The 550,159-nt window shown below is 45.2% G+C and overlaps 5 protein-coding genes across 10 annotated transcripts in view; 2 read left to right on the plus strand and 3 right to left on the minus strand.

Annotated features, from left to right (window-relative positions):
* Positions 1-19,645: 19,645 nt before the first annotated feature.
* Positions 19,646-59,678, minus strand: TTLL1 (TTL family tubulin polyglutamylase complex subunit L1). 2 transcript variants are annotated; one of them, XM_066590361.1, is made up of 10 exons: positions 59,625-59,678; positions 58,049-58,165; positions 56,968-57,176; positions 51,359-51,539; positions 50,131-50,265; positions 45,582-45,690; positions 33,141-33,284; positions 26,905-26,991; positions 23,373-23,536; positions 19,646-20,713 (listed from the first exon to the last, which is right to left on the minus strand). In XM_066590361.1, exons 2-10 carry the CDS (start codon positions 58,159-58,161, stop codon positions 20,584-20,586), a joined length of 1,272 nt encoding a protein of 423 aa, XP_066446458.1. In that variant the 5' UTR covers positions 58,162-58,165; positions 59,625-59,678; the 3' UTR covers positions 19,646-20,583. The 2 variants fall into 2 exon arrangements, with proteins under 2 accessions (XP_066446458.1, XP_066446459.1); XM_066590362.1 differs by lacking the exon at positions 59,625-59,678 and adding an exon at positions 59,333-59,391.
* Positions 59,679-102,167: 42,489 nt separating this feature from the next.
* Positions 102,168-109,993, minus strand: MCAT (malonyl-CoA-acyl carrier protein transacylase). The gene is made up of 4 exons (XM_066590363.1): positions 109,488-109,993; positions 107,510-107,597; positions 106,294-106,511; positions 102,168-102,664 (listed from the first exon to the last, which is right to left on the minus strand). Exons 1-4 carry the CDS (start codon positions 109,917-109,919, stop codon positions 102,257-102,259), a joined length of 1,146 nt encoding a protein of 381 aa, XP_066446460.1. The 5' UTR covers positions 109,920-109,993; the 3' UTR covers positions 102,168-102,256.
* Positions 109,994-120,222: 10,229 nt separating this feature from the next.
* On the minus strand, positions 120,223-140,931 carry TTLL12 (tubulin tyrosine ligase like 12). The gene is made up of 14 exons (XM_066590364.1): positions 140,754-140,931; positions 136,194-136,375; positions 134,468-134,666; positions 132,759-132,918; positions 132,059-132,192; positions 131,746-131,822; positions 129,966-130,082; positions 129,118-129,312; positions 128,795-128,906; positions 127,057-127,208; positions 126,902-126,983; positions 126,138-126,206; positions 123,682-123,820; positions 120,223-121,164 (listed from the first exon to the last, which is right to left on the minus strand). The coding sequence occupies exons 1-14, from the start codon at positions 140,910-140,912 to the stop codon at positions 121,013-121,015; spliced, it is 1,929 nt and encodes a 642-aa protein (XP_066446461.1). The 5' UTR covers positions 140,913-140,931; the 3' UTR covers positions 120,223-121,012.
* Positions 140,932-188,707: 47,776 nt separating this feature from the next.
* Positions 188,708-487,319, plus strand: SCUBE1 (signal peptide, CUB domain and EGF like domain containing 1). Of its 5 annotated transcripts, none has more exons than XM_066590365.1 (23): positions 188,708-188,825; positions 192,751-192,873; positions 218,599-218,724; positions 256,764-256,898; positions 358,033-358,158; positions 364,561-364,677; positions 382,884-382,973; positions 415,421-415,537; positions 439,612-439,734; positions 464,900-465,016; positions 469,473-469,595; positions 469,749-469,868; positions 471,735-471,827; positions 474,062-474,178; positions 474,335-474,472; positions 475,149-475,352; positions 478,331-478,492; positions 478,600-478,767; positions 478,925-479,086; positions 479,740-479,937; positions 481,786-481,938; positions 483,047-483,126; positions 485,766-487,319. In XM_066590365.1, the coding sequence occupies exons 1-23, from the start codon at positions 188,732-188,734 to the stop codon at positions 485,916-485,918; spliced, it is 3,039 nt and encodes a 1,012-aa protein (XP_066446462.1). In that variant the 5' UTR covers positions 188,708-188,731; the 3' UTR covers positions 485,919-487,319. The 5 variants fall into 5 exon arrangements, with proteins under 5 accessions (XP_066446462.1, XP_066446463.1, XP_066446464.1 ...); XM_066590366.1 differs by having other exon boundaries at positions 358,036-358,158; XM_066590367.1 differs by having other exon boundaries at positions 358,036-358,107.
* A 35,208-nt stretch (positions 487,320-522,527) lies between these two features.
* MPPED1 (metallophosphoesterase domain containing 1) overlaps positions 522,528-550,159 on the plus strand; it is a 59,135-nt gene continuing 31,503 nt past the window's right edge. The window contains exons 1-2 of the mRNA XM_066589406.1: positions 522,528-522,679; positions 544,620-544,801. Coding sequence (XP_066445503.1) covers positions 522,528-522,679; positions 544,620-544,801 — 334 coding nt within the window. The remainder of the gene's footprint in view (positions 522,680-544,619; positions 544,802-550,159) is intronic.

The raw sequence follows: 550,159 nt of genomic DNA on the forward strand, positions 1-550,159 counted from the left end.
CTACACCACAAGGAAGTGCTGGGGATCTGAAGGCCATAGAGGGTCCAACATTCTACTAGATGGGGGTCTCTACTAAATTGGCCATTCAGTATAATGTTATTATTGGACTCCCAGGAGTCATCCTATATATATGATGCCCATAGACACTAGATTGTCTTCAGATCTCTGGCCTATAGCCAGAGGTGACAATAGGTTTCCCTTTGCTTTGCTCACTTTGAAGTTCTTCCCTGTAGTCCTCACCTATAAAGTCACATTTACATATCAAATACTCATAAACCTCGGTGAGCTATTGTTCTCCTTTATCTGAATGGTGGAGGTGGTGAGGAGTTTCTGTGTAAACTAGTGAATTAATGATTAGCCCCTCTGCGTTTACAGGAGGCCTCGCTGGGCACACATGGAGTTCCAGGTAAGAACATATTTCTGTCGCATTCCTGGCATATTTTCTCGGTGGATTGCCCCGCCGGTACTTGTCAAATCCACAAGGAAAGCGGAGCGCAAGGTCAATATAACAAGTGTAATAATAACCACTTCGAAGAAAAAAAATAGGACGTCCGCAGTAAACAGTATCGCTCTTTTCAGATACAGTTGACCCTTTAACGGTCACCAATTTCTCAAAGTTTCCCTTTCGTTTCTTTTAAATCCACTTTTCAAGAGCTCCAACTTTTTTTATTTTTCTATCGAGGATTTGTGTTACGGTATACTATCTTTGATACGCCAGGCCGGGTGCCCCAGATCTCACCCACAACCCCTGTCCCTGCCTGCTTGCCTCCACTCCTGGCTAACCCCAGGCGGGCAACTGGGCGACGGTCCCTACTCTCACTAGGGACCGAAAAGGGACGCTGGCGTACCTGGATGGAAAGAGTAGAATACCGACAGGAAGGGCAGATGTAAATAACCAACACGAACAATACTAAGCAGAACTGAGGCAGATGGAAAACCTGGCGGATAATAGCAAAGTATAGCAGACAAGATAACAGAAGCTGGAGACCAACAGAGGCAGACTAGCTAGCACACTGAGGGAAACCAATAACTGGCAGTGATTGCAAGTCTCTGCCCGACCTTTAAACAAAAGCCTCTGCCCAGGGGCGGAGAGAGGGAGACAGCCAACTCCCAACAGAGCATAATAAAAGGGAGCTCGTGCATGGCAGCTGCACTCACAGGTGCGCATGTGCATGGCGCAGCGCCACCAGCACCACGCCGCCCAGGCACCCACGCCCCCGGCAGCCGGACAACAAGCCGGGGCGACGCGCCCTGACCAAGGGAGGACCAGCAACCGCCGCATGGTAACATTTTGCTTCTTGTGGGAAAAGTTTTATTTTTTAATAGTGCTGTTGTGGCGCACCATCCGGAACTAGGAAGTGGGTCAGGGGTGATATCACAAGGTTATCCCCGGCCCATGTGACCATGTCTTTGGCACATGCACCCTACCATTTGGCATTGGGCACCAACCTGTGAAGATCTCCCTGTAGTGTATGGGCTGATTGGTCAGCAGGGAGGTGTTGCCCTTAGCCGGCCAATCAGTCATGATAGAAATGAATTCTGTCTCCGCCTCTGAATGGGTGACAGTTATTGTTCTGCCTGAGGCATTTGGTGAGTCAGCGGTCAGACTAGGTGTCCTAGGTTCCTGGCCTGGGGCCTCCCCTATCGGGGCAATCACCCCGCTTTTAGACAGGAGGGGGGGGGGTTGCTCTTCTTGTGCCTTGGACGAACGTAGAAAGTACTGTTTAATGTACCATACAATGTATTGAAAAACTTTTATACACTCTTAAAGGAGTGCAACAGGGTTGCGCCATTGTTTTCCAGGTTTTGTTTATACTATGTTCATGGTGCTGCCAAAATGACAGTAACTTTATTCTGTGGGTCAGCACAAAGGTGGCAAATGTAGACATGTTTTATGTATTATTACTTTTAAAATATAAAAGAACCTTTTACAAAAAAAAAATTCTGTCTCAATTTTCTGAGAGCCATAAGATTTTATATGTTCCGGTTGATGGGGCTGTGTGAGGACTTGTTTCTTTGTGGCACAACCTGTCGTTTCATTGGCACAGATTTGGGATATATATGACTTTTTGATCACTTTTTATTCAATTATTTTAGGAGATGGGGTACTAAAAAAAACCCGCAATTCTGGCATTACTTATTTTTTGTCTTGTTACGATGTTCACCTTGCAGTATAAACAATGGCTGCTTAGACATGCTGTCACCTTTGACCGCAGCATCGAAACAGCTAACAGCCGCAACTGGAGCCGGCTCAGATCATGGCTGTCAGCTGTCATAAACAGGCCTAAATTTCCGGTAATTCTCGGGATCCCCTGGTTCGCTACTCATAACCCCTCTATTAATTGTGAATCAAGGACCATTGCCTTCCCTTCATTACTGTAAGGAGAACTGCAAGATAGGACTACCCGCCCCTAAATCAGTGCAAGACCCTGAGGATTGTCAGCAGGATTGTGAGAAGTTACCAATTCTGTACTAAATGTTCAGGGATGTCTGCAGCAAGAAGAAAGCTGACCACCTACCACCCCATCTGCTCTATGATTGCCCAGGGTAGTTGCTCCCCAGAGCTTCTATTCTGTTCGGGTGGATCTTCAACCTTTCGGAACCGTAATTGAAGGTTCTCCGAGAATATCTAGATGAACATTTGAAAAGGGGGTTCATTCGACCTTCTTCCCCGGCTTGGGTGCCCATATTCTTCATGGAAGGGTGACTCAACCCTGCAACCATGTATCGATTACAGGGAGTTAAATAAGATTACGATTAAGAATCACTACCCCCCCCCCCCCCCCCCCCCCTTGATTCTGGAGTTACTGGATCTGATCTTCACAAAAACTAGACCTAAGAGGAGCTTATAACTTTGTACAGATTCCCCCAGGAGATGAATGGAAGACTGCATTTAGAAAAAGGTATGGCCATTTTGAATACCTGGTAATGCCGTTCAGCCTGTGCAATGCTCCTGTTACTTTCCAGCATTTCATTAACAACGTATTTCAAGATCTATTGTACCCATTTTTTGGTAGCATATCTCGATGACATCCATATTGTCAAGACTGGGGTCCGGGTACGGGAAGTCCCTGGAATACTGCCTGCAACCCCTGTCCCTATCTACTTTCCCCCCTAGGCTAGGCCCTATGGCGACAACTGGGCGACAGTCCCTAGCCTCGCGAGGGATGAGGGGCAGAAGTCAGACTTACAGACAAACAAGGTACACACAAAACACAAAGGCAAGTCGGGCAATCCAGGTCGGCAACTGGAGAATACGCAGAACAAGAGGGGTCAGGCAAGGCAAAGTCAGGTCAAAAGCCGGGAATGCAATTCAAATATGTAGGTGTAACTTGGAGACAAACATACACTGGCAATTGGGAACAGACACATTTAAATGCTGTCAGACTCCCGCCCCAGCAGCTGATTGGGGGGGGGGGCTGACAGCAGCAGGTTCCACTCAGGGAGGCGCTGGGGAAACCGCCCCTAGCCTTGCTGGATTGAAGAAAATCAAGGAAGCACACCCGGTCGTCATGGTGACGGTGACATGGCGCGTGGCGGCACCCGCCGCGTCCCTTGGACCCGGCCACGAGCAGGATTCTGGTGGCCAGGGAAGGTTACTAGAACAGGAGCTCCCCTGCGCTGCACTGCTGCCGTCCCGGGTGACAGGGCCGGCAGTGTGGGCACAGCGGCCCCAAAAACCACCGAACTTGACACATATCTTCTCTGATAATTTGGAGAAACACCGCAGGCACGTCCGAGTGGTCCTGGAACGACTCCAAGAGAATCAACTGTATATCAAACTAGAGAAGTGCAAGTTTGAACAAACCCGGATGCAATTCCTGAGATACATTGTCTCTCCAGGTGGTCTGAGTATGGACCCCAGCAAGATTAAAACTATCACTGATTGGCCCACTCCAAAAAATGTAAAAGGAGGTACAGGGCCTCACCGGATTTGCAGATTTTTACAGAAGATTAATTAAGAACTTCTCGAAGGTCATCTCACCTATCACCTCCCTCACAAAAAAAGCACAAGTGTTTCCTTGGTCCCCGAAGGCACATGTCGCGTTAGAGAAATTGAAGGCTCTTTTCACTTCTGCACCAGTGCTGGCCCACCCAAACCCCAAATTGTCCTTTATCGTTAAAGTAGACTCCTCCGACTCTGCTATAGGAGCTATCTTTTCACAACGAGTCGGGGTATGGGATGCAACTACATCCTTGTGTATTTCTGTCGTATACCTTGCCACCCGCAGAGAACTAGGACGTCAGAAACAAGAAGCTTCTGGCCATCAAGGTTGCTTTCACCAAATGGAAAAACCTTTTGGAAGGAGCCCATCACCCAGTAACAATCCTTACTGACCATAAAAACTTAGAATTTCTCTGTACAGCCAAGAGGTTATTGGCAAGACAAGCACGATGGGCCCAGTTTTTCTCCAGGTTTAACTTTGTTGTTTCCTACCGACCTGGTTCCAGAAATGGCAAGGTGGACGCCTTGTCTAGGATTGTTTTAGAGCCTGAAGGGGCGTCAGACACAGACTGCACTATTCTGTCTCCAAGAATTTTTGGGGGCATTGTGCACTCAGAAAACCTGCTAGCAAAGTTTAAAGAAGGATACAAAAATTACCCTTTCCTGAGTCATCTCTCTAAAGATGTGGCACTGTGGATGCAAAAAGACCAACTCTATATCACTGCGCCTGGTTGACTTACACTAGTCCATGATTCCAAGCTTGCCAGTCACCTTGGGGTCACAAAGACTTTAGAACTCTTGCTTCATTCCTTCTGGTGGCCCAAGTGCAGGAGGGATGTGAAGAGGTATGTCACCTCTTGCGAAGCATGTGCTCGGAACAAGACGCCATGAGCTGGCCCTCTGGATTTTCTACAGCCCCTTCTAGTTCCATCCAGGCCATGGGGGTCTATATCTATGGACTTCATTGTGGATCTGTCTCCCTTGAAAGGGAAGACTACCATTCTTGTTGTCGTGGACTGACTTACCAAGATGGCTCACTTCATCCTCATCAAAAGAATTCCACCGCCGTACACACCATGGAGTTAATTTTCCAGGAAGTTTTCCGACTACATGGAATTCCTGATGATGTGGTCTCTGACAGAGGGGTTCAGTTCACGTCAAAATTCTGCAAACACTATTGTACAGCCCTAGGAACCACCGAAAATCTTTCTTCTGCCTCTCATGCCCAGTCTGACGGCCAGACCGAGAGGACGAACGAGACCCTAGAGTAATATCACCGCTGCTTCATTTATCTCCAGGATGACTGGGTTGATATACCAACAGCGGAGTTCACCTACAATAATGCCTGAAACAGCGCAACCGCGCAGAGCTTGTTCTACGTCAATTATGGTACTCATCCCGTTTTTATTGCTGGCCTTCCAATCAACACTCCTGTCCCGACGGTCAATCACAGACTGATGGCGTTGTCCGAAACACAAGGGAAGTTGACAGAAGCCTTACGAGAAGCCCAAGATGCCTACAAGAAGGGGGCAGACAGACATCGCCAAGCAGCCTCAACCTTCCAAGTGGGTGATAGGTGTGGTTATCCACCAAAAATTTAAAGACTCATGTTCCTTCTCCCAAACTCGGACCCTTCCAAATTGCAGCAAGGATCAGCCAGGTGGCCTTCCCTTTGGAGCTCCCGGAAAGCCTTAGAGTTCATTCTGTCTTCCACGTGTCCCTGCTGAATCCTTTTCATAAAAATACCTTCGCTGAAAGACAGCAACCACCTTCCCCTCCTGAAAAGTACAGGGGCAAGATGAATTTATGTTGGAAAAGATACTGGACTCTGGAAAGCACCAAAGAAGTACCTGGTGCAGTGGCAGGGATATGGGCCAGAGGAGAATTCCTGGAAGCCATCCTCGTGTCCATGCTCCTAGGCTATAAGGGAATTCCATGGCAGGTATCCAGGGAAACCATCTGCTGGGAAAGAGGGAGCAGCTGTCAGGATTTGAACCCAAGACCTCCTGTGCTCCAAACAGTGTCTCTCCCCTGCTGAACCTAGCCTTGTTTCATGCTCCTGTTAAATCTAGTTGGTTAGTCCCTGTCCTGGGGCCGCCTTGCTTCCAATCAGGCTCATTATAAAAGCCTGACCCTGCCACTGCACCAGTGCATGATTATTGCGCTTGCTGCCTTTAGTCTAGTTCCTCCTACTACTGCTCCTATTGATATAATTGCTGAGTCCACCTGATACCAACCTCTGGCTTTCCTCCTGATGATACCCGCCTCTTCCATTTGTATTGCAAACCTGAGACCACCTGACACTGATCCCTGGCTTTCCCCTGACTACTCTCTGAACCTGCATGGCTACTACATCCATGGCTCCAACCTAGCACCTGAAACGCTACATAATCATTCTCTGATTATCAGTAGGGCTACCGGAAGTTGGACCGCTACGGATCATAAAGAGATAGTAGATCCTAGAGATTATAAAATGGGAATGCCTCTTTAAGCCCGTCATCTTTTAAGTGTTGTTTGGCAGTATTATTTGGACACTTGAGTGATTATAAGTGGGTATTGAATGAGCAAATATGCATCAGTGTTATATGGGCCGTTTTATTTGGATACTATAGGGAGGTAATATGTGGTATGTGTGGGCACTGTATGGTAGACTTATATGGATACTATAAGGATGTATTATGTAGGCACTGAATGACTGTATTATGTGGGCACTGTATGGTAGTATTATATGGAGGTGTTATGTAGGCACTGAATGACTGTATTATGTGGGCACTGTATAGTAGTATTATATAGAGGTGTTATGTAGGCACTGAATGACTGTATTATGTGGGCACTGTATAGTAGTATTATATGGAGGTGTTATGTAGGCACTGAATGACTATTATGTGGGCACTGTATAGTAGTATTATATGGAGGTGTTATGTAGGCACTGAATGACTGTATTATGTGGGCACTGTATAGTAGTATTATATAGAGGTGTTATGTAGGCACTGAATGACTGTATTATGTGGGCACTGTATAGTAGTATTATATGGAGGTGTTATGTAGGCACTGAATGACTATTATGTGGGCACTGTATAGTAGTATTATATGGAGGTGTTATGTAGGCACTAAATGACTGTATTATGTGGGCACTGTATGGTAGTATTATATGGAGGTGTTATGTAGGCACTGAATGACTGTATTATGTGGGCACTGTATAGTAGTATTATATGGAGGTGTTATGTAGGCACTGAATGACTGTATTATGTGGGCACTGTATGGTAGTATTATATAGAGGTGTTATGTAGGCACTGAATGACTGTATTATGTGGGCACTGTATAGTAGTATTATATGGAGGTGTTATGTAGGCACTGAATGACTGTATTATGTGGGCACTGTATAGTAGTATTATATGGAGGTGTTATGTAGGCACTAAATGACTGTATTATGTGGGCACTGTATAGTAGTATTATATGGAGGTGTTATGTAGGCACTAAATGACTGTATTATGTGGGCACTGTATGGTAGTATTATATGGAGGTGTTATGTAGGCACTGAATGACTGTATTATGTGGGCACTGTATGGTAGTATTATATGGAGGTGTTATGTAGGCACTAAATGACTGTATTATGTGGGCACTGTATGGTAGTATTATATGGAGGTGTTATGTAGGCACTAAATGACTGTATTATGTGGGCACTGTATAGTAGTATTATATGGAGGTGTTATGTAGGCACTAAATGACTGTATTATGTGGGCACTGTATGGTAGTATTATATGGAGGTGTTATGTAGGCACTGAATGACGGTATTGTGTGGGCACTGTATGGTAGTATTATATGGAGGTGTTATGTAGGCACTGAATGACTGTATTGTGTGGGCACTGTATGGTAGTATTATATGGAGGTGTTATGTGGGCACTGAATGACTGTATTATGTGGGCACTGTATAGTAGTATTATATGGAGGTGTTATGTAGGCACTGAATGACTGTATTATGTGGGCACTGTATAGTAGTATTATATGGAGGTGTTATGTAGGCACTGAATGACTGTATTATGTGGGCACTGTATAGTAGTATTATATGGAGGTGTTATGTAGGCACTGAATGACTGTATTATGTGGGCACTGTATAGTAGTATTATATAGAGGTGTTATGTAGGCACTGAATGACTGTATTATGTGGGCACTGTATAGTAGTATTATATGGAGGTGTTATGTAGGCACTGAATGACTGTATTATGTGGGCACTGTATAGTAGTATTATATAGAGGTGTTATGTAGGCACTGAATGACTGTATTATGTGGGCACTGTATAGTAGTATTATATGGAGGTGTTATGTAGGCACTGAATGACGGTATTGTGTGGGCACTGTATGGTAGTATTATATGGGTACTATATGGAGGTATTATGTAGGTTCAGTGACTCATTCTCAGGCAAGACTGATGTCACATGTATGCGCGGTCATCAGTGCGGCATAGGTTTACTGGAGGTGGATCGCATGACATCTCCAGCGGGAAAACCTGGAGATGTCACTCCGCAAGAAATGGGGTTGGTTTTAGCAGAAACCGCTAAAAAAGAGCTGGACCGTTGGCAGAGGCGGACTGCCCATCAGATGGACCAGGGCTCATTAGCACATGGCACAGGAGAAACGTATTGGCCAATATCTTCACATAGAGACACTTTGGCAAAATATAAAGGTAACGCTGGATTCCTTATGGCCTCACATACTTAACAGTATATTGGGTTACTAGGCCAAATGTAGGGACAGACTTCCTGTAATAAGGTCCACCATTAATTATCTGCTTCCAGACGTCCGACTTGCGCATTTTCCCTCTGACCCCCTTTTTCGTGTATACTGAAGGCAGTTCATTCCGCTTGTGCGCTGTCACTGCTGTGTAGGTGTCAGCCACTTGTGTTGTTTCGTAGACGCGGCTGCCATCAGCACATCGCAGCTGTTCGCTCTTCAGTGATAAAACCCGTTGCTGCTGGCGGACTCTCAGGAATTCTGCTAATTACCCCAACTGAAATTAGCCGTCTTTGTTAACACTGCTGGTACATGAGGGCGAGTTCACACATTGGGGAATTCTGCGATGGGAGCGGACATTCTGCAGCAATGTACTGGAGGGGCCACGGAGAAGTAGTCCGGCACTCTAAGGTCTGCAGCACATGAGCGCAATTCGCTGCGTGCCGCCTGCATTTCACAGTCGCTCGGTGTGTATCAAGTACCCAATGCCATGTACAGTACGAGCTTGTTGTGTATGCACACGCAATATGAGCCAAAGTAGAGCATGTTGCGTTCTTTATCACACGTGTCTTTTGCGCAATTTGTATGCTCAGCAGCATGGGAGCCGATTGCAGATTGGTATAATGTATTCAGGGTGCAAAACCTGTGCGCAGAATACGCTGCACCAACACGGTTATGCAAAGGAGCCCTTAGGAGGAGGCGGTAGGCCTTTCATTTCAAGCTGCGCTGTGATTGGTTGCCATGGACAAACCGTTTTTCTTTTAGACGGCTTCCTTAAGAGTGTGGTACCGGCGTACCACTCCGTGGCCCCCCTGTGTAATACAATGGGTGGGATTTGGATTTTAACAAACCCCATTCACTTAAAGCAAAGAAATTCCAAGGCGGAAGATAGGCGTGTTGTCAAAAACCGCACCGTTTCCGATATGTGTGAACGTAGACTAAAACATGCAGTTTTTGACTGTACACAAAGAAGGGTCTCCTATAAATGCACCCTAAGGCTGGGTTCTCACACGCCAGAATCCCGGCAGATATTGCGCGGTTTGGCTGCAGCGACAAAACGCGTGACTTCCACCGTGAAAACACTACTTCAAAACCCGCGGCGCTTAGCCACGGGTTTTGAAGCGACCCGGCTGCTCACTTTTCCGTTGCGGACGGTGCTGCCATAGAGGAGAGCGCGGCCGCAGCGGAATAAAAAAAATGGACATGCTGCAGCCAGCAAATCCATGCCGCAGTGCCAGCTTCGCCGTCACATGTGGACAAGATTTCGGAGAAATCTCGTCTGCATGGCTGGCCAAGCCCGGGATTAGCGGCCGCAGGCAAATTCCAGATGGAATCTCCACGGCCAATCCGCCCTGTGTGAACTAAGGGTTCATTCTGACCAAAACTGGGGGTACTGTGGGCACACCGGGAATCGCAACTGGCAGCATTCATGTGAGGCGGCAGCACTCCATTGCAGTTCCCGGTGTGCGGCGAGCTGTGGGTACTTGGGGATGAAAAGAGCGCTGCATTGGCAGGTTTCCGCTCTGTGTGAACGCTACGTGGTTTTATGAATATATTGCAGTCAAGTTGAGATTTTTATGGCAAAACTCCATTAAAGGGTTGCAATTTTTGAAAAATCTTGGCAAAAGCATGCCATTTTTTTGCAGTTTTTCATGCAGTCGTGGTTCGTACTGCAGTCATAACTGCCATAAAAACGGCTGCGCACCGCCATAAAAACGGCTGCGCACCGCCATAAAACCGCTGCGTACCGCCATAAAACCGCTGCGCACCGCCATAAAACAGCTGCGCACCGCCATAAAACTGCTGCGTACCGCCATAAAACCGCTGCACACCGCCATAAAACCGCTGCGTACCGCCATAAAACAGCTGCGCACCGCCATAAAACAGCTGCGCACCGCCATAAAACAGCTGCACACCGCCATAAAACTGCTGAGCACCGACAAAAAAATTGCATTCGGTCTTTCCAGTTTGGCGCTGATGCCCGGCTTAATCGAACAGAACTCAACGGAGTACAGCTTCGCTTTCTGGAAGGTCCTTGTGCGCTCCGTATTTTACAAAGACATTGCAGCTTGTCCCATTCCGATTCTCTGACGACAGTCACCTATTCAATAATAATAATAAACTTTATTTGTATAGCGCCAACATATTCCGCAGCGCTTACATAGACAGGGGGGAATACAGAAAGACAAAATACAAACATTACAGAACCACGGTTACATAGTAATCAGCTGATGGAAACAATAGGGGTGCGGGTCCTGCTCCAACGAGCTTACATACTACAAGTAATGGGGGGATACAGAAGGTAAAGGGGCTGGAGATGTGCACGGTATGGCGAGGTGGAGATGGGCACGGTATGGCGAGGTGTGAGGGGTGATATACACATAGACAATGGTCAGACATTTAGCCGTGTGATGGCAGAAACAGTATGACTGCAGGAGCGGTTTATGATGGCTAGCAGGGATTGCAGTCAGTAGGTCAGGGAGCATGTTATCAGGGGGGTACAGAGGGGTTTGTTTAGGGAATGTGGTATGCCTCCCTGAAGAGGTGCGTTTTTAGAGCACGCCTGAAGTTCTGCGAGTCCTGGATTGCTCGGGTAGCCTTTGGTAGTGCGTTCCAGAGGACCGGTGCTGCTCTGGTAAATGGGTGCGCAAAAATACAATGAAATTGAGCGCCCGCGCAGGACATCCTTGTGCGATTGGTTTATCACCGATCATTGCTAAGCAATTCTAAAAAAAAAAATAACCTATATTGCGCCGCCTCCTTGTTTTCTTTTGCATGCATGGAAAAAAAAAGAAAAATGCCACATGGATCACACGTGGCCTAAAAAACAAACACACGCAGGATAGATCACGTAGATAAACACACGTTAAAATCGGTCTATTTTTCACGCACCAAAATCAGACATCACGCATATGTGACCCGCGTGGTCGCACAGGATGCCAGCCACCAGCTTCTTAGGGGTGACACCAGGTGGATGTAGGCTGGGGGCGATCTTCCCACTTAGGTCCACCTGGCCAGAACATCTTCTTTCTCCTTAAGACAGTATCTTATGGAGCTATACGAATCATCCCCTCCCCTCTGATGTTCCAAGGAGTCGCTGTCAGCCTATTGGTGGCCCCCCAAAATAATCTCTTAGTTCAGTTCCTGTATTTACATCATGAGCTTGGTTCTGAGGTTATATCTATAGAATGAGATTGGTTTTGGTGCTGTATTTATGGTATAAGCTTGGATCCCATATTGTATTTGTTATCAGCTTGGTTGTGTGGTTGTATTTATGTTACAAGCTTGGTTCTGGTACTGTATTTATTCCCTGTTCTGTTCTGAGCGGTAATCGTTGTGTGCCTTTAAGTGCAAGGTGATCGCTCAAACGTTAAGCGATCACTTTGTGCTCCTAGTGGTGTATACAGAAGACAAGCAGGGCCGCTTGTCTTCTGCATCCAGCTGTTCTCTGCTCAGTGCCCAGCTATTATACAGCTGAGCGCTTCAAGCCGGGTATGCATCTTGACTTCTGCATCCAGCTGTTCTCTGCTCGGAGCGCTCGGCTGTTATACAACCGAGCGCTCCGAGTGAGGTGTGCAGAACACAGCTGGAGCGCTGTGTTCTTCCTTCCCCCGGCTGTTCATTGAGTGCTCGGCTGGTATACAGCTATGTGTGGAGTATGAAGAACACAGCTGGAGCGCTGTGTTCTTCCTTTCCCGGCTGTTCATTAAGTGCTCAGCTGGTATACAGCCATGTGTGGAGTATGAAGAACACAGCTGGACGGCTGTGTTCTTCATACCCCATCTCTGTTCAGGGAGCTGGATACAGCTGAAACAATAGTATTAGCTGTATCCCGCTGTGAATTCCTGATAAGGCCAGTCTCAGCATGCTGAAAGACAACAATCAGCGACTGGTTTGCGAAAACTGCACGATGTCAGCACAGCTACACACGATTATTGCTCAAAAGACGGTTTTTGAGCAAATTTTGAGTGATAATCGTGTCTAAATGGGCCTTTCTGTAGAAGCCGATTACAGGCAGACTGCTTACTATCATAATATATGATTCTTTTTTATGACAACAGGCGATGGGGAATTCCACACAAGGAGCTATCCACCCTCAGACGGGCCCGGGGTATGATCACGCGTTGCGGAGTAAATTTGCATCATCATCACCTGCACTTGACTTTGTTGCAGCGTTTGTACAGATTTTACTCATTGCTGTAAATAAAATCTGCGTCAAAAATCCGTCCCTTTTCTGCGGCAGAGCATGAGATTTGAAAATCTGCGACCTATCGAGGGGGCAGGAGGTTACCTTTAAAGTGGCATTTACGGTTAAAGAAAAAAATGCCATTATTCCCATCTCCGAATCGTCAGGGCTTCCGGTCCGTGTACGGCGGGCGACCAGGACTGCAGCGATCTGGATACAGTCTCAGGATTGGCGCGGTCCCACAGCTGGGAGCACCCATGTACATTCCTTGGTACAACCAATTAGATACGGCGTAACTTCATGACTGCACTGAGCCACTTCTCTCCACCTCCGGGACCCCTCACTGCTGCCATGAAAGGAAATGTTCCTTGACGTGTTTCTAGTGAAGCTTCATGTACAATGGCGCATCAGCGGCGTATTTACCTCGGCGGCACGGCCAATGACTGCAGTCGGAAACTGGTTAACTCCTTAGTTACCCTGGCAATGGAGTCTTGTGGCGGGAGTGGGCCCACCCGCTGACAGGTAATGAACAGGAGTGGAGAACCTGCTGATCGTGACTGTTTAACCCCTCAATTGCCACAGCGATCACGACATCAAAGTGGTTTCAGAGAGATGGGGCTGCCTCAATTATCCCCCCCCCCCCCGCCCCCCATGATGTAAATGTGAATGTGCTGATGAGTTACATTGGCTACCAGATGCCAAACAATGTCCTCTGGTCTTCCACAAACTCAAGCCTATTAGAACCTGCTAGAGGTAAGGTCTAAGGTTGCCTCCACACAGGGAATGCCTTAAAAACCACATTATAAAAAAACTTTGGATTTTTGCTGCAGTTTGAGGGGGAAAATGTAAATGCAGCAAAATAGTGGCAAAAATGCATGAGTTTCCCTGATAACATCCAAAACACCTTAATAGACAGCCTGTCATAAGAATAGTACACTGCACTACATAAGTAACGCAGTGTATTATGAAAGTGAGAAAGCAATCACATTTTCAAGTCCCCTCGATGTACTAAAAAAATAACTTCAAGAGTCTTAAGGAAAAAAACCAAAAGAAGAAATCAATGTTTTTGCGGCACAAAAGACTTTTGTTCTAGACCCAAAAAATACACGCAGTTGGTATCACTGCGCTGGGAACTATGCAATGATCAGGCTTTTATATGCCACACGATAATGTCATAAAACAAAAAAATAATAATTTTCTGTTTATTTGTTCAGCCGCCTCACAAAGAAAGGAAAAAGATAATCAAAAAGCGGCATTTACACGAAAATGGTACCAATCCAAACTAAAACTACTAAAACCGTAATCCATATATACGGAAAAAACAATGCTGCTGCGCTATTTTATCTGGGATTATGTGCTGAGGCTCCGAACAAAGACTCCAGCGCAAATGTTAACATGGTTTAACCCCTTCATGACGCAGCATATTTTGAACTTAGAGGGGTTGTATTAGTATACATTGCATCCCTCTACAGTCCAACCTGTGGAAAGAAAAGAGTTAAAATACAAGGCAAACTCACCTAATCCCGTTGTACTTCTTCCCTCCCTCATTTACCTGGCACGTGAGGGGTCATCTTCCAGCAGCTCCTGCGTGCTCACGTCGACCTGGCCGCGTCTGACCTCAGACGTCCTCGGAGAGTCGACAGAGGGTGCACAAGCGTGCAAGGAAAGGAAACGCATGCGCATTCGCCGTTGGCTCTCCGAGGATGTCGGATGTTAGATGCGGCCAGGCCAATTAATGGGTAACGCATCACTTGTGATGCGATGACCACTGACCCGGGTACTTGCCGTCCGGCATGATCGAAGCAGGGAGGAAACTGGAACGTTTCCAGCTTCTGCCCTGCGATCGGACGGCTACCGGAGGGCCAAAAGAAGAGCAGCAGCTTCCCGGTGAACGCCTCCGAAAGGCACAGGTGGGTATAAATGTTTTTATTTTTCTGACAGAGCCCCTTTAAGATTGGCTTCAGACGAGCATGTACTTTGTGTGTGCATACGCACGCACAAAAACACGCGTCTATCAGCCCCAATGCATTCCCTATGGTGTGTTCACATGTCCGTGCTTTACAGGCGTGTGCCTGCAAAGATAGGTCATGCGTGCACCATAGTGAAGGCAGGCATTGTTTTCAATGGAGCTATGGCTGCTGCCGGCGGCTCCATTGAAAACAATGGTCTGCCGGCACCCCTGCATTGTTTTTCAGGGAAGGGCTTTACATTAAGACCTTCCCCTGCAGGGATGAAGAACACATCTGCCGTCATTCATTCGGGGAGAGCTGCCTGTGATTGGCTGAGCACTTCAGCCAATCACATTCAGCTTTTTCAGCAGGCGGGGATTTTAAATCCCCGATAGATCAGCACCACAGAGCAGGGGACAGCAGATGAAGACGCAGCTGAGCCCCGGCAGCTGAAGGGAGGTGAGTATCTATTTTTTTTTTGTTTTTTAAAGCACTTTTACTGGATTTTCAGGGAAGGGCTTATATTTAAAGGCCTTCCCTGAAATCCATTGACGGTGCCGGCAGCAGAATCCTCTACCGCAGCTGACATGTGCGACAGCTGCGGTAGGGAATTGAAGAATTCCTCTGCTGCATCTGTCACAGATGTGGCAGATATAGCAGCAGGGAATTCTTTTTACTAGCGGGGATGAAGGAAACATCTGCCACATGCGGCAGATGTGTTCTTCATCCCCGCGGGGGTCACGGCAGCGGCGGAGGGTACGTTTATTTTTATTTTTTCACAAAAATTTTTGTTTTTCAGGGAAGGGCTTATATGTAAAGCCCTTCCCTGAAAAACAATTCAGGGGTACCAGCAGACCATTGTTTTCAATGGAGCCGCTGGCAGCAGCCGCGGCTCCATTGAAAACAATGCACGGACCTGCATTCACGCGTGTTTTTGCACATACATACGCACCTATGTAAGCACAAAAACACGCTCATGTGAAGCCGCCCTAAGAGTGGAACGATTTTTGGAGATTTTCATCTCTATTTTTTAAAAGCCATAACTTATTTTTCTGTCACCATGGTGGTATGAGGGCTTGCTTTTACATGAGAAGCTGTAGTTTTTATTGCTACGATTACTTTTTTGATCCCTTTTGTGTTGTTTTGGGGAGGAAAAATGAACACAAAAAGCACTGCATTTGCTTTATTTAATAGTATTTGCAGGAATAAAAGGGTGTTCAATTTATTCTATAGGTTGTTATGGTGTGACAATACCAAACGTGGCTTTTTACATTTTTTTAATGAAAAAACAAGAAAAGTGTGCATAAAAGGGTTTTCCCTATTTTTCCCCTACATTTTTTATGTTCCTATAGGGGACTTGAACCTGTGATCTCAGGATTGCACAGACAATAAACTGCAGTACTGCAGTGTATTATCATTTTTTTTGCATATGACAGGCTATAGCAGACCCGGACGCCGTCAATTTGATAGCAGAGAAAAAATAGGTCACTTACTAAGGGGTTAAAAGTGGCCTGGTACTGGACTGCTGTCAAAACGCCATAGTGTCTACCTGCAGTCACCACTAGGCGGGGCTCACTGCTTAAAGATTTTGATCATTTCCTTTGCACTTATTACTTATAAATCCATATACAGTTAGCTCCCCCTAGAGGTGGCAGCAGGAAGCCAGAATCATATCATTTATCAAGTTAACACCTTCATGACTGGTGATACTACATTTACGGCAGGCAGTCATGTGGGTGTATGGAGTGGGCTCGGGAGGAGAGTTGCCCCATACCCAGCATGTATCAGCTGTTTCTGACCAATTACTGCCACAATCAGAGTTAGTTCTGATTGCAGCAGTTAAATGTTTAGATGCCGCCTTCTGCAATGTGATCTGGGGTTGCAGATCGGCTAGCATGGCAGCCCGGAGCCTACTGAAGCCTCTCAGGGCTGCCATGCATAGATTTTAATCAAGTCCTGGCTGTGGTGTGGCATAGCTTCATAGGTAACATCAAAAAAAAAAAAAATCGCTATAAACTGCAATACTGAAGTATTGCAATATTTAGTACAAGCGATCAAATGATTGCAAGTTTAGAAGTTAAAAAGCCCTCCTGCCCCCCCCTCCATTCCACCCAAATCTAAAACATATAAAAAAACACACATTATTTGGTATCGTCGTGTTTGTAAGAGTCTGAACTATTAAAATATCGCAATATTCCCCATGGCAAAAGCTGTAAAAAAAAAAAAAATGAACGGAATGACAAAGATGCCAAAGTTGTGATTTTTTTTTATCCTGGCTCCCAAAAAAATAGAATAAAACCTGGTCTAAAAGGCGTATTTTTACCAAAACAGTACTTTTGCCAGAACTACAGCTCCCCCTGCAAAAAGAGGAGCCCTCAATTGACAACAATATAAAAAAGTTATGGGCCTCAGAATATGGCGACGGAAATTTTAAGAAAATAATTCAACTTTTTTAAAAATAGGAAAACAAAAAACAAACTATATGAATTTGGCGTCACCGTAATGATCCACAGAACAAAGTTAATGTCACTTTCGCTGCACTGTGACCACTAGAAAAACGACCCCTTCAATTAGCGCAATTTCTTCCCATTTAAAAAAAATCTGTACAATAAATGGGACCATTAAAAAATACAACTGGGGCCACAAAAACAGCAACGTAGTGGAAAGATGAAAAAATGATGGCGGGTAGGGAAAAGCGAAAATACAGTGAAAAATCTCTGGTGCTGAAGGGGTTAAAAGGAGCTCGTCTATACGATGTATTACACAAAAATTGAAAAAAATCAAAAAAAAAAAAAAAATCACAGAAATAACTAAACCTCCCCCCGTGTGTCCAGTTTAGTGTAAAGCTGCGGTTGCTGTGCTTCTCTGTGTTATCTAAGTGTGAGCCGGACCCTCCGGCCGGACCCCGCTGCCCTGTTTATTGCCATAGTGAACATCATGGAGTTATTCCAACTGTGGATGTCGCAGCAGAAACCTCCGTGAGAACCATGATGGATGAGAGGCGGTTAGAACGGTCAGAAATAGTCAGCCGCTGCTGTAGAGTTTGGAGGGGGGGCAGCTGAAGATGGGAGATGTGTATGAAGGGGGCACAAACTTATACGATCTGACATGGAAAGTCCTTAGGACATAGAGCACTGGTACTTCGCATTCATGGAATGTTTATTTGTACTGAAGCAGCATTATCTGCAAGTCATCGCTGCATTTTCACAACACAATGCAAGTAAAAGTTAGTGAACCCTTTGCAGTGACCTGGATTTCTGCATTAAAGGGGTTGTCTCGCGCCAAAACGTTTTTTTTTTTTTTCCATAGGCCCCCCGTTCGGCGCAGGACAACCCCAAAGAATGTGTTAAAAAATTTTTTTTTATTACTTACCCGAATCCCCGCTCTGCGACGTCTTCCTTCTTCCTTAACCAAGATGGCCGCCGGGATCTTCACCCACGATGCACCGCGGGTCTTCTCCCATGGTGCACCGTGGGCTCTGTGTGGTCCATTGCCGATTCCAGCCTCCTGATTGGCTGGAATCGGCACACGTGACGGGGCGGAGCTATGAGGACCAGCTCTCCGGCACGAGCGGCCCCATTCACCAGTGAGAAGACCGGACTGCGCAAGCGCGTCTAAAAATGCCAGAAGACATCAGAATTAGACGGATCCATGGCGACGGGGACGCTAGCAACGGAGCAGGTAAGTGAATAACTTCTGTATGGCTCATAATTAATGCACGATGTACATTACAAAGTGCATTAATATGGCCATACAGAGGTGTATAACCCCACTTGCTGCCGCGAGACAACCCCTTTAATCAAGTGTGGTCTGATTGTTCTCCAAGTCAGATTTTAGGCAGACAAGCCAACTAATAACACACAAACTGTTATACTGATCGTGTTTTTATTGAACCACTGAGTAGCATCCACAGTGCAGGGAGAAAAAGTAAGTGAACCCTTGACTTTAATATTATGCAGCAATTCTTTCCACCAAATGTTTCCTGAAGCTACAACTAGCATTTGCTCATCGGGGAAGAGATATTTTGGACCATTCCTCCCTGTAAATATGTTTCAGTTCATCATTATTTCTGGGATGCCTTATGTGCACAGTCCTCTTCAGGTCATGATAAAAAGGCTTTTTATAGGGTTATGGTCAGGACTCCAAATCACAATTTTTTCCCCATCATTCCTTGTTGATTTGTGTGCTTTGGGTTCTTGTCTTGTTGCTTTACCCATTGTCTTTTCAGCTTAAGGTTATGGACGTATTATTTTTTCTTGCAGTTGACGTTTTGTGGTCAATTTCATTTTTTATTGATTTAATGCATCTAATGGTTCATGCACATTCCTTTATGCTGCTATGAACCCATACTGTACCGCCATGTGCCTCCTATTTTACACACAGGCCAACACATGCACCGCTATTCTCCCTTGCAAGCAATGCTTCTAGGGAAGAGTATTGCACATCACAGAGGTACCACATGGCAGCGCTTAGCGTGCCTAGAGGTCCATAATACAGACCCTAAGGGTGCATTCACACGACCGTATATCGGCCGGGTTTTCACGCCCAGCCGATATACGGCATCTCTCTCTGCAGAGGGAAGAGGCTGGAAGAGTCGGGAGCAGTGCTCTGAGCTCCCACCCCCTCTCCGCTCCTCTGCACTATTTGCAATGAGAGGAGGTGGGGCGGGGCCAAGTTCTGGGAATTAGCTCCACCCCATCCTGCCTCTCCTCATTGAAAATAGTGCAGGGGGGTGGAGAGGAGGCAGAGAGGGGGCGGGAGCTCAGAGCACTGCTCTCGGCTCTTCCAGCCTCCTCCCCCTGCAGAGAGAGACGCCGTATATCGGCTGCGCGTGAAAATTCAGCCGATATACGGTCGTCTGAATAAGCCCTAAAGTCAATGTACAGCATACGAGTGCAAAGACCCATAAGCAATAAATTAAGCAACCAGTCTTGATTAATTAAAAATCACCTCCCGTTTGTGTACACAGCTTTTATGCAGACCTATGTGTCTCCAGCCCTATAGACTGCAAACAGTTAGATCCTGCAGTCATGTCTTACTCCACTCCCTCTTCTTGCTAACCTACTGATAACAATCCGGCCTGTACATTAAAAATGGGAAAACCGCTTTTTAATATCTTATTTCTAGGTTGAGTTATGATCGCTTAAAATCACAGGCCCAAAGCCTGAGGCTGCACTACTGCGAGTTCTGGAGAGCACCTGTCCAATGCTGTCAGGTGCAGGGAAATCCCAATACAACAACATTTACTATTGGATGTGAATGGTGATTTGGATCCACATAAAGCCATGTGGTCATCGGAATGTCTCAGTAGTGCAGCCTCAGGCTTTGGGGCCTGTAACTTTAAGCGGAAATATCTCAGGCTAGAAGTAAGATATTACAAAACGGTTTTCACATGTTTATTTTCCAGGACAAGGTCTAATATTCTTATGTTATATGATATATAACAAGCATGGCTATCTACATAACATTTCTAAAAAGTTTGTCTGCACCGAAGATGGAGTTATAGAGGAAGACATTTTCATCCACACCAGGCATTTCCTGTGCAGGCATTCCTCTGGTAGGTATTGCAGCTGCCAGCATGCATATTCTGCATCATATGATGCAATGTCCCTACCAATTATTCCACAATCGATATCTTCATTACTGCCACGAGGCGTTTCCTCCAAAAAATACCGGACTGTTTTGTGCTTCTTCACTTATGGCAACAGAATGTCCCTTTCCTTCTGGACAGGAGAACTGTGGCACTTCATCCTCAATTTCCCAATAAACCAACTATTTCCAGGTTGTGGGCGCAGATCTCCCGGCATCTTTGGTTCGGCTGCCTTTGAAACCAAATGCCTGTCCAGTTCGGTTCCGCAGGTCCCGTTCCGACCCATCTGCTTGCGCAGCCTCTTCATCGTATCTATAGGGGACAAGCAAATGATGTCACATACAGGCAGATGAAAGGGGTTCCATACGAGTAGCACATCCCGTAGCATTGTAGCGGGGTGCAATGTTAGGGATCATAGGGAGTAGCGATGCAACAAGTTCCCATACACTCCCTTCTGCTGAATATACAAGCACTCCCTTTATATAACCACAATTCAAAAAGTGTTGGGGCGCCCCGTAACATGAAATAAATGTGAAGAGCAAAAGAATGCGATGATTTGGAAATCTCATCTAAGTATATTTTATTCACAGTGTGGGGGAGGGGGGGAGGAGACCTTTCATTAAACAAAATTTACTCATTTAGAAGTTGATGGCAGCAACACATTTCAAAAAAGTTGGGGAGGGGCCACAATATACTGTCAGCACTGATAGTGCCTTTCAGGATGCGTGAGCTGCCCATGCCATAGGCACTAATGCCACCCCGTACCATCAGAGATGCAGGACTGTGCGCTGATAAGAACAGAGACCTTCCAGCTTATTGAGTCCGCAGCTCACGGCATCCATGGCTCCAAAAGGAATTTCACATTTTGATTTATCTGACCACAGAACAGTTTTTTCATTTTGCCTCAGTCCATTTTGACTGAGCTTTGGCCCAGAGAAGATGCCGGCCCTTTTGGACTGTGTTCATACGAGTTCTTCTTTGCATAGTACAGCTGTAACTTGTTCGCAGACAGCGATTTCTGGAAGTATTCCTGAGCCCATGCAGTAATTTACATTACAGAATCACGCCTGTATTTAATGCAGCGACGCCTGAGGGCCCATCATCTAAAGTATCCAATATTGACCATCGGCCTTGTCCCTTGTGTAGATGGATTTCTCCAGGTTCTCTGAATCTTCTGATGATATTATATACTGTAGATGGTGGGATATTCAAAGTCTTCACAATTTTACGTCAAAGAACATTTTTTCTGAAACTATCTTTGCTTCTAAGAGACTCTGCCTCTCTAACCGGCTCTTTTTATACACAGTCATGTGACTTAGTACAAAATTGATCCTCCAGCTGTTTTTCATTAGTACAACTTACTTTTTCAGCCCCAACTTTTTAAAGATGTGTTGCTGCCATCAATTTCTAAAGGAGTTAATGTTCTTAAATGAAATGGAAACAATGTCCCACTCTCACCTTCTGATCTGTCCGATGGGTAGATGAGATTTCCAAATCATTGCATTCTTTTTTTATGAACATTTATTTATATTTTACACCGTATTCCAACTTTTTTTGGAATTGGGATTGTATATACACTTCTGGGGAATCCCTTCCAAGAAACAATGTCGGTTGCTCCCCTACATTAAATTTCTGTTATTGCGAGGAGTTGTATTTTTTAATTTTACCATATGATGTATTGGAAAAAAACTTTACAAAATTAAGTGGGGAAAAATCAAAAGAAGGTCAATTGCAACTTTTTTTTGTGGGCGGTGGGAGGGTTAGTTTTTACAGCATTCATAGTGAAGGAAAAGTGACATATGAACTTTGTTCTATGGGTCAGTGCGATTACGGTGACAGCAAACTTAGAGATTTTAAATGTTTTTCTATTTTTAAAAAGCACAAAATTTTCCTAAAAACAAAAATTGCTTTCTGTCGCCATATTCTAGGGCCTCCTGTCCACAGGCAATTTTTCACTGCATATCCGCGGCAATAATCCGGCCGCGGGAAACACAGTGAATGCTTTCTATAGACTACTATGGAAAGTGCAGCCCCCACTGTCCACAAGTGGAGAATCATAGCGATTCTCTGCTCGCGGGACTTAAATGGCAGCATGCTGCGATTAGCCGTGATTCTCCGTGGTCAGCCTATCTGTCATATAGGCTGTCAGCTCTCCCCTGCCCCCCCGGCATCAGCTCCTGCAGCGGCGATCTGCCGCTTGATATCACTATGCCCGTGGACAGGAGGCATAAGACTCATAAATTTTTTTGTTCTTCCGTCAATTGGGCTGTGTGAGGGCTCGTTTTTGCAGGGCCGTTTTTTTTAAATTAATACCATTTTTGCAGAATCGTGTCTTTTTGCTCACTTTTTCTTCTAAATTTTTAAGAGATGGGATACATCAAAAGAATTGTAATTATGACATTCCGTCTTTTTTTGTGGGCTAAACATTGTGATATTTTAATAATTCGAACTTTTACGAATACTGCAATACCAAATGTGTGTTCTTTTAAAATTATTTTTCTTTTTTCATGGGGAAAACGGGAAAAGGGATTTTAAAAAATCTTTTACTATATATATATATAATTTTTTTATTATAATGAAGAGCTTCATTAATTATTTAACACTTTTAATTAGTGCCCACAGGGGACTCGAACTTACGATCATTTGATTGTCTGTACAATATTCTACAACAATTCAGTATTATAGTATGCTGGTTAGTAGGATTTACACTGGAATGGACAGACGATACAGAGAGGCCGGGTACAGAGAGGCCGGGTACAGAGAGGCCGGGTACAGGGAGGCCGGGTACAGGGAGGCCGGGTACAGGGAGGCCGGGTACAGGGAGGCCGGGTACAGGGAGGCCGGGTACAGGGAGGCCGAGTACAGGGAGGCCGAGTACAGGGAGGCCGAGTACAGGGAGGCCGAGTACAGGGAGGCCGAGTACAGAGAGGCCGAGTACAGAGAGGCCGAGTACACGGCGGCCGCATCTTACAGGATCTCATAACTGCCCAGGGCTTCTTTGGGTGGGAGTTTATTCCACTTGCAGTCCGGGATCTCCCCATTAGGAAAGACGATATTCAAAGTGTCGTTGATGAGGTTGTACTTCAGGATGCGGTCGTTGGCGGTGCTCGAGGTCAGAGACGGAGAGGCGTTAACCTGTCAAACACACGGACCATCAACAGATGTCAGCAGGGGGAAACAATGCAGCAGCCTATATAGAAAATACTAAATCTGTTTGTGTCGTATACAGATCCACAGTCTTGGTCCGAGTTGAGTGATATTTTGCTGAGCGTTCATCACCGGGCGACGGATACTGTAATTGCCAATAGCAACCAATCACAGCTCCGCTTTCATTTCTTATACCGCTGAGGTAAAATGAAAGTTGCACTGTGATTGGTTGCTCTTTCTTATACTGCTGAGGTAACATGAAAGCTGCGCTGTGATTGGTTGCTCTTTCTTATACTGCCGAGGTAAAATGAAAGCTGCGCTGTGATTGGTTGCTATTTCTTATACTGCTGAGGTAACATGAAAGCTGGGCTGTGATTGGTTGTTATATATTATACTGCTGAGGTAACATGAAAGCTGCGCTGTGATTGGTTGCTATTTCTTATACTGCTGAGGCAACATGAAAGCTGCGCTATGATTGGTTGCTATTTCTTATACTACTGAGGTAACATGAAAGCTGCGCTGTGATTGGTTGCTATTTCTTATACTGCTGAGGCAACATGAAAGCTGCGCTATGATTGGTTGCTATTTCTTATACTGCTGAGGCAACATGAAAGCTGTGCTGTGATTGGTTGCCATATTCTTATACTACTGAGGTAAAATGAAAGCTGCGCTGTGATTGGTTGCTATTTCTTATACTGCTGAGGTAAAATGATAGCTGAGCTGTGATGGGCAACACAGAATTTCTTTTGAAGAGCTTCCATAGCAGTGCGGGGCTCGGCTCATTTTTGCGTCCACTTAGTATATTCCAGGACCGCTAGTCATAAGATCTTTTTGAAAGCCCAATTTCCAGTAACCAGTCCCTGCGCTTATAGCGCCATGTAACGCACGAGTGTATTACCACTTACATACAATCAGGGGAGGCCAGAAACAGCCTTGCAACCAGTTAACAACCCCCTTCCATTTTGTGTATGCAGCTCTGCTGCAGATGGATGTGTCTCCCCCGTCTGCAGTCAGCTACTTGTACCGCCTGTTCCTTCAGTTAGGACAGACTGGTCTGCTGTTTATAGCCTGTTTTAGCCACACCGGACGTCTGCGGCGTTGGATCTCTTCTGGCCCTCAGATATGCAGCAGTCCGTTGTGGCATAGATCCCACTCGGTGATGAAATCGCTCGGCAGGAATATCGGCCCCTGCGGACAGGAAGCTTCTTGTAGTTGCTGCAGATTAGATGGAGGTGCTGACATGTTCTGATCAGCTGACAGGAAGGGGTCAGCGATTCATGCTGCTTGTGCCAAATTCTCACCTCCCATCGGCACGGAGCAACAGAAATCTGGATCCATCTGACCAGGGGATGTTTTTCCGCTGCTCAGTAATACAAGTTTTCACTCTTTTGCCCACTGGAGTCGCCTTCCTGTCTGTCTTAGACACAATGGCGCTGGAACTGATCGCCTGCTGTTATAGCCCTCCGTGCGGAGGAACGGCGAGTTGTGCATCAGACCTGTTCGTTGGAGCGCTAGCGTTGTATTCAGCTGATTATGCACTGCCTGTTCATTAGGACGATTCCTGACCTCCTCCTCGGATCCCTTACACTGGGTATCTTTCCCCGATCACGCCATTTTCTATATACTCTCCACACCGTTACACATGACCCCCACCCGCGGTCGGCAGTAAAATCCCGGCCCCGGCTAGTCCCGCACCGATGACCGGCCTCGTTGGAAGTCACTCAGATCGCTGGATTTTCCCATCTAATGTGACTGAAACTGATCCCCGAAAACTCGTCATGTGGTTTTATGCTGCAATCTGGGGTTAAGGATCTCATTTCTATACACGGAAGCGCCAATCGTGTAAAGGCCGGGGATGGGGGGGGGGGGCATTGAATGCAGATATATCTCCTAGGAGACTCCTAATCTGCATTTCCTACAAAGCCTTGTCAGTGTAAAAAAAGAGAGGAGGACTGAGAGTAAGGCCGCTCAACACATTATGCAACCAATCTGTGCTGCAGTGTAAAGTAAGGGGGACGATCAAAGCAGCAGCCTGAGCCTACTTGTTTTTCAGATGACCTCATACTTTCTTTCGGCGCTGTAGTGAACCCCAACTAAACCGACCTCTGGGGTGGGCATCACTGCCAACTCATCCAAGAGGAAATATGGATTATTAAAATTAAGAATGAAAAACAAAGGTTTCCAGTAATCATTCTTCACGCTAACGATGGTTTCACATCTGAGCAGGGATTCTGCTCAGGAAGTAGGAGAGGAGAATCTCCTCAGCCGAGCGGTTCTGTCTCTGGATGGACCCGGGCAGCGCCAGGTGGACTCCACTGACTTTCCACCCAGTTACCCGGCTTTTGGGCGGAAGAAAAAAAAACTGCCTGCAGCGCGGAAACAAGGAACCTAAAATAAAGGGGAAGTTCAGCTGTTCATCTGTAAGGCACGTCAAATCCCGTGTTTTATGGCAACCTTAAAGGGGTTGTCTAGGGGTGACTTAAAGGGGAACTTCCCATCTCATTATGCTAATGCAATATGTTCTAAATTTCGAAACTAACCCATAAGATACGTCTTTTCAAAGTGCTCCAGATAGTCCTCCTCTTCATTCTTGTGGCTTACAGCTTGTGGTCAGTGGGACCGGCCACTTCCACTATGGAGCAGAGGCAGCCGGCGCTTGCACCCCTGTTACTAGCTCCTGACCCGGCCACCGCTACCCCTCTGCGCTGCTATTTCTTTCCATAGAAGGGCTTCTGGGCTCTACAAACAGGATAAAAACACCCCTTTAAAGGGGATGTCGTGGATTATAAAAAGATGGCTGCTTTAATGCAAACATAGTGCCACGCTTCTACACAGTGGGTTGTGTCTGGTGTTGGAGGTCAACTTCATAAAAGTGAATAGAAACTGAGCTGCAATACCAGACACAACCCACTAGGGCCGTGCAGTGTTTAGGAGAAATCAGCCATGTTTTTCTAATCCTGGACAACCCCTTTAAGCAAGAAACAAAAACAAAATTGCAGGCCCCCACCGCTCTCTACGCTGACCTGCAGCTGATCACAAAAGTGTCCTCTTGCTGAAACCCCCAGCGATCAGCTGTAATCTATGGGGAAACCTAGTGATAATTGTTTGATTACCCTGCAGCACCCCCACAGGGGAAATGAAGCATTACACAGTGTTCATTGGCATCAATGGCTTGTCTGTATAATGCTGGACTGGACAAGTCCTCCAAAAAGAGACAGATGCTCTCTATAACCACTCTACATTCTGGTCAGGGGAGGAGGATCCCCCCTATCAACTCCGAACCCCCTAATAGGGTTCTGTAGACTGGCACCTTTTTCTTTGTGGATGGTACAAACCAGAATAAGGCGGCCGCTCACCTCGATCAGCCACGGCTTCAGCCGGTCGTCTATGATGATGTCATAACCGTAACACTCGAAGCAATGCTTGTCGTTATTCATCACCGGCTGAAGACAGAAAAGGAAGAAATAAATATATAAAAAGGGAATTATAAAGAAAACATAACATAAAAAACGGCCAATTTACGACCGATCTTCTAGCAGGGGTCTGCGATTCATAAGCTACGACGCTCCGCCTGCTGTGACTCACTAACTCGCGATTTTCGTGCAATACGACGCGTTTTACAAAGTCCTATTGTCTTTCTCGCGAAAAAAAAAATTGCAAGGGACAGCGATGTTTTTGTGAGAAAAACTCAGACATCTCATGAGCAAAACTGCAATATTGCCGCGATTTTCTCGCTGCGATATCACGATCGCCCGTGTGAAACCTGCACCAAAATCCACAGCAAATCCGCTATGTGTGAGCGCACTCTAACCGCTTCCACAAGAGCGCGGTGCTGGTCTACGTTTCCATAACCCACCCTGTAGCTGACGAGTGAGTGCGAGGCATAGCGTGTAGTTACATAGTGCATACACATGAGGGCAGACCGCACCACATTACACTAAGCCTGGGTTCCCACACAGCGGAATCCTGGCGGAAATCTCGCGGTTTGGCCGCAGCGAAAAACCGCGAGATTTCCGCCGGGAGAAGTGCTGCTTCAAAAACTGCGGCACTTACCTGCGGGTTTTGAAGCGGCCCGGCCGCTCGCTCTTCCGCTGCGGCCGGCGCTCCCATAGAGGAGAGCGCGGCCGCAGCGGAGGAGGAAAAAGAATGAGCATGCTGCGGCCGGCTAATCCGCGCCGCAGTGCCGGCTTTGCCACGGTGATTTGCCATCCCGCGTGGACGAGATTTCTGAGACATCTCGCCCACCTGGCTGGCTAATCCCGGGATTAGCGGCCGCAGGCGGATTTGCCGGGGCGAAATTCTGGACGGAATTTCCGCGACAAATCCCTGCTGCGGCTTCTTGTGTGATCGCTGATATTACTCGCCTTCGACCATTAGGCACATCACACGCAGTCAGCGGTGACTCAGCCGCGGGCGACTGGTTGCAGATGCTAAAAATAAGAGCCTATAACTTACTGTAAAGGAAGGGGGTCAGCAGCGTGCTATTAAACTTCACCGGCCTTACCGGCACAGAGGCCTCTAGCACGAGGGCCGCGGACGGTCAGATTACTATGGACGCCTCTGAGCCAGCTTTCCATGGCATAGCTCCATCGGACAAGAGATTGTGGTTAACACGCTAGACTAAACCGCCAAATACTGCGCTTTCTACCAGCGCCATCTACTTAAGATTTGGGAAAGGTTTATTTTCCATCCACAACTTGGGTCCCGAGCCATGAGGGTAATGTGTTGCAGAAGTAAACGGCGCTACTACTATAGTCCATAGAAATGTGATATAAGCATAGTCCAATGTTTAGGTATTTCAGGTATTGTTTCCTGTTATCAGCCAGGGGTGAAGCCGAGTGTAGTCTTCTTCAATGGGATAACAGACAGGAAGTCCAGGGAAGTACTCTGAGGTTTGCAACAAGTCCAGTTCTGGACTTCATTTTCACTTGTTCAAAATAGCCAACATAGTCATCTGACTAAAGCCCCATTTACACGCAAAGATAATCGCTCAAAATTCGTTCAAAAGATAGGGAGAATGACAGTTCGAGCGATCGTTTTGCATAAGCTGCTAATGGACACTAATGCCCATTAGCAGCTTATCAGCTTCATTTGCATGTAAATGAGCCTCCCTTTGCTGTATGCAGATAACAGCAACAGGTGGTCTGTTATCTGCATACAGTTTTTTTGTTCTGCTGCGGGACTGCAGCTGAATACAATGTCATCAACGCTCTAGCAGAGAATCACAGCGTGCGGTCCCTGCTATCAGCTGTCCAACCAAACAATGGATTTTAAACTCAACACAAAAACATTGTTTGGCAGTCGATGGGAGCACTTACACGCAACGATTATCGCTCAAAAGCCAACGTTTGAGCGAATTTTGAGCGATAATCGGTGTGTAAATGGGGCTTAGTACCGACCACTGGCTTGTTCCCGACTACGTCCCTGCTTAATCCTCTGTACTGCTGTGACATCTCTGTGTACTGGCCACTGGCTTGTTCCCGACTACGTTACTACTTAATCCTCTGGCACACAGAGATGTCACAGCAGTCCTGGAAACGGGACAGTCTAATTGGCCAGCAGTGCTTAAGTGATCGGCACTGGCCAATCAAACAGCAGCACACAATGTGCATTAGTGAAAAGATTCCAGTAGCCAACCTGGAGGAGTAAAAATGTGGCCCAGAACCGGCGGATCGAAGGGACAATCAGCACAGAAGAGCAATAGCTGTTAAAATATAAACCTCCCCATCTGTTCCCAGGACCAGCAGGTCTCTTTAAGTATAATCTACCGTTATGTTTCCATGGTTACACCATGAAGACAACAGAACACTTAAAAATAAAAAAAAAAACTAATAAAAACCAAAATAATCCTAAAAATGACTAATCAGGAAATGGACAAAAAGAACAGAAGGAGGGATAGACAAGGGTTAATATGGCAGAGATGTAAGTCTCCCTAGGGCAGGGGTTCACAAACTTTTTCAGCCATGGAGCCCTTTTTGAAGCAAAAATTTCTCGTGGAGCCCCAAGGTGTGGTCAGGGGAGGAGTTAGGGGCGTGGCTTATCACAGCATATTATTTTTACCTCCGTCGTTATAAAAAGGACAGGGCCACTTAAAAAAAAAAAACATGGAGGAACACTGGAGCGCTGGACGGGGTATTGATATACATATTTAAATTTAATATCCTGCGGAATTAAATCCCGCACCTCGTGTCGCCTCGTGTCCGCACGGGTTTTGTGCAGATTTTTTTTCTACAGCACGCGGATGATTTTTTGAAAATGTCATCTACTTTGCTGCTACAGCTACTGCAAACTCCACAGCAAATCCGCCTAGTGAAGTAATAGCGACCCCTATTGTGGCCCAAGTAGTAATAGTGACCCCCCTATATTAGTGACCTCGGTAGTAATAGCATCTCTTATATAGGCTCCAGTAGTAATAGCAACCCCTATTGCGGCTCCAGTAGTATTAACCCCCTCAGTAATATTAACCCCACAGTAATAATATTAATCCCCTCAGTAGCCACAGTAATAATAGCCCCCCCAACCCATATACTTACCTTCTTCTTGTAGTTAGCACCGCACCTCCTCTACTCAGCGCTGATCCCGGGTGCACACCGACGTCAGTGTGTGAGCCGGAACATTTCTTCCCCTGTCCTCTCCTGTGGAGCTAAGGAGGAGAGGACTCAGGGGAGGAGGATCCTGGCTGCATGCTGACATCAGAGTGTGCAGCGGAAACAGCGGCACTGTGTGATTACTAGTGAGGAGCTGCGACTCCCTGCCAGTAATCACTACAGTGGTGAGCAGCCGTCAGCATGCATGCCCCCTGCGGAACGTTTGCCTCAGGTTCGCCACCACGGAGCCCCTGACTGCCGCTCGTGGAGCCGTAGCGCAGTTTGGGGACCGCTGCTCTAGGGTAAGCCATCCTCCAAAGCTGAGTAAAAATGCAAGGAAGGCGCTGAACAGGGTGGAGTTCAGACCTAGATTACAATTCAGAAGGAGTGAAAAGACTATGAGAGTGACAAAGAGAAAACCTGCTGCAGTCTGCAAGACAACTGAGACTTGGAAGAACCCCAAACATAAAACTAATATTGTATGGAGATAGAGAAAGCGTCAGCCAGGCGGGGGCTCATCTAAAGGGGGAACAAAAAGATTGGGTGCTGAAATTCGACATGCCCAATCCTTATTTCAACCTTCTTTCGGAGGGTTCAGCCAGCTGTTGTGTAATGAAATAGATCTACATGCATTGACCCCTATCAAGGCCCTCGTACACATCAGACACCTACATACGGACAATCAGTAGGTCATATACACTCATTCACAAAAATAAGTAATACACCAGGAAGGAGGTGGAGAAATTAGAGGAAACTTTCTATATGTGGCTGTAAGTGACTATAATGTTACAGCAAAAGGATATGTTATTGGTGAAAAGTGTACAATTAGAAGGCTCTAGTATCCTGTTGTACCGCCTCTAGCTTGGATACAAGATGTGATACAGGCAGGGAGGCTCTAGTACCCTGTTGGGCCATCTCTAGCTTGGATACAAGATGTGATACAGAGGGCATGGAGGCTCTAGTACCCTGATGTACCACCTCTAGCTTGGATACAAGATGTGATACAGGCAGGCATGGAGGCTTTAGTACCCTGTTGTGCCACCTCTAGCTTGGATACAAGATATGACATGGGCGGACATGGAGGCATACAGGTTTCGTATGGTATCCTGCAGCACATTTGTCCACAGATGTTGCAACTGGACCTTCAGATCCTGCCCACTTGTAGGCTGCCGAAGCTGGCACCCCGGCTGGTCCCAAAATTACTGGATTAATGATAAATTTGCACGGAGCTGTGACAATGTTGTGGGGTCTTCCTGTGACCCCCTTGTGTGTGCGGCCGAGCATTATCCTGCTGGAAGCCGCCATGAGAGGAACACACGTGGCTGCAGGACGTCCTGAACATATCGCTGAGCTGTTAGCACCTGGAAATGGTCCGGGCACGGGTCTGAAATGAAGGTGGACAACAAAGCTGTTGGACCTTGTGCCCATTGGCACATCAAACAATCCTCACTACTGGTGGTCTGTCAGGGCCGCCCAGAGTCTGGTCTCCGAGTGTGCGTGCCCTTATGTAACCAAAGCTCCCAACACTTCCTAACAGTTTGGAGAGAACGGCCTACATGGCGGGCAAATCGTCAAAATGGCCATCCTGCTTCTCTCTATGATGCGCCCCTCTCTAACTGGGCAAAATGCGTGCGTCGTAGAGGCGTCTAATGGTCAATGATCTCCCAACCAGAGGCCCACTACATAAAAGTAGCTTCTTCATAGGGCAACGGGGGAAGAACCTTTACGGCTTCTGGTTGTAAGACCCCGAGTCTAATCAGACCACGACTGTAACCCTTTACATATCCGACCGAGACGTAACTGCAGGCCGCGTTTTGCAGCTTTTCCGTTAAACCGTAGTTTCAGCTTCTCTCACAGTCGCCGGCCCCCCCATGTTACGTCCCCAACCCAGTAATTTGGGGCTTGTTTCTTGGATATGATTGAGAACCCTCGCTGCAGACCTGCGGTCCGCTGTCTCCACTTCCAGTGAACACATGTACGTAGGTCAGAGGTAACCACATAAATACGGGGGCAGCTGAACATGCTCAGTAGCGTATAATTATATTCTACATACTGTTTACCGTCAACCGCATTAACCATCTGTAATGACATGCTGGCGTCAGACCCGTCGTCTTCCAACGCTCCCTGGTGCAACAAACAACTACATTACAAGCTATTATAATGGCGCCACCTGCTGGCAGTATAGTAGTAGTGCAGTATAGATAATTTGAATGAATTTAGCTAGATGAAAAAAAACCCAAACATTTAAATCACCGCTATCTATTCTCCTGCTTCAAGGAACACACCGGGGTTATACATTGAGTTATGCCTATTGCAGGGCATGATGGAGGAGTCAAAACACAAAGGGAGGATCTCCGAGTCATGCCTCCTCCACTTGGACATGCATCAAATACAACACACATCTGTTTTCCTAGGAGCGCTCCTATAAGCAGGGAGATCAGGGGGTCCACATCTTCTGATACACTGTATAGCAACTTTAATAGAGACCCCTATCTAGTAGGGCGGTGGATCTCGTTTGGCCTTCAGGACCATGCAAGAAAACCCCAGAAGGGCGTCTGTGAAATCCTGGACCCGACTAGTCCAGCACCGATGACCGGCCTCGTTGGATGTCGCTCCGATCGCTGGATTTTCCCATCTAATGTGGATTCACACTGAAACTGATCCCCGAAAACCTGTCATGTGATCTTGTGCCGGACTACGAGGTCAGCGGTCCAATTTCAATATATGGAGGCTGCAATCGTGAAAGGGCCGGGGTCTCTAATAAAGTGGCCATTCGGGTAGGTTAGGATTAGATAGATTAACCTCTCGGTTTCCGGTTATATCCCGCTGCTCCGATATTGATTTAGCCTCTGACAGTAAATTAGGTGCTGCTGATTTAGTAATTATCAGACCTGTGACTGTGCAGCGTCAGACTCATCATGTCTAATGAGACTAGTAACCTCCAGCAGGCGGCCGGGCAGCGGTATCACAGCACCCTAATTGGTGGCCGGAGGGAACGGACTCACCGCTACGGCCTTCAGGGACTGGACAATTATCCAGTGAATTTCATCAAACAGTTTATCAGTGACTTCTCGGCCCCGCGTGCTCTCCAGGTACAGACGCAGATTACTGACTGTCCATTTCCCGCCGTGGACGTGATTGTAGTCATCCTAGAAAAGAGAAGAGCGTCTCATAACCCAGCGAGAAGCCGCAGGCGAGGCGGTAATGTACTGCAGGAGAGGGAGCGCACCGCTAGATCTACACATACAGCATCTAGGCTTCAGAACACATTCTAGCTTCATTCAATAGACAGATGTTGACACACGTGCGCTAGATAGATAGATAGATAGATAGATAGATAGATAGATAGATAGATAGATAGATAGATAGATATGAGATAGATAGATAGATATGAGATAGATAGATAGATATGAGATAGATAGATAGATATGAGATAGATAGATAGATAGATATGAGATAGATAGATAGATAGATAGATAGATAGATAGATAGATAGATAGATAGATAGATAGATAGATATGAGATAGATAGATAGATAGATGGATAGATATGAGATAGATAGATAGATAGATATGAGATAGATAGATAGATAGATAGATATGAGATAGATAGATAGATAGATAGATATGAGATAGATAGATAGATAGATAGATATGAGATAGATAGATAGATAGATATGAGATAGATAGATAGATAGATAGATATGAGATAGATAGATAGATAGATAGATAGATATGAGATAGATAGATAGATAGATATGAGATAGATAGATAGATAGATAGATAGATAGATATGAGATAGATAGATAGATAGATATGAGATAGATAGATAGATAGATAGATATGAGATAGATAGATAGATAGATAGATATGAGATAGATAGATAGATAGATATGAGATAGATAGATATGAGATAGATAGATATGAGATAGATAGATATGAGATAGATAGATATGAGATAGATAGATAGATAGATGAGATAGATAGATATGAGATAGATAGATATGAGATAGATAGATAGATAGATAGATAGATAGATAGATAGATAGATAGATATGAGATAGATATGAGATAGATAGATATGAGATAGATAGATATGAGATAGATAGATATGAGATAGATAGATATGAGATAGATAGATAGATAGATGAGATAGATAGATATGAGATAGATAGATATGAGATAGATAGATAGATAGATAGATATGAGATAGATATGAGATAGATAGATAGATAGATATGAGATAGATAGATAGATAGATAGATAGATAGATAGATAGATAGATAGATAGATATGAGATAGATAGATAGATAGATAGATAGATAGATAGATAGATAGATAGATATGAGATAGATAGATAGATAGATAGATAGATAGATAGATAGATAGATGGATAGATATGAGATAGATAGATAGATATGAGATAGATAGATAGATAGATAGATATGAGATAGATATGAGATAGATAGATAGATATGAGATAGATAGATAGATAGATATGAGATAGATAGATAGATAGATAGATATGAGATAGATAGATAGATAGATATGAGATAGATAGATAGATATGAGATAGATAGATAGATATGAGATAGATAGATAGATATGAGATAGATAGATAGATAGATAGATATGAGATAGATAGATAGATATGAGATAGATAGATAGATATGAGATAGATAGATAGATAGATAGATATGAGATAGATAGATAGATATGAGATAGATAGATAGATATGAGATAGATAGATAGATAGATATGAGATAGATAGATAGATAGATAGATAGATAGATATGAGATAGATAGATATGAGATAGATAGATATGAGATAGATAGATAGATAGATAGATATGAGATAGATAGATAGATAGATAGATAGATAGATAGATAGATGAGATAGATAGATATGAGATAGATAGATAGATAGATATGAGAGAGATAGATAGATAGACAGATATGAGATAGATAGACAGATATGAGATAGATAGATAGATAGATAGATAGATAGATAGATAGATAGATAGATAGATAGATAGATAGATATGAGATAGATAGATAGATAGATATGAGATAGATAGATAGATAGATATGAGATAGATAGATATGAGATAGATAGATAGATAGATAGATAGATAGATAGATAGATAGATATGAGATAGATAGATATGAGATAGATAGATAGATATGAGATAGATAGATATGAGATAGATAGATAGATATGAGATAGATAGATAGATATGAGATAGATAGATAGACAGATATGAGATAGATAGATAGATAGATGAGATAGATAGATATGAGATAGATAGATAGATATGAGATAGATAGATATGAGATAGATAGATAGATAGATAGATAGATAGATAGATAGATATGAGATAGATAGATAGATATATATGAGATAGATAGATAGATAGATAGATAGATAGATAGATATGAGATAGATAGATAGATAGATATGAGATAGATAGATAGATAGATATGAGATAGATAGATAGACAGATATGAGATAGATAGATAGATAGATATGAGATAGATAGATAGATAGATATGAGATAGATAGATAGATAGATAGATATGAGATAGATAGATATGAGATAGATAGATAGATAGATAGATATGAGATAGATAGATAGATATGAGATAGATAGATAGATATGAGATAGATAGATAGATATGAGATAGATAGATAGATATGAGATAGATAGATAGATATGAGATAGATAGATAGACAGATATGAGATAGATAGATAGATAGATAGATATGAGATAGATAGATATGAGATAGATAGATAGATAGATAGATAGATATGAGATAGATAGATAGATAGATAGATATGAGATAGATAGATAGATAGATATGAGATAGATAGATAGATAGATAGATAGATAGATAGATAGATAGATATGAGATAGATAGATATGAGATAGATAGATAGATATGAGATAGATAGATATGAGATAGATAGATAGATAGATATGAGATAGATAGATATGAGATAGATAGATAGATAGATAGATAGATATGAGATAGATAGATAGATAGATAGATATGAGATAGATAGATAGATAGACAGATATGAGATAGATAGATAGATAGACAGATAGATAGATAGATATGAGATAGATAGATAGATAGATAGATAGATATGAGATAGATATGAGATAGATAGATAGATAGATATGAGATAGATAGATAGATAGATAGATATGAGATAGATAGATAGATAGATAGATAGATATGAGATAGATAGATAGATAGATAGATGGATAGATATGAGATAGATAGATAGATATGAGATAGATAGATAGATAGATATGAGATAGATAGATAGATAGATATGAGATAGATAGATAGATAGATATGAGATAGATAGATAGATAGATAGATAGATAGATAGATATGAGATAGATAGATAGATAGATAGATAGATAGATAGATAGATAGATAGATAGATATGAGATAGATAGATAGATAGATATGAGATAGATAGATAGATATGAGATAGATAGATAGATATGAGATAGATAGATAGATAGATAGATAGATATGAGATAGATAGATAGATATGAGATAGATAGATAGATATGAGATAGATAGATATGAGATAGATAGATAGATAGATAGATATGAGATAGATAGATATGAGATAGATAGATAGATAGATATGAGATAGATAGATATGAGATAGATAGATAGATAGATAGATAGATAGATAGATAGATAGATAGATATGAGATAGATAGATATGAGATAGATAGATAGATAGATATGAGATAGATAGATATGAGATAGATAGATAGATAGATAGATAGATAGATAGATAGATAGATAGATAGATATGAGATAGATAGATAGATATGAGATAGATAGATAGATAGATATGAGATAGATAGATAGATAGATATGAGATAGATAGATAGATAGATATGAGATAGATAGATAGATAGATAGATAGATAGATAGATATGAGATAGATAGATAGATAGATAGATAGATAGATAGATAGATAGATAGATAGATATGAGATAGATAGATAGATAGATATGAGATAGATAGATAGATATGAGATAGATAGATAGATAGATAGATAGATATGAGATAGATAGATAGATATGAGATAGATAGATAGATATGAGATAGATAGATATGAGATAGATAGATAGATAGATAGATATGAGATAGATAGATATGAGATAGATAGATAGATAGATATGAGATAGATAGATATGAGATAGATAGATAGATAGATATGAGATAGATAGATATGAGATAGATAGATAGATAGATATGAGATAGATAGATAGATAGATGAGATAGATAGATATGAGATAGATAGATATGAGATAGATAGATATGAGATAGATAGATAGATAGGAGATAGATAGATAGATAGATAGATATGAGATAGATAGATAGATATGAGATAGATAGATAGATATGAGATAGATAGATAGATATGAGATAGATAGATAGATAGACAGATATGAGATAGATAGATAGATAGATGAGATAGATAGATATGAGATAGATAGATAGATAGATATGAGATAGATAGATAGATATGAGATAGATAGATATGAGATAGATAGATAGATAGATAGATAGATAGATAGATATGAGATAGATAGATAGATATATATGAGATAGATAGATAGATAGATATGAGATAGATAGATAGATAGATATGAGATAGATAGATAGATAGATAGATATGAGATAGATAGATAGATAGATAGATAGACAGATATGAGATAGATAGATAGATAGATAGATATGAGATAGATAGATAGATAGATAGATATGAGATAGATAGATAGATAGATATGAGATAGATAGATAGATATGAGATAGATAGATAGATATGAGATAGATAGATAGACAGATATGAGATAGATAGACAGATATGAGATAGATAGATAGATAGATATGAGATAGATAGATATGAGATAGATAGATAGATAGATAGATATGAGATAGATAGATAGATAGATAGATAGATAGATATGAGATAGATAGATAGATATGAGATAGATAGATAGATAGATAGATAGATAGATAGATAGATAGATAGATAGATAGATATGAGATAGATAGATATGAGATAGATAGATAGATAGATATGAGATAGATAGATATGAGATAGATATGAGATAGATAGATATGAGATAGATAGATATGAGATAGATAGATAGATAGATAGATAGATATGAGATAGATAGATAGATAGATAGATATGAGATAGATATGAGATAGATAGATAGATATGAGATAGATAGATAGATAGATATGAGATAGATAGATAGATAGATAGATAGATAGATATGAGATAGATAGATATGAGATAGATAGATAGATAGATAGATAGATATGAGATAGATAGAGATAGATAGATAGATATGAGATAGATAGATAGATAGATAGATAGATAGATAGATATGAGATAGATAGATAGATAGATATGAGATAGATAGATAGACAGATATGAGATAGATAGATAGATAGATAGATATGAGATAGATAGATATGAGATAGATAGATATATATGAGATAGATAGATAGATAGATATGAGATAGATAGATAGATAGATATGAGATAGATAGATAGATAGATATGAGATAGATAGATAGATAGATAGATAGACAGATATGAGATAGATAGATAGATAGATATGAGATAGATAGATAGATAGATAGATAGATATGAGATAGATAGATAGATAGATATGAGATAGATAGATAGATATGAGATAGATAGATAGATATGAGATAGATAGATAGACAGATATGAGATAGATAGATAGATAGATATGAGATAGATAGATATGAGATAGATAGATAGATAGATAGATATGAGATAGATAGATAGATAGATAGATAGATAGATAGATAGATAGATAGATAGATATGAGATAGATAGATAGATATGAGATAGATAGATAGATATGAGATAGATAGATAGATAGATAGATAGATAGATATGAGATAGATAGATATGAGATAGATAGATAGATAGATATGAGATAGATAGATATGAGATAGATAGATAGATAGATATGAGATAGATAGATATGAGATAGATAGATAGATAGATAGATAGATATGAGATAGATAGATAGATAGATAGATAGATAGATAGATATGAGATAGATAGATAGATAGATAGATAGATAGATAGATATGAGATAGATAGATAGATAGATATGAGATAGATAGATAGATAGATATGAGATAGATAGATAGATAGATATGAGATAGATAGATAGATAGATAGATAGATAGATAGATAGATAGATAGATAGATAGATAGATATGAGATAGATAGATAGATATGAGATAGATAGATAGATAGATAGATAGATAGATAGATAGATAGATAGATAGATAGATATGAGATAGATAGATAGATAGATAGATAGATAGATAGATAGATAGATAGATATGAGATAGATATGAGATAGATAGATAGATAGATAGATATGAGATAGATAGATAGATAGACAGATATGAGATAGATAGATAGATATGAGATAGATAGATAGATAGATATGAGATAGATAGATATGAGATAGATAGATAGATAGATAGATATGAGATAGATAGATATGAGATAGATAGATATGAGATAGATAGATAGATAGATAGATAGATAGATATGAGATAGATAGATAGATAGATATGAGATAGATAGATAGATAGATATGAGATAGATAGATAGATATGAGATAGATAGATATGAGATAGATAGATAGATATGAGATAGATATGAGATAGATAGATAGATATGAGATAGATAGATAGATAGATATGAGATAGATAGATAGATAGATAGATATGAGATAGATAGATAGATAGACAGATATGAGATAGATAGATAGATAGATATGAGATAGATAGATAGATAGATATGAGATAGATAGATAGATATGAGATAGATAGATAGATAGATAGATATGAGATAGATAGATATGAGATAGATAGATAGATAGATAGATATGAGATAGATAGATATGAGATAGATAGATATGAGATAGATAGATAGATATGAGATAGATAGATAGATATGAGATAGATAGATAGATAGATGAGATAGATAGATATGAGATAGATAGATAGATATGAGATAGATAGATATGAGATAGATAGATAGATAGATAGATATGAGATAGATAGATAGATATGAGATAGATAGATAGATAGATATGAGATAGATAGATAGATAGATATGAGATAGATAGATAGATATGAGATAGATAGATAGATAGATATGAGATAGATAGATAGATAGATATGAGATAGATAGATAGATAGATAGATAGATAGATAGATAGATAGATAGATAGACAGATATGAGATAGATAGATAGATAGATATGAGATAGATAGATAGATAGATAGATAGATAGATAGATAGATAGATAGATATGAGATAGATAGATAGATAGATATGAGATAGATAGATAGATATGAGATAGATAGATAGATATGAGATAGATAGATAGACAGATATGAGATATATCTATCTATCTATCTATCTATCTCATATCTAGATAGATAGATAGACAGATATGAGATAGATAGATAGATAGATATGAGATAGATAGATATGAGATAGATAGATAGATAGATATGAGATAGATAGATAGATAGATAGATATGAGATAGATAGATAGATATGAGATAGATAGATAGATATGAGATAGATAGATAGATATGAGATAGATAGATAGATATGAGATAGATAGATAGATATGAGATAGATAGATATGAGATAGATAGATAGATATGAGATAGATAGATATGAGATAGATAGATAGATAGATATGAGATAGATAGATATGAGATAGATAGATAGATAGATATGAGATAGATAGATATGAGATAGATATGAGATAGATAGATAGATAGATATGAGATAGATAGATAGATAGATATGAGATAGATAGATAGATAGATAGATAGATAGATATGAGATAGATAGATATGAGATAGATAGATAGATATGAGATAGATAGATAGATATGAGATAGATATGAGATAGATAGATATGAGATAGATAGATAGATATGAGATAGATAGATAGATAGATAGATATGAGATAGATAGATAGATAGATATGAGATAGATAGATATGAGATAGATAGATAGATATATGAGATAGATAGATATATGAGATAGATATATGAGATAGATAGATATATAGATATGAGATAGATAGATAGATATGAGATAGATATGAGATAGATAGATATATAGATATGAGATAGATAGATAGATAGATATGAGATAGATAGATATGAGATAGATAGATATGAGATAGATAGATAGATATGAGATAGATAGATAGATAGATATGAGATAGATAGATATGAGATAGATAGATATGAGATAGATAGATATGAGATAGATAGATATGAGATAGATAGATAGATAGATAGATAGATAGATAGATATGAGATAGATAGATAGATATGAGATAGATAGATAGATATGAGATAGATAGATAGATAGATATGAGATAGATAGATAGATATGAGATAGATAGATAGATATGAGATAGATAGATAGATAGATAGATATGAGATAGATAGATATGAGATAGATAGATAGATAGATATGAGATAGATAGATATGAGATAGATAGATAGATATGAGATAGATAGATATGAGATAGATAGATAGATAGATATGAGATAGATAGATATGAGATAGATAGATAGATAGATAGACAGATATGAGATAGATAGATAGATAGATATGAGATAGATAGATAGATAGATATGAGATAGATAGATAGATATGAGATAGATAGATAGATAGATAGATATGAGATAGATAGATATGAGATAGATAGATAGATAGATAGATATGAGATAGATAGATATGAGATAGATAGATATGAGATAGATAGATAGATATGAGATAGATAGATAGATATGAGATAGATAGATAGATAGATGAGATAGATAGATATGAGATAGATAGATAGATATGAGATAGATAGATATGAGATAGATAGATAGATAGATAGATATGAGATAGATAGATAGATATGAGATAGATAGATAGATAGATATGAGATAGATAGATAGATAGATATGAGATAGATAGATAGATATGAGATAGATAGATAGATAGATATGAGATAGATAGATAGATAGATATGAGATAGATAGATAGATAGATAGATAGATAGATAGATAGATAGATAGACAGATATGAGATAGATAGATAGATAGATATGAGATAGATAGATAGATAGATAGATAGATAGATAGATAGATAGATAGATATGAGATAGATAGATAGATAGATATGAGATAGATAGATAGATATGAGATAGATAGATAGATATGAGATAGATAGATAGACAGATATGAGATATATCTATCTATCTATCTATCTATCTCATATCTAGATAGATAGATAGACAGATATGAGATAGATAGATAGATAGATATGAGATAGATAGATATGAGATAGATAGATAGATAGATATGAGATAGATAGATAGATAGATAGATATGAGATAGATAGATAGATATGAGATAGATAGATAGATATGAGATAGATAGATAGATATGAGATAGATAGATAGATATGAGATAGATAGATAGATATGAGATAGATAGATATGAGATAGATAGATAGATATGAGATAGATAGATATGAGATAGATAGATAGATAGATATGAGATAGATAGATATGAGATAGATAGATAGATAGATATGAGATAGATAGATATGAGATAGATATGAGATAGATAGATAGATAGATATGAGATAGATAGATAGATAGATATGAGATAGATAGATAGATAGATAGATAGATAGATATGAGATAGATAGATATGAGATAGATAGATAGATATGAGATAGATAGATAGATATGAGATAGATATGAGATAGATAGATATGAGATAGATAGATAGATATGAGATAGATAGATAGATAGATAGATATGAGATAGATAGATAGATAGATATGAGATAGATAGATATGAGATAGATAGATAGATATATGAGATAGATAGATATATGAGATAGATATATGAGATAGATAGATATATAGATATGAGATAGATAGATAGATATGAGATAGATATGAGATAGATAGATATATAGATATGAGATAGATAGATAGATAGATATGAGATAGATAGATATGAGATAGATAGATATGAGATAGATAGATAGATATGAGATAGATAGATAGATAGATATGAGATAGATAGATATGAGATAGATAGATATGAGATAGATAGATATGAGATAGATAGATATGAGATAGATAGATAGATAGATAGATAGATAGATAGATAGATATGAGATAGATAGATAGATATGAGATAGATAGATAGATATGAGATAGATAGATAGATAGATATGAGATAGATAGATAGATATGAGATAGATAGATAGATATGAGATAGATAGATAGATAGATAGATATGAGATAGATAGATATGAGATAGATAGATAGATAGATATGAGATAGATAGATATGAGATAGATAGATAGATATGAGATAGATAGATATGAGATAGATAGATAGATAGATATGAGATAGATAGATATGAGATAGATAGATAGATAGATATGAGATAGATAGATATGAGATAGATAGATAGATAGATATGAGATAGATAGATATGAGATAGATAGATAGATAGATAGATATGAGATAGATAGATAGATATGAGATAGATAGATATGAGATAGATAGATATGAGATAGATAGATATGAGATAGATAGATAGATATGAGATAGATAGATATGAGATAGATAGATAGATAGATAGATATGAGATAGATAGATATGAGATAGATAGATAGATAGATAGATAGATATGAGATAGATAGATATGAGATAGATAGATATGAGATAGATAGATAGATAGATATGAGATAGATAGATATGAGATAGATAGATAGATAGATATGAGATAGATAGATAGATATGAGATAGATAGATATGAGATAGATAGATATGAGATAGATAGATATGAGATAGATAGATAGATATGAGATAGATAGATAGATAGATAGATATGAGATAGATAGATATGAGATAGATAGATAGATATGAGATAGATAGATATGAGATAGATAGATAGATGTGACATATGAGATAGATAGATAGAAGTTCGGCTCTCATTTTGGGGTACATACGGCTTTTTTGATCACTTTTATTGCGTTTTTTGGGAGTCAAAATGCTAAAAATTAGCATTTTGCCTCAGTTTTTTGGGTTTTTTTTAAATGCTTTTTAGTTTTTACCTTGCAGGATAAAATGTGTTTTCAATGTATTGTACGCGTCGTCATGGACGCGTGGTTACCAAACATGTGGCATTCTTTTTAATTTTTTTTATGCTAATGAGAAAAAGCATTAAAAAAGGGTTTAACTTTTTTTTTACATTTTTATTTTTTGTACTTTATTTTTCTCTTCTTTTTACACCATCTGTGTCCCTCTGAGGGAATTACAGTGCAGGACTGCAGATCGCTGCGATAAGGCATGGCAGGACTTCACTCCTGCCATGCCTTATCTCTTATTATAGCACTCATAGGCAATGGCAACACAGGACGCCGGTATCTGGCGTCCTGTTGCCACAGCAACCAGCCGGGCTCTCGCGATGTTATCACGAGAGCCGGCTGAAGTCACAGAGATAGCGCGCTCCCTCTGTGAACCTTTTCCCTGCCGCAAGCTACTTAGATCGCAGCAGGGAAGGGGTTAACAGCAGGTGGGCGCATCTCTGATGCCACCCGCTGTCGCAGCGGGAGGCCGACTACTAGTGACAGCCGTCTCCCGCTGCGGGATAGTGCGAAATCTGCTAACATCTCGCGCTATCCCTATGACGTAAGGGTACATTATGGGGTGGGAAGGGGTTAGAGGTTGACACTAGAGATGAGTGAACACGCTCGGATAAGTCAGTTATTCAAGCGAGCCTCGGGGGGGGGGGGGGATGCTCTCACACCTCTTCTTTATGAAGCTAATATTATAAGGGCCTTCTTTGGATCAGACCCGATTCAGTGACTCTGCATAACCCGTCCAGCTTGGTGTTGAGCCATAAGATTGTGCTGCTGGTATCCATTTTTTCTAGTTTGTTGAGAAATGTCACTATTATATATAAATTTATTTTTAATAACCCTGTATCTCCCCCTACCCCGTGTTTTACAGTTCTCACGCCCCTCTTATATGCCGCTGCCCCCTGATGCCGTGCAGAAACATTGGCCAACAGGCATGGATGGGGTTCCGGCCACATGTGAAGCCAGATTCTGCATCCTCAGCCAAACAGAGCAGTGAAGCTGTAAGTAAGTACCATTCCCCTCCACAACCATCAGCAGAATACGATCCACAGCTTATGGCAGTCTGTATTCAGTACAGAGAAGTTGTGTTCATCTACAGAGTCCTCAGCACTCACAGCAGCGGGATAGGACTCTGTCTCCTTACCCCATGTTTCTGGATAGCCACATTGGTCAGGTGCACAAACATATTGTCCAGCTCGCTCGTACTGGGGGTGTACTTTACAGTGCAGAAACGACAGAATCCAAGCTTGTACCTAGAAGGGAAAGAATATCATCAGATGATGTCTCAGTAGATGACAGTGGGAGACCAGAGGAGGGATTCTCTCTGTGATGCCTTGTGAATCCCTGTGTCATGCTCCGCCCCGTCAGGACTTGCATTAGGCCCGACACATTATGTTTGGCTGGAGTGGCCATTTAATACTTTTATTAGGCATTATAGCAATAGCCATTCCACAACAGTTTGAGTGTTTTTTAATTCACTATATGCTATAAATTACATTTTTAGGAGCCACTGCGGTGAAAACACATTTTCCATCCCCCCACCCCCCATCTGATTGCCTGTCACACTCTGGAAGTCTCCTCTGTGTATTGCAGCCACTTCCATGAAGTGCAGCCCCCTGTCTGATGCTTACCAGGAACCATATTGATAGTGAGATTTTTAACTTTTAGTTTCACATCTATCCAAAGACCATTTTTTTGTCTGCAGGAGGAACAACCAAACTACTAATGACCACTTGTCAGTTAGTATGTATGTATGTAGGTGCTTCTCATGCTTTGCCCCTGGTGTCATCATGGCAGGTCCTACAACATATATAAAACACAGAGCCTGACCGACAGAAGAAAACCACAGTTAGGGCTCTTGGAAGGGGAGGACAAAAATAACAAAATGAGAATACAACTTAGCCATTATTATCTCAGATACAACTCAGCAGGTCCTGACAGGAGACACCAACCTACCGCCACCACAGAGATCCAGCGGACTGAAGGACCTTCGATGAGGTCACTGCTATGGGAGGAGCTATTCTGCAGTTTGATAGAAGAGATCCTCTCAGGGCTCGAACCCATGACCTCTTGCATTCTAGTCGGAAGTTCTCTCCGCTTTCTGTATTTCCCAGTTACCAAGTTTTCGCCTCTTGGTCCGGACCCCGCCTTTGTTCCTGATTGCATTTCCTATATAAGCCTAGCCCTGCCACTTCTTCAGTGCGCGATTATTGAGCTCCTAACCTGTAATCAAGCTCCAATGCCGTCTTCTCCTCTGCTACTACAACCGTAACCACCTGCTAACGACACAGCTTCCACTTGACTACGCTTCCTGCCTCATCTTTTGTACTGCAACCGTGACCATCTGCCAACGACCCAGCTTCCTCCTGACTACTCTCCCATCCGGCTCGGTTACTACACTTGGGCTCCAATTCAGTGCCGGTAAGACTTTAAAAAATAATCAACCCAAAAATGGAGTCCGTAGTGAGCATGTTTAGGAAACAAGTCACAGAACTCCAGGAATTTTGTGCCTACTAGCAAGAGAAAGGGGCTACAGCGACAGCTCTTGGAGTTGCGCAACTCTGCGCCAAACGTCCGCATGCCACTGCCAGCAAAAGTTGCAGTCAATCTTCGCCAATATCAGGGTTTCTTAAAATCAATGCCAGAATCCAAATGCAGCCTACCCTGTTTACCAGTAAGCAGAAAAATATATTCTTTATTATTAACCTCCTCACTGACGAAGCGCTTGCCTGGGCCTCGCCATACATAGAGATTACCAGCAATCTCCTCAACAGCCTCGTTACCTTCACGACTGCTATGGATTAGAGATGAGCGAACGTATTCGGTAAGGGCGATTTCGCAATCGAGCACCGCGATTTTCGAGTACTTCACTACTCGGGTGAAAAGTACTCGGGTGCGCCGGGGGTGAGCGGGGGGTTGCAGAGGGGAGTGGGGGGTAGCAGCGGGGAACAGGGGGGAGCCCTCTCTCTCTCCCTCTCCCCCCCACTCCCCGCTGCAACCCCCCGCTCACCCGAGTACTTTTCACCCGAGTAGTGAAGTACTCAAAAATCGCGGTGCTCGATTGCGAAATCGCCCTTACCGAGTACGTTCGCTCACCTCTACTATGGATCAAATCTTCGATGATCGGAACCGCTGTGCCATGGCTGAAGGGAGGTTGCATAATCTACAATAAGGGCGATGTTCTGTTGCAGAATATACTGAAGAATTTCACTGCTTGACAAATGGCACCACATGGAATCCTGCTGCACAACAGCCAATTTCAGCCAATTTCCCCAGGGACTATCTGAGTGGGTAAAAGATGAACTTCCCAGAGTGGAGACTGCTGATAATTTGGAAGACTTCATTCAGTTATGCATTAGGATTGACCTGCCTTCTATACCGGGAAAGATCTTTGAACAAATTAAACCGTCTGTATGCAAGTCCTTGGAGTAATTAACCAGAGCCAGCATGGGTTTGTAACAAACAAGTTGGGCCAGACTATTCTAATTCCAAAAAGGCAAACCCAATTCTGGGATGTACTAAGAGAAGCATAGAGTCTAGATCACGTGAGGTCATTATCCCCCTCTACTCTTCCTTAGTCAGACCTCATCTGGAATACTGTGTCCAGTTCTGGGCACCCCACTTTAAAAAAGACCTACACAAACTGGAGCAAGTTCAGAGAAGAGTTACCAAGATGGTGAGCGGTCTGCAAATCATGTCCTATGAGGAACAGTTAAAGGATCTGGGAATGTTTAGCTTGCAAAAAAGAAGGCTGAGAGGAGACTTAATAGCAGTCTACAAATATCTGAAGGGCTGTCACAGTGCAGAGGGATCAGCCCTATTCTCATCTGCACAAGGGAAGACTAGAAGCAATGGGATGAAACTGAAAGGGAGGAGACACAGATTAGATATTAGACAGTGAGGGGGATCAATAAGTGGGACAGGTTACCACGGGAGGTGGGGAGTTCTTCTTCAATAAAAGTGTTCAAACAAAGGCTGGACAGACATCTGTCAGGGATGATTTAGTGATCCTGCACTGAGCAGGGGGTCGGACCCGATGACCCTGGAGGAAAGTAAACGTCACAGCAAACCACTTTAAGCCCAGATGGTCTGGTGGAGAGACTCGCATTGCCCACAGTGCACTCTTTTGGCCATTCTCTCTTTGAGTGTTGTGTGACATGGATGATGTCTCCTACGTCATCCACAGTCCCATCAAAATCTGTGTCATGCCAAAAACCAGCATATGCATGGATCGTTTAGCCCCAATGTCCGCATAAACAACCGGAGAGTGGGTGACATAAGAGACATCATCTAGGTCAGTGGTGGCGAACCTATGGCACGCAAAGCCCTCCCTGCTGGCACGCGTTGCCATCGGCCACTCACCACGTTAGTGAATACCAGCAGGGGCCGCGGCTCCCCTGCTGGCATTCACTAAGCAGCACTGCTATGTGCGCTGATCCCCGCCGCATATTACCTTTTTCTTCCCCACTTCTGCCCTAATCAGCAATTCCAGCAATCTGATGGGTTGTTTGGTGAATCAGTCAGAATTGCTGACTACGGCAGAAGTGCGACAGAAAAAATTAATATGCATCCCGCTCACACTGATGTCAGTGTGCAGCCGGGGTTCTCCTCCCCCCTCCTCCAACGACTCCTACTTGGTTCCACGAGAGCAGGGGAGGAGGCGTTCGGCAGCACACTGACGTCAGTGTGCACCTGCTATCAGCGCTGCTGGAGGGCGCGTCGGGCAGAGGAGGAGCGGTGCTTCCACAAGGAGGAGGGGGTAAGTAAGTGGGTCTCTGGGTGGAATGGGGGGCCGCTGTGGGATGTCACTGTGCTACTAAAGGGCCACTGTAGAGCGTCACTGTGCTACTTGGGTGCCGCTGTGGACTGTCACTGTGCTACTTGGGGGCCGCTGTGGACTGTCACTGTGCTACTTGGGGGCCGCTGTGGACTGTCACTGTGCTATTGGGGGCCGCTGTGGACTGTCACTGTGCTACTTGGGGGCCGCTGTGGACTGTCACTGTGCTACTTGGGGGCCGCTGTGGACTGTCACTGTGCTACTTGAAGGGGGGGGGGGTGTCACTGTGATAATGGGGGGGCCGCTGCTGGGGGTCACTGTGATACTGGGGGGCCGCTGCTGGGGGTGGGATCACTGTGATACTGGGGGCCACTGTGATACTGGGGGCCGCTGTGCGGGGAGGGAGGGGGTCACGATTATACTGGGGGCCGCTGTGAGGAAGGGGGTCATTACTACCGCTGGGGGTGTTATACCTGCTCTGTGATTGGCCAGCAGTGATCACCATAATTAGGAAATTGTGGCGGCTATCTTGGCCACCCAAAAATGTCACCAAGCGGCAGCGGAATCAAATGCCAAACACCACAATTAACTACAGATAATGTACTCCTTTCATCCTTCGGTCCTGGGCCAGAATTTTCCCGAAACTGAAGAATTGTAGAATTTGCAATGCTGTGATCATTTATATAAAGGCACTGAAATGCTCCTGTACTGTTTGTGGGAATGGAGAGCTCATCACAGTGTAATACTATGCTAAAGTCGGAAAGGGAATTAAAAAACATGAAAAAAAAAAGGAATTAGAGGGTAGCCCCTATAGGTGGCACTAGAGAGGCCATTCCCCTCCACTTAGAGGAGAGCCATTTCCCAGTTTTGGAAGAGAAGCGTACATAAGACATATCTATCGCTGACCATTACTTACATGTAACACTTGAGTGGTCGGTATGTAGTCACAAGCACGTACAGACGGAGATCAAATTTCTTCCCACCGATCAGCAAGGGATTGTCGATATATAAGGAGATGACATAGGCCTCCTTAGAAGACTGCGACACAAACCTGAAAGATGGAACGATATGCAGATATTTGCCAGCTGTATTATGAATGGACCCTTATACGTGAATACGGGGGGCCATATGCAGCCAGATCACACAGTGACACCAACATTCAGCTCAGCTCCTCAGGCCAGGAGGCTCATTTTAGGCTCTGGTCACATCGCATCCCGTTGTGGGAGCAGGAAAGTGTTATATACAACAGGATACACATAGTATTACTATATCTTTTCATAAGCTTCTCACATCAGCCTACGCAAACACGCATAATTATATATTCTAGGCAGTAGCTAAATGGTTAACTTGTTCAATATTATACACTAGAATGTTTTCATCCCAGTGGCCAAGTGTGGTATTGCAGGCCAAGTTCCAATTTATTTCAATGATAACTCAACATGCAATACCAAGCCTAGCCACTACAGATAGAACAGAGCTGTCTGCTTCCTGCAGAAATCAGCTCAGTACACCAGGTGATCTGTAGGCGGCCCCAGCTGATGGAACCCCTCCAATCTACTATTGATGACCTGTCCTGACGACAGACCATCAATAGTGTACAGCCTCTTTAAGTGATAAAATTCTATTTGCCTGTAGTCGCCACAGAATACTTCATAAATGTCTGACAGGTGCAGCGCCCAGAGGTGCAACAGTCAGTATCAAGGTCCCCTGACCCTTGTCCCGCTGGCCTTCGCACTCAGGTGGGGAATGAATGGAGAAACGATCACCCATGTACAAAACTCTCTCCATTCTTTTTTATGGGAGTTTTGCAGCAAATGTGCTTGACTGTCTCTGTGACTACCAAAGAAGTGAATGAAGGGAGGTGTGCACATGTGCAGCCACTTCTCCGTTCCTTCCTTACCTGGATGCAGGTGGGATGAGGTTGGGAGACTCCCATTCTGGAGATAAGTGTGGGACCTGCATGTATCAGACACTTATGTCATCATCCTGTAGATAAGGTGGGAATCCCCCCTTAAGTGTGCGATGCTGTCATACATATTCTGTGTGGCAGTTCAGTTCCACCAAGCAGCTACATAGAATATGCCCTCAATTCAATAATCTTCATTAGTCCCCTTAAAGAGATGTCGGAATCTTCTATCACTTACGAGGACGTCTTGCTATCTCTCGACCACTTCTTAATCTGCGATAGCTTGTTGATGAGAAATATGCCTTTCCCTTGGGCTTTTCCACAAGGTTTCATGATCCAGGTGCTGGATGGGTTTTTCCGAAATTCTTCTACGAATAAGTTATAATCAGCTGGAAGCATGAAGGTGACCGGCACAAAATCTAGGAGAGGACACAGAGATGGAAGGCATTAGATAGACACATCTTACCGTTTTCGGCAAGAGTATAGCCATCACTGCAAGTTTGCAACGTTGGTAGAGGAGTGGATGCCATTACAGGATTATCGCTGCTGCCGCACGACCTGCCCTCTGACCACCAGGGGGGCTGCCTGCTCCAGTAAGAAGGGGAATAGGAGCACAGGGCAGAATAGACAGGCCCTGGTATTGGGGGACTCCATTACAAGGGAACAGACAGGGCAATCTTCCACAAAGACCGGGATCGTCAAACGGTGTGTTGTCTTCCTGGCGCTCGAGTTCCACACATCGCGGATCAGGTTGACAGATTACTGGGAGGGGCTGGTGAGGATCCAGCGGTCATGGGGCACATTGGCACCAATGACAAAGTTAGAAGTAGGTGGAGTCCTTAAAACTGATTTCGGGGAACTAGGATGGAAGCTCAGAACAAGGACCTCCAAAGTTGTATTTTCTGAAATATTACCTGTACCTCGTGCCACACCAGAAAGGCAGCGGGAGATTAGGGAGGTAAGCAAGTGACTCACAAGTTAGTACAGGAGGGGTTTGGGTTCCTGGAGAACTGGGCTGACTTTGCTGTTGGCTACAGGTTCTACCATAAGGACGGGCTGCATCTCGATGGGGAGGGGGCAGCTGTGCTGGGGTAGGAGAAGATGGCTAGAAAGCTGGAGGAGTGTGTAAACTAGGGACTTGGGGGGGATGGGGGGGGGGGGGAGACACTGTAGACAGTGACCTGGGACTAAGTGATAGAAATGTTTTTTCACAGGTTTGGACTATAAAGTAATGGAGATGGGGGTGGAGCAGTGGGAGGGTTTAGTACAGTTAAGGCCTATTTACACCAGCAAATGACAGTGTGAGTGACAGCTTTGAGCGATCATTTTGTATAAACTATTAAGTAGCTACTTAATAGCAATAAAGTGTGCAAATGAAGCCTTAGCTGAAAGCAGTTAATAGCCTGAAGGCTATTATGTGCACTCAGATCCTTTGTTCTCCACGGGGAAACAATGCTATCAGCACTACCTGTGAAGAACTGCTGATAAGAGTAAAGGACGATTTTTAGGTTGGACTGAATTTAACGATCAGTTAGTAGTGCCCGAAAAGCAGACGATGGCCGCGCATTTAGACGTAACGATTATCACTAAAACGATCGCCGATTAGCGATTTTTTAGCGATCATTAGCTGGTGTAAATGGGCCTTTAGTCTCTATGGGTTGAAATACATGGAGGGGAAAACAGCAATAAAATCCTCATAGGGGTTTTCTATAGGCCACCAAATATAATAGAAGCTACTGAAAAGCTATTACTGAGGCAAATAGATAAAGCAGCAAATCAGAATGAGTTAATTATTATGGGGGACTTTGACCCCTTAGTGACCAAGCCTGTTTGCGCCTTAGTGACAGAGCTAAATTTTGGAAATCTGACATTTCTCACTTTAACATAGAATATCTCCATAAAGGTTTTGCATATCCAAGTGATTCTGACAATGTTTTTTCGTCACATGTTGTACTTCATTTAAGTGGTAAAACTATACCAATAGAATTTGTGTTTATTTATTAAAAGCGCCAAAATTGGTAACATTTTGAAAAAATTTGTCATTTTTTCACATTTCCAATTTCAATATCTCAAATACGTGCAAACATATTATACACATTTTTGATAAGATATATATTTCCATCTGTTTACTTTATTCTGGAAGCACATTAGGGAAAACTTTCATTTTTTTTAACCATTTAGGAGACGTACAAATTTAACATTAATTATTAACATTTTGAGGAACACTTTGTTTTCCTGCACCAAGCCAAGATCATAAAGGCTCATAGGGGTCAGAAGGATAGATATGCCCAAGAATTATCTCATTTTAAAAACTACACCCCTAACTGTGTTCACTGAGGGGGTCAGGAGGATTTTTACCCCACAGGTTTTTTTTCAGGAGTTAATGCAATTTAGAGAAGAAAAAAAATAGTTTCACATTTTTGCAAATACGTCATTTTAAAGGCGTTTTTTTCTATAGTGCACATGAAAATGAGGATTTACACCCCAAAATGGATACCCCTGTTTGTCCTGTGTTCAGAAACATACTCATTGTGGCCCTAATCTTATGTCTGTATACATAATGGGGCCCAAACTGAAAGGAGCAGCCGGTGGCTTTCAGAACAGACATTTTGCTTGAAGTCGTTTTAGACCCCATTGCCCACTTGTAGAACCCTTGAGCAGCCAAAACGATGGAGAACCCCCACAAATGTACAGAATACATAGGAATGAAGACTTTCACCACAAAATGGATCCCCCCGTTTGTCCCGTGTTCAGAAACATACCCATTGTAGGCCCAATCTACTTACAGGACACATGGCAAGGCCTATAATGGAAGGAACACCCGTTGGATTTCAGGGCACAACTGAATACATTCCAGGCCCCATTGCCCACTTGTGCAGAAAAAAAAATGGACTCCCTAAAAATAATCCCCCCCCCCCCCTTTTGGTAGTCGAGAGCATGGAGATTTCACGGGTGGCCGCGGTGAGCAGTCCCTGGTCACATGATCGCCATTATCCAATGGATAACGGCGATCACGTACAAGTTAAGAAGTTAGTTGAAGTTTCATCTCCCCACACCGATGTGATCACGATGGACATATCAGAACCTGAGCGGGTACAAAAAGACAGACAACTAAATAAACCGAATGGGTGGACTACAATACACAGAGAGGTTATCAAAATTGGGGTTATTTAGTTTAGAAAAAAAGACGGCTGAGGGGCGACCTAATAACTATGTATTAATATATCAGGGGTCAGTACAGAGAGCTCTACATCTTCTATTTATACCCAGGACTGTGAGAAGGGGGCGCTCTCTTCATCTAGAGGAGAGAAGGTTTCATCACTGATATAGAAGGGGGGTCTTTACTGTAAGAGCAGTGAGACTATGGAACTCTCTGCCTGCGGATGCGGTGATGGCCATGTGTATTTCGGTAGGGAGCAGGAGATTAGCAGCTGCCAAACAGATCCATAAACATTTCCTGGCACAACAAAAGATTAGACAATCTAATCTAATCGAACCGATCCTTCGTTCCTCTGACAGTAAATAACTGGAATTCAGGGTTAAAGACGACTATCGGCAATCCCACCACCATTAATCTAAAGTTTATGGCTAGCTTAAAGGGGACGTCCCACAAAAGGAACTTACCCCTATCTACAGGATAGGGAATGAGTATTTAATTAGTGGAGGTCTGACGCTGGGACCCCTGCCAATCACGAGAACAGGGGTCCCAAAGGTCACTAAATGAATGAAGTGGCGGTCACATTCATTTCAATTGGACTGACAGAGATAACTGAGCGCTTGTACTCCACCATCGCAGTGTGCATGCGTGATCGCCGCTTCACTCATTCAAGATTTCTATAGGTGATAAATGTCTGATTGCTGGGACCCTCATCTATCATGAGAACTGGGGTCCTGTATCCCCTTTTCTTCCCCACTGCAGGATCTTGAATGGCGTGGCGGGCGAGCATGCATAGGGACACTCCATTCAAAGCTTTGGGAGTGCCCTAGAGAAGCTCAGCACAGCGCTAGGTTATGGTAGGTAGGCCCAAAGAGCTGAAAGAAGCTTTAGCGCACATGATTGGCTGCAGATGCATTCAAGCTCCTCCTTACTGCAGAGAGGAGGTAAGGGGAACACGGGACCCACAGAGATCAGATCAGGAAATGCCCCTTTAACCCCTCAGTGACCAGCCTATTTAGTGCCTTAAGGACCAAAGACATTTTCATTGTCGCATTGCAAGACACACAACTTATTTGCATAGCCGCATGAGGGCTTGTTTTTTGGGACCAGTTGTATTTTCTAATGGCCCCACTCTGGGGTACATATAATGCATTGTAGAACTTTTGTTCGATTTTTTTTTTTGGGGTGGGAAAGGAAAAAAAAAAATCCAGAAATTCCGCAATTGGTTTCGGTTTTGAAACGTTTACCATTTGGTAAAGATAACACGATAACCTTCTCATCTGATCAGCAGGATTATTGTGACGCCAAGTTTATAGAGCTTTTTATTTTTTGCTACTTTTGTACAATAAAAACACATTTTTAAAGAAAAACAATTGAATCTGCATCGCTGCATTTTTAGACTAATAACTACAGATGAGCGAGCATACTCGGCCACGCCCCTTTTTTGCCCGAGCGCCGCCATTTTCGAGTACTTCCGTACTGGGGCGAAAAGATTCGGGGGGCCCCGTGGGTGAGTGGGGGGTTGCAGCGGGGAGTGGGGGGGAGAAGGAGAGAGGGCTCCCCCCTGTTCCCCACTGCTACCCCCCGCTCCGCCACACCTCCCCCCGCCGCTCCCCAAATCTTTTCACCCGAGTACTGAAGTACTCGAAAATCGTGGTGCTCGATCGAGTAATTACTCGAAACGAGTAGGTTCGCTCATCTCTACTAATAACGCTTTTATGGAGCTCTGTGAGGGCTTGTTTTTTTACGGTACGGGTTGTAGTTCTTATTGGTTCCATTTTGAGGCACGTGTGACTTTTGGGTTACCTTTTAGCCTTTTTAGTTGCATTTTATCCACTCCAAACATTTTTTTTTTGTGGGGGAAAGGTGTATTTTTAAATTAGACTTTATTGAACTTTTTTTGATGCTATTGAGCACTATGATGGTACACTGCATTACTTATGTAGTGCAGTCTACTCCGCCTTTTACAGCAACCTATTAAATTCTACCAGAGGCGGGGACTAATACGCTGAGTTACATGGCCAACATGGAGAGCTTTGTCAGGCTTCGATCTGCCATGGGAACCTTTAGGTTGGACTTCCAGCTGCCAAAGGGTGACAGAAGGAGCCCCCTCTCCCTGTCATCTGCTTACATGCTGCAGTTGCTCTTGACTGTGGCAGGTAGGATCTGAGGTTTCTCCGCTGCTGGCAGTTAGAGCAGAAGACTGGCTGTCAGTCAGCCAAGCCACCGTCTTCACAAGATGCATGTGAAGATCTAAAGCCCATTAGTGAGGTCAGTAAAAAGGCGTATTGTGGTTATTAAGGGGTGAAGAGATGATCGGAAGAAAGAGGGAGAAAAGACTAAAAGACTCAGCACCAAAATGTCTATGTCTAACTCCTATCCGTATGATTAGAGGAACAGCAGCTCTGAAGCACACGCTGCAGCTCTAACTATATCTAAAGGCCAGGCAGCACTCATGACAACATGCGAATATTATGTAGCAGAAAGCTATGGAAGAATAAGGAAAGGATGAACATCAGCTTGGCAGTCGGACCATGGCGCTGCCCGGCGCTACCTGCCCTACTCATCAGATGGCTTGGCCCAGAGTTTTCCCTAAAATAGAGCACAACCAGCAAAAACAGGAGTTGGGAACGAATGGGACGTGAGGTGGGAACAGAGGATACTGACCCCCACCCCAGTATTTCACTGACCTAAATAGAGATATTTGCCATTTTCGTCTTTCTCGGCCAGCGGGCTGCCTTCCTTCTCCATCTCTTTCCGGTACCTCTTGATGTTTTTCACCATCAGATCCTTCCTGGTGAGCTCATAGTGATTAGGGAAGTGATTGACGAGTTGGTCGTCAGACAAGCGGAACCCGGTCTCTACGCTGAAGCAGTTTCTGATGGTCTGCACGCTCATCCTGGAAGGCAATTAACAGGGGATGAATGGGCCGAGTGATGACCCCGCTGTATATGAGGGGTCCGACAATGGGGGCCGCTACAGAAATATCATCCTGACCACCCTAGGTAAATAAACCTTAAAGGGGTACTCCATCTTACCTTTATGGCACATCCACAGGATATACCATAAAGTCTGATAGATGCAAGTCCCACCTCTATAGAACCAGGATCCCCCGATCCCATCCCGACTCACCTCAATTGTGCATCAGAGAAGTTACAGAAACAGTATTTCACAGTATTCTCAATATATCTTAGTTTGCTGTCAGTGTATGGAAACCCCACTCCATTCATTCAGGGTTCTTCAGAACCTACGTTCTTGTGATCGGTGGAGGTCCCAGCGGTCGGACCACCCCTGATCAGATAGTTATCTAGGCAAAACTCAATAAGGAGGTCTTTAAGTTTTTAAAGCAGCCCTCCGGTTTTGAGGCAACATTCTGACTCAGGATCGGGAAGGGGTGAGGGGGTATATTACCTGCAGCTTTCTTCTCTCTTGGCCCTTCAATCTGCCAGTTCTGGCTGCCGTATTTGGTTATCCAAGATGGCTGATGCAATCTTCAGACTACCTAATCTCCATAGTGCATTTCAATAGCATTATACCTGCTCTAGGATTGGCCAGAACAGCTCACATGATTGGTGCTGGCCAATCAGAGAGCAGTGTGTTCATTAGGAAATGGTTGACCAAAAATGAGACACCAAACTGGCAGATCAGGAGGACAGCAGAGAAGAACTGCAGGTAATATAACCACTCCGGTCCCAGGACACAGTTTCGTCCCACACCCAGCGGGTCACCTTAATATGTGAATGACATCTCCGCCCATGGCGATGTTCTTACCAGTAGAAGTTCCAATCATCGCTCTCCGACACCTGGGTCCATCCCCGCTTCTCGAAGTTATTAATCAGCACCGACTTCTCGATATCCGTCACCCACTTCAGTTTTCCCGACATGGCTCTAGATGGAGAAAGAGGAGAGATTACACGGCCAGTACTTGGCTGGGCGCAGGAGATAAGGGGCGCCAGATGGGTACGCCTTCACTTATCTCCGGGGGTTTAATAGGTTGGCCAGGTAAAATCTTCACTGTCCTACAAGTCCTTCATCCCTATGATGGACAAGAGATGATCGGTGAGTCTTGCCAGAGATGACCATACCAATCTACGGTCTACGGCCGGCTTACAACGTTTGCCACCCCCTTTCTATTAGTGATTCTATCAATAGGGCCGGGTACAAAGTGCCCCCAAAAACATTACTAGTGCATGCCACAAAATACTCTTCCCGATGCCAGACCCCCATAACTGGCCTGTAATGACGCTCAGATACAGAAGTGAAAAAAACAGAAACTTTTTTGGCACAACATAAAAAATGTTTTCCCCCTCAGCGGTGATCAGCGGGACCCCTCGGTCACCGGACACACACGGAGCCTGCGGTCACGTTGTAGCGGATCAGGACGGACTGATGCAATGGCTTCTGGGATGTCGCGGATCATCATGGTGGGCGGTATGTAGACTCTAACACTACCGGAGAGGAAACATGACAAGGTGTAAGGTCGGAGGAACGTGGAGGACGTCACTATGGTCACCACCGGCCCGGCCGATCCATCTGTCACCGCGCGCTTCATTGTGATAATGATAGGGGGCGCCCCATCCTGTTGGAAGGGGAATCCTGGGATCTCCTGCCCGGCTGCGGCAGAAGCCATATCTGTAGCGGTATGAGATCCCGGGATTGTTTCCTCCTGGATGAAGAAGGGGCCGCACACCATCCTGCAGGTTACAGCGCAGAACGCCCTCCCCGCGGGGAGTCCCGCAGACCGGTGAGATCCCCTCCCAGATTCTGGCATTACGCTTGTTGCCCGGATGGTGGAAGGCGGCTTCATCACTAAACACTGAAGACTCCATCGCTTCCCGTTAGTCTGCAGACCATCGCAAAAACGTCATCGCGCTTTGTCGTCCGCGCCAGTAACGATTACAACCAGGAGGGATGACATCATAAGCGTCTGACGTTCTGCTGTCCTACGTGGGTGGCACCGCCCGCCATCATGGTCGCACGGTTCACAGTACTGGTAGTGCCGCCAGTGCGACCTCACACCCCATACCGCGTCTGACTCCCTTACACCGTACTCACCGCGGGACGCAGCCGGATCCGTAGGTGTGACTGCAGGTTGGTTTTAAACCATTTTGAATTCTGCATCAAAACATTTATTTGAAAATATTAATTACATTTTCATTGCAAAAAGGTGACCTTTTGCTTTAGACGCCGAGCCGCCCGTCACTGAGGGGTTAAATGTACCCTCCATGTCTGATCACATGACTCCATCTAGCAGGTGTATACAGAGGGGGTCACATGTATACGTTATCCCTGCACACAACCATTATACCTTATAACCCCATCCATTATCAGCTTATAATATACTCACAGTGCAGCCCTGCAAGGAGGAGCAACTCACACATCCACTTCCGGGTCATCTCCATGGTAACCACAGAAGCCGGCTGGTATCCTCCTCTCTGTATAGTAAGAGGACTAGCGCCACCTGGCGGCAGCTAGGTGTAACGGCAAGACATGAAATGAATGATGTCGCTCATGATACTTCAGAATGAGAGCTGGAATCTGATTAGTTGCCAATGGCAACCGCTCCACTTTTCCTTTGCACCAGTTTGGATCCCCTTTTCAGCCTCTCCATTGAAATCTATCAGCCGAAATCCGCCGTGTATCTGGACCATACTGCGGATTTAGGCCGGCTTCACACAAGCATAAGCGTATTTATGCGGAATGAAAGTTGCGTATTTGCCCGCGCATCGGGGGATTTTACTGTACTTTTTGTGCATGCACCGATGCTCCCAACTATTAAAATGGTCGAAATTCTGTAATGAATGCCAGATGTGTTCATTTCCTGCGCAAATGCACAGGAAAATAGAGCCGCTCCGTTCTGTTCTGCGCACGCAAAATATGCGCTTATGAATGATTGTGTTCTATTTTCTGTGTGCTGCACGTGCAAAAGTTTCATGTGCAAATACATCCATCAGAATACGGCATTGAAGGGGTTTTCCCAGCAGCGCCGGGTACACGGAAGCCACTGCTCCGGCCCTGTGTAGTGGCCAGTGCTTGTAATTACAGGTTGGGGGTCACTTGAATCAATGAGAGCTGCGCCTGCAACTACAAACGCCACCATGACGCAGGGGGGCAGAGAAGCGGCTCCGGCTCTGACAGCTGGCGCTGCCTGGAAATCCCCTTTAAATTCCACGCCGTATGTCAATCTCCACAGCATATGAACGAAATATTGAGAATCGCATCCACCATGCTGCTACTGTAAATGCCGCGGATTTTCCGAACAGAGGGTCCGCATGGAAAATCTGTGGCAAATCCGCCCTGTGAGACCATGGCCTAGTAGCCTGTGAGGTGTAGGGCGTCCTGAGCAACCGGGCGTCATCAGGTCGGCCGGCGTCAGCGTCCGCGAATCTGACAGAATGATAATTACCCTCCCACGTATCTCTCAGCGTCAGGCGATATGAAGACTGAACGACTTTCACGCGGATGGAACAGGCCGCACAACACACCGCAATGTGCGGTAAATTCCGTACCAAAATCCACAGTACCTGACAAAAAAAAAAACGTTAGCGTGACCTCAGTCTAAGGCTAATATCACATGGGTGAGCGAGATATCGGGCTGTGAAACTCGGCCCGATATCGCCTTCAGGAACGTGCCATTTCCCTGCGGATATGAGGCGTTTTTGTGTCAAGCGCCTTGCATGACTCCAGTGGTAAACCTCGTATTGCACTTGCGTGTGCATCGCGCGCCGTGCAATATTTTTGCCGACCCCGTTCAAAACAATTGGCGAAGTGTTCTGAGGGAACGTCCAAAAATAGGCATACTGCGATGGGATGCGGGTAGAAATCGCTCATGTGTATGAATGGGGCTTATATTCGTGCGAGATTTTCTCGGCCGTGTGAAATCGGCGTAACCGTGTATTTACACGGGTGATTTTCCAGTGCGATTTCCGTGCGTTGGGAGAGGCACGGAAAAGAACCGCTTATTTTCCATAGGTGTATTTACATGGGCGAGTTTTGCTGCGAGATTCTGTTTAAGAATCGCCCATTCTTCCGTATTTAAGAGAAAAATAAATAAAAATCGCACATCGCGGATAGATAGAGCAGCCGCCATTTTTTATTCTCTCAACATGGCATCAGTGAAAACATCGCAGATGGGAAGGTCCATGTGCTGCATTGGTTTCATCATCTGCATTTGCACTGACTCTGGCATAAGGCAAAAATCACGCGATTTTCTCGCCTGTGCGTACCCACCCTTAAGGCCGGCTTTCCACGAGCGCATGCATATTTGCGTGCGCCTGAGCGCTGCATTTCAATGGAGTGAACGTATTTGTGTGTTTTACTGTACTTTTTGAACACACAATCATGTTGATTTGCGCGGCAAACAAAGACGCACCGAATTAAATGGCTAATTAGTCTCCATACGTTCCAGATGTGTTCTTTTTCCTTACGCAGTCTTTCACGCATCTCCTTGCGTATTGCGCGCACATTTGCGCAATCTTATTGACTTCTATAGGGGCTTTTGGTGCATAAATACGCAGAAAAACAAAGCATGCTCATTTTTGTTTTTACATAAGTGAAAGGCATGCGCAAATTACGGAAATCGGAACAAACCCATTGAAACGAGTGGGTTCTATTCACTCTGTATTACGCGTGATATATGGAGTATATTTACGCCCAAGTGCGAACATATTTGTTATTTCTTCAGCACATCGGCGCCTCTTATCAAAACTGGACAGCGAGAAATTGTAACCGGTTTCTTCCCTGTTTCTCCCCACCGACAGCTGCTAAAACTGTCAGAATTGGCGCACGCTGCTGACAAATATCTGATATCCATGTGGCGGTATTACACAGCCTGCCTGATTCCCACTGACATGTTCAGGCGCTGCAGGAAGGTTGTCACTGCTTTGTCCCTCAGTGACAACAACTCTCTGGGGGAGGTGCAGACTGTCTCCACCCCAAAGACTTGGAACTCAAGTGAAAGTAAGCTCATTACCACCGCCTGCAAGTGACGCTGCTGTGAGTATATACTCTCCACTCCTATATACTATGCACAATACATAGAATATACTCCATGGACCGTAGCATAACACTATATCCTACTGCTTCTGTCTCTTCTAGGGCAGCTGTCGCTTCCACCAAGACAAATAAGGTAGATGGAAACAGTTTCCAAAGTTTTGCAGAACTTTTGTGACTTTGTAACTTTTTTAATACTACTATGTTTGCATCTACTGCATGTCGCTGGTATATGACTGCTTAGGCTAAACTCACATCTGTGATAGGGATTCCATTATGGCAGCAGCAAAACAGAATCCCCCCGATGGACGGACCGAATGGACCCTATTGACTCTGATGGGGTCTGCTCAGTTCCTGCACCTATTTGACTTTTTGATTGGGCATTGCATGTCGGATCAGTCCCGGAGGCTTTAAACGGAGCCTCCAACGCAGATGTTTCTGTTTGGTCTGCGAAGTTTGCTTCAGATTTGCCCAACCACACAATGAAAGGGTTAACAGTGTCGCCCATCATAATGCTCCCTATCGAAATTCCACCTTGTACGGTTTTCGTATGGATTATGGTGGTGCGCCGTTTTAGGTTCTTACATGATGGGACCTCGAAGCTAAACAGAAGCCGAGCGCAAACAGTAACATAAAAACAGTCATTATGTGATAATCATCTCCCGACGACGCAGGGTTCCTTTGTCCCTTGCAAAACAATCGGTCGGCACGTGCGGGACGTTCCTTGTTCCGCATCTCAGTGTTTTGGGATTAAACTGGACATATGTCTCGGAGGTGGCAAGTATTCAGAAAACAAAATCCGTGACAAAGATCCAATGGCTACTTGTGATAAAGCTGCTCTTGCTGAAGGGGGCGCCAAAGATAACATGGCGCCTGAGATTTGCAACCGCCACGAACTGTATAGCACTGTTATTACATTAGGGCCCTTGTAGGCGAGATGATTATCGTTCAGATTCTCGCTGGATCGCGGTGATCTGAATGATCATTCAGTGTAAATGCTGCCAGTGACTGCACAACGAATGACAATTCATTCACTTATTGATCGTTGTTCAGTTTTGTCCGGCATAAAAGTCAAATAACGATCAGTGTAAATAGTGGAGGGCGATCGGAGCAATCTCTGCGTCCATTACTACTAACAGAATGGTATAATATGGCTCGATATGGCGGTATTTACTTGCATTATATGGCACTGCTATTTAGGCAATGTGCCGTATATTATGTTTGCACACTATGGTGAAGGCAGCACTATGTAGCATTGCTGTTTAGGGAACTAGATGGAACTTTTTTGGCCACTATATGGCGGTGTTATTTGTGAACCATAACATATGTCACTTATTAGAGGACAGTTATTTGTACACTGGATGGCAGATATCTCACGTATTTGGCTTCACACGAGCAGATTTGCACACGCATGAGCATAGTGTTTTTGCGGACTGAACTATACTTTTTTGCGCACGCCTCGGCGTATTTTACTGTACTTTTTCAACTCACTAGACATGATCATTTGTGTGCGGCAGACAAAGATGCACCGACAGCTAATTAGTCTTAATGAGTTCCAGATGTGTTCTTTTTCCAGCAGAATTACATAGAGTTTTACGCATCTCCTATTGAGCACGCATTAGTGCACTCCCCATAGACTTCTATGGGGACCCTAGGTGCGCAAGGTTCTTTGGTGCGCCCAAAATGCCTGTGCAAATACGGAAATGTGAACAAACCCTTTAAAATCAATGGGTTCTATTGTCTGCATATTGCGTGCACAATATGCCAAGCTGGCCTAAGGGGTTGTGTGGGTCATATCAAAACTGTACATCGGGCATCGGGCAGGCAGGGGTTAAAAATAACAAACTGAAGGTACTTTTAGAGGGGTAAATTATCGCCCAAAAATTCAGGCGATAATTGCCCCATGTACGTGCAGCCGCCAGCAGGGCACTAAAACCCAGAGACTATCAGTCTGTGTATACAGTTAGTGAATGGAGATCTCCTTGTGAAAGCACAGGAGGGACAGCTCTCCCATTTAAAGGGACCTTTAGGGTGTTTTCACACTTGTGTGAGCAGCCTCCATTGTTTGGCTTTGTTCTGGAAGTCAAATAACTGCAAAAGCAGTGTGCAAGTGCCAGATGGTTCAGCACCACCGCTCCCATCCTCACTGCTGTGTCCCCAGCAGATCCAGCACCACAGCTCCCCTACTCACTGCTCCATTCCTCAGCTGGTCCAGCACCACCACTCCTATACTCACTATTCAATTCCCTACCTGGTCCAGCACCACCACTCCTATACTCACTATTCAATTCCCTACCTGGTCCAGCACCATGCACCCATCCTCACTGCTCTATCCCCAGCTGGTCCAGGACCTCTGCTCCCATCCTTGCTGCTCCATCCTCAGCTGGTCCGGCAGAACCACTCCCATGCTCACTGCTCCATCCTCAGCTGGTCCAGCACCAGCACTCCCATCCTCACAGCTCCTCTGTACCCCTACTTGTCCAGCACCACGGCTCCCATTCTTACTGCTCCTTCCCACAGCTGGTCCAGCACCACCGCTCTTATCCTCACTGCTCGGTCCCCACTTTGTCTAGCACCACCGCTTCCATCTTCACTGCTCCATTCCCCAGCTGGTCCAGCACTATCGCTCCCATCCTCACTGCTCCTTCCCCAGCTGGTCCAGCACCACCACTCCACTCCTCACTTCTTCATCCCCATCAGGTCCAGCACCACCTCTTCCCATCCTTGCTGCTCCTTTCGCAGCTGGCCCAGCACCACTGCTCCTATTCTCACTGTTCCACCCCTAGCTTGTGCAGTACCACCGCTCCCATTCTCACTGCTTCATCCCTAGCTGGTCCAGCACCATGGCTCCCATCCTTGCCGCTCCATCTCAAGCTAGTCCAGCATCACCTCTCCTATCCTCACTGCTTCATCCCTAGCTGGTCCAGCACTACCGTTCCCTTCCTCACTGCTCAATCCCCAGTGGGTGCAGGACCACTGCTCCCATCCTCACTGCTCACTGCTCCTAACCTCACTGCTCCATCCACAGCTGGCCCAGCACCACCACTCCCATCCTCACTGCTCTGTCCCCAGCTGGTCCACACCCATTGCTCTCATCCTCACTGCTCCATCCCCAGCTGGTCCAGCACCACTGCTCCTATCCTCACTGCTCCACCTCCAGCTGGTCCAGCACCAGTGTTCCATCCCCAAGCTGGTCCAGCACCACTGCTCCCATCCTCAGTGCTCTGCCCCTAGCTGGTCCAGCACCACTGCACCTATCCTCACTGCTCCATTCCTTGCTGGTCCAGCACCACCGCTCCCATCCTCACTGCTCCCTCCCCAGCTGGTCCAGCACCACCACTCCCATTCCTACTGCTCTGTCCCCAGCTGGTCCAGCACCACCTGGTACATGACCACCGATCCCATCCTCACTGCTCCATCCCCCAGCTGGTCCAGCACCACTGCTCCCATCCTCACTGCTCTGTCCCCAGCTGGTCCAGCACCACTGCTCCTATCCTCACTGCTCCATCCCCCAGCTGGTTCAGCACCACTGCTCCTAACCTCACTGCTCCATCCACAGCTGTCCCAGCACCAACGCTCCCATTCTCACTGCTCTGTCCCCAGCTGGTCCACACCCACTGCTCTTATCCTCACTGCTCCGTCCCCAGCTGGTCCAGCACCACTGCTCCCATCCTCACTATTCCATCCCCAGCTGGTACAGGACCACCGCTCTTGTCCTCACTGCTGCATCCCCAACTTATCCAGCACCACTGCTGCCAACCTCACTGCTCTATCCCTAGCTGGTCTTGCACCACCCCTCCCATCCTCTCTGCTCTATCCCCAGCTAGTCCAGCACCAGCGCTCCCATCCTCATTGCTGTGTCCCCAGGTGGTGCAGCAACACCACTCATGTCCTTACTGCTCCATCCATTGCTGGTCCAGCAACACTGCTCCATCGCCAGCTGGTACAGGACCAACGCTCCCATCCTTACTGCTCCATCCCCAGCTGGTCCAGCACCGACACTCCCATCCTCATTGCTGTGTCCCCAGGTGGTGCAGCAACACCACTCATGTCCTTACTGCTCCATCCATTGCTGGTCCAGCAACACTGCTCCATCGCCAGCTGGTACAGGACCAACGCTCCCATCCTTACTGCTATATCCCCAGCTGGTCCAGGACCTCTGCTCCCATTCTTACTGCTCCATCCCCAGTTGGTCCAGCACCACTGCTCCCATCCTCACTGCTCCATCCCCAGCTGGTCCAGCACCACTGCTTCTATCGTCACTGTTCCATCCCCAGCTGGTGCAGCAGCACCGCTCACATCCTTACTGCTTCATCCTCAGCTGGTCCAGCACCACTGCTCCCATCCTCAATGCTCTGTCCCCAGCTGGTACAGGACCACCACTCCCATTCTCACTGCTCTCTCCCCAGCAGGTCCAGCACCACCACTCTCATCCTTATTGCTGCATCCCCAGCTTGTCCAGCACCACTGCTGCCAACCTCACTTCTATATCACCTGCTGGTCCTTCACCACCGCTCTCATCCTCACTGCTCCATGCCCAGCTGGTCCAGCACCACTGCTCCTTTTCTCACTGCTCCATGCCCAGCTGGTCCAGTACCACTGCTCCCATCCTCACTGCTCTATCCCTAGATGGTCCAGCAGCACCACCCGCTTCCATCCTCGCTGCTCCTTCCCCAGCTGGTCCAACAACACTTCTCCCATCCTCACTTCTCTGTCCCCAGCCCGTCCAGCACCACTGCTCGCTTCCTCACTGCTCCATGCCCAGCTGGTCCAGCACCCCAGCTCCCATCCTCACTGCCATTCTTTCTTTACCTTGGCTGCATCTGTGACGTTCCCTAGATAACCATGATCACAGTAACCAATCACTAGCCTCAGAAGTCTTGTACTGTAATCGCTGAGGCCAGTGATTGGCTAACGATCAGTCTACCACTAATTGTATGTTCAAACTGCGGATTTTGATGTCGCCTGCACACGGGCAGGTCCGATCCCGCATGCGTATTCCTGCAGCGGAGTTCGCGAGCGGAAAATCACTATCAATTTCTGCTTGTGGACATGAAATCGCGTATTGCTATAGCATGCTATGGGCTGGATTTGCTGCAGAATCCGGAGGTGGACGCCCGCTCTGGATTTCGCAAAGCAAATCCGCCCGTGTGCAGGCGGCCTAATATGTCTGCAAATCCGTGGCTAGTCTGCTGTGATTTTTGCGCTGCATTCCCATGCGGATTTAGCCCTGTCTGTGGACAAAACCCACGTGCGGAATTATTGACCTTCGTTACGTGACAACCACCTTGTGACATTGCAGATTGCCTTAATCGTCACGAGATTTCAGTGTTTCTGCGCCGATCTGAGTCATTATGTGATCGGACATGCCCCTTCTTCACGGGTTTCCGTGCGGGAACACAGCAGTAATTCCACGCACGGACTTTGGCCATTGACAGGGCTGCAAAAACAGTAGCAGAGTACTTACGGATTTCTGCCCAAGCTGTTCATCCGCCATGGGAACATATTCTTAAGCTGCTTTTCGTAAGTTTCCAGCATGCACATCAGATGTATCCATAGGCCTCCTTTCACCTGATGGAGAGCAAACACATCCCTGTTTGCCCAATCAGGCTGGCATACGTTAACATCTTTTTTTTGCAACCCCCATTTTCTTTATCCTGGATGCCACTGCCTATTGGCTGCCCATTGTAAGTTGTAGGCAATTGCATAAGGAGCAACTCCCTCATATATCCACTCTCATAATTGTTTATATGAAGAATAGATGCTGACAGAAGTACAAGATGGCTGCGGGGATACTTCCCCTAAGCCACGTGAGCTTATTATGAGAATGTTCCCTGTTGAGATTTATAGCCTCACAACCGTGACCAGTGTGGATATTTGATCAGGAGTCCATAGAAATCAGTGATAGGCACTAGCTGCATTTGACCCATGTGGTCGCAACATGCGCCAGTGACCAACTTGTAGGGGGTACCAGGTGGATGTTGGCTGGGAAGGATCACCCCCTTAGGTCTACCTGGCCAGATGATCTTCTTCCTCAGTGCTGCAGTATCTTGTGGAGCTACATGAATCATCGTCCCCTTGGCTCTGGCTCCTCCCTATGTTCCAAGGCACCGCTGCAACACAATCGTTCGCTGCTGCCCACCAGTGCAACATACTTACACCCCCTACAAGAAGTTGCCGTTTTGCTGTAAAACTCGGCATACAGTTAGATCTCAGGCAGATATACAAATGATTGGAGTTGTGCTGTCATTAGATGAACAATCTTGTCACTTGAGGCCCTAAAAAAGTTTCCCCCCTTGGATCAAATTATCTGCTTGTGTGGAGCTTGTTGACCACTAGACACCTCTACGACCCAGAGAAGAGATTTCACCCCGTTACCAGAGTCTGAGAGGGGCGCATTATTGGGATGTGAGAAGCTGGATGGTCGTATTGATGAATTGTCCGCCACCGGCCGTTCTGTTCAGACTGTTAGGAGGTGTTGGGACCAGTGGATGTGTGAGGGCACACAAGGTGACCGGGCTCAGGACGAACTCTACAGACCACCAGTAGAGAGGAGCATCTGACCAGACTGTTAGGAGGTGTTAAGACCAGTGGATGTGTGAGGGCACACAAGGTGATGGGGCTCAGGACGCCCCCCTACAGACCACCAGTAGAGAGGAGCACCTGACCAGACTGTTAGAAGCTGTTGGGACCAGTGGATGGGGGCACACAAGGTGACCGGGCTCAGGACCCCCCTGACAGACCATCAGAAGAGAGGACAATCTGACCAGACTGTTGGGAGGTGTTGGGACCAGTGGATGGGGGCACACAAGGTGATCGGGCTCAGGATTCCCCTGACAGACCATTAGTAGAGAGGATAATCTGAGCAGACTGTTAGGGGGTGTTGGGACCAGTGGATGGGGGCACACAAGGTGACCGGGCTCAGGACCCCCCTGACAGACCATCAGAAGAGAGGACAATCTGACCAGACTGTTGGGAGGTGTTGGGACCAGTGGATGGGGGCACACAAGGCAACCGGGCTCAGGACCCCCCTGACAGACCATTAGTAGAGAGGATAATCTGAGCAGACTGTTAGGAGGTGTTGGGACCAGTGGATGGGGGCACACAAGGCGACCGGGCTCGGGACGCCAATGACAGACCACCAGCAGAGAGGAGCATCTAACCAGACTGTTAGGGGATGTTGGGACCATGGCACCATTACATGTAGGGCCTCTGACACCCACCATCACCTATGTTTGCAGCCGTGTCATAAATAATGAACCTGGTTGTATGAAGATGAATTCAGGTTTAGTGTGGGCGCTGACGACGGCCGTGTTCATGTCTGGAGACCACAGGGTGAGCAACTCAATCCCATTTGCTGTAGAGCGGCACACTGCCCCCTGCTGGTGTGATAGTCTGGGAGGTCATCACACACTACAGTCGGTCCTCCCTAGTAGTGGTATAAGAGGCACAATGACAGCTCAGCGATATGTTCAGGATGTCCTGCAGCCACATGTGTTCCTCTCATGGCGGCTTCCAGCAGGATAATGCTCGGCCGCACACACAAGGGGGTCACAGGAGCCCCCACAACATTGTCACACTTCCGTGGCAGCCCGGTTACCAGAGTTATCACCAATAGATTATGTATGGGAACATCTGGGACACCAACTTCAACAGCCTATGAGTTTGCACAATCTAGAGGCTCAGTTACAGCAAATGTGGAGCAATATGCAGCCAGATACCATACAGAACCTGTATGCCTCAATGCCCGCCTGTATCACATCTTGTATCCAAGCTAGAGCTGGTACAACAGGGTACTTGAGCCTCCATGGATGTAGGTATCACATCCCGTATTCAATCTAGAGGTGGTACAACAAGGTACCAGACTCATAGAATGGTAGAGTTGGAAGGGACCTCCAGGGTCATCGGGTCCAACCCCCTGCTCAGTGCAGGATTCACTACATCATCCCAGACAGATATTTATCCAGCCTTTTGTTTGAACACTTCCATTGAAGCAGAACTCACCACCTCCCGTGGTAACCTGTTCCACTCATTGATCGCCCTCACTGTCAGAAAGTTTCTTCTATAATATCTAATCTGTGTCTCCTCCCTTTCAGTTTCATCCCATTGCTTCTAGTCTTTCCTTGTGCAGATGAGAATAGGGCTGACCCCTCTGCACTGTGACAGCCCTTCAGATATTTGTAGACAGCTATTAGGTCTCCTCTCAGCCTTCTCTTCTGCAAGCTAAACATTCCTAGATCCTTGAACCGTTCCTCATAGGACATGATTTGCAGACCGCTCACCATCTTGGTAACTCTTCTGTGAACTTGCTCCAGTTTTCTATGTCTTTTTTAAAGTGGGGTGCCCAGAACTGAATACAGTTTTCCAGATGAGGTCTGACTAAGGAAGAGTAGAGGAGGATAATGACCTCATCTCAGAATTGTGTTTGCCTTTTTGGCTGCTGCATCACACTGTTGAGTCATGTTCAGTCTATGATCTATTAGCATACCCAAGTCTTTTTCACATGTGCTGCTGTTTAGCCCAATTCCTCCCATAACGTATGTGCCTTTTTTATTTTTCTTGCCCAGATGTAGGACTTTGCATTTCTCTTTGTTAAATACCATTCTATTAGTCGCTGCCCACTGTGCAAGCTTTTCTAGATCTTCTTGAATCCTCTCTCTTCCCTAGTGTTAGCTATCCCTCCTAGCTTGATGTCATTGGCAAATTTGATTTTCCATCAATTCCCTATCAGTTTCCTATCAATTCCCTCCTCCAGATCATTTATAACATTGTTAACCAACACTGGGCCTAGGACAGAGCCTTGTGGTTCCCCACTTGATACATTCTTCCACTTGGATATGCAGCGATTTGTGACCACTCTTTGAGTAAGATCACTCAGCCAGTTGTGAATCCACCTAACAGTTGCCTTGTCAATCCCATATTTGGTCATTTTTTCAATAAGTATGGTATGAGATACTTTGTCAAATGCTTTACTAAAGTCAAGATATACTATATCCACCGCATTTCCCTGATCAACCCAGTCGGTGATTTTGTCATAGAAGAAAATTAGATTGGTCTGGCATGACTTGTTTGATACAACCCCATGCTGGCTCTGGTTAATTACTCCATTTTTATCCAAGTACTTGCTTACATGCTGTTTAATAATTTGTTCAAAGATCTTTCCCGGTATAGAAGTCAGGCTCACAGGCCTGTAGTTTCCTGAATCCACCTTCTTCTCTTTTTTGAAGATGGGGACAACATTTGCCCTTTTCCAATCTTCTGGGACTTCTCTTGTTCTCCAGGAATTTTCAAAGATTATGGCGAGTGGTTCAGCAATTACCTCTGCTGCTTCCTTTAATATCCTAGGATGCAATTCATCTGGACCTTGAGACTTGAATTCATTTAAGTTAGCCATGTGTTCCCTCACTATCTCTCTGCTTATATCTCTCTGCTCAATGCTCCCTGCATTCTTTTATTCCCCCTATAATACAGGGAAGATCAGTTGATGTTACATCTAGTTTCTGAGAGAAAACAGATAAAAAAATAGGAATTTAAAAGTTTGGTCTTCTCAACATCATTCTTAACCAATTCACTATTTTCATCTCGTAAGCATCCAATAGCATCTTTGACTTTTCTTTTGCTTTTGACATACCTCAAAATCCTTTTTTATTGCTTTTGGCCTCGCTTGCAAGCCTCAATTTATTATTAGCTTTAGCTTTTCTGACTCTTGCCCTACAGTTTCTGCAGACCCCATTATATTCTTTTTCAGATATTCCACCCTCTTTTAGAGATTGTTAATGATTGTGCTTTGAGAATTTTATTTCACAATATTTCCCAACCTTCTTGGACATTTCTGTCCTTATGAACATCCAGCCATTGGATTCTTCCTATCCACTTTCTGAGTTCAGTAAAATCTGCCTTTCTGAAATCCAACCTTGAGGTCTGAGTCTTCTCAGGTCTTCCTTCCCTTTTTATCCCACCTCCAAGGCTAGCATGATCCCTGCCTCCTAAGGTCACAGCCACCCTTACTTTCTCAACCATTTCCTCCCTGTTGGTAAGAATTAGGTCCAAGATAGCAGATCCTTGTTTTCTCTTCTACCTTCTGGAAGATAAAGTTGTCAGCAAAAGCAGATAAGAATTTGTTGGATCCATTACTGTTACCTGAGAGATTCCCAACAAATGTCTGGATCGGTAAAATCTCCCATGATCACTGTGTTTTGCTATTTTGAGAGCTTGGCCATCTGATGTAAAGCCTCCATGCCACGTACGTGTCACATTTTATATCCAAGCCAGAGGCGGTACAACAGGGCACTAGAGCCGCCCTCTAAGGGGTCCGTTTTTCTCAATAAATGATCCTTTTGTTCTGTAATCACTTACTTATAACAACATTACAATCACTCAGAGAACGTCTCATTTTATTCCGACAACTTCTATGTTTTTTTTTTTCCTATGACGAGGGAGGGGCATGGCGCCAAAAACAATTCTGCACAGGGTGCCATCTAACCTGAGGCTGGCACTGGCAGAACATATTCATTTGAATCAGCGCCCGGTGTTGCTTATTTTTCCTGCAGTCACATTTACCCTGCGGCTGATAACAGTTGACAATCTGTATCCCCCCCCCCCCCACACCCCATGATCAGCTGATCTCAGGGATCCTGCAATATGAGCTGGATCTGTCCAAACCTGACAACCCCACAGACTGTGTACCCTTGTTGTTATGGCGCAGGCAGACACACCCAGACATATCCTGGTGCCCGCACTGTCCTGGCGCAAATCTGTAAACAAACGGATTTCTGCTTTTGAACATGACCCGCGCCGTCCTCGCTACTGACAAAGCCTTTGATGACACATCACTGGTCTGTTTCTATATTACTCAGTGCTTGGGAGATTTCTTTTGTGACATTTCCAGTTCCTGTTTTCCCACTTTGGTTTCACCCTGTCATGATAAGCCTTATTTAAAGGGCCAGTAACCCTGATGTCGGCATATCAGTCACTTATACCTATTGTAATGTTTCTAGAGATTCTGGGAAGGTGTGAATTTACTCTGCTTCCTGTCCGGAATTCTTTTTGTTTGTAATGGCTGATAACAGGGAATAATAGATTGCATTCAACCTTATAGCTATTGGAGATGTGATAGATTTTAGATTTAAAGGGATGGTGCCAAGATTTAAAGTTATCCCTTATCCATAGGATTGGTGATAACTACCTAATTGATGGAGATGTGAGTGCTGGACTCCTCACCAATCAGATAATTATGCCTTATCATGTGACTAGGGCGTAAATGTACATCCTGGCTGGGAAGGGGTTCCCGCGAGTGTACGTAAACGTACGTCCTACGGTTTGCGCGGCAGGATCTGGCTCTGACTGACAGCCGGCCTCCTGCTGCAACAGCAGGGATCGGTGAGATTATCGCTCCTCGCTGTTAACCCCTTATATGCTGTGATCAATATTGATCGTGGCATTTAAAAGTGTTCACAGAGGGAGGGAACTCCCTTTGTGACATAATTGGCCTTTGCTATGTAATCGCAGAGGGCAGATGGGTTGCTACCGAATGTCAGACAATGGCGTCCGGGTCTGCCATGGCCTGTTATGCTATGAGAAGCGATAATTCGTTGTAGCACAGATGTACTGCAATGTATTATCATTGTGACCATAGCATTGCCGGATCAAGTCTGCTTCAGAGACATTAAAAAAAATGTAAAAAAAGAGTTAAAAAAATGATACAAAAATAAAAGTTTTACAATATATTATAATGTATCCAAAAAATGGTACTAAGAAAAACTACAACATGCAAAAAGAAGCCCCCATATGGCCATGTTTGACTGAAAAGTAAAAAAGTTATGGCGTTTGAAAAGTAGAGATGAAAATCCACAAAAGTGTTTCGTCCTTATGGCCGTGTCACTGAGCAGGTAAAGCTTCACAACGCCTTTTAATGTTGCTTTAAAAAAGTTCAGTTGCTCTCCATTTTCAAGATCTTTGTTTGCTGTCATTGAATTGTAACATTCTTGTTTATATCCAGAGGTTTCATATTCCATACATACAGATGAAGATGTAAACTGTGTGTGTTGCCCTTTAAATGTATTGTTGCCTTGCTTGCTGTATGTCCCCACTGTTGCCCCCACACTTGTATAGTCCGCATATTTGGTATTTCAGCCGCACTTCAGTAGCGGTGAGCGATTCCAGCGACCTGATTGGTTGTTGGGTACACCCCCCCCTTTGGAGATGTGCACGAGTGGCCGGGCTGTTAAATAAGCAGCAGCACGGCCGTAGGAGGGTCGGCAACTAAGGCAAAGCCTAAACCGTAATTCTAAACCCAAACCCTAACCCTAAACCCTAAGCCTAAACCTAACCCTAAAGCTAACCCTAAACCTAACCCTAACCCCCCGCTGGTCTCGTGAAGTAGCACTCGTGCACATCTCCAAAGGGGGGTGTGCACCCAACAACCAATCAGGTCGCTGGAATCGCTCACCGCTACTGAAGTGCGGCTGAAATACCAAATATGCGTATAGTCCACCTGGTTGGCCTTTTGTTGCAGGGACGTCAACCTCTGACAGTGTACTGGTCATCTAAAGACAGGGTTTTCCGCTGGCCAGCTTGCAGGAGTAGGACTCTGGTGTCAGCGCAGGCCCGTGCAGGCCATAATGATGTGGCCAATATGCTGACATATATTCGCATCGTGGCATTTCTTCATAGGGGGGTTACGAGGAAGTAGCTATGAGTTGGGAGTTAAGCTGTATTTACGCAAGCGTTTTTACGCAGCTATATAGCTGCATTTTCATGCCTGGCCGAAAAACGCGACTATCTGAGGCATTGGATTCCAATGCATTCGTTCACATGGGCGAGACATGTAAAAACGTTGCATCGGAAAAAATAGAAGATACGCTACTGAAATCGGTGACTGCTATGTGAAAAGATAGGTCTGGAATCTATCTTTCAACCGATATATGCTGGCGGCTCCCATAGACTCCTATGGGAGCAGGGGAAAAAGGAAGGGGAGGCAGTTTCGCAGCGTCTAACGCAGGGAAAAGCTTACTGGCGCCTCTATTTAGGCTTTTGAAGTCATTCCGAGGATTTCTACCAAGTGAGGGATTTCCAGGCTGCGGCTTATTTTTCGCCAATACATCGCACAAGAAATCGCTAATTAAGCTGGGGACTTGATCACAGAAAACCATCCATTCGTACGAATTAACGTCGTGTACGAGCGAATGTAAAAACGCATTTGATCGTGTGAAAGAGCTCTAACTGTGTAGTCCCTAAAGGACTTGCTAAGCAGCGAGCCTGTGTAAATGCATAATGTGGCTAGCCAGTGGGCTAAAAGCAGAGACTGGATCGCCACCGTTAGATTAGCCGCTGAGCTGAAGGCAGAGCTTGAATTGCTGCCGTGAGACTAACCAGTGGCCTGGAGGCAGAGACTGGATCGATACTCTGAGACTAGCTGGTGGCCTGGAGGCAGAGACTGGATCGATACTCTGAGACTAGCTGGTGGCCTGGAGGCAGAGACTGGATCGATACTCTGAGACTAGCTGATAGCCTGGAGGCAGAATCTGGATCGATACTCTGAGACTAGCCGATAGCTTGGAGGCAGAATCTGGATTGATACTCTGAGATTAGCTGGTGGCCTGGAGGCAGAGACTGGATTGATACTCTGAGACTAGCCGATAGCCTGGAGGCAGAATCTGGATCGATACTCTGAGACTAGCCGATAGCCTGGAGGCAGAATCTGGATTGATACTCTGAGATTAGCTGGTGGCCTGGAGGCAGAGACTGGATTGATACTCTGAGACTAGCCGATAGCTTGGAGGCAGAGACTGGATCGATACTCTGAGACTAGCCGATAGCCTGGAGGCAGAATCTGGATCGATACTCTGAGACTAGCCGATAGCTTGGAGGCAGAGACTGGATTGATACTCTGAGACTAGCCGATAGCCTGGAGGCAGAATCTGGATTGATACTCTGAGATTAGCCGATAGCCTGGAGGCAGAGACTGGATCGATACTCTGAGACTAGCTGGAGGCCTGGAGGCACAGACTGGATCAATACTCTGAGACTAGCTGGTGGCCTGGAGGCACAGACTGGATCGATACTCTGAGATTAGCTGGTGGCCTGGAGGCAGAGACTGGATCAACACTCTGAGACTAGCCGATAGCCTGGAGGCAGAATCTGGATCGATACTCTGAGACTAGCCGATAGCCTGGAGGCAGAATCTGGATCAATACTCTGAGACTAGCCGATAGCCTGGAGGCAGAATCTGGATCGATACTCTGAGACTAGCCGATAGTTTGGAGGCAGAGACTGGATCGACACTCTGAGACTAGCTAGTGGCCTGAAGGCAAAGACTGGATCAACACTCTGAGACTAGCTGGAGGCCTGGAGGCAGAGGCTGGATCGATACTCTGAGACTAGCTGGTGGCCTGGAGGCACAGACTGGATCGATACTCTGAGATTAGCTGGTGGCCTGGAGGCAGAGACTGGATCAACACTCTGAGACTAGCCGATAGCCTGGAGGCAGAATCTGGATCGATACTCTGAGACTAGCCGATAGCTTGGAGGCAGAGACTGGATTGATACTCTGAGACTAGCCGATAGCCTGGAGGCAGAGACTGGATCGATGCTCTGAGACTAGCCGATAGCTTGGAGGCAGAGACTGGATCGATACTCTGAGACTAGCCGATAGCCTGGAGGCAGAGACTGGATAGATACTCTGAGACTAGCCGATAGCCTGGAGGCAGAGACTGGATCGATACTCTGAGACTAGCTGGAGGCCTGGAGGCACAGACTGGATCAATACTCTGAGACTAGCTGGTGGCCTGGAGGCACAGACTGGATCGATACTCTGAGATTAGCTGGTGGCCTGGAGGCAGAGACTGGATCAACACTCTGAGACTAGCCGATAGCCTGGAGGCAGAGACTGGATCGATACTCTGAGACTAGCCGATAGCCTGGAGGCAGAGACTGGATAGATACTCTGAGACTAGCTGGTGGTCAGGAGGCAGAGACTGGATCGATACTCTGAGACTAGCCGATAGCTTGGAGGCAGAGACTGGATTGATACTCTGAGACTAGCCGATAGCTTGGAGGCAGAGACTGGATTGATACTCTGAGACTAGCCGATAGCCTGGAGGCAGAGACTGGATCAACACTCTGAGACTAGCCGATAGCTTGGAGGCAGAGACTGGATTGATACTCTGAGACTAGCCGATAGCCTGGAGGCAGAGACTGGATCAACACTCTGAGACTAGCCGATAGCTTGGAGGCAGAGACTGGATTGATACTCTGAGACTAGCCGATAGCCTGGAGGCAGAGACTGGATAGATACTCTGAGACTAGCTGGTGGTCAGGAGGCAGAGACTGGATTGATACTCTGAGACTAGCCGATAGCTTGGAGGCCGAGACTGGATTGATACTCTGAGACTAGCTGGTGGCCAGGAGGCAGAGACTGGATCGATACTCTGAGACTAACCGATAGCTTGGAGGCCGAGACTGGATTGATACTCTGAGACTAGCTGGTGGCCAGGAGGCAGAGACTGGGGGATACTTTGAGGAGGTATATGCAGCAAATCAGAATACAGCCCCTGTGAGACAGACCCGTGGGCCAGTGAGTAGACCCTGAGATGCTTCGAGAGTCATTGCTTGATTAAACATGGCTGTGAATGTGTCATCTCAGAGTAGTGCCATACAGAAGACAAAGAGACAAATTTCCCCCGAGACCTACTGTGGAGATATTCCTCTGATTTGTCTGTGAGGTGCATGCTGAACGCTTATAACTGACAGTTGTTGGGTTTCCATGAAAGTGAGTGTCATACGGCAACACGAGAACTAAGTAACTGGTGCAGCCCCATAAGTGCTGCGGGACAAAACAGGGAGTGCAGTAGATACAGCTTCGGGACTTATTCACATGGGTATTGTGTATTTCGATCCATGAAAATGCAGCATACTCAGAGTTGAAATATGCTGATTTTTTTTGGGGGGGGGGGGTCCGCAGTGAGGGCGGGTACAGATGAGCGTGAAAAAAAAAAGCAGGAAGAAAATGAACCACTGATCTCTATGGGATTTTAGTGGTTTCGTTTTCACTAGTGGGATTCTCACGCGTTAATACTATGCACAAGAAAAGATAGGACTTAGCGTATTTATGTTCGTAGAAAGAGCCCTTAGTGTGCATAGTTGCTGCACTGTGTCAGGTGGCAGCCATCAGCCTCTGAGATAAAGGTGAGGTGCTGAATTTTGTGCTCATTTGCACAGCGGAGCCCACGTAGCTCTTTTCTGATGCTCTCCTTTCTGCATTTGGCGTTCCGGGATTAGATCACGTCTGAGGGGAATACAGGGCAGAGTGAATATGTATCGATGCAAATGTCCGCCGGACTATTTGTTTGCTATTTCAATGGTATTTTGCATAAGCAGCTGGTAAAATGGGAGATTGTTTGTGCTTGAATTGATCCATGCGAGAAAAGCGTAAATTCACGGAGATGCTTCATCATGGGGAGGTACAAGACACAAAGCCTAAAGCTGCCCGTATAAACACTCCGTGTCACAAATATCACGCCCCTAGTAGTTGTTGTTTTGCTGTAAAACCCGTCCTGCAGTTCCATCTCAGGCAGATATATAAATGATGAGAGTTGTGGTGATTAGATGAACGGTCTTGTCACCGGAGGCCCTACAAGTGGTTCCCCCCTTGGCCTATAAAGGCTCTCGGAGGCTCCTTGTGCGCAGTCGACGTCTTCTTCCGCTTGTGAAAGAGCTTGTTGACCACTAGACGCCTCTACGACTCAGAGAAGAGATTTCACGCCGTTACCAGAGTCTGAGAGGGGCGCATTATTGGGATGGGAGAAGCTGGAAGGTCGTATCCATGGTCGTATCCATGAATTGTCCCCTACCGGGCCAATTCAGGGGATGTTGGGACCAGTGGATGTGTGAGGGCACACAAAGTGACCGGGCTCAGGATGCCCCCGACAGACCAACAGTAGAGAGGAGCATCTGACCAGACTGTTAGGAGGTGTTGGGACCAGTGGATGTGTGAGGGCACACAAGGTGAGCGGGCTCAGGGTGCCCCCTACAAACCACTAGTAGAGAGGAGCATCTGACCAGAGTGTTAGGAGATGTTGGGACCAGTGGATGTGTGTGGGCACACAAGGTTACCGGGCTCAGGACCCCCCGACAGACCACCAGTAGAGAGGAGCATCTGACCAGACTGTTAGTGGGTGTTGGGACCAGTGGATGTGTGAGGGCACACAAGGTGACCGGGCTCAGGACGCCCCCTACAGACCACCAGTAGAAAGGAGCGTCTGACCAGATCGTTAGTGGGTGTTGGGACCAGTGGATGTGTGAGGGCACACAAGGTGACCGGGCTCAGGGTGCCCCCTACAAACCACCAGTAGAGAGGAGCATCTGACCACACTGTTAGGAGCTGTTTGGACCAGTGGATGCGGGCACACATGGTGACCGGTCTCAGGACCCCCCTACAAACCACCAGTAGAGAGGAGCATCTGACCAGACTGTTAGGAGGTGTTGGGACCAGTAGATGTGTGAGGGTACACAAGGTGACCGGGCTCAGGACGCCCCCTACAGACCACCAGTAGAAAGGAGCGTCTGCCAGATCGTTAGTGGGTGTTGGCACCAGTGGATGTGTGAGGGCACACAAGGCGCCCGGGGGGCTTAGGACGCCTTCAACAGACCACCAATAGAGAGGTTCATCTGACAAGTACAAACAGCTCCAAATGTTGTGTTGCCTGCTATCCCGAGACAGGGGGCGTCATTGTTACAGGTTCTGTGTATGTAAGAATCATCAGGCGCCTGGCTGAAGGTCATTTGGTCTCATGGTCTCCATTACATGTACGGCCTTTGATACTCACTGTCGCCTCCGTTTCCAGTGATATCATGTATGATGAAATTGAACTGCTAGGGAGTAGAACCAGTTTGTCTTCAGCAAAGCATCCAGAGGCTCCATGCCCCCCGTATCACATCTTGTATTTAAGCTAGAGCCGGTACAACAGGGTACTAGAGCCTCCATGCCCCCCCCCCCCCCCCCTGTATCACATCTTCTATCCAAGTTAGACGCGGTTCAACAGGGTACTAGAGCCTCCATGCCCTCTGTATTACATCTTGTATTCAAGCTACAGACGGTACAACAGGGTACTAGAGCCTCCATGCCCCCATATCACATCTTGTATCCAAGCTAGAGGTGGTACCACAGGGTACTAGAGCCTCCATGCCCACCTGTATCACATCTTGTATCCAAGCCAGAGGTGGTACAACCAGCTACTAGAGCCTCCATATCGGCCCGTATCACATCTTGTATCCAAGCTAGAGGCTATACAACAGGGTACTAGAGCCTCCATGCCTGCCCATATCACATCTTGTATCCAAGCTAGAGGTGGTACAACGGGGTACTATAGTCTCCATACCCTTCGTATCACATCTTATATCCAAGTTAGAGGTGGTACACCAGGGTACTAAAGCCTCCGTGCCCGACCGTATCACATCTTGTATCCAAGCTAGTGGCGGTACAATGGGGTACTAGAGCCTCCATGCTCACCCATATCAAGTCTTGTATGCAAGCTAGAGGCAATACAACAGAGTACTATAGCCTCCATGTCCACCTATATCACATCTTGTATCCAAGCTAGAGGTGCTACAAAAGGGTACTAGAGCCTCAATGCCCGACCGTATCACATCTTGTATGCAAGCTAGAGGTGGTACAATGGGATACTAGAGCCCTCATGCCCCCATATCACATCTTGTATCCAAGCTAGAGGCGGTATAACAGGGTACTAGAGCCTCCATGCCGACCCGTATCACATCTTGTATCCAAGCTAGAGATGGTACAACAGGGTACTAGAGCCTCCATGCCCGCCTGTATCACATCTTGTAACCAAGCTAGAGATGCCCAATAGGATTGTTTTCGAGTGCACAGAAGCTGGTGACCAAATGCCCATCCAGCCAATGGCTATCCCGCCTGACTGCCCTATATACATCTGCGTTTGGCTTGGACAAACTTTGCCATGTTTTCAATAGGGAGAGGGGAATAAGCGTCTGCCAGACACCCCATGGCTTATAAGACGTAAGAATATTTCCTACTGCTGGCAGCTGTGAGTAGATCACTTTCTGATCTACTTGCAGCTTTGGATGCCCATTTAGGCCTTCAGTGGGTGTCTTAAGTGCTACGGTATCATGGTGCCAGGCAGCGACATCACTAGACCTAACCAGGGAAACTATAGCAGCTCTGCCCTCCTCTATCCGCTGCCCGCCCTCATCACACATACATGTCTGGACATGTCAGTGCATCCCACTTCCTAAAATACCCTGCGCTGCTGGAGGGCATGGGGGAGGGTCCTCATCTACGTATCACCAACTTCCCCCTTCTACCAGGGCTTGGCTTTACTCCACACAAGCGTAATGATGTACATGGAGAAGACCACGGACTCCCAATAATATACTGAAATACTCTGTGGTGCTGGCGGCCACTTCTCACTATAGGACACCTCCCAGTTGTCTCTGTCACCTTCCTCTTTGGCGAACTGCGCTCTCACTTGCATTTACACCATCACATTATGGTCAAGGTGCCCTGGTGCCTCCAGCACGACTGTCTGCTGAGATCCTCTGTGACCTACCCTGTATTTCCATCATGAAGCAGAGCGCCCCCACATGTAGGCCTGTCCTCACTAACATAATCAACAGTCAGCTCAAGCTGCCTCCAATGTGAATAATCCAACCATCTGCTGAAATACTCTGTGCTGCTGAAGACTATTCATTTTTGTGACCTTCTCCATTATTCTATTTCCTTCTTGCTGCATTCTGACATGCAGCCGTATTGTTACTAACAGGCACATTGATGGGCTGGTCATACTGCCTCCAACATGATCCACCTAAGCGTTTGCTGACATCCTCTGTGCTGCGGGCATCTTCTCTTCATTTTGATCTTCCCTTTTCTGTATTTCACACGCAGCCCAATGCACAGTAATGTAATCACAGGTAGGACAGGTCACACTGCCTCCAACACAATCAGTCTAATCACCTGCTGAAGCCCTCTTCTCATTTTCTATGACCTTCTCTTTTCTGCATTTTCTTCTGGACAATATGGCATTCACATGTAGCCCTGTCCTCAGCAACATACCCCGGTTCCCTGAAAATAAGACATCCCCTGAAAATAAGACATAGCATGATTTTCCAGAATTTTTGAGGATGCAAAATGATTTTTCAGGCTTTTTTGAGGATGCTTAAAATATAAGCCCTACTCCAAAATTAAGCCCTGCTAACAGTTAATTTAAAAAGTCAATTTAAATAGTGTCCAGGCAGCCATACATATAAAAAAGTTAAACCTTTTTGAACAAAAATTAATATAAGACACTGTCTTATTTTCAGGGAAACACGGTAGTTACTCAAAAGGTAGGTCATGCTGCTGCAATGTAACCAACCCAGTCATCTGCTGAAATCCTCTGTGCTGCTGGAGATCCTCTACTGTTCTGTTTGCTTTCTGCCATCAGGGCACTGCCCTGTCACCTGCATCCCTGGTCAGGTCTTACTGCCTCCAACATGATCCACCCAATCGTCTGCTGAAATCCTCTGTGCTGCTGGGGGTCCTCTTCTCATTTTCTGTGTCCTTCTCTCTGATGCCTCGTTCACACGGGCGTGGTTTTAGCGCATTATAGGCGCGTGAAAAGATCGTGTCTAATAGAACCAATGGATTCCTATAGAAACAGAGATAGGACATGTGACTGCAGAGCTGGCATCTAAGGCCTACTGTGGTGCGAGTAAAGATGGGGCCTGACCTACTGTGGTGCGGGCTGCGCAGGAGTTTCCATAGACTCCTACGGGAGCTGGATAGGGAACACAATGAAGTCAATGGAAGCCGTCCGATCTGCGGCCCATCCGCAGCCGACACTGCAAATGGGCTGCGGAATCCGCGCCATCGCTTAGTGATAGCAGGGCATCATCTGTACTGGGCAGGTGCTGGCCGGCACATCCACAATACAGATCATGAAGAATCCGAACAGGTATGCAGGGTCACCGGAGGGGCACGGGGTCGGATTCCGCTGCAGGATTCCACACGTGGAACCCGAGCCGGACGTTCGCATTCGGCCTTCTTCTGACATAAGGGAACTGCTCCATTAATCAACATCATCCATAAGATCATCTGCTGGAATCCATCTTCTCCTTTTTTGTGTTTCCTTCCTTCTATTAGGGCTCTGCCCTCTCACCTGCAGCCTTGTCCCCCTCTACAGCCAATCAAGGTTGGGTCATGCTGCCTCCAGTCATCGGCTGAAATCCTCTGTGCTGCCTGATCCTCTTCTCCTTCTCTTTGACCTTCCCCTTTTCATCATTTCCATATTGACACGAGGACTCTGCCCTCTCACATGCAGGCCTGCCCTCACTGATGTAATCACATCAATGGTTTTATCACACTGCCTCCGGCATGAGTAGCTCAATATCGCTGAAATCCTATGTGCTGCTGTGGATCTCCATTATTCTATTCTACTGCCCTGTCCTCACTGCCTCCATGATCAACCTGCTGAAATCCTCTGTGCTGTGGGATCTCTTCTCATTATTCTGTTTTCTGCTATTCCATTTCCTTCTTGCCATCGGGGAAGTTCCTGATGTCATACATGATCGAGCAGTACCGATCATAGTTGGGATCATACGACGTGCTCAACTCAATCATCTGCTGAAATCCTCTGTGCTGCTGATCCTTCCTCTTTCTACTATCTGTGTATGAACTCCTACTTATGAGCACCTCCTATGACATTGCTCCTCAGTAGCACCCTGGACAACCGCCTACTCTGCCCGCCCATCATGCTGACTCTGTTCGGCAGTGCCAGTGGGCATGAAGGGCCCTCTACAGGCTGATACCACTCATGGGCACATGGGCAGTAGATCTCACATCGCTGTTAGTTCAGCCCAGTAGTGATCTCACCCGCCTCAAATGCTACAAGAAGGTCCGAGGGATTAGTGTGTTTTATGGACTTGTTATTGTGGGGCATCAGCTGACACTAGTCGGGGGGTGTGAGTGCGGGCAACACAATGGCAGCTTCTGTTTTAGCCTGCGGGGAGAAAGCGATTAGCGCAGCAGGTGTTTGGTGACGTGAGCGTGTCACCGGGGTGAATGTCTTTGTGTTGTGATGTCTGCTGTCTCCACGCAGGTCATAACGAGGCGGCTCTACCGTCTGCTCGCTGCGGAGGGGGGGGCAAGGTCGCCAACAAAGAGACACTTTACATACGTCCATCCAAGCTCTACGCTGATTGGTTGCTATGAGTTACTGCAAATATGTACTTTACGGGTAAATAACCCTCAAGGTATATAGCAGAGCGAAAGGGATTACGGAGACGACATTACAGGCCTAGAGAGGATCATAGAATATACGGCTCGTTATTAGTTAGGGCGCCTGTTAGGAATGTCAAAATAGAGGAGTATGAGATGCTACATTCAGGACTGCCGCCTATTAGTCAGTGACAGGTTTATGTGGGCCCTTGGGCGACAGAGACCAATGTGCCCCGGAAGTCATTTATAGACCCAAGGTGTCCCTGAGCAATTGTAAGGCCCCATTGTACCTCCTGAGTCAGTTATAGACCTCACTGTGCTCCGCAGCAATTATAAAGCCCCATTGTGCCCACAGAGTAATTTTAGGCCACATTGTGCCCCTCGAGTCATTTATAGGCCCCACTGTTCCCCTGCGTCATTTACAGTTCCCACTATGCCTTCTGAGTAATTTATAGATCTCACTGTGCCCCTGATTAATTATAAAGCCCTTTTGTGCTTCCTGAGTCATTCATGGGCCCGACTGAAAAATTAATGAGGGCCCACAGTGCTCCCTGATTCATTTATAGGCCCCACAGTGCCTCCTGAATCATTTATGGGCCCCACTGTGCTCCCTGAATCATTTATAGGGCCCCACAGTGCCCCCTGAATCATTTATAGGCCCCACTGTGCTCCCTGAATCATTTATAGGCCCCACAGTGCCTCCTGAATCATTTATAGGCCCCACTGTGCTCCCTGAATCATTTATAGGCCCCACAGTGCCCCCTGAATCATTTATAGGCCCCACTGTGCCCCTGAATCATTTAAAGGCCCCACAGTGCCCCCTGAATCATTTATAGGCCCCACAGTGCCCCCTGAATCATTTATAGGCCCCACAGTGCCCCCTGAATCATTTATAGGCCCCACAGTGCCCCCTGAATCATTTATGGGCCCCACTGTGCTCCCTGAATCATTTATAGGCCCCACAGTGCCCCCTGAATCATTTATAGGCCCCACGGTGCCCCCCTGAATCATTTATAGGCCCCACTGTGTTCCCTGGGTAATTTATAGGCCCGATTTTACCCCAGAGCAATTAAGGCTCTGTTGTACTCTGAGTCCTTTATAGACCCCACTGTGCCCATTGTGCCTTGGCAATAAAATAACAAAGTCACTCCCATCACGTTCCCCCCCGATGTCCTGTGATCAGTCCATGGTAGGGAGCCACTCGTAACAAAAAGGGACTGATCAACGCTGATGATGCTTTTGACTCCTTGACATTCGCATTAATGTATTTTAAAGGGGTCTTTCGCTTGTGACAGCCCCCTGTGATTTGCTTTGTTATGGTGTGTTGATTTGTAGGCTGTCAGGGCAGTAGTGAAAAAGACCCGGTAGAGGAACCCCCAAGGAGAAGCTGGCAGGTTCTTCCATGAAAAAAAAATCATATATATATATATATATATATATATATATATATATATATATATATATATATACATACACACACACATACATATATAGGTTTTCCCAATGGGATTAACATTCTTTGAACAGGTGCCGCCAACCCAAATCACGTCTCAACTTTCAAGGAGAACGTATGTGTGATATTGTTGGTCTATGCGTAGGCGCGAGCGTCCGAGAAGCACAAGACATCCGGGGATTAGCTCAACTTCTCTGGTTTATTGAAACCAGCATAGGTAGAGGCGTTTGGGGGCTATGGCACCCCTTCCTCAGTATTTGCTGGGGACACACGTCCAGAAGCGTGGGCAGTGTGAGCAGGGAAGAGGGCCGCTTGTATATGTGACGGCACAGTAAAGTATGTTTGTATGGAGCCAGAGGCATAACTTGAAGCTCCTGGGCCCCCCTCTATCTGTACCCGTACCCATACCTAAACCATGCTGCACAGAGACATAACTTGAAGCTTCTGGGCCCCAATGCAAAACCTGGAACAGGGCCCCCAACTATAATGCTTTATTCATAGTACTGGGCTCCCTATATGGAGAAGAGAGGCCTTATGGGCCCCCCTAAGGCTCCTGGGCCCAGGTGCAACCGCATCCCCTGCACCCTCTATAGTTACGCCCCTGTATGGAGCGGATTTTGTGTGGATTTTCAGCAGTGTTACAATGTGCCATGGGAACAGATGGCGATGTGGATCTGCAGTGGTGTTCATCCCTTCAATTGAAGATCTGCGGTAAAATCTGCTCCACATGACACGGATATGGCGCGGATTTTTACGTTGCGGAAAATCCACACTGCTGCATAGCAACATAACATGGTGCACATTCTCGTCCATCCGCCTTTATTAATGGGTGCGTTCAAACATAGCTGATTTGCTGATAACCCGCAGCGAGTCCGCACCAAAATGTGCGCCATTTGCTGTGGATCTTGGTGTGGATTTCCTGCGAATTTTTTTTCAGCTGTGGAAAATCCACAGCAAATCCGCTAGGTGTAAACGCACCCTAAAGTAGGTTTACTGGCAGAGTCTATGTGCGGATTCAGCCTCTAAGACCGCGGCAGTAATCCACGGCTAAAGCGCAGATTCCTGCTGCGGATTTTACAGCAGATCCACATGCAGATTTCACCTGTGTTAATGGGCAGCATTCTGCGCCAAATTTGCCCATATCCTGCTGCCATAGAGCTAACAGTTGTCTGAAACAAAAAGCCACGCTGGCACGCTCAGCATGCCCATATTAGAATGGGCACCATGCCATACTACATTTCCCTTTAGCAATCACACAGACACTTCAGTTTTGGGGATTTAGGGGTCATTGTGAGAATCCCACCAAACAGCGCTCCATGTCTCAGCACCCTATGAGTGTCATGGAGGGGCAGACACAATGGTGTTCACCATAGTCCCATTTACGTTTTCCAGGGGTTGAGTGGCGTTCAAGATTAACCCTTCGTGCTGTGCTAATGCCTCATTATTCTAGCCGTTCATACAATAACTTATATGTTTTTTACTGTACAGAAATGCCACAACGCGTTTCGGGAAGTATCTCCTCTGGCTTCTATGTTGGCTCCTACAATAATCCACACAGTGGGCTCCAGAATCCTTCCAGCCCTGATACCTCAAACCCAACCGATGTCAGCCTCAGGTAATCAATACACTTTCATACTGAGGACCCACCGACAATCTCATATCTACAGAGCCGGTCACATAATTAAAGCGAAAGTCAAACCCGGTCTATCGCAACGCTATTGGTGCATTCTCCATTCTGTACTCGAGGGTACAAATTGCGTATTCTGTGAGCGGAATAAAAATCGTAGTGTGCGCTATTGTAGCGTGGCTTCCATGCGGATGGCCTCCATTGAAGTTAACGGATGTATGTGTCCTGCAGCTATTACACAATTAACATAGCATAAAAAGTCTGAATTCTTTCTGTCTGGAAGAGAGAGAGAGAGGGGAAACAGAGAGGAGAGAGCGACAGAGGAGTGAGGGGGGGGGGAGATAGAGAGGGGAGAAAGAGAGAGGGGAAATAGAGAGGAGAGAGCGACAGAGGAGTGAGGGGGGGTGAGATAGAGAGGGGAGAAAGAGAGAGGGGAAATAGAAAGGAGAGAGGGTAGACAGAAGAGAGAGATAGGGGGGTGAGATAGAGAGGGGACAGTGAAAGATGGGAGAGAGAGAGGGGAAATAGAGAGAGAGGAGAGGGGAGAGAAGAGAGGGGGTGAGATAGAGAGGGGAGAAAAAGAGAGGGGAAATAGAGAGGAGAGAGGGTAGAGAGACAGAAGAGAGAGAGGGGGTGAGATAGAGAGGGGAGAAAAAGAGAGGGGAAATAGAGAGGAGAGAGGGTAGAGAGACAGAAGAGAGAGAGAGGGGGTGAGATAGAGAGGGGAGAGTGAAAAATGGGAGAGGAGAGGGGAGAGAAGAGAGAGAGGGGGTGAGATAGAGAGGGGAGAGTGAAAAATGGGAGAGAGAGAGGGGAAACAGAGAGGAGAGAGCAACAGGGGAGTGAGGGGGGGTGAGATAGAGAGGGGAGAAAGAGAGAGGGGAAATAGAAAGGAGAGAGGGTAGACAGAAGAGAGAGAGAGAGGGGGTGAGATAGAGAGGGAAGAGTGAAAGATGGGAGAGAGAGGGGGAAATAGAGAGAGAGGAGAGGGGAGAGAAGAGAGAGGGGAAATAGAGAGGAGAGAGGGTAGAGAGACAGAACAGAGAGAGGGGGTGAGATAGAGAGGGGAGAGTGAAAAATGGGAGAGAGAGGAGAGGGGAGAGAAGAGAGAGGGGGTGAGATAGAGAGGGGAGAGTGAAAGATGGGAGAGAGATAGGGAGGGGAGAGAGGAGAGAGAAGAAAAGAGAGAGGGGGAAATAGAGAGGGAGATGAGAGGGGAGACAGAGAGGAGAGAAGAAGAAAGGGGAGAAAGATGAGAGAGAGGATAGAGAGGGGAAACAGAGAGAAGAGAGAGTGACAGAAGAGTGAGGGAAGGTGAGAAAGAGAGAGGGGAAATAGAGAGCAGAGAGAGAGAAGTGAGAGGGTAGAGAGACAGAAGAGGGAGGGGGTGAGATAGAGAGGGGAGAGTGAAAGATGGGAGAGAGGGAGGGGAGAGAGAGAAGAAGAGAGAGAGGGGAGAGAGAGAGGAAAGAGAAGAGGAGAGAGGGGGGAAAGAGAGAGGGGGAGAGAGACAAAAAGATAAGGGCGAAAGAGAGAGAGAGCAGAAAAGTTCTGCACAATGTGAAGGGCATTTTAAAGCGTATTTTGGTGCAAATCTGCAGCAAATTTCACCCCTTCAATTTCAATTTGGTTGAAAGTATGAAAACTGCAGCCAGTCTGCCCCAAATAGGCCGTGTGCCCGCACCTTTGTTGTGGTTCACACTGCGGAATTCATTGCAGACTTTTTCATGAGGCTTTCTGCTGTGGTTTTTGGCACAGATCTGCCCAGTGGGATTCGTCCTCTTAATGGGCAAAATCTACATGCAGAAGTCTGATGTAGTAACAAGCGTTTCCGTGTGAAGAGGTGGCACGGCACCTAACATGGAACACCACTGTCTGTGTCGGAATTCCTCTTAAGGGTTCTGCCAAAAATTTTGCATTTGGATCCGCACCAAAAACATGGATTTTGACGCTTTTTTTTAAAGGTGGAATTCTCACTGAAAATTCCGCACCCCTCGGGGTCAGACCGCGGCATCTGACCTGAATTCTGTGGATTTTCCTTTTTTTTTTTCTTTAACGCAAATTTGAATTACGTGGCAGCTAAATTCCCGTCATCAAGACAGCAAAGCGGCATCCATGTAATGGAACTTATAATTAATATATTGAGAGGATTTTGGATAGGATTGTATGGATGGCCTGTCCTTAGGATTAGCCATTAATATCTGATCAGTGCGGTTCCCCCACCAATCAGCAATGACTATGAACACCATACTTTTTGTACTGCCCTTCTGAGTATTGCAGTGTTGTACCATTCACTTCAATGGAACAATACTGCAGTACTCAGAACAGCCACTATGAAAAGTACGGTGCTCTAATAAAGGTGCATTTCCACGAGCGAGCGCGATATAGGTCTGAGAAACTCAGACTGCTATTGCGCTTATAAACTTGCGATGTTCACTGCGGGTACATTGTGATTTGGGAAAAAAATCACATCTCTAAATATGCAATTTTTATGCGTGTTTTTCACATGTATTTGCAATTGGAAAAATTAAACATCGCATTGAAATCACAAGAAACTCGCATGTCCATATGAATGCAATGCGACTTTTTTTCCCTCACCCACTGAAAATAGTAGGGGAGATTTCTCCGAACTTGCAGAAAAATAGAACGTTATGATTTTTTTATCTCTAAGGCATCGCTGACATAAAACGAAAGCTTTGCTGTGATTGGTTGCTATGGGCAACAGACAGATCTTTTTTTAGATGGCTTTCATAAGAGTGTGGAGCCTACTTTTTCCCTTATCAGCTGATTGGCAAGTGGCTGACCCCCAGCGATCAGGTATTAATGGCCTATCCTGAGAATAGGCATTGATTTTTAAAAGTTGGTTAACCCCTTTAAGTATTACTGTGAGACGTAAAAGGGACACTAAAATGTATCATGATTGCCTTAAAGTGGCCTTACTCTGTAGTATCAAACTACTAACGACCAATTGTGCGTTAGTATGTATGTGTGTGTGTGCTTGTCATGTGCGTGGATCAGCGTGGATATAGTAGAGCTGTGTGTGATGTGAGGTAATCAGCGTGGATATAGTAGAGCTGTGTGTGATGTGTGGGAATCAGCGTGGATATAGTAGAGCTGTGTGTGATGTGTGGGAATCAGGATGGATGTAGCAGAGCTATGTGTGTGATGTGTGGGAATCAGGATGGATGTAGCAGAGCTATGTGTGTAATGTGTGGGAATCAGGATGGATGTAGCAGAGCTATGTGTGTAATGTGTGGGAATCAGGGTGGATGTAGCAGAGCTATGTGTGTAATGTGTGGGAATCAGGATGGATGTAGCAGAGCTATGTGTGTAATGTGTGGGGATCAGGATGGATGTAGCAGAGCTATGTGTGTAATGTGTGGGAATCAGGATGGATGTAGCAGAGCTATGTGTGTAATGAGTGGGAATCATGATGAATGTAGTAGAGCTGTGTGTAATATCTGAGAATCAGGATTCATGCAGTAGAGCTGTGCGTGTGATGTTTGGGAATCAGGATGGATGTAGTAGAGCTGTGTGTGTGATGTGTGGGAATCAGGATGGATGTAGTAGAGCTGTGTGTAATGTCTGAGAATCAGGATTCATGCAGTAGAGCTGTGCGTGTGATGTTTGGGAATCAGGATGGATGTAGCAGAGCTATGTGTGTAATGAGTGGGAATCAGGATGGATGTAGCAGAGCTATGTGTGTAATGTGTGGGAATCAGGATGGATGTAGCAGAGCTATGTGGGTAATGTGTGGGAATCAGGATGGATGTAGCAGAGCTGTGTGTGTAATGTGTGGGAATCAGGATGGATGTAGCAAAGCTATGTGTGTAATGTGTGGGAATCAGGATGGATGTAGCAGAGCTATGTGTGTAATGTGTGGGAATCAGGATGGAAGTAGCAGAGCTATGTGTGTAATGAGTGGGAATCAGGATGGATGTAGCATAGCTATGTGTGTAATGTGTGGGAATCAGGATCGATATAGTAGTGCTGTGTGTGTGATGTGTGAGAATCAGGATGAATGTAGTAGACCTGTGTGTAATATCTGGTAATCAGGATGGATATAGTATAGCTGTGTGTGTGATGTGTGGGAATCAGGATGGATGTAGTAGAGCTGTGTGTGATGTGTGGGAATCAGGATGGATGTAGTAGAGCTGTGTGTAATATCTGGGAATCAGGATTCATGCAGTAGAGCTGTGTGTGTGATGTTTGGGAATCGGGATGGATGTAGTAGAGCTGTATGTGTAATGTGTGTAAATCAGCATGGATGGAGTAGAGCTGTTTGTGTAATGTGTGGGAATCAACATGGATGTGGTACAGCTGTGTGTGTCTTGTGTGGGAATCAGCATGGATGTAGTACAGCTGTGTGTTTTTTGTGGGAATCAAGATGGATGTGGTAGAGCTGTGTGATGTGTGGGGTCAGAATGGATGTAGTACAGCTGTGTGTGATGTGTGTGAATCAGGATGGATGTAGTAGAGCTGTGTAATGTGTGGGAATAAGGATGGATGTAGTTGAGCTGTGTGTGATGTGTTGGGATCAGGATGGATTTAGCATGTAGCAAGGCTGGGTGGCGCATTACACCACCAGAGATACTGGTACTATAATTTCCTAATAATTACTAGTATATATTAGTAACCAGCGGCCGGTGTTCACCCTACAGCTCTGCCGCGCAGATCGGACAAAGGTTGGCCGCCATTGGGGACGAATTCAACAGAACCTACGAGAAAGGATTCGAAAACAAGATGGCCCGCGTTCTGCGCCAGTCCATGTACGTGACTCTGCCTACTCTCTCGCTGTCAGGCTTCACGTCACTGTTTGCTTTTATGATATGCTGTTTGCTTTAGGAAAAGATTTAGTTTAATGGTTCAGTTCAGAGTCCATTCTGAAAGGTCAATCGTCGGATTACTGCGAATGCCGCTCGCTGGTAACTATATCATTTATGTTTTATGGGAACTCCCAGGAGCCAACGCATCAAATGATTCATAATGGCTCCTTTTATTGCCAATGTCTTATATTATAATCTGCTGATAGTTTATGTTTATTTAAAGGGGCATCATCATTTAAGTAGGTTATCCAGTTGTAAAGAGTTAATGTTCAGGCCACGAATAGTAGATTGGTGAGGGTCTACTACCACCCAGGACCCCTGCCAATCAGCTGTTTGCTAGGCTGGTGTGCTTGTACACTGAGCTGATTCCTTTAAGAAGCAGACAGCTCCGTTTCTACTGCAGTGGCCAGGTTTGGTACTACAGGCATTGAAATTTTGCCTGTAATACCATGCTTAGCCACTGCGGTGGGAATAGAGTTGTCTCCTTCCTACAGAAATCAGCTTAGCACATGAGCGCAGCAGTCTGGCAAACAACTGATTAGCAGGTGCCCCAGGTAGCAGACCCCCGACATTGTACTGTCGGTGTACTACACTAAGGACTGGCCATCAATACTTTACAACTGGACAACCCCTTTAAAACTTCTCATAATGCGGCCCCCTTTGGCTTCTCAATTTATTGTAGAGGAGCCAAAATGTTTATCCTTGCTGTCCTTTTCTTACAAATGGATGGTTTATGTGGCCCTTGAGTGCTGAGGGCCACACTAGACGGTGCGATGCGATTTTTACTTTTCTCATGAAAATAGCATGCAGTTTTCACAAGCTTGAAAAACACTCATAAAAATCACGTGCGGAGATGCAATGTTTAATCGGAAACCGCGTGGCACTTGCAGGGCTGTGGGTGGAGCCTAGCGCACTGTTCAGAACAGTGTAGTATTAGGCTCCACCCCTGCCCCTCCTCATTCTGATCTACACATGAATTATCCTGTCCTAGGATAGGTTTTTACAGACAGCAGCAATTTTGTGACATTCATGGACAACCCCTTTAAGGGGTTGGACATTGACTTACAAAGTAACTACCTATAGCCATGCTTTTCTTCCTTTTCGAGGAGAGCTAATTTGCATACTTTTCCCAGGGAGCATTGCATACACAATTGCATCTCCACAAGTAGAATAAGGAGTGACCTCTGAATGAAGACAAGAATTCACTGACAGCGTCTCGCCTGCACAGAGCAGTAACAAAGTGTTGCCCACCGTTAGGCTAACAGGTTACTGTCTCTTTAAAATTTCATAGGGAAGAATAAAACAGACTGCAACGCCGACAACTCTATTTATTCAGCGCTTTCGTTTTCTGTATTTGCTCTCGTGGTCGGTGAAGTTTCTATGGCCAAATATTTGTTCTCGCTCTAGAACTACTACTTTACATAACCCGCATTTCAACTCTACTAAACCGCCAGTGATTTTTAACTGTGCACAAGCAGACGGGGCCATTTACTATAGGCTGTCAGTGAATGGAATCTTGTCCTGCAATGTGCTGCTGGCACAAGTGCATGGCTTGTTACATTGTATCAGAGCTCTCTTGTGAGGAGCCATGGAGCTGTCTCGCTTGGACTGCATCATGATGGATTTCCATTCACTGACAGCATACAAGTGGGAGTTCAGCCATAGGTTAGAGACCTTGGTGTGCGGGGGCCACAACACAACAGTCTCCAGCTAGGTGCAGAGGCTGATGATAGTGTGTGAATGAGGCCTTAAGGTGCATTACTGTGGCTCTTATGTAGCTTAAAGAGGTTGTTGAAAACAGCGCCACTCTTGCCCACAGGCTGTGTGTGGTATTGCATTTTATCCACATCTAAGTAAATTGCTGCTCTATCTGTATTAAATACAGCCTATGAACAAGTTTGGCGCTATTTCTGAAGGATGGCAGCCATTTTTTTTTATCACATACGTTTTTGGTTCTGTCTATGGAAAAAGTGCAAACGCTAAGAATTAATCTAAATGTTTTTATAATTTCACAGACAAGCTGTGGGTAGTTGCCAAAATTTTGCCTTAAGCCTCTTGAGAAGTGTTAAAAATATCACAAGCCGTGTGGATCATGGCGGGACTCGAACTCCTGGCAGGAGAATGCTGGTAAGGATGCTGAACTATTATTTAGATACAACCAATATACATTGCTCGCCCTCTTAAGGTAGGTTTTTAGCCTTTGGATGTAAACAAGAATGTTTCTATTCACTGACAGCAAACAGCAATCTTGAAAGCGGAAAGGCTTTGTAACAAAAAGAGATATACAGTAAATGGCCACTTTATTAGACATCCCCCTGGCCCTTTCACAATCGGAGCTCCCCTGTATGGTAATTCTCCCCGTGACCCCGGAGTGCAGCATAAAATCACGTGACAAGTTTTCCATGGATCAGTTTCAGCGATCTGAGTGATCTCCGGTCATCGGTGCTAGACTAGTCGGGCCCCACCACTAACCTCGTGGGGTTTTCTTGTGTAACACTGTGGAGAGTATACAGAGAATGGCGTGAAATGGGATCCTGCGGATGGAAACAACTTGCCACCGAAAGGGGTCAGAGGAGGATGTCAGGAATCATTTTGATAAATTGACGCTGCACAGTCAGCTGAATAGAAGGCTGGAGCTCCAACTAACGTGTCCGAACACACAACTCGACGTTCCTCCGCACGGCTGGGGTATAACAGCAGACGACCAGTTCCAGCGCCATTGTGTCTAAGAAAAACAGAGAGGCGGGATTCCAGCTGGCAAAAGAGCGCAAAAATTGTATCACTAAGCAGCAGAAAAACATCATCTGGTCAGATGGATCCAGATCTCTGTTGCCCCGTGGTGATGGGAGGTCAGAATTTGGCACAAGCAGCATGAATCGATGACCCCTTCCTGTCAGTTGGTGGAGTAATGGTCCTCTGATACCGGTGGATGGACACCACAACGAATTGCTGCAGTTCAGAAGACCAAAGAAGAGTCAAACGCACTCGTAGATGGGGTCTCTAATAAAGTGGCCATTCAGTGGATGTTATAAAGGGGGTCATGGGGGATTAGAGGAACATGGCTGCTCTCTTTCAGAAATGATGCTGTCCTTGGGATTGTATTCACTGAAATGGGACTACAGACTGTTTCTGGAAGAAAGCAGACAAGTTCTTGTAACTTCATACAACCACATTCCCCATTTCACATCTCAACATTCTGGGTTATTATATCAGTTGGAGCTTCAATTTCTGATCCAGAACTCCCCATTCTCTGTATAGACAGAGGTAAATAACATTTTGGCTTCCTGCAGCCACCACTAGAGGGAGCTCCAGAGCTGGCTGCATACTAATAGACCTAATTTCTCAAAGCCAACAGTAAGACTATCCTTGTTGCCAATAGCAACCAATCACAGCGCTGCTTTCATTTTACCAAAGCAGTTTAACCCCATAGTGACACGACCTACTGTGGACCTAAGGATGTGACCAATTTTCAAAAAGCCATAACCTTTTTTATTTTAATGTTGATATGGCCATACGCCAACATTCTGCCACTGAGGTTTATTTACATGTGGCATAAGTGGCATGATACATTTTTTCTGCGGGTCGGTGCAATAACAAAAAACTAAATATTTACAAACTGTATAAATCTTTCTTTTTAGGTTTTTCCACTTGTACAATAAAAATCCTTTTTCTTTTAGAAATTTTTTTGTTTTTCTATCGCTGCAATCAAAGTCACATCATTTTTTTTAATTTTTCCATCGTCCGAGCTCTGTGCTTTTTTGCATGACGAGCAGTAGTTTTTCTTGGTACCATTTTGGGGTACATTCTGCTTTTTTGAGCACTTTTATTGTTTTTTGGGGAGGCAAAATAAAGAAAAAACATTTTGGAGCAGTTTTTTTTTGTTTGCCATTCGAGATAAATGGGGTTTTCAGTTTATTGTAGAAGTGGTTACGGATTCGACGATACCAAAAGTGCTTTAATTATTTTTCAAACTAAGGGGAAAAGTTTTTTTGTTACCATTTTTTAGGTCTCTGGATTTGAACCTGCGGTCCAATGATCGCTCTGATAATGCACCGCAGCATTCCTGTACTGCAACGTTTTAGTGCTTAAAATATCAATCCCGGCATACCTGGGCACCACAGACTAGCGTTTTGTTGCCATGGGCAACAGATGTCACAGAGGGAGTGCCATCCCTTTCTGAACCCTTTACACACTGTAACCCTTTACATTGGCATGCAAGGGATTCACAGCGAGGATCATTGTTGCTTCTGCACCATCCAAAGGATGTAACTGTACTTCCTTTTGTGGGAGCTCTGACTGCTTTGGGCAGCAAGGACGGTCTTACTGCTGGTTTTGATGAATGATGCCCTCTGTGTGATTACTGAGTTAATATAAGAGAAGCGTCGCCAATGTGCGTTTGGAAGAGATCGTATAATTTCGCCTACTTCTATACCACACAGGTGTCCACAAGGGATCCGGTGACCATTTACCCCAACCTTCTGCTTCTAGCTGCGCTGGTTGCAGTTTTCGGACTTGTCATCAAGCTGGGACAGGATGACTGAACTTCTGGAGGAGGCCACGGCAGGACTCTGGCCGACGCGTGCCACCCTGGCGGTGCCATTCATACACTGGATTATTTTGTATCTGCAGTGCTGGGTCACTGAAAATAATTTTTTTATGACAAATTGTAAAACTTGGTGGTTGCTCATTAACTTCCTATTGATTAAGTGTGGGTTTTCTAACGTTTCCTGAGCGGTCTGGACGGACGGACGGACATTTTTGTACGTGTGAGTGAAGGAATGCAGGCCATCCTCTTCTCACCCCAACCCTCAATCTGTGAATCACATGTTAAATAAATGATTTCATAACTACAAAGCGGCTCCTGTCTGTCCCAGAACGTCCGTACGCTATAGTCAGCCTGTCCCGAGGCCGAATGGCTGATAACAGCGAACAACAGCAACGGGGCTGTCACACCACTATCCACAGGCTAGGTAATAGACTCCACTGATATGTAAACGAACTGCTGGGACCCCCATCAATCCTAAGAACGGGGTCTGATGCGGTCAGAAATACACGCAGTCCACCATTCGTTGCCGGAATGCCACGCGGATTGGTAATACGCCCACCTGAATGGACTATGTAAAGGGGTTGTCTCATTAAAAAAAAAAAAAGTTATTCCCTATCCACAGGACATTGGACAACTATGATTGGTGGGGTCTGGCCAGTCATGAGAATGAGGGTCCCGCAGGTCCCCAAAGGAATGGAGCAGCAGCTGGGAAGCAGATTACCGCTCCATTCATTTCAATGGGACTGTTGGAAATTGCCGGGTGCTTCAACTGTGGATAGGGGAGAACTTTGTTTTGTAGGGCATCCCCCTTAAAGGGGTTGTCTGCCATTTTTTCCCCACTATTGACTGGTCAGCCGGCTAGGTCATCAGTAGTTGATGGATGGGGGTCCGCCGCGAGACATAAAAAAAAAACTGGAAATACAGCGCATTATTTGCAGTGCACTGACATGGACGGGTTTTCTCTCCGCTGCAATGTGCTATTTTTTGGGCAACCTCCCCCATTATTTTCTATGGGAACACACAAAAAAAAAAAAATTGCAGCGCCGTCACCCGCAGATGTGATGTTCATGCGATGCATATTTTTTCCTATTGCGATCCCAAGTACTGTGAGGCTCTTATTCTCCCACAATGCCTCGCACGCGCATGGAGGATCGCGAGGTTAGCCGTGCGATATCGGTCGGTATCACGCTTTAGGGACCTTACAGAACGGAATTGTCCGCAGGACTGATGTGGATTGTGTTGCGCCTTTAAGTACGGTCTGCGTTCTGTGGAACGTCTTGTGTTTTTTACGCTGACTTCAATTGTGGACTTACATCTCCCGTATGTTAGAAATCCGCAACAACAATTGCGCAAGACGTCCTCAATCCCACATCAGAAGTCAATACTGCGATTTTGCAGTTTAGACGTGTAAATTTTAGCAGGTGCGGAAATCAAACCCTGTAGGAATAATAGTGTGACGCAGAAACGTCCATCCTGCGTAAAAGGTCCCTCACCGGGCCACTCCATCTCTGTCCCCCGAACCTGATCACCTGTCTCTGGAGCTCTCCTCTGTGTATTGCAGCACAGCCTCCTGTCTGATGCTTACCAGGCACCAATTTGATGGTGAGATTTATTAGTTTCACATCAATCCCATGATGCATCAGCCCAGCATTAGATGAGGCTATAGCACTGTTTGCCTGCTGCGGGGAACAGTTCCCTATCATTACCCTCTATATTCATCTATGAGAGCTACAACTCATATAGGCAGGAGGATGAGCTGTGATGTCCTCTAATATACCTGTCTGATCATCATCATCATCAGTAAGGCCGCCTGCAGACGAGCGGGTCGGATCCAGCAGCGAGAATTCTCGCCGCGCGATCCGACCCGAGCGCCTGCAGGGACGAGCGCGTACTCACCCGCGCCTGGCGGCCCCGGCTCTTTCATGTGCCGGCTGCCGCGCAGCCGGCGCATGCGCAGACCGGAGCCGGCGGCCGGGTGAGTGCGTGCCCCGCAGAAAATTAGGACATGCCGCGGTTTGCTTGCCGCGCGAGATTTCGCGCGGCCAAACCGCGGCCGTCTGCATAGGAGTGCGTATTTGAATGCACTCCTATGCAAACTTTCAGCGGCGGAAATCCCGCGGCGGGATTTCCGCTCGTGTGCAGGCGGCCTATCTGTGATAGGAGTCTCTGTGTCCCCCTGTAGACAGTTTCTATGGCAGATCCATGTAACGAGATCACACAGACTGAGAAACTGACTAGAAACTGAACCCATAACCCCAAGTAGATCGGAGTTGGTCAGAACTGAGATCACATGACCATCTGAGGAGAAAGAGACGGGGGGATTCAAAGTTATATCGAAGGTAACACTAGCTACCTTATATATTCTGGGGGGGAAGAGCTAGGTAATGGGTGAATAAATGAGTGGCCCTTTAAGCCTCTGCAAGCAACACTCTCCTGACCCCTACAAACAGAAAATAGGGCCCCTAGTAGCGGGCGCCCCGCACGGCAGGGAGGAGGAGCACGGTGGGGCTCTACTAGCAGCGGTCAGAATGTAGACGATACAAATCAGCGCTTGTTGCGCTGGAAGCCGCACGTCCTCATTAACCGCCATCAGGAAGCGAAACAGAAGACTGTTTACAAAATAACCCTTCGCTGTGGAGTGCGGGGGCGAGAAGGCGGGCTGGATGGTGACAGCAACGGGGTGACATTATTATAAGTATTGGCTGATGCTGACTTTACACGGAACCATTAAAAAAAATTAGCGGAACCGATTGATCGATAATTCGCTCCCTTATTGTTCATTTTTAGCCAGCATGAAAATCGTCGTTGACTCGTCCGCGAATCGCTCCGTTTAAATACCGATGATTCTCACTCACTGGTACCGCAAATGTAAGTGAATGAACAGTTGTGTGGTGCAAAGTGTTAAGGCAGCAGAAATGCAGCCCTAAGCTCTCGCTCACGACCTGAAGGTTGCGGGTTCAATCTCCGCCTGGTTCAGGTAGCCGGCTCAAGGTTGGCTCAGCCTTCCGCGGTCGGTAAAATGAGCACCCAGCTTGGTGGGGGGTAATAAATAAATGACCTGAAAGCGCTGCGGCATGAGTTGGCGCTATACAAATAACAGGATTTTATTATTATTTATGAGCGAACAAGCCTGAGCCTGTATGAACAGGCCGCACGAGCGACTCGGACATGGTCTGCTTGTGCCAATGTCTCCCATGGTTTCAATGGGGAGTACTCGCATCGCACTTGCATGTACCGAGCACGTGGCGTGATGCTGCCGCCGGCCACCCTGAAAACAATGGGCGATACTGCGCGTGGGCACGCCCAAAGATAGGATGTGCCACGATATTATCTCCGCATCACATCCCAGTGCAAGGTGAGAAAAAAAAAGTCTCAGGTGTATAACTCCATTCAAAAGAATGAGGTTCATATTCGTGTATACCACAACGCACAAATCTCGTGCCATTTTCTTGGCTGGGTGAAGACGGCCTTCGCTGGAGGTAATGTCCGAGCATTGTGCCGAGGAAGGGATGTGATGCCTCTGCGGTACCGCACAGCGTTCCTGCGGGATGTGATACAAACCAGCTGATGGGGCTGAATATTCATTATTAAACACACACAGATTCGCTACAAACGGGAAGAAGTGGATTCATTGATGGAATGCAATACTGAAGTTGGCCTGCAGGGGTCACTGGTGCAATTGAAAGCAAAAGTGCTCTTTAAAAAGTCCCTGCAAGTGTTTTTCTTCTTCCCGCATCTTGTCATCTGTATCTATGAAAGGCCAAGAGTTTATTCTGAGTGAACTTCCCCTTAGAGAAATCCCACTTCCAACTTGGGCCCCGGTTTCCCTGCTCATCCGGCCGAGTCATTCTTTTCTTAGACGCGGAATATATAAAACACAACTTTAATACAGAACGCACCTCTACAGCGCCTCCTGGAAAAGGTAAGAACATTAATCACTATGGAACTACCAGGGATTGCTAAGGGAGGACCACGGACAGGATCCCTGTTCTCGTGATCGGCACCAATGACCACTTACCCCCTACTCTGTGGATGGGGAGCACGTTTACATCTTGGGACGACCCCTTTAGGCCATAGTACACCTGATGCAGATCTGCAGCACATTTCACCCTTTCAGTGAAGGAGTGACGTCTGCTGCGGATCTGCGCCGATGCTATGGATTTTGACCCTTTTTTTACATTGGATTTGCCACGGATTTCCCCCGATGCTACGTGCCAACATACCCTTGCGGATTTTGCTCCTTTACATTCAATCCACAGTGTCCCACCTCTAGCCCTCGCTCCTATCCGGGAGGATGGATATAGCCGAGTATCCTGTGCTACACTGTCTGTAACTCCATAGAAGTCAATGGCAGTTGTACAAGGAGCGTGGGAGAGTCACGAAGGGGAGGTTTTATTGGCCACCTTGGAACCTGCTATGCTCCGGTCTTTCCAGGTGTGTTCTTATCACACAGGTGATCCCTTTAAAGGGGGTGATAAAAGTCTGACAGATGGGGGTCTCACCACTGAGCCACCAATCCCAAGAACTGGGGTCCTGTGTCCCCTCTTCTCATCCCTGCGTGGCCTCTTCTCCTACCCATGATGAACAGAGCTGCGGCTGCAGATGTGGCGACGCTCCACTTATTTTAATGGGGATGACGGGGATGACGGAAATATCGGAGCGCCATCTCCGCCCCTCCCACTGAAAATGGGGTAGCACTGCATGTGTGCGGTCATAGCCTCAGTCAATCTCCTCCTCACTGCTTTGGGTGCAGTGAGAAGCGCAGAAGAAATGGGCCCCCCTTCTCGGGATGAGTAGGCGTTTCAGTGGCGAGACCCCCACCCATCAGACTTATCACCTACCAAACGTGTATCTTGGTACAAGCCATTTAACATGCAAGTCGGTGCAGCGATCAGCTGATCATCATGTGTCTGGCTCCGCCTCCTAAGACCCCTAGCAAACTGCCTCATTTGCCGAGGGTGTTCACTGACTCTGCAGGAGAAGTTTGGTATTGCATGCAGCTATTCCATTTAGCTACTTTCTAATCTCACTCACAAAGGTCCAGAGAAAGAGCCCCCATCTAAGGGCCTAGATTCAAGAGTGGGAAAGCTGGGTTGCACATGTTATTTTGCTTGTCACCCAGCTTTCCTACAATTCCCATCAACTTGACATTGCAGCAAAATCACCAGTTTTAACGTGTGAACAGGAAAAACATAGAAGTGGGATTATTACTTGTAACTTGCTGTAAAACGACTTGTATTTTCTATAAAAGTAATTAGTCAGCCGTTCAGCGACCACTTAAAGGTACAGACGCGCCATTTCTTTTCATCAGTCACTTTCAAAAACATCTATATTTTTGTACAACCGCCAAGCCTTCAGGTTGCAGAGCCTAAGAATCGTTCCTAGCTGAAAGCCCGGTCCCATTTCAAAAGTCAAAGGGAAGTCTGTCCCCGGCCTCCTTTCATAGATGGCGTGCATCACCTGCTCCCATTTGACGGGCGACACCAGCTGCTTGGCCAGGAGCTTGTCGATGGAGGAGGCGTCCCTGTACCTCTTCCCGTCTACGTTACAGTACACGTTTACTAGCGGCTGCTTGAAGCTCAGCGTCCGCAGGACGTTCTGCACAGGTTCTACGGCGGACTCCATTAGAGGGGTGTGGAAGGCGCCGCTGACCGGCAAAAGCTTCGCCCGAGTCAAGGAGAACTTTTTGGCATTTTTTTGCAGGAACTGAAGAGCCTGGAAGAACAAAAAAAAGTATCAGTGTGACGGCGGGGAAGTGTGCTGCAGCTAAAGGGGCCCCCCGGGTACAGCATAAAATCAATGAGCAAATCTGCATACAAAATTACCAATACGGATTTGGGGTCAAGAAGGGACATCGCTTGTTCTTCCCGCTGTATACACTATGGCGTGGATTGCCACGGAAGCTAATGGGGGACAGATTTGGATGTGGAATCCACGGCAAATCTTCCGTGGTTATGCACATAGCCGAAAGGTGAATCCACATTAGATGGGAGAAACCAGCGATCGGAGTAACGAGGCCGCTCCTCGGTGCGAGGCTAGCCGGGCCTCACTGCCAACTATGGGCGGTTTTCTCATACAGTGGAGAGTATATTGACAATGGCATGATTGAGAAAATGCATCCAGCAAAAGAGATCTCATGAATGGAAACAACTTGTTGCTGAAAGGGGTCATAGGAGGATGTCAGGAATCATTCCAACAGGCAAGAAAATTATAGCCAGATACAACACTGATGCTCAAATCAGACGCGTCCGAACGCACAACTCGCCGTTCCTTAGTACAGATGGCTATAACAGCAGACGACCAGTTCCAGCGCCATTGTGTCTAAGGGAAACAGAAAGGCGACTCTAGCGGGCAAAAGAGCGCAAAACTTGTATCACTGAGCAGCGGAAAAACCTCTCCTAGTCGGATGGATCCAGATTTCTGTTGCCACATGCTGATGAGAAGTGAGAATTTGGCACAAGCAGCATGAATCGCTGACCCCTTCCTGTCAGCCGGTCAGAACACCCCAGCACCGCCATCTAATCTGCAGCAACTACAGGAAGCTTCCTGTCCACAGGGGCCGATATTCCTGCAGAACCATTTCATCACCGAGTGGATCTATGCCAAGATGAATTGTTGCAAGTATGAAGGCTCTAAAAAAAAGGTGGCCATTCAGTGTAAAGTCACCATAAATGCCCCAGGCACTCTCGAAGTAGGTGGTTTCCAAAAGAATAGACTGAACCCCAAACTGAGGGCGACGTGTTAATGTGAACGACAGCCCTCCAAGACCCACAAACACAAATCAGCAGCGCCTCAGATATGGTCACATCCGCTCCCTGTAAGGGACTCCTATAGTGGGGGCAGCCCGCTAGCACCTCCTCGTCCCCGTTAGCCTTATTACGTGTGACTTGTTCCTAATCCCATCTCGATCGAGGGGGTCCGGAGAGGAAGTCCACTCTAATGGTGGGCTTTTTTGTAAATGCAAAAAAATAAAAAAGAAAGGATCTTCGTGCTCAATAGAGGGGAAGGATGAGGCCGTACGGCGGGGGGCTCAATAGAGAGGAAGGATGAGGCCGTACGGCGGGGGGCTCAATAGAGGGGAAGGTTCAGGCCGCACGGCGGGGGGCTCAATAGAGGGGAAGGATGAGGCCGTACGGCGGGGGGCTCAATAGAGGGGAAGGTTCAGGCCGTACGGCGGGGGGCTCAATAGAGGGGAAGGATGAGGCCGTACGGCGGGGGGCTCAATAGAGGGGAAGGATGAGGCCGTACGGCGGGGGGCTCAATAGAGGGGAAGGATGAGGCCGTACGGCGGGGGGCTCAATAGAGGGGAAGGATGAGGCCGTACGGCGGGGGGCTCAATAGAGGGGAAGGATGAGGCCGTACGGCGGGGGGCTCAATAGAGGGGAAGGATGAGGCCGTACGGCGGGGGGCTCAATAGAGGGGAAGGATGAGGCCGTACGGCGGGGGGCTCAATAGAGGGGAAGGATGAGGCCGTACGGCGGGGGGCTCAATAGAGGGGAAGGATGAGGCCGTACGGCGGGGGGCTCAATAGAGGGGAAGGATGAGGCCGTACGGCGGGGGGCTCAATAGAGGGGAAGGATGAGGCCGTACGGCGGGGGGCTCAATAGAGGGGAAGGATGAGGCCGTACGGCGGGGGGCTCAATAGAGGGGAAGGATGAGGCCGTACGGCGGGGGGCTCAATAGAGGGGAAGGATGAGGCCGTACGGTGGGGGGCTCAATAGAGGGGAAGGATGAGGCCGTACGGTGGGGGGCTCAATAGAGGGGAAGGATGAGGCCGTACGGTGGGGGGCTCAATAGAGGGGAAGGATGAGGCCGTACGGTGGGGGGCTCAATAGAGGGGAAGGATGAGGCCGTACGGTGGGGGGCTCAAATAGTCGTGCGTTATTGGGGGAAAGGCAACGCGTTTTGGCGATATAATGCGCCTTCCTTGAGTATATATCAATGTGACTCATCCTATAGAACAAGTTACATGCTCACTTATTGGTAGTTACTCCATGCCATCTCGGACGCCGCTGTCAGTGGCCGTGAATGGGGAGGTGCATGCGGCGCACGCCAGACGTTCTGTTTGGAACGCAGCGTGTTTCAGTAGAGTTAAATGGTGGAGCGCAGCGTGCGCTTCATTACAAGCGTAGGGACGTCACCAGAGATGAGTGAGTAGTGCCTTAGCCGAGTATCTAAAAGATTCGGGGGCCGGCGGGGGGCGGGGGAGAGCGGGGAGGAACGGAGGGGAGATCTCTCTCTCCCCCCCCCCCCCCCCCCCCGACGCAACTCACCTGTCACCCGCGCCGGTCCCCCAATCTTTAGAGACGAGCGGGCAGGTACTCGTCTAAGGAGGACAAACTTAACAGTCTGCAATTATATCACTATTATCATTTATTAGGATATCGGATCTTTGGCTCGCCGGAGTCACCGCTGATGAGGCAGAACTAGAAGGGGAAAAGGACGTTCCTAGCCCATCATCCTAGCCCATCATATTAATCTCTTTTAGCGGATCTCAATGTTGGGCTTTAGATTATTCAAGACTTGGTTATCTAAAAAACCTACCATGGAGAAAAATACAGAACGCTCTAGGGAAAGAGATACAATTCTGTATGTGTGGGATATACGGTAGCAGGGAGGAGGAGGGGTAGAAGGTACGAGGTCTAGATGGGAATGATGGAGGCTGCGGACTGCTACAGAGATATAGCTGAGACGCTGTTACACATGGACACCGACTGAGGAGCCGAAAAGACATTGTGTGCGGCGGACAGAGCCATACTCTGCTAGGGGGACTCTCTGTAGGTTATGTAAAGTACGCTTTGTGTTGTGATGGTGGAAAAGAACAGAAAATGGAGATAAAGTTCAATAAAAGGAATCAACTGACATTTGCCGTTAAAGGAAATCTGTCACCTACTTTTAGTCCTGTGGTCCGGGGACGCATTATACCTACCTCCCCATCGTTCCCCCAGTATCAGTGCTGGAAGCCGCCGCTCACTGCAGTCCGCCTCTTCTAATTCTATAACGGGCGGACTACTTAGCAGCGCTCCTCGATGCATTCAGTGGCGGCTTCCAGCGCTCACACCGGGGTAAGGAGGGGGGAGGCAAGTATAATGGGCCCCAGACTCAGCTTAGTGATAAAAGCATGTGACAGAGGCTCTTTAAGCAGCGGGCATATCCCAGATCAACCTGCCCAACTCTTTTATACCCCATGGTGGGTAGATAAGTGACCACTGGATATCTGTATTCTTACTCACAGCAACAAACATGGTAAGCCGCTTGTCACTTGTAGTCCTCCCTCCTCTGATCAATAGTGTCTCGTATGACCATGTAGATAACGGAATACATCATCTTGTAAAGAATCTCACCTCTATATGTCCGGCGATGACTCTGCCATCAGGAAACAGGTAGTTGGCCACCTTACAGACCGGGTTTGCTATACCCAGCGTCCTGCAGTGTTCTTCAGCTTCAGCAAAGACCAAGTGGTAGCGAGTCTTGGCTGTCCCGACCACAGAGAGCATCCCGCTTGGTACAGCGTCCGACGCCTCCTGCATGGCCTCCGCTCGGATCTTCACTGCATGTAGAGCTGCAATAAAGAACACTCCAGCTGTGAAGACTGCGCAAGAAAAAACGTTCTCTAAATTAAAGGGGATGTCCACAACTTTTACAATCGATAACCGGCACCCAGGATGGGTTACTAACAGGTCTGCTCCTCGGAATCCCCACCAATCTGCTGATCGCTGAGCTGTCAGTGCTGGAAGCTGATAGCAACACTGCAGCAGCCCAGTTTGTTACTGCAGGTATTGAATGTAGTACCATACCGGGCCACTGCAATATGGACAGCACTATCTTCTTCCACCGCTGTGTGTCCACACAAGGTCCAGCGATCAGCTGATTGGCAGAGATCCCAAGCAGTGGTCCTCCAGAGTTTCCGAACAAGCACTTTAATCTCTTGCCACCCCAGGATGTAAATGTACGTCCTGGGTGGGTATTGGTTGCTGTGAATGGATGTAAATTTACGTGCTATTGCGCGGGCTTAGGAGCTGAGCCCACACCATCCACAGCGGGACAGCCAGACTCCCGCTGCAACAGCGGGACAGCCAGACTCCCGCTGCAACAGCGGGACAGCCAGACTCCCGCTGCAACAGCGGGGATGGGTGACAACCCCGATCCCTGCTGTTAACCCCTTACATGCCGTAATCTATGTTGATAGCAGCATGTGAAGTGTTCACAGAGGATGGGTGCTCACTCTGTGACATGATCGGCCCTCAGTGATGCAATGGCAACCGGACATCAGACAATAGCGTTCGCATCCGCCATGGCCTGTGATCACTATGAGAAGGGATAATACATTGCAGTACAGAAGTACTGCAATGTATTATCAGTGCGATCGGAAGACAGCAGGTTCAAGTCCCCTACAGGAACATAAAGGAAATGGGAAAAAAAAACAAAAAACATTTTTGCACTTTGTTTAAAAAAAAAATCCCCATGTTTAATATTGTCAGATGTGAAACGACCCGTACAATGACTTCAAAACACTTGTATTCCGCGCTCGCCGAATCTACAAGGAATCAATTTTCCTACCTTCCGCAAAATCCAATGCCCCGGCGAAAACAAGAGCTGCGTATTCTCCCACGCTGAAGCCGGCCGTCACCACACAATTCTCCAACGCCTGGAGGAAGAAGACAAGGGTACAAGTGACTAAACATCACCAACTGTCTGTCCGCTGTCTCTAACACCATGTCCTCTCTCTACCTAAAACTAAACCTCTCTAAAACTGACTTACTGGTATTTCCACCCTCCACTAACCGACCTCATCCTGACATCTCCATCTCAGTGTGTGGTGCCACCATAACTCCCAGCATGCCCGCTGCCTTGGGGTCATATTCGACTCTGATCTCTCCTTTACCCCCTAACTCCAATCTCTGGCCCGAACATGCCAGCTGCACCTCAAGAACATCGCAAGAATTTGCCCTTTCCTCACTGTGGACACGTTAAAAAAGCTTACTGTTGCCCTCATCCACTCCCGGCTCGATTATTGCAACTCGGTGATCGGCCTCCCCCGCACCAGCCCGGGCTCTCCGCTCTGCCAACGAAACTAGACTGTGCGCTCCTCTAAGTCAAACCTCTAATTCCCGCCTCCAAGACTTCTCCAGAGCAGCACCGGTCCTCTGGAACGCACTACCAAAGGATACCCGAGCAATCCAGGACTCGCAGAACTTCAGACGTGCTCTAAAAACGCACCTCTTCAGGGAGGCATACCGAATTCCCTAAACAAACCCCTCTGTACTCCGCCTGATAACATGCTCCCTGACCTACTGACTGCAATCCCTGCCAGCCACCATAAACCGCTCCTGCAGTCATACTGTTTCTGCCGTCACACGGCTAAATGTCTGACCATTGTCTATGTGTATAGCATCCCACACTCTCCACCTCGCCATACTGGGCACATCTTCACCCCGCCATACCGGGCACATCTCCAGCCCTTTACCTTCTGTATCACCCCATTACTTGTAGTATGTAAGCTCGTTGGAGCCGGACCCGCACCCCTATTGTTTCCATCAACTGATTACTATGTAACCGCGGTTCTGTAATTTTTGTACTTTTGTCTTTCTGTATCCCCCGTCTATGTAAGCGCTGCGGAATATGTTGGCGCTATACAAATAAAGTTTATTATTATTACTAGCAAACTTTGGACGCCTCGTTTACCTTCAATGACGTCTTTTGGAAAAAATGACAAAAATTGCGCAGCTAAAACTAAATTAAAAGTGATTTCCCGCTTTTACTTAAGCAATAAGCTGATCATAATGTCCTCCAGAAGGACCCGCAGGGATGAGCTGTGATCTCGGACGAAACCTGGCAGTAAGTGAAGTCCCCTGCAGCGCCACCATAGGAGAACTGAAGTATTTCACACTGTCCATTCATATCAATGGGTCCTGTGTAATCCCGGAGGGGCGGTCCTCCACAGCGAGCGGCGCTCTTTATAACCGATGGGCAAGAAGTGGAGAAACTTTTAATCCTACTTTGTATATCAACTCCTTACAGTTTTCAAAACCTCTGCTTGCTGTTACCAGTGAACAGAAATGTTGTGTACACCCACAGTTGGAAAATGACTTTCTGCATGTTCAAAACTACAAGTCCCAGCATGCCGAGCTGTAATTCTGCAACACGTCCGATCACAGACTAAGGGCTCATTCCCATAGGGGTCCACAGTCGCTCTAATACGCTGCGTATTTACAACCCGTATACGGCGTTTCTGCAGCATATGGGGGGTTTTTGCTGCATATACAGTTTATTTTCCACGCATGCAAAAATGACCCTTTTTTTTTAACAAGGTCTCCTGCAAACATACGTAAAAACGCAGGCTATACGAACGCCGCCGCGCATTTTCATGATCCCATAAATGTTAATGAGCACTTTCGGATTAGGACATTGAGCGATTTTTCCCAAATGACCGACAATCCCGTGAAAAATACGTCCGTCTGAATTATGCGCATGATACGGAACATAAATCCGCCCGTGTGAACGAGCCGTAGCGCGAGCCGATGAGCGGTCAACTTACTTTAGGGACTTGGTGATTGAGCTTCTCCGCCGCAGCCAAGGACGTGACGAAGACGGCCGGCTGGCAGTGCACCGTTTTGTGCAGCACCTCCGGAGGCCCCTTGAGGCACAGCTCCAGCAGGTCGTACCCCAGCACTTTCTGGGCAGTGAGGAACATGGCTCTGACATTGGCATACCGCAAGAGCCCGCGGGCCATGCCCACCTGCTGGCTGCCCTGTCCGGGGAACAGGACCACCGTGCTGTCAGAGGGCAACCTGGTCGGGGGGGACTTTTCTACCACTTCTTCTCTGTCCACCTCTGCCCCCTCCAGTAAACTGGCAATATCCTTCACACTGCCTGTAGCACTATCTGATGCCCACCTCTGCGCAGCCTGGTGCCCCCTACACAGTACCCCCCTATGGAGGCACGACCTGAGAAGTGAGGGGCTCCCCATGCCTGCTGGGGGGGATCACTGACACACAGCACGTGACTACACAAGCTTCTGGCTAACACGTGGGTCACCCTGGCCTCACTTCCGGGTGAGCTGTGCAACGCTAAAGGCTTCCTTCCGGAAACAAGCTCGGCAGCAGAAACGTTCCGTTCTACTATATTACTAATTCGGGTGCAAAATTGTAAATATCCTGCAGTTATAATTGCAGATGATAATAGTTAATTATATTAAAAATGTCTAAATGATATTAAGCTCAGGTTTTGGCCTTGCCCAGAGTTAAGATGGCGGGTGAGGGCATTTCCCTCACTTTAGACTACCAAGCAAACAGCAGTGTCTTGTCTCCAGCGGTGGTGACAGGAGAAGAGGCGAATGCTTCTTCCTATGTGAGGCTACATCCGCGATATGCTGCTCGCCAACGTGAATTTTTAACGCGTTTTTTTAAACTGCCTTACATCACTTCTGTGAAATTGCGATCCTCACGTCTGTTTAAAAGCATTGCAGGTGTTTTCAATTGATTTCAATGGGAAACATCACACGCACGGCAAGCGAGCGCCATGCTACGTCATTTAAGGTCCCATTGAAAACAATGGGCGAGGCGTTCCGTGGGAGCGCCAAAAGATGGAACATGCTGCCATTTTTAGCCTCACTCATGTGGATAAGGCCACTCAAAAATCTCGTGCAAGAATATCGCTCACGTAAATAAGCCCCTTACTGGGGGACCCGAGATAAACGTTAGTACCCGGGCCCATGAGCCTCTTTAGCTGCGCCCCTGCCTTAGGCCACACGGCGTTGTCAGAATGCCATGATTTTACCGCCGTTTTTGGACGGATTGTGATGGGTTATGGGGTGCATTAAAAAGTGCAAAAACACGGCAAAACAGAGCGGACAGCGCTCGATTGCTGTGTTTTCTAATGCCGCATTCGAACGTCTGTCTACGAGGTCCCATTGAAATCAATAAGAGCGTTCTATCGCGATTACCACGGCATTCAAAACGCATCAGCATCTGACTGACAGGGAATTCTGGGAGTTGTAGTTTCACCACAGTTGGAGAGCTGTTGGGTGCTGTTCCCTGCCCTGCAGCTAGGGGGCTCTACTGACAAGTCTCCCCCTAGAAAATATGCAAGGATGCGGAGGGATCCCTATAACCAGCTCGTCACTGGGGGAGGAACGTGTAATAAGAAGGGAGGGCTGGTCCTGAATATTGCCTGCGGAAAAAATGTAAAAAAAACTTTTTTTTTTTAAATTATATTTTATTATTCTATTAGCGGCAGCGCTGGTCCGTGTGATATCGCTGCGGTTTCTTGCAGTGACACCACGATTTTGTAGCGCTATAATGTCATATGTGGTGCTACAAAGTTGTGTGACTTTGTAGCACCACATGCGAGGATTTTCGGGGCACGGCTTGAACTATAAGCTTAACCCTGAAAATAAGCCCTAGCTACAGATTTTTTTTTTCTTTTAAAAAGTATACTTCCCCTAGGTGCGCTTCCCGATCCCCGACACTGGTCTTCTTCATCTCTTCTGGCAGGGGATTGAAAAATGTGCGCCTCCTGGAAGCGCTGGCTGTGATTGGCTGATGTTTAGCCAATCAGAGCCAGCGCTCAATGAATGGCTGTGATTGGTTCATCGAGCGCTGGCTGGGATTGGCTAAGTGATTCACCCGACCCTGTCTGACATCCAACTGCTCCCCAGTCTCAAAAAACACCTAAAGCGACAAAGGTTTGGGAGGGTTTTGGAAGCAACGAATGCTGCAAATGAGCGGTTGGACCAGCAGTCGGGAGAATTCTATTTGCAGGGAATTAAAAAGCTGCGGGAAAGATGTGGCAGGTGCGTTGGCATCCTGGGGGATATGTAGAATAGTGTCATAGGGTAAGGCTCAATACTTCTCAGCACCCCCTCGTAACACGATAACTTTATACTATGGGTCAGTATGATCATACATATACCAACTTTTAGTTTTTTTGTGTCATTTTAAAGAAATATGGACATGACGATAGCAAATTTTTTTGCTTTGATACAAGTAGAAAAGGTTTTCTTTTTGAGATTTTTTACAATAATTTTTTCGCTTCTTTTCACTCCCCACAGGGGACTTGAACTTGTTATTGTTTGATCACTTGTACTGCAATACTTCAGTATTGCGATATATGGTATTTCTGCAGGCATTCTACTAACGCCCCTCTCACATGGGCATATTGTCATTGTGCGCCATGCAATGCCAATAGCCTACTGATAGGTGTTGGGTCACGCACACCAGCTTTTTCACACACGTATGAGGCCGCCTTCACGCTGGTGATAAAATCGTGTGATTTTTGCACAATGTGAGAATGAGTGAAAAAGCAGAATTAGGAAACCAATGATTTTCAATGGTTTCATTCCCATTTGCGATGTTTTCCCTCATGTGGAAAAAACAAATCGCCGTACGTCACTTTCTGCGCTCTGAGTTTTTTGCTAGCCCAGGTTTCCCTATGGAGCCTCCTTTTTATCGTATCGCACGAACTTGCGAATTTCGTGCGCTGCCTTTTTAATGTTACAAATTCCTATTGATTTTTGCGTGATTTTATTGCGCAAGAAAATCGCAGGCGGCAGCGCTGCACGAAACGCCATCGCTGCTGCTCAAAAATCACGTGAACTTAAATGCGATTTTGCAGCATGTTTCTCACGATCGCCAGCGTGAAGAAGAGCCCTTACTTGCGCAAAAAAATTGCAGCATGCTCTATTTTGGTAGTATTATGCCAGCATACACGGCAAGATAGCGCATGGGGATTGGCGGTACGCAGCAAGTAAACGTGATTGCGTACTCACTGCGTGCCCGTGCAAGAGAGATTCGTGTGAGCCTGCTCTTACATGGGCATGAGGCTTTTCCAGGAGTAAGGCTCAATGCAAACGGACGGATTTGCATTGCGGTATCTAAAGCGGGCAGGGGCGTAACTATAGAGGGGGCAGGGGATGCGGTTGCACCCGGGCCCAGGAGCCTTAGGGGGCCCATAAGGACTCTCTTCTCCATAGAGGGAGCCTAGTACTATGAATAAAGCATTATAGTTGGGGGCCCTATTCCAAGTTTTGCATCGGGGCCCAGGAGCTTCAAGTTACGCCTCTGAAAGCGGGTGTCTGTCTCCGGATTCCGCAGCAAATACCGGCCATAGCATGCAATGTAAAAGCGGGTTTCCATGCCCATGAGCGGAAAGCAATTGCGATTTTCTGCTTGCCGGGGAAAATCGTTGCATGCTCTATTTTGATCGGATTCCGTGCGGACGGCTTCCATTGAAGTCAATGGAAGCCATCCGTCCTGCGGCCTTTTCGCAATCATTATTGCGAAAAGGCCACGGAATGCGCGTCATCGCCTAGTGATGGCTTGGTTACATCTGAACTGCGCATGTGCACCGGCCGGCACATCCGCAGCTCAGACAAAAACTACCTGGACGGGTCACCGCCGGGCACCGGGCCGGATTCTGCTGCGGTATCTCACATGCAGGGTCCAACCCAGTCGTGTGCAGCCGGCCTAAACTATTGATGACCCATCCTCAGGGCGGTCAATGAAAACCAATCACTGCAATAGTGACATAGTGATGAGGACCAACAACAAGGCACCGGTCACTGCAGGAGGAAACCCTTAAATATAGGGTTTAATTTAAAAATTTTAGTTAGGGCTATTAGGGCTTCTGCTCACCGGCAGGTATTTGCTGCGGAATCCGCAACAAATACCGCCCATTACTTACTATGGGGATCCGCTGCATCCTTAAAGTCACTGGAAGCCGTTCGCTCCACGTCCCATCCGCAATGAACATGGGGGAAAAAAATCTGTACTGCACATGTGCGACGGCAAACCGCCGGGTCCATCCGCATTACAGATTCTTCAGCGACAGAGTAGGTACGAGCGGATTCTGCATGCATGATTTCTCTCTTGCAGCACTGCAAGAAGTGAGGCAAGAGAAAAATTGCAGCATGTCCAGTTTGGGGGCAAATAAGGGAGATGGAATAATACCTCCACAGTGCCACCTATTGGAGGGCAGCATTCCTTCAAGTTAGACTCTTTATACAAGCCTTGTAGCAATGACTGGGAATTATAAGCAATAGGTGGCACTGTAGAGCTATTATTCCATCTCCCTTATTTGCATATTACCCAGAGGAGCGTGCATGGCCTTGGGAGTCTCCTCCCTCACGGTTTAGGTGCTCTCCCTAAGGAGAAAAGATAGTGTTTCAGTTTTGGGGCATAATTGTCCATTCTTTTCTATAGGAGCTACTGTAAAAAAAACAAAACGCAAGTTTCACTAGTTTTTTTTCCCCGAAAGGGAACAACGGGCATTTTTCATGTACGAGAAAACAAGTAGAGCGATACAAGTGCAATGTGTTATTATGCGTGTTTGCAAGTACGATATCGGTCAACTCACCCGTCTAATACACCCTTACAAAAAACTCATATGTAACTAGTTAAGATGAATTCCTGCTTGCTGATGGTTTCTCTCCATTTGTTTTCTTATCTGATCACACATCCAACAAACTTGATTCTTTTTAGGAAGGACTAACCACTCATGTAGTTACCGAATTTAGTAGAAAAAGTTATTCAACACAGACCCACTGCGCCACCTGGTGGTAACAGAAACCCATTACATTCCAGGAACTTTTTATCACACATTCCTTGTAAAAAAAAAAAAAAAAAAAATCCATCCTGACATTTTGCTGTAAAACTCGACCTGCAGTTCTATCTCAGGGCTTCTAGCCATATTTCTTCTTGCGATGCGAGAGCGATGATCATGAAATCAATGATTTTCAATGGTTTCATACTCATTTGCATTTTTTTTCTAAAGTCTCGCAGCGCACAGAAAAAAAATCTGCGATATCGCTCAGTGTTGTCAATGGGGCCGGCGGCAGCAGCGCCAGCCCCGTTGAAAACACAGGGAGTGCATCGCAGACTTCTGCCACAGCTGTGACAGCTATGGCAGAGGATTCTTCTCTCCGGCACAGCAGTTGTCTTATGTGTTCTGGAAGCCATGGATTGAAAAATCCCCACCTCCAGAAAGCAGTGGTGTCATCGGTTGAGTGCTCAGCCAATCGCAGGCAGCGCTCAGGCATTAATTGACAGCTGAGCACTGCCTGTGATTTGGCTGAGCGCTCAGCAAATCACAGGCAGTCATTTATTGATGAATGGCTGAGGGCTGCCTGTGATTGGCTGAGCGCTGTGACCAATAACAGGCAGCGCTCAGCTGTCAATTAACGTATGAGCGCTGCCCGTGATTGGCTGAGCACTCAGCCAATGACACCAGCACTTTCTGGAGGCGGGGATTTTTCAATCCCTGGCCTCCAGAACACAAAAGACAACTGCCGTGCCGGAGAGAAGTGCTAGACGGCTCTTCTAGGTGAGTATCTACATATATATATTTTTTTTTTTTACACCTAGCCATGATTTTCAGAGAAGGGCTTATATTTCAAGGCCTTCCCCAAAAATCACTGCTGTAAACCAATGGCCTTTAATGGGGCCGCGGCAGCCACAGCCCCATTGAAAGAAATGGGATAGCATCACAGACTTCTGCCACAGCTGTCGCAGAAGTCCGCAATGTATTCCCTATGTTTTCAATAGGGCTGGGGCGGGTGCCGCCGGCCCCATTGAAAACAATGAGCGATATCGCATTTTCTCTGCGCTGCGAGGCACTCAATCTCAAATCGCTGGAGAAAAAAAAACGCTAGTGGGTAGAAGCCCTCAGGCAGATATATAAATGACGAGAGCTGTGGTGGTGATTAGATGAACGGTCTTGCCACCTGAGGCCCTAAAAGTGGTTCCCTCTTGGCCTATACGAGGCTCTCGGAGGCTCCTTGTGTGTAGTGACCTCTTCTTCCGCTTGAGTAGAGCTTGTTGACCACGAGACGCCTCTATGATGCAGAGAAGAGATTTCACCCCGTTACCAGAAGGGGGCGTATTATTGGGATGGGAAAAGCTAGATTGTCGTATCGATGAATTGTCCTCCACCGCACTATTCTTACCAGACTGTTAGGGGGCGCTGGGACCAATGGATGTGTGAGGGTACACGTTCCGCTCATCGCGGCTTCCAAGAGGCAGCAGGATAATGCTCGGCTGCACACACAAGGGTGGGAGGCGGGGGTCACAGGAAGCCCCCACAACATTGTCACACTTCCATAGTCATTCGATCACCAGATTTATCACCAATAGAATATGTATTGGACCATCTGGGACACCAAGTTCCACAGCCCATGAGTTTGCAAGATCCAGATGCTCAGGTACAGCAAATATGAAGAGATATGCCGCAGGATACCATATGGAACCTGTATGCCTTCACGCCTGCTGTATCACATCTTATATCCAAGCTAGAGGCGGTACAACAGGGTACTAGAGCCTCCATGCCTGCCCGTATGACATCTTATATCCAAGCTAGAGGCAGTACAACAGGGTACTAGAGCCTCCATGCTCCCCATATCGCATCTTGTATCCAAGCTAGAGGTGGTACAACAGGGTACTAGAGCCTCCATGCCCATCCGTATCACATCTTGCATCCAGGCTACAGGCGGTACAACAGGGTACTAGAGCCTCCATGCCCCCCATATCACATCTTGTATCCAGGCTAGAGGCAGTACAACAGGGTACTAGAGCCTCCATGCCCATCCGTATCACATCTTGCATCCAGGCTACAGGCGGTACAACAGGGTACTAGAGCCTCCATGCCCCCCATATCACATCTTGTATCCAGGCTAGAGGCAGTACAACAGGGTACTAGAGCCTCCATGCCCATCCGTATCACATCTTGCATCCAGGCTAGAGGCGGTACAACAGGGTACTAGAGCCTCCATGCCCCCCATATCACATCTTGTATCCAGGCTAGAGGTGGTACAACAGGGTACTAGAGCCTCCATGCCCACCTGTATCACACCTTGTATCCAAGCTAGAGGCGGTACAACAGGGTACTAGAGCCTCCATGCCTGCCCGTATGACATCTTGTATCCAAGCTAGAGGCAGTACAACAGGGTACTAGAGCCTCCATGCTCCCCATATCACATCTTGCATCCAGGCTACAGGCGGTACAACAGGGTACTAGAGCCTCCATGCCCCCCATATCACATCTTGTATCCAGGCTAGAGGCAGTACAACAGGGTACTAGAGCCTCCATGCCCATCCGTATCACATCTTGCATCCAGGCTACAGGCGGTACAACAGGGTACTAGAGCCTCCATGCCCCCCATATCACATCTTGTATCCAGGCTAGAGGCAGTACAACAGGGTACTAGAGCCTCCATGCCCATCCGTATCACATCTTGCATCCAGGCTAGAGGCGGTACAACAGGGTACTAGAGCCTCCATTCAGGGGGTCAATTCTCAACCAATTCTTTTGCTCCGATGTTGTAACGGGTAGCGGCTCCCTCCAGCAGGCGTTCGTGTCCCACGTATTAAGCGTATATTTTATATAGTTTATTGTGAGATGTGAGGACGGATCTTGTTTAGCAGCGACCAGATATCCAATGGACGCCCAGAGAGGAACTCTATGCAGACATCGGTGAAGAACAGAGGAACCCTGCCTCTATTGTTTGCTGCCTGCATACTAATGAGTCCTACCCGCTCCCCTGGCGCGACCCGCTACCGGAGTGTCCTGCCTAGGCCTAAAGCCGGGTCTTCAAGTTGTAACGCTTGCCGGCAATGGAATAGGAAGCAGCGTCCAGAGGTGATGGCATCAAAAGTACTGTCCGCAAACGAAACTCCCGGTGACTGCAAGAATCCGCACGCGGTACCCGGCGTACCACACCGGGTGCGAGAAACAGATTTACGCCCCCGGCTTCCCACGTACCTCGACGATTCAAGAGAAAGGACCTGACAGGACAAGAGTAGCGGCAGCCGCCGCACAGCACCTCGCACCTGCCCGTAAAACACCCGCGATGTCCCGGTACAGATTGCTGGGTGTTGTAGTAGCGAGGAAAGGCCGGGAGGGAGAAGGAAGGAGAAGAAAATACTCACCTCTATACAGGATAGATACACCTCCCTCCTAGGAGAGGAAAGAACAGATTCCTTTGTTACAGTGGTGTGCGCCCCAGTCTTGCTTGCCTTTAACCCTTTCCAATCCACTGTCTGACGTATAAAGACATTCTGATTGAAGGCTGTACAGCTCCGATGTCGGAAGACGTCCGGCAGGGAATTCTTACTGTAGATTAATGGCCGCTCTGTTGTTGGGGGTCTCTCCAGCATGTTCCATACCGCAGTACTGGCTCTAGCCAGCAGATGGTGCTATTGTATAATGGCAGAAAGAGAACCCCCCCCCTAGGAAACCCTGAATCCAAAATTGGATTGCAAAAGGTTAGGTAGGTAGGGAGTGCTTCGGAAAAATGGGGACACTATAGCTGGGGTAGCAGGGAGAGTCCTGCCTCTGTATCCAAGAGGTTGTTGGACACCATCGAGAACCAGGTCTGTCTCCTAAAACCTAGTTAGAATGGTGCCTGCAGGAGGGTAAGGCTGGTAGGAGGAGCGAACACTTTCTGCGTAATGTCTGCCTCCAAGTGGCAGTAGCTATACCCAAGGTCTTCAGCTGTGTCCCCCAATGATACGGACGAGAAAACCATGACCATTTGGATTTATTGCGCATTTTGACTCCCCCAATGAATGGGGAAAATCTGAAGTATGACTTGACGAGGATTTCAAATAAGTACGGCAGTTCAATTCATGCTGCAGATTTTTTTCCCACATTTGGGGGCGAGTTCTGTGTATCGCAGCCTGCGTCGCTACTTTAATACAGGGTGTATTATCCACATGCAAATCTGTGATGAAAAATACAGAACGTCTGTCCCACGTGAACAGATCTACATCTTATGTGTAGGACCACTACAGGCATCAGAGGTCAGGAGATCTCACCAAATTTTACTGGATCCACCAATAGCCTGAAGAGATGTTGTCTCGCGAAAGCAAGTGGGGGTATACACTTCTGTATGGCCATATTAATGCACTTTGTAATGTACATTGTGCATTAATTATGAGCCATACAGAAGTTATTCACTTACCTGCTCTGTTGCTAGCGTCCTCGTCTCCATGGTGCCGTCTAATTTCAGCATCTAATCTCCCGATTAGACGCGCTTGCGCAGTCCGGTCTTCTCCCCTCTGAATGGGGCCGCTCGTGCCGGAGAGCTGCTCCTCGTAGCTCCGCCCCGTCATGTGTGCCGATTCCAGCCAATCAGGAGGCTGGAATCGGCAATGGAACGCACAGAGCCCACGGTGCACCATGGGAGAAGACCTGCGGTCCACCGTGGGTGAAGATCCCGGCGGCCATCTTAGCAAGGTAAGTAAGAAGTCGCCGCAGCGCGGGGATTCGGGTAAGTACTATCCGTTTTTTTTTTTTTACTCCTGCATCGGGTTTGTCTCGCGCCGAACAGGGGGCCTATTGAAAAAAAAAAAACCCGTTTCGGTGCGGGACAACCCCTTTAAGTCTATGACCAGCATACCAGTCTGCTATCTCACAGCACAGAGGCTGCGGCAAATCCCGAAGGGACGCCGAGGCTGCGGCAAATCCCAAAGGGACGCCGAGGCTGCGGCAAATCCCAAAGGGACGCCGAGGCTGCGGCAAATCCCAAAGGGACGCCGAGGCTGCGGCAAATCCCAAAGGGACGCCGAGGCTGCGGCAAATCCCAAAGGGACGCCGAGGCTGCGGCAAATCCCAAAGGGACGCCGAGGCTGCGGCAAATCCCGAAGGGACGCCGAGGCTGCGGCAAATCCCGAAGGGACGCCGAGGCTGCGGCAAATCCCGAAGGGACGCCGAGGCTGCGGCAAATCCCGAAGGGACGCCGAGGCTGCGGCAAATCCCGAAGGGACGCCGAGGCTGCGGCAAATCCCGAAGGGACGCCGAGGCTGCGGCAAATCCCGAAGGGACGCCGAGGCTGCGGCAAATCCCGAAGGGACGCCGAGGCTGCGGCAAATCCCGAAGGGACGCCGAGGCTGCGGCAAATCCCGAAGGGACGCCGAGGCTGCGGCAAATCCCGAAGGGACGCCGAGGCTGCGGCAAATCCCGAAGGGACGCCGAGGCTGCGGCAAATCCCGAAGGGACGCCGAGGCTGCGGCAAATCCCGAAGGGACGCCGAGGCTGCGGCAAATCCCGAAGGGACGCCGAGGCTGCGGCAAATCCCGAAGGGACGCCGAGGCTGCGGCAAATCCCGAAGGGACGCCGAGGCTGCGGCAAATCCCGAAGGGACGCAGAGGCTGCGGCAAATCACAAAGGGACGCAGAGGCTGCGGCAAATCACAAAGGGACGCTGAGGCTGCGGCAAATCCCAAAGGGACGCAGAAGAGAATGACTGGAGAATATGTAGAACAATGAACCAGTGATGAGTGAAATGAATACAGAATGCAGTTTAATTTCCCAGAATATAACAAAGTAACAAGCTCATGGAAATCTGAAAAGCAGAGAGATTTTTGCACTTTATGCAACATTAACATTGCTTAAACAATAAGAACTCCCTCTGCTGAGACTGCGAACATGCAACCGAGATCCTCCAGGCTCCGGAGCTCCATAAATGTCGGCCTGGTACTAAAGTACAGCTCATAACCTGCAAGGTATCAAAAAGGCAGAGCAAAAACAGCAGAGTTAGAAATGCTCCGACTATACCCGATCTAGGTAACCGAGAACTGAAACAGGACCTCGTCTGACTGCCTGGCAATATCACATGGGTCTAAATGAGGAGCGGGGTATATTTTTTTCCTTGCTCTCCCCTATAGGAGAAGCTGTAAACAAGAGTGGGGCTCTCTATACTTACTACAGGATGAAAACGAACTGTAACAGATGTATAAAATTAGAAACCAGGGGCTCATTTCACCCAGGAAAGCAGCGCTACTCTTGTTCATGGCCATGTCAGGTATTGCAGTCTCTAAGTGAATGGGTTGAGGTGCAATACCAGAAAAAGCCAGAGACAAGAGTGGCACAGTTTCTGAAAACAAAAGCAGGCTGCTGATCTAATCCCTTTAATGGAAGTAACATCTTGAGGTTCCTATAGGGATATATACAATAACGCTAGCATGTGATCCGCAGATATCATCGTGGCGACTTGTACATGGATATTGCTGGTTGTATAAAGTCCAGGAGGCTCGTTATCCAATAGAAGCGCATGGCGACTCGTATGTCATTATTGGATGGCGGTCACGTTGCAATTTTCTGTTTCGTCTAAGAACAGCGTGCTGAAGACATCGTTGAAGAAATGTGGATGGTACTTGCAGGCCCTGGCACAGTCGGGGTTAAAGTTGACCTCTAGGATTTGCGGCTGCATCACCGGTTTTCCTGGAGGGAGACGACAAATATGTTCGGGATTAGTCAGTAAAATTTATGTAAACTTGTACGTTTTTACGAACATCCGTTTTTTCATACATTCACACGCGCTCCTGATTTCAGTGGCTTCCGTTAGTTTCTGCTTTGTGTATACAGCGCCTATAAAAAGGCTACATGTTCCCACGGTTACAAACGACACACAAGCCCTGGGACTAGTCTGACCGTACAGCGCTTGGCAGGCGTTTGCTTTAAAGGGGTTCTGTCACTAAAAAAGAAAAATGCTCTACTTACCTATTCCTCCCCATCAGTCTACTTACCAGATCTTCACCTCCCTTATCTTCTCCTGTCTCCTGCAGTCCGGGGGTCACTTCACCTCCAGCTGCCTGATTCTTCTCCTTCCTGTGAGGTTATGTACATTAGGTTGGCAGTCTGCCAATGTACTTTATGTCACAGCTCACAGGTCAGCAGGAGGACTGCCTATCTTCTTCAGAGATTGCTCATGCGAGCTATCTCTGAAATAGATTACAATTCCTTCCCAGGCAGTGAAGCTACAGCACAGGGATGTGACCTTCACTGACCCAGCAGGAAGGAGTTTGTGATAAGCAGCCTTCATAACAAGCTGGGCCCAGCCTGCAGTGAGCTGATCTGGGGCAGTGGAGAAGCTCAACCAGGAGAAGATGTGATAAGGAGACAGACAGGGAAGGAATAGGTAAGTTTAGATAATTTTTTTTAATGACAAAACCCCTTTAAGTCCTCAAGGATGAGCCCCCCTTTCCCCCCCCCCCCCCAAAGAAAAAAAAAAAACACATAATTTTTTATCCATCCATCTTTGAAGCCGGGTTGTTTTTGCAGTCGTACTACATAATGTACCATATAATCTACTGAAAACAAGTTGAGTGAAATGGAAAAATAAACTACATTCCACCATCTTCAGGGCTGGGCAGGGCAGACAACGCTTATTGCGCCGGGTAAATAATGCATTGCTTTGATAGATCGGAATATTAGAAAAAGTATTTAACACCTTTTATTTTTTCTAAATACTAAAAGTTTTTTACATTCTTGACATTTTTTTAATTTTAGTCCCCATAGGAGAATTGAACATAGTATTACATTATGCCAGAAGCTTGGCTTGATAGGCAATCAGCTATGGCAGCACTGGGGGCCTTCAGAAGGCCCCAGGTTGCCATGGCAACCAAACTGCACCTTGTGATCACATCACAGGGGGGCGATTCAGGGCCCTGCAAAATCAATCAGGGAATTTAAATCAATCAGGGCATTTACAAGGCTGACTGCTGCAGTGTTATCGCCGCTGTTACCAGCTGTGAGATATAGCCAGAACCCACATTGTGCAGAGCGGGATCGGCTCCGGATTGCCCTCCATACAAACCCCAAATGCACAGGATGTAAATGTCCTGTGTCGTTAAGGGGTTAAAATGCTGCCAGTTTAACCCTTTCCAATCCAATTTGTATCCTGGTTTTCTTAGGGGGAGGGATGGCTTACTCTTTCTGCTGTTATACAATGGCGCCATCTGCTGGCTAAAGCCAGTACTGCATGAGGTGACACGTTGGATAGGCTCCGACAGCAGAGAGGCTGGCAATATACAGTAAGAGAACCCCGACGGACGTCTTCCAACATCGGAGCTGTACAGCCTTAAATCATAATGTCTTCAGACGTCAGACAGTGGATTGGAAAGGGTTAAAAGCGCAGATCATGGTTTAGATTTTTTCCGTAATTTGCTCTTTAACTCGATCCTTAGTCTTTCAGGGACCGCGCCAGTGAATGGGAACGACTGAATGATCACTATTTACACGTAATGATTTGCAATCGACTAAATGATCATTTTTAAAATGGACAGGCTGACACAATGCCGCTCTATGGCGTCCGGTCGCCGGCCGTGTTTACACGGAAGATTAGCGTTCAGCTTCACATGAGGCAATGATTTTTTAAACATGTAACAGGGCCCTAACTTTCGACTTCCTGTTCTGTAGGTCAGCAACAAGAGGCGGCAGATAGAGGCTCAGACTACTCAAAGGGCGCGATTGTCGTCTGTCACCATAGAAGCACCTAGGCCTGCTTTAGAGCTGTATACACAAAACGGTATTCATGACTCTTTGTGATCTTATTTTCTAGATACTTTGGAGCAATCCCAAAAAAATGGTTGCAAAAGTATACATCTCCTTTAAAGGGGTTGTACTACAAATGAAAATTATCCCCTACCCTGATCGGTGGGGGTCTCACCACTGAGACCCCCGTTGATCTTGAGAACAGGCGTCCGTTGACCCGTCCTCACTGCAGGGTTACCTCCGCAATGATGAGACTGAATGAAGCGCTGGTTATTGCACAAGCTTACTAGCACTCCATCCACGTTCAACGGGACTACGGAGAGAAGGGCCAGCCCTCCTAACGCCATCACCAAAGCTCAGGAGGGGGAAGGAAGATCTATACCACATGACCCGGCACCGACACCACTGGGCTCTGCTAAGCATGCTTCTCCAGACCACCCCTTTAAGATGAGACTGTTGCAGTACCGGCAGTGTCCGTGTCCCACTTCAGCATTAGGTCGATAGCATAGATGGCTCGTGATGACTGGTAATCGCAAATCCCAAGTGGAGCCGGCTTGGAGGTTGCAGCTCGAAACAGTTCTCCAAAGGTTTTAAATATTTCAGCCTGATGGTAAAAGGAAGACAGAAGTCACTGGTGGAGAGATAAAGCATGTAGAGACTGCAAACAGAACGGCATTAGTTCAGGTAAAGTGCAACATAAGTGTTGGTCATGTAGGTGAAGGTGCGGAGAGGAGAAGCTACGCTGCACGGAATGAGGAGTTGTGGTGATTAGATGGACGGTCTTGTCACCGGAGGCCCTAAAAGTGGTTCCCCCCTTGGCCTATAAGAGGCTCTCGGATGCTCCTTGTGTGTAGTGACCTCTTCTTCGTGTAGGGCTTGCTGACCATTAGAGGCCTCTACGAGGCAGAGAAGAGAATTCACCCCGTTACCAGAGGGGGGCGCATTATTGGGATGTGAGAAGCTGGACGGTTGTATGGATGAATTGCCCCCCCACTGGCCGTTCTGACCAGACTGTTAGGAGATGTTGGGACCAGTGGATGGGGGCACAATAGGTGACTGGGCTCAGGATGCCCCCTACAGACCAGCAGTAGAGAGGAGCGTCTGACCAGACTGTTAGGAGATGTTGGGACCAGTGGATGTGTGAGGGCACACAAGGTGACCAGGCTCAGGACGCCCCCTACAGACCACCAGTAGAGAGGAGCATCTGACCAGACTGTTAGAGGGTGTTGGGACCAGTGGATGTGTGAGGGCACACAAGGTGACCGGGCTCAGGATGCCCCCTACAGACCACCAGTAGAGAGGAGCGTCTGACCAGACTGTTAGGAGGTGTTGGGACCAGTGGATGTGTGAGGGCACACAAGGTGACCGGGCTCAGGATGCCCCCTACAGACCACCAGTAGAGAGGAGCGTCTGACCAGACTGTTAGGAGGTGTTGGGACCAGTGGATGTGTGAGGGCACACAAGGTTACTGGTCTCAGGACGCCCCCTACAGACCACCAGTAGAGAGCAGCGTCTGCCCAGACTGTTAAGCGGTTTTGGGACCAGTTGATGGGGGCACACAAGGTTACTGGTCTCAGGACGCTGTCGATAGACCAACAGTAGAGAGGAGCATCCGACAAGCATGAGAAGCTCCAACTGTTTTGTTGTCCACCATCCAGAGACAGGGGGCGCCATCGTTACACCTCTGTGTCTGTCGGAATCATTTCCTGGCTGAAGGACATTTGGTCTCATAGCGCCGTATACATGTACGACCTTCGACACCCACCCACCGTTTCCTCCGTTTGCAGGGCAGATGATCAGCTTTACGGGGATCAACAATCATTAAAGGGGTTTTTCAATAAGAAAAAAAATTGCCGGCAACAGATGGTGTAAAATAGAATATAAAGCTGGAGCTGCTCTTGCATTGGTGCCCCCCACCCAGTGCACGGCCCCCCAACGATCTGGTCCCAGAAAGGACTACAGTGGTCAGGTGCCGCTCATCATTTATGTGATTGCTTACCCAATCAGTGCCTCCTGTACATGAATAGCATGTAACAGCTGAAGTCTCTTCTGGGATCGGCGCGGGCTCTGGGGGGCCATTGGAAAGGTTGTGGGCGGTTTTCTACTTTCCATCGTTATCTGCCGCACTTTTTTTCCACGACGGAAAACCGCTTTACTACAATCGTTGGTCCCGCAGAGCTGCTATTGGCTGGCTGTACATCTCGCTGACTACAAGGAGATGTGCAGCCGACAAGTGAGCATAAGAAGGCATGACCTGACCAAGAACGAGCGCTTGCTCACTCATCAGCGGATCAGTGAGAATATTCACATGGCCCAATGATCAGCAAAAGAGGATTCAAAGGTACGATTACATCAGGGTCTGATCAGTTGGGGGTCCGACTACAGAGTCCCTCACCGATGCCCAGAATAAAGGGGCCTTCATGTTGTTTGGAGCGTAGGAGTAAACAGGAGAACCCAGAGGAAACTCACACAGACACAGGGAGGACATACAGTATGCATGCAGATGCGGGCCGTGGTCAGACTCCAACCCAGTGCTAACCACTGAGCCACCCTGATCCGGGGCACAGTTGCATTTAATACTTCCATCCAGGGTTCCGGTATATCTGACTGACCGAGCCTTGACGGACCCCATAATGAATCCTGACTGACTGCACCGATTTGTAAAGATCTGCTTGGTGACGGAGTAGAGTAGCAGTCATGAACGGAGGCCATTGTGTAGTGTGAACACAGCCTAAAACAAGAACCGCAGGGGGTAGAAAATACCAAAACCGCCTTATAGGCCTTGTTGCCCACAGCAAACAATAACTCAGCTCCATTGACATGAATGGGACTAAGCTGCAATATCACACACAGCCTGTGGATAGGGGTGGCGCTGTTTTTGGCAGAAAGGTTTTCCTAACTAGTGTGTACAGATCACATACCTCGATAGACTTCCAGGGATACTCGGGATACTGCTTCTCAAACAAGGTGATAAATTCATCGCAGTGAATCTACAACGCAAAAGATGACAAAGCAGATTATAAAACTTGGAATTTAAAGGGGGCTTCATTTCGGATAATCCCTTTTTTGTTGGAAGCCCCCCCCCCGATGAGCATAGGATGTCCTCCTGCCAGGACCTGCAGCAATCAGTAGAGGAAGCTAGCAGGAATTGTTTGATTTCCCTGCAGCGCCTCCTAAGGAGAAATGAAGAATGACACAGCGTCTATTGAACTCAATGTAGTACAAAGTGGAGGACCTACCGCTCTCCCATGCGGCTTTCCCGCAGTATAAGGACCCCGGGACCCAGACAAGCCACGAGTCGGGGGGCTCTATGCGTTTGGAATAAAGAGGAGTCCTTCTTACTTTGACGGGTTCGCCATCCTGGGGATTCCAGTGATCACACAACAGATAGGGGTCTTTAGGAGGGAAACCTCCAAGTCGAATTTATCACACAAGGATTTGTTTCACTGGGACCCCGACAAGCTGCTGCAGAAAGCCCCCCACTTACGGGCCTGTGTCATAATCTCTCACTCTGCAAGACGCTTTTAGCTAAAACTTTATTTGTAAAGGCAGCGATACATTGTAGCAGCTGCAACATTACTCTGCTCCAAGCATTGCAAGAATGCTGCATGCTGGGAATTGTAGTTTTGCCAGAACAAGAGAGCTGCAGGGTGGCGCCCCCTATAGTCACAAGTGGTGAGGTCACCTGCTTCAGCTGCACACTGGAAGCATAGTTCATGACCGTGAAGTGCTTCTCGTAGTCATCCAAGTCCTCGAGTGTGAACGGCCTGTGGGGGACAAAGAGGAAAGTGATGAAGGGGAAAGGAGCAGAAGAGAGAAGAAGATTAGTGGACAGAATACCTGTTAGCAAATCTAAGCCAGAAGACATTGTAGGCAAAGACCTTGAGGGGCCGGACGGAGCGGAGGAGCACAACGTAACGGATGTCAAATTTCACCATCCCAACATCATCCCGGTGAAAAAGCACTGGATTCTCTACGTACTTGGAGACAACCTAATGCAGGAGAAAAGAGACATATATACTACACAGTGTCACCAACTGGGAACCAGGATAAGTAATGACTCCACCAGCAGAATAGTGAGTGCAGCTCTGGGGTATAATACAGGATAAGTAATGTATGTACACAGTGACTCCACCAGCAGAATAGTGAGTGCAGCTCTGGGGTATAATACAGGATAAGTAATGTATGTACACAGTGACTCCACCAGCAGAATAGTGAGTGCAGCTCTGCAGTATAATACAGGATGTAACTCAGGATCAGTACAGGATAAGTAATGTATGTACACAGTGACTCCACCAGCAGAATAGTGAGTGCAGCTCTGCAGTATAATACAGGATGTAACTCAGGATCAGTACAAGATAAGTAATGTATGTACACAGTGACTCCAGCAGAATAGTGAGTGCAGCTCTGGAGTATAATACAGGATGTAACTCAGGATAAGTAATGTATGTACACAGTGACTCCACCAGCAGAATAGTGAGTGCAGCTCTGGGGTATAATACAGGATGTAACTCAGGATCAGTACAGGATAAGTAATGTATGTACACAGTGACTCCACCAGCAGAATAGTGAGTGCAGCTCTGCAGTATAATACAGGATGTAACTCAGGATCAGTACAAGATAAGTAATGTATGTACACAGTGACTCCACCAGCAGAATAGTGAGTGCAGCTCTGCAGTATAATACAGGATGTAACTCAGGATCAGTACAAGATAAGTAATGTATGTACACAGTGACTCCAGCAGAATAGTGAGTGCAGCTCTGGGGTATAATACAGGATGTAACTCAGGATCAGTACAGGATAAGTAATGTATGTACACAGTGACTCCACCAGCAGAATAGTGAGTGCAGCTCTGGAGTATAATACAGGATGTAACTCAGGATCAGTACAGGATAAGTAATGTATGTACACAGTGACTCCACCAGCAGAATAGTGAGTGCAGCTCTAGGGGTATAATACAGGATAAGTAATGTATGTACACAGTGACTCCACCAGCAGAATAGTGAGTGCAGCTCTGGGGTATAATACAGGATAAGTAATGTATGTACACAGTGACTCCACCAGCAGAATAGTGAGTGCAGCTCTGGAGTATAATACAAGATGTAACTCAGGGTCAGTACAGGATAAGTAATGTATGTACACAGTGACTCCACCAGCAGAATAGTGAGTGCAGCTCTGAGGTATAATACAGGATGTAACTCAGGATCAGTACAGGATAAGTAATGTATGTACACAGTGACTCCACCAGCAGAATAGTGAGTGCAGCTCTGGAGTATAATACAGGATGTAACTCAGGATCAGTACAGGATAAGTAATGTATGTACACAGTGACTCCACCAGCAGAATAGTGAGTGCAGCTCTGGAGTATGATACAGGATGTAACTCAGGATCGGTACAATATGTAATGTATGTACACAGCGAGTCACTTTCTGCAGATTTCCTTGGGTAATTGGCAGTATGTGAGGTGGGTGCAGGAGCGGGCTGTGGCGCGACAACACGTCTTATATTCAGCATTACCACCGAAGCCATGAAGGAGATGGTTACATGACTGAACTTGCCCGTGTGCTTTGGACAAACCTTTGGCGTGTTCTCCCTCTGCCGTACGATGTAAGACAAGTTGGTTGTGACATGTGTATCCAGACTGCGGGCAAGGTTCCATGGCTTGCAAATCCAGTGGTTGTCCTCCCCCCTGCAGAGACAATGGCACCAAATATGTAAGAGCCGTGGAGCTCCGGTATCACTCAGCGATTGCTTTATGTTGGAGTGGCCAAACAAGAAAGATACACAAGCCGTGCATTCAGGGGCAGATCCCTCACGAGCAAATATTTAACTTCGGCCTCCTGCGCTGCACACAGTCCTACCCGCCCGCACCCCAGCCGATTCCCACCCCTGACTACTACCTTTCCTCACGCTGTTTGAAGTAGCTGATAAACTGTGGGAGCTCGGTCTTCAGATTAAACGTACGCGGCAGCCATTTTGGGCCTTCAGCGCCCCCGACCCTTCTAGAAACGGATGCCAGGCAATCCTTTACAGTCAGCAGATTCTCACACGGGAACTGATTGAGTAGAACGTGAGGCCGTTCTGTGCTGAGCGTCCTAGAGAGACAAAAGCATGTTGTATACATCACATCTGAAGAATTATCTGCCCCCCCGTGGTAGGTGATGTGTGCCCGACTGCTGGGACCCCACTGATCACGAATACAGGGGTCCTGTGTCCCCTATATAGACGGCGGATAAGTAGACTTGCTGTGCTCCATTCATCTCTATGGCACTGCCGACGAGAAGAACAGCAAACCTTCAGCAGCGCCATTGAGACGAATGGAGTGGCAGTGCACATGCTCCGAGAATGGGGGTCCTGTGTCCCCCTGTATGAATGGCGCAACGGTTGAGCAACAAGAATACCGATCGGCGCTCGTCCATTTTTGTTTTACGTAGGTTTGAATCACTTATAGGGACCAATGATCTTAAGTAGGATTGTTCGCCCCCCATAGCTTGGCTGTTCACACGGCAGATGTAGAGACCATCAGCAAGCAGGTGCTACGAGTCAAGGATCCGTTAACGAACAAGCATTCACTTCTTCCTCAGCTGATCATTGTACCTTCCACATGGCCCGACAACGAATGTTCATGGCCGACAGTGTATAAGGGCCTACGGTGCATATCTTGGGACAACCCCTCTAAGGTCACAGATTGGATGGAGGGTCATCGGAGGGTCCGATCCGGACTGCTAGAGCCCCGCAGCGCACTCACTTGTAATCTTTGAAGTGGGAGAAGTGGAAGAGAATGTCGGCTTCCTTCTCGTCGTTGGTGAAGACAAATCGTGGATGGTTCACGCCGTTCAGGACCTGCTGCATATCCGTGTGAACTCTGCGAGACAAAAGGGAGGGCTTGGTGGAAACACGGCGGGATCAGACATTTACCACGGGTTTATTTCCGTTTTTCCATCTCCGCCTTCTAAGAGTCGTAATGTTTTCATTCTCCTGACGAGGGCCTGTTAGTAGCACCATTTAACGTGGCGTAAAATGTACAGAAACCATTAAATGGAGAGAAAAAATATGCACTTGTGCCATTTTTCGGCGAGTTTAGCTTTACAGTGCAGTAACCATGACAACGTGATTCTATGGTCGGGCGATTGGGGAGATTGAAAAAACTATAGAGACTTAATATCTTCTACTCCCTTCACTGTGTGGGATAATAGGATTTCTAGTCGAGTATGGAAGTATAGCGACTATTGCTGTTGCTTATCCCGCCCTGCCTCTTTGCATGGCAGCCCTGTGGGCCTTCAGGCAGCTGTAGGGTGCCATTCTAGCCTAGCAGCACCCTCTGCTCACACTGCAAGGGGTTACAGTCACCTAAACCTTTAGCTGCCCCAATCAGAGCCCACTAGTCGCAGCAGTTCCCGGCAGCTGCCAGCTATGGGGCAGACTCTACAGGAAGACGATATGAAGTTGAACAAGCTCTGTTCATCCATAACTGTAAGTTACAGTCCCATCAGGGTTTGATAGGCATTAATGCCCCGCAGTCCTGGGAGCCTTTTCTACCACGCTAATCCATTGGTACCCCGCAATTACGTCCGAGGGGACCGTGGATGAAAATGTTGGAGAGGGGTCCCACTCCGGACAGTTTTGACCAAAGCATCTAAATAGTTAACCGGTGCGATCAGCACCAACTCGAAGTGTGGCGATGGTGGTGGCAGCTGTTAAAATACCCACCGGGTATACAGCAGACTTGGCTACTGAGCCCTTTCCATACGCCCTTCGTGACCACATGACATATGTATTTACATGATGTGCCTGGGAAGGGGTTAAAGAGATCTTCTGGGACTTTACTATTAATGGCGGATGTGTAAGATGAGCCACTATGACATTGGCCGGGGTCCGACTCCCGTAACCTCCACCAATCAGCGGACTAAAGGGGCTGCGATGCGCCAATGAACATCTCTTTGTTTATGAGGCAGCATATATTTTGGAGAATCTGCAGCACCGCAGCCTCTTTAGTCCGCTGACCCACCTGGATGCAATGGGCTGCAACACTGCATTACAGCGAAGGGGCTGCGACACTGCATTACCGCTCATTCTCAGGATCGGGGAGAGACCCCGAGGTCAGTCCGTCAGGTATCGTGAAGTGATGGCATACATCATCCGCTCCCACCTGTACTGCTGCACGTCAAGGTTTGCAGGATGAATGGAGGGAAACACTAGCTGGACTATATGAGGTGTTAATAGAAAGTATACCACGGAGAGTGCCCAATGTCCTTAGGGCCAAAGGAGCCCCACTAAGTATTAAGATATGGAAACAACTGCTTGCTTAGGGGTAGGATAGTGTATACTACGAAGTATTCAAAGGCCTCGTTCACATCCGTGCCTGAGGTTCCCATTACAGCCTCCATCGCAGATTCAGCTAAGGAAACCATAATGGAAACCCAACGGATGCCAACGGTTTCTGGTATATGATGAAGCGGGCACAGCTGCCACTTTTAGAGATCGGCTCCACAACAGAGCAGAACGACGGACATTACAGAAACACCTACTTAAAGATTTTACTCTTGTCGTGTAAGGAAGGCTCCACAGGAAGAGGCGTCGACTCTTTATTCTCAGCAAAGATGGCCTAAAGAGAAATGCAATGTGTTAGAAACAACTCTCCAACCGCCATGATAACTACAGGACAGTAGGGGGCGACAAGAGCGATGATTGAACCAACCCCACCCTCTGATTATTTGCCATGGCACCAAGATCCAGTCACGGCAACTACGTCTGGTAGTGATGTGGGCATCGTGGTGACAAGACTGGGGACCGGGTGATGGCTGACGGCAAAAAGGTATTTGATATACCACCATATCGTACCTGATAATGGTCCTCTGACGGCTCTGGTGTGTGGTGGCTAATATGGGTAACATCTGCCGACTGCCAAGGTACGAGCAAACAACTACGGATCAACGGATCGGTCTCTCCATAAGCGTAATCACGGGACACTTCCCCTGAAAAGGTACAAAAAAAAAAATCAACTTTGTAATAGAATTCCATCTGGTTCTCAAGATCTCTGCTTGCAGTCAGTGAATAGGAGCAATCTTGGATAGAGGGAGTGCAATTAAAGTGGTAACAGACTACAAATGAACCCTGTATAGGCAAACTCTGCAGTCTTGCCATCTTGTCCCCTATACGTTACTAACATATATTGGTGGACAGGCGGATCAGACTACACGGGGTTTCTATGTAGTCTGTTGCCATGGGGACACATGGGTTGCAATAGCAGATATATAGTGATAGTTTTAATTAAAAACTAGTTGCAAAGTTACTTTATTTCTCATCTTCGGTTCAGAGCCTCTGTTGCTGATCCAGCATGAATTCCCGGATGGAAGAGCGCAGAATTTTCAGCTTTTTCACCCGGGAAATTTAATGTCAGAAGTCCAACGGACCCCGTTATAGACAATGGACTCTGCCTGGCGCCAATTGTGTCTGTGAATGAGGCCTTTGATGTTGTGACCTCCTGCCTAGTCAGGACACAGAGAGTCGACACATAGCAAGTGATGGAATGTCTGGTTACCCCCGTTGCTCAGGTCCCTGAGGGGCCACAGTATAGTGTACGATAGTTGCTGGGGAACGTAATAAAACGGAGCGGTGCCAAACGTCGGCTCATCCGAGTGCTGAATCCTGGATCCAAATTCATCCATTATGTACCAGACGGGAACCTTCTCCTCCGCTGTCTGTGAAGAGAAAGGCGGCAATGGTGGAAATGCAGACCTCTAGAACATGACTGTCCAGCACTAGAAAAGAAAGGTTTGTGTCCCCCCCCCCAGGAAAGAAAAACAGTGCCACATCTGTTCATAGGGCGAATCCGGTACTGCAGTTTAGCCCCATTTATTTGAATTTTGTAGCGTGGTAATACTTAAAAAAAACGGAAGCGGCGCTGTTTGTAGGGAGGAAAACAAAACAAAACTTAAAAAAAAAAAAACCCTGTCCGTCCCCTTAACCTTTATTTCCCTAACAGGCTACCCCGTGTGAACGAGCCCCGGGGGCAAAGGAATAACGTGAGGCTACCCCGTGTGAACGAGCCCCGGGGGCAAAGGAATAACGTGAGGCTACCCCGTGTGAACGAGCCCCGGGGGCAAAGGAATAACGTGAGGCTACCCCGTGTGAACGAGCCCCGGGGGCAAAGGAATAACGTGAGGCTACCCCGTGTGAACGAGCCCCGAGGACAAAGGAATAACGTGAGGCTACCCCGTGTGAACGAGCCCCGGGGGCAAAGGAATAACGTGAGGCTACCCCGTGTGAATGATCCCCGGGGGCAAAGGAATAACGTGAGGCTACCCCGTGTGAACGAGCCCCGGGGGCAAAGGAATAACGTGAGGCTACCCCGTGTGAACGAGCCCCGGGGGCAAAGGAATAACGTGAGGCTACCCCGTGTGAACGAGCCCCGGGGGCAAAGGAATAACGTGAGGCTACCCCGTGTGAACGAGCCCCGGGGGCAAAGGAATAACGTGAGGCTACCCCGTGTGAACGAGCCCCGGGGGCAAAGGAATAACGTGAGGCTACCCCGTGTGAACGAGCCCCAGGGGCAAAGGAATAACGTGAGGCTACCCCGTGTGAACGAGCCCCAGGGGCAAAGGAATAACGTGAGGCTACCCCGTGTGAACGAGCCCCGAGGACAAAGGAATAACGTGAGGCTACCCCTTGTGAACGAGCCCCGGGGGCAAAGGAATAACGTGAGGCTACCCCGTGTGAACGAGCCCCGAGGACAAAGGAATAACGTGAGGCTACCCCGTGTGAACGAGCCCCGAGGACAAAGGAATAACGTGAGGCTACCCCGTGTGAACGAGCCCCGGGGGCAAAGGAATAACGTGAGGCTACCCCGTGTGAACGAGCCCCGGGGGCAAAGGAATAACGTGAGGCTACCCCGTGTGAACGAGCCCCGGGGGCAAAGGAATAACGTGAGGCTACCCCGTGTGAACGAGCCCCGGGGGCAAAGGAATAACGTGAGGCTACCCCGTGTGAACGAGCCCCGGGGGCAAAGGAATAACGTGAGGCTACCCCGTGTGAACGAGCCCCGAGGACAAAGGAATAACGTGAGGCTACCCCGTGTGAACGAGCCCCGGGGGCAAAGGAATAACGTGAGGCTACCCCGTGTGAACGAGCCCCGAGGACAAAGGAATAACGTGAGGCTACCCCGTGTGAACGAGCCCCGGGGGCAAAGGAATAACGTGAGGCTACCCCGTGTGAACGAGCCCCGAGGACAAAGGAATAACGTGAGGCTACCCCGTGTGACAGCTGATACGTCTGGTTGTACTTCCACATTTCCTTCAGGACCATCTCCACCACGTCTGCATCCGGGGCTTCTCCGTGAAACTCTATGCCCATGAGGTTGGCCATACGGTGGAGGAGGCCAGGAACTTCTATCAGCTGGTGCCGAGCGTGCTCCACGCGGTACGTCCATGCGTGGTCAATGAGAAAAATGCTGCAAAAGGCAAATATATAATTTAGCATCACAGATGTATATATCATTCCTACGCAACCCAAATAAAAAATGGCCAAATTGGCAAAGAACCTTGTTTTAAAGGGAAGCCGTCTCCTACTTTTAGTCCCATCAGCTAAGCCTATATGCTGAAAGTAAGCGCCCGGCTGAGTCCGCGATGTAAGTGTCAGATACCTTCTCCACCGTTAGCGCTGGAATGGGCGGACTACTTATCAGGGCCGCTCGATGCATTCAGCGGTGGCTTCCAGCACTGACAACAGGGGAAGTATAAAAAACTTACATCCTCGAACTGCAGCAGTCGCCTACCCTCAGCCCATAAGCTAGCCAATAGGACTAAAAGTAAATGAGATTCCCTTTAAGTATACAGCTCCTGTGCAGAGCTATGTGTTCCCATAGTTATAGACTACAAACCTGGTGTAAGCTGATCCAGCAGTCACACTTCCCTTCCATTTGACCACCAAATTCTTGCCAATTTCCCAAATACACATAGCAAGAGGCGAGGGTCTGGTTCCTCGATCCCCCAGTGATCAGCTGCAATCACTGGTTTTGTCTGGTCCCACATTTTCTCTGCAGTGGCCACTACAGGTTACTTGAAGTATTACATGCAGGCTATTCATATACAAGGGCAACCGAGTAACACATGGTCAGGCCAAGTCCTCCCAACGGGAAGTTGGTCTTAGGGTGCATTCACACGGGTGGTTTTCACGTGATCTACGACCGATTAGTATATGGTCAGACATCGTGTTTATTCATGACCGATACTTCTGTCAGACCGATGGTCGAGATTGAAAAAATAAATAAATTAAAATCGCACATGTCCTATTTTTGGGGGATTGTGTTTCAGAATCCCCCCCCATTATTTCCTGTAGATGTGATTTTCATGTGAGGGCAATTTTTCAAATTTTTCCTATTGAAACACATGAATTTTGCGCACGCGATGCGTTTTTCTTCGCAATAAGCAGAAATGGCGAGTTTAAGAGTGCGATATCTTTCTTGGACCCATATCGCGCTCACTCATGTGAATGCACCCTTACTTTGCAGCTGTGGCTATTAGAGGAGACCCCCTGCTTACGAAGTGTATATGGACAACGGATGTCCTATTGAGACAACTGCTTTAAATGTTTTTTTCTAAGAATCAGGATAGGTCATCAGTGTGGTCCACCATTTGAGATCCCTGCAGACCAGCTGTCTGAAGTGTCTTTGGAGATCTGGGGAGCCTGAAACCCACTTCACAGCATACCAAGCATAGCGCCGTACATTTCATAGTGGCTGTGCCTGGTATAGCAGCTCAGTCCCATAAACTTGAAAGCAAATGAGCTGCTTCCAGGCCATGTGATCAATGACTGTGACATCACTGATCAATCAGCTGATCAGTGGGGGTCCTGAGTAGCAGACCCCCACTGATCAAATATTGATGACCTATTGCAAGAACAGATATTTAAAAAAAACACCTTTAAGAGCCCCCAGACTATCTATTAGAATATAGTACATTCTAAGTGATGAACGCACCAGTTGGGGTCAGAGGCGCTCAGCCCGTTCTCATTGGTGACAATTACTTTGAAAGATGGCTCCATCCCGGGGTTTGCCTTCTTTTTAAGTTCCCTTTCAATTTCCAGCCGTTGTTCTTCCTCCTCTTCTTCCTCAACCTCCTCTACCTGCATTATTCCAAACATTTCCCCAGCGTCAAAGATCTGGAAGATGAAAAAAGGCTTGGGTTACATGCTACCAAATCCTGGAGTGACTCCATCAGCAGAATAGTGAGCGCAGCTCTGGAGTATAATACAGGATGTAACTCAGGATCAGTACAGGATAAGTAATGTATGTACACAGTGACTCCACCAGCAGAATAGTGAGTGCAGCTCTGGGGTATAATACAGGATGTAACTCAGGATCAGTACAGGATAAGTAATGTATGTACACAGTGACTCCACCAGCAGAATAGTGAGTGCAGCTCTGGGGTATAATACAGGATGTAACTCAGGAGCCATACAGGATAAGTAATGTATGTACACAGTGACTCCACCAGCAGAATAGTGAGCGCAGCTCTGGAGTATAATACAGGATGTAACTCAGGGGCAGTACGGGATAAGTAATGTATGTACACAGTGACTCCACCAGCAGAATAGTGAGCGCAGCTCTGGAGTATAATACAGGATGTAACTCAGGATCAGTACAGGATAAGTAATGTATGTACACAGTGACTCCATCAGCAGAATAGTGAGCGCAGCTCTGGAGTATAATACAGGATGTAACTCAGGGGCAGTACGGGATAAGTAATGTATGTACACAGTGACTCCACCAGCAGAATAGTGAGTGCAGCTCTGCAGTATAATACAGGATATAACTCAGGATTATACAGGATAAGTAATGTATGTACACAGTGACTCCAGCAGCAGAATAGTGAGTGCGGCTCTGGGGTATAATATAGGATGTAACTCAGGTCAGTACAGGATAAGTAATGTATGTACGCAGTGACTCCACCAACAGAATAGTGAGTGCAGCTCAGAAGTGTAATACAGGATGTAACTCAGGATTAGTACAGGATAAGTAATGTATATACACAGTGACTCCAGCAGAATAGTGAGTGCAGCTCTGGAGTATAATACAGGATGTAACTCAGGATCAGTACAGGATAAGTAATGTATGTACACAATGACTCCACCGGCAGAATAGTGAGTGCAGCTCTGGAGTATAATACAGGATGTAACTCAGGATCAGTGCAGGATAAGTAATGTATGTACACAGTGACTCCACCAGCAGAATAGTGAGTGCAGCTCTGGAGTATAATACAGGATGTAACTCAGGATCAGTACAGGATAAGTAATGTATGTACACAGTGACTCCACCGGCAGAATAGTGAGTGCAGCTCTGGAGTATAATACAGGATGTAACTCAGGATCAGTGCAGGATAAGTAATGTATGTACACAGTGACTCCACCAGCAGAATAGTGAGTGCAGCTCTGGAGTATAATACAGGATGTAACTCAGGATCAGTACAGGATAAGTAATGTATGTACACAGTGACTCCACCAGCAGAATAGTGAGCGCAGCTCTGGGGTATAATACAGGATGTAACTCAGGATCAGTACAGGATAAGTAATGTATGTATACAGTGACTCCACCAACAGAATAGTGAGTGCAGCTCTGGAGTATAATAGAGGATAAACAATCTGGATTTTTCAAGCTAAGAAACAAACTACTGAATTGAATGCAGGAGATCAGCAGAACATTCTTATTATCATGGGTCCTGTCTCTTTAAGAAATCATCAGGCGGAGCTGTAATCCAAGCTACAGTTTACGCAACCCTTTGTGTATGTTGCCACCTAATCCACCATGACACATCTGCAGAACACACCTGCCAAGAGCGCGCGCTCAGGTAACATGTCAGGACCTGACCCTGCACAAGATGGTTTACCTATAAACCCCGAACACTCGGTCTCCTACTGTGGGTTTAGCAAGGTCCAGCCAGGAAGTCTGCTGCGCAACGTGAAACACTGTCCCCATTTTTATGTACAGAAGTTTGTATTGCCGAGATCATATTCTGCATATTTGAAAAATCATCCCATCTGCGATGCGGCAAACCCCGTTACTAACAGGCGTGTAGCGTGTCCTCAAGGTCGGAGAAACCGCGGAAGAGATGAGGTTTCATCTGCAGAGTCGCTAATGAGACTATATGAGGAAACTGCATGAAGAGCAACTCCATAATATAATACTATGGCTAGAAATGCAGCCGGTATTCTGCGGAAGGTATGCAGGGAACATGACAAGCTATGCGAGGCATTGTTAGACTGCAGCTGCACAGCGGGGTCTCCTGACAGACCGACCCAAATGAAGAGGAGACAATTTGGGAACAGTCTACACCCCGGGACGAGGGGAGCTTTATGTGCCCCTTTAGGACACATCTACACACAAAGATGAGCACTCAAAAGATAGCTTTTGAACGATCATTTTGCATAAACTACTAATTGGTACTAATGCCTATTAGTACCAATTAGTAGTGTGTGAGCAGCTGGGAGCTGTATTCAGAGAACAGTGAGCGGTCTGTTCTCGGAATACATTCCCTTTGTTCTGTGCAAGGGCTGACAGCAGAGACAATGTTATCAGCGCTCCCGGCGGAGAACACAGCGTGAAGTCCCTGCTATCAGCTCTTCTGTCGAATGATGGATTTTATGCCAAACATAAAATCATTGTTCGGTAGAAAAGTGAAAGATCGGCACGTTTACACGCAACGATTATCGCTCAAAAGATTGCTTTTGAGCAAGTTTTGGGCAATAATCGTTGTGTGTAAAAGGGCCTTCAGACATTTTGTATTATGAATGCCCACTTGCCTGTGGCAATCAGACTATTGTACATGACATTCTCCACATGACTCACATCATACAGTCACACAATACTATGGATTGCCTGTCTTCAAGAAAGGTCATCAATACGTGAGCTACTCGGGGTGCTGGCCGGCCGGCGCCCGCCACCCGGGGTGCTGGCCGGCCGGCGCCCGCCACTCGGGATCCTGGCCGGCCGGCGCCCGCCACCCGGGATCCTGGCCGGCCGGCGCCCGCCACCCGGGATCCTGGCCGGCCGGCGCCCGCCACCCGGGATCCTGGCCGGCCGGCGCCCGCCACCCGGGATCCTGGCCGGCCGGCGCCGCCATTCGGGATCCTGGCCGGCCGGCGCCCACCACTAGATTTACAGCGCTTGGTCCTGGGCTTTATCCTTGGACGATAGGAAAGATACGGCGGGGATAATAGCTTCTGCTATGTAGCAGGTCCTGGGCTGTTAGTGACGGCCGAGGACACGGAGAAGAAGGGAGAAGCGGGGTAATGAATAGAGAAAGTGGAAGTGATACTTCTGCTATTTGACCCAGTGATCACATGATTCCAGAGCGCCCCCCGTCACAGCAGAGCTGCAGGGTCCCAGCAGACCTCAATCAGCTCTGCCGGTGACTAATGTCACTACAGGGGATGTATTCCCTGTAACTGCGGCTCCTATGGATGTTAATGTGAATGACCCCCAGAAATACTAATATATATATACACATACACAATAACCCACCGCCAACAACCAGACCGTGCGCCATGTAATACAAGGCTTTACAAATTATATACCCAAATGTCCGAAGCCAAACGAGGCGCCGTTCCTGTACGTTATTTTAGCGTAGATATACTTATTTAAAAAACAACCAAATTATATAAATTATCAAATTTTTTTGTAGCCTTTTACCCCTAATAAAGCAAACAAAAAAACAAGATATAAAACAATCGCCCTTTACGTCACGGAAAGAAAACGCAGCAAAAGTAATTTTGGCAGCTGAAGGTCCTTACGGGGTTAAGGGCGTGCCAACGGCGGCCGGTCCTTACGGGGTTAAGGGCGTGCAAACGGCGGCCGGTCCTTACGGGGTTAAGGGCGTGCCAACGGCGGCCGGTCCTTACGGGGTTAAGGGCGTGCCAACGGCGGCCGGTCCTTACGGGGTTAAGGGCGTGCCAACGGCGGCCGGTCCTTACGGGGTTAAGGGCGTGCCAACGGCGGCCGGTCCTTACGGGGTTAAGGGCGTGCCAACGGCGGCCAGTCCTTACGGGGTTAAGGGCGTGCCAACGGCGGCCGGTCCTTACGGGGTTAAGGGCGTGCAAACGGCGGCCGGTCCTTACGGGGTTAAGGGCGTGCCAACGGCGGCCAGTCCTTACGGGGTTAAGGGCGTGCCAACGGCGGCCGCTCCTTACGGGGTTAAGGGCGTGCTCACACAGGACGAGTTTGCTGCAGAATATCCGCGAAGTCTGCATCACAACCCGCCGCAGCTTTTGACGCGGTTTCCCTAGTCACATGACATAAGTTGCGCAACAGCGAGGGCCGACTGGCTGTGGGCATCACTGGCACCCTAATCTTAAAGGGGCTCACTCCATTAGAGGGGGTCAGCTGCTGAGGGGACATGACGTCCTGTAATATCGGGGTGCTAACACCAGGTGACGCCCAATGCACTTCATCGCTAACTTGTGTCACGTGACTCTGAACTTCCACAGAGGTTGCCCACCATGCCAGTCCCGGTGGGCACTAGCCTGCCCCCCGCAGCACCCCTACCTCTCCCTCCAGCTTGCGGTGCAGGCTCTGCCAGTACAGCCGGGGCACCCCCGATGCCAGGAGGGCGGGCTGGTACAGGGCCACGAACTGAGAGAAACCCTCATCCTGCTGCCGGGAGCCGGGCTCGGCCATGCTGCCTGCGACGGGAGCTCTGAGCATGCGGGCGGGAAGCGGATGATAGAGGGCGGCCCGGACAGCTGTGCCCGCCCCGGCGACCCGCCCCGCCACCGCTCGCTCCGTGCCACCGGGCTGCAGGGGCCCATTCTTCACCAGCGACACCGACCAATGTAGGAACCGCTGGTACTAGCTGCCCGACAAGTCTGATGCCCCTAAGGTGCCCGGTGTATGCCCACAGTGCTGCCCGACCAGTTCTATACCCCCTAAGAAGCCTAGACTATGCCCACAGTGCTGCCCGACCAGTTATCTGCCCCCAAAGATGCCCAGACTATGCCCACAGTGCTGCCTGACCAGTTCTCTGCCCCCTAAGAAGCCTAGACTATGCCCAAAGTGCTGCCTGGCCAGTTATCTGCCCCCTAAGGTATTCAGACTATGCCCACAGTGCTGCCCGACCAGTCCTCTGCCCCCAAAGGTGCCCAGACTATGGCTACAGTGCTGCCTGACCAGTTCTCTGCCCCCTAAGGTGCCCAGAGTATGGCCACAGTGCTGCCCCCACCAGTTCTCTGATCCCCAAGGTGCCCAGAGTATGCCCACAGTGCTGCCCGACCAGTTCTGTGACCCCTAAGGTGCCCAAACTATGCCCACAGTGCTGCCCCACCAGTTTTCTGACCCTTAAGGTGCCCAGACTATGCCCACAGTGCTGCCCGACCAGTTCTCTGACCACTAAGGTGCCCAGACTATGCCCACAGTGCTGCCCGACCAGTTCTCTGACCACTAAGGTGCCCAGACTATGCCCACAGTGCTGCCCGACCAGTTCTCTGCCCCCTAAGGTATCCAGATTATGCCCACAGTGCTGCCCGACCAGTCCTCTGCCCCCTAATGTGCCCAGACTATGCCATAGTGCTGTCCAACCAGTTCTCTGCCCCTAAGGTATCCAAACTATGCCCACAGTGCTGCCCGACCAGTCCTCTGCCCATAATGTGCCCAGACTATGCCCACAGTGTTGCCCAACCAATTCTCTGCCCCCTAAGATTCCTGGACTCTGCCCACAGTGCTGCCCAACTAGTTCTCTGCCCCCTAAGGTGCCCTACTGTGCACACAGTGCTGCTAATCTTGATGTCTTTAATCAAAGCTCTGGAAGTTCGAACCCCCAAATCCTTGCCCGCAGCATGTATGATTATGATCCATTGGATCCAAATACTGAAGCTCTGGTAAGAACCTTCCCCGAATTCCCAACTAATAACCAATTACCTCAAAAACCCACTTATGGCGCCCGGAGTGGGGGCCCTCCAGCAGATCAATATCTGCCTCCTTTGGTGTGTAACGATGAGCGCCCAAACGGCAGTTTGAGTGACAGTTTTGAGCGATCCATTGGCATAACCTCTTAAAGGAGATGTCCCGCGCCGAAACGGGTTTTTTTTTTTTTAACCCCCCCCCCGTTCGGCGCGAGACAACCCCGATGCAGGGGTTAAAAAAACCACCCGCACAGCGCTTACCTGAATCCCGGCGGTCCGGCGTCTTCATACTCACCTGCTGAAGATGGCCGCCGGGATCTTCTACCTTCGTGGACCGCAGCTCTTCTGTGCGGTCCACTGCCGATTCCAGCCTCCTGATTGGCTGGAATCGGCACGTGACGGGGCGGAGCTACACGGAGCTGCTCTCTGGCACGAGCGGCTCCATAGAAGACTGCTGAAGACCCGGACTGCGCAAGCGCGGCTAATTTGGCCATCGGAGGCCAAAAATTAGTCGGCTCCATGGAGACGAGGACGCTAGCAACGGAGCAGGTAAGTATAAAACTTCTGATAACTTCTGTATGGCTCATAATTAATGCACAATGTACATTACAAAGTGCATTATTATGGCCATGCAGAAGTGTATAGACCCACTTGCTGCCTCGGGACAACCCCTTTAAGTAGCTAATTAGCTACCTAAGAGTTTATTAGCGTGTAGATAAAGGCGGAGCGGGATACCGCTGATACAGCAGGAGCGCTGACAGCTGCTTTGTTCTCGGAGCTGTCAGTGGTATCCAGCTGAGAACTCAGCATGCAGCGCTGATAAGAGTCATCCCTACCTTGCTTAAAGTCAGCGATGAACGAAAAGTGCATGATGGCCGCGCGTTTAGACACATCAATTATCGCTCAAAAGACGGCATTAGCGATGTCTAAATGGGCCTTAAGTGTTTGTACTGTTTAATGCAGTGGACTGTGCGCCGTTATGTGTATCGGCTCTGTCTCGGGCAGTGATAGGTGTCTCTTGGCGGTGTCTGTGTGCCCGCTCTCTCTAACCTGCTCTGATTGGTGTCTTAGAGAGGTTGGAGGCGGCTTTGTGTGAGAAAAGATGGTTGGGAGATGTAGTCGGGGAAGGAGGACGTATATGCAGGAGGCTCTGGTGCCTAAATCTGAGCTCAGGCTGTGCCAATCCCAATGGTTTGGCACCATGCCCACCAGTAGAGTGATGTGTGATCGTTCACAGTGAGGGAAAGCGAGTGATCTTGTGGATATGCTACCGTGTAACGGCTAACAAAAACACATGATGTTACAGCGAGCTTTCGGGGATATCTCACCCCCTTCGTCAGGCTAGGGATGCGTTCCCTCAGGGAACTGGAGAGGCAGAGTTGGTCTCCAGAGAATGTCATACCATCCCCTGCCTAACTATGGAAGTGGCAGAACTGGACCGACTCCACTACTGTAAGTCAGAAGATGTGTCTGCCCTATGGGTGCCGCTGGGTCAGAGAACAAGGAGGTTAAGGAGCGGTGAAAGACAGTTGGTGTTGTTCTCCTGGTGTTCGGAGCGCTCTCCCAAGGGATTTCCATCAGATAACTCAGACTGGTGACGACTGTATTTCAGGGAAGAAGTGTCTTTCGAATACAAGTGTATTGGAGATTGTAGAAAGGGACCAGTATAGCGGTATGTCTCTATTACGTCAAAGATTTTATGGAAAATCAAGGTTAAAACGTTGAGTAAAGAACCGCGTGCCTCCGGTTTAAAACCACCCTTTGACTGTGGACTCGTTTATTTGACTTTCGATGACTCATTGCCTGAAAGGGGCACTGGCGTCACGTGAATAGTCAGTCATCGAACCTTTTAGCACGGTTGCTAACTTTACTCCTGTGCGCAGCCCGGCCGTGTGTTGGATGTACCAGGAGGAGACAGTAGAGCCATCGTGACCCACCATCGTCTTCCCAACTGGAGGCTTGGCACTTGGCCCAATATACGTAGGAGTGCCCCATTATCCAGACAGGGCAAACCCAACGCTCTGAAACAAAGCAGAGAAAAAAACAAAACAACCATAAACATCGGCAGTATAAAGTAGGTGTGGGCGCACGTACAAGTCTAACAGACCCCCAGCCAACGAACAACCGCCAGACCTAAACCTCAACGAGCCGCTTCCGTAACAGCCCTGATCCGTGAAGAATGCGAACTAAATGACCCAGCCACTTCAGCAACTGCCCCAAGACACATTTGAAATACCACTACAAATGCCCCAAAAACCGCTGAGGAAAAGGCAAACTACCTCATATGCCGATGAGCAAATTCGCGGAAGCACCCCAATCAAACGCCCCAGCAAGCAAAATGACCCGGGGCGTTGCGTATCCACACACCATTTACCACCCTGCCTGTAACCCTGCATCACCTGATGAACCCAGATAACCAGTGCATACAGTACCCAGATAAAAACCTGTTCTATGCCAACCAGATAAACAATGCATACTGTGCCCAGATAATAAACATTTCTATGCCACCAAGATAAATAGGGCATGCTATGCCCAGATAAAAGTCTGCTATATGCCACCCAGATAGGAAGTGCATACAGGGCCCATATAAAAACCTGTTCTATGCCAACCAGATAAACAATGCATACTGTGCCTAGATAATAAACATTTCTATGCCACCAAGATAAATAGTGCATACAGTGCCCAGGTAGAAAGAAAACCTGTTCTATGCTACCCAGATAAATAGTGCATGCTATGCCCAGATAAAAGTTTGCTATATGCCACTCAGATAGGACGTGCATACAGGGCCCATATAAAAACCTGTTCTGTGCCATCAAGATAAAAAGTGCCCATATGGTGCCCAAATAAAAAACTTTTCTTTGTCACCCAGATTAACACTGCATACAGTGCCCACATAAAAATCTGTTCCATGCCACTCAGATAAATAGTGCATATGGTGCCCACATAAAAATCTATTCCATGCCACTCAGATAAATAGTGCATATGGTGCCCAGATAAAAATCAGCTCTATACCACCCAAATAAATAGTGCACACAGTGCCAAGATAAAAAAAAAATCTTTGCCACCCAGATAAATAGTGCATATGGTGCCCAAATTAAAACCTGATCTCAACCACCCAGATAAATATTACATATGGTGCCCAGATAAAAACCTGTTCTATGCCACCCTGATAAATAGTGCATACAGTGAGTTGGCAAATTCTACCTTGCAGGTGTACAGCTTAATCATACACAGTCCAAATAAATTGTGCATTCAGTGCCCGGTACCAGCAGTCGAGCTGCTTCTGGACCCTTTACATTACGACTGCCAGCTGATGGACTGGCACCACAGGCTATGGAATTCATGATATCGCATCACACCTTTCAAGTGAATACAAGTGGTTGAGGTTCTCTGCTTAGCCAAACGTACTATAACCCTATATCATATTATTGCCACTGCAGCGCCATCTAGTGGAGAGATTGCAGCTTTCACACGGACGAAGTTTACAATTTCATGGAAAATTCCACACCAAAATACCCGTCTGAGGGCTTTTGCCCACTAGCGATTTTTTTTAACGTATGCAATAACGCTGCATTTTTTTTACTGCACATGTCAATGGGACTGTCTAATGTTAAAAGCGCATCACACAAAAATCACAGAAGCGCAAACTTGCAATTTATATGCGATTTTAACATTAGACAGTCCCATTGACATTTGCAGTAAAAAAACCGCAGCAATCTTGCAGCGTTAAAAAAACGCTAGTGGGTAAAAGCCCATAGGGCTTATTCACACGGGCGTGTTTACACGTGCGTGCGCAATACGCAGAGAGTGGAACCCTTTGTTTTCATTTTGCTTGCACAAAACACATGTTTTATTTTTATGTGCATCTGCACACCAAAGAGCCCCATAGGAGTCTGGGGGTGCGGTAATGCGCAAAACACTGCGCATACCTGCGAACACTGGCATCTCATTTGGCTTAATAAGGGTGGGCATGTTTCCCCCATCCATGTTATAAAGTGGTGCCTGTGCACAGTATTAGCGTAGGCACCCGAACAAAAAAAGAACCCTTCAGGCCGGCGGCACACGGGTGAGCAAATCGCACGAGATTTCTGCATTGCGAATGGGATCATACATATGAGTGCAGGAAAAAATGATCGCAGCCCGTCCCATCTTCGGGTGCATGGCTTCGCCCATTGCTCTCAATGGGGCCGGCGGCAGCATCGCACCACGTGCTCGGTGTAGGGAAAAATGTCCGTGTCTGGCATTGAGTGTACCACCCGGAGGAATTCGAACGGATGGAATCCCAGTCTGTCCACTACATTGTATTGCTGACTTAAAGGGGTTTTCCCACGCCAAAACAGGTTTTTTTTTTCAATAGCCCCCCCGTTCGTCGCGAGACAAACCCGATGCAGGGGTAAAAAAAAAAAACGTCCAGTACTTACCCGAATCCCCGCGCTCCCGCGACTTCTTACTTACCTTAGTAAGATGGCCGCCGGGATCTTCACCCACGATGCATCGCGGGTCTTCTCCCATGGTGCACCGTGGGCTCTGTGCGCTCCATTTCGATTCCAGCCTCCTGATTGGCTGGAATCGGCACACGTGACGGGGCGGAGCTACAAGGAGCAGCTCTCCGGCATGAGCGGCCCCATTCAGAAGGGAGAAGACCGGACTGCGCAAGCGCGTCTAATCCGGCGATTAGACGCTGAAATTAGACGGCACCATGGTGACGGGGACGCCAGCAACGGAGCAGGTAAGTGAATAACTTCTGTATGGCTCATAATTAATGCACGATGTACATTACAAAGTGCATTAATATGGCCATACAGAAGTGTATAGACCCACTTGCTTTCGCGGGACAACCCCTTTAATTTGTTATTAGTTCATATCGTTTAGCCAATCTGTCCCCATCTGGGGGCCGGACACATTATCGCAGGCAACCACAGTGTTTGTTCAATCGGCATAGGGACAAATGTTATAGAGTCCATATCAACCCATGAGGGTCTGAATATTCTGGAAAACAAAACCGCCAATTGAGCCAAACGGGCCGCATGAAAATATTTTTGGAGGTTGGGAATTCCCAGACCCCCCTTCTGTTCGGGGTGCGTAAAGAGTTGCCTGCTGAATATGTCCAGTTCTATTCATCCAAATGAAGGTAAGCAGCTTGGCTTGGAGATGTTTCAACGTAACCGAAGGGACCGGCAGGGCTCTGAATACATATATCCTACCTAGCCAGGATAGGTTTTGTGTGGACCACGACACCAGGGCCGGCTCTAACCGTTTTATCAGCGGGGGATACCTAGCTTGATAGAGTGATTCAAAGGAATCAGTGAGGCAGACCCCCAAGGATGGAAGATGTTTGTCTACCCAACTGAAGTTGAGGTTCATTTTCAGAAGTTTTAGCATCTGGGGGGGATTTTTAAATTTAGAGCCGGGGATTTGGTGTTATCGAAGCTGAGGTCGGAGACTGCCCTGAACTCATCCAATATATTGAATATGTTGGGGAGGATACGAATAATAGAATATCATCAGCAAATAATGCGCAGTTATGTTCCTTCCTCCAAGGCGAAACCCCTTAACACTAGTGTTAGACCTGAGTAGGGTAGCCAAAGGTTCGATAGCAAGCGCAAATAGGAGAGGAGAGAGAGGGCACCCCAGCGTAGTTCCTCTTTCCATTGTAATATCGGCATTATAGCCTCAAATCCTTACCGAAGCTGTGAGAGATGAGTACAAGACACGTATGACCGAAAGGAAGGAGGGCCCAAAGCCCATCCCCCCCAAGGAGGTAAAATACAGTAAGTATGGCCATGAGGCTGAGTCGAAGGCTTTACGTAAGTCTAAGCTAAGAAGTAAGCCCTTTCTATCTCCATCCCCATCCCAACCCGAGCGAACCATGGAAATAATGTCTATTGCTCACCGAGTTAACAAAGTTTCTATTAGGTTTTTGGAAAGGTCAAAACATATTAAACACGAATTTCAATATTAAATTCATTTAAATAGTCGGGGGGTTACAAAGTCGGGCAAAATGCCCCAAATTACATTACAGGATTTACATCTCAGGTATTACTTCTTACAGAGTAGAATAAAGTAAAATTCAAAGTTTTAATCCTTTATTAGATAAACCCCCTGAAACAAAATATAATCAGAGACCTGAACCAAGAGTAACATTAAAGGAGATGTCTCGAGGAAGCAGTTAAATTTTTTTTTTGCCCAGTCCCCCCCATTAAGTACACATTACTAAGCCCCCCTGTAAATGACATTTCTAGCTGGTTTGTACTTACCGTTCCAGCGTTTCAGCAACTTATAAAAGTTTCCCCAAGATGGCCGCCGGCTCTTTTCCCGTCGCTCGCTGCAGCCCAAAGTGCGCGCTCCCGAGACGCTGCCAGCTGTGTCTCCATGGCAACACGACGCCCCGCAGCCGCCGACCGGACCCACCGCAGCCGCCGACCAGTCACCCACCGCCAGGCAGCAGGTAACCGGCGCTAGCCCCCGTCTCCCCAGCGCTACGCTCCCGGCTCCCCAGCGCTAGACCCTCAGCCCAGGTGAAGGCCCCGGAGCCCAGCGCTAGGCCCCGGAGCCCAGCGCTAGGTTCCGGAGCCCAGCGCTAGGTTCCGGAGCCCAGCGCTGGGTTCCGGAGCCCAGCGCTGGGCTCCGGGGCCTTCACCTGTCAGTGAACATCACCCCGACCCATCGCTTACCTGGGCGGCTTCTCGGGACAGCTGGACACCTGGGCGGCTTCTCAGGACGGCAGCTCCAGTTTCTGCACCTTCCTCTAACAGAGGAAGGTACAGAATGGCCGCTGCAGCGCGCTCCCGAGCAGTGACAGCTCGTCTGCGCATGCGCAGAAGAGCTGTAGCGGGGAGCACACTGAAGCGGCTCGTGCTGGAAGGAGAAGACCGGACTGCGCAAGCGCGTCTAAAAAAGCAAGCTGCCAGCGAATTTAGACGGATCCATGGCGACGAGGACGCTAGCAACGGAGCAGGTAAGTGGAATAACTTCTGTATGGCTCATAATTAATGCACGATGTATATTACAAAGTGCATTAATATGGCCATACAGAAGTGTATAACCCCACTTGGTTTCGCGAGACCACCCCTTTAAGGGAGAAAAACTATAAAGACAGTAGGGCAAACACGTAAGGAGATGATCAAGGGGTGGGGGGGTTGGGCTATGCTTGTAGCTTGTCATAGCGGAGTTGAAAGGGTACAAAAAACTCTTGTGTTGATTTAGCTCCGTAAATATATACCTCATATATTTGTTGGGGGAGTAGAGGATATACTTGAAGGTGAGCTAGAGCCCCCTGGGAGGGTCACAGATCTCTTGGGTTCCATAGACGCATAGTAAGCGAGTATTGGTACCAAGGTGACCAGATTCTTTCATATAGCGCTTCACGGTCTGCAAGAAGAGCCGCCAGTTTATCATTAACCATAATCCACGACAGTTTTATTTTAACCAAATCAACACTAACTGAAATATAAGCCTTACCCTGAAAATACATCACCTCTCCTGCGCTGTCTGGGGTGCCGCTGCCGCTTCTCCCCGGGTCCTGGGACTGTTTCTCTTCATCATCTTTTGGCCGGGGATTTAAGAATCCCCGCCTTCTGGAAGCACTGGCTGTGATTGGCTGATGCTTAGCCAATCACAGATAGTGCTCAATTAATGGCTGTGATTGGTTCAATCACAGCCATTCGTTCAGCACTGGCTGTGATTCGCTAAGCGTCAGCCAATCACAGCCAGTGCTTCCAGAAGGTGGTGATTTTTCAATCCCCAGCCAGAAGATCAAGAAGAGAAACAGTGCCGGGACCCGGGGAGAAGCTGCAGCATTGTCGGAGAGCGCTTCTAAGGTGATGTATCTGGGTTTTTTTTTCTGCAGGTCGGGTTTAGATTTGGTTTTGACAGTAGGATTTCCTACTGTCAAAATTGCATCAGACCACACGAAAATCGCGTCTCCATAGAGAAACATAGGCTGCAAAACCTTGTGAGTCGCGGGCATATCGCCGGACCTGCGAGGTTTTCGTGTCAGGTTGTTGCATGCTACAAAACATCGCATGTGTGAAGGAACTAGAGATGAGCGAGTGTACTCGGATAAGCACTACTCGCTCGAGTAATGTGCTTTATCCGAGTATCGCTGTGCTCGGGTCTGAAGATTCGGGTGCCGCTGCGGCTGACAGGTGAGTCGCAGCGGGGAGCAGGGGAGAGCGGGCGGGAGAGAAGGAGAGAAAGATCTTACCTCCGTTCCTCCTCGCTCTCCCCTGCAGCTCCCCGCTCCGTGCCGGCACCCGAATCTTTAGACCCGAGCACAGCGATACTCGGATAAAGCCAATTACTCGAGCGAGTACCGCTTATCCGAGTACGCTCGCTCATCTCTAGAAGGAACCCAGAGGAAAGCACGGGCTTCACATACATGTAGAGAGATGTAGCATTGTAGCAACGCGACAAAATCGCATGACTTTGTCGCCTGTGTGAAGGAGGTCTAAGAGTCCCAAAAATAGTGTGACCAAGGTGACCAAAGATTGACTGATGGGAGAATACCTCCCTAGCAGCCGATCCATAAGGGTGGGGAGCAGGTGCTCCTCGGTTATCTGCCCCACACAGATCTATAAACACCAAACTTATTTAGTAAAAGGGAGGTAAGCCAACTAAAATCCCAAAGCAGAAATTGTACTCGACTCAGAATGAATTGGTTGATACAAAGAGCAAACTAGTAAATCAAAACCTCCTCGAGAAGGTTGACTAAGGGTTCCCACACACTTGCGTTTGCGTTTTTTGTTAACGCAATTATCAATGGGACTTTCTAATGTAAAAAACGCAGCACACCTTGGGTTTTTGGCGCGTTGCGTTGCGTTTTTAACATTAGAAAGTCCTATTGACAATCGCGTTAACAAAAAACGCAAACGCAAGTGTGTGGCAGCCCTCACAGGTAGAGACCCAGAGATGTTGTACCCCTGGGGATTTTCCCCGTAATCAATGTAGGAGGTTTAAGTAGTCCATCCGGTGGCCGGGCCGGCTTTTCTTTTGGGTGCCATTTTCCACAGGGGGACAACGGTGCAGGATCTCTTCTCAGTGAAGGTTCTGAAGAAAAGTCTCTAGGCAGGAGACCCAGGTGCCCCAGTAAGGACTCCCCATCGGTGAAAGTGCTGAAGCTCTGTAGCTTGTTGTTATAGTTAAAGCACAACCTGAAAGGGAATGCCCAGCGATAACGGATATCTCTAGAGGACAAACACTGCAGTAAGGCCGCCTGCACACGAGCGGAAATTCCACGGCGGGATTTCCTGTGGAATTTCCGCTGCTGGAAGCCTGCATAGGATTGCGTTAACAAACGCAATCCTATGCAGATGGGATATTGCCTAGGGCCGCCGGCAGACCCGAGCGCCTGCAGGGACCAGCGCGTACTCACCCGTGCCCGCCGGCTCCGGCTGTTTGATGTGCCGGCTTGCCGGGCAGCCGGCGCATGCGCAGACCGGAGCCGGCGGCGGGTGAGTGATATTTGTGTGCGAGCCCCGCACAGAAATAGAGCATGCTGTGATTCGTTTGCCGCGCGAGATTTCGCGCGGCCAAATCATGGCCGTCTGCATAGGATTGCGTTTGTTAAGTTCCGCTCGTCTGCAGGCGGCCTAAGGCCTCATGTCCACGGGGAAAATAATAATTAAAATCCGCAGCGGATCACCCGCGCGCGGATCCGCGCCCCATAGGAATGCATTGACCACCCGCGGGTAGCTAAATACCCGCGGATGGTCAATAAATGTGAATTAGAAAAATCATGGAGCATGAAAAAAAATGGACATGCTCCATTTAGGTGCGGATCACGCTCCGGATGGCCCCATTGATCTCTATGGGGTGCGGGAAATCCGCTGCGGGTGTTAAATGCCATTTATTTGGGTGCGTGAAATCTGCATGCGGATTACAAGTTTGGCTTCTTTTTCAGTGGCCTTGCATTTTTTTTCACGCGCAGATGCAAAAATGCCATCCGCGTGCATACACGCGTGAAAAAAAACGCATCCGCGTGTCATCCGCATGCAATAAAATACTATTTTAAGCTCATCCGCACTGCATCCGCGGCCCAAATCCGCGTTACAAATCGGGTTTCAGCAACCTGCGTCTCTGTATATATATAACTGAAAAGACCTGGACCTCATGCCCCACGAGGGAGATTGTTTGAAGCACTCTGGATGCTTGCATTACTTTCTCTACTGATAGAGGAGAAGTTACGTTTTACCACTATGTCACGGGGGTTGCCATCCCTGCGAGGCGCTGTTAAGGCTCTGTGAGCTCTGTCTATCCCCATGTGAACTGGATCTATATCTGGGATCAATCCCCTCAGGAGCTCTGCAACTGTTGGGGGAATGTCCGTAACACTCTCAGGAAGTCCCCATAGTCTGAAATTCTCTCTCCTAGACCTATTTTCAAGCTCTCCTATCTTCATGTTAGCCATCTCGAGACCCTCATGCAGATGTGTAACCATCTTGGTGTTTTGGTTAACTCTGGATACGGTACTATCTACTTTGGAGTCAAGAGAGTCCAGGCGTCTGCCAATATCCGAAAGATCCTTCTGGATGGTCTTCATTATAGTTGCAGTTGTTTTAGAGAGTTTGTTTGCAAGTAAATCCCTGAATTTCTCAAGGAGTAGAGCATTCGGTGAGTGTCCGGCGCGGGATGGTCCTCCTGGTCCTGGGGTGAATAGAAGCAGGCCTTGGCTAGGTTGCCACTCTGATGGAGTGTGTGAGCCCCCTGTAGAGAGTGAGCTATGGAAAAGGGAGTCAGCTCCCGGACTTTCTGTGGAGGGGACATATCCGGGGCTGGTCCCTGTACAGGCTGTAGGGAACTCTACAGAGAGGCATTCCCTATGACTGGCTCTGGGCGCTGATGGTCAGGTGATTGTGAGCGGTTGGGAGCCATTTCAAATAAGCCCTTACGTGATCAGTCCTTCCCGCTCAGGGGCACCCTAGATCTATTATGGCCTCCCATGGCCATTTAACTTTCACTGTTATCACTACAGTTGGACCTTCCGGGGACGCCTATGTGCGGTCAGTGTTGCTGAAAAAAATATAAAAATTTAGCTTTCTATGTGGGGCGATGACGCAGCTACATTGCCACCTGAATGACCTACGAAAATGTGCCCTTGTGGGAGTCAGCAGCCTCTTTCATTCAGAATCCCCTTGACATCCGCCAGAGCTGTAGTGTCAAAAATATTAAATATGTGCAGGATGTCTCCTCTTAAAATTGCTTGCAGGCTAGAAAAGATCATCCCTTAAACCGTACAGTCTCTATTTAGCGCACAGGGGTGCGTATATGAAGGTAGTTCTCAATTTAACATCAATTCTTCTTTTTTCCTATCCTGTACATATTCTATCCAGCATAAAGGTGTCAAACAGTGCTCTCTGCTGGCTAACCCCGGAACTGCACTTCTTCGGCTCCACTATATGCTGGGAATAGGGAAACCCCGTTGCAGGACGTGGCATCTGTTTGCACTCATGTGGCTCTGTTGGACTCCCTCCTGTGGTCCCCAAAGACCCCCCCCCCCCCCCCGATCTGCACCTCTATCCTCGGGGTGAGTCTAATAGGATCCGGTGGGGTTCCCCAGCTTCCTCCCAGGTTAGTGTCCCAGTAGGCGGCAAGTAACAAGGTCCCCTGTCACAAGGTCCACTGCCTACAGCAGTCAGATCTTATTCTGCCAGCTCTCGCCCTGGGGCTCCATCCTCTCCTTCTTTCCTGATACGCTCACCGTTGCCGGATGGAAGACCCTCCAGAGGTTCCGCCGTGCTGCATCCAAAGCGCCCCAGTTGGCGATCAGCAATTGAGGCCGTGACTTCAAAGCCTAAGTTGTACTGCGGTCCACATGGGTTACCAGTTGCCACCCAGGATCTGCCGACTTCGACAGGTGGTCGCCGGAACTCAAGTCCCCGGTCTCAAGATGGTGTTTAGGCCTTGCTCTCTCCTCTCAGGGTAGGTGGCACACGGGAACCATACGGGCGTCTTCCCACCCGCAGAAACACACCCGGGTCACTTGTGGTCAGTGTTGTAGGTAGCAGAAAACAGTGTTTCTCTCCGAGGATGGTAAGTCAATGATAAAATCCATGGATAAATCAGTCCAGGGTCTCTCCGGTATCGGTAGGGGCAACAACTTTCCGGCTGGGAGATTCTGAGGCGATTTGGCTCTAGCACAGACCTTGTATAGGGAAACAAAAAAACATCACATCTCAAAGACGGCCACCAAAAAAACTCTACCTATCAACTTTTGAGTAGTGTTGATTCCTTGATGACCTGCCAAAACAAAGCTTTTCGGAGAGTACCTGAAGCCTCAAATGTAGAGGAGCAAAAAGCTTCCCTCTGGCAGGCCAGCAGGCGCCAAATCTTGTGTCTTCTGAATCTGTTCCTCCAGATCCAAGGACACAGTGGACACCACCAACCCCTCAGACAGAATGGGTGCAGGGGCTTCATCAGACACCACCAGAACAAAACTCCTAGAGATAGCATCTGACCTAATATTTCGACTACCAGGCCGGTATGTGACCACAAAATCAAAACAAGAGCAAAACAATGAGCACTGACTTTTTTTCCCCGTTTTTTTAGTTTTATTGGGGGTAAAAAGCTAAAAAAAACTTTTTTTTTAACATCTCTAGTTATTTTTTTTAAATTAGTATATTTACGCTAAAATAAAGTATGGGAACGGGTCCCTCTTTTGTTTCGCACGTTTGCTTTTGGATTATAGGGCACTTATAGCGACGGTTTTGGATTATTTTCTTTCTTATGTAAATATTGTTGTTGTATTCTGTAATGTTGTTTTACTTATTTATGAAATTATGTTTTTTACTATCTATGTCCCCCATGATGTCATATAAGAACTCTGGGAGACATTCACAGGTTTTTTGTTTTTTCTTTATTTGACACTTTCCCACTGTAGCTGGTGCATCCATAGGAGCCCTAGTTACAGGGAAAAACATCCACTGTGGTTATATTAACCAGTGGCAGAGCTGGTCAGGGTTTAGTATGACCCTATAGCTCTGCTGTAGCAGGGAAATTCAAGCGGTCACATGACCCTCCAGCTCCCGTAGTGGAAGTTACACTTCCACTTTCACTTTTGGAGTACACAGTGCCCTTTAAGCACTGTGTACTTCGGGAAGGAAAAGGCAGAAAGGGTTAAAAACCCCACCTGCCTTCTCCTCTGGGTTATCAGCTGTTACTAACAGCTGACGACCCGTCCTGCCTCTGATTGATTGCAGAGCCAGGAAGCTTAAAGCCCCGCCGTAATTTTACATACGGCTAGGCTTTAAGCCCAGGACCAGGCGCCGTAAATTTACTGTGCCTGGTCCTAAACAGGTTAAACACAAAAAACTCCTGCCTTTTACCAGAAAAGCGATCTGGCAGGTCCAGCTTAGGTTCCTTTACCAAACCTACTCTGCCTAAGTGTTGTTGCTTAAAGGGGTGGTCTCGCGAAACCAAGTGGGGTTATACACTTCCGTATGGCCATATTAATGCACTTTGTAATGTACATTGTGCATTAAATATGAGCCATACAGAAGTTATTCCACTTACCTGCTCCGTTGCTAGCGTCCTCGTCTCCATGGCTCCGTCTAAATTCGCTGGCAGCTTGCTTTTTTAGACGCGCTTGCGCAGTCCGGTCTTCTCCATTCAGCACGAGCCGCTTCAGTGTGCTCCCCGCTACAGCTCTTCTGCGCATGCGCAGACGAGCTGTCACTGCTCGGGAGCGCGCTGAAGCGGCCATTCTGCACCATCCTCTGTTAGAGGAAGGTGCAGAAACTGGAGCTGCCCAGCGGAGAAGCCCAGCCCAGCCCAGCAGCCCCGAGAAGCCTCCCAGGTAAGTGATGGGTCGGGGGGGGGCTGCCGCTGCGCCGGGCTGCGCTGCCGCTGCGCCGGGGGGGCTGTCGCTAGGCCGGGGGGGGCTGCCGCTGTGATGGGGGGGCTGTCGCTAGGCCGGGGGGGGCTGCCGCTGCGCCGGGCTGCGCCGGGGGGGCTGTCGCTAGGCCGGGGGGGGCTGCCGCTGTGATGGGGGGGCTGTCGCTAGGCCGGGGGGGGGCTGCCGCTGCGCCGGGCTGCGCCGGGGGGGCTGTCGCTAGGCCGGGGGGGCTGCCGCTGTGATGGGGGGGCTGTCGCTAGGCCGGGGGGGGGCTGCCGCTGCGCCGGGCTGCGCCGGGGGGGCTGTCGCTAGGCCGGGGGAACTAGCGCTGGGCTCCGGAACCTAGCGCTGGGCTCCGGGGCCTTCACCTGGGCTGAGGGTCTAGCGCTGGGGAGCCGGGGGCTAGCGCCGGTTACCTGCTGTCTGGTCGGCGGCTGCGGGGCGTCTGGTCGGCGGCTGCGATGCGTCCGGTTGCCATGGAGACACAGCTGGCGGCGTCTCGGGAGCGCGCACGTCGGGCTGCAGCGAGCGACGGGGAAAGAGCCGGCGGCCATCTTGAGGAAACTTTTATAAGTTGCTGAAACGCTGGAACGGTAAGTACGAACCAGCTAGAAATGTCATTTACAGGGGGGCTTTGTAATGTATGTTTAATGGGGGGGACTGGGCAAAAAAAAAAATTAACTGCTTCCTCGAGACATCTCCTTTAACCTCGGCAATCTCAATAGACAGAGACCTAAGCTGGTTGGGTACGGCCTCAATAGGATCCATGAACATGCAAGGCAACAAACAAAACCCCACTGAGGAAACGTCTAGCTGGTTATTATGTCACGGCCATGCGGCACAAGAGCCCCACGCTCAGCTGCGCCGCACACTAAATGCAAGTATAACACACCATACAGTGCAGGACAGTGAGCACCACTCCAGGTAGATAGAAAAGAACCTGTCCCAACCAAACAGGGAAGTGAGGAGTCCCTGCGTGCAAGCAGAGTTATTGTCCTGATAAGGATAGCCCCGCTGTCTTCCTCTGAGCCCTGACTATCCCTATAGGAACCCCTGGAGAGATGGACTGACACAGCAATGCAAACAATAAAGATAACAAAAAGCAATAGAAAGGATACTGCATAACTTAACTGAAATGGGAGCTTATCACCCAGGCTTGAAGATCTCACCAACTCCAACCTCTCCTCTAGTGAACTGAATAACCAGCAAGGAAAAAATGGAGGGGTATGAATATAAAGCTCTCCACACCTGCTGATAGAGCAACTAGAGAACCACACCCACATCCCTCTCCCAGGTATGACTAATAGCATGCAATTATGCAGCATACAGAGAGATAGCAACAAGCAATCTCTACACAACATGCATTAACTCTTGTCCTGCATAGCAACAGGGCGACAGGTCTGACCTTGCATCGTGGCCACCATGCCACAACATTGTTGCGACCGACAAGACACGACACTTAGCGTTGCTCCTGGATTCCACTATCTAGTCTCTGTTCTAGCTCCGCCCTGTCCCTGGTTAGGCTTGCTATATAAACCTGTCTCTGGTCCCTCCCTTCTTGCAAGATTATTCTGCTCTATTACCTTGATCAAGCGTCATCTCCTGAACCTGCTCTTCTCCTGCAAACCGTGATTACCCATTACTGACTTCTGGCTTCTCCCCTGACTACGTTACCCGCCTCATCCATTGTACTTCACACCAAGATTTCCGATTTCTGACTCCTGGCTTATAGAATGGGGCTTATAAATTACTAAGGGGCAGAGTGAAGCCTATAAGTTACTGAGAGAGAAGAGCAGGGCTTATAAAGTACTAAGAAAGTAGAAAGGGGTCTATAAATTTTTAAGGGATCACAGCAGGACCTACAAATTACTAAGGGAACATAATGGATCCTATAAATCACTAAGGGAACAGAAGAGAGCCTATAAATTACTAAGGAAGAAGAACAGAGCTTATAAAATACTAAGGAGCCTGTAAATTACTCAGTGGGGCCTTATTCAGTACTCAGGGGACACAGTGGGGCATATAAATGACTTGTGACCCAGTGGGGCATATAAATGTCTCAGGTGGGACCTATAAATTACTAATCGGATAGAGCAGGTCCATAAATGAATAAGGGGGCAGAGTAGGGCCTATAAAGTGCTAAGGTGGTACATTGGGACCTATAATTCACTAAGAGGGCCGACAGGGACTCTGTTGCCCCAGGTCCCATGTAAACCTGGAGCCAGAGCTGGTTGTCACCCAGCTTTCCCAGAAACAGTCAAAGTATAGGAATAGAGTGACTCCGGGACTCCTATTAAGTCATTTTTTTTCTTTTAAGGGGGAAAAGCATTTTATAGACTCAGCCGGCAGGAATAAATGGTATTTTATTCTCTGTTTGGCTCCTTTCCTAGCGATATTTAAGGGGATAATTATGGATTAAACGGTCCAGGAGGCAGGACTTAGTGAGTCAGCTACGGGATCTTATAATGCAGGGGAGAGGACACAGTGTCAAAAGGGTCAGCGGCGAGAGGGGATGGGAGGAAGCCACAATAGGCGCAGGATGAAATAGCCACAGCGCAGAATAGCTATTTTCTTGTTTAAAAAGCTTAAATGGCCATTAAGTTGGGGAAATTGCTGGTAAAACAGCTGGAAATGTAAATAGCAATTTAACCAGTCCATTGCCCCTCAATTCACATGCGGTATGTGCCAAGCGACATCAAAAGCGTTTCCTCTGATTTTATTATATGGTCAACAGTGGGAGGATTGAGAGGGGCCTTTCTCTCCGCACTGAATAGAGAGTCTGGCCTTTAGTTGGGAGCATTTAGACGGTTTTTCATGTTTTTTTTTTTTTCTTGGAAGTAAGCAGACAGCTCAGTTCTTTTTTTTTCACGCTACATTCATGGAGACCCTTAACTCGCCGCGGCCTTTCTTTTATGATGTGGCACTAATGAGCTGTTTGATGAATGTTGTTCTTTTTCAAAGACTTCTACCTTCACTTGTTGGTGAAACTTCAGAAAAGGGGGGAGGGTACGGGAATTCTGGGCCCGATGGATAAAATTTGGGACTTTTTTTTATACAATCGACTTTTAGTGAAACTTTGTACTAGTAGCATGTTAAAGGGGAAGTTCATTTCTAACCCATTAAACACACGGCCTATATTGGACCTTTTTGTTTTTCCGCTGACATCACCATACGAGGGCTTATTCTACGTTGCGGGTTGTAGTTTTTATTGGCACCATTTTGGGGCAAATATAATGTTTTGTATGACTATTCATTTTTTGGAGACCACAGTAAGAGAGCACAGAAATTCTGTTGTTTTTGTTTTTTCTTAAACAGCATTAACCATGCAACATGAATTTTTTTTCTGCGGCTCGATACGCTTACAACGATACCAAAATTATATATTTTAATTTAGGTTTTTGTCTTTTATACAATAAAACCCCTTCTTTTTGGAAAATAGTTTGTTTTTGCATCGCTGCATTCAAAAACCCAGAACTTTTTTTATTTTTCCATGTGAGGTTGTTGTTCTTTTGTATGATGAGCTATAGTTTTTATTAGTATCACTTTGGGGTGCATAAACTTTTTGGATAACTTTCATTGCATTTTTTTGGAGAGGTTAAATGAATGAAGCAACATTTTGGCTCCAGTTTTTTTCTATAGTTTTTGCCGGTATTAGTGTATCTTGACGCCACCTGAAGTGGAGGTGGTGTCCAGATACAGGGGGTTTGGCAGTGCGGTCACCCCCCCTATTTTGTGATTGGCTGCACGGCATTCATGGTTTCCTTGGTCAGACAGTTCCTGCTTCTTGCGCCGATGTGATTGTAGGGGCTGAACTACAGCGTAGCTGGGAGGGTGCCGCTGCCTACTCTTACAGCGGGGCCACGAGTATGAGGTCTCATCAGCGAAGGAACCAACGCGCCTGCTGTTACACTGGGGCCAGGAGCAAGAGGTCTCAGCAGTGCGCCCAGCACATGCAGCTGTAAGCAGGAGGAAGGGCTGACAGGAAGACTGACAGCGGGGGCCCCCATACTAGCAAGCGGAGCTGACATCGGCGTCAGGAGCAGGCTGGCCACGGGCAGGAGCTTTAAGGAGGAGGAAGCTCCGGCAGGGACAGTAAGAGCAGACACCCTACAACCAACCCAAGCAGACAGCAGCTGTAAGCATTAGCAAGGGGCACCTGGGAAAGTGACAGCGGCCTCAAGGCAGCGGAGGGTATCAGCTTCAGGCCACCTTGAGTGCTACTGGCACGCCGGCTACAGTCAGAGTGGGGCCAGAAGCAGGATCTGTGAGGCTGAACAAAGGCAGAATGGCATGCAGCCAATCAGAAAAAGGGGGTGTAACCGCTCTGTCACAGCTCCTGTATTTTGACTCCACCACTATTTCCGGTGGCGTCAAGATACACTAATACCGTTTTTGCCATGCAGGATAAAAAGTGGGTTCAATCTATTAAACGAGTCGTCACTGATGTGGTGATACCTGCAATTTAAAACAAAAGCAGAAAAGTGTGCGCAAAAATGTGTTAATTTTATGCTTTTACTTGGGTATTTTTTTTAAATCTTTCTAAGTTTATGGGGGAATTGAACCTGCGAATCTATGATCAGGGTACATTTACACGGGTGAGTTTCCCAGGTGGGTTTTGTGTGTTGCCAGACACACAGAAGCAGACCCCATTTTTTCAATGGATCTTTACATGAGCTATTATTCTCTCGATGCTGCAAGAATAAAAATTTGCAGGTTTTTCTGTTTTTAGGCTCCCATTCTTCCCGATGTAAATAAGATGCACTGCTGACCTCAGCCATTGCAATGGCCAGTGAGTTCAATATATGTTTTTCCCAGTACAAATGCCCTGGAAGTTTTTTTTTTGGCGACCCAATTCTGCACACCAAATACGTGTCCGTGACCGAAACCCATCAAAAATAATGGGTTCTGTTTTTTGTGTATTGCGGATGCAAAATTTGTATGCCCATATGACGCCGGGCTTAGGCTGGATTCCCACTACTGTATTTGTGCACACAATGCACAGTGAATAGAGCCCATTAATTTAAAGGGGTTCGTTCACGTGTTTGTATTTGACGTGTGCAATTTGCTTGCGCAAAAAAATAAGCAGCATGCTGCTGTTTCCTGCGCTTTTGTACAGGGAAGTAGAACATGTGGACCTAATTACACTAATTTGCAATTTCAATGGCTGGAACCGTGGTTGGGTGTGTTTGCGTGCACAAAAGTGCATTAAAAAACACAATGCTTTTTTACATAAATATGCAGCACAATTGGGCACGTAAATGTACATATGCCAGTGTGAATCCGGCCTTTAGAGAAAATCGAACTGAGAATATGAGGGGTTTAATGCCGTAGGTTGCACCCAGCATTTACCTTATCGTCTAGTACCAATGCAGCCTTAAAATATAATAAAGAAGATGGGCTTCAGGGCGGTTGACATCTTTGCCGTGATCCATCCCTACGGCACGTCTGAGTTTGACATCAGTTTTTTTTCGCCCCGGTGGGTCTAGAACTCTTTTGGGGGAATTACAAGCTGGTGAAAAGCCTGGCTGGCGAGACTTTGCTGTCCAGGTGGTGTCTCGCCAGAACAAGATCAAGAAGGTGACGTTTTTGACCCGTCACGAGTCACTTTCTTGTTTCGATATTATGACTTGGCTCACTCGGTACGGAGAAGTCACGGATATGCCCAGGAAGAACAGGGATGAGCACGGCATATGGTACGGGGCCTGGACGTTCATGGTCAAGCTAAAGCGTTCAGGAAACTCAGTGGCACACATTCCATCTGCAGCCTTCCTCAGCAGGGATGGAATCCGGGCCTTTACCAGGGACAGCCGAAGCTCTGCCACAGGTGCGGTGACCCTTCACACTTGAGCGCTGCTTGTAAGACCTTGAAGTGCACTCTATGTGGGGGTCTGGGTCATCTACCTGCCTCCTGTGCAGAGATTTAGTGTAACCTGTGGGGTGATCTCGGTCACCCAATTAGCCACTGTCCGCGTTCCTTTGCCAATGCGGATGGGGGCCATGGTGTGGTCTCTGGAAGGGGAGGGGACTAGTGGAGGTAGGGAAGCTCAGGACCAGGGAAGAACTGGCAAAGGACGGCTGCTCAGCAGAGGTGTCAGGAGAAGGGAGCTGGGAGCTGACAGGAGCCCATGTGGCAGGTGGGTCAATGGTGGCCCCTGTCCCAGGAAGCCAATCTCATAGCTGAGGCTTTGAGGGATAGCGAGTAAGATGAAGAGGACAGGAGGGTCCAGAGGGAGGAGGATGAGACCAACTCTGCATATTCCTCCCACTATAAAAGTGTGGATGAGGAAAACAAGAGATGGTTAGAGAAAAGGCATAAGCTAAGTGCCACGAAGAGAAAATGAAAGGACATTTCAAGATCTTCATCCACCTTGGATCAGGTACTGAAAGGAAAAACCTGCGCGCCTCTAGTTGGATGCTTTAATAGGTTCCCAGGCCCCCTGAGAAATTTCTTCCTCCCCCTCTGAGGAAGAGGTAGAGGAGAAGGTTCCTAGGACGAAGAAAGGGTCAATGGGCGTTGCTGAGTCTCCTTCTCATGGAGGCATAGCTCCTTCAAGGAAGGGGGCTGCTCTAGAGCCTGGGGACAAGGATCATGGGGTTGGCAGACCCCTTGCTATGGATACATGCATGCCACTACGATAGATACGCATCCTTGGTTTTTGAGTGGGATTTCAGGAAGTACCGCTCGCCCGACCCTTAGGGTGGACACTCACTAGTGATATTTTCTCTCTTGCGCTGCGAGAGCACGAGAAAACTCTCGCCTCACAGCGCAAGAAAGTCGCCGGTATAGGACCGGCATATCGCTAGTGGTTTCAATGGGGTCAGCGGCAGCAGCGCTAGCCCCATTAAAAACATAGGGAGAATGCCGCGGACTTCTGCCACAGCTGTCACAGCTGTGGCAGAAGTCCGCGGCATTCTATCCCATTGCTTTCAATGGGATCTGCACTGCTGCCGATCCCATTGAAAGCACTGCTTTGGCAAACCCCGTGGAATGATTATCGGGGAAGGGCTTGAAATATAAGCTCTTCCCTGATAATCTGCAAAAAGTGTGTAACAAAAAAAAAAAATGTCCTCACCTCTCCGGCGCTCAGACGCGTCCTCCTGGTGGCTCCCCTGCACTGCTATTAAGCCCTTTCAGCAGTCGGGGATTTAAAAATCCCCGCCTCCTGAAAGGGCTGCTCAGCCAATAGTAGCTACTGCTTAGCTATTGGCTGAGCGCTCAGCCAATGACACACTGCCCTTAGCTATTCATTCCTGAATAGCTATATCTTAGCTATTCATGCCGATCCCATTGAAAGCAATGGGATAGAATGCCAGGGACTTCTGCCACAGCTATGACAGCTGTGACAGCTGTGGCAGAGGATTCCTTCATCCCCGCGGATGAGTGTCTTTCCTCCGGCACACTGCCTAGGTCAATGAGGAGGTTAGCTTTGATCATTCTGTCAAAGGGTAAAGATTTGGCTTATTGAGAACTGGCGTCCTATAGCGCTTCTCAATATGGACAGGAAGGTTGTGGCAAAAGTGCTGTTTAATTGGCTGGTGAAGTTTTCACCCCGGCTCCTCTCGGGGGCCCAGCATGTTCCAGGCCATAGCACCTTTAGTGATGTTCTCAGTGTCTGGGAGGCAGAGGAGCAGGGTAGGGCTGGTCACTGGCAGGGGTCCCTGGATCAGGCAAAAGCGTTTGATCGGGTTAATCACAAGTACCTCTAGTCAGCCTTTCTGAGGTACAGCCTGCCAGGGGGGGCTTGTCGATTGACTTTGAACATTGTGCGCAGGGGCTGAGACTTTCCCACTGGTTAACGGTTGGTTGGGCCGCCCTTTTGAGGTGGGGTCCAGCGTCTGTCAGTGCTGTTCTCTGAGTCCCCTGTTGTATTTTTTTGCGATACACCCCTTCCTTAGGATGTTTGATCACAAACCTACAGTGGGATCGGGATGGACTGGGCGGTGCCGAGGGCCAATCTGAGGGCGATAGTGTACACCGATGATATCACTCTCTTCGTGTCCTCGAGAGGGGAGGCAGAGTTTAGGGTGTCAGAGGTGGACCGCTACTCGAAGGCATCTGGGCCCAGGGTCAACTGGGATAGGTCTGACACTCTCTGGTTAGGAAGGGGGGATCCTATGTTTGATCTCTCGGACACCCTTCCGGTGCCCCAGACTTTGGCAAAAGTTCTTAGCATCAAATTTGGATAGGGGCATTACCCCATGCAAAATTGGGTAGACAGGCTGGATGGTGCAACTCACAAGGTGAATCAGTGGAAAGGTTGGTCTTTGACCTTTCGGGAAAGAGTTAGGCCACTCTCACTCAGGCATTTTTTTTTACATCTTCTAACACGCTTTTTCAATGCTATGTCTAAATGCTGCAATAAGCTACTATTCATTTCAATGAGGCCTCTCAGACGAATACTGAAGCACAGCATTTGCAATGTGTGCTAAATTGAGCGATGTATGTTCTATTTTTAAGCGTTTCAGCTTGTTTCTAGCGCTATGCGTTGCCTATTGAAATGAATGGGGAGTGTTAAAAACGCTGTAAAAAATTCCCAAGAGGGGTAAACAAAATGGTGACGTCATCGGCTTACTTTGCGTGCATTGTTACTGAACAAAATATGCATTAAAAACGCAGGCAAACGCTCACAAAAATGCTGTAAAACGCAGCATTTTTACAAACGCCAAAGAGTGGTCTTAGGGTGCTTTCACACGACAGTTTTTTTGTTCAGTTTTTTGTGAGCCAAAACCAGGAGTGGATCCAAAATACAGAAGACGGGCAAATCTTTCCATTACACTTTATCTCCACTCCTGGTTTTGGCTCACAAAAACAACATAAAAACTGTCACGTGAATGCGCTCTTAGCCTGATCAAAACATACCTGCTCTCTGTATCATCTACCTGGGCAGCGTATACACTTTGCAAGAACCTCTCTGGACCCGGGTCTACAACCTGTTCTTCCTAATGTTGTGGGGGAACAGGTTGAACCTGATCAGGAGAGATGTTACGTACCACACGAGGAGACTAGGGGGGTTGTCTATGGTCAACCCTGTGGTGCTTCTTGTAGACAACTTTTTAAAGATCAACATAGACAAATTCTGGCAAGAGAGGGCTCCTCCGAGGGTCTACTCCTGCCGGGGATGGTTTTGACCCTTCTTCCAGGAATGGGAGACAGGAGGGCGAGTGAAGGACCTTCGCACGCAGCACCGATATCTCCCGGCTTACGCTACCTTGGTTCTGAAGGTGATACGTCGGTAGGGTCTGGGGATGTGGGAGATCAGGACTCTGTTGAAGAGGCTCCTCGATGAAAGAGTTCTGTTGACCCATTTCCAGAAGCCTCAGGCGCTCAAGGACTGCCCAAGTTAGGACCTGGAGGGAGGGTCACGTCTATTGAATTCAACCTGGGTCCCCTTGAAGTTTTGGGACTTGGCTTGGTGCGGCTTTCAGGGAGATTATATGCAAGTGGTAATCTGAAGAGCAGGCCTCTGATTGTCAGGGGTTGCCCCCGTCACGAGTGCAGTAATGTGTTGGAAAGTATGGAGCATTTCCTGCTTCAGTGCCCCTTTAATACAGAGAGCCTTTAGAGGCCTTGGTGGCAGGGACCGCTGCACTTTATTTCTAGTTAGCCTAGTGGTCAGGTTCCACATCTGGAGGGCACGGTGTTTAATCTCGATGGAGCTGAAAGTCCTCCCCGTGGATACGGTATGTAGGAACATCCTGGGTGACAGAATAGGGAGAGAGTAGGAACAGGATAGGGAGAGAGGAGGGACAGGGCAGGGGCAGTTTCTATGAAGGGTCAGACTGAGGGGCAGATTAACCCCTTCCAGCTGCAGGGCGTAAGTTTACGTCCTGGCAGCCTGGTACTTCCCGCAACAGGATGTAAACTTACGTCCTGGAGATAGCGCGGGATCACATATGATCGCGCGCTATCACGCAGCGGGAGCTGGCTGTCAGTCACAGCCGGCGTCCCGCTGCAACAGCGGGGGGCATCGGAGATGCGCCCCCCGCTGTTAACCCCTTCCCTGCCGTGATCTAAGTAGATCGCGGCAGGGAAAGAGTTTACAGAGGGAGCGGACTCCCTCTGTGTCTTTGGCCGGAACTCGCGATGTCATCGCGAGAGCCCGGCCTGTCACCATGGCAACAGGACGCCAGACACTGGCGTCCTGTATTGCCTATGCCTATGATCGCTGTATAAGCGATAAGGCATGGCAGAGCAGTAGCTCTGCCATGCCTTATGACAGCGATCATCAGGGCAGTGGGTAAAGTCCCTCAGAGGGACACAAACAGTGTTAAAAAAAGAAAGATTAAAAAAATGAATTAAAAAAATGCAAAAAAAGTCAAAAAACTATTTTTTTATGCTTTTTCTCAGATTAGCATAAAAAAAGGTAAAAAATAAATAAAACCCCACATATTTGGTATTGTCGCGTCCGTAATGATGCGTACAATAAGCTGCACATGCTTTTGACTGTGCACGGAAAAAAAACGCTTAAAAAAACGCTAAAAAACTGAGGCAAAATGCTAATTTTTAGCATTTTTGCCTCACTAAAAACGCAATAAAAGTGATCAAAAAAGCCATATGTACCCCAAAATGGTGCCAGTAAAAACTACAGCTCGTCTCGCAAAAAATAAGCCCTCATAGAGTGCCGTACATCAAAAAATAAAAAAGTTACAGGACTTTGAATGCAGCAATTTAGAAAAAAAAAAGATTTCCAAAAAAAATGGTTTTTATTGCAGAAAAGTGGAAAAACCTACAAAAAATGTAAGAATTTTGGTATCGTTGTAAGCGTACCGACCCGCAGAAAAAATGGATTGTCTTATTTATGCTGCATGATTAACGCTGTAAAAAAAAAATAAAAAAATAAAAAAATCTATGGCAGAATTGATGCGTTTTCTCTCCCTGCTATCATGAAAAAAAAAGTTTTACAATACAGTCAATGTACCCAAAAGTGGCACCAATAAAAACTACAGTTCACCACGCAAAAAACAAGCCCTCATACGGCCGCGTTGACGGAAAAATAAAAAAGTTATGACTTTTGATAAACGGAGAAGAAAATCCACCAAAAATTGTTGCATCTTTAAGCCCAAAATAGGCCGTGTCATGAAGGGGTTAAGGATAGTCTAGGGCAAATTAGGGAAAGAATAGGGAGACCTTTTTTTAAAAAAAAGAGGGAAAGTGCATTGCTGTGCTTATCATCTCCATTCCCGGAGGGGGGCTGTGAGTGGACCATGAAACCTTCTGTTTTGGGCAGAATAGAAAGAAGTGGGGCTGCGGGTGAGCTGAGCTTATATGAATAGTGCCCTGCGTATGATATGATATGTTGGTTTATTGGAGTTTATGTGTTTGTATATATGCGTATATTCACGTTTTGGGTGGTAGATGGGTTAGGTGTGGATTAGGGGGAGTGGGTTTTAAATCTTGAACCATAGCCTGGCATGTCCCAAACATTGAACCCTGGGGAAGGACTGGTGGAGCGAGCATGGTCCTCAATCGGCACTGGGGAACAAATTTTAAAAAAATGAGGTAGTTTGGTTATATGCCGGTTGGCTTAGTCTTCATGTTAGTAGGATATTACTCAGGATCAGTACAGGATGAGTAATGTATGTACACAGTGACTCCACCAGCAGAATAGTGAGTGCAGCTCTGGGGTATAATACAGGATGTAACTCAGGATCAGTACAGGATGAGTAATGTATGTACACAGTGACTCCAAATGCAGAATAGTGAGTGCAGCTCTGGAGTATAATACAGGATGTAACTCAGGATTAGTGCAGGATGAGTAATGTAATGTACACAGTGACTCCACCAGCAGAATAGTGAGTGCAGCTCTGGAGGATAATATAGGATGTAACTCAGGACCAGTACAGGATAAGTAATGTATGTACACAGTGACTCCAAATGCAGAATAGTGAGTGCAGCTCTGGGGTATAATACAGGACGTAACTCAGGATCAGTGCAGGATAAGTAATGTATGTACACAGTGACTCCACCAGCAGAATAGTGAGTGCAGCTCTGGGGTATAATACAGGATGTAACTCAGGATCAGTACAGGATAAGTAATGTATGTACACAGTGACTCCACCAGCAGAATAATGAGTGCAGCTCTGGAGTATAATACAGGATGTAACTCAGGATCAGTACAGGATAAGTAATGTATGTACACAGTGACTCCAAATGCAGAATAGTGAGTGCAGCTCTGGGGTATAATACAGGACGTAACTCAGGATCAGTACAGGATAAGTAATATATGTACACAGTGACTGCACCAGCAGAATAGTGAGTGCAGCTCTGGAGTATAATACAGGATGTAACTCAGGATCAGTACAGGTTAAGTAATGTATATACACAGTGACTCCACCAGCAGAATAGTGAGTGCAGCTCTGGAGTATAATACAGGACGTAACTCAGGATCAGTACAGGATAAGTAATGTAAAGTATTTGCAAAGTAACCTTTTAGAGATATATCAGTGTTTCATTTAGATGTCATTTCACACCATGACGTTTCTAATGATGTAGCTTTAAGATTTACGATTCATAAACCGATCAACATGGCTCCAAGTTATTATCATTGACCTAAATGTAATCCGCTCATCTTCCTGCGCTAATTAATCTGCCAATGTATTGTGACTTTGTCTCTTTCTTAATGTTCTATCAGTTGTTCTAAACTTTCCGCACAACTCCAGCGATTTAGATAATTTACAGTTTATGCTTATTGATGGATCATGTTTAATGATCCACTTACTCCGTACTCTAATGTAGAGCGGGGAAAACGGCCAAACTTCTCCAACACTTCCTCCTGATTAATGGACTCTCTTGCCCCGTTATTGACATGTCTGTCTGTTTATGTCCTTGATGCAATGTTAATGTAGGCAGCAGGGCCCCGGAACATGACACAAACAAGTCACATGAGAAACAAAAAGTTTGTGGCTGATGCATTTAGCTGCCATCATGGATGATTTAAGAAGTGGGGGAGGGGCGGTGTGTCTATTTCCGCTTCATTATGCGCAAAGAATTATTGCCTGTGATACAATCTATACGGAATTGGAATATCAAAATGGAGTACAGAATGAAAAAAACGATACAAATAGCTTTATAGACAGACCAGTGCAGCCTGTTCAACTTGTAAGGGGGTTGGAAAAGTTGCAGTGGTTGTCCAGTAGTAAACTTTTGATGGTGCATCATTAGGACAGGCCATTAACACTAGATCAGCAGGGGCCTGCTATTTCGGGACACCCACTGATCAGCCATGCACTGGGGTGTTGTGTTTATTCACTGAATTGATATGTGCAGGAAGCAGACAGCTCTGTTCTCACTGCAGTGGCCAGACTTAGTATTACATACACTTCAATGGGAACTTGGCCTGCAATACCAAGCCTGGCCACTACACTAGGAACAGTGCTGCCTGTCTGCTTCCTGCATAAATCAACTCAGTACACAAGTGCACCAGCCTGGCAAAAAGCTGATCAGCAGCTGAGCAACCGATCTAGTATTAATGGGACATTATAGTTTACCACTGGACACCCCCTTAAAGCCTATGTATGTGGGAAAATTGTCATGTTTATTGGGGTCTAGTTAGGTAGAGAGTATAGAATACTAGTTGTTGATAGGGAAATGAGATAGTTCTAGTGCTTGTGTAGAGTGGTAGAGTGAGCGCTCCTTGCCCCCTCCATAGAAGTGCTTCAGCAGCTGCTGCTTCTCCAACGGCTGCCGGATGGTAGCCTCGCGCCTTGTCAGCGAAGCAGCAGGGAGAGGAGACAAGGTGCCAAGTGATGGGCAGCAGTGCAGCTAGCACATTGCTGCCCAAAAGATCCATCCCCACGTGGTTTAGGGAAGGGGCTAGGCCCTGTGCCCCATGGCACAACAAGCACGACAGCGGCAGAGAAAGGTAATAGGAGTGCAGGACGATGCCATCAAAGAGATTATTATGCATCACTTTTGAAAAAACTTTTTTAAAGTGGCAGAGGCCGGCTACGAAGAGAGCAGTGAAAGTGGCTATATCCCCATGCTGTGGAGACGATGCCGGACCCTGTTGGGTGTAGGAGGAGCCAGAGATTTCTTACTATTTCTGAGACCCAGAGACAGAGTGTTGTAAAGGTCTGCGCTGTGGCCGCTGCACAGAGGAAGAATAATGAGTCACAGGGAGCCAAGTGAGAAAGGAGGACAATCCCATGAGTAAGTGGAAAGGTGAAAAGAGACTTCCTGGGATTTGATAAGATAATATGAAGACCAGTGTGTTCAGGTTGATTAATACTCTGGTATGATAGAGTCGTTAGCAGCCAATGATGGATGTAGATGCTGGGGAGAGATGGAGATAATGCCTAGCTCCAGAGAGTTGTTATAGGAATGCCACAGATAGATAATTAAGACGTTGCTGTGGATGGAACGGTATAATGTAGCTGTATATTGTGCAACTAATGGTTAAAGTATGACTCATGTTGTCTGTGCTTAACTGTATTGTTGTAGCAGTTTCAGGCACGGGGTTGGAGCTTCTGGTGTAGCAGCCACAGATCTGGAGAGTAGTCAGGGAAGAGCCAGGAGTCAGCAACGGGAGGTCTCAGTTTACAGTATAGATGGATGAGGCGGGTAGTGTAGTCAGAAGGGAAGCCAGAAGTTGGTATCAGAAGGTCTTGTAGCAATAGCAGAGGAGCAGGCAGAAGTGGAGCTTGACCACTGCTGTGGGGCAGAATAATCAGGAGTGTCAGGGCCAGGCTTTTATAGGAAGTCTTAATCAGGAACTGGAGGAGCTAGGACAAGGACTGGATAGTAGGATCTGGAAACAAGATCAATGTATACAGGGAAACATGTCCAAAGGGCTGGATGGTTCAGCAGGGAGAGCTGCCACTATAAGCAAGAGGTCCCAGGTTCATGGCCTGTTGGGACATATGTGTGGTCTTGAATCCAGATGCGGTAACCATTGGGGGATGCTTTGCACCAGATCACTGTGGGATTGTAAGGTGCTGTTCATTTGTCATGGTAGCTTGAGGCCTTCTGAAAGCCTCCAGGGCTGCCATGACTGATTGCCTATCAAGGCATGGCTGTGGCATATTTTCATAGACTGTCTGTAGAACTTGATATAATGCAATACTATGATATTGCACTATACTCTATGGATGATCAAATGATTGTAAGTACAAGCATGGGGCCTAAAATTAAGTAAAACGAGATTTGATTAATTATTAGAAATAATAAATGTGGTAAAAGTTAAAAACTCTTTTCCTATATTAAGAATAAAGAATATAATTAAATACAAAAACATATTTGGTATCGCTGCTTGTGTAAAAAAAGGATCTATGAAATTAACGCATTATTTAACCCGCATAGTGAACGGCATCAGAAAAAGAAATCAAAATGACAGATTTGAGCTTTTCTGGGGCACCCTGTCTCAAAGTAAGGCTGGATTCAGACGAACGTATATCAGCTCGGTTTTTACGCCCAGCCGATATACGGCGTCTCTCTCTGCAGGGGGGGGAGCCTGGAAAAGCCAGGAGCAGTGCTCTGAGCTCCCGCCCCCTCTCTGCCTCCTCTCCGCCCCTCTGCACTATTTGCAATGGGGAGAGGCGGAACGGGGGCAGGGCTAATTAGTGGAACTTAGCCCCGCCCCTGTCACGCATCCTTTCATTGCAAATAGTGCAGAGGGGCGGAGAGGAGGCAGAGAGGGGGCGGGAGCTCAGTTCCTGCTCCTGGCTCTTCCATCCCCCCCCCCCTGCAGATTAGGACACCGTACATCGGCTCGGCGTGAAAACCGAGCCGATATACGGTCGTCTGAATCCACCCAAAGATTGTACTAAAGAGCGATCGAAAATTGATATGAACTCCAAAATGGTACCAGAAGTAACTACAAGACGTCTCACAAAAAACGAGCCCTCACACAAGTATGCTGACCGAAAAATAAAAAATAATTATTGTATTTTTTTCCAAAGATACTTTATTTTTTAAAAATAGTGCAACAAAAACAAAACTTTGGGATTGTCGTGATTGTCCTTACCCACAGAATAAAGTTACCTAGATTCCCTTTTTTTCTCTTTTTTTTCATTTACTCCAGTTAAAAAATGTTTCATAGTTTTCCAGTACATTATATAGTACCTCTGAAAAATACAACTCGCCCCGCAAAAAAACAAGTCCTTGGACATCTACGTTTATAGAGTCATGATTGTTTGAAGGGGGAAGGGGGGGGGGGGAACAAAGAATGGGAAAAAAGGGCTATGTCATTAAGGGGTTAATGCAGTGCTGAAGGACCTATGCTGCCTTTATCTATAGTCCCTATGAACCGCAGTCACTGCAGGAGTCGGCAGACTGTTTCCTGGGGGCAGAAGAGGGCTGAATATAGTTTCTTCTCTTATTTTGAGTCATGACCACCTTTAATTCGGACTAGCCGCTAAGAGACCTTTCATGCAGGACTGAATAAGGCCGCAGGACGCAGCCAAATCCACAACTGCAGGTCCAGCTGGGAATTTGGATGCAGAATTGCAGGCAAGTTTTAAGCCATTCTCAGTTGTGCATCAAAATCTGCAGGTCGCCTGTGGAATGAACCACGGCTTGTGGTGCGTCCTGCAGCCTCTTCCATCCCGTGGGTAAGGTCACTTAAAGGGGTTGTCCCGCGAAAGCAAGTGGGGTTATACACCTCTGTATGGCCATATTAATGCACTTTGTAATATACATCGTGCATTAATTATGAGCCATACAGAAGTTATTCACTTACCTGCTCCGTTGCTAGCGTCCCCGTCTCCATGGTGCCGTCTAATTTTCAGCGTCTAATCGCCCGATTAGATGCGCTTGCGCAGTCCGGTCTTCTCCCTTCTGAATGGGGCCGCTCGTGCCGGAGAGCGGCTCCTCGTAGCTCCGCCCCGTCACGTGTGCCGATTCCAGCCAATCAGGAGGCTGGAATCGGCAATGGACCGCACAGAGCCCACGGTGCACCATGGCAGAAGACCCGCGGTGCATCGTGGGTGAAGATCCCGGTGGCCATCTTGCTAAGGTAAGGAAGAAGTCGCCGCAGCGTGGGGATTCGGGTAAGTACTAAACTGTTTTTTTTTTAACACATGCATTGGGTTTGTCTCGCACAGAACGGGGGGCCTATTGAAAAAAAAAAAACCCGTTTAGGCGCGGGACAACCCCTTTAAGGACGCAACAATTTTGGGGGATTTCCATTTCCGCTTTTGAAAAAACATAACTTTTTTACTTTTTCGTCAGCACGGCCGTATGAGGGCTTGTGTTTTGTAAGGCAAGCTGTAGGGGGTGCAGGGTGAAAAAACATCTCTTTTGCCATAGGTATTCTTTTCTTTCATGGCATTCGCTAGGCGATATACATGATATTATAAGTTGTTGCGGATTGGTACGATCCTGACAATACTAAATCAAGGTTTCTAGGTTTTTCTACGTTTGCGCAATAAAAATCCTTTTAATGGAAAATAATTAGTTTTTTTTGGCATTGCTGCATTCAGAGAGCCGCAACAGTTTGATTTTTCCGTGGACGGAGCCGTGTGAGAGCTGGTTGTGTGATAAGCTGTTCTTGGCACTTTTTTGGGGTGATTATAACTTTTTTGATCACTTTTATTGTGTTTTTGGAGGTGAAGTGAGCAGAAAAAGCATTTACTGCGCGGGATAAAGAGTGTATTCAATGTATTGTATGACTGATTACGGACGCGGCGATATTAAACATGGAAAAGTGCGCAAAAAGAGGGCTTTTTAATTGTTTTTAAACTTTGATATGTTTTTGACTATTTTTACTTGTTTTTACTTTTTACTATGTCCCAGACTTAAACCTGCAATCCTATTAGCATTCCAATAATACACTGCAGTACTTTATCTTACTTCTATCTTTGCCATCACAAGCCATGGCAAACCCAGGTGGCATTGTCAGGCATCCAGATGATATGGCCACCCATCGGCTCTCCACGATTGCATGGCGGAGGACCGATGAACTCACAGAGCGATTTTACTCTCTGTTAACCACTTGTATGTTGTGATCAATACTGGTCACAGCATGTAAGGGGTTGACAGTAGGGATTGTAATTCCCTCTGCCTTTGAAGGAGGACCCGGCTGTCCTGAACCCGCGTCATCTGTATGCCGTACATGTACAGCAATTTGCTCAAACTACTTCCTTCCCGTTATGTACATGTACATCCTGGGGCGGAAGGGGCCACCATTACAGCAAGCAGAGCTCTTAAAGATGGAGGTTGAGACACAAAGTATATTAGAAAGCTGTGAAACCTTATGCTATTGTTAGCATTGATCCGGATGAGCAGATTATTACCTACATGTCCATTTTGAATGAATAATGGGAGACTCCATGGAAAATGCTGTTTATGGTAGGACTGACTCGTAGGTCCTTCAAACTGTATATAGAATATCCTCTCACCCAGCATGCTGCGCAGTGAAAGGTTCAGGTCCGTCATCTGCAGACCTTAGGAAAATGTAATGCTTATTAGCTAGCACAAGATGGCGCCCTATGATGTGTGAATCAGAATCTATCTAAGGGTTTGTTCGTAAGTCAACATACATGACTTTTATTAAAGGGATTGTCCATTAAAGACAGTTTTCATCTATCCACAGGATAAGGGGAAAATGTCAGATCACTGGGGGTTCAACTGATCCAGTGATCCCGTGATCCACACCCTTCTAAGGGCGGCGTCACTCGGCCGTGTTTTCGCCAGCATTTGCGCACGTAAAACACAGAGAATAGCTCCCATTGGTTTCAATGGGTTTGTTCTCATAAGTCCATCATAGGAGCAGAAGTCTACGGGTGGTGCGACAATAAGCAAGGGGAAGCGCGTGACGCTGCGCAAATCACCGGAACATAAGATAGCTTGGATAGGCATTAAGAGTGTGTGACGCACGCGTGCGGACTGGCCTTGTAGTTACAGTAACATGCGCAGACACGCTGATTATGGTCCGCTTCAAACCTAGTTCACACGCTAATACGCTGCGCTGCATGGAGCGTATTCGCAAAAACGCTCGTGTGATGCCGCCCCAATTGCCCCATGTGAATGGAGCGATGGTGGGCATTTGTGATCACCGCTCCATCGACTTCTCTTAGGGTGGACCCACACGGCCATGTTTGCCCGCACAATACACAGAGAATAGAACCCGTTGATTTCAATTGGTTCATGGTCATTACCCGTTTTTGCGCGCAAATTTAGCAAGCGCGAAAAGAAATGCAGCATGTTCTAGGTTTTTGCCCATTTGCTCCCCAAAGGCCTGGTGGAGGTCGCACTGGAACACATCTGGAACTAATTAGGCTAAATAGCCTTTAAAATCGTGGCGCAGCTGTGTCGCGCGCCGGTGGGAAATGGCCCTGCAAGCGCAAAAAATATAGTAATAGGGCTTCGACAGACAGATGTATGCGCAAATACGCTCGCTGCAATGGAACAAGGCTGGGAGATGGTGATAATCAGGCTGTTACGCACGGGTCTGCACATAGTGCTGTCATTTTTGCGCTCGCCAGTTTGCACGCGCACATGATACACCCTAATAAGGGCGCCCATAGTCTTTTCCCCGTGTTGTGCACCGGTCACGCCCTTCCCCATGACTTTTTTTCAACCTGCTATAGACTTCTACAGCAGATTGCTGCGTAAGGTCCTGTTTTTTCTCGCACGCAGGAATTGTGCGCGTGGCGCACGCTGCCAAAAACGAACCCATTGAAACCAATGGGTTTGATCCGTTATACACAAAAACGTGCGTAATCACATTTGTCTGTTTAATCCCTTCTGCTCAAAAATGCGCGCAGACATGGTGCAAATGTGCTGCGCTTACGGAATCGTGCGTGTGAGCCCGCGCTTACTGAGTGCATTGAGTTCCGTCTGTCCCATAGAAGTGAATGGAGCAACATCACATGTCCTTGCAAGCGTTTCCGCACAGCTAACTGCACTTTTTTGCGCTGCTGGGCCTGATAACATTGCCGTGAGACATACTGGTTTTGAACCGGCTCAGCAGCCTAATTAGTCCCCAGTGTTGGTAATTAACACCGCAAAATCGCGCGGTTACATGCGCAGTTTTGTGCAGACGCACGCACGCACCCCTGTAGGTTAAAATGGATTAAAATGTTAATTAGCCTTAAGGTACAGACATGTTTTCTTTTTTGCGCACCTCTCATAGACTTCTATGGAGGCCTTTGCTGCACAAAACGCTGAAAAATATACAGCAGGTGCTGCTTTTTTCGTGTGCGCAAAACAAGCTCCTGCGAGCGAATCCATAGAAATCAATGGGTAAACACGGTCCTGTGAAGAAGCCCTTAGTCTGATGGACACCCACAGATATCTCTAGTTACGGAAACAGCTGAGCGTCCCGCAAGGGCTTAAACAGACGACTGTGAAAATCACGCATGCAAAATGAGAAGATTTAAAACCATTGATTTCAGTGGGTTCCCTCACATTCTGCGTTCTTACGCCCGATCTTCGTGTACGAAAATATGTGCCATGCTCTGCTTTTGTGCACATTTGCACACCTGAGGCACCATAGCAGTATATGCACACTCCGTCCACATGAAATTGGGCACTGAACTGCGCGATTTCATGGCGTTAATTGACACCGGGGAGTGATTAGGCTGCATAGCCCGGACAATCACGAAATGGGTGTGTCCGGCGCCAATGTGAACGGCCCAGCAGCGCAGAAGAGTAGAGTAAAATGAGCGATAGGCACGCGATAGCACTATGACATCACGCTGTCACTAGCGTATATACGTCTGCGCTTGTCTGCAGGAGCCCGAAATGATTAAAAAAGGTAGAGAGCAGAGACGCACAACATTTTTGCACGTGGATTTTGCGCCCGTGCCTGCCCACAGTACTGTGCGTATTTGCGTAGTGACCGCTCGTTCACATGGGCGGGGAAAGCACCCCGCCATGATTTAAATATCAATGTCTGCGCCTAGTACTCTGCTTTCTGCACACGCAGGGCCGGTTCACACGCGCGCATAAGTCACCCCTTCTGTGGTTTCGGGCTTCTGCAGATGAGCTCGTTTTAGCATGTTTTCACATGCAGGGAAATCCCACGCACGAGAATAGAGCCCGCTGATTTCAGCACGTTCATTCGCATTTCTTGTTTTTGCACACACAATTCTCGCGGGCGCAAAAAAATAGGACCTGCTCTACTTTGTGTGTATTTGCCCACCAAAGAGGCCCATAGATTTTTATGGGAGCGGCGCAAATACGCAGAAATGTACACACAAAACGTTGAGCATCCTCGTACGCACCGACACCTCATTTCGCTAAACAGCCACTTAAATCAGGGCATGGTGCTTCCCGGCCGGCATGAACAAACAGCGCCTGCGCAAATTAAGTTACATTCGTTTAATAGGTACTACGCCCTTGCGCAATACGCACAAAAAAGAACACGGCGTGTATTTTTGGGGGGCGAACGAGAACCTTTTTGACTCGATTTCCGATCATAGAAATAAATAGAACTTTAGAGATTTCGCTCCATTCATTGACTATAAATCCGCCTGCCGCGGCTCCTGTATTCTCGTACTTTCGTTTTTCTGCTGCCTCTTGAGAAGAACTGGTCGCTACAGATCTTAAGGAACCAGAAAAGAAAGAAAAGGGAAAAAAAGGGGCAAAGAATAGAAAAAAGTTTTCTCATAGTTGAGTAAAAAAACCCTTGCTTGGTTGCTCGGGGCGACCCGCTGTTGAGTTGGTCCTGCGCGGGGTAGCGTCTCCTCAAAAGGCTTTTCTTTCCTTCGGTTTGAGAGTTGCCATCTCTGTCTCGGAGGCAGCCACTGAATCAACAAGAAAGCAGCGGGTAGACAATGCCACCGCCTTAACCCCTTCCTGTCCCCAGCCTATGACTTGTCCCCCTGCCTGCAGCGACTCGTGCCATCAGGTCTTCGGCAGGATTCGCGGGATCGCAATATTTATTCTTCATTTCTAGAAATAAAGTTTTAAAGACGCGGAAAAAACTTTCTTTGATGCTTTGATGGCCCCCTTTCCAGTTTGTTGGTCCCCCTGGAACCGGCTGATGCTGGGAGTCTTCATGATCAGCTGGTGGGCTTCACAAATCAATGGCCATGTATTCAGGAGATGCCAGAGGTCGTTCAGCGCCTCGAGCCTCGCTGTGCGCCACTAGCTAACGGAGGGGCGCTCGGCTCGGGGTGCCTTATTAGAGGATTCCAGTAATGGTTTGGGTAAAGTGACGGGTGTGCTTACAAAAGGAAAACCGCGCCAAAATCTGCGCTAAGATCCGCATCATGTTCCACGCCAAAATCCACGGAGTTCACCCCTGCAATTGAAAGTGTGGAATATTCTGCAGATCCGCGTCAAAATTTGCCACAGACGATGCAGATTTTGGTACGGATCCACAGATCAGAATATGCTGCACTCTAGGGGACCTTTCACGCGGTACGAATTATTCCGCACGGACACTTATGTGTCACTTTGTTATCCCCATGGGCTTGAAATCCGCAGAAGTCAATTGGGGGTGCGCAGAAGGAACACATCTGCAGCTCATTAGCCACTTCAATCGGTGCGTTTGTTTGCCGCACACAAGTAAGCATCACCTGCGGGGGAAGAAGTACAGTGAAATACGCCAATGCACGCACAACAAAGCATCGTTCATAGAGCAAGAACGTTGCGCTCAGGTTCGCACGATTGTGCTTACGCCTGTGTGAAACCGCCCTTAAAGTCTGCGCCAAAAAACACAAAAAATTCAACAAGCCAGTCTGCAGTTAAAAACACAACGAAATGCGCACTAATTCACAAAATCCACATCTGCACTGCGTCCTGCGCACAATTCCATCCTGTATGAACGGTCCCTCAAGGGGTTAGGAGAAGGTGGGGGGGCCCAAGATAAACTTTTGCACCCAGGCCCATGAACCCTTAGCTGCACTCCTGCCTCAGGGTATAGCCACATATTTTTCTATGTATTTTGCACCAAAATACGCACTATAATACGCTTGCTATGTCGCTGTATATGATATACTTTTCGTAAGTGGATCCGATTTATCGCACGTAGGTTTTCTCCTGTTGCCATAGTTAAAGGGTTCGGAAGGATCCCACGTTGCAGGTGGATTATGAGACGGAGCACATGTTGCAGTAAACAGTAACAGTCTTTACTTGGCAGCTGAATCGGCAGTACAGTCTCTTTAACTTGGCGCGCGGTTTCTATTACTTTGGTGATGCCGGCTTACAACTCAGCAACACTGTTTCGGCTTGTCAGCCCATGCGGGATCGAGTCTCAGCCTCTTAGTTACTGAGCAGGCTTGGTGTAACTCTTTAACAGGTCTGGGGTCAGCGGGACCCGAACCCTCACAGGGTAGAGACCTGGGGGCTTCTGCTTCATCAGCTTTGGGAAGTCCTATGACTTTGCTCGCTGCACATGTGGCTACCACAATCCTGGCTAACTTGTTCGCTATTGCTACTGTTGATATGGAACCTCTCGATGACCAAGCCTTCGCCAGCTAGTGTGCCCATCCACAAGGACTACATCACAGGATGCGGGTGAAAGAAGCAGACTGACCCGCTTAATCCATGTTGCACAACTGGAACTCGTTTAATGTTTGGAACACACAGAGCAAGTATGTTTTGGGGCGTGTAGGACGTGGCGTTTGGCTCAGAGAAGAAATCCTGTTTCTCCTCTGGTTTGGATACCTCTACAATGCTGCAAAACATTCTTCTCTGGAACCCGGTACACTGCGGTATGATAAACCCCATAGCGGACCAGTCGCGGTTGTCCTCTTCTACCCAAGTAAACATGTCTGCTCACACGGAGACCAGTGTCCAACTACACCACAAAGATGGCAACGGACTTCAAATCTCTCTCAGCAACACAACGGGTCCGTGACCGAAGCTACCACAGCTTCGATGGTCACATATTGTCAACACCGACCAGGAAGCACCAGAGCATCACGCAGCTCATGCTTTCAAGCTGCACTCAAACTCCTTGACTGCAGGCTTTCAGGGCTTCTCTGGTGGCTCCCAACTCAGGTCGCACCTGACCTTATACCGGCCTCGCTTACTTGTTGCTCAGTCCACTATCATGGCTACCAGAACCATAACTTGAATGCACAACCCACCTTTTGTACCAAAACGTTACCATTCCTCCATCTGATGCACATGTCCTGCCCAGCTTGGTGATGTACACTTTTCGATGGGATTGAGCCACACATATAATGCCCACACGGGCCAGGACAGAGACTGTGGGCATAAATCAGTTGCATAATACAGATTAAGAATCTACAATAAACCTCAGCAGCTGTGCAATAATCATCAATAACTACAGCATTTCTCCTACTAAACATTAGCATCCATATATTAACCATCAATCTTTACATCCCGCATAAACATGAGTATTTATATCACTTTCCCAGCATCCTACATCAACTCTCCAAATGAACTCTAGCGCATACAGTATTTACCCGCTATGCTTGGTTAACTTTTTCACCCCGCTTGCAGGGTGTCTCATGGCAAGCAATGATTGTGTAATGCTAGCATATGCTACCCATGTCTAGTCTGTTGGGGTCTAGCCACTTTTCCCCTCTAATTGCTAGGGTGAAGCTGCAGCAGCACTAGGAAAGTGATGCTCAGCACTTTTGGTCGCCAATTACAGACAATATTACTTATTTTTCATGGCGAAACAGACAGGTACTACAAGTTGTGCCTCCATTATTGTAGGGAGATACAAGGAAATAGTACTATCTGTGCCTATTTTGGTACAGGAAAGTGAGGAAGGCATTGCTTTCCTTGCTTACATAATTTACAAAGGGATACAGGGAGGTAATATTATCTCTGTCAACATCAATTATAGTTAGAGATAGGGAGGCAGTACTATCTATGCCAACATCATTTATAGGGATAGACAAGGAGGCAGTACTATTTGTGCTTAAATTATAGGGAGGCGATACGATCTGTGCCTACATCATTTAAAAAAGAAGGGAGGCAGTACTACTTGTACCTACATCATAGGGAGAGATAGGGAGGCAATACTATATGTGTCTACATTATTTATAGGGACACATAGGGAGGCAATACTATCTGGGCCAAAATATTTGTAGAAAAAGATAGGGAGGCAGTACTATCTGTGCCTACATTATAGGGAGAGACAGGGAAACGGTACCAACTGTGTCTACAACATTTATAGGAAAATACAAGCTGGCAGTACTATCTGTGCCTACATCATTTATAGGGAAAGACATAAAGGCAGCACTATTTGTGTCTTCATTATAGGGACAGATGGGGAGGTAGTACTGTGTGTGTCAACAGCATTTATAGGGAGAAATGGGTAGGCAGTACTCTCTGTGTCTACATGTATAGGGGAACACAGGGAGGCAGAACGATCTATGCATACATCATTTAAAGGAAGCGATAGAGAGACAGTTCCATATGTGTTTACAGTATGTTAGGCCGAAAAAATACATATGTCCATCCAGTTCAGCCTACTACTTAGCTATTGGTTGAGCGCTCAGCCAATCACACATAGCCCTTAGCTATTCATTCATGAATAGCTAAGATATGATATGAATAGCTAAGCAGTAGCTATGTGTGATTGGCAGAGCGCTCAACCAATAGCTAAGCAGTAGCTGCTATTGGCTGAGCCCTCAGCCAATCTGCACAGTCCTTTCAGTAGGTGGGGATTTTTAAATCCCCGACTGCTGAAAAAAGCTTAAGAGCAGTGCAGGGGAGCAAAAAACCCCAGTGGGTGTCCACCCTAATAGGGAGAGACAGGGAGGTAGTACTGTTTGTTCCTACAGTATTTATAGAGAGAGATCGGGAGGCAGTGCCATCTGTGCCTTAAATAGCAGTAAGGCTCTGTCCACATTTCCATTATTATTTTTGTTTTTCTGTTTTGAAATAACGGAGTGCTGGATAATGGACACCAACGGCGCCCCACAAAGTCTGTCAGAGCCTAATAAAGAACACATGCAGCAGTGTTTTAGTTTCCAACTTCCCCACTTTTATCTTCTCTTTCTGTCAATACACGAGGTGTCATCTTCATACAATGCAGCAGCACTTTGAAGAATAAAGTTTAGTATAAATCCTGAAGGCAATTTCACCTCAGTAATTCTTCACAAGGACATGCTACTGCATTTCTGGGGTCTTCCCCTTCTTTAAGTGTGGTTGAAGCATAGTTCTTTATCTCCAGAAAGTCCTACTTTGACTTCTGTAAATGCCTTCTTCACAGCTTTGGAGTTTTCTCGTACAGCATTGTGGAGAGTATACAGAGAATGGCATGATCGAGGGAAGACATCCAACAAAAGGGAATCCTGTGTACAGAAAAAACTTATCACTGAAAGGAGTCAGAGGAGGATGTCAGGAATCTTTCTGACAAAATGGCGCTGCACAGTTAGGCACATTGCAACCAAATATAATGTGGATGCTCCAAATAACGTGTCCAAATGCAAAACAGTTGTAAAAATAAGCTCCATGCTGGGTATCAGTGTGGTCCAGGGGCTGGTACTATTGTACCTTGTCACCACTGGAAGCTAGGGGCTGACAGCCTTAGCTGCAGTAGATGCCACTGGTCATGCCCCTAGCTTCCCATTGTCTCATGCTCTTCTGTGTTTTTCATAAAAATTTGGCCCTCACATCTCCGCATCCCCGGCGCTGGATACTGCTGCAGCCACCTCACAGCTCGGTCCAGCTCCGGGGCAATTTGCTGCAGCGAGCTATGCTCTTCACGGGTAGTGGGGAACACAGAGGTGACGGCGCCGGTGACACTCAGCCCCTTGCAGGTCAGCACAGATAAGAAACACATTGCTGCCACGGCGGCAGAAGCACAGTTCGCCACCGCCCAACAGCCGAAGAATGGTTACATGCCCCCCTCCCGCCGGCCAAGAGCAGAGTGTGTACCACTCTGTACCAGTCGTCGCTGAAGAATGTTGTGAAGCCATGCATTGCCTACTGGCAGATTACACCCGACAATCGGAGATGGGTCAGCAGGACAATTTTGCCAACTGCAGAGTCCAGAAGGCACTTTAGAGGTGAGAGACCATCACATCAGCTCTACAGCATGGGGAGGACAGCGGCAGCAGGGTGTATGTTCCCCGGCCGAAAAAGTATCTTCCCAGCTGTCCGGACAACAATACAACCAATCGGGAACAAGGGCCATGACAGGGGTGATCCTCCATGTAAGGGCTGACAAACCCCTAGCTTCTGGTGGTGACAAGATACAATAATACCCCAGAGGCCTCCCTATGTCTAGCTAAGTCAATCTACACACAGTCCTAGTATTAATGCAACAGTTCTTCTGCATACATCAGGTGATTTCAGGGGAATAAGCAGTAAAACCCCCTTTCCCTGCAATATATTTGCATTTAAGCAATCTGTAATTGAGTTTCCCTAACAGAACACTGCAGCGTTCCGTAGGGTGACCCCAGACACAAGGCACACGTTGAGGAGCTGGAAGGGTAGAGTGGTCACTTGTCACGCTGGCACTTACCAGGCTCCCTCCCGGAGTGACACATGAAGCCTCAGCCGCAGAGGAGCCGCAGACAGAAGTAACGTACCTCAGGTCCTAGTGAACTTGTATACAGGGCACAAATGACAATGGTTTGCAGTGCAGGTATTAGACAGACTTGAGAGTACATCCACCCGGTGATCCCAGACTTCAGGACAGCCGGATGTGAAAAGCAAATGGGTGTACCTCTACATGGTGATCCCAGACTTCAGGACGGCTGCGTAGGAAAAGACGAATAAAGAGTACCTCTGCACAAGACCTTGGAAGTGGCACCTGCTTCTTGCTCAAGCTCTCGCTTTCTCTTCAATTGGGGCTCACTCCTCTCTCATATCTGGAACATACACTCTCAGGGGACCTCTCTTCTTCTTACATTCTTCACTACATGAGGGTTAAAGGTACCCCCATGTGGCTGGCACTCTCTCTCAGGAACCCAGAAGAATCTGAAGACATTTTCTGCTCTCACACACTCATATTTATATCCTCACTCATACGTGACAAGAGAAATTGATATATTTACAGGCAATCCCCAGGCTTTTGCAAACACGTAACTCATCACACGCTGCAGCTGTGCAATACACATAACAGAATAACAAAACACTTTTGCCAAGCGCACCAACACAAGACATGACATGTATGACATTATGGAGGGGGCCAGGAATAGATGTACTGGGCCACTACAACACCCCTTTTAAATACACATATGGTATTAGTGTATCTTGACGCCACCAGGAAGCTAGGGGTTTGACAGGACTTGGATGCAGCCAGCCCCTGTCACACCACTAGCTCCTGATTGGCAAGTTGTCAAAGGTCCTAGCAGCACAGTGTTTAGCAGCTGGTACGCCGACAAGATGCACTAATACCTGCAGCCCATAATCCTAAAACTGCAGCCGGTGAGGACACTCACAGGGGCCCCGCTAAGGGGAGAGCAGTCAGTGCAGCGCTGCTGCCAGGAGGCCGGTGCCGGGGACACTCACAGCAGGAGCAGTGCCAGAGAGAGGCCACCGGGAACACTGCTGCCAGTGCCGCGCTGCTCACACTCACTGTAGCGCTGCTACCAGTAGGCCTGTAGCCGCAGACGCTGCCAGGAACACTCACAGGAATAAGCCACCGCTGGTGCAGCACTGCCCACTATCAGTGTAGCACTGCTCCCGGGAGACCGCAAACGCCGGCGGCTACAGTGTCTCCAGGAAGAGTCAGAGGAAGAAGCCGCCACTGCTGAGGGTAAGCCACCACCACCACCGGAGACACTGCCGCAGGTGCAGCGCTGCTGCGTGGAGGGCGCTGCTGCCTACTCTAACAGCGAGGCCAGCAGCACATGCAGTATACTCACTCGAGTAGGCCGCTATGCATTGCTGAGTTCCAGGACCTGCTGTCAGGATGAGTAATAAGAGCCTATCAGGAACAGGGGGCGTCAACCCCGTCAAGCACATAGTATCTTGACACCACCTACACTTCCGGTGGCGTCAAGATACACTAATACCTACACATATAGATGTAGGAAAAAGTAAGTGAACTCTACCCTTTGAAATTCCATAGATTTTTGCATTGATTACTAATAAAATATAACTGATTGTTATCTGAGTCACAATCATAGACGAACAGAATCTAACAAACAGTTAAATCACTCACATCTTTTATTGAGCACATTAACATTCACAGTGCATGGAGTAAAAGTAAGTGAATCCTTGAATGTAATAACCAGTAGATCCCATTATGCAGGAATAATCTCCATCAAGTATTTAATGTAGCTGAAAATAAGATCTGCAGAACCTTTCTGATCACAAATTTCTGATCATTCCTGACAAATGTGTTTCAGATCATTATTTCTGGGGTGCCTTGCGTGAAGAGCCATCGTCAGGTCTTGCCCCAACATCTCTATATCTCTATAAGGATAAAGGGGTTTTCTGGGACCTATTCTATGGATGACCTATCCTTAGGTCATCAATAGTTGATCAGCAGGGGTCTGCAGCTCTGGATCCCCATCGATCAGCTGTTCGCAGGGTCAGTTGTCAGTGCAGACAGAGCTGGAAGTAGATAGGTCTACCACATTGCTGCGACCAAGGTTGGTATTGTAGGTACTGAATCCAATGGGAGCTGTGCCTACATTACCAACCTGAGTCACTGCAAAGCGAACAGAGCTGTCTACTTCCAGCTCCGCCTACACTGACAGCAGATCTGGCAATCAGCTGATTGATGGCGATTCGGAGGATAGGTCATCAATAGTTTATTCCCAAAAAACCCTGTTAAGCTCAGAAGGTCGGATGATTGTTTTCACTTTGAGTACCTGTAGAGCACAAGGGATGTTACCATTAATCTTTTCATTACCCTAGACAACCAGGGGTATTGCCATTACTCTCTTCACTATCCTAGACCACCGGGGATATTGCAATTAATCTCCATTACCCTAGACCACCAGAGGATGTCACAATTAATTTCTTCACTACCCTAGACCACCAGGGATATTGCAATTAATCTCCATTACCCTAGACCACCAGGAATTTTGGCATTAACCTAGCAACTAGCCCAGACTGTCAGAGATGCTGGTATTAACCCCTCAACTATCGTAGAACACCAAGGGAAGTTGGAATTAAGCCTTTCACTATATTAAAACACCAGAGGTTCTGGCATTAAAGGGATTGTCCATTAACTAAAGATAAATGCATGTTATGTCCCCCCTCCTCACCTCCTGACATTAGCGACTGATGCTTAGGTGAGTGCTTGGCCACAGGAATCCATTGCTTAGATAAGACGTGGTCAGTGGCCAGGGGGTTAGCAGAGACTGGTGGAGACCAGAGCAGTGGGAGGAAGAAGCAGGTGACTATAGACTAATTTATTATAAGCATTCACTGAGTTTACATGTTTTTTTTTTATCACTGTAGAACTCCTTTAACCCTTAGAATCCCTTGGAGGGCCAGGGATGCTGATGTTAACTCTTTCAACAACATAAACTGTAAAAGATGCTGCCATTCACTCCTTTATTAGCCTTGACCACATAGACTGCTGGCATTAATCTCTTCACTACCAAGGATGCTGGCATTAACCCCTACACTATCATAGACCATCAGAGATCCTGCAATTAAACTTTTCAATACTCTAGACCACCAGGGATGCTTTTAATAACCTAGACCACCAATAACGCTAGATTTAATCTGTTCACTACCCTAGACCATCAGGGATGCTGGTATTAACTTCTTCACTATCCTAGACAGCCAAGGATACTGCGTTACCCTGTTCACTACTCTAGGCCAGCAGGAATGCAGCTCTTGATGCCTTTATTACTCTAGCCCACACAGGACTAACAAGTATTTAGCTAAATTCTGCACCAGTCATCATAAATTAGGGAAACCATTAAGCAGGTACAAAAATGATCAGATCCAGAAAGTTTTTAATTTTTTTTATTTGTTGCACCCCCATCATCATTTCTCACCTGCACTATGAATAAATTGGGATTAATGGAAAATCATTCATCATCAAATGCCCTCCATGATGTTCTGCACAGGGGGATAAGCAACTGATAGTCAGAGCTTTGTATAATCTGCTATTGCTTGACTTCCCTGTATTTGTCACATTCCCTGTAGGGGGCACTTACATCGTTACTCATCAAGATATTTTTAAATAGCTGTTGCATTGCAGAATCATGATTTTGTGTACTGGCTATACTGGGCACAAACCATTGATCTCTATGCTGGTTATACTGGGCACAGACCGGCGATCTGTACTGCTTATACTGGGCACTGGTTACACTGGGGGCACTGGTTATACTAGGCCCTTTTTATAATGGGCACTATACTGACTATACTTGGAACTATACTGGTTATACTGGGTACTGTATTAGTTATACTGGGGGCTGTACAGGTTATACTGGACACTATACTGGGCACTGTACTGGTTATACTGGGGCTTTACTGGTTATACTGGGCACTGCAGTGGTTACACTGGTCACTATTCTGGATACACAGGGCACTGTACTGGGCACAATACTATTTACACTGGACACTGTACTGGTTACACTACACACTGCACTCGTTATTCTGGGCACTATACACAGGGCACTGTACTGATTGCAATGGGCACTGTGCTGGTAACACTAAGCACTATACTGGTTACACAGGGCACTGTGCTAGTTTTACTGGGCACAGCACTGGTTACAGAGGGCGCTGCACTGGTTATACTAGGCAATCTACTGGTTACACTGGACACTATGATGTGTATACTGGGCACTGTACTGGTTACACAGGGCACTGCGCTGGTTATACTGGGCACTATACTGGTTACACTGGGCAGTGTTCTGGTTACACAGGGCACTGTACTGCTTATACTGGCACTATTCTGGTTAAACTGGGCACTGTACTGGTTATACTGGAAAGTGTACTGGTTATACTGGGCACTATATTGGATACACTACATAATGCACTGGTTATACTGGGCACAATACTGGTTATACAGGGCATTACACTGGTTATACTGCACTGGTTATACTGGGGACTGCACTGGTTATACTGGGAACTGCACTGGTTACACTGGGCACCGCACTGGATATATTGCACTAGTTATACTGGGGACTGCACTGGATACACTGCACTACTTACACTGGGGACTGCACTGGATACACTGCACTACTTACACTGGGGGCTGCACTGGATACACTGCACTAGTTATACTGGGGACTGCACTGGATACACTGCACCTCTTACACTGGGGACTGCACTGGTTACACTGCACTACTTACACTGGGGACTGCACTACTTACACTGCACTACTTACACTGGGGGCTGCACTGGTTACACTGCACTACTTACACTGGGGGCTGCACTGGTTACACTGCACTACTTACACTGGGGACTGCACTGGTTACACTGCACTACTTACACTGGGGACTGCACTGGTTACACTGCACTACTTAGACTGGGGACTGCACTGGTTGCACTGCACTACTTACACTGGGGACTGCACTGGTTACACTGCACCACTTACACTGGGGACTGCACTGGTTACACTGCACTACTTACACTGGGGACTGCACTGGTTACACTGCACTACTTACACTGGGGACTGCACTGGTTACACTGCACTACTTACACTGGGGACTGCACTGGTTACACTGCACTACTTACACTGGGGGCTGCACTGGTTACACTGCACTACTCACACTGGGGACTGCACTGGATACACTCGGCACTACACTGGATACACTGCACATCTCTCTTCACTGAAGCATCAGCGATTAAATAGAACTCTTTTCCAGAGGGGCGTAATTTTCGCGTCGCTCCTCCCTCCTTTACTAGCGATTGGCCGCATCCTCTTCCTCTCCGCCCAGTGTATGTGCGCCGTAGCCAATCAGCGTGCGGCTGTCACTCGGTCGGTCCGTGTCGCCCGCGGTCTAGCAGTGCCGAGCGTGGCTCTTCCCTGGGAACATCAGCTGGTGCCGGCTCCGGGATGATGGGGGCTGCGGGCTGCACATGGTGGTGTCTCTGCTTCATCTTCACCCTTACTTACCGGGTCAACCTCACGGCAGGCAGCGGGCTCCCAGGTAAGACCACACTGCCGGGGAGTTCCCAGATCGCAGCTCCTTAAACTTTTATACAGTCCCGATCCAACAAGGTCTTTATGTTGCGCAGTCCTCATCCTGCCCTCTTCCTATATGGTGGAGAATCTGTACAGTCCTCATCCCATACAGTGCTGATTCTGTAAGCCTTGAGCCCATGTAAACCTGATACTACCCTGGTCCTTTGTAGTCCCGATGTTTTACAATCCCCATCCAACAATGTCTTTAAGTTTAAGCTGTACAGTCCTTATCCTATACCGTCTTGATGCTATACTATCCTGTTCCTGTAGAGTTGAGAACCTGTACAGTCCTTATCCTATAGATTCTGATTTTGTAAGATCCTATACAGTTTTGACCCTACACTGTCCTGCTCCTATATAGTCCTGATTCTACACAGTTGTTTTGATTCTGTACAATCTTGATCGTATATAGTCCTGATTCTATAGTATACTGTCCTGGTGCTGTAGAGTCCAGATCCGGTACTGACCTGATCGTATATAGTCCTGATTCTACAGTATACTGTCCTGGTGCTGTAGAGTCCAGATCCGGTACTGACCTGATCGTATATAGTCCTGATTCTATACTTCTATACTGTCCTGATCCTACAAAGTTCTGATTCTGTATAGTCTTGATCGTATATAGTCCTGATTCTACAGTATACTGTCCAGATCCTCTATAGTCCTCATTCTATGCTGACCTGATGTTACACAGTTGTGATCCTATACTGTTCTGATGTTCCATAGTTTTAATTCTGTACAATCTTGATGGTATATAGTCCTGATTCTACAGTATACTGTTCTGGTGCTGTAGAGTCCTGGTCCGGTGCTAACCTGATTCTATCTATCTATCTATCTATCTATCTATCTATCTATCTATCTATCTATCTATCTATCTATCTATCTATCTATCTATCTATCTATCTCATATCTATCTATCTATCTATCTATCTATCTATCTATCTATCTATCTATCTATCTATCTATCTATCTATCTATCTATCTATCTCATATCTATCTCATATCTATCTCATATCTATCTATCTATCTATCTATCTATCTATCTATCTATCTATCTATCTATCTATCTATCTATCTATCTATCTATCTATCATAATTCTGTACTTCTATTCTATCCTGATCCTACATAGTTCTGATTCTGTACAATCTTGATCGTATATAGTCCTGATCCTACAGTATACTATCCGAATGCTATAGTCCTCATTCCATGCTGACCTGATCTTACATAGTTCTGATCCTATACAATCTTGATCCTATACTGTCCCAATCCTATATATTTCTGATTTTGTACAATCCTAATCCTATATAGTCACGATCTTATACTGTCACGATCCAACATAGTTCTGATCCTATACAATCCTGATCATATGTAATCTTGATCCAATACTGTTCTGATCCTATGTAGTTCTGATTCTGTACAGTCCTGATCCTACTATATATTTCTGGTCCTGTACAGTCCTGATCCTATACGGTTTTGATCCTATATAGTCCTGATCTTATACAGTCCTGCTAATTTACCTGATGCATTTTGCACTAGATGAAGCATTATATTATAGGGGTTGGCTATGGATTGATAATATTTGTTTTTGCTGTATACATTGTAGTATATTGGGTTTTGCATTACTAGTAAGATGGGACTGTGTAGGGTTCAGGCTGTATGGGACTTCTGCTGGATCATAGGAGGATTATTTCTGCAAACTTTCTAGCAGATCTGCTGTGTGTATGCCCTAATCTCCCTCTCTCCACTCCCTGCTGATTATTCTTCCCCCTGGCAATTTGTTTTCACTTACAATTTCCCCCTTTCAATCCCCCCTCCCCTCTGACTGTCACTGTATCGGTCCGTGGTCTCAGTGTAGGGTTATGAAGCCATCCTTAAAATTATAGCCACTATTTGCAAATTATGATCTTCCCCCTTAAATAGAGTCTGACTCCTTTAAATGGCCCTCTATTGCTATAATATTTCCTACTGTATCTTTCATGACACCTGCAAACCTACAAGACAAGTCCGCATTGATGGATGGTATTGGCAGTCTGCTAGTTGTAATTGGCCTTAAAGAAAAGGTTATATTGTAATTATAAGGACTTTAGTAGCTGCAGGAGACGCAGCGGCACATTGTGCCCATGCCTGTAGCCGGCCGATCTGCTCGGATCTTTCTGCATCGGAGCCCCAGATGTTTATAGAGATGTGTAACTTGTGAAAGAATCAATTAAAACCAAATTTCCAGGAAGATGGATTAATAAGCATTGACATAAGAGGCATCGATCAGGGGCGGGGGGGGGGGGGGGGGGGATAGGCTTCACAAATCAGAGACTGGGGACTTGGCAAGTCAGTGGTATCTATCTATCTATCTATCTATCTATCTATCTATCTATCTATCTCATATCTATCTATCTCTCTCTCTCATATCTATCTATCTCCTATCTATCTATCTATCTATCTATCTATCTATCTATCTATCTATCTATCTATCTATCTATCCATCTCTCCATCTCCTATCTATCTATCTATCTATCTATCTATCTATCTATCTATCTATCTATCTATCTATCTCTCTATCTATCTATCTATCTATCTCATATCTATCTATCTATCTATCTCATATCTATCTATCTATCTATCTATCTCTCTATCTATCTATCTATCTATCTATCTATCTATCTATCTCATATCTATCTATCTATCTATCTCTCTATCTATCTATCTCATATCTATCTATCTATCTATCTATCTATCTATCTATCTATCTATCTATCTATCTATCTATCTCATATCTATCTATCTCTTATCTATCTATCTATCTATCTATCTATCTATCTATCTATCTATCTGTCTATCTCATATCTATCTATCTATCTATCTATCTATCTATCTATCTATCTATCTATCTATCTCATATCTATCTATCTATCTATCTATCTATCTATCTATCTATCTATCTATCTATCTCATATCTATCTATCTATCTATCTCATATCTATCTATCTATCTATCTCTCATATCTATCTATCTATCTATCTGTCTATCTCATATCTATCTATCTATCTATCTATCTATCTATCTATCTATCTATCTATCTATCTATCTCATATCTATCTATCTATCTATCTATCTATCTATCTATCTATCTATCTATCTATCTATCTCATATCTATCTATCTATCTATCTCATATCTATCTATCTATCTATCTATCTATCTATCTATCTATCTATCTATCTATCTATCTATCTATCTATCTCATATCTATCTATCTATCTATCTATCTATCTATGCATCCATCCATCCATCCATCCATCCATTACATCATATCTACCTACAGTCCTATGTGTAATAACCGATAAAACATTGTGATATCACTGTGAACAGTAACAAACTCTGCATATCTGTATAAAGTAACTCCTATGCGCACATAGGTGTAGCAGAGCTGAGTTTGTTTGTCATAGTAGAGCTGAGTTTCTAATTTGCTGTCACTTGTAGTGATATCATACTAGTTTTTCAATCCCGTCTACGACATTACCTTAACTTGCTGATTGATTACAGCGACTTGGGAAACGTATCTGTGCTACATCTTTATTTAGATACATTGTATCAATGTACAGCACATCTGCTGCAAAGGATTAGCTTCTTCCATTGACCATATTTCTCATATTGTCTTGTAATTGTCTGCAGACGGGCACATCTTATCCACGACCTTGCCATTTCTTTTAACCCTTTAATGATATTTTTTTCCCCCGGTCCTCTTTTATTTCACCTGTGCCGCTCAGCCACCATCTGTTTTCTATCTGAAACAATAGCGGGAGGGGGGGATCCGTAAGGCACTATTTCCTATAGAATGTAAGAAAGTCGCTTCCTGCGAGTGTTCCTATCATTACTTACCCCCTTATTCATTGCAGACAGTGACGAGTGCGCAAAGGACACGGACGATTGCCACATTGACGCCATCTGCCAGAATACCCCCAAATCCTACAAATGTATCTGCAAGGCTGGTTATAAGGGCGAAGGGAAGCAATGTGAAGGTAGGAAGAAGAAGCAGTTGGCCTGGGTTCCTATTTGTTTGCACTGTTAAATCTTCGTAAATAGCTGAATTCCTGAACCGATTAATGCAGATTTACAGCTGCTTGCCCTCCAGTCCTGGTGTTTATTGGCTGAGGGCCCCTGCTGTGTCTGATAATTGTTCTAAGTACAGATACTTCTTGTAGGAGTCACCCATTCATACGTGCCAAATCTGCTAAACGTGCGTGCATGTCTGCGGAATAACATGAGGCATATGCAAAAAAAAAAAAAAAAATTTTCTGTAGCCACCTTAAATAACATTATACCACCTTAAAAAATGTATTAGCCAATTGCATGTATATAGCGGTAAGAAAGCAGTGGGAATAACCCTCCTGCCGTTAAAGGAGACTGTTCTCATATTAGGGCTTTATCACATGAGTGAAATTTGGTTGGAAATACCCTTAAAATATCTGACGGTATATTATAGACATGCGCTGCTAATAGGCTGCGTGTGCAGATGGAGCAGGATGTATTATCCATTATGGCTTGGAGGTTGTGAAGATGCTAAGATGGTATTAAAGTGCTCCGCGTTGTTTGGATGGATCAATGACTGCATTGTACTCTTTCATATAGTGAGTATATAAGTTATATACGCCATCCTATAGCTGCAGGGTCTCATTGTGTGGGGACCCTCATGGCGCTAGCAGTGTACAAGGTTGTAGCTATAGTGGTTTCACAGGTAGCTGTTGCTTCTGAGCTTTTCTGCTTGAGGGTGCTCTAAGGACCGCAGTGGCGCAAGGTAAGTTGGGGCGCTATTACAGATGGTGCGGTGGGGCCTCATTGGTGTCATTCACTCTATAGAGGATCCTTGACAGCAGGATTACTGGTTTTTACAGATTCTGCAAAGTTCTCAGCAGTACCTGGTCCACGGTGCCAAGTGGTGGAGGGTGCATTGTGCCTCGGAAGCTTCAATCTTTACCAGTCTTGTCTAGGCATTTTTTGGAAAGTAGGGTGACTGTTGGTATTGGCACCGTTGCAGGGGATACCTCCCAGCTTTCCTAGGTCCCTGCATGGCAAATCTAAGTAGTTATGCAAGAATATTTGCAAGTATTGCAAGGCGACACAGACTGGCACTGCCACAGCAACACTATGTTCTCGTCTATTACAAGTGGAGTGGTGGCAGCTGGAGCAATAAGTGTCATTTGCCGTAGTGGTAGGGTGCTAGCATGAATTACCAACACCAGGGGGCACTATTTTGATGTTTCAAGCTACATTCATAATTCTGCTGTTTGGGGTTGGAAACTGTCAGCAAGGTTGTTGACAGACACCCCCCTAGCAGCGTAGGCTATTTTCACATCTGCACAAGTTTGTTCTTTTTTAACGGGTCAACTGATCTCTGGGCCTGTTGTCAGCGCTACAAGCAGACAGCGCTGTAAACATTGCAGTGGCCCCGTTTGGTACAGCTCTGATTAAACTCAGGGCCTGCAGTACTAAAGCAGGTGTTGTAATGGTGGGTCGCTTCTCCCATCGCAGTGATGTCATTCTGACTGGAGCGCTGGCTGTACGGTGCACGGTCAGCACTCCATTCATTTCAATGGGGTGACAGAAATACCTGACAGTGAATGGAGCGCTAGTGCACTTCCTTTAGTCTCATCCTTCCTGCAGGGAGTGCAGTAACCCCACAGTGAGAAGGTCGGGGAACACAGGTCCCCCTCTTCTTGAGATCAATAGTGTTCACAGCAGTGAGACCCCCACCAGAGGCGTAACTTGAAGATTCGGGGCCCAAATGCAAAACCTGTAACAGGGCCCCTAACTATAATGCTTTATTCATAGTACTGGGCTCCCTATATGGAGAAGAGAGGCCTTATGGGCTCCCTAAGGCTCCTGGGCCCGGGTGCAACTGCATCCCCTGCATCCCCTATAGTTATGCCCCTGACCCCCACCAATCAGCAAGTTATTCTCTGTCCTGTGGATATCCTATGGATAAGGGATAACTTGAAATTCTGATATAACCCCATTAAAGGTGGTTTCCAAAATTATAGGTGTTCACCGCAGCCGCTGTACGCCAAAACTAGAACAGCTCCGCACATAGTGCAGTGGCCTGGCACGGTAGTGCAAGTTCTCTTCTAATGGCATTGGGCTTGCACTATCTATTCCAGGCTGCTGCTCAGTGTATGGTGCGGTGCGGCTCCAGCTGACAGGGGGGGATGCCGGTTGTTGGACCCTCGTCAATCTGCTACTGATGCCCTGGCCTGAAGATAGGTCATCAATCTTATAATCCCGTAAAACCCCTTTACTACCACCCGCAAATATGGATGCAAATGTGAAAGGGCTTGTCCAGGACCTTTGCTGTTACTGACTTGTCCTAAGGAGAGAACATCAGTAGTTGATTGGCAGGAGTCTTCCGCTCAGGATCCTCGCCAATCAGCTGTTTGCTGCGCCACTGTCAGTATGGACAGCGCTGGGAGGAGGATAGCGCTGGCAGCATTGCAGCGGCACGATTTTTGATAGTTCCGACCATCCGCAGCTCTTATTCATGAGCCGATCGGCAGGGGTCCTGGACAAAAGATCCCTGGTGAACTGCTGAGGATAGGTCACTAATAGTTTTCACCTAGAGAACCCCTTTAAGTCTTTGGATAACCCCCTTTTAAACTTTATTATTAAAAAAAATTGAAACCCCCATTAACTCCTTAGTGACCACCAATACGCCTTTTTACTGGCCTCACTATTGGACGTTTAACCCGTGCGTACAACTTTTTAAGGTGGTGGCTTGGCTGACTACTGACAGCCAGGTTCCTGCTGTAACTGCTAGCAGCGGAGAAACCTCAGATCCTGGCAGTTTAACCCCTTACATGCCAACATCAATAGCAACTGCGGCATATAATCACATTACAGGGGGAAGGGGCTCTCTTTGTCACCTATCGACACCCTACAATGCGATTGTAGGAGGCATGACAAAAGACTATATGTCTGTCAAGTAGCTCAGCCTATTAGACCTCGCTTCTGGCAGAGTCTAATAGGCTGCTGTCATAGGGCTCATGTCCACGGGCGGGTTGGATTCCGCATGCGGGTGACCGGCACGGATTCCGCAAATCAAACCCGCCCGTGAACATTGGGCCATAGGCTTAGTAGAATGCGCTGTATAACTAATGCGGTGTACTATCCTGGCGATCGCATCTTCCAGTTCCTTCGAGGGATGAGCGAGCACGCTCGTTTAAGGCTGCTACTTGATCGAGTAGCAGTCTTATCAAGTAACTGTGTACTCGCCCGAGCAGCATGCGGGGATGGGGGGGCGGCATGGGCCAGCCCTCACAGTACCCCAGAGTGCGGCCATTAAAATCTACGTGTCCCATGAAACAAGCCCTCATAGGGTTATGTCACCGGCTTGTTGCACTTGCAACACGACAATGAGCATTGCTTTGTCCTTAAGGGACAAAATAGGGTGGTCACTAAGGGGTTAAGGTGCACTTTGCATTTCTGATGACGCTGGGTCATTGCCTTAGAAACCAACCACATAAGTAAGGTAATGGCCCATAGCAACCAATCAGGATGGAGCTTTCATTTTCTGAAGTGCAGGGCACATACAAAAGCTGTCTCCTGATTGGTTGCTATGGGAACAATCCTTTTTTTTTTGTGTACACTGATCTTTATAGATGCTTAGCGAGTGAACACTGACAGCTAATTGACTGCTGGGTGAACATGGCGCTGCTTGACGTCAGCATTTGGTCTCCCACGTTCTGGAGGTTTCATGAAGGTAACAATCTGGTAATTGTGAGTTATTTTTACCTGTCTGTACGGCTGCGGCTTCTGGGCCTATTTGTTAAGTACTTGTAATGAATAACATTACTTAGCAGAGATGACTGGGGAGGTATTTTGCATGGAGACGGCGAGGAATGTGACGTCTAGGTTTTCCTGACCGGCTGGTATGTGGAGAACTTCGCTTAATGACATTGATTAATTAGATTTTATGTTCTAATGTTATATCGCCCCGCTCACTTCTGGCATATGAAGCGCTATAATAACGGCGATTCATGAGGTCGCCGACCGGTTTAACATGTCCGTCTTTAGTTAGAAACATTTTTAAAAATGGCGGTTCTGTTGCTGGATGCTGTAGGCCATAGAGCGTACTAGAGGTAGCCCCCGACCATCCTCGTCTCCGGTCGCTCTAGGGTGGACATGCATCTTTATTTCTACACGTCGTTATGGCAGTACTACCTGCCCTCCGGCGTTCGGGTAATAAACTTGGGAGGACATCTCCAGCCCTCGCACTCCTTGTGTCATCGATAATGGATACATGTGGCGCCCAATAATTTCACCTGCTACCAAGCACAAGCCCCTTACATGGTGTACTAATGGCTGCAGAACCCCCTTTACTGGCAGACGCAGCACTGATGCCCCCTTAACACTGTGATAACCACAGATACCCAACTATATGTCCTTGCCATCCCTGGTGCCCTATAGTGTTGTGCCATCCACTAGAGTTTCTGTAGTATTGTGCCATCTGCTAGTGGCCCTTTAGTGTTGTGCTATCCACTAGAGTTTCTGCAGTGTTGTGCCATCCACTAGTGTGAGCGTAGTGTTGTGCCACCCACTATTGTTTCCATGGTGCTGTGCCATCCACTGGTGTCCCTATAGTGTTCTGCCATCCACTAGTGTGTCCGTAGTGTTGTTCCACCCACTATTGTTTCCATGGTGTTGTGCCATCCACTGGTGTCTCCGTAGTGTTGTGCCATCCACTGGTGTCTCCGTAGTGTTGTGCCATCCACTGGTGTCCCCATAGTGTTGTGCCATCCACTGGTGTGTTCGTAGTGTTGTGTCACCCACTGGTGTTTCCATGGTGTTGTGCTAGCCACTGGTGTACCTGTAGTGTTGTGCCATCCACTGGTGTCCCTGTAGTGTTGTGCCATCCACTAATGTGTCCGTAGTGTTGTGCCACCCACTATTGTTTCCATGGTGCTGTGCCATCCACTGGCGTACCTGTAGTGTTGTTCCATCCACTGGTGTTCCTGTAGTGTTGTGCCATCCACTGGCGTCCCTGTAGTGTTGTGCCATCCACTGGCGTCCCTGTAGTGTTGTGCCATCCACTGGTGTCCCTGTAGTGTTGTGCCATCCACTAGTGTGTCCATAGTGTTGTGCCATCCACTGGTGTCCCTGTAGTGTTGTGCCACCCACTATTGTTTCCATGGTGTTGTGCCATACACTGGTGTCCCTGTAGTGTTGTGCCACCTACTATTGTTTCCATGGTGTTGTGCCATCCACTGGTGTCCTTGTAGTGTTGTGCCATCCACTAGTGTGTCCGTAGTGTTATACAAAACACACTGGTGTTTCCATGGTGTTGCTCTATCCACTGGTGTCCCCGTACTGTTGTACCGCCTACTGGTTCCCTCCATAGTGTTGTGCCACCCACAGGTGTTTCTGTAGTGTTTTGCTATCCACCAGTGTCTCCATAGTGTTGTGCCATCCACTAATATCCCCGTAGTGTTGCACAATCCACTGGGGTCCCCGTAGTGTTGTGCCATCCACTGGGGTCCCCGTAGTGTTGTGCCATCCACTGGGGTCCCCGTAGTGTTGTGCCATCTACTGGTGTCCCTGTAGTGTTGTGCCATCCACTAGTGTGTCCATAGTGTTGTGCAATACACTGGTGTTTCCATGGTGTTGCTCTATCCACTGGTGTCCCCGTACTGTTATACCGTCTACTGGTTCCCTCCATAGTGTTGTGCCACACACAGGTGTTTCTGTAGTGTTTTGCTATCCACCAGTGTCTCCATAGTGTTGTGCCATCCACTAATATCCCCATAGTGTTGCACAATCCACTGGCGCTCTCTGTAGTGTTGCGCCATCCACTGGCGCTCTCTGTAGTGTTGCGCCATCCACTGATGACCAGCATAGTGTTTTGCCATCTTCCAGTGCTCCCCATACTGTTGCACAGTTACTGGTGCCCCCTGTAGTCTTTCCCCTTCCAATGTTGCTCTGCACGTTGTGGTCTTCTTGTTTAATGCCACCCTTATAGTCATGCCAGCTGGCAGCGCTCCATACATTGCACCAAAATTTGTGACTTTTATCTTTTCTTGCCACTTTTGAGAAGCGGTGAGAGTTAGTGACAGGATAGGGCACGGCCTCCTGCAGGCTCTTCGATTTACTAGAATTGATGCTAGACAGGCGTATATAGCTTATGAGTTTACACTTGGCATTTTTGGTGCGTTTCTGAACCGCAGCAGAAAAAACATTTTAAAAAATCACGTGAGGTATTTAAAAACAGTGTACTTTTGTTGTTTTTTAGCTACGGTACATAAAAATACCAGAAATACACTGAAAACCCAAAGTGTGAATGCAGCCTTATCGAGTTTGAATGGGCTGTATAAAGGCCAGGTAGATGAGCACCGATCTCATTGATCAGCAACGTTCTCCCAACGCAGATTGCTCTGTATAAAGGGTCCTTTAAGCAGAATACAGCCGATCAATTTTATGTCGGATGATTTGTACAAGTGATCCGACCATCAGCATGCCCGACTAGGGTCGTTTTATATGGCGCAATTGTCTCCGGTAGAGAAGCACTGAATTTTCTTTAACAAAAAAGCTAAAATTTAGGCCACTAAAAAAAAAGCAAAGTAATGATCCCATTTGGGAAGATTGGCATGTAAAGGGTTATTGTATAACTTTACAGCCCGTTGGTCTAGTGGCTGGGTCCATATTCAGGACTCTGTACAAATCAATCAAACATTTTGTGAATGAGGTCTACAGAAAATCTTTAGCTGAACAACCCCTATTTAATGCCTTCCACATCAAAGCGGTCCTTAGGCCTTCAAACGCTTGTGTTTCTGAAGCCGCTCTCTGTAAACCTCACTATATGCCATTTCTTCTCTCTCGTATACCTGGTGTGGCTCAGTCTGAAATGAGATCGGAAAAAAACAAAACCCCAACAAAGTAGATTTCTGCAGAGTAAAATGGACACAACTGAATTACCCGGATTGCGGTGTATTCACACAAACTACTTTTCTGTCTGATTTTCAGGCTGAAAAATCGTCCAGAAACTAAATGGAAATGGGACCATTCGGTGAATAATCCTCGAAAAAAAATACAGAATGCCCTATTCTTGTCCGATTCTCGGAGGAGCATGTAAATGCCTCATGGAAGGGGTGTCCGGGTGCAACCGATGCAGGTTGCACCTGAGAATCTCGAGCGCAACTTTTAGAACATTTCTGTACAAGTCGCCTGAGATCGCCTTCTCGCATTGCGGAATTGTAACGGAATTCCAGCAGCAATTTCGCCACAATTTTGCGTTAGCCACATCCGCACCTAAATGGTTTCTTGGACCAAGGAACTATTGAAATACATTTAGGCGCAGATTTGGCTACTGCGGAATACTTGTGAAATCACTGCGGTAATTCCGTTGCAGTACACCCGCAGCGATTCCGCTATGTGAGAAGACGGCCTTGTATTTTAACGGTTGAAATCAGCAGCATAAAGAGGCACTTTGTAAAAACGCTGCGGATTCGTCACGGAAGGTTTTTACACCATCTGAAGGAGATTTCTGAAATCTTTGCACCATAAAGGTTCAAGTCCACCGCCGATATCTGCAGCATAAAGCGAAATGCTGCGAATTTAGAATCACCGCAGATATCATTTTTCCGCTCCATGTGGACGAGATTTTTAAAAAATGATCTCAGCACCTGGTTCCCGACCAATCAGAACTCCAGGCATGCCAAAAGTTTAAAGGGGTTTAAAAAAAAAAATAAATTAGGAGGTCCCATTGAAAAAAACGCAGCGATATCGCTGCGTTAAAAAAATGGTAGTTGGTGATAGCCCTTAATGTGGAATTTTCAACAGATCTGCAGGAAGCTTCACCGCTTAATTGAAAGGGTGATCTGCTGTGAAAACTGTGGCAAGATCCAGATGGTAGGGATTTTGATTGGGATTTTGGTACTAGTTCGCACTAAATACGCTACGCACCCCTATGGCTGACAGTTTGCCCTGGATCTGCAGCAGATTTCACCTTTTAACGTAATAGGGTGACATTTGCTGCGAATTCCGCTACAAAATCAGCACCAATGATGCGGAGTGAGGTGGCTTTGGGTTGTGGATTTGCCGCTGTGGGACATCTGCACCGATTCCGCTCCGTGTGAATGGGCTCCTGGGATTCTATCACTACAGTGTATTTTTCATGTGATTTTCAGTCGCGTATGTGTGATCGTTCTCAGTGAGAGAAACCAAGTGATCTTGTAGATATGAGACCTCTTAATGGCTAACAAAAATACATGATGTTACAGTGAGCTTTCAGGGATATCTCACCCCCTTCGTCAGGCTAATGAAGATTCAATAGCCTAACGAAGGGGGCGAGATATCCCCAAAAGCTCGCTATAACATCATGTATTTTTGTTAGCCATTACAAGGTATCATATCTAGAGATGAGCGAGCAGCAAAATTCTCGGGTCCGCGTTATTCGATCGAGCTTTTCGTAAAATTCGAGACCTCTATTCCAGTAACGAACCCCATTGACTTCAGTGGGAGACTCGAGCATTTTTGTATGGGACCCACCGATTGCCGAGCTTTTTTTTCCTGTTCGTTCTCTCCCTCTCCTCTCCTCTCCTCTCCTCTCCTCTCTCTCTCTCTCGCCACAAACTACCGTTGACGTGTGCAGCGTCGCAATGGGGAGGGGTCAAATCTGACACATCAGCGGCGGGGAGGCTGACTCTGGATGTGGAATTTGCTGCTTTCAAAATTAGGTGCAGATCTTCCGTAATGCGCAGATTTTGATGCCGATTTCACCGCTTAAATTCAAAGCGTGAAATCGGCTGCGGATCTGCATCAAAATCCCAGACGATCAACCTGCTTATTACCCTTAATTGTCCTTATATGACTTTGATTAGACCCCAAAAAGTGATCTCCAAGACAGGTCACATGACCCTCCAAGGCGTAATAGTGTTTCGGCACCTGACGGGGATTGTGGTACTTGGTTTGGAGTCGGCGGCTGTCACCCTCGCATTCTTTTTGTCTATGATGTGAAGTCCAGTAGGAGAGGAGCAAACAGGAAAGTTCACAGTGATTAATCACACTTTATGTGGGGCTCGGACGTTACTTCAATTCTTCGGACTAAATGTTTTTCTATGAAGTTTTAATGCCTGGGCAATTAGTAACGTCTCCCATAGCAACTGCAAGCTTCCGTAGTCAATGATTAATTCCCCATTCCAACCAGACAAATGGAACGGCAGAACATGCTCCAGTAATGTATCCGCAGTGCGCTCCTCCGGCCCGCTAGAAGCACGGGGCTTCGGAAGGCGACCGGGCGTCAAATACATGCGTGACAATCAGCAAGTAATGACCAGAAGTTCTAGGTTGACTGATTCGGATTTTTCTTGTTTTACTCTAAACTGTACCTAGATTTCCACTCCGGTACAAAAGCCAACAGTTACACTGAATGACCCCTTTATTAGACCCCCGGCCCTTTCATGATTAAAGCTTCACTGTATAGAAATTAGACCCGGCAGAAAATCACATGACAAGTTTCATCTTCATTGTGAATCCACATTAGATGGGAAAATCCAGCAATCTGAGCGACTTCCAGCAAGGTCGGTCATCAGTGCTAGACTAGCTGGGGTTGGGATGCCACTGCCAACCACGTGGCATTTTCTTGTGCAGCGATGTGGAGAGTATACCGAGAATGGTGTGATCTAGGAAAACATCCAGCAAAAGGGGATCCCGTGGATGGAAACAACTCGTCAACAAAAGGGGTCAATGAGGGATGTCAAGAATCAGTCTGACAAACAGGCGCTGCACAGTCAAGGGTAGCCGATTACACCACTGGTGATCCAACTAACATGTCCGATCACACTACGCGTCGTTCCTTAGCATGGATGGGCTGTAACAGCAAGCCCTATGCATAAAAATGCACCGTTTTATGTATGTGCTTTTTTTTACACATCCGTGTTTCATCTGTGTGCAACAAAAATGCAAGAAGACCACATTGATGGGACTTTTATTTCTCTCCTGTCTCTTGGCAATATTTGTAAAATCCGCACTGAATACGCACATAATATCCGTTTTCACCGTGTTTATTTACACTCCCATAGACTTTCATAGGCGTATGCAGACGGTCAGATTCTGACTGTGAGATCCTCGCAGCGGGATGTGACCCTGTGCCCCTGCAGTAACCCCCGGCTTACCTGTCCGGCGTCTTCACTCTGCGCTGTGGTTGGCGTACAGCCGGACTTGTGCAGTGCAGCAGCGGTGCGTTAGCGACAACGCGGCCGTGCGAGGCTCGCACTGAAATAGGACATGCCGCGATTTCCACCCCACGAGCGGAATATCGCAGTTGATTTGGGCATGGATATGCATTTTTCAATGCATGTCCTATGGGCTGTTTTTGCATTGGGCCTTAGCCTGCGATAGGGACCAAAGTAGGACATGCTGCAATTTTTTTTCTTATATGCGTAAAAAATGAGCGGCTGAAGACGCCAATTTAACTCAAAGCGTCTGTATGTAGCAAGTGGGAAATACAGACAGAAAATATGCAAGAATCCAGCGGGCAAAAGAGCGAAAATTGTATCTTTGAGCAGCAGATAAACCTCTCCCGGTCAGATGACTCCAGATTCCTGTCGCCCCGTGCTGATGGGAGGTCAGAATTTGGCGCAAGCAGCATGAATTGCTGACCCCTTCCTGGCAGAGGTGTAGTGATGGTGTGGGGAATGTCTTCTTGGTACACCCTCAGTCCGCTAATACTTGTGGATGGACGCCCCAGTGAAAGCCAAAAGAGGAGTTGTGAGGGCCAAAGGAGGTCCAGCGTGCTACTGGACAGAAGTCTCTAAAAAGTGACCATTCAGTGTATATCTGTTGGTGACCTCCTAGGTTTGTGTACATTATAAGGGTTTCTTCATTCATTATGTATCCAGTCCCCCTATATATATATATAAGTCTGCTGGCATTACCTTGTTTAGTTATTCCTTTCTATCTTTTTATTCCATATAGCATATAGTTCCCAAATAATATGTCTGTGTAAGGAGCTACCCACAAGGGGTTAATACAGGCAGCCTATGTGCATAGGGAATAGTGGATGGGTGTGAGCCCACCACCCTTCACAGTCACTAGAGCTCGGCAGGAAGTGGTGCAAGCCACAGTTACAAACGCCTTCAACTAACTACACAGGGGTCAGAGCAGTGGCTTCGGCTCTGACCCCTATGTATACTGGCAATGTCAGTTGGCACCCAACGAGGTAATCAGTTGGGGTCCCAAACTGGGGCACCCAGCAGATCAACTATTGGTAACCTATCCTGAGGTCTATCCAGCTTCCATCCATGATTGTAACTGATCCATGGGGGATTCGGCTGCCGAACCTGCAAGAATAAGCTGATTGTCAGGGAGTCCAAATTTCGAAGAGCTGTTGTCCGGATGGGATAAACTCATTGGAGCTGGTTCCATGACTTTGTAGCCCCAGGTCTACTGACTCTATCACCGTCTTTTTTTTCCATATTCGTCTCCTTTTGTCTGGAAGGGCTTTTCTAAGGTCTGACTCCCAGCGCAGTCAATCGAGTGGGCAGTCCCCATCATTCACTCTTAAGGGATGATATCGGAATTGTGGGGACCGTCCACTTAACACATTGACCGTGTCGGGAGCTAGTCCGTAGAAATACCCCCAGGTGAAGGAAGGCGAGTGGGAGAAAAATGGGGATGGTGTCAGTGGGGTGCGGCTGCAGAGCCATGGAACCAGCCCTGAATGGGGATGGTGTCAGTGGGGTGCGGCTGCAGAGCCATGGAACCAGCCCTGATATACGTCACCCTATGACCGCTCTTCTTTAAGCTAGACTTAGACATTCCTTTTTACCAATATGTTTGTATTTTTTACTTTATGACTAATTCTGTGGTTCTCCGCTTTTTACCGCTCAGCGTATTATCTTGTCATAGGCTGGAATGTGTCTTGGGAGTTTTCATATATTTGAAGTACACTTTAGCACCGGGTCTAGAACAGTCACTTCAAAGTTGTAGGTTGTCACAAACTTGTGTGGAATTCATGTTACGTGGTGAAGTTAATAGTTACAGTTGTATGTCTGAGAGGTTTATGTCCAATGGTTATTTATTGCAAAGCTAGTTTGTTGGCAAGGCTTCGCTTGTGTCCTATTGGTCGGGAACCAAGGATCTCCTAACTGAAGTGTGGTGAACTTCATAGCTCACCTCCAAGACAGTCTTGAAAGCCGAAGATCACATTATTTAGAACTTCTCAATATTTAGACAATATTACACATGCTAGAAATAATTGCCTCTTGATCAACAATACACCTTCTCAGCATCCTTAATATACAGCTGTCAGAAAAAGTAAGTGAACACCTTGGAATTACCATTTTTTTGCATTGATTACTAATGTTATGTGGTCTGATTGCTATCTAGGATGGGTTGCTGTACAACTAGGGCTTTGGCAATGCTTTTGTAGCCTTCTTCAAGCTTCATGCCTTTCTCTAACTTGTCTTCCAAGATCTTCTAAAAGTTGTTTCCATCCATGCACGGTTCACACCAATCAATTTTTCTTGTGAAGAACAGATTTGTAAGTAACTAGGCTTTGTGTGGCTTTATTTATTGGGCAAGACACCTTTCGAAACTTGTAGTTGCAATCCCATCTGCTTCATTCAAACACCTTTTGCCAATTAGCTTTTGGAGAAGTCATTAACACTGAGGTTCACTTACTTTTTCTTTGCACCGTGAATGTTACTCACTGTTTTTTGTGTTATTAGTTTGATTAGGTTTGTCTATAGTTATGATTTGGCAAACTATCAAACCACAATTAGTCATCAATGCGGAAACCCAGGTGGTTTCAAAGGGTTCACTTACTTTTTCTTGCAACTGTAAATGATTTAAATGTATATGCTGGTTTCTAATGCTTTGTAGGTCTTGACGAAGACTAGAACATCGCTCTTGTTAATTAACCCATTGAAATTAATGTTTTTTTAAGTGCGAGTTTTGCCCTTCTTACAATCGGACAGAACGCCTGTGAAATTCGTTCATGTGAATACACCCTAACTCAGGCAGTTGTCACTTTCCTTCCTGAACCCCTTTTCCGGTCATTCATTACTCAGCAGGGGGCAACAATGAGCATAAAAAAAGGTCCTTCTACAGTAAAAGTGCTTTTTCACCCGAACGTATGTGTTTTTACGTTCTCTCATCAGCGCTGTAAATTAACACAACCAGTCGATTTTTCCACGATCATGACCAGAGATAATTAGCATTTTCTCGCCAATTTACACGACCGTGAGCATCGTTTTTCGCTAAAAAATATGTCTCACCTTTTCCAGCTCCCATAGGAGTCTATGGGAGCCGTTGCCGTATATCGGTCAAAATATAGTTCCAGAATTATCTTTTACCCGCTGTTTACTCGGTGGCGCGTATTTCGGTCAGATATGTTCCATTTTTTACGGTTCAACATTTTTACGCGCCATGTATTCGCTCATGTGAATGTATTGGAAACCAATGCCTTAGATGGTCGCGTATATTGGTTGGCCATAAAAACGCGCCGTATATGCGCTCGTGTGACTGAAGCCAAAGGAATATAAAACTGAGGCATGATGGGAGCAGGGTTTGCTACGGACCCCCACTTCCTAGTCCCTCTCTTCAGCTATGGGATCTCGAGGAGCAGTCTGGAAACCTGTCTAGTCTCTAATGATGCCCAGGCTGCGGGCACTACAGTATAGTGCCAGACACGCTGATTTCAGTGCTCTGTCACTTATACCGATCCCTTCAGAAGTTTTAGAAAACTTACAAAGTTTGCAGTGAGAGGCAGAGATGAGTTCAATGCAGCTCATTAATATACAAGTATTCACTGCTCACCCCGTGTCCCCTGCAGCCGATTGACAGATCTCTCTGCATTACTGTGCATACAGGAAGACCTGTCAATCAGCGCAAGGAGCAGACTGAGCAGTGAGTATGTGAATGAGTTGCACTGAACTCATCTCTGCCGCTTGCTGCAGACTTTGAAATGTAAGTGTTCTAAAACTCGTGAAGTGATTGGTTGAAGGGAATGTTCAGATGACGGATTCCAAAAGCAGATTTTTCGGTGTGGCTTCTGCCTCCAAAAACGGCGGCAGAAGCTGAGCGGAGGATTTCTGCTGTGGCCGTGTAGGTGTAGGGCCGCAAATCTGCACACAGGTTTAGCCCTTTTCAATGTGCAAATCTGCATGGGGAATTCCTGCTGTAGATTCGTTGGGTATCTGGCATGGATTGGACTAAACGTAGAGAAATGACACCTTACTTCTTTTTTTTACATGTGGATTTGATATTACAGCTCACTATTTCTTACTCATGCAGTACCTAAGGCACACTGCTCTCTCCTGGTTCTCCTCCTACCTATCTGACCGCTCATTCAGCATCTCCTTTGCTGGCTCTACCTCCCCTCCTCTTCCCCTTGCTGTTGGGGTCCCCCAAGGCTCGGTCCTCGGCCCCCTCCTTTTCTCCATCTACACAGCCCCTATTGGTCAAACCATCAGGAGATTTGGCCTCCAATACCACCTGTATGCTGATGACACCCAGCTATACACCCTCTTCCCGTGACATCTCTGCACCTTTCCTCCAAAACATCACTAACTGTCTGTCTGCTGTCTCTAACACCATGTCCTCTCTCTACCTAAAACTAAACCTCACTAAAACTGACTTACTGGTATTTCCACCCTCCACTAACCGACCTCATCCTGACATCTCCATCTCAGTGTGTGGCGCCACCATAACTCCTAGACAACACGCCCGCTGCCTTGGTGTCATATTTGACTCCAATCTCTCCTTTACCCCCTACATCCAATCTCTGGCCCGAACATGTCAGCTGCACCTCAAGAACATCGCAAGAATCCGCTCTTTTCTCACTGTGGACACACTAAAAACGCTTATTGTTGCCCTCATCCACTCTTGGCTTGATTATTGCAACTCGTTGCTGATCGGCCTCCCCTGCACCAGACTCTACCCTCTTCAGTCCATCCTAAATGCGGCAGCCAGGCTCATCTTCCTGTCCAGCCACTACTCGGACGCCTCTGCCCTGTGCCAGTCACTGCACTGGCTGCCCGTTAAATACAGAATTCATTTTAAACTCGCTACCTTCATCCATAAAGCCCTCCACAGCGCAGCGCCCCCCTATATCGCCTCCCTCATCTCAATCCATCACCCAGCCCGGGCTCTCCGCTCTGCTAACGAAACTAGACTGCGCGCCCCTCGAATTCGAACTTCTTATTCCCGCCTCCAAGACTTCTCCAGAGCAGCACCAGTCCTCTGGAACGCACTACCAAAGTCTACCTGGGAAATCCAGGACTCGCAGAACTTCAGGCGTGCTCTAAAAATGCACTTCTCCAGGGAGGCATACCACATTCCCTAAACAAACCCCTCTGTACACCCCTGATAACATGCTCCCTGACCTACTGACTGCAATCCCTGCCAGCCACCATAAACCGCTCCTGCAGTCATACTGATTCTGCCGTCACACGGCTAAATGTCTGACCATTGTGTGTGTGTATAGCATCCCTCACTCTCCACCTCGCCATACTGTGCACATCTCCAGACGGCAGTTATTCTTCCCTACAAACCCTCTGATCTGCTCATTTCGGGCCCCGGTTTCAGCCGTCCAAGATGGCCATGCAGTCTTCTCAATACCTATTCCCCAAAGTGCATTGGTAGTGTTGGATTACCAATGCACTGTGTCTGCTATTTGATTGGTCAAGGCTGTTCATGTGATCAGAGATGACCAATCAGACAGCAGTACATATGTACATTAGGTAGTCAGACAATTGCAGCGGCCATCTTGCACTTTCAAAAACAGGAGCCAAAGCTGGCGGATCAGAGGGACGACGGAGAAGAAAAAGTGCAGGTCATAAACTCCCAACCCCTCTGGTCCCGGGACAAAATTTTGCTCTGAAACTGGAGGGTTGCTTTAAGGATCAAAGTCTCCGAAAACTCCCCACAGCATGAGCAACGACTGCTACATGCTCCTTACATAAAAAAACTAGTTTTATTTGAAAGCTGCTCAGATAAAAGATAGAGCGGCTCAGATCAGCCCGCTGAGTGTTTTGCCCTCTGGGTATTTTATGGGTTAATGAACAACACAAGTATTTGGCAACAGAGCCAAATCTTCAAATCCGAAATAAGGATCTTGACCCAGTAATTAGCATCTGTTCGCTACCCTGACATCCGCCTTAATTAATAATTAAACAAATGGGCTTATTCCTCTTTGAACTGCAAAGTGAGATATCAAAATAGAACGTGAATATCCGCAGGGCACATAACCATTCTCAGGTTCCTTCCTTTTGATTTTCGATGTTGCTGTTTTTACTGATCTGATATCTTGAAGTTCCTTTCCTTGCGAGTTAACAAAGACGGCCTAATCATTCTTATTTATGCCGTAGACATAATGCTACACAGAAAACATTTGCAATCAATGTGAAGTTCAAGCTGATTCCTCTATATATACAGGTGCTGGTTCTCCTTGAGGAGATCCAGCTGGTGTATGGAGTCTTACAGGCAATGCTTCCTGGGAAAATGTATGCAAATTAACTCAGAAGCAAGAAAACTCTGTACTGCCTACTAGAGGTAGCTACCCTTTGAGTCAATATGTGACCCATTAAAGGGGTTGTTGGGTTTGAACAGCCTATGTACACTAGTCCTTGTGCTTTCCGATCTGCATGGGCACAATACATTGTCATGCATTATTTTTTGATATGGCATGCCAACGAGTTTTTTTTTTAGGCAGACCGTGAGTCCATGTTAAAAAGCTCCATAGCATAGGTCTATATTGGCGCCATGTGCTCTCGGTGGAATTACACAGACAGCACACAGCCCCAAAACACTCTAGTGTGCCGGAAGCCTTAGTTAAAGGGGTTTTCCATGAGTGAAAAAAAATTATATGGGCAAGGAATAGTGAAAATGCAAAAATAAGCCATACTAACCTCTTAAGTGGCCGTTGGTCTAAAGGAATGACCCCAATCCGCAATACTCCGATCCCCAAAGAAGCTTCAGTGGTCAGTTTCTACATCCTCAGCGGATCACTGGCTTTACCAGTCACCCGTCAATCATCTCAGTATCGTCCCTGCAGCCTGTAATGACTGGGCAGTCCCATGCATGTGACGTCTCTTCCGTGATCACCCCTGCACAGGATCGGAGGGGGGGGGGGGCACACAAGAGATGAGTATGGCTTATTTTTTCTATTTTCAACCAGTCCTTGCCAATCAAAATTTTTTTCTTTCTTCCTGAAAACTCCTTTGACCCTCTGAGAACCAGAGTGTTTCCATCCTGAAGGGCCAACACTTTAGCGATTTTACGCATGTGATACTTTTATGGCCCTTGGGCTGCCAAAATTAGTTTTTCAGTGGTTTATTTTTGTGATATATAGGGCTATTTTAATACCATTTATACTTTTTTTTCCAAAAATTATTATATTTACCCTAAAATAAAGTACAGGAAGGGGTTCACCATTTAGTTTCAGACATTTTGATACATAATTTGTATGGTCTCGGACTACAAGTTGGATATGGCGACTGTTTCGGTTGGTTTGGGAGGTTGGTTTGGGTGGTGGGTTGGGCGGTTGGTTTGGGAGGTTGGTTTAGGTGGTGGGTTGGGTGGTTGGTTTGGGCGGTGGGTTGGGTGGTTGGTTTGGGCGGTTGGTTTGGGTGGTGGGTTGGGCGGTTGGTTTGGGTGGTGGGTTGGGTGGTTGGTTTGGGCGGTGGGTTGGGTGGTTGGTTTGGGCGGTTGGTTTGGGTGGTGGGTTGGGCGGTTGGTTTGGGTGGTGGGTTGGGTGGTTGGTTTGGGCGGTTGGTTTGGGTGGTGGGTTGGGCGGTTGGTTTGGGCGGTGGGTTGGGTGGTTGGTTTGGGCGGTTGGTTTGGGTGGTGGGTTGGGCGGTTGGTTTGGGTGGTGGGTTGGGTGGTTGGTTTGGGCGGTTGGTTTGGGTGGTGGGTTGGACGGTTGGTTTGGGCGGTTGGTTTAGGTGGTGGGTTGGGCGGTTGGTTTGGGTGGTGGGTTGGGTGGTTGGTTTGGGCGGTTGGTTTGGGTGGTGGGTTGGGCAGTTGGTTTCGGCGGTGGGTTGTTTTATTTATTTTTTAGATATTTGTATTTTATCCTGTAATTTTTTTAAACTTGTTTTTGGAACGTTTTTAGCATCTATATCTCCCGTGACATCATACAAGACCCCTGGGGGACAATCACACTGTCATTTTATTTTATTATTTCACAGTTTTCCATAGGAGCCCCAGTTACATCCCCCTTGTGTGACATTAGTCACTGGCAGAGCCATGCTGGGGTCTGCTAAGATCCTGTAGCTCTGCCATGTCGGGGGCCGCTGGCAATCAAGTGATCATAGGTTCTCATGCAAGGAATGGCGCTGCAGTTCCTTTATTCCCTACATAGTCCTGGCTATTCATGAGCTGCAGACTAGCTACACCCATCCTGCCCTCCAGCCACTGAATGACTGCTGTTTGCCTATTCCTATGCATAGTGACAGAGCTGCCAGCCTTTGGCTGGAGGATGGGGTGGCTTGGCTTGGCATGAATATGCATGACTAGTTCTGGGGGCTTTTAATAAAATGGAAGTTTCTCCTAAACTACTGCACAGATACATACAGCAGACATATTACTGTGATCAGTCTGACAGGCATTACCTTATGGTGCTGTCAATGAGAGCTGAAAAAACATGGTGACAGATTCCCAGGGTTAAGTAAAAGGGAGTCCTTATTTTGGGTCTGCATCATTAAAAGGGTTGTACCAGAATTTCAAGTTATCCCCTATCCACGGGATAGGGAATAACGTACTGATTGGAGGGAGTCTCACCACTGAGAATCCTGCTGATCTCAAGAACAGGGGTACCGTGTTCCCAATTCTTCTCACTGGGGGATTACGCCACCCCCTGCAATGAGGAGGAGACTGGAAGAAACTCTGGTCATGCAAGTGCAGCAGTGCTACATTCACTTGTCAATGCCATGGAAATGAATGGAGTGCTGACCACGCATGCTTGAGCAGCACTCCATAGTGATGTCACTGCAAGGGAAGAAGCGAACCCCGCAGTGACAGGAGAATAGGACTTAGGGGTCCCACTCTCGAGATCAGCGGGGGTCTCAGCAGTGATACCCCCACCAATCCGCAAGTTATTCCCTATCCTTTGGAAATTCTGGTATAAAAGCTACAAAGTTTGTGTGTATGTCTCTCTTTCTGGAGAACCAAGCATGTCCAGCCCATTAGTTTCGTTGAACACTATGTAATACCTAAATTCCCCTTTGGAGGCACTACAGGGAAATCGAACACTCGCTACTAGATTTCCCTGCCATCCATTAGTTAGCTTGTTTTTGTAAAGTGTACCTTCTAGCAAAAAAAATCATGGTCCAAAGAGGACATCCCCTTTAGGCCTCCTTCACACGGGCGACAAAGTCGGGCGATTTTGTAGCATTGCTACAAAGCTACAAATCACATGTATGTGAAGCCCATGGTTTCCTATGGGTTCCTTCACACATGCAATGTTTTGTAGCATGCTACAAAACGACACACAAACCTCACAGGTCTGGCGATATGCCCGCGACACGAGAGGTTTTGTGGCCCATGTTTCCCTATGGAGCCTTCCTCTCTGTTGCATCGCATTGCACGAAAATGCGGTTTGCATGCAATGCAATTTTGACAGTAGCAAATGCTGCTGTCAAAGCTATAATCTAAGCCCTAACTGCCGGAAAAAAAAACACACACATACATCACCTTAGACGAGCTGTCAGCCCGGCCGCACCTTCTCCCCAGGTCCCAGCACTGATCTTCTTCTCTTTTGGCTAAGGATTCAAAAATCCCCAGCTGTTGAAAGCGCTGGCTGTGATTCGCTGACACTTAGCCAATCACAGCAAGTGCTCGATGAATGGCAGTGACTGAACCAATCACAGCCATTCTTCGAGCACTGGCTGTGATTGGCTAAGTGTCAGCCAATCACAGCCAGCGCTTTTAGCAGCCCGGGATTTTTCAATCCCCGGCCAGAAGATGAAAAAGATCAGTGCCGACACCTGGTGAGAAGAGGTGATGTATACTTTTTTTTTTCTCTCCTTTAGTTACAGCTTATTTTTGGGGTAGGGCTTATATTTCAAGCCCCCCGAAAATCCTCGCACGTGATGCTACAAAGTCGGGCGATTTTGTAGTGTCACATGCGACTTTGTAGCGCTCCAAAATCGCAGCTGTATCGTACGGTGTAGAGATGCGATATCGCTGCGATTTTCGCGCAGTGATGCGGTGTCGCCCGTGTGAAGGAGGCCTTAAGCAACTGGAAGAAAGAGGACATATAAAGCTACAAAAAGAGAAATAAATGAACCCGGACTAGTTTGCTATTACCATAGTCAAGTCAAACTTTACAGAAGTGAGCAATAGCAAAAAATTATTGATACAAATTGTCAATAAGTCCTTGGATCCGGCCGCCCAACAATTTGCAAAAATAGCAACATTTCCCAACCTGGCAGCGGAGGAGCTGAGCTTGGTTTAAACTGGGAGGAGGGATGGTTTAAATATTACCTCTGCGGTTCACTAAGAGGGGAGAAAAGCAGAGTATTTTGGAGTCTGGTTTCATCCAGAGCTTAGCGGAGAGTTAGAAGACCAATAATTGGATATGGCAGCGCAGGAAAACCTCCCGATATAAAGCAATTCTCTTATGTTAAAGGATAATACAGAAAACAAATTATCTCAGGGGCCGGTGCCTATAATAACAGCAGCCCTTTTGTGTCAAGTAATTGATTCTCATTTCGTTGCAAGTTCAAATGCTTTCAAATACTTTAAAATCTATTATTTGGCAGCGAGGCTGGATATTGTGTAACCATAATTGCACAGTTGTTCCTTTGAACAAATAAAACACTTGGATGTGCAGGATAGCAATAAGCTTGGACTATTGGGAAGCTGAGATATAAATCAACAGCGCTGGGGACCCAGAAGGGTGAATGACTCACCAGACAGGGTGGAAGGAAGTTCACTGAGGTTGTAATTGTGGTCATGGTGTTTCCTAATGGGCAGACCAGTCACACTTAGCTGGAACCACCGGCACTATTCAGGCTGCCAGTTCTATACCAAACAATATTTTTATATTGAAAGTTACAAAAACAATTTGGGAATTTTTAGCAATTTTTGTTACCCAGTAGGGCACACATTGCTCCATTGAGGAGCTGAAATCTTCCTGTAAAACCATGGGGGATCAAACCTGGTATATCTTCTTTTCTTGGTTACTGGGACTTAAGGTGACTTTCTAAAAATTTTTGAATAACTCTTTGAAGACAAGTCCGGAGATAGTCCAACCGGGCAGGGGTGGTAATTAGGACAGCATGTTGCAGGGCATGGCTATTCTACAGGGGCCAACTGTTTCCTTGCAGTAGGGAACATGAAGCATGGTTGTCAGGGGTTGTACCAGAACAGACCATGTCCTACATTAATGCTCCACACAAAATCAAAAAAGTCTTTACTGACCAATAAGTGGGCTTATAGGGGGTAGCCCAGTTGTGAACTATTGATGACCCATCCTTAGGATAATAGAACAGTGGAGGTCTGCCACTCATGACTGCAATTAGCTGTTGGACGGACCGGTGTGCTTGTGCACTGAGCTGATTTCTGCAGGAAGCAGACAGCTTTGTTCTCACTGGGGTGGCCAGGTTTAGTATTGCAGCCAAGTTTCCATTGGAGTAAATGGGAGCTTTGCCTGTAATACCAATTCTGGCCACTGCAATGAGAACAGAGCTGTCCGTTTCCTGCAGAAAACAGCTCAGTGCACAAACATATCGGACTAGAGAACAGTTGATCAGTGGGGATCTCCAGGTGGCGGACTCTCTCTGATCTACTGTTGATGGCCTATCCTAATGATGGACTATCAGTAATTTACAACTGGAAAACTCCTTTAACTTCAATCACACTGGAGAGACAGGTCAGGAGATATAGGAGCATGCTATGGTGACCATGGAATAATGAGTACAGACTCTAACCAGCAAAACTGGTCAGCGACTTTAACGGGATACAAACAAATGCTGTGTTTAGCATGGACTTCTGAGAACTCAAGAGAGAGAGAAACTCACAAGAGTGAAACGTATCCTATCTACGTCTGACAAGAACATTCGGTCACAACAGCGTCACTCCTTCCTCCCTTAACTCTTCTTAAAGAAACAGTAGCCACAGTAACACATTATCACATAATTATACAACAACGCTTCAACAGACCCAGATCTTTGGGAAAAGACAGAAGGGAAGACAAGGGGATACTATCTGGTGTAGTATATCCAAAAGTATCCAGAAGAACAAAGGTGGACTAAAAGATAGGTAATGCTCTCACCTGGTTTGGTTGTGCTCAAGGTGAGCATAACCACATGATATCACAATTTTGAACACCATGGTAGAACTCCAAACCATGTTCTGGTTCTATCAGGGAAAGTCCTTCCCTTGGAACTGATTCCAGGATGATACCATAAAACAAACAAAACACAACCAGTGGATAGGTACTGCTCAGAGGATGCGCTTAGCACACAGTAATGCCATTCTTACTTCACAGTCTGAAGAAGACCCCATTACCGAGTCGAAACACACTGTTTATGTCACCCATACTGGAGAATAATGATTGTTCAGGCTGTTTTTTTTTCCCCCGTCTCATCAGTGCAGAATAGGGTAATGATTGGCTGAATGAGAGGCGTTGAGGTCAGTTTGGGAAAATGTTTTTTTCTTGAGGAGAGTGCCAGTTTGTCATTGGGAGTTATATATAGGCCATGCAATGCTCCCTGGGAAAAAGATATGTTAATAGAGGTTGGAGAAACTTTATTCCGGTAAACCAACATCGAAGGTCTGGGTTGATATTGCAGACGCATCCCCTATTAAACTCCATAGTAGCTTTTCCTGCAGTACCAAACTGGGCCACTGGACTGTGATCAGCACAATCTGCTTTCAGTACTGTCCATAGTGACAGCAGCATTGGGAATCAGCTGATCAGTGGGAATCCCGAGCATCGGACCCCCGCTGATCATCTATTGATAACCTATCCTGAGGACAGGTCAACAATTTAAGAAGCTTGTTTAGAATGTCCCTCCTATAAAGGCTTTAATAATAAGCAACACAAGCCTCCATATGAATAATAATCAGTTTGTATGTGCGGGCGAAGATAATTTGGTACAATCCTGTTCCTTTGTCTACAATACTCTACTGTACAGCAGGCTTGTAGTCTAGCTAGAAAAGTCCTCAGTGGTATGCACACCTACAGCAGACTGAGGTTGACCTCACTTACAGTTTGTAGCGTAGGAGTAGTAACGTCAGTTGACGCTGGTCTGGAGTCAGAAGTGTTCCTCAACCATGGTTGTGAGATGTTCTCGTTACTATTCAGATTATTGCAAACTATTATCTGTTTCTCATCGCTTGGCAGATCATCTCCAGACCTCTTGTGGTTGCCGCCCTCTCTTATAACTTTGGTAGTAAGTAGATGTTGTTTCTATACAACACACACTGTACACTTCAAACAATCCCTTGCTCTTCCATCTCTAGTCCAGTGGTGTGCTGCACCTCACTGTGCAGCCTGCAACGTCTTTGGTTCAGGGGCCGGAGCTTCCTAAAGGCAGCTCTCCACTGCCTTCTCTTCTTGTCCCCTGGCCCAGTCACATGGCTGGCGGGGGTGAGACTTGGCACAGCCACTGCTTTCTATAACGGGGAGAGTGGAGGGAGTTTTTACCCCTTACAAGGTGCCCATACACCATCAAGCTAATTGAGAGCTTTTCCCCCTACTCCTTCAAGCACACGGACACTCGATTTGGGGGAGTGGAGTAACCTCTGGAAAAAGGATGGGGCATGAAACTTCAACTGACCCGATCCTTCTTTCCTCTCCGACATCATCTGTCAGAGAAAACTCCTCGGCCCCTATACACATGTGAGAGGACTCTAGTCCTGCCTAAATCTGTCTGTTCGGACCACTATACTTCACAGTGTATGGGGCCCTTTGGAAAAACGGAGCTCCAGTAGCTCCTACTGCCCACTGGGAGAGGGCCACCAGTACTCCCCTTCCCGGTTGCTGATATGAAACGGAGCTTGGGCCCCATAAGAAATGCAAGAACTGCACGTACAATAGGTCGCTCCCCATGTGGCTGTGTGTACTGTATACTGGCAGCCAGTTATTACAGTTTATGAATTGAAGTGTCATTTTTTTCTAATTTGCCGTTAAATAACTTTTAGAAGTGCCTCCTGGATGCCAGACAAGGTTGGCACAGAGAAAGGAATGTTGAGTTCATTCACAATGTTGCAAAATAAAAACCTGATTAACCAGCACAAAAATGTGAAGGTACACGTCCTTTACTTATCGCCTACTTTTACCAGATGTTCTGGGCTTTTATTTTGTAAGATGGGATTAGATAACGTTCTATATTACGCCAGTTTAGAGGGGCGCTAAGGGTTAAATCACTGCTCAAAAAGGAAGGAATTGGAAACAAATTGAAAAGGTTTTAACTATGACAATTAATTAGCAGCTTTCATCCATTCATGATATAATAGCTGCTAGATGGCGCTCTTCTACTTTATGGCGACGGGATGCAGTATATTAAATGCCTTTTTATACCGCATACCATTAAAGCGAACATAACAAATATGGCATGGTGTGGATTCAGATCTGTAACATGCCCCACAGGGGGTGCAGCACACTACTAGCTGGGGGGCTCCAATAAAGTGGCAGTTCTGTGTAGAACTTAATTTTGAAAAATTCTTTAAATTAATTTCAGTCTGTTTTATCGCTGATGTTTTTGGCCTTACAAGAAAAAAAAGTGCCCCTTAAGGCTGCATTCCCACGACCGTTTATTGGCTCGGTTTTCACGCCGAGCCGATATACGTCGTCCTCATCTGCAGGGGGGAGGATGGAAGAGCCAGGAGCAGGAACTGAGCTCCCGCCCCCTCTCTGCCTCCTCTCCGCCCCTCTGCACTATTTGCTATGGGGAGAGGCGGAATGGGGCGGGGCAAATTTTTCAAAACTTAGCCCCGCCCCATCCCGCCTCCTTTCATTGCAAATAGTGCAGAGGGGTGGAGAGGAGGCAGAGAGGGGGCGGGACCTCAGTTCCTGCTCCTTGCTCTTCCATCCTCCCCCCCCTGCACATGAGGACGACGTTCGTGGGAATGCAGCCTAAAAGTGTAATTTTCCTTAATAATTCCTTGTCCGGTTAATGACTGAGCTAAAACCATTTCATCCAAGCACATTGGATGCCGGTTTATAATTTACACTCATCCTATTAGTAATTTAGGGGAAAATTAGTAACGTCTTGAATTGAAGTGACCCTCCGGTCCAGAAACAAAGATGGCTGCACCACTTCTCTGACTACCTGTGTATTAGTATTCATCATAGTCTAAGACACTACATGCCGCTCATGTGGGCACAAGTGGTTAAACTAAGCAGGTGTGTCTTAGATTAATGATGCGTACTAGTACACAGTGTGGATCAAGTAGTCAGAGAAGCGTGTTCGGCCATCTTTGTTTCTCCAGGACTGGATGGTCGCTTTAGTGGTATTCCACCCATAATACCCTCAAATCAATCAGTACCACGGACAGTGCAAGATGTAGGGAAATAGACTGTGCGCTCCTTGAGGATAGAGTCTAACATCTACAGCGTTATGAAATATGTAGTCCTGCTATATACGGGAAGTAAATACCGCAACCACAGTGACTGACGATATTGACTTTACGGCGCTCCGAATTATGGTTGCGTTCTATAAATAGTGCATTAGAATTAAATTCCCAGCATGATGCGCCATTGTTACAGAATAGCATGCGCTCACCAAGATGTCATTTCTCTCTTTTAGATATTGATGAATGCGACAATGACTACAATGGCGGATGCGTTCACGAATGTATCAATATACCAGGGAATTACAGATGTATGTGCTATGATGGATTTATGTTGGCCCACGATGGACACAATTGCTTGGGTAAGTTCATCGTTTTTACGTTTTGTATGATTTGCGGTTTGTCTACATATTTTCTACCATTTGTGTATCTGAACCCCTGAGGAAGAATCAGAAGTTGTACTTATTTCCATATGTTAATACTTCCTGGGGCTCCTTTGGCCCTAATGACATTGGATACTCACCGTGGCATACTTTCTACTAACGTCTGATACACTTCAGCTGGTATTTCCCTCTATTCATCCTGCAAACATCTGGCGAGTTCTCTCAAAGAAGATGGACTATGTTCATATTTCCTGACCCGATATTCTAGTTTGTCCCAGAGATGTTCAGTAGGGTTCAGGCTGGGACTCTGTGCAGCCAGTCCAATTGTGGAACATCCATATAGTCAAACCAACGTAAAACAGAGTATTGCCACATTGTCGGCAGCACATTATTGTCTATAAAGTCAAGGTACAACTCAGTGTTCATGGCTCTTGTCACGACAACCAACGAGACGCGACCATGCCACGTAAAGCAACCCCCAGACCGTAACAGAACCTCCACCGTACTTAACTGTTGGCACAACAGACTCAGGCAGGCGGCGTTCCCCAAGCTCCACCACACCACGCCCATCTGATCTGAAGACGGAGTAGCGTGATTCGTCACTCCATAGAACGTTCTTCCATTCCTCAACTGTCCAATGATTACACATTGTAGACGGCCTGATGTATCTTCTCTGAGAGAACTTGCCAGTGATCTCCAGGATGAATGGAGGGAAATACCAGCTGAGGTGTATCAGACGTTAGTAGAAAGTATACCACAGAGAGTATCTGATGTCATTAGGGCCAAAGGAGCCCCAGGAAGCATTATCATATGATAATACATACTTTTGATTCCTTCTCAGGGGTCCAATTAATTTTGGTAGGATTGTGTACTTATTGCTGTTTTTCTGTATATTTTATATAGTTTGTGTATATTTATTGCTTTTTTATGTCATTGCATCCAGTATGGCCGAGTCCTGTTGGCACTGCCCTGGATAATCCTTCCACTACTGGCATAATTTGGTCTCCGGACTCTCCAGTCCCAGCTGGTATCCATTATCAGCCATCTAAGCATATGACTGCCGTGGTCAATCACTGGACTCGGTGATACTAACACGGGAGCTAATGATTAACGGAGTGGTCAAGTGCTTAGATGGCTATCAAGTAAGATTGGCGGGGGGAGAAGTAAACGGTTGTTCGTTACCTTAGCTTCATCACATGCGGTCCCACCTCCAGCAAATCCTGCCACCTTCAGTCAGTGAGACACGGCTTCACCGCCCAGACCCAAGCGGTTGTAGACAAACACCAAAGGAAAAGTAAGGAAGCCGATGTGTCGATATAAAAAGGATCTGATTTTTTAAATTCCATTTGTGCCATTACACAGCCACAGATAAAATCCAACAAGGACGCGTTTCAGCTCCTGATTTGATTTGGAGAATAATAGGTGATCAAAGCTCCATCAGAAGCTGAAACGCGGCTTTGTTGGATTTTATATTACCATGCGGCGGTTGCGGCTCCTACCGAGGCGGCGTTGTGCTGGGTCCCGCAGTCGAGGCGCGTCCCCCCGACTTGTGATCCGGGTGCCGGGCCGGCGTGGTGCTGGTGGCTCGCGGCGCGGTGCGCTCGGTAGTCCTGGCGGCACCATGCAATGGCGCACCTGGGAGTGCAGCTGCCGTGCACGAGCTCCCTTTTGATGTGCTATGGGAAGTTGGCTGTCTCCCTCTCTCTCCACCTCTGGGTGGAGACTTCTGTTTAAAAGTTTGGCAGTGACTGCAATCACTGCCAGTTATTGGTTTCCCTCAGGTTGCTAGCTAGTCTGCATCTGTAGGTCACCTGCCTTTGCCAGCTTGTCTGCTATTTTGTTACCATCTGCCTCGGTACTATCAGTATTGTTTCGTGTTGTTTTTTTTTTATCTGCCTGTCCTGTCGGTGGTCTACCCATTTCATCTTGGTATGCCAGCGCTCCTTCTCGGTCCATAGATAGCGTAAGGACCGCCGCCCAGTTGCCCGCCTGGGGTTAGAAAGGAGTGGAGGCAAGTAGGCAGGGACAGGGATTGCGGGTAAGATCCAGGGCAACACGGGCTGGCGTATCCAGGGTAGATTACTGTAACATTTTATCTGTGGACAAGAGTCATAGATGAGGATGAGGACTTGTTGACATGGATGAGGGTATTTTTTTAATTTTTGGGACAAGTTGTATTTTTGAATGGCACCACTCTGGGGTACATTGAACCCCATCATCTCCTCATTCCACCATTGTTTGGGGGTATTGCTTTTTTGGTATCCACCATTTGTTAAAAATAACACAACAATTTTCTTATCTGAATCGGCAGGATTGCTGTGATGCCAGGTTTATTTTTATTATTTTTTTATGGCCTTTTCACAATAAAAACACGTTTTTAAAGAAAAACAATTGAATCCGCATTGTTGCGTTCTAAGACCCATAACATTTTTATTTTTCCAGCCATGAAGCTCGGTGAGGTCTTGCTTTTTGTAGTGTTCATTGGTGCCATTCTGATTTTTCGATTGCTTTTTATTATGTTTTTGGAAGAAAAATAACAATTCAGCCATTACTCCTTATTTATCACAATATTAAATATTTCCATTGTCTTGACTGTTGTTAATGCGGTAATACCTATTATTATGTGTTGCCTTCTATATTTTTGGTATTATGTCCATTAAAAAGTTTTTTTGTGGGAAAAAATGTATTATTTAAGCAGCATTTTTTAAATGAAGCATTATTGAACTTTTTTGGACACCATTTTTTAGTCCCTGAAGGGGATTTTAAGATGTAATTGTTTGATCACTAGGATGGTACACTGAATTACTTAGGTAGTGCATTATACTAAGCCTCTGGCAGTAGCATGGTAGACTCTGCCGGTGGCAGGGTCTAATAGGCTGAGTTACATAGCAGACATGGAGTTCTTTGTCATGCCTCTGGCTGCCATGGGAGCCTGCAACCGCATTGTGGGGTGTCGATGGGTGACAAAAAGACCCTCCCCCCCCCGTCATGTGATTATATGCTGCAGTTGCTATTGATTGTGGGGGTTAAACTGCCAGGATCTGAGGTTTTTCCACATCTGGTGGGAGCCGGGCTGTCAGTAGTCATCCAAGCCACCGTCTTAAAAAGATGTACATGCAGGTTTAAAGCCCATCAGGTGAGGTCAGAAAAAAGGTGTATTTGCTGTCGCTAAGGGGTTAAGCGTCCTTTTAGGGGGCAGGATACATAATATAGCAGGGAGTTGCTGGTGGGGAACCTGATAGGAACGTGCGCACTGACCCAAGGCTGAGGGAAGGGAGAAGGCTGTGCATCATGGAGTGGACTGAGCGCGGTTTGGCGGCGCAGGACCATGGCTGCAGTGACAGGTAGCGCCATCATAGTGGCTATGCTGTGGTCCATATCGAAATATATTGTAGCAGCCGGTTAGAATATGTATTCTTGGTGGACCTTCCTGTAGAGTAAGCAAACAATCTGTAATATTGTATATCTCATGTTTCGCGGTATTTCGCCGCACTTCTAACATTCCTCCTTATTTACTCCCTTACAGCCGCGTCTTGTTTTCCTACATCGTATTTTATTGCTCTTCTGACAGACGCCACTGGGTTCCTTTTTTTTTTTCTTCGCAAGAAACAAACCTTCTCTGTAAATATGAATTTCGCTGAGTTTTCCGAGTGTGTCATGTCCTCACATAAAGATGGCTGTGATAGCGAGATGTTGCAGGATCGGACGCTGTTCGAAGGATCGGGGTGTCTCTTATTAATAGATGGCACATCGGAAAATGACGCTCTTGTGTATTTTCGTAACCGTGCATCGTTTTTGTGATCCCGCTTTGCTGTCTCAGCGGTGCCAACGAGTGACTGACTGGAGTATGTGTCTGGGGCAGCCACGGGATCGGTGACACATTTATGGCATTCATAGAAACTGTATAAATGAGCTGTTGTGTCCTGTCATAATGACTTGTGTAGACGATGTGTTTGACTGAAAAGGCTTAATATTTATTCTTATTTACTCAAACAACGGGAACGGGCCAGAAAGTCTAAACTGGGATATTAGTCACATTTTAGAAGGCCGGGTAAGACTGTCTCGGTGGATAATTAGCTGATCTTGCGGCCTGTTTATTCCATATTTGTTTTTTAAAGGCACGGCGTTCAGTGGGATTACTGGTCATTTGACTGATGTGTTATGGAGTCTGAAGTGTTGGCAAACACCTTAGCGCCTCTTTAAGCCTCGGCGTGAGAAGTCTAATGAGCCGCTAATGATAAATTGAGCAGGCGACCAATTCTTAAAGGGCCACTTCAGTGATTTTTTTTTTTTTAATTCATTATGTAACTATCCCACAGTATATATAAGTGGACGAGTGTTACCTTGTTTAGTTATTCCTTTCTATCTGAAACGTTCTCCTCGGATGGTCATGTGATCTCAGTTCCATCCAGCTCAGATCTACTTGGGGTTATGGATTCATTCTCTAGTCACTTTCTCAGTTTGTGTGATGACAGAAATTACCTAGAGGGGGACACAGACACTCCTTTCAGCATCCAAGCAGAGGTTGGCCGTAGTGGGGTAGAGCACGGGTAAACAAGTTGGATGTCATGGGTGGCTCTGCGATCTCTCCCGACAATGGTGAAAAGTGGCCTAGCTCGGTCGCGCGCAGTGGAATAGGCAGAATAATGGCAACAGCTATACTTAGCGCTTTTGTCACGTGACGGCAGTACCTTTTGGGAGTGAACTTGGGTGGTTGTAGAGAAATAACTGGGATGAGTCCATCTAGCCTTTGTTGTAAACCGAAGGTACACAGTTTACTCAGCAGCTTGTAAGCACTCTTTAACAATTTACAGTTCACAGATTTGCAGACTTGTTTTGCAGTTGAACTTAATATTGTTCCAAACACAGAATATTACAAAACAATTTTCTTCAGCACTCTGTCTCTTACCCAGAAAGGATCCTCTCAGTTGTTTTCCTTAGGATTATTTAGTAGAAGATGGAGTTACGGAGATATGTCCGCTTACCCTTTCCCTGGCTTTATATTAAACAGGGGCTTGTACAACTCACTGTTGTGTAGATGGTTCTCAGATCTTTGTACTCTACTCTGCACTTGCTCTGGAAGCTTGTGTATTCCCAGTTTGGGCTCTGGCAATGTTAGCTGCGGCTGCACTGCTTCATACCTCCTCTCTCGCCCCCCCGCCTCCCGACAACGACCCTCTTCAACTCCTCTTTCACTTCCTGCTACTTTCCCGCACTTTTTTCAGCACTCCCCTTAACTTCTTGCCTCGCCTCGTCTCAACTCCTCCCCTCTCTAACAATCAAGGAATTAGGTGCCAAAGAGCCAATGAACAGCCTGCCGTTGCCGGGCAGCATAGCTTTAGCTTGTGAAGTAGGGGAAAGACAGGGTGTCTCCTCCATACAATACCTTCTATGTCTCCACAGGACTTATGAATGTGTGGCTATCCTGTAGGACCCTCCGGGTCACTACACTGATGATGATCACACAGCTCCTGCCACACAGGTATAATAGAGGATATCACAGCTCTTCCTCCTAATTGTATACTTACATGTTATAGCTCACATAGATGAATGTCATGCAAACAAAAATGATATAACCTTAACTAATGTTGGGACGATGCATCATGAGATTGATTGAAAGTGAACTAAAAAATCTTTCCATCAAGATGGTGCCTAATAGTGCAGGAAAGTGACTAGGTTACGCAGAAGAAATGACCAGCAATCAGGCGAGGAGGACAAGCATGGAAAAATGTTTTTTTTTTGATGGAGTGGCCCTTTAAAATAATAAACCCAGAGAACATCATGCTATATTGGCTGAAATTCACTAGCTAGTAACTTATCATGTAATTATCAACTTGATCGATGGAAGACTAATGCGATTTTAGAGTTCAGGCCGTAGAAATGCATTTTTCATCAAAGAAATACAAGAACATAACCCTTTTTAAAAAGTAATATCCACCAAATGGCCACTTTATTAGATCCCACATCTAGTAGCATGTTGGAACTCCTTTTGCCTCCAGGACTGCAGCAGTTGGTCATGGCTTCCATCCACAGGTATCAGAGGACCCAGGTGTGCCATAGTGGGAGCCTAGTGTCATGGTGGCAGATGTCCTCTTCCCACCCAGCTGGTCTGGTCTCTGATGGTGTTGGGGTGCAGGTCTCTGAGTGGAATAAAGCTGCATGAGTCAGGAAGGGGTTAATAGAAAAATCACTCACATTTATTACGTTCCATACAAGATGATTTCCAATTCAGTTCAGTTTCCTAATGTCCAAATTTGAGAGACGGTGGCTGGTAGTACCATTGCCTACAAGACATGCCGTACCGCGTATCCAGGTTTTGTACTGGGGTCCTGGGACAAATCCTGCGATGTTGTAGGCCCAGGAATAAGGGCTCTTTCACACGGGCGTAGGCGTTTTTAGTTTTTCTCGCCAGCGCCATAAAATCACGTGAAATCACTTTTTTCTGCCAGGGTAATTAGCGTTTTCTCACCCATTCACACGACCGTGAGCGTGGTTTTTAGGGAAAAATTAAGTCGCACCCCGAAAAACCCTCGCTCGGTTTAAATCCTCAGATTTGACTTCTAATGCCTACATAGAGGCACCTGTAAGCTTTTCTCAGCGTTGTCCGCTGCAAAAATCCCTCCGTCTCCCTTTTTTCCCCTGATCCCATAGGAGTCTATGGGACCCATCGGCATATCTTGGGCAAAAGATAGTTCCAGAACTATCTTTTTGCTCAGCATATATTTGTTGGCGCATATTTTGGTAGCGCATGTTCCATTTTTCACGATTCCACGTTTTTACGCACCGTATATTCGCCCGTGTGAACGGATGCATTGGAAACCAATGCCTTGCATTGGTAGCGTATATACGGCTGGTCCTGAAAACGCGGCGTGTATACGCCCGTGTGAAAGAGACCTAAGGCTGTAGTGAGATCATTCCCCTAACCAGCTGTCTGCACGTTTTAACTTTGCACCGGCTTACTTTCGTCTCCCTTTTCTGAAGCTTCTAGAACAGTGGTGGCAAACCTATGGCATGCGTGCCAGAGGCGGCATGCAGAGCCCTCCCTGCTGGCACGCGCCGCTGTCAGTCGCTCACCACGTTAGTGAATACCGGCAGGGGCGGAGGCTCCCCTGCCAACATTCACTCACTGCGCTGCTAGCGGCACTGATTCCGGCCACACAGCCGGGATCCCCCTCCTTGACGTCTCCTCTTAGGTTCCATGAGAGCAGGGGAGGAGGCGTCCGGCAGCACACTGACATCAGCGTGGCCAGAATCAGCGCCGAGGAGCACACTGGGATATCACTGTTATACTGGGGGCCGCTGTGTGATGTCACTGTTATACTGGGGGCCGCTGTGGGATGTCACTGTTATACTGGGGGCCGCTGTGGGATGTCACTGTTATACTGGGGGCCGCTGTGGGACATCACTGTTATACTGGTGGCCGCTGTGGGGTGTCACTATCATACTGGGGGCCGCTGTGGGGGTCACTATTATATTGGGGGCTGCTGTAGGATGTCGCTATCATACTGGGGGCCACTGTGGGGGGTGGTCACTATTATACTGGGAGCCGCTGTGGGATGTCACTATTATACTGGGGGCCACTGTGGGGTGTCAATATTATATTGGGAGCCGCTGTGGGGTGTCACTATCATACTGGGGGCTGCTGTGTGGTGTCACTATTACCGCTGGGGGTGTCACTATTATCGCTGGGGGCGGGCTCTATGAATGCTGGGGGGGTCACTATTATGCATGTGGAGTAAATGAGCAGGGCTGTTTCAAAATAGACAGCGTGCAGATTTTGTCTGCTTTTTGGATGTGGAAATGCTGCAGAAATTTCCGCTGAGGACATTCTGCAGTATTTCTACGTCCAAAATGCAGTCAAAATGGGCACGCTGTCTATTTTAAAGCGGCCCTCGTTGGAAGTCACTCCGATCGCTGGATTTTCCCATCTAATGTGGATTCACACTAAAATGAAAGCACTGATACAGAAATCTTTTTGCATGACTTTATGCTGTACTTTTGGGTCACGGGTCTAATTTCCATACAGGAAAGCTCCAATCATGAAAGGGTCAGGGGCTCTTATAAAGTGGCCATTCAGTGTATTATTGCATATGCTGATAAGGAAGTTCTATCTTTAGCCACTAGGGGCACTCAGCAGTTAACGAAAATTTTTGTTTTTCATACACATGCTAAATTTTGTTGAATTTGTGACTCGTCACTACGGCATTGTGATAATAGTAGTTGTACAATTTAATCTGTTGTTCTCTTGGCTCAGAAAGCAGTACATATACCCTGAAGCTTAGTTCACATGTCTGTATGGTGGCGTGACAAGCAAAAGCTCCACTGCTGAAAAAAAAAATGCTGAAAAATTTGGACTGCTTTTTTTTTGCCTTGAAGGAACATTTTAGGTGCTACATAAACTGCATGCAGAGATCCAGTTTACCAGGATTAGGTTTTTAGATTTATCTTGTGAGATGGAGTAAAACCACAAAAACCACAAAAAACACCTGCATAGAGCCAAGTGAAAGAACTCCATCTCAAATGAACTTCCGAACTCAGGGAAATGGAAAATTAAGCAGAAAAAGTCTGTCAATCCAAGATCTGACAACTGTCAAATTTCCACACAGCACCCCCTCAGGAAAAATAGAGTATTACACAATTAAAATTAAGAGGGTTTTTTTGTGTCCAAATCCTGCAGATACTTTTTTGTAGTCAATCTACGATCTGACCAAGAGTTGAGGATCCCGAATCCTCGTTGCTCCTTTGTATAAATTATTTTAGATAATGTTTTTATCTACAAAAATCTGAATCTCAAAAGAATGTTTTATCTACAAAAACTTCTGGGTTTTATGTTATGGAAACCTTTTTCTACAAAATATGTTTAATACTTAAAAAAAACCCAACTTAGTCTGATGCATTTTGGGTTGTTTGGGCAATGTTGGAATGTATGAGGGAATCTTTTCAGTCTAGTGTGTGGTCAGCTGAAGAATCCAGTTGGGACTTCGTTTGAGAAAGCAGCCGTGGTATTGAGTGATTAGACATGGGTGATGACAAGCCATAAATAATGGCTTGTCATCCAGTATTCGGTCATTCTCTGACTCTGAATGATGTTGGGATTGAAATGTGCAAACAGATTTTGAAAATCTTACAGATGCTCAAGGTTCCTGTACATCCTGTGTCTATATGCAACCCCTATTGCATTCATTGAATGTTTGGACAACCCAGTGTCAGATTGTTGACCACCCTAATTGTTAGGTACCTACTGCTTGGAGGCTTCATGGTCTGCTTTTATCTATGGACGGATCATATGAACTTGATACATCCACACATCTCTATTCAGTTGTCATATCCATATAGTAGAGTGCATGGATCTCCACCAAACAACTCAAGTTGACCAGTAATGTTGATAAGTGTGGATTACATATATTGTTTTCAGTGGACACTCCAAAGCCAAAAGGTGTGCCTATACCATTATTGGATTTAGGTAATAAGGGTTTGGGGATCACCTAGCTGAATATGCTATAAAGAAGCATAGCTGATCAACGAGATTGGCATTCTTGCCTAACCTTTACATGGCAGATTTAGATTCTAAGGAGGTAGAACAATCGTTGATGCAATCGTTTGTCTTGACCAGAGCTCACAGGTGGCAATGTGCTGCAGAAAATGATAATGTTTTTGTACCACATGAAAGATGCAATCACCAGATGAATGAGCATTTGCTTATTTGTCAGGTGATCAGCCCAATGATTAGAAAATGAACGTTTCTAGTAATGTACTTGCTCAATATTACGTCAGTCCAGGACAGGTTAAGCTTACAACTAAAATAAAGTAGAGTAACAAGATTATTTTACATACTTACGGACACGGAAATCAGAGCGATGCCCCAAGGCAATCCCCATCTGACCTACCGGGAAAGTGGAGAACCCACCCTAAGAGGGGTGACCCCACTAAAAAACCGGTAGTCCCAAGATGGTACAAGGATTCTGGCTGTGATCAGCATGCAGAGATGGTTAAAGCATACCCAGAACACAGCTGATAGGCTAAGACTGCCACCCAAAGTCAATATATGAAAGTCCACACATCAAAACACCTGGAGCTACACTCCAAATAACCAAAAGGCTAAGCACAAATGTATTACCGGTATCCTCTGCAAGGAGTAGCCAGAATATATGCATAACTCCTCCAATGATAGGCTGGCTGAGCTGTCTATCGTCCCAGCTAGCCCATCAGTACAGTAATAGAAGGGAGATGTTGTTCCCACAGAGAGAGTAACGGCCGGTGTGCCACAGGGTTCGGTGCTGACACAGTGACGTCAGCTTGGAGCCGTGCCGACACCCCGAACTCAGTGGCAACTGTGTAAAAAGCCCTTTAGAAGGCAGCATTCCAAAAACTGGACTTTTTGATTTATCAGGGCCCAATGACACCTGATCTTCAAGTCAGTTGCTATGCCTTGTGGCCATGTGAATAGTGCTGTTCTAGGACGTCCAGGATTTCCTGTTTTCTTTTGTAGTCTTCATTCTTCTCAGTGATGTCTGCATGATCTTTATGATGGTCTCTATCCATCTTCTTGATGCTGATCGCAATTTTATGTAGGATCCAGTGGTTTATTTTTCATGGTGTTCATAGCCTATGGGCTCTATACATCCATACATCTCTATGAAGCCCCCACCCAACAACCATGCCTCTCAAGATCAGCATTTGAGGCCACCATTTCATTATAGACTATAGACCTCTCTTATCTATATATTTGTTGCTATGGGCAACAAAAACAGTTTTCCTGGAGCTCTTAGAGTTCTTCAACTACCTGTTGGCGCGTAGCCAACAACATTGTGACTTCCAGTTGGACGGACAAGTCAGACTCAGACTATGTTATGTTTCGGGTGACGCATGTGCAGTATCATTCTGCGCTGGACATCGAGGAAGTAACATCTCCCTCTGCTGCCAACACTGACTGACGGTTATACATCGTGTGTACTGGCCATCACGTGGTACCAGTGTGTTCAATGACAAAGTGGTCCAGCATTCAGTAGTCCAGTTAAAGTTAGTTTCGTACTCCGTTCATCAATGTTTCCGTTGACTGGTTCTCGTCTTCTCTCCCACGTGGGGTCGCCCTTTTTGGGGCAGGGTTCCCTGCTTAAGGGGACAATCTGGTTCGGGCAGCTCTGGTGAGCTAGGTCACCATTTTCACAGTTCCCTGTTACCCATTAAAGATCTCCTCGTTAGTCCAGAAGGTTTCCTATTTTTTTGCCCACCATTTTGACCTGGAACTTGTTACCTCCGGTCATTTTAAGTAGCCACATAGTAGTCATATATTTCAGAAATATTTCAAAAAAGTTTTAGCAACCCTATATAGCAACTAGTTAAGATTATGAACATGTTCATGGATTGTCACATTTGTTATAAGGTGGTGGCACAGTCAGTGGTGTCGCTCTCGTGTGAACATAGCCTAAAGTTCTAAACCGTAATTGCATAAACCAAATGCTGTAATGTTAACAAGTTGTAGAACTAATTGATTTAAGATTGCATCCTCACTGGCGTGATTAAAGACAATGCCCCCTCCTCTTTACGTTTTTTGATTCAGCGTTATTTATTTTACTTTTGCTCAGGACAGCTGCGTGCAATGTGTTGCTGGCATTAGAAACTCGTGAATGGGACCATTCCTGAAGTTTATTTTTCTTCTTATCCTCCTGCAGTTCAAATACTAACCCCCCTTGTTGGTGAGAATGTTGAACCTTTTAACATTTGGACTAAACAGGGTTTATATTACTGTAGAGTCACCAAGAAGCGAGATTTTCTTGCAGATTGGAAGGGTTCTTGATGGTCTATGATAAGATATATATATAAACATGTCAGTAGAGGAAAAAGACCCTGGGGTTGTTGATGTTATTATACTTCAGATGGAGAAGTACTGGTGTTATGTAGCCTAAAAGGGCCGAATCGGCTTACCATCAAATATGTATGGGGTTCTCCTGACTCTCCCCCAGTTGTGGATGTCCAGGGATCGGACACATTGGAGGAGTCTTGCAACGGCTCATTTCCTTCACTTGTGTATGGTGGTCTTCCAGCTTTCTTACAATGGCAGATGTCAAGGGATGAGGCAAATTAGAGAGGTCCTGTAATGGCATATTTCCCTCAAATATGTATAGGGTCTTCCACTTCTTCGCTTATAGCAGGTTTGGGCATGTCAGAGGGAGTCTCGTAATAGCATATGTATAAGTCTCATCAGAGGGAGTCTCGTTATAGCAAGTGTGTATGAAGTCTCCAGACCCTCTTCCAATGACAGGTGTCCAGGGATTGGGCATATTGAAGGGGTCTTGCAAAGGGCTTATTTCCCTCAAATATATATGGGGTAATCCCAACTCTTCCCCAATGGCAGATGTCCAAAGACTGGCCATGTTTAAGGCATTTTGCAATAGCTTATTTCACTCAAGTGTATATGGAAGTCTCTCGACTCTTATTGAGTGGCAGATATCACGGAGTTTGGACCTATTGGAGGGGGTCTTGCAATGGCTTATTTCCTGCACATGTCCATGGGGGTCTCTTAACTCTCTCCCAATGTCAGATGTATTGCTCATATTGGAGGGATCTTACAATGACTTATTTCCACTCAGATATGTATGGGAGTCTCCCAGCTCTTCCCCAATAGCAGATGTCTAAGGATTGGGCATATTGGATGGGTTCTTGCACTGGCTTATTTCCTTCAAATGTGTATGAGGTCTCCAGACCCTCTCCCAATGGCAGAGGTCCAAGGATTGGGCATATTCGTGGGGTCTTGCAACGGCTTATTTCCTCAAGTGTATATGGGGGTCTCTTGACTCTTCCCCAATGGCAGATGTCCAAGGATCAGGCACGTTGGATTGATTTCACAACAACTTATATCCTCTATCCCTTGAAAGAAACTGCCGAGTGTTCATGTTAGTAGGGAACAAGTTATGGACACACTGTTATTTAATGTTTTAGGCCTCATGTACACAGTAAGGCCATAGGCGCTGTGTATGTCTTAGTATGGTGCCTACATGAGATACCATATTCTATGCTAGAAGCAATTATTTACGGAAGAATACCTATGTAATATGCCATCTGAAGGAAAATGACTCATACAGTACGGTCACTTACCTTATTACTTAGGTTGAATTCATATCCCTGTTATGGCATTTCATCTTTCTGTTCCATCATGGGAACAAGAAAACAGAATGCCAGCCGGAAAGGATCCTTCAAATGATGGCAACCAGTCTGTTGGGCTGCCATCATGCTGCCAGGCATTTTCTTGGACGAAATAATTCAACACACTGTGTTGTTTTGTCCAGGATTTTGTGCCGAATCAACATAGGAGACGTCAACTAGAGCCTTTGACCCAAATGCGAATAGAGCCTTATCCGTGTGATAAGTATTCAATGTGTAATTACTGGAACTTCCACAATCCTTAGGGACCTCCGCACTGTTTCTTGTCATTGGCATGACGACGGTGCCCAGGAGTTTTAATGGAGCAGCGGTTGAGCATGCACAGTGTTGTGAGACTGGTGGAAGTGACTGACGGAAATGACTGACAGTAACAAAATGTGACAAGGTCCATCGTCTATGGTACTCATGAAATCCCACTGAAGATGATCAGCTGCTGTACGTGTCATGAAGGAAGCATCATCCGACTGGAACACACGTCTTTACTTGGGGCAATTATTTGGTATCGCAATGGAATGGAAATCATTAAAGAGTTTGTACAAAAATTAACTTTTATCACCTATCCATTGGATAGGTGATAAAAGTCTGATCAGTGGGAGTCTCAACACCGAGACCCCTACTAATCCTGAGAGCGATGGTTCCATGTCCCCCTCTCCTCCTTACTCTGGGCTGCAGTATGGAAGAGATTGAATGACATGGTGGTTTGGCATGTGCGGTGGCACTTCATTCATGTTTAATGGCACTACTGGAGATAGCTGACCTCTTATACTTAGCTATGTCCGTTAGCTGCTTTGAATGGAGCGGTGCTGCACATGCGCGACCGTCGCTCTTTCCAGTCGTCTCATCATTGCAGGTAGGGGCAGCAAGTCTACAGTGCAGGAGAGGGGTACGTGGCTTTCCTATTCTCAAGCTCGGTAGGTGATACTTCTATTTTGTGAGAACTTCTTGAAATGATCAAAATGCCGGCCAGTACTAAATGGTTTTGCATGGTTACACAAAGCGATTTGCTGATTTCACAGCCATGATTTGTAATATTCCTGAAGATTTGTGATCATGATTTTGACTATCTAACATTAACATTCATCATTGTCTAATTTGTATAATTATCAAAGTGCACAAATCCACCCATAGATAGAGATAAGATGGATAGATTTACTTCCGCTGAATCTATGTAGAATTCTTGGAAGCAAAGTTCATGTTTACACTTGACATTCTCACTCAGAGGAAGGAAGGCAAACGAGGGCAAGAACAGACAAGAGCTCGTCTAGTTCTTCAGAGATGCGTCTTTATTTATTATTATTGATAGTTTTGAAAAAGTTCTTAAAAATCTCAAGTGTGGAGTAAAAATCAAATATCTTATTGGAGCTCCACCGGCTTGGTGTCATTACTCTACCCATGATGCCACTCAACAGTGTCCTAAACGCTGGCAAGTGGTGGTGATCTTGTTAGAAGTAAACGGATTGGCCGGTCAGACTGTGTATGTAGACGCCCCTTTGACTGTGTATGTAACACCCAGTTGTCCATTCAGTCATACATCTACGGGAGGAATAAAAGAGGAATGGCACAATGCAGAATGGCTTTACATGGGGCAACTGTTGTCTGAGTAGTCACTCGAAATAGTTGCTAAAGTGAAGGAACGATTGTTTTTTGTGTGCTTTTGCACAAAGCAATTGTTGTTAACTTAAATTTCTCAGTTCCTGAATGAATTACTAGGAGCATTTACATGAAATGGCATATGTCAGCTAGTTAGGGGGCATAAGGTTCTTTGGTGTGCATGTATTTGAAATTTCAACACCTCCCTAATTGCATGGTCATCGGTTATCGAGTCCACTAAGCACACATAAATACGTTTGAGTTGTCTTTGAGTGAGACCGGGAGGCCTCAGCATTGACTGTTTCGTTGAAGGCCAAACCAACGAGAGACCGCGGCAGCAAGTGTTCTTTTGAAGACCAGCAGGGACTGTTCATTTGAGAATCACTCACACCTATTTATGTGTTTTCGAGAACCAATGAGTGTTATGTAGGAGGAAAAATGTTCAAGAAAAGGTGGGAGCCAATAAGCGTTCAGTGGGAAGTGCACGCCGAACAAGCACACATCTCCTTCAGGATAGGTCCTCAATAGTTGATCAGTGGTGATCCACTCTTTGGAATCCCCACCAATCAGCTGATTATTCGACCCTCTGTCTATGCAGCCAGCCAGACGTTGTCATCGCTGGTCAGTACGGTAGTGGCTTCATTCCGATTCATTCCCATTGATCTTTTCCATCAAAAAGATCCAGAAAAGCTTGCACAGTGGGCAGCGACTAACAGAATGGTATTTAACAATGAGAAATGCAAAGTTCTACATCTGGGCAAGAAAAATGAAAAAAGCACATACAGAATGGGAGGAATTGAGCTAAGCAGCAGCACATGTGAAAAAGACTTGGGTATACTAATAGATCATAGACTGAACATGAGTCAACAATGTGATGCAGCAGCCAAAAAGGCAAACAGAATTCTGGGATGTATTAAGAGAAGCATAGAGTCTAGATCACGTGAGGTCATTATCCCCCTCTACTATTCCTTAGTCAGACCTCATCTGGAATATTGTGTCCAGTTCTGGGCACCCCACTTTAAAAAAGACATAGACGAACTGGAGCAAGTTCAGAGAAGAGTTACCAAGATGATGAGCGGTCTGCAAATCATGTCCTATGAGGAACAGTTAAAGGATCTGGGAATGTTTAGCTTGCAGAAGAGAAGGCTGAGAGGAGACTTAATAGCTGTCTACAAATATCTGAAGGGCTGTCACAGGGCAGAGGGATCAGCCCTATTCTCATTTGCACAAGAAAAGACTAGAAGCAATGGGATGAAACTGAAAGGGAGGAGACACAGATTAGATATTAGAAAAAACTTTCTGATGGTGAGGGCGATCAATGAGTGGAACAGGTTACCACGGGAGGTGGGGAGTTCTCCTTCAATGGAAATGTTCAAACAAAGGCTGGACAAATACCTGTCTGGGATGACTTATTGAATCCTGCACTGAGCAGGGGATTGGACCAGATGACCCTGGAGGTCGCTTCCAACTCTACCATTCTATGATTCTATGAAATCAATGGGACTGCTGCCTCCTATTACACTTCCGACTGCTCATCACGGTCAGGACCAGACATGTAGTGTAATAAGTTGTGTAATAGGAGGTGGTACACCCATTGATTTCCATGGGAGTGAAGTTAACTATTACACTTCCAGCGTTGACCACCTATGATGACAACTGTCCCATTGCATGGACAGCTGGCCAAACGATCAGCTGATCGGAGGGGATCCCTAAGGATAGGTTACGAATAGTTATAGTCCTGGAAAACCTCTTTAATTAACAAGCGGCTATTTACAGGTGAGCTGAAACAAAGGGACTAGTGAATGAGTTCTCACTTGTCACCCAGTAGGTGGTCATGATTACAGGGACCAGCTGTGGCTTACATTCACTCTGCCGAGCGACTATTCAGATAATATTTTTTTCTTGTAAAGCCACCCTAAGAAAAGATGGAACTGAATTGTTACAACATGGAGAACTCAAGTACATGTCAGGGGGCCTGTCTGCTTATATTGGGAGGAGGCTTTAAAATGTGGATCCAGCTATTATTGTGATAGAGCCGAGTTCAGACATTGTCGATTTGTTTGCAGATATTTGGTGCTAATTCCACATTGAAAATCACCAACATTTACAGTATAAATCATGTGGATGGGTTTTCCAAACTTTAGCGACATGTGCAAAAGTTTTAGGCAGGTGTGGAAAAACTGCTGCAAGGTAAGAACGCTTTCAAAAATAGAAGTGTTAATCGTGGAGATCAGCGAACGTGCTCGTTTAGGACAATTACTCGATCGAGCATCACTTTTTTCGAGTAACTGCCTACTCGGACGAAAAGATTCCGGGGGGCAGCCGGGTGGAGCGGGGCGTAGCAGGGGGGAACAAGGGGGGAGCTCTCTGTCTCTCCCCCCCCCCCCCCCCCGCAAACCCCCGCTCACACCCGGCGCCTGACCGAATCTTTTCGCCAGATTAGGCAGTTACTTGAAAAAAGCGATGCTCGGTCAAGTAATTGCTCTAAACGAGCACGTTTGCTCATCTCGTTTTTTGTTAAGTAACAAAATACCAACTAAAGAGAAATTTTAATCCCATCAATATTTGAAGTGACCGCCCTTTGCTTACAAAACAGCATCAGTTCTTCTAGGGACACTTGCATAAAGTTTTTGAATCAACTCTGCAAGGATTTTGTTTCAGACATCTTGGAGAACTTTAGCACAGATCTTCTGTGGATGTCGGCTCGCCCCAATCCTTCTGTCTCTCCATGTAATCCCAGACAGACTGGATGATGTGAGATCAGGGCTCTGTGGAGACCATATCATCACTTCCAGGACTCCTTGTTCTTACCTTGCAGCATTTTTTTCACACCTGCTTACAACTTTTACACAATATTGTATAGTAGAAAGCAACTATGTAGAATTCAGGGCATGGTGCAGATTTCCTTATAGGCAGAATATCAGTTCTGTTGCAGAAATTGATTTTGGTGGCAAGATCAGATCTTCGGGTGCCACTGCCCCCCAGGGCTGGTACCACTACCAATCATACATTGGTAGTGGCCTGGAGTTGGGGTGTCTTTAGGGTAACGTTGTGTGTGTTTCATGTGATCTGTCTTTTACGTGTGTCGTGTGTGCCCATGGGATGTTAACAAGCTGTGTTGTAACCGTCCTGTCTCGCTTAATGCGTAGTTTGTGTGTGTCACGTGGGATCTTAGGACAAGTTAGGAGGCGGAACGTAGAAGAAGGAGAGTGGTAGGAGAATAGAGATGTAGTCGGTGGAGGCTGACGCTCACTTTGCTTCTGCCTACGCTGAGCCATAGGCCTACCTTAGCCCCGGTGGGATGATCTACCTCATGTGCCGAAGCACCAATCGACAACCCCTGTTATGACAAGTCGTGTGGGAAGTGTGCAGCACGGTCATAGAGATAACGTTGCTAAAGAGGGGAGCAAGGGTACCTCAAAACTACGGAAGTGAGCGCCGAGTGGAGAGAAACCAGAGTTGGAAGCCGTCTACCCGACAGTGAGTTGTATGATCCCCTGTTAGATGAAAGCCAGGGAAGAGCAAGCGGCCCAACCACAGTTACTCCATCACCCACTAACATAAGCCTGAGAAGATAACCCTCAGATAACTTGGACTGATGGAAATTGTTTGAGAGAAGCTGTAACAAGAGAGAGAGAGAGAGTGGAAGCGAAACCTTCTGTGGGAAATTGTGTGTTCAGAGCAATTCCAGTGCTGAGTAAGACTGCACCACTGGCAACTGTACTTGTTGAACGTGTATATACCAAATGCTGAGTAAACTGTGTACCTTCGATTCACCACAAAGCTACGTGGACTCATCTCAGTTATTTCATAATCTCTAATTGGAGTTCATCCCCTCCCAAAGGTACTGGCATAACCGTGACAACTACCATTGAACTGTGCCATTTCTTCCCTTTTCATGCTTTGACGCCATTGCCCGGGGAGAGATTGCAGAGCCACCCGTGACGACAGCTTTGAACATTCCCCGTAATCTCCCCCCGCAAGGGTGTGAGGACTGGCCTGGTCGCCGCACATAGATGGCCTATGCTATTATCCTTGGAACACCTTCAAAAAATCTAAAAAGAAAAAACATCACAGCCAATAATCGTAGTATAAGAGCTGAATTTTTTGGTGGGTGTTTGTGTGGGGGGAGGGTGCTCTAGTACTTTGACTAGGCAGAAACACGCAAGGTATACACTGTGTATAGGGACTGAAATACTCCTATGCCCATGTAAAAGAGTCCTTATGCCACACTTGTTGCTTTCCTGAAAAGTGAGTGGAGTTAGATAGAGGCAAATTTACTATAATTTATGCCAGAAAGTGAGGTTTTCCTGACAAATGCTATTTATGACTTATCCTCAGGATAGGTCAATTATAGTTGATCGGTTGGTGTCCACCGCTAGGTACCCCGGATGATGAGCTGATCGGGTGTCAGCACCACAACAAACAGGTCCGACCTCTGTATAGTGGCTGACGCTGGTAATTGCAAGAGCAGCTTTCATTAAAATCAGCTGCTCTTGCAATTACCAGCGCTGGCCACTACACAGGAGTCGGAGCTAGCTGCTTCCGTTCTGTACCCCTGTGTGTTGTGGCACTGACTGCAGGAACCTGACCAGCAGATTGGCCCGGGTTTCTGAGCAGTGGACTCCAACTGATCAACTATTGATGATGACCTATCCTAAGAATAAGTCCTCAATATTTTTTGTCAGGAAACCCCCTTTAATAGTGCAGATCTACATCGGATCACAGCTGATGTAGATTTGACTGTCTGATGCACAAAGGCCAAATATGCGCCTACTTTTATTAGGAGGCGCTCACACCTCTTAATAAATTTGGCACATCTTACTCTAGTGCAAATAAGATTAAGACCGGATTATGGATCGCCAGTCTTGATGAAATCCCACCAGTAAACTTGCATCCGGTCACAGGCTCAAGCTAAGATATTTTCTTCAGACATTACGAAGAGAAGCGAATACTTTGCACCAAGTTCCCTAGAAGAAGATGTTTATTAATAGTGGTGCAATAGAAATTGGGATCCCTCCAGATCCAAGTGATCACATGTAATCTAAGGTGCTTGGAGTTGCTATTTATTTTAACCCGCATAGGGAATGAATGCAGCTCGCCGCTCGTCCTGTACAACTCTCCAGCACTCCAAGGGTTGACGTGACTATGGAGAAGTATCTGAATGGCTGGGTCCGGAAGATGAATTGAGTGTGGCTGCCGATGAAGCTTTACATGTCTCTAACAATCCTGTACCCTTCTCTGGGGCACGGAATCAATGGGAACAGTCCGGAAGATCAGCAGGAGAGGTGTTTACATTACACTGAGCTGTGTGAAGACGAAGGGCAACCTGCTTTTTCCCACGGCCCTTGGAATGGTCCAAGAGCAAACGTACTGCAGCTTTAGACCATTCATTGAGAGAACATGATACTCTCAGCAGTGACCACTGACAGTGAAGGAGCTACCTATCAAAGTGTAAGCAGATGCTGCCGAGACCTTAGGAGCCGCAACTCCTAAATCAGCCGGAAATATTCTGCATACCCTTTAAAAATCATGAACTAGTGTTGTACTAAAGGTCCACGGACCTGGGTCTGTGGTCAGCTGAAGACCCGAGCTGAGTGCCAGCAGAAAAGACAAATCCTGGTTAATGTTTCACAAAATGTATAGAATTATTTACATCAAGATTTATTCTTATTGGTTAGTAAGAAAACTAAAGGAAAGCCCTTCTAGTAAGACCCCAGACTCTTCAACTAATTCGGACCCCAAGCCAGACCCTTAAATTTATTAAGACCAGACCTCTAAACTCCTTCAAACCCCATATCACACCACTAAAGCCACTGAGACCCCAAATCAGACCCTTAAAGTCATTCAGGCCCTAGAATAAACCTTTGAAGTGGTTAGGAGATAGGATAGGGAAAAACCTACTGATCGGTAACCCTAAACTCATATAGATCATAACCCTAAACTTATTCAGACCCTAGATCATACCCCTAAACTCATTCAGACCCTAGATCATACCCCTAAACTTATTCACACGTCCAACCTCACACCTGAACTCATTCAAACCCCATATCACACCATTAAAGTCATTGAGACCCCAAATCAGACCCCTAAACTCATTCAGACCCTAGATCATACTCCTAAACTTATTCAGACCCACGATCATATCCATAAACTCATTCAGACCCTAGATCATACCCCTAAACTCATTCAGGCGTCCAACCTCACGCCTGAACTCATTCACATCCCTGAATAGACCCCTATACTCATTCAGACCTCAGAGCAGACCTATAAAATCATTCAGACCCCAAATAGGATCCCTAAAATTAATTCAGGCCAGACAAAAAATATATATGGCACTTGCGGCTCCTGAGTCCTCCTTATTTACAGGCATCCACACACAGGTCCTTGGCCAATGTCAGGATTTTGTGTGCTGGGCCCCGGCAGTATTTCCACTCTTGACAGCCGATCTACAATCATAGATGCATGCAGGCAAAAAAGACCCCCTACCGCTCCAGTGATATTGGTGTAAATAGAGATGAACTTCCTTCGCAGGGGTGCCTAGACCGCAGCAACCCTCAATCCCAGAAGGCATTAGTGAAATCAAATGCTGGAGATGTTCAAAAGTCCTAGAAACAAATATTTAATCAAATAGATGCAACGCGTTTCGACTTTAAAATAAGCCTTTGTCAAGCATGAAGGGATTTGAAAAATATACCGAGGATCGGGACCCACACAGGGGCAATAACCAAATCTGTTCCTCCAAAACGATGCTGCCATGGTGGTGCTAATTACTGAATAGGTGAAGTGTAAAATCCCCTCCCCCCTTGCATAAAAAAACTGGCATTTTACTGGCATTGAAAGTGCCAATACACAAGATACCCAACAAACACTCTAGAACCATTGAGACTTGTCTTAAGCGGCCGATTAATAGTGCTCCCAGAAGTAGCCCCAATAGTAAGTGACCCCCTTAATGTCCCCAGTAGTAATAGTGATCCCCATAGTGGCCCCAATAGTAATATCGACCTCATAGTGGCGTAATAGCAACTTCTTTAGTTTTCTCAGTGGTCATAGTGGCCCCCATGATGGCTCCAGTATTATTAGTGTACCCCATAGTGGACCCAGTAGTAGTAATAACCCCTATAGTGGCCCCAGTAGTAACAGTGTCCCAAACCTCAGGCAGGGAGGCAGCCCGACAGGCATTTCATGTACTTAGCCCACAGCTACGGTCCACCGTTGACTGCCGCTGCTGAGTCTGTGACCCATGACCTCTCCCCAGTTGTCTGCAATATGTACAGACATTCCTGCGCGCAGATGACAGGGGGAGAGTTCAGGGATCACAGACTCAGCAGCGGGTGGCTGACGATGGACCGGAGCTGTGGTCTGAGTAAGTGAATTTCCTATGGGGGAAAATGGGAAAAAATGCAATTGCGCCATTTTGGGGAAGGAACCATGTGTTCATGGTGCAATAAAAATGGGTCAGTACAATTACAGCGATACCAAATTTATATATTTTTTTAAATGTAGGAATACTAAAAAAAAAAACATTACATTTTTTTTCTGCCACCTTATTTTGACCTCCATAACTTTATAGGGTTGTGTGGTGACTTGTTTTTTTGTAGGGTGACCTGTAGTTTGCAATGCTACCAATTTAGGGAACATAGGACTTTTTGATCATTTTTTGTTCAATTTTTTTCTTGGAGCCAGAATGACCAAAAAAGTGCAATTCTGCCATTGCATTTTTTTTCTGACAGTTAACCTTGCAGGATGTGATATTTTAAGCAATTGAGCTATTACTAATGTAGTGATACCGGTTTTTAGATTTTTTATTTCTTCATTTTTTTTTGATGCAACAAAAGATTTTTTTTTTGTTAACTTTTTTTTTATTTTTAGAATAATTAAAAACTCTTCATTTTATTTATTTTTATTAGTCCCCCCTATGAGCTTGAACCTGCGATCATTTGGTCACTTATATAGTATAATGCAATACTATGGTATTGCATTATATTGTGTTTTAACAGCCTGCAAATTAATATGCAGGTTATCATGGCAGCCCTGGAGGCCTTCGGACATCTAAGGTGGTACCCCACATTCTTATCATGGGGGCCATTTGGGACATTTAAAGGGGTTAGCCATTTGAAAACTATTGATGGGTGTACACTATCTGGCACATCTGCGGATCTTCTGTTTAATGGGCTGATGTACTCATACACTGAGCTGATCTCTACAGTAAGCAGACAACTTCACTCCCATTGCAGTGGCTAGGTTTGCTATTGCAGGCAAAGTTCCTATTGAAATGAATACGTGCAATACCAAAACTGGCCACTGCAGAGAAAACAGAGCTGTCTGCTGTCAGAACTGACTCGCCTGACTCGAACTCTGAGTATCAGAACTGAAAGTAACATTTAAAGAGCCAACAACCCCAATCAGAGTTATCTCTGATCATAGCTGTTGTGGGCGGGTGTCGGCAGTCAGAGACAGCTGATACCCACCTTGTATGGAGCGGGTTCGGCTGCCAAGATGAATTTATGGTTCACCTAAAATTAATGTAAGTTCTGCACATGCTACGGCTCTGAGAATTTGATATGTCTGACCTGGTGCCTACAATTTTCAGCATCTCTAAAGGTCCATAGTGAGGAGGAGGGACACAGGACATTGCTTTCTGGATCAGTGGTGGTCTCAGCAGTGAGACCCCTACCAATCAAACTTTTATCACCTATCCTGTGCATAGGTGATAAAAGTTCATCTAGGTACATCCCCTTTAAGAACGTCATATAAGAATCTATTATAAAAGGCATTGACGGACGCTCCTTGGCCAGATGAAAATATATAAGCACTGGGTTAGTTGGAGTTCCAGCTGTAGCAATGAGGCATTTGGTAAGTCCCCAATTCTTCTTCTCTGACCAGCATCATTGTCCTATGGCCCCAGCAGAGCCCTGCTGTCTTTCCTATACGTTTTGTATGGGGTCAGACACATTTGGATCTGAATATCATATGAACCGTTTTATGACCTGTGATTCCAGGCCACCAGTGCTGATATACAGTATTTGTACATTCTGTGGTCCTCTTTGGATGCACTTTCTCAGGGACCTATAAAGACAAGGGCACCCTTTTATCACAGTTCTGTAGGTCAGAGAGAAGGGCACTTACTGACTTTAGTAGGCATCTAGTCCTAAAGGTTTGTATGAAATTGAAAAAAGCACACAGTGCCACTCATGTCTAATGGCCGTGTTAAGTATTGCAGCTCAGACCCATTCAAGTATAAGGAACATTCCTACTTCTATAATGGGAAATACTAGTTTGGAATGAAGTTTCCATTTAAGAAAAATTAAATGGCTACTTAAAATTTCAATTGGAGTTAAAATAACGTTTTAGGCCAGTGACATGCCACTGCATTTCGGTTGCATTTCTGCGTCCATAATACAGACATATGTCTTCTGACTCGAACTCTGAGTATCGATGTGTCCTGGCCTGACCACTGGTTTCCTGAGCCAAACTCTGAGCATCATAGATTCCTATGAGGTTTGGATTAGAAGACCTGCGGTCAGGCAGGGAGGTACATCTGTTACAGACATGAAAACATGGCTGAAATTCGGTGGTGTGTCACCGGCCTTAGGATATGCTGTGGTTTTTGGTTAAAAAAAAGACAATTACAAGAACATTCTGTAATTTTTACCAAAAATGACCCTTCACACTACAGTAAAAATTAGGAAAATATTTTCAAATACATTCTAAAGGAACTTTGAGTTAGAAGAGAGGGGTACTACTTTAGAAGCCTTATCTATTAGTCAGAATGGAGAGCAGCTACAAAGACTGCCTCTCACTTTGGTGGGTGGGCCCTACACTTTCAACTATTAAATAAATATACTATTGTTTTAAATAAATTAAAATTAAATGTTTTTTTAAAAAATAATAAAAAACTGTAATTCCTCATTTCTCCTGAAGGGGAGCTGTTAGGAAATGTAATACTTGCTGCTGGCTACTCCCACATATTACAGCTGATCAATAGGGATCCCAGCAGCAGAACACCAGTGTGAATTTTTCTAACAAAGAGTTTTAAAGGGGTTGTCCGCTTTGGGCAATTTATTATCTGCCATGAGTTGTAGTAATAATGGTTTCTTAATGTGTGTTTAGAGCAGAGTTCTGCACATGGCAGTAGTCATAAGTGCAGCTTGCACAGCAGGGAGCAGTTCTCAGATCTCAAGGTTGGTGCTGGATAGCTTAAGCTCTCCGCTTTCCAAAAAGGTAATTTACAACAGACCCCTAACATGTCTGTATACATCCATCTGACAATCTCAATATGTATGTATGCTCTTTGGCCCGGGTTCTATTTGTGTTTTACAAATCTATTTATTGTGCTGGCGTGCGTTCGGAGGAAGTGGAGAAAAGCTTTCAATTTGTACTGAATGTGAAGTATATTTAGTTAGTTTTTTTGACTGAAAGTAAAGACGTCTTTTCATTTACAATATGTCAAATCTGTTCGGGTGAATTTAAAGGGTGGAGAGAAATTCCAGAGTGACCTGCGTACCTCCGTACGCATTGATAAAGCGCCTGATTGGGCTCCGTCCGTACTGGTGTTAGTCTCTGGGTTATTCTGTGCCCTTACTTTTAAATGGGTTCAGAAAACCCATTTTTATATAACCTATTAGGACATTCTGCGTTAATCGGGGGTGGTTGCGGGGAGGAGGGTCCCTCTTTATTATCCACAGCTCTTGACCGGGGAGGGGGGGTCCCTCTTTATTATCCACAGCTCTTGACCGAAGAGGACCTGTCCTGCATTATACAAAAAAAAACTATTGATTTGAATAAGCACTGTGTAATACTTCATTTGCCCTGTGGAGGCGCTGGAGAAAAATTGAACACTTGCTTCTAGGTTTATCTCCATTAATTGCAGCTGATCACTGGGGGTCCCAGCAGGGAGACACTTTGTAATCAACTTATTGTCAAGAGACCCTTCTAACAAGTAGGGATAGTCCAAAGTGGCAAAAGCTTATAAGCATTGATAGTCCCTCCTTAAAGGGTATTCTAGGCATTTACTACTGATGACCAATCCTCAGGATCGGTCATCAATAGTTGATCGGAGGAGATACGCTGCTCGGGATGTCTGTTAGTGCAGTGGAGCCAGATGTCTGCATCGGCGGTCAGGGCCAGAAGTGTAGTAGATGGTTTCACTCCCATTGAACCCAAAGGGAGCGATGCCTTCTCTTACACCTTTGGCTTCTCATTGCTATCAGAGCAGGAAGTGTAATGGAAGGCATCACTCCTACTGATTTAATGGAAGCTAATCTATTTATTACACTTCTGGTCTTGACCACCGATGCGGACGCACAGATCCGTCGAACAGTGGAACCCCGCAAATCAACTATTTATGACCTATCCTGGGGATGTGGTCAGGTGTGTTGTCATGATGGAACAACCAGTCACGGAAGAAGATTCCTGTTTCTTTAGGGTACCTCTTCATTGAAATTTTGTAGAGCAATGGAGAAAAAAAAAACATTACCTTTGGACACGCAGGAGTAATTTCCAATACCTATTAATCACTGCTGGTTACTACCTTCAGGACCTCTACAGTCATGATTGGTGGGGTTTTCAGTGGTCAGACCCTCTCTGGTCAGTTAACTATAGCCTACGAGAATGGTTCATAAAGCAAGCCGAGGTCAGGAGTGGAGAGAGCAAAATAGTCTGGGTATAGCCAGAGTCAGTAAAGTCAGTAAGGCTGGACATATATCTGTCTGGGATGATTTAGTGAATCCTGCACGGAGTAGGGGGTTGGACATGATGACCCTGGAGGTCCCTTCCAACTCTACCTTCTAGGATTCTATGAACCAGGAAATCAGCACAAACGAATAACACCTTCAGCTGGTCAGAACAAAAGCTTAGTCACTTTCCTTTGGAGAAAGATACTCGATATAACCCGAGGTGCTCTGGGATTAGAGGGGGACAGACATACAGGATGTGTGTTGAGTCTTTAAGATTGTGTTTGGGCAGCCGAGAGAGACTGACAGGAGGCCAGAGCATGGCGCCTTGCAATGGACAGGTGGAGAGCTTGGTGGTGGACGCAACTTGTAATAAGTAGCTGTTGACCAAACACTTGTCCAGTTAACTATTTCTCTTGACTTACCCATACACACATGAATACTCAATTGGTATGTTCTCCATGGGTGGAGTGGATGAAAAAACAGCTCTGGCGGCACTTTATCTCCAGGGATGACAAAAAACTCAGGAGTTGAAATGTAGCATAACCCATCCTTCTTTCTTCTGACATCATCTACGTCAGTTGGCCTGTTGTGCCGAAATCAGCGGGTTTGTACAACCTTTACTTAAAGGGGTTTTGTGCTAAAAAAAAATCTATACTTACTTATTCCTTCCCCGTCAGTCTCCTTACCAAATCTTCTCTTCACTGAGCTTCTGCATTCCCCAGGGGTCACCCCACCGCATGCTGACCCGGCTTGTTATGAAGGCTGCATTCCTCACATTCTTCTTCAGAGACGGTCAAGAAGGTCACGTTGTTCACTGGTTAAGAAGGAATGCTAATCTATTTCAGAGACAGCTCGCATAAGGAGTCTATGAAGGACATCGGCACTCCCCATGCTGGCCTGTGAACTGTGACGTTGCGTACACTGTCAAGCAGGAAGAAGACTGCCAGCAATGTACGTAACCTCACAGGAAGCAGGGGAATCAGCCAGATGAGGTGAGGTGAACCCTCCGGACTGCAGGAGACAGGAGAAGATAGGGGAGGTGAAGATCTGGAAAGTAGACTGATGGGGGAGGAATAGGTAAGTATGCTTTTTTTTTTATGACAGAACCCCTTTAATATGTTGATCTATGAATCTCCACCTTTAACAATGTCGTTTTTTGGTTTTGCATTTTGCACTGATGAATTTTTTTGATGTATCTTTATATTTTTCTGAGCTTTGTTTTTGTACAAAGCATTAGATCTCCTACATAGACATAGATACAGCATAATATCCTGGCTGTCTGTAGCCACCACTACAGGAAGCTTCAGAGTATAGTATTGGGTTCTATGTATCAACGCAGGGGGCGTAACTATAGAGGGTGCCGGGGATGCGGTTGCACCCGGGCCCAGGAGCCTTAGGGGGCCCATAAGGCCCCTCTTCTCAATATAGGGAGCCCAGTACTATGAATAAAGCATTATAGTTGGGGACCCTGTTACAGGTTTTGCATTGGGGCCCAGGAGCTTCAAGTTACGCCTCTGTATCGACAGTATGCAGTAAGCCATCTGTTACTGGGCGCAGATTATGATAATTTACCTCTATGACTATACAAAGGATATGGACCTGTGTATCAGAAAAAACTAAGACACAACTACCATAAAGACCTATTAAAAAATTAACCAGCACAGACCTTAAGTGATAGGGCCCGTTTTGGTCTTACAGTCCTGACAATCTTGGGGGGATTTTTATCTACACTTTTGAAAAGCCATAACTTTTTATTTTTCCATTCACATGGTTATAAGATGGCTTGCTTTTTAGCGTTACAAGTTGTAGTATTTAGTGATATCATTTTTAGGTATATATAATGTATTGAGGGGTGCAACTAAAGGCTCAAGGGCCGGGTGCAAAAGGTCAGCTCGGGCCCCTCCTCGTACCTATACCTAAATCGTGCTGCATGCAGCCGCAAAACGAATTTCCATACATGATCTAGCTCCTTGGCGTAATCTTTCCAAACATGACTCATTTCCTGGACTACATAAAAAAAATTTGTTTTTAGGCCACTCTCACACACACTCCGCTTTTTACCGCTATTAGCAGGGCATCCTGAGCGCTGTACTAACCGCAGTACAGCGCTCCCATTGATTTTGATGGGGTTACTCAGATCTGAGCTCAAGCACGGTGTTTCTAACACTGCACTTTTCGAGAGCTGGCTGTTCTATGTTTGCGTTTTCGCATTTTTAATATACCTGCTCACCAACACAATGAGGGGGTGCATTAAAAAGCCTTTTCAAACTCTGTACCATGGGTTTAAAAATGCAGCTCACAATTGCGGTAAAAATGGCATGATTTTGAGCTGCGTTTTCTGAACGCATGTGTGAGAGTGGCCTTAAAGGGTGTGTTAATGTTTTTTGTTGTACTTTTGAATCACATTAAAGAAAAATGTAAAAAATTGCATGTGGTATTCAAAGACCACATTCGTTTTTAAGAAACTGCATACACTATTAAAAACCACGTGTTTTTGATGTGATTTTTTAACTGTGTGTAAAGTGTGCAATTATATACAGTATATACAGGGATAGATAGACAGATAGATAGAGAGATATGAGAGAGAGATAAATATGGCTAGATAGAGAGATAGATATAGATATGAGAGAGCTAGAGAGATATGAGATAGATATAAGATAGATATGAGAGAGCTAGAGAGATATGAGATGGATGGATAGATGGATGGATAGATAGATGGATAGAGGGATGGATGGATAGATAGATAGATAGATAGATAGATACCATGGACCACTTACTTGTAACTCTGCGTGAGGAGAGCAGTCAGGCACGCAGATGTGGCAGCCGTACACTATGTGAGCAGGAGCATTGTCGGCTGCACCGCACCAATCATGCGGCCAGTAGTGCGACCAGCCGGTAATGCACTGAATGTGCATTTGTATATGGAGGAGGGCAGCCTCTGGGCCCCCTCAGTGCAGGGGCCCAGTAACCATTGCGACCCCTAATGGTACGCTTATGATGTATTGTACAACTTTTTTTGAAGGCCAAGGAGAAAAACCACCTTAAAGGGGTTGTCCCGCGAAAGCAAGTGGGTCTATACACTTCTGTATGGCCATATTAATGCACTTTGTAATATACATCGTGCATGAAATATGTGCCATACAGAAGTTATATACTCACCTTCCCTGCGCTGACGTCCCCGTCTCCATGGTGCCGTCTAATTTCAGCGTCTAATCGCCCGATTAGACGCGCTTGCGCAGAAGGGCCTTCTCCCTTCTGGTCGGTCCGGGCACGAGCGACGTTCTGGCTCCGCCACGTCACGTGTGCCGATTCCAGCCAATCAGGAGGCTGGAATCGGCAATGGACCGCACAGAGCCCACGGTGCACCATGGGAGAAGACCCGCGGTGCATCGTGGGTGAAGATCCCGGCGGCCATCTTGGAGGAAAAGAAGGAAGAAGTTGCAGAGAGGGGATTCGGGTAAGTAAAATTTTTTTTTTTATTTCAACACATCCCTTGGGTTTGTCCTGCGCTGAACGGGGGGGCCTATGCAAAAAAAAAAAAAAAAACCCGTTTCGGCACGGGACAACCCCTTTAATTCTGCCATTGTTCTTTTGTATTTTTTGACATGCAGAGTTAGTGACATAATGATTTTTTTTCTGCGTGTACAATTATGAGAATACCAAAATTATATATATTTTTTGTCTTTCACTTGTGCACAATAAAAAACCCTTTTTTAGAATTTATTTTGTCATCGCTACAATCAAAGTCTGCCATCTTTTTTATTTTTCCGTTGACAGAGCTCTGTAAGGGCTGTTTTTTGTGTAATGAGCTGTACATTTTATTGGTGCCTTTTGGGTTACATATGACCTTTTTTGATCACTTGTATTGCATTTTTTTGGATTGTGAAATAAACAAACTATGCTTTTTTGCTCTATTTTTAGGACTTTATAAACTTTATTTTATTGTACAGGTCATTTACGGACATGGCAATACCAAATGTGTGGTTTTTATTATTTTTTTCTGTAGGGAACTTGAACCTGCAATCGTATGATCGTTATGATAAGGCTTATCAGTACGTTTGTACTGCATTATATAATTGCTGTTGCTAGCGATCATATGCCATGGCAGACCTGAACGCCATTCCACCCATTGGTCCTCCGCAATGACATTGCGATGGGCCAACAATATCACAGAGGGAAGTGTATTAGCAGACTTCACCTGTATTAAAATCAATTGGAGCAACTCCTCCTATTAGACTTCCAGCTCTGACCACAATGAGGCGGTATAATAGGAGGCAGTGCTCCCACTGATTTCAATGAGAGCGAAGCCGTCTGTTACATTTCTCGCCCTGATTACTGATGATGACAGCCGGCCCATTGCACTGACAGTGGGCTCCACGATCATCTGATCAGAAAGGATCCAGAGTGGTGGACCCCTACCGATCAACTATTGATGACCAATCCTGAGGATTGGTCATCAATAGTAAAAGTACAAGAACAGCAGAAGGTCAGGGCAGATGGAAATGAGGCAAACTGTAGTCAAGAATGCAGCCAAGATAGGCGGAGTTTGGAAAAGCTGGGTCAGATCTGAGAATCAAGCAGAATACAGGTACACCTTCACAAGGAATCTACTGCTCAAGCACCTCCCAGTGGAAAATGATGACTGTAAAAAATCGGGAGGAGCAAAATGGTTCGATATATAACATTCTATAAAAAGAGTCGCTATAAATTGTATTTATTGCTCCAATTTTCAGCTTATTTTAGTCTTAGGAGTCCAGGAGGTGGTCCTATCAGTGATAGACAGCCTTCCTAGATGAGTGTGCACACAGAGATTGCTGTCAATCACTAAGTAGGACCGCCCACTGGACTCCTAAACCCAAAATCAATAAATGATGAGTTATACTGAATCTTTTCCCACAAATTTATATATCAATCTGCTCGGCTCCTCCTGCTCTTTAGCATGCCGCCTACATATCTGGATTTTCAATGTGACAAGTTCCCTTTAAGACTGATTTTAGATTCTAAAACATAATGATGTTCCAGGATGGACATTAAATTGAAGCCACCCCACCCCCACTATGTTCTCATTGAGGAACAGTTCATCACAGGATTTTACTTGCGGCCACAGAGTTGCCGGTGTTAATAAATCTCCGCGCACCGGACTTAGCCGAGAGAGTGGCTTTATCCATAATGTAAATATCAATACTAAGAGATGCGTTCTGTGCACAGAATCCTCTCCGGCCATATGACTTCCCTCCGCTCCTTAAGTAGCTATTGGATTTATCCTTGAAAGCTCCGCTAAAGTCCCGTCTCCTCTGTTGTACTGCCAGATCCTTCATCATAAACCATTCACATACATTCTATATATACTGCAAATTGCTCACTTAATGTTGTGTAAGCCTGGTATACAAATACATGTGTCATGTTTACACAGTTAGTCGTGTTTATTTTCAGCCGATCTTTGCAATTTCTCGATTTTCCCCTCTGAGAAGTTGTTGTAAAATGCGTGAAGACTCTTTTTTTTTTTTGTGGGGAACACTTGTTATATGCCGGCTAATTAAAGAGTCATTTACAATTAGTTTTCTTTTTTTTAATATCTATGATTAATCCTCTCCCACTTCTAATTTTGAGCTATTTAACCCCTTAATGACCAACCTATTTTGTGTCTTAAGGACCAAGTGATTTTCATAGTCTCGTTGCAAGAGCGGTAACTCATTGATATCACTGTAGGACGACTTATTGGGTTTTCTTGGGGTGGGGGAATGGAAAGACGCCTAGAAATTCCGCCATTGTCTTGTGGGGTTTTGTTTTCATGGGGTTCACCATAAAAATACCATGATGATTTTTTTTTTATCTGGGTTAGCATGATTACTGCGATACCAAGTTTATAGAGATTTTTTTACTACTAGAACACAAGAAAACACATTTTTAAAGAAAAACAATTGAATCTGCGTCGCTGCATTCTAAGACCCAAAACATTTTTCGTTTTCTGGCAGCGGGGCTCTGGGAGGGCTTGTTGCAGTTTTTATTGGTACCAGTTTGAGATTTATGTGACTTTTGGACTTTTTTTAATTGTGTTTTTTTTAGAGGTGAACTAAAGAAAAATAGCAATTTCGGCATTAGTTTAAAAAATTATTTTATGCATTCACCAAGCGAGAGAAGTAAGAAAATGTTTTCATTGTCCGGGTCGTTACGAGCGCGGTAATATCTATTATGGTTGTATTTTATCCACTTAAAGGGGCATTTTGTGGGAAAAGTGCATACTTTTTAAATAATTTTTTTGTAAATTAGACTTTTTTGGGCTCTATTTTTGAGTCTCTCTAGAGGACTTTAAGATGTGATTGTTCGATCAGTAGGATAGTATAGTACATTAGTTATGTGGTGCATTCTACAATGCCCATGACATCAGTCTATCAGATTTACCGGAGTTGCATGACAAACATGGAGGCCTTTGTCAGGCCAAAGGCTGCCATGTAACCCCATTGTGGGGTGCCAATAGGTGACAGGAGATGCCCCTCCCCCTGTTATATTCTTACATGCTGCAGTGGCTATTGATTGTGGCATGTAGCGGGTTAAACTGCCCGGATCAGAGGTTTCTCTGTTTATAGCTATTAGAGCAGTCAGCCAAGCCACCACCTTACAAATATGTTTGGGAAGGTTTAGAGCTGAAAGGGAACCTATCTGGTCCGATGAACCCCAAAACCTCATAGTGTGAGGAGGTGACCAGGATGGTCTACACTTTATATATGTTTTATTGCTTTTTTTGTTTATCGTAAACTTTAAAAGGGTTGTCCAAGTTGTAAGAACTCTGGACAAGCCCTTCCCCATGCATTAGAATAACAAATAGTGATATACTCACCCCTCGATCAATCGCTGAGCTCTGTGATTGGCTGCAGCCCCTGTGACATCCCGTAAACCGGATGGGACTGCAGCTGCTGAGTATATTATCATTTGTTATTCTACTACATGGAGAAGGGGGTTATCCTGAGTTCTTACGACTCAGGCGACCCCTTTACGTATTGTGGTGCCCTTAAGATTACCTAACCGCGGAGGTGCTTGGGTGCTACACAATGGCCTGCAGTTTATAAGAGCTTCAGCTACTTATGGAAGTGCCCCGTTGTGCGCTGCTAGTGGAAATACGAAGGTACGGGTTCAGCCCAGGAAACAAGGTCACACCAGGAATAGAGAGGAGCCCTGCAGTTTGTATTTATCACTCAAGTATCTTCTCGTTCTGGTCCTCGAGAGGGAGGAAAAAAGGAAATTCATCTGGTTCATAAGAGTTAAATTGCACCAAGATGGAGTGGGTTCTTCCTCTAGATCCTTGTCTGATCCGGACAAGGTGTTTTGTGTCCAGTTCGAAAGTCACACATAGGAACTGACAGGTTTCCTTTAAAATTGATTACCTATCCTTAGAATAAGCTATCAATACTTAAGGGGTGGGTCTCAATCATATTAATTAGTTTTTTTCCCATTAGTTCCTGGTATGGAGATTAAAAGCCTTAAAGGGTTTCCCCAAGACTATAAAATAGGCCATCAGGTTAGCAGGGGTCATGGCAGTGCATCATTGCTTATCAGCTCCATACATTTAGTAGTGCCTGTGTCTGGTATTACAGTTTAGAGCAGCTCAGTCCCAAGTAAGTGTAAACCAAAATCATCAACCAATTGAAGTCTGGATCACCGAGAATTGGCAAATGCCAATCGAGCTGCACAGGGCTGGACTGAAAAATCAGGTCCCACAGGCATCAGGCCCTCATGCTACCTTCAAGGAGTCTATTTTGGACAGTTTGGTCAGAAACATGCATACTAGAAGCCTTCTGGAGGTCATCTTGTAGAGCTCAGACAGTTCTGCTTCGTTTCTCCCATCCTGATGTTGGGTTGATGCCCTCCTCATGTAACAGCCAGAGTCTTGGTTTCTGCTCCATGCTCCTCAGACTGTACCAGGGAACACACCGAACCTTCCCATGACGACACGTATGGATGTGCCATCCTGGAGGAGCAGGACTACCTCAACAACATGATTGGGCCGCAGGCAGCGCCTCGTGTGCAGTAGTGACAAAAACACCAGCAAAACGCAAAACTAGAAAAGAATCATTAAGGAAGAAGAAGCAGAGAGGAATCATCTCCACTCCCTCTTGGGGTGTCTTGCTGTTGCCTCTCCGGCGCTCCTATTCTCACTGTCATTTGCAACAAAGCAGGTGAAATTGGTTCACGATCGCTTCTGTTTCCCGACTGGACAGATTGATATCCCTGAGGTTTGACTTGGGGTTATACTGGGATGTTTAAGTGTTATTTGTCTTTTTCGTGTGGGGCATCAGCCTACCGTCAGGACATGGAGTTTTTTGGGTTGTTAGTTTCTAAATGAAGATATTCAACTACACGCAATTTTTTTTTCTTCGAATTTTGATATTTTTAAATTTCTACAACTTTATTGTTCCAATCTAATTGTACTCGTGAAACATTCCAGTTTAGTCATGTTTACTCCACGTGTCCCTTTTGTACAAAAACTGTGAACAATCGGCCCAGCGTGTTAATGTGCGTTAAAAGAAAAAAAAAACTTAAATGGCCGGTAGCAAAAGGCAGCTTTTCTTGTTTTTATACGTTTGCCATTAAAGTGACAAATACAGACAGGGAACACAGAGATTTAAGAAGTCCTCTTTTCATTAAACAAGCTGACATGGTAAGGGGGATTATGACTTTTGTAATTGAAACCAGGAGTCCTATAAGGAGTCTTTTTTCACCCAATAATGCCTTTTGTGTTCGCCTGCAGTTCTCTCTACCCATTACCGTAGGCCCAAAAAGCCTGTCTGTGCCGTAAAAACCATAATGATCGAGCCAGTGACTGTTGTAAACTTCACAGCCAGGGTTGTCTGGAAATTTGTGGTGAAGGAATGTGTGTCTTAAAATGTGACTTACAATTTAGCCCAGTCAGGACTCAGGGGTAGATTATACCTTGGTGACCCCAGCGTTCTTCAGAAAAGCCGTAGTCAAGCCGGACACATGGAGTTCTCTGATTGTTGGATACCTCAATATGTGAAGGAATATATTTTTAGGGTTCTTTCCGTAGTTGGGGTCTATGGCTGGGAAAGCCCACCGCTCCTGAGTCTGATTCATTTATGATTAAGTATACCTACAAAGTATAACTATGGTGGCTGTTAAGGGACCCCTGAGCATTCTTCTCCGATGCTCAGACTGCTCCCAGTCCGTCTCTACTCTTATGTGCGGGTTACATATGTTACTATCAGTGTTGATTGGTTCATTTGGTTGTTTCCGTTGGACATGCATTTAAGATGAAGTGTAGGAGCTGCCAAAAAAAGTATGGTGACACGTTAGGGACTCCTGATCAGTGTTCTCCGGCATCCAGACCACATTTATTCTGCACCTACTCCGGTGTACAAGTTACATGTATTACTGTAATTGCTGATGAGTTGACTTGGTTGTTTTTGAGACAGATCCATTTAACCTTAACGACCACACATACACCTGGAAAAAATGGAATTAAAACCAATCAAAATGTGTTATGTTCCCAAAAGTTAAACAAATGAAGACGAGAGTTCATCCGGCTAAAAAAAAACCAAAACAAAACAAAACAAAAAAACCCAAGTCATTTTAGAGCTCCGTCAATGGAAAAATAGAACTGCAATGGTTCTTGGAATTCGCAACGCAAAAGCAAATCTTTAAAATAAAAAGTTTTCTCAGGCGCCCCGCACACAGGTGTGTTTGTGCCTGTTTTTTCCCTGTGCATTTAGGTTGCATAAAAACCTCTGTTTTTCTGCGTATTCGCGTATCAACGGTCCCCATAGAGGATAATAGGGGGCGCGCAATCCAGATGCGATTCAGAATGTGCTGCGTAATTCCTCTGGAAAAAGAACACATCTGGAGCTCATTAGACGAATTAGTCATTTCAATCGGTGCGTCTTTGTTTGCCGCACGCAAATGCACATGCCTTGTAGGCTGAAACAGTAAAATCTGCCTAAACATGCTCCAAAAAACCTTGTTCAATGTGCAAAAAAGTTGCGCTGAGGCACGTAAAAATACGCATACACTCTCTTGTGAAGGGGGCCTCAGTGTACAAATAAAGCAAAATATTTAAAAAACTATATAAATGTATTATCACCCAGAGAATAATTATCACATTATTTATTTTGCACGCTGAGGCCTCGGTCAAACAAGCGTGTTTTGTGCACGCAAAACAATGTTCAGCTCGCATGAGCTGAAAACGCGTGAACGAGCAAAGTTTTATTTATATGCGCATCGCATGAAACATTACCCGTTCACTGGAGTTGCTGCGCTTGGAGAAGCACAGCTGCTCCTGGAGGAGAGAGAAGAAGTCCTGCAGGGCTTCGGGATTTCCCCAAAGCAGGGAGAGTGAGTGGAGCTATGGGGGATTTCTCCATAGGATAGGGCGAAGGGTTAATCCCCCATTGCTCCGCTCTCTGTCCCTTCCTGTGGCCAAATCCCCCATAGCTCCGCTAAATTTCCCTGCTTTGGGGAAATCCCGAAGGATATCCCTATTGAGAGTAAATAGGTGGGGCTTGGAAGAGTGGGCAGCGATTCTCACAGAGAATCCCTATAGCAAAGCATAGGGGGTGTGATTAGGGCGTGGCTAGAGGGTGATCCATCTAGCCGCCTCGCCCTCCTCCCAGGCTCTCAGGGAAAGCCCTGTAACCCTGCCCCATCTCTCTACCTGCAATAGGAAATTCCCTTGCAGAGAGAGGTAGAGAGGGAATTGCCCAGCAGGGGGGCAGGAGGAATACCCCGCTGCTTACAGTGAGACATTTAAAAGGTGCTTCTGGTAAAAAATACAACTTGTCCCGCAAAAAACAATCGCCTGTATGGCTATGTCAATGGAAAAATTAAAACGTTATGGCTCTAGAAATGTGACAGTGAAAAAAAATGGAAAAATTAGTTGACCATTAAGGTGCAAACAGGCCTTGTCAGTAAGGGGTTAAGGTTAAATGCAGGACCTCCAAATAAAATGCAAGGGACCCATAATCATTATTTTCCAGTGCGCAGACCACCTTCAGTCCACTCCTTCTCTCATGTTACTGTCATTGTTGATGGCTTAATTTAGTTGTGTCCGAGGGATATCTACATCTCTCAAGCATTTCCCAAATATATACACAGTCTATTATATGGGGAACCACAAATAATGGTTGGGGACTGGCACTATCAAATTGGGCACTTAATTTTTATAGTTTTATGTCGTAGTCCATGGTCACCAAGTCCAGTTCATATTATAAGCGTTGTATTACTGGTGGAACAACCTTGTGTTCTACTAAGGAGACATCTGAGAAAGTAACTCTTGATGGTGACACCAAGTAATATACCCGTAATGAAGACCTCCAGTAGTAAGAACGGCACTAAACTCTAACCACTGCTATAATTGTTACCTCAAGAGTCCAACTGAGCAAGATGTTGTCAAGGCCATTCGGCTTTCTTAGCCATTATGCGAGCTTTGGAGTTGGTAATCATCTGTGATGTATATGAAGAATGTTGTAGATATGAATGTCTTATAACATCTATATATCCTGGACCTGCCCAATGGATAATGATAAGCTTAAGTATCTTATTAAACCTAAATCTAGATTTTTGCATTTCCCCTTCTTCTAGATGTGGACGAATGTTTGGACAATAATGGAGGATGTCAACAGATCTGTGTTAATACAATGGGCAGCTATGAATGCCAGTGCAAGGATGGATTCTTCCTAAGTGACAATCAACATACTTGTATCCATCGCTCTAACGGTACGTACAAGCTATACTATATGTTTGTAAGTTTAGCTTTATTTCTGATATTCAGGCTGATGGAAAGTTGAATTTCTTTCTTAAATAGCCAAATCTAGGAAGAAATTACGGTACATTGAGACGTTCATTATGCCTATTGGTCTTCGGCTTGGTGCCTCTCCACCATTTAAGGAAGTAATTTCTGGTTATCTACAATCATTTTGAAGTTATTGGCTGTTAGTTAAGCCACCATTCTCCAAAATCAAATGACCGCATATAGAAGAACTTTTCTTCTTGCTTGTAGCTAGAGCAAAATTTTCATACAAGGGTTTTAAAAATTGAATGGCAGCACCGAAGTAGGCTGTAAGGGATAGACCTTCTCCACTGTTGTCTAGTTTAAACCTGGATTATGCCTCAATTTAGAAAAGTGGTCACTGACGAAGGATGGCACCTTTAAAGGGGTTTTCTGGGACTTTACTATTGATGGCCTATCCTCAGGATAGGTCATAAAAAGCTGATCAGCAGAAGCCCATCACTAGGGACCCCCAGCGATCAGCTGATATTGGGCAAGCTGTTTCTGGCCTGCTGTCACTGTAGATGAAGCTGAAAGTTGACAGTTCCACTCACATTGTAGCCACCTGGGCTGGTAATTGATGGCACCACTCACATTGAATTCAGTAGGACCATTTACTAACCCAGGACGCTGCTATGCAAACAAAGCTGTCATCTTCTGGCTCCATCCCCACTGACAGCTGGCCCAATATTACCTATTCACTGGAGGTCCCGTCCCTAGCGATGGGCTTCTGCTAATCAGCTTTTGATGACTTATTCCGAAGATCAAGAGTAAAGTACAAAAAAAATTAACTTATGCTGATAGGAAAGAGTGAAGGTAACTGGAACTGAGCTAATATGAAACATAATTCGATGTCGTAGCATCATATTGTATTCGACAATTGACATACTTGTTAATCTGGCCAACGGGATAATACGGTTCATAGGTCCATGTGCCAAAGGCCTCCATACACATTAGGGAAAAACCATTTATACCTGACGATTTCAGCAAGACCAGATGACTGTCTCATTTGTGTGAGGGCCTTCCAACTCTCCACCAACACACGATGTCGGGTTCGTTGAGTTTCAAAGTCCAATCCTTTTTTACTCCCTGGAGATACGCCACCGGTGGAGGTGTCTGATACTGACGTACTTCCCTTTGCCCATTGGCAACACATGAATGCTTTGCGGAAGTTAACGTTCATACGTTTGGGGAAATCAGGAGAAACAACTGTTAGCCGAACGTGCATCTGGCTGACCGGTACTGAAGCTATATGGGTGCCTTAAGACTTCAGTATGTGTAGTTGAAGGACGTTGTACATGACACAGCTATGATATGTGGCCATGTGGGTGGGTCTTCTCTCTTGAATGCAGATGCTCGGTAAATGAAACGCCCCGATAAGTAGTCTATTTATGGAAGTCCGAGTTCCAATGGCTCATACACATGAGCACCATCTGTCTGCTTAGTAATAGACCAAGTATGTAGATTATTATTATAATTATCTAAATATTGCATTAATGTTCATAATAGAACATTTAATTAATAACACGCCGCATCTAATTAGTATATTTTTAGGGGACTCTCGTTCAAAGTTATTGCACTGTATTGTGATTATCACGCCTCTGCGTGGTGATACATGTTTCTGGCTAGTGTATTATGTGGAGATTATCATGCTTGCATTGGATTATATTAGGAGGTGGTTGTGCCATCTAGTTATGGCTGACACCTATGTAATATACTCTGATTATGGTATTATAAGACGATTGTGAACCTACCGCTTGTATTTCTGGGATTATATAAAATAGTTCCTATGTCTCTCCTGGTTCTCCTCCTACCTATCTGACCGCTCTTTCAGTGTCTCCTTTGCTGGCTCTACCTCCCCCCCTCTTCCCCTTGCTGTTGGGGTCCCCCAGGGCTCTGTCCTCGGCCCCCTTCTTTTCTCTATCTACACAGCCCCTATTGGACAAACCATCAGGAGATTTGGCCTCCAATACCACCTGTATGCTGATGACACCCAGCTATACACCTCTGCCCGTGACATCTCTGCACCTTTACTCCAAAATATCACTGACTGTCTGTCCGCTGTCTCTAACACCATGTCCTCTCTCTACCTAAAACTAAACCTCTCTAAGACTGACCTGCTGGTATTTCCACCCTCCACTAACCGACCTCCTCCTGACATCTCCATCTTACTGTGTGGTGCCACCATAACTCCTAGACAACACGCCCGCTGCCTTGGGGTCATATTCGACTCCGATCTCTCCTTTACCTCCAACATCCAATCTCTGGCCCGAACATGTCAGCTGCACCTCAAGAACATCGCAAGAATCCGCTCTTTTCTCACTGTGGAGACGTTAAAAATGCTCACTGTTGCCCTCATCCACTCCCGGCTCGATTATTGCAACTCGTTGCTGATCGGCCTCCCCTGCACCAGACTCTACCCTCTCCAATCCATCCTGAATGCGGCAGCCAGGCTCATCTTCCTGTCCAGCCGCTACTCGGACGCCTCTGCCCTGTGCCGGTCACTGCACTGGCTGCCCGTTAAATACAGAATTCAATTTAAACTCATTACCTTCATCCACAAAGCCCTCCACAGCGCAGCGCCCCCCTATATCGCCTCCCTCGTCTCAATCCATCAACCAGCCCAGGCCCTCCACTCTGCTATCGAAACCAGACTGAACGCCCCTTTAATTCGAACTTCTCATTCCCGCCTCCAAGACTTCTCCAGAGCAGCACCGATCCTCTGGAACGCACTACCAAAGGATACCCGAGCAATCCAGGACTCGCAGAACTTCAGGCGTGCTCTAAAAACGCACCTCTTCAGGGAGGCATACCGCATTCCCTAAACAAACCTCTCTGTACTCCACCTGATAACATGCTCCCTGACCTACTGACTGCAATCCCTGCTAGCCATCATAAACCGCTCTTGCAGTCATACTGTTTCTGCCATCACACGGCTAAATGTCTGACCATTGTGTGTGTATAGCATCCCTCACTCTCCACCTCGCCATACCGTGCACATCTCCAGCCCTTTACCTTCTGTATCCCCCCACTATTCGTAGTATGTAAGCTCGTTGGAGCAGGACCCGCACCCCTATTGTTTCCATCAATTGATTACTATGTAACCGTGGTTCTGTAATCTTTGTACTTTTGTCTTTCTGTATCCCCCCCCGTCTATGTAAGCGCTGCGGGATATGTTGGCGCTATACAAATAAAGTTTATTATTATTATTATTATGTTACATTGTATAACATAAGTATATTTTATAAGTATAATTGTATATTTTACATTGTAAACTGGTTGCCACATTAGAATATAGGATTGTCATTGTAGGTGTTCCAAAATTAATCGGATCTCCCTGTATTACCTTAAAATTCCCCAAACAAGTTTTTTTTTTTGTGTTTTAGTGTAAGCAGGACTAAAAGAAGGTTTCCAGAATGGCCTCTGTTGGGCATTAAAAGGGGTTTTCTGACCTTGCTGCATTGTAGAGAAGGGCAAACAAGAGATAGCCATTACTGACCGGATCAGGAAGGGATGACGTCACATTCATTGCTGACATCACTGCTGCAGTCAGTCACTGGCCTCGGCGGTCACATGCCGTTCGTGCAGACATGACTGTTGAGGTCTTCTACCGGCTGTAGGGATTATGTGAGCAATGATCGCGACATTATCACTTCCTGTTTCAGTGGCAACCGAAGCCGAGGGGATCGGGTCGGCGGTGCTAGACTGGAGTCACAGTGGAATGGTGAGTAGAGGCTGTTTTAGTTTTTACCCCATTCCCTGCCCTAGGGAAAGTTTTTTTTGAAGGTTTGAAAACACCATTACATTACCATGCGTTATATCGGCCAGAGGCAGATAACTATACAAACAAAGGGGAAAAAAACGAACTTGACTCCCCTTCTAAATACACCGCCATTCCGGTCCCAGAAACTCCCGCAGCACCTATGTGCCATTCATCATGCATGTGTAGCCTGTCACTGACCTTGACAGTCATGTGACTAATTTAGCCAATCATTACCCTCAGCGGTCACGTGCCATTGGTGCATGCATAACCGAAGAGGCCTGTGATTGGCTGCTCACATGAAGATTGAACTGCACATGACCACTGCAGGTGCTTCGAGGACTGGAGCCGCAGTGCTAGGGTACCTGGACATTTGAAAATCATGTTTTTTGGGTTTTTTTGCAGTCATCTGCCCTCTCGGTCCAATTTTTAAAAATCTCAGAAAACCGCTTTAGAGACTAAATAATTGGGCAAAGTTTTTTTTTTAAAATCACTGGCGATTTAATTAAAATGGTCAAAATGGAAATCTGCTCTGCATTCACTGATTGTGTAATGTGCTCTTGTTGAGCCCGAGCTTTTACCCAGAAGCCACTCTGAACAAGCCGAGCTGCAGTGTGGGTTGTGTGGAAGGGACAGAGTAGCGCCCTCTGAGGGGGGCAGGAGGTAGATTTCAGACTACTCTACAGTACCCACACACAAGGTAGCTGAGATGAAGAATCTAGAGCAGCCCAACCCTCTCCGTTTTTACGTATGCCTCTTGAAATTACGTTTGCCGTCGACATTCACTTCTCCGTTTTATGGAAGAGATTACAGGTTTAATTGTGTCGTGCTCCGCTAGCATTTTAAGGCATCAGCCGTGAAGAGGTCAACCCATATACAAGCGGAGCTCATTAATGCGCTAATACTCACCATTTCAGGCTTGTTCCCTCTGATTAGTAATGTTATTATCCAAACACCGCTCTGTAGACCGCTTTAATGATTTAATTAGGTCATCAATTGTGCGATTAGCGTGTTCCAGTAGTTGCAAAGATCCTCGTTAGCAGTATGGAGGCGCTGGCCAAATTACCTAATCTTTCCCGGTTATTGGTGATAGAACAAGGATTTCTCTTGTAAAGATAATGAGCTCTCATGGTTCTTTGGCTTACAACAATATGTCACTGTAATGCAGACGGGCCGGACTGCCAGACTCCCAGATTGTCATCCACGTGCCTTAAATGCTGCGTTTTACGGGGGAAAAAAAATACCTTATTAAATTTTAGTGTGATTTTGGAGGAAATTAAAATTTTTCAGTTTTGTGATCTTTTTTCTTGCAGCGTTGTTTTATTTGTGTTTAGTATTCTGAAATGTTTCTTTGTTGAGCCGTCGTATCATTAAAGCAGAAAACATAGAAAAATGTTGGGTGAAAGCAAACACCTGGTCTGGGGACGAAATTCTGTCTCAGGAAGTGTGTATATGTGTATGTATATATGTATGTACGTATGTATGTAAGTATATATGTATGTATATGTGTATGTATATATGTATGTACGTATGTATGTAAGTATATATGTATGTATATGTGTATGTATATATGTATGTACGTATGTATGTAAGTATATATGTATGTATATGTGTATGTATATATGTATGTACGTATGTATGTAAGTATATATGTATGTATATGTGTATGTATGTAAGTATATATGTATGTGCGTATGTATGTAAGTATATATGTATGTATATGTGTATGTATGTAAGTATATATATGTATGTGTGTGTATATATGTATATGTGTATGTATATATGTGTGTATGTATATGTGTATGTATATATGTATGTATGTATATGTGTATGTATATATGTATGTATGTATATGTGTATGTATATATGTATGTATGTGTGTATGTATATATGTATGTGTGTATGTATGTGTGTATATATGTATGTATATATGTATGTATATATGTATATGTGTATGTATATATGTGTGTATGTATATATGTATGTATGTATATATGTGTATGTATATATGTATGTATATATGTGTGTATATATATATATGTGTGTGTGTAAGTATATATGTATGTATGTATGTATATATGTACCCTGTTTCTCTGAAAATAAGACATAGCATGATTTTCCAAAATTTTTGAGGATGCAAAATGATTTTTCAGGCTTTTTGAGGATGCTTGAAATATAAGCCCTACTCCAAAATTAAGCTCTGCTAACAGTTAATTAAAAAAGTCAATTTAAATAGTGTCCAGGCAGCTATACATGTAAAAAACTTAAACCTTTTTGAACAAAAGTCATACAAGACACTGTCTTATTTTCGAGGAAACACGGTATGTATATATGTGTGTATGTGTGTGTGTGTGTAATTTTACCAATTACATCCATTGTTCTTCAGTGCTGAATATGCAGTAATCTTATTAAACCACTTGGCTGAGCATATAGAATAGGATGGTAAGTAATGCATTATAAGAGGGCTACTAAGGGGTAAAATCCGCAAGGGCGCTAAGAAGAGATATCCCAGTGAATATATTGATTATACCATCCTGTAAATATTTGTGGAATGACATTTGGCTGCCCTATAAACAATTGCATACGGCACCTATAGATCCAGGATACCAACGTACATGAATGTACCAAATAGTATTTGCCGCAGTGCCCTTCTTTGGGCTTTGCCGCCTGCAGTATTCCTGGCGCTAACAGACTGACTTTTCTCCTGCCTTTTACGTTTTACAAACTGTATATGTATCTGGTCGCTTCTCATAATAAACCGCTTATTTACATTTTTCCTCCTTGTGGTTTTGTGTCCGATTTCAGGATGCCCTGAGAAAATGCCAACATAAGTCTGTTTTTGTGTAGAAGTTTACATACTAAGTGGAGGTGCGGACGTCCTCCTTCACTATAGGAATTCAGGAGGAAATTCCTCACATGGGCAACAAGTACAAAAAAAAAGCCCAAGTGAAAAAAGTAATTTTCTCCCAACAGATGAAGTCCCGATAATTAGTTAAATTGTGGTTCAAGGCCCCTGGTCGTCAGTGACGTCTGAGAAGGGTCCTGCTAATCGTACATTCACTGGTTTTATGGGGCTGGAATCTCCTGCATGTTTCCAATAGCCTTGTGTAACCAGAGCAGGAAACCGGCCTAATCTCTGGAGTGCTGGGATTATGCCTGTATAGATACCAGAGATCGGGAGCGGAGACAGTATCTGGCATCACTCTGCAAAAACACCCACCGCTAACTTGGACTACTAGTTTTTATTTGTTACTATTTAATCACTTTTGCCATTTTTATCATCTTTATTCCTAGTTTCTTATAATGTTTGATGGTTAAATGAAAGATCTCGTAAGGCTGAGCCCTCATCGCCGGCTTCCTTTTTGCCCATGGGGCAAATTAAAGCAGAAAGAACTGAGTGCTTGCTAGTTATAAGTACCGGCAACCCTCTTGCCAAAATGCCTGTCACCGGCCCTTCCGCAGAAGTGATGCGCAAGAAAAATTGCATATGTTCTATTTTAGGGTGATTCTGTTGAAGAATTGGCCATTCTTCCCTATGGGAGTAGAAAAGAAAATTGCATTGCCCTCACATGTACATGTGAGTGCAATGTGATGTGTTTTTGCTCCCATAGGGAATAATGCATGTGAAAATCACAAATGCAGTGATGCGAATGCAATGCAATTTTGTTGAAAAATGCATCGCAGTTGCATAAAAATCACGGGTTTGCACTTACATGGGCGAGCATGCTATTGGTCCGAAAAACTTTGAGCAATTGGGATGTGTTTTGCAAGACATCGCATTGCTGCAACCTGGCACTTTCAGGCACGTTAAAATCGCATGTTTTTTCAGTAGTAGAAAAAAATTGAGAAATCGTATCACACTCACATGCACATCGCATGGCATGCAAGTGTAATGCAATTTTCTTTGCAGGTCCTTTGAATAATGGGCAAAATAGGACATGCTGCTGTTTTTGTTTATTGTAGCATTGCTGTAAGAGAAAAATCTCTGATGTAACTAGACCCATTTAAAGTAATAAGTTCCATTTCTGTGTGAGCTTGGCTTGCCTCACCTGGGTAAATATAGGCTTAGTATGATATTGCATACTGGCTGTGGGTGCCCATCGCCATGTACTATGATGGCATGCATACACATGTAATACGCCCCAAGATAGAACATGCTGCAATTTTTGTTGCACGCGTAATTTGTGCAATTCGTGTGGGCAGCAACATGGCTGCCTATGGGATATTGGTGATACGCCATTACCATACCCTCGTGTGAGGCAGCCCTGAGGATGAGGCCGTACACCATGTCTGAAGCCACCACAGCACCATGCAATTCTACCATGAATCTATTGGTTTTCCAATGCTCAGTTTTGGCTGTGCGACTTTAGCAGGTCAAACTTCTTAGACCAGGTTTCCATATATCCGGTCTTACTGTTCAAAGCATCTGACACATCAGGTTTAACCCTTTCCAATCCACTGTCTGACCTCTGAAGATATTATGATTTAAGGCTGTACAGCTCCGATGTTGGGAGACGTCCATCGGGGTTCTCTTACTGTATATTGCCAGCCGCTCTGCTGTCGGAGCCTATCCAACATGTCACCTCATGCAGTACTGGCTTTAGCCAGCATATAGCGCCATTGTATAACGGCAGAAAAAGAGTAAGGCCCCTAGGAAAACCAGGATACAAATTGGACTGGAAAGGGTTAAGGCCAGATGCTTCCCAGTGGTGGATAGAAAAACGCTGCATGCAACATTGTTCTATCCAGCTATAGACGCCAAACTGGTTCAGAAAGTACACTTACAAGACGGATCAGTTGGGTCTGGCACCGGCATGAAAGTATTGGCCAGACACATCTGATGAATGGGAGCCCAGCCTTAGGCCGCTTGGGGAAGAGCCTTATCCTCGCTCTGTATACGGAGCTAATATGAATCTGCTTATTCACAGGGCAATATTTGTCATGGCTGTGTTGTAAAGATGAAGCTTGCACTAATTTTGCCTATTTTTGCTCTGTATTTGGTATTATTTTCTATTAGACAAATATAGATCCGTATTTGCCCTGTAGAAAATAAAGCCAATGACAGCAAATACGCCTAAAATACCAATTCCATACAGATTTTTTTCCACTGCGTATGCATGGGATTTATAAAACCTCATGCAGATATATTGTATCTTAAATTGCTGCAGAATCTGCAACAATTCCGCAATGTGTGGATTTAATCTTAAACACCTACAAAAACCATAAACAGGCATTGCATAAGCCACGCGGATGTGAAGCCGTCCGCCATCATCAACCACAACACAGCCTCCCAGGGCTGCACCTTGGCTGTTTGATTATGGCTTCATGCGTAACACATTCCACAACCCAAACACAAGTGATCCTCAGCGATAGGAAAGAATCTCCTAATGAATAGTTGCAGCGGGAAATAGCGTTTTATCATTGCCTAATCCAATGTTCTGAGGAAGGCTCTTGACTGTTTTTCAGTTTTTTTTAAATCTTTTAAAATAGAAATGCGTCAATCCAAAAAATTTTGTTCGACAACTAAAGCATTTTTTCAACAAAATTTCCTATGTTCTTTTTCCCCTCGTACTGCCGGCAGCATCTAGAAATAGCATGCGCTTGCTGAATAAACTGCATTTCCTTTGCTAGCTTGTAGACCTTTAACAGACTAAATTTGGCAAAAGTAGCACCTAAAATAATGAAGCATCAAACCCTGAAAAGTGACGTATTTACTAAGAAATACTCAAGTCTAGTTCTCGAGTACCCCGACAGGTCCTCCTGACTTGAGGATATCCTGTACAGAGAATATCTGTGACACAATACTAAAGAAATCTTGGACACATAACCAGTGGTGGACACTTGGGAACTGAAGTCGAGAAACGCTATAATAAGAGAATGCAGCCCACAGAAGAGGCCACCCACTTCAGATCGGAGTACCGTAGGTTGAGAGTTGAGCGACCGTTGGACAAACTCTCTGGTGAATGATCACTTGGCAGATGCAGCCATGTGATTGTAGTCCATTCTGGAAGTTACAGTTGTACAAAGTAGACCCACATGTTCAGGAACATTGGGCAACGGATGAAAGGTCTTTTTGGAAACGTTCTTCGAAAATTTCCAATGCAGCAGATTTCTTTCCGGATGACACCAGTCTATCATCGGTTGGTTAAAACAGCGATTCATTATTATACGTCACTCAACGAATGATCAGTTTTGGATTTGGTGTAAATCGTCCACTTTTATCAATTTTAGTCTACCGGTAATGTGTTTGTAATAGGATTTTGTTAACTAATTTTTTTCGATCTTTCCAAAAACAGAAAGTTGTAATAATAAGTTCCAAATGTTTTTGCTCTCCCTAGGAGAAACCAAATACTCTTGTAGATATGATACCCTTCAGGGGCTAACAAAAATTACGTTAGGGCTCGGTCAGATGAGCAAATTTCTGCTTCTAAAAAACGGACGTGTGACCGCTATCATTGGAAAGCATTGGTTATAATAGTTGCGGATCACAAACGCGCCTACCATGCGTGAAAACAACGGCTCGTCTGACTGAGCCCTAATGGTCACATGATTTGAGACGACTTGCCCCGTTAACATGACTTATTTATGTTAGCCACTAAAGGTATCATATCTAGAACAGGATTTAGTTTCTCTCACATTTTTTCCTGCCGGCTAACGTGGCACAAAATTTTTGATTTTTGACAAATTGCAAGAAACAATGGTGTAAAATAATAAATATAAATTCTTCAAATATGGCGCATTAGTTAGGGAAAAATACCCGGTTAGTATGTCAGTCGGCGTCCAAATTAAAAATAAAATGAGTGAGTCTGCAGACTTGAAAAACCGTCAGTATATACGGGTATATCAATTGATATAGAGAGCAGAAATAAGCAGACGTTAGCCTATGTGTGCCAAATCCACTCCGATTTATTACTCATCGCGCGTCCTTTTTATAGACATTTCATATATTTAAAATGACGTTGATTACTAAATATAATATATTCTGAAGACCAGGATGCTTTGTCTTCTTGTTTCTGACATATTTCTATCGTTTTTGATTAAAATTACAGGAAAATCATGTTCTTTACAACAAGAAAAAGCCCAAAAAACTATTTAAAAATGTTGCAAAATCCCCAACATTTTTTTCCGTTTGTCATTTTGAGCCTCATTTCTAATAGAGGCAAGAATGTGGAGTGCCTACTGGAGGGATCAAATTCTAATTTCCAGTTACATTTCAAATACATAACAGCAGTGTACAAAAAAAAAAAATCTGTCCATTCTTAACCCTTTACTACCCATAAAATAAAAACTATATATATTTAATGAAAGAAAAAAAAAAGTCAATTTAGATCTAAATCTTGATCTTCGTTGTTTGTGGAAGCTAAAGTCCTGAACGTTCGTACTTCTTTAATTGGTTATTTCAATATCTTACGTTTTTGTAGAAATTGGAATAATTGCATTATTCAAGTAATTGAAGAAAAATAGACAGGGCTTGTTCCTAGTGAAGTTTTTTTTTTTTTTTTTACCTAGCGCAAATTAGGGTGAGGTAGTTCTAACACAATAGGTACTTTGTTTACACACCTAATGATGGTGGTTTATTTATGGAGCAGAGAGTAGTTAATGACTTGGTAAGCATTGCAGAAGGGGCTATAACTCTTCCTCTTCCTCTGAAAAAGCCTTTAGTTCCCGGCCGCTGACTTTCCCTGTATTCCTAATTTACAGAGTTCCTTTCTCCATCCAGCGCTGGGCTGCCAGTTGATTAGTCTTGCGTTATTAGAAACACTCTGAAGTCAACTGAATCGGCTAGAAAACGACCCTTCCTTGACCTTATAAAGCGGAGCGTAATAGACTTGTGTTAGTAGCAGTTACTCATTACTAGTAATTATCTCGCATGAGAAAATCAGATGCAAAACAGCTGTATTTTCTGCCTCCAAAAATGTTTTTTTAATTTACATTTCATTTGCTCGGATTTTCATTTAATTGGCACAATATATTACAGAGATTCGTTAAATTTCTAAAAAAAAAAAAAATTCTGAGATTTTTGTTTTAAAGCCTAATTTTAGAAATTTGTGTTGTTTTATTTAAATCCTTTCTGTAATTCTGCGATATGTGGTCGGTTTAGTCCTTTAGATCCTGAACTCTTTGCTGTTTGCTATGTTCTTTTTGTTAAGCTTTTTGTGTTTATAGGCTTGTTTTTACATTTTCAGAATCATTTAGTGAAATAGTTGTGCAGGTATATATATATATATATATATATTAGAGGTACTATGTTTTATTAAATAAGTTAGGATGTAACATTTTGGGTTTCTACTTTCTGTTCCGTCAGGATGTTTCAGCGTGATTCCCCATTGATCTCTATAGGGCTTTGTGGAGCGCTCGGCTTGTCTCAATTCACTTCCATTCCGTCAGTTTCCTTTTTTCACTGAAACAATTTTTCCATTAAAAAAACTGAAACCTGGCAGAATTTTTTTTTTTGGTTTTTGCATTCTGTTTTTCTTTTTACATTTTTTGTTACATTGATGCAATCGGACAGCTTTCTGTTTGTATACCGTATTTGTGATGTTGGAGGAATTCGTTTTTTCCTCTGCAGATATCACAAGTAAGCTAGAAAAAAATTATTTACACTAAAAAGATGGATGTGTTACCAATAGCGATGAGCGAGCATTGCCCTTAGCGAGTACCTGCCCGCTCGAGACAAAAGGTTCGGGTGCCGGCGGCGGGCAGGGAGCTGCGGGGGAGGGCGGGGAAGAACGGAGGGGAGCTCTCTCTCTCTCCCTCTCTGCCCCCCGCTCCGCCCCTGCTGACTGCCGCTACTCACCGCTCCCCCGTGCCGGCACCCGAACCTTGTGTCTCGAGCGGGCAGGTACTCGCTAAGGGTAATGCTCGCTCGAGCAATTGCCCTTAGCGAGTATGCTTGCTCATCTCTAGTTACCATGGATGCCAAACTGATACAAATGGGAGCTCAGGTTTCTGTTTTTGGACGTTTTTCACATCGGCATACTCTTTTGAATCTTTTTATGTCATTGAAGACAAAATTGTTTAAAAATGGAACCCCAAACATAGATGTTAGCAGAGACTCAGACCGGTTTCACACCTTAAGGGATCTTTCACATGAGCATATCTCGGGCGCCGTTTTCGCGGCCGGCCGATATATGCTACGATCTGATGGATTGGATTCCAATGCATCAGATCCCATGGCCGTATTCCCGGGCCGAAATAGTGCCAGGCGCTTTTACACCGGGCCGGAAAGATAGTCCTGGAATACATCAGCCGCTGCATGGGCTCCTATGGGAGCCAATGAGACCGACTGGAGAAGGAAGATGGGAGGAAGTTTAGCAGCGTGACTGCTGAACTCCCTCCCCCTTCTCACCTCTTCTCTTTTCCCCTCTGGCGGTTTGCAATGAGAGGGGGTGGGACGGGGTCCGTAGCTAAGCTTTGCCCTGTCCCATTGCTGGCTGTGGACAAGGGTCGGGAGATTAGCTCCGCCCCATCCCACCCCCTCCCATTGCAAACAGCTGGAGGGAAGGAGAGAGTAGGTGAGCCGGCAAGGGGGAGGGAAAGGGGAGACAGTTACGATGTCACCCCACACCCAATGGCATTGTGGCCTCAGGGCTGTTATATATGCACTATTTCACAGGGTTATATTGGTTTCTATGACTCAGTGTGCATAAGCCATTACGCTGGAGTTGGTGGAGTGAGCGCTAGCACCACCGTCCGTAGTAATGTGTATATATACCTAATGTATTCGGCGAGGCTGGTAGTCTCTGAGTCTGTATAATCATTTTTTCTGCTGGTACAGCACACATTTCCTTTTTATTTTTCCATATTTAGTAGGGAGGGGGAGGAGGTGAGCTGTGACCATAACCTATTATGAATCATGGCAGACAGGTCTTCTTTTGCCACTGATCTGTCCAATCATTATAGATTTTTCTAGCAACTGCTCACATCACATGGTCAAAATACGTGACTCCGAGTCTAGTGTTAACTATATATAGGTGCCACCTTCCATTATAATATTGATTGTGATCATATGGAGATAATTGCTGAAAGTGATCTTTACAGAACAGGAAGTAGTCGCACTATTATTAGGGCTCCTGCCCATGGACGGATATATCCCGCGAAAAACCAATTGTAAGCGGAGGGGGAAACACAGCATGCTCTATTTTTGTGCAGACGTCAAACTGACGGCTTCCATTGAAGTAAATGGAAGCCGCCCGATCCGCCGCCCATCCACAATCATGTTGCCTAGCGATGGCGCAGGAAAAAACGTTTAAAAAAAATCTGTACTGCACAAGGCCGACGGCTCGCCGTGAGGACCATCCGTAGAACAGGTGAAGAATGAAAGTAACAGGTACGCGTGGACGCCGCTGCTCCCAGGGACAGACTTGTAAAAGACTTGCTCACTTTGGAAATTCCACAGTTGTTAGAGTCGAGTTGTAATCTGCAGAGGAAGCGGACAGCAAGCGGTCAATTTCCCTACAGCGCCATCACAGGAGACATTTAGCATTACATTGGCATGAATGCGCTGTCATTGTAATGCAAAGATGTGCTGGGTCCTCCTTTGCCAGAGACATTCTTAGTAGAGGGTGGGCCACGGAAAAGTAGCCCGCCTCCAACAGGGAGAGTGAGCCAGTAAGTGGATTATTTCTTCCAAAGCTTTAGTGATTTACTGACAGGTTACGGGTGCGGCATGTTGGCCGATCTGCTTGGAAGAAGCAGTATATTCTTAGTTGGTTGTAACACTATTTAAACATGTCTGTAAATCTGTCGTATTTACAGCTGATTCGAAGAAAATTGGGCCCACTATTCGCTTCCTGACTCTGCGCACCAAACGCCAACTTTCTGGTTGTGTCGTGGTGTTCCGTGCACCAGGTGGAGACTTTCAGTAGACCAATACCTTGTATTACCTGATAAATGACAGCACGCGTCATCCATCATAAAGTGCAGCAATAGGACTAAAAGTCCTCTAGCAGTCCTAGTCAGCGACCACGGACTTATGCTTTTAGCTTTGTCGCGCTCTTTCAATTTCCGCACTTACTATTCTGTTAGATTTCAGCACTCGCTGACACGTCGTTCATGATACACCAACTCGCTGGAACGTTGATTTTCGAGGGCCATTTGCAATCTGCTGTTGGATACCACGGACCTCGGGTTTCCCCCCTGACAGAGGTCTCAGCCTCCTCATGTTTGGGACAGACCCGGCTTGGCGCCCTTTCTGACGCAGACTCTGAATACAGCATGGGTTTTTTGCACCTGCGTACTTGTTGATGAAGGCCTCTTGCTTTTCCTTAATTAATCTGTTTGCACATGGCCTTCCACAATAACAATTCGCTGTGGCAGGAAGAACCCCAGGGGGCAGATTTATGACAGCTCTCTATAAGAAAATCTGTATTTGTTGCTCATAGCAACCAATTACAGCGCAGTTTTCACTTAGTCATATGGGCGCATCCGAGTACCGATGCACCCGTCTTCCAGCATAAAGAAGATGAAGAAGAGGTGGGCTACTTTCCCATGGCTCAGTAATAATGCAGTATGTCTCCACCAGAAGTATATGGGTTGGCCGGGCTCAGCTAGAGGTAACGCCCAGGTCACGCCCAAAGCGCCTGATTTGGCTCCCGCATACACATATCTTCACAAAGGTTACAGTCACGCCCACCATGAAGCTTAAGCCATGAGCTTAATTAGCGGTGAAATTGCCCATTCACATGACCGGTAGCTGTGTGTTGCAGGAAAAAATGCGCTGCTGTTCAGAATTCCCTCGGTTGGTAGAAATCCTCCTGATGTCTAAACTACAGACACCTGTCTTATTTTCCGAGCATTGGATGCCGGTAAACTCCCTCCCCCTCCCTTTTTCCCAGCTCCCATGGGAGTCTATGGTAACTCCAGCACAGCGCGCACCAGAGAGGTCGGGTCCTATCTTTTCACGCAGCAGGGAATTTTACTTGTGGGACTTCAGTCGCTCAGGTCCTATTATTTTAGGTGCGGTTTTTTTTCCTATGCGCTTAGAATCCTTTCATCTGAACGCTTCCATAGGAATCCATTGGTTTAATAGTCGAGATTTCTGCGCTTGTAGCTTAGCTGTGCGAACACGCTCATGTGAAAGAGGCCTAAGTGCTGGGAATCCGCAGTGTTGTTTTAGGAAGATTGAGGTTAATGACTGAATCCACAACAGGCGGCCGTCTTTTGAACAACATGGCATTTAATTAGAATGGAAAGGTCGGCGTGTTGTTATAAACATGTCAGAGGGACAAAGCATTACATTCGTCTTCTGGAATGTCAAATGGTTAAATATGAAACACAATTCTCTTACGCAGAAATAAACCAGTCCGAGATCCTGCGCCATGAATCAGTGGAAATGAGCAAACCCCGTGCTCGTCATCCCTCGTTAGGAGAGCTTTATAACAGGCTGTATTTGCACCACTACTTGGGTTTATTAGTTCCGCAGTTTTACACATGATTCATCATTGATCGGTGTATACATGTGTATGTTAGGCGATGCTCACATTGCATTTAAGCCTACCTTAAGCGATACACATGTAGGATTTCCCAATCTGTATCACACATGGAAGACTTCAATGTATGTGTCATGGCGTGCCCCCTTCCACCTCGCCACCTTGCTCACCTCCTCACTCCCTGGTCTCTGCCCATAGGGCTCGCGCACTCTCCCACTCCTTCACACTCACTTAATCTGTCCCCCTCCAATCCTGTCCCTAGATTGCCTATAATAGTCATCCACACCCTATGGTGGATTTTTAAGCAATCGGTCTCCTACTGCTACTTGTGATAAATCCCCTGTTTGTGTCTATTCTGTTTTTGACTCTTGCCTAACCGCCAACTACTCTAATTTCTGTGCTCCCTGACCTTGGCTCTGATTTCTGGACTATGTTATTTCTCATTGCCTGCCCTGACCTTCTGCCTGGACCTCGTTATTGTTTCTGTGCCACCCACCCTGACCTTTACTTTGTTACCGGATGAGCACCTGTTCATACCACCAGGTACTGTGCCTTCGCCTAATGCAGTATCAGCAGCCCCACTACCAAGACTCTCTGTGCATGTAGCATCTTGGGGACCTCTACAGCAAAGGCCACATTCATTTTGGAGGGGGTCAGAAGTAAAAATCAGAGTTACCCAACTGCTGCTTCCTCAGCCAAAAGTCAAACCGGTGTACAGTAAGTCAGATCCACATCATCTGTCTGTGTAAAGCCTTCGATACATTTCTCCCATCTTGTTCTAAAGTGAAGATTTACTTTATATGGGTTATTCCAAGAACAACTTTTATCACTTATCACAGGATAGGGGTTAAAAGCCTGATCTAATCACAAAAATAGGGGTCCTGTGTCCCCCCTCATATTTACTGATGGAATCGCTGTGCCTCCTGCAGTGAGAACGTTATTGAATGTAGCGGTGGTTGCGCACGCGTGGCACCACTCCCTTCATGTTTAATGGGACTGCCGAAGATAGGCAAACGTTTGTGCTCAATTATTTCCATCAGCTCCATTGAAATTAATGGAGTGGTGCCACGCATGCTCTACCACCGTTCTATTTGTTCTGACATCACTGCGTGTGGATGCACTTACCTGGTGAGACCTCTACCGATCAGACTATTATCACCCATCTTATGGATAGGTGATAAAAGTTGGTTTTGGTACAACCCCTTTGACATGGTTGGCTCATGGCAACTCTTTTTATATATTTTTGAGGGTAAATGGATATCCTAGAGAAGTCAGACGATCAAGATCAGTATCCATTAGCTAAAGCATAGTCACTAACAAAATGCAGCTCTCACAATCTGTTGGAAAATCTCCTTTGTGTTATAACGCATTACCATTCTCGACTTCAGGGCCTCCTAGAGAAGAATCTGATAGAATATGGTTAGAGGACAACAAACACCAAAGTTCTCTTTGCCCATACTTCTAAAACTATGCCAGATGCAGTTAATCGGTGAAATCCAGTCAAATTCATCCGGTTATGTCCTAGATATACACAAGAAGATCAAGTCGGTATTATTGTATTTTGACGCCACCGGAAGCTAGCTGTTTGACAGGAGTAATGCCCCTGTCACACCCCTAGCTCCCGATTGGCTCAAGAAGCAAGGGTCCCGGAAGGAGGTCAACTGTATGGGGAAGTGCCGTAGTAAGTGAGCGAGGAGGGCTTGGTGTCTGTTAGCCGCCGCTCACCTACAGCGCTGTTACAGCAGCTTAGCGCCTGTCCTCTGGTCTCCCAGCTGTCCTCCTCCTTCTGCTGTCTGTGGGCCGGTGGCTATAACGCTGAATGTTGGCTGCCTTGTCTCCTAATATGTTGTGCGGGGGGGCGCATGTCTGAAAGTCTCGCCCTCCGCTGCTGCCTCTCTGCTGTAGTGCTACTGTGGGTGGATGGCCCGCCACTACGTCCTGGCTTATGCCACCCGGGGGTAAGAAAAGGGAGGGGTGATGTGGGGGGAAGCGCATTCAGCGGCGCTACCGGAAAGGCCGCTTCACGGCCCTGTGGGTTGCTTCATGGCCACCCCGCTCAGCGCTGTAACACACAGCGGGGTGCATTGTTCTGGGCTGCCACCAGAGAGGGGTTTTCACCAACGGCAATGCACGGCTCCTGCAGGGGCCGGGAAGGAAGGGAGGTGCAGCCCTCCATGGATTGCAGCGGGGTGCTTTCTTCTGCCCGCCCGTCAAGGAGGTAGTTTCAGCTGCCCTGCATAGCAGCGGGGTGCCTTCTTATGGCCGCCTGACTGGGAGTGGGTGCAACCTGGCCGAATGTGCACCTTGGGAAGGAACGGAGGTAAAGGCCTCCCAAAATTGCAGCTGCAGCCTCAGCTTACCTGCAGCACAACCAGCTCTTCCTGCCAATCACGTTCAGGGGGCGTCAATCCCCTGTCAATCTTGACTCCACCAGTTCATTCTGGTGGCATCAAGATACAATTATACTGATCAAGTCTATCATCAAGATCAGTGATGGCGAACCTTTTAGAGACCGAGTGCACAATTCCAGTATGCTGATCCTCCCTTTGAAACTGTCCTCCTAGATTGCCTATAATAGTCATCCACACCCTATGGTGGATTTTTAAGCAATCGGTCTCCTACTGCTACTTGTGATAAATCCCCTGTTTGTGTCTATTCTGTTTTTGACTCTTGCCTAACCGCCAACTACTCTAATTTCTGTGCTCCCTGACCTTGGCTCTGATTTCTGGACTATGTTATTTCTCATTGCCTGCCCTGACCTTCTGCCTGGACCTCGTTATTGTTTCTGTGCCACCCGCCCTGACCTTTACTTCGTTGCCGGATAAGCACCTGTTCATACCACCAGGTACTGTGCCTTCGCCTAATGCAGTATCAGCAGCCCCACTACCAAGACTCTCTGTGCATGTAGCATCTTGGGGACCTCTACAGCAAAGGCCACATTCATTTTGGAGGGGGTCAGAAGTAAAAATCAGAGTTACCCAACTGCTGCTTCCTCAGCCAAAAGTCAAACCGGTGTACAGTAAGTCAGATCCACATCATCTGTCTGTGTAAAGCCTTCGATACATTTCTCCCATCTTGTTCTAAAGTGAAGATTTACTTTATATGGGTTATATGGGTTATTCCAAGAACAACTTTTATCACTTATCACAGGATAGGGGTTAAAAGCCTGATCTAATCACAAAAATAGGGGTCCTGTGTCCCCCCTCATATTTACTGATGGAATCGCTGTGCCTCCTGCAGTGAGAACGTTATTGAATGTAGCGGTGGTTGCGCACGCATGGCACCACTCCCTTCATGTTTAATGGGACTGCCGAAGATAGGCAAACGTTTGTGCTCAACTATTTCCATCAGCTCCATTGAAATTAATGGAGTGGTGCCACGCATGCTCTACCACCGTTCTATTTGTTCTGACATCACTGCGTGTGGATGCACTTACCTGGTGAGACCTCTACCGATCAGACTATTATCACCCATCTTATGGATAGGTGATAAAAGTTGGTTTTGGTACAACCCCTTTGACATGGTTGGCTCATGGCAACTCTTTTTATATATTTTTGAGGGTAAATGGATATCCTAGAGAAGTCAGACGATCAAGATCAGTATCCATTAGCTAAAGCATAGTCACTAACAAAATGCAGCTCTCACAATCTGTTGGAAAATCTCCTTTGTGTTATAACGCATTACCATTCTCGACTTCAGGGCCTCCTAGAGAAGAATCTGATAGAATATGGTTAGAGGACAACAAACACCAAAGTTCTCTTTGCCCATACTTCTAAAACTATGCCAGATGCAGTTAATCGGTGAAATCCAGTCAAATTCATCCGGTTATGTCCTAGATATACACAAGAAGATCAAGTCGGTATTATTGTATTTTGACGCCACCGGAAGCTAGCTGTTTGACAGGAGTAATGCCCCTGTCACACCCCTAGCTCCCGATTGGCTCAAGAAGCAAGGGTCCCGGAAGGAGGTCAACTGTATGGGGAAGTGCCGTAGTAAGTGAGCGAGGAGGGCTTGGTGTCTGTTAGCCGCCGCTCACCTACAGCGCTGTTACAGCAGCTTAGCGCCTGTCCTCTGGTCTCCCAGCTGTCCTCCTCCTTCTGCTGTCTGTGGGCCGGTGGCTATAACGCTGAATGTTGGCTGCCTTGTCTCCTAATACGTTGTGCGGGGGGGCGCATGTCTGAAAGTCTCGCCCTCCGCTGCTGCCTCTCTGCTGTAGTGCTACTGTGGGTGGATGGCCCGCCACTACGTCCTGGCTTATGCCACCCGGGGGTAAGAAAAGGGAGGGGTGATGTGGGGGGAAGCGCATTCAGCGGCGCTACCGGAAAGGCCGCTTCACGGCCCTGTGGGTTGCTTCATGGCCACCCCGCTCAGCGCTGTAACACACAGCGGGGTGCATTGTTCTGGGCTGCCACCAGAGAGGGGTTTTCACCAACGGCAATGCACGGCTCCTGCAGGGGCCGGGAAGGAAGGGAGGTGCAGCCCTCCATGGATTGCAGCGGGGTGCTTTCTTCTGCCCGCCCGTCAAGGAGGTAGTTTCAGCTGCCCTGCATAGCAGCGGGGTGCCTTCTTATGGCCGCCTGACTGGGAGTGGGTGCAACCTGGCCGAATGTGCACCTTGGGAAGGAACGGAGGTAAAGGCCTCCCAAAATTGCAGCTGCAGCCTCAGCTTACCTGCAGCACAACCAGCTCTTCCTGCCAATCACGTTCAGGGGGCGTCAATCCCCTGTCAATCTTGACTCCACCAGTTCATTCTGGTGGCATCAAGATACAATTATACTGATCAAGTCTATCATCAAGATCAGTGATGGCGAACCTTTTAGAGACCGAGTGCACAATCTGCAACCTAAAACCCACATATCTATGGCAAAATGGCCAACATGTCAGGGAGCGGGGATTATCACGACGTATGATTTTACCTCCGTCATTATAAAAAGAACAGGGCTGTTTTAAATTAGACAGGGTGTAGATTTTGACTGCTTTTTGGATGCTGAAATGCTGCGGAATTTGCCACAGAAATTTCCACTGAGGACATTCTGCAGCATTTCCGCCACGTGTAAATGTTCCCCAGCAGTAATAGTGACCCCCGCAGTGGCTTCAGTAGTAATAGTGCCCCCATAGTAGCCTCAGTAGTAATAGTGGCCTCAACAGTAATAGTGCCCCCCCTCAGTAGTAATAGTAAACTTCACAGTAGACCCAGTTGTAATAGTGACCCCCATAGTGGTTTAAGTAGTAATAGTAACCCCCACAGCGACCCCAGTAGTAATAGTGACCCCCCCCACAGCGGCCTCAGTAATAGTGACCCCCACAGTGGCCCCAGTAGTAATAGTGACCCCCACAGTAGTCTCAGTAGTAATAGTGATCCCCCCACAGCAGCCCCAGTAATAATAGTGCCCTTCAGAGACCCATATACTTACCTCCTCCTCATCATCAAAGCACGCTACTCCTCTGCTCGGCGCTGCTGCGGACATCAGTGTATGCGTCCGGACGCCTCCTCCTCTCTGCTCTTGGGGAACTATACTTCACTAGTGTTCACTACCGTGGTGAGCAGTCGCCGGCGCGCATCCCAGCAGTAAGGGCTCTGCTTGCCGCCTTTGGAACGCATGCCACAGGTTCCCTTCCACTGATCTAGATCCACCACTAATCTGCCAGATTCCTGTAGAGTCTTTCATTCCAGAAATTAGTGGTGTTCCAAGGCCTCAGACTTTACAACGTGACCTCCTCACATGCATCTAAAAGATCATTTTGACTGCACTTCCTGTTTTAAAGTGAGTCTGAAAATATAGTTTTCTGTGTTTGGATTCAATATTCTCCTGTTAAAAACTGCAGCTAGGACTCCTAGAGAAAGGCTGTGAGTCCTGATTCCTCCATTCACTCACAGTACCCTACAGCACTACCTGTGCATACACCTACATAGGAAAAGCTGTCAGTCTCTGTATACAGGCAAGGGAAGCAGACTTTATCTGAGTGGGTGGGGGGAGCAAGACTCACAGGCTCTCTCTATGAGCAGGTGGGGGAAGCTGTACTCACAGGCTTTCTCTACGAGTGGGTGGAGAAGACGGACTCACAGGCTTTCCCTATGAGTGAATACGGGAAGCAGGACTCCCAGGCCTTCTCTATGAGTAGACAGGGAAGCAGAACTTTCTCTGAGTAGGCAGGAAAGCAGGAATCACAGGCCTTCTCTACGAGTGGGTGGGGGAAGCAGGACTCACAGGCTTTTTCTACGAGTGGGTGGGGAAGCAGGACTCGGAGGTTTTCTCTACGAGTGGGCAGGGAAGCAGAACTCACAGGCTTGCTCTACAAGTACACGGGGGAACAGGAGTCACAGGCTTTCTCTAGGAGTGGGTGGGGGAAGCAGAGCTCAAAGGCTTTCTCTACGAGTGGGTGAGGGAAGCAGGACTCACAGGCCTTCTCTACTAGTGGGTGGGGGAAGCAGGACTCACAGGACTTCTCTACTAGTGGGTGGGGGAAGCAGGACTCACAGGCTTGCTCTACGAGTGGGTGGGGAAAGCAGGACGCACAGGCCTTCTCTACGAGTAGGTGGAGGAAGCAGGAGTCACAGGCTGTCTCTACGAGTAGACGGGGGAACAGGACTCACAGGCTTTCTCTACGAGTGGGTGGGGGAAGCAGGACTCAGGCTTTCTCTACGAGTGGATGAGGGAAGCAGAGCTCAAAGGCTTTCTCTACGAGTCGGTGAGGGAAGCAGGACTCACAGGCCTTCTCTACGAGTGGGTGGGGGAAGCAGGACTCACAGGCCTTCTCTACAAGTGGATGGGGGAAGCAGGACTCACAGGCTTGCTCTACGAGTGGGTGGAGGAAACAGGACTCACAGGCTTTCTCTATGAGTGGACAGGAAAGCAGGACTCACATGCCTTTTCTACGAGTGGGCAGGGAAGCAGAACTCACAGGGTTTCTCTGAGTGGGTCGATTACCATGACACATAGTCTTCCTCAATGAGTCCTGGCAGGTTGGCTAGGCTATGTAAATTAGATAAGTCATCTTAATTCACTGATTTTGATGTCATACACTGATGATCTCATGTGTAAAAGTTCTCCAAGCTGCCCCCTAATGCCATGTTCAGGGAAAGAGGGATCAGTCATGTTGTGCTTCAATCTGCCTAATTTTTTATCCCACTTGAGACGAGTCACTGCTAGATGCTAAGCCCTCACGCACATTTACGGTGAAGTGGGGAGATATAAAGCTGTAGACTACGGTCTTCAGCATCAGATCCACTGCTAACATGAACAACTACAAAAAGGGTCAAACCAATTGATGTTATGCGGTTCCCAAACCAGGATTCAGAAGGCTTTACTGAAAAATTTAGAACAAATTGAACTTTTCTAGATGGGCGTTGTAGCATAAGGCAAAGAGCCTTGCAGATATTTACCGAGACACATACTCTGTAGATATAAATGTTTTGGACGCCTTAACCAAATACGGTGTAACCCTTTTTTATATCTTACTATATTATTACTATTAGGATGAGTTTTGTACATTTCCAGTTTACATAAGAGCTCTTCGGGAAAATCACGAGTTTTCCCTGCTTTTTGCAGGCAGCACTTGCTTTTTAAGTAGCTTCTAGGCAGCGATGTAGAATGAAGTTACTTCAAGGTTTGATCAGCGAGGGTCTATAGTAATAGGTTCAAGCTTCTAGAGCCGCTTGATAAAGTGCTGGTAAATTTGATTATATACTCCCGAAGCTTCCTGAACACTGAGCCCTGGAAATTAAAAAGACGTGATTAATGAAATACAATCTTCTAGACAGTATTTAGCTGGAGTCTGTTTTGGCTTTGCTACAGGTAAAATGTGAAAGCGCAAAGCTATTGGTAAGAGGTTCATTGAAATATCATAAACTTTCATCATCCGAGCATGGGAAGCATAAATCCATGTTCTTATCAGCCACTAGAAAAGGGATTTAGAAGCACTCATTTAAATAAAACAGTAGAGTCTTGGCTGGGGCTGTGCAGTCGATCTGCGGTCTGAGGCTACAACAGACTTGATACACTTTCTTAAAGAAAACATTCCCAGACTCCCCCTTTTATGCTTTTTTTTCCCCCCAAGTTTCCTTTTTCCTGCTTCTGTCAAAGCTGTCAAACCAATTTCCTCATTCTACATGGCAAAGCCACAAAACTAGATTACAAAAATTGAATGCACATGTTAATTGTGGCTTTCGCGTTTCGAGTTTGGAGTAAATAGTTTAGTGCAAATTTGAAAGGTTTATGGGGTCATTTGAAAATTACTCGGAAGCGCAACATGACAAAAAAAGGATATGTCAAACGGTGACTACAAATTTTGACTATATTATTAATATAATTATTAAAGAGGGAGTTTGCTTTAGAAAACCAATTTTCAAATATTGTTACAAGTAATTCAGAGTTAATACCAGTAGTGGAGATTCCTCTATCCAGGAGCCTTATCGATCAGCCAGAAGTGCTACAAAAAGAGTCTATTTCTCTCTAGGACTCAGCTTAGTAATCTATTGAATGAAGAGCTATTTCATTTAAATAGCATATGTGTCATGCTTTATTTCCCCTGAGGGGGCACTGCAGGAGAACTCAACACTTGCTGCTAGGTTCCCGCAAATATTACAGATTATCGGTTGGGGTTCCAGCGGCTGGACATCCTGTGGTCAAATTGTTTTTAAAGTACCCATGCTGTGGTGCTTTTGTCCTCTTGTTAAATGACACCAGAAAATAAATGTAAGCAATTAGCAATTGCATTAGGATTTTCCCTTTTTTATTGTTACTTTTCTTTTTCGTATTTTAAATGGTCAGAAATTAAAGACACAATCTGGAGACATTCATCTTGACTCCCCCGTCTTGTCACCCCTTCTGTGCTTGGAGCATGTGAAAGTTTAGGAGAAAGGGGCGAAGCTTAAACTGCTTCTATTCTTGAACTGAGAAGCAGCTTGCTGTAGCAGAAATCTCCTCCTACACCTCTGACTCTAATTCAGATCAAGTGAGCCCTGGGTACCGTGGAGAAACCCATTTCCTTTAAAAGTACCAGCTATTAAAGGGGATATTCAGGGACCTATTCTACTTAGCCCCTTATAACTCTGCCTGTATGACACAGCAACTTTCTAGTACCTTCTCTAAATTGGTCACATAGTATTACCCCCCCCTTCAGTTCTCAATCTTCTGCCAATGTCATGTCGATTGGCTTTCTCAGTCGTTCTTCGGTACTGCCCATGAGCAATGACATCAAGAGTAATTTAAGTAACAGGGGAGCATGACAGGACCAGTTAGTGAATACTGAGCATGTGCAGTAGCCCTGAAAGCTACCATAGCGAGAAGTTGCGCACGAGAACAAAGCATGCATAGCCGAGCGTGTAAAGCGTGAGTGCTTCGGAAGTTGTCATGGCTGAAAGCCACGCTTGAGAACAGAGAAGACTTCATAGCTGAGCATGCGCAATAGATGTCCCGTAAACTGCTGTGACCGGAGATGGCTCATGTAATAGTATACAGACTGGTCAGGTCACGTGAACAGACCGGGTGTGTGTTGGTGGATTCAGGGGAAAGGCAAAAAGGATCACAAGTTATCTGGGGGGCTTCTTCTGTGGGTTAATTAAAATGGGGACCTAATCGCTTCTTGTTACATCGGGCTGAGAATTCGACTTGTGCAAAAGGACCCCAACACTGACAGACTCAATTTCCTAGACTCCGCCTTTTCTAAAACGAGTGCTACTTTTGTGTTCTGTAGTCCGCTACTTGTATACTCTTCACTTTTTCTTACATTTTGTTATGTTGTGGCCTCTGTTCTAAATGTTATGTCTGGAGTAAACCAGGCGCCGCTCATCACCTGCCCAGTACCATCCCTACAATGAAGATGGTGATGGCATCATGTTGTGGGACAGAGAGACCGGTAGGGTGGATGGAAAGCTGAATTGAGCAAAGTATAAAGATATTCTTAGAAGAATGGCAGACAATCCCCAAATCCAGGGGTGCAAAGCTTGTGTCATCATACCAAGAAGACTGGAGGCTGGAATCACTGCCAAAGGTGCTTCGACTTCAGTAACTACTGAGTATGAGGTCAGAATACTTATGTCAATAAAAAATGGTAGTTTGTCATTTTTAACCCCTTCCCTCCATATGACGTAACGGTACGTCATGGCTGCGGGATACTTCCTGCAACTGGACGTACCCTTACGCATGTGGATAGCGCGAGATCAGAAGCGATCTTGCGCTATCCAGCAGCGTGAGCCTGCTGCCACTGATAGCCAGGCTCCTGCTTTAAACCCCTTCTATGTAGATCACGGCATGGGAAGGGTTCACAGAGGCAGCGCGCTCCCTCTGTGACGTTGCTGGGCTCTCTGCGATATAATGCCTATGCCTATGATCGCTGTCATAAGTGATAAGGTTTTGCAGGAGAGAAGTCCTTCAATGCCTTATCATACCGATCAGAGCTGGTATGGTGTAAGTCCCTCAGGGGGACACAAACGGTGTAAAAAAAGATCAAAATAATGTACAAAAAATAAATGTAAAAAAAAACTTTTTTGGAGCTTTTTCTCATATAAGCATAAACAAAGTTTTAAAAAATCCCACATATTGGTATCGTTGTGTCCGTAACGACACATACAACAAGTTGAGCATGCTATTTATCCTGCACGGCAAAAAGCGTAAAAAAAATGCTAAAAACATTAGGCAAAAACGCAATTAAAGTGATCCAAAAAGCCGTATATACCCCAAAATGGTACCAATAAAAACTACAGCTCGTCTTGCAAAACATAAGCCCTCACAGAGCTCCATCCATGGGGAAAAAAAAGGTACAGGACTTTGATTGCAGCGATTTAGAAAAATAAAAAGATTTCCAAAAAAAGGGTTTTAATTGCAGAAAAGTGGGAAAGCCTAAAAAAAAATAAGAATTTTGGTATCGTTGTAACCGTACCGACCCGCAGAAAAAATGGATTGTGTCATTTATGCTGCATGATTAACGCTTTGAAAAAAAAAAAAATCTATGTCAGAATTGATGCATTTTCTCTCCCTGTTATCAAAAAAAAATAATAAAAGTTTTACAATATAGTCTATGTACCCCAAAATGGCACCAATAAAAACTAAAGTTCTCCACGCAAAAAACAAGCCCTCATACGGCCGCATATACGGAAAAATGAAAAAGCTATGACTTTTGAAAAATGGAGATTAAAAACCGCCAACAATCGTTGCGTCCTTGAGCCCAAAATAGGCCGTGTCATTAAGGGGTTAAAAAATGTCCAAAGATTTCTAACGTTCTGTTGTCATTTTGTCATTATGGGTTACTGAGTGGAGATCGATGGGGAAAACTTTTTTCTCTCTAATTTGCATAAAGCCACAACATAACAAAATGTAGCAGACCCACGGTAACACAAGCAGGGTCTACGTCTTATAATGGAGACTCGTCTCTCATGCTGTTACTTCATGGAAGGGACTTGTACTGCGAACATTTACACTCTAGTAGTGGAAGTTGTCTTTTATACTTTTTGACACTCTATGAAATAGATCATGTTTTAACCAAGCAAATAGAAAAAAAAAAAGGTATTTTTGCAAAAAGTTAAATCCAAGTTTTGAGTATGGCCTGACCCAACACCCACACAGGAGAGAGTTGTTCATCATGCTTGACAAAAAGACATAACTTTTCTGTGTGAAGTTTCTGTGCCCCAGTAAAAGCCCCTCCAGATCTGCACTATAAAGCGGGGCGGCCATTGTCCTGTGTGCACCAAGTGTGCTCTTGAAAGGAAAGTGAATTGTAAAGAACAGTGAATCGCTGTGCACACCAAGAAAGTCTTATTGCTAGAATGGGCCCTTTGTTGCCTTGTTCAGTTAATGAGTTGGTGAAAGTATCATTTTTGGGTGATTAGTGGGACAAGAAGCTTTTACATGAAAAAGAAAAGGCATCTTTCAACACATCTCCTGCCGCAGATACAAACATACCTCAATACAAGCACGTATGGGTCCTGACTGATAAAAGAACGGAGGGCCCGCTTCAGTCAAGTACTTAAACAAAGCTGGGGAGGTTTGCAAGAATACAACCACTCAGGCTTAGAAGATCCCGAAAAAAAAAAAAACTGCAATGGAAAAGAAAAAAAAGAATATGAAGGGTATCTGGAAGTAATTATGAAGTCTGTAAGAGGACAAGTATAGACTTGTATCCTAGTTATCTTGATGAAACATTTGCTAAAAGCCACATTTTTATGCAAGTGCATTGAGCTTTTAGAATTTTTTATTTTTTTAATCAAATGATATAATTTCCCTATAAATCTCTCTAAAATGTTCACTTTTAAGGGTCAGATGATATAGAAAGGGAAATTAGCAGAAAGAACAGGCATAATATAACAGACATTACTTAACCTCTTCGGGGTTAAACCATTTTTAGATTCAAGATTATTGAAATCTTTTTTCTTTTTTTTAGACCTTTTTTATTCTCATGCAGTAACGTTTTTCATTCTTCATTGTTTGTGTGATTCTGACCTTCAAAAATGGCTTGGTCATAGAGAAGTTAAATAAAGGTTAAGGTTTTTCATGGGATAAGTTGTATTTTCTGCATGCCAATACCATAGGACTGGAACTCATATCGTGTAGGAACCCTCTAGCCTGGCATGGCATTGATTCCACAAGTGGGTGGAAACCATCTGGAGGGATGTTGAGCCATGCCGTCTGAATAGGCACCCACATTTGTATTTGTAGGTACAGGATCTCAGGTGCGAACTGACCTCTCCACCACATCTCATGAATGCTCGATTAGGCCACCCCAAACCAGTATGGAACCACCACCAGCCTGCACAGTGCCTTGTTCACGAGTGGGCTCCATGGCTTCCTGGGGTCTGCGCCACATAAGAACCATACCATCAGCCGAAAACAATTGGTACGGCGACTCATCAGACAATGCCATATGTTGCCTGTCCTCTGTGTCCCGTGTCGTGGTGTTAATAGAGTCACTCTGGTGGAACTTCTGCTCCCATATCCCATGAAAGCTAAAACATGTGGGGCCTCTAGTATTGAATGTGCATGGGATTTCTGCCCGAGTCGCTTGTCTGTTCGCTTAGACAATTCTGGCCATACACCGCCTGTCACAATCATTAAGTACCCTTTGGTCAGCCACTGCGCTGTCCACTATGGGTGGTAATGCTTTCAATGACTTATTCGTGATACGCACACGGTGGTTTGCTTGTCAGTAAATGTAAATGCATAATCTTTTTGACTTTAACCCTTTCCAATCCACTGTCTGACCTCTGAAGACATTATGATTTAAGGCTGTACAGCTCCGTTGTTGGTAGACGTCCGTCGGGGTTCTCTTACTGTATATTGCCAGCCTCACTGCTGTCGGAGCCTATCCAACGTGTCACCTCATGCAGTACTGGCTTTAGCCAGCATATAGCGCCATTGTATAATGACAAAAAAAGAGTAAGTCCCCTAGGAAAACCAGGATACAAATTGGATTGAAAAGGGTTAAGATCAAAGAAAGAGAAAGATTATGCATTTTTAAAATATTTTTTCAAAAACCAAACATATGAAATAATGGTTGCCTGAAATAGCCGATTTTGGCCATTTCGGGCAACCAAACCCCTGAAAAAGTAACACAAACAATAGCTTGCAATGGATGATGGTAGATTGTGGTCTGCCAAAGACCTGATTGGTACTGTTAGAAAATTTTGACCAATCATGGGCAAAATTGGAAATATGTAAATGAAAAGCTGAATCTGGCCGATCCTGCCATTTTGTGCAAACGTGTAAAATAAAGAAATAAATCATACTTGCCTGACCCAACTTTCCCAACCGATCCCATCACTCTCATGGCTGGTTGTCCTTGCATGTGCTGTCCTGATAAAGGGATAAAGGGCCAATCACTAGCTCTGCTGCACTAGGATTTGCTAACTGTCTATATATTTCTGGACAGTCCTTAAAATTATGGGACATTTTCTGACTTTCCGTAACAAAAATTCTGAAAAGTTTGTGTTTTTTTTAAAGCTGATTAATCTTGTGCGGGCTACTATGATTGTAATTGTCATCATTTTACAGCTCACTGTAAATACTACTTATATGTTCAGTATTCTGGGGTGTAGTCATTTATCACTTACAGTATTTAAGATTTATTATGGTTTCCCATTATGTCCATACAATATGTCGACTATCTGTAATTTTTGGATAAATTGTCTAGAAAAAGCAAAAAATTACATCATATGAATCTGTGTCAGGATGTGCACCCAGAAATGAAGACCCGTGCAGGACCAGGTATCGGAGCAACGGAATCGGCGTGCGAGCAGGGTCAGGTGAGTATGCTTTCTGATTCCAAGGCTGATCCTTTTTTTTCGTAACTATGTCCTTTGCAGCCACTTTCATCTGCCATGCTATTGGTGGGATCATTCTTATGAAGGGTCTCATGTACGATCGCAGCCGATCAAAGTTTAAAGGGGTTCCAGGAATTTACTATTGACGGCCTATCCTCAGAAAAAGGTTATCAGTAGATTATAAGTGGGGATCCGCTACTAGGGATTCCCACAAATCAGCTGTTCTTTGGGTCCACTATCAGTGCAGCTGAATCGGACATTCACATTGGGCATAATAGTGTAATAGAAAGCATCACTGCCATTGACTTCACTGCTCCAACCCCCATGTGGATGTCTGGCTCAGCTGCACTGACAGCGGGACTGAGGATCAGCTGATTAGCAGGGTTTTTGAGTGGCAGACCCCTGCTGATTGGTCATCAATAGTAAACTCCCAGAAAACCCCTTTGATGTGTATGGCTATCCAAAAATATGTGAATATATACCAGATTGTCAGACTATAAGACACTTACTATCATGAAACAATCTTGCTAAAAAGTTCCTGCATCTTATAGTCCACAGTCATTGGGAATTGGCAGGGTGTTCTGGCCCCACACTGATTGGGATGATCAGTACAGGGCAGCAAGAGAAGCCCCCATAAGTTACATTGCTAACATTCCCAAAGCACCTATTAGTGAGACTCTTACTGAGTCACCAGTCCATCGGCTCTCTCCCGTCACAGTCCGGAGGGATAAGCTCCTGCTTACACCACAAACATTGGTTGTGACGCTTCTGGTGCACTCCGAAATGTCCACAGCGAGTTCTTGAATTGCTTTTCCACCTCACATTATTAACACCAGTAAGACTCTATTAACACCAACAAGTTGTCCTTCAAAGTAATAAGCTCCAATAGCAAAACATTTTGAACATATTTGGAGCTAGACAAATAAATATAGCTCAAAATCACATTTATGGTGGTTTCCAAAACATCATAAAAATGTAATAAATTTTATGTCATGGAAACAATATTAAAGGAGATAATCATCTATATTAACAACAAAATATGAAAAAGAACAGGGCTGCTGGGCTGACATGAATAGCCAGTGATGCCAGAGTTGGAGGTGCTGCTGGCCTTTGGTGGCTTCAGTCTGTGGCACTGTATAGTGAGGGGCAGCCCAGATCTCTCTCTCTGCTCCCTCTCACTGCTGCACAGTTCCCTCTTCCAGCCTCGCACAGTTCCCTTTTCCTGCCCCGCACAGTTCCCTTTTCCTGCCCCGCACAGTTCCCTTTTCCTGCCCCGCACAGTTCCCTCTTCCAGCCTCGCAGTTCCCTCTCTCTCCCTGCCCCGCACAGTTCCCTCTTCCTGTCCCACACAGTTCCCCCTTTCTTCCTGCCTCGCACAGTTCCCTCTCTCTCACTGCCCCGCACAGTTCCCTCTCGTTTGCTGCCCCACACAGTTCCTTCTCTCTCCCTGCCCCACACAGTTCCCCCTCTCTCCCTGCCCCACACAGTTCCCTCTTCCTGCCCCGCACAGTTCCCTCTTCCTGCCCCGTACAGTTCCCTTTTCCTGCCCCGCACAGTTCCCTCTTCCTGCCCCGCACAGTTCCCTCTTCCTGTCCCACACAGTTCCTCCTCTCTCCCTGCCCCACACAGTTCCCCCTCTCTCCCTGCCCCACACAGTTCCCCCTCTCTCCCTGCCCCACACAGTTCCTCCTCTCTCCCTGCCCCACACAGTTCCCCCTCTCTCCCTGCCCCACACAATTCCCCCTCTCCCTGCACCCCACAGTTCCCCCTCTCTCGCTACCCCACACAGTTGCTCCTCTCTCCCTGCCCCGCACAGTTCCCTTTTCCTGCCCCGCACAGTTCCCTCTTCCTGCCCCACACAGTTCTCCCTGTCACGCAAACTTCCCTCTCTCCCTGGCACACATACATCCCTCTCGCAGCCCCACACAGTTCCCTCTTCTTGCCCCACACTACTCACTCTCTCTGCCCCACAGCATTCTCTCTCCCTGCCACATATAGTTCTCTTCCTGCCCCGCACAGTTCCCTCTTCTTGCCCCAAAATGTTTACTCTCTCCCTGCCCAACACCGTTCTCTCTCCTTGCCACATATAGTTCCCTAATCCTGTCACACACAGTTCCCTCTTCTTGCCCCACACATTGCACCCTCTCCCTGATGCACACCGTTCTCTCTTGCCTCATATAGTTCTTTTCCTGCCCCACACACTTTCCTCTCTTCCTACCTATCACTGTTATCTCTCTCTTCCTGCCCCGCACAGTTCACTCTCTCTTCCTGCCCCGCACAGTTCACTCTCTCTTCCTGCCCCGCACAGTTCAGTCTCTCTTCCTGCCCCGCACAGTTCAGTCTCTCTTTCTGCCCCACACAGTTCCCTCTCTCTTCCTGTTCCACACCGTTCTCTCTTTCTCCCTTCCCCACACGGTTCCCTCTCCCATCCCCACACGGTTCCCTCTCTCTTCCTGCCCCACACGGTTCCCTCTCTCTTCTTGACCCACAATGCTCACTCTCTCCCTGTCCAACACTGTTCTCTCTCCTTGCCACATATAGTTCCCCAATCCTGTCACGCACAGTTCCCTCTTCTTGCCCCACACATTGCACCCTCTCCCTGACGCACACCGTTCTCTTTTGCCTCATATAGTTTTTTTCCTGCCCCACACAGTTCCCTTTCTCTTCCTGTTCCACACCGTTCTCTCTTTCTCCCTTCCCCACACAGTTCCCTCTCTCTTCTTGCCCCGCACAGTTCCCTCTCTCTTCTTGCCCCGCACAGTTCCCTCTCTCTTCTTGCCCTGCACAGTTCCCTCCCTCTTCCTGTCCCACAGAGCTCTATCTCTCTTTCTGCCCCGCAGTTCTCATTTTTCCTGCCCTACACAGTTGTCTTTCTCTTGCTGTCCACACAGTTCTCTCCATGCATCGCACACTACCTTCTCTCTGTGCCCCGCGCACTTCCTTCTCTCCGTGTCCCGCGCACTTCCTTCTCTCCATGCCCCGCACACTTCCCTCTCTCCATGCCCCGCACACTTCCCTCTCTCCCTGCCCCGCACACTTCCCTCTCTCCCTGCCCCGCACACTTCCCTCTCTCCGTGCCCCGCACACTTCCCTCTCTCCGTGCCCCGCACACTTCCCTCTCTCCGTGCCCCGCACACTTCCCTCTCTCCGTGCCCCGCACACTTCCCTCTCTCCGTGCCCCGCACACTTCCCTCTCTCCGTGCCCTGCACACTTCCTTCTCTTCGTGCCCCGCACACTTCCCTCTCTCCGTGCCCCGCACGCTTCCCTATCTATTCCTGCCCCGCACACTTCCCTCTCTGCCTGCTACACATACATCCCTCTCCCAGCCCCGCACAATTCTCTCTACTTTCCCAGCACATTGCACCCTCTCCCTGTCGCACACTGCACCCTCTCCCTGTCGCACTCTGCTCACTCTATCCCGGCCACATATAGTTCTCTCTTCCCGCCCGCACAGTTCCCTCTTTCCCTGCTCCCTACAGTTCTCCACTCTCTGTGGTGAGTTTTTGAATTGGTTTTCCATCACACATTATTAACACCAGTAAGACTTTATTAAGACCATCAAGTTGTCCTTCAAAGTAATAAGCTCCAATAGCGAAACATTATGAACATATTTAGAGCTAAAGAAATAAATATAGCTCAAAATCACATTTATGATGGTTTCCAAAACATAATAAAAATGTAATAAATTTTATGTAATTTTGTTATTTTAATAACAAAATATGAAAAGGAACAGGGCTGCTGGGCTGACATGAATAGCCAGCGATGCCACAGTTGGAGGGTATGTGACTCTTTGGTGTGCTCTTTGGAGCACAGATCTCTCTCTCTGCACCACATAGTTCCCTCATGATCTGCTCATCACAGTTCCCCTCTTCTTGCTCTGCGCAGTCCTCACTTCCTACTCCACACAGTTCTCCCTCTCTTCCAGCATCACGCAGTTCCCCCTCTCTTCCTGTGCCGCACAGTTCCCCCTCTCTTCCTGCACCGCACAGTTCCCCCTCTCTTCCTGCACCGCACAGTTCCCCCTCTCTTCCTGCACCGCACAGTTCCCCCTCTCTTCCTGCGCCACGCAGTTCCACTTCTCTTCCTGCGCCGTGCAGTTCCCCTTCTCTTCCTGCACCGCATAGTTCTCCCTTTTCCTAGACCGCACTGTTCCCTCTCTTCCTGGACCGCACTGTTCCCTCTCTTCCTGGACCGCAGAGTTCTCTCTCTTCCTGCACCACACAGTTCTTTCTCTTCTTGCACCACACAGTTCCCCCTCTCTTCCTGGACCACACAATGCTCTCTCTTTCTGCACCGCACAGTTCTATCTATTCCTGGACTGCACAGTTCCCCCTCCTTCCTGGACCGCACGATTTCCTCTCTTCCTAGACCGCACAGTTCCCTTTTTCCTGCACCTCACAGTTCCCTCTATTCCTGGACCGCACAGTTCTCTCTTTTCATGTACCACACAGTTCTCTCTTTCCCTGCACTGCACAGTTCCCTCTCTTCCTGCACTACACAGTTCCTTCCCTCTTCCTGCACCGCACAGCGCTCTCTTTTTCTGCACTGCACAGTTCCCTTTCTCTTCCTGCACCACACAGTTTCCTCTCTTCCTGCACCGCACAGTTCTCTCTTTTTCTGCACTGCACAGTTCCCTCTCTCTTCCTGCACCGCACAATTCCATCTCTTCCTGCACCGCACAGTTCCCTCTCTTCCTGCACCACACAGTTCCTTCCCTCTTCCTGCACTGCACAGTACTCTCTTTTTCTGCACTGCACAGTTCCCTCTCTCTTCCTGCACTGCACAGTTTCATCTTTTCTCCTGCACCGCACAGTTCCCTCTCTCTTCCTGCACCGCACAGTTCTCTCCTTTCCTGTACTGCACAGTTCCCTCTGTCTTCCTGTACCACACAGTTTCCTCTCTTCCTGCACCACACAGTTCCTTTCCTCTTTTTGCACCGCACAGTTCCCTCTCTTCCTGCACTACACAATTTTGTCTCACTTCCTGCACCGCACAGTTTCCTCTCTTTTACTGCACTGCACAGTTCCCTCTCTTTCTACACTACATAGTGCCCTCTCTTCCTGCACTACACAGTTCCCTATCTTCAGGCACTGCACAGTTCCCTCTCTTCCTGCATCGCACAGTTCCATCTTTTCTCCTGCACCGCACAGTTCCCTCTCTCTTCCTGCACCGCACAGTTCTCTCCTTTCCTGTACTGCACAGTTTCCTCTCTTCCTGTACCACACAGTTTCCTCTCTTCCTGCACCACACAGTTCCCCCTCTTCATGCACTGCACAGTTCTCTGTCTCCTCTTGCACCTCAGAGTTCCATCTTCCCTCCTACACTGCACAGTTCCCTCTTTCCTCCTGAACTGCACAGTTGCCTCTCTCCTCCTGAACTGCACAGTTCCCTCTCTCCTCTTGAACTGCACAGTTCCCTCTCTCTTCCTGCACCATACATTTCCTTCCCTCTTCCTGCACTGCACAGTTCTCTGTCTCCTCTTGCACCTCAGAGTTCCATCTTCCCTCGTACACTGCACAGTTCCCTCTTTCCTCCTGAACTGCACAGTTCCCTCTCTCCTCTTGAACTGCACAGTTCCCTCTCTCTTCCTGCACCATACATTTCCTTCCCTCTTCCTGCACTGCACAGTTCTCTGTCTCCTCCTGCACTTCAGAGTTCTATCTTCCCTCCTACACTGCACAGTTCCCTCTCTCCTCCTAAACTGCACAGTTCCCTCTCTCCTCTTGAACTGCACATTTCCCTCTCTCTTCCTGCACCACACAATTCCTTCCCTCTTCCTGCACTGCACAGTTCCCTCTCTTCCTGCACAGCACAGTTCCCTCTCTTCTTCCATTATATAATTCCATCACTCTTCCTGCACCACACAGCTCCCTCTCTTTTCCTGCACTGCACTTTTCGCTCTCTTCCTGCACTGCACAATTCCCTCTCTTTTCCAGCACTGCACAGTTCTCTCCCTCTTCCTGCACTGCACAGTTCCATCTTTCCTCATGCACTGCATAGTTCCCTCTCTCCTTCTACACTGCATAATTCCCTCTCTCCTACTGCACTGCATAGTTCCCTCTCTCTACCTGCACGGCACAGTTCTTTTATTTCCTGCACCGCACAGATTCCTCTCTCTCTTTCTGCACCGCACAGTTTCCTCTCTCTTTCTGCACTGCACAGTTTCCTCTCTCTTCCTGCACTGCACAGTTCCCTCTCTCTTCCTGCACTGCACAGTTCCCTCTCTTTTCCTGCACGGCACAGTTCACTCTCTCTTTCTGCACCGCACAGTTCCTCCTCTCCTTGCACCCCACAGTTCCCCCTCTTCCAGCGCTGCACAGTTCTCTCTCTCTTCCTGCACTGCACAGTTCTCTCTCTCTCTTCCTGCACTGCACAGTTCCCTCTCTCCTCCTGCACTGCACAGTTCCCTCTCTCCTCCTGCACTGCACAGTTCCCTCTCTTCCTGCACCGCAGTTCTCTCTCTTTTCTTGCAATACACAGTTCCCTTGTTCTTTCTGCACAGCACACTTCCCTCTCTTCCTGCCCCGCACAGTTCCCTCTCTTCCTGCACCTCTCTTCCTGCACTACACTGTTTCCTCTCTCTTCCTGCAACGCACAGTCCCTTCTTTCCTCCTGCACTGCACAGTTCCCTCTCTCCTCCTGCACCGCACAGTTCCCTCTCCTCCTGCACCGCACAATCCCCTCTCTCTTCCTGCAACGCACAGTCCCTTCTTTCCTCCTGCACTGCACAGTTCCCTCTCTCCTCCTGCACCGCACAGTTCCCTCTCCTCCTGCACCGCACAGTTCCCTCTCTTCCTGCACCGCACAATCCCCTCTCTCTTCCTGCACTGCACAGTTCCCTCTCTCCTCCTGCACCGCACAGTTCCCTCTCCTCCTGCACCGCACAGTTCCCTCTCTTCCTGCACCGCACAATCCCCTCTCTTTTCCTGCACTACACAGTTGCCCTCTCTTCCTGCACTACACAGTTCCCCTCTCTTCCTGCACCGCACAGTTCTCTCTTTCCCTACCCTGCAAAGTCCTCTTCCTGCTGTGAAAAGTTCTCGCTTTCCCTGCTGCACACAATTCCTTCCATGTCCCTCCACAATTCACCTCTTTCCACACAGTTCACTGTCTCTCTACCTCACATAGATTTCTCTGTTCCTAACCCCCACAGTGCTCTTTCCCTTCCCCACACAATTCCCTATTGCTTTACCCCACATTGTTATACTCTTTTTCTGCTCCACACAGTTCTGTCTCCATGCCCCACCTCCCTGCCCCACCTCTCCTAGTTCTGTCTCACTACACCACATAGTTCCCTCTCTTCCTACACTGCACAGTTCCCTTTCTCTGTCTAGCATGGCTTCAGTCTGTGCCACTGTAAAGTGAGGTGCAGCACAGTTCTCTCTCCCTGCACCACATAGTTCCCTCACTTTCTGCTCATCACAGTTCCCCTCTTGTTGCTCTGCGCAGTCCTCACTTCCTGCTTGAGACAGTTCCCCCTCTCTTCCTTGCTACGCAGTTTCCCCTCTCTTCCTACGCTGCGCTTTTCCCCCTCTCTTCCTGCACTGCACAGCTCCCCCTGTCTTACTGCATCGCACAGTTCCCCCTCTTCCTGCACCGCACAGTTCCCCCTCTTCCTGCACCGCACAGTTCCCCCTCTTCCTGCTCTGCACAGTTCTCTCCCTCTCCCAGCACCACGCAGTTCCCCTTCTTCCTGCACCACACAGTTCCCCCTCTCTTTCTGCACTGCACAGTTAACTCCCTCTTCCTGCACCACACGGTCCTCCCTCTCTGCCTGCACTGCACAGTTCCCCCTCTTTTCCTGCACTGCACAGTTCCCACTGTCTTACTGCATCGCACAGTTCCCTCTCTTCCTGTAGCACACAGTTCTCTCTCTCCTTGCACAGTTCTATCGTTTCCTGCACCGCACAGTTCCCTCTCTCTTTCTGCACTGCACAGTTCTCTCCCTCTTCCTGCACCACACAGTCCCCCCTCTCTTCCTGCACTGCACAGTTCCCCCTCTTTTCCTGCACTGCACAGTTCCCCCTGTCTTACTGCATCACACAGTTCTCTCTCTCCTTGCACAGTTCTATCGTTTCCTGCACCGCACAGTTCCCTCTCTCTTTCTGCACTGCACAGTTCTCTCCCTCTTCCTGCACCACACAGTCCCCCCTCTCTTCCTGCACTGCACAGTTCCCCCTCTTTTCCTGCACTGCACAGTTCCCACTGTCTTACTGCATCGCACAGTTCCCTCTCTTCCTGTAGCACACAGTTCTCTCTCTCCTTGCACAGTTCTATCGTTTCCTGCACCGCACAGTTCCCTCTCCCTTTCTGCACTGCACAGTTCTCTCCCTCTTCCTGCACCACACAGTCCCCCTTCTCTTCCTGCACCGCACAGTTCCCTCTCCCTTTCTGCACTGCACAGTTCTCTCCCTGTTCCTGCACCACACAGCCCCCCCCCTCTTCCTGCACCGCACAGTTCCCTCTCTCTTTCTGCACTGCACAGTTCTCTCCCTCTTCCTGCACCACACAGTCCCCCCTCTCTTCCTGCACTGCACAGTTCCCCCTCTTTTCCTGCACTGCACAGTTCCCACTGTCTTACTGCATCGCACAGTTCCCTCTCTTCCTGTAGCACACAGTTCTCTCTCTCCTTGCACAGTTCTATCGTTTCCTGCACCGCACAGTTCCCTCTCCCTTTCTGCACTGCACAGTTCTCTCCCTCTTCCTGCACCACACAGTCCCCCTTCTCTTCCTGCACCGCACAGTTCCCTCTCCCTTTCTGCACTGCACAGTTCTCTCCCTGTTCCTGCACCACACAGCCCCCCCCCTCTTCCTGCACCGCACAGTTCCCTCTCTCTTTCTGCACTGCACAGTTCTCTCCCTCTTCCTGCACCACACAGTCCCCCCTCTCTTCCTGCACTGCACAGTTCCCCCTCTTTTCCTGCACTGCACAGTTCCCCCTGTCTTACTGCATCACACAGTTCTCTCTCTCCCTGCACAGTTCCCTCTTTTCCTGCACCGCACAGTTCCCTCTCTTCCTGTACAGCACAGTTCCCTTTCCCTGTCTAGCATAGTTGTGTCGCTGCCCTGCACAGTTTTCTCTCTCCCTACCCTGCAGAGTCCTCTCCCTGCCCTGAAAAGTTCTCGCATTCCCTGGTCCACACAATTTCTTCTCTCTCTCTTCCCTTGACAATTTATCTCTTCCCACACAGTTCACTCTCTCTCTGCCTCACATAGTTCCTCTGTTCCTAACCCCCACAGTGCTCTTTCCAATCCCTACACACTTCCCTCTCTACCCCACACTGTTCACTCTCTTTCTGCCATACACAGTTCTGTCTCCATGCTCCACACAGTTTTCTTTGTTCCTTCCCGCACAGTTCCCTCTCTTCCTAACCACCACAGTACAGTTACCCTGCTCCGCAGAGTTCCCTTTCGCTGACATGCACAGTTCTCTCTCTCTCCCTGCCCTACACAGTTCTCTCTCGCTACACCACAAAGTCCCCTCTCTTTCGCACCCCCATAGTGCTCTTTCGCTGACCCACACAGTTCCCTTTCTTTGTCTACCCCACACCGTTCCCTGTCTCCCTGCCCCATGCAGTTCTATCTCCATGGCTCATACAGTTCTCCTTCTGCCCCACACAATGCTCTTTCCTTGCCCCCACAATTCCCTCGCTGCCCCACACAGTTCCCTCGCTGCCCCCACAGTTCTATCTTGCTGCCCCCGCAGTTCTATCTTGCTGCCCCCACAGTTCTATCTTGCTGCCCCCACAGTTCTCTCTTGCTGCCCCACAGTTCCCTCTCTCTGCCCCACACAGTTCTCTCTTGCTGCCCCACACAGTTCTCTCTTGCTGCCCCACACAGTTCTCTCTTGCTGCCTCCATAGTTCCCTCTCTCTGCCCCACACAGTTCTCTCTTGCTGCCCCACACAGTTCTCTCTTGCTGCCCCCACAGTTCTCTCTTGCTGCCCCCACAGTTCTCTCTTGCTGCCCCCATAGTTCCCTCTCTCTGCCCCACACAGTTCTCTCTTGCTGCCCCACACAGTTCTCTCTTGCTGCCCCACACAGTTCTCTCTTGCTGCCCCCACAGTTCTCTCTTGCTGCCCCCACAGTTCCCTCTCTCTGCCCCCACAGTTCTCTCTTGCTGCCCCCACAGTTCCCTCTCTCTGCCCCAAACAGTTCTCTCTTGCTGCCCCCATAGTTTTCTCTTGCTGCCCCCACAGTTCCCTCTCTCTGCCCCCACAGTTCTCTCTTGCTGCCCCCACAGTTCCCTCTCTCTGCCCCAAACAGTTCTCTCTTGCTGCCCCCATAGTTTTCTCTTGCTGTCTCCACAGTTCCCTCTCTCTCCCCCACGCAGTTCTCTCTTGCTGCCCCACACAGTTCTCTCTTGCTGCCCCACACAGTTCTCTCTTGCTGCCCACACAGTTCTCTTTTGCTGCCCCCACAGTTTCCTCTCTCTGCCCCACACCGTTCTCTCCCTTCTCTGTGGTGAGTTCTTGAATTGGTTTTCCATCCCACATTATTTATACCAGTAAGACTTTATGAATACCAACAAGTTGTCCTTCAAAGTATTAAGTTCCAATAGTAAAATATTTTTAACAAATTTTGAACTAGACAAATAAATATAGCTCAAAATCACATTTATGACGGTTTCCAAAACATAATAAAAAAGTAAAACAAGGAGATACTCAGCTATATTACCAACAAAGTATGAAAAGGATCAGGGCTGCTGGGCCGACATGAAAAGCCAGAAATGCTAAGGTTGGAGGTGCTGCTGGCCTTTTGTGGCTTCAGCTTGTGGAACTATATAGTGAGACGCAGCACAGATCTCTCTCCCTGCACCACATAATTCCGTCACTTCCTGCTCCGCACAGTCCTCTCTTTCTGTACCATACAGTTCCATTTCTCCATTTAGCATAGTTCTTGCCTGGCCCGCAGAGTCCCCCTCTGTCTCCCTGGCCGGCAGAGTGCCCCTCTGTCTCCCTGGCCCGCAGAGTCCCCCTCTGTCTCCCTGGCCCGCAGAGTTCCCCTCTGTCTCCCTGGCCCGCAGAGTCCCCATCTGTCTCCCTGGCCGTCAGAGTCCCCCTCTGTCTCCCTGGCCGTCAGAGTCCCCCTCTGTCTCCCTGGCCGTCAGAGTCCCCCTCTGTCTCCCTGGCCGTCAGAGTCCCCCTCTGTCTCCCTGGCCGTCAGAGTCCCCCTCTGTCTCCCTAGCCGTCAGAGTCCCCCTCTGTTTTCCTGGCCAGCAGAGTCCCCCTCTGTCTCCCTGGCCGGCAGAGTCCCCCTCTGTCTCCCTGGCCGGCAGAGTCCCCCTCTGTCTCCCTGGCCGGCAGAGTCCCCCTCTGTCTCCCTGCTCCGCAGAGTCCCCCTCTGTCTCCCTGCTCCGCAGAGTCCCCCTCTGTCTCCCTGCTCCGCAGAGTCCCCCTCTGTCTCCCTGCTCCGCAGAGTCCCCCTCTGTCTCCCTGGCCCACAGAGTCCCCCTCTGTCTCCCTGGCCCGCAAAGTCCCCCTCTGTCTCCCTGGCCCGCAGAGTCCCCCTCTGTCTCCCTGGGCCGCCACGCCTCCCTGGAGTTGCGATATGCCTCAACTCCCAGCATGCATAGAGCTTGTTTACTGGCCAGCACTGTAGCTCCGCCCACAGGTCCTGCAACTTACTAGCACCAACCTCCCTCTCACTCAAAGAAAGACTGCTGAAGCAGACAGATAGGACTACCTGATAGTCTGAACTGTACATGAGCAATAAAGTGCGGTGCTTCCACTCCTGTCCTCCCATCATGCATTACTCACAAGATGTTAGAGGGTATGGATAAGGAAAAACGTAGCAGCAGAGGACAAGATGTTAGAGGAAGTGAAGACAATTTTTAGGCAGAGGGTCACATGATATAGATAGAAAATGAAGAAATTAGCTAGACCGGGTACAGGGAACCAATTACAAAATGGCTTATTGTGATGATGTATATTAGATTTTAAAATGTTAGTCGGTGCCCAGAATACCCCTTTAATAGTTGATCCACCTCATGCCAAGGGTACGCAAACGGTGGATATATTGAAGGGCCATGAGCCTGTTGTGTGCTGTGGGATTCATTGTGCAGGATATCTGAACCCCATCTCCCAGGATTCTCAATATATTTCAGAATTGCGCCCATTGCTAACACAAATTATTCCTTTCATATGGAAATTGCTGCTTAAAGGGGTTCTCCTGTTGTAAACTACTGGTCTATACATAGGATATGTCCTCAATACAGATTGGTGGGGATACACAGCGTGGGATCCCCGCCAATCAGCTGTTTGCCAAGCCAATGTACTTCTGCACTAGGCTGACATCTGCAGGAAGCAGACAGCTCCATTCCCACTGCAGTGGCCAAGCTTAGTATTGCAGGCAAATTTCCCATTTATTACAATGGAAACATGCCCTGTAAAACCAAGCCTAGCCACTGCAGTAAGAATGGAGCTCTCTACAAAATTCAGTTCAGTGCATGAGTATACCGAACAGCTGATCGGCAGGGGGCTTGGACGACGAACCCCTGCTAACCTACTATTGAGGACATATCCTGAAGATAGACCATCAATAGTTCACAACTGGACAACCCCTTTAATTTAAGAATTTTCCTGATACATTTCACAAAGTATCCAAAATGTTTAGGTAGTTTGTAGACCGCATGCATCTTATCGCACAGTCCGTAACAGTGTTGCAGATTTCACTGTACCATATGCAAATCATTGCTTTAAAGTCTTGTTTAATGAGTCGTGCATTGATTTTAAGGAATGCTACCATCCAATAGGTGGCACTGCAGAAGTATTGGTCCATCTTCCTTATTTGCATATATTACCCAGAGGAGCATGCATGGCCTTATAAGTCTCCTCACTCACCTCCTGGTTGTCTCCACACCCCTTCTGGGTGCTCTCCTTAACGACACCCCTCCCCACCCACTGTACCATATTAACTGCCATATTACAAACTCAGAAAACAGTCCGATCTAATGAAGGAAGCTGTTTTTTGTTTCCCTTTTTTATATGGTTTGCTTCTAAAAAAGACAATCTCCACATGGCTGTATTCCTAGCCACATGAAAAGGTATCATCGCTTTACAGTTGGGGCCAATGAGGCCTTAGCTATTGGAAAAATATGTAATGAAAATAGTATTTTTTTTTTGCAAAAAAGCATTTTTTGGTTAAGGCCTTTCTTTATTTTGTTACTTTATGACTTGTTTGTTAGTGCATGCATGAATGTCACATAAAGGCTTTGGTGAATGTAATAGTTAAGCTTTTGTTAAAATTAATCTGGATGTGGGGGAACAATTTTTTCGACTGGAATGTAAAGGGTTGTTTGGAAAACTTGCACCAATAAAGGGTGTTGGAGAATATGCAACTATTGTTATTTAGCTTTTATAAACAAAGTAAATGTAATTTGGCGCCATCGGACAGCTCAGAAGTTGTTCTCCAATGCAGCTGTTGAACAAAGTTAAGATGTGCCCAGGAGAGCCAAAAAACTGGCAAGTTAAGATATTTTGAAACTATCCAGTATTTCTGGTTTAAAGAACTTAACATATCATTCCCGAAACCAATTCCGTCTCGTAGACAAAAAAAAACAACCTTTTGTGTTTTTAAGGTTTTTTTTTAAATATCATCTTCTTAATTCATTTCCCATTTTGAGGTGCAAACAACATTTTTTCCAGTATTTTAAAAAGTTGAGTTATTTATTTATTTTTTTGCATTGCCATAAGTTAAACCACCAATTTAAGCTGGAACCACCTCATAAATAAAAAAAAACTGGAATATCAAATTCACGTATTTTTACTGTACTTTTTCTATTTTAAATGGACTGTACAAGGATCACACGTTATCCCCTATCCACAGATTGGTGGGGCTAAGATCCTGAAGGCAAGGGTTCCATATCTCCCATCGTCCTTACTGCACCCCTTACAGTGAGGATAACCCTAAATGGAGCGCTGACATTCCATTCACTTTCAATGGGACTGTAGACATGGCTGAGCCTCAAACACTTGGGTATGTCCATCAGCCCCATTGAAATTCACTGACCATGCATGCTTGGCCTTCACGCTATTCGTTTGACGTCACTGAGGGGGAAGAAGTGACCCCGCAGTGACAGGTTAAGGGACACCTGTTCTTGAGATCAGCAGGAGTCTCAGCAGTGAGAACATCACCGGTCAGAAAGTTATCCCCTATCTTGTGGATTTCCTGTGGATAAGGGGATAACTTGTGATCCTGCTATAAGCCCATCATTCTCTTTAAAGCAATCCTCCATTTTCTGGCCAAAATTCTGCCCCGGTACTGGAGAGCGTTGTCGGTATACTACTATAGTATAGTATCCTGTCTTCAGTTGTCCAAGAGGGCCAACGCAATTTGCAGACTACTTAATCTCCACAGTGCATTGGTAGTGTTAGACTACTAATGCACTACATATGCTTTCTGATTGGTGAGACCTGCTCATGTGACCAGCATTGGCCAATCAGAGAGCAGTGAATGGTGTTCATTAGGTAGTTAGAAAGTTGCTGCAGACATCTTGGATGCCTGAAACCAGTGGTTTGGAGAGGAGGCAGAGACGAACAAGTGGAATAACATACCAACGTCTTCTACAGTTCTGGTGCAGAATTTTGTCCTTAGGACGCTTTTAGAATGCGTTCTGTATTTGTAGGGCACTGGATGAAGATTTTTTTTTTGTTCTCTATTTAAGAATTGTTTTAAAAGTACCCCTCGCGACCCACAGGCCTCTCAATGAGCCAACCAGGACCCTACTGTGCACTGATGAGGGGCAAGACCCCCGAAGCAACTTGTCTGTACATGGGTATCTTTTCCGTATGGAGAAGATTCTTCTTTGGCTTATATTCTTAGGTTGGACATTGACTTAGAGGGAAGCTATAAATATGATCATACATACCAAGATAGCTGTTAGTCACTAATTACGACCACCCACTGGACTCCTAAGGTCAGGATGAGCAGATTAATATACGTATTTGGGGGGGAGAGTCAGTATAACTAGTAATTTATTCATTTACATCTCTGCTCATTCTGGACTTTGGATCTAGTGGGCGGAGGCAGGCATGCAGAGATAGCGGTCACTCACTGATTAGGACTGCCTTCTGGACTCCTGAGGGATTAATATATAGGGCATAGATTAAAACGATCATAACAGTAGGAGACAATTGTGTTGGATTTGTTATAGAAAGTGACCTGCCACTCATGTCCAATCAGAACACTCAAAATTTGGCATGAATAAGATTTGCCACCCCTCAGGTAGGGTTGTTTGTGGAATGACGACTAACAATAGAGAGTAGCTGCAGGCTCTAACTATATTGATTGGTCACTTTATTAGAGACCCTGGACCTTTCACGATTGGAGCTTTCTTGTATGGAAATTAAAGTTGTGACCCCGCAGTGCAGCATAAATGAATTATTTTCCGCGGATCAGTTTTAATCTAAATCCACATTAGATGGGAAAATCCAGCAATATGAGCGAGGTCCAACCAACCCTGGCCATCGGTGCTAGACCAGCCAAGGCCAGGTTTTCACTGTCAATCTTGTGGGGTTTTCTCGTGCAGTAGTGTGGAGAATATACTGAGAATAGTGTGATCAAGAAAATCATCCAGCGAAAGGGGATCCTGTGGATAGAAACAACTCGTTGCCAATAGGGGTTAGTGGAGGATGTCAAGAGTCATTCTGACGAACACAAAAATAAAGAAAACCAAAGAAAAAGTGCTAAGTATTACAAGATCATATATTAAAGAAACGGAAATGTTAAAGGGGCACTAACCTTTCAGACAACCTACGCTCATCTACTGCCTTATCTTAGTCTAATCATTTCTGTAATATACTTGCATTTAAAATTTTTGTTGCTTTATCATTGTAAATGATGTTTGAAGTGGCTTCCACTAGGGGTCTCCCTTCCAGCTTCTCTGCAAACCACTCTCTGTCATTAGGTTCAGAGCTTCTGTGGTAACAAGGACACAGGGATGTTTCTTTAGCAACGGGGGAAAGTGCTATCTTCACAGGTGGCTCCCATGCACTCACAGGCTGTATGCTAACAGATCTGCAGACACTGTAATAACAATTTCCACAATCTCTGCCTCTCCTCCTGTTACAATATCTGTGTGTGTCTGAGCACACATTAAATTGGGTTTACTAATCATTTGGCCAGAATGTCTCTGAATACCTGAATCATCCTGGGCAAGCAGAGGGGCGGGTATTCAAATACTGCTTTCCTGCTGATTGCACCAGAGACAGTGAAATGCTGCATGGGAAATCAGGGCAAGGAAGTCAAGACAGTGAAGCACTGGCAAAATAGTAGGCTTGCTACATGCCACCTCTTTACAAGTGGATTGCAAGCAACTGAACAACAAAAAAATGGAGAAGAACACCTGAATTTCAAAACGTATGAAAAAAGCTTGTTGATAACTCAGGTATGCTGTAAACTGGACACTTATATGTGTAATATTTCTATATTATATGATCTTGTGATACTTAATGCCATTCCTTTTATATTTTTTTTGCATGTAGACTGGTATTGAAAGTGCCAGTTTAGTATGATATGTGCTTTGGGTTATCCAAGGAGATGCTGTTATGTGTTTTCCACTCGGATTTGACTTCTAAGTGTTTCTGGATTGGGCGGTAATGGATGCCGCACACTTGATGGGTTGGGTTATCCATTATTAATATCCCTATTTATTTGGCACTGAATCTACTACTATTTTATTCCTGAGGAACAGGAACTGCACAGTCAAGTTAATTGCAGCCATATACAATGCTGGCGCTCCAACTAGCATCTCTGAATGCACAAGTCGCCGTTCCTCCGCATGGATGGGATATAGCAGCAGGCGACCAGTTCCAGAAAGGTGAGACTCCAGTAGGCAAAAGACCACCAATTGTATCACCGATCAGTGGAAAAGTATCACCTGGTTAGATGGACACAGATTTCTGTTGTCCCGTGCTGATGGGAGGTCAGAATTTCACACAAGCAGCATGAATGGATGACCCTTCTTGTCAGCTGGACGGAACATGTCAGCACCGCCACCCAATCTGCAGCAAAGCTTCCTGTCCGCAGGGGCCGATATTCCTGCAGAACCATTTCAACACCCAATGATTCTACGCCACAACAAATTGCTGAAGGCTAAAGGAGGTCCAACATGCTACTAGATGGGGGTCTTTAATAAAGTGTCCATTCAGTGTAGCTATCTTTGACATACCCATCGAGATTGCACCAGGATTGGAATGCCAGGCACCAACTTCACAGGCGCTTCACAATCAACCTAGATCATGGAAAATTAATTTCAGTCATGGCATCCATACTTTGCTGCAAGAATAGAACACATTTTTTAAAGAGCATTTCATGTTTACTTTCAGATACATTTGGCCGTGTCCCTAGTATAAACTAACATGTTTCTCCTTTATAAAACAGGAAATCTGCTTCTCGAATAAAGATGTGTGTTTATGATATCATCTGCTTCTTGCTATGTTTATAAACACTCATTGTCTTAGGGGTTTGATGTCAATGAACCATGCGAAGGAGATGATGTTGGGACATGGGTAAATTGATGATTAATCCCATTGAAATATGAGTCTAGCACTAGGTAGGCAGTCAACTGTAAGAGTTGATGGGCCTGGATTAAAAAACAATGAAAAAAATATTCAAAACCATTTTTATATACCGTATTACAGAATTCGGATTATATTGCACAGTGTATCACATTTAGGACCCTCACCCATAAGAAGGGAAATAGAGCGGCTGTAAAGATTGTCTCTCGCTCTGGAGCTGCTGGTATGTTAATGCATTACAAGCACATTGGGATTATCCTACTTCTAGCCATTGTGCTGCAGGAAGTAGACTGTGTCATACATGGCACAGTGGCCAAGGTTGGTACTGCAGGCTCAGTCCTATTGAAGTGAATGCCTGCAGTTCCAACCTGGGCTTATGCGCAATGTATGGAGCTGTCTATCTTCTGCAGCAAAACATTGGGAGAACGGCTTTAATTTCAACAGAAACCATGTAATGCTTCATTTCTCCTGCAGGAGTGCTGCAGAAGAATTGATCGCTTACCGTGGGTTCCACTTTCTGGTGAACTAAAAATTGGGATACCCTGTGATCAGCTGTTGTGGCCGCCAACCATGGCCATTGGTGCTGTTCCTTACCTCCCTCTCCTGCTGGTCAGGGCCATTGGGCATCCTCTGTGCCTTCTGTGCAGACAGACACCAAACTATCTTCCTGGCTGTCTCCTCTGGCATCCTCTTAAAGGTCCAGTTCATGCACACAGCTTTTTCATCCCCAACCTATTCAGATGCTCCTCAGGTAACCTAAAACACCCAGCCCCATGGGAGAATGCTTGAGCAATAAGGTTTTTAGTGATCCAAGTGAACATGTTCCAGTATCTGTTTGCTACCCAGTTTGACCCTTGCCTTTATATCCAGCTTTCTTCAACTCTGCCTATTCCGAGCTTGGCCCGCTTTCTGACTACATCCTGCCTGATTGTTGCCTGACTTGACCTCCAGCCTGATTTACGTGAACTCTACGTGTCCTGGCCTTGTTATTCTGACTACGTCCTTGCATGACGTTGTGGTGCCTTTTACCTCATCCTGGTTTGAGGCTACTCCTGGGGGAGCGACCTGGAGGTTCTCTGTAGCAATGGCCAGATCCCTCTAAAAGAGGAATTAAAGGGTGAAGACCAGGAACCTCCTAATGCCGCCCTCTTAAGTCCATACCTATGGCATTACATCATTTGGTTGTTGAGGCACCATTCTACTAAACAGGGATTGTCCCCGCAGATGACTCCTTTAACATAAAGGTCTTTTCCATAAAAAATTGTGTTGACCTTTGCCCGAACAAAAACAACAATTCACGAAGATAAAATATTTGAAATCGATTTGTCCTGTTTCAAGGTGTTTATAACTAGATTATTTCATTCAGGGTCTCCTTCTATGGGCTGCGTTTGATCCGGCTATGTCCTCTTCTGCTGCCCAAAGGATGCATGTGCACCCACACCTGCAATCTTGAAGGGCCGACACACATCCTGCTATTCTGTCCCTTACTAGTCATCGACCACCTTTGCTAATATCAAGAACCTTCCTCCTAAGTAAGGTGAAGGTGCCTAAGCTTTTTCTCTTTTTGGTTCAGCTGAAGTTCCTATTCTTTTATGCTGACTTTCTGGTTTCTGACTGACTCTACCTGACTACTCTGCAAACTCCACTCCTGACCTCGGCATTTTGTACTGACTCCTGTCTGCTGCCTGCCTCAACTCCTGGCCTGTAGTACTGTGCTGAACCTGCTCTGTTGGCCCTTACCTCTAGCCTGCCCCTCATTTAGAGGTTATGCCGCCTGCTTCGATCTTGTTCTCTCTGACCAAGTCTCTGGTCACACTCTCAGATGATGCAGCTTTGACTACTGAAGCATCAGATGCCATATAACTGGGACCATTTCCAGTGTAATGCCCTGTGGACCCTGCAGCAAAGCCCAGTTCCCTACCGGTGGAGTCAAAGGGTGAAGACTGGTTCCTCAGATGTCACCTCTGGATTTGTCCCAAAGTCAAACCAGTGTGTGGCACAGCGGGTTCGCATCCACTAATCCTGACAACTACAATTTGTTATTTAATTTCTTTCCCAGTTCTTTACTGCATTTGTGAACACTTTCTATTAGGTCAGTAATAAACTCCCTTAGTAGTTCATTTCAGAACCTGTTTTTCCTAGAATTTCCTTTTTTTCTGTCTTTTTAAATTTTGTCTCTTTTTTTAATCATTTTGTCATTTTGGCGAAAGTTCCTTTTTCCTATAAGTTTAGTCTTTTTATCTTGAGAGCCTTTTAAATCTTTGTTTGGGCGCTCCATTGGCATTAGAATCCTATTTACATAATCATCAGTGATTTATAATCAGATCGTTTGCATGTACGTGAACTTGTAACCCCACTGGCAGTTTGTGTTCTTCTCTCCTGCCAGTCGCGCTGTGGTGCAAAGACTTCACAAATTGGTCTGTGCTCTCCGAAATCTGCCAGTAGGATTTGTAATGGCAGAAGTCTGGCAAGCGCCTTTGATGAATTTCCCACAATCTGTCTTGCACTTTCCAAATATAAGCACAACGGTTTAATTTTCATCCCCTATCTGTATTTTAACGTTGCTCTATTTGTTTAACCTTTTACTTTTTAAATAAATATTTCTGATGGATTCATGCCTTCAAAAAAGACGAAAAAACTCCAGAATTTAATGGCAGATTTTTATTGCCTTACTGTGGTTTATCTGAACTATTGACTGCATTTCCCAGAAACTCTGATAGCACGGACATCACATCTTGACATTTTATTCAAGTACGGTTTTATAGTATGAAGAATATGTACAAGTCATTATTTTCTAAAGCCTTTTGAAACCCTTTTTAGGTAGTACACAGATTTTTTTCCCATTTTTTGTGAAAAAAATGAAAACTTTTTTTTATAACAAATAACAGATTTATTTATAAAAATAAACTCTTTATTGATAAATATTTAACTTACAGCATTTTAGAACTTTCTTTAACGGTCTAAATTGGGTCGAATTGTTCAAAGTGTCACGGCGCAGCGGCTTTGATATTGTTGCAGTTGGTCTGGGTCCATGTGATCACAGTGCTGCCACATGCACAATTTCATTTTGTGGGGGCTCGCTGCTGATGCCTTAACACCCTTCTGCCTGTGTGGGGTTTGATTGGTCGGCGGGGAGATTGTTTTCCCAGCTGGCTAATAAGCCTTTATGGTAGCATATAGATTCCAGCCCCTCCATTTAGAGGGCACCAGTTATTCCTCTGTATGGTGGAGTTCTGGTCCGGTCCGTGTTCATCTGGTGCTGTCTCAGTCTGTTGAGTCCCGGGTGTCCATACTTATTATTTTGGTGTGACATGTGCCTCTTTTCTGTTGTTACCAATGTTATTAATCTCTGACAATTCATATCCCCTTTTCCATCTATGGAAAGTTTTAGTAGGCCCAAGTTCTGAACATGGGACCGCCCTACTCAGGGTGATCACCCTGCTCTTAGGCAGGGTTTTCCGGTAATAGTCAGACAGGATGAAATTTCCCCATTGCTAAGTTTTTATTATTGTCAGTTTTGTTCTCCGGGTATTTATAGCTTCTATGTTTGATCCGGACAAGGTAAATTGGTGTCCGGCTCAGATGCGATACAGGCAGGGATTTCCTTCTGTCTTGTTCCATTTTTGGAGTTGAAAAATGGAATTAAAATGGAATTACACATTTTGTTGTTTTTTTCCCCCATTGATTTCAGTTGGTTTCCAAAAAACAGCTGCGCACTGCATAGTTTGTACCGTTAAAAGGGAAAGCTGTTGATGAAATTTCAAATTTTCACCCATCCACTGGATAGGTGAAAACTGATAGATCGGTGGTGGTCTGACCGCTGGGATCTGAACACTCAGCTATATCCGGCAGTCCTATTGACACTGAATGGAGCAGCAGTGTGTTTGCATGACCTGCCCTCCGTTCAATGAGGTGGGAGAAAAATACAGTAAGTAAGGAAGACTACCCCATTCTTGGGATTATGGGGGTCCCAGCGGCCAGACCCCTACAAATTTATCCGTTTTCACCCATGAAGTGGATAAGGAAAAACAGAAACTCTTAATTCCTTTTGAATTCCATTTATCTACTTCAAAAATGGAACAGAAAGATGGAATTCAAATGGAAATCCCTAATGCATGTGTGAACCAGCCCTAAGTCTATATTGGCCATTACAGTACAATACTTGTATTCCCCCTGAATTCAAATTTTGCAGCATCTTTTCTTAGAACTCTGTGTTGTGATGTTCCTCTATTATTGCTTCTAGTAAATTATGAATAAATTGACAGCTGGGTGTTTCCAGTTGGGGGTGTGTCCTTGCACTCTATGATACTATCCAATCAGTGCTGGCAGTTTCAGACTGTGACTAATGGACTGGTAACACCGATTTTTCAATGTATTCATAAATTTCTAGGAGGCATAAGAGAGGAGCTCATAGCTTAGAGGACTAACAAAAGTTGCTCCAGCATTGCTATTTACTGAGGAATGCCCATTTTTTAATGAAGTAGGTGCAGCATCTGAGGAGTGTGCCCAAAGCCAAGGAGATAGCGGGATAGATAAAGACCTTGTCACAGGGCTCTACCATCTCCTACCCTGGGGTTATCTCTGGACCTGACCACGTTACTGTTGGGCGAGATCACAGGGAGTCCATTTGTCACTCGTGACACCACCGTTCCGTCCTCTGCAGTGAAACATGGCGATGAAATAAAGTAGTCCATACACAGGGAAAACTTTCTGACCAAAATCGGGAACGGTCAGTAATATCAGTTTACTGTAACTTGACAAAGTAAAAACCACATCAACAGTCCTGGCACAGATACAACAACTTAGAGTGGTGTAACAGGGAGGATTCTCGGGGCATCTTGGATGATCCACAGTCCCAGTTATCTGTGAGATCCTGCTCCCGGCGACTCTTTCTCTCTACCGGTAAACACTCAATCTTGTCCTCTTCTCGCCATGCAGCAGTTGGTCTCTCTCTCTCTCAGCACTCAACAACAGCACCGAGGTTTCCTGAGCAGGCAGGGCCCAGGCTGAGCATAAGACCATGTCTCGGCCTCCTTCTCCTGTAGTCTCTCTGACTCTTCACAGACTGCACACTAGACTGACTTGCAAGAAGACCTCAGCTCTCTCTCTGCACTTTGCAAACACATATCTCAAAGAGTCACATGACTTACACAATGATACATTTTCCAGACATAACCCAGACATTAATCCATTCAGAACTGCAGAAGTGCAATACACATAAACCAAATGCATACTACACATAAGACGCTGACAAGACAATGGCATGAGTCAGACATATAACATTATGGAGGGGTCCCACTAGCTCTGAGCCACTACATAGGCATGTCGGCAGAGGTGGGTCAATGCATTTCATGCGCAGGGGCAGCATGGGAGAAGCCTTTTGTAATGATGATGAATGAAATGCTGTAGGTTATTTGCCAGTTGGAAAACTTGGGTAGGTTGATAGATACGGATGAGAGAAAACCTTTAAACGGCCGCTCCAGCAAAAACACATTTTTGCATTCCTGCGACTATGACCTGATTGTCTATCACACTCTGAAGGTCTCCGCTGTGTATTGCAGCCACTTCCTGACTGAGAAACTGACTGTAAGGCCTCTTCCGCACGGGCGATTTCCTCGTTCTGCGAGAGTTCAAGAAATCACATGTATGCAGCATGAGAGATAGCGAGATTATAAAATGGCGGCATGCTCCATACAGTCGCGATTTGCGTTTTTTTTTCCGTAGCCCATGTTTCCCTATGGAGCCTGCTTGTTTATCGCATCATATAGCACGAACATGCAATATGATTTTAACATTAGAAAGTCCTATTAACCCTCTTGCTACAAAATCGCGCATTTTTTCTCGCACAAGAAAATTGCACGTAGCAGCGACGCAATGCAAGAAAAAAAAGCATCACTGACGCTACAAAATCATGTGCACATAGCAGCGATATCGCTGTCACCCGTGTGGAAGGGGCCTAAAATAAATCCATAACCCCAAGTAGTTCTGAGCTGGTCAGATCTGAGATCACGTGACCATCTGAAGAAAAAGAGGCCGGGAGCTTCAGACAGAAAGAAATAACTAACCAAGGTAACACTAGCTAACTTATATATACTGGGGGGATATACTTATATATACTGGGGGGAGAGCTACATAGTGAATGTTAAAACATCTCATTAGAGTGACCCTTTAAGTGTTCCCTAAATTCAGCACTGCGATGAAGGGGGTGCAGCAGAGGCGTGACGTGAAGCTCCTGGGCCCCAATGCAAAACCTTTAACAGGGCCCCCAACTATAATGCTTTATTCATAGTACTGGGCTCCCTATATGGAGAAGAGAGTCCTTATGGGCCCCCTAAGGCTCCTGGGCCCGGGTGCAACCGCATCCCCTGTAGCTACTCCAGTGGGGTGCAGTGCTCACCCAAGCACTGTGCCTCTCTGGTTGTCTTTGGCCAGGCTCACACTAATGAGTCAGATTCCACATGCAGGAGACCAGCAGCGGATTCTGGCTCTGACCCCAGCCGGTGACCCTGCGTGCCTAAATTATCTGCATTGTGAAGGACCGTGGCGGCTTGCAGGTGGTTATGCTCAGTGCAGTTCTTTTGTTTTCTTAGTTTGTTGTTTCCTCGCCGTCGCTTAGCGATAATGCGGGTACCTGCAGCACATACGCAATGTTAATTGCAGATGGACTGTGGGTTGGACTCCTCCATTGACTTCTATGGACACAGTCCTGGCCCAAATAGAGCATGGGGTGATTTTTCTTCCACTTGTATCCATGATTGTAATGGCAAAATAGAAACTACATGCCTTTCAATGCCTGCGTTTTGCCGCGGAAAGTCCACATGGACAGTGATTGTAGATTCGGCAATTCAAACCCATTCATGTGAGCCCCCCTTAGTTGCTTGTCTGCTCTTCTGGGCAGCTGAAGCTGGATGCATAGACTTTTATAGACATTATGTGTCTGTCTTCAGCTGCCAAGAGTAACCAAGAGGCAACGGAGGCAGCCGAAGGAGCACAGAGCTCAGATCAGCACCGCAACCCCTTCAGAGGTGCAATGCCAGACCCAATGCTGGCGCTGTTTGGAAACATACAAGCCCTCGAAGGAGTTTTACTTGTCGCCAAGCTGAACATTTATCTGGAGCAAGGGACAAGATTTGTTAGCATATAGTCAACGTTTCCAGTGAAGATGGTGCTCACAGTACCCGATGCAAGAGCAAAGCATGCTGATTCATTAGTGGGTGCAGAAGATGTGGTTGCACCTCGGCCCTGTAGCCTCTGGGGACACAGAAGTTCTCTCTTCCCCAAATGAGGACACTAGAACTGAAGCACTGCTCAAAAACATTAAGGGGACCCTTGAATCACACATCAGATCTCGATCTCAAGTTGCAAATAATTTTGGATATAAATTGTGTGATTCATTGAGAACAAAATGCCGTATCAACGGTCAATGGAAGCCAAAGTCATCAGCCAATGGAGAACTGGATCCCAAATCACGCGAAATTGATGAATGCGAGTCGAGCTGCAAGGTGCTGGTCTGTGAGCACAGGTCCCGCCGCAGGACATCAACCCCCATGGAGTCCATTACTGACAGTCTGGCCAGTACATACAGACCAGTAGCCGCTGGAGGTCATGTTGTAGGGCTCTGGCAGCGCTCCTCCTGTTCCTGATGCTGGGTAGATGCCGTTCTGCAGCCTGTCCAGCTCTCCTCACGGCCCGTGTCCCAGTATGTACTCCATGCCCTTCAGACTGAGCTGGAAGTCGCCATCTTGGAGGAGCAGGCCCACCTGATTGGTCTGCAGGTGACGCCTCATGTACCAGTAGTGACAAGGACATCAGCAAAGCACAGAACTAGAGAAGAATCAGTCAGGAAGGGAAAAGGAATCGTCTTCACTTTCTTTTTGGGGGCATCTTGGTTTTGCCTGAACAGGTCAGCTGTTTTAACTTTCATTTGCACCAAATCAAGTGAAACTGATGCACATTTGCTTCTGCTTCCTAAGGCCTCCTGCACATGGGTGCATTTGCATTGCGAATTTCGGAGCGGGTTACCGCCTCTGGATTCTGCAGCAAATCCAGCCCATAGCATGCTATGACAATCCGCAATTTCCCACCCACAAGCTGAAATCAATTGCGAATTTCCACTTGCGGGTGAGAAATCGCAGCACGCTGTGATTTTGTGTGGACTACGCATGGCCGGCTTCCATTGAAGTCAATGGAAGCCGTCCGTTCCCCGACACTTCCACAGTGAGTACTGAGGAAGTATCGCGGGATCCGCGTCATTGCAGAAAGCCAGTGGCTACTGTACCTCCGCAGCGCTGAACAGGTACGCAGGGGTCACCGGTCAGGCACCGGGTCTAACTCCGCTGCGGGAATCCCGCATGTGGGGTCTGACTCGCCCGTGTGCAGGAGGCCTAACTAACAGTTTGATATCCCTGAAGTATAAGTGACTTGGGGTTATACTGGGATACTTAAAGGGACACTCTGGCAAAAATGCTTTTTTCCATCCCTCTCCCTCACCTGATCGCCTGTCATACTCTGGAGGTCTCCTCTGTATATTGCAGCCACTTCCCTGCAGTGCAGCCCCCTGTCTGATGACAGGACTATCTTCATTTGTAAAAACGTTGCTTTCACTTTCAGTCAATCCCAGGATGCATTAGTACAGCATTAGCTGAGGCTATATCATTTCTGCCTGCTGGGGGGGAGTGTAATTATCAATACCTTCTATAGGCACCTAAATAAGCTACAACGCATAAGTACACAGTCAGGAGGATGAGCTGTGATCTGCTCTATTATACCTGTGTGACAGGAGCCGTGTGATTATCATCCGTAACTGTGATAGGAGTGTCTGTGGTTGGGACCATATAATAGTATCACACAGACTGAGAAATTGACTAGTAACTGAACACACAAACCAAAGTAGGTCAGAATTAAGGTCACATGACCATCTGAAGAAAAAAAGTTAAACAGAAAGGAACTATTAGCCAAGGTAACACTAGCCCACTCATATATACTGGGTGATAGCGACCCCCACTAGAAAGAGAACACTAAATTGGCCCTTTAGGTGTTCCCTTCATTTTTTGGTTCAGCGTACCTCGTGGGCCCAGTCGCAGTTTTTGCATTGGTGCCCAGCAGCTTCAAGTTATTCCTTTGCGTTGTAGGTATTATTTATGTATGATTGGGGAACATCTGACGTTCCTCCAGCTTAGATATTTCTTGAAACAACTTGAGAAGGTGAAATAAACATTCTCCAGATCATGGATGTCCTTGGACTGTTCTTGAGATTTCTGGGTAATGATCCTCATGCTGTTTTATTTATTGTGGATAATCATACAAAGGTTAAAGGTCGGAGGTTTTAGTAGATCCTGCTCAGGTGCTTTCTATTACCATTCTAGTGAAGTTTCCTTCAAGAATAAATATGTTCTGCCTTGTACTCGGCGAAAGAAAGTGATGGCACCATTTCTTCCATCATGTTCTCTTTAAAGGGGAGAAGGGGTTCATATTTGTTTGAAGGGTTCCCAAAAAAATCAGCTGATTCTAGTTTGCTCTGGCGCCGGGATCTCTAGTGATTGGATGGAATGAGAAAAGGAATATGTGGCTATTGCATTAATGGAGTCCTGCCTTATTGGATGTTACTGAGTGCTGCTGGCAACACATTTCTGGATATTCCAGTGATTGGATGGAGTCTGCGGGTAACCTAACAGCAAATCTTCAATTTCCTTTAGCGCCGCTACAGAGGAAATGGAGCATTACACGGTTTCTGTTGAGATCAATAGCTGCCATTTACTTTGCTAATAGTATATAGAGCCCCTGCAGGCTCTCTGTGTAAGACTTTTTTGGAGAATGGGTCTTAGGTAGGTTCTTTGGTGCGCCTACTGGAAGGGAGGCCGTGGCGGAGCAGTTGGGTCAACTTTACGAATGTGCACCGCCAACGGGTAATGCTGTAAAAAAAGTCAGGCTACAAGACTCTCTTGGTTGCAAACCAACTTTTATTAAACAGTCCGGCACTCGATATACCTACCTTCTGCTTCAGACTGGAGGGAAGGCAGGCAGCGATAGAAGGCGATTATCGATACGTACAGAAGCGCTTGTGGGTATTCTCTCTTCTCCTTGGCTATCCTCAGTCACAGTGCCCCCTATTGCCAGACCACCATAGTGTACACAGTGGCTACTCACAAGGGCTTTTCTCCCTTTCTCCAAACTTTGCTCCATCACTTGTCTTGACTTCCGGGCTGTCATTTTCTTCTATAGCGGTAGCACCCTGCCTCTGCGCCTTGTACTGCCGCTTGTTGCACTCCTCACATCAATCTCAGTTCTTAAAGGCACACTGCGTGCCAAAAACAAAAACTTAGAGCGTAGTTATATTAATATTAAAAAACATGCCTTATATCTGTAAGGCCTCGGTCACACGACCGTTTTTTGGTCCGATCTGCAGAGGCGCTTGCGGTCTGCAGATCTATTGACCAAATGCATCCCAATGGGATCGGTCACATGTCCGCGGATGTGCGATCAATTTTAGGACACAACGATTCGCAGAACGCTACTATATGGGTTCTGCGCATCGCTGTGTTCTATATATGCGCTCAATGGGGCAGGCGGCAGCAGCACCGACCCCATTGAGAACATATACTTAAAGATCGTTCTCCTCTGCCATAGCTATTACAGCTGAGGCAGAGAAGAACGATGTTCGCCCATTGAATTCAATGGAGCCGGTAATACAGCCTGCTCCATTGAAAGCAATGGGCTGCCGGTGAGCGCAATTGAATGACAGCTGAGAGCTGCCTCTGATTGGTCCCTGCGCTCAGCCAATCAGAGGCAGCACTCACTCACCCATTCATGAGTTCATGAATGGGTGAGTGAGAGGTGCCTCTGATTGGTGAGGGCTGTGACCAATCAGAGGCAGCCCATTCAGCAGGCGGGGATTTTAAATCCCCGACTGCTGAATACTACACAGAGCAGTTCAGGAGAACTGCCGGTCGGATGCGGCTGAACTCCGGCTGCAGGGAAAAGACGAGTATCCTTTTTTTAAATTTTTTTTTTACATTTTTTACACATTTTAGGATAGTTTTCAGGGAAGGGCTTATATTTTTAAACCCTTCCCGAAAATACATCCCGCGCTCACCGGCAGCCCATTGCTTTCAATGGAGCCGGCTGTATTGCCAGCTCCATTGAATTCAATGGGCGAACATCGTTCTCCTATACCACAGCTGTGCAACAGCTGTGGCAGAGGATAACGGGCAGTGCGGGGCGGTTTCACTGAAAACGCTGCTAGGTGCAGCTTTTTCAGCGAATCGTCGGCCCCGGTCACGCGATTTGCGGATGCGCATCCATTATGCGATCCGCAAATCGCGGGAAAAAACGCCCGTGTGACCGAAGCCTAAAGGCTGTGTTCAGATATGGTGGAATTGTTGCAGATTTTAACTGCAAAACAAAGCGTGACATCTGCAAAATTCGAAGAAAGATACATATGCAACATGTGCAGTTATCCGCAATGGGGAAAAGAATCCCCCTTATAGAAGTAGATCGCATATGTTGGCGCTATATAAATATAGTGGGAAATAAATAAAAGGAGTCTTCTGGGATACCCTTATTAATGACCTACCCTTAGGATAAGTCATCAGTATCAGATCGGTAGTGTCCGCCGATCGTGACCCCCTACAATAAGCTGTTGGAATATGCCTATGCCACAGCGTCTTCACTGCATTCCTATATTTAGTAAGGGCCCCGAGCAGTGGACCCCACTGATCTGATACTGATGATCTATTTGGAGGATAGGTCATTAATATTGGAGTTCCGAAAAACACCTTTAAACGCCTTTTACCCCACCGATGGTTGGGCAGGATTGTTCATGTTGCCAGATGCCTTAACACAGGCCAATTCACAATGTCTGGGGGGATGAACAACTGGACATACAATTGTCCCCCCCCCCCCCCATGCAATCAGCTGCTTGAAGAGGATCTGAGCACTGCAACCTCTTCACTGCATACCAGTCACAGCGCTGTACATTTGATAGTGGCTGTGCCTGGTATAGCAGCTCATTCACTTGACTGGGACTGAGCTGCTGAAAGGCTATGTGATGAATGAATGTGATGTCACTGACCTCAGAAGAAGCCAAAATGCTCACCCAAGTTCCGCAGCCTCTTCAAACAGCTGATCGGTGAGATCGATGACCTTTCCTGAGGATAGCTCCTCAATATTGGAGTTTCAGAAAACACCTCTAAGAGCCATTTACACCTTCTGATAATCTGGCAAGAACATACGTAGAAATGCTTGTTTGCCTGATTACCAGGCCATGTGATGGCGCGCTTGATCCGCTGACGAACCAGCAGGCGCGAATTCATCAACTGAGCACATCTTTTGGTTATCCGAAGGAAAATAATTGTTGTCCGCCCTTAAATCTCTCCATGTGAATGTGGGATATTTTGCCAACATTAATGAAACTGGGGGTGAACGATTGTATGTCCAGACATTCTTCCCCCGTACTTTGTGAATTGGCCCGTGCTATTGGCCAGCTAAACGAGCGCCAATCTAAAATGTAAATGTAATATAAAAGGAACATTACGGTAGGAGAACACTATACATCATCCAGTTCTGATATTCTCCAAGCTTGGTTTTCCAACGGGGCCGATAGACATGTAGACTGTCACCTAGACTTGCCAAGATTTGGGCATCAAGCCATTCCTTAGTGGGTTACCAGTAGTGCCCCCCCCCCCCCTACTTTTCCATCCACGGAGATGTGTACTTCTTAGCATGCCTTCCTAGAATCCGCACGGCTAGATTGAGTGAGCCGTCTAACAAGTGGTGATTTCATGTCCTCGGAAGAAAATCTATTCCTTCTGTTTCTGCAGCCGTTAACTCTGATTTATACTTCGCCTCGTGATTAGTGTGTTCTGGGTTTCAAAATGTTATCTTTTTATTTCCTCAAATAGCTGGAAGGAAAATTTATTATGAGATAGCCAAGTTTTTACTGACAGGTGGTCTTAACCGCTGGCCAAAACGGCAAGGTGCTGCTAGGTGATCCATCATCCTGCATTCGCTTGGAATCCCACGCTGACACGACAGTTTCGGGTTTTATTCTATAGTTTCCTTACTGCTAGTAATATCACCAAACCTCATGAAAATGAAGTCAGGTTTTTACGGTGGAGCATCACTTCTTAAAGTCATGAATTTGCAATGCAAGGAGCTGCTTTATTAACCCTTTCCGATCCACTGTCTAATGTCTTCCTATATTCTGATTGAAGCTTGTACAGCTCCAATGTCAGAAGACGTCCTACAGGGTATTCTTACCGTCTGTTACCAGCCACTCCGCTGTTGGCACCGTTGTATAACAGCAAAAAAGAGAAAGCCTTTTAGGAAACCCTGAATCCAAAATTGGATTGGAAAGGGTTAAGGAGTTAAAGGGGTTGTCTCACGCCGAAACGTTTTTTTTTTTTATTCAATAGGCCCCCCGTTCGGCGCGAGACAAACCCAAGGGATGGGTTAAAAAACAAAAAAAGTTTATTACTTACCCGAATCCCCGCGCTGCGGCGACGTCTTTCTTCCTTTACCAAGATGGCCGCCGGGATCTTCACCCACGATGCACCGCGGGTCTTCTCCCATGGTGCACCGTGGGCTCTGTGTGGTTCATTGCAGATTCCAGCCTCCTGATTGGCTGGAATCGGCACACGTGACGGGGCGGAGCTACGAGGACCAGCTCTCCGGCACGAGCGGCCCCATTCACCAGGGAGAAGACCGGACTGCGCAAGCGCGTCTAAAAACGGCAGAAGACAGCGAATTTAGACGGATCCATGGCGACGGGGACGCTAGCAACGGAGCAGAGAAGTGAATAACTTCTGTATGGCTCATAATTAATGCACAATGTACATTACAAAGTGCATTAATATGGCCATACAGAAGTGTATACCCCCACTTGATTTCACGAGACAACCCCTTTAAAGGGGTGTCTACTTTAGACAATGCTTTTTTTGTTGGAAGGGAACCTCGATTATAGGTTGTCCTGTTCCTGGAACCTCTAGCGATCAGATGGGATTTTTCAGCATCCTGGTGGCAAATTCTCACGGAGATATGAAGTATTACACTATTCCCATTAAAATCAATGAGCTGGCCATGTGATGCATGAACAGGCCAGGTCCTTCAGAGAGACGGCCACCCTTTATAGCTGCTCTCCGTTCTGTATAATAACGGGGTTGTCCAAGTAGAACATTTTTTTCTTTAAATGGCCGGAGATTATATAGAATAAAAAAAAAAGAATCAACATTTACCTCTCCTCTCTCTCTATTCGATGAATCTCCACTGGCCAAAAGTCAGGTGAGCGTTGCAACCAATCATGGGCGACAGCATCACCTCCCAGTCTCTAGGCATCAGTGCTCAACAGCCTAGGTGCCAGGAGTTCAGGATGGGAAATTGCGGCTGCAGTGGTCACCTGACTCCTGGCCAGCACTGATAACAGAGATTAGAATCGCTCCTCTGCTTCCGGGGAAAGAGGAGAGGTAAGTATCAATTCGTTTTTTAATTTTATAACATGCCCGGCCATTTTTTTTTTTAATGTTATTCTTGGACTGCCCCTTAAAGGCCTCATTCACACGGGCATATGCAACTTTGGTCCTTGAAATACGCACCATAATCACTGCGTGTGTTTTGGTGCTTATGCGCATTTTTAATGTCCGTGCTGCATCCCTGTTTTCTGTGTTTTTTACACACCAAAGAAGCACAAAAAGGCCCAAATTTTTGTTGTTTTTTTCCCCCACTGTCTCCTGGTAGCATGCATCAAAAAACATAGTAAGATAGTATGTTAGGCCGAAAAATTAGTTATATCCATCCAGTTCAGCCTATTACCCCCAATGTTGATCCGGAAGAAGGCAAAACCCCCAATGAGGTAGAAGCCAATTTTCCTCATTTAAGGGAAAAAATTCCTTCCCGATTCCAATCTGGCAATGGGAATAATCTCCGAATCACCGACCCTCCTGAGTAACCAGTGATAGAACGTGTAATATCAGGTTGTGTATGGTTAAAGATAGGGGTTGGGATGTTTCTGGAAGGAAGCAGCCATGTTTTTCTAATCCCTTTGATTAGAGTTTTCCTGTATTAATGCAGAATTCTTTAATTGGGTATATGGAATTATGTTTTTGTCACTCCTTTATGAGTTAAAGTAACTCCCTAACCAAAATTCTGTTCTATGACTAAAGTGGAAGGGAAGTATATGGACTGCAGTTGTTCTTTTCTGCAGGCCCTCTGATCCACCATTTTTTAGGTCCCATTTTTGGCCATCCAAGATGGCGGACGCAATCTTCAGACTACCTAATCCTCATTATTAGACTAGCAATGCACTATCCCTGCTCTCTGATTGGCTATGGCTGCTCACATGATCAGTGCTGGCCAGTCAGAGCAGTGCAAAGTCTGCATTACGTAATAAGAAAATCGCGGCAGCCATCTTGGATGGCTAAAAATTGGATTCAGAACCAGAGGATTGGAGGGAGGACAGAAAAGAGAAACATCCCTCTCCCTCTGGTTCCCAGACAGCATTTTAATCCAAAACTGGAGGTTTGCTTTAATCTTCAGTCTCTAGGGCACTCATTTCCAATTGGGAACCCACAGCTCCCAGCATGCTTTCACACTAGAGTCTAGAGAACTGAATGGGCACTTTTGAAGAACTCTGCTTTGTGTTGGGAACTAGAATCCATTTTAATAGCTCCTACACTTTAGGCTGGGGGCTCACTAGCCATAAATGCAAGTTGCTTCAGAAAGGTTTAGGCGCCACTTGCATCGGTCAGCACACAGATTACCAGTTGGTGTGCCCTCTGATTTACGCTGATGCAGCACATTTACATGCATTTTCCCGTCCCATTTCTCATCCGTCATACAGACAAACAAAAGTCCACATGGAAAAGTGTTACTGTGTATAGCCTCAGAGGCCTAACATGGAGTTGTGTGCTCCTCCATGGATTAGGTCAGGAAGGGTATCATTTCCCCTTAGGGAGAGCACCCAGAAGGTGTGAGGAGACTTGTAAGATCATTCGTGGTCCTCTGGGAAATATGCAAATGGGAAGATGGAAAAATGCCTCCACAGACAGCATACAGCCTCATATATGCCAGTTTGTGGGGGGCCTTAGGATGGGGAATCTATAGATATGCTGTTAAAAACGAAGTCAGTAGAGATGAGCAAGTATACTCGCTAAGGCACATTACTCGATCGAGATTCGGGGGCCGGCGGGGGGTGGGGTAGAGCGGGGAGGAACAGAGGGGAGATCTCCCGCTCCCTCTCTCCCGCCCGCTCCCCGCCCCCCGCCGGCCCCCGAATCTTTAGAGACGAGCGGGGAGATACTCGGCTAAGGCACGACTCGCTTGAGTAATGTGCCTTAGTGAGTATACTCGCTCATCTCTAGAAGTCACCTATGGCTGCTATTAAATGTAGAGCCGTACCTCACGTAAGATATTTAAAGAAAGAAACACTTAAAGGAACACTGAACTTAGAAATGACTTAGAAGTCTGCAAGATTTTCTGCATTTAAAAAAAAGTCTTGTAGACATCTTGGCAATGACGGATGAATGTGGCCTCCTGTAAGCACCAGAGTCTCTTCACTCAGCTGATCAGTGGGGATCCCAAGTGGCAGACCCCAACGATCATCTATTGATGACCTATCCTATGACGGTCTTGTCACCGGAGGCCCTAATAGTGGTTCCCCCCTTGGCCTATTAGGCCGCCTGCACCTGAACAGATTTGTATCGCGGAATCTACGATCGGCGTCCGCACCGCAGCAAATACCATCCATAGCATGCTATAGGAAATCAATTCTTCCTGCACACCTGCGGAAACCAATTGCGATTTCTGCGAGCGAAGGAAAAATCACAGCACGCTATATTTTACTGCGGTGTCCACACGGACAGCTTCCATTGAAGTCAATGGAAGCTGTTCGACCTGCGGCCCGGGCGCGATTAACACTGTGAACAGGTTGCAGATTCCGCGTTCTTGGCCAGCAATGGCGCAAGAAAAATGAGCATTTAAAAAAAATCCATACTGTGCATGTCTGACGGCCGCGACCATCCGCAGTACAGACAAAGAAGATAAGTGACAGGTACGCGGGGTCACCGGCTGGGCGTAGGGTCGGATTGCACTGCGGGCTCCCACATGCGGAATCCGTCCCGTTCATGTACAGTCGGCCAAAAAAGTTCTCTGAGGCTACTTTGTGTAGTGAACCCCTTTTTCCGCTAGTGTCGAGCTTGTAGACCACTACATGCTTCTACGACCCAGTCAAAAAGATTTCGCCCAGTTGACAGAGTTTGGGAGGGGCGCATTATTGGGATGTGAGAAGCTGGATGTTTGTATCAACACCTGTCTATCTGACTTTAGTAGAAAGTATGCCATGGAGAGTATCCAATGTCGTTAAGGTCAAACGAGCCCCACTAAGCATTCACAGATGGAAATTAATGCTACTTCCGATTCTTGCTCAGGCATCCAATTGCTTTTGGTAGGATAGTGTACATAAATGAGGCTGATCAAGTGAAGATTATGTCCCCCTGATTGAACCCCTAACACACGAATAAGTGTTGGTATCACAAAAATATTGGCAGAGGACGTATACTTCATTTGTGTCAATTAAAATTTATGTCCTAGGGGAACCGATCTTCTCTTCATCCGATTAGGTTATGCATGCGGCGCCACTGTCACACTCTGGTCTCTTAGACAAAGGCTGTACGCCTCTTCCTAGAGACCCTATTAGTCTATTCACGCTTTACTGACCATTAACTCTTGTTCATTGCAACAACCTTAAATCACACACCCCGGTGCACTGTCTACACAGATATGCAGGCAAGTAATGTCAATAATCCACTGGGCTGCCCTAAAAGAAGACAAAAACCAACAAATAGATACGAGAGAGATAGATGGATATAAAGAAGACACATAGGCAGGAGAAAGATAGAATAATATGAGATAGATGGAGAGAGAGAGATATGAGATAGGCAGATATTAGATAGATTGATAGATATGAGAAAGATAGATAGATAGATATGAGATAGATAGATAGATATGGGATAGATAGATAGATAGATAGATAGATAGATAGATAGATATGAGATAGATAGATAGATAGATAGATAGATAGATAGATAGATAGGAGATAGGAGATAGATAGGAGATAGCTAGATAGATAGATAGGAGATAGATAGATAGATAGATAGATAGGAGATAGATAGATGGATAGATAGATAGATATGAGATAGATAGATATGAGATAGATAGATAGATAGATAGATAGATAGATAGATATGAGATAGATAGATAGATAGATAGATAGATAGATAGATAGATAGATAGATAGATAGATAGGAGATAGATAGGAGATAGCTAGATAGATAGGAGATAGATAGATAGATAGATAGATAGATAGATATGAGATAGCTAGATAGATAGATAGGAGATAGATAGATAGATAGATAGATAGATAGATAGATAGATAGATAGATAGATAGATAGATAGGAGATAGATAGATAGATAGATAGATATGAGATAGATATGAGATAGATAGATAGATAGATAGATAGATAGATAGATAGATAGATAGATAGATATGAGATAGATAGATATGAGATAGATAGATAGATAGATAGGAGATAGATATGAGATAGATAGATAGATAGATATGAGATAGATAGATAGATAGATAGATAGATAGATAGATAGATAGATAGATAGATATGAGATAGATAGATATGAGATAGATAGATAGATAGATAGGAGATAGATATGAGATAGATAGATAGATAGATATGAGATAGATAGATAGATAGATAGGAGATAGATAGATAGATAGGAGATAGATAGATAGATAGATAGATATGAGATAGATAGATAGATGGAGAGAGATATGAGATAGGCAGATATTAGATAGATTGATAAATATGAGAAGATAGATAGATAGATAGATAGATAGATAGATAGATAGATAGATAGATAGATATGGGATAGACAAATAGATAAATTGATATTAGAGAGCTATGAGAAAGATAGATACTGTAGATAGATAGATAAATAGATAGACACATATGAGATAGATGGAGAGCGAAATATAGGAAATACCCCGTTTCCCTGAAATTAAGACATTCCCTGAAAATAAGACATAGCATGATTTTCCAGAATTTGAGGATGCAAAATGATTTTTCAGGCTTTTTGAGGATGCTTGAAATATAAGCCCTACTCCACAATTAAGCCCTGCTAACAGTTAATTTAAAAAGTCAATTTAAATAGTGTCCAGGCAGCTACACATGTAAAAAAGGTAAACCTTTTTGAACCTTTTTGAACAAAAATTAATATAAGACACTGTCTTATTTTCGGGGAAACACAGTAGATAGTGAGATAGATATGAGAAAGATAGAGACATACGAAATAGATAGATAGATATGAGAAAAATAGATATGAGATAGATATTAGATAGATATGAGAAAGATAGAGACATATGAGCGACAGCGATATCGCTGCTATGTACATGCGATTTTTGTAACGTTCAATAAACAAGGAGGTTCCATAGGCGAACATGAGCTACAAAAAAAAAATCACAAATCGCGGCTGTATAGAGCATGCCGTGATTTTTACCCCTCCAATGTAGCATCCTACAAGACATCGCTAATATGAAAGAACCCATTGGGAAGCATGGACTACACATACATGTGTCTTGTAGTGCTGTCGCATCACTACAAAGATTCTCTAGCCTCACCCCCACTCTTGGGGGAGCCCTGTAGGACCGCCCCCTATCTCTCAAAATATGGGGAGACCTCTAGGGGATTCCCTGTAGCTCCGCCTCCCTCTCTCTTCTCGCTATGGGGGATTCCTGCAGCCCCACAGGGATGCAAGGCTGTTTCCACGTGAAAACGCCTCGCATCCAGGGATTTTCGAAGGGACTGTGAGGGCGATATCGGGCTGCGTATCGCCCTCGCCACTGTGTAGGAGTCCTCACTATCCTCCCTGCAACGTTTTTCCAAAGCACCACTCGCTTGTCCTTGACAGATATATTGATAATATATTTATAGTGAAAATACACTGCTGTACAGAAGTACTGCAGTTTATTATCTGAACGGTGATGAGATCCCCTTTGGGGACATAAAAAAGTGTAAAAGAAAAATATTAAAAATTCAGGAAAAAAATGTAAAGATTTGACCAGGGGCGGTTAAGAATGTGTGGGCAGAGTAAAAATGTGTAAATCTAGCCCAAGGAACATTCTAGTCATACCCGTGACACGTTGGCTACAGTGAGGCAAACATTGAAAGAGCAAACTTAGGGCTCATTCACAAGGCCAGATTAATTGATTTCAATCGGTTTGTTCCAATTTGCATATTTATTCACACGATTTCGATCACATGTCGTGTTTTGGTGCACATTACTCCCTGCAATAGGCCATGGAAGTGAATGGGCAGGGAATGGGTTTATTCACTGCAGTTTGGCACAGCAAATCAATGGTCCAGTTTGCAGATACAGTGTGTTTGCACACAAAAACCCCGCAGGCGGATGGGATTTTTGGTCGCGGCAATACACAGTATATTTACGCGACTGAACCCCACATACGCCTGTGGGAACGAGCCTTAGACTAGACATTTTGAACAGTTTATCACAGTGACTCATGCTGAATTCTAATCCTGCCGCATCTTTAGACGCGTTTAACGTTCGACCACCTATTAGTTGGCTTAGTGTATGACCGTTTTTGCGCCAAAGTTTGGCCCAATTTTTTTTGCTTGCGATGACGCATCTTGGTCAAGCCCCATTTTCAGATGTAGTGAAAAATGTGTGACAAAGCATGTAAAACAGTTTTCTGACCCGAGTTGCACAAGAGAACTGGTGTACTTTCAATACTTTAAGCCTTTCCAAGAAACTGTCTGACGTCTTAAGACATTTTGATTTAAGGCTGTACAGGTCCGATGTTGGAAGACGTCCGTCGGGGTTCTCTTACTGTATATTGCCAGCCTCTCTGCTGTCGGAGCCTATCCAATGTGTCACCTCATGCAGTACTGGCTTTAGCCAGCAGATAGCGCCGTTGTATAACGGCAGAAAAAAGGTAAGCCCCCTAGGAAAACCAGGATACAAATTGGAGTGGAAAGGGTTAAATCTGCCCCAGCATGCTTTGGAGTTTTCAGTATGTACGTCAAAGGGATACGGGATAAGTGTCTGGTCAGCAGGAATCCAACTCCTGGGACCCCCACCAATCATAACTACGGGGGATCCATCCCCTTGTATCGGATGACCTGTAGTAGAGCGCGCTGCTGCCGCTTTGTTCCTCTCTATGAGATTGATGAGTGCTGTACTGAGTTCCATGGAGATGAATGGAGCGGCGGCATACATGTTCGGCCACCGCTCTACTTATATGGGGGCACATGGGACCCTGTTCTTGTGATTAGTGGTTGTACCCCAATCAATCAAAGACTGATTCCCTATCCTGTAAGTAGGGGATAATTTTTTAATCTTGGAACAGCCCCGTTATCGTAGAGACCGTACCTTTTCTTTGCATACTTTGTTACCATTTTAGTGATGTTTTATGATGAAGTAATAAAAATAAACACAAATTCAAAAAGAGACCCTTTTTGGGGTGTCCTGTCCAAGATGTATTGATGAACTTCTATAAGGATTCATTTTAAAGGAATAACTATAGTATATTTAAAGGGAATGTATCATCAGAAGTGATCGCTTGTATAAATGAAATACTTACATTAAACATATTTTTTAGAATTTTTAGGGTTTTTTCTTTTCAATGTCACAATGTATATTTAAAAAAAAATCCTGAAATCCTGCAGTTTTCACACTGACCATTGAGCCTAATAATAGTCTTCCTGTACTGTAGAGATCACCTCTCAGCCGTCATCACTTTATCATTACAGGCAGGATTGACACCTACATATTAGATAACATAGGATAGATAGAACATGCCTGCAACACTCGCCCATAGAAGTCAGTGAGTCTCCCCCATTTTATTGTGTCTATGGTCCTTGAAGCTGTTGTAAAGCATATCTCTAAATGCTATTAACTATAGATCAGGCGAGATGACCGCCCCCATAGTCCTACACAGAAGATTGAATGAAAAAGTCTACAATCGAAAAATGGAAAGAGATTAGAGAAATGGAAAATTCTTCACTTTCTGGTTTTAATTAGTAAAAACATATTGGTAATACATTCCCTAAGGCTGTATTCACATCTGCTTCAGGGTAGATCCGGCATGGAGTGCCAGACAAAACAGTCGTGCATGCAGGACCTTTACATCCAGTAAAAATGCTGGACGGATGCAGGAACCAAACGGACCCCATTATAGCCAATAGGGTCAGTTTGGCACAGTTTGGTTCCATTATGAGACGGGTCCATTCATCAGGGAATTCCAGGCAGGAAAACGGAATCCCTGGCGCAGATGTGAATTTAGCCTAAACCTTCAGTTCTAGATTGTTATACAATTGGTCATGCACCGACGTCCATAAAGCTACGGATCCACTGTCCACATCAACTTCATTGTATGCAGGTAATTAATAAAGTACAAAGCCCCATGCAGAACAGAAACCTACTTGGGTACCTGGAAAATGGAATAGAGTGAGAAGGAGCAGCCCTTTAAGCCGGAATACAAGGAATGTTACAAAATGATTATCAGGCAAAAATAGAAAAGGGGAAATGGTGCCAAATAAAAGCAAGATCAACCCAAATTTTACACTAAGAACATAGGGAAAGTCATAAACAAGCAAGGACTGAGCATTGTGTTCCCTTAGTATAACATAGCGGATAGACAAAAGGCAGATTTATTGAATGGAGTGTTCAGCATAATCCAAAAACTAACCCGGAGTTGGTACATTTTCTGATTCTACCGCTCAACACCTTGTCCAAACCACCATTGTGTATGACAAAACCTGCTCCAAAAGCAGTTCAGATATAATGAATGTGTGTAGGACACCTGGATGAAATGGCTTCCATCCACATGGCCTCGGAGAGCTTAGCTTACTTTTTGCCAAGTCTTTATTTATGGTATTTCTAGATACTCGGCTGAACACTGTGGCACCAGTGGATTAAGTGGAGCGTATGCGGTGTCAGCAAAGAGAGAACTATGAGGATAGATCAATGCTGCTAAAAATTCCGGTGCGACTGCTTACCTCCTCAACATTTTTTTAATGCACTCTCAACATAGCTCATTTTTAACTTGATGTTATATCGACGTTCATATGGTTTTGACTCATAATCTATGCACAAGTCAGGCTTTCCTGGAGTCTCCATTCTCCTACGGGTACAGCAGTCACATGCCCGTCTAAGCACATGACTGCTGTAGCCAATCACCGGCCTTAACAGGTAGTAATGTTAGTAATTGGCGGCAGTGGTCATGTACTTCAACAAGCATGGGACAGCTGGAGCCGGAAGTGAGTGGAGGCAAGAGCAGTGGGGACACAAAGTAGGTGAGTATAGCTTTTTATTATTTTTTAAAGGAGTAGTGCAGTTGTAAACTACTAATGGCCTATTCTCACGCTAGGTCATCAATAGTAGATCAGTAGTGGGCTGTCACCTAGGAACCCCACGGATCAGTTGTTCTTTGGGCTGATGTGCTTGTGCATGATGCTGTTTTTTGCAGGAAGCAGACAGCTCCATTCCCATTACAGTGGTCAGGTTTGGTATTGCAGGCCAAGTTCCCATTAATTTCAATGCCTGCAATAACAAGCCTGGCTACTACAGTGGAAACCGAGCTCTCTGCTTCCTGTAGAAATCATCTCCGTGTCTGAGCACACTGGTGCAGAGAAGAGCTGATTAGCAGGGGTTTCTGGCAATGGATCTCCGGCCACCTTTAATTTCTAACCTATCCTAAGGATAGACCATAGTTTACAACTGAACAACCTCTTTAACCTCAAGATTTTCCAACTGTATCTGCATCTTGAAGATGTGGATAGAGCCAGAATTAGTGCCAGTGCCGAGGGTCTGGCTCTACCATAGGTCCCGGTGTAAATGCATTGTTTTCCCACATATGATAGAATGCAGTGTCCCTATGGGTCCCATTTACAGACTTGTGGCACTTCATTGGGTCCTTTTCCACTGAACAGTTATTCGATCATGTAGTCAGAAAGCTTAAACGCCGACCGTCTGTGAACGATGGCCTGTTTACTGAAAATGGAGACGGACGGCTGCAGCAATCCCCGGCCCACTCCACCTTCTTTCATTGAGTGGTGATCGTTCCTGTGTAAACCCCAGGAGTAATTATCGCTGGGATGACTGGAGGGCACCTCAGTGCCTCACAGTCATCCTGTGTAAAAGGGCCCAAAGCTATACTCACCGGTCTGGTCCCCACTGGTCTGGCCTTACTGCTCCAGTTTTCCCCAGTTTACAAACTGCAGCAATGACGTGTCCATATATACACGTGACCGATGCAACAGATTCATGGCCTCAGCAAAGTGCGACACAAGACCACTGAGGCCACTGATTCAAATGTGAATTTGGACACTTCACCTCTATCTTTAAACAAAGCCCATTAGGAAGAAAAGCGGTGGACTGGACCGGAGAGTGTAGATTTTTTTTTATCAGTTTTTCCGTTTCCTACCCCCTCTTCTTGCATATTCTCACTTTTTTTATTGCTGCAATGCATATATAATAACCAAGGAAGAGACTTTGCAAATCCTCTTGATTTAAAATCTTATTTTACCGTTTTGTGTATGCAGCTCCAGAGCAGTCTAGTATAGCTCCATGGTTACAGACTACAAACAAACCCTGATCTTGTAGTCCTCTTCCCGGTCACCTGCTTCCTACTAACCTAACAAATGTGTATTAGCAAAATATTGGCAATAGTTTGAGTGCAAGTTCATCTTTCTGTTTCTCTAAGTGCTGGTTGATTTGACATCAACAAGAGTTATCTAAGATCAAATCGAAAAACGTTGCACCAACACTTTAGCCCATGATCCTGGTTCAAATCTACGTTCAATTGAAACCCCGTATTTTCGATTTTGGCGCATCAAACTAGTTGAACTTAGTTTGTCAGATGAAATCCAAGATGGCGGACTTGGCTGATGGCCTGATAGGCTTTCTATGGTTTATTAAATGACACCCACATGTATTGCTGGTAGCGGCCATGTTTTACTATTGCTATGAATTACCTAGGAAAATCACATGACTACAGTCATCATGCGCAATACATTTCTTCTAGGTTCAACCTTTGATCGCAGATCAAGTGAACTTGGTTTTGCAAATCTTAGATCAAAAATGTGGATGCAACTTGTTTTCCTTAAACTAAGTTCAACATCTGATCACAGTTTAGCTAACCCTGCATCAACAGCCTGATTGGTTCAACCCACCCTTAGACAGCAATGGCGCTAATACCGGTTGTCTACTGTTGTAGTCCATTGGTGTTAAGGAACAACCAATTCTGCATTCGAACATGTTAGTTGGAGTTCTTGACTGTGCAGTGTCTGTTTAGTAGAACGATTCTTGACATCCTCCCCTGACCCCATTTATCGGTGAGTTGTTTCTTTCCACTGGATCCCCTTTCACTGGGTGTTTGTTCTTGCTCATGCCTCTTTATACTCTCCACACCGCCGCATGAGAAAAACCCCCAAGCAGGGGCGTAACTATAGAGGGTGCAGGGGATGCGGTTGCACTCGGGCCAGGAGCCTTAGGGGGCCCATAAGGCCTCTCTTCTCCATATAGGGAGCCCAGTACTATGAATAAAGCATTATAGTTGGGGGCCCAGTTACAGGTTTTGCATTGGGGCCCAGAAGCTTCAAGTTATGTCTCTGTGCAGCATGGTTTAGGTATGGGTACGGGTACAGATACAGATAGAGGGGGGGCCCCAGCTCATGGTTTGCATCAGGGCCCCTGAGCCTTTAGTTACATCCCTGCTCCCAAGGTTTGCAGTTTTTGAAAGGGCAAATAAAGTGGCCATTCAGTGTAGGTCAGCAGAGGAGTTGTGTACAAAAAATGGTAGGATGTTATTAATCAAGACTACTTTTGGATTTCAGTCCAATGAAAACTAACAAAAACTTTCTGAGCAGCGCCCAAAAAGTTTATCCTCTCTATATGGCCTTTTCATTATAGGAATTGTGGGGGTCCAGAACTTCACTCAGTCTGTCTGTGTAAGGCTGCTTTCACTGTGGTGAGGGTTCCGTTTTCTAGCTGCCTCCAGGGAGCAGGAAAGGGGAGGTCCCTGGCCGAACGGATCTGTCTTATTACGGAACCGAACAGCGCCGAACCGACCCCATTGACTATAACTGGGTCTGTTCATTTTCCGCTCAGCTGCCGGAAGAAGAAGCACATGCATGCAGCGCTTTGTCTTCTGGTATTTTGTACCAGATCTGAGACAGAACCTCCGAAAAGAGGTTTCAGCGCAGATGTGAACCTGGCCTTACTGGACTTTCAGCAAATTGGTTCCAGCAAGCTCTAATGATCGTGCCTGTATCTAAGTCATTAAATGTTGAGTCCAGTGGTGACTCCACCTTGAAGGCCTCCAGGAATTATGTAATGAGTTTACACAGATTACATAACATGTTGGATCAGCAGAACAGTTTTAGATTCTAGTCATCATGATTGAACTGATTTAAACCCTTTTGTTCAAGCATATCAAAAACACAGATATATAAATATTTGCCGTATTTGATCGCGGCCCGGCGTCTTTCTTAGAAAGTGAAATAAAACAAAATACACTAACGAACAAAATGTTTATCACACAGCGAATTCAATATGGTGCGCTCATCTCTTTATATACTAAAGGGGAATACGCTCAGTTGTACTGATTTCTTACTAACATACTTTAATATTAATTTGTTGTATGTTATGTGACTCTATATAAAAATATTCCAGTTTTCACATTAGCTCTACGCAATAGAATAACACTTCCTGTTTTCTGGAGCTCACTTTTCAGCTTTTCTGTGTAGATTGAGATAGAGGAAGCAGAGTCTTTTCGTTAGCATTAAAGGGTGGTCATTTAATGACAGATGACAACTTTATTGTACTTTTGGAGGCCTCAAATGAGATAGCTGAGAGATTTAACCCTAAAATACATGCTCAACTCGGGCAAGATGTTTAATTCAGTGGAGAAAGGTAATAAGGATAGTGGTGTCTGGCAGTGGCTTCTGGGAACAAAGGATTGGGCATCTTGAAATTCACTGTGGCTGAAGTGCAGATAATACCCAGTATGCAGCGTCTCTATAAACAGTGCAGGTCTTAGGTTAGATGGCATGCTGTGTGGAATTATTTTCTAATACCTCCACCCTCCCCCTGGTCATACGGAAAAAAAAAAAATATATATATACACTACCGTTCAAAAGTTTGGGGTCACCCAAACAATTTTGTGTTTTCCATGAAAAGTCACACTTATTCACCACCATGCGTTGTGAAATGAATAGACAATAGAGTCAAGACATTGACAAGGTTAGAAATAATGATTTGTAGTTGAAATAACATTGTTTTTACATCAAACTTTGCTTTCGTCAAAGAATCCTCCTTTTGCAGCAATTCCAGCATTGCACACCTTTGACATTCTAGCTGTTAATTTGTTGAGGTAAGCTTGTGAAATTGCACCCCACGCTTCTAGAAGCATCTCCCACAAGTTGGATTGGTTGGATGGGCACTTCTGGCGTACCATACGGTCAAGCTGCTCCCACAACAGCTCAATGGGGTTCAGATCTGGTGACTGCGCTGGCCACTCCATTACCGATAGAATACCAGCTGCCTGCTTCTGCTGTAAATAGTTCTTGCACAATTTGGAGGTGTGTTTAGGGTCATTGTTCTGTTGTAGGATGAAATTGCTTCCAATCAAGCGCTGTCCACTGGGTATGGCATGGCGTTGCAAAATGGAGTGATAGCCTTCCTTATTCAGAATCCCTTTTACCCTGTACAAATCTCCCACCTTACCAGCACCAAAGCAACCCCAGACCATCACATTACCTCCACCATGCTTAACAGATGGCGTCAGGCATTCTTCCAGCATCTTTTCATTTGTTCTGCGTCTCACAAACGTTCTTCTTTGTGATCCAAACACCTCAAACGTGGATTCATCCGTCCACAACACTTTTTTCCAGTCTTCCTCTGTCCAATGTCTGTGTTCTTTTGCCCATCTTAATCTTTTTCTTTTATTGGCCAGTCTCAGATATGGCTTTTTCTTTGCCACTCTGCCCTGAAGCCGAAAATTCCGCAGCCGCCTCTTCACTGTAGATGTTGACACTGGTGTTTTGCGGGTACTATTTAATGAAGATGCCAGTTGGGTACCTGTGAGGCGTCTGTTTCTCAAACTAGAGACTCTAATGTGCTTATCTTCTTGCTTAGTTGTGCAACGCGGCCTCCCACTTCTTTTTCTACTCTGGTTAGAGCCTGTTTGTGCTGTCCTCTGAAGGGAGTAGTACACACCGTTGTAGGAAATCTTCAATTTCTTAGCAATTTCTCGCATGGAATAGCCTTCATTTCTAAGAACAAGAATAGACTGTCGAGTTTCAGATGAAAGTTCTCTTTTTCTGGCCATTTTGAGCGTTTAATTGACCCCACAAATGTGATGCTCCAGAAACTCAATCTGCTCACAGGAAGGTCAGTTTTGTAGCTTCTGTAACAAGCTAGACTGTTTTCAGATGTGTGAACATGATTGCACAAGGGTTTTCTAATCATCAATTAGCCTTCTGAGCCAATGAGCAAACACATTGTACCATTAGAACACTGGAGTGATAGTTGCTGGAAATGGGCCTCTATTCACCTTTGTAGATTTTGCACAAAAAAACAGGCATTTGCAGCTAGAATAGTCATTTACCACATTAGCAATGTATAGAGTGCATTTGTTTAAAGTTAGGACTAGTTTAAAGTTATCTTCATTGAAAAGTACAGTGCTTTTCCTTCAAAAATAAGGACATTTCAATGTGACCCCAAACTTTTGAACGGTAGTGTATATATATATATATATATATCACACTGATAGACAAAGCAGCAAGATAGCATACCCACGCCAGAAAAGCTCAGTGAATAAATACTGTGCCACAACCAAGTTATAACATCAATACAATAAGAAATAAGCAGTTTGTTGTGGGGGTTCCAATGGGCTGACAGTGGCACCTCAGAATATCAGAGAGGAGAAGACAGACTGAAGAGGAGAATTCTTTATAGCGCTCCACAGGACACTGCTCCTCGAAGAAGAATATCATCTGCCCATCTGGACTTAAGGGGGAACCTAAAAGCTGTTGGCTGGTGCCAGGTCGCTCACAGCTAAGGTTGTCCATGCCCGTCTCTCCCTAGTTGCTAGGGAATGGGTCTATAGTCTGTCACCTCATAGAAAATGTATTAGTCTCTGTACTCTTTAATGTTCATTAAAGTGGTGCTCCAGGTATATTGTCCTGACCAATCTGACTTTGAGCTTGGAGGGGTAACTGCACATTGAGCAGCCATAAAGCACACACACCCTGCCACACTGTTCCCAATATGGCTGTCCCCTAAGAAAGTTTTTATATACTGTATAAAAATTAAATAGCTACAACCATTTTAACAGATCAAACTTTACTAGACCCCTTTGACTTCTAGTCGATGAATGAAACTAAAATTAATTTCATGAGACCTTTCTGTTAGGTATGCTTGGACGTAACAACCAGACTAACTGGTCAATGAGATAACGGATTTATAAAGCTCAAAGTTATAGGATTAACACGGACTAAGATACAGGACCATGGAAATGGCGACAAGGTAATACCTGAACCACCCTGACCAGGCTGGGAACTCAAGTGGAGCATCCGCTCTGAAAAGGGCGACTCCATTGCAGGAGAGAAGCCGAGTCCTAAGTCTAGGCAGCATGAGTGACTCTGACTGCTGAACGCCAAACCACAGAGCACTTAAGAACTGAGTACAGAACACAGTAAACTGAGGACACTGACCCTGACCAGAACACTAGAAGTATAAACGGCATCCTCTGCAAAAAGGAGTCGGTACCCTCACAGAGAAACTGATCAGCACTGGAACCAAAGGGAGATGTAAATCCCTTAACGTCCAGCGCTAAATGGCACTGCACATTCACCGGCTGGCGCAGCACATGGTCTGGAGCTGACATCGTGACTTCACCCCAAACCGGCACCAGTATTCAAGAAGTTAATGCGCTGTGACTAGAGATGAGCGAGTATACTCGCTAAGGCACATTACTCGAGCGAGTAGTGCCTTAGCCGAGTATCTCCCCGCTAGTCTCTAAAGATTCGGGGGGCGGCGGGGAGGAACATAGGGGAGATCTCTCTCTCCCTCTGTCCCCCCGCTCCCTCCTGCTCACAGCCGCAACTCACCTGTCACCCGCGCCGGCCCCCGAATCTTTAGGGACGAGCGGGGAGATACTCGGCTAAGGCACTACTCGCTCATCTCTAGCTGTGACATTTTACCTTTAAACTTCTTATATTCATTACCAAGAAAAAACAAAATGCCAAGATCGCAAAAATTGGACTACTTACTAAAAATATACCAAATATTTCCGAGAAATTGTTATAAATCGGGAAACGTATCTTAGATTTTTGCAAAGATTGGTCAAATATTTAACTCTAATTTCATTGATATTCGGTGCTGAATAAGTTAATGGCAGGGTGAAATCTTGTAGCCACATGACTTGTGAGTTTAGAGCCTCAATACAATTGACCATGAACGTCCACACTCTAAAACCACTATGAATATATTCTGTGGAATTGGCAGCCTGCGCTTGAAAGGAGTCCAGGCCTCAAGTAGCATAAAGGATGAATTATTTCAGGCTGCTACAAAGGCTTCTTTTAGGTCAAACTTGAAAGCATTGGCAGTCCACCGCGCGGACACTTTTTCCTCCAAATGCCTTCACTAAATACAGCTTGGATGGAAGAAGGGCCGATACCATTTCCCCTTTTTTTTGGGCCCAAAACCCTTGGCCATTTCCCACCAATTGTCTTAGATTTGGGTCTCCTGCATCATTTCTTTACTGGCTTTTTTTGGTCTGATCTTTTCATCATGGAGGAGTCACGACGTATAAAATATTAAATGGGTTTCTCTGCCTTAGACAATTAGAATAGACTCTTGACAATAAGTGAATTACAAAGTATCCGCCTCTTGGAGCCTTCAGCAGTGAGGAAGCTGGCAGTACAGTAAGTATTCAATATCCCTGCAGCGCTGTCACAGGCCAAATGAGGCATTACACAGTGCCCATTCATATTAATGGGTGTCTGTGTAATGCAGAATATGAGACGTCCTCCAGAGAGAGAGAGATATTCTTTGTAACTTCTACCAGCTCTGGTCAAAATATAAGGATTTTGACTTCAGGACCCTACTCTATTAACTTGGAATTTCCTAATAGAGTATATAAAAATAGATTTTCTAAACTGGACAACACATTTAAAGGGGTATTCCGGCAATATGACTTTTTTCAGTTTTCACCCATCCACTGGTTTAGTAGAAACTGATAGATTGGTGGGGATCCGGCTGCTGGCACCCCCATTGATCCTGAGAATGGGGGACCCGTGTCCCCCCCTATTTCACATTTCATGATCCGCTTTTCCATTTTTGTAGTGAAGTGGGGAATGAAGCTGACTCCACTATCTTCGTCTGTTCTATTCATTTTAATGTGGCAGACAGATAGCTGAGGTCAGCACTTTGACATTTGACTCGGAACTGAATTCTGACACAAAGACATAAATAAATTCAAGGTCCGTAATTGCAATATGTATGCAAGACTGTATAGGAGGAAACAATACCCATTACCCCTTCAACGTTTCACAAATTTTATTGTACCTGTCAAGAAGTGGAGTCATGTACACGATTACCACTCATTGAGAAGAGGATTAAGCCAAGTTGGGCAGCCCCATTGGGTAGGCCTGTGGAGTTGGAATCTCTGGTTTCTGCCTCAGGTTATGTGGTTTGGAGTCTCTCTGTGTCCGTCACATAATTAGAGGGAACGAGCTGTTCTGCTCATCCTAACAGCTAAAAATCCAGCCTCCTTCTCTGTCATGGCGGATCCAGAGAGAAAGAGAGAGAGAGAATTCCAGAACCGGGTGCTACGGATCATTGTCCTCCCTTTCGAGCAGTTGCAGGTGACTATTGTGCAAACTGCTAACCCGGTCCATCGAAAACTCATGCAGCAAACGTGAGAAGTAAAACCTGCTCCTCTGTTGCCTTTCTTATTGAAACATCCCATGTAATACATTCAAGACTGTGTTGTTGCTAATAGTAAACACAGTTCAAAATGGCTTCCTGGTCTGGTTATGTAGCGTTACTCTGGACCCTCTATTGTACTACGTGCAGACGGGCTCTTCTTTTCATCCAGTTACCAACTGAACCAGTGTGGCAAGAGCCTGGGCCTGACTTTTACATGGCCCCCGGGTTGCGCAGGTAAAAGGGAGTTAGAGACAAGCAACCCTCCGTGACCCTCAGGGCTTGAGTCCACAGATTCCCCTAACTCGGGCTCCTCTAGACCTGGACAACCCCTTTAACGTAGCTAGAACTTAAAGGAGATGTCCCGAGGCAGCAAGTGGGTCTATACACTTCTGTATGGCCATAATAATGCACTTTGTAATATACATTGTGCATTAATTATGAGCCATACAGAAGTTATAAAAAGTTTTATACTTACCTGCTCCGTTGCTGGCGTCCTCGTCTCCATGGAGCCGACTAATTTTTGGCCTCCGATGGCCAAATTAGCCGCGCTTGCGCAGTCCGGGTCTTCTGCAGTCTTCTATGGGGCTCCGTGTAGCTCCGTGTAGCTCCGCCCCGTCACGTGCCGATTCCAGCCAATCAGGAGGCTGGAATCGGCAGTGGACCGCACAGAAGAGCTGCGGTCCACGGAGGAAGAGGCCATCTTCAGCGGTGAGTAGAGAAGTCACCGGAGCGCGGGGATTAAGGTAAGCGCTCCGGTGAGCTTTCTTTACCTCCCTGCATCGGGGTTGTCTCGCGCCGAACGGGGGGGGGGTTGAAAAAAAAAAAAACCCGTTTCGGCGCGGGACAACCCCTTTAAGTATAGTAAATGTGCCCTCATGTGTGGGCCTAGAGGGTTCCTGGTTTTACACACTGCAGTTTTTGAGCCAAAAACAAAAATGGATCGAGCAGAACTAAATCTAAGACCTTCTTTCTTCAGATCTCCCATTCCTTTTGAGTCCACTCCTGGCTTTGTTTCCAAACACCAGCATGATAAAATGTGGTGGTGTTTGTGAAGCCACCATTATGGTTACATCGGTAGTCTAGCTTATCTCCATCCTGGTTGCTCTGCTCCGACCACTACACGAGCTACCAGTATTCTTCCAGATAGAACTTGTGTGTTCCATCACCTGGGTATTCCTCACTAAGTAAAGTTTTCTGTTTTTCTACTTCTCCCTCCAGCTGTTCCTGTCAGACCGGGGCCCGTTAAAATGAATTATGTACTTCCATGTAAAATGAACGGCTCCTCACCGTACATAGAAGGGAGATATAATGACTGATCTTAATATTTATTTTCTGTTTCTCTGTATCGTGTTTCATCTTCTGGCGGCGTACATAACCCTTTTTTTCTCTAGCACTGGACAGCATTTTTGACAAATATATAACTACATATATATTGTAGTTATATACTTAAAATAATAATGAACAGCCAATACTATACAAGCTTATGAGCTGAAAGTAGGTGAGTCGCTGAATCCGGGGTTGTATTATACTTACCACTTCCTCCGTTGTTCCCCCCTGTGTCAGCGCCGGACGCCACCACTTAGTGCATTGAGTAGTCTGCCCATTCCAACTTTAGAATGGGCAGACTGCTTAACAGTTCTGCTCAGTGCACTACAACAGCAGCTTCCAGCATGTACACCAGGGGAACAACGGGGGAGGTAAGTATAAAACTTACATCCATGGGTCGCCTGATATTAGGCCATAGGCTCAGCTTATGGGGCTAAAAGTAGGTGACAGACTCTCTGTAAAGGGAACGTGTTATCTTTAAATTACCTATTATATAAATCAAGTTTTTATGTGAAACATTTTTTAAAGAATTGTGGGGGTTTTAATTTAATTTTCAATGTCACAATCTATATTTAAAATAAACCCTCCAACCCTGCAGTGCTCACACTGACCACTAGGCCAAATAGTATTCTGAAACTCTCTGTTCTTACAAGTTATCTCATTACCATCGTAGGCAGGATTACAGTGGAAGGATAATAACGCAGGCAGTGCTCGCCTTAGGTTGAATGGTACACTATTAAGTATCCTTCCCCCGGGGTCATAAGAAAAAAAATATATACAGATATTGTACTAATAGTCCGCCTGTATTCTGTTTGTGAAGAAAGCATGGAGATAGCAGTATACCTACACCAAAACAGCTCAGTAAATAAATACTGTACTAGAACCAAGCTCATAACATATATGTGGCTCCATAACGGCTCTAAGAATGAATACGGTGCTGTACCAGAACCCAGCTCATAACATGAATCCAACACCAGAACCAAGCATACAGCATATATACAGTACCAGAACCAAGCTCATAACATAAATACAGCATCAGAATCAAGCTCATAACATAGGTACAGCTCCAGAACTAGGCTCAATACATTGATATTATAATAATCTTTATTTATATAGCGCCAACATATTCCGCAGAGCTTACATAGACAGGGGGAATACAGAAAGACAAAAATTACAGAACCACAGTTACATAGTAATCAGTTGATGGAAACGATGGGGGTGAGGGTCCTGCTCCAACGAGCTTACATACTACAGGTAATGGGGGGATACAGAAGGTAAAGGGGCTGGAGATGTGCACGGTATGGCGAGGTGGAGTGTGAGGGATGCTATACACATAGACAATGGCCAGACATTTGGCCGTGTGACGGCAGAAACGGTATGACTGCAGGAGCGGTTTATGATGGCTAGCAGGGATTGCAGTCAGTAGGTCAGGGAGCATGTTATCAGGCAGAGTACAGAGAGGTTTGTTTAGGGTATGCGGTATGCCTCCCTGAAGAGGTGCGCTTTTAGAGCACGCCTGAAGTTCTGCGAGTCCTGGATTGCTCGGGTAGCCTTTCCAGAGGACCGGTGCTGCTCTGGAGAAGTCTTAGAGGCGGGAATGAGAAGGTCGAATTAAAGGGGCCCTCAGTCTGGTTTCATTAGCAGAGCGAAGAGCCCGGGCTGGGTGATGGATTGAGATGAGGGAGGCGATATAGGGGGCGCTGCGCTGTGGAGGGCTTTGTGGATGAAGGTAGCGAGTTTAAATTGTATTCTGTATTTGAGGGGCAGCCAGTGCAGTGACTGGCACAGGGCAGAGGCATCCGAGTAGCGGCTGGACAGGAAAATGAGCCTGGCTGCCACATTCAGGATGGATTGGAGGGGGTAGAGTCTGGTGCAGGGGAGGCCGATCAGTAACGAGTTGCAATAATCGAGCCGGGAGTGGATGAGGGCAACAGTGAGCATTTTTAGTGTGTCTACAGTGAGAAAAGGGTGGATTCTTGCGATGTTCTTGAGGTGCAGCTGACATGTTCGGGCCAGGGATTGGATGTAGGGGGTAAAAGAGAGATCAGAGTCAAATATGACCCCAAGGCAGCGGGCATGTTGTCTAGGAGTTATGGTGCCACACCCTGAGATGGAGATGTCAGGAGGAGGTCGGTTAGTGGAGGGTGGAAATACCAGTAAGTCAGTTTTAGAGAGGTTTAGTTTTAGGTAGAGAGAGGACATAGTGTTAGAGACAGCAGACAGACAGTTGGCGATGTTTTGGAGGAAAGGTGCAGAGATTTCATGGGAAGAGGTGTATAGCTGGGTGTCATCAGCGTACAGGTGGTATTGGAGGCCAAATCTCATGATGGTTTTTCCAATAGGGGCTGTGTAGATGGTGAAAAGGAGGGGGCCGAGCCCTGGGGGACCCCAACAGCAAGGGGAAGAGCAGGGGAGGTAGAGTCAGCAAAGGAGGCGCTAAAAAGAGCGGTCAGATAGGTAGGAGGAGAACCAGGAGAGAGCAATCTCCTTTAGACCGATGGGGCGAAGCATACTGAGGAGGAGTTTGGGGTCAACGGTGTCAAATGCTGCAGAGAGGTCAAGGAGGATCAGTAGGGAGTAATCGCCCCTCGATTTGGCTGTCAGTAGGTCATTGGATACCCTTGTAAGGGCAGTTTCTGTCGAGTGTTGGGGTCAGAAGCCAGACTCTAGGGGGTCTAGGAGAGAGTTCTCCGATAGATAGCTTACAAGGTGGGAGTAAACTAGGCGTTCTAGTAGTTTGGAGATAAAGGGTGGATTAGAGATGGGTCGGTAGTTGGCAGCATTAGTCGCGTCCAGAGTCAGCTTCTTTAGCAGTGGGGATATGATGGCGTGTTTGAAAGAAGATGGAAAGATGCCAGAGGTCAGAGAGAGGTTGAATATAGTGGTGAGATGGGAGATGACCACTGCGGAGAGGGATCGGAGGAGGTGTGAGGGAAGAGGGTCGCTAGCGCAAGTGGTGGGGCGAGCAGTGAAGAGCAATTTGGAGACTTCTTCATCTGTCGTTGGTCTGAGTACAGCCAGTGAGCAGGAGCTAGATGCAGTGCTGACAAGACTAGGGTCAGGGCTAGTCTGGGATTGGGAACTTATTTCCTGACGGAAGTCATCAATTTTCTTTTTGAAGTAAGCAGCCAACTCTACAGCACTGAGATCCGTCACCGGGGGCTGAGAAGGGAGTGAAAAGTATCAAAGAGCCGTTTAGGGTTGTGAGATAGTGATGGTGTGGTGGAGGGCGACGTTATAGGTTCTGAGCATGAATTTGTAGTGGAGGAAGCCTGCGGATGTTTGCGACTTCCTCCACAGCCATTCAGCACTTCTAGAGCACCGCCGGATGAAGCACGTTTGAGGCGTGAGCCAGGGTTGCCGTGGTCTGCATCAGATGGCTTGGGTCATAGGGGAGTGCTGCTTCAGATATAGAACTAGAACCAAGTTCATAATATAAATACAACACCAGAACCAAGCTCATAACATAAATACAGCATCAGAACCAAGCTCGCAGCACAAATACAACAGCTGAACTATGTTGCTGGAGTGCCGAATGGCTGAGAGCAAATAGAGATAGGAGGAGGATGCTGCCACACTGAGAAAGAAGATCATATAGGACCGATATCCGGCTAGTGCTCACTCTACAAACTGCTGGCCAGTGCCCTGTGCGACCACATGGGTCACTTGTAGCTAAAGCTGGCCATGAACACCGGATCCACCATTTACAGTTGGTGTTGTTCATAGCTCATCTCTTCCCACTCCCAGCACAATGATCCATGCACAGGGCACAGAGCGTGTCTAGAACATTCTCCCATAGAAGTCAATGGGTCTTCTCTTGCGCCCATTGTGTCTATATGCTATGAGGCTGCTGTAAAGCATATCTCTAAATGCTGTTAAGTGCTACACAGGCAAGATGGCCGCCCCCATAGTCATGTACAGACAAGAGAGTAAAAAAATCTGTAATCAGAAAATAAAAACAGATTAAAAAACTAGAAAATGATTCTCTAATCTCTATCTGTTTTTAATTGGTTAGAAAAAAATGCTAGGGGATACATTCCCTGGACGTTCTGAAATATTACTAGCATACTGATATAGAATAGCCAACCCCCCATTGATCCTTAGAATAAAGAGGCTGCAGCCCCTTCTGCATTTTCTTTGGCTATTGCTTCTTGAAGGTAAAGCAATTGGATCGGCTCCTCTGCCGTATTTGTTCTTCGGCACCAACCCAACCAGAACCTAGCGTCGCATATTACTTGATGGTGAATCTAGATTTGTGCAGCAGTAATTTTCCTGTAGTGTCTACTAGGATCCTGTGACATGTCAGAAGGCGACTCAAAGTGGAATCCCCCTTCAAGGACCTGTTAGCAAATTTCTCTGCGACATTCTGCACTATTGTGCCGAAGAATGCTGCTGATCTCTATGGATTAGCTTGGGGGTCTGATAAGGTCACCCACTGCAAACAATGGGCAGCATGAATGTGGAGAGAAAAGGAAAGCAGTTTGGAGAACCCAAAGTAGGAGATACCTAGAATCCAGATATGGGAGGCAGACGTATAATCTGAGAAGCCACAAAACCAGGGAGTCCTTGTTAATGAGCAGCGGACCGGAGAGATAGATATGAAGTAGTCTGTATTGGGTAACTACTGGTAGTATATAGTTCAGGTAGCCGGCTTAGGGTCAACTCAGCCTTCCATCCTTCCGAGGTCGGTAAAATGAGCACCCAGCTTGGTGGGGGTAATAAATAAAGAAATTACTTGAAAGCGCCATGGAATAAGTTGGCGCTATACAAATAACGAGATTTATTTATTTATCTGTATTTATATAGCGCCAATATATTCTGCAGCGCTTACAAAGCAGGGGGAACAAACAAAGCCACAGATACATGTAGTAATCAGTTGATGGAGACAGTAGGGGTGCGGGGCTCCAATGAGCTTACTTGCTACAAATAATGGGGAGGATACAGAAGGTAAAGGCGCTGGAGATGTGAGCAATATGGGGAGGTGGAGAGTGATGGATGCTATACACACACAATGGTCAGGCCGTATAGTGATGAATCGGTGTGTCAGTAGGACAGGGAGCATGTGATCAGGGGGGTACAGAGGGGTTTGGTTTAGGGGATGTGGTACGCCACGCTAAAGAGGCGCAGTTTTAGAGCAACTGAAGTTTTGTGTGTTGGGGATTGCCCGCATAGCTTTTTGGTAGTGCGTTCCAGAGGACTGGTGCTGCTCTAGAGAAGTCTTGGTGGTGGGAATTATAGGTTCGAGTTAAAGGGGCGCTTAATCTGATTTAGTTAGTGGAGCGTAGAGCATGAGCTGGGTGGTGAATTGAGATAAGGGAAGCAATGTAGGGCGGCGCGGTGCTGGGGAGGGCTTTATGGATGAGGGTGGTGAGTTAAAATTGAATTCTGTATTGGACGGGCAGCCAGTGCAGTGACCGGCACAGGGCAGAGGCATCCAAGTAGCGGGTGGACAGGAAGATGAGTCTGGCTTCCGCATTCAAGATGGATTAGAGAGGGGAGAGTCTGGCGTGGGGAGGCCAATCAGCAGCGAGTTGCAATCATCGAGCCAAGGGTGGATGTGGGCAACGGTGAACGTTTTTTGCATTTCCACTGTGAAAAATGGGCAGATTTTTGCGATGTTCTTGAGGTGTAGGTGGCATGTTCTGGCCAGAGATTAAATGTAAGGGATAAAGGAGAGATCAGAACCACTTCAGGCTCAGAGATTCATCACTTTTTTATTTTTGTTTTTTTAATCCCTGCCTCCTAAAAGCTGTGACTTTTTTATTTTGCCATCAACATGGCTGTATGAGGGCTTGTTTTTTTGCTGGACTAGTTGTATTTTTAATAGTACCAGTAAAATGACATCTGAACTTTGTTCTATGAGTCAGGAGGATTACGATGCTACTTGAGACCTGGACTTCTTTCAAGCGCAGGCTGCCAATCCCACCAAATGTACAGAGTTTTTAAATGTTTTTCTATTTTTAGAAAGTTTAAAAAAGTTCTTAAACAAAAATTTCTTTCCATTGCCATAGTCTGAGACCTGTAACTTTTTAATTTTTTCGTCGATTGGTCTGTGTGAGTTTTCATTTTATTGCGGAGTGAGCTGTAGCTCGTATTATTACCATTTTGGGACGCATACATCTTTTTGATCACTTTTTATTAACATTTTTTGGGAGCCAGAATTCTAAAAAAAGAACCTAATTCTGACATTCTGTCTTTTGTTTTTTTGGCCTTCACCGTTCAGGATAAATGTTATGATATTTTAATAGCTCGGATTTGTGGAATTTTTTAATTGTCTAGTTTTTTTATAGGAAAAATGTGAAAATGGGGTTTTGTTTGAACTTTAAATTATTTTTATTAAATCTCTTTTTACGCTTTTATTTAGTCCCCATATACTTCAGTACAGCAGTAAATAGCAATTTTTGATGTTTCATTTCAAGCCCCGCCATGGGCATAACTTGAAAGTCATCTTTGTGGGGCAGCCTTCAGTAGGCTCCATGCTGCCATGCTATCCCACTAGCACCCTCTGATTGTGCCCGCCCACTGACTGTTTTTATGTGCGCTGTCGGCTTTGACCGCAGCACCCAGAGATAACTTTGATGGCAGTTACCAGCAGCTGTTATCATCATTCGCCGGTCCTGAAGTGGCTAAGGGGTTGTCCAGGACTTTTACTATTGATGGCCTGTCTTCAGAATACATCATCAATAGTTGATTGATAGGGTAGCTGATTGCTGGGCTCATTGTCCATGTGGACAGCACTGGAAGTAGTTGGTGCTATCAACATTGCTGTGGCCCAAGTTGGTACTGCAGGCACAGCTCTGATTGAGTTCAGGGGAAGCTGTGCCTGCATTACCAAACTGGGCTGCTGCAATGCAGGAGCGCTATCTGCTTCCAGCATTGTCTGCATTGACAGAGGGCCCAGTGATCCGAGCAGCGACCCCATTTTGAGGATAGGCCATCAATAGCAAAAGTCACTGCCAACCATGTGGAGTTTTATCATGCAGCGGTGTGGAGAGTATACAGAGAATGGTGTTATCTAAGAAAAACATCCAGAGAAAGAAGATGCTGTCAACGGAAACATCTCATCGATGAACGGGGTCAGGATGTCAAAAATTGTTCTGACGACTAGGTGCTGCCCGGTCAAGGAAACTATAGTGGAATACAACGCTGGTGCTCCAACGAACATTTGTAAATGTACAAGTCATCGTTCTTTAGTACAGATGGGCTATAACAGCAGACGACCAGTCCCAGCACCATTGTGTCTAAGACAGACAGGAAAGTGAGACTCCAGCGGCCAAGAGAGTGTAAGAATTAGATCACTAAGCATCTCGGTTCCCAATGTCACTATGTTGCATTGCCTTTTCGGTGGTAGGACACTCTGACATCTCATCCATGGGGATTCAGCGTCGGTGTTTCGTAGTTATTGTATCTGAGCATGGACAGTTGGTGCTGGTGGCCAACAAGGAACTGTGAGGGTGGGTAGTAAAGGGCCCAAGATAGTTCTCAGTCTCCAGGAACTCCAGTCTCAAGGAACTGTGAGGGTGGGTAGTGAAGGGCCCAAGATAGTTCTCAGTCTCTAGGAACTCCAGTCTCCAGTCTCAAGGAACTGTGATGGTGGTTAGTAAAGGGCCCAAGATAGTTCTCAGTCTCTAGGAACTCCAGTCTCCAGTCTCAAGGAACTGTGATGGTGGTTAGTAAAGGGCCCAAGATAGTTCTCAGTCTCCAGTTTGTCTGATGCCAAGTTAAGTGAAAATGGAGATTTGCTTTCCAAAAAAACCTGCAACGATCACAAAAAAATAGGATTTTTCAGTAGCCTCAAGTCAGGAACTCGTAGTAAATCAGCCACCGGAGAGCGCATCTGTATTAGTAGAAGATGTCGCCATCTGCATCATAATAAACGTGAGAAGCAGCTGAAGTTCACAACTTGTCAGTGTCTCGCAAATGGTCGATTTGTACTTGACACAATAAAAGTTTTAAAACTCCGTTTGATGTCCCGAAAGCTTATTGCATCAGATCAGTCATTCAAGCCCATTCTATTTGTGCCGCAACACTAGACCCTTTCAGCCACGTGAATTGTTTGTTTTACCATCGAGAAACTACAAAGCGCTCTCAGAGACATCGTCATTCTCAGTAAGAAAGGAGGGGGAAAAAGTTTCTTCAAAACCTTTTTTTTTTTTTTCCTCCCATCCCCTTTCTAAATAATTTTCCATTGATGAGGCTAAGAGCAGCTTTGCTCTGCTGTCCAGATAGACAAGATAATTGTTCTTGTTTTCCCACATTGACCGAGAGCTTGTAGCATTTCGGACGCCTTTAAGGAAAGTGATGCAGAAAATGTTATTGATGGCATCTCCATGGAAACCGCATCTTTAGAATAGCACAATCTGCCATTGTTGTGGATGGAAATAAAGAGTCTTTCCTCAAGGACAAATATGGTCTGTTCCTTGGTTTATCTGCACCCGTGAACTCTGTCTTGATGAAGGTTTCTACTCTCATCTTTAGAAAACAGCAGACCAATTGTAAACTTGGGAGAATAGGTCTGAGCCGTCAGCTAAATTTTACTAACACGTCACATAAAAAAAATAAAGTCTCCAAGAAATATAATTCCTTGAGGCTTCTCCATCAGAATAATATTCATCAGGTATCTTAATTTGGGAAAAGCTGTCTGACAACCCATATGGACATCATAACCTCTCCAACCAAGGTGTCACCTAGCATTCTACCTCACCTAAACCTCAAATTTGCTTAGTCATCCAACATGCATTCTGTGAGCTGCAGAGCTAGAACAATATTACTGAGGCCATGGTGTCCATCAACGGTTTCATTACTGTAGATTAGGCAGCAACAAGTATGGCGGTGCAACATGCAATGTAATGCCGAGATCTTTGTACACTATCCTACCAAAAGTATTTGGACCCCCCCTAACAGTAGAATGCATTGTGTCTGTTTTGCATGTCACGTCCTAAACCATGCTACATACCATGGAGACCATTGGAGCTCTCAGCCATAGTTTATGATGGGAACTACACGCTATACAGGTTATGCCGCTGCACACAAGCCGTCCATCACAAAGTGTAATGCATCAGATGGTCTACAGGGGTATAAAGAGTGTCGTCATTGGAGAAACCTTCTGAGATGTGATAAATCACGCTACTCCATTTTCAAATCAGATGGACAAACCTGGGTGTGGAGGATGCCTGGGGAACTCCACCAACAGTTAAGGATGGTGGAAGCTCCATTATGGCCTTGGTCTGTTGGGTGTAGTGACAAAACCATGAACATGGAGGTGTACCTTTACTGCACTGCCGACATCGTAGTAATAATCTGGGAACGGTCAGCCATACTTCCCACAGGACAACACGTCTTGTCACAAATCCAACGCTGTTTTATGCTGCTTTGAGGATATGGATTTCCACAATTAAACTGGCTGCACCCAACCTGAACATCTTTGGGGCGAACTGAAATTTCGGGTTATGGAATATGAATAGTATCCATCTTCTTCGAGAGAACTGACCATACTATTGCAGGATAAATGGAGGGAAATACCCACTGAAGTGTATCAGTCGTTAGTAGATAGTATGCCATTGAGAGTATCCAATGTCATTAGGGTCAATGGAGCCCCACTAAGTATTAACATATAACATAATATAAATACGGTACTACTTTTCATTCTTATTCATGTGTCTAATTACTTTGGATAGGATTGTGTATATCAGTAATCTCAGTATCATTCACTTCTTACACCAGATGCCCTTGTCCTGTTAGACTCATGCTATCTTTTATCGCTGACGAAACCTCCAGTATAACTGCAGCTTTTTTTCTTATGTTGCACCTTTGTTTTCTGTCTTCTCATGCCTCTGTCACCACTTTTGCAAGTTGCAGGTTTCTCATTCTTGACCCAGTTCTGATGCTGCTCCCAAAATACTGTAGGTAATCATTGGATTACCCAGGATCATAGATCGTATGGGACTTTTTCAGCATCTCTGAATGCAAGTGACGGGCGATGTACATGTCAGCGATGTCTATTGGGTGTTGCGCATCTTCAATTGCATGTGACTATATAATACTCTGAAATAGTCATACAACTTTAGTGCATTGCACACATTTTTATTCTGTCGCATGATCTGGATGCGACTTATCATTGTACAACCTCAGCTTAATATGTACTTTTCAATCACAGTCCAAGAAAACAGATCACTTAAAGGGGTTGTCCCGAGGCAGCAAGTGGGTCTATACACTTCTGCATGGCCATAATAATGCACTTTGTAATGTACATTGTGCATTAATTATGAGCCATACAGAAGTTATAAAAAGTTTTATACTTACCTGCTCCGTTGCTGGCGTCCTCGTCTCCATGGTGCCGACTAATTTTCGCCCTCCGATGGCCAAATTAGCCGCGCTTGCGCAGTCCGGGTCTTCTCCTCTTCTCTATGGGGCTCCGTGTAGCTCCGTGTAGCTCCGCCCCGTCACGTGCCGATTCCAGCCAATCAGGAGGCTGGAATCGGCAATGGACCGCACAGAAGCCCTGCGGTCCATGAAGACAGAGGATCCCGGCGGCCATCTTCAGCAGGTGAGTATGAAGACGCCGGACCGCCGGGATTCAGGTAAGCGCTGTGCGGGTGGTTTTTTTAACCCCTGCATCGGGGTTGTCTCACGCCGAACGGGGGGGGGGTTTAAAAAAAAAAAAACCCGTTTCGGCGCGGGACATCTCCTTTAATAATCTCACACCAAAAAGGGGTTTTATGAGATTGGAAAAATGTGGCTGCGTTCTTCCAAGAACAGCGTCACTAGTTTCTAGTGGTTGTTACTATTATTGCAACTCGACCGCTTTCAAGTTACTAGGGCTGAGCTGCAATACCAAACATAAGCCAAGGACAAAAAATGGTGCTGTTTTTGTAAAACAGTTGTCTCATTTTAAAGATGTCTCCCATTTGAAGGGGCCACCCCACCATTGCAACGCGTTTTGGTGGTATTTGTAGGCCATATGGATGTCATAGGAGATCCTCATTCCTCTACAGTAAAATATCGCTGTAACGCCACAGTTTCGCCGCAGCTTGTGGGCAACCATATGTCAACCCGGTGTCCAACAGTGTTGTAATATGTTGAGATGACAAGTTCTCCATGCTTTTCTGGAGATTGCGTTAAATAGAAAGTATGTTGACGTGTATGTTTGATGTATGTAGCAATGTCGACGCGTATGTTTGATCCTGGCCACCGAAAGAACGATGATGGGCAGATCAGAGCACCGAATCTTGTACACATATATGAACAGTGGGTCCGGAAAGTCTTCAGACCCTTTCACCATTATTATTTTACATTTTGTTATGGTACGGCCTTGTGCAGAAAAAAAAAATCAGTTTTTCCCCATCATTCTGTATTGAGTGCCCCATAATGATAAAGTGAAAACACAATGTTAGAAATCTTTGTAAATTTTCTTTTAAATGTAAAAACTAACATTTTGCATTGACATAGGTATTCACACCTTTTGGAATGACATTTGAAATTTAGCTCTGAGGGCCTCTTATTTATCTCGATCATCTTTGAGATGTTTCTACACCTTGATTGGAGTCACCTGCAGTAAATTCAGATGATTGGACATAATTTTTAAAGACACTACAATGTCTCACAGCTCACAATGCATATCAGAGCCAAAACCAAGCCATGAGGAGGAAAGAGCTGCCTGTAGAGCTCAGAGACAGGATTGTGTGGAGGCACAGATCTGCAGAAGCTACGAAAACATTTCTGCTCTGAAAGTTCCCAAGAGCCCAGCGGCCTCCATAATTTATAGATGGAAGATGATTAAAACAATCAGGACTCTTCTTACAGCTGCAAAATACAAGAAAACTGTGCTTCATTGCATCGCACAGCCGAGATGTGGATTTCAAAGGCAAAATAGAATAATCGGACCTGAGGGCGCTATCAGCACAACACACTGGAAAGCCTGGCAAAGAGAGCAGCAGCTATCCCAAACACAGCAAGGAAGGACTATCCGTAGGATTTCAGTGGAAGCTTGAAGTTAATAGGGGAGAGTTGGCGCCCCTTGACAGGAGACAAAAGAATCCAAAGATGTCTCTTATTGAAGCAACATGTTTCGGCACTGCATTAGCGCATTCATCTGGCTAATTGCACAAGTGTGCTAACTCTCCCCTGTTGTCTTCCTAGCGTTGGCTGACCCACCAGAATAAGTCATCATGGAGAAGAATCTTGGTAAGAGAGGTGACCAAGAACCCAATGGTCTCTCTGGTTGAGCTCCAAAGACCCTGTGTGCAGATTGGAGAAACTTCCAGTAGGTTGACCATCACTGCAGCCTCCACCAATTTGGGCTTCATGGCAGAGGGGCCAGCAAAAAAGTCTCTCCTCAGTAAAAGACACATGAAAGCCGCCTGGAGTTACCAAAAAGCACCTAAAGGACCCTCAGACCGAGGAACAAGATTCTCTGGTCTGATGAAAAAGATTGAACTTTTTGGCCCCAATTTAAAGCATTATGTTTGGAGGAAGCCAGGCGCCGCTTATCACCTGCCCAATACCATCCCTACAGTGAAGCATCATGCTGGGGGAGGGGTGACCGGTCAGGGTGGGTGGAAAGCTGAATGGAACAAAGTTCAGAGATATGCTTTATGAAAACCTGATCCAGAGCTCCGGGGACCTCAGATTGGGCAGAAGGTTCTCCTTCCAACAAGACAATGACCCTCAGACACAGCCAAGACAAAGCAGTGGGTGGGGGTCTGAGGGACAATTATGTGATGTCACGACTGGAGTCCGGACGAGTGGAAGACCCTAGTCCTACCCGCAACCCCTGTCCCTACCTACTTGCCCTCCTAGGCTAGACCCTAGGGCGACAACTGTGCGACAGTCCCTAGGCTCACTAGGAATGCGGGGCAGGAGTCAGACTTACAGACAAATACAGAAAAACAAACACAAAAGCAGGTCTGGCAATCCGGGTCGGTAACAGGGGAGAACGCGGTACAAGGGGTCAGACGAAGTCGAAGTGAGGTCCAAAGCAAGCGAGTCAATGCAGGGCATCAATTCAAGGTAACCCGGGTCTAGCTGGAGACCAAACATACAAGGTCAGAAGGAAACTGATCAGAACTCCTGCCCCAGCAGCTAATTGGGCCTGACAGCAGCAGAACCCAATCACAGGACGCTGGGAGAAACAGCCCCTGGCGCCTGCTAAAGACAGGCAGAGACAGAGCAAGCGCGCCCGGGTGTCATGGCAATGGGGACGCGGCGTGGGATGGCAGCTGCCGTGTCCCCAGCAACCCCGCTACCTAGGCACCTGCTCCCTGGGCCAGCATCCAGGATTACGTTGGCCAGGGGAAGTCACAAACATCGGGGCTCCCCTACGCAGCCCAGGTGATAGGACCAGCGGTGCGGGCACAAAGACCCCGAGAGCCGCTGGTCCTGACATGTGAATGCCCTTGAGTGGCCCAGCCAGAGCCCTGAACCCAGTCGGAACATCTCTGGAGATACCTGAGAATGGCTCCACAGGTGACCCCAACCAACCTGACAGCTTCAGAGGATCTGCAGAGAAGAATGGCAGAAAATCCCCAAATCCAGGGGTGCAAACCTTGTGTCATTCTACCAAGACGACTGGAGGCTGGAATCACTGCCAAAGGGGCTGCAACGAAGTACGGGGTGTGAATACTTATGTCAATGCAGAACGGTAGATGGTCTTTTTTAAAAGATTTACAAAGATTTCTATGATTCTGTTGTCTCTTTGTCATTATGGGGTGCTGAGTGCAGAAGGACAGGGAACAACGTGAAATCTTTAAAAAATTTGCACCAGACCACAACATAAGAAAATGTAAATAAAGTGAGAAGAAAGAAAAAAGTTTGGTACCGTGTTAGCCAGTAGAGCAAAATGGGATTGTTCTTAGCAGGACAAACCGAGGTATCAAATCTACAAGATTACGTGAAAGAGAACAACACATGACAACTGGCTCAGACTACACACAAGGGTGGTTTATAGTCTGCAACCATGCATGGAGACACATAGATCTGTATAGGAGCTGTATACAGAAAACGATAGACTACTTTTAATCGGCACTATTCACCTAAGCCTTGAGGAGTCTCATGATGCAATCCCTTGACATCATTTGGCTTGGAGGGTCATGACATGTTTATACTGATTGACCCCTTTAATAAAGACGTTAGCCCCTTTTACAATTGATGCTTCTCTGCCTGAAATTCTCCCATGACCCCGGAGTGCAGCATAAAATCAGGTTTTCCGTGGATCAGTTTCAGTGTGACTCCTCATTAGATGGGAAAATCCAGCGATCTGAGCGACTTCCAACGAGGTCGGCCATCGGTACTAGACTAGTCGGGGCCGGGATATCCCTGCCAACCGCGTGGGGTTTTCTTGTGTAGGGGTGTGAGAGTCTACCGAGAATTGTGTGGTCGAGGAAAAACATCCAGTGTGAAGAGTCTTGTAGATGGAAACAACTTTTCACCAAAAGGGGTCAGAGGAGGATGTCAGCAATCGTTCGGATGAACAGGCGCTGCACAGTCAATACAACGCTGGAGCTCCAACTAGCATGCCTGAACGCAAAACTCGCTGTTCCTTATCACTGATGGGATATAACAGCAGATGACTTGTCTCACCACCATTGTGTCTAAAAGAAACAGAAAGACGAAACTCCAGCGGGCAAAAGAGCACAAAAATTGGATCACTGAGCAGCGGAAAAACATCCCCTTGTCGTAGGTGACCATCTTAGCCTGTGACCATCACTGGACCACAATCCCTCTTTCTCCCCTTGCTGACATGATAAAGTTGTACGGTCTTTTAATCCTCCAGACAAGGTCCCGGGCTGAGGTGCAATGACAGATGTGCTTTTCCTGGCCTGCACACAGAGCAGGAGTATCCCGTGAACCTAAAATCACAATCCCATCTGCAGGGGATGATTGTATTGTTACCAAGGCTGTTTTATTTAGGAATTGAAAACATATGGACTTGCTGTGTAGACTTTAATTTGTTTATCTAGTGACATGTGACCGGTACAATCTATTCTATCATACATCCAGCATTAGGAGGGGTGCTGGAGATATCACTGACCTTCCTGGCTGTGCATTGCATCCCCCACAGCATATGCAATTGGTTTCATACTAGTTTCTCAGTAGAACTTGAATGCATCTTTATTAACTGTACCTTCACTTTGAGGACAAGTCATTTAATGGCGATGACTATTGGGCTCAGTTGAGGTTGATTGGTTTGTAAAATAAGTCAGTGCATATACATATGCAGTAACAAGATACATGTTTCAGCACTTATACACACTTACCATCTGACTCAAATTCCCCAACTGTTCTTATAATAACTACATAATAATGCAAGGTTTTTAATACACATTTTGATCAAAACACGTGGGCCCATCTGCCACGTCCATGTGAACCTTATTGGATGGGTACCTAACTCTAAAAGGTACCTCTCTTTTGGCGAAAGGCCTCTAAATAAACTGATGAAAAGCAGAATACCTGGCTGTATACTTTCATTGAAGCACCTGGAGCAGATGAATTATAGAGCGCGCAGTAAAAGTACAGACGGCCACTTCCACATAACAAAATACAAGGTTTGCACTTCTGAAAAGTAGATCAGCACTTGTGCACTTTTATTCAGTTATTAAATATAGCATGTATGAGCTCTGAAGCATGTGTTTCTTTTACTGTATTTGTAGCTTTTAGGCACCTTTGTATTTTATTTTTTTGTTGGAAGTGCTGACTTTGTTTTTTATGGTATGTGCATTTCTGTTGGAGTGGCTACCTGCACTTTTGTCATCTGTCCCAGGTGCTTCAGTGACAGTAAATAGCCAGATATTCTGCTTTCCCTGAGTTCACTTGAAGGCTTTTGGCCCAAAGAGAGGTGTCTTTTAACCCCTTCCAATCCAATTTGTATCCTGGTTTTCCTAGGGGGCTTACTCTTTTTCTGCCATTATACAACGGCGCTATATGCCGGCTAACGCCAGTACTGCATGAGGTGACACGTTGGATAGGTTCCAACAGCAGAGAGGCTGGCAATATACAGTAAGAGAACCCCGACGGACGTCTTCCAACATCGGAGCCGTACAGCCTTAAATCATAATGTCTTCAGAGGTCAGACAGTGGATTGGAAAGGGTTAAAGTCAGGTACCAATACAATAAGGTTGGCCTAGGAATAGAGAATGGGCCCACATGCTTTGATTAAAATGTGCACAAAATATCTTGCATTTTTATGTATTCAGTGCACATGCTTATGGTGATGGTGTATCCGGTACTGGTGTATCTTGTCGACATCGGAAGCTGGGGCTGACCGGCCTTAGCTGGAGTTGACACCCTCTGTCACACCTCTAGCTTCCGATTGGCTGATGGTCTGTCTGGATTTCCTCTATGGATTTATCCCTTGGCTGTGGCACGTAGGCTTTAGCACAGTGTATAACAGCCACAATATGGTGCTATCACAGGGGCTGAGGGGGTAGACCTGCTCATGGCCCCAGATGTTCAGGGCTGCTGTAGTGGGTGGTGCGTGGCGACTAAGGATTCTCGTTATTTGGCACCCGCTGAGGCTGTGCATCTGAGTGAGGCGGCAGGAAGTTGCTGGGCTGAGCACCGACATTTAGGCAGCTAGCGCAGTTTATGCGTCTCTGTGAGCGTGCGGGGAGAATGTGTAGTGAGGGAGATGTAAGGAGATGCAGTGTCACAGCAATGTTTGCGCTGGAGCCACAGCGAGGACACAGAGCGCCGCAAAGGGGACATGGGAGCAGGGACACTGAGCACTTCGGATCCCCTCAGTGGTCATGTGAGAGTGCGGGCAAGTGTAGCACACCAGCAGGGATCGGTGAGTGCATGGCAGCAGCTACCAGGAGACGCTGCCAGCCACGATACCCTAAGCGAAGATGTGAGGGTGGCGGGAAGTGTATTAGCATACCAGCCAGCGTGCCTTAGGTTAAAAGAACACGCTGCCAGCAGCTCTCTGAGAATCACTGCAGCCGTGCAAACAAAGGCAGATACTAGGGCACAGACTTACACCTCCAGTGTCTGATCATGGAAGGCCATGGGGTACACTGACAACCCCCTGCAGCGTCTCATCATCCAACAAGCCCATCGGCTACACTGAGAACATCCTGTAGCCAATCAGCAACTGGGGGCATTACCTGGCTGTCAAACAGCCTAACCCTTGTCTCCACCCATCATTTCCGGTGGAGACAAGATACATCAGTACCAGTTTTTTCCTGCAGGAAAGGAATACAGCCTATATTGGTCTTATTCCTTTTTTCCAAGAGTGGTGAAAACCTGTTCAGGGATCCCCTTTCCCAAAATCCTACAGCAATAGCATACAAGGGCGAAGTGAATTAAAGTGACCCTCCAGTCCCAGGGCAAAATTTGTCCCAGGACCGGAGAGGGAGAGTGGTATTACAGGTGGTTAGGTGTAAGGAGATGTTAACAATTACCAGGAGGGAGCTACATTTTATTTTTTGCCTTCTCTCCTCAGTGTATAGATATGAGTATTGTTGCTCATTGTGATTGGCCAGGCAATAAAATGAAGCTGATTTTTCACAAAATTGCATTGTCATACCCTATTTTTAGTAAAAATCGACCGTGAATTTTTTTTACAAGTAAAAACAGAAGGGAGTGAACTGTGTGTGTCTCCTTTTTCTATGGATGTGGTTCAGTTGCTAGCACTGTTGCCTTTCAGTGCTGGGGTCCTAGGTGCAAATCCCATCATCATAACATCTGCATGGTATTTGAAACGCCTCCAGACATTGTCCTAGGTCAGATTTGAACCTACAACTCCAGCAGTGCAAAGTAGCAGTGCTGACAACTGAGCCACCACAGTTCTTCCCACTCCAGAGGAAGAGAAGATGGAGAAGAATAATAAACACGAAGAGAACATACAAACTTCATGCAGATGTTGTCCATAGTCATTAACTTAGAACCCCAGTGCTACAAGCCAATAGCCACTGAGTCACCAAACTTTTTTTCTTTTTCCTCCTCCTGCTTTTTCTTTTCTGGAGGAGGAGAAAAATAAGAAGGGAAATGAATGGCGATCTTCTTATTTTTCTTCATCTCCTTCCCCTTGTCTTCTTTACCTTCTCCTCTTCCTTCTTCTGCTACTATGCTTTCTCCATATTTTATTCTCCTTCACTTTCTTCTTATTCTACTTCTCCACTGAAGGAGGGGGAGGGCGAAGAAAAAAGAGGAAGAAGGTGAAGGAAAAACAAGAAGAAGGAAGGACAAGCATGGTGGTTCACTTGTTAGCACTGTTGCCTAACTGGAGTTCTAAGTCTAAATCTGACCAATGGCAACATCTGGATGGCATTTTCATGTTCTCTTTCTGTTTATTCTTCCTGTTCTTCCCCTCTACAGCAGTACAGACAAGTGTGGTGACTCAGTTGTTAGCACTGCTGCCCTGCAGAGCTGAAGTTGTAGGTTCAAATCTGACGAATGACAACATCTGGAGGGGAAGGGGTTATGTTCTCTCTGTGATATTTCTGCTGTTTTTTCTCGTCTGGAGCAGAACAGCTAAGTGTGGTGGCTCAGTTGTTAGCGCTGCTGCTTTGCAGTGCTGGCGTTGTAGCTTCCATTATGACCAACAGCAACATCTGGATGAGTTTCTTTATGTTCTCTTTGTATTTATTCTTGTTATTCTTTACGCCCAGAGCAGAATGGACAGTGTGCTGGTTCAGTTGTTTGCACTACTGCTGACCAAGGCCAATATCTGGATGGAGTTTTCCAACGTTCATGCAGATGTTGACCTTAATGGGATTTGAGCCTTAGAGCTCAGCACTGAAAGGCAGGAGTGCTGATGAGCCACATCCCTAGAAAAAGGAGTACATACATACGCATACACACCTGTACACGTTATTGAATCGGATTTTTACTCCCACCAATTTCAATGGAAGTCAGAATCGGCCTTCTCAATTCCGAATAATTTTTAGAAAATTGGATTGGCTACTGCCGACCCGAATATTTCATTACTCGTTCACAAGGAGACAACATTGCCTTTTTTTCAGTCTAAAGTACTATGTTACATGAGTACTCTGGACTGGCACTTTGACTGGTTAGTGGTTACAGTTGTTTCCAATGGTTCAATTTTGGTTGATAAGAAGACATCAGTAAACTTGTCAATAGAGATGAGCGAGCATTGTCCTTAGCGAGTACCTGCCCGCTCAGAAGAAAAGGTTCGGGTGCCGACTGGGGGCGGGGAGCGACGGAGGAGAGCGGGGAGGAACGGAGGGGAGATCTCTCTCTCCCTCTCCCCCCTGCTCCCCCCTGCTCACTCCCGCAACTCAACACTCACCTGCGCCGGCACCCGAACCTTTTCTTCCGAGCGGGCAGGTACTCGCTATAGACAATGCTCGCTCATCTCTACTTGTCAACCTTTTTGGCTTTCTCTGTGGTAAAATGGAGATGTGATATGGGATCTAGTCACTGTGCCTTATATACTTGTTGAATTTGGTTACCTTTTGTGACAATTATGTTTTCATCATCCCTCTATATGAAATAGATTGAGAATCACTGATTTGCATAGGGAGAGACCTGTCGATCAAACTGAGCCAGGCGGGAAGAAGCTGGAAGGGCGCCACCCAGTGGACATTTCTCTCTGTGTCTGGCTCTTTTCAAAACTATGTTTTTTCTGTAAACTCTGCTGAATAAATCATAGTTCTCTGTAATGTGAGAGCTTGTCAGTGTTTTAATCTGCCAGCAGTTAGTCCGGCTTGAGTCTGCTGACTGGTGCCCTTTAAACCTTGATTCCACTTTACTTATATGGGGATGACAAGCCAGATTTCTTCGAACTTCCTTCCCTTGATGTGTTTTTTTGTTTTTCACAGAAGGCATGAACTGTATGAACAAAGACCACGACTGCGCCCATATCTGCCGGGAAACGACGAAAGTAGGAGTGGCATGTGAGTGTCGTCCAGGCTTCGAACTTGCAAAGAACCAGAGGGACTGTACATGTAGGTAGCTGATGTTTTTTACTTCATATATCCCAATTCCTCAGTCCAGTATCCATGCTAAGGGCATCCCCATGCCGCTATCACTGGTGGCCAGGATTATGGAAACAGTCAAAATGCCCATTTTATTATTTTCTCATAACTTTCTTATAAATGAATGATAGTTGCATAAACAGTGTAGCGCAGCGGTCTACACTGTTTCTGCATCCCAGAAGTTACGGCAGTTTCTGTAATCCCAGCCAGCGGTGGCTGTAGAGGCAAGTTAGGGCAGGGTCAGTGGACCCCTGTGTTGGAGATAGGTGTGGATCCCAGGGATAGGACCCATATCTGTCAGACCTTATGCCGTTTCCTGTGGAATCGAACACTTAAAGGGGTTGTACCAAGATTGCCCTTTATCAACTACCCACAGAATAGGTGGTACAAGTTTATTCAGTGGGGGTCTCATCGTTGACGCCCTCACCAATCCAGAGAACAGGGTCACATGTTCCACTATTCTCATCATTGAAGGCTTGCTGGACCCACATGCAGTGATGTGGAGATCGAATGATGGTTGCACATGTGTATCTGCACACCATTCTTTTTAATGGGGTTGACAGAAATCACTGAGTACAAATGCTCGGCTATCTGCGGCAGAACCATTGAAGATAAATGGAGTATGCGCAACAGTCGGCCAATCCATTCTATCTCATCCTCCCTGCGGATGTTCTTGGGATCAGTTGGGGTCTCAGTGGTGGATAGGCAAACTAAAGTGAGTCTTTGTACAATCCCTTAACCCCATCAGTGGCAGTCCCGGAAATTTTCTGTGACTAGCTCCACTGCCCAGAGTAATATAGCCCACAAGATTTCCGGGCTATGTTTCACGATGGGACCAAGCAGAACACAATGCCATAAGCTGTGGCATTGTGTTTTGCACACACACCACCTGCACAGTCCCACACAGAACCAGTGCAGGACTTTCCGCTTCTTTTTTTGAACTCCTGCACTATTTACATGTTGCCATGGAGACCATTGGCTTGTCAGAAGCCGACTGATGGTCCCCGTGGCAGGGAGAGCTGGTGATCAGCTGTCAGATGATAGCCGAGCACCAGCTCTTACAGCGGAGAATGGAGAAAACCTCCGATCTCTGCTGTTTAACCCTTTACATGCCACGGTCTGTGCGACTGCAGCATGTAAAGGGCTAACAAAGGGAGGGGGCTCTCTCTGTCACCATTGGACCCCCTGCAATGTGATCAGGGGGTCCTGATGGGTCTCTGTGGCATACAGAGGCTTGAATATAGCCTCCAGGTCTGCCAGCTAAATTAGGCTATGACGCTCAGACTCAGACTGTCTGAGCATCATAGCCTCTCTAATACCCTGCTATGCCTCAGCATAGCAGAGTATTATAAGAATAAAAAAAATTATTATGCAAGTCCCCTAAAGGAACAGAAATTTTTAAAAAGTTAGAAAAATAAAAAAAAACTAAAAAATTATAAAAAAACAAACGCCAGAACCCCACCTTTCTCCCTTTTATTTTGTAAAAACTAAAAAATTTAAAACAAAATTACACATGTGATATCCCTGCGTACGTTATGACCCAGAGAAGGAAGATAGTACATTATTTAATCTGCCAGGTGCACAGCATGGAAAAAAAATTTGAAACGTGGCAAAAATAGCTAATTTAATCTTACCATACAAAAAAAAGAATAGAAAGCGATCGAAATGCTGCACGGATCAACAAATGGTAATAATAAAAAGTACAACTCATCCCACAAAATAAACACCCTTACACAGCCCCGTTAGTAAAAGAATTAAAATGCTAGGGGTCTTTGAATGCAGCGATAAAAAAATAATCTTTTTTTTAAGTGGGAAAAAGTAGCGAAAAAGAAGAAAACGATTACAATTTGGTATTGGCATAATCGTACCGGCCTGTAGAATTACTTTAATACATTATTTATACTGCTCAGGGAATGCAGTGAAAAATAAAAAAACATGCCAGAATTACAGATTTGATTAATCTTGCCCCTAGAAAAAAATGGAATAAAAAGCGATCAAAATTTTACAAGTTCCCAACAGATAAATGAAGACTGGAAATCATCCCGCAAAAAACACGGCCTTCTAGAGCTCTGGCAATGGAAAAAAAAATTAATGCGGCTCTAGGAATGTGGCGACACAAAAGCAGACTTTAGGGGAAAAAAAATGTTTTCAATGTACAAAAATAGCAAAACATAAAAAACTGTATAAACTCGGTATCGCCGGGATCATGTGACTCAGAGAATAACGTTATCACACTATTTATTCCGCACGCTGAACGCCGTAAACATGGAATCCAAAAAAGAAATGGCAGAATTTCTTTTTTTTCCACCAATCTCCCTACAAATTTTTTTACAAAAGTTATGCAATACATTATATATACCAATAAAGGATGCCATCAAAACGTACAACTTGTCCCGCAAAAAACAAACCCCCATATGGCTGTGTCAGTGGGGAAATGAAAAAGTTACGGCTCTTGGAACGCGACTGCAAAATTAGTTGAAATTAAATGATTGGCCCATTTAAAAAACCTGCCCTGGTGGGTCTGACGGGGGGGGGGGGGGGGGGGGTAAGAAACCCACCACTGAAGGGGTTAAAGGTCCTTTTACATGGCTCAGTTTGAGCCAAATACCGAGCGGCAAGCAACAAGATCGGCACTTAATAAAAGCCTTTACACAGGCCAATGCTCTTTGCATTGCAGATAAATGATTGTTAGTGCAGTCGTTACTATTGTCAGCAGCACACCCCCTGTTCATATGATGGGGAGAGGTGTTGCCGATGATAGCAGATGCAATCAGCCGTCAGCAAGCAGCTAGCCTTGTGATGGGGCAAACAAACATTCCTGCAGATGATCTTGCTGATCAGCGGCCTGTGTAAATGGGTCTTTACTGTCAGGTTTTCCCACAGACTACAGCTGATCACTGGGGGTCCCAGCAGGAGGACACTAAAACTTATTGTCAATGTCCCTTCTGAGAAGTAAGGATTGCCCAAAGCCTGGAAACCCTTTAAGAAAAATTCAGTTGGCCATTAGCTTGCTGGCATTCCAGTCTGAACCTTGCTTGTTATCATGGTAATATTAGCTTCTTTGCCTTTGAAATCCATTCGCTCCACATTCCTGGCTCTCCATCTACATTTTAATGAGTCATATTTGTATTAAATGCCTTATCTTACATGATCGCGCTTACAGATAATCATGAAGCATCACAAGATGCAGCCCCAGGTGAATGATAATTGATCTAGCCAAAGATATGGCGTTTGATGTTCATAATCATTAGAATAACCTGCCTTAAAATATAATAATAATCATTATTTATATAGCGCCAACATATTCCGCAGCCCCTACTGGACCGGGGAACAGAAACAAGACCACAGTTACATTTATTAATCAGCTGATGGAAACAGTAGGGGTGAGGGTCCTGCTGTAACGAGCTTACATACTACAGCTAATGGGTGGATACAGAAGGTAAAGTGGGTTGTAGATGTGCACGGTATGGCGAGGTGGAGAGTGAGGGATGCTATACACATAGACAATGATCAGAGTTAAGCCATGTGGTGGCTGAGTCTGTGTGACTGCAGGGGGTGGCTGGCAGGGATTGCAGTCAGTAGGTCAGGGAGCATGTTATCAGGTGGAGTACCGAGGGGTTTGGTTTAGGAGATATGGTATGCCTCCCTGAAGAGGTGCGTTTTTAGAACAAGTTTTGCATGTCGGGCATTGCCCGAATAGTTTTAGGTAGTGCGTTCCAGAGGACTGGTGCTGCTCTGGAGAAGTCTTGGAGGTGGGAATGAGAGGTTCATATTAAAGACGCACTTAATCTGATTTCGTTGGCGGAGCGGTGGGCGCGGCTGGGTGGTGGATTAAGATGATGGAGGCAATGTAGGGCAGCACGGTGGTGTGGATGAAGGTGGAGGGCTTTGTGGATGAAGGTGGCAAGTTTGAATTGAATTCTATATTTGACGGGCAGCCAATGCAGTTACTGGCACAGGGCAGAGGCGTCCGAGTAGCGGCTGGACAGGAAGATGAGCCTGGCTGCCGCATTCAGGATGGATTGGAGAGGGTAGAGTCTGGTGTAGGGGAGGCTGATCAGCAGCGAGTTGCAATAATCGAGCTGAGAGTGGATGAGAGCAACAGTGAGCATTTTTAGCGTGTCTTCAGTGAGCAAGGGGTGGATTCTTGCAATGTTGTTGCGGTGCAGGTGACACATTTGGGAAAGGAATTGGATATAGAGGGTAAAGGAGAGATCACAGTCGAATATAACCCCAAGGTAGCGGACGTGCTGGGAGTTATGGTGCCACACACTGAGATGGAGATGTCAGTATGAGGTCGGTTAGTAGAGGGCGGCAAGACCAGTAGGTCAGTTTTTGAAAGACACAGTTTTAGGTAGAGAGAGGACATAGTGTTAGAGACAGTGGACGACAGTCAGTGGCATTCTGAAGGAAAGGTGCAGAGATGTCATGGGAGGAGGTGTATAACTGGGTGTTGTCAGCGTAGAGGTGGTACTGAAAGCCAAATCTACTGATGGTTTGTCCAATAGGAGCCGTGTCAATGTGCTAGAGGAGGGGGCTGAGGAATGAGCCCTGGAGGACTCCAACGGCAAGGGGAAGAGGAGGGGCGGTAGAGCCAGCAAAGCAGACGCTGAATTAGCATTCAGATAAGTAGGAGGAGAACCAGGAGAGAGCAGTGTGCTTTAGGCCGACGGAGCAAAGCATCCTGAGGAGGAGTTTATGGTCAACAGTGTCAAATGTGACAGAGAGACCGAGGAGGATGAATAGGGAGTAATCACCTCTCGACTTGGCCATGAGGAGGTCGTTTGACACTTTAGTCAGGGCAGTTTCTGTCGAGTGTAGAGGGCGGAAACCGGACTGTAGGGAGTCAAATAAGTTTTATGTTTGTGTCTTCAAAACATAAGGGTCTAGGTGATAAAGTAGAAGATTATCCCATGATACCAGGCTCTTACTTCATCCAGTTTGGCACCAGTAGGATGCTAGGTTGCAGACAACAGGAGGTCTCCGATTTGTCACCAGTCGCAGCTGCTGGTAACAGGACCTCAAAGACTAGGTCCATCTCATTATAAGTTGGCTGCCTATAGGATTAACTTTCCATTCTGACAATCAGTCTCTTTAATCTACATCACTCTGCTATATATATCCTCACACCTAATCTTGCGAGAACTAGTCTAACCTGGCGCAGTGTCACCGACACACACACAGATTTTTAACGCTACAGGCATCGGTAAAATATCAACAGCAAAAATAGAAATGTAAAGGGTTTGTATGGTTAGTATATGAAATTATAAATTTTCACCCATCCATTAGATAAGTGAAAAGTGATAGATCGTGGAGGTCCAACCGCTGGGACCCCTACCGGTCCTGGGAATGGGAGTAGTGCATAAGTAATCCTGGACTATGAAATAGGGGGACATGCGCCTGATGCTCCTCTGATTCACCAATTTTGCGTCCCGTTTTCATTTTTCCAAGATGGCCAACACAGTCTTCAGATTACCTGATCCCCATAGTGCATTGGTAGTGTTAGACTACAAATGCACTTTACTTGCTATCTGATTGGCCAGCACTGCTCACATGATCAGAGCTGGCCAATGAGAGAGCAGTGCACAGTGTGCAATAGGTAGCTAGATAATTGCAGTAGAAATTTTGTTAGGTGAAAACAGGATTCCGAACTGGTTGTATAGAAGACAGACAGCAGATATTATACCCATCCCCCTGCACTCCATTGTCAAACTGAAGCTGATATTCAACTCTTACACAATGAATAAATTGACAACTGGGCTTTAGCAGCTGTGGGCATGTTGATGCATAATGTGACACTGTCCAATTAGTGCTGACTGAGTAGGGACACACCACTCTGATAGAATGGTACCACCTAGTTGTCCATTTATTCACAAAATTCTAGGAGGGAGAACAAAGTAAGGGCACAGTGAAAAGATGTCTTCGAAGTGTTATTTCACATGAATACAAGTATCTAAAACAGCTCAGTCCCATTTACTTGAATGGAAGTGAGCTGTTATATAAGACACAGCCGATAAGAGTGGACATTCACACACGTTGCTGTCAGACATGGCTGCTGGGAGGCCTCATTTACGTACATGAGCTCCTTCCGGGATCGTTAAGTCATGTCTGGTCATTATTCATAGAATATATGCCCTAATGATATCCCTTCCATGCAACACAATCCGGCTAATGATCTGTCCCGATAGTTTCAATCTAATGTATGTACTGTATGTTTTAATTGTGTCACTGGCTACCTGCGACGTAGACGTGGCGTCCGCGAAAGGAACAAGCTGTACTAGGATATTAGATCAAGTTGTTCTCCTTTTTTTTAATTGATTTTCCATTAACATTTTTGTTTATTTTTGCATATGTATTTTTGGGTCTAAATAGTAACCTGTAATTACGGAAATGGAGGCTGTCAGCACACCTGCGACGACACAGACACAGGCCCCGTGTGTGGCTGCCACCAGAAATATGCCCTTCACTCAGACGGTAGAACGTGTATTGGTAAGTTCCCACGAGGGCTTTAACTGTGTGACTAACCCCTTGTACTACATATGATTTCTTTTAGGAGACAATTGCCATCGTAGAACAAAAATTTAATTATTGGAATTATAATAAAGGGGTTTTCTTGGCATAGACAACCCCTTTAAGGTGAGCGCCACCATGGTGCTGATTTTTCCTGCGGTAGTTGGCATCGAAGTTTCATTTACCCTGCAGCGGCCGCTGCAGGGGAAACGTAGTATTACATATGGGCTTTCATTTGACCAAGTAATTCTATGAATGGACCAAGTGACTGAATTCATTGGATTATAACTAAATTCTGAAGAATCCAAGGTACAGATAGAAAAAAAATATGCTTAAAAGGCGTCCAGTGAATGATCTGGATACAAGATATGAAATAACATTCCGACTGGTACTTACTTGATGAAAATCAAAAGCTCCCCCATCCGTGCTCATAGTAAACAGCTTAATTCCAAGTAGACCGGGAAAGAAGGGGAAATCCAAACCCGGGATTATTGAGAAGGACCATAAGGTGTATACATCCAGATGAAACGCGTTTCGGAGGATACAGATATATACATACATGCCATTAAAACATACTAGTGCCTAGTAACTCGCTTAATGGACTACATTATTGGTTTAATGATAGTAGCGGTAATAAACCACATGCAAGGCAGAAACCATAGATGACTATGAGGATATCAACAGTAAGTACCACAACTGGGCTGTCACAGCTGGAAGTGTGTCACCGGAAGTTGCCTCAATGATTGCCATCATGCCCAAGGTGCCACGACCGGAATTACGTCATTGAGATTACAGACAAGCGCTAGGTCCACCATGGGATAGGAAATAGTTCATCACATGGGTGTATTACCAAGGACTGTAGCGCAAACTTTATGGCAATGCATTGCAAAATGCAGGAAGTTACTTAATTAAATGTGTTCAGTCAAAATAACATAAAATTATATTTCAGGATAACACATATATAAATAGTGACATACAGCAGAGCTAAAGAGGCTTAAAGAGGTTGTCCAGCTCTATTGATAGCCCATCCGCAGTATAGGTAATCAATAGTAGATCGGCGCGTGTCTGCCACCTGAGAATCCCGCAAGTTAGCTGTACCAGCGTCCTTGCAAACTGAGACGGTTTCTGCAGGAAGCAGACAGCTCCGTTTTAACTGCAGTGACCAGGCTTTGGTTACAGGCTGAGTTCCCATGAAGTGAATTGGAACTTTGTCTGTAATGCCAAGTTTTGCCACTGCAGTGAGAATGGAGCTGTCTTCTAACTGCAGAAACCTAAGGATAGGCCATCAATAGTTTATAATTGGACAACGCCTTTTAAACTCTTAGTGATCACCAATACAGCTTTTACTGACCTCATTAATGGGCTTTAAACCTGCATATACATCTTTTTAAGGCGGTGGCTTGCCAAGCTCTGCTGTAATTCTCAGAATGTGCCAGAATTTCTATTTTTCTTTTGTTCAGCTCCCACAAAATGCAATAAGAAGCAATCCAAAAGTCATATGTACCTCAAAGTGGTAAAAATAAAAACTATACCTAAATTTAAATAAAACCTCACTGACCTCGGTTGCTGTAAAAATAAAAATGTTACCGGTCTTGGATACAATGATGCACAGTCAATTATTTTCCGTGCGTGTTTAGAACACCATTCTGATGTATGCTGCTTGAAGAAGGAAGTTGTCCCACATGCTCCGAAACGCGCTGCACTGTATGGATGTATATACGTTGTGGTCGCTCTCAATAAATCTTGGTTTGGATTTCCTTTTCTTTCCATGTCCATTTGGAATTGATTTGCTTCCTGCGGACACAGATGGGAGGCTTTTGATTTTCATCAGCCCCCTTTTTGAAGTAACTACAATTTAGAATATTATTTGATATCTTCTCTTACCCAGACCCTTTCCTGAGCGCCCTTTACACACATTATTTCCATATATAACTTGTCTTGTAGACAACAAGACCGGCTGGTACTTTGGAACATGTTTTTGTGACCTTCTGTTGTGGATGTCTTTGTTGAGCGAGGATTCTCAGGTCACCTTCACAAATTATTCCTCACTTGTCCGGGACCTTAGGTGAGGACTATCTGGCCTCACCAGTTGAGATACAACATAATTTTTCTTGGCTTTGTATGGGAATGTTTAACTGACCGTTTTGCCTAATACACTGAATTCTGAAGAAGGGATTTCCATCATTCATAGTAATGAAATATTTGCTGTTTTGGCTCCCATTCAAGTTCTGGTCGATTGAGTAATCAATGTGCGGCTTCTTGATTACAATCTTACATTTTAATTCTCTTGCCTGCTATTTGCAGTTCTTGATAATCACAAGTTGCACTACTGTACCAGTCCCACCGTGCATTGTAATTAGAGGTACGGTAAACACATAGCTGTGTGATTTCGCAGAATGGATCTCATTAGTGGGATGCAGAGTTATGTTGGAGGAGGAGAAAGTAAAGTTTTAGAGAATAAGGAAATAATAACTGTGATAGATAGATGACAGATGATAGATAGATAGATAGATAGATAGATAGATAGATAGATAGATAGATAGATAAAGAAATAGATTGATATGGGATAGATACGTATAAATATGAGAGATAGATAGATATAAGATATATAAATATGGGATATAAGATAGATAAATTAATTGATATGTGATAGATACATATAAGTATGAGACAGATAGATATATATGAGATAGATAGAAAGATAGATATGAGATAGACAGTTAGATATGAGATAGATAGATAGATAGATAGATAGATAGATAGATAGATAGATATGGAATGGATAGAGAGATATATATGAGATAGATAAAGAGATAGATTGATATGAGATAGATAGACAGATAGATAAATATAGAATAGATAGAAAGATAGATAGATATGAAATAGAAATAAGAAACATAGATATGAGATATAGCTAATTAGATTGATATGAGATAGATACATATAAATATGAGATAGATAGATATAAGATACATATAAGATAGATAGTGATGAGATAGATAGATATATAGACATGGGATGCAGAGAGAGAGATATGAGATAGATATAAGATAGATAGATATGAGATAGATCGATAAATGGACATTAGATAGATAGATAGATAGGAGAGAGAAATAAGATGGATAGAAACATATGAGATAGATAGATATGAGCTAGATATGATATAGAAACTAGATAAATACATATAAATATGAGATGGAAACATAAAAATGAGATAAAGAGAAATGAAATAGATATGAGATAGATAGAGAGAGAAATATGGGAGAGATAGATAGATGTGAGATAAATGAATATGAGATAGATGTGAGATAAATGAATATGAGATAGATGGATAGATATTAGATAAATAGATATGAGATAGAGAGATAGATATATATGAGATAGATAAATATTAGATAGAAGGATGGATGGATAGATAGATATTAGATAGACATCAGATAGATAGATATGACATAGATAGATAGATAGATTGATATGAGGTAGATAAATACATATGAGATAGATTGATAGACAGATAGATATGAGGTAGATAGATAGAGCGATAGACATGAGATAGACAGATAGATATGAAATAAATAGATAGGTATTAGATAGATAGATAGATAGATATGAGCTAGACAGAAATGAGATACAGATAGATAAATGAGAGATAGCTAGCTAGATAGATAGATATAAGCTAGATAGATAAATATGGGATAAATAAATATGAGATAGATAGAAATGAGATACAGATAGATATGAGATAGACAGATTTGAGATAGATAGAAAGATAGATATGAGATAGATATCAAATAGATAGTTATGAGAGATATTCAGATATACATAGATATGAGATAGATATTAGATAAATGGATACGAGATAGATAATTAGATATTAGATAGATATATATATTAGAGCGATAGATATGAGATAGAAATGAGATAGATACACTTGCGATAGATAGAAAGATAAATAGATATAAGATATATAGAAAGATAGATAGGTATAAGATAGATAGATACATATAAATATGAGATAGATATGAAATAGATAGATAAATATGAGATAAATACATAGATATAAGAAAGATAGATATGAGATAGATAAATAGATTTGAGATATATATATCTGAGATAGATATTAGATAAAAAGATATGAGATAGATAGGTATGAGATAGAGAGAGAAATATGAGATAGATACACTTGCGATAGATAGATAGATAGATAGATAGATAGATAGATAGATAGATAGATAGATAGAAGATAGACAGATAGATATGAGATAGAAAGATAGATAGATATGACAAAGATAGATAAATATGATGTAGCTAGATATGACATAGATAGATATGAGCTAAAGAGATAGATAGATATGAGATAGGTAGATAGATATGAGATAGATAGATATAAGATAGACAGATAGATATGAGCTAAAGATATAGATAGATATGATATTTATATGATAGATAGATATGAGATAGATATAAATATGAGATAAATAGATAAATATGAGATTGATAGATAAATAGGTATCAGATAGACAGGTGGATAGATATGAGATATATAGATAGTTATCAGATAGACAGATTAGAGATAGATAGATATGAGATAGATATCAAATAGATATTAGCTAGATATCAAATAGATATTAGATAAATATGAGATCGATATAAGATAGATAGATATGAAATACATCTTAAATAGATAGCAATATATGAGATAGCTAGATATGAGATGCATAGATATGACATAGATAGAGAGATATAGATATGAGATAGATACATAGATAGATATGAGATCGATAGATAGTTCTGAGAGATAGATATGAGATAGTTAGATATGAGCTAGACAGAAATGAGATGCAGATAGATAGATATAAGCTAGAGAGATAGATAGATAAATGTGAGATAAATAAATATGGGATAGATAGAAATGAGATACAGATAGATATGAGATAGATAGATTTGAGATAGAAAGAAAGATAGATATGAGACAGATAGATATGAGATAGATATATAGATATCAAATAGATAGTTATGAGATAGAGAGATATTTAGATATATATAGATATGAAATAGATAAATAGATATGAAATAGATAGATAGATATGAGATAGATAAGAGATAGATAGATATTAGATATATAGACAGAAAAATAGATAGATATGAGACAGTTATGAAATAGATATGAGATAGACAGATATGAGGTAGATAGATATGAAATAGATAGAGAGATAGATATAAGATAGACTGATAGATATGAGATAGATATTAGATAGATAGATAGATGTTAGATAAATATGAGATAGACAGATATGAGATAGTTAGAGAGAGAGATGAGTGAGATAGATATGAGATCAATAGATTTGAGATAGAGAGATAATGAGATATGAGATAGATAAATAAATATAAGATAGATATGAGATTAATATGAGATAGATAGATATGAGATAGATAGATATGAGATAGATCAATTGATCTTAGATTGATATGAGATGGATAGATAGATAGCTATATTAGATAGCTAGATATGAGATAAAAATTAGATAGATGGAGGGTACAACAGATATTCACAACAACACTGCAGTCACTTTCAAAAGAAAGTCTGTCTAGCAATGTGGGTAAATAATAGTTGCACCCTCAACTGGTGCAGAGTGGTAAATCCCACATGGGGAGCCCACCTGCACCTGTTGTCCGAGTTTGCTTGTAAAGATAATCTTTCCCGTCCGATCTCCAGGGGTATTGGTGGTGCGTCCAGGAGGGTGCAAAGTCAGTGTGGTGCCAGGGGTCTCAGTAAAAGCAATCCAAATAAAGGAAAAAAATCTCTGCGCTCCTTGGGTACGGGTTTTAGGTTGCAATGAATGACCGGCTGCTGCGCAATATTGTCAACCTATTTTTATTGAACTTCTGGCATACATCGCGTTTTGCGTGTTGTAGCGCCTTTTTCAAGTATATATTCAATAAATCAAAGTAACACAATTATATAGAGCCATAGTGTACTCACATTCCGTCCTAGACCAGACGCCGGCTGTGTGACCTAATTTGGTGGCAGGGGGATTCTCCTCTGTGTTTAGTCATGTGGGGCGGCAAGTGGAACGCAACGTGCGTTCCATTTGGACACTTCTTTGAACGAGATGACGTCACGGCTACATACTGGTCGGCCATAACAACGGATGTAACAATTTCTTATATATTTATATCTCGTCATGCTCATCACTCGGGCCATCAAGGTCCTGAGTTTTTTTCCTTTACGAAAGAGACAATATACCTCTTTATATAAATTACTACATATAGGGACGGCAGGAGGGACAGGAATGTGTCATAATAAGACAGAAGTATATATTATATCTTTTTAGTCCAGAAAATCTCTAAAACATTGTTGTAAATAGATAAAAACTATCAAACTAATTACTGTATATACCCGAGTATAAGCCTAGTTTTTCAGCACATTTTTCTATGCTGAAAAAGCCCCCCTCGGCTTATACTCGAGTGAGGTAAAAAAAAACAACAACAAAAAAACCCCAATACTCACCTCCCAGCCTGCGTCTGTGTCCCTGGCACAATGGTCTCCCCGGCGGTGCCGCAAGCTGCTTGAGAATTCTCCCCACTGTCATCTCCCTGCTCAGCTTTAAATTGCCCTGCCATCAGCGTTGTGTAGGTAAGCGCTGTGATTGGATCGAGCGCCAGCCAATCACAGCCAGTGCTCGATCCTTCAGAGCCATTCAGTGGATGACATAACTGAATGGCTGTGATTGGTTTATTGAGCGCCGGCTGTGATTGGCTGGTGCTAGATCCAATCACAGCGCTTACTTACACAGCGTTGACGGCGGTGGAATTCAAAGCCGAGCAGAGAGATGACAGCGGGGAGAAGTCTCAAGCAGCGTTCCGCACCGCTGGGAAGACTATTGCGCCGGAGACACAGACGCCAGCTGTGAGGTGAGTTTTGCATTTTTTCTTTACCTAGTATATACTTGAGTATAGCTCGGCTTACACTCGAGTCAATAGGTTTTACCAGTTTTTTGTGGTAAAACTTATTGACTCGGCTTATACTCGGGTCAGCTAATACTAGAGTATATACGGTAATTGACTATAAAAACGTAATACTAGATGCCATAGATTGTTATATGTACATAGTCATCATTGGACTATAATAATACAATGCATCTTTATACATGCATGGTTATATGTCATCAAAGCTATACATTATACACTGATGGATTTGATATACTGAATAGAATTAAAATGATGAAATCCTGAAAAATATTAAGAAATCCCTAAAAAAAAATCCTGAAAAATGCTTTGCTCTGGATAATAGCTATTTTTTCTCTAAAATGTCATTCAGTCCATAGGGGACTAGAGTTTTCAATATGTATATCCAGAACATTTCCTACTTTATTAACAGACTCAGTGATTTAGATGGAATCTGCTCTAACGGGGTTACTGTTGTAATTACGTACCTCTGAAAAATGTCGCGATACACTATGCTAATTACATTATTTTTTAGATTCGAGTTCTGTTTTGCTCTCCTCGATCTTCAGGCATTTTCTGTACGGCCCACATCTTTAATGCCACACGGCCATTCTATCAGATACAGTATATGACAAATCGTGTTTCGCAGCTCCACCTTTGGTTTATTTTAATTGGGTCATTGTCTGTACTAGATGGGATCTCTGTTCTTTTATGTTGATGTATTTACAGCAGTGACATCTCGCTTTCCCACATTTAAATACTCCTGAGTACACGACTAATGCGTTTTTTTTGGATAGAATGTTTTTTTCCTCTTTTTCCTGGGCATGATGGGGCTAAGATATTTTGATGACCCGTGGGTGCTCCTTGGTTAGATTTCTTAGGTGAGGGTCTTGTTGTAAAATGGACCAATTCCTAATTTAGTCCTGCTGGTTACTGTACTTATTAATAAAAGCTGCCTTATTTTTTCTTTTTCATTTTCTGTAGCTTTTTGTTGTACTTATTGGATCCTTATTCTTCTCTTTGTTTTCTTCCGTCTCGACTCCTTCCTGTATTATTCCTTCTATAGCAGGAGCGATTCATTTTTCCTGGTACTTTTTTATCTCTAAACCTTTTTTTTTTTTTTTTAATCTTCATGTTTTGTACAGTTTCTTCTTCTCCCCTTCATTTGGCCGTAGGGTTGGGCGTTTTCCATGGTTTTGCGTGGCAGCTATTAAAATCTAAGTAACTGTTTTTGTCGACCTTTTTAAAATGGGTTCTGGTGACTATTCTCTGCTTATCGATATGCAGCTCCAGATCTAGAAAAAATATTTTTTCAGGTTAAAATGGTTGTTATGAAGCTCTTGAATAAAAATTGTGTTGATTTTATGAATATTTACTTGAACAAGGTGTTACAACACCCCAAAACACGTTGTATTCTAGAAGTTCAATAAAAATACGTTGACAATATTGCTGGTCATTCATTGCAACCTAAAGCCTGTATCCGAGGAGAGCGGAGATTTTTTCCATTATTTGGATGCGATAGATAGAGAGAGAGATAGATTTGAGATAGACATCAAATAGATTTGAGATAGATAGATATGGGATAGATATTAGATAGATAGATAGATAGATAGATAGATAGATATGGGATAGATATTAGATAGATAGATAGATAGATAGATAGATAGATAGATATGAGATAGCTAGAGAGATAGACATAAGATAGATATGAGATAGATAGCTAGATAGATAGATAGATAGATATGAGATAGATAGATAGATAGATAGATAGATAGATAGATATGAGATAGATAGCTAGATAGATAGATAGATAGATATGAGATAGATAGATATATAGATTGATATAAGATAGATAAATATGATATAGATAGATATGCCATAGATAGATAGATATGCCATAGATAGATAGATATGAGCTAAAGAGATAGATATGAGATATATATGAGATAGATAGATATGAGGTATATATAAATATGAGAAAAATAGATACATATGAGATTGATAGATAGATATGAGATAGATAGAGAGATAGATAGATAGGAGACAGATAGATAGGTGGATAGATAGATAAATATGAGATAGATAAATAGATAGATATGAGATAGATAGATAGGTGAATAGATAGATAAATATCAGATAGATACCGGTAGTTAGATATTGATATAGATAGATATCAGACAGATTAGCGATAGATAAATAGCAGATAGATATCAAATAGATATCAGATAGACATCAAATAGATATCAGATATATATCAAATAGATATTAGATATAAGATAGATAGATAGAAGATAGATATTAGATAGATAGATAGATAGCAATATATGAGATAGATAGATATGACATAGATAAATATGAGATAGATACATGGATAGATATGAGATCGATAGATAGTTCTGAGAGATAGATATGAGATAGATAGATATGAGCTAGACAAAAATGAGATACAGATAGATATATATGATCTAGATAGATAGATAAATATGAGATAGATAGAAATCAGATATAGATAGATATGAGGTAGATAATAATCTTTATTTATATAGCATCAACATATTAGATAGATCTGAGATAGATATGACATAGATAGAGAGAGAGATAAATATGAGATAGATAGATATGAGATCGATAGATAGTTGTGAGAGACAGATATGAGATAGTTAGATATGAGCTAGATAGAAATGAGATACAGATAGATAGATATAAGCTAGATAGATAGATAAATATGAGATAGTTAGATATGAGACAGATAGAAATGGGATACACATAGATATGAGATAGACAGATGGATATGAGATAGATAGAGAAATAGATATGAGACAGATAGATATAAGATATGGTTGAAAAGTATATTATTATTGACTGCATGGATATTACAGTACAAATTGCAGAAATAATCAATCTATACTCAGGACCAAGCCACAGTCCCTTCTTCTTGCAAATTCCGCAACCACCAAGCATCCCATGCCGATTATTGATAAACAATAATCCCCCATTACAGGTTGCTGAACATCCCATTACAGATAGATATAAGATAGACAGATAGATTTGAGGTAGATAGAAAGATAGATAGATAGATAGATAGATATGAGATAGATGGATAGATAGATAGATAGATAGATAGATAGATAGATAGATATGAGATAGATGGATAGATAGATGTGAGTTAGACAGATAGATATGAGAGAGATATCAAATACATAGTTATGAGATAGAGAGATATTTAGATATACATAGATATGAGATAGATACATAAGAGAAAGATATGAAATAGATAGATATTAGATAGATAGACAGAGAGATAGATATGAGATAGATAGATAGATAGATAGATAGATAGATAGATATGAGACAGATATGAAATAGATAGATATCTCTTTTTATGATATTATGAGATAGATGTGAGATACATAGATTTGAGATAAACAAATAGATATGAGATAGATAAATAGATAGATATGATAGAGATAGATAATAATAATCTTTATGTAGCATCAACATATTTTGCAGCGCTTACAAAGACAGGGGATACAGAAAGACAAAAGGACAAAAAATACAAAAACCACAGTTATATGTAGTATTCAATTGATGGAAACATTAAGGGTGAGGGTCCTGCTCCAACGAGCTTACATACTACAGATAATAGGTTGATACAGGAGGTAAAGGAGCTGGAGATGTGCACGGTAGAGTGGCTGAATCAATATAACTGCAGAGGGCGGTTGATGGCAACTATCAGGGAATCCAGTCATTAGGACAGGTAGCACGTTATCAGGCGGAGTAGAGGGGGGTTTGGTTTAGGAGATGTAGTATGCGTCCCTGTGTTTTTAGGGCACGCTTGAAGATTTGTGAGTCGTGGATTGCCTGGATGTTCTGGGGTAGTGCGTTCCAGATGACTGGTGCTGCTCTGGAGAAGTCTTTGAGGCGGGAATGAGAGGTTCGAATTAAAGCGGCACTCGGTCTGATTTCGTTAGCAGAAGAGAGGGCTTGGGCTGGGTGGCAGATTGAGATGAGGGAGGCAATGTAGGGTGGCGCTGCACTGTGGAGGGCTTTGTGGATGAAGGTAGTGAGTTTAAGTTGAATTCTGTATTTGACGGGCAGCCAGTGCAGTGACCGGCACAAGGCAGAGGCGTCCGAGTAGCGGCTGGACAGGAAGATAAGCCTGGCTGCCGCATTCAGCACATATTGGAGAGGGGAAAGTCTGGCGTGGGGAGGCCAATCAGTAGTGACTTGCAATAATTATGCCGAGAGTGAATGAGGGCAACAGTGAGCGTTTTTAGCATATCCACAGTGAGAAAACAGTGGATACTTGCGATGTTCTTGAGGTGCAGGTGGCATGTCCAGGCCAGAGATTGGATGTCGGAGGTAAGGGAGAGATCAGAGTCAAATATGACCTCAAGGCAGCGGGTGTGCTATCTGGGAGTTATGGTGGTGCCACACACTGAGATGGAGATGTCAGGATGAGGTCGGTTAGTAGAGGACGGGAACACCAGTAGGTCAGTTTTAGACAGATTTAGTTTTAGGTAGAGAGAGGACATAGTGTTAGAGACAGCGGACAGGCAGTTGGTGATATTTTTGAGGAAAGGTGCAGAGATGTCACAGGAAGAGGTGTATAGCTGGGTGTCGTCAGCGTAGAGGTGCTATTGGAGGTCAAATCTCCTGATGGTTTGTCCAATAGGGGCTGTGTAAATGGAGAAAAGGAGGGGGCCGAGGACTGAGCCCTGGGGGACCCCAACAGCAAGGGGAAGAGGAGGGGAGGTAGAGCCAGCAAAGGAGACGCTGAAAGAGCGGTCAGATAGGTAGGAGGAGAACCAGGAGAGAGCAGTGTCCTTTAGGCTAATAGAGCAAAGCGTATCGAGGAAGAGTTTGTGTTCAACAGTGTCAAATGCTGCAGAGAGGTCACGGAGTATCATTAGGGAGTAATTGCCCCTTGATTTGGCTGTCAGGAGGTTGTTTGACACCCTTGTAAGGGCAGTTTCTGTTGAGTGTAGGGGGCGGAAGCCAGACTGTAATAATAATAATAATCTTTATTTGTATAGCGCCAACTTTTCCCGCAGCGCTTAGTATGGGGTTGAGTACAGACAGTGAGCAGGAGCTAGATGCAGTAGTGACGAGACTAGGTTCAGGGCTAGTCTTAGATTGGAAAGTTATTTCCTGACGGATGTCATTGGTTTTCTTTTTGAAGTAAGCAGTCAGCTCTTCAGCACTGAGATCCATCACTGGGGGCTGCGGTTTAGGGCTGAGGAGGGAGTGAAAAGTATCAAAGAGCCGTTTAGGATTTACGATAGTGAGGAGACTAGAGAGGTGAAGTAGACTTGTTTGGCATGGTGGAGGGCGAGGTTTTAGGTTCTGAGCATGAATTTGTAATGGAGAAAGTCCACGGACGTTTGCGACTTCCTCCACAGCCATTCAGCACATCTAGAACACCGCCAGATGAAGCGTGTTTGAGGCGTGAGCCAGGGTTGCCGTGGTCCGCATCAGATGGCTAGGGTCATAGGGGGCGGCGCTTCATCTAGGGCCTGTTTGAGAACGGTGTTATAATATGCGTCAGCCAGGTTGGGGCAGGAGAGGAAAGAGAGTAGGGATACATATGAGATAGATAGATATGAGATAGATGGATAAATAGATAAGAGAGAGATAGATAAATAGATAGATAGATATTAGATAGATGAATAGATAGATATGGGATAGACAGATAGATATTAGATAGATAGATATGAGATAGATACATAGATAGATATGATGGAAATAGATAGATATGAGCTAGATAGATAGATATAACAGATAGATATTAGACAGATAGATATTAGACAGATAGATATTAGATAGATAGATAGATATGATAGAAATAGATAGATGTGAGCTAGATAGATATGAAGTTTGTCGATGTTAAAGTGAATAGATATGAGTTAAAAAGTTAGGGCCCTTTTACATGTGACAACACTTGGAAGGAGCATATACATGCATCTTCAAATTTCTGAACGTTGAATGTTAATGGGTCAAAATGGCCCCTGATTATGGTGCTGGGTTTTGCCACCCAAAACAGAAGGACTTGATATTTATTACCCCTCCACACCCTTTTCAGTTCAATGGTGAGTGGAGTCCTACTCGTGCTCTTTCTACCCAGCAGCAAAGTACCTTTAGCCAACTAAGGCTGAACCCCATATCTCCAAGAGTCCCATTTTACTATGCTTCTTTGGTATGTATGCCTTATTACTCCTGGGCCACCATGTGTCCAAAAACAAAAGAGCTATGCTGCTGAGATAAGCAAAGAAATACTGTAATTTATATTTAAGATAAAAATATTACTAGATATTTTTGATTGTCCGGTATGACACAGGCCCAGTTGATTCTGAGGTTTTGTATAGTTATTACATTCTTACTATCATCATTCCTGGAAGTCCGCATACTGTTCCAATGTTTCTAACGTCCAAAATCCATGGCTTACAATCAAATTTTTTTCAACTTGCACATCATCAGAGACTGGACCATATGTGGGATGAGAACAGAGTCTTCACCGATGGAAGATTAATCCCTCAGCACCTCTCTGGTGTCTCCTTGTCGCCTTCACTACCAACAGTATTTACACAAAGTGATTTTTTCCGTAGCACTTGCTTCAGGTTTCTGATGATGTGATACAAAATTATATTATGACAATTCCAAATCTCTTAAGCTGTGTCTGTAATATCCTCGAGCTGGGTACAGACGCCGTGCTTAAACTGACCTCGGTTTAAAGGAATTCAATTATACCAGGCAGTGTGGAACTAGAATTTCGAGATTAATGATCTCTAAGGCTATTAACTTTTACATGTGTTTGTTCCTTTGCAGACGCTCAGTCATTCTTAGTTTGACTTTAGGATAGCATCTATGTTTTTGACAGTTTTAAAAGGGGAAATCCACCCAAAATTGGCCTTCTAATACCTCATGTCTTACTAGAAGGTTACTCCTAATGAGACCTTTCGAGACATATCAAATGGATCCATGGATGGAGTCCATGACCTATGGCCACCACCACCAAAACCATAAACCTTACAGTAACACTTTTGGAAATCTCTGACACAGCAGTCTAAAGAGAGGACCACTCAAGTACTTTATCTAGAATGTTGTGTCAGAGATCACTAGCAATTGGCAACTTGTATGGCAATCGAAATCTATGCAGAGGCAAAAAGTTGCAGCTCTTGGAAATTGGTGGTGATCCAAGCTCCCGAGCTGTATATATGACATGTCTGGTCCTCCCCTTTAAAAAGGAATTGTGTGATGAAGGCAACTCCTTCAAGGCATATGAATGACATAGCTATATTGTCAAGTCATTTGTATCAGACTAGTTAGTGGGGATACACTGGTCTTTTGCATGTCGATGTTATGCAGTATGACCATTGCAACCAATCTGTTACAGATCACTTAGATCAAAGCCAGATATACTTTGCACTGGGAATGACCAATTTGCAAAATCAACAGGACTTAAAGGGGGTATTCAGTTCTTTAGATAAATTGCTGGCAGTCAGAAACTCAGCATTCTCACCAATCAGCTGTTTGAAGGTATTGTGTCCCCTTTATTGTTTACCAGGCACAGCTCTGTATTCTTAATAGTGGATGGTTTGGCCAGTGGTGTAACTTGAAGCTTCTGGGCCCCAATGCAAAATCGGTAACAGTGCCCCCAATTATAATGCTTTATTTATAATACTGGGCTCCCATTATTGAGAAGAGAGGCCTTATTGGCCCCCTAAAGCTCCTGAACCTGGGTGCAACTGCATGCTCTGCATCCCTTATAGTTACACTGCAGTACAGTCTGGTATTGCAGGTTACTATAACTTCATCCCCTTTAAAGGGCTTGTCATGGCAAGAAAGGAATCTTAAAACTTCCCAGCATAGTGGAAAAACTTAAAAGAAGGCATTCTTGCCTCACTCAATTCCTTGCTTTTCTTATCCCAATGGTGCCTGGTCCTCCATTCTCTTTACTTCCTGTTACAGCGATGATGTCACCATCAATAGGGTCATGTGACTGCTGCAGACAATCACCAGTGATCTGCACTAGTCACATGCTGCATTGTTGGGATGTCATTGCTGCTAAAACAAGAAGTAGAAATTAGCGGGGGAGCGGGCACTGGTGAAATGGGAGCGGCAGGTGATTGGGTGAAGTCAATGTGTCTTTATTTATGTTTTTCCACAATGCTGAGTAGCTTTCCAAGCATCATCTTGCCTGGATAGCCCCTTTAAGTGAATAAGACTGAGCTGCCAGACACATCGGCTGCCCAATGTACGGTGTCGCGCCTTGTAACCAATGAATAGTGAGCGCCACCATCCTGGGTGCCGACAGTCAGGCCCTAATCAATCTCATATGGTTAGTCTATACTAAGGATAGGCCAATCATTTTAAAGAACTCGACAACCTCTGACATATTTATGATGTTTTGGAAAATTCTTTGGTGGAGAGTTTTAAAGTTGTGTCAATCGGCACCGCCTATCATTTTCATCTCCGCCAACTACTGATAGAGGATCATGGGATATATAGGGGTCAACTGTCAGGGTTCATATGAATGTTGATGACCTTTTTTATTTCATTGTAACTGTGTCCATTGTTTCATGTTTTTAGTTTCAACTTTTGGGCCTTTTTTTCTCAGATCTTGTGTTGCTTTTATGTATAATGTGCATGAAATTGTGCTTTAAGTGATAAAATAAACAGTTTTTCATTGAACTGCCAAAAAAGTATATTTTCGACTGGAACGACATTGACTTTTGCTTTCTGTAGGAAGTTTCAAAAATATACATTTGAGCGTGACGTTTATTTCTCCTGCAGCGCCACGGAAGACGAAAACTATGATGTTTTCAGATCTCATCAATGAATAATGTTTTCTACATGTTTACATTCCTATTGTCAGTCACATTTGATCCCTGTGTCCACCCCTCCCCTCCCCCCTCCCCTCTTCTATTCAGTTTGTTTTTGGTTTCTTGTTTTAGATTGGAATAAGCTCGTTTTTGGTTTTAATGTGTTTTTTGTTTGTTTTTTTTTAATCCTGTTTTTAATTTTTCGTTCTGAATTACTCTGCTTTCTGGTGATGGTCCCTGATTGCCTGTCTTGTCTTAAAACTGATGTTTTATGAATAATTTCCAAAAAAAAGAAAAAAAAAAAATCATATCTGCCGATATCAAATAAAACTCAAAAAGAGCCTCGTTGCAGCCTTATCTAATCTAGAACTTGTCAAATGTGTCGTTCACTCAACCATGTAGTGTTGCCAGAGATAGGCAGCTGCCCTTTACACCCCTGACCCTCCCTCCACCCACCTTGCTAGCTTGTATGGTGCGTCTCGTAGCATCATTACAAGACTGCGAACCGTTTGCAATGCTAGACAAATACTTCCCTTTTTCTTTCGTTTAATGCATTTGTCTGTTTGCCTCACCTGACTCTTTCTTTTGTTTGCTGCATGTGAATATCCCCCCCTTCCAATAACTACATTAAAGGTGGTGTCCACCCTTCTTCTAACTGACAATAAGATGATCTGCAAACTTCACGACTCTTTTAAGACAGACTGGTTGCTAGGCAATCATAGTCTAGCTTCATCCTTTTAACTGGAGTTGCCAAGGAGCAATTCCCTAGCAACCACTCTGTCTCCCATTACTCAAGGTTGAAGTTGCACCAAGATGAGGACAGAGGAGCCACAGTTCAAACCTATAATGCCTAACTAAAGGCTGCCATGCACATTACAGTTTAGTTGTCCGAACCCATCGATAGCGGTGGAGCCGGACAATCCTTCTATGTGTATGGGGGCGGCTCAACTTTCCCCCAACGGATGATGTTGGGGGAAAGAAAAGTCAGGGATGTTGAGTTTCAATGCTTGATCCTTTTGTTCCCCGAGAGATAACCTACAGCCAGACCCGTCTGACTGATTTACCTCACTAAATACACAAAGGTTCGATCAAGCCAGATGTGTATAGGGGATCTGGGAAAACAGTTGTCGTTCATTCGACAGCTGTTATAAGTGTATGGGCACCTTAATTCAAGTCTTGTAAAGCTAAACTTAGGTGATCGTCCACTTAGACTTCCTTCTTTTTCAAAGACCTCAACAAGCAAGTCATACTCTTGACTGCTTTCTGAGTTTATAGAAAAGGGAGTTTATGTGGGAGCTCATCAGATGGTCATCTGTCCAATCTAAATGCCAGATTTGGGCAACCATGAGCTCAATTGTTGACCTCCTTAACCATATCTGGAAGCCATTGGGCCCCAGTGAAAATTTCTGTAACAGGGGTCCACCACTAACATGTGTCATGTATAATACTGGTGTCAGCTCATGTTGCAAAGGGCTATTAGACCCACTGAGACACCAGGGCACAAATGTGACCCATTATAGCTATTCCCATGCTTTTTAACTTGTATCTCTATCAGAAGGCAACTTGCAAATCATCTTATTTAGAACTGGTGGATACAAAAAGTTGTAGAGATCCTCCTTAACCCGAGGCATTGCAATGTTACTCTGCTTCATACCCCTTCTTCATCTGGTTCATTTTGTCTCCATTCTACCATGGCTTTATTAACCTACTGGTCCTTTTGCTTCTCAAGTCACCCTTTCTGGTGTTGTCATGTCCTTCTAACCTGCTGTAGTCCATTAATATTCCTCTCCTTGTGATTCTGTATGGAACGTGTCATGTACACATACGAACTTACCCTTTTTTTTTCCTTCCGCTGCTTTTTTTTGCTTCACTGCATGTTGACCAATTATTAGAATCTATTTTTTGCGACATCTGAATGTCTACTTAAGTGTATTCCATAGACAAGCAGGCAACCAGCACTGCCCAAATGATCTTCCTCTCTTTTTTTTTCTTCTTGTGGTCTGGGTTGTGTCCGTGCATGCTATGTGTGCCTTCTCTATGTCACGTTATTAAAAGGTCCGTTTCTAAGTGTCTCTTAATCATCCATCACTGGACTGTGTACTGTTGACTCACATCATGTGTCACTGACTGGAACTCTTCTTGGTTCTCGAGAAACTTTTAATCACTTTTTTCTTTCACTACCTGATATATTAATAGGATCCTTTCTCTGTATATATATAACTTCACTCATCATCCCCGGGCCACTAATCATTTCTCCGGTGGGCTTTTTGCAGGGGATTAACATTCTACCTAAGGGATTCCATGCTATCACCGCTGGCTTGTAGACTTTGGATGTCCATTGCCAAGAGGCTGTCGTAGAAGTTTGGGCTTTTGATTAACCAAATGCTCCATGTTTGTCCCTTACTTGTGTTTTAGAAAAGGATGAGGCTGCAATTGAGCGTTCTGAGTACAATTCCACGTCAGTTACTGATGTGGACAAGCGGGTGAAACGGAGACTTCTTATGGGTAAAATTTTTCTTCCACTTTTCTCTTATACTACAAATGTCTTCTCATTGTGTGTTGTGCGTGTCGGTGTGAATGCGGTGTGTCTAGATCTGCCCACAAGTTTAGTCATTTATTAAATTTATTGCCCTTGAATCATATAGAACTACTTAAAAAATATGTAAAAATATGCATTGACGTCAGTTTCTACTGGATGGGCCTTTATTTGCTTTTGACTACCTTTAACAATTTGCTGCTGTTCTCTAGGCAATTTCGAACCAGTTCCTTGACTATGATTTACAATCGTTTGCCTAAAGAATCTAAACCCCTAGCAGAATACACATGTTTTTCTAGAAAGGTGGTAGCATCTCCGAACCATGCAGATTTCCATGGCATAGTATGGGTTCTTGGGTTCATAAGGATGTAGGCTTCCCAATATATACAATATTTGTTCTTGATGTGGCAAGGTTGGCCAAGGCATGATCTGAGCTGTTAGCTAAAGTGTAACTAAACTTCTGAAACATCATAGTGACATGTCTGAAGTTTGGTTTGGTGGGGATTCAAGTGCTGAGACCCAATCCAATAATAAAACAAATGGGTAAAAGTATTCATCCGAGCAAAGGATCTATTCGATTGTCATCGGGAGTGGTACACAGCCTCCGTAGAGACAATCAGCACCTTCCCGAGACCCTGTACATGTGGCTTCTCATACGCTCTAGTATGTGCTAACGAGCCAGCAACTCCGAAACAGTACTGTCTTCAGATTGGTGTCTCTGGTTTGGCTGATAACTTTAGACATGTTCCAAGGCTCTAGTAGGGAATAGACATCGACAAAGCAGACCTTTCCTTCTGCAGAAGAGATAGTTTGCATAATTTAAGAGCTTCTCCAGTTCTACAAAACTGATGACCTATCCTTCAATCAGCTGGTTGAGTGCTAAGAGTTGAACCTCCACCCATCTGATGTTTATGACCTAAGGGTAGACCATCCATTTTGTAAGACTGGAGAACTTCTTTAAGATATTTCTCTGTTTAATGTACTAAACCAATGGCTGTGTAAAAATGAAAATGGTTGTCGCCATACATACTCTGCTCAACTTTCAAGGATCTTTGTAGCCACATAATGGTTATGGAAAAGAGATCTACCTCACAGGCAACCAGCGTCATACTATACATAAAGGTTGGACTCTTTCGTTTTAGTTTACTACTGTCTTTAATTATTTGGGTTGGTTGGAAACACAAATGTAATATAGGAAAAGGTAATAGGGGGGAGGGGCAAACCCATTCACACTTACCAAGACATTGAAAGAAACTGGACATTTTGCTGCATTCTAAATATGTTTGTAGACTACATCCTATACATTTTTAGCTGTAGGAGCCTTGTGTATGCAGTCTGTATGGTGGCACTTGGGAAACTATATTATGGGGAATACCTCCACATATAGATAACACCACATTTTTTACTTATCGGGTTCCATAAATATCTGAAAAAAAGTATTTATGTCTCTACCAGGTACAGTAGGACCCCATAGTAATAAGAATTGAGAAGCCATAATGCAGCCACATAAGAGATCATAACCAAAGGTTTAATAACTTCAGCTGCAAAGTTATTAAGTGTTCGCTACCCACAGACTCTTAAAGGGGATGCCTGGTTTAGAAAACGCATTGACAATATTGTTAGGCATACTAAGTTAAAGGAATATTCCCTTGTGAGACTTTCATAGCTTATCATAGCAACTTTGGCACCTGTACCTACCTCTAGTTCTGGCCCCCATCAGGTTAAATGCAGTGGCTGGAGTTGGTCAGGAGTTACGGAAACGGTGTCTGTCTTATGCTTCCTCTGAAACTCATGGAAGTGAATGGGAGTAATGAAAACTGTGCAGCACAGAGAGTTCTGCTGTTGCCGCAGCTCCAGGGTTATAAAAACAGTGTAGTTCTGGCCCCACAGCCCTTAGCCTGCTGAATTCAGTGGACGGGGAATGTATACTAGAGTTATCGAAACAGCTGAGTGGGCTATCTTACATAAAAGTGATCAGGAGCTGAAAACAATGTGACAGCCTACTCAACTGCTACAATAACTCCTGACTATACTCTCAGGGAGCTAGAACTAGAGATAGGTGTGATCCAGAGATGGGACCCACAACGATCAGACTTTTATGGCATATCCAAAGTGTCAAATGGAATACCCTCTTAGTAGAAGGGGTTCTCCATTCAAGACCCTCATCAATTCAGCAGCTACAAGGGCATGTCTTGCTCTGGATGACACAGCACATCCATGTATAACAGGACCAGCTCAGTGTTTTTAATAGGCATTGTGTAATTCTTAATTTCTCCTGTGGAGGTGCTGTAGAAGAATTGAACACTTGTTGCTGGGTTTTCCTGCAGATTGCATCTGATTTCTGTGGACTCCAGCATTGGAGCATGATGTGATTGTTTTATAGTCAGAGTACCTGTCGCGGCTTGTCAGTCGCAACGGCGTCGTGGCATGGTGGCCACGACACAGGGTCTAACCCGTCACCCTGTTACTATGCAGAACAAGGGTTAATGCACGTTGTGCAGAGATTGCTGGCTACTATCCCTCAGTTTACTGCATATTTGTATGCTAACTATGAGTCATACCTAGAGAGGGTTTGGGGTGTGGTTCTCTAGCTGCCTACCTTTCAGCAGGTGTGGAGAGCTTTATATTCCTACCATGCCCTCTTCCCCTTGCTGTTGATTTCAGTTGTTTAGAGGAGTGCCTTTATGCTGGGTGAAATACGTCTACAATCAGATAAGTAGTGGTGTTCAATTCTGTTGTTTTTTCGTTACCTTTATTGTTTTGTTTTGCTGTATCAGTGCACCTCTTCAGGGATACCGGGATAATCAGGTCCCAGGAGAAGTCAGTGGGGCTGTCCTTATCAGGGCGATAACCCTGCTTGTAGGCAGAGGCTCCTCACTTTCCTGTTAGGTAAGGAACAGGCTTTTCCATCTTATCGTTCCTGGAGTGGTGTTCACTGTCCAGCATAGTTTTGGTGTATTCTCTTGCGTTCTGTGTGAACGACACCCCGCATTCGTGCTGTGGCAGGGTGCACCAGGCGGATGTGACAAAAATTCAGCAAACTGGACTACTCCTTTAATAACACACTAAGTTTTTTTGTAGTTAAAAATAACCGGTTTATTTGTCATCAAGAAAAAATATTCCTGCGGACTGAATGTGGAACAATGATTGTGCTATTCAGTGGAAAATAGCGGGAATATTTGCAGTTTTACTCAATGGATTTTTGCGAGTTCCTTCTCCTCAAGTGTTTATTTGAACACTTGTAGCAAGAATCTTTTGCTTTGACGTTGGTGTGATTCAAAGGCTTTGGAATCTCTTCGAGGAGGTTTCTCGCAGGAAGCTAATGACTGTCTTTTTCCGTTTATATCCATCAGTGAGATTCCTATCCAGAGTCATCTAGTTCATTCATGGAAATTCCCCCTGTATCCTGGCGAGAACGGCCATCTTATTTAAGCATTGACGGTCCACGATATTACTCAGCTAGGACACAAAATCTGGGGAAATACAGTCCAGCAAAGGTTATTTAGGAGGTTGAGCACAAATGATGCAAGACTTAAAACAACTATTAAAGGGGTCGAAATAAAAAATAATATATATTTTTTTAAATAGCGCAACTCTTGTCCGTGGGTTGTTTCTGGTATTATAGCTCAGCTTTATTTAACACCTTAATGACCACCCATACACCTTTTTAAGGTGGTCGTTATGGTTATTCTGATGCATGCTCCTCTTTACAGCGCTGCAGCAGAAGCATGGCACAGATCTCCAACCAGCGGGAGTGGGTGCTTGGCTGTTGTATAACAACCTGCCACTTGCTTTAACAGTGGGGACCAGAGAACCTCCAGTCCAAGCTGTTTAACCCTTTGCATGTCATGGTCAATGCAACCACAGCATATAAAGGTGCTGACAGAGGGAGGGGGCTTCACAATCTCAACGCAGGATCCTGATAGGTTGCTGTGGCACCCTGAGGCTTGAAGATGGCCTTCGCGTCTGCCAGCTACGACAGCTTCATAGTCTATGTAATGCACCTCTATGCTGTATTATAAGAATAATTAAGTGTTGTGAAATTAAAGTTCCCTAGTGAGCCAAAAGTAAGAAGCGAAAAAATAGTAAAATAAAAAGTCAAAGCCCCACCTTTTACCCCCTGGGGAAAAACACCACAAATTTAGTATTGCCGCTATCATAACTACCTAAGTAAATAAGTGGGTCCATTATTTAAGCCACATGGTGCAAGTCCTAATTTGACCTATCATGCCTTACAAAAAGTGGTATAGAAAGTACTAAAAAAAGTCATATCGATCAACAAATGGTACCATTAAAATGTGCAACAAGAAAACCCTCACGCAGCACTGTTGACAAAAAAAAGTTAATTGTTTGGGGTATTTGAGTAAGACAATTGAAATAGAATTGAAGGAGTCACAATGCAGGTGGTGCAGACTTCGAGTGGACACAGCGCAGGAACAGGGCACCCGGAGAGAATAAAACCCTGAACCCCGGACACCCCGCTCCATGACCTTTTAGCCCCATAACATAGTTTATAGGGTAAGGGTCATGACAGATTCCCTTATAGTAAATGAGGCTGAGCTGCAATACCAGATGCAAACCACGGGCAAAAGTGGCACTAATTTTGCAAAAGGAAGGTAGTTCATTTTGTGGTTATCTCAGACAAACCTTTTAAATATACTGTGAGCAGAAGCTTTCATCTCCACATACTTGTCTTTTATCACTAGGACTATTTATATTTTTTTTTACATACTTTGCTTCCAGAAAAATCTGCTTAGTGAAGTAACGTGAGGTGGGGAAACTCTGAGTTATATTTCCTCTAATTAGATATTATCATAGCAGTAGTCATGTTTCAAGTCAAAAAGAGTAATTCAGTCAAGCTTGTTGCTAGAAGTACGCTGCCTAACAACTACAGTGGTTATCAGGTATGTCACACCTCTAGCAGCCAGTCTGCCTCCAGTTATATGGATTTTAGGATGGTCATACACTTTAAATTAATATGTCAAAACCACCATTTGGGGGGATTGGGCAAGAGCTTGATGTGTATGGAAGGGTAGTTCAACAGTGGACAGCGGAGTTGAACAGTAGACGGTGGAGTTGAACAGTAGACGGTGGAGTGAACAGTAGACGGTGGAGTTGAACAGTAGGCGGCGGAGTTGAACAGTAGACGGCGGAGTTGAACAGTAGACGGCGGAGTTGAACAGTAGACGGCGGAGTTGAACAGTAGACGGTGGTGCTGAACAGTAGACGGTGGAGTTGAACAGTAGGCGGCGGAGTTGAACAGTAGGCGGCGGAGTTGAACAGTAGACGGTGGAGTTGAACAGTAGACGGCGGAGTTGAACATTAGACGGCGGAGTTGAACAGTAGACGGTGGAGTGAACAGTAGACGGCGGAGTTGAACAGTAGACGGCGGAGTTGAACAGTAGACGGCGGAGTTGAACAGTAGGCGGCGGGGTTGAACAGTAGGCGGCGGGGTTGAACAGTAGACGGCGGAGTTGAACAGTAGACGGCGGAGTTGAACAGTAGACGGCGGAGTTGAACAGTAGACGGCGGAGTTGAACAGTAGACGGCGGAGTTGAACAGATGACGGTGGTGTTGAGCAGTAGACAGTGGTGTTGAACAGTAGACAGTGGTGTTCAACCCTTTACCCCTTTATTTAAGTTCACGGGAGCTTACTAATTGTCTATATAAATTTTAATGCAAAGCAGATTTCTTTCACTTGGACAGTACCTCTGCAGTCAGATTTTGTTCTCATTGCAACACATTTTTGAATGGATGGAAAATGTAGACGTATCATGATGTCGACAACTGCTTATTCAGAAGGGTATATGGTCCTCTGTGAATGATGCTACAGCTTGGGCATAGCAAATACTTCTGCTGAGTAAATGTATTTCCACCGGCTCCCCCATACACATGCACATTCCACTTGGCCGAGCGTTCATGTGTTTAGGGTGGCTTGGCCACAGCCAGGAAGGGCGTCTGTAAACATATAAGCAGACGGTCTTTTGGCAGTGTTTGTGTTGGTGACATTATGTCCATGATTGAATTAGCATCAGGTTATATACCGATAATTCAGCTGTTATTTAAACAAGAAAGTCTGATGATCTATATAAGGGCTCCCACACACTTGCGATTGGGGTTTTTTTTTTTTTACGCGATTATCAATGGGACTTTCTAATGTTAAAAACGCAACGCAACACACCAAAAACGCAGATGCGTTGCGTTTTTTACATTAGAAAGTCCAATTGACAATTACGTTTAAAAAAAAACGCAATCGCAAGTGTGTGGGAGCCCTAAGACGTTTTATGGTAGTTATGTAATAACATCTTTTGGAGTAAACAAAAATATGTGGTTATGACAGGAGGACAAATGGACTAAGTACTATCACGCGCAACTAAGTTTAAGACAAAAAGGTGGTGTGTGTCTGACATTATAGACGTACCAGACATGAAGTGGGTATTATTGTATCTTGATGCCACCAGGAATGGATAGCACTTAGCTTGTCACCTGTAAGCAGGGGAGCGTCCGTCAGCGGCCAGCGGCAGCCCCGAACCCCAGCAGGGAGGCCAAAGTAAAATTTTTCTGCTGTACCCAGATCATCAGCTATTCTTCAGAGCTGTCAGCAGGAAAGCGGGCATCACGGATCACAAAGGCGGCCGCCGTCTTCTGAGCTGTCTTCGGTGGAGCAGGCGTCAGGGGTCACAGAGGCGACCGCTGTGACCCAGCAGAGAGGTGGCTGCCATATTCTGAACTGTCACCGGGGTAGCGGGCGTCACCCATCAGAGAGCCGGCCGCCCACAGAGCAGTCAGGCGGCCCCCGCCAGTAAACGCACAGCCGCCGGGCCGTACGGAGGAGTGAGGGGCCGGGTGGCACAGATCCGTGAGGCACCGCCCAGGGGGGTAAGCATGGCTAAAATGATGGGCAGGACAGAGCACACACAGGCAGCAGTGCCTGGATTGATTTGTGCATGCCCTGCAGCCTTAGGCTGAAGGTTACTTTGCTTGATAGCCTTACTTTTTTACATGTCAATGCTGCCATGTTACAGCGGTAACATGGCAGCATTGACAGTTATTGATGTAAGGCTATCAAGCTAAATAACCTTCAGTGTAAGGCTGCAGGGCACGCATAAATGTATCCACAGTGTGCTGCTAGGACCTTCCAACGTTGACCCTATCGGGAGCTGGGGTGTGAGAGGGGCGTTTCTGCTATCAAACCCTAGCTTCCGGTGGTGTCAAGATACAATAATACCAATCAAGTGTACCTGTCCTATGAAAAACACGATACACTTTCAATAAATTCTTGTCAAAATGTAACACCAAATAAAAATACAAACAAGAAGGAACATACGGGGATGATTTTGTGGTATCCCTGGCTGTCAATGATTGATAGCAGATCTGTATGTTATGATCTGTGCCTCAGTTGTCAGTAATAAGAGGGATGTGTCATCAAGCGTCAATCTGAATATCAATAGCCACTTGCACACCTTGATGTGTGTAATTTAGTGCAACCCAATACGGGAAATGTAACCAGTCACCGTGGTCTCTGCTTGACTATATAGAGGCAAGATATAGTGGTAATTCGGAATCACGTCCGAACACCTAATTTTGTCCTACCGTACTGCTCATTCCCAATATTCTATATATGTATGTGTGTGTTTAGATAGGAGTCCCCGTATTTTAATTTAATATTAATAACGGTTATATTTTAGCAGGCTTCCATCAGCGATTTTGTACAATAAATAAGGGAGCCTTTCTGTCTCTGTGACTCACAGCCAGAAAGCTTTTGTGCTGGCTTATCTCCCAGGAAACAAAAGAATTGGGAGTTGAAATTCAACATCCTTCTTTCCCCCATCATCATCTGTTGAGAGAAAGTTGGACCACCCCCATACACATTAACCCTTTCCAATCCTAGTTGTATCCTGGTTTTCCTAGGGGGCTTACTCTTTTTCTGCTGTTATACAACAGTGCTATCTGCTGGCTAAAGCCAGTACTGCATGAGGTGACACGTTTGATAGGCTCCAACAGCAGAGAGGCTGGCAATATACAGTAAGAGAACCCCGACGGACTTCTTCCAACATCGGATCTGTACAGCCTTAAATCATAATGTCTTCAGAGGTCAGACAGAGGATTGGAAAGGGTTAAGAGTTGTCTGGTCCTACTGCTATCGGTTATTAAACTCTAATGTGTGTGATTAGTCTCATGCATAGTTGACCTTATGTCCACATCTATCATACTTTTTTGTATCCATTCCAGGAAGATGGCAGTGGCGACAGCTTAGTGCAGGAGAGTTAGGCCTCATGTCCACGGGCAAATTAGGAATTAAAATCCGCAGCGTTTTTCCTGCACGCAGATCCGCGCCCCATAGGGATGCATTAGACACCCGCAGGTAGTTAAATACCTGCGGATGTCATTTTTCCCTGCAGGCACGGGTCCCGCGTGCAGGAAAAAATCCGGACATGCTCCATTTAGGTGTGGGTCTCCCACAGGGATGGCTCCCGCAGGCTTCTATTGAAGCCTATGGAAGCCGTCCAGATCCACGGGAGACCCGCACCAGAATTTAACTCACCTGCTCCGGACGGTACGGGTCTTCCCTTCGCGGCCGGATCTTCTTTCTTCGGCCCGGTGAATGTGCCCGGCACATGCGCACGGCGCGCGACCGGCGTGCCGAGCAGATCCGCTGGGCCGAAGAAAGAAGATCTGGCTGCGACGGAGAGAAGATCAGGCTGCGGAGAAGGGAAGATCCGGAGCGTGCGGAGAGGTGAGTAATTCTTAATTTCAGCCCTCATGTCCGCGGGGCAGGAGGGACCCGCTACGGATTCTCCATGGAGAATCCGTAGCGGGCCTGATTTTCCCCGTGGACATGAGGCCTTATAGTCTGCGAAGTTTCACCCACAACACACATAAAAGGAGATCTAATTCTATTTTTTACTATTTATTTAATTCATCTTGTTGTTATTTTGCCGATGTGGGCATTTCATCACTTTCCAAACTTCTGGTCCCTCACTAGCTTGCATTACGCTATAGCATACATAAAAAACATGTGAACCATAAACTTGATTTCACCTTTCTGCCCTACTCTCACCGAATGCCAAACGCTAATGGTCCTGTGTATTGTTCCATTTGCAAGTCATTAATATCACTCTCGTGCTCTGCTGACTGTCACATTTAAAAGCCACCATCCTTACTTATGAAATTCTGAACAGGCATCTGCTCCTGATTAGTGAGAAGAAAATCTTTTAATGAGCGTGGTGCAGCAGCGCTTGTTTTAAATGACCCTCAGCAGTTTTTCTTTACATTTCACAGACATCTAAGGAGTTTTTGATTTCTTTCTCCAGTTCACTGGTGTTCCCATCCTGCATTTGTAGGTTTTTTTTTTGAAACCGCATGACAAAGGTCAATCAAAAGTATGAGTATTTCTCGTTTCATTAAGTGAGGCTGGGTTATCTACAAGGTCATTAACCCTACAGGATCTTTTACTAACCTTCTAAGATATGTAAGGAAAAGTTCCAAAACCTTGACGTAACTTCACAGTAACTCTTAAATACACAAGAACAAAGTGTTGTATTTCCTTGACCTCCAGTTTTAGGCTATGGAGAGCATCAAACAAAGCATCCTGTCAAATCTGGCCGATCCTGTAAAGGGAAACCGACCAACAGATTTAGGAAAAGGGACAGGCGGAGAGACATGTATAATATAGGGGGTACTGGGTTGCTTGATGTGCAAGACTATGCAACTGACAGTGGTAGAAATGGAGGTGAGGCCTGAGATTGTACCCTGACTGAAGTTGCTAATAAAGCAGAGCACCCACCCTGAAAAGGTGACCCCATTTCTGGAACTTAACTTGATTTCCTATGTGTCTCTGAGTATTAAAGAGGTTGTCTGGTTGTAAATTATTGATAGCCTATTGTTAGGATAGGTCATCAATAGTAAATTGGCAGGGCTGTATCATCTGGGACCCCTGCTGATTAGCTGTTACCTGGGCTGGTGCATTTGTGTAGTATGCTGATTTTTGTAGGAAGCAGAGAGCTCCATTCAAGAGCGACAGTAGTCAGAAGCAGAGAGAATAGAAGATAGACAAAGCCTGAAGTACAAAGTCCAAAAAGGAAAGCATTAAAACAAAAACACAGAAGTACAAAAAGCAAACAAACCTAACAAATGAGCTGGAGCAATATATAGCTGTATTACCAGCATCCTTTGCAAAGAGGAGCCAGAATAAGTACCCTAAGGCCGGCTGCACACGGCCGTGACGGGCTCCACCGCGAAATTCCGCGGCGGAGCCCGTCACGGCGCCCCCCAGGAGACCCCAAACTTACCTGCGGATCCGGCGTCCTCGCTTCCGCATGACGCTTCCCCGCCCACCTCCGCCGCGTCATGTGACACGTCCACTGCGGCGGTGGTGGGCGGGGAAGCGTTTTCACGCTATCTTCCGCTGTGCTACAGCAGAAGATAGCGTGAACGGACGGCTTCCATTGACTGCGATGGAAGCCGTCCGCGCGTACACCCGCGGCAAATAGAGCATGCCGCGGGTGAGGATGGGAGATTTCATGGTGCAGAATTCCGCGATGGAATTCCGCACCGTGAGAATTGAGCTATTAGGTTCAATAAAACCTAATAGCTGCGGGCAACGCGGCGGATTTTCGCCATGTATCATGTGGCAGAAATCCGTCCGTGGGAAGGAGGACTAAGAAGGGGAAGGAAAGGGACTTATTTGTGTAGCGCCAACTTATTCCGCAGTGTTTTCAGGTAATTTTTTTGTTTGTTTATTACCCTCCCAGCAAGCTGGGTACTCATTTTACTAATTTAGGAAGGATGGAAGGCTGAGTCAACCTTGAGATAGCTACCTAAACCACGCAGGGACTGAACCTGCAACCTTCAGGCCATGAGTAAGAGCTTAGAACTGCATTCTGCTGCCACGAGGCCCATAGGAAAGATAATGATAGGCTTACTGAGATGATAGACAGCCTATTAGCGCTATACTAGAAGGTAAATGTTTCTTCCTCAGTGTTCAACGCCAAATGTCGCTGTTCACTTGCTGGCAAGCATATCTTATGGTCTGGTGCTGATGCTGTGATGTTATACCGGACTCATGCGTGCCGCTGAACTTTGTCAATTCCAGTGGAGCCATGACTCATCCCCCAATAAAATTGGTGTAAGCGTCCAACCATCCCAATGTCCTCAGCTCATTTTGTGCCCCTTAAAGGGATGTAATTAGAGATGAGCGAGTATACTCGCTAAGGCACATTACCCGAGCGAGTAGTGCCTTAGCCGAGTATCTCCCCACTCGTCTCTAAAGATTCGGGGGCCACCGCGGGTGACAGGTGAGTTGCGGTGGGGAGCAGGAGGGAGCGGGGGGGAGAGAGGGAGAGAGAGATCTCCCCTCCGTTCCTCCCCGCTCTTTAGAGACAAACGGGGAGATACTCGGCTAAGGCACTACTCGCTCAAGTAATGTGCCTTAGCGAGTATACTCACTCATCTCTAGATGTAATCCTGCAAGTAAAATGTGGATCTAGGTTGTAAGTGACATGGGTGTAACTTTAGGTGGTGGTAGTGGGGGGTTAACAGGCCATGTGGTCCAACTGCTCGGGGTGTTAGGGCACCAACAACACATATTATACTGATTCCAGTTGCTACAGTGAAAGGAGTAAAGAAGGACTTTACATGTAGCCTGTGTATTCTTGTAAGCACAACACAGACCCAATTTGGCATTTCGTATAGTCCCAGGCACATTTCCCTCTTAGGTCCATGCAGAAAGGGAGCTCCAGGCTAGGCTATCCTTATACATGTGAGATATCATTTACCTATAATGGCATTCTTCCTGGTATTTCCTTACCAGAGTTCAGATTATTTCTGGATTCATCATGTCGCTAAAATTCTGATTGGTTGTGGACTGCCATCTCAATAAGGCAGTCATGGTGCCCGGTTTTATTTGAGGTGGTCATGAATTCATGGTTTATCTTCACTGAATTGAATCCTAGTTATGGATACCCACTTCTTAGGGAACCTCTTACCATGGGAAGGAATCACGTAAAACCTGTTCATTCTCGTTATTGGTGGAGGTCCCAGTTATTGGACTTGTTTTTAGTAAAATTACTGCAAATTATATCAGACTGGCATTTGCTTCTTGGTTTTCATGAATTTTGCTCCCGTCAGGATAAAACTTGGAGTTCATGCTCTCTTTTTATTGCCCCCTGTTGAGCAATACATTTTGTATGAACTGCGAACAAGCCTGTGGACTAAAAGTTCTTGGTTGTCTCCATTACACCATTAATTTCAACAGGGAAAGACTAGACAATTATGACTTGCATTCATATTACAACTGGCTCTTCCTTGGGATTGTTGATGGATCTAACTTTTTGACCCCCAACGATCAATAGTTTATGAGATATTCTATCAGTAGGTTATGAAACATTGTGTTGGAAAATTCCTTAAACCAGTTGGAATATTTTGTACGTTTCACCAGACTTTTTTCTCACTTGGGACTAAAGTTATGATTCCTTCTGTATTTAAATCTTAGGAGGACTAAAATAAAATAAAGTTATTTTTTTTTTGTAAAACCTTGTTTAGAAACCACATTGCATCACAGTGAGCAACACTTATGAGAAAGATCAGTCTTTGCTGTCAAGCCTTGAAAGAGATATTTGTTTGTTGCGTTCCAGAAGCTTCTCGGAAAAGAACTATAGTAGAGCCAAAAGAAGCAAATGACCTAAAGTCATCACGAGTCCACCACCCCACCAGGACATTTTTTTTCAGCAGGGGCCTCCATATATTTGGCTCTGAAGCTGCTAGTTACATACCTGTATTGACTATCTCTAATTAAAACCTAAAAAGTTTTTCAAAAAGTTTCTACTCATATTCAGAAACCTGAGATATAAAGAGTTGTTTGCCAGTGCTTATCTGCTACATGGCTTTCCATACTTATTGCTTCAAAGGAGTTGTCCAATCACACAAAAAAAATTTGAAATGCTCAGAATGCTATAAAAAATGATTAAAAAAATAATACCTTACATCTTACTGATCACCCACCAGTCCCATTCTGGGACTTCTCAAAGTCCCTCACTGGGTTCTGTACTTCTTGATCCCTGCTGACACAGAGGTCTGACTGCTGCAACCAATCAATGCCTGTAGACCACTACTATTATCTCGGATTGGCTGCAGAAGTCATATCTCTGTGTCACCATAGACCAGAAAGTACAGAGACTAGTGTGGTCTCCTGGGAAGTGTCAGTTCAGGAGCTGCGGATGATTAGTAAGGTAAGTATTATTTCTATTATTATATTAAAGCCTTTTTTATTTTAAGTGGCTGGCGAACATTTTTAAGGATCGGCAAGGAACAACTATGTCTTTTTTGGCTACATCTGGCCTTGTAGGATCTTCAGTTATATTTCATCTCTTGAATACTCTTACTCACGAGTCAGGAAACTCCCATTTCTTTTTACCGTAATTGTGGGGAAGAGTCAGGAATTACAACTCGATTTATAAAGAATATTTATTTCACTTTTGCATATTTTCAGTTCTTTTCTCTTCCCCGCAGGAAACTGGGCTGACAGAAGATGTCAGCAAAGTTGATGCCTCCTGGGGCCTGAAAAATGTCTGATCCCAAACTGTGAAGATACAACAGAGTGCTGCACCACACTATGCAGTCGCTGGGTTGTCAAGCACATTGGTCTAGAGAAAAGCAAATAAAAAGGAGAAAAATGAAAATAAACTGGTTAGAAAGTAGCATTAGAAGTTTACTATTTCTAGAAAGTCCCATGTAGCCGACCTCAGTAGTTTAGAAGGTTCGCAAATTTTTTCCTTCTCAAATTTTCATGTGATTAAGACTCATGTTTGGGAAATTTACCCTACTGAAAAAAATAAAAGAAGGCATATCAATAGAGATGAGCGAGCACCCAAATGCTCGGGTCCGCGTTATTCGAGTCGAGCTTTTCGTAAAATTCGAGATCTTTACTCGAGTAACGAACCCCATTGACTACAAAGGGAGACTCGAGCATTTTTATATGTGGGCCACCGGGTGCTGAGCTTTTTTTTTTTTTTGGTTTGTTCTCGTTCTCTCTCTCTCTCTCTCTCTCTTGCGATCCAGCCAAAGTATTTGCCATTGACACACGCGCTGTGTCGCGGCGGGGAGGGGCCAAAACAGGCACGTCACAGCGGGGAGGAACCAAAAACTGGGGCGGGGTCGAACACGGCGTGATGCTCGTTCGAGTAACAAGCACCATCGTTCGCTCAACTCTACATATCAATGAGATCGGTGCTCGTCTACCGAGCCTTTACACAGGCCTATTCATACTCCTTTAATACGATTGTTCATCCCCATACAGCTGTCATTGGTCGAATACAAGTATCTCCCTGTTTATATAGGGCGATGTGCAGCTGACCAGCAAAAATTTTTATGGCCGCATAAACGAGCCGATAACAGCCAAACGGGCGTTTGCTTGTTCGTCGCCTGGTAGTTTGCACTTTTACACTGCCTGATGACTGAGCAAAGGAACGTTTGGGTGAATCATGTGGCCTAATTATTGGGCTCTATAGAAGACCTTTAACGCCTCTTCAGTCTAGAGAGGTTTGTGCTCTTCAAATTCTTTGCAGTTTGGTGCAATTTTTTTCATGCATTTAGCCAAAAACCAGGAATGCGTCCAAAAAGGTAAAAGCTAGGAATGCAATATCGGCAAAGTTAACTGCATTCTTTTTGAAACAAGCTTTTCAACTAAATGTCCTTTGGGAAACCACATCCATGTACTGCATTTGTAGAGTTTTGATGGGTTTCTGTGAATCTTGGTGCCTTTAGGATATCACTATGCACAATGTAGGAAGTGTCATGAAGACAGACACATATCTTTTAAAACATTTTTGATATTTCAAAGAGCTCAACTCCCACAAATTCAATTTGGACGTCTTTGTGACCACCTCTATATTGTATTTTATGGGGAGTGCTGCACCTAGGCCTAAAATCCTTGAGGGCATCATTTAGGTGGGGGCTTAATTTTTGGATTAACAAAATGTCTTCTGAAAGTCACTAACCGAGTTTGGAGGACTCTGCTAAACCTGGCCTTACACCCCAGCTATCAAACATCTATGGCATATCCTGTGTATGTACCATACATATAATAGGAATACATACATATACCTTCAGCAGTTGGTCCACTGAAAGCTAGTCCTGCCAACAACTGTTTTCCCCAGATTTCCCATGCACAGCAACCCTTGGCTCAGGCAGTCTTTCATATGTTTAGGGAGGTAAGCTGCAGCAAGACTATTCTGGCATTGGCTTATCTCTTGGGGAACAAAAGGCTATGGCATTGAGGTCCAGTTTCCCCAATACTTCTTTCCTCCAAAAATCATCTGTTGAGAGGAGGTGAGCGGCTCCCATTCACATTAGAATGTTGTTGGGCCCTACTATTGGTGGGTTTGAATGACTAAACACTAATGTGCATGGCGACCTTTACTGGTGCCCATGAGTATGCAGCTCAACTTTCTACGAACTGGTGATGTCACCAAGACCCTTCAGCACCACCCATCAGTCCCGATTTTAATTATATGCCTTTTTAGACCCATAGAGACATCCAGTCATTTATAAGTGATGCAGATATGCAGAAGGATTAAGGAATCGTGGTGTGTATCAAAATAGTAAGAAGACATGACAAAGAACATGGCCTTTCTGAATTAGAAAAATGGTCTGGTCCACAAAAAATGTTGCCCCCCCAAGTTACAGAAAATAGATGCTTCCAAAACTAAGGGCTGGGTGATAATTGTGTTCTTGAAGGAAACCTAATTTAAGAGCCATTTCACCAAGAGTCGCTTTTGAGATTTCTTAATATCCATCACACGTAGATAATGGACCTGAGGCAGAAGAAAAAGTGTTACTCCTAGTGCAGAACCCCTAGGGGAAGGTGCATGAAACAATGATCCAAAGAGTACCAAAGAGAGAATTGATGTGTCATACCTTTTCCCCTCAGGCCTTGCACTAACCGGCCTTGTCTATTCAGTGTAACCTTTGCCCCCCTCTGTGACTGATGCCACACTCTCTCTTCAGCTGGCAGTGCCGCCCTTTTGGTGCTCTCATATAGCTGGACTGCCTCTTAAAGGGAAAGGCCGTGAATCCAGCTTTTCCATCCCCACTCCATGCTGTTGCTTCCTGGGCTGTTATAAGCACTTTTTCCCACTGGAGGGTTCCTGAGCAATAGATCCTGTAAGTTTTTATGAAGGTGCTACTACTTGTAGTTCCTATTTGACTCCTGGTTTTGACCCGTGTGTGTAGCCAGCTTTCCCATATTCTGCCTGTCCTGAACTTGGCTTATTCTGTTGACCATGATTTGTGTGTTTTCTGCCTGCTCTGACCCTTTGTCTGTCCTTTCTGTTTTGCATTGAGCTCTGCTTGTCCTCACATCAGCCTGTTATATCAACTACAGTAGGGCACTGCTTGTCATTCTGATACCTCGTTATGGTGCCTTTGACCCGACTGCGTCAGCTACCAATACACCAAAACTATTCCTTGGGTACTGGCCCTGGGGGTCTTGCAGCAAAGACCAGATCCCTCAAAAAGGGTTTAAAGAGTAAAAACCAGGGAACTACTAGGTAACCCAAAATCAAATCGGGCAGTGGTACAATGGGCCAACATCTACTGTGACACAAAGGGGTTCAGTTCTGCCTGGAATGTATATTTAACGGTTTCCTACATGGAAACGAATTGCAAAACTTTTGAAAAAATGTCAAAGTTCTTTTCCCAATTTTTATACTGTTGCTTATATCGCTCTCCCTTTTTGAATGATATATGTATAATTGTATAAATACTCTGCATATTCTTGTATGCAATTTGTAAGGTATTTGTTGGACTTCCCTCGGCTAGAAATTTGGGAAAATACTAATCCCCCCACATTTTTCAGATGTATTAGTTCTGCTTTTAGTGACAGAAAACAAAAATAGGAATATATAAAAATTTGTTTTTACTCCATTTAGTCCCGAAATCCAAAAGTTTGTGTTTACATACTGGAGTGCGCTGTGTTTTGCCATCTTTGATGTGCGTCTATTGTCAGCTCCCATTTCGAGAAGGATTAAGGGAACATCTTCTGTTCCTGCCACAGATGTAACTTACAGTAACCCCTCTGAATGAGAGGTCTGTCACGGCTTCAGATCAATAGCTCTCCTCCCCCACCCCAGTCATGGTGGGATTTAAAAAATGATCCTCTGTGCTCCGAATGTTTGTTTTCAGGTCACTTTTTTGTGACTATTGATGTCGGGGCAATTAGGATGTAAAGATGTTTGAACAGCAAGGTAGGATGGATTGGAATGATTGAGAAGTTCAAACAACCTGCCGAGAAAGTAAAAGGGAAAACAGTTTGTAGATCGAAATGGTCGATTTTCTCTTTTTATGAAATAGCTTAGTTTAACAGAAGTCTCCATTATCATGAGAAAAAAACTTGATGGGCAAACCTCTAATTTTAGGGGAAGTTATTCTTGTTCCAGAATCACATTTGTTTTGTTTTTTTCACCCAAGATTTTTTTAGTATTATTTCAAAAGAAATGACATGTTTTGTTTTTTTTTACAGTTTTTTTATTTTTTAATAAATTTTAATAATTATAAAATCTATATTATTATTCATTTTATGTTTATTTTTTGGGGGGGAAAGGGGGGATTATCGTGTTCTTTTTTTCCTATAAAATATTTACAGCAGACATAATAACAGTATACAATTACTAAGTAGTAAAAAAGGCTACATCCATTAGAGTTAGGTTGTACCAGCCTAGTCATGACAGGCAGAGAGGACAAATCAGGGCAGGCGGTAATCAGGAAAATCATAGTAAAAAGAAGAAGGCTGAAGTCAGTACTGGCAGAATCTGAGAAAGCTTGGTACGTAGCCAAGGGTCAAAAGTTAAAGTCCCCTGGTGCAAGTACCGAGTCATGACTGACTCCTAGGGTGATGTCAACTTTCTTGTCAGACTGTTTCTTTTGTTGGGTGGTTTGCCATTGCCTTCCCCAGTCATCTTTTACCCCCTAACAAGCTGGGTGCTCATTTTACCGACCTTGGAAGGATGGAAGACTGAGTCAACCTTGAGCCAGCTACCTGAACCAAGCGGGGATTGAACCCGCAACCTTCAGGTTGTGAGCGAGAGCTTAGGACTGCATTTCTGCTGCCTTAACACTCTGCACAAGGGGCAAAACCAGAAGTCACGCATAAACACTCTAACAGAACATATTGCTTGGGAAACCACCAGGATTGGTTGAGGATGGGAAATCTAGTTGTGTGCACTCGACCTACCGGAGATACTGGCTGCACAAGGAACAGCGCTGCATGTGCTGTTTAGAAGGGAATGAAGACACCACTGGCCACAACTGGCAAGCAGAGAAGGTGAGGACAGCTGCTGACCACAGCTCGTGGCCGTAACAATTGTGTTAGGTCATATTTTTATTTGTGAATAATAATAGTAAAAATCTAATTGAATCGGTGATTTTCAAAGTGACTTAAAGGGGTTGTCCCGCGCCGAAACGGGGTTGTTTTTTTTCAACAGCCCCCCCATTCGGCGCGAGACAACCCCGATGCAGGGGTTAAACAAGAACACCGGACAGCGCTAACCTGAATCCCCGCGCTTCTTACTTACCTGCTGAAGATGGCCGCCGGGATCTTCTCCCTCGGTGGACCGCAGGGCTTCTGTGCGGTCTATTGCCGATTCCAGCCTCCTGATTGGCTGGAATCGGCACGTGACGGGGCGGAGCTACACGGAGCTACACGGAGCCCCATTGAGAAAAGAAGAAGACCCGGACTGTGCAAGCGCGTCTAATTTGGCCATTAGACGGCGAAAATTAGTCGGGCTCCATGGAAACGAGGACGCTAGCAACGGAACAGGTAAGTGAAAAATTTCTTATAACTTCTGTATGGCTCATAATTAATGCACAATGTACATTACAAAGTGCATTAATATGGCCATACAGAAGTGTATAACCCCACTTGCTTTCACGGGACAACCCCTTTAAAGGATCACCTCGGTTTCAGGACAAAACTCTGTCCCAGGATCGAACTGTCATTCTACTCTGCCGATGTCCCTCCGATCTGTCGATTCAGGATCATCCAAGATGGCTGCATTAATTTTCTAGCTACCTAATGCGCACCGAGCATTGCTCTCTGATTGGCCACCACTGATCAGATGAGCAATCAGTCTGACACTACCAATGCACTGCGGGGATTAGGTAGTCTGAAGATTGCGTTGGCCATGTTGGACAGCTAAAAACAGGGCCAGGAACCAGAGGATGAGAGGGGCATCAGCACAGAAGGACAGCAGCAGGAAGTACAACTGCTTTTGTGTGGTTCAAGGACAAATTCCGTAACCCAAGAGTTACTTTAAATTTAACACATGCATTTTCCAGAAAATAGTATTTTCTGTGCTGTGACTTTGGATCCTCTGGAATAAAACGTGATCTTTGCAGTAAATGTTTAGTAAGTATTTCAGGGATTTTGGCTAGAACATGTTGCTAATAGAGATGAGTGAGCGTACTCGCTAAAGGCAAACTACTCGAGCGAGTGGTGCCTTATATGAGTACCTGCCCGCTCGTATCTAAAGATTCGGGTGCCGGCGGGCGGCAGGGAGCGGCGGGGGAGAGCGGGGAGGAATGGGGGAGGAATGGGGGGAGATCTCTTTCTCACTCTCTCCCCACTGCTCCCTGCAGCAACGGCACCCGAATCTTTAGAGACGAGCGGGCAGGTGCTCGCATAAGGCACTACTCACTCAAGTAGTTTGCCTTAGCGAGTATGCTCGCTCATCTCTAGTAGCCCTCATGAAAAGTATGTCACCATTCTTATCTTCTGAGAATGAATAAAAGTCACTTTTGAAATCACTTCTCCAATTTCTAATACTATTTAGAGAATATTTAGTTCAAAATTTTCACTTTTCACTTCAGGCTGCGGAGGGGCTGACTCTGTGTACTTCATTGGGATCATCAGCAGGAAATCCTTTGTTTGTCCTGTGATCCCTACTTCTTCCCCACATTTGCATACATGTGTGTACATTATATTAGTAAAGTTTAGGCTTTCTGGCCCTTATTCTGTTTACACAGAAGCAAATATTTTTGGGGCATCCTCTGCGTCTAGAGGAAAGATGGTTTATTACACCGGCATAGAAGTCAATTTCAATAAAAAAGTTCAACAGAAGTCTGCACACCTTTCTGGAGTGATACAATATTCTATGTCATAGTCATTAACCCCTTCATGACGCGGCCTCTTTTTTTTCCCATTTTCGTTTTTTTCCTCCCCCCTTTAAAAAAAATCGTAACTCCTTTATTTATCCATCGATGTCGCTGTATGAGGGCTTGTATTTGGCGGGACGAGTTGTATTTTTTAATGGTGCTATTTAATGTAGCATATAATGTCTGAAAAACTTTTTAAAAATTCTAAGTGGAGTAAAATGAAAAAACAAAGGACATTCCACCATCTTTCAGTGCGTCTTGTTTCTAGGGGGCAAAAATGGCAACAAAAGCGACATGATACCTTTATTCTACGGGCCGGTACGATTGCTACGATACCAAACTTGTATAGTTTTATTTTACTGTACTACTCTTTTTTTTCAAAGACATTTAATTTTTTTCAATTATTTTCTGCCGTCATCTTGTGCGCGCAATAACTTTTTAATTTTTCCATCGACGTAGTGGAGCGAGGGCTCATTTTTTGCGGGATGTCCTGTATTTTCCCATAATACTAATTCGGAATACATACGACTTTTTGATAGCTTTTTATTGCGTTTTTTCTGGAAGAGAGGGTAACTGAAAAAGTTCATTTCTGGATTTCTTTATTTTTTTTTTCGGACGACGTTCACCGTGCGGGGTAAATAATGTGCTACTTTGATAGAGCGGACTACTACGGACACGGCGATACCAGATATGTATTTTTATTTTATTAGTTAGATTTTTTTTAATTATAGATATGTCAAAAGGGGGGTGATTTAAACTTTTATTACTTTTTTGTCCCTTGGGAGACTACAATATGCGATGCTTTGATCGCTCCTGCAGTATGATGTAATGCTATAGCATTACCTCATACTGCAATTTCACAGGCAGCTTATCAAGCCACCCCACTGGGATGGCTTGATAAGCAATATCTCAAGGCAGCCCTGGGGTCTTTCAGAAGGCCCCCGGCTACCATGACACCTGCATGGCTCCCTTGATCTCACCGCGAACGGCCGATCGTGGCTACTGCTTGCGGGTGCCAGCTGTAATAAACAGCCCTGCGACCTCTCTTCATACATACCCCGACACTACAGGACGTAAGTGTACGTCCTGGAGCGGGAAGCGGTTAATAACTTAGAAGGGTTGGTGATTCAGGGATTATTCTGATTGCCAGTTTGGAGTGAGGAAGGAATTTTTCCCCTTAAATGTGGCTTCAACCTCATTGGGTTTTTTTTTGCCTTCCTCTGGATCAACATTGCGGGTTAATAAGCTGAACTGGATGGACATGGGTTTTTTTTGGCCTTACATACTATGTTACTATTTGGGTTCAAGGTATGACTCATTAGATACCCCAAATTCTTTGACAAGTCCAAAAAGTGAGTTATTCAGTATTTTTGGATAGTGCGTGGAGCCGCTATGAGTTCGATCTGCATGATCTAATTTGATCTGCCTCTAGTATCGATGAGAAGGCCTTTTATGCACTTGTGATGCTATAGCACCTCAGGAACTGGACGATACATCTGCACTTCCCCCTAGTTAAACCATCTGTGTAATATGCCTGGCTCTTTCGGAATACATTAAATCTTGTCAATATGTCTGATTGTAAGCTAATAGTAAACATACCCCGGTGTCCACCGCCAGTAGAATGCATTCATCCTTTGCCAGGGCATGCATTTACAGCATCTCGCTGTCCCACCAGTTCCATTTCATAGTGTTTGGATATTAAATGGTCCATTTGCACGTACAGAATGTTCTTACTTACACTCCGCAGGAACTCGCATCCATCCCGCGCTCAGCCACTGCTAAATATTATTCCTCTGTTCAACTGTGCACAGGTCATTCCAAGTATTTTAATTTTGTCAATGCCTGCTATGTACTGTACAACAACATGGGGAGGCAGGACAGATATTTTCCTAGATTTAGTTTTGCTGTAGAATATTTTCGTTCATTTATTGTTGTGGTTGTTTTTTATTTTAGAAACTATTGTAAGTAGATTGTAGACCTCTAGGTCCGCTCTTCTTGTCCATCTAAATAGCCCCTTACGGATTACCAACTCTATACCAATGACACCCAAGCAAAGACTAGCACAGTGCTTTCCAAACTTTTTTGTCTTGCGGCAAAAATGTTATCTCTTGGTACCCCCTACAAAAAAAAAATATTCTTCTCCTTCCATTCCTGTGGCACCCGTAGGATCTTCTCAGTGCACACCAGGGTGCCACAGCACATGATTGGGGATCACTGCTGTAACATGCTGTTCTCTCGCTATCTGAAATTGAACCTTTCATAAAACTGAACTTGTGTTTCTGCCATCTGACCGACCTAAACCTGATATTTGCAGCACAGTGTGTGGTGCCACCATGACTCCTAGACAGCACATCCACTGTCTTGAGATCATATTTAACTCTGATCTTTCCTTTACGCTCTATGTTCAATCTCTGGTTCGCTCATGTCACCCCTACCTCAAAGACATCTCCAGAATCTGGCTTTTTTTCTTCTTTACTGTGGAAACAGCAAAAACTTATTATTGCACTGAACCATTCCCGTCTTGACTACTGTAACAGCTTGTCACAACTAAACAGTCTTCCCTTCACTAAACTCTCCCCTCTCTCCTCTAATCTATCCTGAATACAGCAGCCAGGTTCATCTCTCTGTCCTAAACGGATTCCTCCACCCAGTGCCAGTCATACTGATGCCTCCACACAGTGCCAGTCATACCAGTGCCTCCACCCTGTGCCACTCACTGCAACGATGCATCCACCCTGCGCCAGTCACTGCAACGATGCCTCCACCCTGCGCCACTCACTGCACCGATGCCTCCATCCTGTGCCAGTCACTGCAACGATACATCCACCCTCTGCCAGTCACTGCACTAATTGCCCATCCACTACAAAATGCAATTTTTACTTATTACTCTCATCCATAAAGCTGTCCATAATGCTGGACTGCTCTATATTTCCTCCCTTATCTTTGTCTGCCAACCTACCTGGGCTCTCTGTTTTGTTAATGACCTTAGACTGTGTTTTGCCAAGGTAGGAATCTCCTACTCTCATTTCCAAGACTTTTCCTGAGCTGCACCAATTCTCTAGAATGCTCTACCCCAGACAATCAGGTTAATTAATTCCTAATATCCACAGATTTAAGCATGCCAAAAAAAACACATCTCTTTAGGAAGCCTGTCATATCTCCTAATCTAACTCTTCTCCATTTACCCATTTACTTCTACATGCTCTCTCAGAACATGATCTCTTTATCACACAGTATCCCCCACACTCTGAAATGTATTGCGTATATGTATATACACAGATACCAGCTGGTGAGGGGCTCATGCGTCTCTATGTATACAACCCTATGTATGCAAAAGATGGCAGGACTGTTGTACAGAACAAGCACTTGTACCTCTTGTGTCACCCATATTTCCTCATAGATTGTAAGCTCTTGTGAGCAGAGCCCTCACTTCTCAAGTTAGTAGTTTAACCCTTTCCAATCCACTGTCTGACGTCTAAAGACATTATGATTTAAGGCTGTATAGCTCCGATGTTGGAAGACGTCCGTCGGGGTTCTCTTACTGTATATTGCCAGCCTCTTTGCTGTCGGAGCCTATCCAACGTGTCACCTCATGCAGTACTGGCTTTAGCCAGCAGATAGCGCCGTTGTATAACAGCAGAAAAAGAGTAAGACCCCTAGGAAAACCAGGATACAAATTGGATTGGAAAGGGTTAATACTGTATGTTATGTCTGTTTATATCTGATCACGTATCCTCTGAGTTGTAAAGTGTTGCCGAATATGTTGGTTCTTCTTAAATAAAGATTATTATTGCCATATTTTTAGTCACTGGCAGTAAAAACCAATTCTAAAATTCAGATAAATCCATTAAAATCTGAAATTTTCATAAAGAAAGCTTTTTGGACTATTAGAACCTGGAGATTTTTTGGGGGTACACGGTCAATGGTTACGTGATCACCCTGATCCATGAGGGGAGGCGAAATTGCTTACCTAAGGCCTCCGACAATATCCCCCGATGGGATCTTTATCTGTGGACCTTTCCCCAGCTTCGGCGCATGCGCCTGTTAGCAAAATGGCAGACGCAGAAGCTGGGGAGGGCCCAGGAAGTTTAAAATCTCCTGGCTATTAAAGGTAGCTGAGAGCCTGGAGCAGTGATCAAGGGCCACAGTGAGCGATCCCCGGTCCAATGGATAATGGTGATCACGTCAAAGTTAAAAAAGTGAATCCTGCACTAAGCAGGGGGTTGGACCCGATGACCGTGGAGGTCCCTTCCAACTCTACCATTCTATGATTCTATTACACTTAGGATGCACAATTATGAACTGTAGTTATATATATATGAGCTCAAGCCATATAACTATCTAAAAGGGGTTGTCTCATGAAAGCAACCACCCCTTCCATATGCCCTATTGAGGTCTATGGACGTCAAATAAAGGATCACCAAAATGAGCCAAAGTGAAGAACCTCTAGTAAACCTATGGAGTCATCTGTGACAGAATGTAAGTATGGGCAAACTTTACAGCTCCAGACAAGGTTCTCACCTATAAAATGCGCCCAACTCCTCCTGATCGCCACGTACAATGTCACTGTCATTCGGCAGTTCTACCTCCTGTGCCCTAGATATGGAAGCAGTTGATCTGCTCCTTTGCCTCTTTGCTATTCTATGGGTAGATGTGATGGAGGGCATATGAAAAACTATACTTAGAGAACTATTCCAGTTACGAAACATGTTTGCACCATGTTTATTCACAGTTGTTTATGGGTATAAATTGCACAACCGTCCTGGCCCCCATTTCTGAGGTTTATACACATCACTATTTTTCAAGATGGCTACCACATCCCCACCAATATACAGCTTAAAACTACATTTCCCACAGCTCCCTGCTCTGCACTTCCTTTCTGTGTGCGACCCGCTAAGTGCTGCCCTGCTATTGGTCAGCAGTCTGTTCGTGAAAGCTGAAGAGCAAAAAAGTCATCCCTGTTCATTCCTACTGTGCATGCCCGACCTGTGGAGCTGAAATGCCTACAGGTTGTATCCAGGACAACTTGGGATTAAACACTTCTGAAGCACCAGGAGAAGGTGATGGTTTTTAGAGCTACAAACACAAAATCCAAAGCAGAATCACATCGCAAACTTTAGTAATCATTTGACAGTAACTTTCCATAACTGGAATGCCCCTTTAAAATGTCTAGGCCAGTTCTTAGTGCCTTCCAGGTTTGGAGATGCCACAAACTATTTGGTTTGGAGGGTTCCTGGTGGTCTGGGTTAGCATTCTGAACACCTCTCAAACCCAGTAGATGCCAGGGCTCAGTTGAGTTTTGGAGGACCCATGGTGATCTGGATTAGCATTCTCTATGGTTATGTAGGGGCACTTCCTTCCTGTGTGCGACCCGCTAAGTGCTGCCAAGCTATTGGTCAGCAGTCTGGTCGTGAGAGCTGAAGAGCAAAAAAGTCATCCCTGTTCGTTCCTACTGCGAATGCCCGACCTGTGGAGCTGAAATGCCTACAGGTTGTATCCAGGGCAGCTTGGGATTAAACACTTCTGAAGCACAAGGAGAAGGTGATGGTTTTTACATCAAACACAAAATCCAAAGCAGAACCACATCACAAACTTTAGTAATCATTTGACAGTAACTTTCCATAACTGGAATGCCCCTTTAAAATGTCTAGGCCAGTTCTTAGTGCCTTCCTGGGTCGGAGATGCCACAAACTATTTAGTTTGGAGGGTTCCTGGGGGTCTGGGTTAGTATTGTAACCCAGCAGATGCCAGGGCTGAGTTGGGTTTTGGAGGACCCATGGTCATCTGGATTAGCATTCTCTATGGTTATGTAGGGGTCTACTGTGATCAGGCAATGGCCGGCATACGAGTTCACTTAGACTGCCCCTGCCTGTAGTTTATGTATACGAGAATAGATCTGTAATTGGAACATTTTTTGCTTAATCTTTGACTGCATGAACTGATTTAGTGATCTCAACAAGTGGTTTTTGGCTCGAGTTTTTGTCTTTTCGATAGAGATGAGTGACAAACTTTGATGCAATTTATTGGATTTTCGATATGGTGCTTGTTGAATTCTTGGAAGCCTACTAAAAATATATCTAAATTTTGGTTGTTTATCTTTCTAGTTAGATTTACGTCAGGCCCTTAGGAAGTGGTTCACAGAACCATTGTACATAGTCAAAAAATGAGGTCAGGTTAACTATTCCATGCTCCCTGGACCGAGCAATCGCATCCTGGGAAGTGATCTGATACATTTTCAGTGCAGGGACTTATTGGAGAAAACAAGGAAGTTTGCTTTTCTTTGCTTTTTAGAAATATAACCTTTGGCCCATTGACCTTTTTTAAATTCCTGAGACTTTCACTATTTAATCTTCGCCTGTAGGAGAAAACGTATTTTTTCCTTTTCTGCCTCACTGCATTCTGGGAGCTACATTGAGCATGCTGAGATCTTATTTTATGCATTTCAGCTTACTTAACAAAAAAAAAATTGCCATTTGTGCCATGCGGCACAAATGTTTACCCAAATCTTCATTTGGCCGATCATTGGGCCATGTAACCATCAGCCAAAAGTGAAGTACAAATGCTCCCTGGTTGGCTGCACATTTCCTCATTGAATGAAGAGATGTGCAGATGACCGGTGATAACCGTATTCGGATGAACGATCCTTAATGATCTTTCATTAACATATTGCAGATTATGTGTGAAACGTAATGAACAAGCACTGATCACATGCTCATTGTCGGTCAGTGCTCGTTGCATAGGCTGATTTGCCCATGGAAAAGAACCCTTAGAGGTGTTTTCCAGCACTACACCATTGGTGAACTATTCTAAGGATAGGTTACCAGTAGTTGATTTGCGGGTGTTCGCCACTCGGAATCCCCTCCAATCAGTAGACTGAAGTGACAGTGGCATTCAGGTGAGTGCCTTTGTCACTTCAGTCCATACCAGGCACAGTGCTGTCATACATTGTATAGCAATGCTTAATCATAAAAAGGAAAACAATAATAAAGGACAGTGGGCGCTACTCTTGTAATGTATACATTGTATAGGGACTGTGTCTGGTATTGCAGTTTGGTCTCATTCACTTGAATTGGATGGAGCTTTTCTCTGTCCATGTGATTGATGTACATGACGTCTGACCTAAGTGCCATTATCACTTCAATCAGCTGATCGCTGGGGATCTCGAATGGCAGACCCCACAGATCAACTCTTACATATCATGAGGAAAGGTCATCAATAAGGTAGTCCTGGAAAGTCCTTTTAAGGGCAAGAACATTCGCCTGAATGCTCTTTTGCCCAATCATCAGACCGTGTATGAGTGCAATCTATCAGGTGATCAATGAGAAAACACTGAAGCCCCATTTAGACGGAACATATGTCGGGCAAACGATGCCAGACACTCGTGTCCGTACATACACGCTCCTGTGCTCCTGCACGGGAGCTTGTATCGCTGGCTCACAGAGGGGTGGCAGGAGCAGATTTCAGTTCTCGCTCCCCCCCCCCTCTCCATTCAGTTAACATAGTGGCCGTTCAATACTGAACGACTGCTATTTACACTGCACTGATATAGTTAAACTCATCGCTCATCATTTATGCAGCATTAACGATGAGCGATGAGTTTAACTATATCAGTGCAGTGAAAATAGCAGCTGTTCAGTATTGAATGGCCACTATGTTAACTGAATGGAGAGGGGTGGGGGGGGGGAAGTGAGAACTGAAATCTGCTCCTGCCACCCCTCTGTGAGCCAGTGATACAAGCTCCCATGCAGGAGCACAGGAGCATGTATGTGCGGGGAGACATTTTGGGCATCGTTTGCCCGACATTTGTCCCCTCTAAATGGGGCTTTATTCGTTGGCTGTTTGGCTCATTTATGCAAGCTTGAAAATGCTCGATGGTCAGCTATCCATATGTTCGTTTAAATGGTAAAATGTACAGCTGACCAATGATAGCTCTGTTGGGATAAATGATTATATTAACGAATATTCGTTCCCTAATAGAGTCTGAATTGACAAGTGCCAATCTTGTTGATTGGTACTAATTAGAGATGAGCGAACGTACTCGTTTAGGGCGATTTTGCAATCGAGCACCACTTTTTTCGAGTAACTGACTACTCGGGCGATAAGATTCGGGGGGCGCCAGGGGGCGGCGTGGTGGAGCGGGGGGTAGCAGTGGGGAACTCCCCCCCCCCATCCCCTCTGCAACCCCCCGCTCACCCCCGGCGCCCCCCCGAATCTTTTCGCCCGAGTAGTCAGTTACTCGAAAAAAGTGTTGCTCGATTGCGAAATCGCCCTAAACGAGTACGTTCGCTCATCTCTAGTACTAATGTATCAGAGCAAATTGCTTTGTTACAAAAGTTTGCATGGTCTGATTATTTGGCAGCGACGTTGGTTTGTGAAAGGGACAACAATTTGAGCAACCATAGAATTGCTTGCCAATCATCTGCACCTCTCTCTGTATGAACGGAAAGATGTGTAGTTGACCAATGACAGGTGTATGGAGACGAATGATCATGGTAACAATCGGTTGACCCTGTAGCAGTGATTCTTAGTTTCTAGAAATCTAAATACCGTATATGCCAATCAACATGCTCATAGTTGCCTCTTAAAATTGTCAGCCAGCTGATTGGAGTGCAAATGACGACTGCCTCCCATGTGGATATAGGGATCACTGTTGATTGTGTCATCAGAAGGGTCAATCAGCACGATCACAGGCCTGTAAATGTATGGTTGATCCTGGCTCATGGAGGGGACATCGTATGGCTCTGTTTCCAGTATTTCTTTGATTTTTGAGGAGTAATGCTATATAGGTCAAGGAATAGATGGTGGTCTAACGTAAATCCCCTCCCCACAGTCTATTATTCTTATTGCATAGTCTTTTAATGACTGTGTAATAACTAATAATGGTTTAGAGTTCGTAATATAAAATACTCATATATAATTCATGTCTGGATGGTCTACATTTGGCCCCCTGATTCTCAGTATATTTATTTTTCTTCACTTCTGTATTCCAGTGGTTTTCAAGTACAAGTAATATTTACGCATCAAGGCTCAAGATGGTGAACTCTTTTTTCTCCTTTCCTTCTTTTAGCTTGCTTAATCCCTGTGAAGTGAAACACAAAACATGGCCTCTTTCAGACTATTTGTGCTAAGTAACTGACCCTTGGCCTATACAACCAGTCAGCCATGACATGGGAAAGTAAGTCTGTTGTGTCTCTTCCACTTTCTGGACACTATCCAGGAATGGGAATTTTCCTGCCCAAGAAATGTTCAACCCTGTGTCTACTAAATGGGATCAGATATATTCTGCGGACACTCTGTCAATCGCCTTTTGGCCTCTCAGAGTAGTTAGGGGTTAAATAAGTAGTTGAGATTTGCCCTTCTATGATAAGCCAAATGAACGGCTCCAGATCTTAAGCCCAGTGTGTAAGCTCTTCCTACTTAGTGTTCAGGATACTGCTTTGCCAGTAGCTATTCAAAAGCATTTTGTACTAAAGAATGCTTCTGAATAGCCTAAGAGATTAGTGAGATCTCTGTTTTTGGTTGGTTAGGAGGTAAGCCAATAACGTTTCCCGGTAATTTGGAAAAATGTTGGGGAACTTCTTTAGTGGAGGTTGAGTTACATAGAGAAGTAGGACAATAAAATTGAGTTCTAATTGACTGGACCTCTCCTACTAGGCATAACTACTAGGGTTGAAAGTGTAGGGGGTGCTTTGTTTCTACATTTGCGGGTTCATCTAAAATAAGTGGTCACTGTTCATGATGGAAGGGAAATAAAAAATTGAATGCAGATCACTGAAAGGGACCAAGGGAGAAAAAGTTGGCAATTGGAAACGAGAAAATCTTAGAAGGGGTTTGTGTCCAGAGCACAGCCCCTGTTCATATGCCCCTCTAGGGCATATGAACGCTATAGATGGGATCCTCTGATCGAGACCCTCCCCCCCTCTATGACAGAGAGCCAATATAAGGGTAAGAGCAGCTCCAGATCTGGCGGACCTTCTGCCATCCTGGTATTATTGGACAGACATTCATATGAGTGGATATTCTGTAATACTAAACTTTCCCTGCAGTGGCCGCTGCTGAGGAAGCGTTTGGTTGGCCATGGCTTTGCCTAGAAAGTCAGCTAATTTTTAGGGGTGCTGGAAGCAAGATCCTGGTTAATCAACTATGTGTCCTGGGCCTCACTTTCTGGGAGGGGTTTTGGAAGTTGGCTCCACCCCTTTTAAAGCTTTTTTTCCTATTCAAAACTTCAGTTGCTATCAGAGGTGCTAATGAAGTGAAGCCCCACTATTTGAGGCCCCATGGTCACTTATTTCAACCTTAAACTCATTTGCAACATCGCCATCATTCTTCCTGCTGTAATTTGGCATAAAAGCATTGATACAACTCCCCCATTAGCTATCTGGGTGGATCGCTTCGTGGAACATAAGAAACAGGAAGAACACTAAAATATTCTGGAAGACATTCACCATCTAAAAGGGATTCCATCCCCAGGTTTCACTTGGAGATGAGCTCCGAGTTGTGGAGCCGGGCTGTGCTAAGTTATCTCCTCCTGCAGCATGCAGACTGACAGCTCTCTCCCCTTTTGTGTATAGGGAGAGAGCTGTCACTGCATGCTGCGGGCAGGAAGAGGCCAGCCATGACTCGGAGGTCATCCCTGAGTCAAACTTCATGAACCTGGTGACAGAATCTCTTTTACACATATTTTAGCTCTGTTGTTATATAATAGTAGGAATAATAGATATACAATATAAAAGCTGAGCAAACAGCCATTAAAATGTAAGTCAATCGTGTCCATCAACCACTATCAGCATGTGTCTATGCCACCATTTTTGCTAGACTCAACTTAACCCTTTCCAATCCACTGTCTGACATCTTCCAACATTCTGACTGAAGCCTGTACAGCTCCGATGTCGGAAGATGTCCAGCAGGGTATTCTTACTGTATATTACTGGACGCCCTGTTGTCGGGGACATGTCCGTCATGTCACATACTGCAGTACTGGCTCTAACCAGCAGATGGCGCCATTGTAAAATGACAGAAAGAGAAAACCCTCTAGGAAAACCCTGAATCCAAAATTGGATTGCAAAGGCTTAATGCTGCATATAACCCATCTGCATGTCTTTGCCCCAGATGGGTGAACCATTCAGCCACCTACAAGATCTGCTTACAACCCTTTCTGTCGACTCTCAGACCCAGCAGCATTTTGGGACAAAAAATGTAATAGATTTTTGACTCTCTATCCAAGAAATCCTTTTGTCTTCTACCGGGCAAAAGAAGGTGCTATCACTAGTAGAGCCTTTTTCCTCTTGCTTCAGTGTTCATAAATTCTCTTCAATGGGGATGCCTTTAAGGCTCTATGTCTATATATTTAATAGTATTGAGATGCCATCTACTGATCTACATCTAGGGATTAATTATGCTATCTGTTTCTGGTCAATTGGATTCATAGTGGCTTTACGTTATTGTAAACCATCAGGAGCTAATCAGGGCCAGATTATAGGGAAGGTCAGTGAAACCTCAACTATCTAAGGGCCCTAAATGAGGCTCCACCATTTGTGTATTATTTAACGAAGGGAATTTATATAACCCTGTTTTCGTACTTTCAAAAACTTTGGGAGTTTCCTACCTAAAAGAAGGAGGTGAGGACACGAAACAATGTTTTGCCAAATTTCAAAAATTCACCAAAAAATCCCACCAAAAGTAAGTTTGAGAGTCTGCAATAGACATGTAGAGAAGTATATACATTTTTTATGGAAGCAGGAGTGCCAGCAAGAGAGCAAATGTTGTGGATGGATCTTAGCTCTGAGAGTTGGATGTGGACCAGTGTGTTATGATGAAGTGGCTGAGTGAGAGGATTCTCAATTCTTTCCTGGGACCTTCTTTAATAGTGACTCCTTGGTAAGCAATAGTTGGTAACTGTTGTGATGTAATCCCTCTATTGGACCTATTCAATGTGTAGACCTCTCCATTGAATATCAAGAGTTGTGTACTTAGAAATCTTCTTTTAATTCGGCTACCTATGCTTTCAGCATAGTAATGGTTACAACTGTGGTACATTCTATATGGAGGTAACCTGTATATTAGATACAGAATAAGGTAGGTACCGTTCCATGGATTTGTAGTGAGGTTCAAATTCCCTTCTCTTGTGTTTTGTGACGAGATCTAAAGATCCTTCCAAGGAGGACCTTGCATGTTTCTGGTTAATCTGTGTCAAGAGTATGCACGTTGTGAGCTGTAGTATCCAACTATGATGTAGATTGAAGTATCACTCATTCTCTTCTTCTTGTAGAAACATGCGCTGTGAATAACGGAGGCTGTGACCGTACTTGCAAGGATACGGCAACGGGAGTTCGATGCAGTTGCCCGGTGGGGTTCACCTTACAGCCGGATCAAAAGACTTGCAAAGGTCAGTAGAAAACAATTGTCAATACTCAACCAATGTACCAGTAGAAATGGAAATTGTGAAGTACAATCAGCATACTTTGCTCTATAGAAATCAACATGGGCTTTCTACCTGTTAATTCATGCCAGTCCAGGACAGACCTGAGTAGACTTCTATTAAATAATCTTTCTTATATTCATGAACCTAATGGTAGGAAGAATTCTATACTGGAGACACTGAGCCGGTAGTATGTGTAGCATGACCAATCCTTCATACTCACTCCCCTCCTGAGGTATAGGCCACTGGGGTTTTGTAGCCTAAGGCTCCATGTTGTGCTTGGTCAAGGCCAAAGTCACAAGGACTTGACGCCAATTCCAAATAATGCTCACCAGGAACGGCTTTATTTAAATGATCAATCTTTTGCAAATCCACAACTCCCCATACCCTAATGTAGTGGTGGCGAACCAGAAGCGGCACACAGAGCCCTCCCTGCTGGCACCTGCGCCAGCGGCCCCTCACCATGGGGGGTGAAAACCGTCCGAGGTGCCACTGCTCTTCAGCCAGTATTCACTTAGTTGTGCTGATCCCAGATGCACACTGTGACGTCAGTGTGCACCTGGGATCTTCCTCCCCCCTCCCCTGATGTCTCCTCCGTGGTTCTGTGAGAGCAATGGGAAGGAAGTGTCTGGATGCACACACTGATGTCGCAGTGTGCATCTGGGATCAGTGCCAGCAACAGCACCGACCAGAGGAGCACTACTTCTTCAACGAGGAGGAGGGCATAAGTATATGGGTCTCAGGGGGGAGCTATTATTACTGGGGCTGATATAGGGGACACTATTAGTAATAGTGTCCCCTATATCGACCCCAGTAGTAATATCATTACTACTGAGGCCGCTGTGTGTGTGTGTGTGTGTGTGGGGGGGTGACATTATCACTGCTGGGGCTGCTATGGGGGTCACTATTACTACTGGGGCTGCTGTGGGGATCACTATTATGACTGGGGCTGCTGTGTGGTTCACTATTACTACTGGGGCCACTGCAGGGGTCACTATTACTACTGGGGCCGCTGTGGGGGTCAGTATTACTGCTGGGGCTACTATGGGGGTCATTATTACTACTTGACTGCTGTTGGGGTCACTATTACTTCTGAAGCCACTGTGTGGGTCACTATCACTGCTGAGGTCACTGTGGGGGTCACTATTACTTCTGAAGCCACTGTGTGGGTCACTATCACTGCTGAGGTCACTGTGGGGGTCACTATTACTGCTGAGGCCACTTTGGGGGTCACTATTACTGCGGAGGCCACTGTGAAGGTCACTTTTACTGCGGAGACTACTGTGGGGTTCACTATTACTGTGGAGACCACTGTTGGGGTCACTATTATTGCAGAAACCACTGTGGGGGTCACTATTACTGCGGTGAGTACTGTGGGGGTCACTATTACTGCGAAGATCGCTGTGGGGGTCACTATTACTGAGGAGACGGCTGTGGTGGGTGACTATTACTGCGCAGACCACTGTGGGGATTACTGTTACTGCGGAGACCCCTGTAGGTGTCACTATTACTGTGGAGACCACTGTGGGGGTTACTATTACTGTGGAGACTGCTTTGGGGGTCACTATAAGTACTATTACTGCGGAGACTGCTGTGGGGGTTACTATTACTGCAGATACCTCTGTGGGGGTCACTATTACTGCAGAGACTGCTGTGGGGGTCACTATTATTGCTGAGGCCACTATGGGGGTCACTATAACTACTGGGGCAGCTGTGGGAGTCACTATTACTACTGAGGCCAGTGTGGGGGACACTATTACTACTGAAACCACTGTGGGGGTAAATATTACTACTGGGGCTACTGTGGAGGTCACTTATACTACTGAGGGGGTCACTATTACTACTGATGCCACTGTGGGCGTCACTATTACTACTGGAGCTACTGTGGAGGTCACTATTACTACTGAGGGGGTCACTATTACTACTAATGCCACTGTGGGGGTCACTATTACTACTGAGGCCACTGTGGGGGTTACTATTAAAGCTGAGGCCACTGTAAAGTTCATTATTACTGCTGAAGCCACTGTGAAGGTCACTATTTCTGCTGAGGCCACTGTGGGCTTCATTTTTACTACTGAGACCACTGTGGGGTCATTTTTACTGCTGAGACCACTGTGGGGGTCACTATTACTGCTGAGGCCTCTATGGGGGTCACTATTACTACTGAGGCCACTGTGGGGTAACTCTTACTGCTGAAGTATGTTTACACGTAGCGGAAATGCTGCAGAATGTCCTTAGTGGAAATTTTCTTGGCTAATTCCGCAGTCAAAATCTGCACCCTGTCTATTTTGAAACAGCCTTGTCCTTATTATAATGATGGAGGTAAAATCATACATAGTGATAAGCCCCGCCCCCTGACGTGTTGGCACTTTGCGGTAAATAAGTGGGTTTTGCATTGCAGTTTGGGCACTAAAAGGTTCGCCATCACTGCCCTAGTGTCTGTCCTGGTACCTGAAGCCCTCTTCAGTGCAGAACAGGAGTAAGCCTAATATCGGGAAAAAGTCCCTGAGGCACAAAAAACCCTGGCAGCTCTTGAGAATCCAAGATATGATTCTCTAGTTTGCGTTGGACGTCCGATATTCGACGGCTTCTTCACAGGTTACGAGGCAACAATCTTAGTCCCGTTTAGCTCAACTGCCTGAGAGTTCCCAGCTAACACAGCTGCTCTGGCGCCCTCTGTACACTTACTACGCCACACAACATGGCGCTGCTCTCTTTTTCTGACCTCCGGTCAGTGACGCTTACCAATTTAAAGTAACAGTAGCAAATACTACACACTAACCATACAGTTCACTGTACAGGGGGTTTTAATCCAGGCACATACTGGACAGGAGATTTTCAGCAGGGTGGCAATTATGTAGAATGCCCTAGGCAGGGGTGACCATGTACAGGCGGCTTTAGGTAGGAGGTTCATCGCCCAAGAGGTTTTAAGCTAGAAACCTACTGGGAGATTTGAGGCAGGAAGGACATTTTATGGAAGGTTTCATGCAGGGGTGACAATGTCTTCGGGCAGATGTGTATATGATGTACAGGAAGATTTAGGTCGGAAATATATGCTATAAAGGTGGTTCTAGGCAGGGGATATACAAAGCAGGGGGCTGTTGGCAAGGGAATACATTCTACACAAGGCTCTAGGTATCCCTCATAGCCCTCTTCTAAGTCATTTTAAGGTGTTCTGTGTAGTAAAAATGTGACATGTTAATATTTATACATAAAATAGCAAAAAAAACCATTGAATGAACAGCCAGCAAGTATGTGACTTTCCCTTGATCAGGCCAGGGCTCCATCCAGACGTCCACAGAGACTTATTGAGGTGACAGCCGGGTCCTGTTTGGGTGTTTGTTTGTTACATCTTGTGCTGGAAGTGAATAACGCCTTCACACATTTCTAATTAGACAGCAAACCACATACAAATATTTAATAGAGTCACTTCTCTTGTGCCGTTCCTCGAGATCTCGAAAAGCAATTAAGACTGCAAGACTTGGAGATATGAAAATAACAGTCCGGGCCTCATATTAGCACTGAGCTGTCATTGAATGTAGAACATTCTCCCTTTTTTCCTCCAACCTCCATTATGTTCTGCAGTCTCTTGTGTGCATTTTAGTCTGTTTGTTTGCTGACCAAGGTCAAGTCTGTTCTATTTAAACTCTGTGAAATGAGTTACTTATATCCAGGAGCTACAAGAGGCCAAACATAGTGCAAGAAAGCAAATAGGCAGGAGATGATGTCGTGGAAATGCATTGCTTTAAGAAAAAGCTTATATTATTATTTTTTTTAGTTAGTCCCCATTACTTGTATGGAACTAATATAAACTCTTGTCATCATGTTCATTAGTCTGGAGCGGTACCTTTCTCCTTGTGCAGAGTGCCAAGTAGATATCAGGGCATTATGCCTCATGCCATGCTCCTCTGGGAAATTTGATATGCAAATGAAAGATGGTACAATGCCTCTGCAGCGCCACCTATTGGAAGGTGGCTTCCATATAAATCAATGCTCGACCTTGTAACATGATTAACGCACTGCAGAGGTATTGTACCATCTTTATTTGCACTGTGTTACATAAAATATATTGGGTGACCTCTATTAATAACCAGCCTTATAGGAAACGCATCATCACCTTTAAGCCCCATAAACTACATTCAGCGGGCAGGGAACGGGCAGTCCGGGTGCTCAGTGAGAGCGTGTGCACAGAGCCATCTGTAAAGAGTCGTGCTGTGTGCATACGAGGACACCGTGCCGGAATGGAGCTCCCGGTGAGTATGAGACGCAGCTCCCCGGGCTCCTTGAGCCCTCATCTATGGGCCCCATAGGTGATGACAGGTTCCCTTTAACATGCACAGTATGTTCTCATGGGAAATAAATGTTGCAGACTTTCCATTTAGCGTTACGTTTACACGGGTCAGAAATACTACAGAGAAAATCCCAAGTCTAAATTGATGTACTCAATGGATTTCATTGTGGATTTCACTGTTAAATGAGGCGGTGAAATCCACACAAAAATCTGTATTGAGACTTGGTGCTGATTTGCCGCTGTGGATTCACTGAGGATTTTCCGCTGCACTGTGTGAACATACCCTTAGGCTCCCTGTCCATGGCAGTTTATTCGCCGGCGGTAAACCGCTGGCGAATCATGCTGGCTGACGCATCCCGTAGCATTGCTATGGAAAGCGCCGGCACCTGTCCACGAGTGGAGAATCATTGCGATTCTCCACTCGCAGCGGGCAATTCGCAGCATACTGTGACTTGCCCTGATTCTCCACGGTCAGCCTATCTATTAGATAGGGCAGAGCTTCGCCACGGGATACCGCATGGCCCGTGGACAGCCGGCCATACAGCAGCGGTGTAGTGGATAAGATTTAAACAACTATCATTGCACAACAGTCTACTGAAAAAAAATCTGCAAATAGTTTGCTGTGGATTTTCACTGTAGATTTAACACTTTTGCTGCACTAAGGCTGGCTGAGCAACGGCATTGATTGGCCAATTCATAAATCCCGCCTCCACAATGTGATTTGTTGAGCAGAGTTTGAAAAATCAATCAATGCAGAGCTGGATGAACCAATCATAGCCCTCGCATTGGTTCATTGAGCGCTGCATTGATTGGTTGAGTAGCACTCAATGAGCCAATCAAAGCCATCGCTTCTTGGAGGTGGGATTTTTGAATTCTGCAACCAGGAACTGAGCAATGTGACTGAGCCTTTTAGATTAGTGTTCACGTTTTTTTTTAGGGAATGCCGCTAGGGCTTATTTTAGGGGTAGGGCGTAACGTTCTCATGAAAAAATTGTGTAGTTTGATCGCTGGCAGCAGTGAAGTGATGCGCGATTGCTGAGAAAGATCTATTGAATTCAAATTGAAAGGGTGAAATCTGCTGCAGATCCACACCAAATCCCCATAGAAAATAATACCAATGAATGCAAATGTGGAGCCAAAAGTCCTGCATGCCGCATTTTTAAAATGCGGAAGTGAAAATACAACCATGTGAATAGATGCGTAGATTTACATTAACTCCGTATTACGGTCTGCAAATCAAGGACCAAATGTGGAGTGAAAAATACGCTCGTCGCGCAACGCACAAATCGCGCATGAGTTTTTTCGGTCATGTGAAAGCTGCCCTAGGGAGGCTTATTAGGTCTCTCTTCTGCTTACAAGAATATGAGGACTATGAATGAAGCAGGTTTTTCTGTCTGTGGCAGCCAATCACAGGCTGCTTCAATCCTATGGATGGAGATGTCATCGCTGGAGGCCAGGAGAGCCCAGCGGTGTATGGAGCTGGAAGAAGATGGAGAATGGAAGTATGACATCCCGCAGAAGCAAATCCGCACCAGAATAATCCCGATTTACAGCTGTGGAATTTCTTGCAGATTTGGTGACTATCCCCTCACCCTAGTGCCCATATGGGCTGTAAAAAGGCTAAGATTACAAAAAATTGAATGAATGAACAAAGTTATAGCACCCGCCCAGATATGAGACTTTTTGGAACTATATACATTGGAAATAGGTGAATATCTTGTGGTTAGCTTCAGTAAGTAATGGATCTGCTGCCGAGATCTATTGGGGAGGGCATCCAAGTAGAGTACTGGCATGATGGACTTTATCACCCAATGCTTGCCCATGAGGATGATCAAAAACAGAGGACGGACTTTATTGTACTCGCCTGAAGAAAACAAATGCTTCTGCACTGAATATGGTGAGAGCAGAGCACTGGGAGCCATACCAGCGGTAATCGCCTTTCTATGTATTTGACCCCGTTCATGGATAACTTTCACAATACCTAGCGGATGAAGGCGAAGAGAACACATTCCTCTTATTACTTGGAAGAGAGCTTTTTTTCCTTACTGTGCAATCCTTGTTAATCTTCTGGCACATTGTTTGACTAGAGGGGTGATATCCAGGGCTTACACTAGGCAAACATGTCTTGAGCAGGCTGTCTCACTGCCATGGTTACCAGGGAGGGATCCGCGGCCCAGCTAAGGGCAGGAGGGAAATGTAACATACATGTGTTAGGATCCACGCATACATGGCAATGTACGCACACATAGCGCAGAGTCTACGTCTTATATGGGATCCCGCAAGATCCTAGGACAGTTTTTTCTCCACATTGACATACTAAACATCTTTCTCGAATTGTCCACGCTAACAGACAAGCGATTCCGGCAAAAATACATCCACATTCAAGGCTGGACACCCAACATGAATATCCTGCAGGTCAGTGCAGCGTTCTTTAGCTTCCATGGGATATGGGAGCAGAAGACCCACCAAATAGCCTCTGTTAACACCACGACACCAGATACAGCACCTTAGTTGCGCTCTTGGGGTTGCTAACTGGACCCTAGAGAACTGGCAACATGTGGCAAGGTCCAATAAGTCATGGTAGCTGTTGTTTCAGACTGATGGTAGGTTCATGTGTGATGCAGACCCTATGAAGGCATGGACCCCAGCTGTCAATAAGGCACCATGCAGGCTGGTGGTGGTTCCATACTGGTGTGGGGTGCGTTCCCATGGAATGGGTTGGATCCAGTGGTCCGCCTAAACATGTCATTGACAGGTGCCTGCTACATTCCTCTGCTTGTTGCAGCCCTTCATGTACCTTACAATGATGGAATATTCATGCAGAATAATGCACCATGCCATTGGGGCTAAGTTATCCAGAATTGGGTCTGGGAGCATTTTGGAGAGTTCCTATGAATGGTGTTGCCTGATGTGAGCCCAATCGAACATTTATAAGATGTAGTGAAGTCCATTCACATAATGATATTTGGCACCTACAGATACGACAAAGTTGTAGTGTGGCTATACAGATGGTATGGTTCAACATCCCTCCAGATGTCTTTTATCCACTTGTGGAATTGGTGCCATGTCGAGTTGCTGCACTTTACTGGGCTAGAGGAGGTCCTACACAATACTAGTTGCTATTCGATGCAAGTTGTGGCCCGAAACCTCAGGTGCGACTCGCTCTCAGCCGTCTGAATGTGGCCTAATCCACAAAACCTGTTGAACTTTACTCAGAACTGACAAGCCCTTGTATAATTGGTTCTCTGCAAGGTTTTTGTCATGAATGCGGGACAAGGGCAGAATATCAATAGTGCAATTGTGAACCTGGTCTGAACGGAAGACCTCCTTCATGTCTAGTCAAGACCATGATAGAAGCATATGATGCAGAGGGTTGACCAAAATAAGAGCTACTGGAATATGGAGTAGGTGTTGTTGATGGAGCCATGCTGAAGCCTAAAGTAGTTCATGCCAGTCAACCATTAGAAGACCATTGGGGAAGAAGGGTTTGACAACTCAAGCTATTAGAGATTTATGACAATCCCTACGGGTGGGGAACTATCAAATTTTACTTATGACTATTTTGGTTGGGAAATTGACATAGACATGTAATAACAGTTGGTAACTAGAGATGAGCGAGCATGCTCGGTGAAGGAAATTACTCAAGCGAGCATCGGCATTTTAGAGTAACTGCCTGCTCGTCCGAAAAGATTCGGGGGGTTGCGGGGGAAAAGCAGTGGGGAGCCGGGGGGGGGGGGGGGGAGGAGAGAGATCTCTCCCCCGCCGCCCCCCGAATCTTTTCGGACGAACAGGCAGTTACTCGAAAATGCCGATGCTCGCTTGAGTAATTTCCTTAACCGAGCATGCTCGCTCATCTCTATTGGTAACCATGGAAGAAGCGTTAATATGAATAAAATCTTAGCAGGCAGAGACAATAGTTTTTTTGATTAATTATTAAAACCTTGTCACCCTCTTCTGACATCTATTCCAGTTATAAGTTAAAGAAAAAGGGAGAAAAGCAGAATCAGATAGAGATTACTGCTTCCTTTATTCTGTAGTAAGGAATAAATATTCCAAGGTTCTTGAGAGTTACAAGAATTTAGTTTTGAATGAAGACGTTGTCGAAGAAAATGTGGAGGCCAATGAAATAGATGATTAGGAAAAATAACTTGCAAAATTAATTAAATACAATAGAAATTCAAAATTAAATTAAAAAAAAATCTAAATGAATTCTAAAATTAATGTCAAACTTTTTAATATAAATGAATAATAAAAAAAATGTTTTAACTTAAAATATATGTGTTATCTATGCGTAAATCTTGCCGTGCACCATGTTTGGCCAATAGCCATCTCCTCCAGCCTATCCATGTATTATACATGCTTTGCGTGGCCATGCTTGCATACATTTTCATTAATGGGGAGAGGGAAAAGCTGCTGTGGACAGAACATAGGATCAGAGCATACTGAAGTATAACACATGCAATCCTACTTTCCCGCAATGTTTGCCATCAGGGGGAACAGTTATGTGTGTGTGAAAGCCCTCACTCACCACTAATTCTCCAACTTCCCGGCATCGTACAAACGTGAAATTTGGCACGTCCATTCTTTAGGTCCTAAATAGGTAAAGTAAAGGGGTCACAACTTGATTATTCAATTGTAATTGCAAAAGTAAGTGCACCCCTATGTAATGTAACTTTCCGGTGTTGTACATGCGTGAAATTTGGCGCAAGCATTCTTTAGGTCCTGAATGATGAGGGTGGGAGGGGTGGCACATTCTGTAGAGGGACATCGGTACATGCAGTCTGAGGAGAATCTAACGCTCCTTTATGTGTATACATATTTTATTCCTCGGTTCCTCTAAAGTAACCTTGACTTCATAAAATTTTCCATGCGAACAACATGTAAACACCTGTATCAAATTAACTTGGGTGAAGCCGGGTATCTCAGCTAGTCTTAATATATGAAGATCTAAAAGTTGGCTCTTTTATGAAAGTGATTACCTCTATGGGCCGCAACAGAGAGCCCCTCCCACCTTGTAAGAACAGCTTCTCCTCTGGTGTACATGAGCTGCCGCTGGAAGGAAGGCGTGTGGATACATCCCTCAGCAAAACCAGCTGATTATGTGGGCAAATCAGGAGTTGGATCCACAATGATCCAGCTGCTTTAATAAAAAAAGTTTAGTACTATGTTAGCCAGTAGAGAAAAATGTGATTGTTCCCAGCAAGAGAAACCAAGTAATCTTGTAGATATGATACCTTTTAATGGCTAACAAAAACACATGATGTTACAGCGAGCTTTCAAGCTGTGTGTATATGTATGCATGTCTGTTTAGATCTATCTCATTATGCCTGAGGAAGATTCCTGAGTAGGTTGGAAAGGTGCCATAAAGTCATGTATTTTTGTTAGCCATTAAAAGGTATCATATCTGCAAGATTACTTGGTTTCTCTTGCTGGGAACAACCACAAAATAAATTAAACAAATATATATATATTGCCGTATATACTCAAGTATTAGCCAAGCCGAGTCAATATGTTTTACCACAAAAATCTGGTAAAGCTTATTGACTCGAGTATAAGCCTAGCTATACTCGAGTATATACTAGTTTAAAAAAACCCTGCATACTCACCTCCCAGACGGCGTCTGTGTCCCCGACGCGCTGCTCTCCCCGGCGGTGCAGCAAGCTGCTTCAGACTTCTCCCCGGCTCGGTTTTCAATCCTCCAATCACAGCTGGCGCTCGATCATTCACAGCCATTCAGTGAATGGCTGTAAATGATTGAGCGCCAACTGTGATTGGCCAGCGCTCAATCCAATCACAGCGCTTAGTTACACAGCACTGACAGCGGGAGAATTAAAAACCGAGCCAGGGAGATGACAGCGGGGAGAAGTCTGAAGCAGCCTGCCGCACCGCTGGGGAGAGCATTGCACTGGGGACACAAACGCTGAGAGGTGAGTATTGCGTTTTGGTTTTTTTTACCTCACTCGAGTATTAGCTGAGGGGGGCTTTTTACATTTTTTTGTGCTGAAAAACTCCGCTTATACTCGAGTATACGCGGTATATATACACTGGTGGAAATGGAAGGTGTAACGTCCATAATGAATCTTGGTAGATGTGTACAGAGTCATAAATGATAGCAAAGTGGAATGAATTAGATGGTTTCTTGCCGTTACGTACAAGTGTCAGTAAGAAGTGTGCCCACCATGAGCAACAGGCCCAACAGGGTACTTACTAGAGCCTCCATGCCCCCCTGTATCACATCTTGTATCCAAGCTAGAGGTGGTACAACAGGGTACCAAAGCCTCTATACCCCTCTGTATTACATCTTGTAGCTAAGCTAGAAGCAGTACAACAGGGTACTAGAGCCTCCATGGCCCCCGTATCACATCTTGTATCCAAGCTAAAGGCGGTACAACAGGGTACTAGAGCCTCCATGGCCCCCGTATCACATCTTGTATCCAAGCTAGAGGTGGTACAACAGGGTACTAGAGCCTCCATGGCCCCCGTATCACATCTTGTATCCAAGCTAGAGGTGGTACAACAGGGTACTAGAGCCTCCATGCCCACTTGTATCACATCTTGTATCCAAGCTAGAGGTGGTACAACAGGGTACTAGAGCCTCCATGCCCCCCCGTATCACATCTTGTATCCAAGCTAGAGGCGGTACAACAGGGTACTAGAGCCTCCATGGCTGCCCGTATCACATCTTGTATCCAAGCTAGAGGTAGTACAACAGGGTACTAGAGCCACCATGGCTTCCCGTATCACATCTTGTATCCAAGCTAGAGGCGGTACAACAGGGTACTAGAGCCTCCATGTCTGCCCGTATCACATCTTGTATCCAAGCTAGAGGCGGTACAACAGGGTACTAGAGCCTCCATGCCACCCGTATCACATCTTGTATCCAAGCTAGAGGCGGTACAACAGGGTACTAGAGCCTCCATGCCACCCGTATCACATCTTGTATCCAAGCTAGAGGTAGTACAACAGGGTACTAGAGCCTCCATGCCCCCCATATCACATCTTGTATCCAAGCTAGAGGCGGTACAATGGGGTACTAGAGCCTTCCTACAATGGTCGGTTCTCCACAATAAATGCTCCTGTTGCTCTGATATTTTAATCACTTACTGATAACAACGTTACAATCACACAGAAAGTTTCATTCCAACAACTTCTAGGGGAGTATACTGTATACTGACACTAAGTGTATATCTCTGCAGTATACAGGAGCGTCTATAATATACCCGTTAGAACTTGCCATCTGTAAAGTGATGTTTATGCCGTGTTGGTATGTCGCAGCCTGTAAACGACGTTCAGCGTCCATCTGCAGCGCCATTCAGTGTCATATCATCCCAATATCCAGAGTGGGTTAAGGCAGCGGGTCATTTACACAAAACCCTCCCGAGCCCCTTAAAAGCGTTATTTATCAGTCAGCGCCCGTCCTCCCGTGTATCCGACCGCAGAGCCAAGCCACTGATATTAATATCTGCTATAATATGGAGATCTCTGGCGGCAGAACAAGCTCTGGAACTCCTAATCCAGGGCATTAAAGCCGTGAAGAGGTTGGACGGCGATGAGTATCAAACACAATAAAGCGATATTCCATGCTGAGGTCCGTCTCGTTCCAAGACACCTTGGCCGCTTCCAGACTGAATGAGCGGCCCCAGGTCTCAATTTCACAGAAAGAACTGATAGGGCTTTTAAAAAGGTTTTCCACGATTTGTTTAAAAAAAAAAAAAAAGTTCTTCATTTTTCACAGAAATAGCGCCACTCTTGTCCACTGGCTGAATCTGGTATTACAATACAGTCTCTCCTATACCAGACAAAGGACCTCATTTATCAAAACTGTCTGACGGAAAAAGTTTCTTTGCTGCCCAATCAGATGGCAGCTTTCATTACTAGAGGAGTTTGAAGAATGAAAGCTGAGCTGTGATTGGTTGCTATGGGCAACAAAGACAGTTTTTTACAGGTTGATAAATAAGACTCATAGGCTATGATGGACAAGACTGGGGTGATTCCTGGAAGAAAACTGCCTTTTTTTTTCTCTTTTATTTCCTGCAACCCCTTTAGGGCGTATTTGCACACGCAGTGCGCTGAGAATTGAGCGCATTGATTTGAATGTGTTCGTTCACACTTTCGTATTTTCTGTATTTTGCGCACATCTTTTTAAAGGGCACCAAAGGTCCCCATAGAAGTCAATGGGCGGTGCGCAAATGCACAAGGAGATGCGGAGTACGCTGCATAACACATCTGGAAGTAATTAGCCACTTCAAGCCTCGCGTCTTCTGCGCAAAAATGATCGTACCCTTTGGGTGGAAAAAGTCCAGTAAGATAGACCTATATAAAGCATCGCTTGTTTCCAAAAATGGAGCGCTGAGCCGCGCAGAAATGCGCTACAGCCATGAGCAGTCTTTATCCTTGCGGCGGACTTAGTGTCTAGGCATGCTGGGACTTGCAGTCCCACAACACAGTGTCCGGCCTGCTCCTGTAATGTATGGCTCCTGCAGCTGGGGTATTATTGCGGATCGCGCTCGCCGCGCTCCAGATCACTCAGCTGGCTTTAATTTTGGATATTACACATCAGTTGGCAGAGGAGAAATATGCTGTTTTTATTGTAAATAGTAGACCGCACTAGAAAATCTCTCTCTGTGGGAATTGGAGCAAAAGAAAACAATAGGTTGGAGCTTCGCTTTTTGTCGAGGTGCAGCGTTCCCATCCGTAGATTCTGAAGGAAATTCAAAGAAGGCGATGAGTGAGGAGTGCTGCGAAGAGCGCGGGGTCGGGATGGTAAAGTGGTGACAAATGGCAGACGATTAGGTAGAGGTTCTATCTTATGGCATTCTGTACGTAGACAGTAATCATACTCCATTACGTGCTCTGCACCAAGCAAGAATAGCAGGGAGGAGGAGGAGGTGTGCTGTGACCATCTGCTATTGTGAATGGCGGATCCTGTGTTATCCACATACAAGTGGCACCTTTCATTCTAATCCTACCTGTGATGATAATGTGATGGCTACGGAGAATAGGAAGCGTCAGACTCAGAGGCGTAACTTGAAGCTCCCGGGCCCCGATGCAAAACTTGTAACAGGGCCCCCAACTATAATGCTTTACTCATAGTACTGGGCTCCCTCTATGGAGAAGAGAGGCCTTATGGGCACCCTAAGGCTCCTGGGCCCGGGTGCAACCGCATCCTCTGCACCCTCTATAGTTACGCCCCTGGTCTGACTATTACTGGGCTAAGAACGACTTGTTGGATGCAGATGCCGTCAGGTCGTCCCAGCGATGGTCAATGGCTTAATTTACATCAGTGATTTTTTTCGCTCACACCGATTAGCGCGAGAATAAAAACATCGTAGCATGCCCTGCTTTTGGGTGATGCTGTTGAGGAGTCACTCATTACTTTCTATGGGAGCCCCCCCCCCCCCCCCCCCCCAAAAAAAAATAAAAAATTCCCTCGTACTCACAATGAATGTGATTTTTATGGAAGCGCAATTTTTTATTTTTTCTACTGCGATTTTCACACGCATGAAAACGCCTATTAAAAAAGTGATGTGATGCCTTCTACTTGCAAAAATTGCAATTTTAGGAGTGCAATATTGGTCCGCGGTTTTTAGTCCGTGGGTCAACCACAGGATTTTAGGATTTTTTCAAACCATAGATTGTGACAACAAAAATGTACAAAAAAAATCACTAAAATTATTTTAAAATATACTTAAAAGGGTTTTTCACAACTTAAAATTGCTTCACAACCACTCGTCCTGGTCAGCAGCAACTAAGGACATTGTACTGCTGCAGCCAATCACTGGCTAAAGATGGCCACAGCTGTGGCCAGTGATTGGCTGCAGTAGTCACATATTCTGGTCAGCAACAAACGGGAAGTACAGAGTGGTTGTGAAGCAATTGTAAGCCTCGGAAATGACACTTTAACCCCTTTGCCACCCCATTGCCTTTTTACATCCTAGCCTGCTGGGCTTTAATCCTCAGGGACGTAAAAACATGCATCCCCTGAGGATTATTAAAATCCTGTAGGCTCTGGATGTGACAGCTCCATGCTGCCGGCTGCTGGAGGTAGTTGACAACCTGGAGCTGTCATCCCAGACCGCAGGATCCTCCTAGTCATGCAATCGGCACTATCCAATGGATAGCGCCAATCGCATAAAAGTAAATAAAGAGCTTAAAAAAGTTAGATTTTCAGCTCCCCTCACAGGTCGCATCCATAAGGGGGGCTGAAACTACTCACCCCCAACCTCCGCGATGTCCCACATTGAACTGGTCTGGAACAGACCCTCCGCTGTCTTCAGCGCATGCGCGCCAAAAGAAAAATGTCGACGCATGCGCAGAAGCAAAGTTCGGCACAGGACATTTAAAATCAACTAGCCCCCAGCTACTGAAGGTAGCTGGGAGGCAGGAGATATCACCGGTGACCACAGTAACTGGTCCCTGGGCCCATGATAACCGGTGTCCACTGGAAGTTTAAAAAAAAGTTAACGTTTCAGATGCCCTCATGGATCGGATCTATGAGGGCAGCTGAAAATACTCACCCCATCCTCTGTAATGTCCCACGGCAGTCTGGAGCTGCCACAGGCTTCTGCACATGCGTCGATGTGGCGTACATACACAGAACGCCTAAGAGCCTTAAAAATTTCCCTGCACCTGGCTGTCAAAGATAGCCGAGTGCAGTGAGATGTGACCAGGGACCGCTGTATGCAGTTCCCGGTCACATGATCACCGTTATCTAACGGTGATCATGTAAAGTTAAGAAGTGTACAAAAAAAAGTTTAAAAAGTTAGTTTCATCTCCGCTTACTGATTGAATCCGTGTGGGGAGATAAAATGACATACCTAAGGTCCTTAGATTTGTCCCCCAGTTGGACCTTTCTGAGCTTCGGTGCATGCGCCTGTCAGCAAAATGGTGGACGCATGCGCACAAGTAAAGAATTGTTCAGTAAATTTAAAATCTGCCGAGAGCCTGCAGGTATCACCGTGGGGGGGGGGGGGGGGGGGCAAACACGAGGCCCGTGCTGAGGAGCCGAGAGGGTAGAGTTAGCACTTGTCTCGGTGGCTCATATCAGACTCCTCCCCAGAGGGACGCATGAAACCTCAGTCCAAGTACGCTGGGACAGTGATTACCTCTGGAAGACTTGTCACGTGTGACGCCACTGTTCCTTTTCACCGCAGCTTGTACCCAGCGGTTAAATGAAGAAAGTCTACATACACAGTTAAGTTAAGTACCTCAGTGCCTGGGAACGGGCAGAGACTGGAAAAAATTTACTTGAAGCTTGACAGCGTACAATTTAATACACACCAGTGCAGGTAGGACAGTAGACTTGAGGTCAGGGAGGAGACACAGGATGACACTGGCCCTACAGTCCACGTTATCTATAAGGTACTGCTTATGGAAGGCGAACACTCTGGAGGATGATGGTGGTAGGGTCACTCCACAGACACTCACTTGATTCAGCACTTGGATCACTGCACGGCCGACTCATCTCTCCACTCAGCCCTCACTCTCAGATGAAGGTTCTTGGGATAGGGACATCAGGATACCTTTCCAGTTCCTCCATCACTTCACCTCATGAGGATTAAAGTCCTCTCACTACCATTCACTACCATTGAAGATCCTGGACCCTCTCACCACACCCCAATCACTCACATTTATAGGGTACAGACATAGACAGATATTGATACTTTCCCAGACATATCCCAGCACATTCAGACATTAACCTCTCACATGCTGCAGCTGTGCAATACACATAACAGCAGACAAGAAACTTTGCACAGTGCATCCACATACAAGACATGACATGACAATTATGGAGGGGCCAGAAATACATACTTCGGCCCACTACGGGGGTATCTATCATTCTGACACCTAGGAGCCTTTTCAATTTTGGCTTGCTGTAGGAAAACAAAATGTTCCTCAAAATGTTGATAATCAATAGTAAATTTGTACGTTCGCACATATTTGAGATATTGCAATTGAAAATGTGAAAAAAATGACAATTTTTTTCAACATTTTCCCAATTTTGGTGCTTTTAATAAATACACACAAATTCTATTGGTCTATTTTTACCACCTCAATGAAGTACAATATGTGGCGAAAAAACAAGGTCAGAATCACTTGGATATGCAGAACCTTTATGGAGTTATTCTATGTTAAAGTGACACATGTCAGATTTCCAAAATTTGGCCTGGTCATTAAGGCGCAAACAGGCTTGGTCACTAAGCTGTTAAGGACCAGGGATTTTACCTATGTGGTGGTGTTAATGCCTTATTTTTTTGCTTCAACTACCAAAATAACGTTTGCTGCATTTTTTTCCCATGACATAGTAACATAGTATGTTAGGCTGAATGAAGACAATGTTCATCTAGTTCAGCCTGTTTCAACCTCCTTGTTGATCCAGAGGAAGGCAAAAAAACCCAAAGAGGCAGAAGCCAAATAGCCCCATCGGGGGAAAAAACTCCTTCCCAACTCCATAGTGGCAGTCAGAATAATCCCTGGATCAACCTCTGATAGTTCCTACCTGACTGTAAGATCCGGATTAACAACCCACTGGTCACCTAATGTCTATATCCTGTGATATTGTAGCCCTCTAGTAAGACATGTAGTCGCCTCTTAAACGCCTCCATGGATTTTGCCATCACCACGTCCTCAGGCAGAGAGTTCCACAGTCTCACTGCTCTTACAGTAAAGAACCCTGCTTTCTTCTAGACGTAGCGGATGCCCTCTTGTTACCGTTACAGTCCTGGGTATAAACAGATCATGGGAGAGATCCTTGTATTGTCCCCTCATGTATTTATACATAGTTATTTGATCGCCCCTTAGCCATCTTTTTTCCAGGGTGAATAATCCCAGTTTTGGTGCCTCTCTGGGTATTCCAGTCCCCTCATTCCATGTATTAGTTTAGTCACTGTTCTTTGAACCCCCTCAAGCACTGTAACATCTTTCCTGAGCACCGGTGACCAGAACTGTACACAGTATTCCATATGGGGCCTGACAAGTGCCTTATATGATGGGAGGATAATGTTCTTGTCCCTCGCCTCTATGCCTCTTTTAATGCACCCCAAGACCTTCAGGGAAGTATACCAAACCCCCTGGCCTAGTCCCCCGCCCTTCCCTACAGCTCCCCACACCTTCCACCCTACCTGTCGCATACGACCTCTACCCCTGCTCCTCCTTACCGCCCCACCCCGTTTGCCTTTTCATAACTGATTTCCATATGAAATCCCCTATTGCCTGTGTTCCCCATGTCTCGCTCCTCCTCTCCCCCCCTTGCACCTTATGTACCACCCCCAACCCATTTGTTTCAAACCGAATGTACCCCACATTGTAATTGTTGTATTGCTTTGCCTTTATCCCATGCCTAAAAGCGCTGCAGAATAGGTTAGCGCTATACAAACAAACATTATTATTATTACTACCTTATTAGCCTCTGCAGCAGCTGACTGGCATTGGTTACTCCAGTTAAATCTACAATCCACTAGTACCCCCAGGTCTTTTTCCATATCACTTTTCCCTAGCAGTACCCCATTCAGTGTATATTGGTGACATCTGTTTCTCCTGCCCATGTGTATAACCTTACATTTATCAACATTGAACTTCATTTGCCATTTTTATACCCAAGCCCCCGGCTTCTCCAGGTCCTTTTGTAGTCGCACATTGCCCTCGTTGTATTAATTGTCTTATATCAGGTCATTGATAAATATATTGAACAGAATGGGACATAATACTGAACCCTGTGGCCCCCGCTAGCGACGGTGGCCCAATCAGAGTACGAACCATTTATTACCCCCCTCTGCTTTCTATCTCTGACCCAGTTCCTTACCCAGATACACACGTTTTCACCCAATCCGAGCTGTCTCATTTTATATATCAGCCTATTATGCGGCAGGGTGTTAAAGGCTTTAGAGAAGTCCAGATATACAAGATCAATAGACTCTCCCAGGTCCAGCCTAGAGCTTACTTTATCGTAGAAACTGATCAGATTGGTCTGACATGATTGACCCCTCATGAACCCGTGCTGGTGAGGAATTATTCCGTTGTTCTCCTTGAGATTTTCTAGGATTGTGTCTCTCAGAAAACCCTCAAATATTTTGCCAGTTATTGAAGTGAGACTAACCGGCCTGTAGTTACCAGGCTCTCTTTTGGACCCCTTTTTTTTATATTGGAACTACATTGGCAATCCGCCAATCCAGTGGTACAACCCCGGTCTTCATAGTAACCATAAATATTAGAAATAGCGGTCTAGCTGTCACATCACTTAGTTCTCTTAGAACCCTTGGGTGTATTCCATGACATGTAGGTCTATTTTTTTAATCACTTATTTAACTAACACTTTTTCACGTTTTCTATTTTTATTGGGGGTAAAAATCCCCAAAAAATATACCTGTTAAAATAAAGTATGGGAATAGGTTCCTCATATTGTTTTGGACGTTTTGATATTTAATATGTATACAGGGCGCATACAGCAATGGTTTTGGTTGGCTTCCGCAGTCGCCCATTTTCTTTTTTTATACGGTATATATTTTCATATTACTTAGTAATGTTTTTTACTCATTTTTGTAGCTTTTTTTAACCATCTATGTCCCCTTGACGTCATATAAGACCTCTGGGGGTCATTCACATTGTATTTCTTTTTTTTCTATTTCAAACTTTTCCACTGTAGCTGGGGCATCCATAGGAGCCGCATCCATAGGAGCCCGAGTTACAGGGAAAGCATCCCCCTGTAGTGACAATAGTCACTAGTAGAGCTGATCAGGGTCTGCTAGAACCCTGCAGCTCTGCTGTGCTAGGGGATCCTGGCGGTCACGTAAGTAGTAGAAGTAATACTTCCACTTTCACTCTTTAGCTCATAACACGTGTTGAGCGCTATCTAGCATAGAAAGGTGAAGGCAGAAGACCGGACCTGCCCCTGCTTGATTGTAGGAGCAAAGGCTTTAATCCCGCACCATGCGTCTGCTATCGGACGGCATTAAAGCCCAGGACCAAACGCTGTGTGTCTCCGTGCTTGGTCCTTAAGAGGTTAACATAAAAATGTAATTAATGCAATAGGTCATTTTCTGATTAAGTATTTCTTTAGGCCAGGACTGCACAACTTTTTCTGATTTGAGGTCCACATTGCCATAATTAACCACTTCCAAGGGCCACCAGCGTTTTGCCATCTGAGACAATTATGGTATTCCTAAGCATATGCAATAATAAAACATAGTAAGTCCCACTTCCAAGACTCTCACCTATTTGGAGAATGGGGGTCATCATCCCCAAAAACAGGACTACAGAGAGGATGCCTCAAACTCATATACAGTACTCAGTTCTACAGAGCCAAACGGGTCAAGAGACTTTATTGTACTAATATATAGGGGACCCAGACATGACTACACAGGGCATCCTTAGTACTTGTCCTAATATATAGGGACCAGACATGACTACACAGGGCACCCTTAGTACTTGTCCTAATATATAGGAGACCCAGACATGACTACACAGGGCACCCTTAGTACTTGTCCTTATATATAGGGGATCCAGACATGGCTACACAGGGCACCCTTAGTACTTGTCCTATTATATAGGGGACCAGACATGGCTACACAGGGCACCCTTAGTACTTGTCCTAATATATAGGAGACCAGACATGACTACACAGGGCACCCTTAGTACTTGTCCTAATATATAGGGACCAGACATGACTACACAGGGCACCCTTAGTACTTGTCCTAATATATAGGAGACCCAGACATGACTACACAGGGCACCCTTAGTACTTGTCCTTATATATAGGGGATCCAGACATGGCTACACAGGGCACCCTTAGTACTTGTCCTATTATATAGGGGACCAGACATGGCTACACAGGGCACCCTTAGTACTTGTCCTAATATATAGGGGGACCAGACATGGCTACACAGGGCGCGCTTAGTACTTGTCCTATTATATAGGGGACCAGACATGGCTACACAGGGCACCCTTAGTACTTGTCCTATTATATAGGAGACCAGACATGACTACACAGTGCACCTCTAGTACTTGTCCTAATATATAGGAGACCCAGACATGGCTACACAGGGCATCCTTAGTACTTGTCCTAATATATAGGGGACCCAGACATGACTACACAGGGCACCCTTAGTACTTGTCCTATTATATAGGGGACCAGACATGGCTACACAGGGCACCCTTAGTACTTGTCCTATTATATAGGGGACCAGACATGACTACACAGGGCACCCTTAGTACTTTTCCTATTATATAGGTGACCCAGACATGACTACACAGGGCACCCTTAGTGCTTGTCCTATTATATAGGGGACCCAGATATGACTACACAGGGCACCCTTAGTGCTTGTCCTATTATATAGGGGACCCAGATATGACTACACAGGGCACCCTTAGTACTTGTCCTAATATATAGGAGACCCAGACATGACTACACAGGACACCCTTAGTACTTGTCCTAATATATAGGGACCAGACATGACTACACAGGGCACCCTTAGTACTTGTCCTAATATATAGGGACCAGACATGACTACACAGGGCACCCTTAGTACTTTGTCCTTATATATAGGGGATCCAGACATGACTACACAGGGCACCCTTAGTACTTGTCCTATTATATAGGGGACCCAGACATGACTACACAGGGCACCCTTAGTACTTGTCCTTATATATAGGGGATCCAGACATGACTACACAGGGCACCCTTAGTGCTTGTCCTATTATATAGGGGACCCAGACATGACTATACAGGGCACCCTTAGTACTTTTCCTATTATATAGGTGACCCAGACATGACTACACAGGGCACCCTTAGTACTTGTCCTATTATATAGGGGACCCAGACATGACTACACAGGGCACCCTTAGTACTTGTTCTAATATATAGGAGACCAGACATGACTACGCAGGGCACCCTTAGTACTTGTCCTATTATATAGGGGACCCAGACATGACTATACAGTGCACCCTTAGTACTTGTCCTAATATATAGGGGACCCAGACATGGATACACAGGGCACCCTTAGTGCTTGTCCTAATATATAGGGGACCAGACATGACTACACAATGCACCCTTAGTACTTGTCCTAATATATAGGAGACCCAGACATGGCTACACAGGGCACCCTTAGCACTTGTCCTAATATATAGGGACCAGACATGACTACACAGGGCATCCTTAATACTTGTCCTAATATATAGGGACCAGACATGACTACGCAGGGCACCCTTAGTACTTGTCCTATTATATAGGGGACCCAGACATGACTACACAGGGCACCCTTAGTACTTGTCCTAATATATAGGGGACCAGACATGACTACACAATGCACCCTTAGTACTTGTCCTAATATATAGGAGACCAGACATGACTACACAGGGCACCCTTAGTACTTGTCCTCATATATAGGGGACCCAGACATGGCTACACAGGGCATCCTTAGTACTTGTCCTAATATATAGGGGACCCAGACATGACTACACAGGGCATCCTTAGTACTTGTCCTAATATATAGGGACCAGACATGACTACACAGGGCATCCTTAGTACTTGGCCTAATATATAGGAGTCCAGACATGACTACACAGGGCATCCTTAGTACTTGGCCTAATATATAGGAGTCCAGACATGACTACACAGGGCATCCTTAGTACTTGTCCTAATATATAGGGGACCCAGACATGGCTACACAGGGCACCCTTAGTACTTGACCTAATATATAGGGGACCAGACATGGCTACACAGGGCATCCTTAGTACTTGTCCTAATATATAGGAGAACCAGACATGACTACACAGGGCACCCTTAGTACTTGTCCTAATATATAGGAGAACCAGACATGACTACACAGGGCACCCTTAGTACCAGTCCTAATATATAAGGACCAGACATGACTACACAGGGCACCCTTAGTACCAGTCCTAATATATAGGGACCAGACATGGCTACACAGGGCACCCTTAGTACTTGTCCTAATATATAGGAGAACCAGACATGACTACACAGGGCACCCTTAGTACTTGTCCTAATATATAGGAGAACCAGACATGACTACACAGGGCACCCTTAGTACTTGTCCTAATATATAGGGACCAGACATGACTACACCATGCACCCCTAGTACTTGTCCTAATATATAAACGACCCAGACATGTCTACACAGGGCACCCTTAGTACTTGTCCTATTATATAGGGGACCCAGACATGACTACACAGGGCACCCTTAGTACTTGTCCTAATATATAGGGGACCCAGACATGGCTACACAGGGCACCCCTAGTACTTGTCCTAATATATAGGGGACCAGACATGACTACACTGGGCACCCTTAGTACTTGTCCTAATATACAGGAGACCCAGACATGACTACACAGTGCACCCTTAGTACTTGTCCTAATATATAGGGGACCAGACATGGCTACACAGGGCACCCTTAGTACTTGTCCTAATATATAGGGACCAGACATGACTACACAGGGCACCCCTAGTACTTGTCCTAATATATAGGGGACCAGACATGACTACACTGGGCACCCTTAGTACTTGTCCTAATATACAGGAGACCCAGACATGACTACACAGTGCACCCTTAGTACTTGTCCTAATATATAGGAGACCAGACATGACTACACAGGGCACCCTTAGTGCTTGTCCTAATATATACAGACCCAGACATGGCTACACAGGGCACCCTTAGTACTTGTCCTAATATATAAACGACCCAGACATGTCTACACAGGGCACCCTTAGTACTTGTCCTATTATATAGGGGACCCAGACATGACTACACAGGGCACCCTTAGTACTTGTCCTAATATATAGGGGACCCAGACATGGCTACACAGGGCACCCCTAGTACTTGTCCTAATATATAGGGGACCAGACATGACTACACTGGGCACCCTTAGTACTTGTCCTAATATACAGGAGACCCAGACATGACTACACAGTGCACCCTTAGTACTTGTCCTAATATATAGGGGACCAGACATGGCTACACAGGGCACCCTTAGTACTTGTCCTAATATATAGGGACCAGACATGACTACACAGGGCACCCCTAGTACTTGTCCTAATATATAGGGGACCAGACATGACTACACTGGGCACCCTTAGTACTTGTCCTAATATACAGGAGACCCAGACATGACTACACAGTGCACCCTTAGTACTTGTCCTAATATATAGGGGACCAGACATGGCTACACAGGACACCCCTAGTACTTGTCCTCATATATAGGAGAACCAGACATGACTACACGCTTAGTACTTATCTTTTCCTGTTGCCTTGCTATGCGCCGCTCCTCTTCACCACGAGATAGAAACTATATATGAGCAGCTTCGCATAGATACTAATGTTTCCGGAAGATTGGGGCCACACGGACACTAACGACGTGCTGCATTTTATAGCTGCACAAATGTCCGATTATGTAACCTTTTTCAGGTTTTTTTCTACAGGTTATGACTTAAAGTGATTGTACCAAAATAGCAGGTTATCCCTTATCCACAGGGTGGGGAATAACTTTCTTGATTGGTGGGGGGTTTCTCTTAGACTAAGTGTCACATTCACTGTGTTACAATGTCTTAGTCACTCCCATACACTGTGTTATAGCTAGTGCAGGGCATGAAGGGCTGTTCCCACTCTGCCCCCTCGCACCCTGCTCTAGTTTTATTATAGTGTATCAGTTTTTTCTGAAGTGTTCCTTTAATTACTCTAGTTTATAGAAGCAATTATTGGAAGGCATTAAAGAATAATGTCTGACATTCCTTTGTTTTCAGATATTGATGAATGCCTAGTGAATAATGGCGGATGTGACCATTTTTGCCGTAACACAGTCGGAAGCTTTGAATGTAGCTGCCAGAAGGGATACAAGTTACTGACAGATGAACGCACCTGCCAAGGTAAGCAGTGTGTTTTGTGTTATCTAATAGGACTGTATTGATATATAAAACATGGTTTATTTATTTCTATGATTGGCATTGGCCTTATAATAAGCACCCACATAATTGAATTTACATGTGTTCATGAACACTTTTTGTCTAGTCTGCACAGAATGTGACCTGTTAGAGCAGCAGTTTGTGCTCCAGAGCTGTTCTTCCTACTGTAATTGGGAGGCAGTTGCAACCATTTTACAACTAATTAGACCTTTTAGTCACCAGCTGTAAGTATCTGTTAATGAACCTTGTTTGTATTACCGTATCCGACAGTCGTCTTATCAAATACTAAGGCTCCTTTTACACGGAGCAGCTCCTTCCAGTGAACGAACGCTGATCAACGCTGATTCGGACTTTATTTGGGGAGCAAAGAATTGTTCTTACAATTGTTTATCCCCATAGAGTTTCATCATTATTAGCATTGTCTGACGCACGGCCCTCATTCACATGGTTAGATTTACTTCCGATCATTTTTGTGCTGCTTTCACGCAGATCGCATTGTGTCAAAAAATCACGGCAACGCAGCACTGCCGCAATCTAATTTCTTTCTGAATTAGCATTTTCTCGTCCATTTACATGAGTGCATCACATGAATGGACTCTGCAGCGGCGGTCCGCAGAATGACTTCTGTTTAGCTTTAATAGCTAAATAGAAGCCAGTTGTCTTCTGCAGCGAGAGCCGGAGTAGGTAAACTCCCTCCCCCTCCCTTTTTTTCAGCTCCCATAGCAATCTATGGGAGCCCAATGCGATTTCCATCAAAAGATATGAGATGTCCTATCTTTCAACACTGCAAGGAAAAATTGCAACTGAAAATCGCCGGCAATTCGGCGGTTTTTAGGCGCGAGAAAAAATTGCCCATGTAAATGAATGAACTGGAATCCAATGCTTTACAACGTTTTCTCACAGCTAATAGCTGCAAGGAATCGCTTGTGTGAAAGAGGTCTTAAAGATGTGATCATTGCATGTTCATTGAGTGATTAGTGACATTCACATGGCTGGATGATCGGGCATTCTTGCTCGATCCTTGGGCCATGTAAAAGGACCTTTAGTCTAAAAGTGGAAAACAAATATTCCCCTCTTCCTACACATCCTTAGCTTCTGAGATTGGTACTCATAGATTACATCGAGCAATATATGATTTCGCGCCCTTTTAAATTAAAGCGGTTTTTCCACCAAAGACATTCACCTTCAGAATAGGACATAAATGTCAGATAGTGGAGGATCCAACTTCTAGGAGAATGGAGGTTTGCATTCCTTTAGCTTGAATTCCCGAAGGTGGAACTTCCATCTATAATACATAAATGTCTTTTGAGATATTTGTAAAATGTTATCATAACGTTCCCCGAAGTGCCAACCAAGCCAAAATGAAACTCTACTCATATGGTATTGCCGGTCCCTGTCTGATAGTGAGTTCTCTGAGGAAGATCACAAGTCTGTTGTGGTGCCCTTAGCTATGTCGAGAGGGTGCATAGAACATGTTCTACTCAGTCGATGCTGAAAGTTCTTGACTAGTTTGTAACCAGTTCACCTTTTTGGTGTTACAAAAAGACCAAAAGGGGTTATTATGGGACAGACAACCCAATTAGTGTAGCGGATGCTCCTCCAATTGGCATATCATGCTGGTATTTAGTAGGTGAAGATGCATCCTCTACTCGCTTGGCAGCAAACCTCCTTTAACAGTCAGCATAGAAGAGCATTGGACATGTCTTCAATTTATTGTTAGTGTTGTCTTGGAGAACCCTATAAGAACTTGCTTTCATATCTGAGAATTTGTGTTGGATTCCAGAGACTTCTTAGACATTTCCAGCCATTCATGTAATTATTATATCATGGGGTGCTTTTTTTGCCCATGCCCAAATATTAAATATTACGTTCTCATGTGTTTAAGCTATATTTCTCACCAGTCATGTTCCAAAAACCAAGACTTTGCTGGCTTCTCGAATAGCTTTGAAGATATGAGATCCTTGATAGATCAATTGCAAGAACAACTAATTGTATTAGGGCTACATTGGGTTTTACTTTCAAAGAACTCTCATTTTGGACACCCTTGAAGAGCCTTCACTAATGATCTCCATATTTTCTCAGAGAACAGGGTTGCCATGTTATTTATGGAGTCCCAGTGTACTCCCGATAATGTGAAATAAATAAAACCGCCTGTTAAGAGCTGCAGAATGTTCCGTTACTCACATAGTGGTTATTAATATCCCGCCGACTCCTATGACTATAATAGGAATAGCATTTTATCTGGCCAACAGCCGCTTGACTTGACCATAGCCAACAACCTTCCATGGTCCAATGGAGCTTAAATGGGATGGAACGGTGTGTTGTGTTTAGTTGTTTATATTGTACATCTCCCTTTATGTGAAACCTTTGATAGATGATGAGTTGACTGATGAATACAAGGCAGCAGAGAAGCCAAGAGGGCCAATATCCCATCTGTCTTCCATGTTTGACCTTGAAGTAATAATTTATTTCTGCCTAGGGGTGTTGGTTGTAGAACTAAGCAGTCAGCAAGACTTTTACAGTATTCAATTATATAGGAGTGCTTCCATAGGATTACATTTTTATTTTTTGTAGCTATTCGATATAAGTGCTGGACAGTAAAGCTAATTATCCCCTTTGGATCAGTGGATGCATCTTCATCAACTTTGTCCAGTATAAGCCAATAATTACCGCAACCCAATAGGCTGCAATTGTAGGACATGGGTCCCTGGTAGAGATGAGCGAGCATTGGCCTTAGAGAGTACCTGCCCGCTTGGGAGAAAAGGTTCGGCTGCCGGCGCGGGTGACAGGTAAGTAGCGGCAGTGAGCAGGGGGAGCGGGGGGGGGGGGGGGGGAGAGAGGGAGAGAGATATCTCCCCTCCGTTCCTCCCCGCTCTCCCCCGCCGCTCCCTGCCCGCCGCCTGCAGCTGAACCTTTTCTCTCGAGCGGGCAGGTACTCGCTAAGGGCAATGCTCGCTCGAGCAATTGCCCTTAGCGAGTATGCTCGCTCATCACTAGTCCCTGGTCTTGTTTAACTTAAAGGCAACATTCAATGAGGGTAGAGAAAAAAAGTAGAACCATTTTTTTTTTTATATATAAATTCTTTATTTTGTCATTTTCCCAATTTCCATTTTCATTTACAATATTACAAAAGAAACATTTTCTTTAAACATCTTACAACTTTTAGCTAAATATACCCTAGCTGTCCTATACATATTCCTGTCTTAGCTGTTATGTGTTGTCTGGTATTTCAGAATACTCCTACTCTCATCTCTCTTCTGGCTAAATAAAATTTGGAATCGCTTCATCTGTCTCGTACTGATTTGCATAAACAACGATAGCAGAAATAGACATTTTCTTACAGTGGGAGCCGGAGCCATGAGTGCTCTCTGCCGCACTGTTGCATATGTAACAACAAAAAAAGAGGAACAGAGAGGAGGGAAAGATAAAAGTAAAAACCACTGAAGAATCTCATGTTTCCGTTCTTCTCATTTGGTGGGATTATAGCAAGTGATAGTGCTGGCTTTATGAGAACCCTTGTACGTGTGTAATGACCCCGGTGGTAATCCCTAGTGCATCACTTGCAGTACCCTATTTCTGATAGCGCACCCTCTCACATATTGTACTTACAGAAAGACAGGACATATATAGAAGACTTACTAACAACCCACAGAGAGAATTTAAAAAAAAAGAAACGGGGCGAGGGAGGGAAACAGCAGGGGTCAGGGGGGCGGGGTGTCTGATATCTTAAGTGCGGAGTACTTGCCCGTATTCCTCTGAACTCTGAAACACTATCCAATGGTACCAGGTCTTCCTGAATTTTTCTTGTGGACCCTTAAGGGATGCAGTAAGGTGCTCCATCTCTATGATCCGGTTTACTGTGCTAAGCCACATGTTCAAGGTGGGCGGCGCAGCCTGCCTCCAAAGTCTAGGGATACAAGATCTCGCCGCGCCCACCAAATAGCACACTACAGAGTTTTTGGACATCACTAGTGGTATGTCGGAAGCGATTGATCCGTGAACCTTGATGTAATCCGCCAAACTTCAGACCAAAAGTTCGCTAATGCCGGACACTCCCAGAACACATGCAACAATGTACCCTGTTCTGTACCACATCTCCAGCAGAACTGCGGAAATATTGTATTAAAAGGAGGGCACCCTGTACCAGCGAGAAAGGATCTTAACCCTTTCCAGTCCAATTTGTATTCTGGTTTTCCTAGGGGGCTTACTCTTTTTCTGCCATTATACAACAGCGCTATATGCTGGCTAAAGCCAGTACTGCATGAGGTGACACGTTGAAGAGGCTCCGACAGCAGAGAGGCTGGCAATATACAGTAAGAGAACCCCGATGGAAGTCTAGTATTATCGGAGCTGTACAGCCTTAAATCATAATGTCTTCACAGGTCAGACAGTGGATTGGAAAGGGTTAAATCCCAACTCATGAATCTTGCTAGATATTGATGAGGAGTGCGTGATGGTGAATATTCTTTCCCTTTCTTCGGGAGAGAACATGATCCCGAGTTCCGTTTCCCATTTCTGTATGTATCCCTGGGGCGGTGCCTCCGGTTGTGAGTTGAGTAAGTTGTATACTCTGGATTGTGTGTGTCTGGAGGGTCCCTCTTCATTGCAAATGAATTCAAACCGCGTTTTAGGCCGCACGAAGGTGCTGGGCCGGGGGAGAGAGGTGAGAATGTGTCGTAGTTGGATTGTCTGCCAATATGTCTGCGGCGCTCTGTCTGTCACTTCTAGTAATGCATCCGCCGATAGCCATTGGTCTTCCTGTAGGAAATGTTCTGCTCTGAACACACCCTCAGAGAACCAAATTCTAAAGGCCAGGTCTTCAACGTCCGGGGAAAGCAGAGTTGCCCAGAATTGGGAACATTGGAGAAGGCCTTAAAGTAGAACCAATTCTACTTCTACCAGAAATATACCCTGGTTGGTCACCTTTCCGTAAAGTAGCTGGCCAACTCTCTCAGGCTACCGTTTGAGTAATGTAATAGTAAGGGTATTTGAGAAGAAGCCTGTGTAACAATCCCTCGTCATAGTTTTAGAGGCTTTACTGTCATTTGTGGTCAAAGGCTACTGAGCCTCACAATAGGATACCACTTCCTGTTTGGAAGGTGTCACTCTTTAGAAGTGGGATTACAATAAAAGGGGAAACCTCTATTATAAAACTGAAAGCTGATAACACACAGTCCCCGTACTGACAATAGGTGACAAAGGCAGTTCCACCTCCCTCCAACACCTTCCTATACAGCGACCTCTGCGTTGCACATAACATAGAACATGTTGACTACACTTTCCAACAGAAGTCAAAGAGTCATTTTTTTTGTTCAGGTGCTGCTAACTTTTGAAGCTGCTGTTGCAGTCACTCAAGCAATATGGTTGCCTCATAACCATGTGTGAATAGAGTGGTGGGTGAGTATGCATGCTGCTCTCCAATTATTTCAGTGGGACTGCTGCCGGTAGCCAAGTCCAAGGTACTGAAGGTCTCCAACAGTCTCATTTAAATGAACAGACTGCTCAGACACCACTCTGTTCAATTGGGGATCTTCGGGGCCCTCGTTACCATGACCCCCACCAATCAGAAAGTTATCCCTATTCTGTAGATAGACTATAACTTTCAACCATGAAACAATCTTTTTAGTGCATTAGTTATCAGTGTGTCAACATCAGTGTGCTAGTTGGCAAAAACATTCTCTTGACTTAGGCCCAACTGTTCCATTGGGACGAAACTGACATTGTAGCGTGCAACGAGCGGGGAGAGGCCTGCACTCTCTGTGCGGTTTCTAATAGGTGGCTGAGAAGCCGTGTCACGGCGGAGATGAGTGCAGTGCTCTCTATACAATCTGCCGCACAGTTGAAGGTAGATAACAGGATATGGAAGACTAATGAAATTAGGTGAATGTAACACCAGTCCCTGACTTGAAAGATCTTGGTAGCGAAATAAGACTAGCACACGTATTTAAGCCGGCACCTGAGATAAGGAAGAGCTATTGATAGAAACTGACTATGACTGACAAAACGCCTATCAATTCCGACTAACAGCAATTGCTCGCCTGAAAACATGACCTAAAATTCTTCAGCACTCACTTTCTTGTCTGAAGGATATCTCGTCTCTGCAGCCTGCAATTGTGCAATTGTGCTGACTGCTTGATGAAAGCACAGCTTGAAAGGATTTCAGGTCTTGAAGAACAAATCCCAGCTTGTCTCAGTGTAGTAGGTGATTGATTAGCTGCACACAGGGTCTCTGGAATTTGGAAGTAAATGTCTCCAGTTACAGGGCAGAGGAGAAGCCAGTTGCTTCACCTGGCTGCAAAACATTCTCCCCATTGCTTCTGACTCTCTTGCTCTCTCCCCACTGTCTCCAACCCCCTTTCTTTTCAACTCTCAGCACTTTTATATTTATCAACTATGCCACAAATGAGAGGAACCGGAAATTACCCCTCCTTCCATTCAGAGGCGTTGTCTCAGCTCAGCTCCAGTTATGTGGTCTATGACAATGAAATGACTAAGCTAAATTAACTATTTAGTTCCCTATCCTGACTCCATCTTCTTATTAAACCAAATCCAGCATAACTGCTCTTTGTTAAATGAGTTGTAGTTAGGATAGGTTTTTCTTGACTTGTAGTTACGTACTTTTACAGTAGCGTCCCACTTCAAGTCACAATGGATATTATTTGTTTGCCTTCTAACAAATTATGTAGCTACATCCCAAAGCAAATTACTGCAGTAAATATTATTACCACTATTAGGCACTAAATTATTATCTATGTCTGAATGAAAGCACTTTGACCCTAATACAGCACTACAGGCAGTGAGGAGTGGAATAGCAAGTAAAACTTTATAAACATCCCGGCAAAAAGTGACAAAATCCAAGTGTTTAATTGGACATGTGTTTATTTGTCACAATTAAGGGTTCCAAATAGACATAGGTAAATAGTAACTGGTTCAATGTGAAGTATATGAATGTATGGAAATTCAAAAAATTAGGTTGTAGTCTCTTGATAATTTGGGGGCATGGAGTTAGGCTTCTGCCTTTATCAAACCGATGTGCCCAAAATCAGAATTTGCATGAAACTTCAGATCAGGCTAAATAACATTTGACTTCATGAAACTTTTTGCCACAGGTATTTCTATGGGTAACTATTGGATTTGTATACAGCAAAGTAAACCAGTTCAGACTATAATAAGCACTTGGCGTGGAATTAAAAAACATTGAAATTGGAGGAGAGTTTTCAGGACTCTCTAGGGCACAATTAATGGTCTTTTTGGCCTTGTTGTGTTGGATCCTCTCGCAGTTGTTTGTGGTGTGATGATGGCTGTCACCTTCCCCTTTTTATTGTTTGTATTTCTCTTTTTTATCCCAAGTTTGTTAATAGACTTCTGGAGAACAGATGATGAGATCCAGCAGGGCTTATTGGCTCCTGAGTATCCATTATCCTGCCATTTCCTAGGCATGTTCTTCTTTATCACATCAAGATATAGCCGCTTTCTGACAGCGATGAGCTTACGTGTAATGAGCAATAAGTCTTTATTGGGTAATTTATTTGCCGGCTTTGATCCTTTGGTTAAAAGACCTTTTGGTGTTTCGGGAAAGGGTAAACATGTGATTATAATATAAAGTGCTAATAGATATGACTGTCTTTGTCTAGTCGTTGAATTATGCTTCGGCACTTATGAACCCTTGGTGTAACTTTGGCTGCCAAACTTTAAAAAAAAAAATCTTCAAATGAGTATATATTCAATTCAAGTCAATAGATGATTAAAATGGTTGTACCAAGATGGCAGCCCCTAATCATATGGGGCATATGGACATCATAGAATGGAGTCACCAGCTCAGGGCTTCCCTCTATGAACCAGAATGGAGAAAAGGCTCCTGTTCTGATATTATAGGACAGCCATTCATGGGAATTTCCGCAGGTTAGAATTATAGTACAATTTTACAGCAAAAAATCTGCTTTTTTTTCCTGTACATTTGAACAGGTTTTCCTTTAATCTCATTCACTTTGAGATAGTAACTAGAGATGAGCGAGCATGCTCGATTAGGGAAATTACTCGAGCGAGCATCGGCATTTTCGAGCAACTGCCTGCTCGTGCGAAATTTTTTGGGGGGGGAAGAGAAAGAGATCTTCCCCCTCCCCCCCCCCCACTCTTCCCCGCCGCCCCCTGAATCTTTTCGGACGAGCAGGCAGTTACTTGAAAATTCTGATGCTCGCTCGAGTAATTTCCCTAACCGAGCATGCTCGCTTATCTCTAATAGTAAACTTTTCCACTACAGAGTTTCTGCAGTGTTTCCTAAACATGTGAACGCACTTTTAAAGGGGTTTTCTAGAAAAAAAGTTGAAATGGGCTTAAAATGAACAAAACTTGAATACTCAGCTATCCCAGTGGCTCCCTGTCCAGTGCTGCAGCCCCCGTATCCATCGCATGAGACTCGGAAGGAGTGTCGGATGCTCATGTGACATTCATTGTGCGGTGACTGTTCAGCCACTAGCAGGCTTTCAGCAGTGATTCTTCCATGATCTCTGAAGCCTGGGAGTGGCTTGCATAAATTGGCTACTGGGTGTTACCGTTCCCCATGTCAATAGGGTGTGTCCCTACACAAGCAAGTGCTGACTATCAGAATTTATAAGGACACAGTCTTTTGACAAAAGTGAAGGTAACATAATAACGTAGTATGTTAGGCTGAAAAAAGACACACGTCCATCCAGTGCAGCCTATAACCCCCACACCTCAATGTTGATCCAGAGGAAGGCGTAAAACTCCAGTGTGGTAGAAGTCAGTTTTCCTCATTTAAGGGGAAAAAAATTCCTTTCTGACGCCAATCTGGCAATCCGAATAATCCCTGGATCACCAACCCTTCTGAAGTAATGAGTGACGATAACATATAATATTATTACACTCAAGAAAGGTGTTCAGCCCCTCTTGTACTCCTTCAGTGAGTTCTTCATCCCACGTCCTCAGGCAGAGAGTTCCACAGTCTCACTGTTATTACAGTAAAGAACCTCTCTCTATGTTGGTGATGAAACCTTCTTTCCTCTAGACCACATTTGGTAAGCACAAGGCCTGTGGACCGAATCTGGCCCGCTGCCTCATTTTACCTTAACCCTTTCCAATCCAATTTGAATCTTGGTTTTCCTAAGGGGCTTACTCTTTTTCTGCCGTTATACAATAGCGCTATCTGCTGGCTAAAGCCAGTACTGCATGAGGTGACACGTTGGATAGGCTCCGACAGCAGAGAGGCTGGCAATATACAGTAAGAGAACCCCGACGGACGTCTTCCAACATCGGAGCTGTACAGCCGTAAATCATAATGTCTTCAGAGGTCAGACAGTGGATTGGAAAGGGTTAAAGGGGCTATCCGCCGGGATACACCAGGGTCTAAACGGAATTACAAGCATCGGCTACTACACAGGGTAGGAAAGATCCACAGCAGCACTATGATGCAGACATCATTACAATCGTTTTATTCCTCCATCAGAAGCATGCTTGACAAAGACCTACTAATGCTAGAAGTCGAAACGTCGCAACCATACTGCTGATGGAGGAATAAAACGATTTTAATGGTGTCTGCATCATACTGCTGCCGTGGATCTTTCCTACATATGTACATTTTGTGGAATCGAGGTCTGGATTCCTTCTTCCATTTGGCTTTGCACTATTGGATCCTGCCATATTTGGAACAAGTGAGTGCTGCTTGTGTAAATCATATTTTATGATATTGGCTACTACACAGGGGTTGGAGTGGTGCATCTGCTCCAATCCAGGTGTATCCCGGCGGGCGCTGCCTGGATAAACCCTTTAAAGGAATTCTACTCACCTTGCCTGCAGCTTCGGGCTGGCAGTGCAGTGCAGAGTCTGTGACCACTCACGTCTACACCAAGGGGAGAGGTCAGTGGTCACAGACTCGGCAGCAGCTGCAGGCCAGTTAACTCTAAACCCTCTAGGGATGCTGCCTGGCAAGAAGCCAATTGGTGGGGCGACCTCTCTGCATACAGCGCGGGTGTCAGCCCCCGGCGGTGAGATCAGGGGAGCTGTGCAGGTGTCATGGCAGCCAGGGGTCTTCTGAAAGGCGCCACGGCTGCCTTGGGAGACTGCCTATTAAGTCATCCTTGTGGGGTGGTTTGATAAGCTGCCTGTCAGAATGCAGTATGACGTAATGCCATAGCATTACGTCATACTGCAGGAGCGATCAAAGCATCGCATGTTGGAGTCCCCCAGGGGGACTTAAAAGTAAAGTTAAAAAAAGATCCATAAAGTTTTTTAATTGTACAAAAAAAAGGAATAAAAGTTTAAATCATTCCCCCTTTTGCCATATCTGTAATTAAAGAATCTAAATCATAAAATAAAAATACATATTTGGTATCGCCGCGTCCGTAAAAGTCCGATCTATCATAGTAGCACATTATTTACCCCGTACGGTGAACGTCGTCCGAAGAAAAAAAAACGCCAGAAATGCACTTTTTCAGTCACCCTGTCTCCCTGAAAAAATGCAATAAAAAGCGATCAAAAAGCAGTCTGTATTCCGAATTAGTACTAACGGAAAATACAGGACATTCTGCAAAAAATGAGCCCTCGCTGAACTATGTTGATGGAAAAATGAAAAAGTTATTGCGCGCACAAGATGACCGCAGAAAATAATTTTAAAAAATTAAATGTCTTTGAAAAACAAAAAGTAGTACAGTAAAAAAAAACATAGAAGTTTGGTATTGTAGTAATCGTACCGACCCGTAGAATAAAGTTATCAGGTCGTTTTTGTTGCAGTTTGTGCACCGTAGAAACAAGACGCACTGAAAGATGACGGAATGTCATTTTTTTCATTTTACTCCACTTAGAATTTTGTAAAAGTTTTTTAGTACATTATATGCTACATTAAATAGCACCATTGAAAAATACAACTCATCCCGCAAAAAACAACAAGCCCTCATACAGCGATGTCTATGAATAAATAAAGGAGTTAAGATTTTTTTAAAGGGTGAAGGAAAAAATGAAAATGGAAAAAAAAAAGGGGGACACGTCATGAAGGGGTTAATAAAATGCTGAAAAGGAGCATTACAATGGCCCCCCCAAAAAACCAGGTATTAAAAATGTCCATATCTAGTTAAAAAAGCGGTCTTCCATTCATCCCTGTGGGTGGATCCATACAGGGGCGTAACTATAGAGGGTGCAGGGGATGCGGTTGCACCCGGGCCCAGGAGCCTTAGGGGGCCCATAAGGCCTCTCTTCTCCATATAGGGAGCCCAGTACTATGAAGAAAGCATTATAGTTGGGGACCCCGTTACAGGTTTTGCATTGGGACCCAGGAGCTTCAAGTTACGCCTCTGGATCCGTATGAGGCTATAGGCCCCTCTGAGATCAAGTTTGGTAAAGATCTTGGCAGAACAATGTCTTTCCAGCAATTCTGGGATTAAGGAGACTGGGTAACTATCTTTGACGGTATAAACTTTATTTAGGTCCCTATGATCAATGCATGGCCGCAAGGTTTAGGTTTTTTTTTCTACAAAGAACAAAGGTGCCCCAGCTGGGAATGAAGAAGGTCGAATGAAGCCTTTCTTTAAATTTTCATCCAGGTATTCTCTGAGTACCTTTAATTCTGGTTTGAAAAGATTTTAAATTCACCCAAAAGGAATGGTTGTTCCAGGGAGCAATTCTATTGGACGATCATACGGGCAATTAAGGGATAGTATGTACCATTTATAACCCCCCTCTGCTTCCTATCATTGAGACAATTACTTACAGACTTACACACATTCTCACCCAGACCAAGCATTCTCATTTTATATACCAACCTTTTATACGGCACAGTATCAAATGCTTTGGAAAAGTCCAGATACACAAGATCCGGTGACTCCCTGGTCCAGTCTAGAACTTACCTCCTCATAGAAGCTGATCAGGTTGGTTTGGCAGGAGGGATCTCTCATAAACCCATGCTGATATGGAGTTATACAGATATTTTCCTTGAGGTCCTCCAGGACGGCATCTCTTAGAAACCCTTCAAACATTTTACCCACAATAGAAGTAAGACTTACCGGCCCGTGGTTTCCAGGTTCACTTTTTGACCCCTTTTTGAATATTGGTAACACACAATCCAGGGGAACAGACTCCGTCACTATAGAGTCCTTAAAGGGGTGGTCTCGCGAAACCAAGTGGGGTTATACACTTCCGTATGGCCATTATAATGCACTTTGTAATGTACATCGTGCATTAAATATGAGCCATACAGAAGTTATTCACTTACCTGCTCCGTTGCTGGCGTCCTCGTCTCCATGGTTCCGTCTAAATTCGCTGGCAGCTTGCTTTTTTAGACGCGCTTGCGCAGTCCGGTCTTCTCCTTCCAGCACGAGCCGCTTCAGTGTGCTCCCCGCTACAGCTCTTCTGCGCATGCGCAGACGAGCTGTCACTGCTCGGGAGCGCGCTAAAGCGGCCATTCTGTACCTTCCTCTGTTAGAGGAAGGTGCAGAAACTGGAGCTGCCCAGCGGAGAAGCCCAGCCCAGCCCAGCAGAGAAGCCCAGCCCAGCAGCCCCGAGAAGCCGCCCAGGTAAGTGATGGGTCGGGGGGTGATCTTGACTAACAGGTGAAGGTCCCGGGCCACAGCGGTAGGCCCCGGAGCCCAGCGCTGGGCTCCGGAACCTAGCGCTAGGCTCCGGAACCTAGCGCTGGGCTCCGGAACCTAGCGCTGGGCTCCGGAACCTAGCGCTGGGCTCCGGAACCTAGCGCTGGGCTCCGGGGCCTTCACCTGGGCTCCGGAACCTAGCGCTGGGCTCCGGGGCCTAGCGCTGGGCTCCGGGGCCTTCACCTGGGCTCCGGGGCCTAGCGCTGGGCTCCGGGGCCTTCGTCTGTTGTCAGAGTCTAGCGCTGGGGAGCCGGGAGCGTAGCGCTGGGGAGCCGGGAGCGTAGCGCTGGGGAACCGGGGCGGTAGCGCTGGGGAGCCGGGGGCGTAGCGCTGGGGAGCCGGGGGCTAGCGCCGGTTACCTGCTGCCTGGCGGTGGGTGACTGGTCGGTGGCTGCGGTGGGTCCGGTCGGCGGCTGCGGGGCGTCTGGTTGCCATGGAGACACAGCTGGCAGTATCTCGGGAGCGCGCACGTCGGGCTGCAGCAAGCGAAGGGAAAAGAGCCGGCGGCCATCTTGGGGAAACTTTTATAAGTTGCTGAAACGCTGGAACGGTAAGTACGAACCAGCTAGAAAAGTCATTTACAGGGGGGCTTAGTTATGTATGCTTAATTAGGGGGACTGGGCAAAAAAAAAAAATTCACTGCTTCCTCGAGACATCTCCTTTAAATATAAGAAACATGGGTCTGTGTTAATTCCTTAATTCCTTTAGAACCCTGGGGGTGTATGCCATCAGGACCCGATTATTTGAATATTTTAATCTTTTTAAGGCTTCTTCTTCTTGAGTTAGACTGGTGACATTTAGTGGAGAGTTTACTTTACCACTCTGCATCTCATCTTACAATTCATTAACTTCTGTAAATACACTGGAGAAAAAAACTATTTAATAGATTTGCTTTCTCCTCATCACCCTCTACTATTTTTCCTGCTTTATTTATTAAAGAGCAAACACCTTCAGTATTAATCTTGCTATTTATGTAGTTGATGAACAGTTAGTTTTACTCTCCCTTTACAATGAGTCGCTCAGTTTTTGCTGCTTTAATCTGCTTTCTACATAATTTATTTTTACCTTATAGGTTTTTAGTGCTTCTTCGCTGCCTTCCTGTTTTATTAGTATAAATGCTTTCTTTTTGTTTATTGCCCCCTTTACATCTTTATTGAGCCACATTTTTTTCTCCTATTCCTAACCCTTTTATCCCTCTAAGGTATGAACTGCTCACAGTAAGTATTTAGGATGTTTTTAAACATTTCCCATTTATTGTCTGTACTCTTAGTTCTGAGGACATTGTCGCAGTCAATAGGATTAAAGGCATCTCTGAGCTGACCGAACATTGCCTTCCTAAAGTTTAGTATTTTCGTAGCTCTCCAATAAATCTCCCTTTTGTAAGACAAGTGGAAAGGTATTATATTATGATCACTATTTCCCAGGTGTCCCCCAACCTGCACCCCTGTTATATTGTCAAGTCTGTTGGTTAATATGACGTCCAAAATGGCCGTCCCTCCAGTTGGGTCCTGTACAAGTCGGGTAAGGTTATCTTCAGTCATTGACAGAAACTTGTTACCATTATGAGATCTGCAGGTTTTGGCTTCCTCGCTTATATCCGGATAGATAAAGTCCCCCATAATAATTATGTCATTGTGACTTTATATTTTAAGTGTTTCCCTATTAACTATTCTGCCAGTTCTAACTGTACTCACCCCTCCCACCACTCCGCTCCCATTTCTATCACTTAGTCCCAGGTACACTGTCTTCCCCCCTATCTCTCTGGTTGCCCCCCCCCCCAAGTCCCTCGTTTCAACACTCCTCCAACCTTCTAGCCATCTTCTCCTACCCCAGCACAGCTGCCCCTCCCCATTAAGATGCAGCCCATCCTTACGGTAGAGCCTGTAGCCGACAGCAAAGTCAGTCCAGCTCTCCAGGAACCCAAACCCTTCCTTCCTTTACTAACTTGTGAGTCACTTGCTTACCTCTCTAATCTCCTGCTGCCTTTCTGGCGTGGCACGTGGTACAGGCAGTATTTCAGAAAATACAACTTTGGAGGTTCTTGCCCTGAGCTTACATCCTAGTTCCCTGAAATCGGTTTTAAGGACTCCATCTCCTTCTAACTTTATCATTGGTGCTAATGTGTCACCAGCAGCCGATCCCAGTAATCTTTCAACCCGATCTGCAATGTGTCGAACTCAATTTATTCCTATATTTCCAGGAGGAATAACTGAAGAATGGCACAGAGAAATCTTTAAAAAAGATGCTACGTAACTATTAATTCTGTTACTGAAGCAGACAAGTTAGGAGAGTTGACCAATTCTCTTTAGGTTATGGTATAGAGGGATAGCCCTCTACACAGTTAATGGGAATCGGGAAATCCCAGGTTAATATTACGGGGGGATCCTCCAGTAAACAAGTGGCTTTATCTTGCAGCTGATTAGACAAGTGGGGTCAGATGGTAGGGCGACATGGTGAGCAGTGCGTGACACAGGAAATTGTAGAGGTAAGCTGTTGCAAGTGAGTCTCCACCGTGAGAGGAACCCAGGAGGCCACAAAGCCCTATGGGCAAACTGGTGAGTGTCATTGCCAGAAGGTCAGATCAGTGTGTCCGTTCACTCCAGCTAATATCAGTTGTTCCTTGTAAACCCACCCGTCACCTTGTTCTACCTCATCCAGCAGCTTCAAAAGCATTGCAGGTTCATCAATAAACCCAAGGTCTGGTGGTCTGATTCCTTCAGCCTTAGCTAAGGTAGAGTGGGATAATTGGTGTATACCATGCAGCATAAAATTCCACCTTATAACCCAACTTCCCCTCAGAGATACACCCCAACATTGTCTCATCAACCCTTCCCTTTTACTTTCATCAAATACAATGTTTTTCAGACTTCAAGATGCACTTTTTGGCAGAAAAAAAATCTTGCTAAAAAGTCCCTGCGTCTTATAGACCGCAGTCAGTTGCCATGCCAGCATGAGTAAATGGGACTTAGTACCACCTAGATCCACTGCGCAAAATATGGAGCTATCCGCTGTACATGATGTGTATACAGCTATGCAGGCCTTTGTGTCTTCATGATTACAAAGACTATAAACAAGCCTTGAGAGTATTCTCATTCTGCAGCCACTAGGGGGAGCTCACTATATGCAGATGTATGCAGTTCAGTACCAGCTGCATATATCTATTTGTAGTTAGCTCCCTCTAGTGGTGGCAGCAAGCAGACAGAATTATATATTTTATCAAGTCAGAGAACCGAGCTCTTCTGTACAGACATATGACGAGATCGGCGCTGAACTTATAAAGGCACAGTATATTTGGTGGAGCTCTCAGCACGGAGTGGGACCAATTCTCAGTTGTGTAGTGGGGCCCAATCATTTCTAACTTAGTCCCATGTGTATAAAAAAAAATCAGAAAAATGGGTTTTCTCCTGCCGCCGGATGCAGTTTTTATCTTGACGGTTACCTAACAATACAAAAGCTTCTCTAATGAACCCCAACATGCCGCAGTCGTATAAACGAGAAGAGAAAAACCTTGTCATGGCTTTATGAGCATGAAGTCTATCGCTTCCAGGACAGTAAATTCTCATTTAAGCGAATGAAGCCAAGAGATATCCTGTGCTGCCGAGAAAGCGCTGACCGGCTAATAAGAGCCGAGTGGAAACAGCCTGTGGTTATTAATAATGAAGGAACTGAGGTCAGGCTTCCGTATCCGCAGTGTATGTGTATACGCTGTATATGCTGGATGTGTTACATTGTGTATCATTCACATCAATGGAAACTTCTCATTGTGAGATTTCTACAAATGATACTATGTCAGAAGCGGATGGTTATACAGAGATGAGCAGCGCTCCATAGGCAGGGCTTATCTCCTCCTGGAGAGTCAGTCTATGGCAGGTCACTTTTATAGGAAGTTCCTTCTCCTATACTAGACACTGATTGATCGCCAAGTACTGATCCCCCTCGTATCTGGAGGAGTTTCTTCACCAGCTGCTGTGTGTTTTATACTTTGTGTCCCAGCTACTGTACAATATCATCATACGCATCTCGGCTGCTGAAGAACCTCATCATATACATCTCGGCTGCTGCAGAACCTCATCATATACACCTCAGCTGCTGCAGAACGTTATACTATACAGCTCATCTACTGCAGAACAACTTATTACACACCTCAGCTGCTGCATAACATCTTAATACACACCTCAGCTGCTGCAGAACAGCATAATACACGTCTTAGCTGCTGCAGAACATCATAATACACACCTCAGCAGCTATAGAACATCTTAATACACACCTCAGCTTCTGCAGAACGTCATGCTACACACCTCAGCTGTTGCAGAACATCATAATACATATATCAGCTACTGCAGAACCTCGTAATACACACCTCAGCTGCTGTAGAACAACATAATACACACCTCACCTGCTGCAGAACGTCATGCTACACAGCTCAGCTACTGCAGGACCTCATAATACACACCTCACCTGCTGCAGAACGTCATGCTACACAGCTCAGCTACTGCAGAACCTCATAATACACACCTCAGCTGCTGCAGAACCTCATAATACACACCTCACCTGCTGCAGAAAATCATAATACACACCACACCTGCTGCAGAACATCATAATACATGCTTCGCCTGCTGCAGAACGTCATGCTACACAACTCAGCTACTGCAGAACCTCATAATACACACCTCAGCTGCTGCAGAACCTCATTATACACGCCTCAGCTGCTGCAGAACCTCGTAATACACACCTCAGCTGCTGCAGAACCTCGTAATACACACCTCAGCTGCTGCAGAACCTCATAATACACACCTCACCTGCTATAGAACATCATAATACACACCTCACCTGCTGCAGAACATCATAATACACACTGCATCTGCCACAGAATGTTTTTAAGGGATGCGGTACTTTCATGTTAGGCCTCATGTCCACGGGGAAATTCGAGCCTGCACGGATTCCTTGTGCAGAATTCCGTAGCGGGACCCTCCTGCCCCGCAGACATGAGGCCAAGAAAATAGATTATACTTACATGTCCGGGCACTGCGGGTCTCCCCTCCATCTCGGTCGTGCACACTTCTTTTTTAGCTCTTGCTTTCCCGCGGCACAGCACAATAACAGCTGCGGATGTGCCACGGGACCGGATGGCTTCCATTAGCTTCAATGGAAGACGTGGAAGACGTCCGTGCGGGAAAACAGCATGAAATGGAGCATGCTGTGGGTGGTTTCCCGCGCTTGCGATCCGCAAAAAATTACATCCGCAAGTATTTATTTAAGTACCTGCGGGTGTCCAATGATTCCCTACAGGCGCGGATCACGCGTGCGAGAGACCTGCACGGATTTATTACTTCTATTTTGCCCGTGGACATTGGGCCTTATTCAATCACTTAATCATGGAGACCCCCAAATCCTACTGGTGTAACACGGAGAGGCGGTCTGTAGTAAACTAAAATACGTAGAGGGAAATGGTGGTCACCGAGGCGGGAAGACGAGACCTGAAGCTCACACACTTATTCTGCTTTCACACGGCCGAGAAACTCGGGCGTGATTTGTGTGTAGTGAGACGCATCCTGCTGAATGGAGTCGTACACCTGAGCGTCGTCTTATCGTCGTCCCATCTTTCCGCGTTCACGGAACGCTTTGCCCATTGTTATCAATGGAACAATAAAGCACATGGCACGGCGCGGGGTGCGAGGCTTCACATCGAAAACAGGGATCACTACTTTACTGAAGGGAGGCGGTTTGGCCAGAAAATGCCTTGCATCGCCGTGAAAACTCACGTTGGCGAGCGCGATAGCTGGGTGAGTTTCTCGGCCCCGATGTCGCGCTCCCCCGTGTGTCGGAAGCCTTAGGATAAGGAGAAACCAACCTGCTGTGTGATAGCGAATTACCTATCTGCACATCATACACATGAAGATAAAGTTTTGACTCCGTCGGCCCATCAGAGGGCGCCGTCCTTATCACAGATGCCATTCTTCCTGGAGGACGCGATCACATGACGCACGCTTGCCGTCGTTCGCTTTTGGCCTGCTGTGCAGCGCTGCCTCTTTAAGCAGGACTCGGCAGGCCTAACCCAGCCTCCAGGTGTGCGGAGTCAGAGACTTCCCAGCAGCCCCCCTCGCCCCTTATTTATCCTTCACCTACTAAATTATCAAAAAAAGCAGCAGGGATGTAAAGCCATGAGGGTTTTATATGTTGCAGCGCCCTCCGCTTCCTTCCTCCTCCTCCGCCTCTGGCTCTGTTATTGACTTTCATAATCGTAATGAGGAAGAGCAGCTTCGTTCTGCATGTCTAAATTAGGACTAAATTGCCTATTAAAGGTTTACTTTGTGGTAAGGCCCAGCTACATCCGCTCGCTTTTTTCCCTTCTCTGCCTGCTATGAAATGGCAAGGACATTGAGCACACGATTAACTCCGGTGTTTCTAGCTCCGACCTTAGAAGAGACCTTGACCGATTATTCTAGAGATGACCTCTTTAATATAAATGATCCATTGGCAGGGCCGGGTGAAAGTGATGGGGACCTCATGCCAACTGCAGAAAACCAGGGGCGCCCCAAACCTCTATGCTGCCTGCGGTGAAGTGTAAAATGGCGTCTCCCCCCCCCAAAACAAACAATATACTCATTTTACAGGCATTGAAAGCTCCAGTATACAGGATGCCCAGCACATATTTGAACCATTGAGACGTGTGAGTTAGTTAGTGGACGAAAAAAGATCAGTAGCGCCGATCTAGAATGACCACGACCGAGAGCATTGTTCCATTCAGTGTAGATGTCGGAGGAGGTACCGCTGCCTATCTGTTGCACTCACGAGTACCGCGGACGACCAGGAAGCCTCCGCCATCTGGCAGGGGGTCGTCTCTCGATTTTCCTAGCAATTGCTGTGGTTAGAGCACCGCGGGCCGGGATAGCTTCTGACAGGCGTGCAACATGACCAAAAAGGGCAAGTCGTCTCCTTGTTATTGTTTTTGTGATTGACTCGAGCCCCGTGCGTGCCTGGATCTGATGAAGGCGAACCAACGGACACGGAGAATCTGGCGTTGGCATCGCATGTGAAAGGACTGCAGATGCTCAGTGGTTTGTGATAGCAAGGTCCAGGTCTCCAAGCCGTACAATAATATTGGCATAATGCAGGTCTGGTAGAATCAGAGGAACCAAGTAATAGTGCCCCAGTTAGTAGCCCCAATAGTAAGTGTCCCCCTTAGTGGCTCTAATACTAATAGTGACCCTGTTAGTGGCCCCAATAGTAATAATTACCCCATTAGTGTCCCTAGTGCTAATAGTGACTCCATTAGTGTCCCCAGTAGTAATAGTGATGCCATTAGGGGCCCCAGTATTAATAGCGTCCCTAATAGTAATAGAGACATCCATAGTGACCCCAGTAGTAATAGTGACCCCAATAGTGGCCCCAGTAGTATTAGAGACATTCATAGTGACCCCAGTAGTAATAGTGACCCCCACAGTAGTCCCAGTAGTAATAGTGATTCCACCATACTAGTCCCAGTACGTGATTCCCCCATAGTGGTCCCAGTAGCAATAGTGGCCCCAGTATTAATAGTGCCCACCATAGTGGCCCCAGCAGTAATAGTGCCCCCCTGTAGTGGTCCTCTGGCTGGGCAGCAGCCCAACAAGTAGTTAACCCACTCAGTCTGCAGCTCTGGACCGGCGGCCGCCGCCACTGCTATGATCAGTCTGTGATTGTGAGCTGTCTGCCCGGTGTCTGTAGTGCGTAAAGGGCCAGCTTCTGTGTGCAGGAATGCAGACGGCGGGGAGAGGTCAGGCTTCACAGACTGATTACAACAGTGGCGGCCATCACCAGACCAGAGCCGCAGATTGAGTGAGTTAAGGCCTCATGTCCAGGGGGAAAATCAGGCCCGCCGTTGATTTCTGCTGCAGATGCACTATAATTGTCTTCTTTTTTTCATGCGTGAGATCAATTGACATATGAGCTCCTGCACACGTGATCCACGCTAAAATAGAGCATGTTGCATTTTTTCCCCGCGCGTGAAATCTGCAAATCACTTAAAATACCATCTGCAGGTAGGGTTGCCACTTTTGTCACGAAAAATACCGGTCATGGTAAAAAAAAAAAGGAGGGGGGCGTGGCTTATCGCAGCAGTTTTTTCCTCCTTTATCTCCAGGATCCCGTCCAGCGTTTGTGTGTATGTGCGGGATCCAGACCAGCGTGTTCTCGCGAGTAGAGCACGCTGCCGCAGCCCCCCTGAAGTCTATACAGGCTGTATTTTGTCGCAGCCTGCCGCAGTCCCCAGGGCCTGACAAAAGTACCGGCCTGTAATTGGGCCGGTAAAATAAAGATACCGGCACCTGGGGCAGTGATTTACCGGTCGGGTGGCAACCCTATCCGCAGCTATTAAATTAACTGGGGGTGGTGAATGGGATGCGGATTTGCGTTTTTTCTCCCCCGTGGATTTGCTAAATATAATTTCCCTGTGAATATGAACCCTGACTATTTGTTGGATAAATATGGCCCGGAAAAAATAATCACTGACCAGTGGTCCTGCAGACTGCGGACTCAGGTCGTGGCCACTACATGAAATATATTGAAATGATTTAGACAGCCGGTCCAGCAACTCCCTTCAAAAAGGCTTCATCAGAGAGAGCGCCAAACACACATGTCTCCACCTCCACTCAGCCGGGTAAGTTGGGCAAAAGCCCAACAGCATTAGAGCTCATTCACATGGGTGCAAGATAGATAGATATGAGAGAGAAAGATAGATGGATGGATGGATAGATAGATAGATAGATAGATAGATGGATGGATGGATGGATGGATGGATGGATGGATGGATGGATGGATGGATGGATAGATAGATAGATAGATAGATAGATAGATAGATAGATAGATAGATAGATAGATATGGGATAGATAGATAGATAGATATGGGATAGATAGATAGATAGATGATAGATAGATAGATATGAGAGACAAAGATAGATGGATAGATAGATAATAGATAGATAGATATATAGATAGATAATAGATAGATAGATATGAGATGGATAGATATGAGATAGATAGATAGGTGGATAGGTAGATATGATATAGATAGATAGGTAGATAGAGATGAGATAGATAGATAGATAGATATGAGATAGATAGATAGATAGATAGATAGATAGATATGAGATAGATAGATATGAGATAGATAGATAGATAGATAGATAGATAGATAGATAGATAGATAGATAGATAGATAGATAGATAGATAGATAGATAGATAGATATGAGATAGATATGAGATAGATAGATAGATAGATATGAGATAGATATGAGATAGATAGATAGATAGATAGATAGGAGATAGATAGATAGATAGATAGATAGATAGATAGATAGATAGATAGATAGATAGATAGATAGATATAGGATAGATAGATAGATAGATAGATAGATAGATAGATAGATATGAGATAGATATGAGATAGATAGATAGATAGATAGATAGATAGATAGATAGATATGAGATAGATATGAGATAGATATGAGATAGATAGATAGATAGATAGATAGATAGATAGATAGATAGATAGATAGATAGATAGATAGATGGATAGATAGATAGATAGATAGATAGGAGATACATAATTAGATTTTGCAATTTTTTGCTGGTTTAAGATCTGTACATATGCTCTTGTAGAACAGCGCCCCCTAGTGTCTCATCGGTCTAGTTTGCAATGGATCCCTGAGACTGTTATATAGTGTTACTCAGAGGTTTTCACTGTGACATACCTTTCTGGCATTACAACCCCCCTGAATATAATGGGCTAATCAGGTGTCATCCCTGCAGTCCTGTATTTTCCAATCACTGCTCATAGCGCCAACTCATTTCTCAGCGCTTTTAGGTAATTTACCCCCCACCAAGCTGGGTACTCATTTTACTAATCTTCGAAGGATGGAAGGCTGAGTCAACCTTAGTGCCGGCTACCTGAACCAACCGGGGATTGAACTCACAACCTTCAGGTCATGAGTGAGAGCTTAGGGCTGCATTTCAGCTGCCTTAGGGCTTTTACCCACTAGCGTTTTTTTTTTTTATCGCTGCGTTTTTTTCAGTGGGACTTTCTATTATTAAAATCGCATCGCACTAAAGTCACAAAAGCACAAACGTGATTTTTGTGCGATGCGATTTTACCATTAGTTAACGCTAGTAGGTAAAAACTAATAGGCACATCATCTGCATGTAGAAAGAATGCAGGGAGGACACACATTGTCACCGCTGCCCTTATATCCGTGTATACTTACTGCACTCTTATAATACAGCACGCATGTCAGAATTAGAGGTAAACGTGATGTAAGCATCGCCTACATCTGGCCACAGACAGGAGATATTTCTCTGCAGATCTCTCCAGATTCAACAAGCTTGTCTACACCAATCTCCTTGAGATAATCAGCGCCACAGGTGCCTGGCAGACACTTATCCACAGTGCTACAACACTGAATAACTATGTAGTATACATACACTGATGTGCCATAAGTCCTGGGATAGCAGTATATAAGTTCATGATGAAGTTGTGTTCTCAGGTGACAGCTTGGCATCGCCCACACCTGTATAAGCTGTGAGCTGTTATCTTGTGAGTGAGGTTGAACACCCCCCAGCGTGCTCATGGCGAGGCGGCGTGAACTATGGAGTTGGTATGATGTGATATGGGGAGCCGGATGGATGGGGTATTCTATCTCCGAAGTTGTGTGGACATTTAACATCCACAGTGTCATGTTTGTACCGGGAATACATCATCGAGGGCATTACTATACACAGTGGACAGCGCAATGGCCGCCTACGGGTGATTAATGATCATGACTGGCATTCTCTGGCTAGAACTGTCCATGTGAACAGACAAGCTACTCTGGCAGAAATCACATCCACATCCACTGCAGGAGGCCCCACACGTATATACCGCAGGTCAGTATTCTTTAGCTTCCATGGGATATAGAAGCAGAAGACCCACCAGAGGACCTCTGTTATCACAGAAGACCTCACCCGCGCTCTTGGGGTTGCTAACTGGACCCCAGAGGACTGGCAACATGTGGCGTGGTGCAATGAGTCACCGTACTAATTGTTTCGGGCTGATGGTAGGTTCAGGTGTGGTGCAGAACCCACAACGCCGTGGTCCCCAGTTGTCTATAAGGCGCTGTGCAGGCCAGTGGTGGTTTCATATTGGTAGGGTGGGTTCTCATGCCATGGGTTGGGTCCAGTGGTCCACCTAAACACATCATTGACCCGCTACGTGTTGCTGCTTGGTGACCACTTGGTGTCCTTCATGGACTTCATGTCCCCCACAATGATGGGATAGTCCAGCAGGATAATGCACGGTGCCATTGGGCCTATGTTGTCCAGAATTGGTTGCAGGAGTATTCTGGAGAGTTCATACTAATAGTGAAGTCTGCACTTTCACCCAACATGAGCCCAAGTGAGCATTTATGAGATGTGATAGAGAGGTCCATTCGCACCCGAGATCCTGCACCTACAAATACCACCGAGCTGTGGGGGCATCCAGACGGCGCATCATCCCTCCAGATGTCTTCTGTACACTTGTGGAATTGATGTTCGTCAAGTTGCTGCACTTTACTAGACTAGAGGGGTCCTACATGATATTAGTTCCTGTCCCATGACTTTTGGCATGTCAGTGTATATTCTTAACAGTCTCTATGTAGACTCATTGCTTATATTAGGACTCTGCTTTCACCTTACTATAGTGTGTGATCGATTTCTTCCACATTGAGCGCTGAATATTTTGCTCATTAACATGGGACGGTTATCACTACAAATGCTCCTAATTGTTGCAATCTGAAGAATAATGATGGTGTATGGGGGTCTTTAGTAATTATTGCATTTTGCAGTTTAGTTCTTGTATACAGCAGGCCTGCATTTCAGTACTGTTATATATTGGCGCCATCCAGTGTCCATCCTGTGTACTACATGCATGTCATCCAAAGACGTGTGCCGTAAATGCCATTCATTGTCTACTGGATAACAGTAGATAGCAGCCTATATACTTACCCTCATTGCTCTGGACACCGCTATACTGCAGACTGTCGCGCCCACCGTCACCCAGAGCTGAAGAAGAGCTGGTAACAAAGAGTAAATGTATAGTCTGGTCTGAATCATTTGTGTCTGATCCGGGGACTGATTTAGGTTAGGGGCCTAAAATTAATGTAGGGATTTGGTCTGGGTCTGATATAGGAGTCTGAATATATTTAGAGGGCCGGAGGTTCCATATTGTATACAGTATCTATCGCAATTGATTTCCATTCGTGGACAGGAAATAACGATTTTCTATAGCATGTCTATGGGCAGTATTTGACGTGGCATCCGGAGGCAGACGCTCATTCCAGATTCCCCAATGCAAATACATTGGGCCTTAATGTGAGAAGGCTACTCCTTATGCCTGGTGGGAGACATCTGGAGCACAAGCGAATGATAGCTGCACCGCACACAGTTACTACGCACAGGGCTTGGGGTGCAGGCGGCCATTGTTTGTGCTAGTCCTAGTAATATGTCAGCTTCCTCTCATTAATTGTCCCTTCCTTTTCAGATATCGATGAGTGCTCCTTTGAGAGAACCTGTGACCACATCTGTATCAACTACCCCGGGAGTTTTGAGTGTCTCTGCCACAAGGGGTACACTCTGTATGGGATGACACATTGTGGAGGTTTGTGAACTTTTGTTCTGAAGGCTGGAAAATGTAATTTAATTCTTTATACTCTAAATATGTGCAAAATTCATTACAGCGGACCGACTCCAAATCCCCAAACTCCAGTCATAGAGTTACATGATAACATTCTGGTTACCTCCAGCCACCACTAGGGAGAGCTCACTGCATAGGGATTTTTACAGGTCCCATTAAGTGACCCTCCGATCCAGGAGCCAGGGCCCTGGAGCCTTAGGGAGCCCATAAGGTATCTCCTCCCCCATATGAGGAGACCAGTACCATGAATTAAGCATTATGGCTGGGGGCACTGCATTGAGGGCCAGTAGCTTCAACATCCACCTCTGCTGCCAGATCTTAGGACCCTCTTCGGTCTTCCAAGATGACCAAAACGCTTCCTTTCACACTGTGAATCAGTAATCAATCTTGCATTTAGATTGGGCAGTCAGGGCTGTGTGCAGAATCTTGTACTATCAATGCACAGTGTGCAGTGCGTCATCTGAAAAGTGTTACGGCCATCTTGGAAGATTGAAGAACAGCCCCGAAAAATGGTGGATCTGTGACAGAACTGCAAAAATAAGAGTGGCAGGTAATATTACTACCCCCTACTAGAGGGTCCCTTTAAATCCTATAATAAATCCCTATGCAGTGAGCTCCATCTAGTGGTGAAAAGTAAAATTTTATAATTTAAAGGGGTTTTCCGGTACTTTGCCTATTGATGGCTTATCCTCAGGGTAGTTCATCAATAGCTGATCTGCCGCTCAGGATCCCTGCTGATGAACTAATCCCTGGGCCTGCTACCAGTATGGACAGCACTGGAAACGGATAGCGCTGTCCATACTGCAATAGCCCAGTTTGGTACTGTGGGCACAGTACCAAATTTGGCCATTGCAATGTTGACATTGCTATCTGCTTCCAGCTGTGTTCACACTGGTAACAGGCCCAGGGATTAGTTCATCAGCAGGGATCCTGAGCGGCAGATCAGCTATTGATGAACTACCCAGAGTATAGGTCATCAATAGTCAAAGTACCGGAGAACCTCTTTAAATCTGCCTCTTGTGAAGTTTTCCCCAAGATTAAAAGTTATCCCCTATCCACAGGATAAGTGTCTGATCAGAGAGGAACCAAGCATTCGGACCCCTGGCAATCATGAGAACGGGAAACCCTTGGACCCCTGAATGAATGTAGCACCGCTAAATGATGCACACCGCTGCTCCATTCATTTCAGTGGGACGGCTGAGATAGCACAAGTGTTATCGCAAGTAGTTCCACTGAAATGCATAGAGTGCCATAGCATATGCTTGGTAGCCACTCCATTCATGTGGGGTACAGGGACTCTCAGTGGTGGTCCTAGCAGTCGGATGCTCAGCAGTCACTTATTTGCTGTCCTGCCCTCTTGTATAGCATCGTCTGGACACGATTGAGGTGGACGCTCCGGGTGCCATTTGTAAGCTGTCGGTGATAAGTTTTGGACAAAGAATATCTGAGATGGTAACACATTGGACAGACTAAACAAGTCCCAAGAAGAAGGCCTTATATGCACAGCGTTACATCCCGACTCCGCGTGTTCTGTATGGCGTGCGCCGGCATCACTGTAGTAACAGACTAAAAATAAGCAAAAAAATCTGACACTCATCGGAGCGACAGGTTCACTTTGACAAGTGTTTGCTGACGGCAGGCCAGGACTAGTCGTTACACAGCACATCGGTATTTTCAGATCAGCAGGCAACCGCTGTACATGGTGGTAGACCCCACTTGGTTGTAGGTAGTGGTAGACCCCACTTGGTTGTAGGTAGTGGTAGACCCCACTTAGTTGTAGGTAGCGGTAGACCCCACTCACTTGTAGGTATTGGTAGACCCCACTTGGTTGTAGGTAGTGGTAGACTCCACTTTGTTGTAGATAGTGGTAGACCCCACTTGGCTGTAGGTAGTGGTAGACCCCACTTGGTTGTAGGTAGTGGTAGACCCCACTTGGTTGTAGGTAGTGGTAGACCCCACTTAGTTGTAGATAGTGGTATACTCCACTTGGTTGTAGGTATTAGTAGACCCTACTTGGTTGAAGGTAGTGGTAGACCCCACTTGCTTGTAGGTAGTGGTAGACCCCACTTGGTTGTAATTAGTGGTAGACCCTACTTGGTTGTAGGTAGCGGTAGACCCCACTTGGTTGTAGGTAGCGGTAGACCCCACTCACTTGTAGGTATTGGTAGACCCCACTCACTTGTAGGTATTGGTAGACCCCACTTGGTTGTAGGTAGTGGTAGACCCCACTCACTTGTAGGTATTGGTAGACCCCACTTGGTTGTAGATAGTCGTAGACCCCACTTGGCTGTAGGTAGTGGTAGACCCCAATTGGTTGTAGGTAGTGGTAGACCCCACTTGGTTGTAGGTAGTGGTAGGCTCCACTTAGTTGTAGGTAGTGGTATACTCCACTTGGTTGTAGGTATTAGTAGACCCTACTTGGTTGAAGGTAGTAGTAGACCCCACTTGCTTGTAGGTAGTGGTAGACCCCACTTGGTTGTAATTAGTGGTAGACCCCACTTGGTTGTAGGTATTGGTAGACCCTACTTGGTTGTAGGTAGTGGTAGACCCTACTTGGTTGTAGGTAGTGGTAGACCCCACTTGCTTGTAGGTAGTGGTAGACCCCACTTGGTTGTAGGTAGTGGTAGGCTCCACTTGGTTGTAGGTAGTGGTAGGCTCCACTTGGTTGTAGGTAGTGGTAGGCTCCACTTGGTTGTAGGTAGTGGTAGGCTCCACGTGGTTGTAGGTATTGGTAGACCCCACTTGGTTGTATGTAGTGGTAGACCCCCCTTACTTGTAGGTAGTGGTAGCCCCCACTAGCTTGTAGGTAGTGGTAGACCCCACTTGGTTGGAGGTAGTGGTAGACCCCACTTGATTGTAGGTAGTGGTAGACCCTACTTGGTTGTAGGTAGTGGTAGACCCTACTTGGTTGTAGGTAGTGGTAGACCCTACTTGGTTGTAGGTAGTGGTAGACCCTACTTGGTTGTAGGTAGTGGTAGGCTCCACTTGGTTGTAGGTAGTGATAATGCTGTATTGCCTCCAAAGACCCAGAAGTTGAGGCATCCAATACATAGGGCTCATTTTCCCAGTTGGGATCAGCAAGGCATGAATTATCTATGGTCTATGAAGCAAACAAAACCTCATTCTCTTGTCTGCTTTACACTCTGGAGCAAGCGAAGGGACGCAGTGTACTGTATAGCAGATAGAACTTCCTATGATCACCTCAGGTTATGTTGGTGCATGTGTTCAAAAGATGGCCACCCGTACAGAGGGATGAGCTGAAGTAGAAGTTTTTGGAATATTTTTTCTTACTTCAGAGCTGCACTTGCTGGAGGAGTCACTGTGTACATACATTACTTATCCTGTACTGACCCTGAGTTACCAGCAAAATAGTGAGTGCAGCTCTGAAGTATAATACAGGATGTAACTCGGGATCACCACAGGATAAGTAATGTATGTACACAGTGACTCCACCAGCAAACTAGTGAGTGCAGCTCTGCAGTATAATACAGGATGTAACGCAGGAGCAGTACAGGATAAGTAATGTATGTACACAGTGACTCCACCAGCAGAATAGTGAGTGCAGCTCTGCAGTATAATACATGATGTAACTCAGGATCAGTACAGGGTAAGTAATGTATGTATACAGTGACTCCACCAGCAGAATAGTGAGTGCAGCTCTGCAGTATAATACAGGATGTAACTCAGGATCAGTACAGGATAAGTAATGTATGTACACAGTGACTCCACCAGCAGAATAGTGAGTACAGCTCTGGAGTATAATACAGGATGTAACTCAGGATTATACAGGATAAGTAATGTATGTACACAGTGACTCCACCAGCAGAATAGTGAGTGCAGCTCTGGAGTATAATACAGGATGTAACTCAGAAGCATTACAGGATAAGTAATGTATGTACACAGTGACTCCACCAGCAGAATAGTGAGTGCAGCTCTGGAGTATAATACAGGATGTAACTCAGGATCAGTACAGGATAAGTAATGTATGTACACAGTGACTCCACCAGCAGAATAGTGAGTGCAGCTCTGGAGTATAATACAGGATGTAACTCAGGATCAGTACAGGATAAGTAATGTATGTACACAGTGACTCCAGCAGCAGAATAGTGAGTGCAGCTCTGCAGTATAATACAGGATGTAACTCAGGATCAGTACAGGATAAGTAATGTATGTACACAGTGACTCCACCAGCAGAATAGTGAGTGCAGCTCTGGAGTATAATACAGGATGTAACTTAGGATTAGTACAGGATAAGTAATGTATGTGCACAGTGACTCCACCTTTTTGTGGATTCATTCTATATGTAATAGTACTGAGATGTGGATCCGCCATTTAAGTTCTGTATCCTTCCAGTTTATTGAGGTTGCTGCCATTTTGCATTGTGTTTTGAGTAAATAACCTCAGGTTTCCCTCTTTCCAGACATTGATGAATGCAGCATAAATAACGGCAGCTGTGACGCAGGCTGTATAAACACCCTGGGAAGCTACGACTGCTGCTGTCCATATGGGAAGAAGCTGCATTGGAATAAGAGGGACTGTATTGGTGAGCTCATTGGTCTCCTGCATTCTGCTGCCTCACGTTGGCCTCCCCTCTGCTCCCTCTGCTCCCTCTGCTCTGTATTATGTCTGCGAGGCTCTTCATCGGAGGGAATGTATGTTAATCAGTCGCATCTTATTGTTTTCTCTTTTTTCCTAGAGACGGCAAAATGCGTCCCCAGCTACAAACCGACCCAAAAAGTTCAGCTAATCTGCAGTAAATCAGCAGGGATGGATAACTGCTACCTGTCCTGCCCGGCCAACACACTGTTTGCACCAGGTTTGTAAACGGAACAAGGTATTTAGTACGAGGGGTACAGACAGACGTGCGTCAAGACCAATTAATTCTACATCATCCAATACTAAATTAATTATCACCCTCAGGGCCATTAGATAAGCATCTAGCCTCTTCTTTGAATGCTTCTATGGTACCTGCCATTACTACCCCTTGGGGTACAGCATTGCACACGTTTACTACTGTAACTGTAAAGAATCCTTTGCTACACTGAATAGGCCCTTACATAGTTGGAACTTACTTGTGTGAAACTTATCCCTGTGACCCCGGAGTGCAGCATAACATCACATGACAAGTTTTTCGTGGATCACTTTCAGTATGAGTAAACAGTAGATGGGAAAGTCCAGCGTTCTGAGCGACTTCCAACGAAGCCCGGTCATCAGTGCTAGACTAGCTGTGGCCGGGATTTCACTGCGATCGCAAGGAGGTGGGGGGTTCTGTGCAGCGATGTGGAGAGTATACTGAGAATGGCGTGATCAAGGAAAAAGATCCAGTGAAAGAGGATCCTTTGGACCTAAACAGCTCAACTTCTGAAGGGGTCAAAGGGGGGTGTCAGGAATCATTCTAATGAACAGCCAAGCAAACTGCAGTTGAATACAACTGATGCTGTAGAGTCGCCATATTACCTTTGTGATCATACATCTCTCATTTTTTGTATCCTAGAATTATATTTGCTTTTTAAAGCTGCTGCTTGACATTGATCATTAAGGCTGGGTTCACACGCACGGAATGTCTCTGCGGCAAATCCTCCTGCGGCCGCTAAACCCGGGTTTAGGCCAGATTTGTAAAAAATCTCGTCCACACAGGATGGCCAATCTGTCGCGGCAAAGCCAGCATTAGCCGGTGCTGCGGTGCGGATTCCCCGGCTGCAGCATGTCTTCTTTTTCTCCGTTGTGGCCGCGCCGGCCGCAACGAAAAAGCATGCGACCAAGCCGCTCCAAAACTGCGGCACTTAGCTGCGGCAAAACTGTGAGATTTCCAGCGGGATTCTGCCCTGTGTGAACCCAGCCTTGCCCCTTCACACCTCACTGCGTACAGTTATGTGTGGGCACACAGGATTGGTATGGAGTGGGAATCGGAGCTGATCCGGTGCTTTCCTTCAACTTTTTTTATAGCAATTTTACATTTTCGATGTTGACATTTAATACTGAAATGGGTATTTGAGGGTCACAACGGCCTCCTGCGCAAGATCGCAAGGTGCCGCCTGGTTGCCATGGCAGCCTGGGACCTTCTGAAGGCCCCTAGGGCTGCCATGAGTGACTATCTATCAAGACTTGTCTGTGGTATGTCCTACTACACTGCCTGTCAAAATGCAGTATAATGCAATACTATGGTATTACATTATACTGTATGAGCGCTCAAATGATTGTAAGTTCAAGTCCGTTATAGAGACTAAAAAAATGTAAAAATGTGTTAAAGAAAAAGTTTAATTACTAGAAAAAATAAAAGGTAATAAAAGTTAAAAAAAACCCTTTTTCCATAAAAAAATCTAAACAAAAACACATTTGGTATCGCTGCATCCATAAAAGTCCGATCTATCAAAGTAACGCATTAGTTACCGCACACAGTGACTGTTATCAGAAAGAAATACACAGTGCCAGAATTGGGCTTTTTTGGGTCACCCCATCTCCATGAAAAAATGTAAGAAAAAGTGCTTAAAAAGTCAGTGATCTCCAGAATGGTATCAATGGGAACTACGAGACGTCCTGCAGAAAAAGGGGCCCTCATACAGCTAAATCAATGGAAAGATGAAGTTATGGCTGTCAGAGGCTCCGGGACATCCCATTAGCCTCGCGTCTATAATGTGCGCCGCTGACCTTATTATATACTAATGCTTTGTTCTTTTCCTAGAGTCTGAGAACAGTTATTCCCTGAGCTGCGGCGTCCCCGTGCTGCAAAGCAAGGCGGTCCTGAGGCGCAACTCAACGATACCAACGTGCTCAGGTTGGGGATCGATAACTTGAATCTGCAGCATAAAGTGTTAACCCTTTGCAATCCAATTTGGATTCAGGTTTTCCTAGGGGGCTCTCTCTTTCTGCCATTATACAATGGCGCCATCTGCTGGCTAGAGCCAGTACTGCGGTATGGGACAAGCTGGAGAGGCCCCTAATAACAGAGCAGCCAGTAATATACAGTAAGAATACGCTGCCGGACGTCTTCCGACATCGGAGCTGTACAGCCTTCAATCACAATGTCTTGAGACGTCAGACAGTGGATTGGAAAGGGTTAATACATACGTAGTATCCGATTTATTTCACTTCTGTAGTGTTAACAAATGCCGCAGCGCCGTCCACATTATTATCATTGACATCACTGACACTCGCAGTACTCTATCAGCATGTTTATGGACAGTGGGATCAAACCGTCACAAACATACAGATTCCATGTAGATGTTGTCCTTGGTGGGATTCAAACCCAGGACCCCCCGGCTGTAAGGCCACGATCACAATTGTTTTCGGCCTCCATTATACTATATATTTCGGCACCAGGCAGACCGCATTGTGAGGTCTGACCCGCTTCCAATATGACGCCCCAGATTCTCCCAGATGAAATGGCACAATGAGCTGCTCTATTTCAGCTGGCACAAATCTGAACGTGGCCTAGAGGAAAGGCAACTGCGCTAACCGCTGGACCACCATTTATTTTCTTTACTAAACATATTGGGCGAGGTATATCAGTAGTTGGTAAAAAAAACCAAAAAGTTGCACCATAATTTATGAAAATGGTGCATGCAGCACATTTATCATGCAGGATGCATCATTTTCATAAATGATGGTGCTACGTTTTGTGATTTTTGCATACTACTAGAGATGAGCGAGCACGCTCGGATAAGTCAGTTACTCGAGCGAGCCTCGCTCTTCTTGAGTAACTGCATTCTTTTCGTCCAAGCGTGCTCGGGGAGGGGGGGGGGGGGGGCGACGGGGGACAGCTGGGGGGGAGGGGAGAGAGAGATCTCTGTCACGCTATCCCCCGCCGCCTCACGCTCACCGCCGCCCCCCCCCCCCCCCGAGCACGCAGTTGCCCGAGTGACTGACTTATCCGAGCCTGTTCGCTCATCTCTACATACTACCTCTTCTGGCCTTACATGTACATGGGGCAGTTTTAATGCCCAGGTGGGCCACGTGCACAAGAACTAAAACAGTCCCTTGACCTGTCCCCTTCAATCCCCAAATTTTGTGGCAAAAAAACTCCAAAACCCATAATCAGGCCCAACAGGCGGCAGGCTTTTCAGCGGTCTCTGCTCACCTCTAGACCCAGCAGTCTAAGCATGTGACTGCTGTGGCCAATCCGCAGCCTCAGTTGTAGAGCGGTAGAGACGTGCAATAGGTGAGTGTAGCTTTTTATCATTTTCTAACCTCCTCAATACTTTTTAGCTGTATCTGCGTCCTGAGGATATGGATACACTTGAAATTGGTACTTCTACCTGGTGCTACCAGGAAATCTAGTGCATCCTGGGGGCCTGGTGCAGAAGCAGCATTCGCCCTATGGTCCAGCATGTACATCAATAATAATTTGACTACAACATGGTGCATGTAGATTTAGCACATTACAGCGCCTCAGCGACACCCCCAACACATTTCAAAGTTGTTAAAACACTCTAAAAAGTGTTAAAAATGAATAAAAAAATTTGACCATGTACGTGACTTTTTTGCTTTAGAGTTCTGATGGGTTGGAGTTCTCCTTTAAGATTTCTTGACAGTACCGTGTTTCCCTTAAAATAAGATCCCCCCTCCTAAAATAAGCCTCAGCTACACTACATAAAAAAAAACACAATACATTACCTAGCAGGTGCCGCCCGGGTCCCTCCCACTGGTGTCTGGAGCTCCAGCGCTCTTGTTTCGATGAACCAATGCGATGCCTGATTGTTTCTTCGAGCGCTGCATTGATTGGCTGAGTGGCGGCACGCTAGAACCAATCAGAGCCATCGCTTTCTGGAGGCGGGGTTTACGAGCTCCGTTTCCAGCAACCAATCTTCTGTCTACGACTGAGGACTGAAGCAAGAGCGCCAGAACTCCGGAGACCAGTGGGAGGGGACTGCACGGTGCCTGCTAGGTAGGTATGATAAGACATCCACCTGAAAATAAGACCTTGTGCTTCTTTTGGGGGCAAAATTTTATATAAGACAGGGTGTTATTTTCAGGGAAATACGGTATTAACCTTTCCACACCTGCATCTAGATCCCATAGGATCTCCGATAATCCAGAAGGCCCGGTTCAAGATTAAGGATGCCAAGTGCCACCTGCGTCCACGGAGTAAAGACAAAACCAGGGACTTTGCAAAACATTCACTAATGGGTAAGTTAGGCATGTGGAAAATCATCACTGCATAGCAACAACATTATGCATAGCAACAAAGGAAAATTGCCGCCTGTTGTCAGGATGGGTGCGATGAACAAGTTCCCGAACCATCACCACTGTAACACAGCAGTGTTATTACCCATTGTTTTACAGACAGCTGCCATGTTACCTACGTAAACCTGAAGTGCGACTCTTCTAAGAAGAAAAGAAGAGGCCGTAAATCTCCATCCAAAGAAGTTTCTCATATTATCGCAGAATTTGAGCTGGAGGTGAAAAGGGACGAGGCTTCAGGTGGGCAAACTTTAAAGGTGTCTTCAGGGAGTAGGAAAAAATATTGGCAATGAATAGGTTAAAATAAAATCTAAGCACTACTCTCCCTTTAAATTTTCTTAGATCTGTTACAGCCCCCTCTAAGAAGCTCCTACAGCAGTCACTTGCTGTTCATGTGACCGCTGCAGCCAATCACTGGCTACAGTGGTCACATGTCATTCATAGTAGTATCACTGCTGAAGGCAGTGATTGGCTGCAGTGGTCTCATGAACAATAAATGACCACTGCAGGAGCTTCCCCAACCGGTAGGGATCAGAGTGTCTGGAAGGGAGGGGGTAGGGCATTTAGTTGGTAAATATACCCTTTTAATAGAGATCATCCAGAAATATTTACATTGGTTTGTGGGATAACATGCTACTTGCTATGGGAGGCTGTATACAGGGCCTGTCTCCAGCTGAAAAGGACAGCTGGGAGAGCATTGTGCTCTCTGCTCTCAGCCAATCAGCATTGCTAGAAGCACCCCCCAATGCTGACTGGTTGAGGCAGACTCCTCCCAGATGTCCTTTTCAGTTGGATGCCAACCCAGTATATATGCTGACATGGCATGTTGTCAGATGCACCCAGTCCTGGACTATTATACAGGTGGCATGTATCTTGTTGCTCATCTATTTACGTAGATTCATTGTTCTCCTCTTAGACTCCTGTAATGCGGATTGCGTACGGAAGAGGATGGAGCAGAAGCTTCAGGCTGCCATTAAGACACTGAGAAAGTCAATCAACAAGCAGCAGTTTTACATCCAGTTCTCGGGTACAGAATATGAAGTGGCACAGAAGCCAGCTAAGGGCACCGAGAACCAGGAGGCATGCAGCACGGGGCAAGTGCTGCAGGATGGAAAATGCGGTATGGATAGATATAGATACACATTATATTCAGTATGTCTGTAGTGATGACATCTGTGAAATATAACATCTATAGGTGACCTGTGATGTCATTGGTCACGGATTGTGTTGAGTACATGCCCCTTATGACTTGGGCATCAGTAGATGTATGCCTCATTTGCATCACCGTGAAAACCCTGGAGTATGCTGGATTCGCCTTCGGTGTGCCCCAATCCCTTGCTACCTTCTACCTCCCCCAATAATAAACTGAGACCCTTGGAGACACAACCATAAAAGGGGTCTGGTACTTCTCACATAAAACCGAACCTTGCTGCCAACCATACGCCCGGCTCGGAGGCACCACTAGCCTCCCCCCATCCGCCCTTCACTGCGAGGTTAGACTATCAAAAAATGATCCAGGCCACCCGGGATCCCTTCCCTGGCCTTACCCAAGGCACCCGACCCAACCACGGTGAACCAACAGGGTGGAAAGTCTTAAAGATGAGGCCATACCCACCAAACTCCCACCACCCAATATAAAAAAAACCCGCCTCCAAGGACCCCCCCACCTGCTACAGGCTGTCATGACATTACACACAAAAGCTTCGCAGCCGTCCCTTCTCCTCTCTGTAGGAAAGGTGGGCGGGACTCTTCTACCTTTTACTTTCCTAAAATGGTGCTCCCGCCTAAACATCCCCCTTTTAACCCTTTCTATCTCCTTCCCCTCCTCTCTCCACCAATCCCCATCATTGTTTTCAACTATTCCCACGCTCCCCTTTTAACTCCTACACTCACAATATTTAACCCCTTACTCTCCTTCCTGCTCCCTAGCAACCCTGTCATGCAGAGCCTTCCTTTAGGGCCCTCTGGGCCCCCGATCTGACCGTGCGCTGGAGCAGAACAATGAAAGGGACATTAAGGCCAGATCTATTATATGTCAGACATCAATGGCATCTGATGGGATCCCATTGACCCGACGCAGATGTGAATGAGGCTTGTTGGCGGCCTAGGGGATTATTCACTATGGCTCCATCCCCGCAGTGAACATGGCAGCATCTCAATGGTAGAGATGAAGCCTTCACCAACTCGTAGAAGGATCGTTCGGCTCATTACACTATTTACATAACCATTTACACTCCATGACGGTCCAGCTACACAAATGCTAACGGCGCACTCTGCTAATGGCGTAGCGTGCCATGAAATTCAGCTTTTAAAGTGCTGCATCCGTAGGTGGCACTGGTAATTAATAGGACTTCCTCTGCCTCTAACTTTAACGCGAACCTGTCACCAGCAATTAGGATCCTTTTACACGGAGAAATCCTTGAAATTCACACAATCCAATGATTTTTCGAACGATAATCCTTTTGTGTAAAAGGACTCATAATCCGCACATAAACCGCCATTACCGCCGCTCTATCGTGTTTCCCCAAAAATAAGACAGTGCCTTATATTAATTTTTGTTCAAAAAGGTTTAACTTTTTTACACGTATAGCTGCCTGGAAACTATTTAAATTGACTTTTTAAATTAACTGTTAGCAGGGCTTAATTTTGGAGTAGGGTTTATATTTCAAGCATCCTCAAAAAGCCTGAAAAATCATTTTGCATCCTCAAAAATTCAGGAAAATCATGCTATGTCTTATTTTCAGGGGAAACAGGGGAGTTGTGCTCAGGGCATAATGAGAAGAAGTTTTTCTAGACTTCATAACCTTCATTGCCTTAGCCCGTAATCCCGATGCAAAGTTTTCCCGCCACATATGTTAATGAGCTGTATGATTCCATCCGGGGGGCTCTCTTACCTTCAGACACACCTCTGAGCTGCTCACTGATGAGGTTACCCAGCCGCGCATTCTCCTCATTACACCACTAATCCCACGCCGGCGTCTTGTCTGTGAGATGGAGCGCGGAAACAGGAGAAGCTGAGGATCCCGGCCGCCTTTCATGTACATTTCACATATGCGAGGAGCGTACACGAAAGCATAAAAACACAGGCACTGTAAGCCTACATCTATGTTTGTAAAATCGTACTCGTGGTATACTTTTTAATTTTTATAAGAAAAACGTGTACGTTTTCCACTGTGAACTCTTTTTTTCTAATAAAGTTTTTATGGGAAAAATCCATTTTTTTTAATCCCAGAAAAACAACACACAAAAACGTATGTAAAGTTTGACTACATTTACCATTTTATAGCCTATGGATCCGTGAAACGCTATGTTTTCATCCATTTTCTGGACAAAGAGCGTGTGCATTTCACAGACGTACATATTGCAGCATGAACGACCCCTTGATTACTCTATCGCGCATGCGCAATACAGCGATGAGGGCAGCTGGGATCCTCAGCTTCTCCTGCGCTATATCTTATAGGCAGGGCGTAGGCTCGGCGGCGAACACAGGGTCTGGTAAATGGTAACTGCAGAGGAGCATGACTACACTGACACATCTCGGCCGCGGGAGGCACGTTGGACACATCTCTATCGTGCATGCGCAATACATCGATTAGGGCAGCTGGGAACCTCAGCTTCTCCTGCGCTACATCTTATAGGCAAGGCGTAGGCTCGGCGGCGAACACAGGGTCTGGTAAATGGTAACTGCAGAGGAGCATGACTACACTGACACATCTCGGCCGCGGGAGGCACGTCGGACACATTTCATTATCATTCAGGGCGGCAAGATTTTACATCGGGATATTGAGCTAATGCAAATGTAATAAAGTATAAAGTCTCGCAGTGCGCCCCGCACACATAGTATGGCGGTTTGTGTGCCTAAGTGCTGAAGACAGCTTCCCTCTAAAGGTGGTTGTCTTACCACAGATCTCCCATGACGGTCAGTTGATCACCGGGGATCCAGCTTCTCTGGAAGCTGCAGAATGTTAGACGCTCCCCTTTCATGGGAATATGCTTTATTACATGGAGGCTCATATGCCCTAATAGGTTGCATACAGTAAAGCCCTCTGGTATAGTATCAGCATAGCATAATAACAGGATGCACCCCTTCTTCTTCAGTCACCTGCGGTACCGGTACATACTACAATGGAGAGACTAATCACTGTGTCCCCTGTCTGCCGGGAACCTACCAAGATATGGAAGGCCAGCTGGCATGTGAACCTTGCCCAAGTCACGATGGCATGGGCCTTCTTGGAGCAAGGAATCTATCTGAATGTGGAGGTAAGTGATGGTGGACCCACCAACTGATGACTCCATTTTCATCTACTGATTATTCTTAGGTTATCAGTTTTTGGCCAATCCCGTTAAACATTCTGCTGCTCTTTTAGGACAGTGTGCCCCAGGACATTACTCTGTAGATGGGTTCAAACCATGCAAGCCTTGCCCAATGGGCACTTACCAGCCAGATCAAGGCCGCACGCTCTGCTTTCCATGTGGAGGAGGACTGATCACGAAGTATGAGAGTGCTGTGTCTTTCCAGGACTGTGAGACAAAAGGTAAGGAATGTAGCTGCCATTCAGAACATGATGCCACCCTGCCCCATAGTCTGCACCTTAAGCACCATATTATTGAGGTGAAGGATCCTTTTAATACCACCTGACAATATTTGGTAAACTTTGCATTCTGCTCATTCATCCTTTTGCTTCTTTCTAGTTCACTGCTCTCCTGGACATTTTTACAATGCCACCACCCACAGATGCATCAGATGCCCAATTGGGACCTATCAGCCAGAGTTTGGGCAGAATTACTGTATAACTTGCCCAGGAAACACGAGCACTGACTTTGATGGCTCTACAAACGTAACACATTGCAAAAGTAAGCTGGGTTGTCCGGGGAAGGGTTTGAGTGTTGCCAAGATGATTTTCGAGGGATCTGATGAAGATTGATTGCTGTGGATAGGTTGCCAGTCCTTATATATAAGGGTTGTCAGGTGGTACTTCCATAACAACCAGTCTATCTTTACAGAACCTGTCACCTGATTCGTGCTGCCCAAATCATGGCCAGCTTGAACCCAGGACAGATATGCCCATTTGCCCCCGTGCATGTATTATTCTGAAACACTGTGGTATTTCAGATTGCACACTTTGTACAGTTTGACTCGGAACTGAGCTCTGAGCCATAGAGGCGGCCCCACCGGCCATTCCTCACCCGTAGCAGCTCCCTTCCTATACACAAGCATGAGGTGAGGAAGGGCCGGTGGGGCCGCCTCCATGACTCAGAGCTCAGTTCCGAGTCAAACTGTACAAAGTGTGCAATCTGAAATACCACAGCATTTCAGAATAATACATACACGGGGGCGATGGGTATGTCTGTCCTGGCTTCATACATGGGGGCGATGGGCATATCTCTCCTGGCTTTATACTTCCTGAACCCAAGGATAGGTTCTATGTAAGGTCAGTCTGTCTTACAAGTGCTCACACATTGTCGTACATGCGGACTTGTCCATAAATGTCTTTGTTTCTTCACAGACCAGCACTGCGGAGGGGAATTAGGAGAGTACACGGGTTATATCGAGTCACCCAACTACCCCGGAGATTATCCAGCCCATGTGGAGTGTATCTGGAACATAACGCCCCCTGCGAAAAGAAGAATATTGATAGTCGTCCCAGAGATCTTTCTGCCAATTGAAGATGAATGCGGGGACGTACTGGTCATGAGGAAAAGCGGTAATTATTTATCAAACCATTAAAATATTGGATATTTGTTTTGGGACTGCTAAATTAATCATTTTGGTGGAGGTCTGTCACCCTCGACGATCAAGTGACTGAAGGGGCGCCTCCTGATCCAATACTAGATTGATCTTTAGTTTCGTCTGATGCAATTTTCATTGAATTCAGCCAAAATTTTTCCAAAATTGATTGAAAAATGAAGTAATCCTTCTCTGTGTGTGACATTTGTGGGGAGAGTGAGGACATCACAATATCGGGGTCCGCCTTGTGGCTTATAAGGGGCACATCTTGTGGCTGAGACTCTTGTAACGGACACACGTGTGGCTAAAGTTACACAGGATGAGTATCATTCAAATAATCGCTCAATCGTGCCAATGATAGTAGTTCCGTGTAAATGTGGCCACCAATAGGGTGGTGAGCAATGCATTGATCACTCGCTGCTAGTTGTTTCTTTTTAGCTCACCTAAAAAATAGTTGCTAGTTGATCAAAAGTTGTCTGATGTAAAGTCAGAATCAACTTGCAAACAAATTTGCATGGAATCCCGATATATCAGCAAACAATGAACCATCGCTCTGCGTGAAAGCCCATGGATGACTGTCGTTCGGACGCTTCAACGACTTTTCTGAGTAGTTCCTCCGTGTAAAGGTACGTTCACGCACTTAAAGCAGACTCACCTTGAAAACCAGGTGCAGCTAGTTGATGAGACATCTATAGGGGACATAACTGAGTCTAGAGCACATATAGCGGGCCACATCCCATGGCCGAGTCACATAAAGAGAAGCACATAATGGGGGAGACATCCACAAGGTGCATTCAAGTTCTAAGGTCTCCTAGTTTTTTCTAAAAAAACTACTTACCCCAGAAAGTTGACAGCATCGTCTCTTCTCTACATAATCTTCCTCTTGCTGTGCACATTTTTCATAACATCAACGCCATGACTTCATGGCCGCTGCGAACGCTTCTTTAGGGGTCCGTTCTCCCGCTGGAAAATCGTTGAGCCAAGAGCGGCACAACTGGAAAACGTGCAACCATGGAGAGCGTTCTTCATCTTTGTCTAAGCCATGACAGTTGGTGGAATGAAGGCACCATTCATGCCATCATCACGTCAAGATCACCTGACACATTGCTACACGCGCAGCCTTGTGATCATCAGTCAACATTTGCGCCACCCAACTAGGGAAAACTTTCCGTATCTTCAGGTCTTCATGCAGGAGGGGGTGTACAGATCCTACAGAAATGACGACTTTGCAGGCAATCTCTTCTACAATCAATCGGCGATCCTCCATACCCCCTTGCTCCACTGGCGTAGTCATGTTGTCGACCCACTTAGAGCGTGAGCGAGGCTTCCTTGGTTTGTTTCTACATAATGTTTGGCCTTCTATGAACTGTTGCATTCACAAATGCCCATTTTTCACATCCATGACACTTTCACCGCATGTTTCAACTGGCAGTGAATGTTGATGGGTGTCATTCTGCGCAAGTGAAGAAAATGGATGATTTCACACTTTTTCATTCTGGGAACATGAACGTTGCCATTTTAAATATTGAATACCATTGTAACTCCAGCCAGGTGACACCCCTGTGTCTGAGTAACACCACTTATGGGGCTTCTGCAGGTTACTTTCTGGAATGTTAGGAGTCAATTAGAAATGGGAATACGAAAAAAATAGTCCGTCATCATCATGCAGTTCCTGCTCTCAGCCTCCAGATGGTGCCATAATAATTGCTAACAAGGGATTCATTCCGGTCCCGCTGAACGAAAGCCTCCGATATCAGTAAAGATGGAAAGGAGTGATGGGAGAGATAGAAGATATAATTCCGCCAACATATCTATTTTTTTCCAGCCTCTCCAACCTCCATCACCACCTATGAGACGTGCCAGACATACGAGCGACCTATAGCCTTCACATCGCGGTCACGCAAACTATGGATCCAGTTCAAGTCTAACGAGGGGAACAGCGGCAAAGGATTTCAAGTGCCTTATGTCACATATGACGGTATGATCTGTTAACATATGTCACATGGTATTATGTTTGATGGACATATAGAAAGGTCCAGCTATAAGTGGGATCCTGAGCAAACAGACTTCCGCTGATCTGCCATTTATCACCTATCTATGGGATGGCCATAGTGTCCTCCTTAGTGATCCCAATAGCAATAGTGAAACTGCCAGTGGTTCGCCCCAGTAGTGATAGTCACCCCATTAGTGGCCCCACTTGTAGTATTGTTCCCCACAGTGGCCCCAGTATTAATAGTGCCCTTCATAGTAGTCCCAGTAGTAATAGTGACACCTATACTGGAGCTCCAGCCGAGCAGCAACCCCATAAGCAAGTGCATTCACTCTGCCTGCAGCTCCAGTCTGCCCTATGATTCGCCGCCCCCCCCCCCCCCCCCTCTGCCCATCTGCGCTGCATACAGCCCAGCTCTGCGTACAGGAATGCAGACACAGGGGGGAGAGGTCATAGGTCACAGCCTCTGATAACAGCATAGTAGCCGCAAAAGCAGAGCTGCGGGCAGAGTGAGTGCACTACTTGGTGGGTTGCTGCCCAGCCAGCTGACAATTATCTTTTACTGGATGTGTGGCACCTGCTACCCCTCTGAGGTCCTATAGACAGCTGCCTGAGTTGGCAGGCTCAGATCACCTTGTGGAAAGCCTGCCCCTGACCCTATGTCGTCCTATTAAATCCATATACCTGACCGCACTCCGCCTCCATTTACTATCTCCCTCGGTCATAAAGCGGTGAATGGAGTGCAGGTTAAAGTGCTTAGTAGATGTACAAGCAGTCCTATAAACACCCACAGATCACATCCCACTAGTGGTGCCGAATGACAAACTCAGCTCTGCTGCATACTAAAACGCTCCTATAAATTGATCTCACAGTTGAGCATAAGAGCAGCGATGCGGCAATCATTAAGACGCACTCGGCTGCTGAGAACTCATTTCAGAAGCAATCGCTCTGATGATCCACATCCCCCGGGTGGTGAAGTGAGTGTGGAAGTTGGCGTCATAAATGTCCCTTTATAGATGGATGGTCCCAATTTCAGGTTCAATCCAAATGATAAATTGTATCTAATTACATCTGTTCCATCTGCTTTTAATTTCAGAGGATTATCAACAATTAATAGAAGATATTGTCCGTGATGGAAGATTATACGCTTCAGAAAACCATCAAGAAATTTTAAAAGTATGTAACCAGAAATTAAGAAAATATGTATTACAAGGTAGAGCTCTTACCCACCGAGTCAGGGAGCAGGATTTCTTATTAAAGAGGAGGACCTATTAGGTCCCCATGTCAGAGGCGCCTGCCGTACAGCTTTGCTGGCTCCATTCTTATTTTCCTTTCTATCTACTCCTCCTCCTCTGAGTCCCTTTACATTTGGCTCCACTACTCACTGTCAATCAAATTTGACTTCATCCTTTGAAGGGAATCTGTCACCTACTTTTAGCCCTTTAAGATAAGCTTATGAATTGAAGGTAGGTGACCAGTTGAGTCTAAGGATGAGTTATTCTTACCTTCCCCATCGTTCCTTCTGTGTCAGTGAATTGAGTGGCGCACTAAGTCCACCTGTTTTAATTTTATAATGAGCGATGACGGGGAAGGTAAGTATAACACTTACATCGCCGTACTCCACAGGTCACCTACTCTCAGTCCATAAACCTAGCTTATAGGGTTAAAAGTAGAAGACAGAGTCTCTTTAACAGTGAGCAGTGGAGACCACCAACTTGATAGATTTGACTCCTGGTGTATTCAAGCGTAAAAGGTCTTGGGTGAGCCTCAAACCCAAAGTACCATAATACCTGAGCAAACCTGAGCTGAGCTTCCCCAAGACCACCTCAGTGGGAACAACACGTCCATTGACCACAGTACTTAATTGAAGAGGGATAACCATACCACAGATGGACCGCTATCACCTCAATGAGCGCCATCCATGACCTCCACTCCTTAAAGGGGTTGTCCCGCGGCAGCAAGTGGGGTTAAGCACTTCTGTATGGCCATAATAATGCACTTTGTAATGTACATTGTGCATTAATTATGAGCCATACAGAAGTTATAAAAAGTTTTATACTTACCTGCTCCGTTGCTAGCGTCCTCGTCTCCATGGTGCCGACTAATTTTCGGCCTCCGATGGCCAAATTAGCCGCGCTTGCGCAGTCCGGGTCTTCTGCTTTCTTCTATGGAGCCGCTCGTGCCAGAGAGCGGCTCCGTGTAGCTCCGCCCCGTCACGTGCCGATTCCAGCCAATCAGGAGGCTGGAATCGGCAGTGGACCGCACAGAAGAGCTGCGGTCCACGAAGGTAGAAGATCCCGGCGGCCATCTTCAGCGGTAAGTATTGAAGTCACCGGACCGCCGGGATTCAGGTAAGCGCTGTGCGGGTGGTTTTTTTAACCCCTGCATCGGGGTTGTCTCGCGCCGAACGGGGGGGGGGGTTTAAAAAAAAAAAAACCCGTTTCGGCGCGGGACATCTCCTTTAAGTGTGCCAACATCTAAAAACCCTCACACCTCGAATGAAAATTTTGAACCATTATTCGCCCTGCTCTACCCTTTCTCCTTGCTTTTCCTAACTGACCCTTCCTTCACTACCTATGTCCCCCAAATCTTGACGTAGACTATTCTGTACTCTTTAGGCCCTCACTTTCTTTCTACACACAGAATATAAATGGAATAGAGACTGTGAGGAAGCAGAGCCAAAGCGAGCCTCCTTCATCCGGAGCAAAGATTCAGTTTGATGCCACAGCCTAGTACATAAATGTCCAGGCCAAGGCAGAGCGGATTGTTGGCGCCCTCCCTGGCACCCAGGGCATATATCCCTACTACACATGCCTAGTTTATAGAATATGAGGCCCCTGACAACTAGTAGAGATCAGAGAACTTTAAAAAGTTTTAGTTCGCCAGTCCAATGAATTTTGAAAGAAAAGCTGCCCTAATTAGTTTGAACCGGTGGTCCTTCTCCTATGGCATAGCAGTTAGCATTGTTGCCTTGCAGTGCTGGAGTCCTAGGTTCACATCTAACCAAGGGCAACATCTGCATGGAGTTCTATTAAGGTGATTCTTATGAAACCTAGGGAAAACATACAAACTTCATGCAATTGAAGACACGGCCGAAGAGGAACCACAACCACCTTTATCCTGGTGAACTGCTGAGGTTTCGGTTCTCTGCAAACCAAACTTTTAGCAAAGCAATACCTGAAAAAGGGTTTGACTCAGGGGCGTAAATAAAGGCTCAGGGGCCCTGATGCAAAAGGTGAGCTGGGGGCCCCCCTCTATCTGTATCTGTACCCCTACCAATACCTAAACCATGCTGCACAGAGACATAACTTGAAGCTCCTGGGCCCAATGCAAAACCTGGAACGGGGCCCCCAACTATACTGCTTTATTCATAGTACTGGGCTCCCTATATGGAGAAGAGAGGCCTTATGGGCCCCCTAAGGCTCTTGGGCCCGGGTGCAACCACATCCCCTCCATCCTCTATAGTTGCACCCCTGGTTTGACTGGTTCAGTTCACTCAGCACTAATAATTAGTAAAGTAGAAATCCCGCTTGCCCGTTCTTGTAATTTCAGCCCAGACGATATCGCCATATAGTGCCCAAAAAATACCACTATCCATATTGCTGAGTGGTTTTAGTTTGCTCCTTTGCCTCCCCCATTCTTTGTGGAGGCAAGGCAACAAGGTTTGTGGGCAATTTCCCAGTCCACCCTTCCCTCATAACTATTCCCCTCTGAGGAAGACTCCCCACCTCAGTGTTTTCTGAATCACATCATGGCCTTTAACCATAACTAGATCCCCATCGTAACAAATGTGTTTTTGTGTTTTGGTTCCACAGGACAAGAAGTTGATTAAGGCTCTCTTTGACGTCTTAGCGCATCCCCAAAATTATTTCAAGTACACAGCAGCAGAATCTAAGGAGATGTTTCCCAGATCTTTTATTAAACTACTCCGCTCCAAAGTTTCCAGATTTCTACGGCCTTACAAATAGCTTTATTTTTGTAATTAGTTTTTCTTTTTATTCTTTTTATTTGGTTTTGATCCGTATTCTTCATCCCTCCTGGCAGATCTCACTGCTCCACATAAAAGACTTCTTTTGTAGTCTTCATTTTCTCATTCATTCGAAAGGTTTAAAAAAAAAGGGCTTATTTGACAAATGTTTTTATGGACGCCACTCTGAGTAGTCATTTCAACTTTTCGATTTAACTGAGGTACAAAAAAATCTTCACGTCTGTAGAAACCTTTTCCCGTCACACCCTGCATCCTGCACCTTGATCCTCAAAGCTGCAATATCAAGTTCTTTTCGAAAAGTAGGCAAAGCTGCTGTGTACAGTGATACAAAACCTTTCCATAGACAAGCGGGATTGTCTCACGTGGCTCAGTGAGCAAGTGCATTCCTTTGGCTAGAACTCAAGGTTCTATCAACTCAATCATCATAGCATCTTCTGGGAATTTTTGGATCACGTTTTTGAATTTGGTGGACGTCCGGAGACCTCATTATACTCACTTAACCGACCTCTTCATTTACATCCTATCTCTACAGTATCAATGCTTCGGGTCACGGCCATTAAAAGTATCTGCCACCCTTTTGCACTGACATTTACTCCCAATAGTCAAAATATTCTGTCCACAACGCATATATGGTGACTGTTACGTTACACACAAAGGATGTATCTATTCCGACCTGACATGGAAGGTTCTTGGACACCTCATGGACTGTACTGGGGTCTTCACAGAGTAAGGATTATACACATTTATCATCTCTGTGTTGGCTTAAGAACTTTTTTTTTCTCCACTTCTTCAAGTCACAAGAAGTTGGCGCATTCTTGTTTCTCCAGTTGGTTTAAGAAACTACCTGCAAACGAGTATTATGGCAAGAGAGCGAAGTGTGTAGTATAATTAATATTTTAAATTGCACTTGAATTTTGTATGTAATGTTTAGGGGGAAGAAATTTTTTATTTACATTTTTATCATTTTGATTTTGTCTTTATTTTTGACTTTTTTTAAAAATGTTTTTAGATAGTCGGATTCTAATCTACAACCAAAAACATAATGGCTGTATAGTGTTTTTTTTTTACATTCTGTATATAAAAGACAGCCCTCGGTCGGTCCTTGATGAGGCAGGCTATGGCTCGCTAGACTTTGGTGGGCCATGTTCTCTTAATTTGAGAGTTTCTTTATTAATAACGATTTCAGTATAACGTAGGGATTGCAAAAATGTGGCCCTACTGGAATTGACAAAGTTAAAGCCCCAGACAAACATGTGGGAGAGTGTGGTGACTGGATAGTAGACAGAGATGGTCGACATGATATGATGTAATTTGTGGCCTGGAAGGGTAAAATTTGCTTCAATGAGATTAATTTATTATACAATAAAGTTTTATGCTGTAATTTACTATCATAAAGGTTTATTATAAGGTACGAAATAGTCGAAGGGCAGAAACCCCACCAAACTTGGAGAACCTCATCATCTTTGAAGGAAAGAGACCACCATTTATGGTTATGAAAGCCTTCAATCTCCCACCAATTACATCGTCTTAACATGGTTAAAAGGTATCTGCATCTTCGTTTTCGAGCGTCATGACTCCTTGGCCGATTTAGCTTCACTTGAACATGTCTACAGGGTAACAGGCATTACAAACCCACTGATTGCAATGGGAGCCCAGTTACTTGAAGATTGTGTCAACTATGTGATTCGTGTCTGAGGGACCATCTTTTAAGTAAATGCTTAGTAGAAGTTTTGTGTGCTATGCAATAGACTGTCTCTTCATGCTGCAGAGGCTTGGCCCATGGTCTATCAGACTTTGCAGCTTAGGGCTTGAGAAGACTGCAGAAGAATTCACGCCAGAATCAAAGCAAGAGGGGGAATGGGCAGGAACAAGAACGTTTGCAGGTTATGTGCTAGCTGAATGCTGACAGGAAGGCATGAGAGGGAGCAAGTGTAGAGAATGGAGCTCAAGACTGAATTGGCACTGATCTGAGGGCAAAAAAAGGGTAAATGGGTCGATTCATCAGAGACAACCCCAGTGAAAATGCAACACATGAGGTGGACAATTGATTGCCACAAGTTCTGTTCCAAATAGCTGATTTTGCCGGGGAAAGCCAGCCATACATGGTGGTTCATCAGATGAATGGCTGACCTTGAAAATGTCCTCCAGAACAAGAGCTGCTCTTTGATGGTTAGTGGATGGGGGGGATCCGGCTAGTAGGACATAAGAATATGCATTAATGGCCTAGCCTTAGGATGGACTGTCGAAGTGTCATCATTGGTCACCTGATCCCTGTGACTACATCAATCAGCAGAACAAAAGAACCATAGAACTTGCGGCGCATCCTGGCCCCTTAATTTTACTGATTGGAGGGGGTCTTGGTAGTCAGACCCAACTAATCACACATTGATTGCCTACTGTAAAGATGCTCATACACATTAAAATTCATGGAATTAGATGATTTCAACTGAAACGATTGTTTGTTGGGTGAAATTTATCAATCATTTCAGATCGCCATTGCCTGGAAGGATGTTGGCTACAAATGTCGCGATAGTCGAATGTAAGATCATCAGTTTTCATGAACAATCTTTCGTCAACAAATGATCTTTCTCTGAAAGGAATGTTCTCAGAAAGATCTTTTGGCCATTGCCCGATGTCATTGAACACATATGGCCAGTTTGAACAAAGTTAGAGGGAACCTCCCATCAATTTGTACCAGTGTAGACCAAGAGCAGCGCTACAACGGTCTGTCCCGCAATCATATTTGTATGACTGTTGATAAAAGCATACCTGAGTAATCGCAGTTTAACATTGACCCTCGGCGCATGTAAATGAGGTAGAGCGGTCCGGTGGGCGCTTGTAGACAAACTTGCCGAGCTTCCACAAGACTTTGCCACACTGTGTGGATGTATCGTCCACATCAGAGGAGACAAGGGGGTAGACTTTTGGGCAAAACGCGCAACTAACAGAGAAAAACCTTAAGCTGCGATTGGTTTACATTGGTAAAAGCTATATATGGTTGCTCTTACAATGGTTTGTTCAATACTTGATGAAACATCAGCCTCCTTTTGACAAATGTGTATGGCCAGCCTAACCTGGATAGGACATTCATCTGGGTTCCTGGAAACCCCTTTTAATATCTATGGAGGTGCGATTGGAGAAACTCCTAGCAAATAGGAGGAGTCGCCCTAAGCCACCGACCGTGCAGTCCCAATATAAACCTAAAATAGAAAAGGTCACCCCAACCATTAATCCTTTGAGCACTTGAAGCTAGAATGGAACCCGAGTAGATGTGGTATAAGTGGTTTTAATCAGAGTCATACTTTGTCTGGGGCTGTTAACCATTATACCGAATCAGCACAATTTTTCGGAATGTTTTTACTTTTGTTTAAATTCTTTGTTATCTCATGGTTTTTGCCTCTTTACTCCCCAACATGAAATATCCTCCCCCCTCCCCCCCCCCAAGAAAAAAATGTACAGGAAATTCTAAAAAAAAAGAAAAAAAACCCTTCTTTGATGTCTGAGTATACAGTTACAATGTAGTGTGTATTTTATTTATTCTGACATTAGCTTAGTGTTATCGGTGGATTCACTTTTACGAGCAACGCATAGATTTTTTTTCTTATGTTTTTAAGTTATACCACTTTAGATACAAATATTGATTTAATTGTTTTGTGGGCGGGGCTCTTTTTCCTAGTGGCAAATTGTAGGTGCCAACTCTTGACTGGGTGCCCGATGCTTCAAGAAAATCTTTAGTCTTTTTTAACTAAATCAGCCAAAATTACTTTCAGTCTACCAAATGATGAAGGGTAATTCCGGGACCTAAAAAATAACTCCATGGCTACAGAACCCGTGTAAAATAAAGAAATAAGCCATGCTCACTGCCTGGCAGTGCTGCCCGTACAGCTCTTAACTCTGTAGAAGATGGCTGCATTCACATACCATTCATTGTGCACATGACCACTCAGTAGATCACAGGTCTGAGCAGACATTGTGCTAGGAACGGCATGTGACTGCAGAAGCCTGTGGTTGGCTAAGTGGCCATGCGCACAATGAACATGGTCACAGCTGGCTTCTTCCTGGTTCAGAGCAGCAGGGATCGGACTTCAGTGCTGAACGGGGGCCATTGAAGGAGGCGAGTATGGCTTATTTCTTTATTTTACATGGTCCCACGGCCATGGAATATTTTTCTTAAGTCCTGGAATCACCCCTTTAAATTCAGAATGACTTAAAGGGTTTGTCCATTTTTTAAACTATTTTTTATGCATCAAAAAAAAAAAATCCAGCAACTTACTTTTTATGTTATTTAAAAATCTCTTATCCGTTTTGCGTATGCAGCTCCTTTGCAGAGATATGTGGCTCTACGGCTACAGACTACAAACAAATCCTGTGTAGTCTGCTCCGGCAGCTACGTTCATAAAGTTAAAGGGGATGTTATAAAAGCAGCCTTCCAAACCTGTGCAGCTCACCTTCATTCATGTCAAGCAGCAGTACCAGACACGATCCATGGATGGGTGTGGAGAGTCTCTGAAAGAAAGCAGCCATGTTTTTTTTAATCCTGTACAACCCTTTTAAGGGTTCAGGACCTCTCGGCTTTTAAAGCTGGAGTTTACTGCGGATTTATGGCATAAATGTTATGCAGTGTAAGTTGCCAAGGGCTTATTTAGACGACCGTATATCGGCTCGGTATTTTTAACACCGAGCCGATATACGGTGTCCTTGTCTGCAGGGGGGGGGGGATGGTAGAGCCAGGAGCAGGAACTGAGCTCCCGCCCCCTCTCCGCCCCTTGCCACTATTTGCAATAGGAGGGGGCGAGGCGGGGGTGGCGCTAAGTACCAGCACTTAGCTCCGCCCTGTCCCGCCCCTCCCATTGCAATTAGTGGAGAGGGGGCGGGAGCTCAGTTCCTGCTCCTGGCTCTTCCATCCTCCTCCCCCTGCAGACAAGGACACCGTATATTGGCTCGGCGTGAAAACCCAGCCGATATACGGTCGTCTGAATAAGCCCTAAGAGTGAGCCCACCATCAATCAACGGCCTTAATTCCGGCATCCAATGAAACCAATGTCTCTTCAGGCGCGGCCATCATCTGGTCTTTGGTGGGACCATCAATCCAAGTATAACTCATCCAAATTCACCAAGAAACCCCATAAAGGACAGAAATACAAACTTAAATTTTTTTTTGTAATTAATTCAGTCTAGAAATTAAAACATTTCAAATATCTGTTTGTTTTTTGCTGCGTGGTAAAAGTAACGCACAATCCGAATTCAACTCAAGCAACTCCCCCCCCCCAAAAAAAAATACAATAAAGGACAGAATTACAAAATTGTAATTTTTTTATGAATTTAATCTATAAATTAAAATTAAAAAAAAAAAAAGCTGTCCAAAATCTATTACCGTATCTTCTGCTGTATTCTAAAAGTGAACTCACCGATCCAGAACCGTCTTGTAATATACATCCATAAAGTGTACATATGTTGTCTTAGTTGTAATATTTAAACCTTTGATATTCCTTGAAAAGGTCCAATATATATGTAAAACATCACACTCTTGCTTACGGCTTATAACTAAAAACTCTGTATTATACTCGTAGACAAAATGCCAGTCTCGTTGTACCATAAACAAGTTTGCATCTAAATTGCCAAGAATGTAATAAAAAATGACTTTAATTTTACAGACGCTTTCTGTGTTAGACGTTATGTGATCGATGGGATTTAACCCCTTCAAGGCACAAATACTATTGATGATCCATCCTGAGTAGAGTCCATCAATAGTATTTGTGCCTGTGTCTAAAGACATTCTGATTGAAGGCTGTACAGCTCCGATGTCGGAAGACGTCCGGCAGGGTATTGTTACTGTATATTACTAGCCGCTCTGTTGTCAGGGGCCTCTCCAGTATGTCCCATACCGCACTACTCTCTCTAGCCAGCAGGTGGTGCCATTGTATAATGGCAGAAGGAGAAAGCCCCCTAGGAAACCCTGAATCCAAAATTGGATTGCAAAGGGTTAAGGTTGCGGCCTATTTTACATCTAAGGACGCAATGGTTTTTGGGGATTTTCACCCCCACTTTACGAAAGCTATAACTTTGATTTGTCCATTGACATAGCTGTATGGGGGCCTGTTTGTTGTGGGGTGGGCTGTAGATCTTATGGGTACCATTATGGAGTAAATATAATGTACTGTATAACTTTTAGCAATGGGGGGGCTGGGTGAAAAAGCACGTCAGTTCTGCCATTGTTTTATTTTTACGGCATTCTGCCTGCAGTATAACTGATGTGATATTTTTTTTTCTACAGCTCAGTACGATTACAACAATATCAAAATTGTATATTTTTTTAGATTTTCTACTTTTGCCCAAAAAAACGCTTTTTCAAAAACATTTTTCTTTTGTGCCTCTGCATCCAAAGCTTTGTGAGGGCTTGTTTTATGCGTGACGAGTTGTAGTTCTTATTGGTAACATTTTTTTTACTCCGTTTTTTATAGCGTTTGCTGTGTGTTCAATTTTTTATATGGACCTTGATGCATGCAACGATACCAAAATGTGTTTTTTTCATTTATTTTATTTTTTTAAGCAAAAAAGGTGAAAAGTGCATTTTTTTTAACATGGTTTTTTTTTTACTATTTTTTTTTTAACATTTTTAATGTCTCTTTAGAGGATTAACTTCCCCCCTCCCCCGAATCACCCCGCATTTAAAGCCATAGTGCTTGTTATAAGAAATACTGATAAATACTAAGAAATACTCATAATATGAATCTGCCAAAGTGTTAGATGGGGAAGTATTGCTCAGGTGCAAAGTACTGATGAATAACCACTCCCATTTGCTGTGGCAACCCATGATGTTACAGAGGTAGCACACTCCCAAATTAACCTTGTACATGACAAGATCAGCATTAATCGCGCCATGTAGGGGTTAATTGAGGGGCACTGTTTTCACCGATCCCCGCTTTTGCAGGCCGGGTGTAAGTCACATCTGGCTTCTGCTGCGGTTGGCGCGGTCTCAGCTCCTGAGCTTACGACATCCATGTGATGTAAATGCTTCATTTTACGGGAACGCCTTCCTACTCGGGATGGGTGTATATATATATATATATATATATATATATATATATACACACATCCTGGAGCGGGAAGGGATTAAAGCTGTTTTCCGGGCAAATACTATTGATGACCTATGCTCACGATAAGCCATCAATAGTTGATCACCCGGAATCTGCTGCTCAGAATCTTCGGTGATCAGCTGATCGCCTGGCCTGCTGTCATTAAAATCAATGAGAGCGAAGCTGCCTATGACACTATCCTAAGGATAGGTTATTGATAGCATTTGCCTAGAAAACCCTTTAAAGACATAGTCTAGCTGTGTAAACAGGATTAGGTCAGTATGGGTTTTCAGCCTTTTAAATGTAAACATAATTTTACTATTCATTGACAGCAAGCAGAGATCTTGATATATACAATAATTAAAGTGAATTGTTCGGTATTAGACAACAAACAGTGCCATAGCTGTCAAGAGATTGTGTTTGGTACTGCAGCTCATCTCCATTGAAGCTTCTTGTTTGAAGGTTTTTTTAGTTCACTTGTTTGGATCATAGGACCATTATGTCCTAAACTCCAGTCCTCAAGCCCTCCAACAGGTCATGTCTTCGGGAGTTCCTCAATATTGTCCAGGTGATGTCATTATCAGCTCCTCAGAGATGTTCTCTCTATAGGATATCCTCAAATCATAACCTGTTGGGGGGGCATTAGGAAGAGTTTGGGAAACACTGACTACAATGGGGGTCCCTTGGGCTTTCCGCATACCAGACAGCATTTTCCTTGGCAAAATAGTAGCTGCTGTATATCATCCGAGATCTTATGACGGATCTGTGCCGGAATCCCCAAATGGAGCCTCCGACACAGATCTGAACATGACCTCACTTCAGTGGAGTTGAGTCACAATACCTGACACAACCCGTGGATAGGTGTGGCATTGTTTCTGGAAGGAAGCCTCCATCTTTTTCTAGTCCTGGACAAAGGGGAAGCTGCGTTGGTGAGGGGGTCTTCTGCTGGACCTTTGGGGTGCTTTATATCATCCCAGCTTAGGCCCAACAGAGGATCCACTAATGGGCCCGTCTGAAACTGGTTTTGGTAATGGTCCTTCCAGACGACCCGATTCTCGTTTGAACGAACGAGTGATGTCATCGCTATCTGGTTTGCTCGGCAGCCTCGGTAGATATATAGTTGGCTCGGTGAAACGAGAATCACTCAGCCTTTCACATTTGTTGTATAAGTAAATGAGAAGGACTGAACAAGCGCTTGTTAAACCGAACAATAAGTCAACAAGACAACAAGGGTTTGTATGCCTGCATGAAATGAACTACCAACCAATAGAGAATGATCCTTGCTCATCATTCAGTCGTGGGCTCACGTTTAGACCACACGATTATCATTCACTTTTGCTCGTTTTCCAAATTTTTTCGTTCCGTCTAAAATCACCTTTACAGGGAACCTTCAAGGGTTAACAAGTGCTGGACCCTCCCGTCTCCATGTGCTGAGTTTGGAGACTTCTTTTAATCCTCTTACATCCAACCCTAAATACCCAGAATCCCAGAGGAAAACACTAGTTTGATTTGGAGTCTGATCAATCACGGTGTGGAGCGTGTGATAAAACATCCGGATAGAAGATAATGAGCCGCTCTCCGGAGACGTCTGCGCTTTTTCATCTAAAGCCTCCTGGATCATTTGGTGTTTACTAAACTGAGGTGCTGTCTGTTCTTGTCTGGACTACACGAGGACCTCCACGATCAGCTGGGAGGTCCCCAAGAAGTTGGAGAAAAGCAACGTTTTAAGGCTTAAAATAAAAAAAAACTTAGTAAATATAAATCCTTGAGTCGCTTTTCCTTATGTTCTTAAGAAAATCTGTCAGCCCTATAAACTAAAGTTATGGGTTCACTGATTCCAAATGAGGTGTCCCAGAACGTCATCCTGGACCCCTCCATAATGGTCATACATGTCTGTCTTATGTGGATGCTCTGTGCAAAGCTGTCATGTCTATTTTCTGTATGTGTGTTGCACAGCTGCAGCGTCTGAAGGGTTAACCCCCTTAAAATCATTGTCTGTGAGCTTTGCTGCATGTTGAATGTATCTATCTTACTGTGTCATGTGACATGGTGTGGATGAATCTATAAATATGAGTGATTGGGTTCCAGAAAGGGGTGGAGAGATCGATCTTGCCTGTGGAGGAGCACCCATCTACCATCTGAGGGTTTGCTACCATAGAGGTGCATGAGGGCACCATCAGCCCTTGTGTTGCTGAAGATGGAGGAGAAGGAGAGACCGCCTGATGTGAAGCGCATGGGAGTGAGTGAGCCTACATGTTTATCCCCAAAAGTCCTATTACAAGAGAGCCATTGTAAGTAACTACCTCTGCTAGTGACTATACCTTTTCTACAACAAGGCCAGTGCAGAAGTCTACCAAACCTCTGAGAATAATCTGAAGTCTGTTTATAATTCCTATGTGGCCGTCTGAAGCCTGGATCACCGTATAGTGGTACACCATTAACTGACACCCACGTGTGCTGAAGTCTATGAGAGCGGGGTGATAATTACTGCCATTCTGTGGCCATTGACTTTCCTGTCAAGTTGTCTGAATAATGCTAATTTGCCTGCACTGTAAAGTCTGTTTAAAAGTCACTAGTAAAGTTTTATCGGACCTCAACCGTTCCTGGGGACCCGAGGTACAATACACTTATCCCGTGTTATTAATCCGCCATGCGGAACTATCCTCTGCTGCGGTAACTCCCTCTGGGACCAGGAGTTGGTACGTGCCACCGTGACAGGTCCACGCACTACACCCTCCCTACTCCAGCCGTACTCTCGGGTAAAGAGCCGCATCCTTTCCTCCAGTAACTCCCTCTGGGAAGGTTAGAGTTGGCAGTCACTCACAGGTTTAAATGCCCACCCTGCTACACAAATATGTGACTCTCAGGGCTTATTTACACCAGTGTATATTGGCTGGCATTTTCGCGGGCGGCTGATATACGCTTCCATCTGAGCATCCCCCCCTTCCTGCCTCTCTCCTCCCCTAGGAGTAGTTTGCAATAAGAGTGGGTGGGATGGGGGTGGAGCTAAGCTTCCACCCCCTCCCTGCCCCTTGTCCATAGCCAGCAATGGGAATGGGTGGGACAGAGCGGAGCTTAGCTCCCCCCTTGTCCCACCCCCTTCCATTGCAAACGCCGGAGTGGAGGAGAGAGGCAGAGAGCCGGTGAGGGGAGGGAAGAAGGGAACTGCTTAGATGGAAGCGATATACGCTTGTGTAAATAAGCCCTCATACTTTCCTTCCTTGGCTCCCCTGCCTGTCCAATTACAAATCTGTGGCTGCATGCATTCTACAGACTACTTGTGCATCCTATAGACTACTTGTGAATCCTACAGACTACTTGTACATCCTACAGACTACTTGTGCATCCTACAGACCACTTGTGCATCCTACAGACCACTTGTGCATCCTATAGACTACTTGTACATCCTACAGACTACTTGTGTATCCTACAGACCACTTGTGCATCCTACAGACTACTTGTGAATCCTACAGACTACTTGTACATCCTACAGACTACTTGTGCATCCTACAGACCACTTGTGCATCCTATAGACTACTTGTGCATCCTACAGACTACTTGTGAATCCCACAGACTACTTGTGAATCCCACAGACTACTTGTGAATCCCACAGACTACTTGTGCATCCTACAGACTACTTGTACATCCTATAGACTACTTGTGCATCCCACAGGCTACTTGTGTATCCTACAGACTACTTGTGCATCCTATAGACTACTTATGCATTCTATAGACTACTTGTGCATCCTATAGACTACTTGTGCATCCTATAGACTACTTGTGTATCCTACAGACTACTTGTGCATCCTATAGACTACTTATGCATTCTATAGACTACTTGTGCATCCTATAGACTACTTGTGAATCCTACAGACTACTTGTACATCCTACAGACTACTTGTGCATCCTACAGACCACTTGTGCATCCTATAGACTACTTGTGCATCCTACAGACTACTTGTGAATCCCACAGACTACTTGTGCATCCCACAGACTACTTGTGCATCCTACAGACCACTTGTGTATCCTATAGACTACTTGTACATCCTATAGACTACTTGTGCATCCCACAGGCTACTTGTGTATCCTACAGACTACTTGTGCATCCTATAGACTACTTATGCATTCTATAGACTACTTGTGCATCCTATAGACTACTTGTGCATCCTATAGACTACTTGTGTATCCTACAGACTACTTGTGCATCCTACAGACTACTTGTGCATCCTACAGACTACTTGTGCATCCTATAGACTACTTGTACATCCTACAGACTACTTGTGCATCCCACAGGCTACGTGTGTATCCTATAGACTACTTGTACATCCTACAGACTACTTGTACATCCTACAGACTACTTGTGCATCCCACAGGCTACGTGTGTATCCTATAGACTACTTGTACATCCTACAGACTACTTGTACATCCTACAGACTACTTATGCATCCTATAGACTACTTGTACATCCTACAGACTACTTGTGCATCCCACAGGCTACGTGTGTATCCTATAGACTACTTGTACATCCTACAGACTACTTGTACATCCTATAGACTACTTGTGCATCCTATAGACTACTTGTGTATCCTACAGACTACTTGTGCATCCTACAGACTACTTGTACATCCTACAGACTACTTGTACATCCTACAGACTACTTGTGCATCCTATAGACTACTTGTGCATCCTATAGACTACTTGTACATCCCACAGACTACTTGTGCATCCCACAGACTACTTGTGCATCCCACAGGCTACGTGTGTATCCTATAGACTACTTGTACATCCTACAGACTACTTGTACATCCTACAGACTACTTATGCATCCTATAGACTACTTGTACATCCTACAGACTACTTGTGCATCCCACAGGCTACGTGTGTATCCTATAGACTACTTGTACATCCTACAGACTACTTGTACATCCTACAGACTACTTGTGCATCCTATAGACTACTTGTGCATCCCACAGACTACTTGTACATCCTACAGACTACTTGTACATCCCACAGACTACTGGTGCATCCCACAGGCTACTTGTGCATCCCACAGGCTACTTGTGCATCCCACAGGCTACTTGTGCATCCCACAGACTACTTGTGCATCCTATAGACTACTTGTACATCCCACAGACTACTTGTGCATCCCACAGACTACTTGTACATCCCACAGACTACTTGTGCATCCCACAGACTACTTGTGCATCCCACGGGCTACTTGTGCATCCCACGGGCTACTTGTGCATCCCACGGGCTACTTGTGCATCCCACGGGCTACTTGTGCATCCCACGGGCTACTTGTGCATCCCACGGGCTACTTGTGCATCCCACAGACTACTTGTGCATCCCACAAACTACTTGTGCATCCCACAAACTACTTGTGCATCCCACAGACTACTTGTGCATCCCACAGACTACTTGTGCATCCCACAGACTACTTGTGCATCCCACAGACTACTTGTGCATCCCACGGGCTACTTGTGCATCCCACGGGCTACTTGTGCATCCCACGGGCTACTTGTGCATCCCACAGGCTACTTGTGCATCCTACAGACTACTTGTGCATCCCACAGACTACTTGTGCATCCCACAGACTACTTGTGCATCCCACAGACTACTTGTGCATCCTGTAGTGTTCCAGAACACCATTCTGGTCCTCTCCATAAATGTCATACGTTTGTCTCATGTAGATGCACTATGCAAAGCCTGTTTTGTCATTTCCAGTGTATGTGTTGCACAGCTGCGGCGTTTGAGAGGTTAACACTAATAAAATCATTGCCTGCATGTAAATGTATCAGTTTGTCATGTCATGTGGTGTGAGTGAGAGTATAAATGTGAGAGATTGAGAGCGGGAAAGGAGTTTAAGTGCCATATTCAGATAGTTCCTGACCTAATACAGAGCTGCATGGAAGCACCTTCAGCTTTCATGTAGGTGAAGATGGAGGAAAAGGAGAGCTATCCCGTAGTGACTGAAATCTGGATGTGAGTGGAGTGAGTCTCAAAACCGTAAGAGAGACCATCCATAAGTAATTCTGTATAGAGAAATTCATTATAAATGTACTAATTCCCAACCACAAGTTGTTCCTGCATGGCCGTCCAAAGATAGGATCACCGCGCAGAAGTACGCTATAAGTCACACGCAAGTGTCTCCCATGGGGGGAGTTAGAGCCGTTTATTGGTATGCCCTATCCTAGGGATGTCGAAGGTGGCTTGCAATCTAGCTCTGGCCTTGGCTATGTATCATCCCTCCGGGAAGAGAGTCTGGTAAGTGCCGCCGTGACAAACCAACACTTATCCCTCCCAGCTCTACATGTTGGTCAAGTCTCCAAGGCATCCTTCTGGAGTGTTGCACATCCCACAGACTTCTTGTGCATGCACACATAATGAGTCACAAGTCCGTTGACACAATCTCTTAGAAGTCACCCTCCAGTTTTAGAAGTCACCCTCCAGTAGTGCATACTGTATTTCAGGACATCCGCAGCACACACCAACATGGCAGCTTCAGTTTACCGTAGGTGGCGACTAAACATAATCCAGAACTTTCATCTACACATAATTTCAATCCACTCAGGGACTGAACGCTCCGTAGGTGAAAATTACAGCAAATACAACCCTGTAAGATGGCTGCAGCATTCTTCTAACTACCTATTGCACATTGTGCACTGCTCTATGATTGGCCAGTGTTGATCACATGAGCAGCTCTGGTCAATCAGAGAGCAGGTATAGTGCATTGGTAGTCTAACACTACCAATGCATTGTGGGAATTACGTAGTCTGAAGATTGCATCAGCCATTTTTGATTGCCAAAAACAAGAGTCAGAACCGGCAGACCAGATGGTTGGCAGGGAAGATGAACTGCAAGCAATATACAACCCCCTTCTGGTTCTGGGGCAGAATTTTGTCCCAAAATTGGAGGGCCGCTTTAATTCAGCTGAGTCTGGTTATATTAGCAGGGGTTTTCCAAGACTAAAAAGGGAATAGGTAAAGTGAAAAAAAAAATACTTGCCCATTAAATGGCCTCCTGGTCCAACGCCGCCGTCCCAATGCCTCTACTGCTGTGGTTCCAAAAACTCCTGCAGCTGAGAGAGAAGGGGGACCGGGGCAGACGCACTGGACTGGGAGGCCATTTATATGGTGAGTTCTGATTTTATTTATTTTTTTACTGTAGTTCTTTCCCTGACCATAATTTTTAAAATCTTTTTAGTCTCAGAAACCCCCTTTAACTATCTGACTGAAGAGGGCGACTCTTTTTGGTGTTCTTTAGAAAACCCATTTTCAAATATACTATTAGGGGGTTCTTAAGGTGCTTTAACATAAAACGATAAGTGTTCAGTGTAAACACGGCCAACGGCTGAATGAAGAACAATACTTTGTTCGCTTATTGTTCATCATTCATTTTATGTTGGCTCGTTCGCTAATCGTTTGGTGCTAATCGTTTGCTGAAGTCCCAACCAGGAGGACACTTTGTGATAAGCTTATTGACCAACAACTCTTCCAGACATGTTGACTCTTAGGGCTCAGTCACACAGGCATATGCCGTTTCGGTTTGCGAAATACGCAGCATTTTCGTGGACCAAAACGGAGCTTATTCACTGCATATTTGTGCGATTCCCCTTGACTTAAATAGACATTTTTGGTCCATAATTTGGAACAATTTGGGACATGCTGCAATTTTTTTCACACGTATAAATGCACAAACAACAACCGTGTCTGAATATTCCAATCCAAATCAATGGGATTTAAGTAGAGATGAGCGAGCATACTCGCTAAGGGCAACTACTCGAGCGAGCATTGTCCTTAGCGAGTACCTGCCCGCTCGGAAGAAAAGGTTCGGCTGCCGGCGCAGGTGAGCGGTGAGTTGCGGGAGTGAGCAGGGGGGAGCGGGGGGGAGAGAGGGAGAGAGAGATCTCCCCTCCGTTCCCCCCCACTCTCCCCCGCCGCTCCCTGCTGGCAGCTGAATCTTTTCTTCCGAGCGGGCAGGTACTCGCTAAGGGCAATGCTCGCTCATCTCTAGATTTAAGCTTTCCCTTTTATGTGTGTGAAAAATATGTGTGTGATACCGAGTACAAATATGTGAATGTGGGCTTACAGTTTCCCAGGAGTCACCTGGTTTTGTGCTTCCTCACCTAGTTAGCCAGTGACCCCTTGCATTCATCCGGATTAATCAATTGGTTTCTTATTACCACAGCAGTGTAATATCAGCAGTCCTGTTCTGTCTGCGCTCCTCTCTGTGTGATATCTACAATCATTCTCTTCTGTCTACTGCAGATCCCACCAAGAAGAGCACAAGCTGAAGAAGACAATTGAAGATATCACACGGCTGTAGAAGTAGGAACCAATTGGTTATTAAACAATTAGGAGTACAGTCAGAGAGATAAGGAAGGACTTGTTCAGGGCAAAAAAGTAGCACTATTTCTTAGTGGGGAGCACTAAGAGGGCACTATTATGTCATAGGGGCACTGTTACTTTGTGAGGGGAACAAAGAGGTCAGCTGGGCACTATTACCTTGTGGGGCCACAAACGGACAATATTACTTATTGGGGGCATAAAGGGAGCATTGTAACTACAGAGCACTAAGCAAACATTACTACTATGTGAGGGCACAACTGGGGATGATTACTGTACAAGGCAAAAAGAAGGGCACTATAATGTAGGGCACTTAGAGGGCAGTATTATGGTGACTGAACTATATAGAGGTATACTTGAGCTGCGCCACTGCATCTAAGTGCCATGTTATAAAATAGTCTTATCCTATTTCTGATGTATACTATCAGGGGAGGGGTTGATTACTAGTAACATAGTATGTTAGGCCGAATGAAGACAGTGTCCATCTAGTCCAGCCTGTTTATCCTCCTGTGTTGTTGATCCAGAAGAAGGCAAAAAACCCCAAGAGCAGAAGCCAATTAGCCTTTTTGGGGGAAAATTCCTTCCCGACTCCCTAATGGCAATCAGACTGTTCCCTGGATCAACCCCTAATAGTTCCTACCTTCCTATATACCCGGATTAACAATTAACCTAAGATTTATATCCTGTAATATCCTTTCTCTCCAGAAAGACATCTAGTCCCTCTTAAACTCCTCTATGGATTTTGTCATCACCACGTCCTCAGGCAGAGAGTTCCGCAGTCTCACTGCTCTTACAGTAAAGAACCCCCTTCTGTGTTGGTAATGAAACCTGCTTTCCTCTATTCGTAGCGGATGTCCTCTTGTCACCGTCGCAGTCCTGGGTGTAAACAGATCCTGGGAGAGATCCCTGTATTGTCCCCTCATGTATTTATACATGGTTATTTGATCACACCTTATAGTCCCAGTTTTGGTGCCTCTCTGGGTATTCCAGTCCTCTCATTCCATGTATTAGTTTAGTTGACCTTCTTTGAACCCCCTCCAGCACTGTAATATCTTTCCTGAGCACCGGTGACCAGAACTGTACGCAGTATTCCATGTGGGGCCTGACAAGTGCCTTATATAATGGGAGGATAATGTTCTCGTCCTTCGCCCCTATACCTCTTTTAATGCACCCCAAGACTTTATTAGCTTTTGTAGCAGCTGACTGGCATTGGTTACTCCAGTTTAGTCTACAATCCACTAGTACCCCCAGGTCTTTTCCCATCTCACTTTTCCCTAGCAGTACCCCATTTAGTGTATATTGGTGACATCCGTCTCTCCTGCCCATGTGCAGAACCTTACATTTATCAACACTGAACTCCTTTTGCCATTTTTCTGCCCAAGCCCCCAGCTTGTCTCGGTCTTATCTAGTAGGCTGTCGGGGGTGTATACATTACATTCGCCCTTTTAAATACTACTATATTCTAAATAGTACTATTCCTGCCACGCTCTTGATAAGCCGCTCTCACTTTTGTCCTGACTGGCTGCTGAAGTGTTATCCTGTGAAGGGCTCTTCTAGGTGGACACCTCCGCTCCTCTAATAAATTGGGATTGTCTATTGTGGAGTATCCCTTTAAGAGGATTATTGAAAGAACTGCATGTTTTTTCACGTTGATCAGTTCCAAAAAGGTACATCCAGGAGCGAAGGGTTTAAAGGTCCAGAATGCCCCTCCAGAGACTTTACGTATGTGTTTGCAATATACTGCATGCATGACATGGTGTACAGCACCGCAGAGGATGGTGGCGCTGTAGATCATGCTGTTTAAGAGCTGCATTACCATGTTTTGTCAGAAGAGGGCAGTAAAGAGTAGGGAATAATATTCATGACATGTGGTCGCAGGCATTCTATCACTGCGTGCAAAAACATCTTTAGACATGCTTCTGTGGGCATTCGGTGGTGTCACCGGCTACGCTTGACAATCGCTGGTCGCCCATAGTAATTGCTGCACTGAACCATCTGTCCCAAATACTGTATATGAGTGATGACATCAGGAGAGGTGGGGGTGCCCCCCCCCCCCAATATACCCATCCCCCCATCACCCCCAAACCCGTCAAGGGGGAACACATAAAGAGGATGCTTCCTTCTTCAGCCGGTATCAACCCGCATTTGTATCTTCATACTACAGGCAAGGCCTGACCGCAAGTCAACTGATTCGGACTCTGGGCATCATGATACTCAGAATTCAGGTGGGCCAAGAGGCCCCCAGTCAGGCTGCGGCACGCATCCATATTACGGATGTATAGACTGGTGTGTCACCAGCCTTAAAGGGTCTTCCCACAACTTAAAATTGCTGCACAACCACTTTGTATTTCCTGGTTGCTGCTGACCAGGTCATGTGACTGCTGCAGCCAATCACTGGCTATAGAAGGTCACAGCTGTGGTCAGTGATTGGCTGCAGCAGTCACGTGACCTGGTCAGCAGGAACTAGAGAGCATAAAGTAGTTGTGAGGCAATTTTAAGTTGTACGAAGACCCCTTTAAGGATGGCATAGAAACCCATTGTTGATATAGGATGATATAATGAGCTGTGCCGAATGACGATCTCAGCTCTGCTACATCTGAAAGGCTCTGTAACATTATCCCAGTTAGACAGCAGCTACGGATATCTGAGTATGGGTGCTGGATTACGCATCCGTACAACATGCATTGGTAACACATCCGTGTGCACGAGGCCGTCCTGTGGGTGAGGCTGATGGAAGTCTGAGCACTGCTGAGCTGATGGGGCTAGGTTGCCTGAGATGAGAAACAGCGCCACCCTTCTTTATAGGCTTTGTGTGGTATTGCAGCCATTCACTTGAATGGGGGTTGAGCTGCAATACTAGACACAACCTATGGACAAAGGTGGCGCTATTTCTCATCTTGAATTTTCTATTCATATAATGATCTCATATAACCCCTTTAACTTGGAGTCAGGTCTCGACTTGCACATCTCCCCCCTCCCCTTTCTCCCAGAGAGATCAGCCCCATAATACCTGGTTCTCAAAAGACACAAAACGCTTTTATTTTTCCAGCAACGGAGCTCTGTGGGGTCATGTTGTTTTTTATTTGTACTATCTTGAGGTATATGGGACTTTTGGATTACGTTTTATTACATTTTTTCTGTGGAAAAAAAAAGAAAAATAACAATTCTGCAGTTACTTTTATGGCGTTGATCAAGCGAGATAATAATAAACCGTATATTTTCATTGTCGGGGTCGATATGAAGGTAATACCTCATATGTATCAACTTTTTCGTATGAGTTTAAAAAGTTTTTAAAGTTGAAAAATGTGATTTTTAAACTGGATTTAAAAAAAAAGAAAAAAACTTTATTGAACTTTTTTTATGCTATTTTTTTAGTTCCTCATTCATACTTCGCACATAGAGAATAGTGGAGCTCTATTCACACAATATGTGGTAAAATAGAACATGCTGCGTTCTTCTTTACGTGCGTAATATACGCAATAAACAACCTCTAGTGTGAATGGGTTCATGAAAATCAATGTGCTTTCATTGACTCCATTCACGGCGTAATACAGGCGTTATACGCTTGTGTGAGTCTGCCCTTATTTAGGTAGTGCGTTCTACAAGCCCAATCACAGCCGCCTATTAGACCCTGCTGGAGGAAGGGTCTAATAGTCTGAGTCACATGGCAGTCAGGTACCTTGTGATTACATTGCAGGATAAAAGGAGGAGCCCCCTCCCTGTCAAGCAGTTGCTATTGATTGTGGCATGTAAGGGGTTAATTGCCAGGCTCTGAGGGGTTTCTACATCTGGCAGTTAGGGCTTATTCACACGGGCGTATATCGGCCGGGTTTTCATGCCTGGCCGATATACGCTGCCCGTCTGATTCATTGGCTTACAATGCGCTTGTGGTCTGCCGCCGGGAAACCCGCATCAGGTGGGGGTGGAAGGCGGGCGTTGTGTGTTCCTGCACTCTGCGGCCAGTGCATAATATCTCTTTTCCCCCCGGTCCTGTCGCCTCTCTGCTGCCGCCGCTCTGTTCAACTCACATCGCATGTGGGTGGGGGTGCCGCTTGTGAAGCGCCGATGCCGACTCAGTAGTAAGCGCTTCAACACTATTTAGCCTCTGTGCTCCAACTGTTTGCACGACGGGCCGCAGGAGAGCATGTTACCACTTATTTTAGTGGGCTTCCAGGACCTATTTGGCAGCCTGATATTCAGCCAATCAGGTACAGAGGGCATCACCCCCCTATCAGTCTTGACTCCAGCAGGACTTCCTGGTGGCGTCAAGCTACACTAATACCGGAGGGAGGTGTGAGGGAGTTCAGCTAGAGGCAGCCCAACTGGGTACTAGAGCCTCCATTCCCACTTATATCACATCTTGTATTGAGACTTCAGCGGCCAAACAGGGTACTAAATACTTCATGCCTTCCTGTATAACATCTTGTATCCAAGCTAGAGGCAGTATAACAGAGTACTAGAGCCTCCATGCCCGCCCGTACCACACCTTGTATGCAAGCCAGAAGCAGTACAACAGGGTACTAAAGCCTTAATGCCAACCCATATCACATCCCGTATCCAAGTAGAGGTGGAACAACAGGGTACTATGCTCATTTGTATCACATCTTGTATCCAAGCTAGAGGTAGCCCAACAGGGTACTAGAGCCTCCATGCCCCCCGTATCACATCTTGTATCCAAGCTAGAGGCAGTACAACAGGGCACTAGAGCCTCCATGACCACCTGTGTCACATCTTATATCCAAGCTAGAGGTGGTACAACAGGGCACTAGAGCCTCCATGACTGCCCATATCCCATTTTGTATCCAAGCTGGAGAGCAATAGAACAGGATGCTAGAGCCTCTATGCCCACCTGTACCACATCTTTTATCCAAGCTAGACACGGCCCAACAGGGCACTAGAGCCTCCATGCCCATCAATATCACATCTTGTATCCAAGCTAGAGGCAGTGCAGCAGGGTACTAGAGCCTCCTTGCCCACCTGTGTCACATCTTACACTCAAGCTGGAGGCAACCCAACTAGAGCCTTACTGCTCACCCGTATCACATCTTAACGTATCCAAGCAAAAGGTGGTACAACAGGGTGTTGTTGTTAGCCGTTTAGTTGTTCGCGACCCTAAGGGGACCCTAAGGGCGAGCTCCCTCCATGTTTTTCTGTTTTGCACTGCTTCTTTCAGTTGTGTAAAATCCATGCCAGCATCAGCTTTGACGGTATCAGGCCATTGTGTCTTTGGCGGCCAGGTCTTCTTTTGCCATATGTATCCAAGCTAGAGGCGGTACAACAGGGTACTAGAGCCTCCATGCCCGCCCACATCACATCTTGTATCCAAGCTAGAGGCGGTACAACAGGGTACTACTGCCTCCATGCCCGCCCCCATCACATATTATATCCAAGCAAGAGGCAGCCCAACAGGATAGTAGAGTCTTCAAAGCCGCCCGTTTCACATCCAGCATCCAAGCTAGATGTGGTACAACAGAGCTAGTAGAGCCTCCATGGCCACCTATATCACATCTTGTACCCAAGCTACAGGTGGTACAACAGGGTGGCGAACCTATGGCACGTGTGTCAGAGGTGGCATGCAGAGCCCTCCCTGATGGCATGCAGAGCCATCGGCTGCTCACCACGGTAGTGAATACCGGCAGAGGCTGTGGCTCTCCTGCTGGTATTCACTCAGCTGCGCTGCTAGCGGCACTGATCCCGGCGCACACTGTGAGGTCAGTGTGCAGCCGGGATCCTCCTCCAGAGTCTGACTGACACCACACACTGACTAGTTGGACCGCTGTGGGATGTCACTATAACCACTAAAGCCACTCTGGGGAGGGGGCACTATCACTGCTGGGATACGTTTACACATGGCAGAAATGCTGCACAATCTCCTCAGCGGGAATTTCTGTGCCAAATTCCACAGCATTTCCGCATCCAAAAGCAGTCAAAATCTGCACCCGGTCCATTTTGAAACAGCCTTGTCCTTTTAAGAATGATGGAGGTAAAAATCCTACGCCGTGATAAGCCCCGCCCCCTGACATGTTGGCACTTTGCGATAAAAAAGTGGGTTTTGGTTGCAGTTTGGGCACTCTGTCTCTAAAAGGTTTGCCATCACTGTACTAGAGCCTCCATGCCCACCTATATCACACCTTGTACCCAAGCTACAGGTGGTACAATAAGGTACTAGAGCCTCAATGCCCGCCCATATTGCATCTTGTATCCAAGCTAGAGCAGCCCAGCAGGGTACTGGAGCCTCCATTACCTACTGTTTCGCATTAAGTTGGCTGTGATTGGTTTATCCAGCGCTGAGCAGCAGTGGAAGAACCAATCAACAGCCATCGTGCTGTAGAGGCGGGATTTATGAATTGGCTGAGACGAGGCCAATCACAACTATCACATTGTTTCATTCATAGTTGCATTGATTGGCTTAGCAGCGGTTCGAAGAACCAATCACAGCCAACGCTTCCTGGAGGTAGGATTTATGAATCTTGTAACCAGGGAGTGATGATGTACGAGCGGTTGAGGACCGCGGGAACCACGCCAAACCTCTAGAGGGCAGCGGGTGGATCCTGGACTGAGCCTGTTAGGTAATGTATTCTTTTTTTATGTAGTGTAACTAGGGCTTATTTTTGGGACAGGGCTTATATTTTAGCCATCCCCCTGACGATTATTCTAGTGCCTATTTTTGGGGTAGGTCTTATTTTCAGGAAAACGGGGTAGTAGAGCTGAATTGGTCATTTGACAAAACTCAGTGACGTAACTACTGTATAATGGGTGTAGAGGATTGATACAGTTGCAGAGGGTCCTGGAGCCTTACGAGGTCCTTCAGACCAGCGCTATATATGAAGAATTATAGTTGAAGCTACTGGGCCCCAATGTAAAATCCCAGGGGCCCCAAGTTACGCTTCTCTCAGAACACATTGTGATAGTGATATTAGATATAGTAGAGCTGAATTGGCCATTTAAAGGAACTCATTGTGATAAAGCAATGGGGTGACATTTAGGAAGCAAATCTGCAGATGTAGCAGTGCTGCGCCGGTCAGCTGGCAGAACTAATGCAGCGATCACCTTTTTACACGGAAGCATATATGCAGATACAGCAGAGCTGAGTCGCTCATTTGGCAGAATTCATTGTGACATAATGATACGATGAAACCTTTTCATTGAAACATATATACAGATATAGCAGAGCTGAGTTGGTCATTTGGCAGAACCTATTGTGATAGCAATGAGATCAAACATGTTCATCTTACAGAACTTATTCTCATACAGCGATGGAATGACATTTCCCATGGAAAGGTCTATGTAGATGTAGGAGAGCTGAGTTAGTCACGTGGCAGAATTCATTGTTACTAGTGGACTTATGAAGCCTTTTCGCTGAAACATATATACAGATATAGCAGAGCTGAGTTGGTACTCTGATACAACTCGCTGTAAAACATATAGCGATGTGATGAAGTGTTTCCATTCAAGCACAGATATAGCAGAGCTGAGTTAATCATCTTGCAGAATTCATTCTGATCCAGTGATGGAATGACACTTTCCATGGAGGCATACATATATAGATGTAGCAGAACTGAGTTAGTCATTTGGCAGAACTCATTCTGACCGGGATACGGTGAAACCCTTTTTTTGAACAGATATAGCAGTGCTAACTCGGTCATTCGCCGCACTCGAACTCCTTGTGATATACAGCGATGTGATGAAGCCCTTTCTTTCATGCGCGGATATAGCAGAGCTGAGTTGCTCATTTGGCACAATTCATTGTTATATATAGTGATAGGATTACAAGCTTTCATTCAAGCGCGGGCATAGCAGAGCTGAATTGCTCATTCGGCACAGCGCACTGTGACCTGGTGTTGTCTTATCCGGATGGCACTTAGCAGCTGTAAAGAGTTCACTGACAAATTCCTCTCTGCTGCATCTGTTGCATTAAGCAATGCACGCTGCCTTTTTTCCCCACCAAGAAGCGATGTTCTGTATACACGCCCCCCATATACCAGGGGTGTTAAAAAGCGAGCGGCATCTATAGGTACCATTGTGCAGGATGATACGGGGTGCGCTGGGACCGGTGTCAATCATCGCCGTCACACACACCCCCCGTATACAGCAGCATCGTCGTTAGCAGCGCTCTCCTCCAGCACGCACATGAGATTACCGGAGCCAGCGAGGACCGAGCCGCTCTCGTCTCCCGGACAAAAGCTTTTGTGATCTGCCAGGAGGTCAGTGCCCGGGGGCCGGCGTCACTTCTTATATTGTGCCAGGAAAAAAGGGGGGTCTCAAAATTAGTGATTTCTCCCCATAACGCCATTCTATGTAAAGAGTCGGCAGCTCAGCGAGGGGGCAGCAGGGCATTCCGATGCCACGAAGTGTAAAACCGCTGCAACATGACGGATGATGTGACCGTGGGCAAAGTACGGCATGTGGGCAATGAGTGCCAGGCGGTTATTATGGCATCCAGTAACTTCCCTGCCTCTAGTTTGTGTCTGTGGGTTATTGTCTTTTACGTTGGCACAGTGCAATGTCTGCCAGGAGAGATGCCAGCCTGCCATTGTATCATGATTACTTCTTAAAGACACCCCACGCTAAATGTATAAAATGACTGCAAACAGGATTCTGTTCGGCTGTTATCTCCAATAGTAGCCATTGTAATGGTCAAAGAGGGGGTCATCCAGCTTTCCGAGGACCCTGAGCGGCATCTGACCTTACTGTATAATGTTAGGTAGAGTGGTGTTTCCTAAAAATGCCGTTGGTATGTGGAAAGTTGAGTGGCAGCCACTACAGCATTAACAATTTTCTGCCATAGGGGCTGTCACCCAGCTTTCCACAGATCCTAAATGGCTTATAAATGTAACACAACTCTGCATTATAATGTATGTTTATAGCCTGTGTGGAAACCTGGGTGATAAGACCACGAGCACCTTAACAGATACCATTTATGGAGGTAATTCAGCTTTCTACAGACCCAGAATGCCATATACATCTGCCTTTTTTAATGAAATCTATCGCTACCTAACAGAATATATAAAGTTACATGCCATTCAGTTTCTGTAGAAAGCTGTGTGATAGCTGCTCATGGTTGGGATTATGATGATTATTAGGGTTGTCACGGAGCTTTCCAAGCACCCTGAATGATATTAAAGGTAGAATCAAATCGTGAAAATACAGATGGGTCTTTCAGAGTCTTTGGAAAGCTGGATGTAAATGGTAGCTATTGCGATGGTTATAGGTATTGTCATCCAGCTTTCCACAGACCCTGAGTTGTTTATTACTATGTACTGTTTTGTAAGTTGAAATATGATAAAAATTTAGACAGCTGTAAATGGCAACCATTATAAGACTTGGATACATCACCCAGCTTTCCACAGACCCTGAGTCATAGATTGCTTTATAATGTTGTATAGAATTTTACTTCAAATGCTGTTTTTCTAAGTCTGTGCAGAAAGTTGGGTGACTGCTAGTAATGACAACCATTATGGTGGTCTTAGAAGGCATCACTCAGCTTTCCATGCATCCTGAATGATATTTCGGGTTATACTGTTATGCAGTTAAATTTTGTAAGAGATATATAGATTTAAATGCTACTAGGTTGTGAGAGACGGGCACTAATGGTATCCAGGACCTTACTGAGCAGTACATTTATATACCATTCAGAGTCTATGGAAAGCTGGGTAATGGCCACTAATGGTATTTTAGTTCTCATTGGTGTTGGCACTCAGCCTTTCACACTCCCTAAATGGCATATACATCTAAAGTGTGATGCAGTTACATTACATTCATGTCATTCAGGGTCTCAAGAAAGTTGGGTGATGCCTTCTATAAGCACCATAAAGTAACGTTACGATTCGTTCAGAAACTGATTTCTGCTACAAATCAGGATTACTTTGTCTTGCAAAATACCAGGCGGCCGGGCAGAACCCCAAGAGAGCCTGTTGTAGTTATTGGGGTCAGTTCAGCGCCATTGGGTTCCGTTCGGCCAGAGGAAACGGTTTTCCTGCTCCCTGAATGGAGAAGGAAGATGGAAACCAACAGCACTGCTGTGAATGAGCCCTAACATTTATATGGCATTCAGGGTTTGAGGAAAGCTGAGTGGCAATGATAAGTCAGAGGATGCCAGGATTTAGGGCTCGTTCACATCCGCTTTACAGATTTCTTTTGAAGAAGAAAAACGGAAATAAGCGTTTCAGTTTTCTCTCCTCATTTATTTTAATTGGTTAACCCCTCCCCCCCCCCCCCCCCCCCCCGTGATGTCTTCACTGATTCCATCCCGTTACGGTTCCCTCACGGAACAAACAGCGCCGCAGACCAAAACGCAACCGGAGAAAACTGAAAGCATTCTGTTTGTTTTTTTTTTTTTTTTGAAAACCCATTGAAATCCGCGGAGAGAAAAAACGGAAACGCTTATTTCCATTTGAATTACGTTTTTCTGCTCCAAAGAGGAACCGACAGACGGGATCCAAATGGAACGCAGATCTGAAGGAGCCGGAATGAGTGAGAAGACTCCTCTGCGTCTCCCATCCGCCTTTGTTTTGCAGCGTGAGATGCTCTCCAGAATCTTAAGAGGTGTCATCCTTGTAGAGGTCCTAGAAGGTGACACAGTGGAGCCGTTTGGTGAGGTCCTTACTGGGGACATCCATCATCCATTACCATCTGTGTGAGGAGCCGCACCCCAACAAACAGCTCCCCGAATCTCAGTTGGCTGGACCACTACCAGGCCACACAAGTTTTGAACAGCGAAAGCAGGGACGAATGTAACGGCGCACGTAATGTGGTGCGGGAAAACTTTTTTCTGACCATGTGCAACAGCCCAGAGGGATGACCCTGCGCACCTGGCTGACGTGTCATGGTGGCACTTACCATGCTCTGGTCCCGGAGGTATGACACGCTGCCAAGGCCAGTGTAGATTGCAGGTCAGCTTCGACACTCCTATGGCAGGGAGTGCCAATAAAGGGGATGAGGGGGGTTTTAGTAGATATCACTCGTGACGCCATCGTTCCCACACACCGGTATTCTATGCGGCGGTGAAATGAAAACAGAGACTTGTGTGTAGTACCTCGGGTCTCCAGGAACGTTTAGGGCCCGGTATAACTTTTACTTGAATAATAACTAAGATTACAGGTGATGCAGGTACAGTTCACTTTAAGCAGTTACAGGCTATAGCTCAGAGGTAGGGAGGATACACAGGATGAATACGGCCCTGTAGTCCAAGTTATCTGTATGTCACCGGTCCTGGATTGGGAGCACTCCGGAGGAGGAAGGGAGGTAGGAGTCGCTCCACAGACTATCTGGCAGACAATTATTCAGGCACGCTTAGCCAATATACACCCCGTACGATGCTTGGGTGTGTTGCTCAAGTACCTCTGCGCGGTGATCCTAATGACGGACGGCAGCACAGGAAAAGCCAGTGGTGTGAACAGGTACCTGTTTCAGAAACTGGGGGTTGCTCTCTGTCTCTGTTGCTGGGACTCACTCCTCTCACTTCCACACTCTAAACACTCTGGGAAGTCGCTCCTCTTCCTCCATCTTCTCCAACATGGAAGCTGAAGGTACTTCCATGCGGCTCTGTGTTAGCACTCTGTGTTGGAACTCCTTTTCCCGCTCTCAAACACTCACATTTATCACCTCACTCACACCACATGACAAGACAAACTGATACATTTACATGCAGGCAATGATTTAATTACTGTTAACCTCTCAAGCGCCGCAGCTGTGCAACACACACACACTGGATCTGACAGGACAAGCTTTGCACAGTGCATCTACATAGGACAAAACATGTATGACATTTATGGAGGGGACCGGGATGGTGTTCTGGGCCACTACACGTGCCCCTTTAACACTAAGCAACACCCCTCTGTATTCTGTAATACTGCTGTTATCAGCCATATAAATATGGTCTTAGTGGCACCAATAGTGGTAGTAACACCAGTAGTAATGGTTCCCACTGTGAGCAGCCCCTAGTAGTAATAGTGCCTCCATTAGGGGCCCCAGTAGTAATATTGACCCCAGTAGTTAGTGTCCTCAATAGTGGCCCCAGGAGTAATAGTTGGCCCATTAGTAATAGTGATTCTGTTAGCGGCCCCAGTAAAAATACTGACCCTGTTAGTGGCTTCAGTAGTAATAGTTTCCACCGTTAGCAGCCCCTAGTAGTTATAGTGCCCCTGTTAGTTGCCCCAGTAGTAATAGTGGCCCCCATTAGGGGCCCCAGTGGTAATATTGACCCCAGTAGTAACAGTGCCCGACATAGCGGCCACAGTAAAAATACTGACCCTGTTAGTGGTCTTAGTAGTAATAGTTTCCACTATTAGTGGCCCCACTAGTAAAAGTGACCCCAGGAGTAATAGTGCTCCTGTTAGTGGCCTCAGTAGTAATACTGACCCTCATCGGCTCCAGTAATAATAGTGACTCCATTAGCAGCACCAGTAGTAATAGTTCTCACTGTTAGCAGCACCAGTAGTAATAGTGCCTGTTAGCAGCCCCAGTAGTAATAGTGCCTGTTAGCGGCCCCAGTTGAAATAGTGCTTCGTAATAGAAGCCACAGTAGTAACAGTGCCCAGATTAGCAATAGTGCCCCCGTTATCAGCCCCAGCAGTAATAGCTCCCCTTTTAGCAGCCCCAGGTGTAATAGTGTCCCTGTTATTGGCCCCAGTAATAAAAGTGACCCAAGTAGTAATAGTTGCCCCGTTAGTAGCCCCAGTAGTAATAGTGACCCCTGTTAGCAGCCTCAGTATTAAAAGTGACCCCAGGGGTAATAGTGCACTTGTTAGCCCAATATTAATACTAATCCCCGTTAGTGGCCCTAGTAGTAATACTGACCCCAGTTAGTGGCCCCAGTAGTAATACTGATTTCCATTAGTGGTCCCAGTACGAATTGTGACTCTTTTAGTGGCCCCAGTATCAATAGTTTCCTCCATTAGTGGCCCCAGTAGTAAAAGTGACCAGAGGAGTAATAGTGCCCCTGTTAGTAGCCCCAGTAGTAATACTGACTCTCATTGGCCTCAGTAATAATAGTGACCCCAATAGTAATAGTGTCCCCATTAGCTGCACCAGTAGTAATAGTTCCCACTGTTAGCAGTCCCAGTTGAAGTAATGCCTCGCATTAGAAGCCACAGTAGTAATAGTGCCCCCTGTTAGCAGCCTCAGTATTAAAAGTTACCCAAGTAGTAATAATGACCCCAGTTAGTGGCCCAAATAGTATTAGTGGCCCCAGTAGTAATGCTGATCTTTGTGATCAGTCCCAGTAGTAATAGTAACCCCCACTTGTTACCCCAGTCACATTGCCTTCTCTCCTCCAGTCTCTTTGCTGTATATCTTCCCAGGCCTCAGTCTCAACTAAGGTGACCAGATTTTTCCAGGGTCAAAGTGGGACAAAAGGGTGTGGTCAGGGGCGTGGCTTATCACAACATGTAATTTTACCCCCGTTGTTATAAAAAGAACAGGGCCGGTTCAAAAAAGACAGGGAGCAAATTCTGCAGCATTTCTGCATCCAAAAAACAGTCATAATCTCTACCACTGGTGCGCAGCAAATCCGCAGCTGATTTTATACTATGTGGTGCTCCCCATCACCTCCCTGGATGGCTCACCGCTATACCAGCCCAGTAATAATAGTAACCCCCACAGTACCCTAATAGTATTAGTGCTCCCCTATACCAGCCCAGTAATAATAGTAACCCCCACAGTACCCTAATAGTATTAGTGCTCCCCTATACCAGCCCAGTAATAATAGTAACCCCCACAGTACCCTAATAGTATTAGTGCTCCCCTATACCAGCCCAGTAATAATAGTAACCCCCACAGTACCCTAATAGTATTAGTGCTCCCCTATACCAGCCCCAGTAATAATAGTGCCCCCCACAGTACTCCAGTACATCCGGGCCGCGGCGCTGCAGAGTGATTACCGGCTGGGGAGCTGCAGCACCTCGGCCGGTAATCACTGTACTGGTGACCAGACGTCACCAGAAAGCGGGACAAAAGTGGGACAAATGGCTGTCCCGCTGGGGTCCCAGCGGAAGGCGGGACACAGGGTCCTAAATTGGGACGTCTGGTCACTTTAGTCTCGACAGCCTGTCACATGCTTGATAGTTGCAAACATGTAATGTTGAGGGCAGGGGTGGCAGTAGCATGTGGCCGACTGTAGGGGCATCAGCAGGATAGGAAGGGGCGGCGAGCGGGGAGGCAGCAGAGATTCTACAGGACAGCGTCTGAAATCCAGGACTGCCCCGCAGAATCCGTGACGGTTGGGAGGCCTGCACTGCGTGACAACTACCTGAATACACCGGGCCTCATTTATCAGAACCAACTCAAAGAAAACCTCTTTGTTACCCTAAGCAACCAATCACAGCGCAGCTGCTGCGGTAAAATGAAAGCTGAGTTGTGATTGGTTGCTATGGGCAACATTAGTTGTGATGGCGGAATTGTACGTCCCATTCAGTGAGGTTGCTGTATGATGTAGCAGAGATGAATTGGTCACTGTGATTATCGTCATCTTACAGCTCGCAGTGGGGCCTTATTCACACGGGCTATTTTGCCGCAATACAACGTCAGCTGAAAATCGCGACTGCGTGAAACATTGGATTCCGACGCATGCAATCACATGGGCGATTTTCAGTTCTTGAGGGTATCAAACATAAATGCTCGTTTAAACAATCGCTTGTCCAACAATTGTCGCATAGTACGGGGCCCCTTAGAAAAACAGGCTAATTCCTTCCAAAAACAGTGTCACATGTGTCCGCTGGTTGTTTGTGGTATTGCAGCAACGAACGGACAGACAATTGCCAGGGGCCTGAACATGCCAAAAACACCCAGTATTATTTTTCAGCATATAGCTATTTTATTTAACCCTTTCCAATCCACTGTCTGACGTCTAAAGACATTCTGATTGACGGCTGTACAGCTCCGATGTCGGAAGACGTCCGGCAGGGTATTCTTACTGTAGATTACTGGCCGCTCTGTTGTCAGGGGCCTCTCTAGCATGTCCCATACCGCAGTACTGGCTCTAGCCAGCAGGTGGTGCTATTGTATAATGGCAGAAAGAGAAAACCCCCTAGGAAACTCTGAATCCAAAATTGGATTGCAAAGGGTTAAGAACAGAGATGAGCGAGTATACTCGCTAAGGCACATTACTCGAGCGAGTAGTGCCTTAGCCGAGTATCTCCCCGCTCGTCTCTAAAGATTCGGGGACCGGCGCGGGTGACAGGTGAGTTGTGGTGGGGAGGGGGGGAAGAGAGGGAGAGAGATCTCCCCTCTGTTCCTCCCCGCTCTCCCCCGCTGCTCCCCGCCGAATCTTTAGAGACGAGCGGGGAGATACTCGGCTAAGGGACTACTCGCTCGAGTAATGTGCCTTAGCGAGTATACTTGCTCATCTCTAGTTAAGAATTGAATGTCATTGTTATTAGGAAATCACAGAAAAAAGGGAAAATTTAGCAAAATCAGTATTTGAATTTTGAATAATATTTCTTCACTATGGGGCAGTATTATGTAGGTTGTATATTTCAGCATTATCTTGGTGCTATGAGGCAGTATTATGTGGTCTGCATAATAAAGACAAGTGCGAGTGCCTACTTTGCTTGTTGCCTAAGGACACATTTCCTATAAAACCAGCCCTGCCATTGCGCTTGTTTCTCTTCTGGGCACTTCAGGACCCCCAATATTATGGGACTGGCTGTGAAAATGAGGCATTACATGGCTGCATTCATTGCACACTATGTACTGGTTTCTTTTTGGGTACAGACCTTTCACCTCCAGACTCTCTCTTAATGAGGTGCTGAATAGTGGAGGAACCTATAGAGAAAACTCAAACCTAGGTTCTCAATATTGCTTCCTAGAAGCCATTGTACTCACCAGGTTTCATATATCGTTTGGGAAATGGAAAACAATGTCCAAATAGTAGTGCCATATAATCCACAATAAATACTACTTATATACTGTAACAGTGTCACACAGTCATCTAAACTGCTGTGAATTGGTGAAGTAATAGAGGTATAAAGTCCACAAATAATACTGCCATATTATTAAATTACCGCTAATAAACACACCACAACATCTACAAATAATAGCGCCATTGTGCTCCCAAATATCAACTGCCAGATAACAGTATAGGCTTTAGTGCTTAGCTAGCAACTTCAGTGGCCAGATAATATAAATGGGCACTATGGCAGGCATTATTACATGTGCCAGTCTCCGTGCCTGTCATAGTACAATATATCCGTATGGGTAGAAGTCCACCATAATTCACAGTCCGCCAGAATTAGACTACAACCCTGTTGGTATCCCAGCCAGTGCCGATACACTTCTGGATTCACATGGACTGTGGGAGTTATATACTTCTATAGATATATAGGCTTTGGGGTCTCTACCATCTAATTCTCCATCACAGGTGGCCCTCCATAATCTCTTTTAATGGCATTCCTCAAACCTGACTGCGGTATTATTTATGCACTACATGATGGAATTAAATAGCACAACATACTGTACTTGATCACTTTCACCTGTCCACTGCATGGCGATATTACATAGTAGTGACACACAGTCAACACCTATAAGTGTCAAAGCACAGTTTGTTGTACTACCTAATTCCGCCATATAGTAACTATACTGCAGTCAGGTTTGAGGAAAAAATAGTATCATATTGTGACCACGTAATAACATTTATATTTTAGTATGTAGTCACCATATAGTATAATCTTATGACACTGTGGTATTACTATTTTATTTCCCAATTAATATAAGCCCCTCCCCTCAGAGTGGACATTGACCATCATATTGTGCCTACTTCCATGGTGAATCCCAGTTCGCCATTAACCTTTTAACACAGTCCCTCACATGCACTTTCATTTTCTGTTGATGCTACGCACCCCCCATCCTCACCCAGTTACCTCTCCTCCAGGGGTCAACATATTTGGCCCCATCAGTACCTTCATCTGCGCCAACCTTGATATGGCCACACGGAGGGCTATAAAGTTATCCTTTATTCTGCAAGAAAAGCAAAAAACACTTTCCAAACCTCATTGCCTTGTGGAGGCAATACAGTTAACCCTTTCCATTCCAATTTGTATCCTGGTTTTCCTAGGGGGCTTACTCTTTTTCTGCTATTATACAAAAGCGCTATCTGCTGGCTAAAGCCAGTACTGCATGAGGTGACACGTTGGATAGGCTCCAACAGCAGAGAGGCTGGCAATATACAGTAAGAGAACCCTGACGGACTTCTTCCAACATCGGAGCTGTACAGCCTTAAACCATAATGTCTTAAGACTAGAGATGAGCGAACGTGTCCGTAACGGACACATCCGCACCCGGACACCGGCTTTAGCGAACACTGGAGTGTTCGCGCGTAAGTGTCCGGGTGCCGCCGGGGGGCGGGGAGATGCGCGGCGGCGCGGGCGGCAGTAGCGGGGAACAGGGGGGAGCCCTCTCTCTCTCCCTCTCCCCCCCGCTCCCCGCCGCACCCCCCCGCGCTGCCACGGCGGCCCCCGAACTTTTTCGCCCGAACACCGAGGTGTTCGCAAAGTTCGGTGTTCGGGCGAAAAAGGGGCGGGGCCGAACGTGTTCGCTCATCTCTACTTAAGACGTCAGACAGTGGATTGGAAAGGGTTAAATAAAACACTTATCAGTTTCTCCAGCAGTTCACAGCTGATCACTGGCGGCCCCAGCAGTGATGTGTAACTGTCTTATTTTTAAAGGTTATCAAAAGTGGACAATTCCTTTAAGAAATCGAATCCATTGATGATCATCTTCTTTCAGCTGAGGAGCAGCCACAATATAGATGTCAGCAGCACCCGCCGACCATCCCGCCTCCGGCACCTGTTTACTCCAGTTTTCAAGATCATTTTGACTAATTGAGATTAATTTAAGTCTTGTCAAAGTCACACGGGGCGCGAAAAGACGAAGCACTCCGAGAATGCTCCTTGTTGACAGAGAGGCCGGCGAGCGCTCGGCTGATGTTGTCAGGAACGCGGCTGATCTGAAATTGAAAAGTGAGCATGATTACTTTCTATTTGAGCGGCTCAGCATGTTCCTACGACAGAAGTAAGAATTCCCAGCCATAAATATCATGCGGTGACATCCAGCTATTAAAATCTCACTAACAGAAACATATGCTGCCGTTAATGAGGTCTGGGGGCTGTCTGCTCCTCCGTGAACAGTGCGGAGAACAAAATGTCTTCTACTGCATAATCAGGAGAGAAATCGCACAGGTCAGAGGGGGTTTATGAAAAACTGTAAAATGGGCAAAAATACCTCACTTTTTTATTTCCCTTCATTTATCCTAGGTTTATGTCCCCCTGGGAACATTTTTTGCTTGTAAGCTCATATAGAAAGTCAATATCTGAGAAAGGGGTAGGATCTGGCTTTGGGAACTCCATTTTCAGGAAGAGACTTGATGGTGGAGATCATTAAAGGGCTTCTCTACTTTGGACAATCCCTCCTTGTTGGACGGGTCCCATGACAATAAACTGATCACTAAGTGTCCCCCTGCTAAGACCCCCAGTGATGAGTAATCTGTTGGCAAACCTGGCAGTGAGTGGGCAGTTTTCTTGCAGCACCCCCACAGGGGAAATTAAGTATTACACAGTGCCCATTCCAATCAATGGGCTGACTGTGCGATACAGGACAGGAAAGGTCCTCTCCACTCCTGCCAAGAGATAGACCTCATAGACCTCGTAGACCCACAGCTATCTAGAAAACATGGGTTCCGCTCGCCTCCTACCCATCTGTTATGGAGATTATCAGCATCTAGACGTATCATGCACTTTGCCCATTCACTTCTAGAAGTTTTACTAAAACAGAGCCCGGGGGGGGGGGGGGGGGGGGGGGGAGGGGGGGGGGTTTAGCTGACGTTTCCTCAAGCAGACTATTTCACATGATGTGTTTATGAGTTGAAAGTAATGAACCGCTGAAATACCTGTAAGATACATAACGCTGGCTCAGTATCATTATTATTAACCTCTTAGTGACCGGCCTATTTGGCACCTTTGAGGACCAAGCCATTTTCATCCTCTTATTGCAAGAGCCGTAACTTGTTGACGTAGCGAATGAGGGCTTGTTTTTTTGGGGACAAGTTGTATATTTTAATGGCTCCACTGGGATACATATAATGCGTTGTATAACGTTTATTACATTTTTTGTGGGGGAGATAGAAAAATCGCGTAGAAATCCCCCCCCCCATTGTTGTGGGGTTTTGTTTTTTGAGAGCAGGAGCCAGGCTTTCAGTAGTCAGCTCAGTCGCCGACTTAAAAAACTACATGCAGGTTTAAAGCTCATTAGTGACTCCCGTAAAAATGCATATTGGTGTCACTAAGTGGTTAAAAGGCAGACTTATTACATAGACTATATCGTGGGTAGGTGCCCCAGCATCATCTTCCACCCTGACCTTAGTAGTCATAGACCACTTATAACTTCCTTCCTGTTGGGCCATCTTGATCCTTTGTGATAGCCTCAGGTATAGTATTTTCTTTAGGCTCCGTATAGCACTATCAGGGGTGTAGCTAAAGGCTCATGGGCCCGGGTTTATCTTGGGGCCCCCAACGTCTCTTAACCCTTTAACACAGAGGTTTATTCATAGTACTGGGCTCTCTATATAAAGAAGAGAGGCCTTATGGGCCCCCTAAGGGTTCGGGGCCTGGGTGTAACGGCATCCCCTATAGTTACGCCAGTGAGCACTATTATGTGCTTACTGTATAACACTGTTTGAGCACTATATGGCACAATTATGTTTACTGTATATCTTCTTTTTACAGAGTTTGGTGAAATTCTATACATTTATTGTATAACCCTATATGGCCCGTGGATGGCACAATTATAGGTTTACTGTATAACACTATTTAGGCCCTCTGTGGCACAACTGTTTACTGTATGACTCTATTTGGGTACTGTATGGCAAAATGATATTTACTGTATACACTTTGGGCACAGTATGGGAATATTATATGTTTACTGCACAACACAATTTGGGCATGGTATGGCACAAGTATATGTTTACTGTATAACCCCATTTAGGCTCTGTATGGTGCAATTATATATTTATGGTATAACACTACTTGGGCACAGCATGGGACATGTTTACTGTATGGCCCTATTTGGGCATGCTGTGGCACAGTTTTGTTTATGATATAACACTATTTGGGCACAGAATGGCACGGTTATAGATTTCCTGTATAGCACTTTTTGGCCACTGTATGGTATATTACATATTTGCAGCATTTTGGACACTGTGGCACATTATATGTTTACCGTATAACGATATTTGGGCACAGAATAGTACGATTATAAGTTTACCCTATAACACGGACAACATATAGCAGTATTATGTGGCCAGTCTATGGTGGTATTATTTAGGTGCTCTACTAATTTTGGGTAATGCAGGAGCTGGCCACTACACAGCCTCCACAAATCTTTACCCAGCCCTGTGTGCCCCCTTACCCTTCCCACTGCCATCTTGACTATTTCAATGTGAATCTTAAAGAGTGAGTATATATATATATATGCAAAAAATAACCATCTATGATGTAAAAATTGGGTTAAAAAATGCTTCAATTAGGAATCTGCGGCTGTTTCCAGTGTCTGACGGTAATTATATCTGGTTGGAGGGGGGGTGGGGGGGGGGGTGGGGAGGGAAAAAAAAAACTTACCTTCTGTTGAAAAACACAAAGCTCTGTCATTTAAGTGCTGCTTTTTAGCAACATTTAGCGGCTTGTCGCTTGTCATGTGGCGGCTTGTAAAATTAATTTTCTTTTTATCTTGGCCTGAAAAAAAAACACCCATTAATACAAAAGAACGGAGGAAAAAAATGCATTGTTTATAGTTAGCAGCACAGAAAAAGGGATTTCAGTTCTCGGAAACTGGCGGGGGATTTTTTTTCTCTATTTTCTTTGTGATATATTAACCCCTCGTTTTCCTATTTCCTCTTGGGAAAAGATGGTCTGTCGGAAAAAAAAAAATCAGTTTAACAACAGACCGACCCTACTAACTTATATGTGCCAATTACCCCCCGCCGTCATAAATGTACCCCCACCTCGGCGATTTCTCACGTGGCTTATGTGTGAAACAGTTACATCTTCTTTCCCTGTTTTTTTAGGATCTTAAGGAGGGGAGTGTATTAAAGACGGAGAAGATGACATACTTGTCTCTCATCGGGGTGGGAAGATAGCAGGGACAATCGTATGAAAATAAAACCAGGACCACACTGCGACGATGGCGTACACCCACTCGCACATCATGGCATCAAGAAGGCATCCGCCAAGTCGAGTCATTATTGAACTAGACGAGTACAGTTCCAATCCCACACAGGCGTTCACATTCTACAACATCAACCAGGGACGATTCCAGCCGCCCCATGTTCAAATGTGAGTAACAAAGAAGTTTTATTCTTAACGATGACGCGAAAATGAGCAGCGGAGTCTCTGTTAATTGTAGTACCGATATAGGGTGAGTGGAAGGTTCTGCATAGGACGGCAGGTAAAACTACTGCATTGACTTCTTATGATGCGCCCGTAGAAAACTCTTCTACATTTTCTACTTATGTCCATATCATATCCGCTGTCATACTATTGATAAGGTAATTAGGTTAATAGGAGTGTGGACAGATGGATGGATGGATGGATGGATGGATGGATGGATGGATAGATAGATAGATAGATAGATAGATAGATAGATAGATAGATAGATAGATAGATAGATAGGAGATAGATAGATAGAAGATAGATAGATATGAGATAGATAGATAGATAGATATGAGATACATAGATAGATAGATAGATAGATAGGAGATAGATATGAGATAGATAGATAGATAGATATGAGACAGATAGATAGATAGATAGATAGATAGATAGATAGATAGATAGATAGATAGATAGATAGATAGATATTAGGTACTGGATTAATATATAAATGGATACTAAATAGATTTGAAAAAAGTCCTGGTATGGAACTAAAGTGTTGCACTGAATGTGAGTAAATCCCACTGCTTTTTGGATTTCTTGGAGTTTTGTGGATTTAAAAAAAAAAAAATATATATATATATATATATATATATATATATATGAGATTGATACAAAGATAGATAGATAGATAGATAGATAGATAGGAGATAGATAGATAGATAGATAGATAGATAGATAGATAGATAGATAGATAGGAGATAGATAGATAGATAGGAGATAGATAGATAGATAGATAGATAGATAGATAGATAGATAGATAGATAGATAGATAGATAGATAGATATGAGATAGATAAATAGATATGAGATAGATAAATAGATATGAGATAGATAAATAGATAGATAGATAGATAGATAGAGATATGAGATAGATAGATAAATAGATATGAGATAGATAGATAAATAGATAGGAGATAGATAGATAGGAGATAGATAGGAGATAGATAGATAGATAGATATGAGATAGATAGATAGATATGAGATAGATGATAGATAGATAGATAGCTATGAGATAGAAGGATAGATATGAGATAGATAGATAGATAGATAGATAGATAGATAGATAGATAGATAGATAGATAGATAGATAGATATGGGACAGACAGAAGGATAGATAGATAGATATGAGATAGATAGATATGAGATAGATAGATAGATATGAGATAGATAGATATGAGATAGATATGAGATAGATAGATGTGTAGATATCTGCTTAGATACATAGATATTAAATATACATTGGGTTGATGGATTGATACATAAATATTAGATAGACAGATACATATGAGTACAAAGATATTGGATGGATATATAGACAGATACACAAATAGATAGATATTGGATAAATAGATGGATGGATACATATTAGATAGACTTGAAAAATGTCCTGGCATAGGACTAAAATGTTGCACTAACCTAAGTAAATAGATCTAACTGTTTATTTGGATAGATAGATAGATAGATAGGAGATAGATAGATAGGAGATAGATAGATAGATAGATAGATAGATAGATAGATAGATAGATAGATAGGAGATAGATAGATAGGAGATAGATAGATAGATAGATAGATATGAGATAGATAGATAGATAGATAGATATGAGATAGATAGATAGATAGATAGATAGATAGATAGATAGATAGATAGATATGAGATAGATAGATAGATAGATATGAGATAGATAGATAGATAGATAGATAGATAGATAGATATGGATAGATAGATATAAGATAGATAGATATGAGATAGATAGATAGATAGATATGAGATAGATAGATAGATAGATAGATATGAGATAGATAGATAGATGATAGATAGATAGATATGGATAGATAGATATAAGATAGATATGAGATAGATCGATATGATATAGATAGATAGATGTGAGATAGATAGATGGATATATATTAGATAGATAGATTGATAGATAGATAGATCTGAGATAGATAGATAGATAGATAGATAGATAGATAGATAGATAGATAGATAGATAGATAGATAGATAGATATTGGATAAATGAATATACAGCTATTATGTAGGTGGATACATATAGATACAAGACATACAGATAAGATGGATTAACAGATGATAGATACTGGATAAATAGATATATATGAGATAGATAGGGGACATACGCATTAGTTAGATACATAGATGACAGATACCAGCTAGATATGAGATAGATAATGCTTTTTATGTATTTGTTATTTACAGCTATATCACTCTGATATGTTGAACACTTGGACACGGCGCGCTTGTTCTGAGTAATACAGCGAATCCGAAATGAAAGTTTATATCTTGTAGTTTAGCCCATCATTTGTTCAGCTGTCTGATGGTGGAATATAAAATCATCACCTGACGCCGTAAGAAATGATAGTTATGGATGTGCGGGAAAATATTTATTATGTTCCATAAATATGTGTGAGCGCGGCGGTGATAAATACAGAGTGAAGCAGGACTGATGCTCGCCTGTCAGCGACGATAGGAGCGAGAAGGATGGGTGTGCGCGAAATCACAGCAAACCAGCAGAACTTCCACTATTGTGTATAGAGAGAAAGTAGCTAAAACATTTTTAGAGCTTTATTTTTTAAATCATTTGGAGTCATTTTAATTTTGCATTCGTAATCATTAAAGGAAAATATTTTCTCCTGAAGTTCTATAAATTTTTGGAAGACAACTTTTGCGGTAATCCTTACACTGCATATTCCTACTTCAAGCAGGCAGAGGGGTAACTTGCGGTTACTGGACCCCAATACAAAATCTGTAACAGGCCCCCACCTACCATAATACTGGTGTTCCCTTACGGGGCCGAGAGGTCTGCTGTAGCCCCTATTGCCCTCGGCAGATGATAAGGAAGGTCTGAGAAGGTTATTGTAGTGGCCCAGTACATGCTTTCCTGGCTCCCTCCATAAGGTCATACATGTCTGTCTTATGTAGATGTACTGTGCAAAAGTGTCTTGTCATTCTGTTATGTGTATTGCACAGCTGCAGCGTGTGAAGGGTTAATGTCTGTAAAGTGTGAGCTGACTGTCTGTAAATGTATCAATTTATGTCCTGTCACGTGGTATGAGAGGGACTATAACTATGAGTGATTGAGAGCGGGAAAGCAGTGGTCTTCCATCTGGCTTCCATCTGAGTTCCACCTTGGCTTACACCTACAGTACAGAGACACATGAGGGCACCTTCAGCCCTTGTGTGTTGAAGATGGAGGAGGAGAGATTTCTGGAATGCATGATCAGCATGATCAGTAAGTGAATCCCAGAGAGAGAGAGAGTGTGTGAGGTAGTCCTAAATCTTTCCTACACAAGGCGCAGTGCAGAGGTACTCTTCAAGTTCTTTCAGTTGTTCACACCCAAGTGTCCTGAAGTCTGGTACACGTCTTCAATTGTCACACACACAGGCGTCCTAAAGTCTGGTATCGCTGTGTGGAGGTACTCATCTTCAAGTCTGTCTGTATATATATCTGTAACACTATCAGCACTTGAAATATTGTCTACTCTTGCCTTGTATTTTTGAAGTTACTTCAAGTAAATTTATTCCAGGCCCTAACTGTTCCCAGGGACCTGAGGTACTATATCTCTGTCTGTGGCTCAATTATTTCCCTGCTGATGTTAATGCCGGTGGGTACCGGAACGGTAGCGTCACCTGTGACAAACTCTGCACCCTTTCTACTGTTTATTGGGCATCCCCATGCCGGGGGTGTCTGGAAGAGCCCCAGTGCTGCCCTGGCCTTGGCTGCATGCGTCCCTCCGGGAGGAAGTGTGGTAAGTGCCACCGTGACAAGCCAGCATCTTGCCCTCCCAGCTCCTCAGCATATGCCATGTGTCCGGGGTCACCCTGTGGGACGCTGCATTATTATTATTCATACATGCAGAGCCACCATTGGAGTAGTACAAGGTGGCACTGTCATCATAGAATCATAGAGTTAGAAGGGACCTCCAGGGTCATCGGTTCCAACCCCCTGCTCAGTGCAGGATCACTAAATCATCCCAGACAGATGTTTGTCCAGCCTTTGTTTGAACACTTCAACTCATTGATCACTCTCACTGTCAGAAAGTTTTTTCTAGTATCTACTTTTTGTCTCCTCCCTTTCAGTTTCATCCCATTGCTTCTAGTCTTTCCTTGTGCAGATGAGAATAGGGCTGATGCCTCTGCACTGTGACAGCCCTTCAGATATTTGTAGACGACTATTAAGTCTCCTCTCAGCCTTCTCTTCTGCAAGCTAAACATTCCTAGACATTCATAGGACATGATTTGAAGACCATTTACGATCTTGGTAACTCTACTCTGAACTTGCTCCAGTTTGTCTATGTCTTTTTTTAAAGTGGGGTGCCCAGAACTGGACACAGTATTCCAGATGACGTCTGACTAAGGAAGAGTAGAGGGGGATAATTACCTCAAATGATCTAGACTCTATGCTTCTCCTAATACATCCCAGAATTGTGTTTGCCTTCTTGGCTGCTGCATCACATTGTTGACTCATGTTCAGTCTGTGATCTATTAGTATACACAAGTCTTAGTCACATGTGCTGCTGCTTAGTCCAATTCCTCCCATTCTGTATGTGCTTTTTTCATTTTTCTTGCCCAGATGTAGGACTTTGCATTTCTTCTTGTTAAATACCATTCTGTTAGTCGCTGCCCACTGTGCAAGCTTTTCTAGATCTTTTTGAATTCTCTCTCTTCCCTAGTGTTAGCTATCCCTCCTAGCTTTGTGTCATCAGTGAATTTGATCAGTTTCCCATCAATTCCCTCCTCCAGATCATTTATAAAAATGTTGACCAACACTGGTCCTACGACAGAGTCTTGTGGTACCCCACTTGATACATTCGTCCACTTGGATATGCAGCCATTTATGACCCCTCTTTGAGTACGATCCCTCAGCCAGTTGTGAATCCACCTAACCGTTGCCTTGTCAGTTCCATATTTGGTCATTTCTTCAATAGGTATGGCATGAAATACTTTGTCAAATGCTTTACTAAAGTCAAGATATACTATATCTACCGCATATTCCTGATCAACCCAGTTGGTGATTCTGTCATAGAAGGAAATTAGATTCGCCTGGCATGACTTGTTTATTACAAACCCATGCTGGCTCTAGTTAATTACTCCATTTTTATCCAAGTACTTGCAGACATACTTTTTCTCTCTTCTACATTTTGGAAGATAAAGTTGTTCATCTGGAGTTCAGGCACCTGTGGGCTGCCACCCACCCATCAGACCTGGCATGGGAGCTATGAAGCTTCATCCTTATAACAACTGGACTTGCTTAAAGATAGAAGTTTATCCCCTATTCTGGGGATAACTTTCTGATCAGTGTAACCCCCACCCATCCCGAGAACAGGGGTCCGGAAGGCCACTACATGAACAGATGTACTCTGCTACTCCATTGATTTCAGTAAGAGCATGAAGATTGCTGAGTGCTTGAACTCGGCTCAATTCAGGTGGGAATATTTGGGACCTCCGTTCATGGCATTGGTGGTCAGACTACCTCCAATCAGAAAATTTTCCCTTGTCCTGTGTATCGGGTTGTCTCGGCACAACTTCTTTAATACAGTGGTGGGTAAACCAGGTTCCCAATGTCGTTCCCTTTATTTCACCTTTGTGTAAATGCACAGGCCACTGTTAGTATTCTACTATCCTGTCCTGTGAACCAAATCTATCTATCTATCTATATATCTCCACTAGAAGTCCATTTTTCAGATCAATTTTAAGATGTTTCATCTAGCCCTGTAATGTTTCATGCTGCCCTTCTCTGAGCAGATCTTCAATATATGAGTAATAAGATAGTACACTTTCTCAGTAGAGCTCAATGTCAGGTAGCAGCGCTACAGCTACATAATTATGAAAAGAACTGTGGTTCTTGTTTGTCTTCTGTGCTTAGCCAAAATTATATAATACACCAAGGAGTTGTCGGAATCGAATAAAACTTTATATGTATGAATGTAATGATATATAAGTGATTACACTTTTAGAGCGGAAGGATAAGTTTATTGGCAAAACTGTGTAATTAGCCAGGGCAGGAGGCTAGTAGCACGGTGGCTAATGTCTCAAACTTCCACTAAGCCGCGCTACAGTGACTGATGGGGAGCGTGATCTAAGGGCTGGTCTCCGGGAATGACGTTACAATGTAGCGTGGTGCAGATCCCCAGTGAAAAGGAGTCAGGAAGAGTTAGTAACAAAACTTACGTTTATTGTAGCTTCGGGTGGCAAACAAGGTGATCTTCCTTCCAGGATGGTGACTGGAGATACTGCTGCTTATAACACAATCCCATACTGCTTATCCAGGTTTTACACTTGGGCCCTGAGAAGCCTCCTGCAACATTGTATCTGGCACCTTGCTCCTTTCTCCTGACCAGCTGTCTGCACTTGTTCCTACAACTCATATGCTCTCCTCTCTGAAGTTTCTGGGACTGAACAGTAACTTTTATAAACTTTTGGCTCCTCCCAGCAGCATAGAGCCGAGAGGCTAGACAGATCCACTGGACAGATACTGAGTAATGATGAGCCACGGGGGCTATTCTATCCCCCTGGTGTGAACTCTTTCTTTCTCCAGTCACCAACTCAGTTATATACATTACTTCAGCCTAAATAACAGAATACTAAACCAGCCTGCCATCTAAAACCACTTAAACATATTTAACCCAACCTCTTTTACTAAGAGCAAGATTAACATTTAGTAATGACAACTGAGTCCTTACAATTCTACAATTCAGAGGAGGCTCCAGTACCCATTTGGGTGATCGTAGGCATACTGGCTCCATATGTTATTCTGCGGCACATTTGCCCACAGATGTTGCAACTGGGCCACTAGATCCGGCACACTCATAGGCTGCTGAAGCTGGCACTCCGGCTGGTCCCATAAATGTTCAATCGGAGAAAAATCTGCCAATCTGGAGGAGGAATTCCTGGGAACCCCTTGCTGTGTGTGGGTGAGTATTATCCTGTTGGAAAATGCTTCTTGGAAGCCGCCATGGGAGGGAACACGAGTTCGCAAGATGTCTTGAACATATCAATAAGCCGTTGTTGTACCTCGTACCACTACTAGGGGTTACCAATTGTCGTATGCTATAGCCCCCAGACCATCACACCAGCAGGGGGCATTGTGCCGCTCTGCAGCAAAGGCAGGATTAATGCACTCACCGCTGTGACACCAAATGTTCTTCTTCTACTCGCCTGGAAATGGTCCGGGCAGAGACACGAGTCTGTAATGAAGGTGAACAACAAAGCTGTTGGACCTTGTGCCCGTTGGCACATCAAACAATCCTCACTACTGGTGGTTTGTCAGGGCCGCCCAGAGTCTTGTCTCCGAGTGTGCGTGCCCTTATGTAACCAAAGCTCCCAACACCTCCTAACAGTTTGGAGAGAACGGCCTACATGGCGGGCAAATCGTCAAAATGGCCATCCTGCTTCTCTCTATGATGCGCCCCTCTCAAAGTCTAACTGGGCAAAATGTCTGCGTCGTAGAGGCGTCTAATGGTCAACGATCTCCCAACAAGAGGCCCACTACATAAAAGTAGCTTCTTCATAGGGCAACGGGGGAAGAACTTTTACGGCTTCTGGTTGTAAGACCCCGTGTCTAATCAGACCACAACTGTAACCCTTTACATTTCTGCCCGAGACGTAACTGCAGGCCGAGTTTTATAGCAATTTCGAGTCCTTCTGAGCAGGAATCACTTGAATTGACATCAGAAATAAGGAACTGATTAATCTAAGACTTGCATTAATTCCCGTATTGTCCAGCATTTGTTATTCTACGCAGTATACACCCCCCTGTAAGATGAGGAAAAATGGTTGAGTGTATTTAGATCTCTGGGTGCTGAGTGTAAGCGAACCAAGATACTCTATAATGAAGCCAGCTTCTTTGTCCCCATAACACTGACAGCTGTAGAACTCTCCTAACAGATACCCAAGGTACCCCCTCATAATGAAGCTTGCTATTGTGCCCCATAATGGTGACAACCAAAGTACATCCATGACTTGGGCAGCTATGTCCCGACTCTCGACCCAAAACTCCATAACTAAGCAAGCCATAGAGATCCCTATATCAATGATAGCTAAAGTGCCCACATAAAAGAACGAATTAGGGTTCATCACCCTCCCAAGCAGTTCATCTTTTGGAGAAACATGACATTCTAGAACATCAGGACAGAACTAAAGGCGTAGTCCAGTTTAGAAAGCCCATTTCCATACACCCTATTATGGTCCTCATTTCTTGGCCAGAATGGAGAGCAGTTATAAAGAACATCCCTTGCTCTGGAGGACCTTCCTGTCCTGCATTATACAGACAACTCATTGATTTGAATGGATGCTATGCAATACTTAATTTCTCCTGTGGAGGAGCTGCAGAGAAACTGAACACTCACTGCCTGGTTTTCCCCGCAGATCACAGCTAATCGCTGGGAGTTCCAGCTTGGAGACACTTTGCAATCAACTTACAAATAGGGATTGACCAGAGCAGAGAACCCTTTCAACATGTAAGCACTATCCCGCTAACTTCAGAAGACTTGAGAGGCTTAAAATTGGGCCTTACGTACTACTTACAATTGTAGACAAGCATGCAGCCACATATCGTAGAGACTAAACAGATCGCTGTTTCATTTTCTAACAGCGCCCACCGTGACCCCTTCAGTCTAACGCTTAACCCCCCCACCAAATCACTTTGATAGCCATCAATGTGTTGTGTTTGGAAGACCCCTCTAACATGCTGCCCCCCGGTTCTCTATTAATAGGCCTTCTAACCTCTGTTATGTTTCCCGCTGCTTTTCTCCGTCTTTGGCAGAATTCCTAACCTGCTCTTATTAATGAATCCCCCGCAGAGGTTTTATTGAATTCCTTCTAGGTGCAATGTAAAAAAAAAGGTTAATCTTCTTGGAGAAGCTGTAATTAACCTCGTCAGTGCAGTGGCCTCTGATACCGGGGATTCACACTAATTAAAACCCAGTGCTCTTTGTGGTAACTGGAGTAAATTATCACCAATTATACTGTGATTTGGAGCATCTTCATCAACACTCTCTTGTTAGACGCAGCGTTCAGTCATTATTCAGGAAGCGAGGCTTTCATATGCTGCCAGACTAATTATTTCTCTTAAAGGGGCCATCCCTCCATACTTTCCCTGGTAATAACGGCCTCTTTTATAGGAGATGGTTAGTTCCTAAATCGATGCATATGAGATAGGTGGATAGATATGAAGGGGGCCCAATACACAATCACCATTGGCCCTAAGAGTAAAGCTGCCCTGCATAGATGGATAGATATGAGAGTGGAAGATAGCTACATAGATATAAGTAGCATAGTCCAATCAAACATCAATCAGCGCCGACTAACAAAAGCTGAGATTGGGAAGAATCAGATCCTGAGCCGCTACAGCCTGAGCGCCCCACAACTTGGCCATCAAATCAGGAGAGCGCAGACTTAAGGCTAGTCTTAAGTCGTAGACTAAGGCCTCATGTCCACGGGGAAAATCAGGCCCGCTATGGATTCTCCATGGGGAATCCGCAGCGGGTCCCTCCTGCCCCACGACATGAGGGCTGAAAATAAGAATTACTCACCTCTCCGCATGCTCCGGATCTTCCCTTCTCCGCAGCCGGATCTTCTCTCCATCGCGGCCGGATCTTCTTTCCACCGAGCCGAAGAAAGAAGATCCGGCCGCAAAGAAGGGAAGACCCGTACCGTCCGGAGCAGGTTAAATTCTGGTGCGGGTCTCCCGCGGATCCGGACGGCTTCCATAGGCTTCAACAGAAGCCTGTGGGAGCCGTCCCTGCGGGAGACCCGCACTAAAATGGAGCATGTCCGGATTTTTTCCTGCACGCGGGACCCGCGCCTGCAGGGAAAAATGACATCCGCAGGTATTTAACTACCTGCGGGTGTCTAATGCATCCCTATGGGGCGCGGATCCGCATGCAGGAAAAACGCTGCGGATTGTAATTCATAATTTGCCCGTGGACATGAGGCCTAAGCGCTCCGGCACACTTGCGTTTTTCTTGCGCATTTTTTTCGTGCGATATCGCTGTGTTTTTTCCCCGCGATTGTCAATGGGACTTTCTAATGTTAAAAACGTATCGCAAGTTCGTGCTTTGCAATTTTTGGGCGATGTGTTTTTAACATTAGAAAGTCCCATTGACAATCGCTGGGGGAAAAAACACAGCGATATCGCAGCGTTAAAAAAAATGCAAGTGGGTGTTCACCCTAACTAGACTTAGTCGACGGAAAGCAAACTGTGCCAACAGCGCCACCAGCAGGCTGTGGAGGATGAGGCCCACTTCCTGCTACAATGCCCCAGATACTCAGTGGTGAGGGACACTCACTTCAGGAGACTCTGATCCCCTCCCGGACTGCAGCTCCACGATGGAGGAAGAGGAAGACACGGCGGCACAACATGTTAGTGCCCGCCATAGACTGAGAGGAGTGGGATATACTATGGGCTCTACATCCCCAACCCTGGATGTGTCCTTAAATCCTCAGCCCCAATCTCTCACCCCATTCCTCAATCCATATTTCCCATTTGCTTTGGTAATAGGGCTTTTACCCACTGAATTAAAGTAATTAGATTAGATAGAGAGAATAGCCGACCTGAGTGCAGGAGCTGGAGGCTGTGCGGCACCTCGTAGGGCATTTGTGTGAAGAGAACACTTCCCAGGACCATGCCTTAGGATAATATAAGGGGGCACAACTGCTGTGACTACTGGGGGAAGGAGTAGGCACTGCAGGGACCACAGGAGGGGGACTACTCTCACTTCTTTGGGAAGGAGAAGAGGCGCTGCTGGAACTACTGGGGGTGATAGTGAATGGAGCTTCTGGGGGAAGAAAGGGGTACTGCTCTGACTATAAGGGGAGCTGCAGGGACTATTGAGGACATGGGATATGAGATAAGTAGATTAGATCTAGCTGATCTCCCGTACTTTTTAACTTCAGATTCTCAATGACACTGTGGCGGGGTTCATGTTTTGTGGATCTACAATAAATCTGACACCAATTTAAACTTTAATAAGTAATATCTCGCTCCCCGTACCCTCCCGGAGACAGACTGCTGAACGCTGCACTTTAAAAAATATGTTAAACTTCACTATTGTCAGACTACAAAGGCGAGTGTTCATCTGACAAGCCGACTATTCCCCTGCGACGCTTCCCTGCTGCTCAGCTATTCTATCCCCTGCAATCCCAGAGGAGCTAATTATTACCAATGTATAGCTATTCTATAAAATGGAGGAGGCAGCGATAGACATGGGGGGCCGATGATCTCGTATGGAATCGGCAAATATGACTAGAGCGAAGATGGGGCCCTATAGACTGGGGGGGCCCGTAGTGTAATAAAAGCTGGGATGTATTTCCGTTCTCATATGTCTTACATCACTCAATGAGTCTGTCTGTAATCGAACACAAGGCCTGCGGGCCGAATCCATCCCGTCACCTCATTCACTGGCGGATCCAGGCAGTGTTCACCGGGTTACACTGGGGTTGGAGTGGAAGCCATCGCTCTTAATTGCAGGCGCAGCTCTAAGTGAAATCAATGGGACCCCAGGCTGCAACTACAAGCACAGGTCCCATTTCCAATGAGAGCTTTGCCTACAAGCGGTAGCCACTGCACAGCGGTCAGACCAGCGCTCCAACCTCAGTGTAGCCCGGAGGGCGCTGCCTGGATAACCCATTTACAGGAATTCTACTCACCCTACCTGTAGCTCTGGTCCGCGGTGCAGTCTGTGACCGCTGACCTCTTCGATGAGTGGGGTTGCCATTGGCCTCCCTGGAACTACTATGGAGTCACTATTACTTCTGGGGCCACTATAGAGTCACTATCACTACTGGGGCCCCTATGGGGGGGATACTGTTAGGGCTCAATCACACGGGCGTAAGCGCATTTCAGTTGCGCTAATATGCTGCGTATTTCTGCAACCAAACATACACTGCGTATTTGCGCACACAAAAAAGAGCGCCGGCGGGCTCAATGACATGATGGGCCCATTCACTTCAATGGCTTATTACAGGGCGTAATATGCACCATATTAGATCATGCCGTGTATTTTGTAACGTGATTGCACACCTGTGTGTCTCACATCTATCCATCTTACCCCAATAGATAAATATAGTCTGCGGCGCTATTTGCTCAGTTTACACTAATGGAATGGAAGCAACTAAAAGCTTTCCATTTGCTTTGCTTTTTTTTTTTTTTGAAACCCCATTGAAATCAATAGGAACAAAACGGATCGTTTATTTGAGGTTTAATTCTATTTCTCTGCTCCAAAAATGGTGGAATTCTACCTGATGGGGTGAGTGAGGTGTGAATGCACCCCTACATGAAATAGACGCCTGAGAAGCCAGGTAATTCTGCGAGCATCTGGAAGTGATGTGATAGACTGATTAGGCTCGTTGCACACGTGTCGGAGGTTCTGTTCTATGCCTCTGGCACCGAGCTGCCATGAGATGCCTGACAAAAAAGTCTTGCATGCAGGAATTCTTCATGTGGTAAAGATGGCAGACAGGTTTAGGAACCAAACAAAACCCATTATAGTCAAAGGGGTCAGCACAGCACCGTCATGAGACGGATCAGGGGATTCCATTTTTGGGGCAGGAAAACGGAATTCTTAGCACTAATGTGAATTTAGCGATAGATAGATATGAGATAGATAGATATGAGATAGATAGATAGATAGATAGATAGATAGATAGATATGAGATAGATAGATATGAGATAGATAGATAGATATGAGATAGATAGATATGAGATAGATAGATATGAGATAGATAGATAGATATGAGATAGATAGATATGAGATAGATAGATATGAGATAGATAGATAGATAGATAGGAGATAGATAGATAGGAGATAGATAGATAGATAGAGAGATATGAGATAGATAGATAGATAGATAGATAGGAGATAGATAGATAGATAGATAGATAGATAGATAGATAGATAGGAGATAGATATGAGATAGATAGATAGGAGATAGATAGATAGATAGATAGATAGATAGATAGATAGATAGATAGATAGATAGATAGATAGATAGGAGATAGATAGATAGATAGATAGATAGGAGATAGATAGATAGATAGATAGATAGATGGATAGATAGAGAGATATGAGATAGATAGATGGATAGATAGGAGATAGATAGATAGATAGATAGGAGATAGATAGATAGAGAGATATGAGATAGATAGATAGATATGAGATAGATAGATATGAGATAGATAGATATGAGATAGATAGATAGATATGAGATAGATAGATATGAGATAGATAGATATGAGATAGATAGATAGATAGATAGGAGATAGATAGATAGGAGATAGATAGATAGATAGAGAGATATGAGATAGATAGATAGATAGATAGATAGATAGATAGATAGGAGATAGATAGATAGATAGATAGATAGATAGATAGATAGGAGATAGATATGAGATAGATAGATAGGAGATAGATAGATAGATAGATAGATAGGAGATAGATAGGAGATAGATAGATAGATAGATAGATGGATAGATAGAGAGATATGAGATAGATAGATGGATAGATAGGAGATAGATAGATAGATAGATAGGAGATAGATAGATAGAGAGATATGAGATAGATAGATAGATAGATAGACATGAGATAGATAGATAGATAGACAGACATGAGATAGATAGATAGATATCAGATGATAGATATGAGATAGATAGATATGAGAGAGATAGATAGATATGAGATAGATAGATAGATATGAGATGATAGATAGATAGATAGATATGAGATGATAGATAGATAGATAGATATGAGATGATAGATAGATAGATATGAGATAGATAGATAGATAGATAGATAGATAGATAGATATGAGATAGATAGATAGATAGATAGATATGAGATAGACAGAAGAATAGACAGATATGAGATAGATAGATATGAGATAGATAGATATGAGAGTGCGTTCACACGAGCGCATAAATGGTGCGTTTTTGCAACCAAACGTATATACGTGACCATCTGAGGTATTGGTTTCGAATGTATTCGTTCACATGGGCGATTTTACGGCGCGTAAAAACGGCAACCCGAAAAAAAAACGGAACATATGCGACCAAAATACGCGCCAACGCATATTCGATGGCCAAAAAGATACTTTGCAAAGTAGGAACAAACGAAAATACGCTTTCTAGCTCTGGTCGTGATCGGCGAAAAACGTTCTCTCCGGCGATTATACGTTGCGCTCGTGCGAACGTAAATACGCCTACGCTCCTGTGAACGCACCCTGAGATAGATAGATAGATAGACAGATATGAAATAGATAGAAAGATAGATAGATAGATAGATATGAGATAGATAGCTAGCTAGATAGATAGATAGATGGGAGATAGATAGATAGATAGATAGATAGATAGATAGATAGATAGATAGATAGGAGATAGATAGATAGATAGATAGATAGATAGATAGATAGATAGATATTAGATGGATAGATGTGAGCTAGATAGATAGATAGATAGATAGATAGGAGATAGATAGATAGATAGATGGGAGATAGATATGAGATAGATAAATAGATAGACAGGATAGAGATGAGAGTTGATAAATGGATGGATAGATAGATAGATAGATATGAGATAGATAGATAGATAGATAGATATGAGATAGATAGATAGATAGATAGATATGAGATAGACAGATAGATGGATAGATAGATAGATAGATAGATAGATATGAGATAGATAGATAGATATGAGATAGATAGATAGATATGAGATAGATAGATAGATAGATATGAGATAGATAGATAGATATGAGATAGATAGATATGAGAGAGAGAGAGAGATAGATAGATAGATATAAAACAGATAGATAGATATGAGATAGATAGATAAATAGACAATAGATAGATAGATAAATAGATTGATATGAGATAGATAGATAGATGATAGGAGATAGATAGATATGAGATAGATTAGATATTAGATAGAGATATAAACAGATAAATAGACACGATAGATAGATAGATAGATAGATAGATAGATAGATAGATAGATAGATAGGAGATAGATAGAGAGATAGATAGATAGATATGTAGTATCCCAGAACAACATCCTGGCCCCCTCCATAATTGTCATACATGTATTGTATTATGTGGATGCACTGTGCAAAGCTGTCATGTCTATTTTCTGTATGTGTGTTGCACAGCTGCAGCATCTGAAGGGTTAACTGTAGAGATGAGTGAGTATACTCACTAAGGCACATTACTCGAGCGAGTAGTGCCTTAGCCGAGTATCTCCCCGCTCGTCTCTAAAGATTCGGGGCCGTCGGGGGAGAGCGGGGAGGAACGGAGGGGAGATCTCTCTCTCCCTCTCTCCCTCCTGCTCCCCACCGCAACTCACCTGTCACCGGCGCCGGCCCCCGAATCTTTAGAGACGAGCGGGAAGATACTCGGCTAAGGCACTACTCGCTCCAGTAATGTGCCTTAGCGAGTATACTCGCTCATCTCTAGTTAACTCCCATAAATCATTGTCTGTCAGCTCTGTCTGCTGCTGAGTTTGTCTGTCTTACTGTGTCATGTGGTACAAGTGAGGTTATAAAAGTGAGTCTCTGAGATCGGGGAAGGGTCTTCTTCTTTCTGTGTTGGAGCAGGGTTCCATCTTACCTGCTGCTCGGAGCTAACACAGAGTCGCATGGGAGCACCATCAGCTTCATGTTGGTGAAGATGGAGGAAGAGCAACGACTACCCGTAACGCATGGAGTGTGGATGTAAGGGAGTGAGTCCATTCCAGAGAGAGAGCACACAACCCCCAACATCCTACTTCACACAAACCCATTCACACTACAGGCATTATTTTTCCTGTGTGGCCATCCGCAAATGGAATCCCTACACAGTGGTACGTGATTGTGACCCCCACGTGGAGAATGTGCGGGTGCATTTAAGCTAAGTCTTCTTCTCAGTAATTTTGTCCTGCCGTAGAGTATGTGGAGAGGATCTTGTCTTTTTATCTCCTCCGGAGTATATTTCATGTCCGGGACCGGTGACATATAGATAACGTGGACTATAGGGCCGTATTGTTCCTGTGTATTTCTCCTCCCAACCTCTGAGCTTCTGCCTGTAACGGCTGCCGTGAATGTTACCTGTAATTACCTGTATGCAAAGTTTACCTAAATAAAGTTTTACAGGGCCTCAACTGTTCCTGAGGACCCGAGGTGCGATACACTTGTGCAGTGTTTATTACTCCGCCACATAGAAATAACGGTGTGGGAACATTGGCGTCACGACGTGATATACATATAGACTTCCCTAAATATTCCCCCCCTGTGTTACCACTCAGTTATACTGTGACAATGACTAGGCCTCCGGCCATACCCACGGTGAGTGGACTTCCAGCAGTGGGGTTTTATAGTCCGCCCCGGGACCTATTGCAGCTAGAATAGATATGAGATAGATAGATAGATATGAGATAGATAGATAGATGAGATAGATAGATATGAGATAGATAGATAGATAGATAGATAGATAGATAGATAGATAGATAGATAGATAGATAGATAGATAGATATGAGACAGATAGATAGATAGATAGGAGATAGATAGACAGATGTGATAGAACTCGCGAGCAGACATACACAAAGACGGACAAACACCCCAAACACTCAGCATACCTGCACGCATGAACAGATGGAATATATACGGTACAAAGTTTCGGCTCATATTTTGGCCAAGACATTTAAGCCTGCGACAAGGGTCCTTATTGTCTTGTGGGTCCTTAACCCCTTCATGACATGGCCTATTTTGGCGTTGAGGACCAAGCGATTTTTTGGTATTTTTCCATCTCCATTTTTCAAAAGCCATAACTTTTTTATTTTTCCGTGGACGCGGCCGTATGAGGGCTTGTTTTTTGCGTGGCGAACTGTAGTTTTTATCGATGCCAATTTTGGGTACATAGACTATATTGTCCTTTTTTTTTTTTTTTTTAATGATAGCAGAGAGAGAAAACGCATCAATTCTGCCATAGATTTTTTTTATTTTTTTTTTACACCGTTAATCATGCAGCATAAATGAGACTTTCCATTTTTTCTGCAGACCGGTACGGTTACAACGATACCAAAATTCTAACATTTTTTTTAGGTTTTCCCACTTTTCTGCAATAAAAACCCTTTTTTTTGGAAATCTTTTTTCTATTCTAAATTGCTGCATTCAAAGTCACGTAACTTTTTTATTTTTTGATGTACAGAGCTCTATGAGGGCTTATTTTTTGCGAGACGAGCTGTAGATTTTATTGGTACCATTTTGGCGTACATACGACTTTTTTGATCACTTTTATTGCGTTTTTAGTGAGGCAAAATGCTAAAAACGAGCATTTTGCCTCAGTTTTTTAGCTTTTTTTTTAGCGTTTTTTTCGGTGCACAGTCAAAAGCATGTGCAACTTATTGTACGCATCGTTACGGACGCGACAATACCAAATATGTGGGGTTTTATTTTTTTTTTACCTTTTTTTATGCTAATCTGAGAAAAAGCATAAAAAATGGTTTTTTTTACTCTTTTTTTTACATTTTTTTTTATTCATTTTTTAAATCTTTCTTTTTTTTATACTGTTTGTGTCCCTCTGAGGGACTTTAACCACTGCCCTGATGATCGCTGTTATAAGGCATGGCAGAGCTACTGCTCTCCCATGCCTTATCGCTCATACAGCGATCTCAGGCATAGGCAATACAGGACGCCAGTGTCTGGCGTCCTGTTGCCATGGTGACAGGCCGGGCTCTCGCGATGACATCGCGAGAGCCGGCCGGAGACACAGAGGGAGCCGCGCTCCCGCTGTGAACTCTTCCCCTGCCGCGATCTACTTAGATCGCGGCAGGGAAGGGGTTAACAGTGGCGGGCGCATCTCTGATGTCCCCCCGCTGCTGCAGCGAGACGCCGGCTGTGACTGACAGCCGGCTCCCGCTGCGGGATAGCGCTGGATCACATATGATCCAGCGCTATCTCCAGGACGTAAGTTTACGCCCTGTTGCGGGAAGTACCAGGCTGCCAGGACGTAAACTTACGCCCTGCAGCGGGAATGGGTTAAAGGGGTTGTCCCGCAAAACAAAGTTGGGGTATACACTTCTGTATGGCCATATTAATGCACTTTGTAATATACATCGTGCATTAATTATGAGCCATACAGAAGTTATTCACTTACCTGTTCCGTTGCTGGCGTCCCCGTCTCCATGGTGCCATCTAATTTTCAGCGTCTAATCGCCGGATTAGACGCGCTTGCGCAGTCCGGTCTTCTTCTTTCCTGAATGGGGCCGCTCGTGCCGGAGAGCGGCTCCTCGTAGCTCCGCCCCGTCACGTGCCGATTCCAGCCAATCAGGAGGCTGGAATCGGCAATGGACCGCACAGAAGACCTGCGGTCCACCGAGGGTGAAGATCCCGGCGGCCATCTTCACCAGGTAAGTAAGAAGTCACCGGAGCGCGGGGATTCAGGTAAGCACTATCCGGTTTTCTTTTTTAACCCCTGCATCGGGTTTGTCTCGCGCCGAAAGGGGGGGCTATTGAAAGAAAAAAAACCCGTTTCGGCGCGGGACAACCCCTTTACCTCTCACAAGACAACTTATCCCATGAATCCTGCCTGCAAGCAGGGTGATCGTCCCAATAGACACGGCCCCGCATTGGAACCTAAGAGCCTAACTCGCCCAGAGATGGTAAATGATCGCAGCAGATAGGACACAGTTAACAATAGGGATTGCATACAACACAGAACAGGACTGTTTATACCACATGTCCAGCCACCTACACAGACACACAGAACATGTCGATGTTCACACGATAGATAGTTCTTGGGAAGATAGATTGGTTGGATACATAGATTTTGGATAGACAGATACATACATAGATGTTGGATGGATAGAGATAGATAGATAGATAGATAGATAGATAGATAGATAGATAGATAGATAGATAGGAGATAGATAGATAGATAGATATATGATAGATAGATAGATAAATAGATATATATATGATAGATAGATAGATATGAGATAAATAGATAGATAGGAGATAGATAGATAGGAGATAGATAGATAGGAGATAGATAGATATTAGATAGGTCCAACTGATCTCATTTCTATCTGTCTGTCTCAAATCAATTAATCAGTCCATCTCATAACTATCTATCACATATAGTCCAACTGATAGATGGATAGAAGACATACAGAGAGATGAACGGACCAATCAAATGATAAGAAAATAAACTGACCAATGAATTGATAGATAGGAAGATTATCCTCTCTGTCTCTCAGTGTCTTATATCTATCTATCAATCGGACTGCATCTGATAGATATGCAATACTTGTAAGAGCAATAGATACACCGATTGAGATAGAAGGTTATGAGATAGATAGATATGAGATAGATAGATAGATAGATGGTTATGAGATGATCGGACTCTATTGATGTATCTCGTATGTATTTTACTTGTCATTTATACCTCAAGAAAACATGCAGAATATAAAGACGGTATTTCTCCCTCCTGAGGTGGCTATACATTATCTCCGCCTCCTTATACTGTATAAGGCCCCCTGTAATGGAGGGGACAGGATCTGCCAATAAAATATGCAAAGCGGCCTCCTCTCCACAAGGTAGAAGACATTCTGTACTGGAGCTATTTTAATCTGCTACATCGAGGGAATCTTCACAAGGATTTCAGCTTGAAACAAATATTAATAGCAGATTGAGAGAGACGTTCATTCCTCTGCGGCTCTATGACAAACTCAAAGGGGAAGAATTAAAGAATTCTGATGTCAAACTGTTATTAGGGGGCGAATCCGTACCAACCGTAAGTGAAAATGGGATTTGCATTAAAGTGACAGAAGCTTTACGAAGTTTAAAGAAAAGGGTTGTTCCGGTCCTACCGACCCTCCTTGCACTCCACAGGAGGGTTAAAATACTTTCAACACTGCAAAACCTACTATAATAAGGTCCAACATGAAGCATACATGGGCCCATTGAGCTCACTGGTGGTAGTCTCATACACAGAGATAATAATCCAAAAGGATACATCTTTTACGTAGGTCTTAGATAAGACACCTCAACTCTTCTGCAACCTTCTGGACACTTCCCTCTCTTCCTCTGGCCTGAGATGAACTTTGTCCTGCCCTCAGTTTTGCATTCGGGAGCGCCCATTATATATCCACCCTATGGGGTTTCTGCTCACTAACTACGGGTTGCAACTCGCAGTTATGAATCCTGCACTGAGCAGGGGGTTGGACCAGATGACCTTGGAGGTCCCTTCCAACTCTACCATTCTAGGATTCTATGGTACGCTGGTGTCCCTGTTTCTTTGCACAGCATGGGAGTATCCATCATTTTTTTCAGGTCTCTGTGTCCCACTCTTTTCTTCTCTTTGTCTGCGCAGACCTTTTCCACACATGTTGCCTTGGTGTTGGGAAGGACAATGAGTGAGACCCCCTCTCTTCCTATCTTCTCAAGCCCTGGTACCTTAATTTTTACTGAGGCCCATGTTCTCTCCAACTATCAGGTCTCTGGTTGCTCGGCCCTCTCTTCTCCCCCATCATGGAGATACGGCCACACTCACAACTTGCACTGGACTCCAGTCCTTTAAACGCCCTCCTGGCCTTTAACTGCCGGGCTTCATTGTTGGCCTCTACCACTTCATCTAACTCATTTTCTTTTCTGTGTCACATTCGTTAGTGGAAGCTGGCGTGGCTTAGCGGCAGTGACGTTGGATTGACAGAGCGACCACTGTGTGTGGAGGAGTGGACATGCGCCTCCACCTCCTTAGAGATATAAGCCAAATGAGAATACTCATGTACATAGAGCTGTTTCAGGGTTTTTGCCCTTCATCAGTGTGAAGCAGGGTTCTGGTTCGCCAAGTTATAGGCCGTTAATGTAGGTCAAGGGGGTAAATGTAGAGAGCATCGCAGGAGAGAGCACCACACGGTTGTGCAAAGAGTAAGATTACACCCCTGGACTCTCATCTTTAATCATGTTGCTAGGCCTGTTAAAAGGTCAGATATTGATTGATTGATATTGATTGCCAGTAGGGGGTGCTTTGGATAATTACATATATTGTATGCATCACTTATTTACATAGCTTTCTCCCAGGGAGCTTTGCATGTCTTGCAAGACTCCACACACCCTTGTAGTGCTCTCCACAAGGAGAAACATTACCCCCAGACTCACATTGAGGTGATCTGAGAGACTGCTTGCTTGAGATGATGCTCTTGGGCAGTAGGTAATCTGTTTCTACTGCTGATCCCCCTTTCCTCTCATAATATTTACTCAGTATTCAGTCATCAATGCTGGGTCCAAATCTCCATTTTTTTTCTTACATAAGCATTTTATTTAGAACTATATGGGGGTATTATTTGAGTAGTATTATATGACACAATATGGCGGTAGAATTTGAACTCTACAAATCTGGCCTTCCATACCTTTTCTCTTGGCTTGAGGTATCCCGAGATGAGTGGCAAGAGATGACCAAGAAAATGTGGGCACAACATGGCACTGTTTTAGGCATTTTATGGCTTTATATATTGGGCATTGCTTGGCAGAATTTTAACACTATGTGCTGGTTTAATGTTGGCACCGTTTGGCACTTTTATTTAGGTACTTCATCACACAATCAGACTTTTTGTTTATCTGCCTATAAATAAATGGAAGAGGGGCAGACATGGAGTGCTTTGCTATGGAGTGCCCAAAACCCATGATCCACAGTAGCATTTTCTCCAGGTACAGTCAGGATCAGAGACATCGTACAATCGCTTTCATGTTATTACTTGTCCGTTTTGACTCAGCACGTTTCTAAGACTATGCATTGTGAATATATGCATTGTACTTTACCATATATCACACTATACTATATATTGTATATTCCTCCAGGGTAGATCCCGTACCCCATGATGCTCCAAAACCACCTGGCTATACCCGATTTGTTTGCATTTCCGATACCCATTCAAGGACCGATCTCCTCCAAATGCCATATGGAGATGTCTTAATCCATGCTGGAGATTTTACAGAGCTTGGACTACCAAGTGAAGTGAAGAAGTTTAATGATTGGCTTGGTAAGTAATAAAAAGTCTAGGATGTTATAAATTGCACTTGATCATATGTTTATGCTAAATATAGTAGATACAAAGTTAAGAGTAGGCTAAGAAAAAACTACATCCACAGAAGACAAGTGCAGCGTCTGAGGAGCGGGCCCACAGCCGAGGAGATGGCAGGGTTGATACGGGCCTTGTCACGGGGCAGTACAATCTCCTCCCCTGGGGGTAGCTCGGGACCCATCCAAGTTACTGCTGGGGAAGGTCATAGGGAAAATGTAACCGGAGGTGACCTGCAATATTCTTGTCACTCGTGACGCCACCGTTCCGTCCTCTGCGATGAATCTCAGTGAAGTAAAAAAATTAGTCCATACATAGGGATACTTTCTGGACAGACCAAAAATGGTTGGTAATGTCCGTTTACTGGAACTTCAGCAAAGGTTCAACAAATAACAGTAGATTGGCACAAATTTCACTTCTAGAAGGTGGTGTGACAGGGAGGACTTCTCTGGGGAATCCGGACAATCCACAGTCCCAGTTATCTGTGTGATCCTGCTCCTGGCGACTCTCTTTCTCTTTCCAACACTCTACTGGTCAACACTCACACTTCTGGTGCTCTTCTCTCTCTTCTTCAGTGCATAGTGGTAGCACCGACACATCCTGGGTAGGGTAGGCCCAGGCCAAGCAGAAGGGTATCACTTAGCTTTTTCCATTCTCCACACACAGACCGATCAATGAGAGTCTGCAAACTCAGACTAAAACAAATTCTCTCTCAGACTTAGACTGACATGTACTCCTCCCTCTAGCATCCTTGCAAATACATATATATATGACACAATCACATGACACACAACAAGATATATTTCCCAGACATAACCCAGACATTAACTCATTCAGTGCTGTAGAGGTGCAATACACATACCAAATGCATACTACAATTAAGACACTGACAAGACAATTGCACAAGACGGACATATAACATTATGGAGGGGCCCCACTAGTTCTGGGCCACTACACAAGGGTCACCTTGGGTAATTCAAAATGTTTTCCCAGTCTGGCTGATTCAAGCCAGCACATTGAGTACAGGATAAGTAGGGTATGATTATCGTATACTTCACATTCCTTATAGGGGAAAAGAAAGGGGTGGCACTCATACATGACATCTGAGAAGAGGAGAGCCAAGTGCAAGTCAACACCATTCATGGGAAAGGTGAATGAGATTTTAACTGGAATTGCCCCCCTCCCTTCCAGGCCATATAATAGTCATTGGGGCTACTTCTATGGTAGATATGGGCCTGGCCATGTTTAACAATATGGGTCCTTAAACTGATTAAGTACATTAAAGCTATTGATGGGCTATCCTTACAATAGATCATCAATAGCAGAACGGCAGTAATTTGCCCCCGGGAAATCAGGTGTTCCCCCAGTTGTTTAGCTGCAGGAAGCAGACAGCTCTGTAAATTGCGCAGTGGACTGGGTAGGTATTGCAGGCTGAGTCCAATTTACTTCAACAGAATTCAGCCTGCAGTATCATTTCCGGCGCGATGTACGGAGCTGTCTGCCTTCTGCAGCAAAACAGTTCTGAGCACAAAAACATCGGCTCAGGGGAACAACTGATTGCTGGGGATTCAAAGTGGTAGACTCCCACCGATCTGCTTTTGATGACCTATTCCGAAAATAGCTAATCAATAGAAGTCCTTTAAGTTCTTTGGCAATTACTACAGAACGTTTTACTTGAGCTACCCATCTACAGATTCCAAAAATGAGTAGCAGCTGTGTTTGTCCACATGTGCAATGTATGTACTGACAGTGTGACAACTTTTTCTATTTAAGAATGCCGAATACGGCTCCTCTATTTACAATCATGTACATTTTGGGGGCAGTTTTGTAGAAATAAGAGCATGATGTTACAAAGTTGTAAAGAAAATCTGATCAAAAAGTTTCAAAAAGTTTTTATGATCTTCTTCCATAATTTCAATTTTTACAGAAAAATTTGAGATTTGGTGGGATCTTCTGGGAGGTCCCCTGTTTGGTGGCAATTGTTTTGTCACAAGGAGCGTACTTAGAAGGAGTTGTCAGAGTTGAATGACACTTTCTATGTGTGATTGTAAGGCCGCTTTCACACAGGCGACAAAATCGCGCAATTTTCTTGCGATGCAACAGCACTACAAATCGCATGTATGTGAAGCCCGTGCTTTCCAATGGGTTCCTTCACATTAGCGATGTTTTGCAGGCTGCTACATTGCAAGAAAAAAATTGTGGCATGCTGAATATTGCCGCAATTGATGCTGTTTTGCAGCCCATGTTTCTCTATGGAGCCTTCCTTTGTGTTGCATTGCACGAAATTGCAGTTTTCATGCAGTGCAGTGCAACTTTAACAGTAGTAGGGCCTACTGTTTCCCCTAATATAAGCCCTAGCTGCATTAAAAAAAAAAAAGCAAAAAACAGTACATTACCTAACAGGCGCTGTCTGCTGCGCCGCACTTCTTCTCACGAAGCTCTGGTACACTTGTTTTGGCTGTGATTGGTTCATTATGCACTACATTGATTGGCTAAGCTGCGGTGCTTGAGAACCAATCAGAGCCAACGCTTTCTGGAAGCGGGATTTATGAACCCCCTGACCAGGAAGCAGCGGCTGAAGACTGCAAACAAGTGTGCTGGAACTTCGGGAGGAGCATTGCGACGGAGTGGGCAGCACCTGTTAGGTGATGTATTGTTTTTTTGTTTTTTTTTAAATGCGCCCAGGGCATTATTTTCAAGCCCCCCCCCCCTGAAAATCCTAGCAAAAGATGGAGGCTCTAGTAGCCTGTTGTACCACCTCTAGCTTGTATATAAGATGTAGTACGGTGGGCATGGAGGCTCTAATACCCTGTTGGGTCACCTCCGCTTGGATGCAACATGTGATATGGGCATGAATGGAGGCTCTAGTAATCTGTTTGACCGCATCTAGCTTGGATGCAAGATGTGATACGGGCGGGCGTGGAGGCTCTAGTATCCTGTTGTACCACCTCTAAGTTATATACAGGATGTGATACAGGCAGTATGGAGACTCTAGTACCCTGTTGGGCTGCCTCTATTGGCGATCAGGCAGTCATGGAAGTCTGACAATATTGTGGGGGCTTCCTGTGATACCTTTGCTGTCTGCAGTCAAGCATTATCCTGCTGCCTCTTGGAAGCTGCCATGAGAGGAACACATGTGGTTGCAGGATGTCTTGAACATATCACTGAGCTGTCATTGTCCCTCGTACCACTACTAGTGGTGACCAACTGTCGGATACGATGCTCCCCCAGACCATCACACCAGTGGGTGGGCAGTGTGTCGCTTCACAATAAAGGCAGGATTGAGGCGCTCACCCCGAGGTCTCCAGGCAAGAATGTGACTGTCGTCAGTGCCCAAACTAAACTTGGATTCATTACTGAAGTCACCCCGGTTCCACTTCGTAGCGTCCAGTTTCATCTTTCACGACACCACTGCAAAAGGAGGCGATGGTGGGTGGGTGTCAAAGGCCGTACATGTAATGGGTGCCATGAAACCAAATGTCCTTCAACGAAGCATCTGGAAATGGTTCTGGCAGACACAGAGGTATAATGATGGTCCCACCTGTCTCTGGATGGCAGACAACGAAACAGCTGGAGCTGCTCATGGTTGTCAGACAATACTCTATAGTGGTGATCTGTCGAGGGCGTCCTAAGCCCTGTCGCCTTGTGTGCGTACCCTCACGCATCCACTGGTCCCAACACCACCTAAGTCTGATCAGAACGGCAATTCGTCAATTCGGCCATCCAGCTTTTCACATCCCAATAATACGCCCCCTCTCAAACTCTGTTAACTGGGCAAAATCACTTTTGTATCGTAGAGGCATCTAGTGGTCAAAAAGATCCACACAAGTGGCAAAGAGGTCACCACACAAGGAGCCTCCGAGAGCCTTTTATAGGCCAAGGGGAGGGGGGGGGGGCACTTTTAGGGCCTCCGGTGACAAGACTGTTCATCTAATCATCCCACAACTCTCATCATATGTATATCTGCCTGAGGTGGTACTGCATGCAGAGTTTTTTTTAGCAAAATGATAAGGTGCTTGATTTTTTTTTACAAATAGTTTTTCTTTAAAAAACTGGATCCAAATCTGTTAAAACAATAAAACCCTCAATGCACCTGTACTATATATTGTAGTTCCGAGTAGTAGAGATCTGTAATACAACTGTTCTGCTCCAATGTATGCCATGTTGCAGCCTACGTGCTACAGTTGCTATATTGCTCCTAAGGGAGGATACAGTAGCATATGGTGGAACATGGATTGCTGCAGTATGGGTTGGTCTTATGCCACTCTATAGGGTGCACACACCATTGCTTGAGCATACAGTAAGGGAAAAAAATGTGCTCTTCTAAAAATTTCTACCCAGGGATTTCTAAAAAAATCTGTAATTATTAGGGAAGATATATTTTTGTATGAATCATACACTTCCTGACAAATACTACAGCCAACATCTCTCCAAGTAGAAGTAAAGTATGCTAATATAGTGGGCTGAAGAAATAGGGGCTGGCGGCACAAACTCCCAGAGCCAATATGGGCCAACAGTCTCACCCATTTCTTTACCTTCTTACACTGGAGCCTTCTCTTCCTCCTTTACCGGCATGGGTGCTGTATGCAGCTCCAGCTTGGGTTCTGGCCATACCGATTCAGTTGGTGGCCAGGTAGGGAAATATTCTCAACTACTCAGAATACAGTGGAGGGTTCTGGGAAAGGCCAGAAGTGAGACCATTTCAACAACAGTAGAACAGGATTTATTTGGAACAATGGTAACAGTTGAGTCCGTTGCTCTTCTTCCATTTGTAGGGGTTGATTTAACAAGGACTGAAGCAGAGGAGTCAGTTCACTAACTGTACTTGTTACAACAAAGTCCTACTTCTTCACAGAGAGCTCACCTCCTCAAATGCAGGAGGGACTTCTTTCAGCTGTGCTCACTTCTCTCTCTCTACTTCCTGTCTGCTTCATGCTTAAACTTGCTCCTCCGTTCCGGCCCTCTCTTGAAGGTACAACTACCAAGCAGGTACTAGGTAGCTTTGTGGCCCAAGTTTTACCTTTTGGCTTTGACCCATGTCAATTAAATCACGTCAACACACTATTTTTGAAGGACAGGGGAAATTGACCATAGGCTCTACAGGAAGAAAACCTGTTAGGCCAGTTCAATGGGGCTGTATTTGGGTTGATGCAAAATGGGGCATTTGCTACAGACCCCATGAGGATGGGGCAGACACAGACGAGGAGAGGAATAGACAGATAATAGGTCCAGTACTACAACCTAACACACTTTCTATAATATCTTCCTAGGCCCTACCTATCAACAATATGTCTATATAGAACATAACATTTTGATCAC

The sequence above is a fragment of the Eleutherodactylus coqui genome, chromosome 2 (genome assembly GCF_035609145.1).
Source record: "Eleutherodactylus coqui strain aEleCoq1 chromosome 2, aEleCoq1.hap1, whole genome shotgun sequence".
Lineage (NCBI taxonomy): Eukaryota > Metazoa > Chordata > Amphibia > Anura > Eleutherodactylidae > Eleutherodactylus > Eleutherodactylus coqui.

Coding starts and splice junctions, on each gene's coding strand:
- TTLL1 (XM_066590361.1), bottom strand. CDS start 58,161: ATGTCGGGAAAACTGAAGTGGGTGACGGATATCGAGAAGTCGGTGCTG. Junction 45,691..50,130: donor CGACCACTCAAGTGTTACAT/GTAAGTAATGGT, acceptor TTTCCCTTCTAG/GTACAAGCTTGGATTCTGTC. Junction 20,714..23,372: donor CTGGGCAGTTATGAGATCCT/GTAAGATGCGGC, acceptor TGTCCCCTATAG/ATACGATGAAGAGGCTGCGC.
- MCAT (XM_066590363.1), bottom strand. CDS start 109,919: ATGGGGAGCCCCTCACTTCTCAGGTCGTGCCTCCATAGGGGGGTACTG. Junction 107,598..109,487: donor TCAATCACCAAGTCCCTAAA/GTAAGTTGACCG, acceptor TTCTTCCTCCAG/GCGTTGGAGAATTGTGTGGT. Junction 106,512..107,509: donor GGCATTGGATTTTGCGGAAG/GTAGGAAAATTG, acceptor TCTTTATTGCAG/CTCTACATGCAGTGAAGATC.
- TTLL12 (XM_066590364.1), bottom strand. CDS start 140,912: ATGCTCAGAGCTCCCGTCGCAGGCAGCATGGCCGAGCCCGGCTCCCGG. Junction 127,209..128,794: donor AGAGGGAGAACACGCCAAAG/GTTTGTCCAAAG, acceptor CTCCTGCATTAG/GTTGTCTCCAAGTACGTAGA. Junction 121,165..123,681: donor GTGGGACACGGACACTGCCG/GTACTGCAACAG, acceptor GTCTCCCTCCAG/GAAAACCGGTGATGCAGCCG.
- SCUBE1 (XM_066590365.1), top strand. CDS start 188,732: ATGATGGGGGCTGCGGGCTGCACATGGTGGTGTCTCTGCTTCATCTTC. Junction 478,493..478,599: donor GAATCTATCTGAATGTGGAG/GTAAGTGATGGT, acceptor CTGCTCTTTTAG/GACAGTGTGCCCCAGGACAT. Junction 481,939..483,046: donor GCCTTATGTCACATATGACG/GTATGATCTGTT, acceptor TTTTAATTTCAG/AGGATTATCAACAATTAATA.